Source organism: Jaculus jaculus, chromosome 1 (assembly GCF_020740685.1).
Source record: "Jaculus jaculus isolate mJacJac1 chromosome 1, mJacJac1.mat.Y.cur, whole genome shotgun sequence".
Taxonomy (NCBI): Eukaryota; Metazoa; Chordata; class Mammalia; order Rodentia; family Dipodidae; genus Jaculus; species Jaculus jaculus.
Genome location: NC_059102.1, coordinates 133,590,019 through 134,166,734, shown reverse-complemented (window position 1 = coordinate 134,166,734; position 576,716 = coordinate 133,590,019). Strand labels below are relative to the sequence as shown.

The following is a 576,716-nucleotide window of genomic DNA, read 5'->3' as shown; positions in this document are numbered from 1 at the left end:
TCACCATCTCATGCTCTCCCCACCCCTTGGCTTGTGAAACATGCCTTCCTGCACTGACAGGCTAAAATCCCGCTAGCACCACAAGCCAGAATAAGCCTTTCCCTCCCTAAGTTGCTTTGGTCAGGTGTTTCATCATCACATTACAGAGAATAGTCACTAGTACAGTCTGATGACCTTAATTCTCTTTTCTAACTGTGACATTATCCCTCTCAGGCTGCGTGCCATCTGACCATCAGATGCCAAGACTGACCACAGCCCAGATGGCCAAAGATGTGTTGATTTCAAGCCTTGATCCTACAGAAAAACATATAACAGATCAAAAGAGACCAGGCGGATTTCCTGGTACCTGCAGTCACACTAATAAGAGGAAGGAGCTCTTCTGTGTCCATCACTATTCTGAATGTTTTTGTATAGGTCATTTCTTCCTCATAAAAATCACTTTTGAGGAATAGTTGCTATTATTTCCCTCCTTTTATTGGTAATTAAATAAAAGCACAAGGCTGGAGAGACAGCTCAGTCAGTAAAGTGCTTGACTCACAATCATTAAAACTCAAGTTCTATCCCTGTAGCCATATAAAAATGCAGGGTGTGATGGTGCACACTTAAAATCTCAACATTGGGGAGGCAGAGACAGGAAGAGCCTTGTGCCTCATTCACCAGCCAGTCTAGCCTAACTGGTGAACCCCAGCCCATTGAGAGACCCTGCCTCAAAGGAGATGTATGTATGGTGTTTCTGAGCATAGCACTCAAGTTTGACATCCACATGAACACACCTACACACACACATACACACATGCACCAACACACACACATAACAAAAAAAGCACGGAGAAGTTAAATAATTTGCCCAAAGTTATGCAACTACTTGAGTGATAGAAAGAGAATAGTGATGGAGGGAGTACATTACTATGGCCAACTTGGGCCACATGAGACTGTATCTTTAAAAAGAAAAGTGTGCATCTAAGTGAAAGGAAATTAACTATTGAGTTTTCTATTTGGCTACATAGTAACCTCATCTGGGAAGATTTTAAAACTTTTGATTCCCAGTAGCACTGGACCAGTTACATCTCAGACCAAGGCAGGACCAAGTATCACTGTATTATAAAATTTTCTGGACTTTGTAGATAGGAACCCCCATTTGGCAACATTTGAGAACCACCATTCCAAACCTAATTTCTTACCAAGCTGCCCTTAGATGAAGGAATACTACAAAAGTTATCTCACAACTTGTATCTGTGCCCAGGTCTGAGAGGGATCCATGAAGACATCCCAGAAGAGACAGCACCTTATCTTAGCTATGAAGACAGAAAATCTGAAGAGGACCATTGCTAGACCCTACAGATCATTCTTCTTCAGGAACCAGCCTCCTCCCTGTAATTTCCTCCTCCTCTTCCCCACTGTTGTCATCCTCTGGGACTGAGCTGAACTTGCTAGACAAATGCAGTGTGGGGGAAGGAACATATGTTTTGCATGCATTGAAAGAGCATTTCTCTTCTCCTTACCAGCCTCATCAGGAAACACGTTTTCTCCACTTCCACATTTTAGAGAAGAGCAGATGGCCAAAGTTTTGATCCAGGAATAATGTCCATTTGAATGGCCCCTAACTGTCATTAAAGAACCATTGCAGACATGCAATCTGGACATTCTTGAAGTCCCTATTTCATCTCATGTCAAGTCGTTACCTGCCCCCACCCCAGCACAGTTTCTCCTCCTGGGTGTTTCGGCTCTCCCCCCTCATACTGACATGGTGTACTGATCTCTATCCACCTCAGAGCTCAGGCCTCCCACATGTCCTATAGAGGGGCCATTCCTCCCTACAACCCAAATTATTCTTCAAGTCTTTCTCCCAACAGCACATGTTCTAAACTATGGTCTCATAGCTTTCTCTACTTCAGAATTTCCAGTGACTTCATGCTGCTACTGATGTGCTTTCAAGCCTGTCATTTAATGGGCCACACTGAAAATGGTAGCATTGGTTCAGAAAACAGATGAGCTGCTAATTTGTAGGGGAAGGTGGCCATGGACTTCCTGACTATAGTAGTTAACTTCTTGTCACTGGGACAAAACCCTGATGAGAAGCGGCTTATGGAAGGTGAGGATTCGTTTAGGCTCATGTGTTCAAGAGGAAATTTTGTCATGGTAGGGAAATCATAGCAGCAGACACACAGCTGAGCATCACATCTCCAAAGATGCAGGAAAGAAATAGTTTGTATAGTAGGCTTGGAGCTGAACTGCTTCACCCTAAAGCCTGCCCTCAGTGACACATCTCCTCCAATAAGCTTCCACCTCCCAAAGGCCCCAGCTGGGGACCACATATTCAAAACCTGTGATCCTGTGGGGAACATTTCATTAAAATTACTACACTGGCCAGCCCATGAATTTAGAGGCTGAAAGTCTCAGCCCCTGTATAAGCCATTTTCAGCCAACAGACCAGGAAACTCAAGCTTTTAGTCATGGCTCTCCAACATGTGTGACCACTAAAAGCACCAGGAACTTTTCCAACAACAAAGCAGTTCTCCAGGCTTGCTCTGATTTCTACTCCTCTACACACCTCCTTCTGAGCCTTCTCCTGGTGAATACATATGCATGGGTATACATGCATATGAATCAGCATTTACATACAATCTACCTCCTCACCAAACCATAAGCTCTGATAACTCCACTGTCTACCCAGGCTTCCTAGCCAGGGAAACTGTTGCTTCTTTCAGGAGGCCTTCAAGGGTCTCTTAGTAGTACCCTAAACTAAACGCCTCCATTTGGCATCCATGATGAGCCCTGAGCTGCAGGATAGTGCCTGGAACATAACATAAGCTCAAAAAGATTGATGATTTATATATGAATGGATAGATTGGAAGATGGGTGGGTGAGAGAACAGAGATGATTTGTATATTAATGGATGGGTGGGTGTGGTGGTTGGGTGGATGGATAGATGGACAATCTGACTGGATTGATGCAAAATTTGAGGAAAGATGCATTATGGATGGAACTTTGCTCTGCTGGCCTCACCAACTTTATTTTCTACCATACAACCACAGGTATGCTAAAAGTTCACAAAATTGAAAGACATGGTGACAATGACCTTACATGGCTTTGTTCTTTTTTTTTTTTTTTAAAGGGATTTATTTCACTATTTGAACAAGGGTTTTCTCTTCCCATAAGACACTAGTTTATGGAAAGACAGAAAAAAGCTATGTCAAAAAAGTTACTTCCCCAAAAGACAGAACCCATGATGAGGATAGAAGCTTTACAAGCTTACACACCTCCCTCAACTGCCAGTGGGAGCAGCGTTCCACCCAGAGAGAAGATGAAGAAGGGCTTTGTTAATATACACATTTCATCATCAAGCACAGGGTGGCAAGAAGAGAGAGAAGTGTCATGAGCACAATCCAGCAACGCTATGGCTGGACTCAGGGCGACTTCAAGGAGAGCTGTGTGGAGCCCATAGTAACAGCAATAATAATAGCTGCACTTCCTGCTGAGCACTTTCTGTGTTCCAGACACTCTGCTGAGAGCTCTGCACAGTGTCAGCTGTGATCCTCACTAAATCTGCTCTGTAGAAGCCGCCACTTGTGGCCCCTGATGCCACAGTGCCTGTGTCCAAAACCTTTCTCCATCACCTTATGCCTACAAAGGGTTGAGCACTATGTGCAACCCCTGACTGTCTCTGCTTGTCACCTATGAAGCAGGCATGATGCTACTGTCTATTTTATAAGGTTGAAATAAAGAAACAAACCAATATAGTAAGTGTAGAGTGCATAGAACACAGCCCAGTCATACAGTAAGCATCCATCTATCATGAGCTGCTAGTAATAATCATTCCATGAGGAAATTGAGGCTCAGAGAGATTACATAGTAATCAAGTTCACAAAAGAAGATCCTAGGCTCAGAAAAACTAAATATAATACTTGGGAAGCAAATTCATCTGTCTAGACAAAGCCCACATTCCTAACCACCAGGAAATCATTACCTAGCTTCAACACACTGATACCAGATTCCACGTCAGGTGCTTTCTCTTTCTGCACCACTCAGACGGGTGATCTGCCTCCCCTAGGCACAGCTCTTCCATTCAGTGAGCATTTCATGATGATCATGCCAGTCAGAATGGTAAATTAAGTCAGACATAGTCCCCAACTTCATAATGCCCAGTGATAGAAAATCTTGGATATAAGTGTTAAGGGTACAAAGGAAAAAAGGAGCTTCACTGTTCAGGTGCTTGCTGGGTTCTGGCCTAGGCTCTTCTCATTCCCACTTGTCTCTTACTTTATGCATGTATGAATCACAGACTAGAGACATTAAGTCTCTGGTCCATGGCTGCACAGTGAAGGAGGAATTTTAAATAAAGTTTGTCTGATTCTGATTCACTTGAATAGCTCTCAGCTAAAGGATGGCTCATTCTATCATAGATGAGGGACACTGCTAGGGTGTGTAGGTCCTGACAACACTGTAATTTTGGGATCACAGAAACTCAGGCTGACAGGAATCTCTAGAAAGTAATGACAATAATTAGCTAAAAGTGCCAATTTTATAGAAATTTTGTACAACTTAAAATGGACTTAAAAAGAAATTTAAAACCTGAAGAGATCTCTAACAATTATAGAAATAGAATCAGTAATTTAATGTCACATGTAACACACACACACTCACACGGAGTCAATGCACACATACATCCAACACATTTAAATGAGTACTAGGGAAAGTAGGATGATGTGAACATGATCAATAGAATGTATTAATGGACTGTTGATATCCTGGTAATTATCAGACACTCTTGTTTTGCAAACGTTATCAAGAAGGTGAAATAGTTACTTTCTGTGGTAGTTTGAATATTTGTAATCTATAGACTCAGGTGCTTTGTTACAGCTTGTACCTTTGGTCTCCAGCCACCTGAATTCCAGATATGCAGAAGAGTCTGGTCTCTGACTGGGTCCCTGCTGTTTGCTGCTTTTGGTTTTCATGGGCTGACTGGTTGTTTCTCTCTTCTTGGATGTGTGGGAGCAATTTCTTGCACCACTGATGGAACTACCCCTTGGATCTGTAAGCTTTAAATAAACCCCTTCCTCCCATAAACAATGTCTGGTGTAGATAGATGTTCATCATAGCCACATGAAGTTTTCTATGACACTATCATTGCTGGGACAAAATACCTAACAAGAAACAGCTTATGGGGGGAAAAAAATCACTTTTAATTTGTCTTTCAGTTCCAGAAGGAAGAGTCTATCATGGTGAAGGAAAGCATGGCAGGAGTGGGGAACTAGCATCACATCATCACATCAGCAGGGAGGAAGTAGACAGGGGGGATGGCAAACAAGACTAGACTGAAAGACCCCCAAGGCCCACCAGAACTAACACTTGCTGCAGCAAGCCTCCACCTTCCAATGGTTCCACACCCTCCCCAAACAGCTCTACCAGCTGGGGATTAAGTATTCAAACTCATGAGGCTATAGGAGAAATTTTACCTTCAAACCACCACAGGGGAAAGCTAAAATACTACTATTTTGAGGTTCTTTCTGCATTATGCCTAACAACTTCATGTGATCTGCAATTATGACAATAAAAATTTCAATTAAAAGCCAAACAAGAAACAAAGTGTCCAGTGGAAAGGTGAACCAAATATGCAAACAGGCAATTTGCGGAAGAGAAGCACCAATGGCCCATGACCATATGTAGACATAACTGAATTAAAACCATGAGGTGTCACTTCACACCAGGTTAATTATCAGGTCTTTTTTTAAACAAATATTGCAACATCAACTGCTGGCAAGAATATAAGAGAAAGGTATCCATTTGGTGGTGTTGGGAGTATGAACTGATGCAAGCACTCAGCAGAGCCAGCTGGCAATGTCTGGAAAGCTGCAGGTGTGTGCAATGTCTCAGCAACGCTGTTTCTGCGTCTCTGCCATCAAAGTGTGTGCATTCATATGCATGCCTGAATTTGTAGTGCACACGTGCAAGAAGTCATGAGCAAATCTGTTTGCTATGGTACTGCCTTTGTAGCAAAATAACTTTCCTGTCCTCAACAGACCAGACACGTGGTGACTTGTGCTACACTGGAATATGATAACATACTTCTTCATACATCTGCATAGCTAAATTCAACAACAAAATGTTCAGTGGAAAGTAATATAGTATGACAGTTACTTCAAAATATCAGTCTGTAGCAGTATATGTTCCTAGTACAAACACATATGCAATAAATATCCAAATGTACATATGAATATTAGAATGTTAGGTATACATAACAATGGTAAATAGTTATAGAAAGCAACTTGGGAAAGGCTAACTGAGACATTTCACTTCTTTTCAAAAGAAACATTAAGGCTAGAAAGATGGCTTAGCTATTAAGGCATTTGCCTGTAAAGCCTAAGGATCCAGGTTTGATTCCCCAGAACCTACATAAGCTAGATGCACATGCTGCACATGCATCTGGAGTTTATTTGCAGTGGCTGGAAGCCCTGGCGTGCCTGTGTTCTCTCTCTCTCTCTCTCTCCCCTCTGTTTTTATCTGTCTCTGTCTTTCTCTCATATATAAATAAAATATTTCTAAAAAGAAACATTTAAGGGCTTGGGAGATGTATCAGTGAGTAAGAGCACTTGCTGCACTAGCATGAGGTCCGAACTTTGATCCCCAGAGCCTAAGTAAAAAATCCAGGCATGACTACACATGCTTGTAACCCCTGTGCTAAGGAGGCAGGGATAAGAAAATCACTGGAGGGGCTGGAGAGATGGCTTAGTGGTTAAGCGCTTGCCTGTGAAGCCTAAGGACCCTGGTTTGAGGCTCAATTCCCCAGGACCCAAGCAAGGCAGATGCACAAGGTGGCTCATGCATCTAGAGTTTGTTTGCAGTGGCTGGAGGCCCTGGTGCACCCATTCATTCTCTCTCTCTCTCTCTCTCTCTCTCTCTCTCTCTCTCTCTCTCTCTCTCTGTCACTCTCAAATAAATAAACAAAATTTTTAAAAAATTAAAAAAAAAAAAGAAAATCACTGGAGCTCCCTGGTCAGCCAGATTGACTGAAAAGTGAGGAGCTCAAGATTCAGTGACAAACCCTGACTCAGGGAAATAAGGTGGAATAACAATAAATAGGGACACTGATGTCTTCCTCTGGCCTCCACATGCATGAGCACAGGGCACACATATACCCAGTCATTCACCACACACAAGTGCACACACCTACAAATATATGTACACATACACACACACACACACACACACATATATATATACACATATATACATACATACATACATATTTTCTTCAGACCTCTCTTTGTGTGTGTGTGTGTGTGTGTGTGTGTGTGTGTGTGTGTGTATAAAGTGCTTCAGAATTAAAAACAAAAATAACAATTATGATAAACATGACTTCTGACCTAGAAACTCCACCTTTAGGAATTTAGGAAACAGATTTTGTGTGTATATATTCATGAACAAGTATTTTTATTGAAATATTGTTTGTAACAGCAAAAGCCAGAAGACAACCTAAAAGTCCTTGCACTGATGGCTAGCTAGACAAATTAGAAAACATGCACAAGATTGAACACCACATATCCATGAAAAAGAGCTGCATAGCTCTATGAGTTCTGATAAGAGATGGCCTCTAATATACAATGCTATATGGTAGAAAATATCATGCACTATACTATACATAGTATGACTACCACTATGCATACACATGTACATGCTTTTAAAAGACATGGAATCCAATCCCTCAGCCCCCAAAGGCCCATACATTACAGGCTTGGTGCTCAGATTGTAACTATGGGGCAGTGGGAGCCATTAAGAAGTGAGGCATAGTGGAAGGAAGTTAATAATTGTGCTCTTGAAGGGGACACTGCAACCTTGGGCCCTTCCTGTGTTTCTCTGCCTCCCAGCTTCTGTGAGCTGAGCAGTTTCCTTCCACATGCATCCCCATCAGTGCTCAGCCTCACCACAGCCCAACAGCAGCCTATCCAAACAACCACAGACTAAAAGCTCTGCACCTGTGAGCCAAAATAATCCTTTCCTCCTTATCAGTTTGTTTGTCATGGGTATTTTGTCACAGTGATGGAAAGCTGACTAATACCATGCAGAGCTTATGAAACACAAGTAGATAAGGATAGCATAAAGAGAAATTTTACTTTTCATTTTATAGTTATTTCGTGGTTGAGATTTTTACTAGGTCTATTTGCATTATTTAATTTAAAAAATACTTTAAGCAAACAGAACCAAATTATAGTCACAGATTTCTAAAGCAGACTTCCATTAGCAAAACCATATGTTATTTGAATAATCCAATTTTACATATCATAATTGAATCTACCTTTGTTCAAGTAACATTTAATCTTCTGAGCTTAAAAAAGTGTTCATGAAGCACCTACTATGTAATAGGTTCTGGGTAAACAGCGATGGAAATATCTTGTTTCCTTCAAGAGAGCCAACAGTCCAAGAAGGGATATATATATATATATATATATATATATATATATATATATATATATATATATATATATATATGCACATTACACACAAAGGAAAAAGAAGTTATACATCTATAGGAAAATGGATAGAAATGGAGATAATTATGTTAAGTGAAGTAAGCTAGACTCAGAAAGACAAATACCACATGGTTTATCTCATATGTGGAAGCTGAGGGAGGGGAAGGACATTAAGCTTAAAGAGGAAATATTAGAGACCCAGAAGAAGAATTGGAGAAGGGATGTAGATAATAGAGAGCAATGGGTAAGTATGATTAAAGTGCATTCTATGCTTATATAGACATGGTTTAATTAAAACCCTGCACAACTAGAATTTTTAAATGAGATAAAAGATGGTTCCAGCTAGGGTTGCAAAGTCATAAGCAAAGAAGGACCAGGACCTTTGTCTGTAAAGAGAAGCTGTCTGTCCCCTCAGAGGACTGACAAAATAGCCAGAGGTCCCCATGACTTACTGCACCTAAACTACCTCTAACATGAGGCTAGTCCACTTATTACTTCCTTGTAACTTACCACCTCACAATTTACAAAATACCTTTTTTCTTTTCTTTTCTTTTCTTTTTTTTTTTTTTCTTTTTTGGTTGTCGAGGTAGAGTCTTACTGTAGCTCAGGCTGACCTGGAATTCACTACATAGTTGCAGGGTGACCTCGAATTCACGACAATCCTCCTACCTCTGCCTCCCGAGTTCAGGGGTTAAAGGCCTGTGCCACCACATCCGGCTCAGAATACCATTTTATTTTCTCTCGTGGTTTCTGAGTATCAGAAATCCAGAAAAAAGCTTGAGCAATTCTGGCTTTCAGTCTCTTCTATAGCACTTTTAGTTCATGACATGGAGCTGCTGAGCACTCAAGATACTTCTTGTTCTTCCCCAAGTTCTCTTTGTTTCCTCCACATGGGCTACTCTGGGCTTCTTCACAGAGTGACAGGCCGCTTAAGTGAAGTTATTTATTTGACAGAGAAAGAGGGAGAGAGAGAGAGAATGGGTGCGCCAGGGCCTCCAGCCACTGAAAACAAACTCCAGATTGTGCATTCCCCCTTGTGCATCTGGCCAACGTGGGTTCTGGGGAAATGAACCAGGGTCCCCTGGCTTTGCAGGCAAACGCCCAACCACTAAGCCATCATTCCTGCCCCCAGACTGGAATTTTTAATTCCCAAAAGGACTATGTTGAATGTCTGGGAGTGATTAAATAATGATATTATATCAATGCTGTTCATTACTTCTAATAAATGTTTATACCGAGGTAGTGTTAATACAATCAGAAACCTGGAAGTGTAAGAACTCTACTGTTTTCTCAATTTTTCTGTAAATCTAAACCTGTTCTAAGAAGTAAAGTCAAGTTTAAAATGTTCTGAAGCCAGGTCTGATGGCTCATGTGTTTAATTCCAACACTCAGGAGGCTGATGTAGGAGGATCTCTATGAGCTTAGAGCCAGCCTGAACTACAGAGTGAATTCCAGATCAGCCTGGGCTACAGTGAGACCCTTCCTAGGGAAAAAAAAAATGTGAAAAATGATTTAAAATTTACAGGATAATCCTAAAACACTTGAAGAGATTAAGGAGGCAGCTACAGAGCTCATTTAAAGAGACAGAGAAGAGTCAATGTGGCTCTTGCTTGTACCCTAAAAGGAAGGGCATTCAATAACAGGTTATCTTAGTGACTCCTACTGAGGGGATAAGTTTGCAAATCTGATAGCATGGAATTGCCTGGCTTTAAAAAATGTTTTATTTATTTATTTATTTGAGAGAAAGAGAGAAGGAGGAGAGAATGGGCACTCTGGGGCCCTATAGCCAGTGCAAACAAATAAGACACATGTGCCACCATGTGCATCTGGCTAACATGGCTTCTGGGGAGTTGAACCTAGGTCCTTAGATTTCAAAGGCAAGTGTCTTCATCACTAAGCCACCTCTCAAACCCTGAATTGTCTATTTTGTCCCAAGCCAGAGGTAATAATATGCATCAGCCTTTCTTCTATTTCAAATATGATACAGAGAGTAATGATCCCTGGATGTATTTGTGGGGTTCCCTGCCCCAGTATCCATTCTGATTTCCAGCATCAGCCCTTCATTCTCCTTTAGGAAATGAGCCCTCCTCTACTCATGGTCCATATGACCCAGAAAGAACTAATTTCAACTTCCTCCCTACCCTGAACCAAAGGTGGGGTTTGACTCAAGCCTGGCTAATCCTTTAGGTCATGATGATTCATTCCAGTGTGAACACATAAACAAGATTTATTCAACAAGTGCTAGCCCTGGAATTATAAGGAGAGGCTCTCATTCTGCTGCAGGGCTAGGAGAGAACCATAGTAAATCCAGGTCCACCCTGTAGAGAGACTTCCTTGGGAATAAAACAGAGGTTGACAAGAAGCAGGAAATGTAGTACAGAGTCCTAACGAGATCAGTGAGCACCTAGTTTAATCCCTATCTGACCTTAAGAATCCCTAGAACCTTTCAATCATGTCTTTGTTTGTTTCTATGTTTCTTTCTATGTTTCTTTCTTTCTTTCTTTCTTTCTTTCTTTGTTATTTGGGTTTTTTTCTTTTTGGCTTAAGTCAATTCAAGATGACTTTCTATTCTATTCCTTGAAAGGAAAAGAATTGTGATAAATTCTGTATGAGTTTGTTATGAGAATTACTCTAATGGAGGAAATAAGCCTTAAGACGAATGTGACCAGACAGTATGTGGGGCCTTCTGGCCCTGGAGATGCAGGTGCCAGAATCAGCCATCCTTATTCCAGGGATAGCTCTCACCCAGACTATGTGCTCATGGCTGCACACACAGGAGTCATTGAAGGCTGGCTTCTGAATGCTGAGGGTATGTGTTTGGCGTCACTGAAGAGGTACAGCCTCTCAAGGCCTTTCTCAAGGTGGAACCACTTCCCTCCTATTGAGAATTCACAGAAAGGCCAGAGCCCTTTCAGTGAAGGGGCTCATACTAAAGGGGAGATACAGTTCCTCCTACCTTCATCTCTCCTTCTATATGTGCCCCAAAGGCTGTGTGGAAAATTAACCAGAGGTGAAAAATGAAGTACAATCATATCCAGAGAAGCAGCATCATGATTCTGTTCTGTGAAGAAAAGTGAGCTGTGAAACAGGGAGGACATCACAAGATGAGAATGGGAAGGACTGTGGGTGTGGGACAGAGATGAAGGCAGAACAGGCAATCAGGATGAGTAGGTGAGTGATTCTCAGCATCCTACTACTGTGGGTGCAGTGCATGAAGCAGGAGGAAAAATGAGCCTTGGAGAACCAAGCAAGACTACTAAGGAAATAGTTCATTGCATAAAGTGCTTGCCTTGCAAGGATGAGGACCTGAGTTCAATACTGGAATGCATGTAAAAAGGTCAAGTGTGGTGGCATAGGCTTGTAATAATACCAGCACTTGGCATGGGAAGACAGGCAGATCCCTGGGCCTCAATGGCCATCCAGTTAAACCAATTGGTGAGCTCCAGGCCAATGTTAAACTCTGTCTCAAAATAGGCTAATAGCACCTGAAGAGACACTCCAAGTTCTCCTCCAGCATCTACATGCCAGTACACCCAGGTACACACACACACACACACACACACACACACACACACACACACACACACACATACATACAAACCAAGCAGGGGAGAAACTTCCAGCAATATTTATACATGTGCCATGCAAAAATAACTCAAAACTCAGTGGCTGTAAACACCAAGTAGCTATCTTCATGTTAATGGGGTGTAGGCCACGTAGGTTTGCTTTGAGGTTGGACATGGGCTGGTCTTCAATGCATGGCTCTGTTTCAGCCTGCACTTTGACTGAGTCTGGCTTGCAGTGCCTTCAGACTGCAGGCATGTCTCTCAATCTCCTCAGACTATCAACTTGTCCTGATGGAAAATGGCAGGACAAGAGCCCAGACCAAACCACCCAAGTACATTAAGGCCTTCTTATCGTGTCTTGTCCATCATAAGTTCATTGACCAAAGTAATTCATATAGACAAGCCCAACATATACTCCACAAAGACCAAAGTGCTGACCATAGGTGAGAATATGCTATCCTACTACAGTGACTAAAGTCAATAACCCTCCTTAACAATAGCACCTTACTTACATCAGGCTCTCTCAGACTCTGCCAAAAAGGCATAGCTGCAATACAAAATGCCCCCACCTAGAGAGATACTCAAAACACATGATAAGCCATCACTAATGGAGGTCTAGTTGAGCACATCATTTTGGGCTTCATCCACTCAGTCAGAAAACCTACCCATCTAAAGCAATTAGAAGTCTGATAGGGAAGGTGAAGTGGAAGGATCTAAGAAATTTGACAATGTCATTTATAAAAAGCTAGTTGTCATCTCCTTGAAAGGATCAGAGTAGAGACTTCCTTAGCAAATTCCATCCACATAAGTCTTAGCCACCAAGGTTAGTTATAATGTCACCCACTCCTTTGTCAGCGAGCTTCTCCATGCACACCACTTCATGCATCTTTTATCTCCACCTTAACGCCTTAATAAAAAATTGATTGCTCATTCCCATGGCCCAGCAAAGGGCCCCGAAGTGAGCATGTATGCATATACCTGGATTTCAGGGCACACTGCAGATGACAGAACCCACTTGGGAGACTAAGAAGACCTTCTAGCCCCTGCATAGAAGGGATCCTGGGGAGTTGAATTAACATCATGTTTGCTAATGAGAAAATGAGGGTATAGGAGGACAGTTCATGAGAAAGGAGATGGAAAGAAATAGAAAGGTCAGGGGGAAGGAAGAGGAAGCACATGAGTTGATGGTGGGACCCAGCTGAAAGCAGATCATCAGCAGTTTGTTGTTAAATTTAATAGGCTGTAGGTGTTGATTGCTCAATCCATAAAATGAGCTATTAATTTGCTGTTCTAACAGGATAGGACCTATCTTATGCAAATTGACTTGAAAGCTACATCAGCTCTATGACAACATTTCAGACCTCTCCTAGCCAGAAGTTTCTGAGACTTTCCTATTGAAGAATGCTCAGTCTACTGGCTTCCAAGCCCAGTGAGGATCTGCCTCATGGAGGTCCCCTTGTCCATATCCTGAAACAATCAAGAATTTGTGGTATTAAGGTTATGTCTGTCCTGTTCATCTTCATGTTCCCTGAACCCAGCACAGTACCCCAGTTACTAAGATCTGCCACAGACCTCCATATGATATTGTGTTCCTTCTCTCTGCCTCTATTTCCAAGATCTACAAAGGGGAAGATTTGGGTTGAGATTCATCATGGTACTTCCATTGTCTAGGTCATCAATTAACCAGGATCATGGTCTATGAGCACTGTGAGTTTCTGTAAAATGAGAGGACAGTGGAGTGGCGGGGAGACTCTTGAGATCCATGGGTCTCCCATGCTTCCATGGAGCTAATCTTTATTACAAAAACCCTGTTGGCCCAGGTTTCAGGGACCCCTGGACTAAAAGTCCTGGGTGCAGTCTCACTCTAATGCCACCTTCCTATGGGAATGGCACTTTTCTTCTATGTGGTTCAGTTTACAGTATCCATGGTAATGGAGGATTTCACTTCACAGGATTGTTGGAAAGCTCAGAGGATGGAAAGATAGGTGATTTAGGACAAAATGTCCTGTGAAGATGTCAGGATAAGGGGGATGATGCTTTGCAGCTGATACAACCCACTATCAGTTGTATGACTTGGGGAAATCATGTAAACCTCTCCCCCAAGATTCAATTTCCACAGCAATAAAACTAAGATGATAATTTCTGCCACAGGATTATGAGAATTAAATGAGTTAAGGTATGTAAGTAGCACCTAAGACTACAACACCTAGCACTTCAGTACTAGCCTACATAATTTCAGGATGCAGTGTAAAATGAAAATGCAGAGTCCTTTGTTCAAAACTTATTAGCAATACTTTGCATGCATATGCATGTGATATATATATACACTCATATATGTGGGCACATGTGTGTGTGTGTCTATGTGTGTGTGCAGGTACATGTGAACATCTGTATGCATGAGTGTGGATAGATGGGTGTGAAAGCCAGAGGTCAGGTATTGTTCTCAATCATTCTCCACCTTATTTTTCAAGAATGCACCCATAGGGCTGGAGAGATGGCTTAACAGCTAAGGCACTTGCCTGCAAAGCCAAAGGACCCAGGTTCAATTCCCCAGGACCCATGTTAGCCAGCTGCACAATGGGGACCACGTGTCTGGAGTTTGTTTGAAGTTGCTGGAGGCCCTGGCATGCCCATTTTCTCCCTCTCTCTCTCTCTCTCTCTCTCTCTCTCTCTCTCTCTCTCTCTCTCTCCCTTTCCCTCTGATAAATAAATAAATAAATAAATAAATAAATAAATAATAAAGCACCCATAGCTCACGGATTTGGCTGCTCTACTAGTCAGCTTGCCCTGGGATCCACCTGTCTCCACCCCACAAACACGGAGATTATAGGAACTTGACACCGCATCTGGCATTTACATGGATGCCAAAGATCCAAACTTAAGCCCTCACACTTATAGAACAAGCACTTTACTGACTCAGCCATCTCCACAGCCCTTATTAGCAATTTTAGCATGAGATTTTTAAAGAACATTAACTCAAGTCTGTGGTCACTTTCTGTGCAGGCCTCTGTGTGAGTCCACTGCTCACATCCAGTGTATCCATACTGACGCACACTAGGGACTAAGGTATGTTGGGCCCTTCTCTATTTCCTGTCTCAGACCTTGCCCTGTTCAACACATACAAACAGGATTTGGAAACTTCTTTAGAAAAGAAAAATCACAATTATTGTTATTCCTGAAGCAGCTTCAGTTTGACTCCCCTGAGCAGTAGAGAGTCACCCTTCCTGATAGACAGCAGATAAAGGTGGGAAGAAATCAGCTTTCTGGCTGCTGGCAAATTCTGCGGCTAGAGTAACAGGTTTAGAGGATAAGGCAGGTATTAGAGCAGGGGAAACGTGACCAGCAAGGTTTTTCACACATGACAAGAAAACAGGAACAGTTTCCCAACACAACACACCATCTTTCTTTCCATAAGCCTGTAGTGGCTCCCCTTCCAATGTCTTCCAGATAGTAACACTATCCCTTACACCTTCTTCAGAGCCATCTAGGGTCTGATTTTCCATCTGTCTGCTCTTGTTTCCTAGTATGGTACTTCATTAAATCCATTTTGTCAGTGACACCTCATTTTAACGTATTTTCCCTCCTCTGACTCTCTGTTCATAAACCTTTGCCTCTGAGAATACCCTTTTCCCACTTCTTAATATAATGAATTCTTTTTCAGTCTGGGTTTATAATTCCTCTCTTCCTGGAAACAAGGCAGAATAGTATTCATGATATTTAGACTGCACTAGTCAGTATTTGATGCAGTAACAAGCAGCCCCAAAAGTCTTTATCCCTTGTAGTACAAGTATTCATATCTTACTCACATTGCTACTTGCTTACTGTGGGTCAATTCTAGGTGTCTCTCTGCTTGGCTCTGCTCAGTTTTGCTCCATATGTGTGGTAGTTAGCTCCATATCACAGAGATGAACATCCAAACCAGGCACAGCTTAAAGAAAGGGATTTATTTCAAGCTACAGATCCAGTAGAAGATGCATAGATGATGGAAGAAGCTGGTCCCCTTTCACAGATACAAGCAGAAAGAAAAACTACCAGCACCAGCACACACTGCAAAAAGCCATAAACTGTAGGGACCCCTTCAGAACTCAGACCTCTCTCCATACCTTTGGGCTGCAATTTATATTCGTCCCCAAACATACCTTTGGGCTGGACCCCAGGAGCTACCTCCAGTAACATATCCTCCATCCAGGTGCCTGAAGATCCAAGTTACAAGCTTTCATAAAACACCTGGAGCATTCCATATGATTTATTTATATCCTCTTAGATTTTGATTAGTCCTCCCTCCACCTTTCTTTTACTCAATCTCCTCCCGTGACCTCATTTTTGGCCTTTTCACCCCCGTTAATCTATTCTTCTACTTACATATATACAATACCAACCTATTAAATACACTCCTCCCTTCCTTTCTCACTCAGGAGCCATAGATCATTGCCAGGAATTTTTCTGTGCCACGAAAGGGATACCTCTAGTGAGTTGTTGGCCAGGAAGGTCCCTGATGCCCCCAAAACATTATAGGCCATTGTCGAGGCCCTTGGTTTCCCACCAGAAATCGATGGTAAGACCCTATTGCTGAAGATTCCACATACTTGGGCTGCAAGGCCACTGAGAAATCCTGCTGGAACTGAGCTGATAACCTCCTCCATGTACACCAGCTGACAGAAAGTGAGAAGAAGCCATTATACATGCAGTTCAATGGGAGAAAGAGATACCACCAGTGAAGATACTCAACAGTGGACACTGCAAGCCTTATAATTGGCCAGCCAGGCCAAATGAGCCAATGGGTGCAATAGTGGCACATCTGTCATGGTGAAAACCAACTGCCCTCCAATTGGACTGGAGGCCCACTCCAAGGGAGGGAACACATCCCTGATACTGAAAACTTAAAACAGGAGTAGTCATGAGCCCTAGGGGTGTAACATCTGCTGATGTCTGGATAAGTGTATATACTATGCTTATCAAACTGCCCAGTAAGCACTTCTCTTAATATTCATACCCTTATATTCTCTTTTCAGATGGAAGTGACCTTGGGACAACTCAGAAGGTACCATGGTGCTGGAAAGAAGTGACTAGAGTACCGAGTAATATCTCAATCACACCTTCCAAGGCTCAGGGTCTAATGCAGAAGAGGTGGTGGAAAGAATGTAAGAGCCAAAGGAAGGGTAGGACTCCTTACAATGTGCTCCCTCCAGACACAAAATGGCCTCGATATCTATGACCTCACAGTGCCTGACACTACCTACACAAGACCATCATAAGAGGAGGGAAAGATTATGACATCAAAATAAAAGAACAACTGATTGAGATGGGGAGGGGATATGATGAAGAATGGGATTTCAAAGGGGAAGAGGGGGAGGGAGGGTATTACCATAGGATGTTTTTTATAATCATGGAAAATGTTTTAAAAAATTGAGAATAAATAAAATAAGATTAATAAAAACACCTGGGTCTATGGGGGAGATACATTCAAACTACCACAACATGTTGTCTCATTCTGGAACACAATGTGACAAAGGATCACTTGATAGAGATGTGTATTTTTATGGTAGACAAAGGAAACTTAAGAGAGACAGAGCCAAACCATATGATTATTTAAAGCTTCCTCTCAAATGTCATATACCCCACATCCACTCCCATATACACTTGGCCAAACATACTGACCTAACCACTCTCTGTACAGGAAAGGATAACTGTGGATAACTGTGAAAAAATAGCACGGCTTACTCAGCATTGGGGTCAAGCATTTTGTTTTGAATCCTACTCACTTATGACAGTATGCTCAAGTAAGTTCTTAAAACTTTGATGTCTCAATTTAATTATCTGTAAATACAAAGAACTATACTAAAATGAGGCAATGGCTACAAAGTAGTTTGCTTCGTCCCTGACACATGAAAAGTGCTCATAAACATTGTTTGTGTCCAATAACTTCTTTAATATGTACTAAGAGTAATCATAATTTCCCTTTCATTCATTTATTCATTTAGTCATTTGACATTTTATTTGCATCCAAGAGGCACCTGCTGAACTCTATACCTCATACCTTAAGTCTTGATGAACTTAGATCTCCTTAATAAGTCCCTTGTTCTCCAGACCTCAGATAGACTAACATTGTGAGTCACTTTAAAATACATACAGCCCAACTTGTAAGAAAAACCTAGAGATGTTTTTTTCTTGGCCTGGCTCCATTTCAATCTCAGGGATCTTCAATCAGTCCAGAAAGGGAATGTAGACTCATAAAACTTTCATTAATTTCATGAAGCTAGAATTGCTTTCATGGGTGGAAAGAATAAGGTGTGGGAGATTGAGACTAAAAAAAAAAATTACCAGGGGAAACAGCTGAGAGGACAGCAGAGTCTCACATGAAACTAAAAATGAATTGTTTGTGTTTGGCTAGAAAGGCTACTGATGTCATCTGGCTCTGCCAAGGAAGTACCTGTAAATTACTCAGCTTTTCGAGTGTGTGTGTGTGTAATGCTGAGATATATATATATATGGCATATATGTATATATATATTATATATATATATGTATATATATATATATATGTATGTATGTATGTATATATATACACACACACACATATATGCCAGATTTCAGCCTCAGGTGCCATCTTCAATTTTTTTAGGACAAGGTCTCTCACTGACTGGCTAGCCAGCAAATCTCTGGGATCTGCCTGCCTCCACCTCCCCTGCTCTCAGATCATAGGTACAGACCAAATGCCTGGATTTTGGATGGGTTCTGAGAATCTGAACTAAGGTCCTCATGCTTGCCCAGAAAGCACTTTACTGAGTCATCTTCCCAGACCCTACTTATCTTTTCAAGTGAATGAGAACAATGTGGGAGCCTAGAAATGGCTGATGACTTAGGTCTCCCATCCAATCAAAAGAGCAGATAGTTCCTTTAAGGATGGATGGGAAAATAAGCAAAAGAAAAGAGGAGAAAAAGTTCTCTCCCATAAGTTTCTCCAACAAGGCACTGACATTTTGATACAATGGAAAACCTACAAACCTCGGCTCTGCCTTTACCATCTGCTTGGGCTTTGGCAAGAGGCACCTTCCCTGAACCACGGTCTCCTTCACTGATGAGGAGTGCCAATAGAACCATCATTTCAGGATTGCTAAAATATGACCTGAGATATGTACGATGACATCTGGCCCATGGTTGGCACTGAAAAGCCACACAGGAAAAGCTGGTATCCTTTCCCTCGCTGTTGAGAGAAAACCCCATTTATTTCAGAGTGGAGTACATATGAATCAAGAGCTCCCAGAGGAACAGAACCGTCAGGGTGGATATATGTTCAGAAAGTAACAAAGTATAAGGAATTGGCTCATATGACTATAGAGGCTGTTGAAAATTAGGATCTATAGTTAGCAAGCTGGAGACTCAGGGAGCCGACTGTTGCTAGGGGATGAAGGCCACAGGCTCAAGACCCTGGATTTGTCCATGTTTCAGCTTGAGTTCAAAAACAAGGACAGAATCAATGCCCCAGCACAAAAACTGTCCTTTCTCATGGAAGTGAAGGAGCAATCTTCAGCTCTGTCTAGGACTTCAAGTGATTAAATGAAGTCCAGCTACATCAAGGAGGGCAATTTGCTTTACTCCACCCATTGATATATTTTTATGATAACTAATCCCACCATATCCTTACAGAAATACCTACGATAATGTTTGATCAAGTATTTGTAAACCTCGTGGCCTGACCAAAATGCCACATCAGATTATAAACATCAAAACGCCAAAGACTCTCTTCCATATAAGCTCTTCGAAATGGACAGTATGGTATCTTGCACAGAAGCACAAGTCTGAATGCTTCTTATTTCCATGCTCCTGGGAGAAGTACGGCAGCTGAAGTTTCAGGAGCTACAGCACCATGATCATGTTCCAGGACAGAATTACTCTCTGGGCCTGTTTTTCACTTTGTTAAAGGGCAACAATGATGCTGTTGATATCAACAGGATACTGTGGAACATTAAGAGAATACTGTGAGTGCTTGAGCAGTATGCCATGGGGTCACAAGAGCTGTAGAAACTAGGGCATAGCCCTTATGTCACACATACCAGCTGGTATGCATTGTGCTGCAGGTAACATCATAAGCCAATAATACACAAAGATACAGGACCATCCCATATGTCAAGAATTCCAGGTTTAAGTCAAGGGTTGATTTATCCAGCATTTCAACTGGATCAGAGATCTGGGCCAGTCCCTGTAAGGCTCCCATGACATTGTAGTTACCTCCTTGATGTTGGGACCAGAAGTAGATTATGGGATGAAAGGGTTTATTTGGCTTATAGTCTTGAGGAAAAGCTTCATAGTGGCAGAGGACAACATGGCATGAGCAGAGGCCGGACATCACCTCTGCAACATCACCACAGCAAGAGAATGAGCCAAACTAACACTGACAAGCTAGGGGCTGATAAACTTCAAGATCCAGCTCCAGTGACACATCTCCTATAGTAAGGCTCCACCTCCCAAATTGCCACCAACTGGGAACCAAGAATTCTAAACATTGCCGGGCATGGTGGCGCACGCCTTTAATCCCAGCACTTGGGAGGCAGAGGTAGGAGGATCGCCATGAGTTCGAGGCCACCCTCGAACTGAGACTACAGAGTTAATTCCAGGTGAGCCTGGACCAGAGTGAGACCCTACCTCGAAAAACCAAAAAAAAAAAAAAAAAAAGGAATTCTAAACATATAAGTTTGTAGTGACACAAATTCGAATCACTACACATGCCCTTCCCATTAAGGTCTGAGAAAAGCTGAAGTGACTCATAATCCTCATGTAGAAAGTGGCCAACAGAAAAGGATAGAAAGAGTGGATGTCTTTTTACTTCTTCACTTCACTCTCTTGTGAAAAAAAATATCTTTCTGAGATTCCTTCTCCCATTTCATTCGCCTGACCTTTGCTGAGAAGAATAACATCACCATGATTGTTTGGATAAATCTTGGCTTATTGCAGGTGCGAGACACATTGGCCTCAAGCAAAATCAAGATTCAATCAAGAAAGGAAACAAAAGAACTGAATAGAGAGCCAACACTGTCCATCACTGCTTTCTAAGGGCTTGTCAAGTAAAAGTGATGTCTATTTGAGACACTGTGAACATGACTATGAAAAAAGAACAAAAAAAGACTTAGGGCAAGGAAAAACATCTCACCTGAAATGAGACAGACCATTTTTTCAATACAAAGTCTATGCCTCTAACTTGAGCAAAGTGGGTCCCAGAAAACATCAGTAGTAACGAAGGTGCATGAACCATATAGTACAATTTCAACAAGCATAGACAATTCTGATATTAAATGGACATCAGAGTGTCACCAAACAGGTTTGGGGAAGTTGAATTCTTGGTAGTAAATAGTAGTTTATTATTAATTCCTTTACTCTGCTTTAAAAGGTATGTCTTATTAATTTTGTATTGTGCTTACTCAGTTTTGCTATTTGCTCATAAATATTTTATCTTTTGTTCATAAACTTAGAGAATCCAGAGCTGTGGTTTCCTTTGTTTTTGAAACAAGAGAAGACTGTTCAATCATGAGCTGTCAAGCTCCCAGTGCTTGTTTGCTCCTAAGGGTAATAGATACCTGTTTATCCCCAGGGAAGTAGTATAAGAAAACAGGGGAAACACTTTTGGAGAAATATGTAAAGACAAAAAGACACTGTTCGCAGTGATGCTTAATAAATGTTGGTTGAGGGCTGGAGAGATGGCTTAGCGGTTAAGCGCTTGCCTGTGAAGCCTAAGGACCCCGGTTCAAGGCTCGGTTCCCCAGGTCCCACGTTAGCCAGATGCACAAGGGGGTGCACGCATCTGGAGTTCGTTTGCAGAGGCTGGAAGCCCTGGCACGCCCATTCTCTCTCTCTCTCCCTCAATCTGTCTTTCTCTCTGTGTCTGTCGCTCTCAAATAAATAAATAAATAAATAAATAAATAAATAAATAAAAGGCATAAGGCATGAGTAGGGCATGTAGACTAAACCCATTCTTTCACTCACCTTCTTCAATCCAGGCCCTATGCTGTGCTGTGGAGAAAGACGGGGGGGAATATTTACTCCCCACTGAACAGTCCTGTAAAAAGCAGGAGGTGACAATCGAGTGCTTAGGCATATGGTCTCTGGTAACCAGAGCCTGTTTCAATCCTATACTACCACTAACTTACTGGGTTACCTTCCCCTCAACTCACTTAACCTCTCTGTGCCAGGTTTGTGGTAGGAATTCAATGAAAAATATATGGGAGTGTTTAGCACTCTAAGCCTGGCCAAGACTGCAAACTTAACACACACCAATGATTACAATTATTATTAAGAAAAGCAAAACAAACTTGATGAGGGTGTGCTTAAGCTGAGCTGCAAAGTATGGGTAGATGTTTTCCAGGCAGGGCTTGGGAATATGTGTCTTTGAAGGGACGATGGGAGGACTTTGGGCAAGGGAAGAGGGTAGGAAAGAACCAGGTATGTGTTGGGAACCTGAAAGAGCCTGGGGATGGATGGAGACAATGCTAGGTAGATGGGATACAGGTAAAATGTTCAGCTGTGCCATGCTGGCTACCTCTCCTAATGGAAGGTCCTGGTTGAAACAGTTGGGCGGCGAAGACACTAAAAAGCAAGAAAATGGTGAGGGAAACCCTTGGTAAGTGATCTTTTCTGAACAGACAAGGACAATAGCTTTTCTTTGAGTGAGAAGCCAGCCAATAGAATGTAAGCAAACAGAAGAGGAAGAAAACACTATCCCTCACAGCCAACATTGTCTTGGACAAATAGCACCTCTCTTACATTTGCAAGAACTCAGAACTGTGGGCCTGAAATCTTAAGATGGCTCAGTGGATAAAGTACTTACTGCATAAGCATAAAGATCTATGTTTGATCCCTAGAACCCACTCATGGGCCTACAACCTCAGTGCTTGGAAGGTGTAGACCAGAGGCTCTCTGGAGTTTGCTGGCTAGCTAGTATATCAGAATACACAAGCTGTAGGTTCAGAGAGAGACCCCGTCTCAAAAAATAAGGAGGAGAGCCAAGGAGATGGGTAAATAGGTAAAAATGCTTGCTTGGAAAGCCTGATAGCCCTAGCTTAACTCCTTAGTACCCACGTAAAAGCCAGATGCCCAATGTGGTGTATGCATCTGGCATTGGTTTGCAGCAGTCAGAGGCCCTGGTATACCCACAGTCTTTTTTCCTTCTCCCTCACACCCTCATAAATAAAACAAAATAATTTTAAAATTAAGAAGATGGATTGAGGCAGACACCCTGCATCCACTTCTGGCCTCCACACATACATGTGCATGCAAACATGCACACAGCACACACACAGAGACAAGAGCAAAAAACATGGGAAGCCGGGCGTGGTGGCGCACGTCTTTAATCCCAGCACTCGGGAGGCAGAGGTAGGAGGATCACCGTGAGTTCAAGGCCACCCTGAGACTACATAGTTAATTCCAGGTCAGCCTGGACCAGAGTGAGACCCTACCTCGAAAAACCAAAAAAAAAGGATTAAAAAAAAATGGGAAAACATAAGCCTTGTGTTTGAGCAATGGTGTGGACTAACTAACCTCAGGCAATCTTATACCCAGCCTGTCCCCTCCATACTCCCAGTCCTGGAAAACGGCAGAACTTAAAGTTTTCCCAATGATGCTTTCCTTAGTAAGCCAAAGGTCATGCTTAATTCTGAGGCCCTGCTTGATGAGGCAACGATAGCTGGCTCTGGTTTTGCAATGTCACGGCTCATCCACCTCCTCAGAGTTGACCTACTCTCATAAACACTGCTTGCCAATAGTCCCACATCTCTGCCGGGGAAAATAAGTTTCCAGGGAAACATGACTAGATATTTAAGCAGCACAGCTATGTCAGGAGAGAACAGCAGCAGCATTCTACAGTGCAAATTCCATCAGAAGTGTAAATATTAGAACAGAGGAACGAGAATTTAAAAATTAACTCACTGAGGCTGGGGAGATGGCTCAGCAGTTAAGGCAACTGCCTGCAAAGCCTAAGGACCTAGGTTCGATTCTTCAGGTCCCACATAAGATGCTTATGGTGGTTCATGAGTCTGGAGTTAGTTTTCAGTGGCTAGAGGCCCTGGAGCACCCTTATCCCTCTCCCTCTCTCTGACTCTAATAAAATAATAAATAAATAAAATCTAAAAATAAAAATTAATTCACTCAATGTATGAAAGGAAATTTTAAGAAATTAGTAATATGAAAGAAGAAAAACAAAACAAAGCAAATGGGTCAAGCAGAAATATTGCATGTGGGAAATAGAATGAATTTTATAATGAACAGAGTAGCTGAGATAAATGGTTGAAGAATGAATTAATCCACAGAAAAAATAGATCCCAGAAATCCTTTTGAAGGAAGAATTCATTAATTAATGAATTTTTTAGGTAAAGGAGAAGGTAAGTAAAAATCAGACATTGTGGCTACTGCTTGTAATCCCAGAAGTGGGAAAATGAAGCAGGAGGATCTCAACTTCAAGACCAGCCTGGGCTACATGGCAAGCTCCAGGATAGCCTTGGCTAAATAAGCACTGTCATAACAACAAAAAGAAAGCTAAACAAAGTGAATGAGGCAAAAGCAGAAGTAGGAGTGCTATATCCAGATAGATCCAGAAATAAATGAAAATGGAACTAAATATTTTTTGAGAAAACAGTAAGAGATAAAGATCCAGCAATTTTTACAACATGTAAAAATAAATTGAAGAGCTGTTATAACAAAGAGAAAAAGCACAGAAGAGCCCCACCCAGACATCTTTCTATGAGAGCTGTCAAAGGCAGAGAAAATGTGGTGACACTGAGATGAACCAGACAAAGATAAGGCAAAAATTCTCTTGGGTCTAAACCCGAGCCTGACCTGAGCACACATCCCCAGCCCACCCAGTACAAAGCTATCAAGAACCATACCCACTCTGTTGTCTCATATGTTGCATACAGAGGATCAGACATATGTTTCCTCTCCCCTAAAAGCATTTCAGGGCAAAACTCTACCCTTTGCTTCTGGGAGTAAGTAGAACATGGTTGCTACTCAGTGACTATTTGTTGAATAGACTGATTCACACTTCAGTGTATTTCACTGCTAAGAAACTATTCCCTGTGCCTTAATGTTCTTCCATGGGGGACCAGGCAGGCATACTTGGCTGTAACCCTGACAGTCCACCTAACTGTGCCAACACTGCCCCATGGCTGGATCCAGTGTTCACCCTCCAGGCCAATCCCAGGAGGGAGGTTCACAGAATTGACCCAAAGATCTAAAATAGGAATCTGCTCCTCCCAAGCCATCTCTTCATTCCATCAACAGCTCAGTCCCACGACCAGATTCACAGTTGCAATACTGCCTGAACCAGAACATAACCAGAGAAGAGAATGGCTCACTGCTCCTAGAGCAGCTCAGTAAGAACCCCCAGGTCTCCCAACTCCTTGTGCAGGGTGCTCAATTCTGTGCTAGATTTCCTCCATAGGACACACATACATCGAAGTTGTCCAAAGCGGGTCCATTTTTGCTGTAGCTGTGAGGCAGTGCTGGAGCACAGGCATGTGTGATGTGAGAAAGCTCTGCTGTCCTCTTTCTGTCACCCTGTGGCATCAGCACTCAGCACTGGGAGCAGACAGATCAAGGCTCTCATGCGAGTTCTCACTAGCTAGGTGAGCTTCAGCAAGCACATTTCTCTCTGGGACTCAGTGTCCCCCCTCTAAAAGGTACACATGAGGCCCCACGTCTCAGGCATGAGAATGAAAGGTGACCATGTTCTGAAAGTGCCTAATGCCATCCCATGGCATGGTAAGACTTAACAAACCCATCTTCCCTACTTGCTTTCTTCCTAAGGATCTTGTTGAAGGGACTTCCATGAGCACAGAAGCCTGGTCTTTCTTAGTTACCGTTGGCTCCCCATATAGTGTGGAGAGGTGGAAAATGATCAGCAGATACCAACTGACAGTGGGCAGATGAATGGATGAGTGAATAAGGACATTTCCTTTCTGACTATTCTAGGGCAGTGTTAGATAATATGGGGGCATTTGTTAGTATAGAATAAACAACTGAAATGAAGCAAGGAAATACTGTCTGTCCTATTATTACCAAACACCAGAGAATTCTTATCAGGGAGTTTTTGGACCAAGCTCACTGTGTCAGGAAAATGATAACTTCTCAAGAGATGAGTGGGTTATGTCACATAATGTCAGCCTCCAATACTTAACATTATAAGCATGGCTAATAACTCTAGGTCACCTGTCTGGAGAAGAAAGATAAGGATTTTAAAATTTAGTACATTAGCATATATTATCTATCACCCGATGTTGTTGACTCTAAAAGAGAGATTTTAATTCAACCCTCACCTCCTTGCCCCCTGAGAACACAGTTATTTCCAGAGATGTTAATGGAAAGAGATGATTGCTGTATGGCTCCATCTGAGAACTTTTATGTCAGTCCATTGTAGAATAGGTTTCCACACATAGAGTCAAGATAAGTCCCTTCCCTTGAGGAAGTAAATGTTTCTGGAACAATATAGGAGCAAGTTTGAATCTGAGTTTTCCAAGTGATCTTCTATGCGACTCTGCAAATTGTGGTACTTCTCTATGCCCTCATTCATTCATTTAACTCCTGTTCTACTTTATTCACTTAAAACATGCTGGAATTTAGAGCTAATTTGAGGTAGCAGATTAAAAAAGATCATTAATGGGGTTGAAGAGATTGCATAACTGGGAAAGTGCTTGCCACACGAACATAAGGATCTGAGTTTTGACACCCAGTATCCATGTGAAAACTGAGCCTAGAGGTGCATGTGTGTAATCCCAGAACTGGGGAAGTTGAGGCAGCGCTTGCTGGCCACATAATCAGTTAAATCACTGAGCTCCAGGTTTTATGGGAGAGCCTATCTCAAAAATAAAACATGGTGTCTGTGAGCAGTAGAGGATGGCCACAAGCAGAAATAAGTGAAAATCCACTGTGAAGGCTTCCCTTTAATCCCAGCTTTGGAGAGGCTGAGGTAGGATAATGGCTGTGAATTTGAAGCCAGCCTTCATTACAGTGAGTCCCTGCTTCTCTTTCTCTGTCTGTCTCTCTGTCTGTCTATCTCTCTCTCTCTCTCTCTCTCTCTCTCTCTCTCTCTCTCTCTCTCTCACACACACACACACACACACACACACACACACACACACAAACACACACACATACACACAGGCTGAGAGCAATTAAGAAAGACACCAGACATGTACCTCTGGCCTCCACATGCATGTGCTCACACACTCATTTACAGCGTACACCCATATGCATATAAGCATGCACAGTACACACTCACACATGCCAAAAAAAATGGCAGCTAATTATTTGACCTTCCTCTAAGTAAGTTGAGCTGGGTGTGGTGGCACAGGCCTTTAATCCCAGCACTCAGGAGGGGGGCAGAGGTAGGAGGATTGTTGTGAGTTCAAGGCCACCCTGAGACTACAGAGTGAATTCCAGGTCAGCCTGGGCCAGAGTGAGACCCTACCTCAAGAAAAAAACAAAATAAAAAAAGAAGTAGGTTGTATGTACCCTTCTTTGTATCTGGGCCTGCTCTGTGGCCTCCCCCGCCACTACCCCCTCCCCAGACACACACTCAGCTCCTGCTGCTCCAGCAGATGCCACGTTGGTCGGTGATAGACTGCCCAATGGAGCCTTTCCTGGCTCAAAAATCATGAGCCAAATAAAATGGCTGTGCTAACCCACTAAGTTTTGGGATAGTTTTCTCAACAGTCAGAGATTATCAAGACATCTTTTATACAAGGAGCATCGAAGCACATCATGGCTCAGCTGAAGTCTTGTTTGCTTTGTAGTTTTTCTTGTTTGGGTTCACTTGGAGAACTTGTCTGCAGACAGGAGTTCAGAGAGAAGAGAGGATTAAGGGGAGGGGGTGCTCAAATACAAACCATTTGAAAGAGGAAATGAAAACAGCCAGCAAATATGATCCAATTTATTTGACCATACTACTAATAAAAGAAATGCAAATTGAAACAAAAAATACATATTCTTCCACCTATACAATTAGGAAAGTTTTTTTTTTTTAATAAAAATCATCTATCCTGTCTAAAGGAAGTGGGGCATTGGAAACACACATAGATTGCCACAGGGAGTAGAAATTAGGTGCAATGCTTCTGGAAAACAAATTGACTGGTAAATTTTAAATACAAACATGTCACCCAGAAAAATAATCTGACATGTGGACAAAGATTCATTCAAAAAAATATGTTCATCACAGTGTCATTCATAAGAGTATAATACTATGGGCTAAAAAATGTAACTCTAAATGTTGGATTTCAGGGAATGGCTAAGTAAATTGAACTACTTCCACATGATGGAATATTGTCTAGTCATTATGAATGATGCTTGCAAAGTGTTCCTAATGATATGCAAAAAAATGCTTAATGATATAACATTAAGTAAAAGAGCAAGATAGAGAAAGGTTATAAAGTACGATTTCAATGACTTTGGAAAACATAAAAAGACTGTAAGGAAATGTGATAAAATGTTAAGAGTGTTTATCTGTGGGAGGTGGGATTGTGGGAGGTTGTTTTTCATACTTACTCTTTGCCATAGTTTCGACACTGGGGATGTATTACTCCTGCTATCTGAAGTGGGTTCTTTTTTCCTTTCACAAAAAAAAAAAAAAAAAGGATGGTCAACAGTGGTAAATCTCCTGGCCAAGTTGAAAGTCATGAATGAAGAGTTTCTGGGAGGATATTAGGAGTCCCTGGAATTGAAAACCCGTGGTAATACAGACCTTGCAACTTGAGGTTTACTTTTGTCCCTTAACTGTGATGAAAACAATATTTGTGGAGTCTGGATGGTGTAAACACAGCATCTGCCTCCCCAGTGGGGCTTGATTTGATAAATAAACCCCACTTCATTCCCAGAATGTAGCTCAGAACTCACCACATGAGATCAGTTTGGGAATGAGAAACTTAAGTCCACTGAGGCAAATGGAAATAAGTCAAAATTCAGTTAAATTGTCCTCAGACTCAAAGTGATAAAGTTTTTGAATTTCAGACATTGTGGGTCTGTATTTCTGTCTTCTTGAACACTTGCTTGGGCTTTCTGTTACAATGACATACAGAGTTATTTATGGTGGGTCGTGCCTGGGATTCAGCACCTGAGAAGCTGAGGCAGAAGAATCGCTGACAGCTCAAGGCCAGCCTGGTTTAGAGTGAATTCAGGACACCCTGGACTACAGAGGAAGAAGCTGTCTCAAGAAAATAATGAAGAAAATAATGGATGAGCAGAACTTTCCAAGTACTTAGAATTATCGAGTCTTAGAACTGCAGGTGACTTTGGAGATCATATTTCTAGTGTAAAGCTTTCCTTAAGGAGACAGAGAAGCACAAAGAGGTAAGGTGCTTCATTCAAGGTCAGCCAATGAGTGGTGTCAAGCTGAACTAGAACCCAGGCCCCAGGCATGGTCCTCTTCTCTCCAGAGCTGCTTCCCTCCGCCTTGCTGCCATCAGCTCACCAAGTTCCTCTGCTTCTTTACTTGCTTATTGTCTGTGTCTCTCAGCAAGGACATAGACCTTCTCTCCCTGTACATGTAGTGCCCAACAATTATTTATTGATTAGATGGATGGATGACCAAAGACAATGGTATCATAAAAAGACAATGGTTTCTTATTAATCTGAGATCAAATCCCAGCACTGCCACCTAACATCTTGGTAATCTCATAGAAATCACTCTACCTCTCTGAACCTCCAGGAAATTCCCCTATAAAGTGGTTATAACAACTCAAAGGGGGTTCTGAGCGTTAGATGACATAACATAAAGATGAGGTTCTTCACTACATTCTAGACATCATAGCAACTGCTGAGACTGCCTCCGTCCTCCCAGGAGATCAAGCCCATTTCTCATGTTACCATGTCTTCTACCTCCCATGAGATCAAGATCTAAAGTCTGGATATAGAGTGCCAGTTTTGTCCTAGCATCAGATACACATGTATGACAAACTCATCTACATATTCTGGGGCAATATTATAACATATTTTGTCCTCCAAAATAAGTATTGGATCAATTATGTGGATTTATTAAGAACCAACCAAATATTACTAGCTTTGTGTGAAGATCTCGGGAGGACACAGAGAAGAGAAAAATGAAGTCTTTGTGTCCAAGTTTTCAGGCCTACCCAGGTTCAGCCACTGAGGAATGATGCGCATAGCCATGGTCCCCAGCTCAGAGGATGAATAATAATGCTCAGCTGGCAAACACAAGTGGCTACAAGTCAAAGAACTCCAGAGATGCTCAACTCTTCCTTACTAGACAAGAATCCACCAGAAGTGGGCCTAAATGGAGTACTCCTGACCGAGGTGCAGCACCTGCCATTCCATCCTTGGTGAGTGGCTACTGACTAATGGATTCATCTTCCTGAGTTTGGTGGTGATGCTAACACTTGGAGAACCTCAGAAGGGAGTGTTTGCTGTGTGATGAGCAGCTAAAGATTAATTCTTGGAGAGATGGTCTTTTACCTAGATGAGGGATAAAACAAGCACGTGTCCCTATTCCTATCCCATCTACTTATGGCACACTTTTCACTGAGCTGTGAAAAACAAAATCATATCTCCAGTCAGAAAGACCTGGGAGTGGCTTGTAACTTTCCATTAACCGGACATGTGATGCTAGATTCTTCATTACGCAGGAAGCCTTTCTCTGAATTCTCCTTGTTGATCTCTTGAACAAATACTTGTGGTGTTTGATACATCAGACACTCTTCCCAGATCTTTATTTTACTTCCTTTGTTTGTGCAGAGAAAGTCTTTGAACACAATAAAAGTTAGCAAGAATTTCATACCCAGACAAAAATACTTGCTGGGATTTCAGGTGTGGTGGGTCGTGCCTGGGATTCAGCACCTGAGAAGCTGAGGCAGAAGAATTGCTGACAGCTCAAGGCCAGTCTGGTTTAGAGTGAATTCAGGACACCCTGGACTACAGAGGAAGAAGCTGTCTCAAGAAAAATTACTGGGAAATCTAGATTTTTAAGTGAAGAAATATATTGATAAATGATGATTAGGTCACATATAAAAACTAAGACTGAAAATATACTTTAATTGGACTCTAATGAAAATATGATGTATAAAAACTTACTAAATGCAGCAAAAAGTGTTCTTAAAGGAAAGTTTATAGCCTGAGTTATTTATAGCAGCAAAGAAAAAGGCAATAAATTGATTACCTAATCTTCCATTCTGAGAAGTTCAAAAAGAGAAAAATAAAACTAGAGGAAAGTGAAATAAGGAAGTAAAAACAGAAATTAATGAAGATGGGGAAAAGCACAATATAGCTGATTAACAAAGCCAAGATTAGTGATTCTGATAAATCCCTGACAAATCTGATTACAAGGAATAAGAGACAAAAAGAGAGTACCAGTAAGTAATGTTCAGTGTCAGTAATGATAAGGTACACCAGTGTACAATCCTATTGAAATTAAAAGTATAATAAGAGGATATCATGTGGCTTAGAGGATCAAATATAGCAGATAGATAGAATGAACAAGTGTAGAGATATAATGTACAATATGAGGACTACAGCTGATGAAATGATACTTTGTTCAGGATTGTTGTCATAATAAGTAGATTTTGGGTGTTCTTATCACAGAAAAAGTAAGTATGTGAGATGATATCCTTTACTTTATTCACTGTAATATCTATAAAAGTATAACAGTGTTATGTTATAGATCTCAAATACACATAATAAAATTTATTTTTAAATGCATTTTTATTGTAAAGTACACATTTTGTCTCACAAATTTATGAGCTACTTTATGGCAATAAAATTTGAAAATATAATTGAAATAAACAAACCCCTAGAAAAACACAATTTAGGAAAATTGATACAAGAGAACATAAATACTCAACTCTTGTATCTACTAAAAAAAATAGAGTTCATAGTACAAACCTTTCTACAAAGAAACCTCATGACTGGATAAAGCTGCACCAGTGAGTTTCACTAATATTTAAGGGCTACCATCAATCCTGTGCAATCTCTTCCCAGAAAACTCTGCCCAACTCATTTCACAAAGCCAACATAGTCTTTATGCCAACTTAACAAGTAGATTGAAAAAGAAAAGACAAAAAGTTAAAAAAAAAAAAACTATAGGCCATTTTCTCTCACAGACTCAGATACAAAGCTTCTTAACAAAATCACAAGCAGAGTTAGTGAGTTGATCCATCTCCATGTTCAAGGAAGTGAAACACACTAAAACTGCTTATGGAATCCGCAGTTAAATTGAGGACATGCTGAGCACCCCATTTATGGCAAGAAAAGTTAACAAAGGAAGACCCTAAAAGGCCAGGAGCACCTTGATCTACACTTTTGAGTGAAAGAAGGAAGAAATAGGATAAATAAGGACATTGTGTACTTTAGAGGAAAAGAGAAAGGGAAGGATAGTATGTGGACAGCCACTTCCATTTGGTTAAATACAGCCATGTCTCGAGAGACCAGCCTCAATCAGACCCAGCAGACCAGCGTCCTTGAAGGATGGAGACTTAGGTGGCAGGGAGAGGGCAGGGGAAGATGTCAGGACTCGGCCTGCTCCTATCTGAGCACAAACTTGCAGAGCATTCGTTGTGATTGAATCCAATGCCCTGCCCTCCCTCTCACCTCTGCTCTCCACTGAACAGGTGAAAATGCCTCTTAGTACAGCAGATTCAAGGGCACTTCCATCTAAAGTGAATGTTCAGGGACATGCCAATCTCAGACTGGAATAAAATGTTCTTATCCGCTCTAAATTGGGCCAATTACTGAGTTAATCAAGACCTTGCAGGAAAGAGGTAGGATTCCATCATCTACTCCCTTCCTATACCTCTGCTCCTGAGCTCCCAAGGAAGCCTCCATCTATCCCATCACCATGGTAGTTCAGAGAGCCCATCTATGTCACTGAGAGACAGTCAGTAATATGGACACTCCAGCCTTCTCTTCCCTCATTAAAAATGATTGGCCCAAAGTCACCAGGAATGAAAAGCCAAAGGCTTTTCTGCTCCTCTAGCCTCTGTCTGTATGATACTCGATTCACCAACTTCATTGACTGGACCCCAACCCCCTGAAATTCTCAGATGAGAAAGGCCATGTGTGGTTTTCTGAGCCTCTTATTTTATCATTTTACTTCTTCATTGAATAAGCTCCTTTAGGACTAGCTGAATGGTAGGGCTCAAGCTTAGAGCCCTGTCACTGCTTATCAGTCTATACTAAGCTAGTGGGAAGTGCTCCAATCTCTCTAAGCCTCAGCATTGTCAACTATCAATGGAGCTCACTTGAAAGATCACACCTGGAAGAAAGTCAGGATGAACTGTGGCCTTATCCATAAAGCCTGCCATATAGTGATTGGCATTTACTTGGTTCAATATCTGTTTTTGTCTTTCATTTCTATGTCCAGGCACTGAGATGTGACCCATGTGTTATGTCTAACATCAAGATCATAGTATAATATAATAAAAAGGTAAAAACATATACAAGAAGGGTTATAATAGCTCAGTAAAAGAGAGTTACGTGTCCTCTGCTTTCCCAAGTGCAAGAAGACTGTAGACAGGATGGAGCTGAGCTGCTCAGATTACATTCTCAGAGAACTTGGGCTTTGAACTGGTCCTGAGGTTGGAGAGTGGAGGTGACTTTCAACACTCTGAGATGTGAGGGGTTGTAACACCGGCCAATAAGTGTGCTGATCAAAGAATCAAAAGTGTAAAAGCAAGAAGGCTGGCACATGAGTGGAGTGGAGTACTCAATGTTTTATATCCCAAGGAGCTAGCATGGAGACAAAGCTGGGGAAATCCTTAAACCAGACATTGGAGGGTCCTGGATGCCAGGTTTCAGGTTAGGCCAAACTTTGCATCCCATAGCACAAAAGACCAATGATGATCTTTGTTTTTTTAATTTAATTTATTAGTTTTCTTTTCAGCAAATACAGGCAGTTTGGTACCATTGTTTAGGCTCATCCATGATCTACCCCCTCCCATTGGACCATCCTTGTTGATGTAAATGGGTCATGCATTGTGGAGTTAGCCCACAGTTATTGGTACGATAAATGTCTCTGCATATCATGACCCAACATCCACCTCCACCCTTGAAACTGGCTATTAAATGAATTATTAGGCTGTACCGTGCCTTCTCTTTGGTACCAAAAAGCATGGAATTATCCCATTATGTTAGTTACTCTTCTTGCTGCTGAGACAAAATTCCTGACAATAGCGACTCAAGCAAGGAATGGATTATTTGGCTTACGGTTCAAGGGGATACAGCCCACCATGGCAGAAAAGGTAGGGCAGCAAGAGTGTGAAGCCACATTGCATCCGTATCAAGAAGCAGAGAGCTCATGCTCAGGTAGATCTTTCCTCTTTATTCAGCTTGGGACCCCACCCAACAGAATGGTGCTGCCTACCATAATGAGGTGGGTTTTCCCACCTCAGTTAACCTAATCTAGAAAATCCCTCACAGACATGCTTGGAGATGTGTGTGCTAGATGATTATAGATCCTGTCAAGTTGACCTTAAATATTAACCATTACACACATGTATATACACTATTTTCACTGGACACTATTAAACCACCATGTTTCTCACATGCTGCAATTATGACTCCCAGGAAGTGACTTACTGTCTACTTACTGTGCCATCACAAGAGGGATCTGGGTCTATGGAGGTGTGGGAGCCAGGGCATGCTCAGTGTCAGACTCTTCCTGATTCCTCATATGGCCCCACCAGATGAAACCAAAAGCAGAGAACCATCCTGGAGCCCTCTATTTTCCTCAACCATCTCAGCCAACCCAATCCTGAGCCCTGCTAAGCCTCCCTCTAAAATCTCTGTGAAACTTATCCTCTCTCTAGCACACTACCTCCCTGGCTGCAGGGCCTGGAACAAATTCTTGCTCAAGAGCTTCAGAAGGACTTAGTCCTACCAACACCTTACTGTGAGTCAGTAAGTTTCTGTTGCTTGAGCCCTTATGTTTGTGGTGCTTTCTTCAGCAGCCTTGGCAAATTCATACATGACAAGAACCCATCAGAGCTCAGCTTCTATGTACGACATTTGTCAGGAAGTCTCTCCTTGCTCCTGTCACTCCAACTGTGGGTGGATGCCTGAATTCTTCTCTCCCAACACATCCTGTCCTTTGCATCATAGTGTGAACATATTGTATGGACTTGGATTCCATTTTAGACTTTCTCAAGTCAGCCTTGAGCACCACATGCACAAGATATCATCTGTCTATTTAGCCACTGGGCTCTATAGCCTAGTATCTACCAAGTTGGATCAATGTACAAAGGCAAGTAACAGTCAGATCTAAGATAATGGATCCAAAATATAGTGTCCAGAGATTCAAATATTCCTTATCCCCAAAAGTGAGTGTAAGGGTCTCTGTATAAATTGGAGAAAGTTATAAAGACAGAAGATTGGATGGGAGCCATGGGCCATCAGGCATAGCCCACCTAGCTCAGTCTATTTTGAGGAAATGAGAAAAGTGTTGTTAGGAAATCAGGAGCTGAGTCCTTCATGGTGGTGATTGCTGAGTGTGGATGCAACCACTGGATTCCCCAGACAGGAAGGGCTTGACCTGAATTCAAGTGACACATAAGATCAGTAAACCCCAGAGTTTGGGAATTTGACAGAGGATTCCTTTTGTGATGAGGGAAAGAAGAAATGGAAATCAAAATAGAGTCAAACTGTCAACCTCCACCAGTGTGAGACCCCTACTCAAACATCAAACCACAAGAAGATACTGGGAAATACAGACATTGAGCAGATATTGGATATAGTAAGCAATTATTACCTAATTACATTTAGGTGCCAAAATAGTATTTCTTTTTAGTCCTTATATTTCATAAATACTGTCTGAAATATTTATAATGAATCATTTTTAAAATAATTTATTTGGGAACTCTAATATAGGCACATTCTGAATATTGGTCATACTCCCTCCCATCAGGTTATCTTCTTTTGTCCCCTCTCTTCCACCCCCATTCTACTGAGGGCTTCCTCAGTGGGGTGTCAGTAATCACTATGGGGTTATGGATATACCAGTCTGTTCCTGTGGAGAGGACAATGCCTCACAATACAACTTCCCAACCTGTGGCTCTTGCATTCTTTTTGCAATTTTCTTCTGGAAATTTCCCTGATCTTGGTTGAGCTCTCAGCACCTCTTATTTTCTGCTTTGATGAGTTTTGACTCTCCTTAGTGTCTACCACTATGTCCATGGAGAAGTAGAAAAGGTTCTCTGGCTAGTAGTGAGAACAACACTCTACTTAATGTCACTTCCTCTGTAATGGTTCCTGAACCCTAATGGGTGTGATAGAGGTGATCTTCTCACGCTAGGCAGTAGGCTCTCTTCTCTTGTCATTTTCATGGGTCTTGAGTCTCTCCTGGCATTCACAGCCATATGCAAAAAGCCAGTTCTCTAACCAAGAGTGAGAGAAGCACTGATCAAGAACAATTATCATAAGGATTTAGAAGGCTTTTCTCCATTTAGCTTCCCTTTAGGGCCTATGACCTTCCAAGCCACAGGCTTCTTACTTGCTTCTCATTATCAGCATGAATTCCCTCCCACTGAGTAGCCTCATATCCAGTCAGAAAGCAGTTGATCACCACTAATTAATTTGCCACTATTACACCAGTGGGTTTGCCTTGCTTGGCTGATTGATTCTGTAGCTTGCAGGATCCACTGCTTGCTCACGCATATCTTATCCCAAGCAGCCAGCATAGCACTTTCTAGCACTGTGCTAGCTAGCCAGCAGGGAAATGGCTTCCATCTCAGTTCCAAGTCATTTTCCCAGTGCCCTGCTACCAAAGCCTGTGGTGTCTTTTCAAAACTTTATAGCTTCACTATTTGCATGCTTTTTGTCATCTGATAAGCCACTTGAAGTCTTCAGACCTCAGTTTCTTCAGCTGTAAAATGGGCATTACAGTCCTCTGTGACAACGAGCCTAGCCCATGGGAGGCACTCAATGCATAGCAGAGGTAAGTAGATCCATCCTTGCCTGTAGGTGATCCCCACTGGAGCCCAGATCTTCTCATTGTCCTAGCAACCCCAGAGACAACACCTCTGGTGGGCTCTCAAAGATGAAGGAAGCTGAAATCCAGAGGCAAGCCGGCTGAGGCTCAGGTTAAAGGCTTCTCCAACTCCAACATGGCCCTCAGCCAAATCAAGTCTACCTCTAGAAATTCCCCAACCTCAACCTCATTCTCAGAAATCCAAAACAGATAAGAAAGTAGATCAACAGATGAGATCCCCTCTAAGGCAGATCCATTCTCCCTTGGCTATGGACAAAAATACCCAGTCCCCTTACTAGGCAGGGTAGAAACCTTCCCAAGCAGCAGGCAGCCTGTTGGCATGGTTATAATTAAGTTGGCTTCCTGAACCCTCTGAGCTACTCTGGCCTCTCCCTTGGTCATATTACCTGTCAGGTCCTCAGGGTCACAAACACTTCTCAGAATGGCCTTTGATTAAAATCCAGTGGAGCTGAAAACCAAGTCGGAGTCTTAGGAGAAAGAAATTGCAACTACTACCTCGGGCAAATCAGCTTAATTCACCACGTACCAGAAAGAGGCCGGCGCTCCTGAACCACAATAACGGAGCACCCACCATGTGGCCAAGCCCACAAATTACATCCTCCTACTTGATTACCAGCAGCAACAGGGAAATAGGCTCTTCATTTAAAAAATTAAACTTAGAGAAGGTCAGAAAGGGAACTGGAAAGGTACGAGGATCAGATGATGGGGCTGGAGTGGAAAAAATGGATAAGTATGAGCAGCAATAACTATTATTTGTTTTCACATCCTGAGTGCTGAGCCATGTGCTTGGCCATGTGGTCTCCCTTTACCCACAGGAGGTCTATGTCAAGACCCCCCAGAAGATTCTGGAACCATAGATCATAGTGAGCCCTGCATATTCTGTGTTTTACACTGTCCTGACATACCTAGGATAAAGTTCAATTTATAAATTACATACAGTAAGAGATTGACAACAACTATTTAATGAAATAAAACCACCAGAACAATATTCTATAACAAAATTGTAGCATCACAATTCTTGTTGCCTTGGGACCATTATTAAGTAAAATAAGGGAGACTTAAACCCACTGTTTTTGGATGCAGTATCTTAGCTCTGACATAGCCCCTTGCCTTTGCTCATTCATTGATTTAACAAACACACTGATCTTTTCTTATCCTGGTAGATACTGGGCTAAGGAGAACAGTGGTGAGATGATAGACTGCTTCAACAGCTGATCCAATAACAAACAGAGACAGCTACTGTATAGAAGATGACTCATTACCCAAGGAGGTGGGAATGGGGAGGCATTTACTCTTTGTCATACTCCCCAAAATGGTATACAATTTAAAACTCATAATTTGGGCCTGGAGAGATGGATTAATGGTTAAGGTATTTTCCTGCAAAGCCAAAGGACCCAGGTTCAATTCCCCAGTACCCATGCAAAATTATGGTGGTTTGATTCAGGTATCCCCCATAAAGTTAGGTGTTCTGAATACTAGGTTCCCAGCTGATGGAGATTTAGGAATTAACACCTCTTACAGGCAGTGTATTGTTGGGGGTGGGCTTATGGGTGTCATGGCCAGCTTCCTTTTGCCAGTGTTTGCACACTCTCCTATTGATGTTGTCTATGAGATGTTGCCAAACAGGTGATGTCCACCCTCTGCTCGTGCCATAGTTTTCCCCTGCCATCATGGAGTTTCCCCTCGAGTCTGTAAGCAAAAATAAACCCTCCCCCATGAAACACAAGCTGCTCTTGGTCATGAGTTTTCTGACAGCAATGCAAACCTGACTGCAACAGTAAAGTTGATACGGAGAAGAGGTGTTCCAAGTGCTAGAAACTGGACTGTATGGCTTTTGGCCTTCTGGAACTGCTTTGCAAGAGGAATATGGAAGTATTTGAAACCTTGGCCTAAGAGATGCCTTGCGGTGCTTTATGTACAGCCTGATGGACTATTCTGGTCAGAATTGAAACACCTAAATGCAGAAAGAACTATGGACTGTGAGGTTCAACTTATGGGGGTAAGAAAGAGGTTTGCCAAGACTGGACTAGCAGCAGTTTGTGTGAGAGGCTTGCTGTTATGCCCATGTCCTGAGAACTTGTACAGGGTTACATTACGTAGAAATGGAATGGTGTGAGCAGAGGGATATGACACAGAATAAAATGAAATCTTTGGGACAAAATTGCTGCCCATTCAGCTGCAACTATATGAGAGTTTACAACCATTGAGAATGAGCCAGCTGACCTGCACTGGGACAACAGAAAGAATGCAGGGTCGTTTTAAGGGGCATGAATATTGAAGGAGCATCTTGTTCTTCAAAGTCTGGTTTATTCTCCCTGGATTAACAAATTGGCATCCCGTGTGGTATTATAGAGTATAAGAAATGCAGGAAAAAAAGAGGGTCATGGAATCTGCAACATGGGCTTATATTTTGGAAATGGCTATGGGAAGTGTGAAACAGGCTTGTTGGATTGTGTCATGGAAACACAATGGAACCATGAGGATGAACCACTGGTTGCAGTGGAGACTCAATGGAGATGCCAGGACTATAGGATGACTGCCAGGGAAAGATGCTAACACTGGATGAAATTTTCTGAAACTGTGAGTACCCTAGCTGGAGGGGCTGAATTGGAACTCCAAAGACCTGTTGCTGGTTAGAGTTATCAGACTTGGAGTTTTGTCACTGAATAGAGTTTTTGGACTTAGAGCTACAGAGTTTGATGTTTTCCCTGGTTGTTTTACATTTTGTATTGGTTGAATTTTCTCTGCTATGCTCAATGCCATCTTTTGCAGTGTGAATATTTATTCTGTGCCTTTATGGGTTTTTTGGATTTTTGGTATTATGGCTCAGTTAGAAGACCTTGGACTATGGGAATGTTTGAATATCATTGGGGTTTGTTAAAAACAATTGGACTTTTATTTTTTTTCATAAATTAACCCATTTATTGCAGGCCAGGGATGTCTCAAATAACAGGGCTTCTACTGGTCCTTCAGTTCCTAAAGTCTTTTGATGGCAGACTTGACTGTGACATCAAAGGTCATGTTGTAGGTCCAGGCCCCACCGGCCACCGTTTTCATGCAGGAACCACAGTGCTGGATGCCCACAGCCTATCACTTCATCTTGGTTTTGCCACAGAAGGAGCAAGTGTACTTGGCATGCTGGCTGATTTCAATTTTCTTCACCATTTTCCGGAGAGAGGCCCCATAGTGGGTCCCATACTTACCGACAATGCTGACCTTCTTGGTGTGCTTGGCCATACTGCTGTGAGCCAAGCCAGACCACAGAGAGGTCTTATGGGACTTTTAAAGTTGGATGAATGAATTGCATTTTACATCGTGTATGGTTGTCAGTTTATGGGGGCCAGGAGCAGAATGTGGTAGTTTGAGTCAGGTGCCATAAACAGAGGTATTCTGAATGCTTAGATTCCAGGCTAATGGAGATTTGTGAATTAGCACCTCCTGGAGGCAGTGTATTGTGGGGGTTGGGTTTATGGGTGTTATAGCCAGCTTCCTCTTGCCAGTGTTCAACACACTCTCCTGTTCCTGTTGTCCACCTGATGTTGGCCAGCAGGTGATGTCCATGCTCTGCTCATGCCATTGTTTACCCCTGCCATCATGGAGCTTCCCCCTTGAGTGTGTAAGCCAAAATAAACCCTTTTGCCCCACAAGCTGCTCTTGGTTGGGTGTTTTCTGCCAGCAAGGTGAACCTGACTACAACAGTGGTGCATGCATTTGGAGTTCATGCAAAGCATGCAAAGTGTCTAGAGGCCCTGTAACATCCATTCTCTCCCTCCCTCCCTCCCTCTCTCTCTCTCTCTCTCTCTCTCTCTCTCTCTCTGTGTGTGTGTGTGTGTGTGTGTGTATCTCTCATATACAAATAAATAAAATATTTTACAACTCATAATTTGTTTAATTCTGAAACTTTCCATTTAAAATTTAAGACCATAGTTGAGCTCATATAACTAAAATATTGGAAAGCCACAAATAAGGAGGATGACAAGATGTCCATAAAGCAAATCTTTTGCTACAGATGGGGCATAACAATTTGACTTTGTCCTCCAGAGATCATGTGTTGAAAACTTAATCCCCCACTGCAACATGGTTAGTGGGAATTAATGGGATATGATCTTACCTTGAGGGAAGATCGAAGATTAATGTCATCATCACAGGACTAGGTTCATATTAAATAGGGAGCTCATCCCTCTCTCAACTTCTGTTATGCTATAACACAGCAAGCAGGCCCCTAACTGATGCTGGCATCTTAATATTAAACTTCCAAGCCTCCAGAACAATGACACAATTAAAGATTACTCAATCTGTAGCATTCTGTTACAGCAGCAAAGAGTGGACTGCAACATAGGGACATTGAGGCTCTGTGGGGCAGATATTTTCCCTACTGCACACATCCTCCTGGCACAAAGACCACAAGAGCCATAGCTTAGAAGGGCTACAATTATTAACTGCCCCCCGCTCACCCCGCACTCACTGAATAAGTCCCTAACACCAACTAGCATGTTAGAAAGAAACTACTTTGAGAGAAGGGAGTGGGCTACTGCAATAGCTTCACCTACTCTTTTGCTTAAGTTTATGCCATTTGTTTTTATTACTAATGCTGATTTCAATGTTTCCATGTTGCTATAGATTTAATTTTATCAGTTTAGTCAACCACTGTATTATTTTTGAGGTGCAATGACAGGATAATCTTGAGCTATTTTTAAAAACTCTCTCATGATTTAACCTACTGCAAGCAAATAATTGTGAGTTTAAAATGCATTATGCCTATCCTCCTTTTGTTCTCATGTAAATGTTTCTGAAGGATAATGTCTGAGGATGTAAGTTTTCTTAGGAGCATAGTTGTCTTGTGAGAACTGACGGCTTTGTTGTTCCCATCTTACCGATGAGGGAAGTGTACAGTGTGGTGAGTGGCCCATGAGGTGGAGTTAGGCTGTGAGCAAGCCTGGTAAGGCTGCAAAGCAACTCATTCTTCCACTTGTGGTTGCAGCCATGCTCCCAGGTCCAGCATGTGATGGTCCACTGATGGCTCCGGAAGAATGAGGAAGTTGAACCCCCAGAAATGAACTCTTTCTCTTCCTTCTCAGAAACAACCCAAATGCCTTTGTCTCCCTTCTTCAGATCAATTCAGATGCCAGCTCTTCCCATCTTCATGGAAAGCCAAATTCTAAATCTCAGCCCATCACTGATCCAGATACAGCTATAAAGGAATTCTGCAAATATACTTGAAGCTACTACTCTGTGGGCCCTACAGTAAGGGTTATCTAGATGGGTCACATGATCCACTCAAGAGTTGTTTGACCTGGCAGGTAGTAGGAAGGGAGTGAGACTGTAAGAATTTGGGGTACCATCTATGATGTGTAGATGGACAGAGCCACTAGCAGGGGCTGAAAGTGATCTTTGGTTGACAACCATCATGCACAAAGGATTCTGTCAACAACCTGAAAAGCCAAGCAGCGTGTTCTTCCCAAGGAGCCTCCAAATGAGAGCCATCCTTCAGAAGCCTGAATCTCAGTCACAGGAGACCTTAAGCAGAGAAGCCAGCAGGTTCTCTCAGATGCCCCACTTATAGAACTGTGAGGCAATAAATGGATGCTTTAAAGCTACTAAGTTTGTGGTAATTTGTTACACAGCAAGAAAAAAACTAATACAGTTATCTAAAGCTTTCAACCCATTAGCTTCTGTACAGCCCCACCTGGTTTGGCCAGGAAACCAATTGAATAATAATAATTACTTGCAGAGCAGATGGTAAAGGCAGAATCTTTCTGACTTTCCCAGAACTGGAGTGAGAACTACAGCTGAGAAAATGGGCTGCTGAGAGCTTAAAATCTTGGCACAAAGTTTCAGCCACTATGAGATAGTTGAGTTCCAACCTGCCCACAGAAATGGGCTGCTGGGTACATGGTAAAATTTTAAAGATAAGTACTAAAATAACCGCAATGTAATGAGGAACTTCCAAAGCAAAAAAAAAAAAAAGGATCGAAAGAGCCCATGGGAAGCCTTATTACAGAAAACAATAAAGGGACAGAATAGCATAAACAAAAGACAATCTGCTGCATGGGAAACATGAGCAGTGTGAAGTAGCCTTGGTTGTCAAGCTGACAGGATTTATTGTCACCACAGGAACAAAGCACTGGGGATGTCTGTGGGTGTTTTCTACATTGGGTTGAGGTGGCAAGATCCATTCTAACTCTGAGCAACACCATTCCATGGGCTGGGGTCCTGGCCTGAATGAAAAGGAGAATAAGAGTCAAGCAGCAGCATTCATTACTCTCTACCTCCTCACTGTGGACTGAATGTGACCAGCTGCCGTAAGCTCCTGCCACCATGCCTTTCCCACCATTATGGAGTGTACCCTTGAGCTGCTAGCCAAAATAAACCCTTTCCTTCCTTAATATGCTCTTGTCACAGGCATTTAGTTACAGCAATGAGTAAAGTAACTAACACAAGCAACAATAAGCTCAAACATTATTCACCATATAATGGTAACCAACTATGTTCTACTGTTTAAAATCAATAGAGGGGCTGGCAAGATGATTCAGAAGGTAAGGGCATTGTCTCTTCCCAGCACCCACAAAAAAAGCTAGGCATGGCCATACATGCCTGTAAACACACCACTGGGTGGGGTGAAGATAGAAGGATCACAGGGACTCACTGTTCAGCCAGTCTGAGCAAAAACCAGGGAGCTCCAGTGTCGTTGAGAGACTCTGCCTCAGGGAAATGAGGGAAGAGCAACAGAGAACACGTGACATCTTCCTCTTACTTCCACAGGCATGCTCACAGGGTGTGCACATCTGCAGACATGTGCATATGGTGTGAGCACACACGTGTGCACACACACAGACACCCCACCATACTACACACACACCAAAAAATTAAAAATAAAATAAGCAGAAATTCTCAAATTTGATTTATTTGTACATATTTAGGTACCTTACTAGCCATATCTAAAATATAACAATACAAAAAAATACTAAAGCCAAAGAGTTACAGAAAGATATATAAGGAAAATACTAGCTAAAATAAGATTCCTATAACAATTTTTATTTTCTAGAAGATTAGGCATTAAGACAAAAAGAATAGGAAGTAAATAAAAAAGAATAATTCATCTGGAATAGTCAATGATTCAGAATGTATATTTACCTGACAGATACATACTGCATACACTGACAGAATGGTGAGAAGAAACTGATAAATCCCTAGTGGTCATAAATATTACTATGTCTCTTTCAGAAACTGATAAGTAAAAAAGAGGGGGAAAAAAAGTTGGTGAGATTAAGCAAATTAGACTTGAAAGAGGATGATAACTACATGGGATCAAAAGTTAATAAAAACCTCAGAAAATGATAAATATTTTATATCAATAAATTTGAAAAAAAATAGACCAGAGTGTTCTGCAGAGGTAGGAGGATCACCATGAATCTGAGGCCACCTTGAGACAGGGGACAAAGTGAGACCCTACTTCAAAAAAAATAAGGCAAAATACATACACTATAAAATCTTAACAAAAAGTGAGAACATGAGCATACCCAAAAAGAAGGCATTGGTTAGTATCATTTACATAAATGCCAAAAGTTCAAGTAAAATGTTAACTAAGCTACAATTTCCCTCTAATTTGATTCATCTTCATAACAAGAATAATTTAATCTTTAAAATCTATAAAATACCTTAGTCTATCAATTGAATAATGAATAGCCACATGGCAACATAATGTAGAGAAAAGCACTGTATAAAAGAATATCTGTTCAAGATGGAGAAATTTTGAGCAACCTAAAAATAATGGAAAATTCCGTTAGCCTGTTCAAACATCACTCTATAGAACCAGAAGCAATGATAAAAGATAAAGCATTGGAAGACCCCTCTTAAAGTTAGTAGCAAAACAAAGATGTCCACTATCCTAACTTTTGTTTAACCTTGTACTGGAGGTCTTCACCTTCATACAATATGATAAGACAAGAAACAGTTTTTAATATAAAAGAAATGAAACTGTTATTCACAATTGACATATTTGTCTACAAAGAGAATGCAATAAACTCTACAAATAAATACTAAAATTACCAAAAGTGATTTTTAAGTACACAAGAACACAAGATTAGCATATAAACATAAGCAAGTTTGTATACCATAACAACAACCCAAAAATGATAATTGAAATGGGCTTCCTAAGGGAAAGGTACATGAAGATTTGACCTCTTTCTCTCAATTTTTGAGTTTATTTTATATTTTATATTTGCCATAGTAAAAGATTCTTTTTTTAAGTTTTAAAAGAAAACATAAAAAAACCTTTTTGACCTTCAGCAACATGGCATTTGTTAAGCATGATATAACAGGCACAAATCATAAAAAGTTGATAAATTTGACTACATATAAAATTTTAAGGCATGACAAAGAATCTTTACATAAAAGTAAAATATGTGGCATAGACTGCAAAGACATACAATAATGTATCTAAATGGCAAAACATTTGCATGAAAACATTACTAAGAACTCACACAAGTCAAAGAAAAAAATCTAATAGAAAAACTGGCCAAAGATGTTACCAAGCAGTTCTGTGAAGAGGAACTCTAAGGACTGACATGAACATGGGAAAGATATCCAGCCTCATTATTCACAGGGAAATGCAAATTAGAGGAACAGCCTGTTTTGTACATTATGCTGGGGACAGTTTATAACTGAGGTAATAGTAGGTAAGGGCAAGAAGTAGAGAAATGACTCCCTTACACTTCTCATGGATTTGACATTGGTACAACTCTGTGAGGAATGGTGTCACTATCTAGTAAGTCCAAAAATGCTGAGAGCCCACACTAGCAATTCTACTTGTGTCTAATGGCTACTTGTGTGCAAAAATAGAATACAGCTAAAACCAAGAGATAGCTAACAGCAGAATTGCTTATTAAACAGGTAGTAGTAATACACACTGTAACCCTAGCACTTAGGAGAATGAGGCAGGAGGGCTGCAAGTTTGAAACTGGCCTGTGCTATATAGTGAGTATCAAGCAAACCTTGCAGAGAGAGTGCAAAGGAGGGAGGGTATTGAGTATTGCCAACTTCCCAGTTAAGTCAATATACTCTTATACCAATAATTACTTGTCTCCCAGTTTTCCTGTCTTCATTTATACCAACCCATAGCACATAGAACATAAAAAGCAAGCTCGTTTTTATTTAAAATATCATTTCTTAGGTTCTAAATGAGGCTGTGGATCTTCTCAAATGTTTATTATGCACTTGTATTCCTTTTTTCCTGGAAAGGGACTATTAATACATTTTATTTGTTTTTTTTTTCTCTTTTGCTATACTCAGAAATTCTATGCACTTTTATTTAATGTTAAGATTTTCTTTCTGTCAATTGTTGCAAATATTTTCACTAATTTATTGCTTGCTTTTTAACTATTTGTCATTCAGGATGTCCTAAATTGTATTTAAAGTAATTGTTTACATTTTCATTTTTGATATCATGGTTTGTGTAATGCTTCCGATAACTCTTGCCAGTCCTTGTTCTTTTATTTAATCTTACCCATATTCATGACTATACCTGTATGGTTTCACAATTTACATCTAAATTTTCACTGAATTACAATTTATTTGACATAATAAATGAAGTAGAAATATAGCTTGTACATCCTCCACCACTAATGTTGTTATTTCTTTTTTTATATTTCTTGTTTTTTTTTTTATATGCATGCAGAAAGAGACAAAAAGGAGAGAGAAAATGGGTGCACTAGGGCCTCCAGCCACTGCAAACAATTTTCAGATGTGTGGACCACTTTGTCTACCTCGCTCTATGTGGATACTGGGGAACCAAACCCAGGTCATTAGGCTTTATAGGAAAGCAACTTAACTGCTGAGCTATCATCTACAGCCGCAGTATTCTTTTTTTTTTTTAATTTTTATTTATTTATTTATTTGAGAGCAACAGACACAGAGAGAAAGACAGATAGAGGGAGAGAGAGAGAATGGGCGCGCCAGGGCTTCCAGCCTCTGCAAACGAGCTCCAGACGCATGCGCCCCCTTGTGCATCTGGCTAACGTGGGACCTGGGGAACCGAGCCTCGAACCGGGGTCCTTAGGCTTCACAGGCAAGTGCTTAACTGCTAAGCCATCTCTCCAGCCCTGCTGCAGTATTCTTATTTCTATATGGACATTAACATAATTTTGTTATTACCTACCAGTATTTTTATTAGCATCATGTTAAATTTATAATAATATAATAATAATTCAGTAGGACATAGTGACCAGTTGGATGAGAAAACAGGAACTGTTTAAGCCTCTTGCTGGATGAGTCAGTAGAAGATGACGTCTCTTAGTAAGACAAGCAGTCCTGAGAAGAAGCAGATCTGTACACAAGATGAGGAGGTCATCTTTAGGCATATTTCTAATAAAGCACCTGTGGGTCCAGAAGAACTTTCCAGAAGGGAAGCTGAGCCAACTATATATGGGCTGAAGACATAGAAGAAGAGCTGACTCCATGAGAATAAAAAAAGCCATCCCAGGAAATTGCATATGAAATGACCAGATTGAATAAGGCAGAGGCAGAGCCCTGGAAGCCATGGTCACTTAAGAAACTCCCAAAGGCTCTTATGCTGCTAGAACACATCCTTAGATATGTCTTACTTTTACAAGACTTGAGGAATCAACAAACACTGAACTCCCTCCCAATTGCTTACAATTTCTCAGTGAGTCCAGGAGTTGGTCTTTGTGGGCCAAGCCAGGATCCAGCATCCCTCTTCTTACATGCTATTTTCAGCTCATGTCTGCAGCAAGTTCAATGCCAAGACCTCTATCATATGTGTCCATTCTCTCCAACGCCCACTCCCCAAAAGCTGATCCAACTCTCATGCATTTGCCACAAATCCCATTAAAATAAACCAACATTTCTCTAGCTGCAAGCAATGAACAAATATCCTTTCACATTCTGAAGAAGTTCTCCCTCAGAGAAAATTCCAGCCCACTTGAAATACTGTCTCCTGTCATTATCTCTAGTCCAAGTGGCTCTTGACTAAACATGCTGTGATGGCAGCAGTAGAATTTGAACTCAGAGAGCTAAATGGGAAGGAGGCAGCAAAAGGATTAAGTGCACATCCCTGGTGCCACAGACACCTGAGTTTCTGTCCCATCACTTTCACTTACCAGCTGGGTGACCGTGAGCACATTCCCCACCCACTGCAGACTTCCATTTCTTGGTGTACAAGGTGAGAAATAAAATTAAACATTCCACTCAGGCTGTTCTTAGGGCTACATGAAATAGCCAAAGCTCTCAGCACACACTAATGCCTGGTTAAGCATCAGGACTCGGATCTCTATAGCACCTTTTCCCCTCCACAGAGGTCATCTAAGGGTTCCCTTGACCTGGGGAATTTATAAGTAACCTTGGAAGAGTAAGCAACATTCATGGGCTTACAATCAAAAATATCCAAGTGGGGCTGGAGAGATGGCTTAGCGGTTAAGCGCTTGCCTGTGAAGCCTAAGGACCCCGGTTCGAGGCTTGGTTCCCCAGGTCCCACGTTAGCCAGATGCACAAGGGGGCGCACTCGTCTGGAGTTCGTTTGCAGAGGCTGGAAGCCCTGGCGCGCCCATTCTTTCTCTCTTCCTCTATCTGTCTTTCTCTCTGTGTCTGTAGCTCTCAAATAAATAATGAACAAAAAAATTAAAAAAAAAAATATCCAAGTGAGTTCAGTCCATTCCTCAAGTCTTAACATCTCTTGAGATCTATGGGGAAAATTATCCCCACTTCCCTTGGTTACATTGGAGTGTGGGGGCAAATGTTTCAGTATCTGGTACAGATTGATTAAGTGCTGCTAGCTGAAATTTCAATCCAGTTTGAAGAAAAGTAGAAAGAACAATGGACTGTGTGGGAGAAAGTATGGAGATGGAACACATAGACTCCCTAAAGGAGCACTTCTCTGTGGTTCGTTTGGGGTTTGTTTTGTTTGTTTGTTTTTGCTTTGTCTGTTTGTTTTTTGATTCAGGGTCTTATGTAGCCAAGGCTGACCTCAAACTTTCTGAATACCCAAAGATGACTTAGAACTTCTGGTCTCCCCCTCACCTCCAAATGACTGGCATTAGATGCAGGCGCCACCACACTGGATTTCCCCAGGGAACACAATTGCTTTTATTTATATTTTAAATATAGATAAATTTTTTAAGCTTCCTAAAGGAAGCAAACATTTCATAAAATCAGGCCTAGTCTATGTAGGTCAATGACAATTTTCACAGGTTTTGTCAGCCTTGTATGTTGAATTTCCTTCTAATAAGAAGTTGTGGAGGATACAAGAAGTGGGGCCAGAAAGATTTTTTTCCAACAGAAAAGAAATGTCATTCATGGAGTAAGATCAGCCATCAGCGTTGCAGGGAACAATTTGGATGGGGCAAATTAAGCGAATGTTCCCATGATGAACTGTCTCAGCACAGTCAGTCAGGTGCCGGTAAATCTGGCTTGAGTGGCAGCCGTGTTAATAAACCAGAGAGAAGATTGATGCCTGTTCGAGGCCAGGGAACACACAGTGAAGAGCTCTTTCAGGCTCGCACTCGTCAGAGTATAAATATGTATCACTGGTTTCTAAGTGAGTTATGATTTCATTCTCCTAGCAGTACCTGAAATCCAGAGAGGGTATTTGTCTAGCCCTCGCATCAGGGATGACAGGTATGGCAACATGGTCACACAGGGGAGATATCCACTTGGCAGATAAATCAGGGTCTGTAAAGGAACCTGCTGTTATCAATTTGATCTTTAGGGGAGATCTCCCTGTACCCACACAATATTGTCAACGCAGGAAGCACATATTCCTTATATTGAAGGGCTTGTGAGCTTGGCTTTCCCTTCAGCCTCTGTGTCTCCTGGTGGACAGGTCTGCAGCCTTCTGAACCCAAGCTTCTCATAAAATGCTGTCTGGCTCTGCCAATAGAAGATGAGCCAGGTGAGGGAAGATTCGTGCCCAGCGACTCTAAATCCTCATCTTTAGCACTGGGACCATCCTACCAAAATGAACAGAATATCAAGATGAAGTTCCAACCTCAAACTGCAATGGAAGAGACACGGGAGTAAAACTTCCTAGCACGCCAGACTTCTTTTTTGTTTCTTTCCCAAATGCCATGACCTCTGAGCACATCTCATATCCAGGGCTCATAGCTTCTTGTTTACGGTCACCAGGCAAGTTCACCCACATTGAGACTCCCCTTCTAACTGCAGGAGCTGCGGGTTCCCAGTCTTTACCTGCAGTGGAGACCCTTCTCCAAGGCTCCATGCTCGTGTACACAGGCTTCTCAGTGACATCCACATGTGTATCAAACTCAGCCTATCCAAAGTGAAGCTTAGCAACCTGACCATCTTTCTCCCCATCCCTTTTCTTAGTCAGTGACATTGTCATAGGCCCATGTGTCCTCCTCTTCTTGTCACACCATCCCCTGATAGCAATGATAATGAAGTTTAGGACAAAGTTAGGTTGTTGTTGTGGTCCAGTGAGTCCAGATTGGACAGCTCCTTGGAGATCACACTGTGGGATGTATCATCTCCTTAAGTTGACAAAGTGGACTTGGCAAGGATAAAAAAGCAGAATGACTCCACCAGCCTCCATAAAATGCAAGAGTAGCATCATCTGTGATCCCCCTTCTCCTATAATGAAATGGGAAATGTGGACAGAAGAATGCCCATAAGCTTGTGTGCCAACTAGGCTTGCATACATAGCAGTGAAGAAGATACACTGTGTCCAACAAGTTGGAAGGCAAGGACTGACCCTCAAAATTGTCCTCTGACCTGTGTCATGCGTGTGTCCACACTCACATACAAACACACACTAGAGAGAGAATTATTAAAAACTATGGTGGAACCAGTTATGCGTCTTCTGAGTAGCACCAACTGTCTCTGGGTCTTCCTGTGGAGACACTTCATCCTTGGTGCCTTTGACTTGGGGAAGAGCAGCTGAGTGTCCCTCTGCTAGGTAGGGAAGGTAGACTCCCACAAGAGGTTTACTCAGAGCCTGTCTCCCATGAAGCACTGAGAGACAGAGCATGAGGTTTTGCTCTCTTTCCACTTATGGAAATTTGAGGAGTAAAGGTGGAGAGGACCAAAGGAGAAAGGAAGGGGGAAAGAAGGGAGAAAAGAAAGAGAAAAGGAGAGAAGATGGGAGAAAGCGTTCCATATGACTATTGGTAGGATTTTTAAAGCAACAGAATATTGTGGCCAGTGGGAAAAGTGTATGCAGAGATAGTATTACTTCCTGAACCCCTTCACTTTTTCACAAGGAAAGCTCCTGCCTAGGTTCATTTACCCAGGGTTAGAACAGAGTCATAGTTAAGAGCACACCCAGACTTTGGAGTTTGACATCCCTGTATGAAACCCCAGACTCATTTCTTGCTCCCTGTGTGGCCTCCAACAAGTCATTTCACCTCTCCAAGCTTCAGTTTTCTCATTAGGAAAATGGGATCAGTGTTCCTACTTATAGTGCCATTGGGATGATCAAATATGACATACATTTCAAGTACCTAATCAGATAGCATGCACACAGCAGGTGTCTGGAGAATGGCCAGGCACTGTGAGCTTCACTGGCATGCTTCATTTTCTTTCTACATTGAAATTTAAGCCCTTCCAGGTCTTGAACTACTACTTAAAGTCCCCCTCCTCACAAAGTCTCCTCGAATAACTTTTGCCCTGCTATTTTGACAAGAACTTGGCATTCTCACTGAGCTACATGCTCAGCCAGAAGCTAAGGGTCAAGATGACCCAATACAAGTCCTGGCTTCAAATAGATGTGATTCCTAGGAGAGTCCAAATGTCCCATTCACCATCTCTTCCCTATGTGGACCTGGCAAGGCTCAGACTTCTCATATGTACAACAGAAATCATGTCTCTTGCCTACATCAGTGGTACAAATCATGGGCAAAGATGAGAATGAAGGAAGGAAAGGTGGGCAGGAATTAAAGAAGGAGAGAGGGAAGAAGGGAGAGAGAATCCACTGGAGAGGAAGACAAGGCACTGTAAGTACCAAACTGCCCAGAGGCAGGAAGGAACAGGTGAGTAAATGCAGAAGAGAAAAAAATGAAGAACTTTTCCCATTCTCTCCAGGCTTCACAGCCATCCTTCTCCTTCTGGTCCATGTATCATGGAGCCTGTCTTTATCATTCTACCCACAGAATGATTTCGTTCCCCCCCACACACACACAAAATCCCAATTTTCTATAAGGGAAACTTGTCTAAAGGATCACTGCTCCAGAACAGGCAAATTTGGAGACAGAGCCCATGTTTCCCCTCATTTACAGGTATTTAATAATACCTGACAAAAAGGTGCAACTTTATTTTATTTTGTCATCCAAATCAACCTCAAACACTTAAGGAAGTTATATTTGCCCATGCATCTCCAAGAAGCATTTCCTTTGGCAGTATGTTTGTTGTGTGCCATTATGGTGTTTTTTTTAGGTGTTTTTTTGTTTTTTTTTTTTTTTTGGTGTTATGGCTCAGTTAAAAGATCTTGGACTATTGGAATGTTTGAACATTATTAGGATTGATAAAAACTATGGGGCCATTTTTTTTTTTTTTTTTTTTTTTTTTTTTTTTTGGTGTTTCAAGGTAGGGTTTCACTCTAGCTCAGGCTGACATGGAATTCACTATGTAGTCTCAAGGTGACCTTGAACTCATGGTGAGCCTCCTACCTCTGTCTCCCAAGTGCTGGGATTAAAGGCATATGCCACTACGCCCAGCAAAATCTATAGGGACTTTTAAAGACTGAATGCATTGCATTTTACATCATGGATGGTTATCAGTTTATGGGGGCCAGGGGTGGAATTTGGTGGTTTAATTCAGGTGTCCCCATAAACTTAGGTGTTCTGAATGCTAGGCCCCCAGATGATGGAGATTTGGTAATTAACACCTCCTGGAGATGGTGTATTGTTGGGGTCAGGCTTATGGGTATTATAGCCAGTTTCCCCTTTCCAGTGTTTGGCACACTCTCCTGCTGCTATTGTCTACCCTATGTTGGTGAAGAGGTGATGACCACCCTCTACTCATGCCATTGTTTTCCCTGCCATCATGGGGCTTCCCCTCAAGTCTGTAAGCCAAAATAAACCTTTTTTTTTTTCCCCCAAAGTTGCTATTGGTCGAGTGATTTCTGCCAGCAGTGAGAACCTGACTACAGCAAAGGCCCTTAGCTGCTGGATTCCTATGAGGGGGGTGGGGGGATCCTATTTCAACATCTTCACAGCAGCTACAACAACAGCTTTCAGAGCTAAGAGGAGCTGAGGAGGATCTCCTGGGGGCAGGAAGGAGGGTGGAGCACCCTGGGGAGATCCAGAAGAGTTCCCAGCCAGGGAACACAAGAGAAATAAGCACTGTGAGGAAGAGTAGAAGATGCAAACTGGCTAGGCAGCTGATAGTAACAGGGCCCTCCAAGCAAACCATTGAGACCAGTTATTATTATTATTGTTGTTGTTGTTGTTGTTGTTGCTATTATTATAATTATTATTTCTTGGCTATAAGCAGGAAATGTCCTTGAGCCCTTAAAAAAAGGATGAGGGAATCTGTTTGTTTTTCTTATCTCTTTTTCCCTAAAACCTGATAGAAAGGTATGAATAAGATTACTAGGTGCTTGAACACAGGCATGGGACCTGGGATTTTGCTTATCCCTTCTTCCTTAATAGAGTTTATAGAGTTCCCCTTCCCTAAAAATCTGACAGGAAGATATGAATAACCATTCTCTCTCTCTCTCTCTCTCTCAAATAAATAAATTAAATTAAAATATTCGAAAACTAGAAGAGTTTTTAAAAAGATCACAAGGCAGCTAGGCAGCTTTTTCAAGTTCTGGGGACCCCTTCCCCCCACCTTACAGCAGGAGCTTTGCCTTCATTCCTTCTCTTAACCTTCATAATAAAATCTTTAAGGCTGGACAGATGGTTCAGCAGTTAAAGGCACTTGCTTGCAAAGTCTGGGTTTGATTTCCAAGTACCCATGAAAAGCCAGATGCACAAAGTGGCACATACATCTGGAGTTTGTTTGCAGTGACAGAAGGCCCTGGCATGACCATTCTCTTTCTCTCTCTCCTTGCAAATTAATAAACAAAGTATTTTTAAAAGTCTTTCAACATGTCACCCTCTATGGTCTGAGGATTTCACTCAAAATTTGTAAGACAAGAACCTAGAGGCCACTGGCTCAGTAGGAATTTTGCATAACCTTGCAGCACCCTGACTTCTGAGATAATGCCCAACCAAGAGCAGAGAATGGCTCCATAGCTCTGAAAAGACACTTCAAATTTCCATATCAACATAGGTCATAGGACGATCACTGAAGAAAGGTCACACACTACATGGTTCTCAATGCCAGAGGTCCAGCATGGAGCCCAGATAATAGACCATAGAAAGAGCCTGTGACTGGTCCATGAGAAAGGAAAGCTGGCCAATGTTTGCTGAACACTTGCTCTATTCCAGGTACTGAGGAATGGCCTCTGTACAGGCCACATCCTAGGGAACAAGGCTTAAGAGAAAGCCAGCCTCTCTTAGGCAGTTTCAGTTAAGAACAAGAGCCGAAAGAGAAAACAAGAAGATGCCACCCCACCTTGGCAGGAGTGAACCGCTTGTCTGGTCCAGTTTCATCCACACCAGCTGCAGTGCTGCCTACACAGTCCAGCACACGACGTGGGTGGGCTAGCACTGGGGGTCAGCCCTGTGACTCTGCAAACCAATCAGGTCTTCCCCTTACATAACCTGAGTCTGATGAAAAAATGTATTTTCAATCGACTATAAAGGCTTGCCCATGCTGGTCTCTGCCCCTCTCTCTGCCCTGAATCACTGGCTGAACTCAAGTAAATATGACCTTTCCCTTCCCACCCAGGACCCAAAATTGGAGTTGGTAAGATCGGGAGACCCCTCCTTAGCTCTCAAATCCTGCATCACTAAGAGAATAGCTTTCAAGCCCCTAGGACATATAGCACTATTTCCAAAGCGCCTTGTGGAAATAGTGATAAAAGCAATTAGCATTGGGCACCCATTTGGTTCCACCCACGGTTCCCTACACGTTCCCAATAAGTCTCTCTCTAGCCCTGTGGAGAAGTGATTACTCTCTTCACTGTTCAGATGATGACAAGAGTTCCAGGAAGGTGACTTGTGTGCAGCCGCAGAGCTAACGGAAGGCACGCTCACCCTTGATCTTGTGTTTCACTGCCTTCTCTACTCGTGGCTGCAAGGACAGTGTGGCAAATGTTAGATTTGGAGGTCAGGACAGATGCACCAGAGACAAATGATTTTTTTTTGAGTTTAAGACTTTTCAGATAGTATCTTAGATCTAAGACTTTACTGTACTTGGGGAGAGGGAGAAGGGGACAGAGAGAGACTAAGATGGCGATGTAAGGTTCAGGAGTGACCAAGGACCACGGAGACCACTCTGAGGCAAAGATGGAAGTGTTTATTGGGGGCAGGGGACACAAGCTGCCAGGACTGACTCTCAAGAGTAGTCAGTCTGGGGTTACAGATGGTGGGCTTTATAGGTTTTTACAATTGGAGGAAGGTGAGAAAGGGGAAGAAATTTTCTTGTTAAGGCAGTAAATTTCTGTTCTTTTACATTAGCCTTATGGAGAGACCAGGAGTGACCTGGTGAGAGATTAGGGGCCAGTAAATCTCTGATTTCAGAGTGAGACCGGAAGTGACGTGATGAGCAATAAGGAGGGTCAGTAAATCCTATTCTTGGGGCATCTTTCTTGAGGAATGTGGATGATTCACTCCACCCTCCTGCTGTAACTCCATTGTGTCCTGACCTAACAGGAGAGAAGGTTGGTGTGCACAGAGAGGGGAGAGAGAGAGAGTGGAGGAAAATGAACTATCCGTGCACCTGAAGCAGGACACCTGACGAGCGAGTGAATGCCAGGCAGAGGGTGTGAGGGTTTTATGAAAAGGAGAGAAATGATGCTTCGAAGGAGGGGCCTCGGGTGGTGTGCAGTGACAGAGGCTAGTGCAGGTGTCCTCTCCTCTTAGCCCAGAGATTTCTTCAATTATCATACCAGAAAGCAGTCCCAGCATTAGTATGGCCAGCTGAAAGGGGATGGGGAGAGAACTCTGAGACTCTAATATTGACCACTCTGCCAGGTATTTTACATTCTGCATTCTAGACTTTTCCTTGCAAAGCAGGCATGGCTGTCCCCATTACATGGATGAGCAAAGTATGCTCTGAGGAAGGCTCCACCCAGTCCCATGCTAGCAGTCCCATTGGCACATGGCCACCTTATGACCTTTGTCCTTCATGTCACCCCACCCCCCAGTCCTCCCAAGGCCAGCTCTATCCTACTGGTCTTAATGCTGAGTACATCAAAAGGAAACAAGTGGCTCAGAATCCTGGGTTTGCAGCCCCAGGGCCAGTCCCACCCCCACTGTCCCAGGCTCTGGAAACAATTATGTCCAAACACATTAGCAGGCAGAAGCTAAATGCTGAAGTGTGTGTTTCCTGCTCAGAGGGATCTGGTATTGCTGAGTCTGCAAGCATTGTTATTAAGTGCCTTGGAGCTGGGGATGGAGCCTGGTACAAGCAAAGACCAGCCGAGGGTGGGCTGGAACCTTCGCCCCCCCTCCCCCCCCCCGCCCCCATGGAGCTCGCCTCCTCCCTTATTTAAAGAACAAGAATTCCTGGATGAGCTGGGGGGCGGGTATGCTTAAATGCATTGTTTAAAAAAGCATAACACACCAAATTTTGAAAGCTACAAACGGAGAAAGGATGGCCAGGAAGGAAAGGGGGTCTGCTTAATGGAATAAATAGAAGTCAGACATAAAAGGAGAAAGAGAATTGTGGAAGAAAGCCAAAGCTCTCCCTTTCCCGCCTGAGGTTGGGATGTAGGATGTTTCAGGGACTCTCCCAAGTCACAGGGCCCAGTCAAGTCCCATTCACATCAAATGACATTTATGAAGCGTCTACCTTGTTATCGAGGCCACACAAGTGGCTTATAGCTTTGAGTCAGATAGCATTAGGTCTGAGCCCCAACTCACGGTGCAGGTCAAAGGTACATGGTCACTTTCCCCTCCCTCTGAGCCTCCTCGGGGTAGGGTCTAGATTCCTCCCAAGCCCCTCTCAGACTCTGTTTCTTATGCTGTGATTCTGCTTTGGAGGCTGTATAGGCATTGTCACTTTCCCATGCTATAGTACCCACACTAGACACAGCCTGACCCCCTCTCTCCCCTCTACCCTCATCCCAACCAAAGACTGCGAACAGTGGATTTGTTGAAGGTATCTTGGCAACTGGCAGAAGTCCCAATACACTCCTGCACACACATTTCCATCCTAGGCCCAGGCACCCTCCTCCCTTTCTTTGAGATCTGGTCCCTACCTATCTTTCCAGCCTCCTCTTACCCTACCCACCCTCTGTGCGCTGAAATCTAGCTAGTCTCAATGTGCCACATTCTTTCCTGATGTCCTGTGCTGACCTTTGCACAGGACATTTGCTCTTCATCTGTTACCCCACACACACACACACACCGGAAGGGTTCCTACTTGGATCCCAACATAAATATCATTACTCAGTGAGGGTCCCACAACTCCCCAGATAACTGATATTTTTTTAACCCAAGTCCACCAGTGTGTTCTATTTACTTATTATTCTATCATATATTATTGTTTGCATGTGAAACACACACACACACACACACACCTGTCTTTCTTACCAAGTGAATTACCAAATGAAAGTGGATTGTCAAACGGAACTTTTTAAATGAATGAGTATCTGTCATATTGAGGGAGGCTTCAAAGAGAAGGCAACATCTGATTAGGGTTCTGAGCATTTATGAGAGAGCTCAGGTCACAGAGCAGGGGTTGACACTCTTTGAAGCAGGGACAGGATCAAGCACAGAATAGAATGGGTATGTGGGGCTCAAGCTGGCTGAGGAACTCAAGGCAAAAGAATGGGGGAGCTGAGGTGAGGCTAGAAAGATAGGCAAGAGATGGAGTTAGATTGGAAGCCGTGGGGAGGATTATGACTAGAAAGACTGTGCCTCAAGATGGCTTCAGAACAGGACTCTGGTGACCTCAGGGAAGAGAAGCGGCCAGGTCAGCCTGGACCCAGGGGAGCAAGGTGATTGCAAGGATAGCAGGTACTAGGTGACTAGGGGTATGCCCTCAGGTGACGATGCATAAGGGGTGGACAGCCTGGTTGGGGTTATACACCCGGCACATATGGTGTGGGAGATGCCCAGAGTCACTGGAAGGAGATGTCCACAATGTGCCAGGATCTGCAGGTCAGAAGCTCTGGGCTGCTCCCCGGCCGTGTGTGTCTGTGGCAGTTGGAGTGGGGAGGTAGCATGGAAGAGCAGGTGCTGCCAAGGGTGAGAGTAACAGCTGGAGGTAATGCTCCCCAGCTCCCTGCAGCTTGAAAGTTGGTGATTTCGTGAGTGCTGCAAGCTCTGTTTCAGAGGGCAGGGGAGGAGCACAGTTCCTGCTTTCAGCTGCAGATGCCAGAGTGGGAAGGAGGAGGCGAACTGGACAGGGCTTATTATCCCCCATCTCCTTGCAGCAGGCATCCCTCGGGTCACCATCTGATGGCCGGCAGTAATGAGAAAGCCCGCCTGCAGCCTGACAGCCTGTGATCAGATCCGCTCAGGGCTGCCAGAGGCCACTGGCTCTATCACCCCTGAATCCTGCAGGCTTGATCCCAGTGTGTCTTCAAGGGTATTTGACTGATCTTGAGGGCTGTGGGTTTTCAGCCCAGATGCTGGCCTTTTCAGAGGGGCAGAGGCCAGCAGAACACTCACCAACAAGGCCAGGAGATTGTGTTTCCTGAGTGATAGGAAAAGAACTGGGTTGCTCAATGGAAGAAGAGGCCAGGAGTCTGGCTGGGCCATCTGAGCACGTGTGACCTGGAGGTGACAGTAATAAGCCTTCTGTCACTGCAAGTAAAGGAGATATTATTACAGGAAGAACCCACGCCTTGAAAAAAGGTGTTGAACAAGGTGGCTCTGGGCTCCTTCTGACACTCAGACTTCAAGACCTTGACATGAAAAGCTTTCTCTGGGAATCAATTCTCACACTTCAGATGTCAAGAATCCAAAAAGTTCTACCACAAACCCTCTGGCTACACTTGCCACAAACATCTTGTGGGCCCGTGCATCCCATATAACCCAATCCTTCCAGCCCCTCCCTCATTGCCCAAAGACTGGACCCCCTCCCCTGCCCATTAATATAGTCTGACACCAAGAAGATGGAAGGTGAGTACCCAAATGTGAACATATGCAAATGACCAAAGGATCACTTCCAGATCCTTGTGTTTTTCTGCTCAGTGTTGTTGGAGAGATCACTTGCCTATGCCTTCATTCCCACAAGCCAAAAAGAAAACCAAGGCTTTTTTTTAGGGGAGATGGAAGCACATCTCTTCTCTCACCATGGGGTTCTGGCTTGATAGTGCTCTGCCTACACAGATGGATAGACCTGTCATGAATAGCTGGACCTTGCCCTGGGTTTCATGCAGCTTTGACCTTACAACATCTCTTACCTCCTATCCCTTCTCTGTCACCATTAATGTTCTAGATACCAAAAGATATGCTCGGGAGCGGGGCATGTGCATGGATTCATGCAGCCTGGATCCAAAGCTGCAGCAGGCAGGCAAGCAGGCAGATGATGTCCTGCTGGGTCATGCCCCTCACTGACCGCTGTAGGATTTGGTGCCTCTACAGGATGCTGATAGGGTAAAGTGGTATAGGGTAGAAGCGCTGCCATGTCAGTGTGGCAAGACAGAAATGCTGAGCAGTAGAGGGGATCCAGAAGGAAATTTCTTTGGTTTCTCTGCCTTGAACAGTCCAGAAATCTAATACCTTCATACAGCCTCTCTGACAATGTTCTAGAAGACTATGCTGCACATACTGCAAAAATGGCAGCTCAGTAGTGTGTTTTTCAGATTCACAGAACCTCCTCACCTCCCTGACCTCTACCCACTTTCTGACTTCCTTGGAATGGTCTTCCCCAGTGCGATAGTTTGAATATATCTCTGTTGCAGTCAGGTTCACATTGCTGGTAGAAATCACCCAACCAAGTTCAGCTTCTGGGAAAAAGAGTTTTATTTTGGCTTAAAGGCTTGAGAGGAAGCTCCATGATGGCAGGAAAAACAATGGCATGTGCAGAAGGTGGACATCACCTCCTGGCCAACATCAGGTGAACAACAGCAACATGCCGGAGACAGCAAGCATGCCATTTTGGGATCACGAGGAATCGAGTGCTGAAGAGCTGCTTGACACAGTTCCAGCCCAGCTGTCTCTTCTTTGAAGTCCAATGTGGCCCCTCTATAGAAAAATCTTTGGCTCTCTACGCTACATAAATCTGTGATTTTCTGTATGATGTTTGTCTTTCTCTGTCTTTCACTTGGTGTCTCAATCTCTAAGTTTGCTTTTCCAGTAAAAATTGGTGTTAGTGAAGTGTTGGTCAATATATCTGAAAGAGGCTCTGGCATAGAATTGGAAAAACAAGAAAATGGGTTGGAGATAATTGTTTCCCTTAAAGGCCTTAAAGAAAGTCAGGCATGGAGTACAGTACACCTAGGAGGAAACAATGAACCTCCTGGAACAATGTAAACATTGTTCTATGACTAATTTTTCTAAATGGTGGCAATTTCAGCAAACTATGACTCTTTACCAAAAATCGTTACAGAAAAACAACCGAAGTCAGAAAGAGTTCAACTGGGGGAGACCAAAGTCTAAGTATTGGAGAGACATGAAAAGGAAAATTCAAAATAAATGATTGAGGGATAAATGGAAATATTGGATCAATGATTAATGATGGGAACCCCCATTTGTGGTTGTTTTGTCTCTCACCTTTAATATAATAATTGAAAGTAGAAGTTCAGGAAATCACAAGTGCTTGACCACACATACATGGGGAAAATGTGAAAACAGTTAATCATTATAGGGGCCTGATGACTTTACTTGAGGTGAATAGTTATGGGATTGTTGGTTGAAATGGAATAACGAAAAGTTTCTATGAATTCTGTAAAACTGTACCTTTCTTGAAGTTTGCTCTTGCATGACATGATCAGAAAATAAAAGATTGAGGCTAAGAGCTGTGGCAGCAGAGAAGCAGAGAAGCATGGAAGCAGGGAAAAACAGAGAAAAATACCAAAAAGAGAGAGAAAGAAATAGAAACAGAGAAGCAGAGAAAGAAAGATGGAAAAACTCAGCTGCCTTCAGCATTAGCCTGTCAGCTTGCACCAGAACTTGACTTCGAGTCATTATTGCATCGCTCCCTTTCACACCTTTCTTTGGGGACCCTCCTTCAAGCTAGGGCTGGACCCTGGCAGCAACAGAAGACTGTGCCAAACACTGGCAAAGGGAAACTGGCTATAACATCCATATGCTCGTCTCAACAATACACTCTCTCCAGGAAGCATTAATTCCCAAATCTCCATTAGCTGGGAACCTAGCATTCAGAACACCTAAGTTTATGGAGAACACCTGAATCAAACAACCACATTCCACCCCTGACCCCCATAAAGTGATATCCATACATGATGTAAAACACAATGCATTCAGTTCAACTTTAAAAGTCCCCATAGAAGAGAAAGGAAGGGAGGAGGGTACTTAATAGGTTGGTATTGTATATATGTCAGTACAATGATTGAGATGGGGAGTTAATATGATGGAGAATGGAATTTCAAAGGGGAAAGTGTGGGGGGAGAGGGTATTACCATAGGATTTTTTTTATAATCATGGAAAATGTTAATAATAATTGTGAAAAGAAAAAAATTTAAATTATTTTTTAAAAAGTCCCCATAGTTTTTATCAATTCCAAAGATGTTCCTATATCGCCATAGTCCAAGGTCTTTTAACTGAGCCAAAATAGCCAAAAAATCCCCCCAAAACCCATAATGGCACAAAATAAACATTCACACTGTAAAAGATGGCATTGGACAAAGCAAAGAAATATTCAACCAATACAAGATTTAAAACAACCAGGGAAAACATCAAACTCTATAGCTTTAAGTCCAACAACTCTAGCTGGTGACAAATCTCCAAGTTCAATAACTCTAACCAGCAACAAGTCTCTGGCATTCCAATTCCTCCCCTCCAGCTAGGCTACTCACAGTCCTGGAAAACTTCATCTGGGGCCAGCAGCTCCTTAGCAGCCATCTCACGGTCCCAGCATCTCCACTGTGTCTCCACTGCAATCCATGGTTCATTCTCATGGCCCCATCGGGTCTCCATGCAGGCATCCAGCAAACCTGCTTCACACTGCCCATGGCCATTTCCAAAATGCAAGACCTTGTTGCAAACTCAGTTGACCCTTTCTTTCCTGCATGTCTTATACTTCACAATACTAAATAGAGTGCCAATTTGTTAATCCAGGGGGGAATAAAGCAGACTTTGAAGAACAGGACATTCCTTGAGCATTCAGTCCCCTTCAAAAGAGTCTACATTCTTCCTGTTGCCCCAGTGCAGTTCAGCTGGCCCAATCTCAAAGGTTGTAATCTCTCAATTACAGCTGAATGGGCAGTAGTTTACCCAAAGACTTTTCTTTCTGTGCCATATTCCTCTGCTCATGCCAGTTCATTTCTACACAAAGCAACCCTGTACAACTTCTCAGGACCCAGGCATAAAAGCAAGCTTCTCACACAAACTGCTACCCATTCTAGGCAAAGCTCTTGCTTACCCTCATAAGCCAAACCTCACATCCACAGTCCTTATTGCATCCAGACCTTTCAACTCTGACAAGAGTAGTCCATCAAGCTGTACTTACAGCACTGCAAGGTGTCTCTTAGGCCAAGGTTTCAAATCCCTCCACATTCCTCTTGAAAATCAGCTACAAAAGGCCAAAGCCACATAGTCAGGTGTCTAGCAGCAACCCCAATCCTGGTACCACTTCACTGTTGCAGTCAGGTTCACATTGCTGGTAGAAATCACCAACCCAGAGCAGCTTCTGGGAAAATGAGGTTTATTTTGACTTACAGCCTCGAGGGGAAGGTGCACGATGGCAGGGAAAACGATGGCATGTGCAGAGGGCGGACATCAGCCCCTGGCCAACATAAGGTGGACAATAGCAACAGGAGAGCATGCCAAACACCAGCAAGGGAAAACTGGCCTGCCCTCAACAATACATTCCCTCCAGGAAACATTAATTCCCAAATCTCCATCAGCTGGGAACCTAGCACCTAAGTTTAGGGAGGACACCTGAATCAAACCACCACAATCTCCAAAAGAGAAATGTTGAAAATTTTATTCCTAATACCACTGTTTTTGGTTTTGCCTATGTCTCATTGCTGTTCTTGCTTATGTTGTGATTCGGGGGATGGAATCTAGGGCCTCACACATGTCAGGTGACCCCTCCATCACTACGTGCTCTCCCCTCCTTCCTTCCGCCGCACTAATCTAGACAGTATGAGCAACGGCCAGGCTAATGGGTTGATGCAGATCTCAATCTCTTGCTGTCTTGTGCTTTCTTGCCCATGCGTATTCTACCACGTTCCACCATGGGGTGATGCGGCACAAAGGCTCCCACCCCACTCCAGCACCTCGGTATCAGATTTCCCAACCTTCAGAACCATGAGCCAAATTTTCTATTGTTTATAAATTATGTAGTCTGTGGTATTTTGCTACAGCAACACAAGTGGCATCCAGTAATGATAATATGTAAATACTTGCCTGAGGTTCTGTTTTCTACAGAACTGTGGCAAATCCATTATAATACAGCTACAAGTTCTTACCACCAAAAGGATGAAGTTCTAGAACTTCAAGAAGCCAAACTTCATGTCATTGGGATTTCCCTTGAAAAGCACATGAGAGGGCTCTTCCCAGATCTAACTTTATGGCTACAAACTATCCTGGGCCATCCTTACCCCTGCTGACGTAAAAAGGACATAGTACAGGAATGACACTTATTGTGAGGGCAGCATCAACCAATAGACTAGACTTCAAGAGCAATTGAAGTTCAATGCAGTTTGATTCAATTAACGAGCAAACAATACTACATAAGGCGAGTGCAAGAACCTCCCAGATCTACAGGAGCCAGCATCTCCTATAACAGGTCCTAGGACTATCTGAACTGAATGTGCTCAGCTCCAAGGACCACAGCTTTCAGAGCAATAAATAGCTTCCTCTGGGGTTTTCCTACTTGTTCCCATCCACAGGCTGTTTAGCGATAAAGGATGATAAAGGATCATTTTTTCCTCAAGCAATGTTGGCAATTAGTGAAATGGGCATGTCCTCTTTATCTGGTTACCAGGGGGGGACAAATTTACCCAATTAACTAAAAGTCAAATTCTCATGCAGATGGGGAAAGGGCTCCCTTGCTCACACCCCTCACTCACGTGAGATACAGGGAAACTGGGATTTGCCCAGAGTCTTACAATTCCAAGAAAGGAAACATACCATGCCTGGAATTTTACATGCAAAAGGGTATTTAATTCAGTGAATTCTCTGGAAACAGCAGGGAGCTGCCATCCAAAGGGTAAAAGTCAGTTAGTTTCTCTGTGCTGTGACAAGCTGCAGCTAAAGGTAAGAAGGGGTTGTTTTGGTTTACAGATCCAGGGGGTACTCCCATCACGGTGGGAAAGGCATGGCAGCAGAAGGAGCTGCTCACCCACAGTCAGGGAGCAGACCCAGAACAGGAAGTGGACAGAAATCTAAAACCTCAAGACCCACTCCAGTCCCCACCTCCTCCAATGAAGCTTCACTTCCTAAAATGCTCTACAACCTTTACAAACAGCACCATCAGCTGAACACCAAGTGCTTAAACCTATGAATGAATGAGGGACATTTCACATTCACACCACAACAGTCATTACCACCGGTGCTAACATACCTCTTCTCACCCTTCTATGGTGGTAACAGGAACCTGGAACACAAAGCCCACTGTTGCAAACGGCCATGCCCTAGAGCGTTGCAATGGCCTCCTCCACCTCCTTCATCTTGTTTCTGTCTTCCATCATTTACACCCAGGCCTAGCTACAAGGGAGTCCAGGAAACGTCATCTGTGGCTTTCTGAGAAGGTGCATAGAAAGAGGCAAGGATGGATATTGAATACTAGGTGACATATTCAGCACTCATGGCACATTAGTGGTGAATCCAAGATCCACACACAATGCCTCCCTTCCAGGCTCCCTGGGACTTCTTGGTTCCTGATCTCTGTCTGTGCTTTCATCTCTTCTCCTAGCCCTTCAATGCCTTTCTTACCCACACCCCCATCGTAGTAGTCCAGTAGCTCTTAGGTGCCCAGCCCCTCAGTGTATGAGTTTGGGAGAAAGTGGTCATAGAAGCAAGGTGGCCAGACATTCCTTCTTACACTAGACTGGCCTTTTTTTTTTTTTTTTTATCTTTTCCTCTTTAGTTTAATGCTCTTTTAATGTTCTTCTTTCATTTTTTTTTTCACTGTCATTATTTTCTTTGGATCGCTAACATTATAACTATTACTATCTCCCTTTCCCATACTCCCAGCCCATCTGTCTCGGCCTGGAAAGAAGGCTTAGCTCTGATGGTCCATCTTGATTTGGCAACGTCATTGCATCTGGAATCACCTAGGAGATAAATCTGTATGCATGTCTCTGAGAAAATAACTAGGTTGCTTTGACTGAGTTGAGAAAACCCAGCCTAACTATGGGTGGCACCATTTGATGGGATGATATCTCAGACTTAATAAAAAATAGCAAGCTAGGTAAACCTTGTTGTTCAGCTCTCTCTCCTCCTTGACTGTAAATGCAATGTGACCACTACATTAAGCTTCCATCACCATAACTTCCCCATCACGATAGACTGTACTTTTGAACATTGAGCCAGAATGAATCCTTCCTTTCTTAAGTTTCTTTTGTCATGTATTTGTCACATCAGCAAGAAAAGTAACTAGTGTAATAGGTCATGTCACATACATCCCAATATTGACACCATAAGTAGCATTGCTCACTGTGGTAGGCTGTATCATTGGTCCTGGACTTTCAACTCTCGCTGACCTAAAAGCTTGCTTACATGGCCTGTGCTAATCAATGGGATGTTAGATGGGATAATATGACCTGAGACTTCAAAAGTGATTTTGTTACCATAAGGGTTTTGTTGCATGCCCCAGACAACTGTTGGGTAGCTATATTCTCTGAATTGACACGTTCCCTTCTGGAGAGAGGAGGGAGGCTCACAAGACTTGAGAAGCTTGCCAAATTTACAAGACCCTCAAGGTCCCTCCCAGAAGTTATATAAGCAGTAAACAATTGTTTGGGGAGAAGAGACTCTTCAGTGGAGCTGCCTGCAAGTTGTACAGAGATGCAGCTTTCAAGATTCATCACTGTGACAGTTACCTTAGAAGAAGCTTATAGGAAAGGGTTTATTTTGGCTTGGAGTTTCAAGGGGAAGTTTCATAGCAGGGAAAACATGGCAAAACAGATAGCAGGGTAACACATCTTGTCACATCACCTGGGAGGAAGTAGTCTAAATGGGCTAGTTAGCTTGTACTTGTCAGATGGGCTGGACAATAAAATCCCAAGGCCCACCCACAACAACATAACACCCACCCAAATGCTTCATCACAAACACTTAAAACTGTGAAGGACATTTTTAAATCCAAACCACCACAGACACCTAGGCTAGCATGGGCTTTTCAGTAATGCAACTGCCCACGTCACCCACACCCCTGTTACTCAATAAATGTGGCAAGTGCTGGTTCAGCAAGCTGGACCTGGGTAGGATCATTTCACTGGTCTGTCATCAATGCTATGTCTGGAGCAAATGGACATTTGTTAACGTCTCCCTAGGAAAGCACAGCAACAGCCAACCAGTTCCAGGCAGTAAATAAGTGCCATGAGGAGAAATCCCACCTCCAGCCATCCAAAGCTCCACAACAATGAATCATCCTTATTTTAAGCCACTAATGCTGAGTTTGCTTATTTGTTTGTGCTATGCCACCACTTAAATGGTGAAATGATGCTTCAACACAGAACCCAATACTTTTCTTACCTGCCCCATTCCTCCTATGCACAACAGTCTGAAGAAATGAGCTGCCTCCTAATTTCTCTCAGAAGGAGCTGTCCTATAAGTACCCTTCACCCTTCCCAATTAGCACCAGGAAATGAGAGTTACAGTCCTGATATCATCCTCTTCTATTCCTCAGTCTTCTCATCTGTAAAACAGGCAGGAAGTGGTCACATAGTGTGTATTTACACAGTGTGCATTTACAGAGCATTCAGTGTGTGCTAGACACTGAGTTATGACCATATTAGTCTATTTTGTGTTGATATAACAAAACATGGTGGCTGAGTACTTTATAAAGTATCCAAAACTGTGGTTCATTTAGCTCATCATCCTGGAGGTTCAAGAGTGTGGTGCTCCATACTTGGGCTGCAAGGCCACTGAGAAATCCCACTGGAACTGAGCTAATAACCTCCTTCATGTAGACCAGCTGACAGAAAGCTGGAAGAAGCCATTTTACATGTAGTTCAATGGGAGAAAGAGACACCACCAATGAAGATACTCAACAGTGGAAACTGCAAGCCTTATAATTGGCCAGCCAGGCCAAATGAGCCAACAGGTACAATAGTGGCAGGTCTGTCATGGTGGAAACCAACTGCCCTCCAATTGGACTGGAGGCCCGCTCCATGGGGGAAAACACATCCCTGATACTGAAAACTTAAAACAGGGGTTGTCATGAGCCCTAGAGGTGTAACATCTGCTGATGTCTGGAAAAATGTATATACTATGCTTATTAAACTGCCCAGTAAGCACTTCTTTTAATATTTATACCCTTATATTAATGCTACTCTCACTTTGGGTAGAGAATCTTCTCTTTTCAGATGGCAGTGACCTTGGGATGACTCAGAAGGTATCACAGTGCTGGAAAGAGGTGACTAGAGTACTGACTAACATCTCGATCACACTTTCCAAGGCTCAGGGTCTAATGCAGAAGAGGTGGCAGAAAGAATGTAAGAGCCAAAGGAAGGGTAGGACTCCTTACAACATGGTCCCTCCAGACATAAAATGGCCTGGATATCCATGACCTCACAGTGCCTGACACTACCTACACAAGACCATCATAATAGGAGGAAAAGATCATGACATCAAAATAAAAGAGAGACTGATTGAGATGGGGGGTATATGATGGAGAATGGAATTTCAAAGGGGAAAGTGGGGGGGGTATTACCATGGGATATTTTTTTATAATCATGCAAAATGTTAATAAAAATTGAGAAAAAAATGAGTGTGGTGTTCACATACATTTCTGGTGATAGCGTCATAGAAGAAAGAAAGATAGCATCACAAGGTGTGAGCAGACCTAGGAGAGAGGTCACATGACCAGAGAGGAAGCAGAGCGAGGCTCATAGTTTCATATAAGGCTGGCACTGGAAGGCTACCCACTCTGGGAAAAGAGTATTCCTCCTTCAGGTAGTCTCTCCTGGAAAAGCTCTGCCCAAGACCTGCCCAAGAGACCTGTCTCTTACCTGATTCTGATCCTATCAAGTGAACAATAGAGATTAACTGTCATAAGGAACCAGTGAAAATAAACACAGAGACCTCTCTCCACTCCTTGGCTCCAGTGTGGTAAAGCAGAGATGCAAAGAATGAAGGGACAGAGCCAGGATCCCCTGTGAGCCTGTGTCCCATGCTCTCAGTCAAGTCTGTACTCTGCACTTCTCATCCAGCAACAGATAAGAAGGGAAGCATCAAGGAATTTTGTAGCAAGAATCCCAGAGTCCTGATTTGGGGTCATTTCGGACAGTGATTTATGGGATCCAAGGCATCTGCAGCCTCCTGGTACCAGGAATGGAACTCGAAGCCTTGTGCATGCTACATACTCAGCTCTTGTGAGTGTGTGTGTGTGTGTGTGTGTGTGTGTGTGTGTGTGTGTGTTTGTGCACACATACATATGTGTGCAAATGCACATGAAAGCCAAAGGTTAGTGTTGGGAGTCTTCGTCAGTCATTCTCTATTACATTTCTGAGACACAGTCTCTCACTGAATCTAGAATTAGACTCTAGACTAGAATCTAGACTAGCTCGACAGAAAGCCCCAGGCATCCTCCCACCTCTGCCTCTCCAGCACAAGGATTACAGGTGCATGTCTGGGTTTTATGTGGACACTGGGATTCAAGCATAGGTCCTTATGTCTGTGTGGCAGGCACTTTACCCATGGAGCCATCTTCCCAGCTGCCAAACATGTGGTCTTTTCCAAGTTTTTTTTTTTATTTGCATAAAAGAAAAAGAGAGAGTGTGAATATGGGCATGCCAGGGCTCCAGCTGCTGAAAATGAACTACAGATGTATGTGTCACTTTGTGCATATGGCGTTACGTGGGTCCTGGGGAACTGAACCTGGGTCGTTAGGCTTCTAGGCAGTTCGTAACCACTGAGCAATCTTTACAGACTCTTGCATGTGTTCTTCATTTCAGAAAAGTTATATAAGTTTTCCCTGCATATCCAAGGAAGATGTAGAGCTTAAAGACATTTTCTCCTCTCTGTAAAACCCCTTAAAATCTCTATATCTCACCAGAAAAGTCCTATTCTTGGCTAGATTAAAAATGAGACAAAATTTAGAAACAATAAATGTGAGATATATTCTTTAAGTATAATAAATACAAGGTCTAGAAGATACATGGTTCACAAAGTAACTGGATTTGTCAATATTAAAAATCATCTCGAGGACTTCTGGTTAAGATGGTGGGGTAGGTACCACACCAAAGCAGCCTCAGGGGGAAAAAAGACCAAAAAAACTCAGTAAAATACACACTTTTACTAAAAAGTGAGGTGTATAGGAAATTGAAGCGGCAGTGGAGAAGTAGAAGAGTTCCAGAGCATCCAGAGCCCGCACAGGTGGGAAAAGCGGCTCCGGCAGCTCGGCCAACCACCACAGCTGCGGCGCACCAGAAAGCCGCCAGACTCGGATCCAGCCACAGGAAAAGCCAGGTGCGGGAGCTTCCCTCACACCGTGCTCTCCGCAACTCGGGAAACGTGAGGGGAGAGCGGCAGCGAGCAGCAGAGGAGCAGACCACGAGGTAGAAGAACATGTGGAGCAGCGAGAGAACCAGAGCAGCTGCGGCTTCCTCCCCTCCCCCACAGCCTGAGCTCAGCTCCAGCGAACAGTGGCCTGGGACCCGGCCACGCCAACTTGGGCTGACAGTGGGACCCAAGCAGGAGCAGAGTTCGGCAGCAGCATCAGCGGCTCCAGCACTGGTAACAGCGGCCCCAGCAGCAGCAGACCCAGAAGTGGCAGCAGCAGCAGATCCCACAGCAGCAGCTTCAGGGGGAGCAGCAGCAGTGGACACAGCAGCAGCAGCTTCAGCAGCAGTGGTGGCTCCAGCAGTGGCAGCTACAGCAGTGGCAGCTACAGCAGCAGCAGAGGCAGCAGCAGCGGTGGGTCCAGCAGCAACACCTCAGGCAGCAGTGGCTACAGCCCAGCAGGGGCAGCTTGAGCAGCAGCAGTTCCAGCAGCAGGGGGGCTGATCTGCAGGGCCACACTTCCCAGGCTCGGTTGGCCCCGAAGGAAAAGCAAGTGCCCAGCTCCACAAATCAGAACAGCAGCCCAACGACCCAGGCAGCAACTTGACTGAGACCAAAATCATCCAAGGTAACTGGGATTGCACCAGGGAAGGGTCTCACTTGGTCGCAAACTGACTTGGATCCCTCAACAGACCAGAAATCTTAAACATTTTGTTGATAGAGGATCTGATCGTTATAATAACTACTCTTGAATACATACTCGGGGCTGTTTTTGATTGAATGTGTACAGTGTTTAGTTAAATTTTAGAATCTACCTGTATTTTATTCCACTTAGCCTGCTTGAATACTCCTATAGCAGGGAAACTCAACCCCTAAGAACATCTTTGTAGATACTCTGAGAGTCTTAAGAGCCACACATAACACCTTAAGGTCCTACCCTGAAAATGTATTACATCAAATCAATTGATACAGCTAAGAATACACAGCTAGCTAGAAAATCCAAGCATTAACTTAATCCAAGATGCAAAAATATATATATTATAACACAAGAAACACTAAAAAGCAAGACGATATAAATCCACCTAAAAGTATTAATGCATCAGAAATGTCCTACAGTGAGAAAGAGTTAGAGGAAATGCCTGAGAAAGAGTTCAATAGAATGATTATAAATATGTTCAAAGAGGTCAAAGAACACATCAAAACAATCAAAGAAGAAATCAAAGAGGAAATCAAAGGAATCAAAGAAGATGCAGGATACCAATTTAATGAAATAAGGAAGGCAATACAAGACATAAATAAGGAAATAGAAATAATAAAGAAAAAACAGTCAGAATTACTAGCAATGAAGAACACAGTTAATGAAATAAAAAACTCTGTAGAAAATCTCACCAGTAGGATGGATGAGGGAGAGGACAGAATAGCTAAGCTAGAAGACCAGGTAGCAGACCTAATGCAGTCCAACAAAGAGAAAGACAAACTTATAGAAAAGTATGAGTGGGAATTTCAAGATATTCAGGACACTATGAAAAGATCCAATATAAGAATTCAGGGCATAGTAGAAGGAGAAGAACTCCAATCCAAAGGCATACTAGGCGTCTTCAACAAAATCATAGAAGAAAATTTCCCCCAAATTGGGAAAGAGGTGCCAATGCAGATACAGGAAGCCTTTAGAACCCGAGCCAGACAAAACCCAGAAAGAACCTCTCCACGCCATATTATAATCAAACTTCCAAACACACACACCAAAGAAAAATTATTGAAAGCAGTTAGAGAGAAAAATCAAGTTACCTACAAAAGCAAGCCCATCAGGATTACAGCAGATTATTCAACACAACCTTTTAAAGCCAGAAGGGCTTGGAGTGATATATTCCAAGTTCTGAAAGATAACAACTGTCAACCAAGGTTACTTTATCCTGCAAAGTTATCCATTCAAATAGATGGAGAAATAAGGACATTCCATGACAAAAGCAGGTTAAAGGAGTATTTGAAGACAAAACCAGCTCTACAGAAAATACTTGATAGAATCCTCCATGCTGAAGAAAAGGAAAAGCACACATATAAGGAACCTAGAAAAAACAAGCAATGCTCAAATACTAGTTAACAGAAGAGAGCACAGGTAGAACCAGAACCACAAAATAAAAAAAAAAAAAATGGCAAACATAAATACACACCTTTCAATAATATCTCTTAATATCAACGGCCTCAATGCCCCAACGAAAAGACATAGATTTGCAGACTGGGTTAAAAAGCAGGATCCTACAATTTGTTGTCTCCAAGAAACTCACCTTTCTACAAAGGATAGACATTATCTTAGGGTGAAAGGTTGGAAGACGGTGTTTCAAGCAAATGGGCCTAGAAAACAAGCAGGGGTGGCTATCCTAATATCAGACAGGGTAGACTTTAGTCCGACGTTAGTCAAGAAAGATAAGGAAGGTCACTTTATATTGATTAAGGGCACACTCCAACAGGAGGACATTACAATCCTAAACATATATGCACCTAACATGGGGGCTCCCAAATTCATCAAACAAACACTATTAGAACTAAGGTCACAGATAACACCAAACACAGTGGTGGTGGGTGACTTTAACACCCCACTCTCATCAATTGACAGGTCATCCCAGGAAAAAATAAACAGAGAGGCATCTGGACTAAATGAGGTCATAGAAGGAATGGACTTAACAGATATACACAGGACATTTCATCCAAAGGCTGCAGAATATACATTCTTTTCAGCAGCACATGGAACATTCTCTAAAATAGACCATATATTAGGACACAAAGCAAATCTTAACAAATTCAGGAAAATTGAAATAATTCCTTGCATTCTATCTGACCACAATGGAATTAAACTACAAATCAGTAGCGAGAAAGGCTATAGAGCATACACAAAATCATGGAAACTAAACAATACACTACTAAATGGTGAATGGGTCAATGAAGAAATCACAAAGGAAATCAAAAAATTTATAGAGTCAAGTGATAATGAGAACACAACATACCAAAATCTCTGGGACACAATGAAGACAGTTCTAAGAGGTAAATTTATAGCCTTAAGTGCCTATATTAAGAAATTAGAAAGGTCGCAAGTAAACAACCTAATGCTTCGCCTTAAAGCCTTGGAAAAAGAAGAACAAGGAAAACCAAAAATCAGTAGACGGGAAGAAATAATAAAGATGAGGGCAGAAATTTATGAAATAGAAACAAAAAGAACAATCCAAAGAATTAATGAAACAAAGAGTTGGTTCTTTGAAAGGATAAACAAGATTGATAAACCCTTAGCAAATCTGACCAAAAGAAAGAGAGAAGAGACACAAATTAATAAAATCAGAGATGAACAAGGTAACATCACAACAGAATCCAGAGAAATTCAAAACATCATAGGGACATACTATAAAAGCATATACTCCACAAAGTATGAAAATCTGAAAGAAATGGATGATTTCCTTGACATATATGACCTACCTAAATTAAATCAAAATGAGATTAATCACTTAAATAGACCTATAACAAACATGGAGATCCGAACAGTTATCAATAAACTCCCAACTAAAAAAAGCCCAGGCCCAGATGGATTCACTGCTAAATTTTACCAGACTTTTAAAGAAGAGCTAACACCATTGCTTCTTAAGCTTTTCCAGGAAATAGAAAAAGAAGGAATTCTACCAAACTCCTTCTATGAGGCCAGCATCACCCTGATGCCAAAACCAGGCAAAGATAGAACAAAAAAAAGAAAATTACAGACCAATCTCCCTCATGAACATAGATGCAAAAATTCTCAACAAAATATTGGCAAACAGAATACAAGAGTATATCAAAAAGATCATTCACCCTGACCAAGTAGGCTTTATCCCAGAGATGCAAGGATGGTTCAACATACGCAAATCTATAAATGTAATACATTACATAAACGGGTTGAAGGACAAAAGTCACATGATCATCTCATTAGACACAGAGAAAGCATTTGACAAAATCTAACATCCCTTCATGATAAAAGTCCTACAGAGACTGGGAATAGAAGGAACATATCTCAATATAATAAAGGCTATTTATGACAAGCCTACAGCCAACATATTACTAAATGCGGAAAAACTGGAAGCTTTTCCACTAAAATCAGGAACAAGACAAGGGTGTCCACTGTCCCCACTTTTATTTAATATAGTTTTGGATGTCTTAGCCATAGCTATAAGGCAAGAGACACACATAAAAGGGATACAAATTGGAAAGGAAGAAATCAAGTTATCATTATTTGCAGATGACATGATTCTATACATAAAGGACCCTAAAGACTCTACTAGCAAGCTGTTAGAGCTGATCAAAACCTACAGCAATGTAGCAGGATACAAAATAAATACACAGAAATCAGTAGCCTTCATATATGCTAACAACAAACACACAGAGGATGAAATCAGAGAATCACTCCCATTCACAATTGCATCAAAAAAAATAAAGTACCTTGGAATAAACCTAACCAAGGAAGTAAAGAATCTATACAATGAGAACGTTAAAACACTCAAGTGAGAAATTGCAGAAGACACTAGAAAGTGGAGAAACATCCCTTGTTCCTGGATTGGAAGAATCAATATTGTGAAAATGGCAATCTTACCTAAAGCAATCTACCCATTTAATGCAATCCTTATCAAAATTCCAAAGGCTTTCTTCATGGAAATAGAAAAAACAATCCAAAAATTCATTTGGAATCACAAAAGACCTCGAATATCTAAAATAATACTAAGCAACAAAAAAAGAGGCTGGTGGTATCACCATACCTGATTTTAACCTATACTACAGAGCCATAGTAACAAAAACAGCATGGTACTGGCACAAAAACAGACATGTAGATCAGTGGAACAGAATAGAGGACCCAGATGTAAGCCCAAGTAGCTATAGCCACCTGATATTCTATAAAAATGCCAAAAATACTCATTGGAGAAGAGACAGCCTCCTCAGCAAATGGTGTTTTGAAAACTGGATATATATCTGCAGAAGGATGAAAATAGATTCTTCTCTCTCACCATGCACAAGAATTAAGTCCAAATGGATCAAAGACCTTAACATCAGACCTGAAACTCTGAAACTGCTAGAAGAAAAAGTAGGGGAAATCCTTCAACATATTGGTCTTGGCAAAGACTTTCTGAATACAACCCCAATTGCTCAAGCAATAAAACCACAGATTAATTGCTGGGACCTCATGAAATTACAAAGATTCTGCACTGCAAAGGACACAGTGAAAAAAGTAAAGAGGCAACCTACAGAATGGGAAAAAATATTCTCCAGCTATATATCTGATAGAGGATTAATATCTAGGATATACAAAGAACTCAAAAAGTTAAATAATAAGGAATCAAACAAGCCAATCAAAAAATGGGCCATGGAGCTAAATAGAGAGTTCTCAAAGGAAGAAATACGAATGGCATATAAGCATCTAAAATAATGTTCTATGTCACTAGTCATCAGGGAAATGCAGATTAAAACTACATTGAGATTCCATCTCACTCCTGTCAGATTGGCCACCATCATGAAAACAAATGATCATAAATGTTGGTGGGGATGTGGAAAAAAAGGAACCCTTCTACACTGCTGGTGGGAATGCAATCTGGTCCAGCCATTGTGGAAAACAGTGTGGAGGTTCCTAAAACAGCTAAAGATTAATCTACCATATGACCCACCTATAGCACTCCTAGGCATATATCCAAAGGACTCATCTCATTTCCTTAGAAGTATGTGCTCAACCATGTTTATTGCTGCTCAATTTATAATAGCTGGGAAATGGAACCAGCCTAGATGTCCCTCAACAGATGAGTGGATAATGAAGATGTGGCACATTTATACAATGGAGTTCTACTCAGCAGTAAAGAAAAATGAAGTTATGAAATTTGCAGAAAAATGGATGGACCTGGAAAGGATTATACTAAGTGAGGTAACCCAGGCCCAGAAAGCCAAGTGCCACATGTTCTCTCTCATATGTGGATCTTAGCTACAGATGATTGGGCTTCTGCGTGAGAATGAAAATACTTAGTAGCAGAGGCCTGTAAGGTAAAAAGGAGATATAAAGGGTAGAGAAAGGAAGGGAGGAGTATACTTAATAGGTTGATATTGTATATATGTAATTACAATGATTGTAATGGGGAGGTAATATGATGGAGAATGGAATTTCAAATGGGAAAGTGTGGGGGTGGGAAGGGAGGGAATTACCATGGGATATATTTTATAATCATGGAAAATGTTAATAAAAATTAAAAAAAAAGAATACATGTGACTTACCAAAGCTGTATCACCCTCTATAAGTGCCCATCATCTGAGGCCTGATTGACCTGGGGGATGGGACCAAAATATAGGCTACCCTTTTAACCCAGATGTCTTCATTGACTTTGGCTGGTACATGTGGTTACTGAACACCCAAAAGAACAATTACACCAGTATTGAAGAAAACTGGGCAGATCTCACTACTCTTTGTCTTTGGCAAAACAGATCTAGTTAAAGGACAGTATAAAAGTTTTAAGTTATTTTATAAGTCATACCTAACTTAAGTTGTCTAGTGACATTATAAGGCATAAATAGAAAGTTTATATACTTTGTCTTTAAATTCTTAACATATGTAAGCACAAGCAAAACATGTCAACAGCCTTGGAGACTATTTTTACCAATAGATTTAAATTTTAATAATTTTAATTGTTTTCAAATTATTTAAAGTATTTTATCAATAAAAATTAAAGCAGAATAATGTCTTAACATGGCTGTTTTAAGCCATTTTCAATTGATTAATGTCAGGAAGAACCACTTACCTTTACATCTTACATTTATTTTTATTTATTTGAGAGAGAGAGAGAGAAAGAGGCAGACAGACAGAGAGAGAGAGGGAGAGAGAATAGGCACACCAGCACCTCTAGCCACTGCAAACAAACTCCAGATGCATGCACCACCATGTGCTTCTGGCTTTTGTGGGTACTGGGGAATATAATCTGCATCCTTAGGCTTCACAGGCAAGTGTCTTAACTGCCAAGTTTGGAGCCACCATGTGGGTTGTAAGGCAGGTCCCATGAAAGGGCTAATTCTTTCTCCTCTTGGGAATATTGGTGACATGCTTGCTGTAGAGCACCTTCAAAATTAGGAGTGCTTTTATTAGTTTTGAGGGAAGGACACTCAGCAGCAGCATCCTTGGCAGCCTGGAGAGACAACCTATTTCTCTCTGAGGCCTCACTTCACCCCCTTTGATGCTCCGTGTAATGTATTACTATAACTTCAGAAGAAAGAAAGGCTGTAGAATGTGCAGGTCTCTGGTTCTATGCCCTGGTAAGAGCCACCAGTTCTGCTAGCTGAGCATTAGTGCCTGGAGTGAGGGTTGTGCTTTTAATTATCTCTTGAAGGGTGACAACCGTACAGCTAGCCCTGTGGGTCCTCTGTTCTATAAAGGAACTTCTATCTGTAAAAATGTCTAGACTGAGTATTTTTATTTTATTTATTTATTTATTTATTTATTTATTTGGGGGTTTTCGAGATACAGTCTCTAGCCCAGGCTGACCTGGAATTCACTATGTAGCCTCAGGCTGGCCAGGCTTAATAACTCTGAGAGATTATTTCATTCTGTTATGTTTTGGGTTTCCTCCTTTTCTGGGAAGAAGCTGGCCAGATTTAGTGAGGAACAAGTTCTTATCTAAATAGCAGGTCCTTCCAGGAGGGCAGCCTGATATATTAGGAGGCAATTATCAGTCAAAAATTTCCCTTAGACGATAGCAGGCCTGATATGTCATGAGTAGTGTATACAGTCAGGTCATTCCCCAAAGTTAATTTTGTAGCCTCAGGATTTAAGAGAGCTATTGCCACTATTACTCTAAGTCTTTAAGTACCCAACAGGCTACTGGACAGGTCCCTGGGCCTGGGCCAAAACTCTCAAGCCCATCACCTCTCTTTTTAATATATAAAGATTAAATACATTTTAGTCGAAAGGCCTCCAGCACAGCCCATTCTAACTGACCAAAGGTCTCCAAGGCCAGAAGACCTGCTCTTGATACCCAGTTATTTTCCATCAACTGACAAAGGGGTGAGCTACCTCCCTAGATGCAGAGATTCACAACTGGCCAAATCCTTTGACTTCCCAAAAGCTCCTAAGTTTCTTGAGAGTCTTGGAGAGTGTGTAGCAGGCAATGGGCTTTATCTTGCCTTTACTCAATACCATAGTCCCCTCTGACAAAATCAATCTCAAATATTTTATGGTTTCCTGGCACAGTTAAGCCTTAGACTTTGACACTTTATAGCCTCTGTCTGGCAGGAAGTTGAGAAATACCTTGCTACTTTCTTGTGAAGCCTGTGTGGAGACAAAGAAGGATGTCACCTACGTATTGGAGGACCTGAACTTGAGTGTGGGATAAATAATAGTGACCTCTGTCATTGGACAATAAACCTTTTTAGTTTAACTCTCACAACCTTTTAACATCATTTTTCAACCTTTAATTTGTATCTCTATTATTTTGAAACAAAGAAATTACTTATTGTATCTTATGCTTCTAACATTTGTGAACCAAGGCAAAAAACATTTTAACAGTTTGACAGTCTTTTGTTCAATCAGCAAACATAAATCAAGCAATATGCCAAAGATTTAAGTAGCACCTAAAACTCATTTTTTATTATCTTTTTCTTTTTCTTTTTTTTTTTTTTTAATGAGAGAGAGAGAGAGAATTGTCTTGCCAGGGTCTCAGCCACTGTAATCAAATTCCAGACACTTCCACCACCTAGTGGGCATGTGCAACCTTGCACTTGCCTCACCTTTGTGTGTGTCTGGTGTACATGGGATCTGGAAAGTAGGACATGGGTCCTTAGGCTTCACAGTCAAGTGCCTTAATTGCTAAGCCATCTCTCCATCTCAATTTTTAAACTTTTTTTTTTTTTTGGTTTTTCAAGGTAGGGTTTCACTCTAGTCCAGGTTGACCTGCAATTCACTATGGAGTCTCAGGGTGGCCTCGAACTCATGGAGATCCTCCTACCTCTGACTCCCAAGTGCCCAATTATTAAACTTTTTAAAAAAAATTTTGCTAATTTTTATTTATTAATTTGAGAACGACGGACAGAGAGAGAAAGAGGCAGAGAGAGAGAGAGAATGGGTGCGCAAGGGCCTCCAGCCACTGCAAATGAACTCCAAATGCGTGCGGCCCCTTGTGCATCTGGCTAACGTGGGTCCTGGGGAATCGAGCCTCGAACCAGAATCCTTAGGCTTCACAGGCAAGCGCTTAACCGCTAAGCCATCTCTCCAGCCCCAATTATTAAACTTTTAATTGAGTCTTTAAGTCGATTTAAAAAGTGAGGGACTTCCGATCAAGATAGCATCCACCTAACCTCGCCTTACCTCATGGGGAAGAAAAGGCAAGACCCTTAAGGTTGGAGAGGTGGTATTTTGTTGTTTAGGGGTTTGATGATTCTAGTAGGCTTCCAGAGGGAGCATGCAGAGGAGCAAAATAGGGAATCTGCTGATTCCCACACTCTTCGGTAGCCCACCAGGCCCCCATCCCCCTCAAGCAGCAGTCCTAGCTGTAGTCCCAGTAGGAGGTCCCTCCTGCACTTACTGCAGGCCAAGTGGACCCAAGCTAGCAGGCTAGGTCCTCCGCCCTAGGCTTTCCTGCCATGGGACAGAGTTCCAAGGGCACCAACGGCACATCCGCTGTTCCTCCCTACACACAGCTTTGCTGTCCTCCCCCCCCCCCCACTGGGCCCGTGATCACCGGTCCCCCTGCAGCCTTGCTGTGCCCCATGCGCGCAAGCATTCACCCTTTAAAACGTCTGTCTTGAGCTGGAGAGATGGCTTAGCGGTAAAGCGCTTGCCTGTGAAGCCTAAGGACCCTGGTTCAAGGTTCGACTCCCCAGGACCCACGTTAGCCAGATGCACAAGGGGGCGCACGTGTCTGGAGTTCGTTTGTAGTGACTGGAAGCCCTGGCTAGACCTTTCTTTCTTTCTCTCTCTCTCTCTCTCTCTCTCTCTCTCTCTCTCTCTCTGTCTCTCTCTCTCTCTCTCCCTCCCTCCCTCCCTCCTTCCCCCTCTCTCTCTCTCTCTCTCTCTCTCTCTCTCTCTCTCTCTCTCTCTCTCTCTCTCTCTCTCCCTCCTTCTCTCTGTGTGTTGCTCTCAAATAACTAAAGAAAACTAAACAAAAAAAAATTTTTTTTTAATCTGTCTACAGCCAGGCATGGTGGCACATGCCTTTAATCCCAGCACTCGGGAGGCAGAGGTAGGTGGATTGCCATGAGTTCGAGGCCACCCTGAAGCTTCATAATGAATTACAGGTCAGCCTTGGCTAGAGTGAGACCATACCTAAAAAAACAACAAACATGAACAAGCACTTTTTTCCTAAAGCCAAATGTACAGAGACGAATTATTTTAAATATGTTATAGACCCACTTTTAGTAATTTGACATCATATTAAAATACATCCATGTAGCTGTGTACATTCTTGGTGGTTTTAATCCTTAAGCTGTTTGTTCTCCTTTTCCTTGTCACAGAGCCAGATGGCTAGTCTGTCTCAATAAAAGGGGCTTGGAGGACACATGAGTTAAATCTGTTTGAAGTCTAAGACAGAGAGCACTTTACCCCTCTAAGTGCCTAGCTCTCAACAAGTTTAAATAGCACATGATAATTTATTAATATAATATACATTACAGTGAGAGAAAAAAAAGCCATAGAAAACTTACAGAGAGAAATCTCATTATTTTAACCTGAATGTAAAGTCTCAGTGGCCTTGTATGGCACTTTTATTTAGTTAGAAAATTAAGTGCCTTAGGACCTTATAATTATGCTCTCCTTAAAGGTCAGCATGCATAGTCCCATGGCAGTCAAGTCTGCTGATGTGGAATAGCATTCCCCGCACAAGTCTTGGTTATCTCTCACATCAAACTGGCTTGTACACACGGTGCACTTTAGAACATTTATTTTTCTTTTTACAAAACAAAAAATCATGTTAAAATTAATACTTCCTTTTGGAGATCATTTTTCTCTATTTTTCAGCTTATATCTAAGTCAGGCTAGATGTAGAAAAAATATCAGGCATTTCTTTTTTTAGGGTCATTTGGATCAGTGAGATCTCAATGGGTGATAAATGGATACACAAACTGTGGAGTGTGTGTGTGTGTGTATGAGAGAGAGAGAGAGAGATAGCATTCATCTAGGAATGGAAAGTAATCATAATGGTATAAGTATAAAGGCATATTACTCAGGCATTAAAAGGCAAATAGAATATGATTGCACTTACATTAAATAGGCAAATTCATAGAGCCAGAAAGTAGAATAAAAATGACCAGAGGCTGGGGAAAGGAAAGATGAGACTTACTGTTTAGTGGCATGGAGTTCCTATTCAGAATAATAAAGACCTTTTGGGAAAAAAGGCAGTGGTTGTTTTTGTAAAAATATTGTGAGTGTAATTAATGCTATGAGTTATATACTAAAAATGGCCTAACTAAAAAAGATGTTTTATATATTTACCACCATTTAAAATAAAATTTTATAACAGAGTGGAAGAGAAGAATTACAGTAACCCAAGCATAACTGTGGAATGCCTTGAAAATGTTTTGAGATTCTTAATTTATTTCATTGTTAAACTGCTTGTGCTCTACAATATGTTCATAGACTATAAACAGCATTAGTGAGACTATAGAATATAATTTCATGCCCTGGTATGGTTTGTCCCTAAGTCTCTACAAAGATAGGCAGTGATGTTCCAGTAAAGAAAACTCGGGGGCTTCCTTTAAAATAAGGCCCCTGGATTGATTGTCTCTATTCAGTCCTTGATTATCATCTTCTTTAGGCAAATGGAGATTCTGTCTGTGGTGTTCATCTGTCAGCCTGTGTTTGAATTTTGGCTGAGGACAAATTGCCTACCCCACCAAAAGTGGTATTTTTGAGAATATAGGAGTACTGAGATCCCAGGAGCTAGGCCAGGCAGGTTCCTCCTTCTCCAAACAGACATCTTTTTCAGTGATGCTCATCAGAACTTGACTCTCAATCCTCAGGAGTACAGTGAAGTGGAAGTGGAGGGATTATTCAGCCCCAGAGGTAAGAAATGTTTAATTTAGAAGGCACAGGAGATGACATAACAGCCAACATAAACTGGGAGATGGCTGCACTGCACCCAGAGCCATGTGGACCTTTCCTGCGAGCAAAGGATATGATTCTGGGTCTGATGAGGCGGGACTCAACATTGGGAGAGCTGGTGCTTTCCATACACAAAATTATAATATTTCAGAGTAGCTCACAAGTATTCTCACATTATTCTTTCATAATAGTAGCAAAATAATAGGAATGAAAGAAGGTTAAAATCGAGGGAGAAAAAAACAAGAATGAGAAATTACAATGAGATACTTCACAGGTAGGGAAATGTGTGTGGTGGTTTGATTAGGTGTCTCTCATAAACTTAGGTGTTCTGAATGGTATGTTTCCAGCTGATGAAGATTTGGGACTTAACACCTCCTGAAGGCATGTATTGTTGAGGGCTGGTTTATGGGTGTTATAGCCAGATTCCTTTTGCCAGTGTTTGGCACACTCTCCTGTTGCTATTGTCCATGTATGTTGGCCAGGGGGTGATGTCCACCCTCTGCTCATGCCATTGTTTTCTCCTGCCATTAGGGAGCTTCCCCTCAGGTCTGGAAGCCAAAATAAACCCACTTTCCCCCCAAAGCTTCTCTTGGTAGGATGATTTCTGCCAGCAATGCGAACCTGATTGTAACAATATGTAAGAAGGGACACTGAGAAAACTAGAGGCATACTGGGTGTGAAGTATTAATCAGGGAAATGTATGGTTTTATACAATGGGAAGATATCAGAGTGGCTAGGGGGAAAATGATTGGTAAATTCAGGAGAACGTCTATAGATCAGTGAGACCTGGGTAGGGAGAAGGAAGAAAACAAAACAAAAGGAAAAAAGACAAGTAGAACTGTGGAATAGTCACATTTTTATCTGTAGAGGAAGGCCCAAAATTAAGAGACAAAAGCCCTACCAAAGCCATCGACTAGTGTTCCATTCCCTAGTGCCCTGAAAATAGAAAACTTACTTCAGGGCATCGACGTTATAATAGGGGATAGACATGGGAACAAAGCAATAAGTATGAGGAGCACGTGTGTGTACTTCCTTTTGACCCCATAACAAATTCCCACATCCCTCATGGCTTGAAACTATACAGATTTATTATCTTATATTTCCAGAGGTCAGAAGTCTGGAATGGACCTCATTAAAACAAAAACAAGGTGCCCACAGGTCCTTTCCTCCAAAAAATTAAAGGCTCTGAGGTAGAGTCCCTTTACTTGATTTTTCTTCTTCTAGACTCATCTGCATTCCTCAGCTCATGATGCCTCCATCTGCAAGGACATCAGCAGAGCAAGTTCAGATATCTCTAATTTTGACTCTCCATCTGCTCTCTTCTTCCATTTCAAAGGACCTTGTGATTATACTGGCCCTTATAGGAAATCCAGGGTGACTTCCCCAGCTTTAAGGACACTTGATTGTCAGTTCTATGCTGATATTTCATATTCCCAGGTTCTGGAGATTGTGGTGTAGATGTATTTGGGAAATGGAACATTATCATTATTCTCCTTCCCTCAAGGAGAACCACATGTGCTCTCCTTAGCACAGCCTAAGTCTGAAAGCACTCCACGACCATTGTGCCAGGCAGAAGTGATGCACAGCCAAAGGATAAATGTAACTCCTGGTCAAATTGGGTCTCCAGCCTCGGGAATGACTTCCCTCTCTAACCCTGTCCACATGTTGCTTTCCTCACAGCACTAGTCGGAGTGGTATTGAGAAATGAATTGTTGAGCTACATACCTGGGTTGTCTAGGCAGGGGGACCCCCAGAATCACTGCCTGGAAGCAAATACTGAATTCTCCTCTGTTAAGTCTAGTGACAGATGGATGCTCACTTTCCTGAAGCTCCACCTGGCGCAAATCTCTTTGTTAGGGCAACGAAGTGGCAAATGTGAGTCAGGAGAATCAGCACCTTGGAGAGCGCCCACCCTGCAGATTCGGACTTTCCAGGTGGACAACCAAAGCTGGGGCTCAGAAGACAGCTCAGTGGCTAAAGCATCTGCCTTGCAAACATGAGGACCTGAGTTCAATCCCAAAACTCACAGTCAAAAAAACAACTGGTGTGGCAGCACATGCTTGTAATCCCAGCACTGGGAAGCTGGATCCTGCAGACCTGCTTCTAGCCTAAGTGGTGAGCTCCAGACCAGTGAGTGACACTGTCCCAAAGGTTCCCAGATGAATGACACCTGAGGCTGTTCTCTGGCCTCCACACACATGGGTACATCCCTCACCATCATACACACACACACACACACACACACACACACACACACACACAAAGGTAAATAAAATAAAAACCCCACTGCTTAGATTCCCCACACCCTCTCCAGAGCATATCTTTGGAGTTCCAGGAGAGTGGACTAGGATCCAACAGTAGGTTTGATTCTTAGACTTTTCCTAAAGATGAGAGAACCAAAGATAGATAAATTGGCTTGTCCATAATCACCTGGGTAGTGTGCAATGAACTTGAGGTGTGAATCCATACCTTCTTAACCCTCAAAGCTTAGCTATGCATTCAGCAAGTATTAAAATGCTTATTGTCTGAGTCCACCATTATACTGCAATATGCACAGATACAAAGCTCAGTAGATATTTTCAATGGCATTAATTTAAAAGTAAAACTGGTGTGTGCTCAGAAAATCTGATGTATAAGTGTTTATGGTTGAGAAAACTTTGGTGCAGGAGCTCACAGGAATGACAATAAACCCTGACTTACAGCCAGGGAGTGGCTTCCATTGAAAGGTATACCAAAGCTAAGAAAATGTTGAAAATGTTAAGAGAGGCTTTTCCAAGGAAACATTGTGGGCAAAGATGTAAGAGAGATCATAAGTGTGAAGAGAGAGAGAGAGATGCTGTCTTTTCTGTTAAAGGGTTAAACAGATAGAAAAACCCATTCTACAGGGATGCTATGCTATTGGAACCCTCCCTTCTTGATCCAGTCATCCAAGAGATCAAAAGAGCCAACAATCCTTGAAACCAAAGTTTCAATTTCTGCATTTGGTAAATTTTCCCGTAACCTTCCATTTCTTTAGTGTCTCCTAGAAACTATGCCATTTTATATTTTAACCTATTACATGAGATTGTGAGGCCAAACTCTGATTCACAGTGAAGCCCAGGATCCTGCCTGCATTAAGGAATAAAAATGCCAGCACACTTCCTGTTGGTGTGCTTTGCCTGTCTGAACTCTTCATGTCTGTGCACCCTTCTAAAGAAGTAAAAATTGTCTTGCAAATATACTTTGGATTGTGTGGTTCTTCTCGGCTCCTATACTCATTTCCAAGTAAGCAAGTGGTAACCCACCAGCAGTGAGTGATTCTGGGAAAGGTGCTGGGCCTCAGGAAGGGGAAAATATGGGAACCTGGGCTCATAGAAGAAGGCAACAGGCAGGTATCAAAGGTTCCTAAATGCCTAGCTGGACGCTATGACCTTATTTCAATGTCAGAAAGACATGTAAGGCAAGAGGCATGATCCCATAGAGTTTTCTAAGGATTATTCTGGAACCCTAAAGGAACTGTGGATTGAGTAGCTGCAGCAGTTATTCTGGTGAGAAGATGAGCACTCAGATTTAAGGTGTGGCAAGAAGTGAGTGGCACATGGTGTTTGATCAGATGTTGAGGATGAGGGAAACAAAGGCATCTGGGATGGTTTGAATATTTTAGATCAGATGGAAGGTGGTGACAGTCTTCCATACTGATAGGTACTAAAGACAAAGGATGTTAGTTTTGGAGTGTATTAGGTTGAGTTTAATGTAAAGTTATTGTGTGGATGCATTTAATCACTCTGTGATTTATGACAGGGTATTTGACTACTCCAAGCACCAAATCCCTTCTTCCTCAAGTGGAGATAAATAATATGCCTCTGGATTTTTTTTTAAGATTGAAGTGAAATGGTTGGTAGCAACCACTGCATAAACCCTAGAGTGAGGATGAAAGAGTGAACTCCCCACAAGAAATGGAGACTTGTGGACCTGAACATGGTGGTCCTTCCAAGAAAGGCCTGGAGAAACCAGCCAGCTCAGTCCCTCAGCAGAAGCCATTTGCAGGCTGCCGGCAGCTGACACTTGGGAGAGGGGTTCCAACTGTAAGAAGTAAGAATATGAAGAGTGTTGCGCTTACCTTCTCATCTCGAGGACTCACATCCAATCAGAAGCAGCTTACAGGAGGAAAGGGTTTATTTCAGGCTCACAGATTCCAGGGGCTGCTTTATCATGGCAGAGGAAGCTGGCTCACTCCATTATACAAGCACAGCATGCAGAGAACCAAACAGCCAGAGCTCAAGCTGGCTCTCTACACACCTTAGGGCTGGACTCAAGATCCACTACATCTGGAGTTCGTTTGCAGTGGCTGGAGGCCCTGGTGTGCCCATTCCCTCTTTCTTTCTCTCCCTTTCTGCTTCTTTCTCTCCCACTCACTCTCTCAAATAAATAAAACTTTTATTTTTTTTTAGACTCAAAAAAAAAAAAAAAGAGTGATCAGATGAAAATTTTGCTTAATTCAGACAATTAGATATAATGGAAGTCCAGTCCCCTCACCAGTCTTTTTTCTTGGTAAGATATCTCCTTGTTAGGGGATGTGAACAAACAGTTCATTAAGGTGCCTGCCTTGCAAGTGTGAGGCCTGAGTTTGATTCCTAGTATCCACATAAAAAAGGCAGACCTGGTTGCCTGTAATCCTAACATTAGCAGGGGAGAGACAGGAAGACTCTTGGGGTTTGCTGGCCAGTCTTGCTTAATTTGTAAGCTCAGGGCCAATGAGAGACCCTGTATTAAGAGAGGTAACAGCATTCCTGAGGATTATATCCAACAAACACACACACACACACATGCATGCACAAACACACACACTACACATATACACAGAGAGGAAGGAAGGTGCTCATTGTTATAACAAGGTTTCAAGTGTATGTCAAGAGGACCAGAGCCTCTGACAATGCTCCCCTGTATGCCTACAGCTTCCAAGGTCTCCCCTGGGTAGGCTGTCAAGTTGGCTTCTAAGAAATTACATAATGGCCTATTATGTCACTGTGTCTCAGTCCTCTGTCTGGTGCACTCCAGGTACCTGGTGCTCAAGTGCACAGGCAAAGGGATGAACTTTGATATTAGCATGAAAAATGACAAGAAAACTCATCAAGTTGCAATTATCCTCCATCACCAGGTACTAGTTGGCAGTGTGCAGGACAAATGTACATTCTCACGGGTGACAATATTCAGTGAAAGAGCATTAGGCAGGCTTACTCCATTCACCACTGTCATCAATGAGCTGGGATTTTTCAGCTTCCATTTACAGAATCAGAAAATAAAACTCCAAGAAGGAAATGGCTTTGTCAGGTTCACAGAGAAAAGAAGCCACAAAACCAGCCTAGAACGTGGAACAACGGACTCATACTCCCGTGTGCACCATTCCTCTATGTGTGTGCCTCCATGCAATTTTTATTGAGTCCTAACACAAGTTCCAGGCACTGTGCACTCCAGAGTTTCATATGAAGAGTTAGATACCAGACATAGAGTGATATCAAGTTGCAAAGAGAAGAAAACTATTATTGGAGGTCCCGATCTACATCTCCCTACAACATAATTCACCCATGTGCCTTGGTTTCCTTATGTATAAGATATATATAAAAACAGATTTACCAGCAGTGTTGTTTTCAGGGTCAAACAATAGCATGTACATAAAGTATTTCACACAGCATCTGATACACAATTGACACTTGGCAAGGAGTTATTAAACAAAATCAGCCATGAAAAGCTTCATATGGAGGGAACTTTTGACTACAGTTGTAATGATGGGAGTTCTCCTTTACCATTTTTCCACAGCCTCAACAAGTAACCCCAGCACTCAATAGCCCTAAAGGCAATTTCTTTTTCCCTTAAATCCCAGAAACCTCTGGGGATGATTTTGTGGTCTATTGAACAAGTCAGTTCATCACTTGCTACCACAGCAATAGACAATGGTGGCTTAGCTAATTACAAAGAAAGGAATAGTTAGTTCTCTTAAGGAAGACAGGATAGTGGAAATTCCCCAGAGAGCACTTCCACCCCAAGTCTGTACTTCCAGTCCTCCTTCCACTTCCACTGCAGGTGCTGGGACTCCACAAAACACTGGGGCTCTGTTTCAAGAAGGAAAGAGACTTGGAACACAGTGTGGCTCCTTCACATCTAAGCTGTATGATGAGCATGTATAACAGGCCAAATTTTGGAGAGGTGATAACATTATCGTCCCAAGAGTGATTGATCTATGCATCTTTGATCCTCCCAAGGTGAACACTGAGCACCATGTTCTTGCCACTTAGCTCCATTCTCTAGAAGGGTCCAGCCTTAGGGGCAAAGCAATGGGTGGTAGGTTGTGTTATTGTTCAAGATAGTCACTCTGCTTTCTGAAAAAGTGTAGCTTGAGCAAAATCATTCCCTTTTCCAGTAAGAAATAGCCCAAAGTCCTTATTATGGAACTGTAGAAGTTGTTTTATAGTTTTGTTTTTCGGTGTGTGTGTGTGTGTGTGTGTGTGTGTGTGTGTGTGTGTGTGTCTTCCTCAATTGCTCTACACCTTATCTTTGAGTCGGGGACTCTCACTAATTTGGCTAGATTAGCTAATCAGCAAGGGTCCCCTGTCTCCTCTTTCCCATTGCTGGGATTATAGAAATACACCACCACACCCTGCAGTTATGTGGGTGCTGAGGATCCAAACTCAAGTCCTCATGTTGGTATAGCAAGTGCTATACCAATTTAACCATCTTCCCAGCCCTCCCAAAATAAAATTATAATGAAAAACATAGAAAACATAACTTCCAGGGGAGATAAAGGGCCAAAAAGGGGAGGGGAGGGAGTGGGAGAGGATCTGTTCAATGTAAATATATACTTTTATAAAAATTTCAATAATAAAATGTTATCATGGAACAGAATCACAGATAGCCTGCAATAAACAAAAAGCAGGGATAGTAAACTAAGCCTTGTTATAGGATACTGAGATCGAGGGATATACCAGTTACTTTCTCAGTTCTGAGACAAAGTACCCAACAAGAAGCAGCTTATGGAGAGAAAAGACTTCGGTTTATAATCTTAAAGGGAAGCTTCATCATGGCAGAAGCATATACCCAGGGTCACATCTTCACAACAGCAAGGAAAATATAGAAAGTGCAAAATCTCCAAGCAGGACTGGACTATAATACCCCAAGGCCCACTGCTAGTGACACACCTCTTCCAGCACAACTCCACCTCTTAAGGGCTCCACAAACTTCCCAAGCAACACCAACTGAGGATCGAGTATTCAAACTTATGAATCCATGGGGAACATTCTACATTCAAACCACCACAGGGCATTATCTGTTTAATAAGCATAACCCAGAAATTTGTATCAGAGGTACAGCAATGAGAGAAAAAAAAGAATAGATGGCATTAGCTTCATAGCTAAACAAGGACAGTAGAAGAAGTCATTGGAGAATGAATAAATGGATGCCAACAATACAAAATAATGAACCATCAGGTGAAATTGTTTATCACAATAAATTAAAAGGCAAAAAACATGTCAAATGAGGCTATGGATTTAGGTGAACACTTTGGGAAAGACAATTTTAATAGCAATCGTGGTTCATATTAGTTGGCACTTGACAAATTAGTGCAATAAAGAAATGATCTCAGACAATATTTGGCCAGACTAGCAGCAGAAGGGAAGAGGATGGAGTCTGGAAACTGTCACATTTGCACGTTGAAGATGCTGGTGCCTTTCACTTTCAGCTATAAATAAAACTCACAGGCCCTTCAGGTGACAAAGTCAGATGAAACCTGAGTCTACTGGTAGAGACCAAATCAACACTGTGAAGATCACAGCTCTCATGAAAACCTCTGAATTGACCACCACGACATCCAATAATTCCTTTCTGTCCAACAAATGGGTGAGGGAAAAGAGATGAAGATTATAGCTCTTCTGTAAGAATCTGCGACTTTTGAAGTATTTATTATTATTAAAAGAGAGATGTCTAAATGTGGGCATATGCATGGATAAGGATACATAGGGCTAGCTGGCTCAAACTTTGAAAATATGATGCTATCCATTAATTAGTACAACTAAAGCCATCAACTTACACGAAAAGACAGTGACTATTAGAAATACAACCTTCAAGTACCAAAGCTTCCTTGGGCAAGAAGCAAGCTTTGAAAGATAATTCTCAATGCCTTCTTCTAAAGGAGCCAAGGAGAGCAACAAGCAGAGTAAAGCACACGACGTGGAGCCGAGTCAGGGATGTGGTCAAGGAGCATGTCCCACACTCAGCCCAACCAGCAGAAGCATCTATCCAGCAAGAAAGAAGACTTCCTGTGGACAGTAACTCCTTTGCTGCCTTTTGTTTCAGAGGAGAGGGTTGATTGTAGTTTTCCTGACCAGGATCAGTCACAGTGGATTACAGATGTGAGTAGCAAAGTGCCAGGTCACCAGGTCAAAAAGATCCACAGTCAGGCCTAATATTGAAGCTATCCCATGACCCCAGCCTTGGAGCCTGATGCTGTTATTGGAAGGAATGTGTATCTGGTGTCTCTTGGAAAATAAGTGAATTCAAAAGTAAAAGTATATGACCAAGAGGGGACATGAGGTAGACCCACTATCATTCTAAACATGCACTACCTCCTTGAAAAGGGATTACATCTCACACACCCTCTACATGCAGTATGGTCATATGATATGTGGTCGTCAGTGAAATGTGAGAGGAAGGAAGGGATGCTTCTTCTGAGCAGAAGCTACAGAGGCCATGGGATAATCACCAGATGACTCTTCCTTCCCTCCATGAGACAAGTCCATTCCAAGGTAGGAACCACTTCCTTAGCCATTTCCCAACATGATGACTTGAGACAGATTTCATCTTGTCTGTGAGGTTTATATCATGTAAACAAGCAATAAACTATTTCATTGTAAGTTACTGTGGATTGGGGGCTGTTTGTTTTGGAAGCAGAATCTAGACTATACTAGCCAGTGTCCTAGAGTATATGAATTATAAGAGAAACAATGAAATAACAGAAAAACAAATTGTTTCAGATGAGGTCAGCGGGAGAAGAAAAAATTTCTTTCAAGGGGATCAGAGAAGATTGCTAGGAGGAGTGGAAGTTGAATTCAACTTAGACAATAGAACATGGACATCTGACATGGAAAGGGGCTCTCTGGGAAAGAGAACAGTAGCGATTCACTGTCAATATGAGAAAACTCGGAGGAGAGATAGAGCTACACACGAACAAGGCAGAGGTGGTTCCAAAGGGGATTCGTGGGGATCTGTAAGTCCTCAGAATGATATTTGCATGCACTTTTACTTTGTTATTTTAAACCCACTTGCATAATTATACTTTTAATGATATTTGATGATCACTTTCTAAAACTTTTTTGCCAATTTCCATATATATACATGATGTCTCCCAATGATAATCCTCTCCTACCACCCTAATTTTCCCGCCTCCCATCTCCCATTACATTCACCTGGTCCCTCTTCTGTTTTGATGTCATTTCCACTTTGCCCTCCTTGATCATCCATGACAATATGTTGATGAGCTCAATATTGTGGAAGTAATGACAGCAGCTGTAAGGTCATGATGCACTAACTACTTTGTGGCCCCAAGACAACAGTCCAAAGTTTTTCTCCCTATCCTTTGGTTCTTACATACCTTCTCCCCTTCTTCCACAGTGATGTCTGAGCCTTGGATGCTGTGATAGAGATTTCTTGTTTAGCACAGACACTCAATTGTCATTTCTGTCACTTCTTCCCAGCACTTTGAGGAGTTTTGAGTCTCCCCAGTAGTCCCCGCCAAACTGAAAAGAGAAGCTTCTCTAACCAAAAGAGAGTGGCACTAGTATGTGGGCATAAACATAAATATTTAGAGGGAAATTTTGTGGGCATAATATTTCCTTTTAGCTTAAAAGCATTAGTATGGTCACTTTTAAAAGTCAATTTCCTTTGTCGCCTGGGTGGTCATCTCATTTCAGTGTCCACTGCACCCTTTGATCAGGTTGGCCTCTTTAAGTGATCAGCTAGGATAATTTAGCTTTCAGTGTTAATGTCTATAAATGTGTTTTATAAGGATCAGTGAGCTCTGGTTTGATCTAAACACTAGCTTAGATCAAATAAAAGTCAGTAGAGAGGGTCTCTACATCAAAACGTCCAGGAGACAGGTGATGTGGCTAAAAGATACATGAGGGTTAGATGTTGAAGGCCTTAAAAATAAGATTAGGAATACAGTTTGTCAATTGTCCAGCTTCAGATGAAACTTAAAACAATCTACTCCAGAGAACAAAAGGAAAATGTCACCTGCATGATCTATGAACAACAGTATACAAGGCGGAGGAAGGCAAAGTTGTAGAAGTCAGTATCAGGGACTCATTTGCCCACTTTACGTGTCCACTGTTGGTTAGCTTGCGTCTGCTCACATTGTCTTTCATTCAGGCCCCAGATGGCAGAGCCTGTCAGTCCTAATGGTAGAGATAGGACAGAAGATCATATCGGCATGTTTAACTCCTACAGTTTCCACTCAGAGGTGGAACACCACACAATGGTTAGTCTTCATTGTCGACTTGACTGGACTTAGGATCACCTAGGAGACTGGTAAGGCACACCTTTGGGTGTATCTGTGAGGGTTTTCCCAGAGATAATAAACTAAAAAGGGAAGACCATCCTGATTTTAGGTGGCACCATCCCATGGGCTAGGGATCTGGATGGAATAAAATGGGGAAAGGGAGACAGCCAGCAGAGCATGGGTCGTGTTTTCCCCTTTTCTGCTCTGCAGCCATTACAATGTCAACTGCTCTGCTCTGCCACATCCTCCACTCCACAGCTGACTGCACCATCTGAAATCATGAGCATAAATAAGTAATTCCTCCCTTTATGTTGTTATCAAGTATTTTCATCATTGTGGGGCAAAAATAACTAATATATTATTACTTTCTCTCCACACATCATTGCTCTGAAGTTCAGTGAAAACAAAATGCCACAGGAAGAGGAAGCAAATACAAGTGAGCGATGGCAAAACCTGCCAAACAAGGCAAGCTCAAAGAATGCATTTCACATAAGCACTGAACTCATACAGCTTTTCATCCTTCCTTCTCAGAGATGTAAAACCATCAGAAAGAGAGAGTTAAATCTGTGACATGACACATCACTAGTTGGGCCAATTCCTGGCTGTAGGAACAGAATCCCTCCCAAGGTCTCTTCATAATAAATGAATAATAAACATTCCACTGAAATCTTTAAATGGATAGAGGAGTTTAATTATAATAATTTAATTTTCAGAAGCAAAAACTGCTTTTATATGATTACAGTGAGGCAACTTTTAATTAACTTTGGAAACTTTCTTTTGCTTAGAAAATCTAATTAAAAATACTTAGGGAACTATCAACACAACACAAGATTCAGGAATGGGTCAGAAGCAATATTGGGGAAAAAAGATGTGGAGAAGGTATCTGTGGGGAATCAGAGTCTCTCAAATTTCCCAAATGATTCAACATTGTGTCCCTCCATGAAGTGTTAGAACAATAATAAGAGGATTTTTGCCAACATTGGTTCCTCTTAGTGAGATTCCTCTAATCAATGGAATCTTTCTTCTGCTTTTGGAATGCCTAATCTTCGATGCAGGGAATGCAAATGAGGGGATGTTTAGATCTGAAGGTCAGAAGAAATTTCAAAACATGATATGATAGCATAAATTAAACTCCTATAGGGAAGCTGTGTCTGCGTTGTAGTTAATTCCTCTTTGCTGGGATAAATCACCTGTCCAAAAGAAACTAATGGGAGGAAAGTTTGCATTTGGAATACACTCTCTGAGGGGAAGCTCTGTAAGGGTAGAGGAAAATGTGGCACGAGCAGAAGCTGGACATCTCCTTTATCACAGCAGGTTAAAAACAGCAGCAGGAGAGTGAGCTGAATTCTGGCAAAGGGGATCTGGCTATAGCACCCTAAAGCACACCCTCAACAACATACCACCTCCACCAAGACTTCATCTCCCAAATCACCATCAGCTGAGGACCAAGCATTCAGAACATATGAGTCTGTAGAAAACATCTGATCCAAAGCACCACAGTCTATCTGCTAACTTTGTAACAGATCTACCCCTAATGTGTACCCCAGGGGATGAGAATAGTCTTGTTGCAGGAAGGTTCACATTGTTGGCAGAAAACACCTGACCAAGAGCAACTTGTGAAAATAAAAGGTTGATTTTCACTTACAGACTTTAGAAGAAACTCCATGATGGCAGGAGAAAATGATGTCATGGGCAGAGGGTGAACATCACCTCCTGGCCAACATAAGATGGACAATAGCAACAGGAGAGTGTGCCAAACACTATCAAGAGGAAGCTGACTATAACACCCATAAGCCTGCCCCCAACAATACATTGCCTCCAGGAGGCATTAATTCCCAAATCACCATCAGCTAGGAACCTAGCATTCAGAACATCTAAGTTTATGGGGACACCTGAATCAAACCACCACATTCCACCCCTGGCACCCATAAACTGATTTCCATACATGATGTAAAATGCAATGCATTCAATCCAAATTTAAAAGTCCCTATAGTTTTTATGTATCCTAATGATGTTTAAACATTCTCATAGTCTGAGATCTTTTAACTGAGCCATAATACCAAAAAGTCCAAAAAAAAAAAAAAAACAACCATAATTGTACTCATACTGCAAAAGATGGCACTGGGATATAGCAAAGAAATAGTTAACCAATACAAGATTTAAACAGAGTAAACATCAAACATCAAATCCAACCACTCTAGTCAGTAACAAATCTCCAAGTCCAAAAACTAACCAACAACAAGTCTCTGGAGTTCTAATTCCACCCCTCCATCCAGGCTACACACAGTCCTGGAAAACTTCATCCAGGGCCATCAGCTCTCCTTAGCAGCCATCTCATGGTCTATCTCCACTGGGTTTCTACTGCAATCTACATTCAACCTCATGGTTCCATGGGGTCTCCATGCAGGCATCCAGCAAACCTGCTTCACACTTTCTATGGAAGGTTCCAAAACACAAGACCAAGACTGTGTTGCAGGAAATCCTCTCCACTTCTTGGCCTTAGTTCTCTCATGCGTGACTTGAAGACCATATCTCACCTTTGGAGTGCTCTCAGCTGAGAAAATGCATGGGAATTGCTATGTAAATGTAAATAAGCTCTCTGGATTTCTAGGGCCCTGGAATCTGCCATTTGTGCAAACTGCCTTCCAGATGGAAGCCACCTCCCTCAGTGCAAACAGGCAGGTGCCAAAGGGGTCTCTGACAGGAGTGCCTTGGAGGCCACTGGGCACCTCCTGGAGCAGCTTCCTCCCTATTGAAACATGCCTCCTGGATGGAAACAGGAGGTATATACGGCTTATTAAATTCACAAAAATACTTAGATTTGGGAAGGTCATAAAACTTACAAGACTCATCTGACACATTTCTGAGGTTAGATAAGCAATAAATAATGGCAAACGAGAGGAAAGGTGACTTTGGCGGAGTAGCTGCCTGCAAGTTGTACATGGAACTGTAATGGTATAGCTTTCAGGAGTCACCCCGCTGGGGTGGAACTTTCCAGTGATGCAACTGCCAGGGAGTCCCCCACACTCCCTTAAGAACTCCATTAAACTCCCTGGTTCGCCAAGCTGGATGCAGGTGGTTTCTTGGGTTTGTTGCCCGTGCACTATCTGGGGCAAACAGAAGTTTGTTGCATCTTTCCAGGAAAAACACAACACTGGACCTAGGGAAGGAGGAGATGGATATTTTTCATGTTAGAATCATGCACTTACCAATCAGTCCCCTTAGCTTTCTCCATCTGTTTCTCCTGAAATTCTAAAACTAAAAAAAGGATTAAAACCTAAAACAAAAATCAATTATCTCTCTCTTTTTTGGTGAAAAAAAAATCTCAAATGGCTTTGATTTCTCCAGCCTACCTGCCCATTAGGTATTCCAGATGTAACCAGCTGACCTACACTGCTGAGCACAGGGCCCTCCATCAAGCTGCACAGGACAGAGCAGCTGGGAGGAACTTTAAGGCCACACTGACCCCCTGTGGAAGTTGGCAGCTGCAGCTCCCACCTTAAGCCCCCTACCTCACCCATCTTATGCTGTCAGTAAGAGTGCTATCCACCTGCTGCCAAGGGAGGTAGAAGCCCTGGGAGAATCTGCCTGCATCCCACAGAACACTGCAAGGCCAGACAAGGACCAGAGGAGAAGCATGCTCTCCTCCCAGCCTGCCTCCACCAGACAACCATGTTTATCGAAACACTGCTATAGCCTTCCCAGCATCCTCCCAGCTCACGGGGACATCTTCCTTTGAGGTAAACCTTCCTTCCCACTCAAAGGCCTTTACTCATTCCCTGCAGCCTACAGAGTCAATTCTATTCTTGTTCTGACCTCCAGGGCCTCCAGGATCTAGCCCTAAGCACCTCTCTTTCCCAGAGAGCCCAAGCACATAGAACTGTTCCCACATTCCACAGTCTCCCATGCCATGCTTTGGCTTGGGCTGGCTCCTCCACCAGAAACCTTCATGGCCAAGTCTCCGTCCATCTCCTTAGAGATCCAAGGAACTTCTGCCTTACCAGGTCTGGCTTGGTTTATGGTCCCTTAAGCCTTCGATCTGGAAAAACGAAACATGGTAATTTTCATCTCTCCCATTCAACATATAGCTAGACAGTACTGGCAACTGATGTCTCCTCTGGGCTGCAAAGTACAGATGATGCATCTCATCACAGCCAGGAGGAACTGCTTCCTGAGACCCAGAAGGAGAACTCTCAACCTTTCCAAGGAAGAGTCATGGCTCCCCTGGAAGTTGTAGCCTCTCTCCTGTTGTTTCTTGCTCTGGCAGGTAGGTTTCTCAGAGTCAAGTATGAATTTGGTCATTTCCTTCTTTCAGTTCATCATTGTCCACTGAGAGGAACTAGTGTGTAAGTGCTTTCTACACAAATGCTGATGACTTTCCGGTATACTTTTAGGAGAATGAGCACTCTCTTCCAGTACATCTTATGTTGCTCGGCTTGTCTTCTCCTCACCCCAATTCCTCTATCCTCCCTCCCCACAAATAAAAATGAAAATACACCACCACTTGAAATTCCACCTCTCAGGGATAAATGCTCCATGAGAACATTTTGGTGAACATACTTCCAGATGGGCATAAAATGAAAGGAGCACTTTATAAAAATGAGATTGTATAATTGACTCAACTGTATATCATGGGTGGCTTTTCATGCCGATGACTATAAATCCTTATGACTGAAGTGTTCTATAATGCAGATTACATAATTCATTTAACCAGATCTTCATTTCTTCTGTGCACTTAGGTTCTATTTCAGTTTGGGTAATTATGAAGCAAGCAGCTGTGGAATTCCTAGTATGATCATTTCTCCAATTTGTGTGATGCTCATGCTCCAAAAATTTCTTAGCAATGGTCTCTTACTGTTACCTTCAATCTTGCATTTTTTAGGTGAATGGTAAATCTTTCAGGGAAAAGCAGTATATATTTTTAAAAATCCAGTGTTTTGAATATATGTTAATCAAAATAATGGGATGTTCTTTCACCATAAAAAAGAATGTAGCCCTGATACTTGAATATGAGTGAACCTTGAAAATACATAGTGGAAGAATTTGTGCCTCAATTTGCATAAAATGTATAGAATAGGCAAATCTATAGGTGTAAATAGTCCACTTGGATGTGCCAGGGCTGGGTGGGTGGGATAGGGACTTGAAAAGAATGGTAGTGAAGGGTGTCATGTTTTCCTTTGGGGGAGCTGAAAATGTTGGAACATGGTTGGAGTGTTGTTGCATAGCTGTGCTATTGTTTAGTTGGACACTGTGGTGCTTTGAGTCAGGTGTCCCCCATAAACTTAGGTGTTCTGAACATTAGGTTCCCAGCTGATGGAGATTTGGGAATTAATACCTCCTGGAGGCAGTGTATTTATTGTTGGGGGAGCGGGCTTATGAGTGTTATAGCCAGCTCCCCCTTGATAGTATTTGGCACACTCTCCTGTTGCTATTGTGTACCTTATGTTTGGCCAGGGGGTGATGTCCACCCTCTGCTCATGCCATCATTTTCCCCGACCTTCCCCTTGAGCCTGTAAGCCAAAATAAACCTCTTTTTCACAGAAGCTGCTCTTGGTTGGGTGATTTCTACCAGCAATGAATGCAAACCTGTCTGCAACAGTAAAGTGGTACCAAGGAATGGGATTGCTGCTAGACACCTAACTGTGGCTTTGGCCTTTTGGAGCTGATTTTCAAGAGGAATGTGGAAGGATTTGAAACCTTGGCCTAAGAGATGCCTTTCAGTGCTATAAGTACAGCTTGATTGACTATTCTGGTCAGAGTTGAAAGACCTGAATACAGTAAGAACTATGGACTGTGAAGTTTGGCTTATGAGGGTGAGAAAGAGCTTTGCTTGAACTTGGCTAGAAGTTTGTGTGAGAAGCTTGCTGTTATGCCTGGGTCCTGAGAACTTGTGCAGGGTTGCTTTCTGTAGAAATGAACTGGTGTGAGCAAAGGGATATGGCACAGAAAGAAAAATCTTTGGGTGAATCACTGCCCATTTGGCTGCAATTGAGAGATTACAACCTTTCAGACTGGGCTAGCTGACCTGAAATGGGACAACAGGAAGAATGTAGACTCTTTTGGAGGGGACTGAGTACTCAAGAAGTGTCCTATTCTTCAAAGTCTGCTTTATTTCCCCCTGTATTAACAAATTGGCACCCTAACTGGCATTGTGGAGTATAAGAAATGCAGGAAAGAGAGAATCATTGAGTTTGCAGCAAGGTCTTGTGTTTTGGAAATGGCCATGGGCAGTGTGAAGCAGGATTGCTGGATGCCTGCATGGAGACCCCATGAGGATAAACCGTGGGTTGCAGTGGAGACCCAGTGGAGATGCAGGGACCATGAGATGGCTGCTAAGGAAAGCTGATGGCCCATATGAAGTTTTTCAGGACTGTGAGTAGCCTAGCTGGAGGGGTGGAATTGGAATGCCAGAGACTTATTGCTGGTTAGAATTATAAAACTTGGAGATTTGTTACTGGCTAGAGTTGTTGGACTTGAACCTACAGAATTTGGAGTTTGCCCTGGTTGTTTTAAATCTTATATTGGTTGAATATTTCTAGGCTATTCCCAATGTCATCTTTTGCAGTGTGAATGTTTATTCTGTGCCATTATGGGTTTTTTGAAGTTATGTTTTGGTATTATGGCTCAGTTAAAAGACCTTGGATTATGGGGATGTGTGAACACCATTGAAATTGATAAAAACTATGGAAACTTTTAAAGTTGAATGAATATACTGCAGTTTACATCACATATGGTTATCAGTGTATGGGGACCAGGTGTGGAATGTGGTGGTTTGATTCAGGTGTTTCCCCCCTGCCCATAAACTTAGGAGTTCTGAATGCTAGGTTCCCAGCTGATGGAGATTTGGGAATTAACACCTCATGGTGGCAGTGTATTTATTGTTGGGGACAGGCTTATGGGTATTATAGCCAGCTCCCCCTTGCTAGTGTTTGGCACACTCTCCTGTTGCTGTTGTCCACCTGATGTTGGCCAGGGGGTGATGTCCACCCTCTGCTCATGCCATCTTTTTCCCTGCCATCATGGAACATCCCCCTTGAGCCTATATGCCAAAATAAACCTCTTTTTCCCACAAGCCACTCTTGGTTGGGTGATTTCTACCAGCAATGTGAACCTGACTGCAACAGACATTGACTTGTGCACACTAGTAAGTGGGCAAATAGTATGGTATATGAAGTATATCACAATAAAGCTGACGTAAATAAAACTAAATAAATGGGGCTGGAGGGATAACTTAGTGGTTAAGGTGCTTCCCTGAGAAGCCCAAGAACCCAGGTTCAAATCCCCAGTACCCATATAAGCCAGATGCACAAGGTGGCACATGTGTTTGGAGTTCATTTGCAGTGGCTAGAGACCCTGGCACACTCATATATTTATTCTCTCTCTCTCTTTCTCTATTTCTCTCTTTCTAGTAAATAAATAAAACTAAATAAAGGAACTGTGACCCAACACCCAGGAGCCTGACAGAAGGCAATAAGACAATCAGAGGCAGAGGGAAAGTACGGGGTTATCATAGAACTCTGCAAAGGTTTGGGAGGACAGTAGCTATTCCCTCCCACCAGCCCAGCTGGCTGTCTCCAGCCCCACTTTTCATAGACATGGCACCTGCCAGTTCTGAAGTGAAGCTATAAAAGTGGGGAAGCTTTCTCCAACATTCATAGCCTCAGCCTTACTTGGCTGAAAGCTCAGATCACAACCACTGTATCATATCCCTGAAAGCTACTAATAAAAGCCAAGACATCACAATAAGACAGAGAAGAGGAGGGTAGAGTTCTACAGTCCCAGCACTAGAAAGCACAGCAGGAGGAGATACCCTATTTATCACTCCTGTTTTATTAGGATGAACCTTTAGGATCACTTGGGGGTCCCCACTAGGAAGTAGATGTGGCTTATAATGCCACCACACTCTATCCCAGCATTAGCCTATTAGAGAAATGGCCATGGAATTCTGCCACCATACCCCACAAACTGGGGCAGAGGACAAGTGACAGCCACAGCTACCAGGTCTCTGCAGCACTCCAGGAATCTTGTCACCCTCCCCAAAGCCTTCTCCACAGCCAGTCCTTCATGGAACATGTGCTTAGAATCTGATCCCATGTCCTAACTCCAGGACACTAAATAAGTGACAGCCCTCTCTTTGAGCCTGTTTCCTTATCTATAGAGTGAGGTGATGGCCACAGTGAATGTCAGGACAGTCAAATGACCCACCAAACAAAATGAAGGGATTTAGGGTAGCAATCCCACAATCCTCACAAAAATGCATATTGAAACAGATTCCTGGGCCTACTTGATATGGTCCAGGCCCAGGACTCTGCATTCAGAACCACAGCTCTTCCAGCATTTCTGGTGGGGGTCAAGCGTGGGGAACCTCTGCTTTACCAAGTGTACGAGTGACCTTTCAGGTTTCTATGTTAAAATACCTCACAGAAGAAAGCTGAGGAGGGCAGTCTTTTCCAGCTTACAGTCTGAGGGAGTACCATAATGACCGGGCAGGCATGGCAGCAGGAAACAGCTGACACATGGCATTTGCGGACAAGAAGTAGAGAGAAATGAATGCTCATACTCAACTAGTGTTCTCTATGACTCTAGCCCATGGAATGGTGCTAACTACATTTAGGGTAAGTCTTTTCCTCCTCAATTCACCCAATCTAGACAATTCCTCAGAGATGTGTCCAGAGATTTATTTCCATGATGATTCTAAAGCCAGTAAAGTTTACAACTGAGATGAACTGTCGCAGCAACCAACATGAATGACACGGCACGGCCTCGCAGAGGGTGGGGCAGGGTTTGGCAGACAAGGACAGGTATTACTTGTCAACCCTATGAGCCTCTCTCCTCTGAACCACACATTCCTCCCTCTCTGAGCCTCAGTTTCCTCACATGGAAAGTGACAGTGCCCACCTCTCTTCCAGATGTGCCTGGCTAAGTACGTGCGGTACTCCACACATAATGCATCTTCCCCAGATGGTAGCTGATATCACGTTCATGTTTTGTGATAACTTTTTTTAATTATTATATATTATTATCCGCTAACCTAAGTTAAGCAAAAAGCCTTTTGTAGACTTTTTTGCTTTTTTCATTCCAAAACCACTACATGTTCAACATAAAACTTCAAGCTACCAAGAGAAGTTCTTGAATGCATTCATTACTCATAATTTGGAACATATTGTAGATATTTCCATATAAACAGAAATAAGCATGCACATGGCATCATGTTTATCACACATGCAGAAATTACACTGTGCATTTAGATTCAGATTTGCTTGTCTTTTTGTTTCTTGTTTGTTTGTTTGTTTTTCACTCAGTCATCTGTCGTGAGCAGCCTTCCACACCAGGCACGCTGCTCTATTGTTTTAAGGATTACAAAGCATTCTATTAAACAGACAGCCAAGACTTTTCTAACTGGTTTCCTTCTGTTAGGTAGTTAGTTGGTGTCTGATTTCTCACTCTTATAAGCAAACCTTCAATGCTTCTTTGAACAATGTTCCTGCATCCTCAGGTAAGCATTTCTGAACAGCCACCATCCACCTGATGGCAGATACAAAAACATAGTTATCTCATTTAAACCTTAGCACATCTACACCAAACCTGACAGATGAACAAACTGAGACATAGAGTTCAAAGCTTCTCTTCAGACTGCTATGAAGTATCAGGCCACGAGAAAGTCTGTGGACAAGGAAGTCATTGCATTGGAGACCTCTAATCTAAGATATATAAAGAAATCCAGACAAGAACAGTCCAGCCCAGATCAACAGAACAGCACAGGTGACCCATAGGCTCTCAAAAATCAATACTAGTTCTTATATTAAACCACTGACTCTGGGTATGATGTGTTATGTGACAACAGCTAGCTTATACAAAAACCAAATCTGGCTCATAATCATTATCTTCAATACCCTGCTGCCTTTGTTAGGGAACAAAGCTATACACATAGCCTATGGAACACTGAGCAGTCAGATGTGGGCATGTGAGAATAAGTCAGATGGCTAGGGGTGATAGCTCATTGGATGAAGGGCTTGACTTGAAATGATAAGGACCTGAGTTCAACCTGCAGGACTCTTGTAAAAGCCGGATACCTGTAACCCCAGTGCTGGAGAGGCGAAGACAGGCAAATCATTGGATCTCACTGGCTAGCCAGATTAGTCTAATCAGTAAGCTCTGGTCCAATGAAAGACCCTGTTGCAGTCCGGTTCGCATTGCTGGTAGAAAGCACCCAAGCAAGAGCAGCTTCTGGGAAAAAGAGGTTTATTTGGCTTACAGGCTCGAGGGGAAGCTCCACGATGGCAGGGGAAAACGATGGCATGAGCAGAGGGTGGACATCACCCCCTGGCCAACAGAAGATGGACCACAGCAACAGGAGGGTGTGCCAAACACTGGCATGGGGAAACTGGCTATAAAGCCTATAAGCCCGCCCCCAACAATACACTCCCTCCAGGAGGCATTAATTCCCAAATATCCATCAGCTGGGAACCTAGCATTCAGAACACCTAAGTTTATGGGGGACACCTGAATCAAACCACCACAGACCCCTCCTCCAAAAAGAATCTGATGGCATACCTGAGGATGACAGCCATGATTGCCCTTTGGCTTCTGCATGCACAGGCACACACGTGCATGTACACTTGCACACATCCTTGCATAAACACACACACACACACACACAAGAATAAGTCATATATGTTATGGCCCTGACACTGAGGAGCTGATTTTCCAATGAAAAAGAACCTAAGCAAATTACCTGCACAGATAGAAAAGTGGGGCTCATGGGCTGGAGACATGGTTTAGCAGTTAAGTCACTTGCCTGTGAAGCATAAGGACCCATGTTTGACTCTCCAGATCCCGTATAAGCCAGATGCACAAAGGTCAGGCAAGCGCCTCTGTCAAATAAAAAATTTTAGAGAAAAGAAGATTGGGGCTCAGAAGGGGTTAATAGGTCCTAATCACATAGCACATTAGTGACAAAGAGAACACGCAGGCCTCCGGACACTAAAGCCAGAGTTCCCAGAGCCCCCCGTGAGCACCTTGAAAAGTCAAGCCCCCGCCCCACGTCAGAGACAGCCTCATCCACATGTAGTGCATGAGGTAGAAGAGCTCTGGCTTCTGTGGAGGGCATTAACTGCAAGTTTATACTTGCGGTCCTGTGTGCAGTCTTTTATGCATCCTTAAATACCAAAACATAATTACCAATGTCAATACATAATGTTTATTTCTTTCAGAACCGACATTTTAATTTTCCTGAGCAGGCGGGAAAAATGATATGCATAAAAATAATGACAAATATTAAAAGTCTCCCAAATAAGGGGCTGAGATCGCCCACATAATCCTAAATTTAAATGCACTCACGATTGCAGCCACATTAAAGGTCTGATAAGCCAAATTAGGTCCCATGTAAGCATAATTAATCTTCTTTTTCAATGAAGATATTACAAGGGTGTTAATTTGAATCCCAAAGACCTTTGCAAAATTGAATTATATAGATAAAGCAAATATTTGACCTTTTGCAGATAATTACTATTTTAAAATATTCACAATGCAAATGAACACCAAGTAAACCTTAGGTGTTACTAGGACTTGCCAAAATAAAAATTTTTATAAATATGCAGCTAGAAATAAAGTAGGTATTCTACTCCATTCGGCCTCTGAGCTTGTCATTTCTAATTTGGAAGCATAAAACTCCAACCAAGGGTCTTGGTGTTTATTAACAAATCATAGAATGGAAATTGGCCAGCACCAATTATGTCAAATTTGCAAATTATCTGTTATCATTCATAGGTCATTAAATTTCCAAAGACAGTGAGCTGTGGAGGTTCTGTTGCTACAGCAATGATCCTAGAGCTAGCCTTAAATGGGGCCCATCCTCAGTCAAGCAAATTACTCACCAGTAGGAATGATAATTTTGTCACCCCTGAGTCTGGGTCCCAGGTCCCCAAGCAGGGTAACAAGTGAAGATCTTGCATTATCATCCCATCCTTCCCCTTTGCCTACTTGGCACAGGAGAAAGACAGAGAGACTGAGACAGAAGAGAGACATAGAGCCAAGTCTGCTTCTGCAGCTCATAGGCTGGCGGACTTTGGACTTGGTTTCCTTAGCAGTCAATGGTCAGATGAGGTCCTTGGGAATATAAAGTGTGACAGCATATCCCAGAGGTCCAGGTGCTCCTGCCATGCCTGAGACTTGGGCTTCAGCATTGGGTGGGTCTTTGTTTGCATTCCAAACTCCCACTCATGGTCAAATACTCAGAGTGGCCCAATCTGTAAAATAGGTCTGTGGTGCTACAACAATTCCCTTGAGGCTCATCAGAAGCTTGGCAGAGAGTGAGTGCCACCAGAGGGCTGCCCTGCCTTGGAATGCCAAGGAGACATCCTTATTGACAAGGGGTTAGTAAAAACCCAAGCCTGGAGTTACCAGTGATTGGCAGGATGGTATCTAAGTACAGATTCAGGGCCTTCCTGGGAACCAGAAAGTGAGCCTACATACTATACACACACCCAACATATATTGAACTTATCCACACACAAAATTCCAGCGATCAATCCTCTTATCTGATTCTCAGTGTCACTCTCAAGAGCTCTGGCTACCACTGGTCCAGGGAAATTTAAACCTTCATGTTGGTGGTCTGTGATATAGGCTGAATGTTTGGGTTACTCTCAAGTTCATCTGTTGAAACGCTAATGCACACTGTGATGGTGCTTGGAGGTAAGACCTCCTTTTGTTTATATGAAATCATGAAAGATGAGTCTCCATGGTGGAATTAGTGTTCTTAAAAGAAGAAACTTGAGGGGCTGAGGAAATAGCTCAGTTGGTAAAGTGTTTGCCTCAAAATCATGAGGACCTAGTTTGATCCTCAGTAGCAATGTACAAAGAAAACTGAGCATGGTGGTGTGCATCTGTAGTTGCAGCCCAGAGGAGACAGAAGCAGCAGAGTCATGGGGCTTGCTAGAAAGCCAGTCTAGCTCCCTTGGTAAGTTCCACATCTCACTGTGGACAATGCCTGAGGAAAAACACCTGAGGTTGTCCTCTAGTCTTCATATACATGTACAAATAGATGCATGTGTACACATACCTGTATACACATGAACATGCACACACACAGAGACCTCCAGAGTTGCCTGGCTTTCTTAGTGCATGTATGTGTTTGCTGTGTGTGTGTGTTAGCATGTGCATACATGCGTCATGTGAGGACAGCAAGAAGATGGCCACGTGCAAACCAGAAAAAGTGCCTCATCAGGAACCCAGTCAGCCTTGCTCCTGGGCCACCCAACCTTCAGAATTGTGAGAAATAAGTGTTTAAACACCCATTGCTTCAGTCACCCAGTTTTTATTTGTCATAGCAGCCTGAGGTAAACTAGACAGCCTTGCAGAAAGCTGTCAAGGAGAAGGGCCAAGTATGCCTTCTAAACTGTCTTATGTCTGGCACAGGGAAGTGGGGAAGCATGATTTGGCCTTCCTCAGATCTAGACTTTCAAGCCAGTCCCTGGGACATCCCCTTTCTGACAGAGGCAGCTCTCTTCCTGAGCTCTGCCTCTCTCATACTGCTGCAGAGGCCAAAGCAAAGGTAGACATCACAGGTCCTCAGGTTACAGAGCAGCTCACTCTAATGCTGAGTGCCCAGTGTTTCCTTCACCACATCTGCCCTCCACTTTGATACCATGCTCGAGACCTCCTGGAAATAGAATGAGCAACATCTTGGACCAGGCAATGATAAGGAGAAAGAGGCATTGTTGTCAGTAAGAGAAACCTTTCTTGAGCTTGGGAGATGGTTCAGTGGACAGAAATACTTGCTACTTAAGCATGAAGGTGTGAAACTGCCAGAGTTTGGTTTCACAGCACCCACATATAAATCTGGGCATGGCCATACACATCTGTAACTCCAGTGGTATGGAGGCCAGAGACTGGGAGAATTGCTGTGGCTCACTGACTGAAACACACACACACAATTCTCTGGTGGTTCCAAGTTGAAGAAGAAATTGTCTCAAGGAAGCACAGAGATGAACAACACAGGGGGACGTCCAATGTTTTCCTCTGGCCTCTGCGAGCATTCATCTGCATACACACATGCACACTCAACACACACATACACATGTATGAACATGCAAATGCAAAGACAGACAGAAATATTACTTTATGTTCTTAGGTCAGTGGGAAGGCCTGGTAGCAGTGAAAACTGAACAAGAGGCTGGAGAAATGGCTTAGTGGTTAAATCGCTTGCCTGCAAAGCCTAAGGTTTGATTCTACAGGTCCCATGTAAGCCAGATGCACACGGTAGTACATGCGTCTGGAGTTGTTTGCAGTGGCTAGAGGCCCTGGCGTGCCCATTCTCACTCTCTCTCTCTCTCCCTCCCACCCCTCTCTTTTTGTTTCTAATAAATACATAAAACTAAATCTGTTTTAAAAAACTGAAAAAGACAGTACACACAAGATAGCTAGGGGCCACTGCCTTCGTGGAATAGAGTCTAATAAAGGAAATGGAACAGAATAGCAAATGAGCTAAGAAAGCAAATGCATACGTACTTGATTACTGTCAAGGTGCACAGAGTCTATGAAGATTATCCAGTCTGCAAAATGCTGGAGGCATGGAAAAGGCTCCGTATCAGTTTCCTGTGACTACTATAAAACATTAACCCAAACAGATCTACTCCCTTTAAGTTTAAAAGACTTTGGGGCTTTTTGTAAGTAATTTTTTTCTAACTTTTAAGTACCAGAATAATTAGCTTTCAAATACTTTCTGTGTCAGTACATTTTATATGTTAGAAGCTAGCACTAAGTCTAAGAGGTGGTTTAGTTCTAGAAGGCATGTCATTTACAACAATGTCAATGCAAACAAACATTTTCAGAAATAAAAAATAATAATAACACTCCTCACCTCCAGGTCCCTAATCACATCTGCAGGGTCCCTTTTGCCATATGAGGCAATACAGGTTCCTGGTATTAGGACCTAGATGTGGAGGGTGGACACTCTTCAGCCTACCGCGGCTTCTAAGTTCTGTAGGAGAGTGGCTTTATCTTAGGGTTTTACATGAGGCTATTGAATGGGATTGACATTGAATGATATTAGAAGGACAGAACAGAAGATTTTGATTCTCAGAATATATCCTTCTTCAGTGCCAAAACTTGAAACACACAGATAGAGAAGCTTCCACAACAAATAATTTTACATACTTTTGACAATAAAAAGACAACCCAATAAAAAGTAAATTGGAGGCTGGAGAGATTGCTTAAAAGTTAAGGTGCTTATCTGCAAAGCCAAAGGACCCAGGTTTGATTCCCCAGGACCCATGTGTCTGGAATTTGTTTGCAGTGGCTAGAGGCCCTGGTGTGCTCATTCTCTCTCTGTCTATCTGACTCTCTGTCTCTCAAATAAATAATTTTAAAAATGAATTTTAAAATAGGTATAATACATTGAAAAGAAGAAATTGGGCATAGGATTTGAATAGATACATCTCCAGAGATAGCCCACAAGGCCACAACAAGATGTCAAGCACCATGAGCATGTGGAGACAACAAATGAGAATCAGAACACATCACATCACATGGGGTGCAGTGGTCAAGCACCATGAGACTGTGGGGAATGCCAAATGAGACTTGGAACACCACAGTCACATCAAAGACAGTGCTATGACCAGGCACCATGAGCCCATGGGGAACAACAAATTAGAGTCAGAACACCACATCACATCACATCAGAGAGGGTACTATCACAGAAGATGTGTGGAAGGAGTGAAAGATGGGGAGAAACTGGAACCCTCATACACTGCTGGTGGCAAGTGAACCAGTATAGCCCCTGTGGAAAACAGCTTGGCAGTTCCTCAATAAATTAAACATAGAGTTGTTATGTGATCCAATAATTTCATTCCTAGATATAAATACAGAATAATAAAAAATGAGGAATTCAAACAGATATGTGTATATAGCAGTAATATTCACCATAGGCAAAAGATGAAAATAACCCAAAAATTGATCCATAAATGATGTGATGGTCAACTTTCATCATCAACTTTACTGGACTTAGAATCACCAAGGACATGGAGGCACTGGGCATATCTGTGATGGCATTTCCGGAGAGGATTAACTGAGGGGACAACACCTACACTGAATGTGGCTCACGCCATGCAGTGGACAAGGGTAAAGGATGTAATAAAAGGAAAGGAAGAAAGCTAGCTGGGTGTCAGCATCCCCTTCTAATTCTTGGTTTACAATCATATGAACTGATGTGCTCCATCAGGCTTTTCCTACCATAATGAACTGAACCCTCTGAAACTATGAGCAAAATAAATAATTCATCCCTTTGTTTTCTCCAGTATTTTTCCAGGGTGAAGTGCAAAGTAACTAGTAGATATCAGTAAAGAAAATGTGATATATCCATGCAGTGGAATATCATTCAGCTATGTTGCAGTTACCTTCACATTGCTGGGAAAAACACCCAACCAGAAACAGCTTATGGGAGGAAAGGGCTTATCTTGGTCTTACAGAACCCAGGAGAAACACCACCAATGGTGGAAGAAGCTTCCTTAAGTGCATATCGGACAGACTCCACCAAGCAGCTATCAAACACAAACAGCCAGAGTTCAAACTGCTCTGAACACACCTTAGGGGTGGACTTAAGATCCACTCCCAGTGAAACTTCCTCCAGCAGGCTGCTGGAAATTTAAGTTGCAAACTTAATCAAAAACACGTCAGGCTATGGGAGACACACATCCACATTCCAACCATCACATTCCTCTCCTGGACCCCATAGCCTTTATCAACTTTAACCTTGTTCCAAAGTTCCAAGTCTCTTTACTATGAGACCTGTAAAATTAAAACACAAGTGACATACATCCCAACACATAACAACACAAAGTAAATATTCCTATTGCAAAAAGGTATAACAAGGACAGATCAAGCTAATATAAAATCAATATCCAGCAGGTAAGCATCAAACATCTGAAGTTTAAGTCCAACATCTGTAGCTAGTAACAAAAAGTCTCTGGATTCCAATTCGACCCTTCTAGCTGGACTGAGCAGCCTAAAATCCCAAGCCAGCAGCTCTCCACAGCAGCCATTCCATTCTCCTGGTATATCCAAAACATCTTTGGGTTTGCACTGCACAGTTCATCTTCATAGCTCCATGAAATGGCCCTACTTGGCCTCCACAGAGGGTTTCCTATTGTCACATCTCAGTCCCAACTAGAACCAGTTCATCTTCATACAATGACCTCCAGGAGACACAGGGATTTCAACAACCCTGTTTCATATTCCATGTCTCAGTGGCTCTGGTTTACCTGCATACAATAGCCTTACTGGGCTTCCATACATCAAATCACCACAAGTTATAAACACATAAGGAAGAAAACGCCATAACATGGACGAAATTTGAAAATATTACCTTCTGTGGAAAAATGCCAGATACACTATTGTATGAGTCCATGTACATGAAATGTCCAGAATAGGCAAACTCAGAGACAGAAAGCAGATGAGTAGTTGCCAAAGGTTAAGGAGGGAAGAAGTGATATGGGAAATGTTTCATTTCATCGGAATGAAAATATCTGGAACTAGTGTGTGATGATGGATGCACATGATCCCGAATGTATTTAATTCCATTGAATTGTACACTCTAAAATCATTCAAATAGTAGGCACAGGAAAGAGTGACATCTGGGAATAAGTTAGGATCAAAGAAAGTGCATATCACAGACTCTGATGTTTGGAGAACACCCTTTGAGCAGACAGGGCCTCAATACACAGGAGTGTGCTCTCTTCTCTGCACACCTCATAGACTCACTTCCTTCTGCAGTGAATATTTCCACAATCTACAGTGTATAAATGATATTTTTATCGTGTTTAAAATTTTAGAGCCAATCTATGGAGAAATCATGAAAGACTATTATGGTAACAGAGTGAATATAAATGTTATGAACCTTGACAATGTAAGAATAATTATTTAACAAGAATTGGGCATAGGCAAGAGAAACAGAATAAAATTTGAGGATACTTATTTCCTTGTTTTTCAACACAGAGATCAATACTTTCATGCTAAAGGAACAAATCCAGGAATAGAGACTTGATGTGTTACAGGAACATATGAAGTCAATCAGCAGAAAATCTAAGAAGGACCCACCACATAAAGTGCAGTGGGGACAGGAAAGCAGGGCAAGGAAGTGCTCAGATCCTCAGTGTTACTAACACAGTGGCCTCATGCTATGGTCTGAATGTAGTAACTAGAGAATTAGACTATGTTAAACTACGAATGTTGGGCTTCTGTTTTGGTGTGTGATAGAATCCCTCTGTATTAGCTACTTTCCCCAGCATTGTGACCAAATACCTGTCAGGAGCAACTTGAGGGAAAAGAAGTTTCATTTGGCTCATGGTTCAGAGAATATTAAACATCAAGACAAGAAAGGCATGGTGGGGCATGGGACTGGTGGCCAGAGTGACAGAAGCATGAAGCAGTGGCTTCTCACGCAGCATTGACCAGGAAGCAGAGACCCAGACCAGAAGTACAGCCCACTTTAACCATCAAGGCCCTACTCTATGGCTTTACATCCAGCGACTAGGCCCTGTGTGTAAAAAGTTCCACCACTTCCCAAAGCAGTGCCACCAAACAGCACCAACAGCTGGGGAGATACAGTCAAACACACAAGCAGGGATGAGGGGTGCATTTCACATTCAAACCATAGCACCCTTTTTCCCTGGAGATGCTTATTGATGTAGGTAAGGTAGGAGCTGACCACACAGCTGAAACTGACCAATCGTAGCCTTTCCTGGGAATTTTTAGCTAGTGATGTTGAGGAAGACACTGACTGTCAGTAAGGGATGTCAAATCAGGAGAATGTGACTCTGGGCATTCTGCCCATCATCCAGCACAGACTGAACTCATCAGTGCAGACAATTTGATCAGCAACTTGATACAACCTGAAGCTGTACCACCCTCCAGATTTTATTCTCATGTATATGCATGTGATACACATGCAGGTATACATGTTCTTATGTGAGGAGGCCAAAGATCTACATCAGGTATCTTCCTTAATTGTCTCCACCAAATGTCCTCAAGTCAGGGTCTTGTTCTAAATCTAGAGCTCACTGATTTGGCTAGCAAGCCTGTGGGATAACCCTGTCTCTACCTCCCCAGTCCTAGGATTACAGGTATATATCACCATACCTAGATTTTTTAAAGTATTTTATTTGTTTATCTATTTATTTATTTGAGAGACAGAGAGAGCAAAAGAGAGAAGGAAAGGGGCAAGTAGAAAGAGAGAGAATGTGCACACCAGGGCCCCTAGCCACTGCAAATGAACTCCAGACACATGTGCCACCTTGTGCATCCGGCTTACATGGGTACTTGGGAAATCAAGCCTAGGTCCTTAGGCTTTGCAGGCAAGTGCCTTAACTGCTAAGCCATCTCTCCAGCCTCATACTCAGCTTTTATGTGGGTGCTGGAGATCCAAACTCAGGTACTCAGGTTGCACAGCAAGCACTTTACCAACTAACCCACCTCTCCAACCCCCAACCTTCAGGCCTATAAAACCTAACCCTGTGAATTTCTCTTCTGTTGGAGAAAAAACAAAGCCTAGGAAGCCAGGCCCCACAATCCACCTGCTGTGCTGATGTCAGGGGCTACCTGGACTCGGAGAAGAGAGCTCACCAGCATTGGAAGGACATAGCACAAGTGGTAACTGCATATGTCTCACAATAGGGCCATAGATGGTTTTCAGTAGCTAAAACTTCACCCATGGGTGGGTGGGATTATCATAAGGGTGTGGCTAGAATATATAAATCAATGGAAAGACCAAAGCCCAAATCCTGCCATCTACAAGCTGTGCAACATGAACAAATGCCTAATTTCTTTAATCTAAGCTTTCTTGTTACCTAAATAGAGAAAGTATCAAGATCTTGGTGTACTGGGGTGGTATAATGACAGAAGAAGAGGTATGAACCACTGTGAACCAGTCCAAGGTTTTTGATAAATTAGTTTAGTCCCCTGATTGGTCAGGTAAGCTGAATCTGTGTCCTGGCTACTACAAGCACCCTAATTCTGCCCATTAACTCACGAAAATATGCATCCCAGGTGAATGGTTCTCTGTAGCCCCTCCTGGCTACTGAAGAGACCCTCCCCATGTAGGAGAGGCTGAAATGGCCACTCACAGGACAAGAAGTAAGCCAGCTGAGTGCCGGCATCCCCTCTCTCTGCTTCCTCCTCTGCCAGCATGTGGACTGAGGCCTTCCCTGCATGATGGACTGAACCTCTTAAAACTGTGAGCAAAGTAACTAACTCCCAGAGTGCCCATTCTCACCCTTCCCCCAAATAAATAAATAAAATAAAAAAGAAAATGCTAAGCACAGAGAAAATTGTATTCAGAAGTTTTGCTCATGAACTTTCTAAGGGGAAGGAAAGACAACAAAACCATTGTTGAAACTGGGCTACTGATATAAGGGCTGGCTGCATCCATGTCCAAGGAGTTTGATCAAGGTTAGATTTGTAATGGACTGATGTGCTTGGCTCAAGCTGTAAAACTAAAATATTAAGATTTAATATTGGAAAAACTCAAACAAGTTTAAAATTCTGGACACTGAGACTGGTTGCTAAAGCTGCTATTGTCAAATACATTAACAATCTTAAAAAAAAAAAAAATGGCCCAACTGCTTTACATTAAACAATGTGGAGAATCCCTGAGGTGATTCCACCCCCAAAAGACTACATGGTAGACATAAAAATTCTTCTGAAAGGAGTTGACCAAAAGGAAGGAACCAGCTCTGCTCTGGAATATGAATGTGGCTATGTCCTGCACACTTAGTATTGCTTTCAAAAACATGAAAAGTGCATGGAGTGAGTCATAAAGTACTCATGGTTCCAGGAGCCACTGCTGAGACACAGCATGAGGTAGGGCATGCTCACCCTGATAAAGATGCGGGCAAAGCCATTGGAAAGTGGACCATGGTTTGCATGGAAACCCAAAAATGTTTTGGATATACCAGAACTGTGCAAGGGCTACCATGGCATACTACCATGTCCTGGGATACAAGTTTTCTGTGGCTACTCAGCCAGCTGGAGGGGTGGAATTGAAAAATCCAGAGAATGTCAGTCACTGTTTATGGTATCAGACTTAAAGTACAGATGTTTGATGTTTGCTTGATGGTTATTGAGTTTATATTGGTCTAGCCTTAACAGTTGGAAATTTTTATTCTGTGCCTTTATATGTTAAAAATATATAACTTGATTTTATTTTGCAGGACTCACAGCCAAAAGACAATCTTAAATCTCAGATGAAACTTGGGACTTTATAACTATCTTCAATTAGTAAAGATTATGGGGACCTTTGAAGTTGGACCGAATATAGTTTATAATGTAAAATGGTCATGAAGCTATTGGGGCCCAAGGGTGGAATGTGGTAGTTTGAATGGATGTCCTCCAATACATTCAGGAGTTTTATTCAAGCTTGTAACTTGGCTGGAGGAGGTGTTACTGGAGGTGGATCTGAACTCCAGCCTACGATATGCAGAGTGCTTGAGCAATGCCTGCAGTTCCTGGAGTGTGCTTGCTGGTGTTGGTGACGGTTTCACTCTCCTTATTGACCTGTGAAAGGGGGCCAGCTTCTCCTGACATTATGGAACATCCCTGGATCTGTAAGCTTCAAATTAATTCCCTTCCTCCCATAACTGTATCTGGTCTAGAGGTTCATCCCAGCAATGTGAAGCTGACTGCAACACAAGCATACATATATGAACATATAACCGCACACATATACACATGTAAAAAAATCAAATTAAACTACATTTTTCTAAACAACAGGAGTGCCATCTGTACACTGAGGCAGAGTTGGTTTTGAGAGGCACAGGATGGTATTCAGGGGGTCTGAGCTTTGGAGATTAAGAAAAACCATCATGGGAAGAATGGAAGTGGTTCCTCACCACGAGTGTCACAAGTTATGTAGTGTTGGGTTCCTTTTGTAAACTTTTATGGGCTTTTTTATTATAAAAGTAATGTTTCTTATTATATTTTTATTGTGAGCAATATAAGTAATACTGAAAACACAGAAAGATAAGGAAGGGAATAAAAGTGCCCCACAATCTTACAGTCCAGATTTAAACCCTGCTAACAAGGTGGTGGACTCTGCCGCTGCTACATGAACACGCCTACAGTTGGATCACACAGACCATCCTGCTTGTTGCACTTAGTGTTATATTATTAACATATTTCCATAGATTAAAAATTCTTGAAAATTATGTTTTTGGCCAGTCTCACGCTCCAAGGTACTCAAATCTGCCTCATCCAGCTCTCATTACTATATGTTTCAGGTACTTCCAGCTTTTCTATGACTGATAACTCAGCTTAAATTCTTAATCCATTCAGTAAAAAACCTTGGCCATGCCTATACACTGACATCACTGACACAATTGGTCTTGAGGGTCTCTTGGTTGACAGCAACACATCCAAGATGCCAGGTGTTTCTGCCTAAGGGGTGCCCGCATGCCCAGTACAGACAGCCTCATCACCAAAGTCAAAGCTTTGGCCCCTCCTTGCCTTTGTCCATCTCTGAGGGTCATGCACTCCTCCCTGGCCCATCTCCCTATTCTGGTGCCTCTGGCAGCAGAGGCTGTAATCTCAGCTGCATCCTTCTAAAAGGCTCTTTATGCAAATAAGTGCCCCACCACCACAATACCACAATATGCAATTCACTGTACCTTATTTTTGTTCTTATTTTAATTATTTTATTTTTATTAGTAAATAATAATGGGTTTTTGCAATGACATCCTCATACATACATGTAATATATTTTGTTCCTATTCAAGTCTCCAAAACCCTCTTTTATCTCTCTCCCACTCCTGCCTATCCCCTTCTTCTTCCCAGTCTGGCCCCTTTCAATGTCATGCTTTTTCTTCTTGGGGGGAGTGACGATTGACCCACTGAGTTTTAGGGATGCTTATGGGAACATAGATGAAGGATTATTTACAGAAACATGGGCACTGTGCCTATGGTTATACCACTGAACATAGTGTCTCTCCCTCCCCATTAGCTACCTATTAGTTCTCTGGGAGAAATGTAGGCTCGTCTGACCATCCCTTAATTATTCTTTACTGTTTATAAACCCTCAGGAAGGGGTAGGTTCTCATGTTCCCTCCTCCATGACACAGTGTTAACAAGTCCACTCTTACGCAGGTTATATGCTGATAATCACAGCTGCTGAGAGTTCGTCAGTGTAATATCCATGTCATAACCAGGCAAAAGCAACCCACAACACTTTACCCCTCTCCCCAGCTCTTACGTTTTTTTGGCTCCTCCTCCACAGTGTTCCCTGAAACTTAAGGGGTTGATATAAATGAACATTTTAGGGCTAATCTTCCAACAGTTCTCAGCACTTGCACCAGTAACGATTCTCTGTAGTTACTGCTGCCCACTGCGAAAAGAAGTTTCTCTGAACAAAACTGACAGCAACACCGATGTATGGACATAAACAATACATGTTTAGAAGGCAATTTGACAAGGACATCTTACTGTGTTAGCAAAAGGATAAGAGTCACTTTCCCATTAGGCCTATGACCTCTCCAGCAATTGACTTTTATAAAACATTTTTATTTATATTTATTTATTTGAGAAAGATGAGAGAAAGGACCTCTAGCCACTGCCAACAAACTCCAGATACATGCACAATCATGTGAATCTGGCTTACATGGGTACTGAGGAATCAAACCTGGGTCCTTAGGCTTTGAAGAAAAGTACCTTAACAGCTAAGCCGTATCTCCAGCCCAGAAATAGACTTTTGACCAGGTTTACAGTACCAGGTACACATTCCTTTCTGTGGAACAGACTAATCCAATCAGAAAGCATGGCTATACCCATAACAGACTTGCCACTATTATACCAGTGGGCACATCTTTCCTGGCCAGTTAGTATTATAGTGAAAGGGTCCATGGCTAAGTATGACTGTTGGTAACAGTTCTCCCCTGGCAGACTGCATAGCACTTTCCAGCACTATGAAAGAGAACCAGCAGGGAGGAAGCTTCCAGCTCAGCTTATCTCTTTAGATCCTATGACTGAAGTGTATGGCTTCTTCAACAATAAGGTCTCACCATCTATCCCATTCTCATGTTTTTATTTTCTTTTTGAGACAAGGTTTCACTCTGTAGCCCAGGCTAGATTCAAATTCCTGATCCTCCTACCTCTGCTTCCCAAGTGCTGGAATTATAGTTGTGGTGGTTTGTTTCAGGTGTCCCCATAAACTTGGGTGTTCTGAATGGTAGGTTCCCAGCTGATGGAGATTTGGGAATTAATGCCTCCTGGAGGCAATGTATTGTTAGGGGTGGGCTTATGGGTGTTATAGCCAGTTTCCCCATGCCAGAGTTTGGCACACTCTCCTGTTGCTATGATCTACCTTATGTTGGCCAGGGGCTGATGTTCACCCTCTGCTCATGTTGTCATTTTCCCTGCTATTGTGGAGTTTTCCCCTCAACTCTGTAAGCCAAAATAAACCTCTTTTTTTCCTACAAGGTATTCTTGGTTGGGTGATTTCTACCAGCAATGTGGACCTGACTGCAACAGTAAAGTGGTACCGAGGAGTGGGATTGCTGCTAGACACCTGACTGTATGGCTTTGTCCTTTTGAAGCTGATTTTCAAGAGGAATGTGGAAGGATTTAAAACCTTTGCCTAAGAGACACCTTGAAGTGCTGTAAGTACAGCTTGATAGACTATTCTAGTGAGAGTTGAAAGACCTGAATGCAGTAAGAGCTATGAACTGTGAGATTTGGCTTATAAGGGTGAGAAAGAGCTGTGCCTGGACTGGGCTAGCAGTTTTGTGTGAGGCTTGCTGTTGTGCCTGGGTCCTGAGAAGTTGTGCTTTGCATAGAAATGAACTGGTGTGAGCAGAGGGATATGGCACAGAAAAAATGAAATCTTTGGGCCTAAATTGCTGCCCATTCACCTGCAAATTGTTTGAGAGATTACAACCTTTCAGATTGGGCCAGCTGACCTGCAATGGGACAACAGGAAGAATGTAGACTCTTTTGGAGGAGGCCTGGGTGCTCACGAAGTGACCTGTTCTCCAAAGTCTGTTTTATTCCCCCATGAATTAACAAATTGGCACCCTACCTGGTATTGTGGAGTATAAGAAATGCAGGAAAGAGAGGGTCATTGAGTTTGCAACATGGTCTTGTGTTTGGGAAATGGCCATGGGCAGTGTGAAGCAGGTTTGCTGGATGCCTGCATGGAGACCCCATGGGGCCATGAGGATGAACAGTGGGTTCCAGTAGCAACACAGTGGAGATGCTGGGACCATGAGATGGCTGCTAAGTGATGAAGTTTACCAGGACTGTGAGTAGCCTAACTGGAGGGATGAAATTGGAATGCCAGAGACTTATTGCTGGTTAGAATTATCAAATTTGGAGATTTGTCACTGGCTTGAGTTGTTGGACTTGAAGTTACAGAGTTTGATGTTTGCCCTGGTTGTTTTAAATCTTTTATTGGCTGAATATTTCTTTGCTATGCCAAATGCCATCTTTTGCAATGTGAGTATTTATTCTCTGCCATTATGGTTGGGGGGGGGATTTTTTGGTATTATGGCTCAGTTAAAAGATCTTGGACTATGGGAATGTTTGAACATCACTGGGATTGATTAAAAACTATGGGGATATTTAAAATTGGACTGAACGGGGCTGGAGAGATGGCTTAGCGGTTAAGCACTTGCCTGTGAAGCCTAAGTACCCCGGTTCGAGGCTCGGTTCCCCAGGTCCCACGTTAGCCAGATGCACAAGGGGGCGCACGCGTCTGGAGTTCGTTTGCAGAGGCTGGAAGCCCTGGCGTGCCCATTCTCTCTCTCTCCCTCTATCTGTCTTTCTCTCTGTGTCTGTCGCTCTCAAATAAATAAATTTTAAAAAAAAATTGGACTGAATGCATTGCATTTTACATCATGGATGGATATCAGTTTATGGGAGCTGGTGGCCAAATGTGGTAGTTTGATTCAGGTGTCACCTATAAACTTAGGTGTTCTGAATGGTAGGTGCCCAGCTGATGGAGATTTGGGAATTAATGCCTCCTGGAGACAGTGTATTGTTGGGGGCGGGCTTATGGGTGTTATAGCCACTGTCCCCAAGCCAGTGTGTGGCACACTCTTCTATTGCTATGATCCACCTTATGTTGGCCAGGGGGTGATGTCCACCCTCTGCTCATGTTGTCGTTTTCCCTGCCATCGTGGAGATTCCCCTCTCAAGCCTGTAAGCCAAAATAAACCTCCTTTTTTTTCCCCACAAGCTGCTCTTTGTTGGGTGATTTCTACCAACAATGTGGACCTGACTGCAACACCAAGTGCTGGAATTACAATCATGTGCCCCTGTCCAATGACTGGCTTAAATGAAGTTAAGTCTTCCAGCCTCACCCCAGGCCATTAGAGCCTCTACAACACCTGTTTTTACTGCAAAGGGAGTGAGGACTAGGATGGTCAGAGAGCCAGAGAGACCAACCCAAGGAAGCTAGGTGAGAGACCCTCCCACACACAGGGCCTGGCGCCCACGTGGGAAGAGAAGGCTTCAATTCCACCTCTCCTCTCATGATGTTAGCCCCATCCAGCTCAGCATGCCCGCCACATCTTGTTATTCCAGGGCCTGGCCTATGGAGGGTCGAAGGTTTAAGGCATCCCTCTGTTGCCAACATGCTACGTGGTACTGGACAAGTACCTTCCCCTCATGGGGCTGTCAGGAGTAGATGATCTTCAGAAGAGCCCTCTTGAGGCTGCCGGCTTGGTCTAAGCCACAGAGTGCTGTAAAAATGCATTGTATCTATAAAAATGTGCCCTTAAAGGAAGCAGCCCTCTCACCAAGCTGCAGGGAGCCAGGGCTGGGCTGAGGGACACGTTACAGTGCTCTTCCCCAAGTTTCCTGTCTAGGGCCAGGTGCTAAGAGTCAGAAGCAGGTAGCACCTGGCACAGGTGCTGTGTGAGGCCCCAGGTAAGGGTGAGAGAACATCTCTGTCTCCTCAGACAGAAGATAGGAGCCACAGTCATGGGTGCTATCAGGCTCTGTGAGAATGTAGGTGCAGAAGTGTTTCCAGGGAGCTAGGGGGGTTGGCCCAGTGGGTAAGCGTGCATGCTGTGCCAGTATGAGAACCCGACTTTGATCCTGTGTTAAAAGCCAGGTAGCCATGTAAAAAGCCAGGCATGGTTCAGCATGACCGTAAATCCCAGCTGTGAGGGGCAGGGAGCTAAGAATCTCGCTGGGGCACCCACGTCAAACAGCCTAGCCCAAACCCTGGGAGCATCAGGCTCCATTAGAGACCATCTGTAGGAAATAAAGGTGGAAAAGTGACACCCAACGTCTTCCTGTGGCCTCTACATATGTGAGTGTTAGGGCACGTACATCTACACACACATGTGCGTATATAAAAACTAACACATGTGCGCATGCACACACACACATTCCCAATGGTAGGTGGCCCTGCACAGGAAGTCTAACTTGAGTTATAAGGGCAGCAGATCTAAATTCCCTGTGTGAAACAGAGAGAAAGAGGCTATTTCGTGTAAATAACAATTGAATTAATTGAAAGTCTTGAAACGAATTGGACATTTACCTCATTTCAAAGCACCTTCTCCATCAAATAACTACTACTAAAGCCAAGAAGTGACTCCTCAGTGGCAGGAAGTTAGATGCCACTGTGACCAAGTAATCAACTCCTATAACAAAACAGTGGCACTCACAGGAGCTGAGAGGTCCTGAGAAGCCAGCAGTTCTCTCAGGGCCACCCTTTCTGCGTGACATTCTGTTAACCTAGTCCTTAAGAAACTCCACACAAACCCAAGGGGAGGGACAGCTTGCAGAGCCCCTTCAAATAGGGAAAGGTTATGAACATTGAAGAAAATTGAAGGACTTATTCCAGGTTTGAAGGACATTCCAGAGGAAGAACACTGACTGCACCAGACACATGACACTGATCCTGGGGCCTTTTCCCAGGAGGGACATTACTGGGGTAACTGGGGAAACCACAGCCTGGTGGTCAGTGTAAATTTCCCAGTTGTGATGGCTATTGCAGCTGGTCGACTCTACGGGGTTCCCTTGGCTCCTTCCTTCCCATTGCTTCTCTTCTTAAGAGTCTGACTCCTCAGAACTGATCTTCAGCATCCATCAACAGCTATTTCTGGGGTCTGTCCTGTGATGTACTTTTCATTCTGACCAGTCTTGGGCACCAGGGGAGTTGTCCTTCAGCTTAATGACCCTCAGAAGTGACCACTCAGGGCTCCTCACCTCCTGCATTCACCCTCTTGTAGAGTCCCCTTCCAATGAGTAAGAATATGGCAGAATGCCTATAGCATTTCTTCCAAGATTAGGTCTCAGCCAGGTGTGGTGGTGCACACCTTTAATCCCAGCACTCGGGAGGCAGAGGTAGGAGGATCATCATGAGTTCGAGGCCACCCTCAGATTATGTCATGAATTCCAGGTCCGCCTAGGCTATAGTAAGACCCTACCTTAAAAAAAATAAAAGCAAGATTAGGTCTCCAAAAGATAACTTCTCAGGTCATATTTGCTGCACAAATATGAGGACCTGAGTTCAGACCCCCAGCACCCAGGAAAACACCAGATGTATAAAAGGCACAGTAGTGCATGCCTATAATTCCAGCATGGCTGTGGCAAGATTAAAAAAAGAAGTCACTGGGATAGAGAGATGGCTTAGTGTTTAAGGTGCTTATGAAGCATAAGGACCCAGGTTTGATTTCCCCAGAACCTACATAAGCCAGATGCACAAGGTGGCACATGCATCTGGAGTTCATTTGTAGTTGCTAGAGGTCCTGATGTGCCCATTCTTTCTCTATCTACCTCTCTCTCTCTTAAATAAATTTTTAAAATGGCTTTAAAAAAAGTCAGAGATATGGGCTGGAGAGATGGCTTAGCGGTTAAGTGCTTGCCTGTGAAGCCTAAGGACCCCGGTTCGAGGCTCGGTTTCCCAGGTCCCACGTTAGCCAGATGCATAAGGGGCGCACGCGTCTGGAGTTTGTTTGCAGAGGCTGGGAGCCCTGGCGCGCCCATGATCTCTCTCTCCCTCTATCTGTCTTTCTCTCTGTGTCTGTCGCTCTCAAATAAATAAATAAATAATTTAAAAAAAAAAAGATTAAAAAAAAAATTCAGAAGTAGGAGCATTGGAAACTGGCAAGCAGCTTGCCTGGCACACACAGCAGCAAACAACAAAAGAGATTCTTCCTCAAACAAGGTGGAAGGGGAGAACTCGCATCGAAAGTTGTCCTCTGATCGCAAAATACATGCCATGGCACGTGTACACACAGATTTAAATGAGCACAAAAGGCTGCTTTCTCCCTCTTAACCCCCTTCTCTTCTTCACTTACCCTCGTGGAAGGAGGCTGTCATATGGTGAGCAGCTCTTTGGAGAAGTTTTCCTGCCAAGAGGAAACATCAGCCCCAAGGCCGTCAGCCCTTGAGGAACTTGAGTCTTACACAGGCCATGGAGCGAGCTGGAAATGGGCTTTGCAGCTCCAGCCAAGCCCAGGGGGCCACAGCCTTGGCCTTACCCCAGGGGACAGTAAATGCTGCTTTAAGCCACAACTGTGGGAGGAATGTTCCAGGGTGGTGGTAACTATTGCAGTGGTGAGGGAGGTATGCAGGAGAAAGTCGAGTTTGGACTGACTGATGGGAAGGATGCCAAGCAGGTACTATTTTCAAAGAGCTGAAGAATTAAAGTTCTTTGTACCATATCTGAAACTTTTCATAAATTTAGGATTATTTCCAAATGAAGACATTTATTTTAAAAGAAGGAACTGATCCAAGCTGGGCAGGTAGGGGGTGGGGGCAGGGAAAGGCTCATCGATGAAACTGAGCTATAGTTCCTTAGGAATAAGATGCTCTGGGTTCCTGCCTAGTGGGTGAATATAGTTGGCAATTATGTAGTGTACACTACAAAAAGAGAGGACAATTTTGGAGTTTTTATCATGAAGACCTACCTGATAGATGTCTGAGATGGACATGTTTAATCTAATTCAAATGACATAATGGGGGGCTGGGGAGACTGGCCAGTTGGTCACGTACTTGCTGCACAAGTATGAAGACATGGGTTTTGATTCTTGGCATCCATGTAGCAGCTGGGCATGGCAGCATACACCTATAATCCCAGCACTGGGAAGGCAGAGACGGGAGGGTACTTGGGGTTTGCTGGCTAGCTTGTTCAGCAGAATTGGCAGTGAGAGGTAGTCTCACAAAATGAGGTGGAGAGTGACTGAGGAAGACAACCAACATCATTATCTGATCACCACATGCACACATAAAGGTGCATGGTCACCTGCACACAAACATGCGCTTATATACATGTGATCCATGCACACACATTCATGTCACACCCATACACATTGAAAAAACAGTAAACATGACACACTGTACAGGTACTGGAGCATTGCATGGTGCCACATCAATATGGCTAATTTTTGTGTCTATTCTATGTAAAACTATGTTTAGATTAAAAACTATTTTTTCTTTTTAAAAACTTTATTTAGAATGCCTACTTGTAGAAGTTAACATAATGTTACAGATCATTAGAAAAATCCTTTCCTTCTGCAAGCATTTATAACAGGTTATGAATAATAGATTAGAAATGTAACACATTACAAAACAGTAGCCTGAGACTAAATAGGTAATGTGTCCTATGGGCTGGATGGAGGGAACTCAGGATATAACGTAAACTTAATGGCTGGATTGCAAGACACTGTGGTCTCTCCAAAATACATGCCACACTTCCGCCTTAGGCCCTTCACTGCCTCCAGTGAACTCAGGACAAAGCTCGGGCATGAGGGCCTCCAAAATCTCCTAGCTGCCACCTATACAACAGTACACTTGCTTAGTTCCCAGGGCCTGGAAGGCTGTTCCCTTTCATTCTAGACAATGTCTCATGGCCTATAGTCTCCTCTCAGGACTAGTTCCTCTATGTACCCCAGGCCCCTGTCCTCACCCAGCACAGCACAGACCATGTTTGTAAGGGGTGGCACCTCATCCAACTGACTGTGAGCCACAGAAGGCTTGCAGAGCCTTTCATGACTTAGCTTGTGCCCAGTCCCAGAGTGGGTGCTCAAGCTGTTGTATGGCAAAATTCATACACACTGAAAGTAGTGAGCTATTGCCAACTTTATCAAAAGCAGCTGGGATAACTCACAAGAGAAAGAGTTGAGAGGGTCATGAGACCTCCACCTGAGATCTCATGTCAGCTGTTTTCAGTTGTTCACAGTAACTGCACAAGGTGTTGTGGCCTCAGGGGGAGATACAGTATATAGAGAGTAAAAGATGAAGGAACAATGAGCTCCATTCAGGTATCTTCTTTGGAGGCTAAGGGAGGAGCATCCACAGAGTAATCCTGACATAGTGAGTCCCAGTGAAGTGCTGCTTTGTGATCCCATAGTCCTGGACAGAGACAAGGAGCCTCTGGAAGCTGCCATAGGGAAGTCATCATTCTCGGTGGTGCAGTGAAGACATAGGTTTCCTTCTTCCCAGGGGAGAAGTTTCCCATGACAGTTGGCACTCTTACGTGGGATATGGCAGCAGCAAAGACGAGTTTGAAGGAGCAGTGGCATGGACCTGGCTATGGGTAGCACTGCACACAGCTGAGGCTGCGGAGGGAATACCGGACAGGAAATCTCAACGTGGCTGTGCCTCCTCATGCCATGGGTGGTGGTGTGCCTTCTCGTGGTGACAACAGTAGCCTGGGTCTTGCTATGGGTAGTAACATAGGTAACTAAGGCTGAGCCATCAGGAGGAAGAGTGTCGGGGGAAGGACTCCCAGGCCGTCCGTCCTGCTCAATGTGGAATGGAGTCACAAGCATGCTTGGTGAGTGGGGTCCAGTGCAGGAATGTGCGGATGCCCTGAAAACAACTGAAGGATTAGAGACTGTGTTGAAGTCTTTCATTAGAGACTACAGTGTCTGCAAGTGACCACTGTTGCCATTGTCATGGGTTATAAGGCAGACAGCTCAAGCTGAGACTGCTGCACAGTGGGAACTTGCTTGCCCAAGAGAGGAGTTACAAGGAGAAAAGGGCATGTTGCTAGTGTCCTCTACATTAGCCTCTGACTTGACAAGTAAACTGAACAGAAGAGAATATGAGATAGAGGTGCTGGCTCACTGTCTCTTAGGGCTAGCAGGTAGAAAGGGAATTAAAACACAATTAGATCCATGTGGAAGAGCCCTTTATGGGATCCCAAACCTTGGAACCTGTGGGAGGAGCTGAGTCGTGAGTCAGGAGAGAATGAGGTAAAGGTGGTAGAAACATGATCCGACCCTTACTACCTTTCACCCATGACTCAGCATGTAGGTGGGCGGAGGGGTAGCTGTTAATAATGGACCAGTTCAAGAAACCATGACAGTCAGGGAGTGTTCTGCTTTTGAACTGCTGGAGTTAGGAAAGACTTTTAAGCAAGGGGTGGGGGTGAAAGAAATGGTCACAGCCTGGCTTGTGAGGCTGTAGGACATGGATGCAGATGGGATCAGTCTGAGCGCCACAGAGGCTGAAAAACTAAATGTGATGACTCATCCCTCCTTGAAACAAAGACTGCATCACCTGAGGCAATATGAAGGCAACTAGCCCCTGATGGACCAGCTCATAAGAGCTGTTAGAGACATTTGTTTATCACCAGCTGAACTCCCCAAGAATATCGGGGACTGGGAGACAATAGAGGAAGGACAGGCTTTATTGAGAGCCAGGAATGAGAGAAGTGGTGTTTGATGCCCAGTTCGTCAAGCCTGATAGGGCTGTATTCACAAGAGAATCACGGGAGAAATCAAGGACTGGAGAAAGAGCTTAGCCGTTAAGGCACTTGCCTGCAAAGCCAAAGGACCCAGATTCGATTCCCAAGGACCCATATAAACCAGATGCACAAGGTGGCACACATCTAGAGTTCATTTGCAGTGGCTGGAGGCCCTGGCGCACTCATTCTCTCTCTCTACCTCTCTCAAATAAATAAATAATACACAATATATATGTGCGTGTGTGTGTGTGTGTGTGTGTGTGTGTGTGTAGAGAGAGAGGGGGTGGGGATATCAATGAACAGAGACCTCAGACCGGTAAGCAGTGTCGGCTGCTTTGAAGACTCTGGGTGGGCTTGACCTTTGCGTGGTAGGCCAGGCTTTGGCTGATCTAGGTGACTTGGACTAGCATATGAATCGGATCCATAAAATGATAGAACAATCCAGAGATGAGACAAAGGGGTCTCTCTGCATTACTACATGACAACAGTGGCGTGATTGGTGTCAGGCTGCAGTTCCCAAAGATAAAATGAATACAAGGTCAAATGCTGTGTTAGTGAGACTGTGGAAGGCTTTAAGGCCCGAAGAACACTTCTTGAAGAGTATGAATTAACAGGGTGCTTCAGATGAAAAGAACTAAGCTTGATGCTGGGGAGAGCGATTATACTCCCAGAAAGAGCCCTGCACATTTCTCTCCTGCAGGAACATACGCTGGTGTCCGATGGTCTCGCTGGAGGCTATTGCAACCGCCAGGAGAAAGCAGTGCAGCCTCAGGGCTGAGGAGGGAGCCAGTCAAACGGAGCGGGGGGGGGGGGGGGAGGGAGAGTGAGCCCAGGGGCACCATGGCAGGTTAGAGAGAAGCCTCACCTTTGGCCTGAACGAACTGTTTGAGTGGGGCCTGCTGAGTACACTGGGCATGAGGAGGCACAAGGCAGCTCCATGGAAGCACTCGACTGAAAAGCAGGATAGATCATGGAAAATGTCTATAGAGTATGGAAAACTGGGTGGAGTGGTGTATCTCATCGATGATGCTATCCCCAGTATTGTGAGTTTAAAGAAACAGTTGATATAGGCAATGAAATCTTTTCATGCTATGTTGCAGTTTGATAATGTTTTCCTTTAATATCTCTTGGATAGAGACTTCTGAGATCAACAGGTGCCTGCTTGGGAACGATGGCTGTAGGCCTTCGGAGATCCTGCCTACCAGCTGTAAAAAGGCTTCATTACATGTCATAGTGCTGACCTCTGAGTAACTTCCATGTTTGGTAAAGTATCTGGGAGAACAATAAAGACAGAAATTAAAGTGTGTGAAAGAAGGTATCCTATGTAGATAGAAAAGGGCATTCCTGAAGCCAATGAGGTTGTTGAATAAAGCTCACAGTGCCAGGGATGGGCTATGGCCCTAAGAGTTTTTGGCTAGGGAGGCCCATGAGGCTCCCAAAATGAAAAAAAAAAAAGGGGGGGGTATGGCCAGGGTTGTTGGTTGCATTTCAGAACTAAAGGGTAAGACCCTATCGCTGAAGACATGGCTTTCTTCGGCTATAGGAAATGGAGAAATCAGGCAGGGACTGAGCTGGAAGCATCCTCCCTGCTGTCTGGTTTTCATGGTGCTGGAAGATGCTATGTGGGCTCCTACGGGGAGAATGGTCATCAATAGTCCTGCCCAGCTTTGAGTCCTCTGTGCTATAATACCAACGTGCCAGGCAAGGTGTGCCCACCTGTGCAATAGCCACTGCATTACTATTGTGAGTACAGCCAACAACTTTTTGATTGGATTGGAAGCTTGCTCTACAGGAGGGAGTTCATGTCTGGTTCTGTAAACCTGGGCAAAAGCCTGTGGCTGGGGAGGTCACAGGCCCCAGCGGTGCAGCCACTGTTACTATTTTGTTGGGTGGATGTGATAGTCCTGTAAAGTTCCCTGATAAACATTTGTGCTTGTGGTCACAGAGTATCATCATTACTACTGCGGTCAGCTGTCACTGGAGAACTTCTTGCAGCCAATAGCAGTTGCTGAAGGAAAGACTCAACTGGCCAAAATCCCGGTATTAGTGAATTTTACTGTGGCATAGTGCTCCAATGCTTAGACATAGGTGGGTATCTGACTTAACCTTCTGTAAGGCTCAGGGAATATCTCGGAAGAGGGGGCAGAAAGAATTTAAGAGCCAGAGGAGGAGGTGGAGTGCTGTATGGCAAAATTTCTATGCATTGCAAGCAACAAACTATTGCTAGCTTATCAAAAGCAGCTGAGACAACTCAGGAAAGATGTGGGAGGGCCAACAGACCCCCATTTGAGATCTCAGGTGCTCCCCCTGTGCGAGCTATTTGCAATAATGCAAGAGGTCCCATGACCTCAGGGGGAGATACAGTATATAGAGGGTAAAAGTTCAAGGAATGAGCTCAGCAGTTAAAAGTACTTGCCAGCAAAGTCTAACGACCCAGATTCAAGCCCACAGTACCAAAGAAAGCCAGATGCACGAAGTGGCCCATGCATCTGGAATTCGTTTGCAGTGGCGAGAGGCCCTGGTGTGTCCATTCTCTCTTCTCTCTTTGCAAATAAACGGGGAAAAGATCAAGGAACAATGAGCTCCATCAAGGTGGGTACTTTGGGTCCCATGCTCTGTAAGCCCTCTCTCTCCCTAGGGCTGAGGGAGGAGCATCCACAGGCGTAATCCAGACACAGTGAGCCTCACTGAAGGGCTCTGTGACAATGAACTTCTGGAAGTGGCCACAGGGAAGTCATCATTAAGGGTGGAATGAAAATTCTCAGTGGTGCAGCTGCTCTGGGGTCCCCATGTTTTGAAGGTAGGCCCTCATCCTGTAGCTGAGGGAGGAGCATCCAAGGAGTAATACTGACACAGGACTCTCCATCAAAGTGGCTGCTTTGCAAGCTCCATTTTCCCATAAATAATCCCTCTTCATGCTATGTAAGTAACCCCAATAAATACACTGGTTCATCGAGCTGGTATTGGTACAATTGTACTTTGGTCTGCCATCTGAGCCCTATTTAAAGGGAAGTTGTAGGTTTGCATTTCCCCATTTTCCTGTGACAATGGCTTAGACCACCTATGAGTTGGACACTCACAGCCATAACCTACACTACATACCAACCACTACAAAAGTCAAAGCAGAACAGCCAGGAGTCCATCCCGACACAGCTCCTCCTGCCCCCACATAACGGGTCCTCAGAAGTGTCTTCCCAGCCATAGGCCCTCAGACCCCAACAATCTCAGAAGGGCCCTCAGGGGATTGTACAGCCTGCAAAGGAGCAATTTGTACTTCAAGCTTGTTAATGAATCCCTGAACGGAGGAATTAATTACTGTCTGTCGAAATTAGACTTCTCTCTTCCTTTGAGATGCATCTTTTTATTCTTAATTAATTTTTTAAATTACGACGTCAGTGTGAAGTCTAATTTATTTCACTTTTACCATTATTTCTTTGATAAGCAATTTTACTTTATGCCGGTGCTTACCTCGGCACCAATCTGTCACATCAGCTCTCACTTCAACAGGCTGCTGCAGAGCAGGCCCTGGAGACCCCACAGGAGCTGCACCCCTTTGTGGACCTCAGTCTCCGCAGTGGAATGAATGAATCATTGTACCTGCCCACTCATCTCCTGTTCCATGGGCCTAGCACTATGCCCAGACTCTGAGGAGGGGGCAGGGCTGCCCTCCAGGGTCCATGAAGCACCACCACACTTACACCTCACTGACCCTATGAAGCAAAATCTATTATCCCAATTTATTTTTATTAATTTTTTGAGAGAGATGAGAGAGAATGGGCATGCCAGGGCCTCCAACAGCTGCAAACAAACTCCAGACACATGTGCCACCTTGTATATCTTCCTTACATGGGTCCTGACTAATCAAACCTGAGTCCTTTGGTTTTGCAGGCAAGCACCTTAACCACTAAGCAATCTCTCCAGCCCTATCATGCCCAATTTAGAGGTGAGTAGACTGAGTGCACAGAGATGAAGTTGCTGAGATATGAAAGAGGGATTGTTCTGGCTGGTTCTCGGATCTCCACGCTTTCTCTTCACCAACATACCTTCATGGGCTTATTAATTGTCTTAAAGCCTTCAATATAGTCCTAGCTGTTGACAGCACAAGCCCCAGGTGAGCCTAACTTGATTCTACCAGCACCTCCCTCCCATCTCTGTTTGTTCACTTGAGCCAGGAAGCCATATAAGAGGAAGTTGCTTTTGTCAGGACACTGCTCTTAGTCACAGGATTGCTATATGGCACAATCTGCTCAATCTCGCCCAATCAATAAATTCCCTGGTGTTTTTTTTCTCCTCAGGGCAGTTGAAGACAGAGAGCAGAGTCATCCTCCATTAACCCCCTATCCCCTGTTCCTCCTGGTTATGAGGCTGAGGTGACGTGAGCCTGAAAGTGGCCATAGCTAATGTCCTGGCTTACTCCGTGAAGTCAGCCTACAGCATCAAAGAGAGAAGAGGTACAGAGACCCTGGTTCCAACTCCCACAATGCTGCTCCACCCTGGCCCCCAAATTGTTGTCCTAAAACACTCCTCATGGGCTAAACCAGATTAAACAGGTTCGTCACTGCCTAAGGATTTCTGAGCAGCATGACTGGGCTTACAGAGCTGAAAGGACACAGAACATTGCCTGCTTTGCCATGATGGCCTCTAGCCAAGTGATCCTAATCCGTATGGGCTCCAAGTCTCTGAGTGGAACTTGTGTGGCCCAGCAGTGCCCTGTCCCTGCTTTCTCAGCACTCTCACCTCAAGAGCCCCAGGAGGGAAGACCCAGAGGAAGGCTGCCATCGAAGCCTTCCGGCTCAGGGGCTCTTGCTGCACACCCTGGGACCCAGCTCCTCTCCTCTCTCTGCCCGCCCCCCATGTATACAGCAGTGCAGAGAGGAATCTACCACACTTCTTGTCTCCAAGTTTCTGCATATAGGACTCCTTGACGAGGCCTTCCTACTACCACCAGCCCACTCATTTCAGACGCCACCTCCTGTGAAGACCTTCTGACCCTCGTCTCAGAAAGCACGAGCCCCCTCCTCTCTCTGCTGTCATCAGTTGATTGCTGCTTTGTAGCACCTGAGTTGAGGATGCCCGCTCATGTTGGCTCCCTATCATGTCCTAAGCTATGCAAGTACCGTGAGTCATTCATTCTCCCTCGGGCTCTGCCTGCATGTCTCCAGTCACTTTAGAAGAGCCTCCTCCCCTCATCTGATTCCCAAAGTGGTGAGGTGGGAACCAGGGCTCAGATGATTCCAAACTGTATCTTCACCATAAAACAAATATTTTGAAAAGGCTTTTGATGTCACTTTAATGGAGTGCAGAAAACACCATCCAGCCCCCCTCCCCCTCATTTTATTTTATCCTTTTTGCTGTTTTTCTTTCTTTAAAGCTCATGTTTGCTTTCATGTTACATGTTACTTATTTAGTTGCTTGTCAATTAGTGTCTATTCTCCAAGCGACAAGCACATTAGCAGCTGCAAAGACTAGAATTAAAATTCACAGCCTATTTTGGTGCCACCCAAGCCTGCCTGCCTTGCCTGAGGAAACAGCAGCTCCATGTCATTACAAAGAATGCCCTGCCTCTTCGTCCTTCCTGATACTGGCTTCTGGCTTAATTCCTCCCAACTCCTCCATGGTCATTACATGGGTGTGATGACTTGGAGATGGCTTTTTTTTTTTTTTTTTTTTAATGTACAAAGAAGACACAGCTCCTGTTCACAGCGGCCTCTGATGATGGTGTAGGACAGACACTGGCTGGATTTGAATAGCATATTGCAAATCACCAACACACACCTGGTCTCCACTCACTAGTTCAGCCACACAATGCAGTGAAAGCCTCCAATACTGGCAGCTCCTCCAGTCACCAGGCATGTGACTGAGCGAGTGTGCTGACTTCCCTGCACTCTACTTCCTCTTTGAAAATGAGAGAGCTAAATCACCACACAGGACGGCAGAACTGCAGTTGGGTGTGCAGAGCTTTGTGAACTGAGCCTTTCTGATGAATCAAGGCATAGCCTGCGTGCGTTCATTGCGTGGCTGGGCGGCCCAGCACCTCAAGGCTGTAGGCAGGTGGGATCATGAGACCCCAGTCCAATACAAGGCAGTCAGTCAAATGGCTGCAATGGTGGTACGTTTCTCTTTCTCTCTTCCCAACATGCTACTACACAGGTCCTCGCTCAGGAAAACTTTTGCTCTTTCGTTGTGAGCTCAGCAAACAGCTGCTACCACCACACATCCCTCTGAAAGGCACTGTTCTCTGCCCAGTCTCCTAGGAGTAGAAAGATTCTGGTGGCACTCCAATGGGAGAAGAGCTCTCAGAAGGTATGATTATGAGGCTGCCCAGATCATAATACAAAACAGTGCCTGCTTCCCACTGCTTGAATGAAGGTCCCTGGAAAACTGTCTCAGGGACATCCCTTCTAGGAGTAACAAGGACAAGCCCCTGGCTTGAATCCTGCTATATGACCTCAGGCAATTTTCTTTGCCTCTCTGAGCAAACTCTATGGGAATAAAATGAGGAAAATAAAGGAACTTTGGGAGTTTGAACAATGAGAAATTGGAACTTAGGCACCTCAGATATTGAAAATATCACCGTACCAAGAAAACGGGTTTTGTCACCCAACAGCTATGGGCGGGACCATGGCCACATGGTTGGATGCAGTCAGTCAGTCAAGTTCAAAGCAGAGATTCTTCAGCTGGAGCCCTAAGGCCTCAAGACCTAGAAGCCAGGGTACCAGGATACACCTGAACCAGAGCACATGGACCCTCCCAAGAGTCCTGCACCCCTCCTCTCCGTGAGTCATGGCTCAAGGCCTCAACTCCTGCATCCCACCCCAGCAACACAGGAAGCTCTAGACCACTGCTGGATACTCCTGGGGCCTGGGGACCTTGTTACAGCTGCCACTCTCTTCCCAAGACCAATTACCCATCTGGCTTGCCCCAGCCCAGCTCACTCCTGCATTTCGTGTGCGCTGCGCTGCTCTGCTCTGAGGACCTTTCAGCTGTGTGGAGAAGGCCTTTCACACACTAGACACTCACAATCTGCTGGGGGCCTAGCAATGGAAGAAATGGGATGACTTGTCCACAGATGGGTCCAAAGAGCCAGGAACATGGCTGGCGTCAAGCAGGCGCTCAGTCCTGACTCAAGGCCAGTAAAGAGAAGGCAGTGAGAGGAGCTCAAGAGGAACAGCCTCTAAGCTTGCATCAGGATTCCAGAGCGACTCTATTTGAAATGGGGGTCCCCTGCAACTTGCCATGGCCTGCAATGCATACATCTCCAGGGTGCTTTTCACCCTGAGATTAACAAATTTCTGTAATGCTATGTTTGCAGAAAGACAGCAGATTTCAAATGAACCCTGAGAAGGGAGAAGCCCTGAGAGGGGAGTGCCACCCAGCTGTGTCCACAACTTGAAGCATGACCCCAGAAAGCTCTCACCCCATTCATAGACTCAAGTTTCCCATCTGGACAAAGGCCCTGGGTCACTGATTTTTCAAAGGGTGTCCCTTTTAACCCTGTTGTTGCTTGAGGGGCCTGAGAGAGGGAATGAAGGCCTAGTGGGCTCCTGAGTGGTCGAGACCCTGGGAGCCCTCTCAGTCTGCCTTCAGATTCTTTTTGAATGAAGCAACCCAATTCCCAGACATGTCTGGAAACTATTGAGCCAGTCCCTGGCTAGGGCCCAGGAGAAGAGGGCCTCACCTACTCTGGGCTTTGGCCAGATGGTCTCACCCCTCTGAGCTTCATTCTCCTGTCTGTCTAAAGGGGGCTGGGTAAAAAGCCCTCAGATGTCTTCCCTAGCTTGGGGCAGCAGAAAGAGCCTGAGAAAGTGTGAGAACCAAGGTGCAAAGGTATGGAGATGAAGTCTGCAGGGGGACAATTACTATCACATACAATATAAAATTCTAATGGCAGAATTGCTTATATTAGAATAGACATTATGGAGCATGGTTCCATCAAATGAATATAATAGACTTGTTTTATATTACAATGCACACTGTAATTACACATTTCAATAATTCCTTCAAGGCATTACATAGAAGCGTTCTGAAGTAATGGGAGTCTTGGAACCATATATAACAACTTGCCTGAGGGAAGTATGCTGAGGGTGTTGGCAGAGGCCTCCAAGCGGCAGGGAGAGGCAGCTTCCCCAGGCCCATGCACTGGGATCCTGGCTATTGTCTTTAGCAGCTCTGTGTAGAGGACCCATCCCAGCACCTGCCCACCTAGTCAGGAATGCCCTCTGGGCTGGTGAAAGGAAGAAGACAACTACAATGGCTTCCTGGGGATCCTCAGGTGCGCAGGAGGCGCAAACATCAGGGAGGTGTCATTCAAGGCAGAGAAGTCGGGGCTGGGAGCACTTGGATCCCTCCCAGAGGGCAGGTGGAACTGTGCACAGAGAACAGTTCCATCTGGGCAGTGGTTTGGACACCACCCTGCTCCCCAGACATCACAGAGTCACTCTAGGAAATGCCCAAGGGTGGTATCCACAATGGGAGTCCAGCAGGTCCTGGGAACTACTTCCAGGTTAGACCTCCCCCATGCTGGGTGAATAGGAAGGCTTCCTCTCCTGCCCTCAGCCACCCTACAGCCACAGCCAGAAAGGGAATGCTCGGTCCTCAGAGCCAGAGGGCTCACTGCCTTAGAGATTGCTCAAGGTCGTCATCACTCCGTCTGACCAGCCTCGTCACAAACCTTTAGTGCTCTGACTTGTTGGGCTTTCTACTTCAACCTCCTGACACGACTAGCACTGACCGCCCAATGGTCTATCTCCCCATTTCCTTTCAGCCTTGACCAATTCCCTCCCACGGAGCCTTCAGCAGCCTACAAGCTTCTGCAGAGGCTGTTCCTTCCACCTGGGGCATCCTTTCCCACCTCCCACCGCAACAAGCAAGCAGATGGCACTGGTCACCTACCTGGAGCAGGGTGGTGTCCAAACCACTGCCCAGATGGGACTGTTCTCTGTGCACAGTTCCACCTGCCTCTGGGAGGGATCCAAGTGCTCCCAGCCCCGACTTCTCTGCCTTGAATGACACCTCCCTGATGTTTGCGCCTCCTGCGCACCTGGGGATCCCCAGGAAGCCATTGTAGTTGTCTTCTTCCTTTCACCAGCCCCACCATAACCTAAGCCACGCACAGCAGCTTGATCCTATCCTCTTCCTCCCCAATCCACAGCACAGTATCCTGCTCCACTCTGCCTCAGTTTCCAGGTGAGCACACTCCAGTCACTCAACAGCCTGCAGCCATCCCGTGCACAGCTATCCTGATGACATGGCCTGCCTCCTGCTCCTGGTACCTAGGCTTTGCCAATGTTACTAACTGGGTTCTCAACTCCAGCCAAATGCCAGTGAGGGAGAATCACCAGCCAGTGAAGTCAATACTAACAGCTCATCCTTGTTAGGAAGACCAGCCACTGAGCTCTGGTACACAAATTAAGTGCCACCAAGCAGGAGGAGTCAGGGTAGGAGCATACTATGCAAGGGTGGTGTGCACCAAGACCCTGTGGCTGTAGCTCAGGAAAGCCCTAAGAAGCTAGAGCATAGGACCTACATGACAGAGGCCAGAGGGTGACATGATCAGCTTTGCAGGAGACAGGTGAATGGGCCAGGGTAGGTGTGGGGAGGTCAAGTGAGATGCTCCTGCAGAAAGTGGCCCTGGTAAGAGCTGACGGGCACCTGAAGTGGGACATGAGCAGATAAAGTGGCCTTGGCTGCACGCAGGATCTGGAACACAAGAGTCAGAGGTACAGGGGTCTGTGTGTGTGCCATCAGCAGGAAGCAGAATGGGTACTGGCATGGGTAAACCACGGCCCGTGGACTTAGCTGCTCAGGGCATCCACTGGGTGTTGTATCTACGATGAGGAAGCTGACACTAGACTCTAACTGGGCTCCACCCGACAGCGAGCAGCACAGGCAGGAAGGCCTGCTCTGTGGCAAGTGGTAACTAAGACTGGCCTGCGGCAAAGCCTGGGCTTCTTGGGAGACAGGATGAGTAGTTTCCATAACTGGATTTTTAAGTTAGATTCAAAATACGGCCAAGATTGAAGAGGCAATCTGGCAGGCCTGGGCTCCCACAGGCAGGCTTCTCAGTTCCACAATGCTGGGACTAACTTATTAGCAAGATCACTCTTTCTCTGTCCATGGCCCATGGCTATTTATTTTCAAGGCAGCTGTGTTGAGGAATGCAACTGTGGGTCTCTGAGCCCCTGCCCTGGCACAGGGGGACACTGTCTTAGAAGGAGCAGGGGAAGGGCTACAGTTTTTCTAACAGACAGCATTCTGGTACTACAGAATGATCTAGAAGGCAGAATCATTTAGAGACCAGGTTCTGACAGGCTCAATTTCCTCCTTTGAAATGGGCCAATACGGTGGGGGGTGGGTACAGACCCTCAGGTGGGATTTCTCCACCTCACAGCAGGAATGTAGGCGGATAGGTTAAAAATGAAATCACTGTCAAGGTCAAAAATACATGTATAAAAAGTATTGTTTTAAATATTTACATCCCCCAAAATGACATCAAAGGCCACTTCCAAGAAGGGACAAGCAAGAAGCCCCAGGTCTCGTCCTCTTTTTCTATATAGTTAGTCCATGCAGCTGCGCCTCTCAGGTCTGACCGCTCAGGCACATGTGGTGATTAATTTCGCCAACTATGGGAAATTGATGCATTTTTTGATTACTGCTTCAGAGCCTCCTGAATTCAGCTGCTGGTAAAATTAACTCACCAGGGACAATGGAGCTTTTTCCAAGGTCTAAATTGTCCTTATTTGCAGAGTTTGTTCTTGGCCCTAATCCAGCCCAAACAAACCCAGCCGCTCCCCACCTCCTAGAAGAGGGAGGGCCTTCACTAGCCCAAGGTTGGCAGTATTGTAAACTGAAGGATATTAACAGACTTGCTTTAGATTGCTGTGTTCTTGGGACGCTGTGGGAAACTGGATGCTAATGGCCGTCTGGGTTCCAAGATATACCGGGTTGAGCACCTAGATGGGCCCAGATATAGCAATTCCTCCCTCACAGACCCCTAGCTCATGCCCTTGCCAGTGACCAAGCTCAGCTCTCACAGGCAGTATACTAACCAAGTGACAGGCATGGCGAATTGTTCACCACAGGTACATCTGAACCAAATCAAGCCTGGCTTGGGCAGCCATCACCATATTTCAAAGCCTTGTCCACACCTGACACAGGATCTTCAAACAGCACTTTAAAAACTGGCCTGACATTAGCCACTGAGACACTGAAGAGCTATTTTTAGCAAAGGTCTTTATTCTTCAGCTACTTCCAAATTTTGAAGCTCGCAACAGATCTACCATCAGGACTGTGCGGAAGGGTGACTCCCACGGAGCAGGTGTGTTAACAGGACAGAAGCAGAGACCGGGGACTAGAAGGCAGGCCTGCTGTTCTTGTTGAAAAAGGAACCCGACATGAGGCAATACCTAAATTTTCATCCTCACACTGGTTATGTATATAGGAAGAGACCAGCCTGACTCATCTAGTCCCTCACCAAGTGGATGGAGGTTGAGAGCAGGTGCTGCCTAAGTGTCACTTCCCTCTTCCCCAAGTGGAGCAGGCAAGTCACCTGACCATCATCATTTCTGGGCAGCTATGTGGTACCAGAAGCCAGCCTGGGGTTCTGAAGGGCAGGAGAGAGCCAAGCCCTTGGCTGTCCCATGAAGATAGGCAATTCCTACTCCTGAGAGCCATCACAGGCCCCCACTGGGCTCCAGAGGTCTCTAGTGAAGTAAGGGAGAAGGGAGGGGGCAATCAAGCAAGAAGCCCAAGAGGAGGTAACAGGCAAAGTGCAGCAAGAGTAACTTCAGAGCAGAGGCAAACTGAAGGGTCAGTCAAATGGATGCTCACGTCCCTGAAAGGACAGAGAGGGCTGCTGCATCAGAGCTCTGATGGCTGTGGCACTGAGGCTATGTCCAGCTGGTGCCTGCTCTGTAGCATCTCACAATGGGCATGCAGCTGTGAAGCGGAAAGCCAGCTTGTATGGCTGGGGTATCCGAAGCTGCTACTGGCTCTCAGGGTGCCACATGGACCACTTTGTGCCAGTCTTGAAGCTCAGCTACAAGCAGGACTATGGCCTCTTTGTTTACCTCTCAGAAACACTGTGCAGCTCACAGCCAAGGTTAAGGATGCTTAAACACGAAGGCCAATGGCAGGGCTGCAGCAAGCAAGTGCACCAGGCAGCAATGTTAACATCTGAGTGTTCAGGTCGCTAGCATCACTGAAACAATGCAAATGCCAAGTCTCAGCTCCAAGCTTTACTCTGTTCCTTAAATCCAAAACCACATGGGCTTGTAAGACAGCTCTAGGAGTTGAGGATCTGTGGGGGTGCAGTGTGCCCAGGCCACCCCTCATGGACTCGCATTTCTCTAGGCTCCCAAGTGGACTCGGTAGTGACTGAGATGCGAGGCCATGTGGCTCCTCAAGACCCGGTCTGTCTGCTTGGGAGCATGGGACCTGGGCTTGAAGGCGCCTCCCAGAAGTGGCGAGTCATGCACCTGAAATTAAATGATCCATTTAAGGAGCATCTTCACTCTCTGTGCTGGCTGAGAGGTGCATCTTGGGTCCAGTGTGGACCTGACCACACCGATATGCGACACCTCAGCTCCGGGCCCTGCACAAGACTCCAGTGCGGCAGTCCAGAGCTCAAAGCTCTGCTGGCTCCTCACTGCAGAACACCAGAACCTTTGAGACAATGAGCTGAGCCAACTTTCGGACAGAAATCACTGAGGAAACAACACATTTCCTTTGGTCCAGCAACCTTTTTGTCTTTCACCCCTAGGAATCACAGTTAGGACAAAGACATTATGGCAGAGACATGCTTTATTGGCTGAGTGTTCTCCTCAGGAGCCTGGTCTGCTGGGACTGGATGTTCCTGGATGTGCACCCCCAGGCCTGAGCTAGGAAAGAGAGGGAAAAAGAAGAACTTTAGGTCATGGAGGATTTCTGAGGTAGGATCCCTAACAGTTAAAGGTGAGGTGCTATTTCAAAACTGCTTTCAAAGACACTGATTAGCAAACATTTACAGAACAAATTGACAATGAGGTCGTTCTGCATTCATTCATCCATTCACTCCCCTGTCAGTCACTGTTTACTCTCGTTCTCACTGGTAAAGACAGCCAGCACTGAAGGTGGGAACTCAGAGCACCCACTGATGGCAAGTGTGATAAAGTGTAACTCCTCAAGCTCTGCTAACAGAAAACTACCACCATTTGTGGAGTTCGTGACCCCCAGGCCACCTTTGTAAAAGCCATTTCTGAGCTGGAGAGATAGTTCAGCAGTCAAGTGTGCTTCCTGTGAAGGCATGAAGGCCTAAGGGAGCCTGAAACTACCACAGTTTGAGTTTTCAGATACCAGTGGGAACAAGCTGAGTGTGGCTGTGTATACCTCTAATCCCAGTCCTGCAAAGGGGAACAAAGAAACCAGGCAATCACCCCAGCTTGCATTTAAAAACAGCAAGCTCCAGTATTAGTAAGAGACTCCATCTCAAGTAAGAATGGGTAGAAGAACAATGCAGTTAGACCCCTGATGTTCATGTCTGGCCACCACAGGCAGGAACCCCTGGCTACATCACGCGACACACACACACACACACACACACACACACACACACACACACACACACACACACAGGCAAGCAAAGAAAACAAAACAAGCCATTTCTGGTTCTGCTCCCCACCCCCACCACCCCACAGCTTTCTAAAAATAACTCACGCATTACCTCTAAATTTCCTCTACCACCCACAGCTTTCAGAAAGAACAACTCAGAGACATTACCTCTAAGTTCCCTCTGGCCTTCCGAAGGACTTGGTGGGTGATGACCACTGAGGAGAAACAAAGAACAGGACAGTTAGAGCTGAGACACAAGGGCTGGGTGGGAACCGGGAGCAGGCAGCAGGCAGCACCACCACAAGGACAGCAGCAGGCTGGAATCAAACGCCCCCACAGGCTCACAGGTGTGACGCCTGGTCCTCAGCTAGTGGTGCTATTGTAGGAGGTTGTAGAATCCAAGGAACTGTGGCTTCGCTGGCAGAAGCAGATCACGGTGGGCAGGCCTCGAAGATGATTCCTTCTTCTGGCTCTGGCCTGAACTCTACTTGCTGATCAGCCAATATGTAAACAAATTAATTGGGCTGCAAGCTCCTGCTACCCCACACTGAGGCTCTTAGTCTGTCTTTCCTGCAATGATGGACTTATTCCCTGAAACTGTGAGCCAAAACAAATCCTTCCTCTCTTTTTTTCCTTAAGTTGTCTCTCTTGGGTATTTTATCACAAGAAGAAAAGTAATTAATAAAACAGTCCTGAAATATCCAGAAAAGGTTCCTTCCACCTATTCCTTCTCACACTCCAGGGCCAAACTACCCATCAAGAAAGGTAGATCACAGATGGTATCTCTTCAAGTCCTCACAGAAACTCAGAGGTAGAGCACACATGTCAATTTTCACAGGCAACACCAGGCTGTGCAGTTGTCCTGGGCTCAGCTCTGTGAGCCGGTGGTGGGGGGCGGGGGGGAGTGGTGGCAATGGGTGGTGATGGAATAGGGCAGGGTATAGGCCTGAGTCTGACCAGTGCTTGGCTTCCTCTTCTAGCATGGTCCTCTGGGAAGCAGTGTAGGAAGCAAGTCCACAGTTGAAGGTGCACATCAAATGACCAGGCAAGTTCTGTACAACCAGGGTTTTATATAACACTCCTTCAAGCAAACTTCTTGTGGCCTGAAAGAACTCTGGGCATTTTGTCTCCTTCTACTGCCCTTCAGCTGTCAAAATAGCCAACATGGTTCCTTGGCAAGTTGTGTTCTACTTAGACAAGAGTGGGCTGGGGAGTGAGTTCAGAGGACCACTGCCCACTGACACCTGAACTGTGTCCCAGGCAATGTCAGAACTCTAAGAAGAATGGGAGTGCTCACCACTCAGGAGCAACTGTGAGAGAAGGTAGCTTCCTGCCATAGTCCTTTCTTTTCCAATGAACTCCAGCAGGAACAGGAATGGCACTGCTGAGAAAATTCTAAGCCTAATCAGGAATCAGTTCCAAAGATGGGCATGGAGGCTTACACCTTAGTCCCAGCATGGGAAGCAGAGGCAGGAGAACTGCCATGAGTCTGAGGGCCATCTGGGCTATAGGATGAGAGACTGCCCCAGCACACATGGCCCACTCCTTGCTTATTTAGTATAATGGCTCTGTAGGAGCCTAGAGGAAAGCTTTTCTTGATTTACAAAAATTTCCTCTGGAGGTAAGGAGGTCTACTGACATTGTAGGCTTCATTTTTACCTGAGCAAAAGAAATTTCAGAGGTATCCTCTGCTTCTCTGAGGGTCCATGTTGTGCCCGAGAGAGCCCTACAAACACAAATCGTGCAATTTTGACGTGTGTAGGAATGTGTGCACCTTTCTGGGTGGAGACCATCAGTCTCCCAAGATTCACCAAGGGGCCTGTGACCCAAAACAGATTGTCACAGTATGGAAGTTAAAAATAGTCTCAAAAGAGCACTGGATGTACATAAGAACCAAGCTCATCATACAAGCTAAGGACCTTCTGACCAAAGTCCTGAAGTGCCCTTACATCTAAACAAGAGCACTGTCCATATTCCAACACTCAGAAATTCCTGCTGTGATGAGAAGATGGAAGTTCAAAGTGGTTAAAAGAAATCCATTCTAAATCTGATTAGCCCCACTGCAGGGGAAGAAGTTCTCATGTCATAGCCACCAACTTGGTCCAGGACTCTCCTCCTCAAGGGACTAGCAAAGAAGATGTCCATGGAGGGACCCAACTGTGCCTGAGGGTGGGTGCCAACTGTGACTCACTGAAGACCGCAGCCCGATACAGGACTGCTACAGGCAAAGGAGGACCTGAGACCCAAAAATGAAGTGGGCAGTGCCAGGGCACAAGACCAGTAAGTGGCAGGATCCAGGGTCTCACAGAACCCCCTTCCCCTATTTTCTCCTGCAAACTCTGGAAGGAGGTCCAGGTCAGCATGACCTAGCAAGAGCCGGCCCTAGCCCTTTCTCATCCCTGTCACCATGTGGGAAAGGAAGGCTAGGAGACATCATGCCAACTATCACTCAATCACTTCAGAGCCACGAACAGACTCAGCAGGCTGAGGAGTTTGGGATTCCCATCAAGATGAGAGGCAGGACCTGACACAGAGGAGGCACAGGCGCAGGCAGGGCCATATCAAACACCCTGAGGGGAGATATTCTCCCTGCTTTGAGCCAAGCCACCTCCAGACTGGCCTTAGAGACATAAAGCTGGATGGCCCTGAACCAGTGCTGGGAAGAGATGAGGGTTTCTTACTGTAAATGGCATCCCATCTCCATGTGCAGCATTTCTGGACTTGCTGAAAAGGAACAGCTAGCATTTATAAGCATCGGCTCTACCCTCAGCACTGGCAGCATGCTGCCCAGTTCCATACATGGGAAGGCAGAGCCACTTTCTACATGGCTATGACTAAAGCCCAGGTTCCTATGGCCCCCTGGGTCCTCTGGAATTACTTTTTCTGGTTAGAAATAGGAGTCTAAAGCTCAGAAGGAAAGACACTTAATTTAGGTCACACAGAAGAGCAATGCCATAAAGTATACTCCTTCCACTCCACTCTCAGTGACCTGGAATGCAGACATGGCATGTTCTGGTCCTCTGAACTGCCACAGTAGCATCTGATCTGAGTTCTGCCTACCTCTGAAATTCTTCACCAGAAACCAGGTTCAACAATAGCCCTGTAGCAGCTGTTCAGGGAGGCGGGGGCACCAATGCCGGAGTTCTATCTGCCTGGACTCAGCCCTGCTTCTCCAGGAATCTAATCCAAATACCCCCAACATATGAACATGACCATGACTAGTGCCCCTCTTCTCAAAAAGGGACATGAGTCTCTCAGACCTCACAACATGCACTACTGTGAGTCAACTGCCTCTCTTTCAAAGCCGTCCCTTTCCCTGCTGGCCTAGAGACCATCACAGCCATCAGGGGGCTCCCCAGCTCATGGTCCCTCTGTGCTCAGCCACAGGCTCTTCTGAAACTCCCAGACACCAACTCACAGGCTCCTTGTAACAATGGTCCCACCTTTCTTCTGTTATGGTTTGGATCTGAAATATTCCCCACAGACACATGTGTTTAAAAGTTTGGTTCCCAGCTCATGGCACTGTTTTGGGAGGTTACACACTGATACCTGGGTAGCCTACCCTGCCATGATGGACTGTACCATCTGAACTATGAGCCCCTTTCCTCTTTGAATTTGCATCTCAGGAACTCTACCAGGTATTCTGTCACAGGGACAAGACCAGAAACTAATATTCTCTCTCACCCAAGCATAAGTCTTGGCATGTCCCAGAACACTCAGCGCTCCCTTGCTTCCAGGGGTATGGCTGGAAGGGCAAGACAGTCTTCCAGAATGCAGCTCCTGCTTCTCTGCTGATTGGCTAGTTCTGAGGGCTGACTCTTATTTAACCCTGAGGATCCAATCAGACCCAATCTTAACCACAGCCTCAACCAGACCCTCACTAGCTCTGAGGCTGCCTGGAAAACCCCTTAGCAAATTGTGCAACTTGGTCACCTCTGGCAGTATCCCCCCCAGACTCCCAAGGGTGCTTCCAAGGGACATGAATGTTTACTCCTCTACCCCGTGATGAAGCCCATGCTCCCCACTGGCAGAAAACACCTGTTCCCATCCCCAGAGCCTGGGGTTGACAGGCACAGGAAAGGGGCCCAGGCTCTGCCCATAACTGACTTTCTCTCATTTGCAGTTCAAACTGCTGGTTTCACAGTCCATCTTCAGAAGGTTCCTGGGGGTAGCTAAGAAAGCTGCCTATCAGCAGCTCTGTATCTTACGGAATGCCCCAGGAAGGTGGATTCTGTTCAAGGCCAGTGGCTCCTCAGGGAGGAAGGGGCTGATAGCAGTTCTCCTCAGATAAGACAAAAATGACCTGCTGACAGCATAGGGCAAGGCCAGGGACGAGCTGCTGGAGAACCTGGTGGAAGCTGCTCCTCTACACATGCTGATGAGAGGTGCTGAGTGTTTGAACCAGGAGACATGTGGCTGCCAGATGGTCTCCGAAGTAGTGGGAGCCACAAGAGCCTCCATCACACACAGCTGTCCAGGTAGATCCTGTACTCTAGGAAGGAGCCGCCCTGAGTTCCAACTGAAGCCTTTCCCAAGAGGCTCTGTCTCCTGCTCCACCTGTCTCAGCCTGCCACAGGCATCTCTTATTGTGCTGGTTTCTCACAGACAAGGCCTCCCTTCTTGCCTCTGTCCATCCTGGGACTTGCCACTCCCTGTTCCAGCTGACAACATTGCTGGTTTGACAAAAGTCTGGGCTTTGAAGTGTGTGAACCTGGGCTCGTGCCAGTCCTTAGAGGCGAGGCATGGTCCAACACAGCAGCCACCCCAGCAGCTCACTTACACTGATCAAAGATGACTCTTTCCTGGTGCTTGCTTTGCTGCAAAAGCTTCGCTGTGTTCTGCAGCTTCCTTTCTTGTTCAAACAACTTTCTGTGTAGCCGGGTGAGCTGTACCTTCATTTCTCCAATCTAAAGAGAAGAGAATTATGAAAATGAACACAAATATCAGACATCACACTACACAGAATGCACTCCAAAACAGTATCAAAATGTGTTCAACTTCACTAGCAAAATATCTGAATCAAAGCCTTTTCTGCACATCAGATTGGCCAAATTGAATAAGCCCAGGGAGGGTGAGGAGGAAGCATCTGAGGAGTGGGGGTGGGGGAACGGGGGTGGCCTGGTCAGGGTGTGCTGGCAAGATCACCAAATCATAAACGCACATATATCTCAGACCTGGCAATTCTACACCACAGCATCAACCCTGAGGAGCAATAACGTCAGTGCAAGAAGATACCTGTCTCCACAGATGTTCGCCTCAGCATTGTTAGTGGCAGGAACAATAAACAACCTGATTTGTTTAATATGAATCTGAGTAAATAAATTATGGCAATTACATACAAAGGAATAATTTTGCAGCTATTAAAAAGGACGTGGTAGAGCTCTATTTATTGATTTTAAAAAATGATTATAACTGATGGTAAAAGAGCCCCAAACAACACAATCTGAACACTGTATCTGAGGCATTTGTTTCATAAAAATGAATACATATCTCTACATGTATAGGTTTCTATGAAGATAGGATAACAAAGCATTAATGGCAGTATATCCATGAGATGTGACTTACAATTTTTGATACTTCTTTTGTTTCAACAGAGGCTATAATGCTGATTTAACGTTTAGTGTTTAAATCCTAACAAGATAATTACAAATTTTTACTCAATACTTGTGCAGATTTATTTTAATTTGTCACAGCGGAGTGTGGTCCAGCCCAATCTCCAGTCCTCTACAGTGAATCACACAGTACAGACTCTTAACTGGCTCCAGGGCTAAGCACATTCACTGTCTCTCAGAAAGCACGTTTAACAGTACCTCCAGTTTGTCCCCAGACTTTACGTACTTGTCATGAAATTACAGAATCAAATTAAATATCAAGTCAACCTATGAGCCGCAAAACAAAGGACTGGCTGTATAAAACTAGGATAGGCTTCAGGACGACCAAATAAAGGCAAGCCACTGAAAAACACTTTTCTGGCAAATGAGGTGTGGGCGAAGCAACTGTAAAAGATGTGGGAGGGACAGTCTAGAAGAATTCTATATTCAAATTGCTTTGTAAGTGTCTCAGGTTTTCTCTTCATCTTAAAGAAACAGAAATTGGAAGTGACAGACATACATTATGGATGTCGCTTATGAAAGAAAGAAGAGGTGGAACTCCAATCAGCAGATCCATATGCAAAGAAAAGGCCTGGCCCTACATCAAAAGAATGGCAAATGAATGTACATTTATCTGTTTTAAGTTAAATGGAAATGTTTTAAGTATGTATCATTTTTTGATTCCCTGCCTTAACCTACTTCTAAGTTTAACCAATCATGTCAGCTACAAGGACTTCAATAGTTCCTCTAAAGCAGATCGTAATTTAATCATTAGATTTGCTTTGATTCTGTCCCACAGGCTAGGACCCCACAAACACTTGTCTTCTGGCCACAGTTCCATAGATCATGCTTCCTAGGATGGGCACCCCATAGTTCTACTCCTGGGACAATTAAAATAACACCTGACCCTTGCACCATACTGCAAGACTCAAGGAAGACAACGGAAGCTGACAGGGAGCTCTGAAGGGGAGGATGGTCCCCTTCTACCTTGCTTAGCTCCATTCCTCTTTTTACAGCCAGTTCAACATGGTACTTACTTAGAAAGAAATGATTTTGCAGCTATTAAAAATGTTGTACATGAACTGGAGAGATGGATTAGAGGTTAAGCACTTGCCTGTGAAGCCCAAGGACCCCAGTTTTAGGCTCGATTCCCCAGGACCCATGTAAGCCAGATGCACAAGGGCGCACACATCTGGAGTTCATTTCCAGTGGGTGGAGGCCCTGGCCCGCACATTCTATCTGCCTCTTTCTCTTGTCTGTCTGTTGCTCTCAAATAAATAAATAAAAATAAAAACAAACAAACAAAATGTTGTACACAGGCTGGAGAGATGGTCTTGTGGTTAAGGCACTTGCCTTCAAAGCCTAAGGACCCAGGTTCAAGTTCCCAGTACCCACGTAAGCCAGATACACAGGTGGTGCATGTGTCTTTAGTTTGTATGCAGTGGCTGAAGGCCCTGGTATACCCATTCTCTACCTGGCCTCTTGCTCTCTAATAAATAAATTAAATAAATAAATAAATAAAATATTTTTTAAGTGTTGGAGAGATGGCTTAGCACTTAAGGTGCTTGACTGAAAAGCTTAAGGACCCAGGTTCAATTCCCCAGTACCCATGTAAGCCAGATGCACAAGATGTTACATGAGTCTGGAGTCCGTTTGCAGTGGCTGGAAGCCCTGGCGTGCCCTCTCTGTATGTGTCTCTCTCTCCCGCCCTCCCCTTCCCCTGTTCCTCTCTCTCAAATAAATGAAATATTTTTTAAAAGTTGTATAGCTTTATTTATTGGTACCAAAAGATTATTATAATCACTGATGACAAAGAGCTCAAAACAACACAAACTGCTTCATAAAATGGAACAACATCTATAACCATAGAAGTACGAACTAATATGACAACACAAGAGGAACATGAGATATGATTTCAAATCGTCTGAAGGTTGTTGTTGTTGAACAGAAGCTATAGCGGTGACTTAATGCTTCTTCTGATACTCCTTGCCCACCAGGACCCTAGGTCCCCTGGCACTGTCTACATCATGGTGGATGGCAGCAACGGCCCTCAACAGCAACAAGCTCCTTTCTTCCTTCTGATCACCTGTGGCTGGCAAAGAGTATGAGCTGTAGCCTCCTTTGCCAACGGGAGAGCCAGTTGTCAATGGTGCTCTCCTAACACCCCATACATCATCACATCAGTACTTAAAATAAGGCATTCTTATTGTGGGTCTGCTCGTTCCCTGAACTTAAGTCTTCCTATTACACGTGCAAAGATCTATAGTAAAAGCAGCAAGGACAGCTCTGTCACTTCCTAGCTGTATGATGCTGAAGCCAGTCATGAGCCCCTTGGAGTCTCAGCCCAAACACCTGGGATATGGGAGGAAGCATCTGCAAGTCCAACCAGCAAGGGGTATTTGGAATGATGCCAACACGGAATGAAAAACAACTGTGACAGATACGTCACTCACCCTGGTCTAACCATTTCATATTACATGCATGTGTTAGGAGTGTCAGTGTATAAATATAAATTTATGTGTATGTATATTATATAGTTATATGTAAATATATAATTACTATATATGTACACAGTACACATACTATATATAAGAGATACTTTAAAATAAAAAGGCATTAAGATTCTTAAACCTTAAGAGTTCAAATATGTATTTGTGAAATAAAACAGACAAGCAACAAAGAACACCTCATTCTCTAAGGTAGTAGTAAGGAGTAACATTAAATGCTGAGTATACCAGAGTGCCTGGTACTCAGTAGATGCTCAACAGAATGTTGGAAGTCAGTTTTCCAAAAGGCCACACATCATCAACAGTGTTCTACCTAGCTTCTGGAGCAGGTTTTCTTGCTTTTCTGTTTGTTTTTATTCATTTTCTCAGGTTGTGTGTAGCATGTGTAGGTCAGAGGACAACTTTGAATGTCAGGCCTGCCTTCTACCTTGTGTGAGAAAGGGTCTCTCATTGTTCACCACTATGTAAACCAGGCTATCTGGCCTTTGAGCTTCCAGGAGATTCTCTTGTCTCTTTCCCTCTTGCTGTGGGTGCCCTAGGATTATGGGTGTCCACTACAGTGTCCAGCTCTATGTGTGTTCTGGGGATCCAAACTTAGGAACTCATGCTTGTGCAGCTAGCACATCACCTACTGAGCCAGGCTCTTTTCTTTTGCTGATGAACATCTCAAGCACTTATGAAAGTAGAAAAAGCTGGACAATGAACTCCTAGGTATCCATCCAGATCTAGCATTACCAATTCAAGGCCAAACTTGTCTCACCCCTGCTCATCCTCCCTCCGAGGTTAATTTGAAACCAACCATGTCTTTCATCTATACAACATTTTAGTTTACATCTCTAGAAAAGACCTATACACCTATAAAGTGAAAATAATTTCTTAGAAGTTGAGCATCCTTAATATGAAAAGCCAAACTACAAATCACTACAAAATACAAAACTTTATAAGCAATTGTATTTTATGCATTTCAGATTTGATTTTCAGATTATTGCTACTCAACCTATAAAAATCTATACAGATATTTCAAAGTCTGAAAAAATATCCATAATCAGAAATCCTTCCACTCCCAGGAATGTCAAAGGGGTGATGGCCAGTCTGCATCCCCAACTACAGAAGCAATGGACACATTTCCCTGGTTGTTTCAAGACTTTTTTTTTCATACAATTCATTTGATTCAGAATCAAATAAGATTCCGTTTCTATGTGGTAAATTTCTTTTAATCCCGTGGTTCTCAAAGCTCCCAGGAGGCTTGACAGACAGCTTCAAGGGCTACTCCCAGACTGGACAGTGTAAAGGCTGAGAAGTTGCATTGTGACCGATTTCCAGGTGATGTTGATGCTCAGGGTGTAAGACACACGCTCTGAGAGCCACTGTAAACCTGCACCTCCCTCCCTGGCCCTCATCTTTCTCACTTTCCAGGAGGCAGTAGTTTTACGCTTATATCATACACTTCCTGCTCAGACCTGGGAGCAACTTATTCCCTAAGAGCCCAGACTCCTCTACTTGAAGAGGCACTCAGAAACCACATTTGGGAATCTGGAATTTTGCTGCACTGAGTCACATTTTATTTCTGTAGTATGCTATGTGACATTAATAAACTTTTCAATAGAAAATACACCACAAGTTCATAATGATTTTTATAATTCAAATGTAGGATTATTGAGTCTTTTCTCTGATTTTATATTTATATCTTTATTCTGTTACAGTTAAAATTTCATTTCCTAATGAAAGCAAGAGTTATCTATATTATAATAGAAATAAAACTGTTTCTGAATATCAATGCTAACACTACTATAAACAAGATAACCACTAAAGACATTTTTAAATTCTGTGTTTTTGGTGATTCTTTTCAGTTTTTTTACAAGGATGCTAGTCAACACAATGTAGGAAGGTCACTGAATAGTGTCCTCCCACATGGCCATGTCAGTAATGATACAGAATAGCTGACTTATTTCTCATTGCTATGCACTTTAAAAAAAGAGAGAGAGAGAGAGAACTTAATTATATGAACATATTGCAAATTGGCCAGATTCCCATCAGGTTATACTCTTACGTGCACTCTCCCCAGCCCCCATTCCACTGAGGGTCCTCCTCAGTGGGGTATCTGTAGTAACTGTGGGGTCATGAATGTACCAGTCAGTCTCTGTGGGGTGACAATGCCTCAGAATATACCTTCCCACCCTGCGGCTGTCACATGCTTTCTGCCCCCCTCTTCCTCAGTGTTTCCTGAGCCTGGAGACTGTGTGTTAAGTCGCCTTTACTGTGGCACTCTCCACAGCCTGATTTTCTGCTTGGGTGGCTTTGATGAGTTCAGTATGCTATGAACTTTTACATGTTGCTCCCCTCAGCATTTTGAATCATTTTATTTATAATTATGTAAAGTATTTATACAGCTTCAAAGTCAAATCTATAAAATAAGGTTGATTTAGAGAAATCAGCTTCCATCCTTGGCCCTCCAATCTCCCTTGTACATCTCCAAGAGTAGGCTGTCTACATATTAGTAACCCTGTACACTTTTCTCAAACAAAGTGATGCACACTTTGCAGAGCAGTCCTACGGGTTCAACATGACCCTGCACTAAGTGCAAAAGGCAAATGAGTGATGCTCGGAGGAAAACATCCAAAGCCATTGAGCTTGCTGCTGCAGACTGAAAGACTGCTTTACACATCCTTCATGCCATGTAAAAGGCACCACATGAAACAGAGAAAGTGAAAGACAAGTGGCCAAAGGTACCTTAATACCACACAGGGGTCTGTGTACACCAGCAACTGCATTGGAAGATCACTAAAGTCCTCCTTCTGACTAAAATCCATGACATGCAAGTGAACACAATCAGTTACCTGAACACTCTCAGGAAGACGGGCCAACCAGAAGGACCAACAGCCCCCAGACTGATTTGCAAGTGGAGGATGATCAATAGGGTTACAAATATGTGTTTTTGTACATTAAGTATGTATGTGTCACATAGTATGTACAGTTTGGATTCCGTCTATTTAACAGTTACTGATGTGTGCTAAGGACAAAAATATTACATTGAAGACAGCTCAGACTTCTAAAACTCATTTGAAGCAGGAAGTAGAGTTTGGGGGAATGGGAAGGCATTATTCATCCATTTATGTCATTATTTATTCATTCATTCATTTATTTAAAAACATGAACAAAATGGACACAGTCCCTGAAAGAAAACAGAAGAGAGACACTCAGCAAACATATAATTACCATGTGTAATAGGCTATGATTAAACAGAAGACAACACTCTGGCTGAGTGATCAGGGAGCCCTCTCTTGTCTGATGCAACATGTAATACTTGAGAGTAAAAAGCAACAGGGAGACATAGACACATGTGGCCATCAGACTGTCTCTGTCACCTAAGCCTATCATGCAAAAGAACATGGCAGGCTGAAAGAAAGGTGAAGCCAGTGTGGCTGAAATGCAGTGAGTCCCATCCATCTTCCTGACACTTGTCTTCCACCTAGTGCCTCTAACAAAGTCACTGCCCTGTGCCATAGGAATGCTTATGAAGTTCTGAGCTGAGTGTACCTAAATTACATTTCAGCACCCCAAGAAAGAAGGCTCATGGCTCATCATTGGAACCTTCAGTACAGAGGAGCTCTTCACTGCCAGGTTCCATAGATCTGAGAGCTGCCAAGTGGGTTTAACTGATGAGATCAGGACATGGAACTCAGATTTCCCTTCTGCCTTCCTGCTGGCTAGTCTATGGTTATGATTACCCAACTAGTCAAATAAAGGGGGAAATTCTGTCATGCCACTGAGCAGAGTTCTATCTTCCTTTCCCTGCATGCTCCTCTTCCATAAAGGCCAGGATCTTTCACACTGTGTCAAGATACACTAAGAAGTCAAGGGTCTACCTGCCTGGCTCCTGACATGAACTCCTTACTCCCAATTATGTTAAACAGTTTTCTAGGTCTTTTTTTAAGTTATTATTATTAGCAAGCAGGAAGGAAGACAGAGAGAAAGAATGGGCATGCTAGGACCCTTTGCCACTGCAAACAAACTCCAAATGCATGCGCCACTTTGGGCATCTGGTTTATATGGGTACTTGAGATTTGCACCTTGGCCATTAGGCTTGCAAACAAGTGCTGCAACGGCTAAGCCATCTCCCCAGCCCCCTTAAAACAGTTTTGAATAATAAAATCCCATGGAGGTGACTGAGTGGTCCAAAGGTCCAAAGGAGGTATCTAAGAGCACAAGGGGTTGCTAGAACAAGCACACCCATGAGGACAAGCTAGGACATGAAGCATATGAAGTTAAGAGCAAGCTCTGGGTTCAGAGCTTTATACTTTGAAGCCAATTTCCTAGTCCTGACCCTGAACCTCAGATTCATATGTGAAGTGTGCACAGGATTCCACTCAACAAGTGTGCTAGGGATTAGATACGAATGCCACCCAGCCACTGTAGCCATGGTGCCATTCTCTCTCTCTGACACATTCCCATGGTGGGGTAGATTAGCTGGGTGCCTGACCTGGACTACGTCCAATAGGCATCCTTGAGCTTCTGAGCATGTGTCACCACTTACCTGATCACAGTGAAGAGGACACTGGCCATCTGTGGGGACTGAGACTCTCCAGAGGAGCTTCAGTAACCTTGAGGCCTCTTCTAGGATCTGTTTGGCTGTGCTTACACTAGAGACAAACTTGCTCAAAGCTGCAGAGTGTGCTCCCTGTGGGAGAGGACAAGGTTGTTACAGACCACCTTAACAGAGATCACAGACAAGCAGGCTTTAACAGGCAGCATAGAGCTCCAGACTAGAACTCCTGTTTCACATGATGAGTAAGAACCTAGTGTCATCACACGACACCCATGCATTGAGGATGAGAAAATTTCGTGATGAGTTTAGTCCAATCAATAATTATGCTCAGTTATGGCTACATTAATTACAGTTCCTATGCTAAGATGAGGATCTATGGTAGTGCCACATGCACTACTTTGTAGTCCACAGAGACCCTCAGAGTGAAGGACACCCATACAGCCCATGGCGCAACACTTATTTTTTTTTGTCACCAGTAGCTGCTTCTGTGAATGATATCAGAGACCCTGTGAAGCCTTTCTCGTTCTCTGCCAGCAGAGGCAAACTCTTGGTGGTGGGGGGGGGCAAGGGCAAGGGCAAGGGCAAAGAGTATGCTTCATTTGAGGAGAACACAGAGGAGAAGAAGGGAAGGGGAAGGGAAGTTAATAAAACACACACCATCACAGCTAATTAACATTAAAAATATATATCTGCTTTAGAAATCAAATTAACAAAGAACATTCAATGAAGCAAAGGTGTGGCAAGACTGATGCTAACTCATGACAGTCTTACTAAAAAGGAATGAATTAACAGTTATCAAGATCCCTAAAAAGTTCACAACCCTTGAACTATTAAGGCTACTGCGTACTGATCAAAAAAATATAGTCAGATGTATAAAGATGGCTTATTGCAGCTAATATTTCCACAAACGAGAAGAGTACCTAAATAATGCCACATCCACATTAGCTTATTTGGAGCCAGTGAATGTGCTAGAAAAACACTGAAGGAGGGAGGAAAGGTTTTAATATCACGTTAACTGAAATATATAACTCACATGTATTTCTGAGTAGGCTTGATAAAATTTGCAATGCCTTAGAATTGTGTGTCTGCATGTGAGGGAGAGAGGGAGGGAGGGAATGATCAAAAATTAAGTACTGATCTTTAGGTGATATTTTAGTATGTTTTGTGTTATGCTTTTCTAAAATTTCTAGTTTTCATATAACAAAGATTTTAATTAGAAAAGAACAAGAATCTTATTGGCATTTATTAATTTATTCAACAGTTATTGACCAAGCACCTATTCCCTACCGGACCTTGTACTAAATAATGGTTATATAACGCTCAACAAAATAGGTATTATCCCTGTTTTCTCAGGGTGTATCATCAAATGGAAAGTAAAATACAAATGGATTTTTAGAATACAGTAAAATCAAACAAAAAGAAAAAAAGGGGCTAGAGAGATGGCTTAGCAGTTAAGGCATTTGCCTGCCAAACGTAAGGATCCAAGTTTGATTCCCCAGTACCCACATAAGCCAGATGTACAAGGTGACACATGTGTCTGGAGTTTGTTTGCAGTGGCCCTAGTATGCCCATTCTCTCTCTCTCTGCCTCTTTTTCTCTGTCAAATAAATAAATAAAATCAATAAATAGAAATTTTAAATTAAAAGAAAGAGAAAGAAAGTAGGAAGGGAAGCAGGGAGTAGGGAGAGAAAGGGGAAAGGGAGGGGAGGGACAGAAGGAAACCCCACAACCTAAGGCAGGTGTCAGGAAGTAGGAGACTCAAGTATTTTCAGTAAAAACCTGAGGCAGGCAAGCATAGGGAATAGTTTAGCCACAGGCAATACTAAGTAGGAAACACACCCTTCTCTTAAACAATGCATCTAGTAGCCTTTTCTGAACCTGGGACACCCACCTGTACCAAACTGTATATATGTCTCACTTCATATAATGAATGAGTTTTCTTTCCCCCATAACAACCCTATTAATCATCAGGTCCTATTCTAATATATTCTTAGACAGATCAGGATCAGAACAGCAGGAGCCATCAAGCCTGGACTAGTTTTGGGTACATGTGCAGTAAGGCAAACTATGTCCTCAGAGGGAACTTATAGGTAGAAACTCCTATTAACCATCATTACACCTATGTATAACTGAGTGTACATATGACTAAAATCAGATGCATCATGGGAAGGAACATGTATATTAAATAAATGTTATGTAACCCAAACCTGTCTAGCAAACCAGAGGAATACCCAAACTACTCCCCTAAAAAGCCTATAAAGAGAAGCCCCAGACCACTTCCTGAGGCCCTTGAGCACTGTCCACTCAAGTGGCCATCTACCCCTTTGGCAGTGTATTTAAACCTTTATCACCTTTTTTTTGTTTTGTTTTGTTTTGTTTTGTTTTGTTTTGTTTGTTTTTCGAGGTAGGGTCTCACTCTAGCCCAGGCTGACCTGGAATTCACTATGTAGTCTCAGGGTAGCCTGGAACTCACGGCGATCCTCTTACCTCTACCTCCCGAGTGCTGAGATTAAAGGCATGCACCACCACGCCCTGGCAACCTTTATCACTTTGAACTTAGTACAGTTTCTTCCTGTTTAAGTACTTGTGTTCACCTTTCTTCAAATTTCTGAGTAAGACACCAAGAACTTGGAAATACCCAAGAGACCACAAGTAACATTAACTACAGGGTCCAAAAATTATGGCACATGGAGCTTGGAGGTCTGGTCTAATCTAGGGATGGATGATCTGATCCAAAGCCTTAGAGAAAGTACATGAGCTATGTATGTCAGGTGGGGGGGGGGGCAACTTAAGATGAAGATGAAACAGGAAGAGGGAGATAGAACAGACTGGGGGAAGAGGGGACTCCAGGTCTGAGGAAACAGAGGAACCAGGGCTGCAGACAGATGCAGTGGCAAGCAGGGAAAACCTCCTGCGGCCCAAACTGTTTGCTAAGAGGACACATGGGGGAAAGAGAGATGACTGACCATAATAAGGCCAGCTAAAGCCAGTTCAGCAGCCAGAGGTCCTAAGAGTTGCTGCCCAGGTAGAACTGGAGTCAGGTGGCTGGCTGCCCTGTCTGTGAGAAGTACTGTCACAACATAATGCCACTCAGGGGCTGGAGAGCTGGCACTTGCCTGTGAAGCCTAAGGACCCAGGTTAGATTCCCCAGTAACCACATAAGCCAGAAGCACAAAGTGGCGGGTGCATCTGGAGTTGGTTTGCTGTGGCTAGAGGACCTGATGTCCCTATTCTCCCTGCATCTTCCTCTCTTTCAACAGAGTTACTTTTCAGAGTCTCTAAAGTGGAAATGGCATCATCTACTTCACAGGAAATAAAATACACAAAGAGCTCCTCCATGGGAATACAATCCGGAGGTGGATGTAGGACATCTTGAGAGCAAGCTCATCCCAAAGTGGTAGAGACTATGGCATGGCCTAGTACTGTGTGAGCACAGTGTGGTCTGGCCTGCTGTGTTACAGTGTGGTGTGGCATGGAACCCTGCACCAGGATCAGATCTCTAATTCCCCACGGCAGCCCCAAAGTCGGAGCACACAGGCTTGTCCAGAAGGAGATAGATGGACGGGTAGATGAATGGCTGGATACGCAGACAGGCAGATTGACAGAGGATGCATGAGACACTGAAGTGAAAGAGCAATCACAGAGAAATACAGCAGATCCCTGTGAAGTGGCTGCAGTTACCCAGGGTACAATCTCAACATACTGTCCCCAACCAGCAACAAGCAGTGACCCCAATTAGAACTAACCCTTGAACTTCCCTATGTACTTCCTGGTCTCTCCTTTTAGGCCCTTACTACATACCATAGCACCACTGGACAAGTGTCCTCTGCCAGCCCTCCCTGCTTCCTGTCCCAGCTCTGTAGTCAAGTTACCTTTGTTCCCAGGTCTCGACTTTTTGGGATCAGAGCTTTTTGAGTTTGAATGTCCAACTCAGCAAGGAGCCTCTGGGCCTGCCTGATCTGCTTGCTCAGGGCATCATAGTCCTCAATCAGGCCCAGCACATGGCGGCCACTCTTGCTGGCCCACAGGTGGTGGTCATCAACCAGGCAGGGAGCGCATGAAATGCTGATGGCTGAGTTGCTGCTATTGCTGGAGAAGCAGGCCATATCATTTCTGGAGAGTGAAAGAGTCTCTGAAACTACAAAAGGAGACACAAGATGTAACATTTACATGGCATAGCATCTATATTCATATAGTTTATGATGTCGAGAATCCACAGGGGCAAAGAGGCCTGGCTCCTGGACCTCTATCTACATCATTCTACACTGGATAATTGCTCATCTTGTGACTGAATTTCAAGTCAATTCAACCAATTTTTATTTAACACCCACTCTGCAGAAGACCCCAAGATTTTCAGGATGAGCCATACAGATGCAGGCATTCCCAGTTGTCCAGGGTCTAATGTGAATACTAAGGCTACAGGAAATGTAATCCAAAGCCAGAGTTCAGTGGAAAAGGACCATCTGAGGAGGAAGAGAGGGTTTTGGGTAGGCTGCAGGTCAGGGGATTGCACAGGAAGCCAGCATTATTATGTAGAGCACAGGTAAAAGCTTTTCAACATCGCATCAACAGAAGTACAGACAAATGACTGGTGCAGCTGGAAAGGCACTTCCATGGGTAAGTCTGCATTCCTGATGAGTCTTGAGGAAGTAGGAAGACTTCTACTAGTACAAACTGGGGCAGAGGAGGTCTGAAAGTCATAGTGAGAAGAAAGTTTGGGCTGTCTGCAGGAAGGTGATTCATCTGTATGGCCACTCCATCACGGAGGGATAAGGCTGGATGGCACCATGGAAACCTTGAAAGACATTCAGGTAGTCTCAGTTTAAAGCAACAGAAACCCACTGAGGTCCTTGAGCTTGGTAACACCTGGGATGGATGAAGCAGCTTAGAGATGACTAGCTAGATATACTGAGAATCTGAGCCCCAAGTCACTGCCAAATACTCAGGGGTTACCATGGATTGTCTTTGTTTTGACTTAAAAGGTTCTGCCACACCCAGCATACATGAATGCACTAAAACAAAATTATAGTTTGTACCTGATTTTAATGTTGTTGCTTGGTGGGATTCAAACAGGTCAAATGAATTATCACTTGTCATAGGACTTTTGTTGCCATCTACAAGATGCAAAACAGAAGGAAGGAAATAAACAGTCAGTAGCACTGGAGAAGGAAATGAATGAGACACAGTTAAGTATCTTATGAACATCCATCCATTCACATCTTCCCTGTGTATGGTCTTGCTGGCCCTTTGCAGGACCTACACGACAAAGTGAACAAACACAGCCTTCCACAGAAGAACTTTCCCATCAGACAGTAAGTAGGCATCTCAAGGTGGTTAGAGGATAAGTAAGGGAAATGTAGGGGTTGTCACCTTCGATGAGGGGGCTGACCCTAAAATGCCTAACACTTCCATTACCTCTTAAGACTGCTTGAGGGACCCATGGGAAGAAGGAGGACAAGAAACACCAGGCAGAAGCAGGTGCAAGGTTACAGAGGCATGAGCTGCTGGTAGGGCAAGGCGAGCATGCCATTTCTATAACAGAGGCGCTGGGTGTCAAGGAAGGACACAGTGAGATACCAGGTCAGCACCATGAGGACTAAGTGACTCACTGAAGGGTGGCAGGCAGGGCAATGTTTACTAAAACTTCAGATCAACAGGGTAGTGGCTTAGGGAGTGACAATAATCTGCAACTGCTGGGAAGTCCATGTCAGAGCAGGCACACATTTATGATGAAACACTAAGGGGAAAATAAAGGACTCAAAATGGGGGAAAACCCAACTTGAACAAGCTCAAGCCTTTGTATGAATAGCAAATGCACAGAATATGCAAAGGTTAAAAAAAAGTCAGTGCGTAGAGTCATCAAGGATTTCATTCCTTTACTTGTTTTCCCCATATTATTAAATCATCTCTTTGGTTGAAAATTTAAAATCCTTATCAAGGAGAAATCAATGAACCAGGTTCCTACAAGCTCTAAAGCAAATCGACTAGGTCTATTATTTGTTTTGTTTTGTTTTTTGGAGGTAGGGTCTCACTCTAGCCCAGGCTGACGTGGAATTTACTATGTAGTCTCAGGGTGGGCTTGAACTCATGGTGATCCTCCTACCTCTGCCTCCCAAGTGCTGGGACTAAGGACATGAGTATACCACCATGCCCAGCTCCATCTTTCTTAAATCAAGGGCAACAGAATTAATTCCCAACTAAGTTAAGTCAAACCTTTGTGCTGCATATTCTGTCTCCTATGTAAGAGTTTGATTTGTGTAGGTGCTGTAGTAAGCATTAGGTAGCACAGCTAGGCAGCTAGAATGAGGTTGGGAGGGGTGCGGTAGAGAGGGATTAGAAGAGGGGATATAGCAGGCAGGCAAGTACAGAGACAAAGTATTGGGTGTGGAAGGGCTTGGGAAGAACACAGGAAGTAGGAAGGGAGTCACTCAAAAGTAAAGATGGGACTGGAGAGATGGCTTGGCGGTTAAGTGCTTGCCTGTGAAGCCTAAGGACCCCGGTTCAAGGCTCAGTTCCCCAGGACCCACGTTAGCCAGATGCACAAGGGGGCGCACACATCTGGAGTTCGTTTGCAGTGGCTGGAGGCCCTGGCGTGCCCATTCTCTCTCTCTATCTGCCTCTTTCTCTCTCTGTCTGTTGCTCTCAAATAAAGTAAAAAAATTAAAATTAAAATTAAAAAAAGTAAAGATGGCATGATTTAGTACTATAGAAACTTATTTCTCCATTAGCTAACTAAAAGATATTAACTCACTTAAAGAGAGACAGTTTGGATAGCAGTATGCTGCTAGGGTGGAAAAAGCTTTACCCTCTAACTACAGGGTGTTAATGGTAAATCCAAGTGCCAGAATTAGGTCATCTTCCCTCCTCCAGTGAGCTGCTGCATCACAGAGGCCTATGAAACCTACAAACAATGCAGGGCATTCAAAAGCATCTGGTCATCCACCAGAAGTAGATGGTAAGACATACTGCTGTCGTAGTGCTAGAAAGTGCTATGTCAGCTGCTGGGGGATAAAAATCATCAACACTGTTCCAAGGTACAAAATCAACCAAGCCAAGCAAGATATATCCATTGGTGCAATAGTGACACATAAGTTACAGGGGTAATCAACTGTTCTGACTGCACATAAGCCTGCTTGGTGGGGGGGAATTCATGCCTGGTGCCGAGAACCAATCAGATGTCTATGACTTGGAAGGTCATATACCCCAGAGGGAAGTCTATACTATTCTTTGGCTATGCCCACAAAAAAAGCTTTCTAAATGTATGTTTATAACCCATGATCAACAATAAACTCTCACTCTTAGTCAGACAACCTGTTTGTTTGTTTGTTTGTTTTGGTTTTTCGAGGTGGGTCTCACTCTAGCTCAGGCTGACCTGTTGTTCACTATGGAATCTCAGGGTGGCCTTGAACTCATAGCAATCCTCCTACCTCTGCCTCCCGAGTGCTAGGATTAAAGGCGTGCACCACCATGCCTGGCTGAGAACCTGCTTTTTACAGATGGCAGTGAATACCAGGGAGACTCAAGACCCATCAAAATGATAAGAGAACGATGACTACCTACCATAAGAAGTCATCTATACCACGCCTAGGGCTAAGGAAGCATTACAGAGGCAGTGGCAGACCAAACAAAGTGCTACTCTTACCACTAGTCAAAACACCTTCTCTGGGAAGATGGTGGTAGACTCAACACTTATCAAAGCAGAAAATCAGAGGCTGCTGAGAACTCAGCACTGAACATGACTCAGGGAACATTTCAGAAGAGGGGGAGGAAAGAATGTAAGAGCCACAGGATGGGAAGGCATACTGTGAGGCAATATCCTCCCACAGAAACTAGTGCATCCATGACCCCACAGGGAGGACAGATACCTCCACTGAGGAGGGCTCTTGGTGGAATGGTGCACTCAGAAGTTCACAAGCTCACATGCTCACACTTCACACACAGACCCACAGGGTTGTACTTCCACAAAGTGAGAAGAGGCAAGTAAGTGCTCTACTATGCTCACCCAGCTGAAGGGCCCACTCAGGAATAGATAGGGCCTGGACATCCAGAGAGAGGGCTCCTTCCTGGGCATTTTTGGCTCCCTGAGCCAACTGCTCCTCCAGCTTGCTCCTCAGTGTGCTGTTGGTCTCAATGCTCCTTTCCAGCTGGGTCCGGAGAGCCTGAATCTCTGACAGGAGGCCATGCAGGTCACTGAAAGAATCCTGTCCCTTCCAGCCTTCCCCGGATGCCTGGCCTTGGGCCTCTGTAGACACATGCAAAGAAAAGCCTTGACATCCTCCATGATCAAAGGATCAGCCATCAAAGGGACTCCACGGTGTTTCTACCCTCCATCACCATCCAGCCCCTTCCAAAGAACTAGGTACAATTTAAAATAACAACTCGACTTTAAAAACAAAAATATTGGCTGACTTAATTGCTGCTATTCCACAGGCTAAATAAGAGCTGGAAATTAATTTTCACTTCTGGCTATAAAAGCCCAGCAAATTGCACACCAAACCCTGAAATTATGTCTAGTACTAATAAAATCTATTTGGGCTGGAATTATAGAATGAAAGGGGATGATTTTAAGAGCCACAGTATATTAAAAAGGCACAACAACAGGAATAAGAGAAGCAACTCAAGAAGAAATGAAAGCTGAGAGCTGACCCTTTTCTAGATAAACTTTCAATAGGAAGAAACCATCTGGAAAATTAGTTTTAAAAAAAAAAACCACTCCATTTCAAAATTGATTTTGAAACATTAGAACTTATAGTTGAATCACTCCGATCTAGTATCTCTCTAGAAACACAGAGATAACCAGGCTCAATAACCGTCCCAGAGCGATATCCAGCAGGTGTTCCATAAATATCGGCTAAATGAATGGGCAGGAAAGCTAGAATGAAAGGCATTTCTTTGAATCCTTACTGTGTGCCAGGAAATGTGGGGGGGGGGGGTGCTTTGATTAAGTCATGTCATTCAACCTTTATAATCCCATCCAATGGGATTATGCTGCAGCTGACCTATTTCTAGAGGCAGAAATAGGCTGAAAATGTGGACTATGCTTCGATAAAGGGAGTGAGCCTCTAAGCCTCAGCTGGGCCTAATTAGCGTGGGCAGAAAGCCAAGTGTGGGGGCACACACAGGCAATCTCACCATTTCGGAGGCTGAGGCAGGAGGAACTTGAGATTAAAACCAGCCTGTGCTATGAAGCAAGACCCTATCTCAAGAAGGGGGAGTAGAAGAAGAATGGGCAAAAGAGCTTGATTCCAAACACACCTAATTTACCCATGGGGCAGAATGGGCTTGACAGCATGAGCCAGTATCCTCCCAGACCTGCTGCCCGCACTGGATGGCACAGGCCTAACCCTGTGCAGCCATACCTGTCCATTGCCTCCTGTGCTGCCCATCCAGCTTCTCATATGCCTTTAGCTCCACTCTGAGGGACTGCAGCAACTTGTCATTCTGTGACAGCAGCAGCTGTCTGGACTTCAGCTCCTCTTGCACCCTGCAATTGCCCCAACATGGGAGAGACGTTTATTTAGTCTCCATGAGCCAGAATAATATGGACAAAAACAGAACAACACACTGCAGCCACTACTTTCCAAGTGCCCCATGGCTGGGCTTCACATTCTCTCAGTCCATCTTCATACACATTCCAAAGGGAGGCATTCTCTTGTCTCTTGTCAGAGAGAACTCAAAAGGTTCCATCTCTCCCAAGGATGGAGAACTGTGGAAGAGCCCAGATCTCTGCCCAAGCCCAGTTGGATGGCAGAAACAATAGTCTTGCCACATTCCACACACCTGGGCAGGTTGGACAAACATGGTCACCTACAGGAGAGGGCAGTCCTGAGTGCCAACATAGACAAGTAAGGCACAGGAAAAAAGACTGGGCCTGAGGAGAGTTTTGGAAGAGTAATGAGATCATGCCGCCCCTCTGCTCAGAAGCTCCCAGTGGCCCATGCCATTTGGAGCAAAATCAGAGTCCTTGTGGTGCTAAGAGCCCAGCATGATTCAGCATCCCAGCCTCCCCTGCCCTTGCCACCTTCTCTCTTCCATCCATACTGACCTCCCTGGCCAGCCTTAGCCACTACCCCTCAAGACCCATGACTACATGGTTCTCCCCTCAAATGGTATCTTTTCAGAAAGGCTTTCCCCAAACACCCTCAGTGAAAAACACCCGACAACTCCCAGGCCCCTCCTTCTTCCTTTACAAATTTTATGCCCATCCAACAGATGAGGCACTTGTGTTTCTGTCTGTACTGGGCACTGGCTGGGGGTGATGTGCCTGGATCCCTGATCGTATGTATCCCCAGTGCCTGGACACAGGACAGCCAATAGGCATGACGACTTAGGGCCCACCTGCTCAGCTCCTGGCGGCTGTGGCAGACCTCCTGGCTCAGCTGCTGGTTGTGCCTCTCCTTCTCACTGACCTCTCTCTGCAGCCTTTCATTTTCTTCCCTCACACCATCATACTCTTGCTGAAGGTGTTCAAGATTCGCAGCCTGTCTGGACAGGGTCTCTCGTAATTTTTCATTCTCCTTCTGTTTATCTGCAAATACCAAATAGCATCACTGAGACGGAATACCATTTGTTCTTTCCAACCTTATTACGTAGATACAGCACTTCAGCTTGAGCACTCCAAGAATACAAAAAAGAATGAGATTTAATCTAGCATTTATGATTTTGGCATTCCAATTATCTTATGCATTTAAGGCAGATAAATCTGTCAACATCAAGTTTGTAGATTAAACGTCACTGGAATGAAGGGGTCTGTTTAATTTTCTATTACATAATAAGCCTCACAAGCCTGTTCCTTTGCCTTCACAGAGCACAGTGTGGGGAGAAACCATAAGGTGAGGCCCTAGCAGTGGGTGTGGAGAGATGCAAGCTTGCCACAGGAGGCCTGTAGGGCTGGACATAAAGCCAGGAGGACACAGTGTCCAGAGGAATAAAACACTCCCAGGGGCTCAGGAGACAAGGAGGCTAAGAGCAGGAAGTGGCAGCAGAATGACCGGGCTCCTGTGAAGCTCCTTCACCTCGCCTTCAGCATCCTTCCCTGTGCTGGACCAGGGTGTTAACATCTGTACGGGCTTAACTTATCACATCTTCTTAGGCATGCTGGGTGCTACAAGCACCACATAAGAGCAGGGGGTACTATGCCCCAACACTGGCTATTAAGACATTACATTAAGCCCCCATATATCCCATCTTTGTCTTCACTAAAGGCTGAGAGGGTTAAGGCTTTCTTGAAGCACACAGCCAGGAAGTAGCAGAGCCTGAATACAGATTGAGGCCACTTATAGTCACTACTTAAGAGAATTTCCATGTGAGCTGGGGTCCCAGTTGGTTCCTCAGACACAGACACAAGTTCTCTCCTCACCTCTAACCCCAGTTCTTATCTGCTCCCTTCCTTCCACTTAAAAGGTATTGGTTCCTCTGAACCTAAGGCACTCAGCTAATCCTTTCTTTCCCTTCTAGACTTGACCTTGAGTGGCTCTGAAGCAAGGGTCCTGCAGAAATCTGGCTTGTCTTCATCATGGCTAGTCCTCACTCTGGCCTGCTAAGGGCAACTGGCAGTACTATCCAACAGATCTTGATCCCCCGAGGAAATGGAGGAGAGCTCATACAAGCCCCTAGGTAGAACAGGATGAGTGGCTGATAGCATGATTCACAGAAGCTCCAATATCACCTCTTAAGGCAAATGCAGAGCTAATATCCCTTAGGCTAGTAAGATTAGCTGCCCCACCTTCCAGCTCCATCACCTTCTGGCTTGGTAACCACAACAGGGCAATTCCTATGAAACAGGACTAATAAACACTCATTCCAAAACTGTTCTACATACTCAAACACAATGTAACTGAAAGCTTTTTGAAAGCTAAGCTTCAAACAGAAGAAATTAAGAGAAGGATCTATATAAGAAATGCTGAATAGACAGCTGGAAGGAGAAAATCTCTGGTACAGACTTGACAGCAACATATTTCCAGCCCCTTTCTCTTCTTCCCTGAGCAGTGCTGTACAAAGAAGGTGAGGGACAAGTACGCACAGTAGCATGCACTGAGGCCCTGGTGGAGGCCTGCGCTGAGTGCTTTGTACTGGCTAATTGCCACAGCCCAGTGAGCTATGCCTTACCCTCTCTGAACTTCAGTTTTCTCAACTATAGGATAGGAATATCTTACAGGGCTGCTGTGACAGTGGAAAAGCATAAAGCCATAGAGTCTGAGTCTGGCTGTGATGGTCAGATACAGCACCTGCATTCTTTATATAACATGGATTCTGGGGCCTAGTCCACAAGTGGCCCCTGAATTCTTACCTCTGGACCCTTTCTCTAGCATTGTACTGAGGGCCTGGTTCTGCTTCCTCAAAAACTGTATTTCTGATGTCAGAGAGCTGTGCAGCTCTGAACCATAGGCAGTAATGTTCGTGGAACCTATAAAGACACACATAACAGTGATTTGTAGACAGGCTCTAGGCAGTGTGGATGGCACTTCTTAGAAAATGTTTTAAAACAATGCAGAAATGCAACATACAATGAAAATCACTCCTGTGACCCAAAAGGGAAAAAAGACTGAATTTGAAGGGGACTCAAAAGGGAGGTCCCCACATCTTACATGTCCTGATAGTTATAAAGCAGAGAAATGGGCTATGGTTGTATAAATGGTAATGGTCTCAACCATCTCACCTCTGAGACAGCTCACTCTGGGAAACACAAGACTGGCTCTGCCCCTCGGCTCTCTCCCATCCTCTCCTGACCTTAGGCGATGGTGCCCTCTAACCCATAATATAGGCTCGCAGCTGGGAGCCATCCTAAACTGCCCCTCTCAGTGGCCAAACAGGCCATCACAATTGCTGACTCCTCTTCCAGAATGCCACAAGCCCCGGCAATGATCACCTATAGTTCAGACCTTGGCTCCTTGTTCTAATCTTATCTCCCTACTTTTATCATACCAAATTCAATCTTTTCATTGTTATTTCCTGCTCAAAAATAGGTTGGCCCAGCACCATGAAAAACAAGCAAGACCTAACTTCTCAGTTTCGAATCCAAGGACCTCCATGTTCAGTTCTAATGTTGTTACTCCCTCTCCACTCAGACCCCAGTGCCTGGAAATGCATCCAAAGTAGGCCACTTCTGTGTACCCCCTCGCCACCTACTTCCCAGTCAAAGTCATATTCCTTCATCTTCTGGCTCAAGTTTCCTTCTCTGAGTATATACTGCAAAGATCAAGGTCTAGAGCCAGACAGACTTAAAGCCAGGCCTATAAATATCTCATCAAGCTACTGCCTTTCTGCTAAAACCCTACTGCTATCCTGTAAGTCCTCTTAAGGGACACCTCTTGCTGAACACACTTGGGACTCCCCCATGTCAGCACTTCTCATCTACACCATTACAATGCTCCACTGACAGCTGCCCTCGGAGTACCTACAGTGTGCCAGGCACCTTCTCCATGAGGCAGGCAGATGCTCCCTCTTGGCCTCAGTGCTGAGGCCACCTGCTATATCACAACTGAAATGCCAGATCCCCGCATTGCCAGCCACCCTGGGGTAGGGGGTCAAGGACAAGGGCATGGGCCACCTGCAGCAAGTGAGAACTAAGGCAAGTCTACCAAAGACTTCAGAAAGCTTCTGTGTCCCTAAGAAAAGAGAAGACAAAGAGAAGCCTCAGCCTCTTCCTCCTCATGCTTCAAACACTGTCCTGGGAGGATGAACTGAATTATCACTTATCAGGGAATCAATCCAACCCTGCCTCAGCACTCCCTGCCTCTGGGGTTCTTGCTATGAAAGGAAACACAATACCTCTTGTTTGTATAGGTTTTTCCTCATAATCTCTTATCTTCAGCTGAAAGCATTTTGGTATGAGTCCCTGTTCTGATTGCACTCTTTATAAAGAAGGTGCAATCTGTTCTCCGATAAGTCCATAATCTTTCTACTCTATAGAACTACCTTTTCCTCCAGTGAATGAGTCATGTATGGCAATGTCAGATAATTTTCTATCAACCAATGTCTCTGCCTATCATCTCTCCCCACTGAACTCCTGTATCATCTCAAAGTGCTATGTCTCCCACTTATAACAGCTGATAGGTCTTGGGCAAACCTCGTAATTTCCCCAGGTCTTTGCCAGCACAATAAAAATGGCTGACATCTCTGCTGCTGCTGTTACCACCTGTCTGTGTTAGTTTCACAACCGATGGTGACTGGGGGGCATAAGAGGACCTGAACGAGCAGGAGCAGCCCTACCAATATCCATACCGATCAATGCTAGGGTAGTTACTTTCAACAGTCCTGACCAATTAAACCTGGCCTAGTGAGGGCCACTTAGATGCTATGAGGTCGACCTTTCTTTGAATACCACCAATACGTGGACAACTGTCAATAAGTTGGAAACTCGATGGCAGAAGTGATCAATTTATTCACATCATAGCATGAAGTTGTCATCTACAAATGTGTTGGACAGCATTCATAGCTATCTTGAGAGGCTTGTGGTCCATGGGCCATAGGCTGAACATGAATACCTACTGTAAGACATGAGGTAACAGTTTGTGACAACATTCTACCTCAACATAAAGAGTGGTGCCTTTCTCAACTGACTCCCAAAACAGACAGTCCACAGAAGAGGCAGGGCTGCTTTCATGTCTTTGTCTTTCCAAAGCCTCTCACAATGGTGAGAGCAGTGTCTTTCCATGAGTGTACGTACTCTATGAACGCCTTTCTGTAAACCTCCCTGCCAGAGGAAACTACTCTCCAGAGCAACTGCTGGCTCCACTGTAGCCAGTGGCCATCTGAGCCCCCAAATAATTCTATAATTGGATTTTCCAGAGAAAATGTAAAACAGAATGATCTAATTCAAGCATTACCAAACGTGAATGTGAAGGCCCAGGCATGTATTTCTTTCCTGCCTTTGGTTCGACAAAGAACTCAGATTAATCAAGTTCATTAGGGAAGGAGGAGAAGGAAGAATTTCGTAAGGTAAGTGGAAGTGAGGGAAGAGGGTTAATGGGACCACTGTGTACACCTTCCACAGTGTTGCACACACAGAATTCTAGGAAGTGGCCCTGTATGGTAGGCTGGGAAGGAACGACAAGTCTGTCACTGGGTACTACCTTTCTAGAACTCAGAAACTCACCTCCAAATATGTGCATGACATCAGGGCTCCAGCCCACTGCAAACCTTTGCAATATTAATCTGGTAATGTTATACAAAATAGAATAGTAATATAAAACAGATAATGATAACAAAAGCAACCATTTATTGAGTAAGCATTGAACAAGGCCCTATTCATTACACTACCTCATTTAATCTCACAATAACCCTGGCTTTATGAAATGATTAAGACTGGAAGAGGTGAAGTGAATTACCGAAAGTGACAAAACTAATAAACAGAAGAGCTGGGACCCACTCAGGTCAGCTCAACAAACTGAAGCTTTCCCAGTTTAGTAAGCTGCTCTCAAGATACATTTTTCTTTGAATGACGACATTCTTTCTGGAGTAGTAAAGACAGATGTCCAAGATATAATATTCAATGAAAACCTTGCTCAGACTACTACATATGCTACCTTTTGGGCTAATGAGAGGAAGAATAAGAATATTTACTTATGGAGCTAGAGAGATGGCTCAGTAAATGAAATCCCTGCCTCACGAGCATGACCACCTGAGCTTGAATACCCAGCACTCACATAAAACTGGACATGGTGGTGTGCACCTGTAATCCCAGCACTGGGGAGGTGGAGACGGTGGATCCTCTGGACTTACTGGCTAGCTTGTCTTGCCTAATTGGTGAGCACTCCATTCAGTGAGAGACCCTGTTTCAAGTAATAAGGTAGAGAACTGGGGAGATGGCTCAATGGATAAAGCACTTGCCACTCAGATCTGAATAGCCAAGTCAGATCACCAGACTCCATGTAAAAGCTAGAAGCCATGGTGGTCTTCTGTAATCCTAACATGCAAACGGTGAAACAGGAGGTAAGGAAAGGATAATGTCCCAGGAGCACACATACCAGCTTACCTGCCAGACACAGCAGTGAACAACAAGAACAAGAGATCCTGCCTCAAACCAGGTGGAAGGTGAGGAGTGACACCAAAAAGTTGCCTCTGACATGCACATGCATACCAAACACAAGTGCAGCCACACTTAGATACATGAGCAAACACACACACACATACACACATGCACACATGCAAATAAACAATTTAAAATTTAAGGTTGTAGACCAACTGAGGAAGACAACTGTGGTAGTTTAAATGGATGTCCTCCAATACATTTAGGAGTTTATTAAAGCTTAGAACTTAGATCTCCAGCTGCCTGGCTGGAGGAGATGTCAATGTGGGCAGATCCTCGGGTCCAGCCCTCAGATATGTTTGGGAATTGCAGTCTAAAGATATATAAAGTGCTTCAACTTTGCCTGGGGTTCCTGGAGTGTGCTTACTTGCTTGTGATGTTGGTGGTGGCTTTTTTCTCTGCATATATCTGTAAAAGAAGGCCAACTGCTTTGACATTATGGAATTTCCCCTGCATCTATAAGCTTCAACAAATCCCTTTCTCCCATAAACTGTCTGAAGTCTAGAGGTTCATCTCAGCAACCTGAAGCTGACTGCTACAGAACTGGTACCAGGAGTGGGGTTGAAATAAATCTAACCATGTGGACTGTGGTATTTTGGAACTTGTGTGCTCAAAGAATGGGAAACTTGGTGCTTACAACTAAAGACACCTTTTGGAGCAGTAAGCCAAGTATTATGGACTATTATGATGATTGTTTAAAAATACTAAGTACAAAGAAAATTGTATTTGGAGGTTTAATTTACGAACTTACTAATGGAAAAGAGAGACTACACAAAACCTTATTAAAAATGGGCTACTGGTTTAAGAATGGCTGTGTTCTACTGCCCAGGCCCAGAAAGTTTGATCAAGGTTAAATCTGCAATAAATTGATATGCTTAGCTAAATATATGAGACTAAAATATTTAAGATTTAAAGCTGAAAAAACTTAAACTGGCACAAAGACTGGTTTTAAATTACTGAAGCTGCTATTGTCAAACACATTAACAATTGTAAGGAAGATGACCCAAATGCTTTACATTAAGACAATGAAAAGAACAAAAAAACTGCCTAAGATGGTTCCATTCCAAAAAGACATGGTAAAAACACAAACTCTTTTGATGTATCTAAAAAGAAAAAAAGAAACATGTTCTTCAAAGTCATAATTTATTTTGTCCCTCAATTAAGAATATGGCTATGTCCTACACACCTGGTATTGACTTTGGAAATGAAAAATATATGGATTGTGTCATAAAGTACACACAGTTGGTTTACGAGGAAACCCAAAGATGCTTTGGATATACCAAGACCTGAGTGTGGCTGGCCCAGGATGAAGGTTTTCCCTGACTATTCAGCCTAGCTAGAGGGGTGGAATTACAAAATCTGGAGACTGTCAGTCATTGATTATGATATTGGGCTTAGACTATAGATATTTAATGTTTTCTTGATGGTTAGTGTATTTACATTGTTCCAGTGTCTCCTTAATATGCCAGTTAAAAATGTTTACTCTGTGCCTTTACGCCTTAAATGTTGAAAGTATATAACTTGTTTTGATTTTACAGATCTCACAATTAAGAGAAAATCTCAAATGAGACTTGGAACGTTAGAACTATCTTAGGTTGATAAAGACTATGGGGACCTCTAAAATTAAAATGAATACAATTTATAACCTAAAATAATTATAAATCTATTGGGGGCCATGGTGGAATGTGGTAATTTAAATGGATGTCCCCCAATACATTCAGGAGTTTATTAAAGTTTGGAACTTAGATCTCTAGCCCCCTAACTAGAGAAGGTGTTACTATGGGCAGATCCTATGGTCCAGACCTCAGGTGTGCTTGGAAAATTCCAGTCTAAAGATATACAAAGTGCGTAAGCTTTGCCTGGGGTTCCTAGAGCGTGCTTGCTAGCTTGTGATGTTGGTGGTAGCTTTTCACTCTGCATGGAACTGTAAAAGTGGGCCAGCTGCTCCTGCCATTATAGAACTTCCCCTGTATCTGTAAGCTTCAATAAATACCTTCCTTCCATAAACTGTGTCTAGTCTAGAGGTACATTCCAGAGTCCTAAGGCTGACTGCTCCCATAACCAGTGGCTATCTCTGACCTCCACATGCATGTGCACACACATGCATTCACACACATACATGCCCATGCATACACATACACACAAAATAACATTTATTTGTATTTTTATTTTAAACATCGCATTAAAGATATAGGAGGAAGGAAGGGAGGGAGGAAGAGAAAGAAGGAAAGAAGGGAGGAAGGTAGGAAGGAAAGTTAAAAGGAAGGAAGGGAGACCAGGATCAACAAGTACAAAATGAAGGTATTTCTAGTTGCCATAGTGCTGCAAAGTGCCATGCAGACTACTGGAGGAAAGAGTCATCAATAGTCTTAAACAGTAATGGACTTTGAGCTACAAAATAGGCCAGCCAAGCAAGGTATGTCCACCAGTGTAATAGTGGCATGTATGTCATGGGAGTAACCAACTGCTCTCTGGATTTGAAGTCACAAGAAGGAATTCATGCCTGACGCTGAAAACCTAGCCTAGGGCTGGGAAGGTCACAAACCCTAGAAAGGAAGCTACTCCTGTTGTTTGGGTATTTTGTGCCCATGAAGTTGTTCACCAATATTTATGTCTATACCCATAGATGAGTGCTGTCCTCATTTTTGGCCAGAAAAGCATTATTTTGCTGATGACAATGCTGACTGGGAGACTCAAAACTCGCCAAAGTGCTCAGAATTGACAGTTGAGTGCTTAGCACTAAAGGAGACATCTCTATCATCCTCTCCAGGACTCAGGGAATATGGCAGAAAAGGGGAGGATGGAAAAAATGGGGAGGAGTGCTTTGGAATGCTGTCTTCAAAACATGAAGTAGCCATTGCATTCATGACCTCACAGCACTTGTGATTACCTGCACAATACTGGGCCTATCAACATGTCATGAATGATAGAAGAGGGCAAAAAAAGTCACCAAAATACAAGAGGAACTGGGCGTGGTGGCACATACCTTTAATCTTAGCATTTGGGAGGCAAAGGTAGGAGAACTGCTCTGAGTCTGAGGCCACTCTGAGACTACATAGTTAATTTCAGATCAGCCTATGAGTGAAACCTACCTTAGAAAAACAAAATACATGAGAGACCAGTTGGAAAGAAGGGGTTCAGTGAAAAGAGTAAGGGGAGGAAGGACAAAGAAAGTAATGGGAAAGGATTATAATCAAAATACATTATGTATATGTGTTAAAACTGTTAATAAAGAAGTTTAAAAATGGAGGTGTTAATTTTTGAACTATGAATGAATGTCCTAAATATATTCAACTTTCAAGGAAAACCATTCTTCTCAGAGCTAATGGTGGAATACCAGCAACCTCCTCTGGCATGTAAAATTTACCAGACCGCTAAAATTCCTGATACTTTTATAATCTATTATTGATAAAAAGACAAAATACAGCTCTATTCTATTTCAGAAGCCCTATTTGTAGCTCTCCAGTGAGGAGCGACATGAGAGGCTCAGACGTCTCCAGTGATGGGGAAGAGGACATGTGCCAGGCACTGCCGGTCACCCTGTGGGAAGGTTTTTCTTTACCTTGATCCATCTCAGACCCTTGCCGTTCCAGCTGCTTCCGAAGCTTCTCATTGGTTTTAATAGATTCTTCCAAACGCTTTCTCAAACTTCGAATTTCTTGTATATGTTCCATTAGTAAGTCTATAGGAAGGAAGAATGTTTTAATTTAAAGTCTGAAGCTCCCAACAAATTGAGTAATTTTACACAGGGACCTTGAAATTCCAGTCAGAAGCTGGTAATTCATTCACAATCTTGAGGGAAGCTAAGCTGTTTTCCACAGCCCACAGACACAACTCTGTAATGTTCTCTGCAGCCCATCATAAAGAAGCCACTTTACATCACACAGAAAAATTATATTCCATACAATTTTAATGCTAACTCTAATGCAGCCTTTTACTCTTCTCAATATCAAATATTAATTTAAAATCTTCCTTCCAGTGAAACTAACAGATCACTTTCAAGTTTGCCTGAATGGCCCCAGTTGATTAAACTACCTCCGTAATGAAACCAGATATTTTGAGACCAGTTTTTTGAAAGAACCATGTTATTCATGTATCACTTAATAATTTTAAGACTTAAAAAGAAAGCAAAAGGGCTGGAGAGATGGCTTAGTGGTTAAGCGCTTGCCTGTGAAGCCTAAGGACCCCAGTTCGAGGCTCGGTTCCCCAGGTCCCACGTTAGCCAGATGCACAAGGGGGCGCACGCGTCTGGAGTTCGTTTGCAGAGGCTGGAAGCCCTGGCGCGCCCATTCTCTCTCTCTCCCTCTATCTGTCTTTCTCTCTGTGTCTGTCGCTCTCAAATAAATAAATTAAAAAAAAATAAAAAAAAAAAAGCAAAACAATAGTAGTGGGAATGGCAGTAAAAAGCACAATAATCTCAAGAGCACATCCTGTTCGTGTGAGTATAAATGTATATGACCTTTTGAGGCTATTTATATTATGAGTCTTAGGAACTTCTTTTCCACTGTCATTTATTAGATAATTCTACTTCCAGAACACTCATCAGAGATGCATGCATTTTCCAAATGCATGAAAATACTCAGCTGTGCTGTGTGTGTGACTGCAACAACTCAAACTGTTCCATGAACTAAGGTACACATGCCACGACACAGAATTCCATAGCTGTAAAGTTATGCTATGAAAGCTATAAAATACCATGAAAAATGTATCCTGCTATTATGTTAAAATTTAAAATAGATACAAAATTAGTTACAACACAATGGCAACCCACAAATAGACCAAAGAAGCACATGCATCTCAACGTTAACAGCAGTTATCTTAGAGTGACATTTTAGATTTCTCAAAATTCCATATTACATATACTTAGTAATAGATACAAACTTAATTTTTACAGATTTCCTAGCATGAGTATTATTTTTTCATCCTCTCCCACATTTCAATCTAACAAAGAAAAGAGAAGACACAGTTGCAATCTAGAGGTAGTTTTCCAAAGTCAGTATTAAAACATAATCACATTAAGTATCCAAAGGCAAAACTAATGTCTTTAATTTATCAATTAGGGTATACTCAGTATGTCTTAGTAATGTTTGTTTTAAAACATTATACTGATGTTATGACCCAGTTTTAATTCCTCCAAAATGGCTTTCATTTAAAAGTAGCACAATGTTACAGATCTTTTCCTAATTAAATAGTAATTTTGCCATGAATTTGAATGTTTATGAGATGACTTAATTCCCAGACCTTCAGCTATCTCCTGCTAATGCCAGAAGTGTGGCAAGCCATTTGGTGGAATGCATGAGGCTCCCACTGCAGCACAGTGGAGAAGGCTCTGTCTGCTCCACTCACAGCACATACAGCATGGAACCTCCTGGCCCTGCCTCGCTGCCCTGCCAGTCTTCTTCCAGAGGCCAGTTGGCCAGTCGGCCAGGGTCTGTGGGCAGCTTGTTGGTTTGGACTGCAACTTTCTTTGCTGGTTTACCCAGCCACACATCACTGGCTGTGGGGAGCTAAACACTGCCCAGTCTGCATGCAAGCCATCCTTCATGGAGCCCTTGGCTGGGAGGAGGAATCATTACTTGGATTTGAGGAAATGATCCCAGTTGAATTGGACACCACATATTAATTATGCAGCCATTTCAAGGAGAAGGAAACCCTACACTAGCCTTTTCAAAAGGGGAGAACAAGATCTGTCTCTGTTATAATAAACCTTCTGTCAAATGCTAATTATTTAGAACCATAAATAGTATTAGCAGCAGCTATCAAAATGAGTGTACACCTTCTGCCTAGTAGTTCCAGTTTAGAAAAATCTATGTTAAGAAAATGTTCCCAAATACAGGAAAAGCATTATGTGCAAAGACACTCCCTGCAGCACTGTTTACAATTGTGAGATTTTGGAAATGACGTAAATGTTTGGCAGCAGGGAACATAAGGAAAACTGCAGTTTGACCATTTAAAGGACTATTCTAAAGCCACTAAAAATGGCATTATCTAACAACATGTCAGAATGCCTGTGATATAATGTTAAGTAAGAAAAGAAAAAATATCAAATAATCTCTCTATGCAGATTAAAAATATGGCAAAAGGAAAAAAAGAAGATGCAGAGAATAAAAGGCTAAAGAGAAGCAAACCAAAAAGGATAAGAAGGATATATTTGGATGGTTCTAGAAGGTACACAGTCTATGCTCAGGAAAATGCAGGTAACACACTAAGGGGCATAGAGAGCCCTGTCAGTTCCCAGCAGAGCAGGCCAAGAAGAGAGGCCTGAATGGTTCGCATTAGAAAGCAGATGGGTGGCAGATGAGAATGTCTCCCAGGACCACACAGGCAGGTTGGGAAGAAGGGGTCACACACATCCCACTCCCACTTAGCGCTGTAACTTCCATCCTCCTTCCAGGGCTAAAGCTGCTGCCTCAACTCACCTGCACCAGACAGTATCAAGTGTCTTTTAGGTCCGCAGAAGGGCTAAGTGCCACGCAGGATCCAGTCTACAGAAGGTGGTTGGTTACACAAGGGACAGGAAAACAATCTGTGGCCTGACTTAAATTAGCAGAAGACAGAATGTACAGACAGAAGTGACTAACAAATCAAATACTGATGAACTTATAAAACAGCAGAAAGATACCACCAGAAATACCAAGAAACGAGGTCCAGATGACCGGCTACTGGAGAGCCCGCTGCTCCCTGAGTCTCACTGAGAACACGCATGCATGTCTAAGCTGTTGTCTCTGGGCCCTGGGGTCAGAGGAGATTCAGACACCACTATGGAAGAAAAAGCTCTAATATAGTCTTTTTGGCAGATTTTTGAAGCCTCATTCTCATATAGAAAAAAGAAGTCTAGTTGCTTAAATAAGAAAAGAAAGGCTCCAAATATTTTGGACACAATGACCTATGCAACTTCGGCTCAACAGAGGTTTACGCAATGTGATGCTGGGGTCCAGTTTGTGCTGCAGGATCCACAGTGGCAGTGTCTAAAGAACCCACTGGAAGAAGCAAGACACCAGGTACCATCAGAAGAGGTTCAGAGTTTAACCAATCAAAGAGCAAAAACTGGAGACTTCCGGCTAAGGTGGCAGCATACATACCACGCCAAAGCAGAATAGGGGGGAAAAGCCAAAAAAAAAAAAAAAAAACCAACAAAATACACACTTTTACTAAAAAGTGAGGTGCATAGGAAATTGAAACAGCAGCGGAGAAGCAGGAGAGATCCAGAGCCTGCACGGGCTGGCGGAAGCACCTCCAGCGGGGCATGGCACGCCAGACTGCAACGGCAGCACTCGGCTTGAGCCACAGGAAAAGCTAGGCGAGGGGATTTTCCACTCACACCGGGCTCTCTCCGCAAGCTCAAGAAACATGAAGGGAGAGCGGCAGTGAACAACGGAGGAGGATACCACAAGGTAGAAGAACACGTGGAACAGCAGGCGAACTAGAGCAGCATGGGCTCCTCCCCTTCCCCACCGCTAGTGTCCAGCCCTCTGGAACAGAGCAGCGGTCCAGGGACCCAGCCACGCCTACTTGAACTGACTGAGCACCAAAGAGGGACCCAATCAAGAGCGCAGCTGAGACCAAAGTCATCCCAAAAGGTAACTGGGATTAAACCAGCTCAGTACCTGCCTAATAAACCTGGTATATATATATGCCTGAACCAGAAGTGCTAATTGCACCTTCCAAATCAGGATAAATTATATGTTAAATCAGATGGATTGTCAAATTTGCCATTCTTAAATAAGCTGTAGTTTGGGCTTGTTATTTGTTGCTTCTTGAATTATAGTGGCTTTGTTTATTCTTCTGTTATACATTAGGGAAGGGTCTCACCGGGTCACAAGCTGACTTGGAACCCTCTACAGACCAAAAATCTTAACTGCCTTGTTGTCAGGAATAAGGGAGTGGGTGAGGCACCACACAGCCTAAGGGACAGACAGAGGATCTGGCTGTCATAATACCTACTCTTGGATAAATACTCTGAGCTGTCTTTCCTTGACAGTGTACATTGTTTAGTTAAATTTTAGAATCTGCCTGTATTTTGTTCCTCTTAGCCTACTTGAATACTCTCATAGCAGGAACACCCAACACCTAGAGTCACTTTTGTACATACTCTGAGAGTCTTCAGAGCCATACCTAGCACCTTAAGCTCCTACCCTGACGATATATAACAACAGATTGATTGATACATCTCATAATACCCAGCTAACTGGAAAACCCAATCATTAAATAATCCAAGATGAAAAAATATATGCATTATAACACAAGAAACACCAAAAATCAAGACAATATAAATCCACCAAAAATTATTAATGCATCAGAAATGACCTCTAGTGAGAACGAGTTAGAGAAAATGCCTGAGAAAGATTTCAAAAGAATGATTATAAATATGCTCAAAGAACTCAAAGTAGAATTCAAAGGAAGCAAAGACACAGGACGCCAGTTTAATAAAATAAAGAGGTCAATACTAGACATAAATAAGGAAATAGAAATAATAAAGAAAAACCAGTTAGAATTACTACCAATAAAGAACACAGTTAATGAAATAAAATACTCTGTAGAAAATCTCACCAGTAGAATGGATGAAGGAGAGGACAGAATATCTAAACTAGAAGACCAGGTGGCAGATCTAATACAGTCCAACAAAGAGAAAGACAAATTTATAGAAAAGTATGAGTGGGAATTTCAAGATATTCAGGATACCATGAAAAGATCAAACATAAGAATTCAGGGCATAGTAGAAGGAGAAGAATTTCACTCCAAAGGCATAGTTGGCATCTTCAACAAAATCATAGAAGAAAACTTCCCCCAAATTGTGAAAGAGGTATCAATGCAGATACAAGAATCCTTTATAACACCAGCCAGACAATACATGGAAAGAACCTCTCCTCACCATATTATAATCAAACAACCAAACATACAAACCAAAGAGCAAAAACTTCAGGCCATAAACCAGACCTAGTCTATCACCTTGTTGTAAATGCAGTTTTGCTGGAACATTCAGTCATGCACACCAGAGCTGAACAACTACATCAGATCTCATCCTCAAAGACCCAAAAATATTCACTCTCTATCCATTAGGTGGGAAAGTTTGCTGACTCCTCATCCATCGGGTCAGGGGCGGTTTGATTCAGGTGTCACCTATATATATTATATATTCTGACTGCTAGGTTTCCAGCTGATAGAGATTTAGAAAGTAATCCCTCCTAGAGGCAGTGTATTGTTGGGGGTGGGCTTATGGGTGTTACAGCCAGTATCCCCTTGCCAGTGTTTGGCACACTCTCCTATTGCTATTGTCCATCCAATGTTGGTGAGGAGGTGATATCCACCCTCCGCTCATGCCATCATTTACCCCTGCTATCAAGAAGCTTCCCTTTGAGTTTGCAAGCCAAAATAGACCCTTTTCCCCCACAAGCTGCTCTTGGTTGGGTGATTTCTTCTAGCAATGTGAACCGACTACAACAGTAAAGTTGGTACCAAGGAGTGGTGTTATTTGCTGCTAGACACCTGACTGTGTGGCTTTGGCCTTTTGGAGCTGATTTTCAAGAGGAATGTATAAGGATTTGAAACCTTGGTCTAAGAGATGCCTTTTAATACTGTAAGCACAGCTTGATGAACTATTCTGGTCAGAGGTGAAAGACCTGAATACAGTAGAACTATGGGCTGTGAAGCTTGGCTTAAGAGGGTAAAAAAAAAGAGCATTGCCTGGACAGCAGTTTGTGTGAGAGGTTTGCTGTTATGCCCGTGTCCTGAAAATCTGTGCAGGGTTGCTTTGAGTAGAAACAGACTAATGTGAGCAGAGGAATGTGGCACAGAAAAATGAAATATTTGGGCCAAAACTACCTGTTCAGCTGCAATTTTATGAGACTATAACCATTGAGATTGGGCCAACTGACATGCATTGATTCAACAGAAAGAATGCAGTCTTTTGAAGGGGCCTAAATGCTGAAGGAGTGTCCTGTTCTTCAAAGTCTGCTTTATTCCCCCCTGGATTAACAAAGTGGCACCCTACCTGGTATTATGGAGTATAAGAAGTGCAGGAAAGAAAGGGTCACTGACTTGCAACATGGTCTTGTGTTTTGGAAACATCCATGGGCAATGTGAAGCAGGTTTGCTGGATGCCTGCGTGGAAACCCGTTGGAGCTATGAGGATGAAACATGGATTGCAGTGGAGACCCAGTGGAGACAGTAGGAGCACAAGATTGCTGCTAGAGAGAGGTGCTAGCACAGATGAAGTTTTCCAGGACTGTGGATAGCCTAGCTGGAGGAGTGGAATTAGAACTCCAGAGATTTGTTGCTGGTTAGAATTGTTAAACGTGGAGATTTGTCACTGGCTAGAGTTGTTTGACTTGGAGCTACAGAGTTTGATGTTTTCCCTGTTTAAATCTTGTAGTGGCTGAATATTTCTTTGCTATGCCTAAAACCATGTTTTATAGTATGAGTGTTTATTCTGTGCCATTATGGGCTGGGGGGGGGGGATTTTTTGGTATTACGGCTCAGTTAAAAAGACCTTGGTCTATGGGAATATTTGAACATCACTGGAATTGATAAAAACTATGGGGACTTTTAAAGCTGACTGAATGCATTGCATTTTACATCATGGATGGTTATCAGTTTATGGGGGCCAGAGCAGAATATGGTGGTTTGATTCAGGTGTTCCCCATAAACTTAGGTGTTCTGAATGCTAAGTTCCCCAGCTGATGGAGATTTGGGAATTAACGCCTCCTGGAGGCAGTATCTTGTTGGGGGTGGCCTTATGGGTGTTATAGTCAGTTTCCCCATGCCAGTGTTGAGCATACTCTCCTGTTGCTTTTGTACATCCAATGTTGGTGAGGAGGCAATGTCCACTCTCTGTTCATGCTATCATTTTCCCCTGCCATCAAAGAGCTTCCCCCTTGAGTCAGTAAGCCAAAATAAACTTTTCCCCCCACAATCTGCTCTTGGTGGAGTGATTTCTGTCAGCTATGTGAACCTGAATGCAAAAGAGTCCCCTATATCTCTTGAACTTTTAAAATATGCTGAATTACAAACACTAAGTCTGACTTTCTACCTTAGCAGGGGGTAACTAAAATTGTAAGTACAGAGGCAGAGTGAAGGGAGAGACAGAGGAAGGGTAAGGAGAGACTAGGAACTCCTGGGAGGTTCATTCAGCCAGGTCAGTCCTCAGTCAGAGGCAAAGCAAGGCAAGGTGGCTCCAAAGTTCCAATGTTGAGGTATCAGGAAGTGGGACATTTGGAGTGAAGGTCATGAGAATGCAATGAACAAAATTAGTGCCTGTATAACACAGACCACAGAAAGTTCTCACACTCACCTCTGCATGATAACACACCTCTCAGAAGACCCTCACCAGAACCCAACCACATGGCCTCAAAGACACCCCTATGGCCACCTTCCCACTTCCAGACCTATGGAAAATGGATTTGTGCTGCTTGTAAGTTCCCCACCTCCAGACCACGACATTCTGCCATAGCAGCCTGAATGGACCAGAACAAAGGATCCGACCCCACGGGCCAAGCGTCACACTGAAAGGGAAAGGAAAAGACAACAAACCTATGAAATCATAAGCTTTGTACTTAAGACAAAATGATCAAAATGGGTTGTGCGCTCCTAGGCATCTGGACAGCTCAAATCAGAAGAGGCCTCAAAGGGACCCCACTTCAGGATAAGCAGAAACAAAAGGAAGTGAGCCAAACTTGACCGACACACAAGTCCAATGAGAGAAGAGCAGGAAATGGTAAATTTCACATCAACTTATCATTTAAAAAGCAACCATGACTTTTCCCCAGCCGTCCACACTTTGAACACCACGGCTCCCTCTCCAGTGATAAATGACCCTCCATGAGCAGCTCTGGCCCTCAAGGGATCTCCCTTTATCAGTCAAAGCAAAGCAAGACAGCAGGCTAGTGTCAAACCTGGCCATGTGGAAGATGGTTAGTAAAGCTTCATTTACCTTGAGGAAAATGGCTTGCCACCGAGGTCTTCTCAGTTTCACTGTCTTGCTTCTGGTCTCGTGACAGGAAGGAGGACTTCTCAGACATTTCATCATCAGACAATGCATGTGAGGCAGAAGGTTCAGGAGACTCAACCCGGATATGTTTGTAGGTTAAGTTTTCTTCTTCTTTTCTTAATCTTTGAAATTGAAAGATAAGTCATTTTTCACAGTAAGATCGCAAGACAGACCACGAGTAAGGACACTTGGGTTACTTTCCCTTTGTAAGTGCCTCATTAGTTCACCTTTGTGTTTCCTTAGGACATTAAGCAGTGACATTCTGGGGGTAAAAAAAGGTTCCATGCACTCAAACCTAGACACAAGGAAGAAAGAGAAAGGAGGGAATTGGGTCTGTCCTGGAGTGGCTCATGGGGGAGTAACCAGAGAGAAGACATGGGTCAGTGACAGCTGTTTACCAAGTACCACTCTCCCAGCATTCTGGACCTTCCTTTGGGCCTCTGAGAAAAAGAGCCTCCTTTATGGACAGAGAGGCCAACGCTCACCATGACCCAGCTGCTATCTCAGCTCATAAGTGGTACTGCTCAAAACTGACCAGGTCTGTTTGCCTATAAGGCCCAAGAAGAATGTAGAAGCCCAAAGCCATAAGATAGCTTTAAGGCCTTAAAAATTTCAAAAGCCCTTATAGTCTCTCAGCAGATCGCCATAGACACATTCTGGCAATCATCTGATTATTAATCTGTATTTCCAAGGACCATCTAAGCCATGAGGAAAACCAACACAAATACTGCGAAAACCCCACGTAAATCTCCATTTTAGATAAACTTCTTAATTTAAGCCCTTTTCACTCCTACTTTTTTTCTTATTACTTCTTGTCAGTGGCTACAGTCTCATTATTCATGTGCTCAGACAAGAGCAAAGGACTTCAAAGTTGCAACACATTCATTAACAGGTAAACACTGGGTGCAAATGCACCCAGACAGAGTGATGGATGCCCAGGCTTATTGCTGCATTGCAAAAGTACAGTTAGAGCCAAGGTTATCCATTTAATTAGCTCAGGAGCAACCTGTGAGTACTAAGTCTACAGCTGAAAAGGTAGAACAGTAGAAAAAAAAAAAAGACACCTGCCAAAAATGGAAGGAGGCCAGGTGTGGTGGTGCACACCTTTAATCCCAGCACTCGGGAGGCAGAGGTAGGAGGATCACCATGAGTTCGAGGCCAGCCTGAGACTCCAAAGTGAATTCTAGATTAGACTGGGCTAGAGTGAGACCCTACCTCAAAAAACCACTAAAAAAATAAACAAAAGGAAAGGGGAGCACACTGGTTGAGGTGAACAAAAAGAGGTCCCTTGCCTCCCTCCAAGTCAGTCCAGTCTCCATATACACCTGACGTTTTATTCCCACATATCCTCCTTCAACTAACCCCCACCCTCCTGCAGAAGAGTGTTGGCACTGGAACTCCTAAACACAACATTTGCAAACCAGCCCAGTGTGCATAATCTACCCCTCTAGCCTTTGCTGTCCAAGAACCTGATCAAAGGGGCCATGTCTCATTTTCCTCACAAATAGGCAGACTGCTTACAGGTCCCCACCCCTTCACTATTATTCTTTAGATCTCAGCTAGGCCTAGCCCCACTCAGGGAGGCCTACCCAGCCTTCCCCACTGTCAGAGGGCTGTAGCAAGAATCAATGTATCAGGATGAACTGGGAGGGACCTTTGATGATACTACAGAGGGAGGAAGGAGGATTATTTGTTTTATAACCACGGAAGCTCTGATGAAAATGTCCTCCAGTGGCCCAGAGCACCTCACTGCCTGCTCACTCTAATGATGCCAGGTGGCCTTTGTGATGCTAGTAACACCCATGATTCTGTATCCCAGACTCGTCTTTCCTTTTTTATTTTACTCCTAGGAGTCTAAAGGGTCACATCCTTAAAAGAAGAAGGTGCCACGGCATTAACAACATTTAGAAACTTTAAAAAGAAATGGGTAAGATCTTAGCATCTTCAGATGGACACAGAAGCAGCTAAGAAAGTATGCTATTCATGTATCATGTATATTTTGCCCCAAAATACAGTACAGAATAACAGTAATACTACAGGCACTGGAGTAGAAGAGTCAAGTTTTAGTCTTTGTTCTGCCTATCAGTGGCAAATATACAATTGTAATCCATAGACTCCTCATCCTGAAGTGAGAATGAAAATGCTTTCTTTGTTAGTTTAGAAGTACCATGTAAAACACCCTCTGTCACCCAATCAGTGCTAGCCAGCTCCTGCCTTTGGACAGTGGTGAGATGAATGCAGAAATAGTGTAACACCACATGGGAAGGGCTGGCATGTAACTACGTGCCAAGTGGCATGGCAAGTAGAAGAGATCCTAGAATGAGGAGGAAAAGCAGGGCATTGGGAAATGCCAGGCTCATTTCCATTCCAGCTACATCTGAGGAATAGCTTTCAAACGGCACAAGAAAGGTGGGAGAATTCCCAGCTGTGCATAGCCATAGTTAGAACAGGGAGACAGATAGGAAAGGCATGAGGCAGGGCACAGGATAGAATGGAATGAGGGTAGCAGGGGAAGGAAGGAAGACAGGACAGCCTAAAATGAGCTCCAACCCAGGCTAAGGACTGAGGAACTTTTATCCTTAGGTATAGAAGGAATACATTATCTGCTTCAAACCACAGGTAAATATTAGCAGTCAAGGGTGGGGAATCACAAGGCCCCACCACTTCCTGAGGATCTACTGTTAATGGTGGTTTGATGGGACATTTCTTCAGTGGTGTAGCCACTGGTAAGTTGTCCATGAACCTATAAGAAATCTCTAATTAAACTTACAGGGACACACACACACACAGAGAAAAAGAGAAAGACATAAAAGTAGAAAGGGCACTCCTTGGTAAGAGGAAGGAGATCAATGGGAGGAGGACAAGAAAGAGTAATGAGGTGAATATGATTAAATACATTATATACATGTATAAAAGAACCATAATTAAAATCCATTATTATGTAAAATATATGCTAAGCGAAGGGAATAAGAGGGAAGGGAGAAGGGAGGAAAAGGAGAAGAGAGCAGAGGAAAGGGAAGAGAAGAAGACATAATTCACTCAAAAATAATGGATGGGCCAGGCATTGTGGTGCATGCCTTTTATCCCAGCACTAGGGAGGCAGAGGTAGGAGAACCACTGTGAGTTCTGGGCTACCCTGAGACTACATAATTATTTCCAGGTCAGCCTTGGCTAGAGTGAGACCCTACCTTGAAAAAAAAACCAAAATAAATAACTAATAAATAAACAATGGATGGGGGCTACAGGATCCACTGGTGGGCTCCTGTTTCTGTGTGGTCATTGTCAGTTCTGTAGGTGTCAATGTCTGATTTACAGAAAGCAAAAAAGTTACAGAATCAGGTGGGAAACCTAAATTTATAAATATGGCAGACAAATCAAAGCCAGAAAGTCCTAGAAAGTTTTCTTAGCAAGTGCTACACACTCACCTCTCCATTAGTTCATTCTGCGGACTCAGTTCCACTCCTGCTGATTTTCCTAGAGGCAGAAAAAATGTCAAATGAGAAAACACTGTTTTTGGAAAAGTGTTCCCTGATAATTTCCTGTTCACACATTTGTTGAGGCATTGTTCCATCTGTTTAAAGATACTTGACAGCAATCCTGGCTGTTGGAAGTGGGATTAACCCAGAACCCAACTCATACACTAGAGTCCTGCGTCCTCACTGCTCTGGCACTAGGTCCAGAGAACAACACTGAATCTAGAAAGCCATCACAGTGGCATAGCTGGCTGCAACTCTTCTCATTCTCTAAAACATTGAACAGCCAGGCCTGGTGGCTCAGGCCTGTAATCCCAGCTACTTCGGAGGCTATGATAGGAAGGTGCAAGTTCAAGGCCAGCTTGTCTCAAAAAGTAAAAGTTGGGGGAACAAAACTCCAGAATATATCCTCCCACCCTCTAGGCTCTCATATTCTTTTGGCCCCTCCTCCACAATGTTCCCTGAGCCTTTGAGGGCATATTAAAAGTCTCCCTCAGTGTTGAATTCTCAGCAGCCTCTGATTTTTGGCTTTGAAGAGTTTTGAGTCTCCTCAGTGTCTACTGCCATCCACCCAGAGGAGGTTCTCTAGCTAACAGTGAGAGCAGCCCTCATATTTCTTTTTTTCTTTTTCTTTTTTCTTTTTCTTTCTTTTTTTTTTTTTGGTTTTCAGGCTGACCTGGAATTAACTCTGTAGTCTCAGGGTGGCCTTGAACTCACGGTGATTCTCCTACCTCTGCCTCCCGAGTGCTGGGATTAAAGGCGTACGCCACCACGCCTGGCAGCCCTCATATTTCATTGGCGACTTCTTCTGTAATGTTTCCTGGGCTTGGGGAGAAGTGATAGAAATGACACATCTTTGACAGGATGTATCATGACCCCAGTGATTACCAATAGCCCCACTGAGGTGGCCTTTCAGTGTAACAGGAGTGGGGGAGGATAGAGCATTAAGATATAACCTGATGGTAATATGTCCAATTTACATTATGTTCATATATTAAAGTTCTCAAGAGAGCTGAGAATATAGCTTAGTGGTAGAGCACTTACATAGCTTATGTGAAGCCCAGGGTTCAATTGCTAGTACCAAAAACATAACAGACAAACACAAGCCCTGGACACTAACAGAATATATGGTCACCAGGGGAGATTAGAAAAGAATCAGAGAAAGCCCTTTCTTGGCAGACATATTCTTCAACTTCCTGCTTTTCTTTCTTCCACACACATGGGCGGAGATGATGCTGTACTTCATTTTTTTTATATATCATATTTCATTATGAGAACTTTTCTTACTACATTTGCTTTAGAAGCTTCTGTTTTAAAGATCATACTCATGTTTCAGGGCAGCCACACATGTACTAAGTTTTGAATTTAGGTCATCTCCAAATTTTTATTTTAAGACATAAATGTGACAAACATCTTTGTGCACACAGCTTTATCTGAATTTCAATTATTTCCCTAGGAAAGACTCCCTCATTGGGATTAGTGGGAAAAGGAGTGCAACTATTTAAAAAAAAAAAAAAAAACACTCCATAGCAAGGAAAATGACTAGCAAAACTTATAAAAGAGAACAAAATACAGCTCACAATGTTACTGGGCAAAAGATGCTGTGCTTTGTCCCTGTGTGTCATCACTTGTTGTTTGAAAGGAAGCAAGGGCCCAGATTTCAAAGAGACTAACAACTTTATTTTAAAAATACTTCAAAACTCTGGAAATTGCAGACCAGGATGAGTTCTTTGAAGAGACTGATACATGACTGAAGGAAAAAAGAAGAAGAAGAAAAAAAAAAAACCTTCTATAGCTGCACTTGAAAAATGAGACTATAATTAGCCTGAACCCACACATAGTTTTCAAAACTCCTAAAAGGAAAAGTTCTCAAACACCACAGTGTGGGGAAAGGCCACTAGAGTGGACACATTTTCTTCTATGATTCATATGGTAGACAGCACAGCACCTAGGATCCATTTCCTACCAGGTCATCAAAGTGAGGTACCAAGAGCCTGTGCAATATGAGGACTCCAAAGCCATCTTCTGCTGCCGTGTACGGTCACCCCCCAGAAAAAGACAAATGGACCCAGTGACAAAGCACTGGATCCACAGCAAGCTTTAAGATGCACTCTCTCTTTCAGGTTTCACTACATCTTATAGGCAGTCAGTGCAGTGGAGAAATGCAAGCCCAGACGCCTTCATGTTCCGCCCTCGCTTTGTTGTGCTTTGCAACTGAACAAGGGGAGGCGGGGGAGTCAGCTGCAGGTGCAGATCTCTGCCTTGACTTTCTAAGTCACATCCCAGCCAAGGCATGCATGCATTCCTATATGGAAGGAAGAGGGTGATGGCCCTCCATCTCAGATCTCCAGTCACTACTGTTCTGTTCTCTGTACTTCTCAAAGGGGGAAAGCTAATCTGCCCAGGTCAGATCTCAAGACCTTGACTGAAACTTCCTAATAGGCAGGGACAAATTTCTTCTGAAAGACCAGATCACCCAGCACTGGGACTGCTCATCAACCCTCAGCTGATGTGCCAACTCTGACCTCATAGGTTTGAGGATGGGCCACTGCCCGGCCTGCCTTGCAACCAGCTAGAGAGATGCCTCCACACTGCCAGGCACACTGAAGGCAGTGCTCTGCTATGCGGGCATCTTGGTGCATCGGGAGTACATGCAGGAACTCCATGGAGTGGGTACCTTGGTTTGGGACAGGCTTTAAGTATCCCAAGTCTCCTAATTGTGAAACTATCTTAAGCTGTCTGAGACCTCTCCTCTATTTCTAAGAAAGCCATGAGTGCAGATGAGCACAAAGAGCCTGGCACCACCAGCAGTGATAATTTCCTCCTTTTCAAGTAAAAGGTTCTTTGGAGAGCCTAGTTCTGCCCATTCCCTACTACAACAGGGTTCTTTTCAACCAAGTGACAAATGGCTACTGTGGGGCTCAGGGGGCGATAACAACTGACTGACGTACTGAATTTCTTGGTGGAAATGCCTCCATACAGGTGGTAGGGTACCATCTGTCAGCTATTCCAAAAGCACAGGATGTATGTCATGAAAACACTGCTCCCATTTCTCTAGCGAGCCTTGTTGCTACACCTCAAAGCTCTGTGCTGTGAGGGAACTTCATCTTTTCAAATTAAAATATCTAGGGCTGGAGAGATGGCTTAGTAGTTAAGCGCTTGCTGTGAAGCCTAAGGTCCCTGGTTTGAGGCTCGATTCCCCAGGACCCACGTTAGCCACATGCACAAGGGGGCGCACACATCTGGAGTTCATTTGCAGTGGCTGGAAGCCCTGGCGCGCCCATTCCCTCTCTCTCTCTATTTGCCTCTCCCTCTCCCTCTCCCTCTCCCTCTCTCTCTCTGTCACTCTCAAATAAATAAATAAAAATGAACAAAAAATTTTTTAAAAAACCAAACATCTAGCTACCATTCCATGTGTGCCAAGGGAGAAGACAACAGTGCAGGGTGACTTGTAACTGGCTGACCAACCTCGGTCTCCACACCGGCCGCACTGCCTCCTGCAGCCACCCAGCTGCCTCTTTGAGCACAGTGCTCATCGCTCACACCCCACCATTCCCACAGAGCTCAGCCACATCCTAGAGCCTGGTTTCCCAACATGACCCCTTCTTCCTTCCTGTCCACCAGGGGTACTGGTGGCTGGACAGACACTGAGGATACAGGGATCTATGCAAAGCCATCCTGCCCTCAGTGGGCTCATCTCTAAAGGGACAACAATGGCATGGCTGTGATCAGGGGCAGCATGGTGACTAGGACTCCAGAGCAGACAAGCAAAACCCAGCCTGGCCCGGTAGGGAAAATTTACAGGGCAATGGAGTTCTCTCTTTTTTGTTTGTTTTCGTTGTTGTTTGTATGTCTTGGTTTTGTTTTGGTTTTGCTGTTGTTTGAGACAGTTTTGCTAGATAGCCTAGGCTAGTACAAATGCACAGCTGCCCTTCGCATGTCCAGCTTTCGGGCTATGTCTTAGAGGCAGGAATTGCTTTATGAAAGTGAAGAGATGCTAAGAGGCTCTGAGCTAAAAGGAGACGGCAGATTCTAAGGGTGACAAGGAGTCAGAATTCTCCATTTTTCTGACAGCCTGAATCACGAGTCTAAATATAACTTTCCTGTGAGCAATCATATCACCAAGGGTGACACCAGATACTTTAAAAAATCTCATTTAATCCTTACAAATAACTTTGGTTAAGGCAGGTAGTACTATCCCCATAAAGGATACGTGACCCTTAAAGAGACCTGTAAGGCTGGGGTTTGAACTCAAATACTTCCTTATAGGCTAAGTACACAGAAAATGTTCAATGAAAAAAACCCAGCCTTCCTCATTGGCCTTGATAAGGAATGAGTATTTGGGCTTATTTCTTCCAGCAAAAGAGTGTCAACACATCCCAGAAATGTCTTTGGGCCAAGTGACTAAACCCTTAACAGCCATAGTGAGCTCAATGAAGGACCGCCTCATAATCTTTGAACTTATTCCAGGGTCTCACTCAAACTTAATTGAAGAGAAAGCATTGCCTTTCTCATTTACAACACTTCTTGGGAGTTATCACAAATGAGACTATGGTGGATACCTGACTGCAGCTCCAGTTCCTGATCTACTTTGGATCTCAATCCTTTGAGAAATTTTATTTTGGGTGTGTGTAGAGTGTATGTGGTACTGTGTGACATGCACGTACGCACTTGTATTTGCATTCTGTGCATGTACATATGGACGCCAAAGAACACTGGGTGTCCTCTATTGCTCATCCATGTGTTTGCTTGGAACTGAGTCTGTCAGCCCAGATGTGCCATTTTTGGTCTGTGAGCCCCAGTCATTCTCTGGTCTCCATATCCAGTGCACTGTGGTTACTGATGCATGTGCCTGTGCCCAGCTTTTTACACAGATGCTGGGAATCAAACTAGGGTGGTCTCTTGCCCTCATGTTTGCACAATAAGCTCTCACTGAGCCATCTCTTTACCCCAGGAATCTTAGTTACAGAGGCTCACTCCAGAAAAATGCATACCCCACAGAATCTAGGTGAGTTCCAGATCCCTAGTGGAATCTCTACCTCCCAGCTTTACTCTTTATAGGCATTAAGAAACTAGACTGGCACCTGGCTTCTTAGACTCTACCAGGAAACATTATAACATCTATCCCACCCACCAAGGCTCAGGGCATATTATGGAAGAGGGGATATAAAGAAGGCAAGAGCCAGAGAATGGAGAGACACACTATGAAACAATGTCTTTCAGATATGAAGTGGCTGCTGTATTCATGACCTCACATGGTCATGGTTAGCCACACAATACTGAACCCATTAACACTCCATGATGGGTAATGGGTGAACATCAAATAGAAGAGGAACTAGTTGGAAAGGAGAAGGGGTTTAATGGTGAGTGGAAGGAGGTTGGGAGCAAGGGGACAAAAGATAGTAAGGAGCTCAGATTATGCCAAGTTTCAATATAAGAATTTAATAAAAATGTTATGATAGGTTGGTATTATATATATGTAAGTATAATGAGTGAGATGGGGAGGTAATATGACGGAGAATGGAATTTCAAAGGGGAAAGTGCAGGGGGGGTATTACCATGGGATATTTTTTATAATCATGGAAAATGTTAATAAAAATTGTGAAAAGAAAAAACATAAAAATAAAAATAAAATTAAAATTGAAAAAAAAATGTTATGATAAAACAGTAAGGATACATACAAAGATTTCAATCCAGTGTTCTTTATAACAGCCCCAACTAAACACAACCTAAATAAATGCAAAAGAATATATACAAAGCATACAAAATCTATTAATGAGCAAAGGAGGAGGGTGCAAAACAGTCCTGCTTCCATTAAGAATAGCATGTTTTAGTAACATCTGAGCAAAGAAACTCCAGGCTGTCTGTGCATTACTGTGTAAAGGATACAATCAGAGTAGTATCTGCTTATCTGTCATTCCATAGTAAACATGTTTTTGGATTTTTTTTATTTTTTTATATTTTTATTTATTTATTTATTTATTTTTTGGTTTTTCGAGGTAAGGTCTCACTCTAGTTCAGGCTGACCTGGAATCAATTTTGTCATCTCAGGGTGGCCTCGAACTCATGGCATTCCTCCTACCTCTGCCTCCCCAGTGCTGGGATTAAAGGCGTGCGCCACCATGCCCGGCTTTGGATTTTTTTTAAATCTATCTTTAAATTTTTGAAATCTTATACCATGCAATGCCTCAGATATAAAATTACTTTACCTGAATGGATAAGTAAATGAACACTGAAAGTGTTTATGGTGCTATACACTAATGTCCATGATACTTCCTGTTGGATGTAATTTTTGCAGAATAAAAACTCAGAACAGTGCTTCAAAATTACTTTATGGTAAATATGTCTCATAATTCAAGAGCCAGACCTATATATGACGGCCATCCTAAGAAAGACTCTTCTGCACATCTCCTTTCACTAGTTTTGCTTTTTATAATATTTTTATTTATTTGCAAGGAGAGGGCAGGAGGGAGGAAGGGAGGGATTGAGAAAGAATATGGAAGCACTAGGGGCTCCAGTTGCTGCAAACAAACTCCAGATGCATGGGCCACCCTTGCATCTCGCATTGCATGGGTATTGGAGAACTGAACCCAGTTGTTAGGCTTTCCAGGCAAGCACCTTAACCGCTGAGCCATCTCTCCAGCCCATTTTTTCATTCTTTATGAAAAGAAACTGTAGTGAGGAGGTTCCTGGAGCCTTTGTGCCTTGAAAAGTAAATTAAATTAAGTTCTGCATTTGTGCTATTTGTTAAACCTGAGATGCCCCAAACCTACAGGAAATAGGAAGTAGGATCACCTTGAACTAGTCAAAGTCAGTGGCTGAGAAAGAAATCTGGGGATGGCTGGCTGGATGAGGGAGGGCAGCTAGTGCCCTCCACTCTCCTCCCAAGCCATGGCCAGGACTATAGGAAGAAGAGACAGAGCTAAATACCTCGGGCCTGAGAAATGCAACTGTATTTATCAGCTAGACAGTTCCCTACTAAGAACACGAACACAAGCTTATTTGGAAAACACGAGCCAGAAGAAAAGTTTTATAAAGCTGGAAAACAGTGTATTACTCTAAAACCTGGCCCTCAAAGGGAAGAGAAGGTCTTTGATCTTAAGAACTACATACTCAAGTGAAGTCTGGGGAGAAATGGTTAGGATATGATCAGTCTATCCTAGTAGGATTCAGAAGGCTGAAGAGGAGAGTATGTGCTTATCCGTGCATGTATGTGCACATGCACAAGTATGTGGAAGACAGAGGCACAGGAGGTGAGCAAGGACATGAAGTCAGTTCCACCTGAACTTGCCCAAGAAATCAGACTCATCACTGGTGTATCTCACCTACTTACCATCAAGAAACAGCTTCTCCAGTTGCTCTAGAAGCCCAGCACACTGATTCAACTGCTCCTGAAAACCCTCCGCCACACAACAGTCCACATCACTGGCCTGCAGCAACTCGTCGAATGCCGTAATCACGGCACTCATGTGTTGATGGTAAGTGACACAGATGTCATAGCTGGCCTTGATCTGCTGCCGCTGCAGGGAGAGCTCCCTGGCTTGGGACTGAACCAATGAATCGTATCTGATAAAACGAGGGAAAGAAAATGTGCATGCCATTTTAGAATTGAATTTTTGTGACCTTAACACTAATTGGAAAAATGACAGAGCATAATTTTTAAAAGCCTGCAGCTGTACAAGTATATATACTTTTAGAAAAATTGAAACTGTACAAGGTCACTCCTTCTTTGAGTTCAAATAACCAACAAATGCTATAACAGAGTCTCTCCCACAGTATTTTTAACCTTATAAAGCCCCCAATTAAAGCAAAGATTGGCAAGGACTTAGGAGAACAATTAGTTTCCATATACTTTTCGAAATCACTATTCTGAATTGCAGAAACAAGTGCCCCAAGGGCCAGAAAACCACCAAAATTTTTCACCAAGTACAGAAAAGAAAGCATAAAGTAAAGGATTTTTAAAAAAAAATGTCTGTCTGCTCTCAACTGAAAGTTCAGGAAATACCTGGACTCCTGGCTATCATTTCCTAAATGTACAGGGCTTATCTGTCCCAGAATAAGAAATTTTATGTTATCTGATTCTTGTAATCTTCCAACAACTGGATGAACACAGAAAAGGAAAAATCATCACAAAAGTTAGTTTTGGCCCTCAAACACACTGTGGCTCAACTGTGCAATACTACCTCCTTACCACCGGGTGGCAACCGTCTCTGTGTGGGCGGTCAAATGTTAGCAAGCACAAAGGGGGAAGCCAAATAGGCATAGAAACTTGGCTCCAAGGTGGCTTGGCAGACACTTCAGTTCACCATGTCTCCCATGCCATGAAACAACAGTAATATGGGCTTGGCAAACACTCTAACACCAAGAATGTACATACAGATCACATAACACCAATTTGGAAGGGAGGGGCAGTCTCATGAGAGAGAGAGACAGTATGGACAAGACATGGCAGTGGCTCGGATTAGCTCTTTGAACACTCACAGGCAAGTCGCAGCAATCTATGTGAGTCTCAGTTTCCTTATCTATAAAAGCAAGATGAGAATACCTCTTTCTCAGTGTACTTGGGAATTAAATAATGAAGGGCCTCACCCAGGATGGCAGGTGGTATATACCTATAATCCTAGCACTTGAGGCACTGAGACAGAAACACTGTGAGTCTGAATGAGTGAATGAAACAAAGAAAAGAGAAAAGTTCCTAACCTAGGGCTCTGACACAAGAGTCCATCAATAAACACAAGCTTTTTTCAATCTCACTGGTTGGGAAACCTTACAAAATTCCCTCTGGCTCCTGACAATTTCAGTACAGTATGTTTGTCTCAAATTAGTAACAAATGAAGGTCAACTTGAGAAACAATCCCATTTTTGCCATCTCACAAAGCAAAACTTATGCATTTATATCCATAAAGTATGATCTTAGGACATACAAACTCTTCTCTCTGAACACAGGCTTCTGTTGCCTAAAGATGGCTTTATTTTTAATTTTTAATTTTTTGGTGGGGGGGGGGGTTTCGAGGTAGGGTCTCACCCTAGCCCAGGCTGACCTGGAATTCACTATGTAGTCTCAGGGTTGCCTCGAACTCACAGCAATCCTCCTACCTCTGCCTCTCGAGTGCTGGGATTAAAGGCGCCACCACACCAAGCTCTAAAGATGACTTTAAAGGGTAAAGATATGGAAAATATTTATATTTATATTATTATATTCTTCCAAACCTGCCAATAATAGAGTCCAAAAATAACCACAGCAGTTCAGCAAAAGCACTATAATCCACCAAGCAATTGGGAACCCTCTTTATCTAAGTCCCCAGTCTGAGGACAGCAACACCTGCCTTGCTAGTTTCAGAGGGCACAAAGCTCCTAACCAATGCACGCATGTGCAACATGACACTTGCTGGCTTCATATTTCACTCTGCGTAGCCTGGCCCACTAAACTGCAAGCAAAGCCTCTCCTAGGACACATTCTGCTATCAGCCAGTCAGAGCATTACCACATAGCTCCTGGGGTGCTATATAGCAGCAACAAGGGAGAGATATGGGCTTAAATGAGAAGGTGGGGAGAAGGCAGGTATATGGTATACCTTGAAGGTGTGAGGTATCTGAACTTATTCTGCAAGTTATGGATTTCGCTGAAAAGTTCTGAGTTCAAATCCTGCTCCTTCTGCAACTCCTGCTCCTGCTCCACCAGCTGCTGTGTGAGGCTCTCTAGCATCCTGCAGTCAATCAGCTTTGTAGCCAGTGGGCAGAGGATTTTCATGTGTTTCACATACCGTACTTGGTGTAAACTTGAAAACGTCACTTCTTCCTCATCAGTGGTGCCCCTGTTCAGGCCATCTTGGGCCCCTTCAGTCCCACACAAAACTGTGATAATGGCCTCACTGCACTGACAGTGCTTTTGCAGCTGAAATATGAAGTTCCGGTAGCCTTCCAGCTCGGTTTGCAAGTCATGGATTTTCTGCTTTAAGAATTCTGCACTATCTGAGGTGTCAATGTTCTCAGACTGGTCAGTCTCAATCATACTGACTTTAATGGAGAGCTGACTCTTAGAATTTAAGTAAGTAGCCAGGGAAGTTGGATCCAGAAGTTCTTCAGGATTCTCTTTCCACATTGGTAATATGGCCAGATCATCAGGAGAGCAAATTTCAGACTCTGAAAATCAAATACACTCATGTCAGTATCTCCTTGACTGCAACCTACCCTCCTTCATCACAGCCATGATCAGTCAAGACCACTGCAACAGCTACCTAACAAGCCTCCTGCCTATACTGTTTCCCAAGGTCATACTTTGGATCTTACACAGTCCCCAAAGGCCCTCATGTTAAAGGCTTAGTTGCCAGCCTGTGGCACTACTGGAAGGCCATGGTCACTTCAGCAGGTGTGGCCTAGGAGGAAGTTATGTCACAGGTAGAAAATGATATTCTGCCCCCCACTTTGCTTCTTAGCCATCATGAGGTGAGGTTTACCATAACACGCACTCTGCAACACGATGTTCTTCCTCATCACAGGCTCAAAGTGACAGGCCAAGCAGCCATGGATTGAAATCTCTGAAACTGTGAGCCAAAATACTATTCATCTGTACATGGCTGAGCCATCTCCACAGCCCCAACTTCTTATCTTTTAAAATTGATTTTCTTAAAATATTTTATTTTTATTGATTTATTTATCTGACAGAGAAAGAGGAAGAGGGAGAGAGAGGGAGAGAGAGAGAGAGAGAGAGAGAGAGAGAGAGAGAGAAAATAGGTGTGCCAGGGCCTCCAGCCACTGCAAACAAACTCCAGACGCATGCGCCCCATTGCATCCGGCTAACGTGGGTCCTAGAGAATTGAACCTGGGTCCTTAGGCTTTGTAGGCAAACGCCTTAACTGCTAAGCCATCCCTCCAGCCTTTACATTGATTTTCTTAGGGACTTTGTCACTTACAGAAAGTTGACTAACATAACCTCTTTGCTCTCATTCCATCTTCTTTTTCAGAGCAAATGTTCTAGAGTGAATTTAACCATGGTAAACCAGCAATATATCTAAAATTCATCAAGATCCCCACTCTATCTAAGACCAGCTTATCCAGCAGTATCCCCTGGCACTACCTACAGAGTTCCAACAAAGAAACCTTAACATGCTGCCAATACCATGCTGTTTCAAGCCTCTAGCTTTTGCATGTACTGGGCCCTTAGCCTAAAATAATACTGACCCTCTATTCTATTCCAGTTCAATGAACTCGTATCTGTCCTTCAATGCCCAGACCTTCTTCTGTGTCACTTGAAGCTATGCCGCAGGCCATCTCCTCTGTGTTGCATGGCACCCTGTATGTACAGACAGTGTGCTAGGTGCTACTATGGGATTAGAGTTGGCTAATAATTAGATACTTAATGTGCCTTTCTCCCACACTACACTCAAAGTTCCTTTATACCAGGGGTTTGGCTTTCAATCTCACATGCTCAATGCCAGGAACAGCACCAGATCAGAAGTCAGTGATAGTCTGAGAAATACGCAAGGGCTCAGGATACAATACTGAAAAGCAATCATTTCAAGCATCTATAGTGGGAGAGTTTTCTTCTCATGTCCACATCTCCCAGTGTCCAGGAGAGGGCCATTGTGGCTCCTTCACAAGGTGTTTCACTGACACCCAGCCTTGCCATAAACATTTCTTTCCAGTGAGCTTAAATTCCAAGAGACAGCCCAGCATGTATGAGAGGTAGATACCGTAGAGCTTTGGTGCACAGAGCAGTGGGTCACACCTAGCCTTGCCATATGCTGGCTGCACAGCCTTAGGCAAGTAACCTGCTACCTGACAGCTTTAGTTTACCCTAAAAGGTCACAGTGAGGTTTTTGAAATAGCTTCTGTCCTTAACCACTATCCCACACTGCCTGCCACCCTTGTTAGAAGTTGTTTGAAAATGTAAGAGACAGCAGGATACACCGAGAAACCCCAGGTAGAAATCCAGCACACCAGGTTTCTAACACTGGCTCTGGCAGTTAGTTTTGCACAACCTTCTTATACAAATTAGTGAACCTCTCTGAATCTCTGTAACTTCACCTATAAAGTGGAAAGCCCTCCACCAATATAAAGAACTACATTTGTTTCTGTGTTTCATAGGATCATAAGGAACCTATCTGTAATTCAGCATCTGGAACATAGCAGTGAAGGAACCCAATTCACATGCATGTCCTTTGCTTCCCAAGACCAACCACTATGGGATGGCAAGCCCCATGCTGGGAAACACTCTAGTGAAAACTGGCCTGGGGAAAACACTGCAAGGGCATCAACTCATGCTGGGCCAGACAACCCAGGTCTCTCAGGGTCCTGAGAGAGTGCATGTTCTAACTTCTGGTGCAATCTGCTCCTTTTAACCACAAGTCCCCTCTTGTTCACAAGGCAAATGTCATAAAACAAACCTATTTATCTTAGACAACTGCTGTTACATGGCCTAAAGTAAGCATTCCCAATCTACCATTTTTCTGTGCACAGTTGTCAACATCACTTGTCTATGAGGGCTTTGCGACTAGAAACCACGTCATTCATCCATTTCTCCAGTGTCTAACACAGGGCCTGTGATAGAGACGGTCCTCCTGTCTGAAGGAATATAAGCAACACAAAGAGCAAGGGAGAGAGCTTATGAGGTTTTGTTCCAGTAAATAACCCTCCAAGATTAAGAAATGCCTACTGGAACAACCTCTTTTAAATGAAACTTGGTCTGTATTTCTTGATGAGAAGTAATGGTCACTCAGGACTACAAATTGTGATAATTTCTGTTAAGTAATCATGAAGCAAAGACAAATCCTATACAAATGGCCCTTTGACAGTCAGCCTGTAGCAGCTCTGATGTCTAGCCATATAACTCCACGAGTATCTGGGATGGAGTACACTCTCAGTCATACTTAGACCTCCACTTTAAACTGTGCTTCAAATGATGCAACAAGCACAACATTCCCACACTTCACACACAACAGTTCTGACTTAGTGCACAGTCTACAGTAGTTGGAGAGTTAGCAGACACAGGGGTTTGACTTCTAGGCTCTAAGGCATGGAGGTCTCATGCCCATCACCACCATGGTGACGTGGCTTTGCTAGTCTTTGCCCAGCAGTTCATGATGAAGGTCTGAAGAAGATGCTTCCCCTGTTCAATCACAACTGCACGGAAGCTGTGAGGGAGGATTACAAGCTTCAGAGGAGGTCTGAGCCAGCAGAATGAACAAGTCCTCAGGACTTTAAGACCACACATGCGCTAGGACCTGGCCTATGTAGTGTGCACCTCACCTGTGTTGTCTACTCAAAGCACCCAGTGGGGCATTGCTAGGATCCCCATTTTACAAAAGGGGAAGTCAATGATTCAAGAGTTGGAGAATCTGTTCAAGACAGAAGGTGATCACCAGTAGAGCTCCTAATCAAAGCCTGACACTCTGCTTCCTGGCACCCCCTTCCTGGAATCCGGGTCCCCGTGCCAGGGGCACAATGGCAAAGACATAGCTCTGGACCCTCTACAGGAAGGCCAATAGTACCTTCAAAGTGCTCCTGATAAAGAAACTCGCACCAAAGTGTCACCAAAAGTACGCAGCCCTGAGCAGGGCAGTCACTGAGCATACCAAATCAACACCAAGTAGTACTGGGAAAGGAAGCATGGGAGCTAACAGGAATGCTCAAATCCTGGGGTATTCAAGAAGTGTACCTAAAATAACATGAAGTTTGAGCGGAGATCTCAAGGTGAAACCTTACCGAGGCAGTAAGTGAAAGGCTGTTTACACAGCAGCAATCACATGTGCTAAGTTCAGCAAAAGATGAACACTGTTCAGTGACAAGGGCTACTGAAAGGAAAAGAAATCGTCCAGAAGGTTCTATTAGTCACATCTCTGAACAAGAAGCACAAAGATGTCCCTGGAACCATTTATTTGCATTATAAAAATACTCTGACTCTAGAACTCTCCATATGTATTAACCTTCTCATCACTGTGACCAAACACCTGCCTAACCAACTTGAGGTTTACTCTGGATCATGGATAGGGGTCCAGTCCAACAGAGAAGGGCAGGCATGGTGACTAGAACGAGTCAGGCCATGGTGGCAGAAGCCTGCAGCACAGGCTGCTCACATGGCATTAACAGCCAGGAAGTAGAGAGAGCTTGGGCCAGAAGCAGAGAGAGGCTATGACCCAGTGATCCACCTCTTCCAGCAATGCCTTTGCCCTGAAGGTTTCCATAACCTCCCAAAACATCATCAACTGGTGAGCAAGTGTTTAAACACATGAGCCTGTGAGGGACATTTCACATCAAACCACTGCAGTTGAGCTAAGGGATACATTGCTGCCTAGTACAGGAGCATTTTCTTCAAAACTCAGACACACAGGAGTATGTGACCACGCAGTCCCCTCACTGGTGTCCAGCTCTGAGAACTTACTGAGGTCTCTGAGCCCACAGCTCAGGCTACTGCTGGAGGCTGGTATTCCCACAGTCATTCTGCCACCTAGGAGGACTCCTGATGAGTATTACTTCTTACAAAGTAAATGAAGATTCAGTTTAACAGTAACTTTTAAAAATATAATTAGGACTAAAAGATCTAAGCTAAAAATAATGAATGCATCCATTTGCTTAAAATGCCTGAATGGGAATGAAGGTAGCTGTACATCTATACGTACTTATAATATTTCATGGTTAAAAGGGAGATAGAGCTTGCTGGTGGCACCACTCACATCTCTGCACCAACTCCACTGACCTGTTGGTAAAGTTCACAATCCTGGCCTCAGCATCAGGCTCTTCCCTGACCCACTCCTTCTAGATGGACAAAGACCAACTTTATTCACCAAAACAAAGCCAGCACCAAGCTGGATGCTGAGGTGCCTGTGTCCCTGGTAATGTCCCTTGATAGCAGGCAATGTCCTTTCATGCTCAATAACCTGCACTCACCCCTTGCCTTGCAGAGGCACTGACAAGGCACTGGCCAGTTCCTACTGACATTCTGCATGCCCTCAATCCTCTACCTCCTTACCAGCTGGGTTACCCAGTCAGTCATTTTTAAAAACCTCACCTTCCTTATGTGTTAGATGGGAATGGTAGAGATATCCCAAGTGGGGTCTAGGAATAATTCTGACAGAAGCTAGCTGAACAGTGTTTGTAGTTGTTTAACATGCATAGGGGTTAAATTCTAACCAATTTCAAAGCCTGTATATTGGTCACTGTCCACTTCCTTGTCTGTCAGGGCAGAGGTCATGGGTCCTTTTTGCTCGCCTGGGCTATCCTGGAAGGCTGCTCCCACAAGAGACTGAGCTGCAGACACTGGTAAAGGAAAAGAAAATAAAATCAGAGACTTAAAACTTAGCCCAGCAAATGAAAAGAACACAGGGTTCAACAGGGAAAATAAAAACACTAGGGAGGCAAAATGCAATTTATAAGATAAAATTAATCTATTGAGCTACCATAACAGGACATAAAAAGCATAAATATAATGCAACTTGTTTAAAATGGTTCAAGTCTAGGCTCTCAAACAATGATGAGAGAACAAATGAATTCCATCATCCCATGCCCATCTTTCCCACACAAGAGAGGCCAGGGGTCTTCTGGGTAGTACGTGGAGCAGCACCTAGCTGAGGGTCTCAGCAAGGGTGTGGTACAGATGGCAAGGCCAGGACCTCCACAAGGCTGAGTCATTCCTTCCATAAAGGCTTTCCTCTCTGAGGCCCCATCCCCACATATGCTGATAAATTATCTACAGCTGCCCACAGCCCAAGTAGACAGGGAGCTCTTAGAAGGTAGAGAACCGTATCTGACTCCTCTCTCTCACACCCCATGCTACAGTGGGACACAGCAGATACTCGAGAACATGTATCCAACTGCATGACTCCATTCCTGATGGTTGCAAGAATGGATTGACACAAGGTGAAACAGGAGAGAGGGATAGAAGAGCAACTCTGCCAAAATACAATTTACCTTGCACCCTCAAAAATGGCAAGTCTAAGAGGAAACCGAAAATTAGAGGAAACTACCTCTGGCTATGGTACCATCATAAAATCCATACAAGAATATTATATGCTAGAATTAAGGGACAGCGAAGAGTATACACTTTGGAATCGGGCTAGTTCATATGGCACTCTGGCAATTAGCACTCAAGTGACTATGGCCAAGTCACTTCCTCTCTGCAACTGCTGTCTGAGCTTAAGATGGAGATGGTTACTGGACCCCTCTCCAAAGATTGTGGGGAAGACTCAATTAGATTGTGTATTTAACCTGTATGGTGGGGCTTCACAAATAACCGGGGCTTGTTTCATTAATGCCACAAAAAGTCCATGGCTCCAGGACCACCTTTAGCCCCTGACCTGTTCTAGAAAACCCCTTTCACTAGTAAGCCCCAAAGACCACTAAACTGCCTGAACACTAATCTCAGACCCTGTTTTAAGTGAATCCAGGCTATCCCAAGGACTCGGCTTCCCCTAAATCCCACGTCACAAACCTGGAGGTCTGTGAGTCCCTGAACTCCTCAATGCCATGTTCACACCCTTCTCTTTGTTTTGTGAAAACTACTGATGTGCAGCTCCTACGGCAGACACACTGATGATTACCCCACCTTACCTGGGTCATCCTCAGCACTCTGACTCACTATGGACTCACTAACAATTTGGGTCCTAGTGGCCCTGCATCTCTACATCACTCAACAATGCAATTCCTCAGAGGTTTCTATCCTTGCTGCCTTCAACTTCTCTCCTCTCTGGAACCCATGCCAATCAGGCCTCACCCATTCCTCAGAAAGAGCTCCCTTCTAATCTTACTAGCAGTGTCTGACTTGGCCATCACCCTTCACTCTGTCTCTGAGATTAAGCTGTCACTCTCCCTTGGCTACTCACCTCATGGGCTGTTCCTTCTCAGTCCAACCTCTAACTTCTATGGAATCCCTTTCTTATCCCTATGGCTCTAAGCCAAATATTAGTGATAGGTGATTATTTCTTGAGTTTGTATTTCAAATACACTCCTGGACTCCAAACCCACCTATCTCTAACTACCTACACAACATCTCCATTGTGAAGGTCAACAGACATTTCAACAAGTACAAAACCTAATGCTGTCACAAATCTGCCTCTCCTGTAGTCTGTCTCATTCTAGTGCAGGGCTACCCCATTCTTCTAATGGCTCATATCAGAAGTAATCCTTCAAAGCACAAGTCGGCGCACTTTCGTCAAAGAGCCAAACAGTATGATTTTAGATTTGGCAGGTCACAGGGGCTCTATCATTACCTATCTAACTCTACTATCAGAGCATAAATGTAGTTAGTTACAGCTTATATGCAAATGAATTGGTGTTGCTGAGTACCAATAAGCTTTTTTTTTTTTTTTACAAAAACTACTCAGCAGTAAAGAAAAATGAAGTTATGAAATTTGCAGAAAAATGGATGGACCTGGAAAGGATTATACTAAGTGAGGTAACCCAGGCCCAGAAAGCCAAGCGCCACATGTTCTCTCTCATATGTGGATCCTAGCTACAGATGATTGGGCTTCTGCGTGAGAAGGAAAATACTTAGTAGCAGAAGCCAGTAAGTTAAAAAGGAGACATAAAGGGAAGAGAAAGGAAGGGAGGAGGGTACTTAATAGGTTGATATTGTATATATGTAAGTACAATGATTGAGATGGGGAGGTAATATGATGGAGAATGGAATTTCAAAGGGGAAAGTGTCAGGGGGGAGGGAGGGAATTACCATGGGATATATTTTTTTATAATTATGAAAAATGTTAATAAAAATTTTTTAAAAAGGGTTAAACTCAGCCTAGAGAGAGGGCTCAGCAGTTAAGGTGCTTGCCTGCAAAGCCTAACGACTTGGGTTCAATCCCCCACTACCCATATAAAGCCAGGTGCATAAAGTGATGCATGCATATGGAATTCATTTGCAATGGCTTGAGGCCTTGGCACACCCATTCTGTTTGTCTGTTTCTCTTCTCTGTATCTCTCTATCTCTCTCTGCTTGCAAATAAATAAATAAAATTTTTTTAAAAAAGCATGCAGTAAGCTACATACATTTGGTCCAAAGACAATAATCTGTCAACTCCTGCTTTAAGGTTTAAGTCAGATCATGTCACTCTGATGTTTGAAACTCTCCCCAGTTTCTCATATTATTGTAGAGATGGAGATGAAGTCCTAGGATGGCCTGGGGAGGTGACACAATCTGCCTGACATCATCTTCTACAGCTCTACCTCTTCCTCACTCCATGCACACCAGCCACAAGAATGGCCTCCTTGGCATCTGTCCAAGTTCTCAAGTTTAAAGCAACACCTGGGCCTTTCCCCTGTTCCCTTTTCCTAGGGTGACCATTGTGCTAATTTCTCCCAGTTCCCATCCAAACACCACCTTGTCTCAGAGCCCTCTCTAACATTCATGAGCAACAGCAAACCCTATTACTACCTGTGACCCTCATGCTTACTTTTCTCCACAGCATTTTTCTGAGATATTTCATAATGATCACTGTCTTTACATACACACAAGGATGTAAGCTAGAAACAGATTTCATTGGTTTTGTTCTCCTTTCTGCACAGTGCCTAACAGAGCATGGCACACAGAATATATAAAGATTACTTTTGTTGTGGCTATTGTGCAGGTGTCACTTGCATACAGTAAGAGATCAAAATCAGGTGATCACATGTACGTTTATGATTTCACAACCCTTGGCAAAATGATGCAAATGGTACTTAACTGCTGACCTGCACTGTTATTTCTAAATCACAGAAAGTCAGCAGCATTTGGGATTGGCCTCAAACTGGCCAGAGAACCTCTCACTTGCAAACTTTATAATGTCACCTGGCAACCCTTCTATAGCCGAGCCAGCCCAGGTTCAAGTCATCCGCACCTAGGCACCTGCAAACACTACTCAGGGAAGGCAGCAGAGACTCCCAGGACCTAAGAGCACTACGAATCCTGTTTATCTAGATTACAGAATCAAAGAAACCTTTTCATTTTTCTAACTGTTCCTCCATCGTATATTTCTTGAGTTAAGATTAATTACTGCAATTCATGAGATTTACATGCAAACTTACTACAATTCTAAACAATAGGTTCTAGTTCATGAAGCATGCATATTCTTTGGTGCTTACCGTTGAGCATCATAGGCTCAGGCACTGGCAACCCCTCCATCATCGCCTTTGCCATAATTAACTTTTGGTGAAGTTGCTTGTTACGCACTTTAAACTCCTTCAGTTCTGCCTGCAGCTCCAGAATCCGGCCCTGGAGCTGAGCCACCTCTTGGGAAGCAGTAAGATGACACGTATTTCGTAATGACTGGGATGTTTTTATGAGGATTGGTAAGCGAGACTTCTTAGCATCCTGAAACACACATGTTCCACAGTGAATGTGCTTCAAGAACACTTCCTTTTATCATACAGGTAACATTCTCTTGCTGACTTTCCAGAATAGGTTGCAAACTACTCACCCAAACTTCCCATTCCTGCAGTGGCATCTACGTCCATCCACAAAGGAAGAGCAATGTACCGTGACAGTCACTTCTCTGGCTACCAAAGGTGATCTTGAAACCCTGGGCCCTGATCCACTATCTCTAAACAATTCAGATGTTCTCTCTATTTCTTCATTTCCTGCCATTCCTAGTATATATCCATCTGTCTGTCTCACACCCCTGCTGGCCCCTGACTCGGTGACTTCTAGTCACTAACTTAGTGTATTTCTCAGACTCAAAGCGCCCAACTTACCAATCCTAGGCATATTTATTTGTGAGGGCTTTGCAGGCCAGGTAATCTTTGATTCCTTCACCTCATGCCCCTAACCATAAGGGAATGTCCCTTTGACTGTCTGTTTTGATTCACAAGTCTATCCATTTACTGTACAATCCAGTAACCTGGAAATCATTTTTAAAACCCCCTATTCTCATCACTCACTTTCACTGCCCATCAGGTTCCAATAATTCCAATTGTCTCTAATTCTGGCTTAAGCCATTGAATTACCACTTCTGCCACAACCAAAACTACAAAGAAGGTCATTGTCTTTTCTCTCCTCTGCAAAACCTGGTAGCCACATGGTGATGAAGGCTCCTTCCCTGAGAGAGGAGGAGAGGTAATATGTTTGCCTGCCTCTAAGACCAGGTCTATCCTCTCACTTTGGAGTTTTCTGAACCTTCTATTACCTATGTATCTTCCTGCATACAATGAACATACTACTTGTTGAACTCATACACGTGTTAAAAAGATTAAATAAGATGGAACAGAAAATTCAGCACAATCCCTACTACATATAGCAGAAGATAAAAATAAATGAATAAACAGTTTCCTCTTTTTGAAAATTCAGCATGAAGGATAATTTTAAACAAAAATATCTAATATATTTGGATAAATTAATTCTATTAAATTATCCAATTTTTCTGAACACAGAACATCTCCCACACAACAGAAAAAAGAAAACAACAACCCCACCTAGTTTTCCTAAAAACACAGGTACAGGCTGAAGGAACTGGGGCAGATGAGAGCAGCTCTATTCTAGCCAAATTACACAGATTTGCATTTTGAGTACCATTAATATAATGGCTTTATTTTTTTTTGTTGTTGTTTTGGTCTCAACTGATATCTTTAGAAAACCCTTTTCTAGAAATTACAGTTTTGGTGCATAATTTAAAACAATCAAAAGCAATTTTACTAATGATATATCCAGCTCCCTTTGGTATGCACAAAAGCAGTAATTTTGTGGTCAGAAAATAAACTTAATTCTCCATTCTGATGCTATAAAGCAGTGTGCACAGTTGATTTCTCAGCTACAAAACAGCCTTTAGAAACAAGAATCCCACTGCCCTTGTTGGTGCTCTATTAGAACCATGACCTAGTTCCTCCTCCACCAGAACATGTCTTCTTGCCAGAGGCGCTCAACCCCAACCCCTAGTTCCAAAAGACTATAACGTACGTCCAATCAAACACAGCCAAGAGAGTCTGGCTCTTAATAATACTGCCTGTCTGACTGTATCTGCAGAGAAGCTGAGGGGGGGGGGAGGGAGGGAGGGAGGGAGGGAGGGAGGGAGGGAGGGAGGGAGGGAGGGAGGGAGGGAGGGAACTTAGACTGTCATGAAATCAACATGGAGACATTCACTCAGCAAAACCAGACCCTGTGTCTGGGGAGGAGCTTGAAGAGGAGCAACTACATAGTCAGTCATAGTAGGCACCATCAGCCCAGGCCCTTACTTTAGGCTGGCTAACCAGGACACTTGGGATCTGGCTTCTAAGAGAGACAAAACCCTCTGAATAAGGCCTCTTCCCACACATATGAATCCTCATAAAACAGAAGCTACGCTCTCATCCCTACTCTAAAATCAGGCTGTTTCAGTTTTGCTGCAACCTGCAAAAGGAAATGCCTGACAATAGATGGGCACTGTATGAATTCTTAACAATGGAATCTCAGGCAGGCATTCCAGGGAAACATGTTCCGTGTCCACAATGTGAACGAGAATGTTACAGACAGATGTACAAACGGAACTGCATGGATATTTTTCACAAGGAAAACACAAAAATGTTCTGGTTAATGAGACAGGGCTGGGGGCAGGGAAGAGTGGGAGGAGGACAGCAGCAACAGGAGAAAGAGGTACTGGAGAGATGGTTTAGCAGTTAAGCGCTTGCCTGCCCAGTTCAAGGCTCAATTCCCTAGTACCCACATAAGCCAGATGCACAAGGTGGTGCATGCATCTGGAGCTCATTTGCAGTGGCTGGAGGCCCTGGTGCATCCATTCGTTCTTTCTCTCTCTCCCTCCTTCTCTCTAGGTCTCTCTCAAATAAATAACTTTTTAAAATAGGAAGGGAGAGAGAGGGAGTAGTCAGGAAGGACAATACTCAAGGTAGAGGACAGGAGTGATGCAGGCAGAGAGACACACCAGACTTACTCTTCACACAAATAGAAGAAAAAAAATGGCAGCATAGAGGTGATTTTTCTGCAGGTTTTGTTTGTGTAAAGTGAATACATAGTATGTGGAACACCTTACCTTGCTGGTCATGCTGGGGAAAGAGAACGGAGTGACCTGCAGCCCTGGGATCCCACACAAGTCCTCTAACTGGGGTTCAGTGCCGGAAATGGTATCTGCTGGCTTCTCTTCCCCAGCCTCTTGCTGCCCTTCGGATCTGAATCTCTGGGGATCGTCCTCTATGGCAAAGGTCTGCACTAAGGCATCCTTTAGCTCCACCTTCAGCTCAGCCTTGTTGCATGTGTTTACTAGCCAGGCCTCTCCAGCTGACTTCAGTTCATCATGTGGCTTGAAGAAAAAGTCGGCTGGGACAGAATGGCCAAGTTCACCTCTCAGCTGAACAGCCAGCTGCTTGAGTGTCTTCTGAGTTTCCCCATCAAGGTGATCTCCAAGAAGCTCCTGCTCAGCCAACCGTATGCACTCCAAAAGCAGCCTGCCCAGTGCTTTCAGGAGGTCTGGCCTGTTTCCCCAAAGGAAGAAAGTGGGAAAATAAGCTTCTTGTTGCAGCCCTGTCCCATACTCAGCTTCCTGAGTTTCTCCTACTGAAGTCAGTCCAGATTTTGTCTGAACTAAATACAGCGAGGCCCTGCAGTATGCCACGCAGCATGCCAACCATTGGATTCCTTGTAACCTCACTGCACCCAGACAAGACAGGTATAACATTTCTATTTTATGGGTAGCACATGACATTGGTACATGGCTTATAAGTATACCACACAGATAAGAAAGCAGGTTGGCACACATTCTTGTGTACTTCTTGTGCTGGGCACTGTTGTAGGGACCAGAGATACAAAACCATGGGTAAGGACTTAGAGGCAGTATGTAAACAAATCGGTACTCCACAAGACAAAAAGGGAAACATGGGCAGTGTAAAAGTGTGGGAGGGCTGCAAAGCAATAGACCAGGGTCCAGACTAAGGGTTCAGAGAGAATGCCAGGAGAACCCTGAAGTTAAGGGAAACTAGCCAGGAAAGGGGATGGACTAGTAGAAGCATGACACTGAGAGATGAACAACCATGTGGCTATGCAGAAATTAGGGAGGGCGGGCTGGGAGGTGGGCCGGAGAGACAGGAGGGGGAGTCTTGCATGCCATGCCATGTTAAGGAGAGTGAGTCCCTGAAAGGCCTGTGATGCAGTGGCTTTCTCAGGCACAGGCTTCAGAAAGGTGGCAGGCTACTGTGTGGAGGACAGATTTCCTGTCAAGAGGATGTGTCAGCACACACAGGAGCTCCTTCTACTCTGGTCTACTCACAGAAATGACAGCAAAAAATGCATAACCAAAGAGAATTTCAAGATATATTAGAGGGCTCAAAACAAGATAAAGGTACCCACAGACCCCTCAAAAGGAAACCGTCTAGAATAAAGGCTGCAGAAAGCAGTAGAGCCAGAAACTCAACTGCAGGGTGGAAGAGGAACTAGACAAATGCCATGGGCCTTAGAGAGCCAGCATCTAAGAGAGAGCATTCAAGACCAATACCAAGCTCACATGAAAATCCCATTCCTAAAACGGACAGTAATCTGGGCACCAGAGCAGTGGGTAGTAGATGAAGCATGTGTTGTGCAAGCATGAAGGCTTGAGTTCACATCAGCACCCACATGAATGCTGGGTACGGCACTGTGCATCGACAATCCCAGTGCACAGAACACAGAGACAGGTGGAATTTCCAGAGCAAGCTGGCTAAATAGTCTAGCCATGTCAATGAGCTCTGTTGGCAGTGAGAGATCCTGCCTCAGTGAATAATGTGGAGAGTAACTGAGAAAGACATCTGGCCTCTACATGTATGTGTGGAGATGCATCCATACACACACATGTGCACTTACTAGCATATGAACACACATACAATCATGCACATACCACATACAAATACACATGGAAAAAAGATATCAGTCTAAGAAATGAGAAAAATCATACATAGGAAAACAGACACCAAAGAAATAAGAGAATTCAGGAAAAGAGACATCATAAAGTAATTTACCAAAGATATCAAAATAAAAACTGTTTAAAACATCTAAAAAATAAAACAAAAAGCATGAAGCAAGGACTAAAAACACAGAGAGCTGTGGGGAAAAGCACTGGAGGGCAGGATCCAGGTAGAGGGTGTCTGGGACAGTGTGGCTACCTCCCAGAAGAAAGACAACTCAGTAAAAATGAGGTCATACAGTCAGCAGAGAAAAGGGACAGGGTGGCCCTCATTGTATTCCTTCTTTTAGTTTCTACTTATTGCCTTTAAAAGATCTTGGAAGAAAGACCAGAGCCTACCCTCTCCTTTTAATACACCAGGCCATCCCTCCCTCTGATCATGGCTATCACTGGAAATGGCAGCTCCCATGCCAATCTTCCCCACTGTACGATAATGGCAAGACCTGCCTCAATATTCCCATGTCCTAGAGCAGGACAGTCAACTCAAACAACTATAGCACACTGAAATGAAGGAAAAATAAAAATGCAAGATGTATGGTGCATTGCTCATTTCCAGTGTGGAAACATCACTAACTATCTTAAACTGTAACAGTAAAGTCAGACTTTAAAAATCTTTCTCAGCTGTTGTATGTCTCAGCTGTTAAGGCACTTGCCTGCAAAGACTTAAGGACCAGGGTTTGATTCCTCAGTACCCACATAAAGCTAGATATGCACAAAGTGCCGCATATGTTCCTTTGCAATAGCTAGAGGCTCTGGCATGCCTGTTCTTCCTCTCTCTCTCCCCCTCTCTTCCCCTTCCCCCTTTCTCTCTCTCTCAAAAAAAAGATAAATAAGTATTTTAAAGATATATCTCTGGTAGACTAAAGGCCCACCATGGCTCAGGGAACACTGTGAAAAAGAGGGCAGAAAGACTGTAAGAGTCACAGAATGAGTAGGAATATCCTGAGGCATAGTACCCCAATGGAAGAAGGCCTTTATTAACCCCAAAAAGGAAGGCCCTCAGGGAAAGGGAAGCTAGGGTACAGAGGATGAGGGGATCTAGAGTTTAATCTTTTATAAAATAAAAGAAAAATGTCCTTGGCATTCCAAGAATCAGAAGTTTTCTAAATTACCCTTTCCTTTCTCTCCCTTCTTTAATAATGATAAGAAACAATGACAAATACTCTTCAGCTATCCAGAGGACCATGACTCACCACCAGACAATTCACAATAAAACCCAGGGGAAAGACTTTACATATGGGTACTAAAAGGTGGTAAAAAGGCCATTATATACTAAAGTGGTAGTGCTATTAACTAAAAAGTTTCTAGGATTGCTTTGCTAGAAATATGAATAGCAGATTCATTAAGCTGTTACTGTAATCAGGACCTTTAGAAAAGTCTGGTCCCAGGATCCTGTCAGAGGCCCAAGTAGTGTTTCCATGCCCTTCCTGAGCATCTGTGCCCAACAGAAGGCATAAGGAAAGGTACTGACATTCACTAAGCACTTACCATGTGCCATGTCCTTTAAATACTACAAATCCTCACAGACTATAAGAGCAGAACAGGTGAATGAGTGGGCTTGAAGAAATTCGGGATGCCCCAGAAAAGAGGCAGAGAGCAAAGATGAAAACCCAAACCATTCTGACCCCAACAAAGCACTGACTCTTTGTAGTTTCCTAAGTTTACCTTCTGCTGAGAAGTGAGGCTTTCAATTGTCTGCAATGTTCAAAGATTTATTGGGTACTCTCCAACTGACACAAAAGACAGAGGTGAGAAAGAAAAAGAAATGATGGAGAGTTACATGTACACTGATGACTGAAAAAGACAATGTCATATAACAGTAAGTACTATGCATGACAGGGAAGGACAGAGGAAGGCATCCAATAAACAGATACAGGGTCTCCCTTCAGATCAAGGAAAGGCTTCTCTCAAGAGCTGACATCTCAATGGAACTATGCTGGCTGTACACATTTGGGTGAGGTATATTCCAAAAGAGAGAACTCTAGCTAATGCAAGAACCATTGGTGGAAAATGGACTTGGATATATGCAGAACAGAAAGACAATCAGTGAGTGTGGCTGAGGCTCCGTGAACATGAGTAGCAGGTGATGAGGTCAGGAAAGAGGCTGGGTCAAGAAGCTCTGATTGGCCTCTATGGACAATGGAAAGCCACTGGAGGATGTTACAGATGGAAGAGACAGGATCTGACCCAAGTGTCACAAAAATCACTAGCTGTTCTGTGGAGGATGGACTATGAAGGGCAGAAATGGGAGTGAGCAGGTTAAGTGAGGACACTGTGCTACTGCAGGAGTGCAGGCAAGAGACCAAGAAGGTAGGAGTGGAGATGGGAAGGGACTGAATTAGGGATGGAATCAGGACAACTTGATGTGGCTACAGGGATTGAAAAACTTACACTTTTGTGATATAACTCAGACACAGAAAGAAAACTGCTGTTATGTCCTCACTCATATATGGACCCTAACTTGGAATAGATTTGTTTGTATCTTAAGGGAAGCATCAGCACTTATGGTCAGAAAACTAGAATTAGGCTTGGAGAGAAGAGAAGCAGAGAGATTTTAGGGAAGGAGATAATAGGCAGACAGGTAGAGGGGCAGAATACAGGGGGTGGAAAGGTCTAAGGGGGAGTAGAGGAAAGGGAGGGAGAGATGGGGGAGGGATACAAAAACTAAAGACAGTATGGGTAAGTGCCATAGAAACCTAATTGTTAGCTAATGAAAAGACCAAAAAAAAAAAAAAAAAAAAGATGAGAGGGAAGAGAGAGACAGTGTGGGCAGAAGTACCCCACTAGGGTAGAGAAAGATGAGGGGCAGGGGGGAGAGAAAGAGAGAGGGTGGGCGGAAGTACCCCGCTAGGGTAGAGAGAGATGAGGGGTAGGGGGGAGAGAGAGAGAGAGAGAGGGTGGGCGGAAGTACCCCGCTAGGGTAGAGAAAGCTTTACTTTGAAGCCATGGCTATTGCAGGTGAGTCCCAGTGCTGGAGATGGGTCACCTCCAGGCAGTGAAGTGTTGGACAGGGAGGCCAAAACAATGCAGGCCATTGCCAAATTGATTGCCCCTGAGGTAGATGGTAAGACACTATTGCTGAAGATACCACAGGTTGTGGTTGCAAGACACTGAGAAATCAGACTGGAACTGAAATGGAAGTCATCCCCCCACCACACAGCTGACATAATGCTGGAAGGCTCCATGCAAACTGCGGGGGAGGCCAAAGTCATCTATAATCTGAACAAGCAGTAAATCCTGAAAGCAACAAAATCAACCAGCCAGGAAAGATATACTCACCAATGCACTAAATTATGAAGGTAATCAATTGTTCTCTTACTGGATAAGAGACCCAGTTCAGGCAAGGTATTAAGGATTGAATCAAAAACCTAAGGCTTGGAAGGTAACAGTCCCCAGAGGGAAGGTTCCACTGTCCTCTGGCTAAATGGAGAGACTGTACCTATCAAAAAGCCTTCTAAGTTTGTATATTTAAGCCCTTTGATTAATGTTGATCTCACTTTTTGGTTAGAGAATCTTCTTTTTACAAATGGCAGCAAATACCAGAGACTGAAGACTCATCAAAATGATAAGAGAAAGCCGAGGACTTAACACTAGACAAGGCATGTCTACCAGGACGTAGGGAACACTGCAGAGGTAGTCTTGGAAAGAATGTGAGTGCTGCTCTCACTGCCAGCCAGAGACTCATCCCCCGGAGATGGTGCTGGATACTGAGGAGACTCAAAACTCATCAAAGTAGAAAATAAGAGGCTGTTGAAAGCTCAACATAAAAGGAGATTTCTACCATGACACCTCCCAGGCTCAAGGAATAATGAGGAAGGGCAAGTGGAAAGAATGCAAGAGCCACAGGGTGTGTAGGTATACTTTGGAGCATTATTCTCCCAAAATAACCTGACTGATACACTCATGGGCAGATTAGACCAAGAACCTGGGTTTGGAGAGATTACCACTGACACATCTAGTACCCACCCAGGTGGAAATGTCCGAAGCAGAGCTGACTGTGCGATCTGAAGACAGAAATCTGAGTGTAGCACAGCATACTCTAAAGGGCTGGAAGAGCAGAGGAAGACAGAAAGGGAATGAGTTAACAGCTTGGGACACATCAATATTCTCCAACAGAGAGCAAGGAGAGGCCAGGGAGAGGTTGGGGAATAGGCCAGCGGACTTCACAACTTGGAAATTGCTACGGACTTACTATGTGAAGCAAAGGATATGAAAGCATTTAGAATGGGGTAGAGAATGAGAGAAAGTGGATGCTATAAATAAATGATAATTCTGAGAAACCTTGCCTTGGTGGTAATAAAGAAATGGGACCATAGCTAGAATGGATATGAAATCAGAGGGAATGGGGAACTCTTCCTAAATGTCTGATATCAAGCTATTTTATGTTTATGAAAACCATTCAGTGAGAGGGAGTACTCATGAATTATTCAGAAGAGACAAGGGCTGAGAAGACAGGACCCAAGCTGTAATATGAAGTCTGGCCAAATAGAAAGGCTGGCTTTGGATGGCAGCAGGAATATGTCTTCTACTCCACCAGTAGGAAGGTCAGAATGCAGCGTTGGAGGCAGGCAGTATGGCTTGGGTTTGATTGCTTCTATTTTCTTTTATTTATTTATTTCTATTTATATGGGTGCGCAGACAGAGAAAGAAAGAGGCAGAGAGAGAGAGCATGGGTATGCCAGGGCCTCCAGCCTCTGCAAACGAACTCCAGATGCATGTGCCACCTTGTGCATCTGGCTTACGTGGATCCTGGGGAATCAAGCCTCTCGGGACCCTTAGGCTTCAGAGGCAAGTGCTTAACCGCTAAGCCATCTCTCCAGCCCCACTTCTATTTTCTTAATAACAAATACAACAGGGCCATTAGCCAGTGAGGATGGGGAGAAGAAAGCTATGCAACATTCAGTCTGTGCCTCTTAGAGTGTAGATAAAAAATAAACAAATAAAGACCCATCCTGTGAACACATGTAATATGAGTAGGATTAACCTAGATTTAAGGGTAGGGATGTGCAGAGGCAACAGGAATGCTGGTTCAGAGACCAACATGTACAAAGGCCTTGAAACCACAGCCACTTGATTCATTCTCCATACTGAGAAGGGTAGTGTGACCCAGGTACAGAAAGCAAGTCAAGAACAGCACAAGCAGAGCTGAGGGCGAAGCTGCTAGATTGCGCAGAGCCCAGCAGACCAGGGAAAGATTTCTGAGCCCAAGGACAGCACAGCGTGGCTGAAGGAGTTATGTAAAGTGGTCCACTGCAGTTTTACACAACTCCTCTGGACGCACTACAGCCCAGACGGGAGGACTGCAGGACAACAGCTAGAAGCTGTACCAGCAATCCTGAAGAAAACGAAGCAAGCGAGGTCTGGAGAAGCAGCATCCTGGGCTTAGAAGGTAAAGGAGACACAAGTATTAGTACTAGGGTCCTGTCTAGAACCCCCACAAGTCGAGTGCCGCTAAACTATACATTCTCTCTGCAAACACTTGCCTATAGCCAGAACATACCCTTCTCCACAGACCTCCTTGGACTCCTACTGGCCTCATGTTCCAGGGCTTCTGCACCTGTCCTCAATTATGCCCACAACTGCACAATCAGACCTCCTAGGAGGTAGCCTCTCTACTTCTATTACCTGGAGATCAAGAGTATATTAGCCTTTTAAAAATCATTTTAATAAAAGTATCAAAGAGTGTTTCTCCTTTAAATTTTTATAACTGCTTGGCTATCAAATATCACATAAAACTTGCAGCAGCAAAGACCAAAAACAACTTTTGATGGTAAAATGCTGAACATAATTAGGGGCTGGGGATATAGCTCAGTGGATAAAGTGCTTGCTAAGCAATCTTGAATATCGTAGTTTAGATCCTGGGAACGTATGTAAAAAGTCAGACACCATATCAGGTGTCTGTAATCCCAGCCTGCCTGTGACAAAATGGGAGACGGAAACAGAAGAGCCCAGAAGGACAAAGCCTAGCAAATGCAGTGGTGAACAAGTAGAGACCCCATATCAAACACGGCAGGAGAACTGACACCTGAAATTGTCCCCTGATCTCCACTCATCACACCTGTGTGTGTGCACATGCACATACATATACACAAACATAATTAGGTCTGAATTTTTAAAGATCAAGAGATTTATCATCTCTTTCTCTCAAATAATGTATTTGTTTGCTCCCTTAGCTAACTTCTGGATCTGTCAAACTTAGTTACTGCTTTTATTTGAAATAAAACATTCTCAGCACAAAAAAAAAAATAGAGAGAGATTTAGAGTATAACTTAGGAACATTGACGTCCACCAGCTTAACAACTGGATGAGCTTCTGTCCACCAAAATCCATCACAACCCATCTGTCCCTAGCACACACCCCCTGAGAATATTCTGATGTGGTCCTCAGAGAAGCAGTGGTATCTTTTATAAAGCTGGAGACCCAAATGTTTAAAGATATTCCCCACTTCTGAGCAACAGCTGTGGCCACCTAACTCTTTGATAATAAACCAGAAAAGCTATTGGCATGTCCCTATGGAGGACTTATGCTAGAAGCATAGTAGGTATCAGCCTCTTCAATCTCACAAGAACAGAATGGAATGCTTCAACTGAAGAAAGTGCCACAAGGCTTAACCCACCAAGAAATGTTACTGAACGGTCTGGCTCTTGCCACACACCAGGGCAGTTGTAATTATCTGTATCAGAGGAGAACAGAACACACATGACATGCCAGACAATTTTCTTCAACACTTTTCTAAGTCCTCATAGCAATGCTGAGAAGTGGACAGAGAAACAAAGGTACTGAGAAATAAAGGGGCAACTCTGTAGTCCACAGCCCAAAAAACTGTCATAGATGGTCTAGAAGGAATATGAATGAAGGAAAAGCTCAGGAAGGACTAATTTAACAAATACAAATGTAGTAAATGTTTCTCTTTCTTTGCTTTAAGGAAATCAACCTGTAGAATTTCATCAGATGAGATCTATTTCCAGTAGATATGAGAGGCAAATTTAGTTCAAGTTCAACATAAAACAGCAGCGTCACAACAACAGCATTTTTATGCTATTGCCAAAACTGGCGTAGATTCCAGTAGGGCTGACTCCTCTCGCTGACAAGCAGGCAGCTTTATCAGAGATTCTCAGCATTAATTCTCAAGAAAAGCTTTCTCTGGCCTCTAACAGGCCTGCATGAGGCTTTGCTGAAGTCTCTTCACAGCCACCAGAACACAACGTAATTACTTTATTGTATGATTGGTAAGATTCCTTCCAAGCCATTTTGGGAGCTCTCTCAGGTACACTGCACACCACCAGCTAAATCCATTTAGTAAATGAGTGAATTCTCACCTCAAACCAGGTACAAAGCAATGCTTGGGCCCACATCTACCTGTACTCGAGTGATGAAGTGGCCTTCTCATGGAAGAAAGAGGCAAGCAGGCCCAGGAGTTCACCTTCTAGGCTCTGGTCTCCAAGGCAGCCAGACTTGCAGGCCCCATCATAGTCTAAAATATTAGAATCTGTGTGCCTTAAATATCCATTTTTGCTGCCCCCTCTGGCACAGTCTTCCATAATCTGCAAAAAGAAGTATAGGTTAAATGGAGTATTATGGAGAAGGGAGGGAGAGATGGAAGAGAAAGGACATAGAGGGGCAGTGAGTTCAAGTACTCACAGAAAAGAGGGAAAGGGGATGCAGGTCTCGGGTTTATGTGCTCACTTTAAGCCAGGGCTATGTTTCTATCACTTCTCCTCACACTAAATTTCCTCCCTACAAAGTAGAAAAGGTCATGGAAACAAGGTGGGTAAGTCAGGTTAAGTGTCTGACTCAATACAGGTTCCCCTGGATACCTGTTTTCCAAGCCTCTTTCTACTACCTGAAAGTTCTTCCAAGGGCCAGAACCATGTGACCCACAATGCTTCAGATGGTTATCATACATTTCCTGTCACATAGCCTCCTTAGTACTCTACAGGCATGCACTAATTAACACAGCTTTGATGTGTCTCATTAAGAAGGTGGAGAGAGGTCCTAATTCCAAGGAAGATGTTATTTTCAGAGGTGCCATAGTGGGTCCCTGTGGGTCCCAAAGGATCACTACCATGGAGACATCCAGTTAAAGCCTGTTCTGGGCATGTCCTGAGGTGGTGCAATTAGCATTCTCTCTCCCCTATCCAAAGCTGTAAATTTCCTCGCCCAGTCTATAAATAACTCCTCTTGGCTTTATTACTGTTGGTGATACGCACATTAGCCATCACTCCCATCTCTCCACACTGGAAAAATGAAAAAAAATTCCCCCATCTCTCCACACTGGAAAAATGAAAAAAAAAAATTCCCCCATCTCTCCACACTGGAAAAATGAAAAGAAAATTTAATGGAAGACAAGACTGACACAAATGAGCTGTTATTTATAGGGTCTTGCTTGTCACCAATCTACTTATTAAATCAATCAAATAAACAGCCTTCAAAAAAGGAAACATAGATTATAAGAATATAAACAGTACCTGTTATCATTTCCTGAGCACTTACTACATGCCTTTCTATTTAAGCATCCCAAATAGAAGAGTTTCTATCCTCGTTGATAAGGAAACTCGGGCTTGGGGGTTAATCAAAGGGGTCACAAAGGAACCAGTTATAGCAGTGACACAGCAAGACTCAAAATAAGGCTTATCTGTAAATGTCCTCGCCCAGTCTATAAATAACTCCTCTTGGCTTTATTACTGTTGGTGATATGCACATTAGCCATCACCCCCATCTTTCCACACTGGAAAAATGAAAAAAAAATTCCCCCATCTCTCCACACTGGAAAAATGGAAAAAAAAAAAAAACAAAAAACCTTCCATTTCCAATTGCTCTGCCCTCCAAATATATCTACATCTTGTAACCGCCCATTCAGGATCCATGAACATGGGCACCTTGAAGACTAAAAGTGCCCAACCTCTAGCCTACTATCTTCTGCCACATATCAGTCTCAAGATTCCTTAAATCTTGGAGGCTGTTCATTAGAATGGTTTAGTAGCAATGTAACAGGAAGGGTGGGGCTCAAACTCTCCCAGTGCCCAGAGAAAACCAAGCTGGATTCATTATCAAGAGACTGCAAAGGGCCACTTAGTTACAACAGGGACTGCAATCAAATATCTGAGAGCTCAAAACAGTCCAGACATAAGGGTTCTTGTCCTAAACCTGTCAGTGACTTAAGCTATGCCCTGAGTAAATCTTCTCCCTTGATTTCCAATACATAAAATAAACACTGAATTAGATCTCTACACATCTCTCTAGGCCCACCACTAGTCTTTGTTATGTGATAACTATCTCATTCTTATAACCAACTATATATTTCATGGCTGGCTCCATCAGCCATGTTGTAACTTCTTACTCACCACTGGCATACAGTGGGCACTGGCTTGGGCCCAGAGTGGGACACACAGAAGGAGTTAACTGCCATGTTCCTACCTCATTACACTGCGCCAAATGCGGATCCCTTTGCTGTTTATTCTCATCCTCCTCTTCAGTTTTGATTGTGACCTCATCCTCCTTGCCAGCCAGAAGCTATGTGGAGCATGGAATGGTGTGAAAAAACAACCAAAAAAAGTGTGCAGTATGAATATGCATGACTAAGTCAATTTTGTCTTTTTTTTTTTAAGTGGAAAATAAAAACAAACAAAACAAAAAAATGCCAAAGCTATGAAAAAAATTAACTGAAGTTAGAGTTACTGGTTCTGGCAAATCACATTCAGCTGCCTGGGACTGAGAATGATTCAAGGATAAATTCCCCAAGAAATAACCAAGGACTTTTCCCTGGCCTTGCAGGCTCTTTCTGTGCCAATGCAAACGGAACATGCTCTCAGTTGTGCCACTGCCATTTCTACCTTTGCTAAATCCACTTTCAGATTATATAAAGGTAAAAAGATTTTGGAAAACAGCTATGATGTCATTGAGAATATCCAAAATAGCAAAGAAGCAGTAAATGAAATTTACAGTGTGCCCAATTTATTCATCACGTCTCCTATTTAGTACAGGGCATAAACGTCTTGTTAGGCTGTCACACATCTGATAGGGACAGTCCCAATAACACTGTCATTTTGCTGACAAAAGTCCTCATCACTAATAAGACTATCAAGCTTGCCTGATGATAACTTTATGCTATTGGAAATGAAGGAGAGTTATTTATAGAGACTGTAGAAATCTGAAATACTTCAAAAAAAAGTATAAAAAATCCCAAAGCATTCTCTGTTCCTAAAAATGGACAAACTTCACAGAAATGCAAGACCCCAGCTCTCTAGAAGAACAGAAATTCTCATATTGGGGCATGTGGATTAACCACACAAAACCAGGGAAACTCGCCACATAGACCAGGCTGGCCATGCCTAGGAAGGATGCCAATAAAAGCTATTCCAAAAATCACAGCAAACCTCACCTCACTGACACAGCTGCTCATTGCACTGAAAATGTGACAGTCACAGAGCACAGGGTCACGTGTTGGGCAGCTGTGCATACGAGATACTTGCGGTTCCATCTCAATGGTTTTTGTGATGAGTTTCAACATTCAGTCAATTGTACCCAAAACTCTCCCTGTCTGTTGAAATTCTTCTGAACATCCTCTTACAAGGAAAAACCTTGCTTTGTTAGGGGAAAAAATGACTTTGGAATGTTACTTTTTAGAAAGTCCCCAGGGTCAAAAGACAATCAACCTACCACATCTAAATCTGTAACCAGGATCAAAGAGATCTGATGATCAAAATCAAACACATTTCATATACACATAGAAAAATTTACTTCAAGTTTACAAATATGAATCAGAAACCCCTTTCTTTATCCAGCTTCTTACCTCAAATTACCTTAAATCATCCCCCTGATGGCAGAGTGGGGCAGGGTGAGACAGTGTCTCACTGTGTAGCCCAATTACTTAGAATAAGATAGGCTAAAGTCTGTGAGAATTCCCTTGCTTCTGTCTCCACCCAGTGTTGGGATTACAGGTTAGTGGCACCATGCCCACTTAGGTACTAAGTGATACAGAACTATCAAAATTGTTGGCAGAAGCATAAAAATGTTAAACCTCTTCCTAGACACCCAATGCACAAAGACTTGTGCATAAATTTCCTATCACCCTTCCCCCAAATGTCTACTGAGAATGAGTAATAGTGTAATACTACATACCAACTATCAATTATACAACAACATGGATGGGTTTCAAAACGATTATGCAAAGTGAAAAAAACCTGAAAGTCCAATTCAGACAGATTATAACACAACAAAACAGAAGCCAGTGGGAGAGAGCTGACAACAAGGAACATAAAAGACCGTGCCAAGAGTTGGGGTTACATAAATTTGTAAAACCTAACAAATGTAGGCTTATGTCTACATTTTATTGTATATAAGACCTTAAAAGAAAAAGTATCTAAATATATACTAGAGTTAAATATATACATGCTTAAGTACTTAGAGGGAATGTACTGATGTTTGCAATTTCAATTTCAATTTATGGAGTAGGTAAGATGAAGTGATGACAGACAGGTGGGAAATGTTAATAGAGTGTAGGTGGTAAATACCACATCATCTCCCTCATAAGGGAATCTAAACAAGTGGGTCTCACAGAAGTTGGTAACAGTGTTATTGGAACTGGGGAGGGTAGGGAAGAGGGATGGGAGAAGGTGAGGTGGGGATAGCACATTAGGTAGATAGATAGAAGTTGCTCACAGCAGGGGGCTTCCAGATAACAATAATGCACAGCTGTAAAAACTAGAAGTCTTTCACCACACAAAATGATAACAGGCTCAAGGAACTGGACATGCTTAACTTAAATATTACACAGTGTATCAAAACCTTACATAGGACCCCCTTTTAATATTTATAATTACATTTCAAGATTTGGCTCAGCTATGTATTTGTCAGTTATAATTTTTTTTCTAAAAAAAAAAAAACAAAGAAAATCAACTTTGAAAAGAAAATGCACTTTAAATTTTTAAATTACATTTCATAATACATAGCTTGAAGTCTTAAATGATAGCTATAAATGTTTTGTTTAAATTATTTACATTTAATGGCCATATTTACACAGAAAACTGAGTAAATGAGTTAAAATTTCTGAAATGCAAATTTGTAAAAGAAGGACAAAAAATGGAAAGCATTATAAGATTTCTTTTTTTCTTGGGCTGGAGAGATGGCTTAGCGGTTAAGGTACTTGCCTGCAAATCCAAGGGACCCAGGTTTGATTTCCCAGGACCCAAGGTAAGCCGGATGCACATGCAGTGCATGAGTCTGGAGTTCATTTGCAGTGGCTAGAGGCACTGGTGTGCCCATTCTCTATCTGCCCCCAACCCTTGCTTTTCTTTTTTCTGTCTTTCTTTCTTTCTTTCTTTCTTTCTTCCTTTCTTCCTTTCTTCCTTTCTTTCTCTCTCTCTCTCTCTCTCTCTCTCTGTCTCTGTCTCTGTCAAATAAATTAATTAAATATTTAAATTTTTTTTTCTTGATGTCTAAAGTCTTATCTGAGGCAATTTACATTAGAACTAAACCTCATAATCCAAGGCCCAGCCAAGATGTTGAGGTTGCACTTTGAGCATTTGCATTAAGTTTATAGGAAATGGACTGGGGCAATTCTGTCAGAAGGAATCTTTCCTCACAACCCTATTAAGGAGTAAGAAATCAAAAACCTTTCCTGTTCCTCCTTCCAACTGGCCAACTTATGCAATCAGCCCCAAAGTTGTTCCAACTCCTACTGCAATTGTTCCCACGCTTCTTCAAGAAGTCCTTTTCCAGGGCTAGAGGGATGGGCTTAGCAGTTAAGGCGCTTGCCTGTGAAGCCTAAGGACCCAGGATCAACTCTCCAGTTCTAGAGAGAGTGAGAGAGAGAAAATTGCCTGCATCTGGCATCTGCATCTGGCAAGCACAAGGTTGCACATGCCCACTAGGTGGTGCAAGCATCTAGAGTTCAATTTGAGTGGCTGAGGCCCTGACACGGCAATTTTCTCTCTCACACTCTCTCTAGAACTAAATAAAAATTCATTTGAAGAAAAAAAAAAAAAAAACAAAGTCCTCTTCCATGAGGTTGAGAAATTAAAGGCACTTGATTATAAAGCCAATTGGCCCAGGGTTCAATTTCCAAGTCATCCATGTAAGCCAGACACAAAAGGTGGCACAAGTGGCTAGTGTTGCTTTGCAGCAGCAAGAGGCCCCGGTGCATGTGTGCATGAGCTAATAAAAATTAAAAAGAAACAATGAATTTCTTCTTCAGAATGAGCTTCTGCTCCTCTGCTTAGAGGACAGAGCACAGTTGTGGTTGTTTCAGGAACAACTACCTTGGGGCCCTTTCATTGTTTTCCACGTCTGTGATCTGGTCAAAAGGGCTCTGTTTCAGCTCCTTCCTCCTCTGGTACTCCAAGATATTGTGTCCTCACCTCCTATCATTGTCCTTCATCACCCAGGACCCAAAGCTAGCACTGTGGTGGTGACTGCTGCTGTGTTTCAGGACTCTGCCACCATCTAGATTAGCCTTCTTGGCAACAGAACAGCCCTTCTTTGTGGAAGGGGAAGCATAATTGTGAAGAGAGTAGAGATTGGTGCCTCTGGAGGACCAGCAGAGAGTAGCTATGGCCCGTCATAAATGGGGACACCTACTCCAACCTTCTGGAATAGGGCTGCCTCTTTTCTATAAAAATCAGATCCATTTCTTCCTCAGCTTCTATACTTCCTAAGCTGCTGCTAGTGGTGGGTGGTATACCCTCATGAAGGATACCAGGGCTTGGGCTAGCCAGCAGGGAGGACTTTGCTGGAAAGAGGAAAAATAGCTATATTTTACTGAGTTTCTAGTACATGACAGACACTATGCCAAGGGCTTTACATATCACACAAAATAATAGTACCTTAATAAGTCAAGCTGACAGAAAACTTCTCATTCAAATGAAATTAAATCTACTCTGATGAGATTGTTTTTGGTGTTTATGTGTGTCTACATATTCATGAATGTGTATAGATGCACATGTGACATAGTGCATATGTGTAAGTCAGAGGTATCTATTTTTACCTCCCACCTTGTTTGGGGCAGGATCTCCCCTTCACTGCTGCATTTCCAAGCTAGCTGACCATCAGTTTCAAGACTACTCTCCTGTCTGCTCCCCTGTGTGCCATAAGCGCACTGCAATTACAGACACACAGTCTGGTTTGTACACTGGTTCTGGGGATACAAAATCTTGCACTCACACTTGTGCCTGATCCATTGAGCTATCTCTCCAGCCCCATACCCTGGTGATCTTAACAGAATACTCAATGAGCGCCCTCTTCTTCAAAGTACCATTTCTGTCCTCTAGTTCCCAGCTTCTTACTGTGGGCTACAGCCCCATATGGGGGCCACATAACTGAATGTGGAACTCAAACAATTTATAAACAGTAAAAAGTTTTAAACATGAAATAACAAAATAAATTCAAATTCGAACATGCAGTAAATCCAAGGTGTCTGACAGCATTTGCCTGTGTTGCATTATACAACTTCACTATAGCCTTGGTTCTAAACACACATGTTCACTTTGCTGTCAAGCCACACACCACCAACCTACACAGCCTGAAATCCCATGGCTCAGGTTCTCAAGTACTGCACGTTATGAATTACTATACACAGAGGTATTTTTGCTCTCATAGAAACATAATAATTTAATTAGAAAACAAAGACTTTTAATATTTTCCTGCCATATTCCTCAGCATGTATAAAATTAGTTATATTTGGATTATACTATTACAATGTTTGATTTTTTAATTATTTATTTTGAGAGAGAGAGAAAGAGGCAGAGAGACAGTGACAGAGAGAGCTGGAGAGATGATTATTAGTAAAGGTGCTTTCCTGAAAAGCTTAATGACCTAGGTTCCATTCCCCAGTACCCATATAAAACCAGATGTACAAAGTGGCACATGCATTTGGAGCTCATTTGCAGTGATTGGGGACCCTGGTGCACCCATATTCATTCATTCTCTTTCTGCTTGCAAATAAATATTTTTAAAAACTTTCTTAACAAACTGAAAAAAAAAAAAAGTCACGAGGGCCAGAGAGATAGCTCAGCAGTTAATGGTTCTTTCCTGCAAAGCCTGATGTCCCAAGTTCAATTCCCCAGTATCATGTAAAGCCGCAAAGTGGTACATGCATCTGGAATTCATTTACTGTAGCAAGAAGCCCTGGTGCTCGTTTGTACTCTCTCTCCTTGCAAATAAATAATTTTTAATAATCATGAGGGCTGAAGATATGGCTCAGTGGTTAAAGGTGCTTGCTTATAAAGTCTGACAGCCTGGGTTCAATTCCCCAGTCCCCACATAAAAGACAAATGCAAAAAGTGGCCCGTGCATCTGGAGTTCTTTTGTAGGAGGTACTGGTATGTTCTCTCAGTGTTTCTCTCTCTCTCTCTCTCTCTCTAAATATGTGTGTGTGTGTGTATGTATGTATGTATATACATACATACATACATACATACATATATATATATATATATATATATATATATATATATATATATATTTTTTTTTTTTTTTGGTTAGAGTAAGGTAGGGTCTCACTCTAGCCCAGGATGACCTAAAATTCACTATGTAGTGTCAGACTGGCTTCAAAGTCACAGGGATCCTTCTATCTCTGCCTCCCAAGTGCTGGGATTAAAGGGATGTGCCACCACACCCAGCTCCTAAATATTTTAAAAAATATCATGAAGTTAATGTTGGCTTAGGAATTTCCACCAGCTTCTAAAATGACCCTAAAGATGCTTTTGCCATTGTGTATTATGTATTTATTTATATGAAATGGTATTCTTGGAATTGATCATTATAAAATCAAAATACTAATTAACTCTGAAACATGTTGAAGATGTTCTATCTCTGCCATATCAGATATTTAATAAAGATTTAAGAGTTTGGTTTTAATAAATGACAAAATTTTGTGTTTACCAAAGAATTGTTTTAGAATAAACTGCTTTAAGGGGAAGTAATATGATAGAGAATGGAATTTCAAAGGAGAAAGTGGGGGGGGGAATTAACACGGGATTTTTTTATAATCATGGAAAATGCTAATAAAAATTTTTTAAAAAAAAGAATAAACTTCTTTATGATTCATTAACAATAAATGTTTTATTTCTATACCTACATACGCAAGGTAATTTAAACATTTCTTGGGCAAAATAAGATCATGAGTGGAAAAAGTTTAAGAAGCCTTGCACACAAGGTCTACTTCTTGTTCACTATGACAGCCCTACAAAATCTGAGCTCAAATCATGCTCCTTGATCTATGTTTTCTCTTCACGCCCCCCCCCAAAAGGAATTCTCAGTTGTCTAACCACATCTAACAATAACAACACAATACAAGCGTAGTTAATCCTTCTTAAATACTGCAAGGTGCCAGCACCTGCACCTCTCAGCTGTCCTCATGGAAACAGTCGCTGTGTGCATCATGGCCATCAGTGCTCACCACCCTGGCTGTGCCCTGCCAAAATCCCCTCAGAATGGTGGCTCTCAAATTCTTCCCGAACATGAAGTAATAACCAGCAGACACACATAAGAAAATAGTAGCCACCTAATTAGAGATTGTTTACATGCACATTAAGACCAGAGGATATCTATTCTTGGTCATCTGATGGTTTCTATGTGAACTGCCAGTTTAAGGGACATGCACATCCATGTAACTGAATGGCACAGTTCTAACCCAGATCAATCCTTTTGTTAAGAATGTGGCAAACCGGGCTGGAGAGATGGCTTAGCGGTTAAGTGCTTGCCTGTGAAGCCTAAGGACCCCGGTTCGAGGCTCGATTCCCCAGGACCCATGTTAGCCAGATGCACAAGGAGGCGCACGCGTCTGGAGTTCGTTTGCAGTGGCTGGAGGCCCTGGCATGCCCATTCTCTCTCTCTCTCTCTCTCTCTCTGCCTCTTTGTCTGTTGCTCTCAAATAAATAAATAAAAATAACAAAAAAAATTTTTAAAACAGAATGTGGCAAACTAATGGGGTGTGGTGGGGCACGCCTTTAATCCCAGCACTTGGGAGGCAGAGGTGGGAGGATCTCCATGAGTTCAAGGCCACTCTGAGACTCCATAGTGAAATCCAGGTCAGCCTGGGGCTAGAGTGAGACCTTACCTCAAAACTCAAAATAATTTAAAAAAAAAAATGACAAAACCTACCAGGGGCTTCCAAACTACTTCTATCCTCTTTCAAATTAAAAGTTGTTGGGTGGGCTAGAGAGATGGCTTAGCGGTTAAGTGCTTGCCTGTGAAGCCTAAGGACCCCGGTTCGAGGCTCGGTTCCCCAGGTCCCACGTTAGCCAGATGCACAAGGGGGCACACACATCTGGAGTTCGTTTGCAGAGGCTGGAAGCCCTGGCGTGCCCATTCTCTCTCTCTCCCTCTATATGTCTTTCTCTCTGTGTCTGTCGCTCTCAAATAAATAAATAAAAAATTTAAAAAAAAAAAAAAAGTTGTTGGGTGAGCCAGGTGTGGTGTCACACGCCTTTAATCCCAGCACTCGGGAGGCAGAGGTAGGAGGATCACATGAGTCCAAGGCCACCCTGAGACTACAGAGTTAATTCCAGGTCAGCCTGGACCAGAGTGAGACCCTACCTCGAAAAAAAAAAAGTTGTTGGGGGAGGGTAGCTAAAATAAATTTTATGCTTACTGGATATCTTTACCTGTCCTTTGACCTACTAATTACATATCTGGGAATACATTCCAAGACTCAGAAAAGGACTTGCATACAAAGACACTCAATTTAATACAGTGAAACACTTGAAGCAATCTACATCTCCAACAGGAGTCAGGCCATTAAATTTCAGTGCATCCAGAAGAGGGAACAAGATGCTATGACTTAACAAGTATAAAAAAAAAAAAAAAAAAACAGACTGCAAAGTATTACAACATGAGCACATACATACACACAAATATACAAATATAAAATTCAAAAATGAAAATGCTAGCTAATGCTAATTAGTTGTGGCTATATTAAAGAGACAGGATTCGGGGTCATTTCTCCACTTTCTAAAATTTAAAATACATTTTATCCCCCACTTCTCTCTCTCCTTTTATGACTCCAAAGAGCAGGAACCATGCACGCCCAGTCCCCACTATGCAAACCCTGCTGCTCAGAGAAGGCTGAGGACCACATGGCCATTTTTGGTCTGTTTCTGGTTGTTTCTTATAAAAGGAGACCTACACACCCTCCCCAGAGAAAAATTGGCTCCCCTCTTGCCATCTCACCTCACCCTGTCTCCCTGTCCTCCCTCAGCTTCAAATTAGACTGGGCACACCATCTTTCCATGCAGATCTTCCCATCTCTCTCCAGGGGGACATGGGGAACTGTGTGCTATAAAGGAAAAGGCTATTCACAGGGAGCATCAAATTGAAGTGCAATCTGACAAATGACTCAAATCTGAATCGGCTGGTATTAAGATCTTGGAGTGGGCAGAGGAAAAAGCCTCTGTTCTCTAAAGGACATAATGGGACATTTAACAGATTTTTTTTCAAAGGGCAAATGAACAAACAAAACTCGGCATTTACGACTCAAATGGAGTCGGTGAGGAACAAGCCGCTTATTAAAAACGCTGCCTCAGAGGAAGCCAGCCAGGAGACTTGTTTCTCCCTAAGTGGCTTGCCGTTACTCTTGGTTTTCAAAATTATTTGGAGCCCTGGAGGCCAAGATCAATAATAATCCCTGTCTCAAAGAGAGCAGATGGCCAGAGCGCTGCATAAATACCTTTGAGCAGCTCCCACTCTGAAGGTGGGAGGAGGACAGATGACAAACCTTTCCCAGGAAATGATACAGCCACAAATGTGAGACCTGCACTTTACCAGGGGCTTCAGGCTGAGCCAAGACAACCCCACCCAAGAAAATCCCAATTTTGTTCATGAAGGACCCCAGTACACAAGGCCTTTCCACCCCCACAGTGAGAACAGTCCAGGCTTCTGAAATGGTGCTATAGCACACATAGATCCAGGGTCTTCTGAGGGGAGTTGGGCCAGTGAGGGCTCCCTCCCCAGCACAACTTGTGTAGCATGGTCGAAAACAGAGGTCAACGCTAAGACCCAGGTGGATCATGTATCCGCGTCTTCTCAGATGGTAATGAATGCTCCATGGCTGCACCTATGCCATCTCCCTCTGTAGACATGGCCGGCCACTGTCGGGATCCCTGTGAGAACACATTGTACATCCTGATGTGCCCTCACAGTACAGATCCCAGGGCTGGGCCACAGTCATGAGCATCACAAAATGTTCATCTTGCCCATGGAGACACAAGCCAGGCCTAAAGAAGCCTATGGATAGACCTGCTGACCCTACAGCGCCCTCGAGACCCTGCCACAGCAAAGGGGATTTCACTAAGAGGCCTCCTTCAGAAAGATATATCCTGGAAAAAAATCCTTAAGGTGTTTCATTTCTACAATTAACACATGGCAACGACGTTTTATTTACCTCAATTTGTTTTGTTGACTCAAGTCTGCTGTTTCCCTGGAAACCCATGCAGGAGAGATCAAAAATGGTTTTCTTCAGGTGCTGGTTATCGGTATACAGTTCCTTCACAAGCTGTATGAGATCGTTGACCTGGGAGGCAAGAACAAGGAGGTAGACTCTCCACACACACCCTCCCAGGCAAGGCAGGCTGCCTGATTTAAGCCTCAGCTCCTGTGTCTACAGAATGGGTTAGCAAGAGGAGCCACCCAATCACAATCATGGCACCCTGAAAGCTTGACATGGTTTCAGCAGTCAGTCAATGGCAGCTAATGCTACCACTCTCTCTGCCTTGCGGAGGAAGTTTGTCCCTCTGTCAGTCTTGTTTAATAGCACAGGAATTCTTTGTACAGTTATCTAGCAATGTCAGTAATAATGACTTGTTCTTCCTAACACAATTTACAACCACAAAAATACTCCTATGACCTATAGTCAACCAGTTGTTCCCTGTAAAAATACTGAGGAGGTGGATAGGCTAGGGTGTCTATGCCATCTTACAGCAGAGAACCAGAGACAAAAGAAGCACACCATCCCAGGTGCCATAGCTGGAGCATCTGGAAGACAGCATGAGGTATAGCAAGGGCCAAAGTGCCAGATCATGAGCAACAGGGTAGCCTCCTCCAAAGAGGGCCTCCAGCCCGGAGTCAGGATGCCAAGGCTCCAAGACAGTGTTCCTGCAGGACAGGCCTTGCTAGGCCAGGTGCACAGGCAACTGAAATGATACACCTTGGTTTTGTGCAAGCTACAAATCCCAGTGTCTGGCAATCTTTCAAATTCTTCTTAACAGGAGTAATCATTAGCCCTTCAAATAAAGTAGAGCACCCACCCTGTCCACACATGGTAAATATTCAATATATCTAAACAGGAATAAAAATAGATCCATTCTCCAAGGAGGCTATAGTGGGGAAAAGAGGACACTGTGAGTCTATAAACACTAAGTGTCAAGCAAATGAGCTATGCATTGCCCTGCCCACAGCACAGTAGTCCCAGCAGCAGACACTGCCATCTCCACTCTCTTCACCTGCAAGAACTAACCACTGCCTTGAGGTGCCTTGTCTGTTGCTCTGAAATAACCCAACCTTTGTAATTTTCCTTGCTATTTCTTACCTCCTTACTTTACTTATATCTGCTGAGAAAACCCTCCCTATGGATAAACCCCTATTCATCCTACAAAATACACTTCAGGTCTCACTTCCATTGAGAAGCTTCCCAATATAGAGTAAGGAAGAATCAACCTCCCCTGCATATCTCTACCCCTTGTGGGGCCCTTCTTACTGCAACCCCTGCACACCACATGCCCTTATTTATTTACATGCATGCCTTCTCTACCAGAACAGGAACTGTTCCATGGATGATGACTTTACAATATGTTATACAATCATATGTTCATACTTCCTATTAACAATGGTTCATAGAACTTTGAAACAATGTCCTTTGAATCTTACCATGGATCTACAGATTTCCATTAAAAATAAAGATAGGTTAATCAAATTTGGAACTATATTCATTCAAAGGTAACTACTGGATCCTACTATGTGCACCAGGTCCTAGGTTTGCAGAACAAATATGACAGAAAATCTACATTCAAGAGGCTCACAAGCTAGATATGAGTAAGAAGAATCACCAGTCACTATGACAGGAATATCCATTAGACTCAAGAGCAGGGAGGTGAACAAGCTGAAGAAAAGTGGCTTGATCTTTGTGAGGGCTGGGCATCTTCCCTCAAAGACAGGAAGCCTCCACTGAGGTCCCCAACCTGAGCAGGAGAATACACCCTGGGTGAACTGGCTAGCCACATGCACAGGAGGAGCAGCACAGCAAGGCAGACGGCAGAGGAAAGGAGCTTTCAGAACCATGTAACTTCTGTGATTGGGAACCCAAGAGACAACAACAAAAAGCATGAGAAGTGAATAGGTCGATACCTTTTTCTTGAGTTCTTCTTGAGAAAAATGTTCCACTTGAAACTGACTGTGCTCTTCAAGGCAAATACTTAGGTAAGATGTTTGGTCACTATAAAATGAAAAAGGTTCTTCTGTCCAAAAATAAAGTAAAATAAAAAATGGGAGGGGGAGAACAAAGATTATCAGAAACAAGTCCTTCCAAGCTTGATATGCATGCCATCCACCTAAAGCAATGGAAAGGGGTGGAGAGGGGGGAAAGAAACCCACACAATGAGTTTAAAGCCGTCTTATAGCAAAAGTAATTTTCCCTGCTCTAGAAACAGACATCTCAATGTATGGTTTCTTCGTGGGCTATAGGTTTCTCTGTGGCCAAACCTGGGGTATATCAAATGTTGTGTCTAGAGACCATTCTGAGTGACACATGCAAATAGTGATTTCAGTTTAAGGCTGATTCTGCTTAGGGGAGAATACAGGAAAATTGGATGTGACCCCAAGGTAGAACTCAAGGGTCATAGAAGTGCCTCGTGTATTTTACTGGCCCCAGAGCCCTTGTGGGAGGCGAGAATGCCAAGTGCAGAAAGTGCCTGCTAGAGCAGTCCAAAATGGGCCCAGTCACCTATGTGTCAAGGTCTACTTCCCTTGCAGCACATGCCACATTCTAAGAGTGGGGGCCTTCACTGAGTGCAGCATCTACACACAGAATCTCATTTAATGTGTGGTTAGGGCTGGTGCTCCTAGAGAACATGACACCCTAGACCTCAGAAGAGCACCCTCTAGCTCAAATCTGGGCAAATCCACCCATTCCAGCCTAGCTTGGCTCCATCTCTTTACCCATAAAATGAAGTTTACAGGTTTGAAAGGATCAGAGGTGAGAAGATCAGAGTCTAGCCACTTATACGTATATACAGATTGTGCCTAAGAAATGTCAAGCCCAACACAGCTATTACTAGTTTTTGCCACATGTGCCAGGCACCAGGGCTAGAGATAGAGAAAGGAGTATACGCCAATGCAGACTTAGAGGGCTCAGCTTCCAGCATGGAAAAGGCCAGATGCACTGCGATGGGCTCTGCACTGCTGTCCATGGGCCCTCACCCTGCTGCTCTCCCCACATGAATCTCAAATAGTCGTGGGCCCTCTATAATGGGAGCCAGGGCCGAAAGAGCAGGCTGCTAGTCCCTGATGACATCTGGAACTAGGAGCAGCAAATGATGCAGAGAACAGAGGCAGGTAGGACATAATTCTGTCACACACTTCTGCCCAATGAAGTTTGCAGAGCCCTTCTACTCAGAAGGCTAAAGCTAGGCTGATAAAGAGTAGATAAGCCAACATCAACCAAGTCACCACATGGATGATTCTGTGGTCATTTAACATCCTCAAGGAGTTTTAGGGCTCCTTCAAATGAACCAAGCCCCCCTCCCCACGCACACGCCGTGCCAAAGCTAAGGGAAGCACATAGGAGCACGTACCTTCGCGCCTCTGGTTTTCACTGAGTTGCTCCTGCAAAGCCTTCTGCAGATTCTGATATGTGAGCACTGCATGCTCGAGCTGCTTCCGCAGGGCAAGAACGTCCTTTAACTCAGCCTGCAGGCCACTGACACTTGGTAAAACAAGACATCACCAGTTGTAAAACACACTTATTTGTGCCTTAAGATACAAATTTGTGATTTTTATACCACCTGTGGGGTATTTTGGCTATAAAAGCAAATGCATATTTATTACAGAAAAGTTTTAATATAAAAGCAAAGAGAAAACAAAAATCATCAAGATCTCACTACCAAACGACACACAGTGAACTGTATTTCTTAATCTCTTTCTCCACAATATTTTTACATGGTTTAAATAATATTGGGCATGCAATGCAAACTGTGTATTCCTTAAATTTGTAGAACTTTTGGGAATGTCTTTAAATGGGTGCCATAATCAGGAGAATATTCCACTATTTACTTTACCCACACCCCTATTAGTGGACAGATGGTGACTCCAAATCTTGTTACAAACCTAACAGGTAAAAATAACCTAATTCTCCAGAATGGCCCAATGTTTGGAATAAAGCCTTCAGTGGGCTTGTAGTACAAGGGGAGGCTCTCTCACCTGACACCCAAGCTTCAGAAAACAGAAAGAGAAGATTTCTGTTGTGTGCCCATCAAGGAGGTCATACTGGAGTTAAAGGTGAAGGACAGAAGGAAAGAAAAAATGAGGAAGAGTGAGTTCACAAGAAGACAGAAAACCAACTTACAGGACAACAGAACTTTACTGTTGTAAGGTTAACCATTCAAAAATGCACACAGGGATATTTATCCATGGAGGAAAGGAGTATCAAGTTTTACATCTGAGTCAATATACTACAGCTGTACAGAGAACTAGTACGGAAGGAGAGCCCCAGAACCCAGGGAGACCACGAATATGCACACCTCATATTGTTGTATTAATTATAAGGTGTCCTTGCCAAAAGAACTTTCTCCAATGACAAGAATGTTCTATACACTGTCTAATACAGTAGTGAACTAACTAATGTGCCTACCAGACATCTTAAATGTGACTTAGTATACCAAGGAACTGAATGCTTAATGTTATTCAGCTTAAAGAGGATATATGTCTACTAGCTAGTCTAGTGAACAGGGCAAATCCATAGGAAAGGCTATAGGCTTGCACCCATGGTAAGTGGTACTGATCTCAAACACCTGAACCCAACTCTCAGAGAAACAGAGAGAGCCTGCTGATGTCTGCACAGCATAACAGTGTTTCAATATACATCTCTGTGCCTAGTATGTGCTTTGGCATGCAGGTTATAGTCTTAAGGATTTCCAGCAGTGTAATTAGTGGGTAAAAGTGTATTGCATCTTTAAGGCTACTAAACACTCAAGCAGAGCAGGAAGGCTTTTTTTTTTTTTTTTCTTTAGAAAGCCTTTTTAAACATAAGAAAGATATCGCTCTCTGCTCAGCATCTGACCTACACTTCTCTGAAAGGTTCACCGATGCTTTGTAATTATCTGTAAAACTGAATAAAAACAGGGGTTTTCCAGGGAGAGTGCTCATAAGCTTTCATTAGATTTTTCCAAATGGGTCTTAGCCCCAAATTGTCAGGAGCTGTTGCTATGAATATGTGTGCCATAGACACAGTCCTACTTCTCCTTCAGGGATATTTATTTCCAGCTCCATCCATGGAACTGCATACATAAATCAACATATATTGGGAATAAAATAAACCATCATGTCTAATCTGCTATGCTTGCTGCACTGATGACAGTTCGTGGGGAAGCTATCTTCATACAAGGGAAGGGCCCTACAAGCAACTTGTATCTAGTTCCATTACCAAACAATCATAACGATCAATTTTTATGGATGATGGAAACCCTTCCAGAAGTGTGGGCACAGTGCTTGCTAGGATGTGGTGTGCTGCAGACATTTAACCAAAAGGCAAAGGAGACTATTTCAGCCAACCTCTTGCCATGATGCTGGGGAGATTAGCCCACGCCCTCCTCCATTTCTGACAGGCAAAGTGCACACAGCTGCAGCTCCTGGGTCTTTTGCTGATGTTGTCCCAACTCCTAAATACTTTCAACATGTGAGGAGTTGTGGACCAAAGGTATTTTTCTCAGAAAGAAAAAAAGAGCCCTATGTGTTCACTTTGGAATGGTGTGGAACAAAGGTACAACCATGAGCAGAAATATGGAGTCCAAAGAAGCTAAGCTCGGTACAGCACCACTAAGCAGCTTCCCAACCCGGGGTCAGTCTGCTGAACTGCCTTACCTGAAAACTGGAGCAATGATACTGTTCTGTGGACTTGGTTTGGGGGAGTTGAGATGGTGCGTGAGAGAGAGCTTGGCACAGTGCCTAAAACATACCAGACATTGAACAACCACCCTTCTTCCCCAATAGTTCTCACATGATAGATCTGAGCCAAATTTTCTGTTTCTCAGGAGTTACCATAGGGGTTCACACCTGCAGATGATTTTTACACTGGTCCTGGGGAACTCAGGTACTCACACTTGTACAGCAAATACTTTAGGTATCCAGTGAGCCATCTCCCCAGCCCAGCTACCAACTTTTGAGTATTGAGGTGAAGGTGACTCAAGCCACTCCTGGCAGCCCACCCACAGCCATTCTCCTGCTGTCCTACTTGAATCCTAAGAACACCTTTTGCCTCTAATCACAACCTTTACTGTGAGCTTCCAGACTGAACAATACTGGAGTTTACAACTGGGAGTGCCAGTTAGCCTCACCCACAAATCTGTCCTCTTGGATATAACCCAGGTCTGAGGATCCAAAATTCCACTAGAAGCTGAGTTTATGTACATTGGGGTAGGAAGGCTTACATAAGCTTTTCATGTTGTTATTTCTAGTAAGTGTTGTCACTTACTGCTTCCAGTGTGCTAGGCAGCATTAGAATTTGCCCAGTTATCTGCCTTTATCAAACCCTGAAGGCCAACAGACAGGATAAGTAGACAAGCAAGCAGGTTAGCAGATAGTAAGTTGGGAGATGGACAGGATAAAAGGTGGTACAGAAGCAAGTAAGAGGAAGGAAAGGAGAAAGTAAGGTAAGTAGGAAAGCAGAGAGGTGAGTTAGGGGGTAGGTACAGCGGGTTAGTGAGAACTAAAACTCCTAGAAAGAAGCCACACCTGCATGGGACATCCTACATCCTACAACATCAGTGATTGTGGTGACTTGGAATGTTGTAGATCTAGATCCAAATTATCTTGGGCTATCTAAGCACCTTGAATAGCCATTTACTACCCACCTCACTGTGTGATTTAACATTCTATAATTACATAAATCCTATAGAATCTACAAACGGACCCCTAGATTCCACAAACTCAAAAGCTAAGAATGTCATCAGACAGCATCGGAATATCAGATATCTATTTCAGAGATTTCCCTCCTTTGCAGTAACCCACCCACCTGATGTTTTCACCAATGTGTTTCAAGTGTTTTGAATTATCACTGTCTTTGTTCTGTTACTATAAAAACTTCATGAGCTGGCTTCCATCTCAATTAATTAAAAAGAACAATAAAACTTCATTTTAATTAAAACAAACTTCATGAGACTGTTATGATGTTGAAACATGATATTTGAGGGAATGCAAATCTGTGTTCCTGGGCCATGGGCACTCCCTTTAGCTCCAGAATCAACTATCTCTTACTCCCTTTTAGGTGTGAGCTGTGTCTTGCACATTAACAATAAGCAGGTAGAGCCAGTCCATCTCTACCACACAAACACAGACTGCTGCTCAGGGGATGAAATGGCAGCTATAAGCTCAGTGCTGCTGAGGGTAGAGCTGGTATGTGGACCCAGGTCTGTCTCTCCTAAGGTATAATGAGTCTGAAGATATACAGGAAACCTTTTAAGCATCCTGGTTAGTCAGTCATAGCCCTGACCCACTTCAGTTTTATCCATGTTTTTTATTCATTAGGAAAGAGCTTGCAAAACTCGAAGCCATCCAGGATGGTGAGAGGGCCTGAGAGCTCTACACCTGTCTACCGAGCTTCCGGTGCCGAATCTACAATGGCTCCCTCCCACAGAAGCTACACAACATCAAAGCAAAATTTGTTCCATCCCTTGGAGCGTCCCAACCTGACTCCATGCCTCCTCCAGTGAAGCACTTGAGGAAGAGGCATGCTTTGCCCAGTTTCATCATCATGCCTCTGTTTTCTGCAAACTCATTTCATATCGAACTTCAGTGCTGCACAGGGCATTCTTGTCCAAGAGCCCTCCCTCAGTGTCTGCCCTGCCAAGCCGGAGCCAGCAGAGAACCCTGCCCTGAGGGAAGCATGAAGGGACATGGAAGGGCAATGGGAGTGGGAGTGAGCTGAACCTCCTGACACGAGAACACTCAGGTTAATTCTGAAGGAGGGGGGACAGACAGCAGGGCCAAAAGAATAGGAGGGAGGAAAGAGTAACAGGACAGAGGGAGGGCATAGGCAGGTGCATGCAGCCAGGAAACAATAAAGAGCTGAGTCTAAGTGAGGGTGATTGAAGTTCCTGTTATGGAAATTTTTGGACATATTCAGGATAAGATAAACTATGGTAAGGAATCCCTGTCCTAGTCCCCTACTCCAGCCCAACCAGTAGGCTAGGGCCAATCATGTGCCATTGCTCTCCCTGCCTTTGTCTGATTCGCTACTATCTTGATTTTTTATTATTATTTATTTATTTGAGAGTGATAGACAGAGAGAGAATGGGCACATCAGGGGCTCCAGCCACTGCAAACAAACTCCACACACATGTGCCCCCTTGTACATCTGGCTTATGTGGGTCCTGGGAAATCAAGCCTCAAACTGGGATCCATAGGCTTCACAGGCAAGTGCTTAACTGCTAAGCCATCTCTCCAGCCCTATTTTGAAAATTTTTATGAATCCCAGACATCATATCCTTATCCTTCCAACTATAGCTATCCCCACATACAGACTGAACTGTTTTCTTTTTAAACAAATGTGTGTGTGTGTAGTATGGGTGTGCATGTTCATGTGTTGAACATGTATGTGCATGCATATTTGGCCAGAGGCCAACATCAGGTGTCTTCCTCAGTCTTTTTCTATCATATTTTATTTATATATCTGGGTTATTTTGTGAATGTATATAGTTTGTGCATAGTGAATACAGCTGTACGTGCAGCCATGTGCATGCACAGGGAGCCTGAGTAGGTGTCTTCCTTTATCATTCTTCCACTGTTTCCTTGAGATGAAGTCTCTTGCTAAACCTGGAGCTTACATTTTCTGTCAGACTGGTTGACCAGAAAGCCCTGGTGAGTCTCTTGTCTCTGCTCCCCACAGGACTAGGGTTATAGAAACACATAGCCATGCCTGGCTTTATATGTGGGTGATAGGGATTAAACTCAGGTCCTCATGCTTGTGTGACAAGTGCTCTTACCCACTGGGCCATCTCCCCAGCCTCCACTTTATTTTTCTAGACAAAGTCTCCCACTGAACCTAGAGCTCACCAATTCCATTAGTGTAGCTAGCCAGCAAGACCTAAGGATCCTCCTGTCTCTACCTCTCCACCTTCCCAGCACTGAGATTACAGGTGCATACCACTATAATGAGAATTTTAATGTGGGTGCTTGGGCTACCAACTCAGATCCTCATGCTTGCACAACAAGCACTTTTTCTACTGGGCCATCTTCCCAGATCCTAGACTGATTATTTTTAATGCAAAAAATTCCTCAAGGCCAACCCTGCATTTACAGTTGCACAGACAGAGGTCCAGAACAGGAGGATAGGAGAGCCAGGACTAGAAGACCACTGGCTCACAATTGGTTCTCCTCACCACCCCTCACTGGTAACAAATTATGTCAGCAATTCTACAGGCACAGATCACAGAGCCCTGTGTCCCAGAGTTCTATGAATACCTATGTGACCTTGAACAAGTCACTTAATCTCTCTTAGTTTTCCTGGACTCATATGAGATATGGACAGCATTATCATTTACCTCAAAGATAGATGTAATCATCTGAAAGAATACAAATGGAATAACTTTCCATATATATAATACAGCATGTTTTTAAATCTGAGTAAGTATTTGAAAACCTAATTGTGTTGGACTGTTAATCAGGGCGATCACCTTCAGCACTTGCAAGCTTGCCAAGCTAACGGGTAGGGCTTTGCTTGCTCAGAATCCACCAGCATTGAAAAACAGCAGGTAGTGTCCAACAGAAACCCTTACCTGTCTGAGTCCTGCAGAGACTTCACCAGATGGGCATAAATGGCCTGCTCCTTCTTTAAGACCTGGACCAACTCTTCATAGTCTGATTGCTGCTTTTCCTGGAAATGACAACTGGGTATCAGACATTAGGGGGAGAAGCAAAGAAATACAAGCTTCTATTGTGTAAATGAATGTGGCTAGCTCTGGTTTTCAAAACCACAGGAGATGAGGCCCTGGACCAGGCTCTGGCTCATGCCACAGTCACACAGCACCACCTGCAGGAGGAGTGGGGAATGCCAGGCTACACAGCCAGCTATAAAGTGCACTCCCACAAAAGGCCCCAGTGCTTCCAAGGTGGCACAGTATACTGAGAGGTAATGGAAACTTTGAGAAGTGGGGCCTAGTAAGAGGTCCTAATTGAGTATCACTGAGGTGTGCCTTCAAGGGGGGACCCCCAATCCCTTCTTCTCTCTTTTGATTCATGGACATGAAGGGAGCAGTTGGCTCTACCACACACTGTTCCTTTCATTGTCCAGCATAATGGGTCAGCATGATCATGAACTAGAACCTCCAAAACTTTAAGTTAAAACAAACCTTTTCTCTTTATAAGATAATTATCTTGAGTGTTCCCTTGCAGTAATATGAAACTGGCTGATACACAACACAAGGCTTAGCTGTGCTCCCAATACCCAGAAGCTGCTATGAAACATCCATCCTCTTGAACTTCCAGCCCTCAGAACTGCTGGCCATTGACTTCACAATGCTACAAAGTATGCCTTGCAATGCTTGCTGTTGTTCCAAGGAGAAAGTCACAAACCAAAATATAAAAAACAAACTACGGACAAAAGATTTATAGTCCAGGTGAAGTCAAGTGAGTGGCCCCTAAGATACATCCATTATAGAGTCCCCTAAGATACATCCATTATAGAGTAATGAGAAAGCCAAGTTGGACCTCTGCCACTTGGGTAAGTAGAGTAACAGACTATGTGAGACTCAGCCCATCTTTTATGAATTGGGATATAATTTTGTGAATCAATGTTCATAAATGTGAATTTTCCTTTAAGTTCAAACTTTGGTCTAGCCACTAGGCAGTTTTGGGATTTGGAAAGTTACTTACTAATAGCTTGGTACATATAAAATAGTGGTTGATAACCACTACCTCATGGAGTTATGGAGCAGATGAAAATACACTATGTATTCAAAGGAACCAAGGTCTTCTGGAGAAATGGTTAATTCCAGTGCTGGGACAAAAGACAAGTGGCCTGATATTCATAAGCTCACAGTGGCTGACACCACCTACACAAGATCTGCATAACAGGAGGAAAAAAATGATAATGTCCAAGTAGAAGACAGACTAGTTGGAGAGGGATTTAGGGGAGAAAAGATTTGGGACAGGGAAAAGGGAAGGTGGTGGAAGGGAATTATGATCATGTTTTATTGCTTATATGTATGAAAATTGTCAATAAAAAGCTACAAAAAAAAGACATTGGGAGCCGAGCATGGTGGCACATGCCTTTATTCCCAGCACTGGGGAGGCAGAGGTAGGAGGATAGCCATGAGTTCAAGGCCACCCTGACACTATAGAGTGAATTTCAGGACAGCCTGAACTACAGTGAGACCCTACCTCAAAAAAAAAAAAGAAAGAAAGAAAAAGAAAAAAAGACATTGGGGGCAATAGATAATGTGTACCAGACAATACATGTTTAAAGATTTTACTAGTGGTTGCCTGGGACTTGGCAGAGTTGCCAATTAGAAGACAGGTTTTCAGTTACACATGACAAGTGAGTTCTGGGGATAGGGTGTACAGCATGGTGACTGAGGTGGACAACAGTATACGCACACTTGAAATCTAGTATACGCATACTTGAAATCTAGTATACGCACACTTGAAATCTAGTATACGCACACTTGAAATCTAGTATACACACACTTGAAATCTGTTACACAGGTAGGTCTTAAGTGTACTCATTACAAAGAAAAAGTAACAATGTGAGGTTATGGATATATGAATTAACTTGATTACAGTGATCACAATGTTTACATACACTAAAACATTCATTAAATTGTACATATAATTTTGTGGCACTGGGGATCGTAAAGCTTTGCACTATAACACTAAATTATGTCCCCAGTATTAAAAAAAATTATTTTTGTCAGCTTTCATCCAATAAATTAAAAAGAAAATTTTCAAAAAAATAAATGCTTAAGTAACAATTATTACTTAGTTGCCCAAAGGACATTTGAGAAGCTCTCCCCTGCCAAGTCTGAGACAATGTGTGTGTCAAAACAATGACAGTTATAGAATAGAAACCACTGGAGAAGACAGATTCAGAAACCCACTGCTATGAACACTTAAGAACACACTGTTCTTTACAGTAATATGGTAATTAATAGATGTAGAAGGGATGATGGCATTAGAAAACATCGCCACTTGGCAACCATCATGGTCATAAACAATCAGGTCACTAGAACTATAGTGAAGTTGAAGATCGAGACTCTCAGAGACTTAGAATATTTCCCTCAAGATACTTCGATGAAAGGAGAAAAAAGTAAATGGTAATCAAAACCCCTGCTAAACAACATTCTCGTAAACTTATCAAAGTCAAGATAATAACAGGAGAAACGGAAATTGCGTATCACGGGACAGGACTCGATAAGAACACAGCATCACCACTTGTAATATTCCTACCAAAGATGCAGATTGAACTGAATCACCACAGAGACATGAGAAACCCACACTGAAGGCTGTCCTACAACATAACTGCCTAAGACACCTCAAAAAAAAAATCATAAGACTTGAAACAAGACTGGAAATCATGAGGTGTGATAGTGATATCCCTCCGTGTCCATGTGAAGAGCGTTTCTGAGACAGTTGATGAAACAGGAATGAGTCTGAGGGTTAAAAATAGTAAGGAGGGGCTAGAGGGGTGACTTAGCGGTTAAGGTGTTTGCCTGAAAAGCCAAAGGACCCAGGTTTGATCCCCCAGGACCCACGTTAGCCAGATGCACAAGGGGGTGCACATGTCTGGAGTTTGTTTGCAGTGGCTGGAGGCCCTGGCACATCCTTTGTCTCCCTCTCTCTCTCTCCCCCGCCCCTACATCTTTCTCTGTCAAATAAATAACAAAAAAAATTTTAATGTAGTAAGGAGTCTAGGCTAATTCCCTTCTTGTGGTAGCTGGCTGAGTATTTACAGGAAATTTACTTGAAAGTACTCATATGAGAAAGGGCTTCAGAAGGGCAACTTTCTCTTAGATGACTCAGAAAATAAAACCCTTTATTTTAATGACTTTTCTATAAATGTAAAATTACCTCAGCATAAAAAGTAAATGTTAAAACAACTGAGGTAAAGGTGTATGGGATAATTAACGATGTCAGGCCAGAACTAGGTGCTGTCTAAATGCTGACAGAATACTCACTTCATGGAGAAGTGGGTTCTACACTGTTGTTCAGTAGTTCACAGAAAAGTATAGTTCTTTCTGAACTTAAGAACCAGTGAGGACAGAGGTTCATGACCTGACTAAAATTTTGAGGCTGAATGAGTGTGAATGACTAAAGCAGCTGCTTATTTATGTCCACCAAGCACTGCCTTCAATCATGAGCTGAAAGAACACCGCTACTGCTGCAGACCGTGAGAACAGGGTAGCCCTTCATCTAAAGCAGTGGCAACGGTGTGTCACAGACATCCATTACTCTCACTACTCCTTCAAAGTTACAGTGCTTACTATGCTCACCACAAGATCTTGATATTATACATTAATTAAAAATACTGGGCCTGGGGCAGATAGCTTAGAGGTTAAAACACTTGCCTGCGAAGCCTAAGGACCCAGGTTCAACTCCTCAGAACCCACATAAGCCAGATACACATGCATCTGGAGTTCACTTGCAGTGGCACACCCATATTCATTCTCTCTCTCTCTCTCTCTCTCTCTCTCTCTCTCTCTCTCTCTCGCTCACTCACTCTCACGCGCTCTCTCTTCCTCTCTCTCTCCCCCTCCCTCCCTCCCTCCTTCTCTCTCTCTCTCTCCCTCTCTCTCTCAAATAAAAATAAAATTCTTTTAAAAAAATACTGGGCCTGAGGAGATGTTTCAGTGGGTTCAGTTACTTGCTTCACAAGCACGAGGACCTGATTTCATATCCCCAGCCATGATATGAAAAGCCAGGGGTGGCCATGCATGCCTGTAAGCCCAGGGCTAGGGAGAGTGAGACCAGCAGACACAGGAGGATGACTAGGGTTTGCTGGCCAGCCTAGCCAAAAAATGCTGAACTCCAGATTCATGAGAAACTTTGCTTAAGGAATACAGCAGGACACCTGACATTCTCCACTCTGGCCTGCACACATATGTGCACAAATACACACATTCACATATACAAAATATTCTATAGCATAATTTTTTTTTGAAGTAGGGTCTCACTGTAGCCCAGGCTGACCTGGAATTCACTATGTAGTCTAAGGGTAACCTTGAACTCACTGTGATCCTCCTACCTCTGCCTCTCAAGTCCTGGGATTAAAGTCATGCGTCACCATGCCTGGCTTATAGCACAGATTTTTATTATTTTGATAGCTGAATTTCAAGATATTTGGTTCCCTTTACAACCCAGTGAATGCATAATGTGTGTGCACATGCATGCACACACGTGCATGTGCACACACATGCACACACACACATTCCATGCATTTAAACATTTTCCCAGGACAGGCACCCTCAGTTCCAATTATACTATGAAGGGATGCAGAAAGCAGAAAGGCTAAGGACTCTGGGCCCAAGGCACACTGCTATGATTTCAACTCTGACAAGTCAAAGCCAGGGCACTGTATGCACATTTGGGGTTGGTAAGGGTACCAGGAGGCTGGCCCTGAGGGGCTAGCCACCTAGCTGGCAATGTCCAGCCTTTCTCTAAGCCATGACACATGCCACTGGCCCAGGAGCTCCCAAATGCCTCTCATGCAGTGCTATCCCTTGGGACTCAGCTCCTGCCTGCATATAGGCACCTGTACAGCCACAGCACCCTGAAAACAGAGACTAAGAGGAGCTGAAGACAAAGAAGCCCACCAAGTCTTCAAGTACGGAACACCATGCTAAGTGCTTTCCAGGCATTCGCTACTTGAATTCCTATAACAACACAGCTGTGTCTTCTCACCATTGTACATATGAGAAAAGTGACTGCGCCAAAGGTCAGGACCATGAAGTAAGGCATGAGCTCGAGGTCTATGCTTCTTGGTCCAACTATCACTTAGTGGTGCCAAGCACCAGGTGTTTGACAAGGCTAACATCACTATTGTAAGCCACATAAACCCAGCCAAGGAGTTAGGAAAAGCCAGTAACAAAATGAGGAAACTGCTGCATCTAAGCTCCTAACCTAAGAGGCAATGATGTTTAAGAGTATTGATTGTGTGTTGGTTACTCAACCTCTCTGTTTAACATCCTCACCTACAAATGGAACTAATGATTCTATATATCACAAGAGGTTTAGGAGATCAAATTAGCTAATATATACAAAGCTCTCAGAGTATTGTCTGGCATGGAGTGAAGACTTGATAAATGTCAGCTCTAAGTAGCATTCCAACACCCCAGGTGCCATGCCACATCTTCTACAGACAGCCTGTCTGGTCACAACACTGCAGGAAGCTATATTAATCTTCCCATTTTCAGATGATGAAGTTGAGTCTCTGGGAACAGAGGCAACTTGCTTGAGTCAATTCAGCTAACAACTGGTAAAGTCAGAGTGTGTGATTTTATGTAACTTTAAAGTTAATTAAGAAAGGGTAGTGGGGAAAGACCAGTAATGTGGAATTCTGCTGGATGCATACAATCTCAGGAAGCTGGGCTCTAGGTCCTAGGTGGGGTCAACCCACGGCTGAGTCGAGGCCCCAATGCCCAGCACAGCCCCTCTCCTTTTCTTATGGCACCTACACCCACCTTTCACCAGCATCTTCAAAGCCACCACTCTCATCAGCTTCTACCCTCACTCTTTCCACTACATCCCATCTCAGGGATACTGGGAAACCCTTTCCCAATCCTCAGAGACCCAACAGTCATCACTACTCCTCATTGCCACTCCAGGATGAACCTCACAGGATCTGCTCAGACCTAGTCTCACAGGAAGTCCTCCATGGCTAAGGAATATGTCCTCTGCTAGCCCCCACGGACCTTCACCCAATGTGTGTGTGCCAACTACCTGCTCATGGTCTGGGTGGCTTGGTATGTGGACAGCATCCTACACCAGGCATAGTGTCTGGCACAAATCAAATGCTGCCACAAACACTTGCTGAACTAATGATTAAAGAGGTAAGAAGGAACACAGGGCCTGATATGAATCTTAAGAGCAGAGATTCCTGTGGATATTTTGCATAATGTAAGTCAGAGTGAGTCAACGTCTTCCTAGAAGCAAATTGCTCACCCATGTTAAATAAATGAACTCTTCGGAGCCATTTGCGTCCCATTTCATCAATCACCTATCCCCCTGCGTTGACTCATGCCCCATTAGAATGAAGTCATTTGGCTCCTTCAGCAGAGCTGACAGCCGAGTAGATCCCCTCAGCACAGACAGCGTGCCAGGCTGCCAAGGAGGAGGGGGAGGGCAGAGCACCTGCATGGCAGGAGCCCCACCTGGCCCCTACAAACAAGAAGCAGCCACAATAGGAGGACTCTCGTCCTAGAGACTTGCCACTGCTGTGCGTCCACTGTGTGGCTCTGCAGTGCATTCTCCGCAGCCCTCAAAGTGACCACCCACACACCAATGTTCCCCTGCCTCATCTCAGAATGTCCCTGAAACTCAGAGGCAAGTCCCAGGAAGACACCTCTCTTCTGTAAAGCCAGGAATGCTCCCTTGGGAATGCCAAGATTTACACAGACTTCAGACACCCACCCATGAGTCTCTGGATCTACCTCATGCCAAAGACAGAACCAAGATCTCAAGGTCCATCACACCACCTCAGGTGCCCCCTCCCCTCCTACCTGGCATCTGTAAGTGCCTCCAGTTTGCTCCCAGTTGAAATAACTTTGCATGGCTGCTGAGCTCAAATGACTCCATGCTGGCAACAACCCTAAGGTTTTTTAACCAGAATGCCTTCATTATTCCTGATCCTCTCAGAAGGAAGAAAGGTAATTCCCTACATCAAAGACTAGAAAAGTACACTTCTGTGAGATTTAGTGACTTGCCAAAGGTCACAGAGCTAGTTAAGTAGCAGGACTGGCATTATGTCCCCAAAGGGTGGGGGGAGGCACTCTCGGCTCTGCCGCAGCTACCTTAATGACTTGAAGAAAACACAGGTTACAGGCAGGCCACAATCAAGAGGCGGCAGACATGTGAAGAGAAGGTCTAATGCATCACTTATTAATCAGGACAAGCTAGTGGACTGGAAGATAGTGGGGTCTGTTTCAGCAGCTATGGTACAGCCCTGCAACAAAGACATTTGTTTTAATACTCAGGAAATTCAGCAGTATGTCCCAGCCATGTCAATGACCAAGTGATAAATCTCAGGATGCGGCAAGTTGCATAGTCAGTGTGTTTTATGCCCTCTTCTTCAATTCCCCAATCATCTAGTATTAATTCTCAGGATCATAAAATGATTAGCAGAAAAGCAGGCCACCCAGAGTCTGTGCAGACCCCAAGCTCTCTGTAGAAATGGGCAAAGGATAAATCCTAAATCAACACAAAATGGCCATGGGCACAGGAGAAGAAATCCACAATCTGTGCGCAGAAAGAACTACAACCTGAAAAGCAAACCTTTCCTACAAAAAAGGAAAAGAAAAAGAAAAGAAAAGAAATACTATGAGGCTACAAACAGCTAAGATTTCTTAAGTTGACACCTAGAAGTTTAATATTCTTAATTGGTAATTTATAATTCTTTATTCACAATTTGCTATTAGCCTTGCAGAACAGAATTAACCTTTCTTAAAATATTTTACCATTTTCCACAGAACTTAAATATCACCAGGATGTGTACAGTACCCAAACGCCGGGCAGCAGCTTCCTACCTGTTCTTATATTAGGGACCAAAGCATCACTCAGTGTGCACACATGCTTATTCCATTAATTATATTAACATTTACATGGTCAACCAATTTGCCATTTGAGAAGCACATCAAACATTTTGCATCATCACTAAACTGTTCCTCAAAACAGCAAAGTTTAACCACTGAATGTATGAATTGCCTGAAAGTTGTTATATTGCTTCAAGACTACCTTCTTATAACAAGTACACATCTCAATAGTCCTAACAACTTTGGTAAATAAATAATTGCAAGTTACAGTGACAAAATGTTAGTTCTCTAAAATACTTGGTTCTCTGACTCAGTGAAATGACAGAGCCAGGAGAGGAATCTGGGCACAGCCCAAAGGCTCCACTAGTCCATGCTGACACTCTCAAGAGGGTCAGCAAAATGCATATGCAATGGTCAGAATGAAGTAGGTGCTCCACTGTCCCCCAGCCATGCTCAGGAAAGGATCTGACTTTGAGGTGACCTGCAGCACAGTGCTAAGTGATTACCCAATCAAAATGAGGTATAATGCTCAAGCCCATCTGTATCTATTAGAAAACCAACCCTGGCCCATCTACTCCAACCACCCTGGCCACCCGTTTCCTCCCATGTGTTCCTAAGGGTACGTCCCACAGACCAGTAGCCGCAAGCGCAGGACCCAGCTCTCCACACCAGGCCTACTGCCTGAGTCTGTTCTGATGGCCGATGTCCATGCTATATGAGTTGTTATTTGCTTTGAGAATCACCTTTCACAAAACCACAGTCATAATCAGGGCCATTCATCAGACAACTAATTTGCCTAAGAGTTCTGTCTTTGCTACATATGAACTTAAAATAGATAAATAGAAAAATAAAAAGAACTTGGCCTACAGTTATCTGCTTTCCTTTCCCATGTGTGGCTGCCTCACCGTGTCATTCATGCAGGCACTAGGGCACTGTTCCAAAGCTAGGCACAGGTCTGAGCCCTGGACACATGATGAGTGCCAGTTCCTATCCTGGAAGTGCTCAGTCACGCTGCTACACAGGGACTCAGAAGAAAGGAAGCAGAAAGGCGGAGGACTACCAATAAGAGGAGTATATGTGCTATAGTGGAGGCCCGTAGAGTGCTATGGACCAGAGGAGTATATGTGCTGCAATGCAGGGCCCTGCTGAGTTCTGTGGGCCAGAGAAGGATATGTGCTATCCATACCAATGGCTAGGCACAAGCAAAGGTACACAGAGCCATAACTAGTGTTTTCAGAAAGCTGCAAGCTCTCCACTGAGATGAAGCAAAATGAGACTTGAAGGATAATGTGGGGCCAGATGAGGAAGAGCCTGCTGTCTTTTCCTGTAAGTGTTGGAAAGGGAAAAGTTTCTCACCACTGGAATCACATAGTTCTCAAAAGGTAACTCTGATGGAGTAAATATGAGGCTCCTTTTTTTTTTTCTGAGGCTCCTCTTTCTACAGGATGTGAGCTGTCAGTTTCAGGTACACTGCAAATACAAATACAAAAGCACAGCCGAAGAATACTAATCTGTAAGGTGACTAGGCGAAGGACTCCCTATTCCACATGTTGTACGCTCAATTCTCAGCTAGAAGGCATTTTGAGGATCCCTAGATCAAAGGAGTTATCAAATACATTTCAGAAAAGAATATGAATACATTCGCATGTGAACATCCAATTTCAGTGAAGCTTGCCTCAGAAAAGATGAGTTTCCTGCCTGGTGACTGTTGAGAAGAGCACTTTTCTGTTATTAAATCTTGGCTCCCAAACTTGAGATCCTCTGCAGTCATTAAGTAACAGTTTTGCTGTATTGCTTCCAAATCTTTTTCATTGAATTTCTAAGAAAATGAAACAAATCAGAGTTTTCATAAAGAAAAAAAATTAAGAAATTTTCTTAACTCTTTAAGGGAAATTTTTTTTAATTTTGTCACAAAATCCTTATTTCTCCCAAAATAATTCCCATCATCCCAAATATTAGGCAATTACAAAGCAGTAATGAAAATCCATTTGCATGCTATTATAATTTGGAGAATGGCAAGCAGCATAAGGGTAGTCAAGGATGGTGACAGTCACCAAGAACCTTCCTTACTTATAGAGCTCTGATTGTCTTGATGACACATCAGGCAGTTCCCCTCCTGGACACCTCGGAAGCCTGAATCCAATAAAACAGGGCTGGAGATGCCTTCTCTTGTCTCTGACCAAGTTCAAGCACAGAAAGCTATTCTCTGCCACTTAAAGCCTGGTGATTCCTGAACTAGGGTTCTACTCACTCTCTGGGAAATGAAGGGCAGGAGTCAAGTTACTCCAAACCCCTAGCATATAATTTACCATGCAATGGTAATGAATGTAATGAATTTACATTCCTTTAGAAGAAATTCAACAAACATGATGAATGATGTATTATTACAGCCATGCAAATACTGTTCACCCTTACAGGATTCATGACTAGACTCATGTTCTGTTTTTTCCATTCCTAGAATTACTGTTTTATCCTATTTGCTTCCTTGTTCATAAAATTAAATTATGTACTAAATGTAAATTTTCTTCAAACTCTGAAAGAACTTGAACCCTCTACTGAGTGAAATCAAACACATCAGTGATTGATCAGTTCCACCGAGGCTTCTTAAGAGACTGCAGCTGACCACAGCCCCTAAAAGCCCAAAGCCAGCTACACTGAGCATCTCAGCTCTCTCTCTGGACTGCCCCTCAGTATTTTCCAGAGGAAATCCCCACTCTCTAGATCCCAGATCTCTCTTTTGACTTAATCCTTTATTTATATGGACTCATTCTCCAAGAGCTTCCTACAGAGGGCATTAACCAGTAGATAACACATCTGAAAACACTCTGCTTTCACACTGGCTAACAAGTGGGCTGAGGCCAGACGCTGGGTTGGAAATCACTTTTCCTCAAAGTCTAAAAGCAGTACTCCTGTGTCTTCTGATGTCCAGTGTTGCTGCTGCTGCAGAGAATTTTGACATCATTCCATGTCCGGTTCTTTGTACATGGCCTCTGTTTTCCTGTCTGGAAGCCTTTCAGATCCTTTCCTTATCACTGAAATTTCATAATGACTCTACTTGGCATATGGGCCTTCCTTTGTTCCTTGTGATGCAGGAACAGCTGTCCTTCCATTCTGGGAAAGGGATTCCTATGATTTAGAAATCCTCTCTCCCTCTACTCCACCTGTTTTACATTCCTGGAACTCTGTTACACATATTGTAGACTTTTTTATTATTATTCATTTATGTGAGAGAAAGAGGCAAATACAGACAGAGACAGAGAGAAACAAAATGGGCACACCAGGGCCTCTAGCCATTGCAAAAAAAACTCCAGATGCATACGCCACCTTGTACATCTGGCTTATATGGGTACTGGGGAATCGAACTGGGTCTTCTGGCTTTGTAGGCAAGCACCTTAAGTGCTAAGCCATCTCTCTTGCCCCTATGCCTCTAGTTTTATCTCTTCTCTACCTTTTTCCTTTTTTTTTTTTTTGTATAAATCTATTTTCTGAAAAACTCCACTTGATCTTCCAACTATTCTAACTCTTCTGCTAAGTATTTTAGATCAGACATCATACTCTGAATTTTCAATAGGATATCTCTTTTGTTTATCAAATACTGGTCTTCTTAGGATGTTACAGTATTGAATTTTTTATTTTAAAACACTGTATAACTTTACGTTGTTTGTATTCCTTCGATACATTTAGTTTTATTGTTTTGTTTCATTTTGTTTACTGACAAGGCCTTACTCTGAAGCTGAAGCTGCTTGCCTCAATCTCAAGATCCTCCTGCCTCAGCCTCCCAAGTGCTAGGATTATACAGGCAAGCCACCACACCTAGCTTTTAGAGGCCTTGCCTTTCCTCTTAAACACCTGTCTTCTCTTTGATGACCTGACATCAGTTAAAAGTGCTCAGAAATTCTACTAGCATGAAAGTACTCTTCAACAGGAGCCTTACTGTGTGTCAGCCTTCATGTGAGATGCTCACATGAAGACCCTCAACCAAGAGCATCTTTCATTCTTTTCTCCTCTGAGAGGAATGACGCTAATGGGGTGTGCAGCACACTTTCACTCAAGTGACCCACTTCTGCTTTCAGCTGTTCAGACACCCAATACCACAAATTCTCTGGTTCAAGGTCCCCGGATATCATCTGTTGGTGAGAAGGTCACCTATACCTGCCTGAAATAGCAACTAAATCTCCCATTTTCATAGATTCCAGGCACAGCCTATTCCTGCTTGGTCCTTTCTGGGGTTGTAGACTATGTCCACTGGCTTCTTGTTGGTTGTCTATTATTGTGTACCATGGTGGCTGGCAAAAAATGGAATCCTATGTGGTTACCACTTGTCTATATACTAATCATCCAAAATACTGTTGTTTGCCAACAGCTGCTGCTGTACCTGTTCCTGTTCTTCTAGTTGGACAATGTACACTTTCACTCTCTTGCACCGTGACTCCTATTTTAACAAGCTTTCCATGGAAAATGGAATTAAACACCTACATTTAACCCACCATAGTTTTTTCAGTTAGATGACAAAAACTCAGTACATGACCAAACAAAAAGATACTCCAAGACTAAAAAGAACAGAGAAGGCTAGAAGAAAATGAAATGGCATGGTCCAAGTGCATGCAGTGGGTGACCTCAGTCAATGAGCTGGGCCTGAGAGCAAAACAGAGCTCTGCCACCTGTCATTTGACCAAGGTAAGTGCTTCCCTGCTCTGAGCTCTCCACTTCTTTTGTCTCCTATCAGCGCTCCAAATGGCATGAACAACGTGTAAAATGCTCTAAAACATAACAAGGAAGGCTGTAACTAAAACGCTCCTTAAGGGCTAGAGAGATGGCTTAGCAGTTAAGGTGTTTGCCTGCAAAGCCAAAGGACCCAGGTACGATTCCCCACAACCCATATTAGCCAGATGCACAATGGGGTACATGTGTCTGGAGTTTGTTTTCAGACTGGAGGCCCTGGCGTGCCTATCATTCCTTCCTTCCTCCTTCCCTCCCTCCCTCCCTTCCTCCCTCCCTCCCTCCTTCTCTCTCTCCCTCTTTCTCTGTCAAATAAATAAATAGATAAAAATAAAATTATTTTTTTAAAAACACTCCTTAAATATGATGTGCACACCTATAACCCCAGCATTCAGGAGGCAGAGGCAAGAGGATTTTAAATTTGGGGCAAGACTGGGCTATATATAGCAAATGTGTGGCCAGCCTGAGAGACAAGAGACCATATTGCAAAATACATAAACCAATCAATCAATCTACCTATCTATCTATTTATTTATTTTGGGTATTTTTGTTTTGTTTTGTTTTCTAGATAGGGTCTCACTCTAGCCAAAGCTGACCTGGAATTCACTATGTAGTCCTAGGCTGGCTTCAAAGTCACAGTGATCCTCCTACCTCTGTGCCCCAAAATGCTAGGATTAAAGGTGTATACCACTACGCCTGGTATCAATAGAGTGATTTAAGTACAAAAAAATAAGTAAGTTATTATACCTGTAGCATCAAGTCCTTTTGATTGGCACTTTCCATTAGACGTGTGATCACTTGCTCTTGAGTATGAAATTTTTTACTGCTTTCATTCAAAAGACTCTTGTAATGATTCTCCATTGCTTTCTCTCTTTCATTCACTTCATTACGTAATTTTTCAACTTCATTTTTAAGGTCCTACCACAAGAAACAGGGAAAAATTGATTTGACAAAACTTTCAAGGTGACATTTGCCTGCATGGCTTTCAAACTTGTCATGATGAAAAGGACAAGCTAATAGTTGCATTAACAAATACATACTTGGTTCTCATTTAGAATCTCTGAAAACAACTTTCAGAGTATCTGAAATTTAGAAAGCCTTTATGTAGTATTATTTACAATAATGAAAATCCAGAAAGAAACTAAATATCCAAAGAGAAATGATAGAAAAAGTCATAAGACAGTATAAAAAATACACAATTAAGGATAAAAGTAAATGGCACCTCAAACTGTATATATAGTATAACATAATAATTTTCTCTAAGTTTTTACAGAAATGTTTTAACATTCTGAGGGAACCCATCAAAATAATAACATGCACAAGTAGGAAGATTGTGCATGCTTCTCCATTTATTTTCCTCTGAGTTTCTACAGCATGTTATCTACACTGCTTTCAGAAATAAACTACCAATGCCATTTACAAAGAACAGAAATACTCTCAGTATAGTTTAAGAACTAGGGAAAATAACAGTATCAGAAAGATCGTGACTACCTGGAAATAGGTAATATTTATAATATTAAAGATTTACTTCTAAAAGCAAAAGGTAGTAAACAACCCCAATGTCCACCAACAGAGGGACAAGCTATGGTGCATTCTCACCATGGAAAACTCATAAAACTCATGGAAAAGGAATGAAGTCTCTTTACAGACATTGTGTACCATAGTAATTTGCAAAATATATTAAGTGCAGGTGATGAGAAAGGGGTGAACTCAAGTGAAGTATGGATAGCATACTGCCATTCATTTAGCCATAAACTAAAATAAATGATTGCCAATATGAAGAAAGAACAAGATAGAAGAGAAAGAAATAAAAGGTAAAACTCATTTTACATATGTGGTGTTGGAACTACTTGAATTTTTCCATAATCATTATTTTTAAAGTCGGAAAGCAGAGCAAGCAAGCAAGCAAATGAGTCAAACATTGTGTGAGCAAATAAAGAGGAATTGTTTCAATAACTTGAAAGCAGAGGAATTTGTACATCCCTAGTGAGGTATTTCTCTAAAGACAAAAGGAATAACAACAACAAAAAAAAAATTTGTAGCTTTTTAACTCTTTAGGGCCAGAGCAGATAAGTGTGCTTCCTGCACAACGTGAGGGCCTGAGACTGCCCGAGCAAATCCCCAGATCCCACATAAGAGTAGGGTGTGATCATGTGCTCCTGTAACCCCAGTCTCACAAAGGAACAGAGACTCAAGAATTGTTACAGCCCTGCAAGCTCCAGAAACTATAAAGACTCCGGCTCAAAACAAAGACCACCCGGAGGAGTGAGGGAACAAGACTCGTGACATTCTGCTCTGGCTACTGTAAACTAACTCCCCCACCATAAGCAAACCCCTCCTGCCACAGGTGAGCATATAGGGTACCACATCACAGAACATCACACAACACAATACCACACACATACACCTATGAATTGATAATGGTCCTTTAGAGGGGAAAAATGCTTTTGGTCAATTTGACAGGCAGAATTGCTGCTCCCCAAAGATGTTCTCATTATTAACCTCTAAATGACAAAAGGGAACAAAGGTAATCGATGAAATTAAGATTGCTAATCAGCTTGCCTTAAAGTAAACAAGGTAGCCCGGGATGTCCAGGGAGACCTAATAAAACTATAAGAATCCTTCAAGATGGAAGAGGGAGGCGGAGACAGGCTCCAGCAACCAGTAGCAGCAGTGAACATGAGGAGGGGCTGCACCTATAGGAGCCAGACAGTCTGCTGAAGAAAACAGCCCTGCCTCCACCTGGACAGAGTGAACCCTGTTTCATTTCAGATTTCTGACTCCCAGAAAGGTAAGACTTTTAAATTTGCTTTCTTAAAGCTGATAGCCGAGTTGGTAGTAATCTGTTATAGCAGCAATAGAAATCTAATAGCCTTGGGAGGATTCTTAAAAAACCTGGCTTTTTTTTTTTTTGCTTTTTGACTTTCCTTAGGAACTCACCTGGGGATAAATAACTAGACAATAGGTAAAAAGCATCTCATTACAGAAAGTATTCAGCTACACAGTCAGGACTATCTTGCTAACAATCATCAATGGCAACAACACAAAATCAGGAATCTATCAACTAGTTGAAAGAAATAAAAATATCTTTAAAATTAAATGCTAACTTTTTTTTCTTGAGCAAAAAAAAGAAGACTCTTGTGAACTTTTAACACTAGACCACAAATCTATCATGGGTTCTAAAGTGTAAACAGAAATTCCAGTTTGGGGAAGAAAGAAGGGTTTGATTTGTTTTGTTGTTTAAATTACACTTATAAAGTTATCCCTCAATATTCATAAGGAATTGGTTTCTGGGCCTCTAGAAGATATCAAAAGCAGACACTCCTGTCCCCTATATAAAAAGGTACATATGCGCATAGAATGCGCATGTCATCCATATACTTCAGTTAGCTCTGATTTATATGTACTACTTAATTCACTGCAAGTGCATGTAAGTAGTTGCTATGCCCTGTTGGTGAGTAAAGCAGCCTGTACATGTTCAGTAAGTAAATTTCAAATAGTTTAGATCCAAAACGGTTAGATCTGTGGATACAAACCACACTATAATACTAAGCAACAATTACAGAATTCTAAAATTAAAGAAATCTGACATGCCCACAATACAGTCATGCCAACCATTAATTCAACCATTCTTGAATTGTGAATGCTTCTTCCAGTCACTATCCATCTGCAGTGACAGTTTTTATATCATTTTAACTTTGGTTTGGATTGGTTTTTCCATTTTTACTTATTCTATTATACCATGACCTAAAAAGAACACACAGCAATTAAAGAATAAGAACATAAAAAGAACAATTAAGAAGAAAAAGGAAGATGCTAAGGGGATGACACAGTCAGTAAAGTGTTTTTCACATAAGCATAAGACCTGAGTTTAGATGCCCAGTGCCCACATAAAAGAGCAAGGCATGGGCTGGGAAGATGGTTCACTGTATACAAGTGTAAGAATTTAAATTCAGATCCCCAGACCATACATTAAGAAATAAAATTTTGGGGACTGGAGAGATGGCTTAGCAGTTAGGCGCTTGCCTGTGAAGCCTAAGGACCCTGGATTGAGGCTCGATTCTCCAGGACCCAAATTAGCCAGATGCACAAGGGGGCGCACATGTCTGGAGCTCTTTTGCAGTGGCTGAAGGCCCTGGTGCGTCTATTCCCTCTCTCTCTCTCTATCTGCCTCTTTCTCTCTCTGTCTGTCACTCTCAAGTAAATAAATAAAAATTTAAAAACAAAAAGAAATTATTTTTTTTTTAATGCTCAAGAATGCCTACACATGCCTGTAATCCCAGTGCTGGGAAGGCCAAGACAGGTGGATCTCTGGAGCTTGCTGACTAGCTAGTTAGCTGAATCAGTGAACTCCAGGTAAAAAATAAGGTGGAAAGCACTTGAACACAACATTCAACATCAACTTCTGGCATCCACATACACACACACACACACACACACACACACACACACACACACACATATTGTGCAAAAAAAAATATATAGAAAAGGATGGGTGTGTTGATTCATGCCTCTAATCCCAGGACTAGAAGACTGAGGCAGAAGAATCACCACAAGTTTGAGGCCAAATGAGTTACTGTATAAATTCAAGGCCAGCCTGGCTACAAAGTTAGACCTTGTCTCCAAAGAAAAAGGAAAAGTTTAGGAATAGTCATGAAGAGTTTTTAATTGTACAGATGAGACAAGCCCGCAGAACAGCTGGAGCTGAGCTCTCTCCCTGGCTCTGCTATCCCCTCAGCTCACTGGTGAAAGAACCACACAAGGCCAGGGCTACTCTCAGGGTGAGCCACAGCAACTTCTTTTTGCAGTGGTAGAAGCTAAGCAGGGACTCATAACGGGTCAGAATTCAAGAATCAATGAATACGGAGTGCTCACCTACAGCCAGACACTGATATCAGACCTTCCAAGGCTCAGGAAACAGTAAGGAGAGGGGGCAGAAAGATAGTTAAGAGCCAAAGTATAGGGAATACTGTCTTCTAGACAAGATATGGCCTCTGCACTCATTAACTGACAGCAACTGTGATCACCTGCCCAAGACTGGGCCCATCACATTCTATAGTGAACGGAAAAGGGGCTCAAGAGGCCGCAGTCCTCCATAAGGAACTATTGACAGCTAAGGTTGTTTGGGAAGGGGAAGAGTGGTGGTTTGAATAGAATAGATGGCCCCCAATATATTCAGTTGCTTGTTTGTAGTTTGCATCTGCAGCCACCTCAGGCTGGAGGCAGTATCACTGGTGGATCTTAAGGTGTGGTGGTGGGTTTCAGATTTCAATCTAAAGATAAAAGTGTGCCTAGCTGGAGTTCCTGAAGTGTGCTGTGGCTTTTGACCTTTAGGCTTGTGCTTCTCTCTCTCCTCTTGGACCTGTGAAGGCAGGCCAGCTTCTTCTGCATTACAGAACTGCCCCTGGATCTGTAAGCTTCAATAAATCCTTCCCTCCATAACTGTGCCTGGTCTGAAAGTTCATCTCAGTGAACCTGAAGCTGTCTGCTACAGGAAGTCACATTCTTCAGTGGTTTAGCCACTGTTGAACTTATCCATATTCCAGTAAATAACCCCATACACATGCTCATGCAAGCAATCCTAAATTTAATGAGTTCCTCCTCAAAAAAAAAAAAGAAAAAGAAAAAAAAATAGGAAGGGCATGAAAGTAGGATAAGAGCAGATAATGCAGGTGAGTGGGATCAAAATACATTTCTTGTATTATGAAACTGTCAACACACTTTTTTAAAGAGTCCAGAGAGGAATGGTGTTACACGCCTTTAATCCCAGCACTTGGGAGGCATAGGTAGGAGGATTCCCATGAGTTTGAGGCCACCCTGAGACTACATAATAAATTCCAGGTCAGCCTGGGTGGGCTAGAGCGAAACCCTACCTCAAAGAACGAAAAATTTTAAATTAAAAAAAAAAAAAAAAAGAATTCAGCACTCAGGAGAGGAAGGGAGAAGGGCAGCTGCAAGTTCAAGACCATCCTGGTCTACATAGTGAATTCCTGGCCAACCAAGGCTATGAGAGATCCTATCAAATATAGAAAATAAAAAATCCATATAATTTCATTTAGCAATTTTAATGAATACAGGATAATTCGCAGAATTATTTCATCACTGCTTCTAACCACTGATGCCTACATATCACAAAGAATGATAGCTCAGTGCTATTATAGTTTGTTGGGTTTTATTATTCTAGGTACCTTTTTAGCTGTAGATTTTATTTCCCAGCTAAATCTCCAAGAGAGGAATTTCTAGGTCAAAGGATATGCTTGTTTTGAAGATGCTTTCAAAAAAAAATTCTTCCAAAAAGGAAGTAGCTAAATGCTACTACCACAGTGCAAGGTTTTTATTTCATCACATTGTCACTGGTAATATTGTCTAAAGTGTTGGCTAATGTAATTAGTATGAAATGGTTCTTAACAAGGGTTCTAATTTGCATTATCTTGACTGCCAACCATGGTATATATTTGACTGTTGCTTTCCTTTGCTCAAATTGTCTTTGCTGACCAAAACTTTCAGTAACAGGTGGAACAAAAAGTCGATCCTTCAAGAATCACCTAAGGTACACATAAACAAAGTATAGATTCAATTCCCCCAAGGCAGAACACCTAGGAGGGTCAAGTCCATCTACTAAGGACATTAAAGAAGAGGTACAAGGACTCACTTTTTCAGCAGACAGACTTCGCTGCATTTTCCCACAGGATTGTTTTGCAGCATGTTACTAATCTGAATGAGTATACACACCAGTGTCAGAGGAGTGGCTTGGGCTAAGACATGGGCAGCAGAATTAGGAAGACCTGGGCACTCCCACACCCAGGGACTACTGAGAACACTGGCTACTACAGCAAGCACTTAGCATGTCCCAGGTACTTTCACAGTTAACTAACTCAATCTTCAAAAGGCAGGATGGGCTGCAAGGACCTCCCCCAGCTCAACCCTGGCCACCCACTGCCCTCTCCTCTCTTTGTTCACCCCTAGTTCTGCTCCGGCAACCGGCTATCTTGCTGTGGCTCTTACACAGCAGGTAGGCACCCGCTCATATTCTCCCACACTTGCTCTCTACATGAAATTCAGAGCTACCTCTCACCTCACTCCAGTCTTTTCTCATCCCCCTTTCCTCACCCCCTTCTCCACATTCTATAGTCTTCCTTCACTACCTGTCTCTACAGCATTGCCTCATATAATAAGTATGTCATTTATGTGCCTCTTTTGTTTTGTGCATATTTTAAGCCCCACTGTAGCAGACAGCTTCAGGTTAACTGAGATGAACTTCCAGACCAGGCAGTTATGGAGGAAGTTATATTTATTGAAGCTTACAGATCCAGAGGAAGTTCCATAAATGGCAGAAGAAGCTGGCCTGCCTTCACAGGACCAAGCAGAGAGAGAGAAAAGCATGAGCCAAAAGCCAAAAGCCACACAGCACACTTCAGGAACTCTAGCTAGGCACACTTTGCATATCTTTAGATTGAAATCTGAAACCCACCACAACACCCTAAGATCCACCCAATGACACTGCCTCTAGCCAGGTGGCTGTAGATGCAAACTGCAAACAAATAAACAACATGGGTAGAATTCAGGGCCTCACACACGCTAGTACAGTGTTCTACTTGAGCTACAATCCAGACCCTCCTCCCATTTTATGAATGAGCAAAGAGGCTGAGCTGAGACTAACTGACTTATGACCACAGTGACTAAGGAACAGCCCTTGCCTAAACCCAGCTCTGTGATGCCAAAGCCTCTCAAGTCGCACCCACACCACATGGGTCTGGATCTTTCTGCATCACTCACCAATGCAAAGGTCTCAACCCACTTACCTAAGGCTACTCAACACTCATTTTTAGAAACATCACAGAAAATTGTTGTGACAAACATCTATTTATAAGATCTTATGTTAAGATAGCACTGTGTATACCTCTTTAAAGTCAATAAAGTCCCTGTACTTTTATTTTAGTTGTGAGTATTAAGATTTCATTTTAATCAGCAAATAATTATTATATTTTAGGTAAAATGTGATATGCTGATATATGCATATACTGTGGAATGATTCTTTTAAGCTAATTAACACATCTATCACTTCAAGTATCTTTTGTAGTGACTACAACTTGTTCTTTTAGCAATTTTTAAATCAAAATGCATTATATTCAACATGACATACAACAGATCTAGAAAACTTATTCTTCCTATTTAATTAAAACTTTGTACCCTTTGGTGAACATCTCTCCACCCTCCTTCATTGACTCCCCCATATGCAAATAAGCATCTACTCTCTACTTGCAGAGGTCCTTCTCCTTTAGATTCCAGGTTCATCTATATCATTTTAAATAACTTTTCTTTTATAAAGAAATCATATTTCACTTTCTATACCTACATACACATTTCCATTTTGCATACTTAGGTTATTTCCATTTTTTGGCTATTGAGAATGGCAGCACTGTAATGAACAAAACAATCAAAGTGAAGATATATCATGCTATCATACTTCAGTCCTTTGGACATATACTGATAATTAGTACCTATGATTGTGCTTCTATTTTCAACTCTTGAGGAATTGCCACACTGTTCTCCAAAATTATTACACTGATTTATTTCCCCACTTGTGTCTGTTATCTTTCCTCTTTTTAATTGATGTACATATTTTATTGATGTATATAATAACCTTTATATATGGGTTATTACCATACCCCTTCTAACAGCTGTGAGGTGTTATCTCATTGTGATTATAATTTGCATGTCCATAACTAGTAACATCTTTTCATAAAGAGAATGGCTACTTACAAGTCTTTCATATGCAAAAAGTCTAATCAGGTCCTTAGCTCTTTTTATTTTTTTTCAATTTCTGGGTGTGTGTCATGAGGTGTGGTGTGTGGGGGGGGGGTTACATGCATGTGAATGTGCCCTATGGCACCCCATACATTCACCCACATTGACCTGAGTGGAATGTTGGCTGTCCTATCACCTTTCCTCTCAGTCTTCTTTTGAGTGAGAGGCATTTTACTAATTCCACAGCTTGTGGGCTCCCATGATTCTCTGGTCTCTGCTCTTCTACAGGACTGGGGTTACAGATTCTTGTGGGGAACTGGAGATTTGAACTGTGGCAGTCTCAGGCCCCCTCAGGCCTTCTTATGCTTGAGAAGGAAAACACATTTAACCACACTTACGTGGTTAAGATTACTTAACCAGAGTAATTTATCCAGCCCCAGGTCCTGCATGCATTTTTTTAATCTTTCTGTTTTCTCCCTGTTGAGTTGTTTGAATTGGTGTGTCTGGATATATGAGATATATGGCTTACAAATATTCTCTGGACTACATATTGTCCTTCTACTCACTAGATGGTCTCCTTTCCTTTGCAGGAGCTTTTGGGGGGTTTTGCTTTTAGAATCACAAGCAAAAAGTCACTGGCCAGACAATCTCATGGACCTTTCCTGCTGTTTTCTGCATGGAGATTTGCAGTTTCAGGACTTACATTTGAGTCTTCAAACTACTGTAAGTTGATTTTTTATATGGCATGAGATGAAGATCCCATCTCACTCTCCAGCTGTCCCATGTCCATTCACTGACAAGCCCATCCATCAGCATGCCAGCCCCATCTTTTGACAGGAAGATCTTAGTCTATTTGAAATCAGGTAGTACCTTTCCTTTTAACTTTAAGATGTTCGTGTTTCATGCTATTGAAAGAACATCCACTATTCATGTGCACAGTAATTTCAGGTCCATCGATGGCCTTCCCCAGACACTGTTCTTTCTCACATACCAAATTCAGGTTCCAGTAGTGTCCAGCACTCATTGAAACTATTCTCCTTTCTCTTTTGATTTAAAAATTTTAATTCTGCAGCCTACGTTAAGACTGTCTCATGTGTTCTAAGTGATAAAGGATACTAATATTGTGCCACGTTTCTCCCACAAATCCCAAACCTAACAAAGTTGAAAACATGCAGATTATCTGTTCAGAATTCTATACAGGATATATATTTTTGTCACTGCCCAAAATCTAAGGGATTTAACTTAAGGTCTAACAGCCCTTGGTATTCCATGCAATTCTGTTTATATGTAACATGCATTGTGGGTAGGGGGTTCACATCATCATCAAGATGTTGAAGATAGTCAAGAAACTCAGGAGGATAAACCACGCCAGTATGGGCCAATGCATTTTTATATGAAATATCTTGAAATCTGATGACCGCCTACATGGTACATATATTAGTCTTGTTTTGACAGCAAGAAAAGCAATACTTATAGAGATTGAGAGATTTGGGCAAAAGTTTACATAATTTCTAATACTGAAATTCAAAACTAAGTCATTATAACCCCTAATTCTGTGTGTTTGCCAACCAATTGCATACACACAACAAAAGTATGCCACAAGCTTTCATTGGCCAACAATTTCAATATTACAAGCCAATTTTATAATTTCTCAAAAACTTGGACTGATGGAATACTCATCCTGAGACTGAGGTCACCCACCAAATTGGCAAAGGAAGAACAAGATCTTGCACTTCTATGACTAGCGATCTCAGAAGGTTGGAAATGAAGAAATGGGAGACAGTATGTGATAAGGTGGCCTTGATAATGAGTGGCTGCCATGGCAACACAAAGATAGCCAATAGGCTCATGTTCCAGCAACCAACCAGTGAAGTTACAATGTTTTGGGGAGGCATGAAAATAGCATGTCTTGCTGAAGCAAAACAACCAGAACTAAAAGCTGGTATATTGGGTGGTTTCTCCAAATCCCTTCAATATTTCAGGCCTGTGAAGACAGAGAGACTTTGCCTTGAATCCTGGTCCTACTAATAAATAGCTGTGTGACCACAGATAGAAAACTTAAAATGATGGGTCTAAGGAGATGGCCCAGAAGTTAAAGACCTTTGGCCCACAAGCCTGCTGACTGGAGTTAAAATTCACATTATCTACATACAGCCAGATGTAAAGTAATCCCAATGCATCTATGGCAATGGGAGGCAAGAGACCAGAGAACCCAGAAACAAGTAGGCCAACTAGTCTGACATTCCCAATGGCAAAGAGGAACACGAGAGATCCTGTCTCATACAGATGGAATGAGAGAACCACCATCCAAGGTTGTCCTCTAACCTCCACTTGTACACAGCAGCACATTCACATAGAAGACATACTAATTTGCAAAAGAAAAGCATTATGAGTAGTTGCTTTTGAGAAAAACAGATGATAATGTTGCTTGTAGGGCTCTTGAGGACTAAATGAAAAGATGCAAGATGGAGGCCAGGCACAAAGGCTGACACCACTCCCAGGTTTCCTTTGGCAGCCCACAGGAGCACCATGCACTCAACCACAGCTCCTGTGAACTAGACCACAGGGTGTGCCTTCCCCTCCCATATACACTTACATTCAACAGCCTTTTTGCATCCTTACAAAGCACATTCTTACAGAGCAAATGGGAAATGGAAACTTAGCACTTAGAGTTTTTGTGGCCAAAACTGCCCAAATCCTATCCTGTCACCCACTCCTGCCACCCATAGTTCTGAAAGGAACTGTACATAAGAAACAGCAGACTAAGAGGTACAGTTCTGTGACAATCACATATCCAAAGCAGAACTTTCTGATGAAACTTGAAGTTTGGCATCTCTGCTATTATTGCTGTTTAGGAAGGGGAAAAAGTGTATAGCTTAATGAAGCCATGTAGTACTCCATGCTAAAGATCAGCCAAAGGCAGAGAAAACTAATGAAATGGAGTCAGTCTATAACAGCCTGGCAGAGTAAAGCAGGAAAACAAATCTGCAGCTTGGATTCTTGCCTTAAAAGGTACCATACATACATAATCTTCACTCAATTAACAGGATGGCCCAGCAAATATCCAAGGTTCTAATGGGATTTGCAACCTCCCATCAGGGAAGGCTTAGAAAGAAGGAAGAGCAGGAGCTGTAATATTAGGGAGGAACCCAGTCCTTCCTGTCACTGTAGCTCTGCCCCATCCCCTCCTTTAGAACTCAGCTCTCACCTGGGTGACTAGAGCAACTTCCTAACTACCTACCTCCTTGACCCTGGGTCCTCCCCACCAAACTACATGTAGACCTTTAAGTGCAGAATGAAGCTCTCATGGTAAACAGGGCATTCCAGGCACCAACCAGTGGATTTCAGCTTAACTTTTAGTTTTCTCTTTCACACCCAACCACTTTATTCACACACTTACCAGGCTTTCTGCCTGTTTCCACCCAGGTCCTTCCATGTTGAAACTATGTCATAAAATTCTCCCAAACTGTAATGGAGACAGAATGCTACCTCAGAAGATACAACCAAGAAGATTATTTCTTCCACAATGACCCCCTGATTACTTTGGCCATTAATAATCACCTTTTTGAAATGCCAACTTCAACAGCTAGAGAGATGGCTTAGCAATTAAGGTGTTTATCTTAAAAGCCAAAGGATCCAGGTTCAATTTCCCAGGACCCACAAGGCCATATGCACAAGTGGCACATGCATCTGGAGTTCATTTGCAGTAGCTGGAGGCCCTGATATGCCCATTCATTCTTTTTCTCTCTGACTCTCTTTTTCTCTCTCTCTGTCTATTTCTCTCTCTCTCTCTCTCTCTCTCTCTCACTCACTTTTTCTCTCAAATAAATAAAGAAAAATAAAAAGTATTTTTAAAAAATTCCAACTATAAGAAGCTCAGAAAACTAAACCAAAGATTCTGGTAAAAGGTTGTAGAATCCAGATTTAAAATAATGTTAATGGGGGCTGGCTAGATGGCTTAGCAGTTAAGCGCTTGCCTGTGAAGCCTAAGGACCTCGGTTCAAGGCTCAATTCCCCAGGACCCATGCAAGCCAGATGCACAAGGTGGTGTATGCATCTGGAGTTTGTTTGCAGTGGCTGGAGGCCCTGGCGTGTCCATTCTCTCTCTATCTGCCTCTTTTTCTCTCTGTCTGCCACTCTCAAATAAATAAACAAAAATTTTTAAAAATAATATAATTAAAGTATATTAAATTCTGGGGCTGGGAAAATAGTTTACCAGTTAAAGTTGCTTGCTTAAAACAAAGCCTGCAGACCTGGCTTAGATTCCGCAGGACCCATGTAAAACCAGACGCATAAAGTGACACATGTGTCTGGAGTTCATCTATAGTAGCAAAGGGCCCGATTGTACCCACACATACATCTCTCTCTCTCTTCCTGTATCAAATAAAAATTTTAAAGTATATTAAATTTTATTTGCCTATTAAATAAACAGTCCAATCTTCCTAAAGCCCATAACTCATGTAATAAATTCCAAAACTTTGGAAGGAATAAAAGAGATCCTGATAATTCAAAGGAATGATTTTAACTGCTCATGGTGACACACACCTTTAATCCCAGCATTCTGGAGGCTGAGATAGGAGGATCACTGAGTTCAAAGCCATGAGACAGGCCAGCCTGGGCTACAGTGAGACCCCACCTCAAAAAAAAAAGTTTTTTTTAAAAAAACCAAGAGCATAAAGATTAACAGTTAAATGACATTAGGAAGACAATGCAGGATGTGAATGAAAGTTCATGAGAAAATCTGAAAACCAATCAAAAATTTTGAAATAAAGAGCTCAATAATCAGATTTCTAAAAAATTTAGTACAAAGTCTTAACTGAATCAAAAAGGATAAAGAATATTGAAGCTTAAAGATGGAGTTTTTAAGAAATCATGGGCAGATAAGAATGAGAAAGCATACAAGATGTTGGGGGTACCATTAATAATAGATCAGATGTATGTATCACCAGCATTACCAATGAGGAAGAAATCAAGCTTTAGGGAATAGAAAAACTAGTCAATGAGATAAAAGAAAACTTCTCATCAGGCATAGTGGTACACACCTTTAATCCCAGAACTAAAAAGGAGGCAGAGGTAGGAGGCTCACTGTGAGTTTGAGGCCAGCCTGGAACTAGAGAGCATTCCAGGTCAGCCTGGGCTACAGTGAAACTCTACCTCAAAACAACTTTATTAAAAAGAAAAGAAAGAAAAAGAAAATTTCTCTAAGTGAGTTCAAGGGGCTGCCCTTGCCAACTAAATAAAAGGGAGACAATCCAGGATGACTCCTGATGCTAATCTTTGCCCTCCACACTTCAGTACATACACACATGTAAGTTCCCACACACATAAGAACAGGCATACACACATTCATAGTATACATACACACAAAAACAAGGTGATAATACTGATGAGGATGTGCAAAAAAGGTAACTCTTACACAATGCTGATGAGCATGGTGAAATGCACAACCCCTGTGATTAGAGCTTCCTCCATCCAAAACAGAATTAAAAAACATCTAAAAACAAAATCAACATGTGATCAGCTTTCTCACTCCTGGGTATATATCCAGAGAAAATGAAGTCAACACATAAAAGGCATAGCTGCCATCCATGGCAATTACAGCACTGTTCACAACAAAGATACAACACAGCTCAAGTACCATGAGCACAGGACTGGATAAGGAACATATGGTGTGTACATACTAGGGCACTGTGTCACCACAGAGAAGAATGAAGCCCTGTCACCTGTAGCAAATAAAAACCGAAGGACATGACACTATGAAAATAAGCCACACACCACAAAGGATCTCTGTTCTCTGTCATCTGTGAAACTTGGAGGAAAAAGAAACAGAAGTGATTGAAAACAGAAGTGTTATTCCTCAGGGAAAGGAAAGGTATTAGAGGTCTGGGGAGGGCAAATGGGCATATAAGTTCAATGGACACATCAATATGTGATATACATATGGATATATCACAGTGGATTCCATTACTCTATACAATTAGTATGCAAAACAAATCAATATTAATGAAGCCCAATCTATTAGTGTTCCTGGCGTTTGTTTAGGTTTTTAGAAAAAGGGTTTAAAAGGCTGAAGAGATGGCTTAGAAGTTAAAGGCACTTGCTTGCAAGCCAATTAGACCAGGTTTGACTCCACAGTACCCACGGAAAGCCACATGCACAAAGAGGAGAATGCTTCTGGAATTCAATTGCAGTGGTAAAACACCCCCGAAGGCCACAATTACTAATCTCGCCTCCCTCTCTTGCTCTCTCTCTCTCATCATAAAAAATATTTTAAAAAAGAAAAAGAGTTTCATGTAGCTTACACTGACCAACCATCATGTACCTGAAGATAATCTTGAAATCCTGGTCCTCCTCCCTGTACTTCCCAGCATGAGGACTACAGGCGTGCACACCCAGCTTCGCTCCTCCTCTTCTACTTCCTAGTACAAGGACTACAGGCGTGCACACCCAGCTTCTGTCCTCCTCCTCAACTTCCTAGTACAAGGACTACAGGCGTGCACACCCAGCTTCTGTCTTCCTACCTCTACTTCCTAGTGCCAGGACGACAGGCGTACACACCCAGCTTCTGTCCTCCTCCTCTACTTCCTAGTGCCAGGACTACAGGTGTGCACACCCAGCTTCTGTCCTCCTCCCTCTACTTCCTAGTGCCAGGACGACAGGCGTACACACCCAGCTTCTTTCCTCCTCCCTCTACTTACTAGTGCCAGGACTACAGGTGTGCACACCCAGCTTCTGTCCTCCTCCTCTACTTCCTAGTGTCAGGACTACAGGCGTGCACACCCAGCTTCTGTCCTCCTCCTCTACTTCCGAGTGCCAGGACTACAGGCGTGCACACTCAGCTTCTATCCTCCTCTACTTCCTAGTGTCAGGACTACAGGTGTGCACACCCAGCTTCTGTCCTCCTCCTCTACTTCCTAGTGCCAGGACTACAGGCGTGCACACCCAGCTTCTGTCCTCCTCCTCTACTTCCTAGTGCCAGGACTACAGGCGTGCACACCAAGCTTCTGTCCTCCTCCCTCTACTTCCTAGTGCCAGGACTACAGGCGTGCACACCCAGCTTCTGTCCTCCTCCTCTACTTCCTAGTGCCAGGACTACAGGCGTGCACACCCAGCTTCTGTCCTCCTCCTCTACTTCCTAGTGCCAGGACTACAGGTGTGCACACCCAGCTTCTGTCCTCCTCCTCTACTTCCTAGTGCCAGGACTACAGGTGTGCACACCCAGCTCCTGTCCTCCTCCCTCTACTTCCTAGTGCCAGGACTACAGGCGTGCACACCCAGCTTCTGTCCTCCTCCTCTACTTCCTAGTGCCAGGACTACAGGCGTGCACACCAAGCTTCTGTCCTCCTCCTCTACTTCCTAGTGCCAGGACTACAGGCGTGCACACCCAGCTTCTGTCCTCCTCCTCTACTTCCTAGTGCCAGGACTACAGGCATGCACACCCAGCTTCTGTCCTCCTCCTCTACTTCCTAGTGCCAGGACTACAGGCGTGCACACCCAGCTTCTGTCCTCCTCCTCTACTTCCTAGTGACAGGACTACAGGCGTGCACACTCAGCTTCTATCCTCCTCTACTTCCTAGTGCCAGGACTACAGGCATGCACACCCAGCTTCTGTCCTCCTCCTCTACTTCCTAGTGCCAGGACTACAGACGTGCACACCCAGCTTCTGTCCTCCTCTCTCTACCTCCTAGTGCCAGGACTACAGGCATGCACACCAGCTTCTGTCCTACTCCTCTACTTCCTAGTGCCAGAACTACAGGCATGCACACCCAGCTTCTGTCCTCCTCCTCTACTTCCTAGTGCCAGGACTACAGGCGTGCACACCCAGCTTCTGTCCTCCTCGCTCTACCTCCTAGTGCCAGGACTACAGGCGTGCACACCCAGCTTCTGTCCTCCTCCTCTACTTCCTAGTGCCAGGACTACAGGCGTGCACACCCAGCTTCTGTCCTCCTCCCTCTACTTCCTAGTGCCAGGACTACAGGCGTGCACACCCAGCTTCTGTTCTCCTCCTCTACTTCCTAGTGCCAGGACTACAGGCGTGCACACCCAGCTTCTGTCCTCCTCCTTTACTTCCTAGTGCCAGAACTACAGGCATGCACACCCAGATTCTGTCCTCCTCCTCTACTTCCTAGTACAAGGACGACAGGCGTGCACACCCAGCTTCTTTCCTCCTCCCTCTACTTCATAGTGCCAGGACTACAGGCGTGCACACCCAGCTTCTGTCCTCCTCCTCTACTTCCTAGTGCCAGGACTACAGGCGTGCACACCCAGCTTCTGTCCTCCTCCTCTACTTCCTAGTGCCAGGACTACAGGCGTGCACACCCAGCTTCTGTCCTCCTCCTCTACTTCCTAGTGCCAGGACTACAGGTGTGCACACCCAGCTTCTGTCCTCCTCCTCTACTTCCTAGTGCCAGGACTACAGGTGTGCATACCCAGCTTCCGTCCTCCTCCTCTACTTCCTAGTGCCAGGACTACAGGCGTGCACACCCAGCTTCTGTCCTCCTCCTCTACTTCCTAGTGCCAGGACTACAGGTGTGCATACCCAGCTTCCGTCCTCCTCCTCTACTTCCTAGTGCCAGGACTACAGGCGTGCACACCCAGCTTCTGACCTCCTCCTCTACTTCCTAGTGCCAGGACTACAGGTGTGCACATCCAGCTCCTGTCCTCCTCCTCTACTTCCTAGTGCCAGGAATACAGGTGTGCACACCCAGCTTCTGTCCTCCTCCCTCTACTTCCTAGTGCCAGGACTACAGGCGTGCACATCCAGCTTCTGTCCTCCTCCCTCTACTTCCTAGTGCCAGGACTACAGGCGTGCACACCCAGCTTCTGTCCTCCTCCCTCTACTTCCTAGTGCGAGGACTACAGGCGTGCACACCCAGCTTCTGTCCTCCACCCTCTACCTCCTAGTGCCAGGACTACAGGCGTGCACACTCAGCTTCTATCCTCCTCTACTTCCTAGTGCCAGGACTAGAGGCGTGCACACCCAGCTTCTGTCCTCCTCCTCTACTTCCTAGTGCCAGGACTACAGGCGTGCACACCCACCTTCTGTCCTCCTCCTCTACTTCCTAGTGCCAGGACTACAGGCATGCACACCCAGCTTCTATCCTCCTCCTCTACTTCCTAGTGCCAGGACTACAGGCGTGCACACCCAGCTTCTGTCCTCCTCACTCTACCTCCTACTGCCAGGACTACAGGCGTGCACACCCAGCTTCTGTCCTCCTCGTCTACTTCCTAGTGCCAGGACTACAGGCGTGCACATCCAGCTACTGTCCTCCTCCCTCTACTTCCTAGTGCCAGGACTACAGGCGTGCACACCCAGCTTCTGACCTCCTCCTCTACTTCCTAGTGCCAGGACTACAGTCGTGCACACCCAGCTTCTGTCCTCCTCCTCTACTTCCTAGTGCCAGGACTACAGGTGTGCACAACCAGCTTCTGTCCTCCTCCCTCTACTTCCTAGTGCCAGGACTACAGGCGTGCACACCCAGCTTCTGACCTCCTCCTCTACTTCCTAGTGCCAGGACTACAGGTGTGCACACCCAGCTTCTGTCCTCCTCCTCTACTTCCTAGTGCCAGGACTACAGGCGTGCATACCCAGCTTCCGTCCTCCTCCTCTACTTCCTAGTGCCAGGACTACAGGCGTGCACACCCAGCTTCTGACCTCCTCCTCTACTTCCTAGTGCCAGGACTACAGGTGTGCACATCCAGCTACTGTCCTCCTCCTCTACTTCCTAGTGCCAGGACTACAGGTGTGCACACCCAGCTTCTGTCCTCCTCCCTCTACTTCCTAGTGCCAGGACTACAGGCGTGCACACCCAGCATCTGTCCTCCTCCCTCTACTTCCTAGTGCCAGGACTACAGGCATGCACACCCAGCTTCTGTCCTCCTCCTCTACTTCCTAGTGCCAGGACTACAGGCGTGCACACCCAGCTTCGGTCCTCCTCCTCTACTTCATAGTGCCAGGACTACAGGTTTGCACACCCAGCTTCTGTCCTCCTCCACTACTTCCTAGTACAAGGACGACAGGCATGCACACCCAGCTTCTTTCCTCCTCCCGCTACTTCATAGTGCCAGGACTACAGGCGTGCACACCCAGCTTCTGTCCTCCTCCTCTACTTCCTAGTGCCAGGACTACAGGCGTGCACACCCAGATCCTGTCCTCCTCCTCTACTTCCTAGTGCCAGGACTACAGGCGTGCACACCCAGCTTCTGTCCTCCTCCTCTACTTCCTAGTGCCAGGACTACAGGTGTGCACACCCAGCTTCTGTCCTCCTCCTCTACTTCCTAGTACAAGGACTACAGGCGTGCATACCCAGCTTCCGTCCTCCTCCTCTACTTCCTAGTGCCAGGACTACAGGCGTGCACACCCAGCTTCTGTCCTCCTCCCTCTACTTCCTAGTGCCAGGACTGCAGGCGTGCACACCCAGCTTCTGTCCTCCTCCTCTACTTCCTAGTGCCAGGACTACAGGCGTGCGCACCCAGCTTCTGTCCTCCTCCCTCTACTTCCTAGTGCCAGGACTACAGGCGTGCACACCCAGCTTCTGTCCTCCTCCTCTACTTCCTAGTGCCAGGACTACAGGCGTGCGCACCCAGCTTCTGTCCTCCTCCCTCTACTTCCTAGTGCCAGGACTACAGGCGTGCACACACAGCTTCTGTCCTCCTCCTCTACTTCCTAGTGCCAGGACTACAGGCGTGCACATCCAGCTACTGTCCTCCTCCCTCTACTTCCTAGTGCCAGGACTACAGGCGTGCACACCCAGCTTCTGACCTCCTCCTCTACTTCCTAGTGCCAGGACTACAGGCGTGCAAACCCAGCTTCTGTCCTCCTCCTCTACTTCCTAGTGCCAGGACTACAGGTGTGCATACCCAGCTTCTGTCCTCCTCCTCTACTTCCTAGTGCCAGGACTACAGGCGTGCACACCCAGCTTCTGTCCTCCTCCCTCTACTTCCTAGTGCCAGGACTACAGGCGTGCATACCCAGCTTCTGTCCTCCTCCCTCTACTTCCTAGTGCCAGGACTACAGGCGTGCACACCCAGCTTCTGTCCTCCTCCCTCTACTTCCTAGTGCCAGGACTACAGGCGTGCACACCCAGCTTCTGTCCTCCTCCCTCTACTTCCTAGTGCCAGGACTACAGGTGTGCACACCGAGCTTCTGTCCTCCTCCTCTACTTCCTAGTGCCAGGACTACAGGCGTGCACACCCAGCTCCTGTCCTCCTCTTCTTCCTAGTGCCAGGACTACAGGTGTGCATACCCAGCTTCTTTCCTCCTCCTCTACTTCCTAGTGCCAGGACTACAGGCGTGCACACCCAGCTTCTGTCCTCCTCCTCTACTTCCTAGTGCCAGGACTACAGGTGTGCACACCCAGCTTCTGTCCTCCTCCCTCTACTTCCTAGTGCCAGGACTACAGGTGTGCACACCGAGCTTCTGTCCTCCTCCTCTACTTCCTAGTGCCAGGACTACAGGCGTGCACACCCAGCTTCTGTCCTCCTCCCTCTACTTCCTAGTGCCAGGACTACAGGCGTGCACACCCAGCTTCTGTCCTCCTCCTCTACTTCCTAGTGCCAGGACTACAGGTGTGCGCACCCAGCTTCTGTCCTCCTCCTTCTACTTCCTAGTGCCAGTACTACAGGTGTGCACACCCAGCTTCTGTCCTCCTCCCTCTACTTCCTAGTGCCAGGACTACAGGCGTGCGCACCCAGCTTCTGTCCTCCTCCCTCTACTTCCTAGTGCCAGGACTACAGGCGTGCACACACAGCTTCTGTCCTCCTCCTCTACTTCCTAGTGCCAGGACTACAGGCGTGCACATCCAGCTACTGTCCTCCTCCCTCTACTTCCTAGTGCCAGGACTACAGGCGTGCACACCAAGCTTCTGTCCTCCTCCTCTACTTCCTAGTGCCAGGACTACAGGCGTGCACACCCAGCTTCTGTCCTCCTCCCTCTACTTCCTAGTGCCAGGACTACAGGCGTGCACACCCAGCTTCTGTCCTCCTCCTCTACTTCCTAGTGCCAGGACTACAGGCGTGCACACCCAGCTTCTGTCCTCCTCCTTCTACTTCCTAGTGCCAGGACTACAGGCGTGCACACCCAGCTTCTGTCCTCCTCCTTCTACTTTCTAGTGCCAGGACTACAGGTGTGCACACCCAGCTTCGGTCCTCCTCCTCTACTTCCTAGTGCCAGGACTACAGGCGTGCACACCCAGCTTCTGTCCTCCTCCTCTACTTCCTAGTGCCAGGACTACAGGCGTGCACACCCAGCTTCGGTCCTCCTCCTCTACTTCCTAGTGCCAGGACTACAGGCGTGCACACCCAGCTTCTGTCCTCCTCCTCTACTTCCTAGTACAAGGACGACAGGCGTGCACACCCAGCTTCTTTCCTCCTCCCTCTACTTCCTAGTGCCAGGACTACAGGTGTGCACACCCAGCTCCTGTCCTCCTCCTCTACTTCCTAGTGCCAGGACTACAGGCGTGCACACCCAGCTTCTGTCCTCCTCCTCTACTTCCTAGTGCCAGGACTACAGGTGTGCACACCCAGCTTCTGTCCTCCTCCTCTACTTCCTAGTGCCAGGACTACAGGCGTGCATACCCAGCTTCCGTCCTCCTCCTCTACTTCCTAGTGCCAGGACTACAGGCGTGCACACCCAGCTTCTGACCTCCTCCTCTACTTCCTAGTGCCAGGACTACAGGTGTACACATCCAGCTCCTGTCCTCCTCCTCTACTTCCTAGTGCCAGGACTACAGGTGTGCACACCCAGCTTCTGTCCTCCTCCTCTACTTCCTAGTGCCAGGACTACAGGCGTGCACATCCAGCTTCTGTCCTCCTCCATCTACTTCCTAGTGCCAGGACTGCAGGCATGCATACCCAGCTTCTGTCCTCCTCCTCTACTTCCTAGTGCCAGGACTGCAGGCGTGCACACCCAGCTTCCGTCCTCCTCCTCTACTTCCTAGTGCCAGGACTACAGGCGTGCACACCCAGTCTGTCCTCCTCCTCTACTTCCTAGTGCCAGGACTACAGGCGTGCACACCCAGCTTCTGTCCTCCTCCCTCTACTTCCCAGCACCAGGACTACAGGCATGCACACCCAGCTTCTGTCCTCCTACCTCTACTTTCCAGCACCAGTATACAGGCGTACACACCCAGCTTCTGTCCTCCTCCCTCTACTTTCCAGCACCAGTATACAGGCGTACATACCCAGCTTACACCAGTGGTTTTTCAAAATGCTCGAGCCCATGAAGCCCTATGAGTACAGCTCGCCAAACATAGCTGGCTCCTACATGCTCCTGGGCCATCCACATAAATCTGACTTAGCAATCATGTGGAAGAGGTCAGAAACTTGCATTTGCTTTTAATGCACAAAGTGGCCATTGTAAAAAAAATCTACAGCGCCTCCTTGGGTGCATCTGCTTTATCTGCTGTGGAATAAAGGGTTGAAACCAAGTTTGGAAACCTCAATTCTCCACCAAGCTCCCACCTCACTGTAGAGATACTGCACAGCGAGGAGCTCATGACAACACCACTGCCGACCTAGGTTTCTAACTAATGGGCAATTTGCCTTTAAGATTCACAGGTGCACTCTGGGCCAACACTGAACTGAGAGCTGCCTTTGCATATCATGACTCTCAGAGCAGGCAGCTAGTTTTAAGAAGTGGATTATTTGAAAAATAAAATATCCCTAATATCTTAGAATCCCATTAGATATGAAAAGGCAGACCCTCACACTTCCTTCTTTATCCAGCTACTCTGTTTTATCTCTGGCCAGATGGAAAATGAGAAGGTTCACATCCATCAAACTTCTACCTTATCAGCTTTCACTGCGAAAACGCTTGTCAAAATGCTCTGTGGTTACTTTTAAATATACAAAGAAAATGTCTTCAAAATCTTAATGAGGTATAGATGCTCAGTGATGTGAGGAGAATTTCTACAATCAGCGTGAGATATAGTGTGTAAGCCATACTCTATGGAGTCTCACAGCTCCTCAGCTGTGATGGAAGCGGATCATAGCTGAAGAAGTAAATTGGGGTGCCGGGCCACCTATCCCACTTCACTCTATATAGCCACTTCCATTTTTCTTTCCATAAGAGTTCACCTAAGAATTTACAATAATAATAGTAGAACGGCAATCAAAGCCACTGGACCAAGATAGTACTGCATAGAGATTAACAACTGGGCATGGTGCTAGCTGTAAAGGCTGCCAAAGATCTGAGCACAGGGTGCAGTGGGGCCTTCACCACTATGGTGCCTGTCATTCCAGCATTTGGGAGGTGGAGAGGGTGGAGGGGGTGGAGGAGGAGAATCGGGAGTTTGAGGTCATCCTTGACTATATAGTGAGTTCAAGGCCAACCTGGGTTATATGAGACCTCATCTGGGGAAGAACAAAGGAGCCGCAGTTGAGTGTCAAGGCCCAGAAAGGTCAGATACCACACAAGACATCACAACTCTCTTAACAGCACACCCAGAAGATGCAAAGGAAGACCCAACTCCACCCACTCTTCCCAGATGACAGACTCATTTGGGTCTAGACCAGGAATGCAATTCTACTTCCCACGCACAGGGCAAACAGGAAGCACAATCTTCAAGTCCAGACTCCAACCCACCTGACTGGCTCTTAGCACAGTGCCATTCTCTGTACTCCCAAAGCATTTGGTTCACCCTGCTATCAGCACTAATCAAATCACGTTTTCATAAACACTGTCTGCATTTCTATCACATTTCTCCAGTAGATGCCTTCAAAAAACTGTCTGATTTGATTCAGTCCACTACACCCTGTGCCCAGAGCAGAGCCTGGAACAGTGGTGCAAAACTGAGGAGTGTCCCACAGAGATTCAGAAAAGACAAGATAAAACAGAGAGGACCGGCTATCAAAGCAGCTTTACTAGCAGCCTCAGGCAGGAGCCAGTGAGCTGCCCCAATCTCTCCTTGTGGGGCATTCAGAGGTCAAGGACTGGAAAGGAATGGACAAGCACGCTCCTCAGGGCAGAGGGTAGTGTTGTTTGCAGAAGAAAGGTGCAGCCTGGGTGACTGCACCAGGAAAAGGGTAGAACACACTTATTAGTCAGCACCATCCAGGGGTCTCCAGTGGGCAGTGGTGTGTCATTCGCAGTCCTTGGCCAGCACCTACCACAAAACTACAAGCAGGAAATAAGGAAAGCAGATGAGAAATGTGACCATTATGACCTCAGTGACAAGAATCACAGTAGGGTTTTTCTCACAAATTAAAATTTATTACTCATTTAATGCTAAAATAGATAAAGCACTCCATTTTAGGAAGGCAAACATGAGAACTTAAGTGGTTTGCATAGAGGGTAAGCACCTCTGAGTGAAGCTCGATTCCAACTCAAGTCCTGCACTGCTTTCCACTACTGCAAAGGCACCTACTAAAACAGACACATTTCTCCACTTGTGTTGTGCCAAGCTTACCTTATCGCACCTAAGCCTTACAAGCAATCCCTGTTCTACTGATAAGAAAGGCACACCACAGTCCAGAGAGACAGAGGAGCTGGTTCACAGTGCAATGGCTAGTAAGTGATGAAGCTGGGACTCAATCCAGTGTGACTCCAGAGTCTTGACATTCAGGTTCCCGTATAAGAAACTGATTTACAGGGTGAGAACGTCCAACAAAGTCCATTTAAACATTATGCTATGAGGATGCCAATTCAATACACACCTAATTTTTTAAAAAATAAGTGAAAATCAAGGGAAAGATTTTGACCTTGATAAAAATATTCCATCACAGGTCCATGGGCTTAGCTATGAGTCACTAACTTGAGACACTATCTCCAAATGCCATATTTTGAGTATGTCTCCCCAGGAAATGTACTAGATAACACCCCAATCTCATCTGGGGTTATCCATCAATGAATTTCATAATGTCATAGACCTAGGCCAAATTACCCTAAAACTAAACCTACTCCTAGAAAAGCACAGTGGATTGGTCAAATGGGTGATGGTAACAATTACAATTAGTTTTGGCCTGGAACGAGCAAATGCATCCCACAGAGCTAGGGCTCGGGTAGGAAAGCACACACTTGTCAAGGCAGCAGATGACAGGTACCATGACAGATGTGAGCATTGCCAGATAGTCTGGGAGCAGTAGTTCAGCCAAGGTCTACACACTACTGTACGGGAGGACAAAATGAAAGAGACTTGCTCTTGTTCTCACCTGTTCAGAGTAGAATAGCAAGTATCTGAGTCAGAGGTGGCAATCTCAAGTACAGATCCCCACCCCCTTCCCCAAGCACACCACCACCACCAATGAATGCACAGGCTAAAAGGAAAGTCTTAAGTCTCTGGGAGAAAACAATGCATCTAAGCCAGAAATGTGAGGGAGGACAGTAAAGATCAAACCACCTTCCTATCATAGGTTACAGAGGTAAGAACACTTGAAATGCAAGTCAGGATACTCAACTGGGCATAGTGGTTTGTTTCTTTACAAAGGCCCTAAAGGGATATGTGTTCCTTGGGTGGCAAGGAAGTCTAATAACACAATAGGTGAGACTATGACTCTCACTTTGGGGCCTTTCTCACTGTATAAGACCCCCAGTAAACACTAATGTTTGTATTTACCAGATCCTAACAAGAGCGCCTGCACATTGCAAAGACTCAACAAACGTGTGTTAAATAACCCAACAAACTGCACATTATAGCACATGCTGAGCCAACTGGTAAGAGGAATCACAGACAAAACAAACATAAGGACTGCAGAGATGGCTCAGCAGTTCAGGTGCTTGCCTGCATTGCCGAAGGACCTGGGGTTGATTCTCCAGTACCCACATAAAGCCAGATACACAAGGAGACACATGTGCCTGAAGTTTGCAATGGCTAGAGGCACTAGCGTGCCCCTTCCTTCTCTATCTCCCTCTATCTGCATCTCTCTCTGTCTCTCTTAAATAAATAAGTAAAATATTAAAAAGAAAATAGAAAACTGACCCTCTTCTGGCCCAACTTCTCATCATGTACACGCATAATCAAACATACAGTGTCCATCCATCTCTGACCTAAGCTGTTTTCAACAAAGGCATTCTCTCTTCCCACAATGAGACTGCAATGAATGATTTTGGTATGAGCAAAGGATGGTTTGATCACATTCAAAGGAGCACTGGTTGGCTTATCATCAGCCTTGTAGGAATATCACACAATCTAAGATGGTTTGCTATGTGTCCTCTGTGTAGAAGTTAAGTCAGGGCTCGTCTACAAACAGCACTGCAGTGTTTACAACTGATTGTTAAGCTTTGTTCAAGAAAAGAGAATGGAAAACAGCTAGATGCAGTCCCAGGAACTGAAAAACCTTAATACTGACAAGCTCACCAGCTTGGATAGCATCGATCTGACCCTAAGTAGAGTTGTCTGGATTGAATGGGGTATTGTTGAAGACGTATACTGTTCAGTCCTCTTTATAAAAGCCCACCACAGGCAATGCTTCCCTCAGGCCTCAGCACCAGCAGTCATCTTAGCACTGAATTTAACACTTAGGTGTTATCTTAACAGATCCATCTCATAGACACTGGATACCTTGTGCCTCAATTTTCCTTTCTACTCTTGTTGCCAGAGTGACCAGCTGGATTCTAGTACTCTTCTTCAGCCCTGTGCAAGACATAACAACCTGCTTGACAAATACCCTATGGTTCTACATTCCTAGTCACCCTTGTTTTTCTTTGATCCTAATGCCTTTATCTTTCTTCTTAATCTCATTTATCTTATTACTTCTATAAAACTCTACAAGTCATTGTGAAACACAGAAAATAGTAAGTCACACTTTTTAAAGCTTCAATTAGCCAGAACACTTGGGGCTGGTTTTCTTGAAAACATATTATTCTGGTCTGCGAAAAGCTGAGAATATAAAAGTCTTCCTTTTTTTCCAAAAGCACAATATTTTTAACTATCATTGGTTTACAATAGCCACTATGTAGTATGCAAGGCAAAGTCATGAAGTTAGAGTCCAGAGACCAGATTCATGCTATCTATTTGTTATTTTCTAGGCAATCATGGTCAAGCCATTTAAATTATGAAGATCATGCTAACCTGCAAATGGGAATAACATTCTCTGTACCCAAATAAGGAGTTGTGACTACATGTGAAAAATGGCCAGCCATTTTATGCCCTGCAAGACACTCTCCAGCAAGGGATCATAAATGCATTATTCCATCACTCTGAATAGAAATTTTCATTCTCAAAGAGAGTGCTGAACATTTATACAATGGAGTTCTACTCAGCGGTAAAGAAAAATGAAGTTATGAAATTTGCAGAAAAATGGATGGACCTGGAAAGTATTATACTAAGTGAGGTAACCCAGGCCCAGAAAGCCAAGTGCCACATGTTCTCTCTCATATGTGGATCCTAGCTACAGATGACTGGGCTTCTGCGTGAGAAGGAAAATACTTAGTAGCAGAGGCCAGTGAGTTAAAAAGGAGACATAAAGGGTAGAGAAAGGAAGGGAGGAGGATACTTAATAGGTTGATATTGTATATATGTAATTACAATGATTGTAATGGGGAGGTAATATGATGGAGAATGGAATTTCAAATGGGAAAGTGTGGGGGTGGGGAGGGAGGGAATTACCATGGGATATATTTTATAATCATGGAAAATGTTAATAAAAATTTTTAAAAAAATAAAAACAAAGAGAGTGCTGAAGCTAAAGCTGGATGTAGGCTCTGTCCTGCATTACTGTCTCAGATATATAAAGAAGTACAAAAATTAAACTCCAAGAAAACAAATCATCCAACCTAAAACAGGCTAAGGAACTAAATGGACAGTCTTCAAAAGAGAAATACAAATGGCCAATAAATACTTAAAAAGAGTGTCTAACACCTTTAACCATCAGCAAAATGTAAATTAAAAATGCTTTGAGATTCTATCTCACCCAGGCAGATTGGCTATCATTAATAAAATAAATAACAAATGCTGGCAAGAATATAAGAAAAGAGGAACCCTTATTCACTGTTCAGTGTTGGTCTATTAATAAGAGCTAAAAAATGGAGTCAAACTAGATAGCCATCAACAGATGAGTGGATGAAGACAAGGTGGCACAGGTATGCAACAGTTTTATGCAGCCATAAAGAATGAAGTTATGATATTTGCATAAAAAAGATGCAAGTGAAAAGCATTATCTTAAGCAAATAAGCCAGAGTTAGAAACGCAAACAGTATAGTGCTTTTCCTTATTTCTTTCATATGTGGAACTTAGATTTAAAAGTTTGTGTGTGTGTGTGTGTGTGTGTGTGTGTGTATACGTATATATTTGTGTTTTGTAGGTCATAAAACTAGAAAGGCAATTATCAGAGGGGAGGAAGAGATATTAAGAAAGACGGAGCTGTGGGTGAGGTTTTCCCTTGGCTGGGCCTGGGATGGCTCAAGCCCAGGCCCAGTCCCAGTCCCAGCCTAAAGGGGCCCCCCACCCCCTTACTCTCCACATGGGCTCCTTTATCCCCTCCAGCTCCCCACATGGCAGGAGCTCCTTGAACTTTCTTTCCTCTTTTCCTTCTATGCATTGTTTCCAGGCCCTCCACGTGGGATCTCTAGCCACATGGGTAACTTTCCTTGGCTCAGTACTTCCCTCAACAAATATAATAACTTAATTTTAAAAAAAGAAAGATAGGAGATGGAGTAATAAAGGATTACATGTGCTAAGGAAACAGCAGGTACTAATGAGGGAAAGGAGTAAAAGAAAAGGAACAGGCAGGGGAACAATGAAAAAGTATAATGGAAGGCCTTTTCTCATCTTCTTCTCTGCTCTCTCTCTCACCCAAGCCTTTGTCAATTATTGGCTTAAATACCCCTCCACAAGGGTCCCTCTCAGCATAGAAATCAAGTCCAAGCACTCAAGCACTCCCAGGCCGTCCAAAATCCATCATCTCTCCAGGTTAATCTGCCATATCCCTACAAGACAATGTCCTTCGCTACAGTCCCAAGCTCTTCTCCAAACACACTGTACTCACTTCTAGCTCTGAAACTTTACCTTCTGTGCAAAACGCTTGTCTACTATTAAAGTTCAACGTCAGTGTCCTGGATTACCTTCTATGGTCCTGCAAGTCACCTTCTTCCTCTATGTTCCCATGGTAGCATGATCCTATCTCTGTTTTGGAAGTGTGTCCATACCCACAAGAGGGCCTGCACTAAGTGTTCAATAGTGCTGAATTATAAGTGGATTCCTTTTCTTTGCCAGGGCAGAAGGGGAGGCCACTATGAGGTCTTAGGTTTGTCAGTGTCTATTGAAAGGCGACACCAGAAGCAGCCGCTGACTGAGAGGCACTCTAATTAACAGCAGTAGACTTGTGAGATTCAAGGCTAATGGGTCATGCTCCACAGGTGTACTCATCCTAACACCATGAAGCAAAAACATACCCCAGCATGTCTCCCCAGACACATGTAAAATGTTCTTCTGAGGAACAGCCAAAATCTTAGGTTATAACCAGAAAATTAAATAGAGACAGCAATGGCTGCAAGAATGAAAGTCTGTACTATAGTACCTTATCAGAAATATGTGCAATACAATATATAAAAGCAGTCACTCTGGCTGGTAAATCTCAGGCCCAAAACTGGGCTGCCTACCACAGCGAACTGCTAACCAAGGAGACCCATGAGATCCCCCAAAATAATGTAGGCCATTGCCAAAACATTTGATTACCTGCCAGAGCTAAAAAGTATGACCCTATTGCTGAAGACACCATAGGCTACAGTCACAGGACATCAGAATACCAGGCTGGAACAGAAAGGGAAACTAGCTCCCTTGTGGCTAGCCCTTATAGTGCTGGAGAGTCCTATGGGAGCCACTGGAGGACAATGGTCACAAATAGCATGAATGAGCAGGGGACCCTGCAGACTATAAAACTAACCAGCCAGGCAAGAAGTACACACTTGTGCAATAGTGGCCCAACTACTCTCTGGCTACGAGGCCTGCTCAGTGGGAAATAACTCATATCTGGTACTGAAAACCAGGTCAGTATCACATGGTCAGGACACTCAAATATTTCAGAGAGAAGCCCCCACTGCTCTCTGGAGAAGAAGAGTGGACTTGCACACCAAAAAGTCTCTCACATAACTTTGCATATGCCGTATAAGCCAAGCTGCTCTCACTCTTGGTTGGAAAATCTTATTTTACAGATAGCAGAAAAAATCAAAGCAGAACCAAGATCCATCAATAAGACAAGATAGATAACTGCCCACAAGACACACCTCCTCTACCACATCTGTTGGGGCCCAGGAGAAATTTCAGAGGAAGTGGCAACAAAAATACTGCTCTTACTGCTAGCCTGACAACATAGCTCCAGGGCAATGGTAAGAGACACAGTGACCAATCAAAACCTATCAAAGCAAAAATCCAAAGGCTACAGAGAACTCCACACCTAATCAGATTGCTACCAGGTGTGCCGTGGCTCAAGGAAGCTTGTGGGACAGGGGTCAGGAAGACTGTAAGAGCCACAGAATGGACAGGAATGCCCTGAAGCACAGCTCCCTACACTTCAGGGACTGACTGAGGCCTTCATGACCCCACAATGAATACCATAACCCCACTGAGAGCGTAACAAGAGCAGGAACAAGGGGATAAGAGTATAACCTGACATAATATGCATAAAATTTAATTTTTTTAAAAAGCAGTCACCATGCGATACCAGGAAGTTGTGCATCCCAGGCCAGCTCACTTGAGGTAATATAAAAAAGCATTCACGATATGATGCCACTAAGTACCATTATGTCCCAAGTCAGCTCACTTTCCATGAGCATTTAGGATACACAGCTGTTGTTTTGGTCTTCCCAGGACCTTACAACAAAATACACCTTTCTCTGGGCACCTGCTCATCCTCCTGCAAACATGTGGCTCTTAAGCATGCTGCCAATGATGGCACATACATGCACACATACTCCTGCCAAAGCAAACGGCATGTGACCCAAGCTGTGCTGCTCAAAACCTCACTGTTTGGACATGCCAGCAGGCAGTGCATGTCTTCCTTCCTTTCCTACAATCCACTGGGAAGACATGATCCCAGCAGGGCTGGCAAGGCAGGAACCAAGCACTTGGAACTTGAGTTAGGGAATCTAAGAAAAAGTAGTCTGATGCTGGGCATAGTGGTTTGTGTCTATAATCCCAGCACTAGGGAAGCACACCATGGCCATGAGTTCAAAGCCAGCCTGGACTACAGTGAGTTCTAGGCAAGCCAGAGCTACAATGTGAGATCCTGGAGGGGAAGAGGGAAAAAGAGAGGGGGAGAGGAGTGAGAATGTTTATATATGTAAATAAACTGTGGAATCAACAATGCCTGGAAAAAGAGGGCTATGTAGGCAAAGACAACAAATCCACCTGACGCACTTATATAGAGATTTGAAATGCTCACTGCAAAAAAAATTAAAGGACAAAAGTTACATATTATATACATTCATAGATATGATATATGTGTTAATATGACAAATTTTACTGAGTGAACATCTTTAAGATGGCAGTAGGGGCAGAGTTATTTTAAACTAAAAAGCACTGTTACACAAGAATGAGGATTATTAAAATGGACTGTGAAAACTGCAATTCTGTAAAAGGACCCTGTGGCCTGACTTTGTTATCCCTTCTATAAAGGCCCACTACTCCGATCTCATCCCTCCCATTCAAACCAAACATTACCTCCTCCTGGAACATTTCCCTGACTACTCCATCCCAGCAGAACCTGGTGTACTACACATATGCAGCAAGCTCCATTCATCAGCAACAAATATAAAACTAGATGCTTAAGTCCTATCATGTAGGGCATCTCATCTTCCATAGAAAAGTAAAGCTTGCAGAAGTTGTGCCACGTATTTCCATGCATCTAAACCAGACTTCTTTAGTATTCTACAACATTGAACAAATATGGGAAATAGGTCTTCTATAAGCAAATAATAAATTGGCATACTCCAATATGGTGGTGGCAGCATAAATTAGACCACCCTTTGGACTAGTAATAACCCAGCAGCAAAATTAACCAATATAAAATACTTGCCCTAAGTGATCCCATAACCTCACTCCCCAAAATCTGCCCTAAGAATTTCAAAACAAAATGCCTTTATGCTCAAAGATGTTTACTGTGGCATTATCTAAATAACCTAAATGGCCAACGCAGGGAGTAAACTATTAAGCAATTATGTAAAAGCTATCAACAAGAATACACACCATTCAAGATAAACATTCCGGATCCTACACAGCATGGAAAATGCCTAAGGTAAAGTGATTAAACACTATAATGTTGTGGTTAGCCTGTGACTGGACAAAAGGCTCAGTTGTACCTGGACAGAGAGTAACACTGATGACAGATAGCACTACTTTGCTAAGGTAGACGAAGTGTAGCTGATATTTTCTTCTCTCTCTACATCTCCATTATTGTTCCCTATGTGTTTGCCCCAACTTTTATTACACAAGCATTTGTACTTCACTTCCCTATTCAGTGTTCACACTGGGAACACAACCTGTGGATTCTGACATCCCTGCCAACAACAGCCCAGAAAGAACTCCAGTGGTTACCTGTGGGCTCTACACTGAGCCCTCTGCTGAGATGACTGTCTGCCCCAGGCCATGGAACAGAAAACTCATAACCTCATACCAATGACCATGAGCTCTGAAGCTCCATCCAGCCTGACTGCACCAAGGATATGAGGATGTGACTCCCAGGAGGGATTAAATCAAAATGCTGAGTACTAAAGTTTAGATATAATTGAAATTTAGTAAGTGCACCAAATTTAGAAATAATTTTTCAATGCTATTATATTACCCAGTGTTGAATAGAGTACAGTTTTTAAAACGATCGGAGAAAAGGCTGGTAATTTTTCAGGAGAACAATTTGAATATGTCTTTAAAATGCTCATACTTCTTGACCCAGTAATGAAACCTCTTATCAGAATAGTCAGTGGATAAACACCTATGTTCAAGGATGCTTGCTGCAGCATCAGTTAAAAGGCACAGAGGGTGAAAGGATCAAATGCTCTGTGATAAACGACTAGTCATACATAAACTTCACAGTGTCTAAGTGACAAAATACACTGATAACAACACTCATGACCTGGCAGCACACCAAGAGTGAGCAGTGGGGCTGGAGAGCTGGCTTAGTGGTTAAGAGCTTGCCTGTGAAGCCTAAGGACCCCAGTTCGAGGCTTGATTCCCTAGGACCCACGTTAGCCAGATGCACAAGGGGGCGCACACATCTGGAGTTCGTTTGCAGTGGCTGGAGGCCCTGGAGCACCCATTCTCTCTCTCTCTCTCTCTCTCTCTGTCTCTTTCTCTCTCTGTCTGTCGGTCTCAAATAAATAAACAAAAAAATTTAAAAAAAAAAAAAAGAGTGAGCAGTGGACTAAAAAAATTAAAGACTAGAGCTGGAGAGATAGCTAAGTGGTTAAGGTGTTTGCCTGCAATGCCAAAGGACCCTGGTTCAACTCTCCAGGACCCATGTAAGCCAGGTGCACAAGGGGGCACATGCAACTGGAGTTTGTTTGCAGTGGCTGGAAGCCATGGCATGCCCATTCTCTCCCTACCCCTCTCTCTCCCTCTCTCTCCCTCCCACTCTCTCTCTCTCTCTCTCTCTCTCTCTCTCTCTCTCTCTCTCTAATAAATAAATAAATAAAATATATTTTTAAAAAATTACAAACTAAAAAACACAGGACACAAACTATTTTTGGTTTGCTACCAATGGTGAAAAGGAAAGAATGAGAACAGAAGGAGTGAAACATCAAATAGTGAGGCTGATCTTTTTCAGATAAGGAGATGATGAAGGAAACCCCTTTACATTTTTCAGATTTTCCTTAGTTTACTGCATGGAACATCCTATTCCCCTGCCAGTAGAAACTACCAGAGAACCCAGCTCTGATGCACTGCCCACCACATCAGAAGAGCTACAGAACCTACCTGGATAGTGCGAGCCCCTCTGCTCCCCTCTTGGTGGGCTTCCTCTAGGTCCTTCTCCAACCTCAGCTTTTCCTGCTGCAGGTCGCTCAACTCCTGGTTGATCTTTTTAATGTTCCTGAGCAGCCTGCGGTTCTCGGTGCATTTAGTGAGGTTTTCCGAGCGCAGATCAGCCAAAAGAGCCTCCTTTTCTGCCAGAGCAGCCTCATAGTCCTCAGACCCCTAGGAGAGAGGGAGAGGAGCTGGTGTTCATACCACAATCAGAAAACCAAGAAGACCTACTGCTGTTTCCACCTGGTGGGGAGGGAGAAGGAAAATAAAAATAACAAAGATAATATTCAGGATACAAAGCACAAATACCTAGAACTTTGGACCAACCCAGAGTGATGTTTATGCCATGATGGTGCTGTGAAGGAAGGAAAATCCGCAACTGGGTAAAAGTATCTCCTGATAAACGTTATGATAGCTGACTTTAGTGCACAGAGAATATGGTTCACTTTTTTTTTTATCAGCTCTCGGATTTTCAAATGTTATTGTTTTTATAATGGTATAATGGGTTTTAAACAATTTAATTAACTTTAAAAGAGTAGAAAATGGGGCTTGGAATATAGCTCAGTGATAGATTACTTGCCTAGTATATGTGAGGCCCTAGGCTCAACCCCCTCCCCATACCATAATAAGTGGATACAGACAGGCAGATGAATTAAAAAGTAAGTAAGTAAGTAAACAGCTTCATTTGAAAAGTCTGTCATCAGAAAATATATGATTAAATTTGGGATTCAAATGATCCAGAGCCTGTCTGGCTCCCCCAGCACTGTCCCACCTTGGTCTTGCCAGGCAAGGTTCCAATTAAGACCAATAAACAGAGAAGAATAAAAAGGAGGGGACTATACTCCAGGGGGATCTCTAGAGCCAGGAGCATCAGTTAGGGAGCTATCAAATATGGTTACTGTTAACAGTTGCCATCAGATGGTGAATGTTCTGCAGGATTATCACAACAGCAAAGTCTCTATATGAATCCAAGCTCCAACTCCAGTGCACACACTGTATTCATTTCATGAAAACACTTTTGATGTTAAATTTTCCTTAAATGGTCCTTTGAAAAACTTCCCCAGAGAGCTTTTTACCTTTTCCAAAATGATGCCCAAGTGGTAAATGCTTGGCCCAACTAGACTTGGCTAGAAGTTAAAGGCCAAGTACAAAATTAAGCTAATTATCCTTGCCCACTGTAAACGAATAAAAAAGTACTTGCTCAAGACCAGTTTTAGCTGCGTGACTTGGAAGATGTTAGCTTTGAAGAATTAATGAACAGATATATCAAAATCAAAATGAAAATAAAAATTAAAGACTGAGTAGTCAAGGAATATTATGGCAGAAGGGATAGAAGATTATTAAGAGCCACAGAGTGGATAGGAAAACCCTGAGACACAGTCCCCCACTACCCCAGAGGGAGTGAGACCTTCATGACCGCACAGTGAATATCACAACCCCACTAAGGAAGGCCTCTATGGAAATAGGGACAGGGGAGAGGGGATAAAAGAGTATAACATGTTATATTAAATTAAGTTTAAAAGAAAGACTGAGTAACATTCCCATTCACAATTGCCTCAAAATAAATAAATAATCTTGGAATAAACCTTACCAAGGAAGTAAAGGATCTCTACAATGAAAATGTCAAAACACTCAAGACAGAAACTGCAGAAGACACTAGGTAATGGAGAGACATCCCTTGTTCTTGGATCAGAAAAATCAATATTATAAAAATTTCAATCTTACCCAAAACAATCTACACATTTAACGTAATCTCCATCGAAATTCCAATGGCATTCTTCACAGAAATATAAAAAATCCTAAAATTTATTTGGAAGCACAAATAAAAACCTAGAATCGTCAAAACAATTTTAAGCAACAAAAATAACTGGTGGGATCACCACACCTAATTTTAAGCTATATTACAAAGCCATAGTAACAAAAACAGCACAAACAAATACATAGATCAATGGAACAGAATACAGGACCTAGGTGAAAGTCCAGGCAGCTACAGCCATCTGATTTTGGATGAAAATGCCAAAAATAAGCCAGATGTGATGGCGCACACCTTTAATCCCCACACTCGGGAGGCAGAGGTAGGAGGATTGCCATGAGCTTGAGGCCAACCTGAGATTCCATAGTGAATCCCAGGTCAGGCTGGGGCTAGAGTGAGACCCTACCTCGAAAATCCAAAAGAAAGAAAATGCCAAAAATATTCCTTGCAGAAAAGACAGCCTCTTTATCAAATTGGCCTGGGAAAACTGGATACCTATAGAAGGATGAAAATAGACCCTTATCCTTTCTCCATGCACAAGAATCAAGTCAAAATGAATCAAAGATCTTAGGATTAGACCTGAAACTCTGAAATTGCTAGAGACAAAAGTAGAGGAAACCCTTAAGCATACTGGTATAGGCATCAACTTTCTAAATATGACCCCAGTTGCTCAGGAAATAAAACCACTAATCAACCACGGAGACCTCATGACATTAAAAACTTGTACAGCAAAGCACACTGTGAATAGAGTATGGAGGCAACCTGTAGATCAGGAGAAAATTTTTGCCAGCTGTACAATCTGACAAAGGATTAATATCCAGGATATACCAAAAACTAAATAATAAGAAATCAAAAAACTCAATTTAAAAATGGGCTATGACAACCAGGCATGGTGGTGCACATCTTTAATCCTAGCACTTAGGAGGCAGACATAGGTGGATCCCCATTAAGTTTGAGGCCACCCTGGGCCTAAATAGTGAATTCATAGGCAGCCTGGGCTAGAGAGTAAGACCCTATCTCAAAAAAAATAAATAAATAAAAATAAAAGGGGGTAGGGGCTACTTAATTAAATAGAGAGTTCTCAGAAGAAGATACACAGATGGCCTATAAACATCTAAAACAATGTTCCACATCCTTAGCCATCAGGAAAAATGCAAATTAAACTACTTTGAGATTCCCTCTCACTCCTATCTGAATGGTTATCATCAAGAAAACAAATGACAATAAGTGCTGACAAGGATATGGAAATAGAGGAACCTTTCCACACTGTTGATGAGAATGTAAAGTAATAAGGCCAGCCAGGCATGGTGGCACATACCTTTAATCCCAGCACTTGAGAGGCAGAGGTAGGAGGATCACCATGAGTTCAAGGCCACCCTGAGACTACATAGTGAATTCCTGATCAGCCTGGGCTAGAGTGAGACCCTACCTTGAAAAACAAAATAATAAATAAATAAAATAAAATGGCACAGCCATTGTGGAAAACAATGTGGAGATTCTTGAGACAGCTAAAAGTTGATTTACTATATGACCCAGCTATAGCACTCCTAGGCATATATCCTAAGGACTCGTCTCACCACCTTAGAGATACTTGTTCAACCATGTGTATAGCCACTCTATTCATAATAGCTAGGAAATGGAACCAGCCTAGATATCCCTCAACCGACAAATGGATAATGAAGATGTGGTACATTTAAACAATGGAGTTCTCTATTCAGTGGTAAAGAAAAATGGTATTATGAAATTTGCAGGGAAATGGATGGATCTGGAAATGATTATACTCGGTGAAATAACCCAGGCACAGAAAGCCAAGCACGGCATGTTCTCTCTCTCATATGTGGACCCTAGCCGCAAATGTTTAAACTTCTACATAAGTTGGGATAAAAACTGGTAGCAGAGGCCAGTAAGCTAGAACGGGGCTATACGGGAGGAGCCAAAGGAGAGGTAGGCCTGCTTACAATGCACTCTTCCAGACACAAAATGGCCTGGATATCCATGACCCTGCAGCACCTGCTATTGCCTACACAAAACCCTCATAATTGGAGGAAAAGATTATGACATCAAAATAAAAGAGAGACTGATTGAGAGAGGGATGGGATATGATGAAGAGTAGATTTGTGAAGAGCAAAGTGGGGGAGAGGAGGGAATTATTATGGTTTATTGTCTACAATTATGGAAGTTGTCAATAAAGAAAAGTTTTAACAGCCAGGTGTGGTGGCGCACGACTTTAATCCCAGCACTCGGGAGGCAGAGTTGGGAGGATCACTGTGAGTTCGAGGCCACCCTGAAACTACATAGTAAATTCCAGGTCAGCCTGGAGTAGAGTGAAACCCTACCTTGAAAAAAAAAAGTGTTTTTTTTTTTTAAACAAAGGCCTAAGTGAGGTCAGGGGAAGAGATTGTATAAAAGAGTGGGAGGGGGTGGTGCACACCTTTAATCCCAGCACTCGGGAGGCAGAGGTAGGAGGATCGCCATGAGTTCGAGGCCACCCTGAGAATACATAGTGAATTTCAGGTTAGCTTGAGCTAGAGCAAGATCCTACCTCAAAAAACCAAACACACACACACAAAAAAAAAATCAAGATATTCTAAATAAGACATATGAAAATCTACTTTCTTGGATGATGGCACATCCACAAGCCATAGATTATTACTAGAAAATTTTCAGTGCCAGGAATGGAATACCTTCCAGTGAGTTGTTGGCCAGGGAGGTCCCTGTTGCCTCCAAAACATTATAGGCTATTGCCAAGGCCATTGGTTTCCCATGAGAAAGAGATGGTAAGACCCTACTGCTGAAGACTTCACATGCCTGAGCAGCAAAGTCACTGAGATATCAAGTTGGTGCTGAGTACAAAACCTTCTCCTTGTAACCCAGCCAATAGCAAGCTGGAGACTGAAGTCATCAGCGGTGAAAACAGTGGATACTAGAAACCTCAAGTTTGGCCAGAAAGGCCAAATGACTGAACAAGTGCAATAATGGCATGTCTGCTCTAAGGGAAACCAACTGCTCTTTAATTGGACTGAAGGCCCACTCTATGGGAGGGAATACATGACTGATAATGAAAACCTAATCAAAAAAGCATTTGGCAGGGGAGGTCATGAGCCTTAGGTGTATAAAGCCTGCTCTGGTCTGGATAAATGCATACATTATTCTCACCAAATTGCCCTGAAAGCACTATACTTAATGTTCATATTCATATATGAATGCTACTCTCACTTCTGGTTAGAGAAACTTCTCTTTTCAGATGGCAATGACCACTGGGATGACCTAAAAGACAACACAGTGCTGAGAAGAAGGGACGGAGGAGTGTCCAGCACTGAAATATCTCACACCCTCCAAGGTTCAGGGTCCATTGTGAAAGAGGTGGCAGAAAGAATGTAAGAGCCAAAGGAAGGGTACCATTCCCTACATACAACTGTCCAGACAGAAATTGGCCTTGATATCCAAGACCTCACAGTGCCTAGCAATACCTACACAAAACCCAAGTAACAGGAGAAAAAGATGATGACATCAAATTAAAAGACAGACTAATGAAGAGATGGAAGGGATATGACGGAGAGCAAAGTTATGAAGGAGAAAGCAGGGGAAGGGAGGGAAGTACCATGGTTTGTTGTCTATAAGTATAGAAGTTGTCACTAAAATATATTAAAAACTGAAAAAAATACTTTTTAGTTAGCTTTCACCGAATATACTTTAACTATCTCTTTGGTAAAACTAACCCATGTTTCTATATGGTCTGTCTTAACAGAGATTTTGAAAGATATCTCAGATGACTAATGAACATGACTAGTATTTTTTTGTTGAAATAAAGTGATCAGCTGAGAGGAAGAAAAAAAAAAAAGAGAGAAGGCTGAGTACATCTAAAACATGCTTCCACAGTATGAATGCTAGGTAAAGGCTGGGCATGGTGGCACACATCTTTAATCCTAGCACTTTGGAGGAGAGGTAGGAATATTGACTTGTGTTCAAGGCCACCCTGAGACTACATAGTAAATTAAATTCCAGGTCAGCCTGGGCTAGGGCAAGACACTATCTCAAAGAGGTAAAACTAAAGTATGCTAGATTACAAAAAGGTTATAGTACAAGAAATATCTGATGCTGGGTGCAAATATCTATCGCCTTAGCTACTCAGGGCTGAAGTAGCAGGCTGGCTGACCCAGGAGTTCAGGGCCAGCCTGGGTAACATACAGGGACCCCATTTCTTAAAAAAATAAAAAATACTTATGATGATTCTATGTAATTTTTTTAAAGTTTTGTATGCATAGACAGAAATGGTCAAGGTGTTGAGAGAGAACATATTTAGAAGTGAGTTTTTGTAAACTTCAAGTAGTAAAAAATGTTTCATAAACTTCCTGTTACGAGTGTTCTTGTTTTCAGTTTTACAACCAGAAAAGGCATCCCACGTCCGATTATGAAATAAATCTACATGGGCATGAGGTGTGCCAGCCAGCCCACACAGTCACACTGTGAGGAGAAATCACAACTTTGTGCTTCTGCACTTGCACAGTCACCTGACACTGCTTCCCTATCAAACTTAGTATCAAGTCAACTCTGTGTCCTTTAGTTTTTGAACTGAAGCTGCAATTAGTTCAAATCACACCATAACCTAAAAGGTCCTAACACATGAAAGCAATGCACTGAAAACTCTGTGCAACATTCCAACTACATATGCCTCAAATGAAGCCCTAGGAGCAGACTGTGTGCATTCACCCACACACACAATCAGAGTGGTAGAAAGAGCACAGGTCTAGTAGGCTGCAAACTCCCTAGTGTGTACAAACATGCCAGTTCCTTGGATCAGGCATCAGGGACAGCTCTTTCTGAGGACAGCCAGCCTGACACACAAGCTAAGAAGTCAAGCAGTTCCTGAGCTCTGGACTGCAGACATGGAACGCAGGCCACAATGTCCTTGTAGATTTCGTAACAGTCTTAGTATTCCAGACTTGGCTAAGGGTACTACATTAATAAATGTATAAAATAAATGTATCTGGGTAATATTTAAATTGACAAGACTTTCTTTCCTTCAAGGCCCACCATCTCAATGCTCATAGGATGCCTGGTCTCTCTGGCTATCAACTGCCAACATATATATTTTTTTTTCTTAAGCAATGGAAAATATTGATGGTTTTCAGAAGAATCTGGCATTTAAAGCTTGTTATTTTCCAAGCAAGAGGGAAAAAAGTATAAAATGTAATCTCAGCTCCATTTCATCAACTACTGTCAAAACAGTGGGAGAAGGCAAGTCTGAGATCCCAAAAGCAGAGATCTGTCTATGCTGCTAGCATCCCATGATTTAAACCAAATTACTGCAATTATTCTTGTTGTGAGCCAAAACTCTGAGAAATATGAGGAATGGGGTATGAATCTTAGGAGTCAAAAAGCATGAAATCAGATTTAACTGACACTCCCCACTCGAAGCATCAGGAGTGAGGAGGGAGGACGTCAGGCAGCATGGACTTGTGAAGATGTCATGAAGTGAGGGGACAGGACTTCAGGCAGCATGGACTTGTGATGATGTCATGAAGTGAGGGGACAGGACTTCAGACAGCATAGACTTGTAATGATGACATGAAGTGAGGGGACAGGACTTCAGACAGCATGGACTTGTAATGATGTCATGAAGTGAGGGGACAGGACTTCAGACAGCATGGACTTGTGATGATGACATGAAGTGAGGGGACAGGACTTCAGGACAGCATGGACTTGTGATGATGTCATGAAGTGAGGGGACAGGACTTCAGACAGCATGGACTTGTGATGATGACATGAAGTGAGGGGACAGGACTTCAGGCAGCGTGGACTTGTGATGATGTCATGAAGTGAGGGGACAGGACGTCAGGCAGCATGGACTTGTGATGATGTCATGAAGTGAGGGGACAGGACTTCAGGCAGCATGGACTTGTGATGATGTCATGAAGTGAGGGGAGACGACTTCAGGCAGCATGGACTTGTGATGATGTCATGAAGTGAGGGGACAGGTCTTCAGGCAGCATGGACTTGTGATGATGACATGAAGTGAGGGGACAGGACGTCAGGCAGCATGGACTTGTAATGATGTCATGAAGTGAGAGGACAGGACTTCAGGCAACATGGACTTGTAATGATGACATGAAGTGAGGGGACAGGACTTCAGGCAGCATGGACTTGTGATGATGACATGAAGTGAGGGGACAGGACTTCAAAAAGCATGGACTTCTGATGATGACATGAAGTGAGGGGACAGGTCTTCAGGCAGCATGGACTTGTGATGATGACATGAAGTGAGGGGACAGGACTTCAGGCAGCATGGACTTGTGATGATGACATGAAGTGAGGGGAGAGGACGTCAGACAGCATGGACTTGTGATGATGTCATGAAGTGAGGGGACAGGTCTTCAGGCAGCATGGACTTGTGATGATGACATGAAGTGAGGGGACAGGACTTCAGGCAGCATGGACTTGTGATGATGACATGAAGTGAGGGGACAGGACTTCAGGCAGCATGGACTTGTGATGATGACATGAAGTGAGGGGACAGGACTTCAGACAGCATGGACTTGTGATGATGACATGAAGTGAGGGGACAGGACTTCAGACAGCATGGACTTGTGATGATGTCATGAAGTGAGGGGACAGGACTTCAGACAGCATGGACTTGTGATGATGTCATGAAGTGAGGGGACAGGACTTCAGACAGCGTGGACTTGTGATGATGTCATGAAGTGAGGGGACAGGACTTCAGACAGCATGGACTTGTGATGATGTCATGAAGTGAGGGGACAGGACTTCAGACAGCGTGGACTTGTGATGATGACATGAAGTGAGGGGACAGGACTTCAGGCAGCATGGACTTGTGATGATGTCATGAAGTGAGGGGACAGGACGTCAGGCAGCATGGACTTGTGATGATGACATGAAGTGAGGGGACAGGACTTCAGGCAGCATGGACTTGTGATGATGTCATGAAGTGAGGGGACAGGACTTCAGGCAGCGTGGACTTGTGATGATGACATGAAGTGAGGGGACAGGACGTCAGGCAGCGTGGACTTGTGATGATGTCATGAAGTGAGGGGACAGGACTTCAGGCAGCATGGACTTGTGATGATGTCATGAAGTGAGGGGACAGGACTTCAGGCAGCATGGACTTGTGATGATGACATGAAGTGAGGGGACAGGACTTCAGACAGCATGGACTTGTGATGATGACATGAAGTGAGGGGACAGGACTTCAGGCAGCATGGACTTGTGATGATGACATGAAGTGAGGGGACAGGACTTCAGACAGCATGGACTTGTGATGATGTCATGAAGTGAGGGGACAGGACTTCAGGCAGCATGGACTTGTGATGATGACATGAAGTGAGGGGACAGGACTTCAGACAGCATGGACTTGTGATGATGTCATGAAGTGAGGGGACAGGACTTCAGGCAGCATGGACTTGTGATGATGACATGAAGTGAGGGGACAGGACTTCAGGCAGCATGGACTTGTGATGATGACATGAAGTGAGGGGACAGGACTTCAGGCAGCATGGACTTGTGATGATGTCATGAAGTGAGGGGACAGGACTTCAGGCAGCATGGACTTGTGATGATGTCATGAAGTGAGGGGACAGGACTTCAGGCAGCGTGGACTTGTGATGATGACATGAAGTGAGGGGACAGGACTTCAGACAGCGTGGACTTGTGATGATGTCATGAAGTGAGGGGACAGGACTTCAGGCAGCATGGACTTGTGATGATGACATGAAGTGAGGGGACAGGACTTCAGGCAGCATGGACTTGTGATGATGACATGAAGTGAGGGGACAGGACTTCAGGCAGCATGGACTTGTGATGATGTCATGAAGTGAGGGGACAGGACTTCAGGCAGCATGGACTTGTGATGATGACATGAAGTGAGGGGACAGGACTTCAGGCAGCGTGGACTTGTGATGATGACATGAAGTGAGGGGACAGGACTTCAGGCAGCATGGACTTGTGATGATGTCATGAAGTGAGGGGACAGGACTTCAGGCAGCATGGACTTGTGATGATGACATGAAGTGAGGGGACAGGACTTCAGGCAGCAGTGGACTTGTGATGATGACATGAAGTGAGGGGACAGGACTTCAGGCAGCGTGGACTTGTGATGATGACATGAAGTGAGGGGACAGGACTTCAGGCAGCGTGGACTTGTGATGATGACATGAAGTGAGGGGACAGGACTTCAGGCAGCATGGACTTGTGATGATGACATGAAGTGAGGGGAGAGGACTTCAGACAGCATGGACTTGTGATGATGTCATGAAGTGAGGGGACAGGACTTCAGGCAGCATGGACTTGTGATGATGACATGAAGTGAGGGGACAGGACTTCAGGCAGCATGGACTTGTGATGATGACATGAAGTGAGGGGACAGGACTTCAGGCAGCATGGACTTGTGATGATGACATGAAGTGAGGGGACAGGACTTCAGGCAGCATGGACTTGTGATGATGTCATGAAGTGAGGGGAGAGGACTTCAGGCAGCATGGACTTGTGATGATGACATGAAGTGAGGGGACAGGACTTCAGACAGCGTGGACTTGTGATGATGACATGAAGTGAGGGGACAGGACTTCAGGCAGCATGGACTTGTGATGATGACATGAAGTGAGGGGACAGGACTTCAGGCAGCATGGACTTGTGATGATGACATAAAGTGAGGGGAGACGACTTCAGGCAGCATGGACTTGTGATGATGTCATGAAGTGAGGGGACAGGACTTCAGGCAGCATGGACTTGTGATGATGACATGAAGTGAGAGGACAGGACTTCAGACAGCGTGGACTTGTGATGATGACATGAAGTGAGGGGACAGGACTTCAGGCAGCATGGACTTGTGATGATGACATGAAGTGAGGGGACAGGACTTCAGGCAGCATGGACTTGTGATGATGACATAAAGTGAGGGGAGACGACTTCAGGCAGCATGGACTTGTGATGATGTCATGAAGTGAGGGGACAGGACTTCAGGCAGCATGGACTTGTGATGATGACATGAAGTGAGGGGACAGGACTTCAGGCAGCATGACTTGTGATGATGACATAAAGTGAGGGGACAGGACTTCAGACAGCATGGACTTGTCATGATGACATGAAGTGAGGGGACAGGACTTCAGGCAGCATGGACTTGTGATGATGACATGAAGTGAGGGGACAGGACTTCAGGCAGCATGGACTTGTGATGATGTCATGAAGTGAGGGGACAGGACTTCAGGCAGCATGGACTTGTGATGATGTCATGATGTGAGGGGACAGGACTTCAGGCAGCATGGACTTGTGATGATGACATGAAGTGAGGGGACAGGACTTCAGGCAGCATGACTTGTGATGATGACATGAAGTGAGGGGTTAGGGGTGAGGGCCTCAGGCAGCATGGCCTTGTTATGATGACACTTTGCTGCCTGTTACCAATAGTTTTATACAAACTGCACAGGTGAACTAGAAGCACGGGAACAAAATGTTGACACAATTTAAAGCACAAAGCTAAAATGTGTGCAGGACAGGCTAGTTAAAGGATGATCAATAGGCATTCTTGTGGTATAATGCTCTGGGTAGAAAAAAAATCAAAAACAGCAAGGCCTGGAACAAAGACCCCAAAAGCAACAGGTAGAATGACTGCTGGGGAAGGCAAGTATAGGATGCCAAGCCATGTAGTGGCATGAGTTTTGGCATCAAATCCTAGCTCTACCACCTACCAGTTTGGTGCCCTGAGCAAGTTCTCAACTTGGATTTTCTCAGCAGTAAAACAAGGATACATGGCTAGAGAGAAGACTCAAAGGTTGAGGCACTTGTTTGCGAAGCTTGATGGCCCGGTTTCTATTCCCCCGTGCCTATGTAAAGCCAGATGCACCAAGTGTGCACACTTCTGGAGTTTGTTTGCAGTACAAGAGGTCTGGCGCAGCCATTCTTTCCCCCCTTACAAATAAATAAAATAAACAAGGATATAAATGGCACCTCCTTCACAGGATGTTGCACAGATGGAGGAAATAATCTATGGGGAGCAGTGAGCAAAGCTTGGCACAAAGTGTGCTCTCAATGAATGCCTGTGTTCCTCTGCAACTGCAGTGTTTAAATCCTGACTCCAGCACTGGCTAGCTGGGTGACAGTGAGTTAAGTGCACACCCTTGCTGAGTCTCAAAAACCTCACAAATGCAAGGACAATAACTATTCTTCCTACTGGGCAATTAGGATTGAATGAGATATCCATTGGCACAGAGTAAACTCAGCTGTAGAAGTTGTCATCTTCATCATCATTATCAGACTGAGGGAATGCTGCAGAAGCTCCCAAAACTGGTGAAGAATTCCCCTTTAGTTAGACTCAGCCAATTCTACATCCCACAGTTATGAAAATCATCCACATTCCTTCCCTTCAGATGGAGCCACTTAAAGCCAAGCCAACTCTTACCTGGAGTTTCGAGGCCTGTGCTTTCTGAGGGGTCTCTCTGGCTTTAGCAAAGGTAGCACTGAGCTCTTTGATTTCAATGTTAAGCTCTTCAACCTGGAGAAAGAAGGAAGAATAGGAAATGCAAGTCCAGGCTCTGCTTTCTGCTCAGCCCACCTGCTGTTCCTGCTCTATCTTAACCTGCTTTGTAGTCAGTTACAAGGATTTCTGGTTGGGCGACTGCTTGCTAGATGGCCAACTTCCCTGAGACTCAATGTCTTCAACTGCTGCTATGGTCTGAATATGGTTTAAATATGTCACTAAAAGTTCATGTTTTAGAGGAAGCTTAGTCCTTCGTGTGAGGCTCATGCCTTTAATCCCAGCATTCGGGAGGCAGAGGTAGGCAGATCGCCGTGAGTTTGAGGCCACCCTGATATTACATAGTGAGTTCCAGGTCAGCCTGGGCTAGAGTGAGACCCTACCTCAAAAAAACAAAAAAAAAAAAAAAAAAGTTGAAGCTTAGAGGGTTGGAGAGATGGCTTAGCGGTTAAGTGCTTGCCTGTGAAGCCTAAGGACCCCGGTTCAAGGCTCGGTTCCCCAGGTCCCACGTTAGCCAGATGCACAAGGGGGCGCACGCGTCTGGAGTTCGTTTGCAGTGGCTGGAAGCCCTGGCTCGCCCCTTCTCTCTCTCTCCCTCTATCTGTCTTTCTCTCTGTGTCTGTCACTCTCAAATAAATTAAAAAACAAAAAAAGTTGAAGCTTAGAAGAAGATCTTTGGGTCAACTGGAGGATGCTCTTGGAAGGAGTCTGTAGGATCCCAATCACTCTGGCTGCTTGGCAATGAAATCTCTCCCTCCCACCAGCAGTTCTGCTATCTGACATTGGACCCTCATCAGAGGCTGAACACATCAGGCTGCATGATCTTGCACTTCCAGCGTCTAATAATTATAAAATTATTCTGCCTCAAATATTTCACTACAGTAATAAAAACCAGATTAATACAACTAAGAAGAGGACATTACCACTCACCCAACAATGGTGTTGTTAAGCTTCAATGAGGTAAAATTTTCTGGTGCTGAAATAAACTATTGCTACTATCTATTCAGATGACCCACCCAACAGTATCACCTGGCTCGTCCCAGAATTCCTCACTTAGAGTGACCTTCTCCTAAACCCTGGGATCAGCAATGAACTTCCACCACAAGACCCCTGCCTTGCCAGCACCAGTACTACTCCATCACTGTTGTCACAGCAAACTGAAGGTCGTCTACTCTAGCTGAGCCCCAAATTCCCACTGCAGCATATGAATTATAGCTGCTATTAGCAGGAGCCAAATCACTGCTCCATCTGATGCTGCGGCGATCCAGGTTCTTACAGTCTATTCGCTTCTTCAGCCCAAGTTTCCATCTCTGCAAAAATTCCTGCTGTCCCTTTTGCTCATTCCTGCCCTTTCCTGAACTTCTGGATTCCCCCGAAGTCTCATCCTCAACCTCTTCCCTCCCCATTCTACACCCTGCCCAGACAAGCCGGTTATTTCTCAGGATTTTAAATGACACCTGTACACAAGTGATTCCTACATCAGCCTGTCAGGCCAGAATTCTCTCCAAGTTTCAAGCTTGCACATCCCTTTGCCTCCTGGACAGTCACCTGGAAGATCTGCATACTCCTCCAAATCAATGTCCTGTCTCACTGGCAGGCTCCATCTTCTACATGTCACTATGCATGCCAGACATCTATAGTTACCCTTTACAATTCCTTCTCTGAATCCCTATATCCAACCATCCAATTTTCTTTCAGCTTTATTTCAAATCTTTAGTTTTTTCTAATTTTATTTCTCATATACAATCTTCTCTTCATTCACTTGCTATGACTGTAAGACCCCCAAAACGAGGACCCCACGCTCTGCCCAGATATGGTGACACCCCAAATCACTCACGAGAAGCGGTCTTGTTGGGCCTTGCATGACCACCATTCTAAATAAGCCTCTGTTGACTCTCACATTAGATACCCACATCTACTTGGATCAATCAATCTCCGAACAAAACCAGAGGTGCTTGAAGGTGGAAATGTGATCATGCCACTCCTACTGCTTAGCCTTCGGCTTCTCATACAGCTGAAGGTGATTCTCCCCCACCACCACTGGCCTCTTGCAAGTGAATCAGCTTCTGTAGTCTCATTAAAGTCATAGACTTTGTCCCCTGACATCCCTAAGTGGTCTGTGGTGCCACTCACACATTGCTTCTTTCCTTGAGACTTTAACCATTGTCCTCTCCCTTCATTATTGCTTTTGTTGAAATGCTGCTTATATAGTGTTTGTATGTATTATTATAATTAGTTAAATTTCGGGTATAGTGGTGTATACCTGCCTTTAATCCCAGCATTCAGGAGGCAGAGGTAGGAGAATCACTGTGAATTTGAGGCCAGCCTGAGACTACATAGTGAATTCCAGGTCAGCATGGGCTAAAGCGAGACCCTACCTCAAAAAAAAGAATTAATTAGCTCATTAATTAAAGTTAGTTTTGTTTCTTTATACTTCTTTTAATATGGCTACTAGAGATTTTAAAATTATATGCTTAACTCATATTTATTTTTTAAACAATTGATGAGATACTTCAAAACAATTTCCCGGTAACTAAAAGATCCTTTTCCCAATTTTTGTACTATCTTAGCTCTCTTATGAACTTTGTATCTAAAGGTAAAAAGTCAGAGTAGGACAGGCCAATCACAAAAACTAATAAAAAATACTTCACCTCAAGTGCAGGAAACATACCTCTTTTTCCTTTGATTTTAATGCCATGGTGAGGCCTTGAATGGCTTTATCCCTCTTTAAGCTGTTCTTCTTCTCTGTAGCAATTTCTCTTTCCTTCTCTCTCAGGTCCTCCTGAAGTGCCTAAATTAGATTAGAAAAAGATTCACTAAGTTGACATGTTCCAACCAAAAGGCACTGTAAATATATCTTTAGGAGCACACTCAAATGCAGTTATTCTATCTTTTTCCTGTCAACCTGTGATTAATGTTTCCAAGTCGAGCTGAACGTAGTGGCATCAGCTCCAAGTTACTGTGTTATTGCTCACGGCAAAAGGGCCGGGTGAAAGGAAGGGGATCAGATCGGTTGAAACAATGACAGCTATTCCTAGGGGGAGAACTCCAGTGTCTTCTAAAATCTGAATACAGTCACATTACAGTCTTTGAAACTATAGCAGGTATTTGGGGGTGGGAGGTTAAGAAATCATTAACTTCATTTCTTAATGCTACAAAAGCTAGCAGAGAATTTGGTTTGATGGAGACTAAGCTTTACATTTACATTCTAAGTTCATGTCTTAAGATAATCACTGCTGCCTCCCTCCTGGACTGTTGTGAGGATCAACTGAGATAATGGATGGAAAGCACTATTGAAGCTGGCAGGCACTGCACAAATGCTGGCTGATGTGACAAGGGTCCCACAGAGCTCAGGCTTCAGAGTCAGACAGGCAGGTCTGAATTGGCCATGAACAAGTTCCTTTACCTTGTTGAGCCTCCAGTACCACATCTGAAAAATGGGAATGTCTACCTCAGAGTTATTGCAAAGACTGAGAAACTCCCTCTACAGTGCTTTAAACGTAGCTGACACGCAGCAGCATTCAATAACTGACAGCTATTGTCACACAGAATTATCTGTTACACTCAGAATAAAATGAGAGGCAAGAACAGGGTAAGTCTTAAATTGTTAAACTGTATCAACATACCTGAATCCTCTCCTCAAAGTGATTTCTCTCCTGATGCTCCTGTTGTGCTACCTGCAAAACGACATTCCATGGTCACTAGCAGGGATGGCATCTGCCATCCAAAGGTCTTTCTGCAAACATAAGAATGAGCCCTCAAAGACTCACTTTGCCCCACCACTGCAGAACTCATTAACACACATGTCCCCTCATCTCTACCCCACACAAAGCCCCACCTGGTTTGAGTGAAGGAAACTGTGAAGACTGATGTCACACTGGCTAATCACCAGCCAGAGTGAAACAGGGTGCGATAGAACAAATGAGACTGCCTACCAGAGGACAGGGGCCTGGGACACAGGAGATGTAAGCGGAGCAGCAGCAGCAGCTGGGTCCAGATGAAAATAATGAGGCTAGAAACTCCTCTGCTGTGGCAGGAACAAAGAACTGGCTCCACTACGCAGTCCTGACTGACCTGACTCTCCTGAGCACCCAGAGGATTCCCTTATGTTAATGGACCCCATACAGTAGCCACCTTTGGTCTAAGGAGAAGAAAAAGTCCAGACCACAGCCTATGTGTACTTCCTCCCTGACCACCCATTTCCAGACAGCCTGCCACAGAAGATGTCTACAGTACAAAGTCCAGGGGCTTTGGTCCAGCTACCAACAACCTACCTCTTCAAGTCTAGAAAAACATAAGCTGTTCTGAACCCTGGTTCTAAACTCAAGAGATCCCAATCTCAACTTGGCCAAAGGGGTGGGAAGTCTGAATGCAGTGCTATGCTCCCCACATGCTGCTAGGCCCAATAGGAGTTAGTTGCCTTTCCCTACTGCCTCTGATATTTCACACCAAAGGTGGCCCCAAGCCAGCCTCTAAGTATAAAAGAAAATGGACATGTACAGTGCTCCACAATTTTATACTAAGAATGTCCCAAAGATGAAAATGAAGTCCCTAGTCAACAGCAAATGAACACATGGTAGCTCAGGCATGCAGGAACAGAACACAGGAGGCTGAGAGAGGAAAAGGCCAGGGCTCTGACAAAGGCTGCTGCCGCTGATTCCTCGGCTGAAAGACTCACACTTGGAAACAGCTGTGCAGAGCATACAGACTGAACAGCACTGCAAGTCCATCTTTGTGCCCCATCACTTCACCTTGCCATCTCTCTCCCTTCCTTCCCTCAGAACGACACAATGTCCTCGGAGTTCTCCAGATGACACGTTCTCATCAGGAGATGCCATCTGAGATTTCTCCTCTTCAAGGCACTGAATTAAAGCTTCTTTGCTCTTCAAAGACAGCTTCAACTCCTCAATCAGTCTAAAAGAGAACAAAATTTAAATATTAATTCTAAGCTGCTCTCTTAGCTCAGTGGAGCAGGAGGAGGTAGGAATCTGGGCCACACATCTTCAAAGGAAATGTGTCCAATGACTAAACATAAACAGAATCACTTTTGCAGGTCAGAGATTAAGGTCCAGAATTTATGTGACATTAACAAGTCCCCCTGCCTGCAACGTGGCCCATAGTCTGATCAGGTCAAACCCCTGCTCAAAGACTTTCAATAGCTGCCACCAACAGCAGCAGATGCCTCTCCAAAAGAAATTTGTCCCTGAAGTCTAAGTAGCCACAAGCAATCAAGAGCTGTGGGAGATGTGGCATAAGTAAGATGGCACCCCACAGTTCTCCGGACAAAGCTTAAAAATACATTGACTTGTAACCTAATGGCCAAACTCCAGAACACGGCATGCATGGCCAGCTTTCAGGCTGCAAGTGTCTCAGTTTCATCTCACAGGAAGTCCTTAGCTCATTGCCACTCACTCCCAGCTCTCTCCAAAGCCATTCTGAGCCCCATGGACATCCTATTAATACAGGCTACCTGGGATACCATTCCCTTCTCCCACCAGCCTGGTAAATGCCTGAGTTGATTAAGCTGAAGCACCCTCTCCTTAAAGAAGCTTTGCCACCCCGCACCTCTAGTGCACCACCAGGGAGAACTTAACACTTTCTTCTTTGGGCTACCAAACTACCACCCTGTACCAAGTGCTCCCTAGCCACAGAAAGTCATTCGACCTCTCTCAAAACAACTCTGCTCTTCAGGCAGACTCAACAAACAGCAGTTACTATACTTACTACTTCTTATACATTCAATAATTAGCATTTTGTCAGAGAAGCCTCTGGAGCTAGAAAGCAACTCAGTTTGCTAGAAGGAGTAGAGGCCAAGAGGTCTGGCAGACATGCAGTGGCCCATGGCTTCCATAGCCAAAGCTGGCAGGGCAATAGGGGCAGTCTCAACATCCAGCAATGCACTGGGATGGGGCACCAGGAGAAACATGTATGCAATGCCCCAAAATGCCAGGAGGGAGGAGCAAGATTGCCCTCTAGGGGTTCATCTCTGAAATCATCAATAATCAAATAGAAAGTTAATGTTACCAAATGCACACTTAAAATGGAAAGTGGGGTGAGCACCAGGCAGGGAAACTAAGGCCAATTGAAGCACCAGCCCATTGACAGGAAGCAGTAGCCTTGATCTGGCAGGATGGCACCCATGGCTGCTTTATCTTCAGGTGTGCAAGAAAAGTTAGAATTTAAACTTTCACGTGAAATTCAATGTTTTAAAAGGTGGCAAATAATCCATACTTTTAAAATTACTGTGTAGTCTGGGCTGGGAAGACGGCTCAGTGGGTAAAGTGCTTGCTGCATAAGCGTGAGCCCCTGAGTTCAGATCCCCAGCACCCATATGAAATGGCAGGTGTGATGGTGTGTGTCTGTAAAACCAGCCTGGGGAGACAGAAACAGGAGGATCCCCAGGGCTTGCTGGCTAGCTTGTCTAGCTGAGCCAGTGAGTTCAGGGTTCAATGAGACCCTATCTCACTAAATAAGGTGAAGAGTGATTGAAGAAGATACCCTGACATCAACCTCTGACCTCCACATGCACACACATGTACATATGCCCTCACATATACATGTATACCTAAACATATACAAACACACATAAACAAACACCCTATACATGTGCAAAACAGTAGAATAAAATCTCAACTTTCTCCTAACAAGTTTTTGTCAAAAGTTTGATTGCAAGACAGGATGGACAGTAAAGGTGTCATAACAAGCCTACTGTACATCCAAAGGAGTCTCAAGGCATATGTACATTGTATTCTGGACCATCAAAGAACTCTGCATTTCTTTACCTTGTTCTGCTTTTGGCCCCTTACATTATACTAATTTGGGCCTCCAGTCAGCATTAAAAAACACAATGAAAAATAGGTCACACAAAATTTACTATAATTATGGTGGGGATATGGCCACTCACTGTTCCTTTGGAAAAAACCACATGAAAAATTTCCCTCAGACACTGCCAAGTGAAACTGCTTCTCCTAAGTTTGTGGCATGTTTTACCACATGTGTAATATGAATCTTGGATCCACAGGATTTTTCCCCTTCTTTGCTTTGGCTACTAGGAGTCTTTCAGCCAAAACTAAATACTAGACTTAATTTCCTTAAAAAAAATTTTTTTTAACTTATTTATTTGAGAGAGAAAGAATGGGCATGTCAGGGCCTCTATCCATACGGGGGGAGGGGGATTCCAGATGCATGTGCTACCTTGTGCATCTGGCTTATGTGGGTCCTGGTGAATCAAACTTGGGTCTCTTGGCTTTGCAGGCAAGCACCTTAACTATTAGGCCATCTCTCCAGCCTTAGACTTAATTTCTAAGTAGCATTTTGCAACATAAAATCTACTGACTGTCTCTGCCCTCCTAATACTATCCCATTCCTTTTCTTTCTGACCCACTTCAATCCCTGTTTTCTTTCCTGCTGTACTGGGATGTGCTCCAAGAAGTCACTCAAGTCCTGTGGGGAGCAATGAGACAGGAGGGAAGTGGGCAGGAGAGGGAACAATGCTCCCCACACTGGGTAATGCAAGACTAGGGTTTCCCAGAGATCAGGCAAACCTGTCCTTCTCCTCCAAGACCAGAGCCGTCTCTAAGCCTCCCTGCTGCATCTTCTTCATGGCTGAAAGCTGGCTTTCCAAACTCAGCCGGAGAGCCTTCTCCGCTTCTGTCCCCACAAAGGCCTTTTCCAGTTCTGCTTGGGTGGCTTTCACATCCTAGAGTTAAATTAAATGTATTTGATGTAATTTTTCAATACAATTGGGAACATTTTGAAAGGAAATTGGATTAAAATATAAATATTTATGACTTTCTCTAGCACATTTCTCCTCCCTGAATCATACTATACATGGAAGGAATCAGTAATAAATACATTTGCCAGCCACTTTTCCCTCTTGTATCCAGAGAGTAATAGGCATTTCCAATGGAAAAGACTCAACTCTACAAGAACCGTACTTCTGGTTCTGAAAAATCAGATCAATATTACAGCTTCAATGAGAATAAGGGAAAATGTGCCTCTCAATACTAAATACCCATCAATTCCAGAGTCACCATAATCTCCATACAAATTCATCCCACAACCCACCACCCCTCACTATTTCTTTTTACGATAATGACTACACACTTGTAAACTGCATTTCAGTACCTGTAAGGGGGGTTAGGTGGTAAAAACCTCTGTGCTCTTCCTGTGAGCTCAGAAAAGTCACCAAGGAAATTACCTAAATCATACTGACTGTGTTTGTGTTAGGTAAAAAGACCCCAGTGACCAAAAAAGTGACCTGAGTGTAGGCCTAAGTCTCCAGCTACAAAGACCCACTGCCTCTGATTACATCACAAACATAAAAGTCATATCAGCTCCTCCTGTTAGAGGCCTGAGGTGACCTGTAGAAATGGTTCGCTACTCTCTTGACCCAGAAAACCCCACAATATCATGCAAGTCAAGGGGTTCACTCTAAGAATCATGTTCACTTTAAGAACACCCGTGAAACTGCTCAGGCCATCAAGGGTATGCATATCCAAAAAGCCACTAAGTATCTGAAAGATGTCACTTTAAAGAAGCAGTGTGTGCCATTCTGGCGAGACAATGGTGGAGATGGTAGGTGTACCCAGGCTAAACAGTGGGGCTGAACACAGGGTCAGTGGCCCAAAGAGTGCAGAATTTCTGCTGCATATGCTTAAAAATGCAGAAAGTAATGCTGAACTTAAGGGTTTAGATGTGGATTCTCAGGTCATTGAACATATCCAGATGAACAAAGCACCCAAGATGCGCCACCACCGTACTTACAGCTCATGGTGGGATTAACCCTTACCTGAGCTCTCCCTGCCACACTGAGATGATCCTCACTGAAAAGGAACAGAGTGTTCCTAAACCAGAAGAGGAGGTTGCACATAAGAAAAAGATATCCCAGACAAAACTGAAGAAACAAAAACTTATGGCAAGGGAGTAAATTCAGCATGGAAATAAAAGGAAAAAAAAAGTTGTATCAAACTAGGTTTAAACCCAGCTCTCCCACATACTTGCTGTTGTGTGGCTTTAGATAGTCATTGGATAGGTTCTCAGTGTATGAATCAGGATACCCGTTCAATACCTTCAAAAATATGTTGTAAGACTGTCAAACACCTGTCACATCCCAAGGAGCTCAAAAACATCTGGCTTCTTTCCCTGCCCTTTTACCCTCTGGGACCTCGCCTAGTACTATCTGCCCAGGAGGATTGCCAGTAGTCACAATGAGAGCTGGGAAAAAAAAAATCACCTCGCATTTTCTTAGACAGCAAACAAGGCCTATTATTTACTGGGTGCCTACTAAATGCCAGGCTCTGTACAAGCTTTTTTATTCCGTATTTGAACCTCACCTAACCATCAAGCATTATGGACGGAGACTATAGTCTCACAGACCAGAGTGCTAGTAGGCAGTCAATCCACCTGACATTTACCACCCTTGTGACCTTGAGCAAGTGACCTAGCCAATCTGGGCCAGCTGTTTTAAAAGGGAGAGAGAGCAAAGAGGTGATGGAAGAAGTCTGGGTGGGGGACACCTAACTAGCATGGCGCATGCTCCTGCCACTGCAGTCTCTGTGCAGTGCAGGGGCTGCTGTGTTGCTTCACAGAGCAATCAGCAGTGGCACAAGGTGAATGTCTCACCCAGGGTGATAATGACAGTAAGTGACAGAGCAGACAGCACTGGGAGAAACAGGTGCGTGGATCAACAGATGACAGCTCATTCAAGTATCAAGAATAAGTGGGACAGGGTGCTACACACCTTCCCAGCACTTGGAAGGCTAAAGAAGGAGGACTGTGAATTTGAGAAGAGCCTGTGTTATAGTCAGACCCTGTCTCAAAAAAATAAAGATTAAAAGGAGTAAAATAATCAATATAGTTTGAGCATCCCTAATCCAAAAACCCAAACTCTGAAATGTTCCAATATCTGACACTTTCTAGGTGCCAATGTCACACAAGTGGAAAATTCCATACCTGACCTCATGTAATCAGTTGTAGTCAAAACATGGGCAGACTGAAAATATTATACCTTCAGACCATGTTTATGTGAAAACCAAGTGAATTTCATGTCCTGGCTTAGGTCCCATCTTCAAGGTAGCTCAGGGGATATATGCAAATGTTCCAAAATACAAAAAGAGAAGAAAAAAAAAGCAGTAGAAAAAACAACCCAAATTCAAAACACCTTTGGTTCCAAGCATTTCAGAAAAGGGATACTCAACCTTTCTGACTGAATACAGAAGGAGTGTCCAGAAGACAGGACTTTTTAGCAAAAGTCACAAAGTTACAGGAAACACCTGACTGAGCACAGACGGAAGGAAAAGCTACATTCTGGCCTAGTATGCTCTAGCAGGGAGCCTGGATAAAGACTACAGGACAGGGGCTGGAAGGGAAGAGGATGGCTAAGCATCAGGCAATTTGGGTCCAAGCTTGCCTAGCATCAAGCAGTCCTTCCTTTCTATGGGCTTCAACCTTCCTTTCTATGGGCCTCAACCTATTCACTGTTTAAAAGAGGAGGGATCAAATTAATAAGCACTGTGCCATGTTGAAAACATGGGCTGTAAAATAAGCACACAGCCTAAACTAGGCTCACATTTGTAATGGCCAAGACTTCCCTCTGTATATTAGTTCCCTCACATGAAGGAAGACCACAGTGGCTAGTCTCCAGAGTATGGGGCTGTAAGTTACACATACACACCCCAGGAGCAGGGCTGTGACACAGAGACACCGAGTAAGGACAAGGGTGGCTGCTGAACCTGCTCAAGCCCTGACCACTACTGAAGAAAGGACCCACTCTCCCACCGTGGTATTAATCACTGAAGCAGCAGACCCCGCAGGCCTTCCAGACTTGCCCCTTCAAGAAGATGGATCCTTTTCGTCAGGCGATCTTCCACTTGCTGCACCTTCTTCCGGGCATCTTCTTTCACGCGCTGAACTTCGGAGCCACTCCCTTCAGCTAAGCTCTCTACTGCTTTGCTGCAAAGAGAGGCAAAGGGAAAGGCTGCAGTAGGGCAGCAGGCTGACGGCTAGTTCATCAGCACCTAGGAGACAAGGAATATTTGCTGCCTGTTTCTCCCATTTTCCTAAGCTAAGCATTTTTTTTGAGACACGATCTCATGTAGCCCAGGTTAGCCTCATGTAGACAAAGATGACCTTGAACTTCTGATCCTTCTGCTTCCACCTCCTAAGTGCTGATTTTATAGGCATGTGCCACCATGCCCAGCTCCCACAGTGCTGAGGATCAAGTCCAGGGCTTAGGGCAGGCTAGACAGGCACTCTACCAACTACTACATCCCTAACCTGCTTCTTTTTAAAAACTAGCATATGCAAATCTACAACACACAGGAAAAAGGTAAGAATCACCCACATTCATTACTCAAGAAAAACAAGTCAACATTTTTATATCTAGCCTTTCAGACATTTTCTACAAAACAGAACAATACATTATCAACAGAACAGTACATTATCAGTGAATTGACTTGATTACTTAACACACTAAAAATACCCATTCATGTCAGTAAATAAAAATCTGTATTGAGGGCTGGAGAGATGGCTTAGCGGTTAAGCACTTGCCTGTGAAGCCTAAGGACCCCGGTTCGAGGCTCAGTTCCCCAGGTCCCACATTAGCCAGATGCACAAGGGGGCGCACGCGTCTGGAGTTCGTTTGCAGAGGCTGGAGGCCCTGGCGCGCCCATTCTCTCTCTCTCCCTCTATCTGTCTTTCTCTCTGTGTCTGTCACTCTCAAATAAGTAAATTAAAAAAAAAAATCTGTATTGAGCGGGGCGTGGTGGTGCACGCCTTTAATCCCGGCACTCGGGAGGCAGAAGTAGGAGGATCACTGTGCGTTCGAGGCCACCCTGAGACTACAGAGTGAATTCCAGGTCAGCCTGGGCTAGAGTGAGACCTTACCTCGAAAAACCAAAAAAAAAAAAAAAAAAAATCATTATCATTTTAAAGGCTCCATATTAGTTCACTGTATGAAACACACTATGATTTATTAAATCAGTTCCCATATTGTAAACACTTAGTTTCTATCTGATAAAACACATTTGACTTATAACACTAATAAAGACCTGAGACAGGTTGTCTGGTACAAAATAAGCATTCACTAAATGCTAGTGCTATATTTAATACGGTAAGCATTTCTATGTGTCTGTTACATAGTGATTCCTGAGGACAAATTCCTAGAAAGAGTCACTGGGTCAAAGGATAAACATACTTGAAGACTTGTAATGCACCTGCCAAATTCCCCAGCAGGGAGCTTCCTGCAGCACACTGCTGGCAGCTGACATGCAAACGATCAGAGCACACCACAAGTGGGCCTGTGAGATGAGGGTCTGCATCTTCGCCTTGTGCCAGTGGGAGGGGAGAGCATCTGAAGTACAGCAAGGACCAACCTGAGCACACGCTGCCTCTTAAGTGCAGAAAGTGAGGAGACCAGCAAGCATCCTATACTTTGCATTCACTAACATAAACCACTCAGGGCACACTGCTTTGGTACCTTTGAATACTCAGTGTGACAATCAGGGCTTGGCACAGCACACCCAAACCAGACACAGGGCCATAACCACTGCCAATGAAAGACCAGTATTGGCCAAAAGCTGTGAGAGCTGGCCTCAGAGGAGTCCTCACTGGATTCTAAATGACTGCAGGTTTCCAGAAAGATAACAGGGTAAATGGCTCCACCTAAAGCTGACTTCTCAGAAAAACTGCAACAGAAAAGAAACCTTCCACCACTTCCTTCTGTGTCGCTACTTTAAGGGTATATGAAATTTCACCAACCCAGAGCCATGTGACCACACTCACATGCCCAGGCCACAAAAACTGTATGCTCAGAACAATGAGGTCAAGAAAGCTATGCTGGCTGTCCATATCTCTCATAGAAATCACCTGCTAATAAGCGCCTAATTTATATATAAGATATATATAAATATATTTATATTTTTCTATTATATTATATTATACTATACTATACTATATATAAATATATATTATCTTGTTTTCCTTTCTTCCCCGAGGCTTCCGAAAGCCTGTGCCATGATATCATGTTAATGGAACTCAATGTGAACAACTGAAAGAAAACGCTTTCTTTCTCTGAGGCTGGGCAGACCTGCTTCAAAATTCTTGCTTGGTTCCATCCCCAGTGTGACTCCACATAAATTATTTAGCCTCAGTAAATTAGCTGTTACACCTCAGTTTCCTCATGTGAAAAATGAAATTATTACCTCATAGAGTTAATACGTTCCCAAACAGGGTCCTCAGGCGCCCTGATCCCAGTACTCGCACAAGGCTATCCCTGTGAGGCAGAGACAGCACAGGCCCCTGCCGAGCTTCTGAAGAGCCTCATGCTACCCCACTCTACCTGGCTCTAAGCTGAAAACAGGTCATTCCCTGGCCAGAACTGAGACTGCCGTGCCCACTTCCTGACTGCCACAATAAGGGTCCTCAAACCCCACACCACTCATTTCTAGGTTCAACACTGACTTGAGTTCACAATGACTCATAATCATTTCTACCACTCCCCAAGGGGCACTTCAGAATGGCCTAAAGAATTCTAGACAGGTGTTCCCTTCTTCCTGAACTATATTATAGATGCAGAAATATTCTAGTCCTGAGTTTCCTCTACCTGGTGCTTACTAATGTTTTATTTCTGGGGCTTCATGGAGTTCCTTCTATAAGATGGCTCCCTTGTATAGCCCCTTCCCTTGTACTGCAACCTGTCTCCCTCCCCTAAGCCCAGATCTAACCTTGCCATTTTGCAGCCTGAATCATATACCTTGTCAAGAGGTAGAGTACAATTTTTAACAACTACTGGTCTTATTCAGTTTGTCTGTGTTTTAGTTATACCAATAAAATATATTCTCTATAATAAATGTTCCAACTTTTCATTTATCATCTTTGTATTTTATACTGTAGCAGTAAAATTTATACTCAGCAGTATGTTGCATTTTCTTCTGCTAATGAAATTATTATTTTTGTTTGTATTTTAAAGCTATAGAGATAAAATTTACTCCCAACAATATGACTGCTTTTGTTTTGAATGCCCCCTTATTGAGACTGAAAAATATAGCATACAAACATGTTTACTTCACAGCAAGGAGCAGGCCACACCAGAGTCAGCTCTGTTACCAACTTGAGCAAATTCTCTCCTCACCTCTCTTCATTCAAACGGGAACACTGGTCACTTAAGACAACTGTAAAGACCAGGGGCAATAAAATATGTCAAGTGGGCTGGAGAGATGGCTTAGCGGTTAAGCGCTTGCCTGTGAAGCCTAAGGACCCCGGTTCGAGGCTCGGTTCCCCAGGTCCCACGTTAGCCAGATGCACAAGGGGGCGCACGCGTCTGGAGTTCGTTTGCAGAGGCTGGAAGCCCTGGCGCGCCCATTCTCTCTCTCTCCTTCTCTCTGTCTTTCTCTCTGTCTGTCGCTCTCAAATAAATAAATAAATAAAATTTTTTAAAAAAGTGAAAATAAAATATGTCAAGTGCCAGGGACAAGGGTTTAGGACCAGTGTTAGTTTTCTCTTTTTCTTTTCTTGTAGAATCTTGATATACTCAAAGAAGACTGCAGAACCGATGGAGCTGGTCTAATTCAGCTTTCTACCCAATATGAAAGAACCTTTCATAAACATCACCCTCGCTACCCTTCCCTCTTTAACCCTCAACATTTCCTCTAGATTCTTTCCATTTGAACTATAATTCTCCTTAGGGAAACAAAGAGTCTCTTCCTGTGGCAGATCCCACACCCTACCTCTACCCCCACCAAAACTCAGCACTGCAAAAGGAAACTGAGAGTATGACATTGATAAGGACACTGGCCATCAACGGGGTCTGCCAAACACACTGCTGGTTACTGGGCAGTAACAGGCGAAGGGAAAGGCCTATCAACCATTATGGGGTAAATACTAAGTGGCCATTTAGAGATGTTGGGCATCTATGATATCCACACATGAAAATTTAAAAAAAGACGACGAGGACCATGAAAACTGGTGCTGGACAGGACACCAGGTACGTGAGCTCTAACCTGAGTTCGGATCTCCCTAACTAGGAGTCATGGCCTTCCCTGCACCAGGTCTGAATCCCCTTCTCTATATAATGAGGGCATTCCTACAATGCAATGTTCATAGTGAGATGGGTGTGAAAGTTTTAGACACTGAAAAGAGCTACACATGTGGGACTGTCACTTGCTACAGAAGTCTGAAGAGGCCAGTATGGCCTACAGGACGCCCCCATTTGATTCTTTTCCAAGGTGTAGATAATGAAAACACAATGCTCTGAGAGGGGCTGAGAAGGGAAGAGGTTTGCCAGGACTAAACTAGAGAGGCAAAAACAAAAACATCTGTGGAACTGCTGGGCTGGGATGGAGACACAGAGATGGTGGACAGAAAGCTAGAGACAAATCACTATAAGTATACATTAATAGGACCTTAGCCCCAGATAGGCATCTCCTTGATATCTTACTTTTTATTCATCACGGAGGCTTATTGATTTTGCTTCTGAAATGTGCTTTTCATGGTCCCACACACACAAGCCAACACTCAGCTCTCACCTCACCTCTAGGCTAAAATCCTGACTGGTCTCCCTACTTCCTCTCAAGCTCCCCTCTCCCCTCCATTTCCCACCTAGCATTACATATCTCTGAATGTGTATCATACATTTATTATGTATATATTTTATCATCATCATGTCCAGCAGAATGCAAGTCTCAAATACCTGTCTGGATCACCACAATGTCCCTAAAAGTCCTGTCCACAATGTCCATAATAACTACTTTATAAATATTTCCTGAATAAGTTAATGAAGCTGCCCAAATTATAAAAGACCTTAAATACAATGCTGTGCAGTTTGGGAAGTAAAAGAACCTTGAATGCAAGCACCCAAAACACTCTATCCAGTGCAATAACATTGAGAAATACATGTGAACCCTTGTGAGCTGGGATACCTACATGCTCATGTTTAGCTAAACACCAGTTCTACCCAAGACTTGAAGCAGGCAAGGAAATGAGTAGGTTACAGACCAAACTGTTATTATTACCTCAGGCCTGGTAAAGCAGATTGGACTCACTGCCCAGAGAACAATCTGCTTCTCAAAAAAGAAAAAAAAAAAAAATAAGACAAAACCTGTTCATCTAATTATAGTCATTAATCCATTCACTCATCAGAAAATACCACATGTGGGGCTGGAGAGATGGCTTAGTGGTTAAGACACTTGCCTGCAAAGCCAAAGGACCCAGGTTCAATTCCCCAGGACCCATGTAAGCCACATGCACAAGGGGTCACATGCATCTGGAGTTCATGTGCAGTAGCTAGAAGCCCTGGCATGCCCATTCATATTCATTCTCTCTCTCTCCCCTGCCCCCACAAATAAATAAATACAATATTTTTAAAAAAAAAAAAAAAAAAGAACAAAATACCACAAGTGAAAGTTCAGCATCACTCAGAGAAACCTGGGCCTGGAAGCCTCTGCTCAACTCCACAACATCACAAGCCAACTTCCAGCCACCAGACCCTGTACCAAGGAAAGGAATAATCCCAGCCTGGCCCAGAGTGATGCAGCTGTGGCCAAGCCAAAGACTCCTGCTCCTGGTCTGCCATGCCCAGCAGGAGCTCCACCAACATGAAAAATGGAGCTCTTTCACATATGTTCCCAGGCAGCCCTTATAGGGGTCACCCTGAGGAGTCTTATTCCACATACCTGCAGCAAAATTAAGGACACTCTGGGGTCCCCACTTCCCCACCCATGCCCCATGACTGCACCTCAACAACACTTCATTCATTCATGGGTGCACTGTACCTCTCAGAGGTTTGCGTGAGCTCTAGGAGTAAGCTGGTACCTCTTTGCAGATCCTAAGTGTGTGTCACAAATAATTACATAATGATCACTGAGGAGCAAACAAAGAACCAATGGATCCATAGGTCACACTCTCCTGGTGCATCTGGCTTCTGTGAGTACTGGGGAATCAAACCTGGGTCCTCAGGCCTCACAGGCAAGCACCTTAACTGCTAAACCATCTCTCCAGCCCTCATGGGTCATATCCTCTAAGCAGTGCTGTTCTTCGATAAATATTTAAATAAATGACTAATGGAAATACTTATTTTCAAATCAAATGTTAGACTTCCTTTCATATAAAATATTACAGATGACCCTAACACATAAAACAGTTTCTCAAAATGAGTTACTGTGGCTAGAGTATCACCCCTGCCTAACCCACCTATCTACCCCGTAGGCTTTTACAGCAATAAGAATGAATGAACTATTGACATAATCAACACAGGTGCTTCCCATAGATATGCTGCTGAGGAAAGAAGCCATAAAAGAGGTCCTACTATGTAATTCCATTTATATGAGGTTCAAAAACAATCCTATGTAAACAAAGGTGGGAAGGGGGGGTCAGAATAGTGGCTAAAAAGGATAAAAGGAAATAATCTGCAAGCATGAAAGGAAGGGGGCTTTCTAGAAGCTAGTAATGTTTCATTTCCTGGTTAGAATGGTGACTTCATAGGTGTGTTTGCTCAGTGAAAATCCATCATGCTATACTTATAAGTCCTGTTTTTTTTTTTATTTCTATTAACTACATTATACTTTTAAAAACTTGCTGAAAAGTAAATATTAAGAGATCTTTGGGATCCTCAGAATCTAGCCAGAAGATAAGTGGCTTAAAAAAGCCACTGAGTAAAATTTCCTCCACAGCCCTGTGTCCACCCTGAGGGATCCAGGCAGCCTCCAAGCTCTTAACGGGTGACAGGTACTCACGAGGCTTTGACTAGCAGCCGCTCTCTCTCCTGGAGCTCCCGCTTCAGACTTTCTACTTCCACCTTGAGCTCAATGTTCTTCCAGGCAAGGTAAGAAAAGAAAAGAAACAGGGTAAGATACAAGACCTGTGAACAATGATGGCTAGCAAATACTTCTAGCCCAGACTGACTATGCAATGCTTGTAATAGTAGGTATTAGATTCAAAGCCCTCATTAACCTCAAGACACAAGAAAGGGGGAATTATTAAACACTAGTGGTCTTTCTCAAAAGAAAGCTTTGGATTTCTCAAGACTTGGAACAATTACGTAAATGTTCCAAACATCTAACAGCCAGAACACTCAAATATCAAGGCATAAATGTCATACAAGTAAGGGTGATTTAACAATGGTTTGCCCCTCTGCCAAGCAAATTTACAGTGTGCTTTACCATTCCACAGCAATTACTCCTGGTTGTTTACAATCATGCATGTGGTGGCGACAGCACTGGGAACATGTTATAGCTTTAAAAAAGAAAATAAAATCTGTGAATGGATAAGAGCAATGCCACATCATGGCCTATCTTTTTTCAATATAAGACTTCTGGACATTCAAAAATCCCCAGCCACATTGGGCAAGCTGTTTCTGAGGAATGCCAATGTTCTTCAACCATTTTTCCCTTAAGGGGCTGAAACAAAGAGCCACACACAGCCTTGAGATTACAACTCACGTGAGAAGCCAAAGACAATCTCTGGCAGATGGAACACAGTGGGAGACAGAGAACAGTGGTGGGTTTCTTAGATTTATCCACCAGTGCTACCAGACAGAATGCTAGATGAGTTCATGGATAGAAAGAAGGCCAGGATTGCTATCAACCCAAGACTTTTCTACATTCCTTTTCCTGTCTTATTTAAATAATTTATGCCAATTTCACATCCTACTCCATGGCACATATATTTTTTTTAAATAAGAATAATATTTCCAGGGCTGGAGAGATGGCTTAGCGGTTAAGTGCTTGCCTGTGAAGCCTAAGGACCCCGGTTCGAGGCTCGGTTCCCCAGGTCCCACATTAGCCAGATGCACAAGGGGGCGCACGCATCTGGAGTTCGTTTGCAGAGGCTGGAAGCCCTGGCGTGCCCATTCTCTCTCTCTCCCTCTATCTGTCTTTCTCTCTGTGTCTGTCGCTCTCAAATAAATAATAAGTAAATAAATAAATAAAAAAGAATAATATTTCCAGTAAAATGTATAATCCAAAATGGCCTGGGGAGAAGCAGCAGCCAGGTCAAAAGTGAAGGCCAAACAAAAAGGCTATGGGTGTGGGGTCTCAGGACATTGGCCAAATTCTACCAAATTCTACTCCTTACCAGGAGGAGACCCTTGTAAGTCAGAGGACACTTGTTCACTCACTCCTTCACACACTGACCAAGCACCTGTGACAAGCCTGATACTGCAGAAGCACGGGAACCTGGAATTCCTTTCCCAACTCTCAGGGGGATGGAGCCCCTGTGCCGAGCTGACAGTACACGCTCTAAGAGCGCCACTTACGCATCCGTCCAGTGAACCCCTTCAACAGGGGGTGGCTAGCACTACATTGTCTTGCTCATGAACAATTATTAAATTAGAAACTGAAGTGTATGATGACAGTCATTTCCAAAAAAAGTCAGAATGCCTTCAAAGCATAAAATAAAGCTATAAAGGGAATGAGGCAACCCTAAAGCTACTACTAGAAAAGACATCATTACATGAAAAATGCAAGATATGCATCAAAACATACTTGCACTTATATATTAAAAAAAAAGGTTTCCACACATATTTATATAAAATTCCTCTGCATAAGAAAAAAAAAGTTAATTAGAAAAAAATAAACAGCCTGACACAGTGGACAACAGACACAGCTTGGCTTCCGGTCATCCAGAAGTCCTGCGCTGCATGCTCATCACACAAATAGGACATGCTGCTGTTCCTAGAGATCTGAGAAAATAATACTCTCTTCCGGAAAAGGGGACTTTCTTTCTCCCTTTCTTCCCCCAAAAATGAAAGGTAGAAATGTGCCTTCAGGGACAAAGGAGCTTTTCAATTCTTGAAAGGGCTCAGAAAGACAGTGAAATCCCTCTTAAAGAAAATTTTATTTAAGTTTCTCCCCTAAAACTCAAGGAGAATTCTTTTTCTTCCTTCAAAAGCTTCCACTGAAAGTTTCAGAGGAGAGAAGACAGAATAATCTGCAGGCCAAGGGCTAATCTACCAGAAAAAGCTAAGAAATGGGCACTGAAATAGTGTTTGTACTCATGGTTTTTCAAGAAAGCCAAGTTCTTTTTTCAACTTTCAGGGGCTAAGGTTTGTTTTTAGACAGAGACCTCCAGGGCAAGACTTCAAATGGGAATAGCCCTTTTTTCCTGACAGTTCTAAGTAAACACATAGAAATACAAAACAGCCTGTGCAAGAATGAGACCCTACCTCGAAAAACCAAAAAAAAAAAAAAAAAAAGTAAGAAAATGAAAGAAAGAAATACAAAACAGTCAAATCATCAAAGTATGGCCAGCCTAACCCTGGGTGGCCAAAGGAAGCTTTGATAAGGCAATAATACACCCAGCTTTCATCTAAATAACCCCATGATATAGAGATTTTCATTCAGTTCTGAAACCAAGACCAAAAAGTGAAAGTTATTGGACAAAGTTACCCCCACTAGCTAGTAACAGAGTATTCAATACTAAAAACCATTCTATACTCCACTGCCTGTTTCTAAACAATAAAAATGTTATTTAAAAAAAAAAAGCAACTGTGGGCTAGAGAGATGGCTTAGCAGTTAAAGTACTAGCCTGCAAAGCCTACCAATACAAGTTTGACTCCCAAGTACCCATGTAAAGCCAGATGCACAGAGCAGTGCCTGCACTTAGGGTTCGTTTGCAATGGCTAGAGGCCCATTCTATCTATCTCTCTTCTAACTCTCTGCTTGCAAATAAATAAAAATAAAAAGTATTTTTAAAAATATTTTTTAAGGGCTGGAGAAATGGCTTAGCGGTTAAGCGCTTGTCTGTGAAGCCTAAGGACCCCGGTTCGAGGCTCGATTCCCCAGGACCCATGTAAGCCAGATGCACAAGGGGGCACACGCGTCTGGAGTTCGTTTGCAGTGGCTGGAGGCCCTGGCGCGCCCATTCTCTCTCTCTCTACCTCTTTCTGTCTCTGTCACTCTCAAATAAATAAATAAAAATGAACAACAACAATAAAAGACTCTACATTTGTAAAAAAAAAAAAAATATATATATATATATATATATATATATATATATATATTTTTTTTTAAGCTGAGCATGGTGCCACATGCCTTTAATCCTAGCACTAAGGAGGCAGAGGTAGGAGGATCCCTGTGAGTTTGAGGCTACCCTGAGACTCCATAGTGAATTCCAGGTCAACCTGGGCTGGAGTGAGACCCTACCTCAAAAAAACAAAAAATATATATATTTTTTTAAAAAAAGGCAAGTGAGATAAATACAGTGAATTAAAATTCTGATATAAAAAATTTAGATCCCGGGCTGGAGAGATGGCTTAGCGGTTAAGCACTTGCCTGTGAAGCCTAAGGACCCCGGTTCGAGGCTGAATTCCCCAGGTCCCACATTAGCCAGATGCACAAGGGGGCACACGTGTCTGGAGTTCGTTTGCAGTGGTTGGAAGCCCTGGCGCGCCCATTCTCTCTCTCTCTCCCTCTATCTGTCTTTCTCTCTGTGTCTGTCGCTCTCAAATAAATAAATAAAAAATGAACAAAAAATACTTAAAAAAAAATTTAGATCCCTTAAAACTGAATACCTTTGCTTAATGTATGGGCCATTCTAGCATTATTTTGTACCCCATTAGCAATCCAAATTAAGTGAAAACAGCTCCCACTATTTATGCTAACTATGAAAAGAAATCCCAACCAAAGAACTTCTTGGAATGACTATGAGAAAGACACAAGGGACAATACTAAGAAGTGGCCACTCACAGTTTTATAGATGTGTTCAGTGGGGCCATCAAATTCCTGCTGCATTCTCTCCTCAAGGAAATAGATGCGGAGCTTTAGGTTAAAATTTTCTTTCTTCAGTTCAGTAATTTGCTGGAAAATAAGCACAGAAGAGTTATCTAAAGTAACAACAGGCAGAGCATCTAATGGATGGTAACTGCATCCTTCCGCTTCCGCACACACAACATGGATTTAAATGTCAACTGTCAAAGAGAGCTTATTTCTGTACAATGATATAAACCAACAAGAATCAGCTGATTCTCATTAGCCAAATTTATGACATTTTGAGCATAAAAAAATACTGATACAAGTGAATAAAGAATTTAGGACTCCACACAAAATGGGGAAAGGGGAAGAAAGGAGGGAGGATAAGAGGAAGGAAGAAAGGTTAAGAACAGAGAAGGGAGAAAGGTGAAGAAATTAGAAGAAGAGCAAAGGAGAAGGGAGAGGGACTCTCTGCTTTAGAAGAGAAATTAAGTTAATAAATGTAGAAGAAATATAGGATTGGAAAACCAACAATAGAAACTTTTACAGTAATACTTAATTGAGGTAAGAATCATTAATATTAAAAGCATTAGATAAACACAAACTAGAGGACAGAATGTCAAGGCACAAGATATCCTCCCACAAATGGTTTACTAGTTACCAAAAAAAAAAAAAAAAAAAAGTACCTTGGCAATTGAGAAACCTTGCAAATACCAACTTAACTAAGTAAATATAACTAGTATCACCACTGATGAGAGAAAGTGTTCTCACAAACCTCCTGAAAGAATCCACTGAGAACAGGCAATTCTAGCTCACATGTTCCTATCTATAGCCACTAACCTGAACCTCATCCAGGAGTTAATCCCATGAATTTCAATTGAAGGGCATTATATAAACTAGTAGACTGAACTCTTCAAAACTCTTGCTGACAATGTAAGGTGAAATGGTGGTCTTCTAAACAAATTGAAGGTAAAGAGGCATAATTAGGAGTTGGGGAGATGGCTCAGTGGTTGTAGATACAAGGTTGCAAAGGCTGTCAGCACCCATGTAAAGCCAGACACTAAGTGGTATAAATATCTTGAGTTTGTTTGCAATAGCAAGAGGCCCAGTAGACCCCTACCACACACAAATATGCATAAATAAATAATTTAAAAGCTAACTCTGTCTCTTTCCCTGCTTGCAAATAAGTAATTTTTGTTGTTTTTTCAAAGTGGGGCTCTCTCTAGTCCAGACTGACCTGGAATTCATTTTGTTGTCTCAAACTCACAGCAATCCTCCTATCTCTGCCTCCGAAGTGCTGAGGTTACAGGCATGCATCACCATACCTACTGTAAAATATTTTTTTAAGGGCTGAAGAGATAGCTTAGCAGTGAAGGCACTTGCCTGCAAAGCCAAAGGACCTAGGTACAATTCCCCAGGACCCATGTAAAGTCAGACACAAGGAGGCACATGCGTCTGAAGCTTGTCTGCAATGGCTAAAAGCCCTGGCATGCCCATTTTCTTTCTTTCTTTCTCTCTCTCCTTCTCTCCCTTCCTTCCTCCCCGCTCCCTTTTTCCCCTCCCTTCCATCCTCCCTCTGCCTCTCTCTCTTAAATAAATTAATTTAAACAAAATGTTTTAAATGGCTGGAGAGATGGCTCAGCAATTAAGGCACTTACCTGCAAAGCCTAATGACCTGGGTTTAACTCCCCAATGCCCATGTAAAGCCAGATGCACAGAGTGGCACATGCATCTGGAGTTAATTTGTGGTGGCTAGAAGCATTGGCATGCCCATTCATTCTTATTCTCATTCATTCATTCTCCCTCTTCCCCACCCCCAACAAATAAATAAAATATTTTGTAAAGCATGACTAGTAAGTACACAGTATGATGGATGGCAAATGGGAAACTAGAGTAACTCCTCCTTTAGATTAGGTTTCAGTATTAGGACTTCAGAGGAGAATGTACTGACAGGCCAAAGTATTCAAGGGTGCTATGTAGAGACAATAGGAAAGAAGAGATAAAGCACATGTAGAATAGTCATCTTAAGTCTGAATGGAAAATCTAGACTGTTCTACAACTTTTCCAAAAGTTTGAAATTGGTCAAAATAAAAAGTCAGGATGGTACATATTAAAGAAATTGGTATTTACTGAGAACCTATTATTTTGTAAGGAGCACCTCAATCCTTAAAGCAACTTTGTGGAAGCACCACCCCCCACTCTACACATGACCAAAGATCATACCACCAGTGCCTAAGATCTATCACTAAACCTCACTGTCTAAGGAAAATAGCTGACTTTTTTAGATGGCTGCTTCAGCAAGCTTCTCTGAGCAGACTAAGACAACTAACGTAATTCCAAGAATAGACAGGAACCAACACACTAAAGTAGACTTCCTTGTATCAAAATACGCTTACATCACTATGCTTAAATAGCTGAATATGTTTAAAGTCTTATCACTATCCCAGCATTCTACCTCTCTGCGCCATGCATCTTTGAAACTCTGCCTTGTTAAGAAAGATGACACTCCTTAGCACTGTAATACTGATGAAGACAGCACAGACTAGGAAGGGACATGAAATCAGCAGGAGGAAAAGTGGGTGGTTTGGGAATACTAATGAAGGTGATTTCTAGGGTGTTAAAAATACTCTGCCTCTTGTCACTGGTGATGGTTATAGGTATATGTTCTTTTTTGACAATTTACTGAACTGTTCACATAAGTGTAGTATATATCTAATATTTCCCTTTAAAAAGTTTAAATCAAGGGCCAGAGAGATGGCTTAGTGGTTAAGGCTCTTGCCTGTAAAGCCTAAGGACCCATGTTCAACTCTCTAGATCCCACATAAGCCAGATGCAAAAGGTGATGCAAGCAAACAAGGTTGCACATGTACACAAGACAGTGCACTCATCTGGGATTCAACTGCAGTGGCTGGAGGCCCTGGTACCCCAACTCTTCCTTCCCTCCTTCCTTCCTTCCTTTCTCTTGGGCACAAGTAATCTCGCCCTCGCTCACTCTCTCTCTCTCTCTCTCTCCTCCCCCCCCCTTGCTCTCTGATAAAAATTACAAAAAAAAGCAAAAACAAAAGTTTACATTCTTTCTCTATCTGCCTCTTTCTCCCTCTGTTGCTCTCAAAATAAACAAAATAAACGGAAAAAAAATTTTAAAAAAAAGGGCTGGAGAGATGGCTTAGTGATTAAGCACTTGCCTATGAAGCCTAAGACCCCGGTTCAAGGCTCGATTCTCCAGGACCCATGTTAGCCAGATGCACAAGGGGGCGTACGCATCTGGAGTTCATTTGCAGTGGCTGGAGGCCCTGGCACGCCCATTCTTTCTCTCTCTATCTGCCTCTTTCTCTCTCTGTTGCTCTCAAAATAAACAAAATAAACCAAAAAAAAAAATTTTTTTTAAAAAGTTTACGTCAAACAGTTCATGGTTAGTTTAAATTACTAAAAGTCAACAGTCCATGGTTAAGAAAATCATGGTATGTCCACTCATTGGAGTACTGTATAACTACACGTAAATATCAAGTAAATCATGGCATGTCCTCTCACAGGAGCACTGTATAACATCATGTAATTATCGGGTTAAGTAAATCAAGGCATGTCCTCTCACAGGAGCACTGTATAACCTCATGTAATTATCAGGTTAAATAAATCACGGCATGTCCTCTCACAGGAGCACTGTATAACCTCATGTAATTATCAGGTTAAGTAAATCACGGCATGTCCTCTCACAGGAGCACTGTATAACATCATGTAATTATCATGTTAAGTAAATCAAGGCATGTCCTCTCACTGGAGCACTATATAACATCATGTAATTATCATGTTAAGTATATCACGGCATGTCCTCTCACAGGAGCACTGTATAACATCATGTAATTATCAGGTTAAGTAAATCACGGCATGTCCTCTCACAGGAGCACTGTATAACATCATGTAATTATCATGTTAAGTAAATCAAGGCATGTCCTCTCACTGGAGCACTGTATAACATCATGTAATTATCATGTTAAGTATATCACGGCATGTCCTCTCACAGGAGCACTGTATAACATCATGTAATTATCATGTTAAGTAAATCACGCATGTCCTCTCACAGGAGCACTGTATAACATCATGTAATTATCATGTTAAGTAAATCACGCATGTCCTCTCACAGGAGCACTGTATAACATCATGTAATTATCATGTTAAGTAAATCACGCATGTCCTCTCACAGGAGCACTGTATAACATCATGTAATTATCATGTTAAGTAAATCACGCATGTCCTCTCACAGGAGCACTGTATAACATCATGTAATTATCGGGTTAAGTAAACCACGGCATGTCCTCTCACAGGAGCACTGTATAACATCATGTAATTATCAGGTTAAGTAAATCACGCATGTCCTCTCACAGGAGCACTGTATAACCTCATGTAATTATCATGTTAAGTAAATCACGCATGTCCTCTCACAGGAGCACTGTATAACATCATGTAATTATCAGGTTAAGTAAAGCACGGCATGCCCACTCACTGGAGCACTGTATAACATCATGTAATTATCATGTTAAGTAAATCACGCATGTCCTCTCACAGGAGCACTGTATAACATCATGTAATTATCATGTTATGTAAATCACGGTATGTCCTCTCACAGGAGCACTGTATAACCTCATGTAATTATCAGGTTAAGTAAATCACGGCATGTCCTCTCACATGAGCACTGTATAACATCATGTAATTATCAGGTTAAGTAAATCACGGCATGTCCTCTCACAGGAGCACTGTATAACATCATGTAATTATCAGGTTAAGTAAATCACGGCATGTCCTCTCACAGGAGCACTGTATAACATCATGTAATTATCAGGTTAAGTAAATCACGGCATGTCCTCTCACAGGAGCACTGTATAACATCATGTAATTATCGGGTTAAGTAAATCGTGGCATGTCCTCTCACAGGAGCACTGTATAACATCATGTAATTATCGGGTTAAGTAAATCGTGGCATGTCCTCTCAATGGAGTATTGTATAATCACATGTAAATATCTGCTGAAGTAAATCATCATGGCATGTCCACTCACTGGAGTGATCTATAATCACATGAAATTATCTGTAAGATATACTGTTAAATAAAAACATTGTGGGGCTAGGGTGATGATTTAGCAGATAAAAGCTCTTACTGCACAAGCATGAGGAACTGACTTTGATCCCAGCACCCAAATGAAAAGGTAGGCATGACCATGCACGCCTGTAACCTCATTACTGAATGGAACAGAGACAGGAAGTCTGGTCAGTCAGCCAAACCAGAAAGAGGAGCTCCAGGTTCAGTAAGACTCCATCTCAGGGAAATAAGGTAGAAGAATGAAAAACACCTGACATCTTCCTGTGGCCTCTGCACACATATCTGTACCTCACCTCTATCTCACTCTATCTCTCTTTCTCTCTCTCTCTCTCTCTCTCTCTCACACACACACACCACCACCACCACCACCACCATGGTACAGAATATTACACAGAGTAGGGTACTACTTACATAAAAGGGTACAAAGTTCCAATTAGATTCTGGGCCTCAATTTCTTCATCTTTCACATAAAAACAATAAAATCAATCTCATATTTTAATGAGGAAAAAAAAATAAATAGATTAGGGCCGGTTAAGATGGCGGTGAAGGTACCACGCCAAAGCAGCCTACGGGGGAAAAAGACCAAAAAAACTCAGCAAAATACACGTTTTTACTAAAAAGTGAGGTGTATAGGAAATTGAGGCGGCAGCGGAGAAGTAGAAGAGTTATAGAGCAGCCAGAGTCCGCACAGGCGAGATAAGCGGCTCCAGCGGCTCAGGCAGCTCGGCCAAACGCTGCAGCCGCGGCGCAGCAGAAAACCGCCAGACCAGCTCGAGCCGCAGGAAAAACCAGGTGCGGGATTTTCCCCTCACACCGCGCTCTCCGCAACTCGGGAAACGTGAGGAGAGAGCGGCAGCGAGCAGGGGAGGAGAAGACCGCGAGTTAGAACACGTGGAGCAGCGAGACAACCAGAGAAGCCACGGCTCCCTCCCCTCCGCCACCGCCTGAGCCCAGCTCCAGCGAACACAGCAGCAGCCCGGGACCCGGCCACGCCAACTTGGGCTGACAGCGGGACCCAAGCAGGAGCAGAGTTCAGCAGCAACTTCAGCGGCTCCAGCACCGGTACCAGCGGCCCCAGAGGCAGCGGACCCAGGAGCGGCAGCGGCGGCAGATCCCGCAGCAGCGGCTTCGGGGGGAGCAGCGGCGGTGGTCACGGCAACGGCAGCTTCAGCAGTGGTGGTGGCTCCGGTGGTGGCAGCTACAACAGCAGCAGAGGCAGCAGCAGCGGCTCGGTTTGCCCCGTAGGATAAGCAAGTGCCCAGCTCCAGAAATCAGAACAGCAGCCCGACGACCCAGGCAGCAACTTGACTGAGACCACAATCACCCAAGGTAACTGGGATTGCACCAGGGAAGGGTCTCACTGGTCACAAGCTGACTTGGATCCCTCAACAGACCAGAAATCTAAACCTCTTTGTTGATAGAAGATCTGGTCATTATAATAACTACTCTTGCATACATACTCGGGGCTGTTTTGATTGAATGTGTACAGTGTTTAGTTAAATTTTAGAATCTACCTGTATTTTATTCCACTCAGCCTGCTTAAATACTCCTATAGCAGGGAATCTCAACCCCTAAGAACATCTTTGTAGATACTCTGAGAGTCTTAAGAGCCGCACCTAATACCTTAAGGTCCTACCCTGAAAATATATTACATCAAATCAATAGATACAGCTAAGAATACACAGCTAGCTAGAAAATCCAAGCATAAACTTAATCCAAGATGCAAAAATATATACATTATAACACAAGAAACACTAAAAAGCAAGATGACATAAATCCACCTAAAAGTATTAATGCATCAGAAATGTCCTCCAGAGAGAAAGAGTTAGAGGAAATGCCTGAGAAAGAGTTCAAAAGAATAATTATAAATATGTTCCAAGAGGTCAAAGAACACATGAAAACAATCAAGGAAGAAATCAAAGAGGAAATCAAAGGAATCAAAGACGAGGCAGGACACCAATTTAATGAAATAAAGAAGGCAATACAAGACATAAATAGGGAAATAGAAATAATAAAAAAAAACCAGTCAGAATTACTAGCAATGAAGAACACAGTTAATGAAATAAAAAACTCTGTAGAAAATCTCACCAGTACGATGGATGAGGGAGAGGACAGAATATCTAAGCTAGAAGACCAGGTGGCAGACCTAATGCAGTCCAACAAAGAGAAAGACAAACTTATAGAAAAGTATGAGTGGGAATTTCAAGATATTCGGGACACTATGAAAAGATCCAATATAAGAATTCAGGGCATAGTAGAAGGAGAAGAACTCCACTCCAGAGGCATAGTAGGCATCTTCAACAAAATCATAGAGGAAAATTTCCCCCAAATTGGGAAAGAGGTGCCAATACAGATACAGGAAGCCTTTAGAACCCCAGCCAGACAAAACCCAGAAAGAACCTCTCCTCGCCACATTATACTCAAACTTCCAAACACACAAACCAAAGAAAAAATATTGAAAGCAGTTAGAGAGAAAAATCAAGTTACCTACAAAAGCAAGCCCATCAGGATTACAGCAGATTATTCAACACAAACTTTTAAAGCCAAAAGGGCTTGGAGTGATATATTCCAAGATCTGAAAGATAACAACTGTCAACCAAGGTTACTTTATCCTGCAAAGTTATCCATTCAAATAGATGAAGAAATAAAGACATTCCATGACAAAAGCAGGTTAAAGGAGTATTTGAAGACAAAACCAGCTCTACAGAAAATACTTGATAGAATCCTCCATGCTGAACAAAAGGAAAAGCACACATATAAGGAACCTAGAAAAAACCAGCTATACTCAAATACCAGTTAACAGAAGAGAGCACAGGTAGAACAAGTAACACACACACACAAATGGCAAACATAAATACACACCTTTCAATAATATCTCTTAATATCAACGGTCTCAATGCCCCAACGAAAAGACATAGATTTGCAGACTGGGTTAAAAAGCAGGATCCTACAATTTGTTGTCTACAAGAAACTCACCTTTCTACAAAGGATAGACATTATCTTAGGGTGAAAGGTTGGAAGACGGTGTTTCAAGCAAATGGGCCTAGAAAACAAGCAGGGGTTGCTATCCTAATATCAGACAGGGTAGACTTTAGTCCGACGTTAGTCAAGAAAGATAAGGAAGGTCACTTTATATTGATTAAGGGCACACTCCAACAGGAGGACATTACAATCCTAAACATATATGCACCTAACATCGGGGCTCCCATATTCGTCAAACAAACACTATTAGAACTAAGGTCACAGATAACACCAAACACAGTGGTGGTGGGTGACTTTAACACCCCACTCTCATCAATTGACAGGTCATCCAGGGAAAGAATAAACAGAGAGGCATCTGGACTAAATGAGGTCATAGAAGGAATGGACCTAATAGATATATACAGGACATTTCATCCAAAGGCTGCAGAATATACATTCTTTTCAGCAGCACATGGAACATTCTCTAAAATAGACCATATATTAGGACACAAAGCAAATCTTAACAAATTCAAGAAAATTGAAATAATTCCTTGCATTCTATCTGACCACAATGGAATTAAACTACAAATCAGTAGCAAGAAAGGCTTTAGAGCATACACAAAATCATGGAAACTAAACAATACACTACTAAATGATGAGTGGGTCAATGAAGAAATCAAAAAGGAAATCAAAAAATTTATAGAGTCAAATGATAATGAGAACACAACATACCAAAATCTCTGGGACACAATGAAGGCAGTTCTAAGAGGTAAATTTATAGCCTTAAGTGCCTATATTAAGAAATTAGAAAGGTCACAAGTAAACGACCTAATGCTTCACCTTAAAGCCTTGGAAAAAGAAGAACAAGCCAAACCAAAAAGTAGTAGACGGGAAGAAATAATAAAGATTAGGGCAGAAATTAATGAAATAGAAACAAAAAGAACAATCCAAAGAATTAATGATACAAAGAGTTGGTTCTTTGAAAGGATAAACAAGATTGATAAACCCTTAGCAAATCTGACCAAAAGAAAGAGAGAAGAGACACAAATTAATAAAATCAGAGATGAACAAGGTAACATCACAACAGATTCCAGAGAAATTCAAAGAATTATAGGGACATACTATAAAAGCATATACTCCACAAAGTATGAAAATCTGAAAGAAATGGATGATTTCCTTGATCTATATGACCTACCTAAATTAAATCAAAATGAGATTAATCACTTAAATAGACCTATAACAAACATGGAGATCCGAGCAGTTATCAATAATCTCCCAAGTAAAAAAAGCCCAGGCCCGGATGGATTCACTGCTGAATTTTACCAGACTTTTAAGGAAGAGCAAACACTATTGCTTCTCAAGCTTTTCCAGGAAATAGAAAAAGAAGGAATTCTACCAAACTCCTTCTATGAGGCCAGCATCACCCTGATACCAAAACCAGGCAAAGATAGAACAAAAAAAGAAAATTACAGACCAATCTCCCTCATGAGCATAGATGCAAAAATTCTCAACAAAATATTGGCAAACAGAATACAAGAGTATATCAAAAAGATCATTCACCCGGACCAAGTAAGCTTTATCCCAGAGATGCAGGGATGGTTCAACATACGCAAATGTATAAATGTAATACATTACATAAATGGGTTGAAGGACAAAAATCACATGATCATCTCATTAGATGCAGAGAAAGCATTTGACAAAATCCAACATCCCTTCATGATAAAAGTCCTACAGAGACTGGGAATAGAAGGAACATATCTCAATATAATAAAGGCTATTTATGACAAGCCTACAGCCAACATATTACTAAATGGGGAAAAACTGGAAGCTTTTCCACTAAAATCAGGAACAAGACAAGGGTGTCCACTGTCTCCACTTCTATTTAATATAGTTTTGGAAGTCTTAGCCATAGCAATAAGGCAAGAGACACACATAAAAGGGATACAAATTGGAAAGGAAGAAATCAAGTTATCATTATTTGCAGATGACATGATTCTATACATAAAGGACCCTAAAGACTCTACTAGCAAGCTGTTAGAGCTGATCAAAACCTACAGCAATGTAGCAGGATACAAAATAAATACACAGAAATCAGTAGCCTTCGTATATGCTAACAACAAACACACAGAGGATGAAATCAGAGAATCACTCCCATTCACAATTGCATCAAAAAAAATAAAATACCTTGGAATAAACCTAACCAAGGAAGTAAAGAATCTATACAATGAGAACTTTAAAACACTCAAGCGAGAAATTGCAGAAGACACTAGAAAGTGGAGAAACATCCCTTGTTCTTGGCTTGGAAGAATCGATATCATGAAAATGGCAATCTTACCAAAAGCAATCTACACATTTAATGCAATCCCTATCAAAATTCCAAAGGCTTTCTTCATGGAAATAGAAAAAACAATCCAAAAATTCATTTGGAATCACAAAAAACCTCGAATATCTAAAATAATACTGAGCAACAAAAAAGAGGCTGGTGGTATCACCATACCTGATTTTAACCTATACTACAGAGCCATAGTAACAAAAACAGCATGGTACTGGCACAAAAACAGACATGTAGATCAATGGAACAGAATAGAGGACCCAGATGTAAGCCCAAGTAGCTATAGCCACCTGATATTCGATAAAAATGCCAAAAATACTCATTGGAGAAGAGACAGCCTCTTCAGCAAATGGTGTTTTGAAAACTGGATAAATATCTGCAGAAGGATGAAAATAGATTCTTCTCTCTCGCCATGCACAAGAATTAAGTCCAAATGGATTAAAGACCTTAACATCAGACCGGAAACTTTGAAACTGCTAGAGGAAAAAGTAGGGGAAACCCTTCAACATATTGGTCTTGGCAAAGACTTTCTGAATACAACCCCAATTGCTCAGGCAATAAAACCACAGATTAACCACTGGGACCTAATGAAATTACAAAGATTTTGCACCGCAAAGGACACAGTGAAAAAAGCAAAGAGGCAACCTACAGAATGGGAAAAAATCTTCACCAGCTATATATCTGATAGAGGATTAATATCTAGGATATACAAAGAACTCAAAAAGTTAACTAATAAGGAATCAAACAAGCCAATCAAAAAATGGGCTAAGGAGCTAAATAGAGAGTTCTCAAAGGAAGAAATACGAATGGCATATAAGCACCTAAAAAAATGTTCTACGTCACTAGTCATCAGGGAAATGCAGATTAAAACTACATTGAGATTCCATCTCACTCCTGTCAGATTGGCCACCATCATGAAAACAAAGGATCATAAATGTTGGCGGGGATGTGGAAAAAAAGGAACCCTTCTGCACTGCTGGTGGGAATGCAATCTGGTCCAGCCATTGTGGAAAACAGTGTGGAGGTTCCTAAAGCAGCTAGAGATTGATCTACCATATGACCCAGCTATAGCACTCCTAGGCATATATCCAAAGGACTCATCTCATTTCCTTAGAAGTACATGCTCAACCATGTTTATTGCTGCTCAATTTATAATAGCTGGGAAATGGAACCAGCCTAGATGTCCCTCAACAGATGAGTGGATAATGAAGATGTGGTACATTTATACAATGGAGTTCTACTCAGCGGTAAAGAAAAATGAAGTTATGAAATTTGCAGAAAAATGGATGGACCTGGAAAGTATTATACTAAGTGAGGTAACCCAGGCCCAGAAAGCCAAGTGCCACATATTCTCTCTCATATGGGGATCCTAGCTACAGATGACTGGGCTTCTGCGTGAGAATGAAAATACTTAGTAGCAGAGGCCAGTAAGTTGAAAAGGAGACATAAAGGGTGGAGAAAGGAAGGGAGGAGGATACTTAATAGGTTGATATTGTATATATGTAATTACAATGTTTGTAATGGGGAGGTAATATGATTGAGAATGGAATTTCAAACGGGAAAGTGTGGGGGTGGGGAGGGAGGGAATTACCATGGGATATATTTTATAATCATGGAAAATGTTAATAAAAATTAAAAAAAAAAAAGAGAAAAATATCACCATACGTGGAATAAAATGTAGAATTAGGAAAGGTTTTTTCTAAAATAACAAGAATCTAGATCAACAACTTAAAGCATAATAAGAGAAAAAAATTAACATTATAATTTTTGGGGGGGGGGTTTCCCCTGAGGCACTCTAGCCCAAGCTGACCTGGAACTCATTGTGTAGCTCCAAGTTGTCCTAAAACTCAAGGGCTGAGATTAAAGACATGCACCACCACATCTGGCTTTTAATGTAAACTTTAGTAAAAGTTTAATAATATTTGTACTAAATCCAAAATAACTAACCATATATATTCAAATACAATGTGAAGATAATACAAATAATCTTAAAGAGGTATGAAAAAGAAACAAGACTACAAAAAAAAATTTTTAAGTAAGCCTAGGACTGAAGAGATGGCTTAACGTGTTTGTTTAGGGCACTTGCCTACAAAGCCTAACAACCAGAGTTTAGTTCTCCAGTCCCCAGGTAAAGCCAGATGCACAAGGTAGCACATGCAATCAGAGTCAATTTGCAGTGGTTGGAGGCCCTGGTATACCCATTCTCTCTTCTCTTCTCTTCTCTCTCTCTCTCTTCTTGCAAATAAATAAATACAGATATTTTTTAAGTAAGCATAAATCAAAAAACATACTGAGATATTTATTTCATTTAAATTTTAGAGATTGTAGGCTGGGGAGGCAGCTCGGTGGTAAACCCCACATAAAGCCAGATGCAAGCAGTGCAGACAGATGCATGGCACAATATGTATGTGCACATACACGCACGCACAGATGCATGTGCATGCAGAGGATGTGTCACTTACCATCTCACTGCAGGGACAAAAGACCTGAAAAAAATCAGTTTAAGGGAGGTAGGGTTTATTTTGGCTTACAGTTTCTTCTTGTTATTTAAATTTGATTTTTTTTCCTAAAATTTTTATTTATTTATTTATTTATTTGAGAGCGACAGAGAGAAAGAGGCAGATAGAGAGAGAGAGAGAGAGAGAGAGAGAGAGAGAGAGAGAATGGGTGCGCCAGGGCCTCCAGCCACTACAAACGAACTCCAGATGCATGCACCCCCTTGTGCATCTGGCTAACGTGGGTCCTGGGGGATAGAGCCTCAAACCGGAGTCCTTAGGCTTCACAGGCAAGCACTTAACTGCTAAGCCATCTCTCCAGCCCTAAATTTGATTTTTATTATTATTTTACAACATATTTTGTACGGATACATCGTGTGTTGGTACCCACTTTTTCCTTGACCCTGCCCCCATTCCATTGGGGACTCTCCTCAATGGAGGTGCAGGTATTCCCGATGGGGTTTGGGTTTCTGCATTGTGGGAACAGCAGTCAGTTATTTTGCTGGAGAGAATGCCTCTGGGCATGATGTCTCAACCTGTGGCTCTTATAATCTTTCTGTCCCCTCTTTCACAAAATGCCCTGAGCCACGGTGGGTGAGTTTTAAGTTTACTTCAGTGATGAGCTCCTAGGAGCCTTTGGATCTCTGCTTTGGTAAGTGTTGAGTATCCTCAGGGTCTGTCGTGTTCACACTGGCACTGATTATCAGGTTCAGCATAGAAGCACCACTCTTGCTGGTCTACCGAATTCCTCTATGGTTTCAGCTGTGGCTTGGCTGAAGTGCCAGGGGTAGTTTATCCCCTTGGGTATTGCTACCTTCTGAAATAGAAGTCAGGCGTTTAAATGGGATAAGAATTATTAATGTAGGGATAATTTCATGTATGTAACCCCTCTTTTAATCAATAAGACTAATAAGAGCTTGACACTGGAGAGCATAATCTTTGTCTCCATAGGATTTTGATCTGGTTCCCAATTCCAGATATAGTTTCCTTTACACCTAGCAGATCTCTTAGCCAATCATAAAGCTACTGGTTACTCACCAAGGCTGTGTTCCATTATTGCACTGGAATGTACATCCTGTCAGGATGTTTGCATCTGAGTAACTTGGACCTCTGGTTGCTCAGACCACTGTTGGCCACTTTCTAGCACTAAATGGGCTAACAGTCTGGGGACTGGCTGTCTTCCAGATTCAGGCAGGTATATCTATGTTCTCTGTCACCAGAATATGGTGTCTTCGGCAATAAGGTCTTACCTTTTGCCTCTTGTAGGTAGTCAAGTGCTTTGGCAGAAATCTATCTTGATTTGGGGACCTTGCAGGTCTCTCCAATCAACAACTCATTGTGGACTGGCTTACAGTTTTGGGAAGAAGTTTCATCATGGCAAGGAGAGCACGGCAGAAGCTTGAAGATTGTGCCACATCATCACATCAGCAGGGAAGAAGTAGAGAACTGGATAGATGTAGGTGCTCAGCTTTTTCCTTTTTATGCAATCTAGGAACATGACCCAGGGAATGATACTGCATAAAGTTAGATTGTATCCTAGTATCAGTTACATTCTTGTTGCTGGGACAAAATACCAGACCAGAAGTAGCTTATGGGAGCAAAGAGTTTATTTCAGCTTCAGATTTAAAGGGAAGTCTGTTGCAGCAAGGAAAGCATGGCAAGAGCAGAGAGCCATCATCACACTTCATCTCAGTAGGTAGGAAGTAGAAAAGTACTACAGCACCAAGCACAGCTGGACTATACCACCTTATGTTCTGCCTCCAGTGGCACACTTCCTCCAGCAAGGATCCACCTTCAAAGGGTTCCACAAACTTCCTACAAAGTCTCACCAATTGGGGATCAAATACACAAATCTATGGGAGGCATTCCACATCTAAACCATCACATACCTAATCTAGAAAACCTGTAACAGTCATGCCAAGAGATTTTTTTTCACCATGGTGATTCTAAATCTTCTGTAGTTTCAGCTAGGGCTTGACTGAAGTGACAGAGATTAACCATCACAAGTCTACCCCTTGTCAATATGACACTCAAGCATAAACTTTTATTTTTTTTTAATTTATTTAGATGACAGCAACAGAGAGAGAAAAAGGCAGAAAGAGAGAGAAAGAATGGGTGTGCCAGGGCCTCCAGCCACTGCAAATGAATTCCAGACACATGTGCCCCCTGGTGCATCTGGCTGACGTGGGTCCTGGGGAATTGAACCTCGAACCAGGGTCCTTAGGCTTCCTAGGCAAGCAATTAACCATTAAGCCATCTCTCCAGCCCCAAGCATAAACTTTTAATAAGGCATAACCTTTTATACCTTGCCCCTACAGTTTCATGACCTGATAATACAAAATGCATTCACTCCAACTTCTAAAGTCTTCATAGTCTTTAAATTTCAATATTATTTAAATGTGTAAGTAGAGTCTCTTCTGACACTCAGGTAAATTATAACATCAAAAAAACAAGTTACATATTTCTAACATGCATAGGCACACAGTAAACATCCCAATTTAAAAAGGAAGAACCTGGGCTGGAGAGATGGCTTAGCAGTTAAGAGCTTGCCTGTGAAGCCTAAGAACCTCGATTCAAGGCTCAATTCCCCAAGACCCATGTTAGCCAGATGCACAAGGGGGCGCATGTGTCTGGAGTTCATTTGCAGTGGCTGGAGGCCCTGGCGTGCCCATTCTCTCCCTCTCTCCCTCTTTCCCCCTCCCTCCCCCCCTCCCTGCCTGCCTTTCTCTCTCAAATAAATAAATAAAAATAAATTTAAAAAAAGGAAGAACCCACGGGGTATGGTGGCTCACACCTTTAATCCCAGCACTCAGCAGGCCGAGGTAGGAGGATCCCTATGAGTTGAGGTCAGCCTGGGATAGAGAGAACCTACATCCAAAACAAAGGAAGAACAAAGGGTTTAGAAAGGAATGGCAAAACCAAAATCTGGCCAGGCAAGGTCCAATTCTTGCAGCTCCATGTCTGGCATTTGGGACTCCTGATAGGATCATCTGGACTTCAAAAGTCTTGAGTCGTTCTGCCCTTCTACCTGTGCTGCCTGTAACATCCTTGTGGGCTAGCTCTACCCCAGGCCTAGAGTTTTTCTTGGCAGACATACCATGGTACTGGCCTCTCTAACACCTGAGGATCCCACTGCGACTTAGGGTTAGCATCCACAGCTTCACACAGCAGCCTCACAGGGCTCCATGAGAGGACTTCAACCCTGCCTCGCATTGCTTGGCCACAGTGGCTCTAGGAACCATGGTGAAACACCCCCTCAATCTTGTATTTTTTATTCTTCCAAAACCAGCACCACATGAGCAATGGTGCCTATTTCTGCAGTCAGATTTGGACACAGCCCGGTGTCCATGAAACACTGCTACAGTAGCCTCTGTATGTTGACCTTAGGAAGCAAAACCACCAATAGTCTTTCTTTAATTTATATTACCCTCAGGGCATCTTTCCTATTGTCCCAGTACAGAATAGTAGATTTCCCCTTAATGGTAGTAGTCTATTTAATAATTACAACTGAAATAGCTGTAGTCTCTGGGCCTGGAACTTTAAATCTGCTTGTATTTCTTGCTATGTCAAGCTTTATATTTTTCATAACTTTCAGCTCTGTATTTTCCTCTATTCATTGTATATCTGAATCATGAGAGCAAGACAAAACATGTCACAGAATCAGTGCTTTTCTGCCTTAACATTTCCTCTGACAGGACATTGAGAATAAAGCTAGAGCTAAGCTGGGAAGCTTAGTTCCCTGCTGACTAGCTATCTTAGTGCTAGAAAGAGCTATGCAGACTGCTAGTGGAGAAAAGTCATCAACAGTTTTAACCAGCTGTGGACCTTGGAAACTATACAACTGGCCAACCAGGCAAGATGTACCCACTAGTTCAATAGTGGCATGTCTGCTATGGAGGAAAGTAACGGCTCTCTGATTGAATTTCAGGTTCCACTCTACAGGAGGATATTTACAGTTCTAAGAGAAAGTTTCATCATGGTGGGGAAAGCATGGCAAGAGCAGGAAGGTGACATTACATCATCAGATCAGCAGGAAGGAAGTAGAGAGATGAACACCAGACAGTCCAGGAACCCAGCCCATGGAATGGTGCCACCCACAGCTATAGTGGGTCCTAATCTAGAAAATCCCTAACAAACATGCCATGAGATTTGTTTTCATGGAGATTCTAAATCCTGCCAATTTAGGGCTGGAGAGATAGCAATTAAGGTGCTATAAAGCTTATCAATTTGACAAACAGAGATTAACCATCATAGAGGACAATCACAGATGTTAAACCTAGCCTTCCACATTAAGGCAAATCTCTTGTTTTTCATAAATGAATATGCCAGGATAGCTGCCCTGCAAATTTTCAGGGATGCTCCCATCTCTGCCTCCCATCTTGCTATATAAGTGCTAGGTTGCAGACAACCACTTTGTTGTAGTCAGCTCCACGTTGCTGGGGCAAACATCCAACCAGACACAATTTGTGGGTGGAATGGACTTATTTTAAGCTTACAAATCCAGGGAAGTTCCTTCAATGGTGGAAGAAGCTGACTACCTTTCACAGATCCATGCAGAGAGAAATCACCAACATCCAGCAGTACAAATGTGAACAGCCAAACTGTTCTCTGTACACCTGTGGGCTGAATTCAGATCTACCCACAAACACACCTTAGGGCTGGACTACAGGATCTGCCCCCAATGACACTTCCTCCAGCCAGACAGCTAGGGACCCAAGTTTCAAATTTAATTTTAATAAAACATGTGAGTCTTTGGAGCCATATATTCACACTATCACATTCAAACTACCAAACACTTTATATGGGTTCTGGGGATCCAAATTCAAGTGTCTTCACACTTGTGAACTATTTTCCCACCTTCAGAATGAACACAATTTTGAAAGACATGAACATAATAAAAAAAAAAATACAGAACACTAAAACAGACTCCTACAAATATAGCCTGTTGAGTTTGTCACAGAAATGAAGGCAACTGAGAATAAAGGACAGTCTTCATTTTCAAAAACTGGGAGTTGAAACAACTGGACATCAAAAAAAACTGATATTCAGGCCAGACCATGGTGACATATGCCTTTAATCCCAGCACTTGGGAGGCAGAGGTAGGAGGATCACTGAGAGTTTGAGGCCACCCTGAGACTATGTAGCTAATTCCAGGTCAGCCTGGACCAGTGAGACCCTACCTTGAAAAAAGAAATTGATATTCATCTGAACATCTTACCTTAAACATAAGTTGACTTAAATTATTAGATCACAGATCTGGATATAAAACTACACAATTTTTTTAGAAAAAAATATATAAGAGAGAAAACTGTTAGGATCTAGAATGAAGCAAAGAGTTCTTTAGGCAAAACACAGAACACATAATCCATAACAGAAAAAGAAAATCAATAAATTGGGCTTCATCAAAATTTAAAACTTGCTCTGCAAAACAGTGTTAAGAGAATAAAAAGACAAGCTCCATACTGGAAGGAAATATTTGCATATCACATATCTACATGGGAATTATATTCAGAATACATAAGTAGCTCTCAAAACGTAACACTATAAAAACAACAAAAAGCCAATTCTTCTGAGGGAAAAAAGGCAAAAGATTTGAACAGAAAGTTTACAGTAGAATATATGCAGATGGCAAACAGGCACAAGAAAAGATCTCAGCATCCTCAGCTCTTGGGAAAATATAAATTAAGCTACAATAAAATGCTATTACACATCTATTAGAATAGGTAAAAATATTTTAATTGACAATAGCAACTGCAAATGAGAATGTGGAACAAATGGGATTCTCATTCCCTATGTGTGGAAATGCAAAAAGCATAGCCACAACAATTAGCAGTTTGGCAGTTTCTGACTAAAAACCTACACTTACCAAAAGGCTTAGCAATTTCTCTCCTAGATACTTACTCTAGAAAAATGAGAGCCTGTTTTATTTTTAATCACTAGAAGTTGAAAAGAATCCAAGTGTCCTTCCAAAAGTGAATGGATAAACAATGCACAACAATAATGAGGAAGTGTCCAGCAACTATGATGCACATAAAACATCAATGGGGGTGGTCAGCTGGTGAGATGGCTTAGAAGTTAAGGTACTTGTCTACAAAGTGTAAGGACCTAGGTTCAATTCCTCAGAACCCACCTAAGCCAGCTGCACATGGTGGCACATGCATCTGGACTTTCTTTGCAGTGGAAGAAGGCCCTGGCTCACCCATTCTTTCTTTCTCCTCCCCCTCCCATAAATAAAATTTTTTTTTTTTTTTCAAGGTAGGGTCTCACTCTGGCCCAAACTGACCTGGAATTAACTATTTTATCTAAGGGTGGCCTCGATCTCACAGCAACCCTCCTACCTCTGCCTCCCAAGTGCTGGGATTAAAGGCATGCACCACCACGCCCAGCCAAAAAAAAATAAAGTATTTTTTAAAAAAGAACCTGAACTTATTTCACAGGTGTTAGGCCAAGAGAAGGAAGCCAGTCTCAAGAAAAGATTATATCATGTATGATTCCACTTATAGGATATTTTGGGAAAAACAAAATGACAGAGATGGAGGAAGCAGAATGTTAGTTGTCAGGGGTTTGGAGCAGGGCATAAAGAAGATCTGATCACAAAGGATTTTTTGGTATTACAGAATACAAGTACTGACTGTGGTAATGGTTACATGAGCCTAGAAAGGTACACAGCCCCCCAAAAAAAAAGAAAAAAGAAAACCTATTCATATATATTTTGATTACTATTAGTTATAAGAATACACATTTGTCAAAATTCACTTAAAATTGGTGAAATATACTTATTTAAATTATATTCAATTAAGTTATATTCAATTAAGTTGATTAAAAAGACAACTGAAATGCAGCAAAACACAAATAGCTACACTTGCATGCTAGTGAAGGAAGATAGCAGAAGCTAGCTTTTTTTAAGCAGTTATAGAGATTAGAGCCCAAAAGAACCCCACAGGCCACCTCACCTTAGCAAAAGAGTGGAATTCTTGGCAGAAGTGGAACTGGAGACTGAACTGCAGCAACCCCTGCTGCCCACAGTCTGGCAGTACTAACTAGATGGGCTGGCCCAGGTGAGCTGGCTCTGGGGTCTGCCCTCCAAATTTACAAACCAATTGCCTATAAAGGCTGCTGTCTTCTTCCTGTTCCTAGCTCCACTCCACTCTGTTCTGTTTTCTGGCCCTGCTGCTTAGCTCTGCCTCTCTTCACTGGACCATAGGGAAACACATGAGTCTGGCTGGGTAGAAGGGGAGGGCATAACACTGTTTCTTGGTCTGGGGAATCATTTCTGTTTTCCTCTACTCTATAGTTTGGGGTAACTTCTCACTTTGATTACATGGATGATTCTCCTCTGGTCTCCAATCTACCAGTGCATTTTCCTTACACCCCATCTACCATGTGAGTGCTTTCACTAACTCTAGGCCTGCTACCTGTGAAATTTCTTTAAACTCGGGGTAACCATGAGTGTAACTCACTTCATCACTCATTTCTCCTCTGAATCTCCTGGTCAATGCTTTGATATCTGCCCTCTCATTTGTCCTTGAACCTCACCATTTGACCTAACTTCCCTACACAGAAAATCACATGGCAGAGGCCATGCAGATTCCTCCTAAGTCTCCCTACACTAGCTCCTAGATTCTACTTTCCACATGCTTGCAGCTTCACTCTGATTTCTCCTTTAAAAAAACCTCAGTGTCAGCTGGGCGTGGTGGAATACACCTTCAATCCCAGTACTTGGGAGGCAGAGGTAGGAGGATTACTGTGAGTTCGAGGCCACCCTGACACTACATAGTGAATTTTGGATCAGCCTGGGCTAGAGTGAGCCCTACCTTGAAAAAAAACTCAGTTTCTCTTAGGTCCACGTGCTTGCAGTTTTACTCTCATTTCTCTTTAAGGCCCTGTTTCTCTTAAATCCCAATCTCCCTTAAACTCCACAATTTGTGATCCCCCCTAAATAAACTTAATTCATGATTTATCCTTTTCGAGTCCATCTTTATTATTTATTAAAGGTAGAACAGAACCCAAAACATGGGGTTCATAGATTCTGGGGACCCTCCTGAACAAAATTATTCATCACTAGTTTTCACATATGCTACTAGCCAAGCATTTTTTTTATAACTTTCAAATAATTGTAACATCTTATACTATTACTTTTAACAGTTTTAGGACTGTGTAAGTGAAAATAAACATACTACATTCAATGTATTTTTCAAGCTATCTGCCCTTGGCCCTCTTGGTAATACTTAAGGATTCAATTTTGTAGCTAACAAGAACAGCACAAAAAACAATCGGAAGGTTCAGTAAAGGCTACTTTTAAATGTTTTAAGGAAACAAAACATAAAACATTCATTCTAACAAGTCTATCCTGCCAGATGCTTCCTATAAAGAGAAACCTTATTCTATTACTCAGCTACCAATAAAATATTGATGCTGGTTGCTTAGAATACTCACATGGTACACAATGATAAGGTTAACAACACTTAAAAAGAATATGTGTACTGTTTATAAAGACATTAAAATATATATAAGGAAAAGGCAACTATGTTTTCAAAAGGTCACACAAACACCAGAAAGATTCAAATGACTAAAATGAGATGTAAGCACCATCCTCTCCATGATGGCCATTTGGTTTTCTGCTTAATATCATTTCTCTCAGTTGTCTCTGGCTGGACTGATGGCCTATCTAAGTGTTTCAACATGTTACTTTCACTGCATAGCAGCAATAAGCCTGCATTGTACCACTGGTCACTCACCACACTAATAATCATTCTGCATCATACCACTGGTCACTCACCATAACAATGATCACTTTGCACTTTACCACTGGTCACTCACCATGGCAATGATCACCCTGCATTGCACCACTGGTCATTCGTCTTAACAATGACCACCCTGCATTGCACCACTGGTCACTCACCATAACAATGACCGCCCTGCATTGCACCACTGGTCACTCACCATAACAATGACCGCCCTGCATTGAACCACTGGTCACTCACCATAACAATGACCACCCTGCATTGCACCACTGGTCACTCACCATAACAATGACCACCCTGCATTGCACCACTGGTCACTCACCATGGCAATGATCACCCTGCATTGCACCACTGGTCACTCACCATGGCAATGATCACCCTGCATTGCACCACTGGTCACTCACCATGGCAATGATCACCCTGCATTGCACCACTGGTCATTCGTCTTAACAATGACCACCCTGCATTGCACCACTGGTCACTCACCATAACAATGACCGCCCTGCATTCCACCACTGGTCACTCACCATAACAATGACTGCCCTGCATTGCACCACTGGTCACTCACCATAACAATGACTGCCCTGCATTGCACCACTGGTCACTCACCATAACAATGACCGCCCTGCATTGCACCACTGGTCACTCACCATAACAATGACCGCCCTGCATTGCACCACTGGTCACTCACCATAACAATGATCACCCTGCACTGCACCACTGGTCACTCACCATAACAATGACCGCCCTGCACTGCACCACTGGTCACTCACCATAACAATGACCGCCCTGCATTGCACCACTGGTCACTCACCATAACAATGACCGCCCTGCATTGCACCACTGGTCACTCACCATAACAATGACCGCCCTGCATTGCACCACTGGTCACTCACCATAACAATGACCGCCCTGCATTGCACCACTGGTCACTCACCATAACAATGACCGCCCTGCATTGAACCACTGGTCACTCACCATAACAATGATCACCCTGCATTGCACCACTGGTCACTCACCATAACAATGACCGCCCTGCATTCCACCACTGGTCACTCACCATAACAATGACCGCCCTGCATTGCACCACTGGTCACTCACCATAACAATGATCACCCTGCATTGCACCACTGGTCACTCACCATAACAATGACCGCCCTGCATTGCACCACTGGTCACTCACCATAACAATGACTGCCCTGCATTGCACCACTGGTCACTCACCATAACAATGACCGCCCTGCATTGAACCACTGGTCACTCACCATAACAATGACTGCCCTGCATTGCACCACTGGTCACTCACCATAACAATGACCGCCCTGCATTGCACCACTGGTCACTCACCATAACAATGACCGCCCTGCATTCCACCACTGGTCACTCACCATAACAATGACTGCCCTGCATTGCACCACTGGTCACTCACCATAACAATGACCGCCCTGCATTGCACCACTGGTCACTCACCATAACAATGACCGCCCTGCATTGAACCACTGGTCACTCAATATAACAATGATCACCCTGCACTGCACCACTGGTCACTCACCATAACAATGACCGCCCTGCATTCCACCACTGGTCATTCACCATAACAATGACCGCCCAGCATTCCACCACTGGTCACTCACCATAACAATGACTGCCCTGCATTGCACCACTGGTCACTCACCATAACAATGACCGCCCTGCATTGCACCACTGGCCACTTGTGTTTCAATCCAACCCACCCCATCTTGTACATTATTGCCTGAAACATAAGAAATGACTACTAAGTAGCAGATGGACAAAGAGCCATACTTAAAAGATCTCTTTAGGAGGGGAGGGAGGGTATTACCATGGGATGTTTTTTATAATCACGGGAGTTGTTTAAAAAAAATTTTTTTTTAAAGATCTCTCTAAGACTGCATGATATAAAGAGTAGGCTTCAGTGGAGGCAGACAGATCTGTTCACATTACTCCTCCTGCTTAAACCCTTCACTGGTTTTTGTGTTTTGTAAACTGTTATAATCAAATGTGCCCCAAACACTGGGTAATCTGGCTACTGCCCACCTCTCTAGCCTGATCAGGCATCATCATCTGTGCTCAATCTCACCAACTTCCTTTCTGGCCCTCAACTAAGCAGAGCCCTCATCTGCCTCAGAGCTCTTCCTGCAGCTCTCTGCATAGATGTTTCATCCCTGATGGAAATCTGGGCTCCAGTGTCACTACCCACCAATTTGATCTAAAGTGGTCTCCATCATAACTATCCACCAGGCCACCCTTTAGCATACAGCTCTAACTTTAAGTCTAAATCGTTTCACAATCTATATTCACTTTATTTACTTACATGGTTCTTATTTATTTTCCTGTTTATTACATGAATACAATCTGCTTCTCTAAACCAGGACTTAATCTTTCATAGTGGTTTCCTCATAGATTTTAGTACTGTATATAGAACACAGTAAACATTCCCCCAGCATCTGTTAAATTATTAAACTAAGGAACAGAATCCAGACAAGGCTGGTTAACCTTGGTCAGATTATTTGATTATGTGACTCACTCCCTTCACAGTAAAAGGGGGATACTATTCTTATCTCACAGGGCTATTATATAAAGAGTAACACTAGGTGTTGTACCACACACCTTTAATCCCAGCATTCAGGAGGCAGAGGTAGGAGGATTTCTGTGAGTTAGAGGCCAGCCTGAGACTACATAGTGAATTCCAGGTCAGCCTGGGCTACAGCAAAACCTTACCTTAAAAAACCAAAAAATAAAAATAAAAAATAAAGGGTCACAATGTTTAGCCCAGTGCCTTGCACAGCATAAGAATTTAAACCACATTAATGTTTTTCTCATGTGTATTTTTCCCTCTATGAGGAACAATATGAAGGGGAAAAAAGCTTGATGTGGAAGAACTGAAAATAGCTTACCACACAATGGGAATATACACGTCAAATATAAAACCCATCAGATATGACTAAGAAACACAATGCTCAAACGTAAGCTAATCAAGGGCTGAATGTGCCACATGCCAGCCCTCGGAAGCCATGTGTGGTTGAAAACTGAAGCCATCTGAAATGGAAGCATCCCAACATGACTGGGAGGGGTGCCCTCTGCAGCCCAAGAGAGAAGATTTTGCAGGAGCTGCCTGTCAATAGTTCTGGATTCCTTCCTCATCCCAGTCTCCATCGCAAGCCTTGCCTAGCTGCAAGCAACATCCAAAGGAAAGAAACACAAAAGCCCACAGCCCGGCCCCAGCAAACACCCGAGCGAGGCGTTTCCCTCGGGCTATGTCCTGGCCTACAGGAGCCTGGGCTTCCAAAGCTCACACTAGCATGCCATCCTTCTTCCAGGACAAGGGCCAGGAGCAAGGGCTCTGAGGTCAGCAGAAACTGACTCAACCCCTAGTGCTGCTGCTTATGAGTGGTGTGACCTTGGGAAGATTATTTAGCATCTCTGAGGCACTGTTGGCTCTTCTATAAAATCAATTACCTCGAAGGAGTGCTGCAACAACTAAATGAGCTAAGTACCTGGCAGAGCCTGACACTTAGCAATCGGTAAGCAGGCTAGAGCTTTTAACGTGAGCCATTTCTCACTCAAGCCCTCCTCAGTAAGCAAAGCTTTGGGCGACCATCAATTTCTTACCCTCATTGCACAAACAAAAGCTGTCAGACCTCACCTAGACATAACAAAGTCTATGCACTCTTGCCACTTAAAGTTCATCTCTGGTGAACAATACTGCATATAAGATCATTCTGCCAACAGCAGCCAAATGACTTCGTGAAATGAGGAAGATGCTCTGGAATCCATTTCTGGTGCCAATATTCTCCCTGGAGTCTTCAAACATCAAGAACACTGTTACTAGGCAAGTATCTATTTATTCACAAACAAAACTGTAGAAATAATGGAATTTTAAAACTGAACCTCAGCAGGATGTAGTGGCTCATGCCTACAATCCCAGCAGCACTCAGGAAGCTGAGAAAGGATGAATTCAATGAGTACAAAGCCAGCCTGGTCTACAGAGCAATGAGACCCTATCTCAAAATAAAATAAAATAACTTGGAATGTAACCACCATATGAATCAATTCTTTGTAGATGCTTTTCAGCCATTTTACAAAATGATAATAACAGTGAATTTGTAGATCCCACTGCTTTCACTTAGTATGAAACCTTACACATTTTACATGTTATTGCACAGTTACGTAAACATAATTACCACTTTAAAAGAGTTCAGTAAGTTGCACTGAATTAGTTGAAAGTCAGTTACTCAATATTCTTCCACTGGGCATTCATGGACTGGATGTGAAGTGCTAGGGTGGAAAGCACACAGGCTTTACACTATGAAAGATAAATTCCGAACTCAAGCCAAGCTCACAGGCAACCTCTGCGTCCTCATTTGTGAGATAACCTCAACATAAGCTTACTGCAAGAAGTCAAAGAGATGACAAATATAAAATATAATTTCCCTTTTCCCAATTTTTTACAATTATCCATAATGTGGCAACAAACACCTTCATGAAGAGATTTTTTTTTCCTTCCAGTGGGCTGGTTGTTTAGGATAAATTTCCCCAAAATGGATTATTGGGCTCAAGAGAAATTTCGTTTTTATGACTATCAAAATCTATTTCCAAATGGCCTTCAAAAAGATTGTAAAAATTTACACTGCCCAGCCCACCATCTGGCCAGGCTTTTGGAGGGCACGGCCAGAATATGCAGAGGTATGGGAACTGACAGAGCTCAATCCAGTAAGTGAAGGCCTATTCACAACTGTCAGTGCATAGCACTTAGCAGCCGCTGACCAAACTTGACTCCAAGAACGGGTGCTACAGAGCCCTGTGTTGTGCAGAGAGCTACAGAGAGTGGTCGTGACCCTCACTCTGCAGCTGCTGACTTGGTCCTCCACCAACCTACATCCCACCCTGTTCTTGTACCCAAATCCCCCATGATCCCACTCTTAGCCTCACCTTAACCTCTTTTCTGCTTCCTCTACTTTACCCAATAGATGTGGTTTCTTTACTTGAGCAGATTAACACATCTCCTGGTACCTGGTATGCAGCTATTGATCTTGCAAATGCTTTCTTCTCCATACCTGTCCATAAGGACCACCAGAAGCAATTTGCCTTCAGCTGGCAAGGTCAGCAGTACACCTTTACTGTTTTACCTCAAGGTTATATTAACTCTCCAGCCCTGTGTCATAGCTTAGTTCGCAGGGACCTTGATCGCCTGTCCCTTCCACAGGGTGTCACATTGGTCCATTATATTGATGACATAATGCTAATTGGATCAAATGAGCAGGAGGTGGCAACCACTCTGGAGTTGCTGGTACAGCATATGCGCATCAGGGGATGGGAAATAAATCCATCCAAAATTCAAGGACCTTCCACCTCAGTGAAATTTCTAGGAGTTCAGTGGTGTGGGGCATGCAGGGATATTCCTTCTAAGGTGAAGGACAAGTTGTTGCATTTGGCCCCTCCTACCACTAAGAAAGAAGCACAACGTCTAGTGGGCCTATTTGGATTTTGGAGACAGCACATTCCTCACTTGGGTGTCTTACTCCGTCCCATATACCAAGTGACTCGGAAAGCTTCTAGTTTTCATTGGGGCCCAGAACAAGAGAAGGCTCTCCAACAGGTGCAGGCTGCTGTGCAGGCTGCTCTACCCCTTGGGCCATATGATCCAGCAGCTCCGATGGTACTTGAGGTTTCAGTGGCAGACAGGGACGCTGTTTGGAGCCTTTGGCAGGCCCCCATAGGTGAATCACAGCGGAGGCCCTTGGGATTTTGGAGCAAGGCCCTGCCATCATCTGCAGACAATTATTCTCCCTTTGAGAGACAGCTCTTGGCCTGCTATTGGGCCTTAGTGGAAACTGAACGTTTGACAATGGGCCATCAAGTTACTATGCGACCCGAGCTGCCCATTATGAGCTGGGTGTTGTCTGACCCACCAGGCCATAAAGTTGGACGTGCACAGCAGCAGTCCATCATCAAGTGGAAGTGGTATATACGTGATCGGGCTCGAGCAGGCCCTGAAGGTACGAGTAAGTTACATGAGGAAGTTGCCCAAATGCCTATGGTTGCTACTCCTGTTGCAATGCCTTCTGTCCCCAAGCATGCACCTATGGCATCATGGGGCGTGCCCTATGATCAACTGACTGAGGAGGAGAGATCTAGGGCATGGTTTACAGATGGTTCAGCACGTTATGTCGGCACTGCCCAGAAGTGGACAGCTGCAGCATTACAGCCCCTTTCTGGGACAACTCTGAAGGACTGTGGTGAAGGGAAGTCTTCACAATGGGCAGAACTTCGGGCAGTGCATATGGTTGTGCATTTTGCTTGGAAGAAAAAATGGCCAGATGTGTGGTTATACACTGACTCATGGGCTGTGGCCAATGGTTTGGCTGGATGGTCTGGGACTTGGAAGGAGCACAGTTGGAAAATTGGTGAAAAGGACATTTGGGGAAGGTGTATGTGGATAGACCTCTCTGAATGGGCAAAGGATAGAAGGATACTTGTGTCCCATGTCAGTGCTCATCAGAAGGTGACCTCACTGGAGGATGACTTTAATAATCAAGTAGACAAGCTGACCCGTTCTGTGGATAGTGGTCAACCTCCTTCCTCAGCCACCCCTGTCATTGCCCAGTGGGCCCATGAACAAAGTGGCCATGGTGGCAGAGATGCAGGCTATGCATGGGCCCAACAACATGGACTTCCACTAACTAAGGCTGACCTGGCTACGGCTACTGCTGAGTGCCAAACTTGCCAACAGCAGAGGCCGACTCTGAGCCCCCGATATGGTAGTATTCCTCGGGGTGACCAGCCAGCAACCTGGTGGCAGGTTGACTACATTGGACCTCTTCCATCATGGAAAGGGCAGCGTTTTGTCCTTACTGGAATAGACACTTATTCTGGGTATGCATTTGCCTTTCCTGCACGTAGCGCTTCTGCCAAAACTACCATCCGTGGGCTTACAGAATGCCTTATCCACCGTCATGGCATTCCACACAGCATTGCTTCTGACCAAGGAACTCACTTCACCGCCAAGGAAGTACGGCAGTGGGCTCATGATCATGGAATTCACTGGTCTTACCATGTGCCCCACCATCCTGAAGCAGCTGGCTTGATAGAACGGTGGTACGGCCTTTTGAAGAAACAGCTACAGCGCCAACTGGGTGGCAACAGCTTGGAGGGCTGGGGGAGTGTCCTCCAGCAGGCTGTGTATGCTCTGAATCAGCGTCCTATATATGGTACTGTTTCTCCTATAGCCCGGATTCACGGGTCCAGGAATCAAGGGGTGGAAATGGGAATGGTCCCACTTGCCATCACCCCAAGTGACCCGTTAGCTAGATTTTTGCTTCCTGTTCCCGCAACCTTACGCTCTGCTGGACTACAAGTCTTGGTCCCAGAGGGGGGAGTGCTTTTGCCAGGAGACACAAAGAACATTCTATTGAACTGGAAGCTAAGACTTCCCCCTGGTCACTTTGGGCTCCTAATGCCCTTGAGTAAACAGGCAGAGAAAGGAGTTACAGTGATTGCAGGGGTGATTGATCCAGATTACCAGGGGGAAATTGGACTGCTCCTCCACAATGGCGGTAAGGAAGAGTATGCCTGGAGTGCAGGAGATCCTTTAGGGCGTCTGTTAGTGTTACCATGTCCTGTTGTCAAAGTCAATGGACGACTGCAACAACCCAATAGAAGTAGTATGATAAATGGCCCAGATCCTTCAGGAATGAAGGTATGGGTTACCCCTCCAGGTAAAGAACCAAGACCTGCCGAGGTGCTTGCTGAAGGTGGAGGGAATACAGAATGGGTAGTAGAAGAAGGCAGTTACAAATATCAGCTAAGGCCACGTGATCAGTTACAGAAACAAGGACTGTGATTGCAATGTTTCTGTCCTGCCTTGATAACAGAGTGTTATATCTACACCAATATTAAGATTGTATCATTAGCTAAACTGTTGAATTTATATTAGACCCATTGTATTAGAGACTAAGCTTGTGTTGGGGGGAAGATTTTGCGGTTCCGGTTGTACGTGGGATAGTTATGCGATGTTAGGCGGAATTATGAGCTTGTTACTGTTTTCATTTGGAAATTAAGTATGATGTAAGGAGACATGATTTGATGCCAAGTTGACAAGGGGTGGACTTGTGATAGTTAAGGTGTTGTCAACTTGATCTGTTTAGTAATCCACAGGCTGTTTCTAGGAAGGATCAACTAAAGGAGGAGGTCTTTCTCCCAGGGTGAGCCCTTCCCCCAGAGTGGGCGGCCCCGCTCAGAGAGGGACTTGATATAAGGAAGCTCTGGGTAGAAGAGTTCCCTTTTTTCCTTCCTTCCTTCCACTTGGCTGCCGGAGCTGCTCCCTACCTTCTAGCGTGGATTGAAGACCAGTACGGACTAAAGACCAACATCAACTGAAGACCCACGTGGATCGAAACCCAGCGGCTCCTCAGGAAGCCTCCAGGCTTTCCGGCTCCTCAGGAGGCCTCCAGGCTTTTCGGCACCATCTGCAGTGCCGGGTCGGGACTGCTGAGGCATCTGGCCACGTGGACTGAGCAGCTACCAGGTTCGGTGATTCTCAGGCCTGCAACTGCTATTGGACTACTGTAAGCTAATCCAATAAATTCCCTTTATAAAATAATTCATTCTAGTAATTATGTTCCTCTAGAGAACCCTGACTAATACACCCAACCTCTTTCCAATCCATCTACTCTAGCTACACTGCCATTTCCTGAAGACCAAATATACCAGGCACTGTCGTGGCATATTATTTAATCCCCACCATAAGCCTATGAGATAAATACCATTTTCCCACTCTACAGATGAAACAATCAAAACATAAAGGCTAAGAATGCCATGCAGTCACTCATTCCGACAGCGTATACTGTTAAGTGGCTACCATGTTGTTAGGTTCAATGCTGACTACCAGATGCAAAGTAGAAGTGGTACATGTTAGCAGGTATGTAAAACATACTGATCAACAGCTTACAAGGAGTTTCTGAATTCCACCTATGCAAGGCTACAGGTTAGTCAGGAAGTCAAGCCAAACCTAAAACCGCATTTCATCAACCTTAGGTCAATACTGATCCATACATTGCAGGTTCTATGCTGTGGAAATGAAGCAGATATAGAGGGTGGTGGAAATGCAGATATAGCAAAGCAAATTTAAAAATGGAAACCTCACCAAACCAGCTTACACACTTAAATTTGATAAACTACCTCGGCTGAGATCAAGAATTTTCTTTGGTTTTTGTTTTGTTTTGTTTTGTTTGTTTGGTTTTTTTTTTTTTTTTTCCCCGAGGTAGAGTCTTACTCTACTACAGGCTGACCTGGAATTCACTATGTAGTCTCAGGGTGGTGATCCTCCTACCTCTGCCCTACCACACCTGGCAAGAGACCAAGAATTTTCAACAAATAAGGATAAGGGTCTCAATAGAAGAACACCACCTCTCTGGGTGGCATGAGATAAGTGAGGCAAAGGAAAGGGACAAAGAGAAGTTCAGGGGCCATCTCACCTAGCTGAGGGCTCTCCTACATCCTCTTGGTACTAGAATCCATCCTACTCCGTTGCATCTACTGTTTGTTGCATATAATTTACTTATAACCTTGGACATTCAAAAGTCCCATCTCCAAGAATTTACTCACACACCCAAAACAAGAGCTACAGGAAAAGAAGGACATATGCACAAGGACACTTGTCATAGCTTTGTTTTCAATCTTAAGAAAGAGAAACCCTGACCTGTCTCCCAGGAGGCAATCATGTAAACCATGATCCACTCCACCCACCTCAATACAACCCTGAATGAAAATGACACAGTCATTGAATGATACTCCATCAGTACTCACTGACATGAAAAACTACCCAAGCCATTCCCTGTGAAAACAGATAGAGATTAGACAACCACAACAGAATCTAAAAATGTTTTTTAAAAAGATAGACAGGCTGAAGAGATGGCTCAGCAGTTAAGGCTCTTGCCTGCAAAGCTTAAGGACATGAGTTAAATTCCCCAGTACCCACATGAAGCCAGATGTACAAGGTGGTGTATGCATCTGGAGTTCATGTGCAATGGCTAGAGGTTCTGGCATGGCCATTCTCATATTTATTCATGCTCTCTCTCAAATAAATAAATAAATAAATAAATAAATAAATAAATAAATAAATAAAAAAAAGACAAAGAGGGGCTGGAGAGATGGCCTAGCAGTTAAGACACTTGCCTATGAAACCTAAGGACCCAGGTTTGATTTCCCAGAACCCATGCAATCTAGACAGATGCACATGCACATCTATTCTCCCTCTCTCTCTCCTTCTCAAAAATAAATAAATAAAAATAAAATAATTGTAAAATATATTTTTAAGGCAGAGGCTGTGAAGATTGTTGTCAAAAAAGTGCTTATCATCTAAAAAATTGTTCTACGTCACTAGTCATCGGGGAAATGCAGATTAAAACTACACTGAGATTCCATCTCACTCCTGTCAGATTGGCCACCATCATGAAAACAAAGGATCATAAATGTTGGCGGGGATGTGGAAAAAGAGGAACCCTTCTACACTGCTGGTGGGAATGCAATCTGGTCCAGCCATTGTGGAAAACAGTGTGGAGGTTCCTAAAACAGCTAAAGATTGATCTACCATATGACCCAGCTATAGCACTCCTAGGCATATATCCAAAGGAATCATCTCATTTCCTTAGAAGTACGTGCTCAACCATGTTTATTGCTGCTCAATTTATAATAGCTGGGAAATGGAACCAGCCTAGATGTCCCTCAACTGATGAGTGGATAATGAAGATGTGACACATTTATACAGAGGAGTTCTACTCAGTGGTAAAGAAAAATGAAGTTATGAAATTTGCAAAAAAATGGATGGACCTGGAAAGGATTATACTAACTGAGGTAACCCAGACCCAGAAAGCCAAGCGCCACATGTTCTCTCTCATATGTGGATCCTAGCTACAGATGATTGGGCTTCTGCGTGAAAATGAAACTACTTAGTAGCAGAGGCCAGTAAGTTGAAAAGGAGACATACACATGTTGGGTCATGATATGCAGACATTTATCGGACCAATAACTGTGGGCTAACTCCACAATGCACAACCCATTTACATCAATAAGGAGGGTCCAATGGGAAGGGTTAGATCATAGATGAGCCTAAACAATGGTACCAAACTGCCTGTATTTGCTGAAAAGAAAACTAATAAATTAAAATTTTTAAAAAAAAGGAGACATAAAGGGAAGAGAAAGGAAGGGAAGAGGGTACTTAATAGGTTGATATTGTATATATGTAAGTACAATGATTGAGATGGGGAGATAATATGATGGAGAATGGAATTTCAAAGGGGAAAGTGTGGGGGGGAGGGAGGGAATTACCATGGGATATTTTTTATAATCATGGAAAACACTAATAAATTTTTTTTTAAAGTGCTTGCAAGCCGGGCATGGTGGCACATGCCTTTAATCCCAGCACTCGGGAAGCATAGGTAGGAGGATCACCTGGAGTATGAGGCCACCCTGAGACCACATAGTTAATTCCAGGTCAGCCTGGACCAGAATGAGACCCTGCCTCAAAAAGCAAAAACAAAACAGAAAGCAAAAGTGCACAAGCAGGAAGACCTGAGTTTGGATTCTTGGCACTGGGGAGGCAGAGAGAGGAGGATCCCAGAGCTTGCTGGATAGCTAGTCTAGCCAAACTGGTAAGCTCCAGGATCACTGAGACCCTGTCAAAAAGAATAAGGTGGAGAGCAATTGAGGAAGACATGTGACATCAACCCTGGTCTCTATACTCACGTAACACACAGATGCACACGCATTTGCTCACACCACCCATGTAAGCATGCATACACACATACACACACACCATACACATGCATTTTAAAAAGGACATGTGACAGACTTCAGTGTCCAGAACAGGTTTCAAAAGATAAATACAAACCTGATGAAACACTACCTCTGGCAGGCCCATACTGGCCTGTAAAGTCCACTACATTAATATGCAGAAAAGCCCAAAAAGACAGGCTCCCCCTGAAGACCAAAGTTATTTGCCAACTTCCTATCATAAGGCCTTCCATACAGCTAAGTCTATCTTTAGCCAATGCAGACACTAGATGACAGGCAGCAGGTTAAAGAGCCAACAGAAGGCACATGGTTTTCACATCCATGAGTACTTGCACGGCACATAGCCTGTTTAGAAAGGACATTTTTTGTGCCAGAAGGCCTGGGTTCAAAGCCTGAGTCAGTCCCAAGCCCTCGGGGCTTCTGGGTCTCATCTGTCCAGTAAAAGGCTGGTGATGCTGCATGAAGCTCTAGCTCTGAAACTCTGACCCCACTCTCCATAGCTCTCACCTCCGTGCTTTGAACCTATTCCTCTCATCCCTCTCTTCCATGCTCTGAACCCATTCTCTGAATCTCTCTCTGTGGTCTAGCATTCCTCCCCCTGGCCCACAATGCTTTTTCCCCAAAACCTTGTTACCCAGCCTTGCTCCCTTCAAATCTCTACTCCTCACAGTCACAAACATGGGTCACCTTTTGAAAGCACAATTTCTGGTCATTTTCCTCCCCACCTGTCACTGGTTCCCTTTCAACTTCAAGACAGAAATCAGCTGTATAACTGTAGTGGTTTGAGCCAGATGTCCCCCACAAATTCAAGTATTCTGAATTCTGGTCTCCAGATGGTAGAAATCTGGAAGGTGGAACCTTGCTGGAATAGGTGTGTCATTGGAGCAGGTTATAGACAGCTCCCCTCTGCCAGGGTCTGGCTCACTCTCCTGCTGCTATTTCCACCTGACCCTGGAAAGGATGTGATGCCCATTCTCTGCTCTACCATCTTTTCCCTGCCATCATGAAGCTTCCCCTGGACACTGTAAGGCAAAATAACAATTTTTCTCCCATCAGCTGCTTTGGTCAGCAACAAGAAAGTGACAGCAGCTGTCAATAACAGTCAAGAACCATGATCAACCCAAGGCCTCATTTTCTTCAAAATGTCTTATTCTGACCAAAATCATCTCATCATTCTCTGAACGAACGCCATCCTGCCATGGTCTCTCAGTAATGCATAGAGTCCTCCTACCCACGGTGCTCTCCATGCTGCCTCCACCTGCCCCATCTCTACTTGTCCCTGATGCTGAACTTAAGCAACAGCTCCTCCAAGGCAGTGGTCCCACCATGGCCCATGTATACTTTACTGCATTGCTACAATGTTTTCCTACACATCTTCCCAATGAGACCCTGAACCTTGTAAGAGGAAAAGTTACCTGGGCTGGATCCACAACAGATTACCCAGGCCCTTGCAGACAGCCTGACACATTTATATGAAAATGTTTGTTGAACAGACAAGCTCTAAGCAAAACCACAAGGGGGCCTAGGCATTGCTAAGCCCTCGCTAAGTGCAGCTGATATACGGAGAGTGGTCATCTGGACTAGATCAAGAGGAATCAGGAGTTTCCCCTTTAAATCAGAAGTACTCTGGCCCCCTCTAACATGCATGTGGACGTGAAAACTAGCTTTGGTTGCCAACTGCATTTCCTATAAGTATTCCCTAGAAAGTTCAGACTACCACCATGCAGAGATCGATGGCCTGGGCTACAAAATGAAGCTCAGACCAAATGAAAAATTTCAGTGACTTATAAAGACCTAAAAGGGAGACATTGAGAACAGTGTGGTCATTTCAATTTCAGCTGCAGAATTTGCTCTTGAAAATGCTACAATAAAAAATACTAATGCCATAAAAACCTAACAGCAGCCAAAGGACCATGGTCATAAAGAAAAAACATAAATCCTAAAACATATTGGCATGGAAGGCTCTCCCTCACCTTCAAGAAAAATGAGATTTAGGCCATCAAGTACAGTGTGAGCACAAGCAAGTTGAATCACATCACATGGCAGAATACAGAAAATGACAATAATGTCACAGGAAGGAGAGGAAGAACTACACAAGGCATGCATGTCCCACGGTGATCCTAACCCTATGACAAGCTGATCATGCCTAGGTTACAGGGGAGGAAAATACTGAGAGGTTTATGACTAACCTAAGGTCACAGAAAAAGTAGACCAATAGCCTGGCTAAAAAAGTTAAAATTTTTAGAACATTCTTCTAAAAACTTTTTTTTTTTTTTGTTTGTTTGGTTTTTTTTGTTTTTCAAGGTAGGGTCTCACTCTAGCTCAGACTGACCTGAAATTCACTATAGAGTGTCAGGGTGGCCTCAAACTTATGGCAATCCTCCTACCTCTGCCTCCCAAGTGCTGGGATTAAAGGCGTGCGCCACCACACCCGGCCTAAAAATATTTTTAAGCCTCAGTTTCTCCTATAATAATGAGGGTTGGATTCCATCCACTTCAACAGGCACATGTGAAGCCAAAATTCCTGTTAAATGTCCCCATCTAAAACTAAGTTTTTAAACTGTGCCCTTCAGGAGATGGTTCAGTTTCTCACTTGCTGCACAAGCATAAGAGCCTGAGAAGGCCAGAGACCATCAATTTCCCAGTATCCATGTAAACAGCAGGGTGTGGCCATGCATACCAGGAACCCCAGTCCTGTGGGGAGCAGAGGCAGCTCATAAAAACTGCAGCTCCAGGTTCAAAGAGACTCAGTCTCAAAGAAATATGCAATCAGCAATGAAGGAAGACATCTGACATTCTCTTTTAGCCTCTGCACACGCATGCATGGACCATGCCCATCTGCAAACGTATGTGTACACACCCATACACCACACACACTGCACACACACATGCAAAGTAAGAAACCTTATGCCCTTCCAAAATAAGTAATAACACTCCACCTTGCAAAGTTGCTTTAATATTAACATCTATAAAGAACTTAATACTTAAAGTACCCAGCTCAGAGCAAGAGCTCAATAAACAGTACCTAATATTACTCTTATGATGAAACAGGAACAACCATTTAACAGTGGAGCATATTTTAATTATACACGATGTGGAATAATCAAATCTCATTCATTTGAGGCCCAGACCTCACAGCATAGATCGTGTTGTAAAACTGAAATTATAACAACTCAGAGCTCAAAAATTACTTGTTTCCATTAGAGATCTGACAAGTCATTTCTTCAATTGGTCACTGGTGGTTTGCAGATAACTATTAGCGGTAATGAGTATTCTAAATTAAATCCAGAGACACATTGCTCTGTTCTGTAAAGACAACTGGGAAGAGAGAAACATAATTGTGGTGCGTCCTTCTCTCTGTGTCCTCCATCTTCTCCCTGATAAATATCTCCTGTGTCTTGCATAGTATGGATTTCATTTGGTTACAAATGGAGAAGGGTCTAATTCTTCCCATGATAAATGAGAGCTCTGAGCAGGTAACTTGTTAAAGAGAATTGGAATTGGGGAAATAACCTTCTTTTCCTGTTACTTGACAACAAACCCCTTCCACTAACAAATGAAAGACACTACTGCTAAAAGATATTGGGCACTGAAGCCAAATCTATCACCAGGTACTCCATTCTCAGACAATTACAACACAGTACTGTGAAACAGGCTCCTCACACTTCATTCACCAGCTATGAGGTCTACAAAACGCAAGGGACGGCACAATGCAATGGAAACAATAATGGCTTTGTAATCATTAAAAATGTGGATTCAGCCAGGCGTGTTGGCGCACAACTTTAATCCCAGCACTCAGGAGGCAGAGGTAGGAGAATCACCATGAGTTCAAGGCCACCCTGAGACTACATAGTTAATTCCAGGTCAGCCTGAGCCAGAGTGAGACCCTACCTCAAAAAAAAAAAAAAAAAAAATGTGGATTCAAATCCCTGCTCTGCCCCTTGTGCATTATATGGCCATAAATGAGTGTCTCTTAGTCTGATGATTCCTTATCTCTAAAATGGGGCAAAGGCAAAATACCAAGGACAAGTAGACGTTATAAATAATGTGTCTTTGTTATTTTAAGACCCTTATCCAATGCCAGCTCTATTCACTGCTCAACTGGCAATATCCTCATCTTCAGAATACAAAGCACAAACCAAACTTGTTAGAACCCACCAGGGCCTCTGCAGAAAGGCTAAGTCCATGTGTATGAACAGCTTTGTGCTGTGAAGGTCCCCTCCCCACCCCTCCAAGCTTTACTCTGCTTAGTTCTCAGAAGAACAGCTCTCTCCTGGGGCCACTGCATGGCAGCAGCAGATATGATTTGTTAGGGACCATAATTTGGTATCTCCACTTACATTTTCAAAGTCCTTCATGTTGCGGGCTCTGGTGGGAGAGATCTTTTCTTCTGACACATTGGGAAGCACTATAAAAAGACAAAAGAGACAGAGGCAAGTGTCATGGCATGTAGACTACCCAATAGGCCAAGAGAAGAGAACATATGAGTAACTTTCACAGTGAACCCTGCTGTCACTTTCTCCCTGTTAAGAAATTCTCTGATTTGGATATAAATAAATCATATGGAATCCTACTTTTTTGAACAATGGAACACTCAGGAGCCATAGATCATTGCTAGAAAATTTTTAGTGCCAAGGATGGAATACCTCCCAGTGAGTTGATGGCCAGGGAGTTCCCTGATGCCCCCAAAACATTATAGGCCACTGCTGAGGCCCTTGGTTTCCTACCAGGAATAGATGGTAAGACCCTATTGCTGAAGACTCCACATACTTGGGCTGCAAGGCCACTGAGAAATCCAGCTGGAACTGAGCTGATAATCTCCTCTATGCAGACCAGCTAACAGAAAGCTAGAAGAAGCCATTCTACATGCAGTTCAATGGGAGAAAGAGAAATCACTAGTGAAGATACTCAATAGTGGACCCTACAAGCCTTATATTTGGCCATCCAGGCCAAATGAGCCAATGGGTGCAATAGTGGCACGTCTGCCATGGGGGAAACCAACTGCTCTCCAATTGGACTGGAGGCCCGCTCCATGGGAGGGAGTCCTAGGAGTGTAACGTCTGCTGCTGTCTGGCTAAATGCTTATCAAACTACCCAGTAAGCACTTCTGTTCACACTCTTATATTAATGCTACTCTCACTTTTGGTAGACAGTCTTCTCTTTTCAGACGGCAGTGACCTTGGGACGACTCAGAAGGTATCATGGTTCTGGAAAGAAGTACTAGAGTGCTCAGTACTGTAATACCTCTTTTTTCCAAGGCTCAGGGTCTAATACAGAAGAGGAGGTGGAAAGAATGTAAGAGCCAAAGGAAGGGTAGGACTCCTTACAACGTGCTCCCCCCAGACACAAAATAGCCTGGATATCCCTGACTTCACAGTGCCTGACACTACCTACACAAGACCATCATAAGAGGAGGAAAAGATCATGACAGCAAAATAAAAGAGACTAATTGAGATGGGGAAGGGAAATGATGGAGAATGGAGTTTCAAAGGGGAAAGCGGGGGGGAGGGTATTACCATGGGATATTTTTTATAATCATATAATCATGAAAGTTACTAATAAAAATTTGGAAAAAAAAAAAGAAATTCTCTGATTTGAGTTCAGAGAAAGCTCTAAACTATTGTGTTTCCAATATTGACAAATTAGCTAAACCACCCCCAATGTAACTATATGTGCCAGGGGACAAACCTAGAAAATACAAAGAGTATGTGGCACAGCGGAATGTCCTGACACACACTTCCTCATCCTCATACTGTTCGTAGTGAAGACAAAGCCTGACGAACTGACATGACAGCAGGGCTGGCAAACATTTTCTGAAAACACCAATGACTATTTGGCTTTGCAGGCTATATACATAGCCTAAAATCTGTCACAGCTACTCAATTCCACACAAAAACAGTCTCACCAACAACTCATAAACGCAGAAGCAGTGTTCCAAGGAAAGTTTATTTCCAAAAGAAGCAGTAGGCATGAAACTACCAACCCTTTGTGCTTCAAAATGAGCACAATCTTTGACAATTCCCAGTCTCTCCACAGCTTCAACTCAGCAAACATTCACTATGCACCTGTTCTGCACCAAGTGCCAGCCCGAGCACTAGGGGCACAATGGTAAAGAGACAGGGTCCTGCACCCAACAGGTTCCTAAGCAAATGGACAAAAGCAGAGAAAAACCAGATGAGATGGTGCATGTCTTTAATCCAAGCACTCAGGAGGCAGAGACAGGAGATCACCATGAGTTCAAGGCCACCCTGAGACTACACAGTAAATTCCATATCAGCCTGGGCTAGAATGAGACCCTACCTTTAAAAGAAAAAAAAAAAAAGCAGAGAAAAACAAACTGTCATCATGCTGAGCAGGGCACCTAGTAATCTGGGTACTGGTAACTGCATGCAGAACGATGAATGGTGCACTCTCCCAACAAAGTTACACTGACACTCTGCTTACTGTCAGGGCTTTCCTGCCTACTTCAGGAACAAATGAAGTCAATATAGTAGAAGGAGGAGACAGACAAATCAATCAGGAAATTACATGCATGTTATACTATGAAGTAATATGGGATAGAGAAAAATAAAATGTGAAAAGTCAGACATGGGGCTGGAGGGTGGCAACTATCATAAGGTGATAAGGGAAGCTTCACTGACGGCAATACTTGAGCAGCAGCTAGAGCAGGGAGAAGCCTGAAGCAAGATCACATACCCAGTGGGTCTGAGGCACAGCCAAGACATAACAGCTAAAGATCAATCAACAAAGGGGACAGTGGAAACGGTTCTGAGGAACAGGCTACACCTAGCCTTGCAGGCTTGTCTAAAAAGGGTGAATAGCCGCTGAAGGATTCTGAGCAGAGGAATGTGAGCAGACTCACCATCTACAGGCTCCCTCTGGCTGCCTTGCTGAGAACACACTGTTAAGAGCTCAGAGCAAAAACAAGGAGATAGGTGGAGAATACTAAGATAATACAAGCCAAAGATTTGGTTTGGGACCCAGAATAGGATGAATTTAAGTAGAAGAAACCTGTTTAATTCTGAAGTCTTTCAGAGCAGACAACAGAATAAATGAAATGAAACATATAATGTTCAGAAGGGCAACTATGCCTAAGTAACACCAGAGAGTGACAGGAGGAGGTGAGCCTTGGGCTGTCCTCTCAAGGCAGAGCAGGCAGAAGAGAGGGATGGAATGGACAGGCACACACAGGTACAGAGGCAGGCACGGGCAAAGAAATACAGACTGGGCAGAGGCCTAAGGCTCTGATGGCTGAGAGCGCACAAGTACGTGATCCTGTACTCAACAGGAGCCCTGTCGCCTGTGTCATGGCGCTTGTTCCCCTCCTTTCCTTTCCTAGTCCTACTCCTTCAAGTCTGACTTCCAATATTAGTTTCTTAGGAAACTTGCCTAACGTTCCCATTCCCTCACAGCTTCTTCACTCCTGACCCTGACTACATGATATATCACACACTAACTTTCTGTTTGCATTCTCAGCTTGAAGGTAATGACATTGCAGGTTGAAACCCAATGCTCAGCCAGAGCCTGGCAGGAAGCATGTGTACATCATCAGCTAAATTAAGGAGAAGGAACAGGCAAACTTTCTGCTTCAGGAAAAACAGAAGCCAGATTTATTGGATTTTTTGTTTGTTTGTTTCAAGTTAACAGGTTCCAAAGAAAAACCTGAGGGTTGCCTATAAGTTACAGACTTGCCCAGAAATAAATCTTGTGATTCCTACCATGCCTTTTCTTAATGCTTCTTTCTGCACATGTCTCATCACTTTGGAGGGGGAAAAAAAACCAAGTCAAAATATCCCTAAGATATTTCAACAAGGCAAATTATTAGCACTACCCACACAGATTCAGGATGGCATTCCTTTTTTCAGAAATGAAAACTGTGATAAATGCAAGACCAAAACTGCAAAATCTCTTCATAATCCAGCTCAAGCATGCTATGTTGCTGATTTGTTCAGCAACATCTCCTGTTGTCTAAGCAGCTAATTTACAAAAGCAGGCCTGTATAAGAAGGCCAGGCCTTGATTAGCAAATGGAATCCCACAGGAAGATCTTGACACACTGCAATCCAGACAGCAACTATCCTGGGCCTTAGGGGCTCACAGTCATGACCAACAGAAGAGCCCCAGAGCTGGGGACAGCCACCAACTCAATGTCCAATGCTGTGAAGTTGTGCAGTTCAATGTGCACTGCTTAGGAGCACAAGGTGAAACTCAAGAAGTAAAGGAACTACTCTAGTTCATGTTTAGAAAGAAGGTGAAGAGCTAGCTAATCAGTACACACGTGTGTAAGACACAGAACACCCACCATGTACCAGGTCAGGCAGGGTCTCAGGTCCATGCCTCAACACTCATAACCTGTCCCTATGTCCCCTGTTCTTACTCACCTTCATTCCCCAAGCCAGGAATGGTGCTGATGCCATCCAGTTCATCTGGCAGAGCACAGACAAGGCCACTAGGAGAAAACACAGTAGGACAAGAGATGAGCCAGTGCTGAACACAGACCTTTAAGGCTACTGGACTGCATGGAACAATCATCAGGTTATGGCCAATAAAGCTATGGCTGAGGTACCTAAGAGGAAGGAAGCACAGAGCTTAAGAACTTGGACTTGGAGCTGAGCTCTGGCTTTAGAACAGAGTTCCAGGTTGGAGAGATGCACAGTGACTAAAGGTGCTTGCCTGAAAGCCTGACCACCTGGTTCAATTCCCCAGTACCCACAGAAAGCCAGACACACAAGTGGTGCATGCATCTGGAGTTCACTTGCAGTGGTAGGAGACCCTAGCATACCCACATACTCTCTCTTTCTCTCTCTCTTAAATAAATAAATTGATTAAAAAAAAAAAAGAACTGAGTTCCAGCCTAACAACGGTGTGACCTTCAGCAGGGTGGCTCACTTATGCATTCATAGGTACTAGGTGCACAAGCACAAGTACAATCGCCTGAGGTTTCTGAGTCTCCATGCCTTCATCTGCTGCGTGAGGACACCTGCGGAAATTAAATCAGTCAACCAATACAAACCACGAGCACAAAGCAGGTGCTGAATCAACGTACCTGCTATGTCTTGTCACCATCACCAACACCAATGTGCATGCTAAGATGTTTTTAGGAACATCTGGCCAACAGAAATGCCACATTCCTTGATCTAAAAAGTTGTTATTGTCAAGTTATCTAAGTAAGGTCAGTAAGGATTTGGAAACACTGGCAGAAAACTAAACAGACACTGCCCTGGTGTGGTGGTTTGATTCAGGTGTCCCCCATAAACTTAGGTGCTCTGAATGCTAAATTTCCAGCTGATGGAGATCTGGGAATTAACACCTCCTGGAGGCAGTGTGTTGTTGGGGGCAGGCTTATGGGTATTTTAGCCAGTTTCCCCAAGCCAGTGTTTGGCACACTCTCCTGTTGTCCACCTTATGTTGGCCAGGGGGTGGTGTACACCCTCTGCTCATGTCATCATTTTCCCTGCTATCATGGAGCTTCCCCCTTGAGCCTGTAAGCCAAAATAAACCTCTTTTTCCCACAAGCTGCTCTTGGTTGGATGATTTCTATCAGCAATGTGAACCTGACTGCAACAGTAAAGTGGTACCAAGGAGTGGGACTGCTGCTAGACACATGACTGTGTGGCTTTGGCCTTTTGGAGCTGGTTTTCAAGAGGAATGTGAAAGGATTTGAATCCTTGGCCTAAGAGACACCGTGCAGTGCTGTTAATACAGCTTGATTCTGGGTCAGAGTTGAAAGATCGGAATACAGTGAGAACTATGGACTGTGAGGGTTGCCTTATTAGGATGAGAAAGAGCTTTGCCTGGACTGGGCTAGCAGTTTGTGAGAAGCTTGCTGTTATGCCTGGGTCCTGAGAACTTGTGCAGGGTTGTTTTGTGTAGAAATGAACTGGTGTGAGCAAAGGGATATGGCACAGAAAAAAAATGAAATCTTTGAGTGAACTGCTGCCTGTTCAGCTGCAATTGAAAGATTATAATCTTTGAGATTGGGCCAGCTGACCTGCACTGGGGCAACAAGAATGTAGACTCTTTTGAAGGGGCCTGAGTGCTCAAGGAGCGTCCTGTTCTTCAAAGTCTGCTCTATTCCCCCCTGGATTAACAAATTGGCACCCTACCTGGTCTTGTGAAGTGTAAGAAATGCAGGAAAGAGAGGGTCATTGAGTTTGCAACGCAGTCTGGTGTTTAGGAAATGGCATGGGTGGTGTAAAGCAGGTTTGCTGGATGCCTACATGGAGCCATGAGGATGAACTATGGATTGAGTGGAGACCTAGTGGAGATGCCGAGACCACGAGATGGCTGCTAAGTAAAGCTGCCGGCTCCAGTGAAGTTTTCAAGGACTGTGAGTAGCCTAGCTGGAGGAATGGAATTGGAACCCCAGAGACTTGATGCTGGTTAGAATTATTGGACTTGGGTGCTGGAGAGATGGCTTAGTGGTTAAGGTGCTTGCCTGCAAAGCCAAAGGACCTCAGTTCAATTCCCTAGGACCCATATAAGCCAGATGCACAAGGTGGAGCATGCATCTAGAGTTCATTTGCAGGGGCTGGAGGCCCTGGTGTGCCCATTCTCTCTCTCTCTCCCTCCTTCCCTCCTTCTTCCTCTCAAATAAGTAAAATATATTTTTAAAAAAGAATTATTGGACTTGGAGATCTGTCACTGGCTAGAGTTGTTGGACTTGAAGTTAGAGTTTGATGTTTGCCCTGTTAAATCATGTATTGCTTGAGCATTTCTTTGCTATGCCCAATGCCATCTTTTGTAGTGTGAATGTTTATTCTGTGCCATTATGGGTTTTGGGGGATTTTTTAGTATTATGGCTCAGTTAAAAGATCTTGGAAGCCGAGCGTGGTGGCGCACTCGGAAGGCAGAGGTAGGAGGATCACCATTGAGTTTGAGGTCACCCTAAGATTACATAGTGAATTCCAGGTCAGCCTGGACTAGAGTGAAACCCTACCTTGAGGGGAAAAAAAAAAAAAAGATCTTGGATTATAGGAATGTATGAACATCATTAGAATTGATTTAAAAAACTATGAGGACTTTTAAAGTTGGACTGAATGCAGGGGTGGAATGTGGTGGTTTGATTCAGGTGTCCCCCATAAACTTAGGTGTTCTGAATGCTAGGTTCCCAGCTGATGGAGATTTGGGAATTAACACCTCCTGGAGGCAGTGGATTGTTGGGGGTGGGCTTATGGGTGTTATAGCCAGTTTCCTCTTGCCAGTGTTTGGCACACTGTTGTCCACCTTATGTTGGCCAGGGGGTGATGTGCACCCTCTGCTCATGCCATCGTGTTCCCCTACATCATGGAGCTTCCCCTCAAGCCTGTAAGCCAAAATAAACCTCTTTTTCCCACAAGCCGCTCTTGGCTGGGTGATTTCTACCAGCAGTGCAGACCTGATGGCAGCCCAAGGCTTCTCTTCTGAACTGAGCGCAGACCCGCAATCTTCACTTTCTTCAGCTGCAGCAGAACAGCAGCTACTTCACAGAGTAACTGACAATTAACAGGCCAAAATTCCCAGCCAGTCACCTGGCATACTGTGGATACTCCATGAACAACAGCACAATATCGTCGTCACCTTAGGGCATATAGTACTTTGCAACTTACAAAATATTTACACTCATTAGAACTGCCAATTCCCAGGGGGTGCATGTGTTGTTCAGAAGAAGGCACTGAAGTCCAGACAAATAGTGTTCCCAGCCACAATGAAGAGAAGGACCAAGTCCAGAATCCAGACCTTTTAGGTCCCCCATCCAAGTACTAACCAGGCCCAACCCTGCTTAGCTTCCAAGATCGGAAAAGTTCAGGCATGTTCAGGGTGGTTGGTCATAGAGGCCTTTTATGTCTAATTCCTCAAAATGCTGCCCCATTCCCAACCTGCAAACAAGGATGTGGATGGAAGCTCTGCACAACTTCATGGCAACCTGCTTTCCAAATCCAACACATTCTGTTCCTCAATTTTGCCTGACCAACAAATGTTGAACTAGACCTTCAAGATCAGGACCAAACAAAACACTGGAAATATCATAAAAATCCAACATAAAGAAAACAATTACGTAATAATGTCTGCTATAGGGCTGGAGAAATGGCTTAGTGGTTAAGCACTTGCCTATGAAGCCTAAGGACCCCAGTTTTAGGCTCCATTCCCCAAGACCCACATCAGCCAGATGCACAAGGGGGCGCAAGCATCTGGAGTTCGTTCACAGTGGCTGGAGGCCTTGGCGCACCCATTCTCTCTCTGCCTCTTTCTCTCTCTGTCTGTCGCTCTCAAATAAATAAATAAATAAATTTTTTTTTAATATCTGCTATAAAGAAAGCAAAAAAAAAAAAAGCTAGGTGTGGTGGCACACGCCTTTAATCCCAGCACTCAGGAGGCAGAGGTAGGAGGATCACCGTGAGTTCAAGGCCACCCTGAGACTACATAGTGAATTCCAGGTCATCCTGAGCCAGAGTGAGACCCTACCTCAAAAAAAAAAAACAAAAAATAAAAATAAAAATAAAGAACATCTCCACAATCTCCTCAACCATACATATCAAGTCATCCTAATTTTTTTGAAACATATTGAGCTATAAATACCTAACACACACAAAAAAAAATGGACTGAAAGATTTAAAAAAACAAACACTTGTAGGGAAATGTGCCATGTTTTCCTACCTGTTCGCTTTTTTTTAATTTAATTTTAAAAAATTTTTGAGAGAAGGAATTTTTGTATAATTTTCAGTTTCTTCCAATAAGAATCACTAAAATAAAGGCCATTTTAAATTTTAAAGATTAAATCAAGCTCAACCACCACCTTTTGCAGATGGTGGCCAAGGTCACTCAGCAGGTGTAGCCTGGAGTCTAGTCCTGCATTCTCTATCTGGAGTTCTCTCTGCCTCAGACTATACATTAATTCTCACCAGCTGGCATGGCCTCAGTAACTCAGGCCAAGGTCAAAGCCAAAAACTTTGATCCTTAAACAGCTGCCAAAAGACAAACACTGAGGTTGCCAAATTCCAACTGGGGCCTTACATGCCCACTTTTAAAACGCCATCTGTTGTGTGTACCTTCCAGTCGGGTCTGAAGTGCCCCCAGCCCCATGCAGCTCCCTTCCCATTCTGGTCACTCTAGTCTTAGAAGTAAAGCTGGGGCCTCATGGGTATCTACTAGAAAGTTTTACAAACATGTAATCAAAAGCAGGCTTAGGGGATGTGGTGGTTTATTCAGTTGTCCCCCATAAACTTAAGTATTCTGAATGTTAGTCTCCCCAGCTGGTAGCAATTGGAAATTAAAGCCTCCTGGAGGCAGTGTATTGTTGGGGGAGGGCTTATGGATGTTATAGCCAGTTTCCCCATGCCAGTGTTTGGCACACTCTCCTGTTGCTATTGTCCACCTTATGTTGGCCAGGGGGTGATGTCCACCTTCTACTCATGCCATCATTTTCCCCTGCCATCATGAAGCTTCTCCTTGAGTCTGTAAGCCAAAATAAGTCCCTTTTTCCTAAAAGCTGCTCTTACTTGGGTGATTTCTGCCAGCAATGTGAACCTGACTGCAACAGTAATGTTGGTACCAAGGAGTGGTATCATTTGTGCTAGATACCTGACTGTGTGGCTTTGGCCTTTTGAAGCTGATTTTCAAGAAGAATGTGGAAGGATTTGAAACCTCAGCCTAAGAGATGCCATACAGTGCTGTAAGTACAGCTTGATGGACTATTCTGGTCAGAGTTGAAAGACCTGAATGCAGTAAGAACTATGGGGTGTGAGGTTTGGCTTAAGAGGGTAAGAAAGAGCTTTGCCTGGAGAGCAGTTTATGTGAGAGGCTTGCTGTTAAGGCCGTGTCTGGTTGCATTGTGTAGAAATGGACTGGTGTGAGCAGAGGGATATGACACAGAAAAAATGAAATCTTTGGGCTGAACTGCTTGCTACCTGTTCCACTGTAATTGAGAGATTGCAACTTTTGAAATTGGGCCAGCTGACCAGCAGTAGGGCAACAGGAAGAATGGAGACTCTTTTGAAGGGGTCTGAATGTTCAAGGACTGTCCTGTTCTTCAGTCTGCTTTATTCCTCCCCCCTGCCCCAGATTAACAAACTGGCACTCTACCTGGAATTGTAAAGTATAAGAAATGCAGGAAAGAGAGGGTCATTGGGTTTGCAAGACAGTCTTGTGTTTGGAAACGGCCATGGGCAATGTGAAGCAAGCTTGCTGGATGCCTGCATGGAGACCCAATGGAGCCATGAGGATGAGCTGTGGGTTGCAGAATGAAGACCCAATGGAAACGCCAGGACCATGAGATGGCTGCAAGGACTGCTGCCGGTACTGGATAAAGTTTTCAAGGACTGTGAGTAGCCTAGCTGGAGGGCCAGAATTGGAATGGCAGAGACTTGTTGCTGGTTAGAATTATCAGATTTGGAGATTTTGCCACTGGCTAGAGTTGGTTTTATAGCTACAGAGTTTAATGTTTGCCTGTTTAAACCTTGTATTGGTTGAATAGTTCTTTACTATGTCCAATGCCATCTTTTGCAGTGTGAATGTTTATTCTGTGATATTATGGGTTTTGGGTGGGGGGAGATTTTTTTTGGGTATTATCACTCAGTTAAAAGATCTTGTACTATGGGAATGTTTATGAACATCATTGGGAATGATAAAAAAAAACTATGGGGACTTTTAAAGTTGGATGGAATACACTGCATTTTACTCATTTTAATCATGGATGGTTATCAGTTTATGGGGGCCAGGAGCAGAATGTGGTGGTTTGATTCAGGTGTCCCCATAAGCTTAGGTGTTCTGGATGCTAGGTTCCCAGGTGATAGAGATTTGGGACTTAATGCCTCCTGGAGGCAGTGTATTGTTGGGGGCAGGCTTATCGGTGTTACAGCCAGTTTCCCCTTGCCAGTGTTTGGCACACTCTCCTGCTCCTACTTTCCACCTTATGTTAGCCAAGGGGTGATGTCCACCCTCTGCTCATGCCATCATCATTTTCCCCTATCATCATGACGCTTCTCCCTGAGTCTGTAAGCCAAACTAAACTCTTTTTTTTTTTATTTTATTTATTTGAGAGTGAAGAGAGAAGCAGACAGAGAGAGAGAGAATGGGTGCGCTAGGGCCTCCAGCCACTGCAAATGAACTCCAGATGCGTGCGCCCCCTTGTGCATCTGGCTAACGTGGGTCCTAGGGACTCAAGCCTCGAACCGGGGTCCTCAGGCTTCACAGGCAGACACTTAACCACTAAGCCATCTCTCCAGCCCCAAACTAAACTCTTAAAAGCTGCTCTTGGTCAGGTGATTTCGGCCAGCAATGTGAACCTGACTGTAACAGGGGGATAGGGAGATGGCTCAGCTGGTAAAGTACTTGTCTTGAAAGCGTAAGAACCTAAGTTTGATCCCCTGAACCCACACTGGAAAAAAAAAGCCAGACATAGTGGTGTGCCCCTGTAACTTCAGTGTTGGGGAGAAGATAGGCAGAACCTTGGGGCCCAATGGCTTGTCAGTCTAGCCTATCTGGTGAGCTCCAGGCCAATGAAAGACCCTGTCTCAAAGAGTGGACAGTGCCTAAGAAACAATACTGAGGTTATCCTATGGCCTCCACATGCACACACACACAAGTGCATGGGCACCCAAATACAGATGTGTACCTGCACACACACAAACCTACACACAAAGAGGGCTTAGACACTGTTAGACACTGGGATTACAGGCAGCTGCCATGCCTATGGGGCAATTACAAGCATGCTAAGAATCTGAATTCCTGTCCTCAAGCTTGCACAGCAAATGTTGTATCCACTGAGCCACCACCTCAGTGACCGCCCCCCCATTTTTAAAAATTTTTCCCACACCCATTTTTTTATGAGAAAACAGATTCCCCAGAATAAAAAGGTCAAAACCCGCTTCGATGGTCTGACTTCAATTTCCATGCTCTGCACCAGCTCAGCTCCTGGCCTCATCCTCATTTTGAGGAAGTAAGATGGTAGGGTTTCCAGCACACAGCACAGTTTGCAGCCACCACTGCCAGTTGCTAGGTGACATTCATAAGATGCTGACACCCCTGTGCCAGGAGAGGTAGGCTCTGGGCCCTGGGGAATGGACACTTCATCACCTCATCTTCTGCCTTGCTCTACCAGTGCCCTAAGGAGCCATCTCTTTCTGTACTTCTATTTTCCAGCAACAACTGTCCTTTTATACAAGACTCAAAGACAGTGCTTATCAGAGCCCAAGACAGAAATTGACATCATGCTCAGAAAATAGTCACACTAACAAGTGCATTTTGTTTATCTCCTAACAATTCCTTTTTCATTCTATGTCATACATTCTTAATTTGAGAAGAAATATATAAAAACAAAAACTACAGACACGCCTAAAGCTTTCCTTGACAATTAACATCCTAGTCCCCTCCTAGGAGGTAACCACTCACATCAGAAACAAGACATCCTTTCAGACCTCTCTTACGCATCTATGTGCACAGAAATCGTTTCATTCTACAGTCACATAATACAAACAGTATCACTAGGCCATGATACTTCCCTCTAACTAAAAATCTGACCTATTTTTGGAAAGGAGGGATTCAGTGGAGGGGGGATTTGGGAGGGGAAAAAAAGAGAGGGTGGGGGAGGGGATTATGACTACAATATAGTGCCTATATTTATGGAAGTTGTCAATAAAAGGTTAAAAATAAAAAATAAATAAAATAAATAAAGAAGACTGTCCTAAAGATGTCACCTAAAGGTGGTTGTGGTAATGTAAACGCATGTGCTTCAATGTCCATAATTCCTGCAAAGCATTCTACAGCAGTATGTTTCCAACTGTATCAACAATGACCCGAAAGAAAATTCCTTAATTCCTGACACACACTCTACTCTCTGTTCTACTTGTTTAAAAGTCAGTTATAACCCACTAAGTTGAATTTCATGAGCTAGTAGTAGGCTGCCAAGTCTGAGAAGGATGTTTGAAAGGATATGTACTTGCTCAACTCCCTACTGATAGAAAATCAACTTGCTTCCAAGTTTTTTTATTTAAAGAAAATGTATTATGAGTATCCTTACACAGGTCCCATTGTTGCATATATGAGGGTGTCTCTAGGATAAATACCAATAAGAGAAATTCCTAGGACAAAATATTCATGTTTTTCAAACTGGTCAAATTTGTACAGACATTTCATCAAAGAAAATACACAAATGGCTAATAAGCACATAAAAAGACATTTACTATCATTAGTCTTTACAGAAATAGTAAATCAGAGCCAGATATGATGGCACACACCTTTAATTCCAGCACTAGGGAGGCAAGGTAGGAGGACTGCAATGAGTTCAAGGCCACCCTGAGACTCCATATGAACTCCAGGTTAGACTGGACCAAAGCGAGACCCTACCTCGAAAAAAAAAAAAAAAAAAGGAAATCAGGTCTCCAGTGACATACCAGAGCTCAACACTAAATTAAACTGCCAACAGGCTTATCATGGCACAGGGAACATTGTGGAAGAGTTGGCAGAAAGACTGTAAGGGCCAGAGACTGGGTAGAAAAATCCTGAGGTATAACTCCCCCCACTACCCTATAGGAACTGACTGAGGCCTTCATGACCCCACAGTGAATACCATAACCCCAGTGAGAGGGGCCTCCAGGGTTACCAGATCAGGGACAAGGGATAAAAAGAATATAAACTGTTAAAAGCCAGGTGTGGTGGGCACACCTTTAATCCCAGCACTTGGGAGGCAGTGGTAGGAAGATCACTATGAGTTCAAGGCCACTCTGAGACTACATAATAAATTCCAGGTCAGCTTGAGCTAGAGTGAGACTCTACCTCAAAAAACAAGAAAAAAAAAGGGTATAAACTGGTATAAAATTTTTCAAAAGATGAGGGGGAGCTGTTTTAGGGCTGGGGAAATGGCTCAGATAACAGAGCTTGTCATGCAAGCATAAAGACCTGAGAAGGCCTGGTTACCCCAGGGTTCAATTCCCTAGCACCCACATAAACACCAGAACATGGTCACACATGTTTATTATCTACGTCTTAAAGGAAACCAGACAGGAGAAGCCCTGAAGCTTGCTGGTCAGCCAGTCAGGTCAGTGAAGGAATCTGTCTCAAGGAAACATGTGGATAAGCCACAGAGGAGGACACCCAACAGTCTCTGGCCTCCGTGCCCATGTACACATATACACACACTGCTGCTTTAAAAAACACACTGACTTCTGTTTAATATTAACAGATAATGCCAAACTGAGTTCCCCAGACTGCAGCAGTGAATAGTCAGTGTGTGCCCTTTTACACAGTGACCCCAAAGCAGCACTGCACTATTACATATGGAACCTACACTACATGACCTTCATCTTTTCAAGGAGATTGAACAAAACTGAATCACTCAACTAACGTGTGAGCCTCTACTACAGGCCAGAGTTCTCAGGGCTGTAAAATAAAGTACAGTGAGGAACAAGCCATTGTTCTCAAACCTCACAGCTCAAGGATATTCTCAATCCAAAGTATCCTCTCCTACCATTGAGCCCTCATCTGATTTAATTCCACCACCCTCTTTTCTGACCTCCTTCTACTGGCATCCATTAAAGGTACTTTGCACAAGAACACACTAACTTTGCTTATATCAAACATTTCCTTCCCATCTGCTTCTAACTCGGCAGCAAGCACTTAAAGACTATGAGCTAAAGCAAGCCACGGGAGAACAGGCCTGGGCTCAGGCCTTAGGATGTTCACAGCTGGGCAAAGACAGGATCTTGGGGGGGGGACACAAAGGGATGGGTCAGGATTGTGGCACCAAGGATCATGCCCAGGAGATAGTGCACCTTGACATCATCAGTCTAAAAACACTAGGTACGAGTTCACACTCTCCCCAGCAGGTGCCTGGCACCTAACATGTACACTCACATTTCATCCACACAACCACCAATAAAATGGGCTTATCATAAAAAAAAATAAAAAATAAATAAAAAACTGAGGCTCAGAAGACTTTTACTCAAAGCCATACACTTTGTGACTAGCTGAGCCAGGATTTATACTGTCATCCTGACCACCAAGCCCAGGTTCTTTCTATACCACTAGGAAGGATATAAAGGCCTTAGCTGGGGTGAGGTCCCTAGGGCCAGAATCTGGGTCTAAATTACACAGGGCTAGAGTTGTTTGGTACATCAACAGGGATAAAGTTCAGGGGGAATAACATACACTGTCCTAATTCAACAAAGTCTAAGGACTAACTGGGCTTGGAAATTTTCAAACAGAAGGGAGCTCAGAAAGTAGTATGTCAAGGGCTGGATAGATGGCTTAGCAGTTAAGCGCTTGCCTCTGAAGCCTAAGGACCCCGGTTCGAGGCTCGATTCCCCAGGACCCACGATAGCCAGATGCACAAGGGGGCACACATGTCTGGAGTTCGTTTGCAGTGGCTGGAAGCCCTGGTGCACCCATTTTCTCTCTCTCTCTCTCTCTCTCCCTCTGTCGCTCTCAAATAAATAAGTAAAAATGAACAAAAAAAACTTTAAAAAAAATAAAATTTAAAAAAAAGTAGTATGTCAAAATAAAGAAGCAAGGGCTGGAGAGGTGGATCAATGGTGAAAGTGCTTGGGGAGTAAGCCTGAAGATCTGAGTTTGGACCTTCCAGTACATAAAATGCAGGGTGTGATGGTACACGACTTTAATCCCAACACCAGGGAGGCAGAGAAAGGTTATCCCTGAAGCTCAGTGGCTAGTCTAGCCAAATTGGTAGCTCAGTACATACAGTAAAGAGACACTGTCTCAAAGAGTATGATAGATAACAACAGAGTAATAACCTCAACTCTAACCTCTGGCCTCCACATGCATGCACACACACACATCCAAATATGCTTACACAAACACAGGCATACCACAACACACATACAAAAAAATAAGTAATTAAATAACTTTAAAAGGTGCAATTTTCTCGTAGGGATTATTTTCTTTCACTGTGATCATCTAATGGAGCATCTGTCCCCTCTCACAGTATTTTTGCCCTCTTGAAGGTCCAGTTCAGAGCCAAGCTCTCCACAGGCTCCTCCTGAACACTCCCAGTCTCACCTGGTTAGACGCACTGGGAAGCAGGGCAAGCTGTGTAGTCATTAAGCTTAGAATTAAGTTCTGACTTGATCATGTACTTTTCTGTGACCCCCCAGACCATTCCCTTCACCTCTTTAAGCCTCATTGATCCCACCCATAACAGAGGGACAATAGCAGTGTCTCAAAGGATCGTTGTTATGCATGGAACTGACAAACCTCAATGAGCTCTACAGTATACTAGACATGAGGTTAGGAACTTGGGTTACAAAGATAAATAAAAATTAAGTCCCTGTTCTCAAATGGATACCCCATCTCATCTGGGTGACTGTACGTCAACAGCCAATACCTATTCTGTTCAATACAAATGCCACCAGCCACAAGAACCCATGAAGCATTTGAAATGTGGTTTGTTCAGAATGATAAGTGTTCTTAAGTGTAAAATTCATACCAGATGTCAAATATTAAGTAAAATTAAAGAATGTAAACTATCTCGTGTCAACAAGTTTTCTTACCGTCTACTTTAGACTAATATATGGAAATATTAGGCTAAATAAAAGATATGATTGGGGGCCAGGCATGGTGGCACATGCCTTTAATCCCAGCACTCAGAGGCAGAGGTACGAGGATCACCATGAGTTCAAGGCCACTCTGAGACTACATAGTGAACTCCAGGGCTAAAGTAAATTCCTGAGCTAAAGTGAGACCCTACCTCAAAAAAAAAATCATATATATATACTGAAGAAATGGCTTAGAAGTCAAGGTGCTTGCCTGCAAAGCCTAAAAACCCATGTTCAACTCTACAGATCCCACATAAGCCAGCTGCACAAAAGGTGAGGCAAGCACAAGGCCCAAGATGCCCATTAGGTGGTGCAAGCATCTGGCGTTCAATTGCAGTGGCTGAGGCCCTGGCATGGCAATTCATTCTCCCTCTCCCCCCCCCCCACTCCCCGGGGTAAAAAAAGAAAGTAAAACATATGATTAATTACCTGTTTTGGCTGGCAAGCTATAGGTCAGTGGCAGACTACTTGCCAAGCATGTGTGAAGCCCTAGGTTTAATCCCCAGCACCAAAAGAAAAAAAAAAAGGAGAAGAAAAATGGCTGTTTATTTTTAGTTTTGCTGATGTGGCTACCAGAAATTTTTAAGTTAAATATATGTCATGAGCTGTATTTCTGCTCATAGTGTCAATCAATAAAACGTACTGAAGTCAGCAGAGCCAGGATAAGGGCAGTGACAGGAGAAGGTGGCTGGGAGGGTACAGAGCGCCCACATGAGGACGGTGCACGTCAGCAAAGGTCTCCTAGCAGTAGCACCTACATTGAGACCTGAAAAGTAGCGGGTGTTAAGAAAGCCAAGGAGAGTAGGAGGGGAAAGTCAGGCAGCACAGGCCTGGCAGTAAGAAACCACACACCCGACCATTCCTGAAGCAGAGCTTGGCAGCAGGCATGGGGCAGAGGGTGTGAAAAAGAAACAAGGTTTGGGAAACTAGACAGAGAGGAGGCTTAGAGAGACAGATGGGTCAGATTATGAAGGACTTCAAAAGCCATATTAACGAACTTCATACTGAAGGTGGCCTGGAGCCTGGAGGGTCTATAGCAAGTAAAAGGAATGTATAGCACCTGCTCCCACAAAGGCAGGAAAGGAGGATATGTGTAGTTCTACTGGATCAGACACTGGGTTGAACCCTTTTGGAGTCATTTGAATTCTCAACCCATTCCAACCAACCAAAACAAAGCACATTCCTGGTCCCCAGCTCTGTGGATTAAAGACACTTAACCTGTAGTAGTAATAGTACTAGTGGTGGTGACAACACTGATTGTGTGACAAGCACAAAACTTGCCAAAAGAGCTGCTGGGTAGGCACAGCTTATTTTTTTCTTTGTGTGTGTGTGTGTGTGTGTGTGTGTGTGCGCGCGCGCGCGTGCCCACTGCAAATGAACTCCACATGTGTCACTTTGGATTCCCTAGCACACATGTAAAGCTGGACTTGAGACATCTGCTGGCAAGTTGTGCAAGCAAGTGCCTTTAAGGGCTGGGCCATGCCCCAACCCCAAGGCATTGTTTCTTTTAATTCTCAACTCACTTCTGCTGGGTAGGCACTACCACTACCCCATTTTACAGATGGGTAAACAGGTTAAGTCAATTCCCCAAAGTCACACAGGTAGACAATTTACAGAACTGGATTTTAACTCAATTCTGCCTATTTTTTAACCAAGGCTCTTAATTCCCGCACTCTACTGCCACTGTCCTGGGTGGCCACTATGCGACTCCATCAACAAAGTCTAAAATAATGACTGCAAACTTCCAAACTGGAATGACTCCGGCCCCAACTAGCGGCATACACCGAGCGGTTCCACTCTCTGAAAGCCCTTCTCTGTCCTTCACAGCCTCCTCCAAGTATGCTCCAGAATGCCAGACCTGGCGCAGGTCGGAGTCCCAGGCCCCACACTCAGTGGCACCAGTGCACTCGTCCCGAAGGAGCCGACTCCCACACACTGCCCGACGAAACACCCCCAGGAGCAAAGCCGAAGGCCCCGTTCGGCAGAACCCCCGCCGGCAGGAGCCCCAAGTTACCGCATGTCCCCAAAGCCCGGGCCGCACCTGCAGCCACTGAGGGTCCGGGGGAGGGCGACGTCCCCTTCCATCACCGAGTCCATCCCGAACGCGGGGCCACTGATGTCTGTGGCTGCGACGCCCCTGGTTCCGCAGGCTGCCGCCACCCGCCCGGCTCTTCAGGTCCCGCCCCCTCCAGCGCAGCTCTTGTTGCGAGTCTAGCGGCGCCACTGCAATTCAAACCGCAACCGCCGCCATCTTTCCCGGCGCGTCTTCCTACGGAAACAAGGCGGGGCCACCCAGGCGCGCGCGGTGAAGTCCACTTGCCTGGCCAGAAACCGGGCAAGGAAGCATGAATGGGGCGCCATCTTAACTAAGGGCAGGGCCTTCACGCTTAGGCCTGCAAGGCTAAGCAAGGAAAGCTTAGCGACCGTTGTTTGTGAGGCCAGGACGGACGTCATCTTTGTTGAGGGCGAATTACGACCCTGGTAAATTAATTTAAGTGGGAGATGGCAATTCACTCCCTTATCACAACTCGAGACTAGTAACTCGTTTGCTTTTCTAGAATGATCACACAGACATATTGGGTCTGTGCACCTAAAAGACTTCTGCCTTAAGTTAAAATTCAGATAATCGGGCACTGCCTCACTAAGAAAAATACTACTTGTGGAGTCCTAAAACAGTAATTTACACACTTAGTTTGCAGCAGTTCGTCCCTGTGGGTCAAGTGGTCAGCCACATTTCCTCTCTAAGTTCTCGCTTTGTGATCTTTTGTTACTGTTGGAATTCATGCACCTTTAATCAGTAAATTGAGACCCCAGAGAAAGAAAACGACATACTCAAAGTAAACACATTGTAAATTTACTATCCACTGGAACTAGGGCCACAGCAACTACTATCAAGATCTGGGCTCTCTAGAGCCAAGTTGTCCTTCCTGACTCACAAAGCAATTACCAAACTTGTTAACACTGCCCCTTCTCCCTGCCCTGCAGGCTATTGAGAGTCCTGAATGAAAGTGCCTTGGAAAGGACTGTCATGTGACACAGTAGTAGAGTGCTCAGGGACCTGAGTTCATTCATAGTAACACTAAATAAATAAGTAGATAGATAGACAGACAGATAGATAAATAAATAAAATGGGTGGATGAGTGGATAGATAGTTGGTGACTGTTTTATAATAATTAATACATCCCCCTAGCCCTCAATTTCCTACTCCTTTAGTTAAATGATCTATTACTCCCAAAGAGACTATCCATGATCTCTAATCTAAGAACCATTTCTTGTATTGTAAGCCACTGACATTTTACCTTTGTAGCACTTACCACCATTTTGCAATTACATCTCCTTACTGTCTTCCTCTTGCACTGGACTGGAAGTGAGTGCAGTGTGAATCATTCACTGCTTTTTCCTTATCCATAGCATTATGCCTATCACCTAGCGATTTTACAAATAAATGTTAAACAAAAAAAATGATCAGTTAATCAATCTGAAAAATGGGACCACTGCTTATTCCTGCAAGGTTTTTGTGAAAATGACCTGAAATATCTTTAGGAGCTCTGTCCTTAGTAATTTTATATATTCCCAGATTTCTTCTCTCCCCCCACCTTTTTTCCCTCCCTACCTCCTCTATCTCTCCAAATAGGAAAGTGTCAGAGCTGAGAGACAAGACCAGATCCCTCTGAATTCCAATGCTCTAAGTATTTCAGACAGCGTATGTCCCTATGTGTTTGTTTTTCTCCACTTTAAAATTTACAATTCAGACATGAGTTCTAATCTGAACAACATACTGTTTAAGTGTCATGTTCATGAGACTACTCCTTGAGCAACTACTTCAAGGTGATGAGAAACCCTTCTGAAATTTTAGAGTTCAAGTCTGGGTGCCTGGATTCTGAGTCCAACTTATCAAGCCTAAAATCTCCTCCCCTTGCATTTTGCATCTTGGTTTTCCCATGTATAAAGTGGAGCAAACAATGTCAAACTCACCAGGTTGAATTATCTAATTGGATACTTTGGAAACTATAAAGAAGAAAGAACCTGGGGGCTGGAGAGATGGCTCAGCTGTGGAAGGTGTTTGCTTGCAAAGTCTGATGGTCTGTGTTCAATTTCCCAGTGCCCACATAAAACCAGATATACAAAGAGATGCATGTGTCTGATGTTCATTTGTAGTGGCAGGAGGTCCTGGTGTGCCCATTCACATTCTCTTTCTCCGTGTCACTTTCTCTTTCAAATAAGTAAGTATATAAATAGATGAATTGTGAAAAAGATAGAGAAGAAAGAACCTGTAAGAACTTCTATTAGAATTAATCCATTGCCCTTCTCATTAAGACCAGGTTATGAATTATGTGCCAAACCCTGAGTGAGCCTAGAAACTGAGAATAGAATCAATGTCACAGAGGAAAAGCTATATAGGAAGTTGTTTTTTCCTGCTACATTAGTGGTTTCATAGTCAGGGACAGGGAGGACTTTGCTCTGTCTGTCTCACTGTGGTTTTTCTTTCTGTTAAGCCTGGAGTTGACGTCACTAGCAGCAGCTGTTTGGGCTATCTGGAGCCATCTCCTTGACAACCGCCATCCAGCCACAAAGCTGGCATTATCACTTCCTTGGACAAAGACACACTGAGTGGCTGAAAGTAGCTTATATCCAGATGTTTTTCATTTGGGAGAAACCCTTCTGAGATTATAGCAGCTGAAGACAGTCCCATTACTATCAGCACGAATAAGTTTTTGTAATCAATGCATTCACGTTGCTACTTGGCACTAGCCCATTTTCTCCCCATGACACTGTAAAGTAGGTTGGAATGATTACCCTACAGTAGTACAGATGAGGAATGCTGTAGTTTGAATTTGAAATGGCTCCAAAGTTACATGTGTCAAAGATTTGGTCTCTACACTGTGATGCTATTGAAAAATGGCACAACTGTTAAGAAGTGGGGCCTACTTGGACAAAGATAGACCCTTAGGGGCTTGGACTTGAAGGGGCTGTGAAGACTCTGGCCCCTCCTTGCTCGCTCTCTCTTTGCTTCCTGGATGTCATGAGGTGAGCAGCAACTCCACCGCATGCCCCCCACCCATGACGTACTGTGCCACCACAATGGAGCCAAGCAACTATGGACTGATGCCTGTGAAACAATAAATCAAAATAAACCTCTGGAGCTGAAGAGATAGCTCTGTTGGTAGAATTCTTCTTTTGCAAGCTTGAGGAACTAAGTTCGATCAATCCCCAGAACCCACACTGGCAACAAAATCTGTGTATGGTGGCATACACCTTTAATTCCAGCACTTGGGGAGCAGAAGTAGGAGGATCACTCTGAGTTCAAGACCAGCTTGGAGCTACAGAGTTTCAGGTCGGCCTGGACTAGAGTGAGACCTACCTCAAAAAGCAACAACAAAAAATCCAGGTGGAATCCCTAACTAAGCAAGATCAAGACCAATGAGAGACCTTGTCTCAAAAAAAAAAAAAAAAAAAAAAGTCCCTGAGGAACAAAGCGTAAGATTGTCTTCTGCCCTATATACACATGCTTGAGCACACACTCAATATTAACTTATCAACTACCTTTTCTACCTCATCTTTTCTATCACTGTGATAAAATGTCTAACAAGAGAAAACTAAGATTCAGAAAGAAGACATTTGTCAAAGGCCACATATCTCTCCTTTTTGAGCTTTTCATTCAGAAACAATTTCAGACTTAGAAAACTGTTGCAGACATAGTATGAGGAAGGTAAGCATGGTGGCACACGCTTGTAATCCCAGTACTCAGGAAGCTGAATCAGGATCATGAGGTTAAGGTCAGCGGGGGTTACATAGTGAAATCCTGGCATGAAACAAGCTACATATTTTTTTCTAATTGATTTTTGACATTTATACATATAGCCTTCACCCAGTTCCCTAAAATATTACCATTTTACACAACCCTAGCTCAGGTGTTATTAGAAATTAAAGTTATTTTTTAAAGTTTTTTAAAAAAAACAGAAGTTATGCTATATAATACAATTTACTGCAGACCTTATTTAAAAGCAATCAGCTTTATGGGCTGGAGACATGGCTCAGTGGTTAAGGCACTTGCCTGCAAAATCTAACAACCCGAATTTGATTACTCAGTATTCATTTAATGTTAGATGCACAAGGTGATGCATGCATCTGGAGTTTGTTTGCAGCAGCTGGAGCCCTGGTACACCCATATTCTCTATCTCAGTCTCTCTCTATTTCTGTCACACACTCTCTCTCTCTCTCTCTGGTATAGTGGCATATGCCTTTAATCTCAGCACTTAGGAGGCCCGAAGCATTGGGAAATCAAACCCAGGACATCAAGCTTTGCAAGTAAGTGCCTTGAATCACTGAGCTATCTCTCCAGCCCTGTTTCTTTTTAAATTTCTAATTAACCTATTTATTTATGAGTAGAGAGAGAAAGTATGGGTGTGCCAGGGCCTCTTGCCATTGCAAATGAACTCAAGATACATGGGCCACTTTGTGCATCTGACTATGGGAAGTTGAACCCAGGCCATCAGGTTTTGCAAGTAAATACTTTGACCATTGAACCATCTCTCCAGCAATTATTTTTTTAACTTTTGAGACAGACTAAGCTATCCAGGCTGCCCTCAAACTCACTCTTGGAATCTAGGAAGGCCTTAAAATTTCAGTTCTCCTGAATGGCTAAGATTACAGGCCTGTGACTCATGTCTGGCTTCTTTCTTCAACATTTAATGCTTCCTCACAATGGCTGAGACAAGGTTGCTATCATTCTTCTATGGACATGGAAATTAAAGCCTCACAAAAGTTGGCACTCCTGATTGTTTTGAAACAGAGAGGCACAGGTATATGGCAAGCCTACATTGATCATCCTAGGCCTCAAGGCCAGATTTACAAGCATCCAGACCCAGGAGAGATCTGTAAGAAAGCCAAAGACTATGAGAAAAATCATCCTAAGATACCATGGAGTGTTTCCAAGCAATCTCTCCAGCCATCTACTTGAATATGCAAAATAGCAATAGCTCTAGGCAAAAGGTAATTGAATTAATCAGTAGTTTGGACATTTTGCAGATTAAAAGAAGCAATTAAAGTCTTGTGAGTTGCAGAAGGGATTAAAAAACTTTGCCTCCTCCTTAGCCATGCTGAACTCACATTAGAGAGCCTGGCAGATTTGGGAAAGCTGCCTTACTGCCTGCCACAAAGAGATTAAGGCAGGCATCACTACCTCTACCCTTCCGTCAGATGCAGCGCCAGGCACCCTGCCCCGGCTGCTCTCTGCACAAGTCCTCAGAGGCCAAAGGGGGCACCAGTCTACACTCAGCTTGGCAAGCCAGGAGGTCCTGGCAAAGAAGGCATGTCTTTTGTAATTCGCCCAAAAGAGCCCTCTATGCTCATAGCATTTACGGCCTAGCACACCTTCTCCTCTTTTCTTCTCAATTCCCTGGGTTCTCTCAACCAGGATGGAAATTTGTTTGGTACCAATGATTGAACCTAGGGCCTTCCTTGTACATGCTTGGTATATCTTCACCACTGAGCTTCCCCCAGCCCTGCAACCACATTTTATTTGCTTTTGAGAGCCATAGCTCTATAATTCGACCAGTTCTAGTACTGTAAATTCCTTGAGACTGTGACTTTAACTTGATTTTATTGAGAATCTACATATAGCAAAATGCACCTAATTTAAATGTATATTTTGATGAATTTTGGCAAATTTATATATTCACATAGCCACTGCCACAAGCAGATTAGAACTATATGGAAAGTAGAAATAGCCCATACCTATGGTGTCCAAGAGAGTAGCCTCTCATTAACATATGGCAACTGGACCTTAGAAATATTTCTATGTGATGGACTGACTCCTTCTCTTTCTTTGTTTCTTTCTTTTTATCTTTGAGAGGGTCTTACTTTGTATCCCTGACTTATCTAGAATTCACTAATCCAGGGTGGCTTTGAATTTATACCAATGCTGGGATTACAGGATATAAGACACCACACCCTGGCTTGATTTGTGTATGTAAATATATATATGTCAGTGTATGCTGGTACACATGTGTGCATGTATGTAGAGGTCGAGGGATAACATCTGGTATTATACCTTAGGTGTCATCCACCTTTTTTGAGGTAGGGTTTCTCACTGGCCTGAAGTTCACCAAGTAGGCCAGACTGGCTGGTCAGTGAGCCTCAGGGATTTACTTATCTCTGCTTCCCCTGCACTGGGATTACAAGCGTGTACTGCCATGCTAGGCTTTTTAAAATTTTATTTATTTATTTATTTATTTATTTATTGCATGGGTTCTAGAGATTGAACTTCGGTAAGCACTTTACCTACCAAGCTATTGTTGTAGCCCTAAATTTTTAATTTTTCTATTTAAGTAACAAATCTAAATAGCCAGAATAGGTTAGTGCCTACTATATTAGAATAAATGATATAAAACAGTTATTTCACTTCAAAAAGTTCCCCAGTGATCCAGTCGACATGCATTTCCTCACCACATCAGCAAATTACCGGCGTACTTTCTATCAGTAAGGATTTGTGTTTCCTACAGTTCTGGGGTGCTTTTTATTTATTTATTTATTTATTTTCTGAGGTAGGGTCTCACTCTCGCTCAGGTTGATCTAGAATTCACTATGTAATGTCAGGGTGGCCTCCAACTCAGCGATCTTCCTACCTCTGCCTCCTGAGTGCTGGGATTAAAGGCGTGTGCCACCGCGCCCGGCATCCTACAGTTCTGTTTAACTGGAACTGTTTCCCTTCTGCATCATCTTGGAAGGTCTATAGGTGTTCAATGAGTGCTGGTAAAAGAATGAATTAATTAATCTTAACCAGAAGAAATAACCTTACTCCCAAGCACCCTTTTCTACCCAACTAAGGGAGTACAAGAATGAAAAGGGCCCTAGTAAAGAACCTCCAACCAAAACTCTCCAATGAATCAGTGGAAAACCAGATGGTTCAGTGGTCACTGCAAACTCAACACATGGCTCAGACTCCAAGCGCACAACTTCCAGGCCTGTACTCTTCTCACTCACAGGACCCCACCCATGCAGGCATTTCCCAAAGGTTACAGACCAACTCTAAGATGCCATACTGCCTGTGAGCTGTGTCAGGTCCAACACCAGCCTGCCTGCTGAAGGCTCAGAGACAGCAGCAATGCAACACGGCCTGGGAAAGTATTTCATTGCATCTCAAACATACCCAAAACCTAGCAACGGTCTTATTCTAATGTTGAGCTATATTGGAATTTCTTTTTATCTCCTTTTTTACATGCTATATTTTACTAATTTGTTTGTAAGCAGAGAGAGAGAGAGAGCAGGCATACCAGGGACTCAAACCACTGCAAATAAACTCCAGATACACATGCCTATTCATTGCACCTGGCTTACATGGGTACAGGGGAATTGAACTTGAGTCATTAGGCTTGGCAGGCAAGCACCTTAACCACTGAGCAATCTCTCAAGCATTTTTGAAAAATAATTTTAAAAAATTTATTCAAGGTACGATCTGACTCTAACCTAGGCTTACCTGGAATTTACTCTGTACTCCTAGGCTGGTCTCAAACTCATAGCAATTCTCCTACCTCTACCTCCACAGTGCTGGAATTAAAGGTGTGTGGCACCCCAGCTAAAATAATTTTTACTGGGAACTTTAGTATATGAACATATTACAAACTAGCCATACTCCTATCAGGTTATCCCTCTTGTGTCCCCTCTCCCCACCTGCATTCCACTGAAAGCCCTCCTCAGTGGAGGTATTGGTGTTCACTGTGGGTCATGAATATATCAGTCAGTTCCTGTGGGGAGGACAATGCCTCCCAATACACATTCCCCCCCTGTAGCTCCTAAATTCTTTCTACCCGTTCTTCTGCCATGTTCCCTAAGCCTTGAAGGACATGTTATAAGTCTCCTTTAGTATTGAGCTCTCAGCAGCCTCTGATTTTTTCAGCTTTGATGAGCTTTGAATCTCCTCAGTGTCTACCACCATCTCCCTGGAGGAAGTTGTCAGGCTACCAGTGAGAACAGCATTTGTATTTAATCTGCCACTTTCTCTATAATATTCCCTAGGCCCTGGCAGATGGGATAGAGATGACTTGTGCTAATCAACTTTCTTTTCTTGTCATTATGATGGGTCTTGGTTCTCCGTGTTCTCACTGCCATCTATAAAAAGCAGGTTCTCCTATTAAGAATGATAGCAATATGGGTCAAAGGGGATCAATATAGACATTTGAAAGAAGTTTGGACAAGCACAACCTTTCCGTTTACCAAAGAACAGTGGAAGCTTCCTTCTAGGGACTATGACCTTCCAAACCATAGGCTTCTGACTTGATTCTCAGTACCAGGCATGAATCCCCTCCCACTGAATGGGCTTCATATCCAAGCAGAGATCAGTTGATTACCCCCATAACTTATGTTGCACTGGTGGGTTCATCTTGCCTGGCTGATTGATTTGTGGCTTGCAAGATCCACTGCTTGCTCACACTGTTGGTGACCATTATTCCCCAGCAGCTTGCACAGTGCTCTCCAGCACTATGAGAGCTAGACAGCAGGAAGCTGGCTTCCATCTCAGTTCCAGCTTAGTCTCTCCTGCAACCTCTAGTCAGAAGTCATGTGGTACCTGATCCAATTCTGCACTCACTAAAGAAAGAATAACACTGCACTTCTCTGTAAAGATTTTATTGGAGACTTAAATAAAAGGGAGAGAGGAAGGGAACTAGCATTCACTGAACACCTCTCTTGTGTTTTAGTGCTTCCCCCAGCCTCATGGAAACACGAAGAGGTCAGAGCTGCCACTCTTTTCATAAGCAATGCCACGGGACTAAGCTGGCTGCTGATTCTCTCAAGGCCCCCTACCTGGAAGGTCACCAAGGAAAGCCCTATTTTCTCTACTTCACAAGCACCTGCTCTTTGTAGTGTAGTCTGTTATTATTTAAATCCAGAAAAAAATAGGTTGATTCTCTCTTTGCATGATAGGATGCATCTTTAATGTATTCTTGGTTGCTAGGAAGCCCAGGGTAATAAAGTTGAATGTTAATTGCTAATGCAAACTTTTTAGACCAAGTTTTCTGGGATGTTTCTAGTGATCAGATAGGTCTTTTAATACAAAAGGTGTGATCCAGGTTGTAAATATGTTATTTAAAAAAAAAAAAAAAAACAGGAAAGGAGCTGTTAACATTAGTTCTTCTCATTATCTTCTTTTCTTTCTTCCTTTTCTTTCCTTCCTTCTCTTCTTTCTTTCTTTTTTCTTTTTTTCATTTGTAGATACAAATCTTGCCAAACTACCCAGACTGGCCTCAAATTTAGGATCATCCTACCTCACTCAGCCTCCTCAGTAGCTGGGATTACAAGAATACCTGGCTTTATGTTTTTATTTTAACAAAGAGGACTTCTGAAAGTAACTGCTGCCACATTCCGATCCTTTCTTTCTCAATCAAAAGGACCCTGAACCTCAGACAATTCCTCTGGGGCATAATGATCCATTGGAGTTGATACAATTTGCTTAATTATCCCCAAATTATTAAAGCAGAATCTTAATAGACAGTCCTTAATGTCTTTATTCTTGTCTGAAAAAACCTCATCCCTTGGCAAAAAAAATCCTCCTTTAAATGAATCAGGACAATCCCCTCACCATGGTGATTAAAGACAACAATGGCTCATTTAGAAAACGTCTGAGAAAGATGAAAAGGGTAGAATGTACCCTGTCTGTTCTTCAAGCTACAGAAAATAAAGGCAAGCGGGGGGGGGGGGGGGTGAGAGAGGGAGGGGTGCAAAGCACCCATTTCTAGAGGAGGTGTGTGCCCTACTCAGGCAGCATATAGGTTATGTGCGGCCAGCAGCCCACCCCACCCAGTCTCTATGCTTCAGAAATGTCCTTCGTCACCACCATTCTGCTGGAAAGAATTTTGTACTGCATGCTTACACTTGGTGCTTCCCAAAGTGGCAGTCTGTTTGGTCTTTGGTTTAAGCTTGCACAAGTTCAAAGCCTCCAGGATGCAGTGTATATGTGGTCTTCACATTTATTGAGCTTTAGGGGACAAGAGATGTTGGGCCTATGCTTGACAATAGGAAGCCAAAGATAAAAGACATCCATGGACATCACATGAGCACAATTTTTCTAAGCAGAGATAAAAGAGAAAAAAGCCTTGCTTCTGGTACATGCTTCACTTCCAGCACCAAATTTGTGTGTATTTCCACACCAAGCAATTCTCCAATTTTCTGTAGACACCAGCTGGCTCTTCTACAATGTAGTGCAAGTCTGACACCATCTACCCAGAGCTAACATCATGTGCTTAAGCTTCAGGGCCCTACTTCAGATGCCAGGAAAAGTCCAGGCCTGGGCTGGAGTGATGGCTCAGTAGTGAACGGCCCTGATGGCCTGGGTTCGATTCTCCAGGAAAGCCAGATGCACAAAGTGGTGCATGCATCTGGAGTTCATTTACAATGGCAGGTCCTGGCACACCCATATTCTCCCTCTCCCTTCCTTAAATATATATATATATATATGTATATATATATATATAATATTATTATATTATATTATATGTATATATAGTCCATGCCTCCTTACTGCTTCTGATGAGCTACAAATCCAGAACTCTCATGAGTCCTGTTCCTGGCTTGATAACTTGCCAGAATGGATTATAGAATTCAGGAAAATACTCCTGAGTCCATGTTACATTTTATTTTCATTTATTTGAGAAAGAGAGTGAGGTAGATAGAAAGAATGAGCAGTGTGCTAGAGACCCCAGCTGCTGAAAACAATCTCCAGACATATGTGCCACCTTGTGTATCTGGAAGCTCTCTAAACCTTTCCCAGTAGGATTCATGTGGAGGCTCATTATGCAGCCTGATTAATGAAGTCACTGGCCACTGCTGATTAAACTCACTCTCAGCCTGTCTTCCTGCAGCAGACTTCAGGAAGTAGGCTGAAAGAGCCCACCCTCTACAACGATGTGGCTGGTTCATTTGTCAACCATCACTAGGGACTTTCCAAAAGCCATCTCATTAACTCAGGTATGGTCGACAAGGGCTTTGTACAGGTAACAAAAGAGGTTCCTTTTACCTTTACCACTCTGGAGCTATTTTAAGAGCTAGGCACGAAACCCAAATATGCAAACAAAGGATGTTCTTATCAGTCACTGTGACTGTTAATGTTAACTTGATTGTATTAAGAATCACCCCGGGCATCAGTGAGGCACACCTTTGGGTGTGTCAACTAGGGTGTTTCCAGACAAGATTGACTCAAAGTGGTAAAATTCTCCATGGAGATGGCTCAGCAAGGGAGAGTGCTTGCTACCCAAACATGAGGCTCACAGTTCAATCATCAATATCCACATATAAAAAGCTGGGTGTGGCCAAACATGCCTGTAACTCCAGTCCTAAGAGGGTTGGAGACAGGGGACATGCTGGGGCTCATTGATCAGCCACTCTGCCTAAACAACAGCAGTTTAACAAGACTCCATCCCAAAGAAACAACGCAGGAGAGCAATATAGGAGGACACCCTATGTTCTATGCGTGTGTGTATGGGGCGTGTACACATTTGTACCCACACATCAAATACTACACATGTACACAGCATGTACACACCATACCACAATACTATACACACATGCACCAAAAGCTTAAAAAATGAAAGAAAAAAGATACAGGCTTTTCCCTTTGTCAATATTATCTAAATAATACATCTTAATAACTATGTACATTCGAATTGTTTTTGATATCATAACAAATTTAGAGAGAGCTTATAGTATACGAAAGATGTGTATAATTTATATGGAAATAACACACCATTGTATTAGGGACTTGAGCTCTATAGATTTTGATATCTTCACAGAGTTTAATTCTCTATGGATACCAAGGGTAGCATGAAAGTCCATGTGCTCACAATTTACAAAATAGAATATCATCCATATGTTTGAAGACATTTTGACATCTCCTTCTTTCTTCCAAGGTTATATTAACTTTTGTATTAATCATTCCCTTTTTATTTAGTTTTCTCATATATTTCTAAACAATATAATTTCCATTTTGGCTCTTATATAAAGTATACTCTCTTTATATGCCCCTGTGACTTGATTTTTTTGTTTTTTGCTCAATATTGGTTTTGGGACTTATCCATTTTAATGAATAGCTGTAATTTTCCAGTATTGCATGAAATTCTGTTCAAAGTATATGGATAGACCACAATCTACCCTTGCCTGTATGGACAGGAATCTGCTGTTTCTAAATATGTTATTATAACAAATAATGCTGCAATGAAGAATTAGAAATGTGGCTCCTGGTCCATATAAATAATTTTTTTTAAATCTATAAGCCAAGAGTAGAATTGCAAGCACATCTTCAAATATCCCTTTTCAATTAATTTTCACTTTTTTTGTTTGTTTGTTTTCCGAGATAGGGTTTAATTCTAGTCCAGGCTATTCACCATGTTTTCTCAAAGTGGCTTAAACTCATGACAATCCTCCCACCTCTGTCTCCCAAGTGCTGGTTTATTCACTGTTTTGAATAACTCTTTCTAATCTTTCTTAATGACTGTAAATAATCTCAATAGACATGTACATTAAACTGTACCCCTATTGTTTAACAGCTACAATTTGCCCCCATTTTTTTTTGAACTTTGCACACCAACTCTGGTAATCAAAACAACCCAGAATTTGTGCAAAACTCTGCTTTCTAGGTCATGGATTTTTAGGTCTGATTTTTTTTTTTTTAAACAAAATCAACTTATCAAGTGTATCAATTGCCATTGAATGCGAAAGTTTTTATTGCTAAAAATCATTATCTGAATAGTTGTTAATCCTTTGGGGAACATAGATCCTTTTGAGAATGATTAATGGTATGGCTCACCAAGAAATCTTTATGAACAAAACATACAATTTTAAGAGTTCTTCAACCCTTCTGAAACCTATAGCTGCTATCTCTTTTGAACAAGACAAGTCACTTTCTTAGTCCTTTTTGTGTTGCTATAAATAAATACTCAAGTCTGAGTAGCTTATAAAGAAAAGAGATTTATTTAGCTCATGGTTCTAGAAACCTAAGAGCATGGTCAGAATCTGTTTGGCTCTAGTGAGAGCCTTGTGGTGGGTGGCATAGCAATGACAGGAATGCATCTGAAAGTGGCAAGTAGCACTTGTGAAGGAAAGACTCAAGGGAGGACCAGGCTCTAGGAATTTCTATGAGAAAAGCATCAATCCATCTTGAATATAAATCAAGATTCTACCATCAAGCCTCCAACAGAGGGATGTCTAGGAAGACAAACCATATCCAAATCCAAAAGTCTTATCCAATGTATACAAAAGCTATTTATTAATTGAGTGTGTATATATGGACACATGCATGCCACACATGAATCACTTTGTAACCAGTTTTATTTGGGTTCTAGGGAAGAGAACACAGGGTGGCAAGCTTGGTAAAAAAGTACTTTTAACTACTGAGCTGTTTCCTTAGCCCCCCATCATACAAAATTCTTATGACATTGGCCAAATACAGTTCGTGAATCAAGTACTGTTTGCTTTAAACAACCATGTAGGAAGTGTTCACAACTGTAGTTACCATTACATTGCTAGAACAAAACACCCAACCAAAAGTAGCTGATGGGAGGAAAGGGTTTATTTTGGCTGATAGTCTAGAGGGGAAGCTTCATGATGGCAGGAAAGCATTACAGAATAGAGGCTGGGCATCTCTTCTTGCCACACCATCTGGCAGAAAGCAGCAAGAGAGTGAGCTGAGCTCTGGCAAGGGGAAGCTGGCTATAACACCTCTAAGTCTGCTCCCAACAACACACCTCCTTCAGCAAGGTTCCACTTCCCAAATTGCCACCAGTTGGGGAACAAGCATTCAAAACACATGAGTTTATGGGGCATGTCTAATTCAACCACAACAATCAAGCACATTTTATTTCTTATTTTTAAAATATATTTTATTTTTATTTATTTATGTGACAAATAGAAAGAGAGAGAGAGAGAGAGAGAGAGAGAGAGGGAGGGAGAGAGAATGGGCACACCAGGGCTCCCAGCTGCTGCATACAAAATCCAGATGCGTGCACCACCTTGTGCATCTGGCTCAACATGAATTCTGGGGAATTGAACCTGGGTCCTTTGGCTTTGCAAGCAAGTGCCTCAACTGCTAAGCCATCCCTCCAGCCCTCAAGCAAAGTTTAGAACAACACATTTTAGAACTGGAGAAATAGCTGAGTTAGTAAAGTGCTTACCTAAAAGACTTGAGAACCTGAAGTAGATGACCAGAACCTATGCCAAAAAGGCAGGTGTAAGCCAGGTGTGGTGGTGCACGCCTTTAATCCCAGCACTCGGGGGCAGAGGTAGGAGGATTGCCATGAGTTCAAGGCCACCCTGAGACTACAGAGTGAATTCTAGGTTAGCCTGGGCTAGAGTGAAACCCTACCTCAAAAAACCAAAAAAAAAAAAAAAAAAAAAAGACAGGTGTATGGCACACATTTGTAATCCCTGCACTGGAAAGGTAGAGACAGGGGGATGCCCGGGGCTTTCTGGTCAGCTAGTGCAGCCTAATTAGTGGCTTCTAGGGCTTCTCATCTTCACATGCATATGCACACATGTACACATACACATATGCCCATAACCCTTTTAAATTTAATATTGTCTGATGGCTTTCATTATATAAACAAAAGTATTACAAAGAATGAATAATAATTACTGTTAAGTTTTTCATAAAATTTCCCTGCAAAACTAACCTACAGGTAAAATAACTTTAGCATTCTCTTGTTACTTCTCAGCTTGTTGGTTAACACTCCTAACATTATTGTCTCATAGAAAACAGTTTGTTGGGGCTGGAGAGATGGCTTAGCCGTTAAGCGCTTGCCTGTGAAGCCCAAGGACCCCGGTTCAAGGCTTGATTCCCCAGGACCCACGTTAGTCACATGCACAAGGGGGCGCACGTGTCTGGAGTTCGTTGGCAGTGGCTGGAGGCCCTGGCACATCCATTCTCCCTCTCTCTCTCTCTCTCTCTCTCTCTCTCTGCCTCTTTCTGTCTGTCGCTATCAAATAAATACATAAAAATAAACCAAAAAAATTAAAAAAAAGAAAAAAGAAAACCTTTTGTTGTTTTTAATTCTACTTAGTTTAAAAATAAAACTACAGGGCTGGAGAGATGGCTTAGCAGTTAAGGTGCTTGCCTGCAAAGCCTAAGGACCCATGCTTGACTCCCTAGATCACATGTAAGCCAGACACACAAGGTGATGACACACATGCAAGGTTGCACATGTATATAAGGTGGCACACATGTTTGCAGTTTGATTACAGTGGCTGGAGGCTCTGGCATGCCAATTTGCTCTCTCTTGCTCTCTCTCATTAAAAAAAAAAGAAAGAAAGAAAAAAGAAGCTAGAGCTGGAGAGATGCCTTAGCAGCTAAAGCACTTGCCTGAAAAGCCAAAGGACCCAGGTTTAATTTCCTAGGACCCACATAAGTCAGATGCACAAGGTGGTGCATTCATCTGGAGTTTTCTTCCAGAGGCTAGAGGCCCTGGCACACCCATGTTCTCTCCTTCCTTCCCTTCCTCCCTCTCTCTTTCTACCTCTTTAAAATAAATACATAAAATGAAATATTTTCAGGGCTGGAGAGATGGCTTAGCGGTTAAGCGCTTGCCTGTGAAGCCTAAGGACCCCGGTTCGAGGCTCGGTTCCCCAGGTCCCACGTTAGCCAGATGCACAAAGGGGCGCACGCGTCTGGAGTTCGTTTGCAGAGGCTGGAAGCCCTGGCGCGCCCATTCTCTCTCTCCCTCGATCTGTCTTTCTCTCTGTGTCTGTCGCTCTCAAATAAATAAATTTAAAAAAAAAAAGAAATATTTTCAAAAAACAAGGCCAGTCAATTGGTCTTGCCACAAAAAAGAATAAATGATAAGTAAATAAATAAACAAAACTATGGCTGGCCATGGTGGCACACGCCTTTAAACTCAACATTCAGGAAACAGAGGTAGGAGGATCACTGTGGATTTAAAGCCAGCCTGAAACTATGTAGTGAATTCCAGGTCACCTTACCTCAGAAAACCAAAATAAAAATAAAACTACACAAGAGCTAGGGATGTTGCTCAGTGGTAGAGTACTTGCCTAGAATGTACAAGGTCCAGCGTTTGGTATATAGCATCATAAAAATCAATAAGATAAAATAAAACAAATCATATTGATTTCGTTGATATTATTGATTTAATTATACTGAAGTATGTGGATTTTTTTTTAAGTATGTGTCTTACTGTCCTATAGAAAATGGATATAATCAAGCCGGGCGTGGTGGCACATGCCTCTAACCCTAGCACTCAGGAGGCAGAGGTAGGAGGATCGCCATGAGTTTGAGGCCAGCCTGAGACTACATAGTGAATTCCAAGTCAGCCTGGACTAGAGTGAGACCCTACCTCGAAAAATCAAAACAAAAAAAAAAAAAAAAGAGAAAGAAAGAAAATGGGAATAATCAATTTTGATAATGTAATATAGATGTGTTTATCGACTTTCATCAAAAGTATGACAAAATTTCTTCCTAGTTACACACATATATATATATATATATATATATATATATATATATTCTTCCTAGTTTTATATATATATATATATTATATATATATACATATATATATAATATATATATATATGTGATATATAGTAACTTCCTGCCATAATTATTCTGTTCCCTTAGGATAATGCCTAACTCATATATATACATCACAAACCACATATATTAAATAAAATTTGTAAATCTTGCTTTTTTGTATGAGTATAAATAATAGGAAAAATAGGTTGTAAATTTTAGGTTTGTTTTTTTTTTTTTTTGGTTTTTCGAGGTTGGGTCTCACTCTGGCTCAGGCTGACCTGGAATTAACTCTGTAGTCTCAGGTGGCCTTGAACTCATGGCGATCCTCCTACATCTGCCTCCCGAGTGCTGGGATTAAAGGCGTGCGCCCGGCAAGGTTGTAAATTTTAAATATCAATGAACTGAAATAGAATTTGAAAAAATAAGGGTCTTATATATCCCAAGCTGAACTCAAATTCATAGCCAAAACTGACCTTGAACTCCTGACTCACCTGCCTCCACTTTCCAAGTATTGAGATAGGCATGTTCCACCACACAGCTGATGTAGAATAAATTCAGCCCAAGGAAATACTTGTTTTGTTTGACTTCTTTGTCAAAGCACCCCTTGGACCTCTAGGAAACACCCCATTAGATATAGTGTAATAGAAGCTTCAAGGGTACCTTAAAATAATAAATAGATGAACTTTCATGATTGGTTACCTAATAAACAAGCACACAGAATGTGGTTTACCTTCTAATTTCAGAAATTCCTTGGCATATGTAAGAAATCCAAATGGAATCAATTTCTCAATAAAATTTTTATGGAAATGCAAAGAGACTCAGGAAACAAGGAAAGACATAAAAGAAATTATATGCTATTGTTTGCTGATTCATTTGTAGTGTTGGGGATGGACTCCAGGGTCTTGTGCATGCTTGATGAGTACCCTAGCACTAAGCCACAGTCCCAGCCCAAGAATATACATTAATACATATTTTCACTTTAGGTGTTTGTTTTATAAAAATTGTTTTTATGTGGTATTTTCTCCCCAAGTAAAACACATTCCTTAAATGAACTTAAACAAAATGTACTGCTAATACATGAAGGGGTCAAAGACATTCATGAAGTGAACTGATGAGTCATCTTTAGCGCTTATATATATATACACATACATACATACATATACATATATATGTACATATATGTAGACTTCTCTTAAGAAGTCTCACCCATCATGTATGTGTATTTATGAAAGTTGTCAATGCAAAGTTAAGAAAAAGAAGTCTTACCACATAAAGAGTAAAACAATTCTACAATAGGTACAAATTATATACATTTATTAATAATTTTAAATAACACTCTTGTATAAATTCTTTCATATATTCAAATCATACACAAATTTAGAAATGCATCATGAAGCCTAGTACAGCATACATATGAGACATGTTTTTAAATTTTGTGTTAGACTTTTAGTGACATAAATACAAGTTTACTATTTAAGAAACATTTCCTAGTTGCTTGGGCTGAAATTTAACTTCTTACAGAGTGCTTGTGCCTAGCATTAAAGGTTGACTTTCAATCATTTGGCTTCTGGACTTCTTTGAACCCAAAGCTTTGGCTCATGCACCAGGGCGGCTGCTGTTGCAGTTTCTGCATATGCATCAGTTAACAAGTGAGAAAGATTCCCACTGGCCTTTGACAAGGCCTCCTCCAACCACTGCACTTCACGGAGCCACAACCTTTAGCCACTTGAGATTAAATAACTTCTTCAGATGAATCACTGTGTCCAAGTTCTTGCTTTTCCCCAGACCACAGTCACTGGCTTAGGGAGAAGTCACATGAACCTTCATTACTCCGCCACAGACACCAAACCCATGGAAGTTCTCAAACTCTTTATTATCAAGATCAAAACAGACTAAAAGTTCTTAATGGTTGAGACAAGACAGCCTGTCCTTGCCTTGATAGGTTTTTCCTGGGTTGCTTTTGACTTCTCTGAATATTTTGTCAGAGACATTTTCTTGAAAAATGTAGTAGTCCAATTCCTATCCACATATCTCAAAATATAAGAAGCAGGGGATAGTCATTCTATGTCATACTTAGAACATCCTATAAGTACACAGCCAGCAGAATAACCTAATAACCTAGCTCAAAGTGAATTTGTTGAGAGGAAGCATGGCTGCATAAGGACTAAACATCTAGAAAACACTCAGCTGACAAAATGAACTAGTAAGTCAGTGAGCGTTGCTTTACAGGTTAGTTATCCTGAGGATGTTGGAGCTAGAGAGCACTCACACCACATGGGCCTTATACAAATCCTGTCCAAAACTAACCCTCTCTTCTCCTATCCCATAGCTGTACTGTTGTCCTCGCTTAAAATCTCTGGTAAAAGCTTTGCACTGGGTCAATAAGACCTCATTGTGAATAAGAGATCTTACCACCGCTTTTTGTCTATAGTTGGAGAGATTCCATTATTAAGAGAGCCCTAGGAGGCACAGAGTGACCAGAAGGGGATGTAAGGGAAATAAAAGACATTTTCAATGCCAACTAAAGCATCCACTATTAGAGATGCACAGGAAGCAATGAAGGTACAAGCTTCTCTTCAGTGACTGTAGTTTCTCAATAACATTCTCATCAGTTTTAGTTAAAAAAAAGCCCACATATTTTCAATCAGATAAAAATTCTTCCAAGATTAGGCTTTCTAGGACTCATGGGCAGGCTCCTTTCCCTGGATGGTGAAAGCCATGCATTGCATCCAGTCATTTCCTAGCCTGATTTCAAAGGTGTATCAACTCATCATCAATTCATACTTTAGAGCAAAATTATTTCTGCAAGTAAAACACCAGGAGTCATTAATGAATATTAGCTTTTGGGGGGGGGGGTTTCGAGGTAGGGTCTCACATAGTCCAGGCTGACCTGGAATTCACTCTGTCATCTCAGGGTGGCCTTGAACTCACAGTGATCCTCCTACCTCTGCCTTCTGAGTGCTGGGATTAAAGGTGTGTGCTACCATGCCCGGCGAGAGGAATATTAGCTTTAAAAATTGTAAGGCCTTAATTTTTTTCTAATATGAAAAATTAAGAGTGTGACCTAGGAACTGTTAGCAAGTAAAGAGAAACATTCTTTGTAATTCAATTTTTGCTGTGTCATTTAAGGTCTGTGTCTCGAACCTCCATATGGCCAAAATCCTATCTGGCCTTGGCTCTAATTCCCCATAAAATATTCCTCTTTTATTCAATGGGTTAACTTGTGTTTAACAAATATTTATTTTCATCATCCTCAATTCTGACCTTGTTCCTTTTTTTGGCAGGAAATGGGGTGTCAAGGACAAAGGCAGGTATGCCACCACTTTGCACAATTCCTAGGAATTATGCATTACACAGTCTATAAATACTTACACTGTACCTGCTGGGAAAGCAAGTCCTTCCCCCCAGCCCCCGCCCCCGCCCCCGAGGATTCCTTCAGTTTAATGAAGCATAGACTGACAGTCTGTTTTCTAACCACTAATACTGGCTTCAGATAGAAATCTTCCTATGTTTTTTCCACAAAGTCATTTGCTGTAGCTGTGTGGCCCTAAATTGTACATGGTAGTCTCAAAAAAAAATTAGAAGCATCCACAAATAGGACTCTTCCTCCCAGCTTCCTAGTTGATTTCAGTGTTAGTGTATAGTTGAAAGACTGCTCCAGAGTTGAGTGTCCTGGCTCCAAGCATAATGTTAATATGCACTGGATAGCCTTGAACAAGACATTTAAGCCTCTCTATGCCGTAGCCTCCTCATCTATAAACCGGGTAAGACAATGGCTTCTTAGGAGGCCATGGCAAGGAACAAAGAACATACATGGAAAAGCGTTTTGTAAATGACAAAGGGCAATGAAAAGATTTCATTTCATAGTGCTGGGGATTAAAGCAGTCTCCAGCATACTAGGCTTGTGATGAGCCACTTGAGCTGCACCCAGAGCTGTTATACAGTTTCAATACAGTGTAATAGAATGTCTACTCCTGTGAAAATGGTTACATATGCAGAGCACCCTCAGACTACCAGAGCAGATCATCTGCTGTCCCTCCTCTAGAGCATCATCTCCCAACCCTGAGAACAACTTGAATGTCAACTATAGAGGGTGGCCAAATTCTAGGCTTTTCTCTGAGGAAGTTAAACAAAGGCATCAATTTGAAATTCCCAGGTCTAGTCTGTTTTCATTCATAACCACTTCACAGTTTGTGGTTTCTCCTAGTAAATGTCTACATTTGACTTCTGGTCACCTTTCTTGGTTTGATTCATCCACAATGTTCCAATACAGAATAGACGAGCACAACAGTAGTTGGCTCTGGGGAAAATGGCATGTAAAAGCAAGGACTAAATACACAGTCAACTACCGAGCTACCCTCTACCCAAGTAAGAGAATGGAACTGCATTGCAGAAGACAGATCATATTTGGTGACACATGATGACACATGAGTGATGGTAGTTTATGTTCAGGTGTAGGAAGTATTTACTTTGTAGCTTGAGGGGACACAAACATTTCACAGGCATGAAGATGAAGGATACCAAGTGAGGTAATGACTTCTTTTAGAACTCAAAATATCTGTCCTTTGGAAGACTATCTTTTACATTCAGGAAAGAACTATTTTGGCAAGGGTGTTTTATATAATCTGTGTAAAATACAGAGTGGCTAGTATGTAATTAGATGAGTGGTTTGGAGAATGTAGCCTGTGTCCCAGCTTAACAATTACTGACTTCAAAATCTATTGCTTGATTCTATGTAAGTCAAAGAGCATACAACTCTAGGTTTAGAGAGAACAGAAACATTAGAAACCTTCAACCTCTTATAAATTTCAACAGTGTCCAAACAGGGACTAAAAATGACTGCTGCTCACCAGAGTCCCAGCTCTAGCAATATTGCCATCTATTTTACAGTATTCTAACAATCCCCTTATTTTCTTTTTACACCATTAACTGCTGTACAAATAAAGACTAGATGATAAAATATGACATGATTTTTTTTTTACAAATAGGTACAAGAACAATGCTGAGCAGATATGCTACATTTACTATGTACACCTTATTCTCTAGAGGCAGGAATCTTCCTTATTTTTAGACAGCTTATCATGTGTACGAGCCCCTGAGGAGGACCATCAGGTTCCTTTTCTCCCTATTGCTGCCTCCTTCTCTCTACTGTTAGAAGTTTATCTTGTATTTTAATTCCATCATTGAGCAAGAATCCTGGGAGGAAAACAATGAAGCCCTTCTATGATCTTTGTGAACTTTTCTACCCCTATTCTAGAAACAATCAAGATCATTTTATTGTGATATTGCCTAGACATCAGCTTTTTCTCAATCACATATATTAGGAAAGCAAAATGAATATAATCCCTGCTCCTCCTTTACAAAACATATTTCAGGAATGGAGATGAAGTCTTCCATCAGTCCCTTCTCCCTGCACATCCACCGCACTGTTAGAGCTGCTGAGGTGAACACTTCCCAAGAGCTCATTTGGAGGCCAGGTAGAATTGGATTACACTACAGGATTTTGCCTTTCCATACACTCATGTGGTTTGATACAAAAATAGACTTTACTTCAAGTCCTTCATGACAATGAATGCTTCAGATCTTCATTAGAAAACTAAGAGTGACACAGGATAAGCGCATTACAAATATGTACCTGAAAAGTTCAGATGCACTATTTACTTTTCTCAGCAAATTCTACCCAGGCTTTGTCTGGCCCAGAGGCTGATGCTGCCTTAATAAGCACTGTGGTTTAACAATCCAGGAAAATCACTACAACTCCTCAGGCCTTGTAGTTATGGATGGGTGTTGTCAGGGTCAGTTGTCCATTGGGAGCCACTTCATTGCCATCATCTTCCAACAATCCTGACACGTCTGCATTGGGAATGCTGTCATGGTAGCTGCTGAAACTGATATTGTCTTCTTTCAGCTCGATGGTCCAAAAGGGAGCATTGAGTTTCCGGTTTTGGTACTCTCGGTACATATACACAGCTCCCACAAATCCCATTAACAGCACCACCACAATGATGATGACTGTCAAAATGATGATATTAAACTGGGTCCAAGAGACATCAGCTAAAGCTGAGGTGCTGTTTTCAGAAGAGCTTACTGAAAAGATAGTCTGCAAGGTTGTGGGGGTAAATGTACTATTTATAACAGGGGTGGGCACTGATGTGGTCAAAGAGGCATTGGAAACCAAAATGGTAGAACCTTCAGGTGTTGGAACAATAACTTCTGAAAATAAAAACAGAGAATGAAATGTAAAAGACAAAATTATCTAGTTTTGAGAAACAATAAAAGAAATGCATGGGTAAGTGGTAGTTGATGTGAGATGTTGCTTGAGGTAATGCAAGTTAAAAATAATTTTTAGAGAAATATAATGATAAGAAGCAGGGTCTAGAAAGCTAGCTTATTATATCCATGTCTGCTCTCTGGTATGTTTAATATGTATGTTGAAATATTAAAAAAATGGTAATGTTGTTTTACACTCCTCTTAACTTATGAATAGTAATAGGATTTCTAAAAAGGCAGCAAATATGTTACTACTGAGTTCTAAATCACTTGGTTAAAAGTAACAATCATTTAAACTAAGTAAGTCTAACTTGTCTGATGGCATTTCATAAGGTAAAATTCTCCTCAAAGGAGGTATAGGAAAAACTATTGCAAAAAAATAGAATTAAAATGCTCAAAGTTCATGTCAGCCAAGACAAAAATAAACAGCTTTCTTTTAATTCCATTTGTAGAATTTTTTTTGAGGTAGGGTTTCACTCTAGCTCAGGCTGACCTGAAATTCACTATGTAGTCTCAGGGTGGCCTCGAACTCACAGCAATGCTCCTACCTCTGCCTCCCAAGTGCTGGGATTAAAGACAGATGCCACCATGCCTGGCACCATTTTTAGAATTCTTTGTATATGTTATAGTAGCTGTTTCAGAGTTAAGGAACTATATTTTATACTTCCAATGACAGTGGAAGGATCAAAAACATTGGGTTCCAATAAGATCATGTTACTACAGATAAGTCAATCTTTTAAATTTTTAACCTTCTTCGTCTTTTTTTTTTTTTTTTTGAGGTAGGGTCTCATTGTAGCTCAGGCTGACCTAGAATTCACTATGTAATCTCAGGGTGGCCTTGAACTCATGGTGCTCCTCCTACCTCTGCCTCCTGAATGCTGGAACTAAAGGCATGCATCACCACACCTGGCTTTCATCTATTAATTTGAATGATAATGTCTATTTCACATAGTTCTTGCCAAGAATCCACTGAGCATTATCATAGTTCACATTTATGGAGCTTAGCTCATAATGGCACTCACTATTGTTATTATGCAGAACCACATTTAGTAACATTAATTATCTTAAAAAGAGGCAAAGTTAATATTCCTTATCTACTGATGAGGTAGACCTTTTGTATGGACAAAGCATGCCTCTCAAGTGGTCAAGACAGTGTTTCTAGTTGGTCATAGAATTAGATCTGAGTCTTTTAAATCTTAATTACACAATAGAGGGCAATCAACAAAATGACATAAAGATGCCATTGGCCACAGACCACCTGTGCCTCAGTGTAATGATTTGTGTGTGTTTAAATATCAAAGTAGTTTGTAGAAGAGCAGGGTCTAATCTCTGTGACCTAATAATCCCTGAATATTCCTAACCCATACTAAATTCATAATCCCTAATTTTTCTCTAAATCCTTACTGAACTTCTCTATAAGAAACATTCTGCCATACGAACAACTCTCTCTTTTACTAATCAAAAGGAACACTAACTATTTCTCCTACCACACATGGAGCAACTCAGACCCAAAGTTGGACCGATGGTAGAATGAACTCCAGCTTCCTAGCTGGAACTTCTAACCAGATTAGAGGTCCCTACTTGAAAAGATCTTTGATGATCACTGAAGTGATGAGAATAAAGGAAGCAAAGGATAAAAAAAAAAGATGGGACTTTTAAATTATATTAACATAAAAACAGGTGAAGGGAAAATGTGAGAACATTTCATCTCACTGTTGCACTGACTTTGTCTTGGTCCTCAGATTTCTGGAGTTGACTTTGGAGTATCAGGACAGAAGCAGGCCATTATCTTTAGGCCAATATCTATCAAAATTTATTTCCAGCAACTCCTGTGGGGTTGAAGGTTTTACAACGCTAAAGGAAGCTTCCTAAAATTGTCAATGCTAGCCTTAGACATTAAATTTGTAACCTTAGGTGGAGTTTTACCTTTCTTGATGCAATTTCCCTGGAGGTCTCGAACATAGCCTTCTAGGCAGTTCTCACACCAGAACCCAGTGGTGTTATGGAGGCAGCTGATGCACTCACCACTCTCGGGCTTGCAAATCTTTGGAGTTTTAACTGGGTCCACATGGCCATGGCATTCACACTGTGTGCAGATACTGTCAGAATTGTAATAGCCATTGTCACATTTATTGCAGTTCTGGCCTGTGTAGCCATCTTTACATTGGACACATGAAGGTTCCAACTCACCTACTTCTAAAATAGAAAAACAACAACAACAAAAATAACTTAGTAAGGTCCCCAACTACATTTAAAAGTACAATACAACTATTAGTCCTCAAATAGGTTTACAGACCCTCCCAACTATCTCCTCTTAATGCTAAGATGATCATCAAATGGAACTCATAATCTAGAGTTGACTTACTAATTTTCCATCTTATTGTAGGAGTGATAAGACTATCCAGAGAACCTATTCAGCTAGAGGGTCAAAGAAGTATTTCACAACAGGAGTATGAACAATAACAGTGGGTTGGCATTCATACAGTTTTAAAATTTTTTTTTAACACAACAGATTATATATTATGGTTCATACAAAAACTTCTTCTGTCTCCCTTCTACCTAAATGCTAATACTCTCATGGCTTCTTTTGCTTGTTTGTTTTGTGTAGTACTAGGGGTTGAATTCAAGGCCACTTCCATGCTAGGCATGTGCTTTACCACTAAGCTACATCCCCAGCCTAGACCTCTATTTTCTGTCTCCTTCACCTCTCACTCTACCCATTCTCCATGGGTGAGCTCATCCATGCACTCAATTGACAATGGCAAAATATGTATCTTCAGTCCATTTCTTTGTCTTAAATTCCAAACTGCATACATAGTGCATGTCTGTCTGGATCCACAAACATTTCAAGAGTAACATGAGTGATTGCCCTCAATATTTTCCCTAAATCCTGTCCTCCTTCAATGTTCCTTATATCCCAGTGAATGGTACCAACATCCACCCATTTACATAAGCCAAAAAGATAAGAACCATCTGTCAAGCCTGTCTCCCTGTCATACTTCATATCAATGATGCTTTATTAACATTTTCCAATCTACTGATGCCTCTTCCTTCCAATGTAGTGAACTTAGTTTAGGCCTTCCTCATCATGACCTAGATTACTAGGACTGCTTCCCAGTGGGCTTCTTTAATGCAGTGCACTCCACAGTCACTGTGATCTTCAAAGAGAATATGAGCAAGTTTACTACCTCTCAAGAGAAGTTGCTTTAATTCTAATGGATTCAGGATTAAGTGAAAATTTAGTAGGGCATCAGCACCATGCTCTGACCTTCACATACTTCTAGGTCTTCTTTCTCATCACATTTCACCACCCACTTTGGTTCAAACACATCAAATGGCTTAGGAGCACTCCCACAGGCTGCCTGCTTTCTACTCTCTAAAGGGTCATATGTACTACTTCCTTGGCATGCAACTTCCTCTTGATTCCCTACCTCTACTCACCTTGCAAATTCAAAGTGCAGGGATTAACTGATATTTCCTCTTCTCAGAAGCACAAAGGGTTGTTCTTGATTCCTTCTTTGGGTTACTGTTATTACTTGATTTAATTGTCTGCCTCTCCCATTAAACTATGAGCTACATTTTTACATCTTTATTCTCCAGGGCTTAGGATAGTACCCGATACAGTACAGTTCAGTAAATGTCTGTGAATTGTACAGTCTCACCTTACATTTTCGTCATATAATTTTAATTTGAGGTTCTCAATTAGGCTTGGTAAATGATTTTATAATAATAAAGAACTATAACTTTCTCTGCTAAGTTGATTAGTTATTTTCTTAGAATTTATTAATTACACTAACAGAATCATGGTAACTTCATTACAAAAGGATTGATGTAAAGTGGTCATAAAAGTGTGGGAGTTCATCACTGTATTTCTGATGCTCTTTATGAAAAGTAAATCCCTTTAGGCAATTTTAGTATTTCAACAACTTTATTTGGGATATTGAATAAAATTAAATCATTTAAAGTGCATACTTCAATGGTTTTTAGTATAGTCACGGAGTTGTACAACTGATAAAAATTTTAACTTACCATTTACAACCCCAGTTGATGGTATAACCTAAAGAAAGCCAATAAACTCTGACCCTCAGTTTTCCCTATTTCACATAAGGGTCTTAAATCAGAAACTCTCAATTACTTTTAGCAAAAAAAAGGTGACAAATGAGATGCAACAGTCTGGTTTTAATGTCCCATTCACTTCTCTATGAGTACATTTTGGATGTTCCAATCCTCACTTATCAAGGCACAGTTCAAATGGTGACTGCTCCATGAAGACTTTCCGTATAAGTTAGTAGGAAATTATCCTTCCCTTAAGCTCTTATAGCTCCATTTTACAAACCTAACAATTCTCTACCCTGAGTTGTTGTTAAACCCTTTCTACTCACTCAAAATATACAATTAGCTTAACTATACCTGGGGAATAGAGACTAATGATTAAAAATATAGACATTATTTCTACCCTTGTGGAACATCTAATCTTCAGAAAAGGCATATAAGAACAAAGGAGTTAAGTATATTACTTTTCTTAGGTATTATCTTTGCACAGAGGCTTCTACATTTAAAATTTATTATATAAAAGTAAAAGCAGCCAGTAATTCAGGAAGCAGTTTCAAAACACTATCAGAAGTCAGGTCCTATATTCAAAAGGAAAGTTATTCTAGATGAGCCAAGGAATAATGTGACTTAAGTTCTTTTTAATTTTATTTTACTTATTTATTATTGAGACAAGTTCTCATGTATTCAAGACTAGCTTCAAATCTATTAGGTAGCAATGGATGATTTTAAATTTCTGATACCCCTGCCTCTACCTCCTGAGTGTTAGGATTACATGTATGCACCACCACTGCCAATCTACATAGTGCTGGGGATCAAACCCGAGGCTTCATGCATGCTAGGCAGGCACTCTATCAACTAAACTACATCCCTAACCTTGTACTGCAACTTATATACTTATTTATATTTTCAATAAAGGTAGTAAATCTTAAAGTGTTTGACATTAATAACATGTCAATATTCTTACCGTGGAATTCTGATACTGTAGGTACAAGTTTAGGTATCAGTACATAACATTTTCATATTCCTGACTCAAAATAATAGTGTTCCTAATTAGCCTAAATGGTTAACATATACTTAAACATATAGTGATAAATAACAAAGTATGCTCCCTAAAAGTATCACTTCTTTCATGAAAACTTTCCTGACACCAGGTATGGTGGTGCAAGTCTTTAATCCCAGTACTATTGAGGCAGAGGTAGCAGGATCACCGAGAGTTCGAGGCCACCCTGAGACTATATAGTGAATTCCAGGTCAGACTGAGCTAGAGTGAAGCTCTACCTCGAAAAACCAAATAATAATAATAATAATAATAATAATAATAATAATCTTTCTTGACATTCAGTCCAGGGACAATGTTACAGCCTTCTTTTGTGCCTGATTATACTTTATAAATTCATTTTCTACTTTTAATACTTTGTGTGTTTTCCTCTCTATAACATAAAAGACTCCTTTAGAACATGCTACACATTTATTTTTTATGTCTTTGTATGCTTTGCCTACAAAGTAAGCATGAACAAGGTGCTTCAATACTACGAAAAGAAGAATGTACAAGTTCCTATTTCTAAGTATGGCAATTAATTTTGAAGGTGGTGCCAAATATTCCCTGTCTCTTGTCTTTCGCACTCTTATTTTGTTCCCTTCCATCCTTAAAGACATGGGCATGTATAAGCAATGGGGTACTGTGACTGTCTCTACAGTTCCAGAGACTGGATTGAAAAAGACATTGCAGGGCTGGAGAGATGGCTTAGCGGTTAAGCGCTTGCCTGTGAAGCCTAAGGACCCCGGTTCAAGGCTCCATCCCCCAGGACCCATATTAGCTAGATGCACAAGGGGCTGCACACATCCTGAGTTCGTTTGCAGTGGCTGGAGGCCACTGGCACGCCCATTCTCTCTCTCTCTCTCTCTCTCTCTCTGCCACTCTCAAATAAATGAATAAATAAAAATGATAAACAAAAAAAAATTAAAAAAAAGATAAAGATATCGCAGCTTCTATCTTGCTAATTCAATTGTAGGGGAAGCCAGCAGCCAGGTTGTAAGGGTATTTAGTATTTAGCTTGATGAACATCTCCACAAGATAAGTAACAGAAGCCTTTGTTTCTAGCAAGCCATGTGAGTCAGCCATCTCAAAAGCAGATTCTACAGTCCTGATTAAGGATTCAGACTACTGACTACAGTCTTAGCTAAGATCTCATAAGAAATCCCAAGTCAACATAAATTAAAAATTAAATAACTTGAACTTCACTTGAAATAAAATACCTTCATGCTAAAAAAAATCAAGAAAGTAAAAAATTAAATCATAGGACAGGAAAAATGTTTACAAATCATATATTTCTTTTCCCTTCTTATTTTAATTTTTATGTTTGTTTTTTCAAGGTATGGTTTTACTCTAGCCCTATTGACCTGGAATTCACTATGTAGTCTCAGGGCGGCCTCAAACTTATGGAGATCCTCCTACTTCTGCCTCCTAAGTGATCTGATTAAAGGCGTGCACCACCATGCCTAGCCTATATTTCTTTCTTTCTTTTTTTTTTTTTTTTTTTTTGTGGTTTTTCAAGGTAGAGTCTCACTCTGGTCCAGGCTGACCTGGAATTAACTCTGTAGTCTCAGGGTAGCCTTGAATTCATGGCGATCCTCCTACCTCTGCCTCCCGAGTGCTGGGATTAAAGGCGTGTGCCACCACACCCGGCATAATATTTCTTTAAACTTTACTTTTTTACAGTGCTGAGGATCAGCCTCAGGGTCTTATACTTGTTAGGCAAAAACTCTACCTTGACCTATTCCCCGACGCAAATCACATATCTGGAGCTGGAGAGATGGCTCAGTGGTTAAAGAACTTGCTTCCAAAGCTGGTTGGCTCAGGTTCAAATCCCCAGTACCCATGTAGAGCCAGATGTGCAAAGTGGTGTATGCATAGAGTTCATTTGCAGTGTCACGTGAAGTGCCAATACTCTCTTTCCCTTCCTTTCTGTCTCTCCCTTCCTGCCTCTCTCCACCCCTCTTGCAAATAAATAATAAATAAAATATTTTTAAATCACATATCTGATAAATTATTTACATCTACAACTCTTTTCAGTCGATGATAAAAAGATAAATGCAATTTTAAGATGAGCAAAAGACCTACATAGATATTTCCTCTGAGGAATAAAAAAATGGCCAATAAGCATATATTTAGCTATCACATTCAGGCAAATTTAAATCATAATGCAACTTCACACCCACTAGGATGGCTATAATTATAAAAAGACAGGTAAGTGTTGGTAAAACTGTAGACAATTTAGAACCCTTAAACAATGTTGGTGAAAATGATGATGTAAAATAGTATACTCATTTTGGAAAATAATCTGATATTTCCTCACAGTATTAAACAAGGTTGATATATGACTCACCAATTCCACTCCTACGTTTGTACCCAAGATAAATGAAAACATGTGTACAAACAACAATATTAATAGAATTGTTTATAGCTGCACTGATTTGTAATACATAAGAAGTGTTAACTCAAAATCTATCAACTCATGAATAAATTAAATGAGCTATCTATACTGTGGAATATTATTTAACAATAAATGTATGTATTGCTGCTACATATTACAGTATGGACAAACTTCAAAAATATGCTACATGAAAGAAAAATCATGCCCATAATTATAGGAAGTGTTCAGAGAAGTCAAATCCATACAAACTAAAAGGTGAGTGGTTACATAAGGCTGAAAGAAATGGGAGTAATCGTTGAGGGCTGGAGAGATGGCTTAGCGGTTAAGCGCTTGCCTGTGAAGCCTAAGGACCCTGGTTCGAGGCTCAATTCCCCAGGACCCACTTTAGCCAGATGCACAAGGGGGCACACACATCTGGAGTTTGTTTGCAGTGGCTGGAGGCCCTGGCGCGCCCATTCTCTCTCTCTTTCTCTCTCTGTCGCTCTCAAATAAATAAAAATTAAAAAAAAAAGAAAAGAAAAAGAAATGGGAGTAATCACAATGGCTAGAGGGTTGTTTTCTGAGATTTTTAATGTGGAGAAATTATGAAACTATTCCAAAGTTGACTGTGATGATGGATGTACAATGTTGTAAATATATAGTAAAAAGCACCGATTGTGCATTTAAAATAAATTGTAAGTAATACTATTTAAAAAGGAGGGAAGAAAGAGATGAAGAACCAAATCAGGATTCTCCACTAAGTTGCTTCCAAATTCCTAATGGAAAAAAGTAAAAATATGGGCTAGAGGAATGGATTAGCAGTTAAGGCATTTGCCTGCAAAGCCAAAGGACCCAGGTTCTATTCCCTAGGACTCACATTAGCCAGATGCACAAGGGGGAACACGCATCTGGAGTTCGTTGCAGTGGCTGGAGGCCCTGGTGCGCCGATTCTCATTCTCTCTATCTATCACCCTCTTTCTCCATCAAATAAATAAATAAAAATACAGAAAAAAAGCTTTTAAAAAAGCGAAAATATAAGTGCTTGTTATTTTAACTCACTATAATTGAGATAATCAGTTATGCAGCAACTGATAACTAATATGTTAAGAATAAATGAGAATTAAAAGTATTTGTAAAGCACTATATAGCCACAATTAGTTAGCATTGTTTATTATTGTTGCTGTTGTTGTTTTGAGAGAGAGTCTCATGTAGCCCAGCCTCTCCTCAAGTTATGTAGGCAAAGATAACCTTGAACTCCTGATCCTCTTTTCTTTCTCCCAAGTGCTGAGACTACAGGCACGCACTGCATCATGCCTGGCTATATTATTAAGTACTTTAGAAAGCTAATTATTGGGGGCTACCATGAAATAGTTGAGCAAGTTTGCTCAGTTTTAACATTCCTGCATTAACTTACTGTTGGTTTTTAGACATGAAGTTCCATTTCATGTATATATTTGGAGTTTTTGGTAAATTCATAGAAGAAAGATATCCACTGTTTTCATAATTCACCTATAATACCATAACTTGATTAATCAATGCAATTTATAATACTGATAAAGTATTTACTGATTTCCCCTCTAAAGTAAAGATTTAGAAGATGGCCTTACGGGTGATGCAATTGCCAGTAGATGTCACTGCTGAACAAGGGCAGCGAAGACATTCTCTAGTGGCATTAGGACTCTGGTAAAATCCGTCTTTGCATTCTTCACAGTGGTCCCCTTTGCTATTTTCCTGGCAGTTTAAACAAGCACCTAAAAGAAGCAGATTGTTTTTAAAGTTAACGATTTACTCTGAAAGCCCAGTAACTTTAAAAAAATCATACCTTCAACAAAGTCACTGTAAAAGTAACCAGGAAAAGTATTAGTGATGGGATCCCATTTTTCTTTAACACTAACCATGTCTACCAGTTCAATGTTCCCCCACTGTTGCAGTCAGATTCACATTGTTGGCAGAAAACATCCTATCAAGAGCAGTTTATGGGTATAAAAGGGATTATTTTGGTTTACAGACTTGAGGGGAAGCTCCATGATGGCAGGGGAAAACGATGGCATGGGCATAGGGTGGACATCACCTCCTGGCCAACATCAGATGGACAACAGAAACAGGACAGTGTGCCAAACAGTGGCAAGAGAAAGCTGGCTATAACACTCATAAACCTACCCCCAACAATATACTGCCTCCAGGAGGGTTTAATTCCCAAACTGTCATCAGCTGGGGACATGGCATTCAGAATACCTAAGTTTATGGTGAACAACTGAATCAAACCACCACACCAACTAAGGAAAGGCTGGTAGAATAACAATAGATCCTGGTTAGTTGATTGACTACATATTACAAACAGACAAAATGTGTGTAAAAAATAAATCTAAGTATCTATTAATAGAAGAATAAATTATGGTAGTTCCATATTTTAGATTCTGTAGTTAAACAAATGTACTAAACCTATATACATGAGCATGAAAACATCTTAATACAATTAGTTGAAAAAGCAAGCTGAAGAATGCCACATACAGAAGAAAATTTATTTTGAAATGTATAAAAACCACAGTAAGCAATATTAAGCAAATGGGCACATAAGAAATTAAATCAAATTGATGAATAAATACATAGTAGATATTTAAATGTGGAAAGGGGTAGAAAATGGAACTAAGGAGAAAACAAAGCTCTAACCCCTTTTGAAATTTTCTACATCAAGTATATAACCATATACATATGGATAAATATGAAGCAAAATATCACACTACTAGTATTTATTAAATCTGTATGTGGGTACATATGCATTTGTTATATTATTTTTCACATGTTTTTATATTTAACTTTTCAAAGTAAAAATTTAGAAATTAATAAAGTAAAAATGAAGGAAGCAAAGTTATGTGGTTTGCACACCACCCCTCTGGCTTTTCCTGAGGATGTCTATAGACACTGAAGCTGTGTAACATCTGCAAGCAAGCCTGGGGGAGTAAGAGCACATATAATCCACATGCTTTCTTTTGTGGCCTCAGAGACTCAAAGGGACCATTCCAACTATGACTACATAAATAAGTGACTAAGTCTACACATTCATCTAGGAATATGATAAAATTTTATAGGAGGAGCTAAAAATTTTAATGATAACATTACCCATAAAGTCTTATGTTCTTTACTACTGAAATGTTTACACAAAATGTAGAGAGAATGAGACTGAAAGAAAATGATCTTACAAATAGAGTAACATGTAAAAACCAAAAGAATGAAAATGCTACTAATATATGAGTTTAATTTCAATTCTTAAGTGATTATAGCAAATTCTTTCAAATTTCAAGAATTTACTGTGATAGGCACCTTAAAAGTTTATCAGAATACTTAACTTTGATTTAAATCAAGCTTGCATGTAAATATCATCTATTTTTTATTTTTTTTAAATTTTTTTGTTCATTTTTATTTATTTATTTGAGAGTGACAGAGAGAGAAAGAGGCAGATAGAGAGAGAGAGTGAGTGAGAATGGGCACGCCAGGGCTTCTAGCCACTGCAAATGAACTCCAGATGCATGCCCCCCCTTGTGTATCTGGCTAACGTGGGTCCTGGAGAATCAAGCCTCAAACCAGGGTCCTAGGCTTCACAGGCAAGCACTTAACCACCAAGCCATCTCTCCAGCCCTCATCTGTTTTTTTTTTTAAAAAATATTTAAAATTTTATTTGCTTATTAGAGAGAGAGAAAGAAAGAATGAGCATGCAAGGGCCTCTAGCCACTGCAAACGAACTCCAGACACATGTGCCACCTTGTGTGTCTGCCTTTACATGGGTAATGGGGAATTGAACCTGGGCCCTTAGGTTTCTCAGGCAAGTGCCTTGGCTGGTAAGTCTCTCTAAGTATCATCTCTTTAAATCATGTAGTTTTTATTTTGTTACTACTGCAACTGAGACAGAGTCTCATGTAGCTCAGACAGGCCTCAAATTTACTATGCAGCCAAGGCTGGCCTTGAACTTCAGATCCTCCTGCATCTACCTCCTAAATGCTAGGGTTACAGGCATGTATCACCACAACTGAATAAAATCACATAATTTTTAAAGACCTGGAAGAGTTAAATATATATTTATATTTATTTGTGTGTATGTGTTCAAGGTAGGGTCTCACTGTAGCCCAGGCTGACCTAGAACTTACTACTGAAGACCTAGGGTAGCCTCAAACTCACAACAATCCTCCGACCTCTGACTCCTAAATGCTGGGATTAAAGGCATGCACCCCCATGCCCAGCTTGATATTTTTGTTACACTATATAAAGTAGTATATACTCATACAATGATAACAGTTGTGGTACTAGTTTCTTTCCAGATCTTATATCCTGATTTCTCTAGCTGTGTAATTGGTGACAATAAAAGTTAGCTTAAAATTATACAAAGTTGTAATTTAGGTTATAAAAGTAAAACAATCTTAAATATCAAAGTGTTCCATATTTGGAAAAGACAAAACCTGGATGTTCTATCTGTAAAATCTGGCTGGCTGCTCTGACTCTCTTACAAATGCTCAATGGAAAGAATCTTTAAGAGAAGGTCTAAAGTTTAACATAATACCTCAAAAAAGCCAACAGGTTTGTAACAGAATTAGGATGTGTGAGATAAGAGACAGCCTAATAATTAATAATAAACCCCCTGTGCATGGTGTGAGAAGAAAAGCTCATGTTGCTTTTCTTTTCTTTTTCTAGCTCAGGTTAACCTGGAATTCACTATGTCATCTCAGGGTGTCCTCAAATTCATGGCAATTCTCCTACCTCTGCCTCCTGAATGCTGGGATTAAAGGTGTACGAAAGCACACCGGCTTTCATGTTGCTATTCTTATTAAAAATGCTGGTGTATGCATGCTTTGCTACTCTAATACTACTGGGCCTAACTACATGTCTATTAATCTAGAGCTTTTGACTATTCTAGATTAAGAACCCAAACCTTTGAGACTATTTGGTAGGATAAAATATGTTCTCTTTATGTCTCACTTTTCTCATCTGGAAATTATGAAAGCTGAACTAGATGGGTTTTAGTTTCCTTTAAATATAAAATTTGAAGAAGATCTTGCTCTCTCTCCCCCTCTTTTTTTTTTATTTTTTTATTTTTTTTTATTTTTCAAGGTAGGGTCTTGCTCTAGCCCAGACTGACCTGGAATTTACTAGGTAGTCCCAGGGTGGCCTCAAACTCACAGTGATCCTCCTAGCTCTGCCTCTCAAGTGCTGGGATTAAAAGCATGTGCCACTACACCTGGCTTGATATTTCTTTTATAGTAAATGATATATAAAACCTAGGTAGTTGGGCTGGAGAGATGGCTTAGCAGTTAAGCGCTTGCCTGTGAAGCCTAAGGACCCCAGTTTGAGGCTCGGTTCCCCAGGACCCACGTTAGCCAGATGCACAAGGGGGCGCATGTGTCTGGAGTTCATTTGCAGTGGCTGGAAGCCCTGGTGCACCCATTCTCTCTCTCTCTCTCTCTCTTTTCCTCTCTGTCACTCTCAAACAAATTAAAAAAATAAAAAATAAAATAAAATAAACAACCTAGGTGGTTTAATCATTTATAAGTGGAAATGTTTGCTCATCTGAAATTTCCTTTTATAAAATTCAGGTTGTATTTTTAGTGATGCAACTCATAAAAAAGCACAGTCAGTTTACATAGTGAAAAATGTCTAGACTTAGTTCAGACACCTTGCCTATATACTCAGGACTTGGTGGAAGAACACTTACAAATTAACACTGTAGCATTACAACTGGCGCTGACTACTTGTGTGATATTTAATGAGCTATCTATCTTGTTTCTTTTGTAACAAACTATTAAGCTGGTTGTAAATCAGGTGGTTTAATATTGTTCATTATGCTTTGTGTATAATCCCTTCAAACAACAGCACTATCTTAAAATGTTCTCCTTGCTGGGCAAAGATTGGAATAATAACAATAATGATGATGATAATAATAATATAATTGTTCCTTAAGATGATATCATATTTCCTGGGTAAGTATTTCAAAAATACAATATGGTAATATAAAAATTAACTGGTCAGAAAAAGGAATATAAGATATTTTTCCAACTAAATTCCTAGACAGAACCTTGACAACATAAATTGTCACCTGTCAAAATCCTATTCCCGAGCTAGAGAGATGGCTTAGTGGTTAAGGTACTTGCTTGCAAAGCCTAAGGACTCAGGTTTGATTCCCTAGTATCCAAGTAAGTCAGATGCACAAGGTGGCACATGCATATGGAGTTTGTTTGCAGTGGCTAGAGGCCCTGGCATGCCCATTTTCTTTCTCCCAAATAAATCACTGAATAAATAAAATAAAAATTAAAAAATTTTAAAAGCCTTTCCTATTTACATATTTATTTTGCCATTTCACAGTATGCATGAAAATACAGAGAAAAAGTCTGACTCTCTCTGTATAATAGAGGCAACTTTAACCTGTCATACTGAAAGAAAGCCAGAATGAAGCCAGTGTGAATACGTGAGAGTAACAGAGACTAATTTTAGACAGGAAAATGGGGTCCAAAACAATAAAATTAAGCATACAATGTAAAGACATCTAAATCCTATTCCAGGGGAGATGGGAAGCTATTGCAGGACTTAAGTATGAGAATGCTGCAATTAGGTTTTATATTTTTTTAAAGTTGTTACATGAAGACTAGACTGTGGTGAGATAGGGGCCTGATAAGAAAACAGGCAGAAGGCACAAAGACCAGATGAGGAAATGTCAAAGTTGTATAAAGAGATGCTAGTGGCTCAGACAAGGATTCAAGATCAATGGTTATATTCAGAACATGTTTTGAAGCTAACAGAATTTGCCTATTTGCTGTAAGAAAGAGAAAGGAATCAAATGTGGTTCCTAGGTTTTAGAACTGAGCAAAGGGATGAAAAGAGTGAACAAAGAACACTAGGAGTAGAGAACATTTAGGATTATAATGCTAAAGCATTCAAGTGAAGTCGTCTGTTGGATATCTGACTGTAGAAATCAAAGGAGACATATAAATATGATAATAGGCACATGTCCACATAACCTTTAAATTAAATCCAGGGGAATGAATGAGATCACTTAGGAAGAAAGTATAAATGGAGATGACAAACTTCTTGAGCTCTGAGGCACACCAGTGTAAAGCTGATCTGAGGAAGATCTAGCAGAGCTGATGAGAAGGAAAGGATATGTTGTGAAGAAAGAAAATCAAGAAAGTATGATATCCTGAAGTTACTGAGGAGAAAAGAAGCACACATCTGAGTCAGGCAGCTCAGGCCAAGTTATTCACCAGGGACACTGCAAAGACATGTAAGAACTCTTGAGTTCTCTCTCAAAAAGAAGCCTGCTATCTGAAGACAAGGTTCAAAGTTGAAAACTAATAGGTCCTCCCCACCTCCATTTTAAGGGAAATATGTTCAAGATTCTAAATATGCTTCCTTGAAATCTTTCCATATTTATAAGTTTGGGTTTGATTATTGCAATAGTCTAATTATATGGCACATGTCATTTTATATACTGCTTCTTTCACATTCTCATGTATTTTCATATCATTCTTGAGGGCATTTTAATGATAACAAACTAACAGCTACTATTTACTGATTGCTAATAATGATCAAAGCACTATATTGGGACTGTACAAATGTATTGCATTTAATCTTTATAGCAACCTATTGGGCAGTTGCTATTAATACCCCAAATTTGCAGATGATGAAACAGATTAATTTATCTAAGATAAAGTCAAGATTTGATTTTCTGTGTTCTTAACCATGTATTGTCTAGACAGCAGTATTGGCTTATTTATTATATAAATTGGAACATCTAATTTTTTTAGATCATTACTACTCTGGTGAGCATGAATTTAGAATTACTTTCTGAAAGCAGAATTTCTGGATCAAATATTTAAGAGGCAATGATATACATTGTCAAATTTCTTCACATAATTTTTCTCCATATATTTTACCACAAAAAAGGGGGGGGGGAATCTTTGAAAGTATTCAAACTCAAACAAAAGTTACAGAGACCAGAGGAGGGGCTGGGAATGACTGTGAAAACACACAAAATGGCCACCAGGGGGCAAGCGTACCACAGCACTGTTGAAAAAAAATCTTACTTGATAAAAGACTATATAAACTTCTAGGTTAAATAAAGGGCTATACTCCTTCATGTTGGACTCTACTTTCATTTTATTTTCATATGGGCAAACCATTGATTTTTCTTGCTACAACACACTTTCAGAAATCCTAATCATTTAAAGGATTTCTTTTGCCTTAAACTATCTCCAGAGTACACACAGGGTAGCACTTACATAATAGCAAAAAAAGCTGCCCCACCACTGCAAAAAAAAAAAAAATAAATAATAACAACAACAACAACAACAACAACTAAAAGGACCCCCAATGAAGCCTAACCTTAAAGAATTTTGGCTCTGCTTAGGAGTGTAGCACATGTTCTTGTCTGGCTAAATGCACTTATTATGTCCACCAAACTTCCCTGTAATCACTACACTTAATGTTTATACCCATATATTAATGCTACTCTCACTTTTGGTTAGAGAAGCTTCTCTGTTCAGATGGCAGTGACCAGTGGGATGACCCAAAAGGCAACATAGTGCTGAGAAGTGACAGAGGAGTGTTCAGCACTGAAACATCTCTATTACACCCTCCAAGGCTCAGGGTGCATTGTGGAAGAGATGGTGGAAAGAATGTAAGAGCCAAAGGAAGGGTACCACTCCTTACAATGCAACTGTAAAGACATAAATTGGCCTCAATATACATGACCTTGTAGTGCCTACCTTCACAAGACCCTCATAATAGGAGGAAAAGATGACATCAAAATAAAAGAGAGAATAACAGAGAAAGAGAAGGGATATGAGGGAGTGTGGATCTATGATGGGGAAAGTGGGAGAGGGGAGGGAATTATGCATTATTGTCTGTAAGAATGGAAGTTGTCAATAAAAACATAAAATAAAATAAAAAATTTTGGCTTTGGCCTGTAACTGCCAGTACCAGGAATCAGTGCTACCCACATTGAGGTATTGATTGGAAAGACCTACAGGGACTGCAAAACATGACAGGCTTTTTTTTTTAATTTTAATTTTTATTTATTTGAGAGCGACAGAGAGAGTGAGAGAGAGAAAGAGGCACATAGAGAGAGAGAGAGAATGGGCGCGCCAGGGCTTCCAGCCACTGCAAACGAACTCCAGACGCGTGCGCCCCCTTGTGCATCTGGCTAACGTGGGACCTGGGGAACCAAGCCTCAAACCGGGGTCCTTAGGCTTCACAGGCAAGCGCTTAACCGCTAAGCCTTCTCTCCAGCCCCATGACAGGCTATTGTCAAAGCACTTGATTACCTGTCTAAGGTAAAAGGTTAGACCCTATTGTTGAAGGCACCATAAGCTACCAGAAGAGAGACAGCCTCCAGACAGCCTGTCTAGTGCTAGAAAGTGCTACATGAGCTACTGGGAAAGTGGCTAACGATGGTGTGAGCAAGCAGGGGTCTAAGCTACTCAGAAGCAACCAGTCTGACAAGAAGTACACACCAGTGCAATGGTGGAACACAACCTTGGTGGGTAACCAATGGCTTTCTGATTGATTAAGACATCTGCTCAGTGGAAAAGAACCCAAATCTGGAACTAGGGACCAGGTCAGAATCCTACAGAAACAAAGATTATGCTCTCCAATGTTAGAAGTTCCTACTTCCTATTGGAGAATTTGTTTTACTTTTTCAGAAGGTAGTGAGACCTGAGGAGATTAACCACCCTTCACGTCTCAGTCAAAACCCAGGGGAAACCACAGAGGAGTTGGGGAGAGAAGCAAGAGTGCTGTTTGGAAGGTAAGCCTGACAAGCAGCACCAGGAAGACAGATGATGAGCATACTCAACACCTACCAAAACAGAAATCCAGAGGCTCCTAAGAGCTCATTACTGAAGTAGATTTAAAACACACCCACCAAGGCTCAGGGAATTTTGTAGAAGAGGGGGCGGAAAGATTGTAAGAGCCTCAAGTTGGGATGTCATGGACAGAGGCACTGCCTCTCCCCAATAACTGACTGCTGCTCTCACAATGATAATCTACAACCCCATGGGTAATACCAGCAACCCCACTGAGGTGGACCCCTCAGGAGTGAGGGCAGGGAGGAGGAAAAAGATAATACCAACATATGATGTATCCATAAAAAGTATGTTCTTTTTGGTTTTTGTTTTGTTTTTAGATTTTTGAGGTAGGGTCTTGCTCTAGCCCAGGCTGACCTGGAATTCACTATGTAGTCTCAGGGTGTCCTCAAACTCCCAACAACCTTCCTATCTCTTCCTCCTGAGCGCTGGAATTAAAAGCATGCGCCAACACACCCAGCTTTCAAAGTATGTTCTTTTTTTGTTGTTGTTGTTTTTCTTTTTCAAGGTAGGGTCTCACTCTGGTCCAGGCTGACCTGGAATTAACTATGTAGTCTCAGGGTGGCCTTGAACTCTTGGCAATCCTCCTACCTCTGCCTCCTGAGGGCTGGGATTAAAGGTGTGAGCTACCACGACCAGCTTCAAAGTATGTTCTTAATAAAAATAATAATAACAAATAAGCAAAGTAAGAAGAAAAAAAAGAACCACCAATGTACATGGCTTTCTGGAACTGTAAGAGATCTAGGGAGCAACATAAACTGGTTCAGTGCAAAAAACATTCCTTTCATTATCCAACATTGAACCTTGCCTTTTCTTGTATGCTTTTCCATGTATTTGTTCATTTATTCAACAAACCTCTTGAGTGCTCACCATATGGCAACATCTGTGCTAGAAATTGTATGAACAGTGGTGAACAAGCCTGATTATTCCTGCCCTTATGGAACTTAGAATGTACTCATAACTACAAATAAATATATATTATAAATTGTGTCAAGGAGTATAAATGCAAATGTATATAAGAATATGTAATGGAGTTTTCCCTTCATATATAACATCAAGAGTGCTTTCTAATGAAGTGACCTTTAGTTGAAGATCTAGAATAAGAATGCCTTGCTAGGGCCAAAGGGCTGAGGTATGGGTGGAGCTGGGTTAGAAAGAATATTCTAGGCAGAAGAAAGATTGCATCAGAACCACTGAACAAGGACACATAGTTGGTTTTAGAAACAGAAGTCACTGTGCCTGGACCAGAAATAATAAAGAGAAGGATCAGCACACAGTATAACATGCAACTAGGCAAGGAACCAGAACACATAAAGAAAAAAAAAAAACCATACAGTTTCTCTCACTTATTTTCTTTATATACATTTTACCAGAGTAGAGAATTAGAATAAAGAATAGGCTTTCAACTAGATAGTAAGATCCTATTACTGAAGACTTCACATGCTAGGGCTTCAGGTCACTGAGAATCAAGCGGGAGCTGAGCTGGACCTCCTCCCTATTCACTAGCTGTCAGGATGCTGGAAAGAGCTATATAGCCAGTTGGGGGAGAAAAGTCATCAACGGTGTTAACCACAGTGTACCCTGTCAGTTTTACAGCTGGCCAGCCATGCCAAATATACCAACTGGTGCAATGGTGGCATGTCTGTTATGGGGAAAAATAACTGCTGTCTGGACTTGAGGCCTACTCCAGGGAAATGAATTCCTGCCTGGTAGTGAAAATTTAATCCAAAGCTTCTGACTGGGGAGGTCATAAGCCCTAGGGGGGAAACTACTACTGTTGTCTGGCTAAATGAATATATTATGGCCATAAACTGTCCTATAAACATTTTATGACCACATATTAATGCTACTCTAATTTTTGGTTCTCTTTTCAGGTATCACTGACCACTGGGGTGGCTCAAAACTCACCAAAGTGCTGAGAAAAAGTGACAGTGGAGTGTTCAACAACAAGTGAGACATCTCTATCACACCCACCAAGGGTCAAAGAACATTGTGGAAGTGTGCGGGGTGTGGTGGTGCATGCCTTTAATCCCAGCATTCAGGAGGCAGAGGTAGGAGGACTGTTATGAGTTCAAGGCCCCCATGAGATTACATAATGAATTCCAGGTCAGCCTGAGCTAGAGTAAACAAACAAAAAAACATCATGGAAGAGGTGGCAGAAAGAATGTAAGAGCCAAAGAAAGGGGAGGTGTATTCTGCAATACAGTCTTCCAGACAGAAAGTAGCTGTGGTATTCAAGACTTCACATCGGTTGACGCTACCTACACAAGACCTGCATAATTGGGGTGAGGAGAGAATGACAGCACCAAAATAAAGACTAGTTGGAAAGAATAAGGGATTCAGTGGAGGAGGGATTTGAGAAGTATGGCTAAAGAGAGGGTGGCAGAAGGGTATTATGATCATGGCATATCACCGATATGTAGGGGGCTGGCAGTAAAAAGGTTTAAAAAAACAGAATAAGTTTTTAGTGTAGATTTTTCCAGGGTACTTTTCAATTTCAAACATTCTGCCATTCTGTTATTATAAGAACATTTGTAGGGCTGGAGGGATGGCTTAGCAGTTAAGGCATTTATCTGCAAAGCCAAAGGACCCAAGTTCGATTCCCCAGGACCCACGTAAGCCAGATGTACAAGGGGGTACACGCATCTGGAATTTGTTTGCAGTGGCTGAAGCCCTGGTATGCCCATTCTCTCTCTCTTTCTCTCTCATTCTCTGTCAAATAAATAAATAAAATATTTTTTTTAATTTTTTATTTATTTATTTGAGAGCGACAGACACAGAGAGAAAGACAGATAGAGGGGGAGAGAGAGAATGGGCGCGCCAGGGCTTCCAGCCTCTGCAAACGAACTCCAGACGCATGCGCCCCTTGTGCATCTGGCTAACGTGGGACCTCGGGAACCGAGCCTCGAACCGGGGTCCTTAGGCTTCACAGGCAAGCGCTTAACCGCTAAGCCATCTCTCCAGCCCAAATAAAATATTTTTTAAAAACACATTTGTACTTATCAAACTAGTGTGTCTTGAATTTTTTGTTGGTGTTACAAAGTCTTCAAGGGAGTTCCTCAAATCAAGTTTAGGAGAATTTTAGATCAGAAGTTGGTTGTCTTCAGTTTTTAACAATTTGACTAAGTTTGACTAACTGTGGTTTTCATTGTTTTTATACTGGTTGAGTTTGCTGAGCTTTCTGAATCTGTGGTTTGATATTTTTTTTTTAATCAGCCTGGAAAATTCCTAGCCATTAACTTTCTGGGTCTCCCATTACACTTATGTCAGACCTTTTGGCTGTGTCCCACATGTCTTTCCTGCTTTGTTCTGGCCATCATGTTTTCTCTAAATGCTTCACTTGAAATTTCTTTTTTTAGAGGTAGACTCTCATTCTAACCCAAGATGATCTAGAACTCATTCTACAGCCCAGGCCAGCTTCAAATTCACAGCAATCCCCCTATCTCAATGTCTTGAATGCTGGGATTAAAGATGTGAGCCACCATGCCTAATTTCCACTTTAACTATTTTTAATTGCACTGTCTACTAACCTTGTCTTCACTGGGTTCAATCTGCTGTCAAACCCATGCACCAAGTTATCAAGTTCAGATATACTTTTCAGTTCTGGATTGCCCCCTTTTTGGGGGGGTCTCACTCTAGTGCAGATTGACCTGGAATTCACTATGTAGTCCCAGGGTTTCCTCAAACTCATGGTAATCCTCCTACTTCTGCCTCCCAAATGCCACCATGCCTGATCCCATTTCTTTCATTTTTTTAGAGTGCCATTCTCTATAGAAGTTTTACCTTTTCACCCACTTTGTCTGATTTGCCCCTTCACAACAATTTCAGTTATTTTAAGGTCTTTATATGCTAACTCTAACACGTGTATTACTTGTTGTGCTGCATCCATTTCTTTTTATTGTTGGTCATATTTTCTTCTCTCTGCATTCTCTGGTATTTTTCACTGCATGCCAGGCAGTACATGAAAGACCTAGAGAGAATCTTCTTTTCCTCTACATGGAAGATGTGATGAAAAGCTCATGTCAATCCAATCAGTCACTGAGATGAGTTGCAACCAGAGTGCAATTTTAAGTATTAGCCAAGTCACCTCTGGTTTATTGCTATTCTTGGTATGACCATTTAAGAATCTGGCAGACTTGTCTCCTCAGCCCTGGTAGACTGTGAGATATTCAGTATTGGCTGTTAGTGGTTTGAGTGTTAGGGCTTATTCCACACGTCCTCCGAATCTGGCAGCACCTTTAGAAAGAGGAGGCTGTATGCTGTATGCTTCTCTCTCTGAAAGAAGCACGGACCCTTTCTGGAGCAGCCTCACACTTCTTGCATAGTCAACTATGGGAAAACTGGCCTTGTCTTTAGGGTCCTCTAGCTAACAAGTACCATGCAAGCTCCAGATGATATTCAAAAGCTCTACCTCTAGAAGAAATCTTTTGCTAGGGCCAAGCCTATATCTTAACCTGTATTTAATATCAGCAAATGCCCTCTGGGGAAAAAGTATCTGTTGTGAGTATCCAGCTTGACTGGAATGCAGTCATCTAAAGCTGAAACTCCAGGACTATGCCTGAGTAACTGTACTGTATTATCTTGCATAGTTTTCCTACATACCTCAAATACACAAAAATTACAGTGGCAAATGGAGCCTTACGACTGGAATGTGTGCCATTTGTACCAGGACCATGCTTGATGCCTTTGATGTTAGCATGAGATAAGCTAGATACTTTCTGGCTTTGAAGAAAGCCACTTTTGTCTTGAACACCATATAAGCCTTTACTTTCTGACCCAAGTTGTGAGTACCAACAAATCTGACTACCACTTTTTACCATATTTCTGTCAGTAAGTCCCCAATAAATCACCTTCTGCCATAGTGGATCTGACTCTTTGGTATCATGATGCCTGGCGATCAGGTCTTTCACACTGGATTTTCCCCAGGATCATCAGTTTACTTGGAAGAGTTCTAAAGAACTTGACTTTTTTTTTTTTTTTTTTTTTTTGCATTTTAGCTTGTGCTATTCTCCATACTCCCAAAGCTCTCCAATTGAAATTAGTTTTTTAAATTTATGTATCATCTTTAAGTTGTTGTAAAAGGAGGTTAACTTGCTATATGCCCTATGACATTTTACTTATAAGAGAATGGCTTTATAAACTATTTGAGAAGAATCAATACATTACTGAGAAACTTCAAAATGAAAGGAATAACACAATCATTCTGTGACAAAATTAAGGAAACTGTGTACCTGTGAGAGCATCACAACTGAAAGACCGATTATTGCATTGGCAGGGCAAGCAGCCATTCTTACTAAAGCCATAATATCCATCTTGGCATTGGTTACACGTAGCGCCGATGACACCCACTTTGCAATGGCAAGTCCCAGAACTGTAAATGAAAGCAAAAACAATGAATAAAAATAAAAAAATTTGAAAGCTTTACTTCCCAACACCCCATGTAGATGACCTTAATGTAGCAAAGAGTTTCAACTAGATTTTAGTTACTAGAAGTATGAGTGATTTTTCAAATTTTTTTCTGTTTGTTTTTATATTTGTCTCCTTGACACATGGTCTCACTTTGTAGCCCAGTGTGGTCTGGAACGTACAGTGTAGCCTTAGGCAGACTTAAAACTTGCTGTGTATGTAGCTATGTAGCCCAGGATGGCCTGAAACTTGCCATCCTCTTACCTCAGCCTCCTGAAGTAGAAAACTTCATAGCAGTACAATAATAAAACTACTAATAATAACAGTAACAATTTATTAAAGTTTAATCCTCTGTGCTTGGATAGTTTAAATATGTGATAAAGGATCTGATGGTTAATATTAATTGTGAATTTGACAGGGTCTAGATTCACTTAATAGACAAATCTCTGGGCATGTTTATGAGAGTTTCTAGATTAGGTTAACTGAGATGGGAAGACTACAGTAGCACCAATCAACAGGCTGAGGTCCCAGACTGAATGGGAAAGTGTGCCGGGCGCGGTGGCGCACTTTAGTGCCTTTAACAGCACTTGGGAGGCAGAGGTAGGAGGATTGCTGTGAATTCGAGGCCACCCTGAGATGACACAGTGAATTCCAGGTCAGCCTGAGCTAGAGTAAGGCACTACCTTGGAAAAAAAAAATGAGAAAGTGAGCTGAGCACTAGTATTCATTGCTTCCTGTTTCCTGACTGCGGATGCAATGTGACCGCTGCTCTGTGCTCCTGCCCCATGCCTTCTTGGCCATGATGGACTGTAGTCACTCCCTTAAGTTGATTCTTACTGGGTGTTTGTCTTATCAATAAGGAAAGTAACTAATACAAGGCCCATAGAGAATATAAATTCCCAAGTGAAATCTTTGTTTACTGAGCAGTAGGGCACAGAGCTCATTTCATTCCTGGATTCTCACACAGTTCTACTGGCATCCTATCCAATTTGGAGAAAAGAATAAATCCTATATAGCCCTCACCCACCTTCTGGCTAAAGAATATGAAGACCATGCCAGTACATACTCATTTTGACTCTAGAAACTTGATATAAGTGTTTATTTTGAGCCTAAGAGGTATATAAATCATCATTCTGGTAGTTAAGGTAAAATACCAATTAAATAAATATGACTATAAAGGGAACCTTTACTGTATCCTAGAATAAATTATGAAAACTCTAGACTATCAACCATACAAAAAGAGAGTAAAAATAAAAATGAAAGAAAAAAATTATTTAGTATCCTATTAATTTCTATTTACTTATATATTCATTATAACAATGATAATTATTTCCAATCATTAAAACAAACTTGTGTCACTTTCTTTTTTAATTAAAAAATTAACTAGGGATTTGAGGGAGTATAGAATAGGCATAGCTTAGCAACCTGGGACTCCACTTAGCTTGGGCTATACACACACCCCTTTCCTAACAATGCACTTGGCAACCTGGGACCTGAACCTGCATCAAGCTGCACATACACTCCACTTCAAACAACATAGTGAGTTTCTCTTCCCTTGTGAGATTATTTTCCATACAACCATGCCCTAGAACATATCTAGGAATGAGAGGTAAGAAGCCAGTCCAGTCACAACTTGTTTTGAGTAGTGCAAGCACAACTAGACAAAGTATGTCAGTCCAAGTAAACCCCTATGTACCATCCAATACTTATGCATGAATAAGCATACCAATGACTAAAGTCAATACATTATTGGAAAAGGACATGTGCAGTAAACAAAGGCTTATATAACCCAAGCCTGTCAATCAAAGCAGAAAACCACTCATATACCACCCTGAGACTCTTCCTCCTCCTGAGCCTCATGAAAGAAAGTCCTGGGCAGTAACCCACTGTTCCCTTTAACTCCCTTGTACTCCCCCACCTTTGTACTTTTGCTTTGCTCTCTAATAAAAATTCCCACTGCTTTGCTATTTGTGTATACATTTTCAGTACTTTAAATAAGGCACTAAGAACTTGGAAACACCCAGACAGCTATGTTCCACAGACTACCAGCTACGTTCCCATTAACTGAATTGGAAGAGAGGCCAAAAGGTAGGAAATTAGATACTTCAGATAGAACAGGGTCAATAGTAAATCTGGACGGACTTATGGAAAACATATCTACCAAGCCTATCTCTTATGTAACTTTGTAAAGCAGAAAAGATACCCCTCGCACACACACAAATAAATATCCAGATGAATACACCAAAGTACTAAGGATCTAACAGAAAAAATTAAAAAAAAAAACAAATCAATACTCATCAAACATGAGAAGCAAGATCATATGACTCAGTAAGAAGGAACCACTAAATTCCTTCATATTATCAGGAAACTACAAAGAAAAAAATATATACCTTTCAAAGAATGGCTAACAGTACATTATTAGCCAATTTCTAAGCTTCCTAAAGTAATCAAACCATACTTGCCCTTTTTTTGTTGTTGTTTATTTTTATTTATTTATTTGAGAGCGACAGACAGAAAGAGAAAGAGGCAGAGAGAGAGAGGAGAGTGGGCGCGCCAGGGCTTCCAGCCACTGCAAACGAACTCCAGACACATGTGCCCCCTTGTGCATCTGGCTAACATGGATCCTGGGGAATTGAGCCTTGAACCAGGGTCCTTAGGCTTCACAGGCAAGCGCTTAACCACTAAGCCATCTCTCCAGCCCTGCCCTTTATTTCTTTAGAGACATTATTCAATATACAGAAGGTAAACAGGCCAGGCGTGGTGGTACACACCTTTACACACCTTTAACCCCAGCACTCAGGAGGCAGAAGTAGGAGGATCACTGTCATTTCGAGGCCACCATGAGACTACATAGTGAATTCCAGGTCAGCCGGGGCTAGAGTGAAACCCTACCTCAAAAAAAAAAAAAAAAAAAAAAAGATAAACAGTTACTTATAAGGATGGTATCTGCCTAATTTACTACCTACCAGCTATTCCAAAAAAAAAAAATTATCATGAAATGATGACTGATAGCCATAATACAGCCAATGTTCTCAAAGTAGCTGCTAGCCCTGTAACGGGACTTTCCCTTGAGAATTTGGTTCTGGGCATTCAAACGACTGATATAAGCAGGCATTTTTCTCCCTGGAGATTCTGCCCCTTCATTAGCTACTTAAAAAATACAAGAGTAACTTCATGAATCCTGATGAACCCATGACTGAGTCTAGATGCCATGCTTTATCTAAGTAGAGTATTTTAAACAACAAGAGAGGAGGTGATTTTTTATTTAAAAAATAGTGGGTGCCGAGTGGGAAAGTGTGGCTTCAAGGCTGCACTAGAAGTGCTTTTCCATCATGTTACTCATGGCCCATGGCCATTTTTGGCATGTATAAGAATTAAATCACTCAGCAAACATAAAGCTTCGTCTGTGTGACTTCTTTTATAGAATAAAGCCTTTACAACGTCCTCTTTCATGGGCTCCCTCTGTTAAACACTGCCGAATGCTTGCTGAAGCAAAGGTCAATGATATAAATGTAATGGGGTGGGGGAGCTGCAGACCACTCATGCTTACCCATAGATTTAAAGTCAAAGGACCAAAAGTCCACAGCTTCATGTCTAGATGAGAAGAGTACAGTGCCAGATTTTGAATAGAAATCAGAAATGTATATAGTACTCAGATAAGCTAACAAAAAATTTAAGTTAGAGTACATTCATTGAGTGTTACTTCTTAAACATTTAAGTTTCTAGTAAAGTATGAATGTCCTACAAATAATTGTGTCACAAAGAATATCAAATTATTCATACAAAGTATAAGCTTATACTTATGCTAATACTAAGTATAAGTAAGCATATACTACACTTTTCTTAAATTATCCAACATGGGATTCTTAGATTTTTTTTTATGCCAATGCTTAGTTATAGAATTTGTACAATCATGGGTATGATTAAATATTGTGAATATTTTCTACTTAAAAAACATTTCTTGGAGCTGGTGGTTTAGATCAATGGCAAGATGCACAAGGCACTGGGTTTAATACTCAGCAACATAAACAAAGGCAAAAAATAGTTTTAAAAATGATAGAAGCAAATGGTGGGCTGGACAGATGGCTTAGTGGTTAAGGTGCTTGCCTAACAAAGTCCAAGGGCCCAGGTTTGATTTCCCAGTACCTATGTAAAGCCAGATGCACAGGATAGCACATGTATCGAGTTAATTTATTGCAATGGCTAGAGGCCCTGGCATGTTCATTCTCTCCCTCCCTCTCTCTCTCTCTCATAAATAAGTGTTTAAAAAAGATAGAAACAAATGTTATTCTGAATGCACTACTGATTAGAGAGACATATGAGGTCCCCTAATCAAGACAGGTCTCTGTCAAAGTACTAAGACCCTATTGCTGAAGACACCAAATGCTGCCAACATAGACCATGGAGAGACCTGGCTGGAATCAAGAAGAGAGCCAGTTCCCAGACAGCCCATCTAGTGCTGGGAAGCAATCCATGAGATACTAGGGGAAAGTGGGCAACAATAGTTTGAGCAACCAGAGAGCTACTCAGAAGCAAACATTCTGACTGGATGTACATGCCAGTGCAACAGTGGCACATAACCTTGGTGAGTAACCAATAGCTTCCTGATTGGTTAAGAGATCCGCTCAGTGTAAAGGAACCACTATCTGGAACTGGGAACCAGATCAGAATCCTATGGAGACAAAGATTATGCTCTTCAGGGTCAAGCTCTCACTAGTCCTTGGCTAAAAGTGGGATTGCATACATCAATTTCTCCCTAAATTAATAATGCTTATCTAATTTAAACTATGCTAACTTCATGCTCAATTGGAGAACTCTCACTTCAGCCAAGCCACAACTAAAACCACAGAGAAATTGGGGAGATGAGCAAGAGTGCTGCTTTCATGGTGAATCTGATAATCAGCACCAGGGTAAAGGCGATAGACCCTGAAAATACTCAACACTTGCCAAAGCAGAGATCCAGAAGCTCCTAAGAGCTCCTCACTGAAGTAAACTTAAAACGCATTCACCATGGCTCAGGGAATTTTGCGGAAGAGGGGGTGGAAAGATTATAAGAGCCACAGGTTAAGACATCATGCCCACAGATATTCCCCCCCCACCCTGCAAAAAAACCTGACTGCTGCTCCCACAATGCATAACCCACAACCTCATGAGAAATGCCTGCAACCCCATTAAGGAGGGTCTTCAGCAGATTGGGGGCAGGGATGAGGGAAAAAAAGGGTACCAACACATGATGTATCCATACAAAATATGTTGTTAATAATAATCATAATGTTTTTCTCAACATGAAGCTATTCATTCCTCAAAGGGAAACTCAAGAATGTATCAACTTAAAATATGGCACATTAATGCTACAAAAATACTAGCCAATTTCTCTTTTAAAGGTTTTGTTCTGCAAGATGTGTCTATAGGGAATATTTAGAATTTCCATCATTTCATAGTCATATTGATTAGGTGGGAAAAGTGGAATACAGGAAGGAAGATTATCAGTGTTTATGGAAAAAAAAAAAAAAAAAACAGCTTGAGGAGTCAAGGGAAGAGCTCAGATTACAATCCAGCTCTGCTAGTGACTAGTTGGGGCAAAGTACTAATTCTCTTTTAGCCTAGGTATTCTCCTCTGTCAAATGAAGACAACTATGTAGCAACCAGTGTAGGCTTATTGTGAGAATTGAAGATCATGTACAGAAGGCATTTAGCACATGCCAGCAATACTCATACTCAAACATGAAATCAACTGTGAAGATGATGAGATATTCCTAGACATTGATTTTTCCCCCAAGAAAATTGTAAGAGTAGGCTACATTTCCCAACAGGCAGAGAAAAGGAAGACACTACATTATTTTGTTTTAATATTTATTTATTTATTTACTCATGAGAGAGAAAGAGACAGACAGAGAGAATGGACATGCCAGGGCCTGTAGCCACGGCATACGAACTCCAGACACATGTGCTCCCTTGTGCATCTGCCTTACATGGGCCCTGGGGAATTGAACCCAGGTCCTTAGGCTTCACAGGCAAATGCCATAACTGCTGAGCTATATCCCCAGTCCCCGACACTACATTATTTACTTTTACAATTTTAGTTTTGGGACTGGGGAGATGACTCAGTTAATAAAGCGCTTGCCAGGCTGGAGGGATGACTTAGCGGTTAAGGCATTTGCCTGCAAAGCCAAAGGACCCAGGTTTGATTCTCCAGGACCCACGTTAGCCAGCTGCACAGTGGCTGGAGGCCCAGCACACCCATTCTCTCTTTTTCTCTCCCTCTTTCTCTGTCAAATAAATAAAAATAAAATATTAAAAGAATAAAGCCCTTCCCATACAAGCTTGAGGATAAAGTTGGGATACACAGCACCCAGGTAAATGCTAGGTGGGCATGGCAGCTACCTGTAGTCCCAGTGCTCTGAAGGTAGAGACAGGGATCCCGAGAGCAAACCAGCTAGCTACACAAGTTGAATTGGCATGCTAGTTGGCATAAATGGGTTCCAGTGAGAGGACATTGATAGAGGAAGACATCCAAAATTAACCTTTGGCCTCTAACACACACATACACCTACATACAAGCACACACACACACACATACACACACACACACACACACACCACATAATATCTACATAAAAAGATTCTAGCTTAAAATTAAGAAAAAAATGACAATGACAAGAAATTAAGGAGTAACAATACTTGGAGCAAACATATGATTAGGGAAACAATGTTTGTAAAGAAAACTTTCAAATTGAGAAAATCCCATATTATGTGGATCAAAGCATAATAGAACTTTGTATTGACTAGATAGTGATGAGTTTTAAAATGTAAATGTAAGAACAAGGCAAACCAAAAATCAGTAGATGGGAAGAAATAATGAAGATTAGGGCAGAAATTAATGAAATAGAAACAACAACAAAAAAAACAAAAAACAACAACAACAAAAAAAAAAACAATCCAAAAAATTAATGAAACAAAGAGTTGGTTCTTTGAAAGGATAATATTGATAAACCATTAGCAAATCTGAACAAAAGAAAGAGAGAAGAGACACAAATTAATAAAATCAGAGATGAACAAGGTAAAATCACAACAGATTCCAGAGAAATTCAATAATTCATAGGGAAATACTATAAAAGCATATACTCCACAAAGTATGAAAATATGAAAGAAATGGATGATTTCCTTGATTTATATGACCTACCCAAATTAAATCAAAATGAGATTAATCACTTAAATAGACATATAACAAACATGGAGATCCAAACAGTTATCAATAATCTCCCAACTAAAAAAAACCCAAGCCCAGATGGATTCACTGCTGAATTTTACCAGACCTTTAAGGAAGAGGTAACACCAATGCTTCTTAAGCTTTTCCAGGAAATAGAAAAAGAAGGAATTCTACCAAACTCCTTCTATGAGGCCAGTATCACCCTGATACCAAAACCAGGCAAAGATAGAACAAAAAAAGAAAATTATAGACCAATCTCCCTCATGAACATAGATGCAAAAATTCTCAACAAAATATTGGCAAACAGAATACAAGAGTATATCAAAAAGATCATTCACCCTGACCAAGTAGGCTTTATCCCAGAGATGCAGGGATGGTTCAACATACGCAAATGTATAAATGTAATACATTACATAAACGGGTTGAAGAACAAAAATCACATGATCATCACATTAGATGCAGAGAAAGCATTTGACAAAATCCAACATCCCTTCATGATAAAAGTCCTACAGAGACTGGGAATAGAAGGAACATATCTCAATATAATAAAGGCTATTTATGACAAGCCTACAGCCAACATATTACTAAATGGGGAAAAACTGGAAGCTTTCCCACTAAAATCAGGAACAAGACAAGGGTGTCCACTATCCCTACTTTTATTTAATATAGTTTTGGAAGTCTTAGCCATAGCAATAAGGCAAGAGACACACATAAAAGGGATACAAATTGGAAAGGAAGAGATCAAGTTATTATTTGCAGATGACATGATTCTATACATAAAGGACCCTAAAAACTCTACTAGCAAACTGTTAGAGCTGATCAAAACCTACAGCAATGTAGCAGGATACAAAATAAATACACAGAAATCAGTAGCCTTCATATATGCTAACAACAAACACACAGAGGATGAAATCAGAGAATCACTCCCATTCATAGTTGCATCAGAAAAAATAAAGTACCTTGGAATAAACCTAACCAAGGAAGTAAAGAATCTCTACAATGAGAACTTTAAAACACTCAAGCGAGAAATTTCAGAAGACACTAGAAAGTGGAGAAACATCCCTTGTTCCTGGATTGGAAGAATCAATATTGTGAAAATGGCAATCTTACCTAAAGCAATCTACACATTTAATGTAATCCCTATCAAAATTCCAAAGGCTTTCTTCATGGAAATAGAAAAAACAATCTAAAAATTCATTTGGAATCACAAAAAACCTCGAATATCTAAAATAATACTGAGCAACAAAAATGAGGCTGGTGGTATCACCATACCTCATTTTAACCTATACTACAGAGCCATAGTAACAAAAACAGCATGGTACTAGCACAAAAACAGACATGTAGATCAATGGAACAGAATAGAGGACCCAGATGTAAGCCCAAGTAGCTATAGCCACCTTATATTCTATAAAAATGCCAAAAATACTCATTGGAGAAGAGACAGCCTCTTCAGCAAATGGTATTTTGAAAACTTTATATATATCTGTAGAAGGATGAAAATAGATTCTTCTCTCTCTCCATGCACAAGAATTAAGTCCAAATGGATTAAAGACCCTAACATCAGACCTGAAACTCTGAAACTGCTAGAGGAAAAAGTTGGGGAAACCCTTCAACATATTGGTCTTGGCAAAGACTTTCTGAATACAACCCCAATTGCTCAGGCAATAAAACCACAGATTAATCACTGGGACCTCATGAAATTACAAAGATTTTGCACTGCAAAGGACACAGTGAAAAAAGCAAAGAGGCAACCTACAGAACAGGAAAAAATCTTCACCAGCTATATATCTGATAGAGGATTAATATCTAGGACATACAAAGAACTCAAAAAGTTAAATAATAAGGAATCAAACAAGCCAATCAAAAAATGGGCTATGGAGCTAAATAGAGAGTTCTCAAAAGAAGAAATACAAATGGCATATAAGCATCTAAAAAAATGTTCTACATCACTAGTCATCAGGGAAATGCAGATTAAAACTACATTGAGATTCCATCTCACTCAGATTGGCCACCATCATGAAAACAAATGATCATAAATGTTGGCGGGGATGTGGAAAAAAAGGAACCCTTCTACACTGCTGGTGGGAATGCAATGTGGTCCAGCCATTGTGGAAAGCAGTGTGGAGGTTCCTAAAACAGCTCAAGATTGATCTACCATATGACCCAGCTTTAGCACTCCTAGGCATATATCCAAAGGATTCATTTCATTTCCTTAGAAGTACATGCTCAACCATGTTTATTGCTGCTCAATTTATAATAGCTGGGAAATAGAACCAGCCTAGATGTCCCTCAACTGATGAGTGGATAATGAAGATGTGGCACATTTATACAATGGAGTTACACTCAGCGGTAAAGAAAAATGAAGTTATGAAATTTGCAGAAAAATGGATGGACCTGGAAAGTATTATACTATGTGAGGTAACCCAGGCCCAGAAAGCCAAGCGCCACATGTTCTCTCTCATATGTGGATCCTAGCTACAGATGATTGGGCTTCTGTGTGAGAAGGAAAATACTTAGTAGCAGAGGCCAGTAAGTTAAAAAGGAGACATAAAGGGTAGAGAAAGGAAGGGAGGAGGATACTTAATAGGTTGATATTGTATATATGTAATTACAATGATTGTAATGGGGAGGTAATATGATGGAGAATGGAATTTCAAATGGGAAAGTGTGGGGGTGGGGAGGGAGGGAATTACCATGGGATATATTTTATAATCATGGAAAATGTTAATAAAAATTTTAAAAAATGTAAATTATCAGGCTGGAGAGATGGCTTAGTGGTTAAGGCATTTGCCTGCAAAGCCAAAGGACCCAGGTTCGATTCCCCAGGACCCATGTTAGCCAGATGCACAAGGGGGCCCAAGTGTCTGGAGTTCATCTGCAGCAGCTAGAGGCCCTGGAGTGTCCATTCTCTCACTCACTCTCCCTCTTTCTCTCTCAAATAAATAAATAAATAAAAATTTTAAATGTAAATTATCTCGGAATGTTTTTGTCATCAAAACACTATCTTCTTAAGATTTACAAGATATAAGTGGCTTCTGTACACATTTAGATATGATCAATTTTGCCCCAAGAAGTCACAAAATAACTTAGAAATATGGCTGTAATCAAAGGAATTACTTTATGGCCTTGTTTTCCTTCCTTCTCCCTCACATAGTTTACATGTTGGCACTGTGATATGGAAAGAACAAGAAATAGAAAAAGTACATTAACTATATGTATCAGTTTTCTTCTTTTTAATAACTAAGAACATTTAGTTTGGGAAGAGACTCAAGCTACTAATTAAAACATAGTCTGAAAGCAGTAGAAATTTGCTGTTTGTAAACTCTTTCAACATAATAAAAATAAGTTTTAAGAAGTAGCAAGAAAATTTTCCCACTAAGAAAAGTTTTACCTGGGAAAATAAAATGAAAAGTTACTAACACTTTTTTTCATTTTATGTTTAGGTAATAGTCTTATAAAGATAATTAAAAATAGTATTTTCTTTCTTGTAAAAAATATTCAATAATTAGACATTTTGGCAAAAGATTGTCTGCTTCTCTATCTTTCTAGTCATGGAAAAGATCATTATGCAATGAGCAAAGCTCCTTTTCTGGAGAAAAAAGGATAGCTTTATTTTTGAAAACATTGGACTATTATGCTGAACATTCCTTGTATTTTTGAGGACAAGTAGTCTAAAATATGTTAGAGGAAAGCCACAATCAGGCAGAAATTCTTAATGCTTCAAAGAGGTATTACCTAAATACAAAAATACTTTATGATAACTATCTTAGTATAACCAAATTTAAGTTTGTTTGAAAAGTCAAAAGTAAACTTAAAGGCAAAAAAAAAAAAAAAAATCAAAGTACCATATTTCCAGAGTCATAACCCAAGTAACCTTGCTTAATTCAACTAGGAATATTATTTCTTCCATGTTTTTTTCTTTAACAGAAGAAATAAGACTCTAAGAATTCTGAACCCACTCAACTACTCCACTATTTGGACAGCAATTTCTGCATTTGCAAAATCATTTTGAAAAGAGAAAATGTAAGACAGACATAGAGGACCAAATATCCAGAACTGAGGTTGTTTAACATTTGATTCTTTTGTAACCATTACAAAAGATCATTTAATGGAAATATAATTGATATCTGATTTATGCATTGCTGTGTTTCACCAATTCACATGTAGGATCTACAATTTAAAATTAATTTTCTCACAGAAATCACAGCATAAGCAGAGGTCTAGTTTCAGATTAGCAAACAAAACTGAGTCTCACCTTAAATGCTGAGAATAATACTGAAGACCAAGTCCTTTAAACCCCAGTTCTGAATTCTACACAAGCAGAGTGGTTAGTGGTCAAGAGGCAGCATTACCACTGGTGCAAAAGTAGCAAGAAAGTGGTAAGAGTAGCCAACTGCTTTCCACTTGGATTTCAAGCCCACTCTACAGGATGGGAATCACTCCTGGTACTGTAAACATGGCCATAAGTCTGTGGCTACAGACCTAAGCTCTAGGGGAGAAGGCAATACTGTGGTTATGCTAATTGGACAGCATATCAAACTACCTTCTAAATATTCACCTTTGTTCCCATAGATTGGTATTGCCAACAGCCTCAAATATAGGAGATTCCTTATGCAAAGGGTAGAGGTAAATATAGAGATCTACAGATAACAAGGTACCAAGAATAACTAACACTTCTAGAAGAAGCTTTTCATGTTAATCTTCTCCTGGATTGATTGTTAGTCATTCAAATATTTCTTTAGAAAAAAAAAGAGTTTAAAAACTACCATTGTCAGGGCTGGAGCTTAGTAGTTAAGACATTTGCCTGTGAAGCTTAAGGACTCAGGTTCAATTCCCCAGTTCCTATGTAAGCCAGATGCACAAAGTAGTGCATGCTTCTGGAGTTTGTTTGCAGTGGCTAGAGGCCCTGGCATGCCCATTCTGTCTTTCTTCTTTCTGTCTATCTGTCTCTCTTTTTCTCTCTACTTGCAAATAAATATTAAAAAGTTTTTTTAAAAATTCTATTGTCAAAGAAACGAGACACTGTCTGATCTGTCTCAATAAAATTCTACAACTTATGACCTTAGATTCCTGACAGCATCTACAATTATTTGTAAATTCTCTCCTATTTTGGCCAGTTTCTTTGCAAAGTTTTCTTTTCTCTAAAAGTTTACTGATAATTTCTATTTTTAAATTGAAAACATATATTATTTATACAAAAGTAGTTAAATTTAAAGACAATACAACTTAAAGAAGACTAACAAAGCTAATGCTGACACCCACTAAGACATGTGGAGCACTGTGTGCCCTTTCTCAATAACTCTTGCCCAGAAGAGCCTTGTGTGTTGATTATTCTTTATCTCCTTAAGTCTGACCATTTCTATTATTTTGCTAAATGCTATATAGTAATGCCTGCCCTAAAACTGTGTATAGGTTCAATGTCCTTTACCTGAGCTGCATGGGACTAAAAGCATTCAACATCTTAGGCATTTTCCACATTGAGGAGCACCTGACTTTTACAACTGCTGAAGTTACCTTCTTGTTGCTGGAACAAAACACCTAACTGACCCAAAAGAGCTGATGAGAGGAAGGTAGTTTATTTTGGCTTGTCATGAAAGGAAGCTTTATGATAACAGAGGAAAGCATAGCATGAACAGAAGCTAGACATCACCTTACCAACAGCAGGAGGAAAACAGCAGCAGGTGAGTGAGCTGAACTCACACTGGCAAGCTAGGGGCTAATAAACTTCAAGGTCCACCCCCAGTGACATACCTCCAGCAAGACTCCACCTCCCAAACTGTCCAAGAATATTGTCCAAACTGAGGACCAATAACATAAAACACTTGAGTTTATGGGGGACATCTGATCCCAACCACCACAGTATCTCTAATCCAAAAATTGGAAATATCTTGAAATTCAAAACTTTATCAAGGCATGAGCTTTGAATTTTGCCCAGATCTTCAAATTAGGGATTCTCAGCCTACATAAATAAGAGTTGTGATGTGCTCTTTAATTTGTCTTCTTTTTTCTTAATATAAAGTTCTGTTTTGAGATTGATTTGGGATAAATTATATAGTTGCATATTTTTTCCAGAGATATAGATTAAACTAGGGACCTCACACATGCAAAAATACCATCTTTTTTTTTTTATTATTGTTGTTTTGAGGTAGGGTCTCTAGCTCAGGATGATTTGAATTCACTATGAAGTCTCAGGGTAGCCTTGAATTCACTACAGTCCTACTACCTCTGCCTCCTGTGTGCTGGGATTAAAGGTGTGTGCCACCATGCTCAGATCATCATTCATTTTTTAGTGTCATTATATTGCATCACATGAATTTTCTATCTAGACATTTGGGGTTACATCATGGTTTCAAATTATAGTCTTCTGATTACTAAATAGTAAAGCATACTTTTATATTTAAAGATTTTATTTCTATTTATATTTATATACTGATTAGAGGCAGAGAGAGAGAATGAGAGAATAAGCATGTCAGGGCCACTGCAAACAAACTCTAGACACATGCACCACCATGTGTATCTGGCTTATGTGGGACCTGGAGACTCAAACCAGGGCCCGTAGGCTTCGCAGACAATGCACCTTAACCACTAAGCCATCTCTCCAGCCTGCTTTTATATTTATATGTATTAGAGTTTCCTCTTTAATAAAGAGTCTGCATACGTATTCTTAACATTGATTTGTAAAAAATTTTTATGTATTTCTGAAAAATTGCCAGTTGCATGTGCTATGGTTATCTATTTCACTTTGTGGCTTGTCTTTTCACCTGCCTTATCAGATCTTTTGACAGACAGAAGTCTTTAATTTGTGTGAGTGTGCACACAAGTGCATGTGTGCATGGATTTTTTGGTATGATTATTTTTGAAAAGATAGCTAGGCTAACAGATACACAAGGGGGCACATGCATCTGGAGTTCATTTGCAATGGCTGGAGGCCCTGGCACATTCATTCTCTCCCTTTCTCTTTCTCTCTCTCTCTCTCTCTGCCTCTTTCTATCAAATAAATTAATTAAATATATTTTTTAAAGATGGAAAAAAGAAATGATAGCTGGGCCAAAAGAGCAGTGCTCTGAGTATCTCCATATATATTTTGCCTTGCACACCACTTATCTAACACCTGCTTCCGATGTCCATCCCTTCAGCCACACTGACTCTGTACTGCTCAAATACATTAGGTCTGTTCCTTCACAGTCCCCTTCCAGAGGGGATCCACAAAGCACATTCCCTACTTCATTCTGCTCTTCATTCAAACACTATATTCTCAATAAGGCTCTGCCCAGCCACACTACTTGGAAATAAATTTCTCTTATAATAAATTTTATTTTCTTCCAAATTACCTCACTTCTTCTCTTTTTCCTAATCTAGAATGCCAGCTCTAAAACATCATGCGGTTTGATGTGCCTGTTCACTGCTATATTTCCAGTGCATGGCACAGTGAGACACACAAATCTGTGCTGAGGCTTGCATAACCTGACTCCAAGACCTATGTAATTTCTTCAGTAGCTCATGATAACCTCTAAGTGTACTAATAGTTTACATTTTAGCTCATTTAGTATTTGCCATGCACTTAATCTTGATATTTTATACCACATTTACATAAACTCCTTTAAATGTGGGAAATAAGTATAACAAGACCTGTGATAACTGGCCCATCATGTACCAGTCAAAATCCAGACAGTCTTTGGGTTTTTTTTTGTTTAAATCAAGACAAAGAAAAGAAGACAAAGGGTAGGGAATATGTTACCTTTCAAAGAAAGATCTATTTTGCTTAAGCACATCTAATAGATTTGCTTAATCTTTCTCTCTCTGTCACTGTCAAATAAATAAATTAAAATGAATTTAAAAAAAGAAAAAGAAAGAGCAGAGGCTGGAATGCCCCATGAAGTTTACTTTTTTTTTTTTTTTTTACATATAAACTGACCTTGGGTTTTGGGGGACAATTACTTATTGTCCACTAGATCAATGGGTTTGAAATTTCACCAAAAGGGCTTATTGCAACATTGAATGCTAAGCTCTATCTCAAGAATTTTTGATTCCATGGATGTGAGCTGGGCCTGAAAATTTGTATTTCTGATCAATTCTCAAATTATGCTGATACTGTCATATGAGGGCCATATTAGAGAACCACTATACAAAATTAACTTGAAAAATATCACTGTACTTATTTCACTCTATTTTTATATGCTTAGCCCTGACTGACAAAGTTAAAGTCCATCCCTAGACTTAGTGCTAACCTGCTAATTTGGTATCAATACCAACCTAAGATGAGGATACTTAAGGCAAATGACCCCAGGGGCCTGTCATCAAGCCCCCACTTACTTTGACCTTAGTCCTCTATGTTCTCAATGACTGAATTACAACTATTGTCCCAAGACTCAATGCCTGGCTCCCACTCCCCAGTGGCCTCGCCTCCTCACTTCCCACCCCAATGACCAGATCCATGACACTGGTTCCAGACTTCCCACATATCAAATGCCTGTCATTTAAACTCCAGCAAGTCAGATGTTATGGTATTTCAAACCAGCTTTGATGTTTATAATGTTCTACCTTTCCTTTCAAAGGATTCTTATGCACATTCTCATTATTTCATGTTGCTATCTATACACCATTTATTTTCATTGCAGCCTGAATCTGATTTTTTTGTTTATTTTTATTTATTTACTTATTTGAGAGTGACAGAGAGAGAAAGAGGCAGAGAGAGAGAGAGAGAGAGAGAGAGAAATAGAGAGAATGGGCACGCCAGGGCCTCCAGCCACTGCAAACAAACTCCAGACTCATGCGCCCCCTTGTGCATTTGGCTAACATGGGTCCTGGGAAATTGAGCCTAGAACCGGGTCCTTAGGCTTCACAGGCAAGTGCTTAACCACTACACCATCTCTCCAGCCCCTGAATCTGATTTTTAGATCATGCCTCCAGTGTCCGTCTCTAAGCCAGCAAGTTATTATGTTGCTTCTTTCAGCAAATCGGTCAGTCAAGAAACCGAATGTGTTTTCCAATATTTTTTCCTTGAAATAGCTACAATATCTGATTTATAAGACATTATATTCATTTGCTGAACTCTTTTGTTTTTGTTTGTTTGTTTTTTGAGGTAGGATGGTCTCATTCTGGCTCAGGCTGACCTGGAATTAACTATGTAGTCTCAGGGTGGCATCGAACTCACAGCAATCCTCCTACCTCTGCCTCCCGAGTGCTGGGATTAAAGGTGTGTGCTACCACGCCTGGCTTCATTTGCTGAACTCTTAAAAAATCAACTCAAGATAAGCAAAAGTAACTTTTTTTCAACTGGTCATAGTGTACATGTTGGAAATTGATCAAGAGGTTTTGTTACTAACAATGTAAGATATGCTTTCACTACAGGTTTTGACAATGTGAAATCATGGCTAGTCCTCTCTGTACAATATTTAGAAAAACTGATGATATCTTTGAGAATCTACCTAATATTATACAATTTCTCCACAGAAAAAACGTACTTATTCATTAATTCACTTTATGTGTGCCTCTCTTAGGTTAATAACTCCTAATCTAGAGCAGAAGGACATATACTAACTCAGCACTGAATGCCATGGAATATTTTTAATTGGGGGGGGGTTGTTGCTGTTTGTTTTCTCTTGAGACAGGGTTCTACTATACAGCCAAAGTTGACCTGGAACACAGCATCCCCTCCAGATTCAGCCTCCAGAGTGCTGGTATTACAAATGTGCTTCATCACACCTGGCTTCCCATGGGAATTTAACATAGGGAAAAACATGGAATATGGTATTAGAAGATAAAAAATTGACTCTTCTCATTCTGGTAGTTAATGTTTTTCTAAGCTTAGGCTTATGTAAATTTTTTGAGGTATGGTATCACTGTGGCCCAGGCTAACAGGAAATTCACTCTGTAGCCTAGGCTTATTACATAACCATTTGATTATTACATCCCTTCTATAATTTGGTGAATAATCATACTAATCTCTCAGAGTAGTTGTGAGAATGAAATTAGAAGATAAGAACCCTGGTGATTATAAATGACTTTGTGGATATTAACAGATTAACATTCCCTGGAAACCTACTGAATTGACTAACATAAGAGGAAGTTTGGAAAACCCATTGGAGAAAAGGGAAACAATACACACTGTTGGTGGCATGGCATGCTACTACAAACATTATGACAAACAGCATGGAGGTTTTTCAATAAATTTAAAACAGGGCCAGGGAGATTGCTCAGTGGTTAAAGGTGCTCACTTGCAAAGCCTATAAGCCTGGGTTCAATTACCCAGTATCCATACAAAGGCAGATGCACAAAGTGACACATGCATTTGGAGTTTGCTTGCAGTGGCAGAGGCCTTGGCACACCCATACTCTCACTCTCTCCCCTTTCTTTCTGCTTACAAATAAATACAAGTATATTTTTAATTTTTTCAAAATACTTTAATTTTATTTATTTGACAGAGAAAGGAGATAGAGAGAGGGAGAGAGAGAGAGAGAATGAGTGCACCAGGGCTTCCAGACACTGCAAACAAACTCCAGATGCTTGCACCCCCTTGTGCATCTGGCTAATGTGGGTCCTGGGGAATAGAACCTGGGTCCTTTGGTTTGAAGGCAAATGCCTTAACTGCTAAGCTATCCCTCCAGCCCCAATATAAGTATTTCTTAATTTAAAAGAAGACATATCACATGATCCAGCAATCCCACTAATACATACATATCTAAAGAAATGAAATCAGGGCTGGAGAGATGGCTTAGCGGTTAAGTGCTTGCATGTGAAGCCTAAGGACCCTGGTTCAAGGCCCGATTCCCCAGGACCCACGTTAGCCAGATGCACAAGGGGGCACATGCATCTGGAGTTCGTTAGCAGTGGCTGGAAGCCCTGGTGTGCCCATTCTCTCTCTCTCTCTCTGTGTCTCTTTCTCTCTCTGTCACACTCAAATAAATAAATAAAAATGAACAAAAAAATTTTAAAAAAAGAAATCAGTGTAGTGATGAGACATCTGCACTCCCATGTTTATTGCAGCACTATTCATGATATCTAAGAAATGAAAACAACCAAAATATCAACTGATGAATAAAGAAATATAGACACAATAGATTACCACTGAGCTACAGAAAAGAATGGAATTGTCATTTGTGGTAATATGGACGAAACTTAAGACCATTAACTGAAATAAATCAGGCACAGACAGACAAGTATGGCATGATCTCAGTCATACATAGAATAAAAAGTTGAGGGCTGGAGCCATGGCTTAGCAGTTAAGGTGCTTGCCTGTGAACCCTCAGGTCCCACATTTGACTCCTCAGATATCACGTAAGCCAGACACACAAGGTGACACTTCCACAAGGTCTCACATGCATACAAGGTGGCACACATGTCTGGAGTTCAATTACAGTGGCTGGAGGCCCTGGTGTGCCAATTCTCTCTTTCTCTCTTGCTCTCACTCTCTCTTATTTAAAAAAAAAAAAAGGCCAGTCTGTTAGGCTTGCCTCAAAAAAAAAGTTGAGCTCACAGAAATCCAGAGTAAAATGGTAGTTACCAAAGAATAAAGGGAGAAGAGGATGAAGACAGATAGATCTAAAGAGATTTCTGTGTGCCATTTCATCATAGAATAACTAGAGATACCAACTATATGTGTGTGTGTGTGTGTGTGTGCGCGCACGTGTGTGTAGTTTCAAACAAAGAAAAGGATTTTGAATGTTTTTCCCGTAAAGAGATGATTAAACACTTGAGATACATCTATTTGAGTAGAATATGATACAGCGTGTACATGTATTAAGACAACACATAGAGCCAGGCATGGTTCACACCTTTAATCCCAGCACTCAGGAGCCCGAGGCAAGAGGATTGCTGTAGTTCAAGGCTAGCCTGAGACTACAGAGTAAATTCCAGGTCAGCCTGGACTATAATGAGACCCTACCTCAAAAATCAAAAACAATACAAAAAAAACCCACTTAATTTAAAACCAAATTGTCAAAGTACATGAAATCTATCATACCAGAGAACTCATTTATTCTTTAGAACAATAACAATATAATTTGAACTAATCCTACACACGTTGAAGGTCACAATAATTATGCATGAAGAACTTATGCCACTTTCCAGAGGAAACCTGGAAAAAACTTAAAAATCAAAATATCTCTCTGGGATGAACAAATTTAGATATTCTGAGTGGAAATTATATTTGGGGAGGAGAAAGTATGGAATAGTCCTGTAATTCTCTCTGCCCTCTAGAAAACATATTTCTTGTGATTAAAAAAAAATTGAAATGGGAAAAAAAGTCACGCTGATTTGATTTTCTTTCAAGGGACACAAGGGAAAGACAAAGCCTTCTCTGTGGGAACAAAAGTCCTTCTATTTCAGCCCAAGTCTGCTAGCATAAGTTCTTAAAGTTCTACTTTTCAAAATGCAGAGAAAAACATTAAATCAGGCTGTGAGTTTAACTGTATATTTTAGTCACAACATCATATATCTAAAATTTGCAAATGCTCATGCTAAGTTTATTCCTTTATCCTTATTTCTCTGGACTTTAAGAATTGTCACCATAGAACCAACTTTGTTCTCATAGTAAGAGTGATACTATTGATACATACTCATTTGATTGACTACTCCAAACAATAATCCTGTTTTCCTTTTATTATAAAATATTAGACTTAAAGAAAAAAATTTTTAAGTACAGACAGGGGCTGGGAAGACTGCTCAGTGGTTACAAATGCTTGTTTGAAAAAACCTGCTGACCTAGGTTCATTTCCCCTGTACCCATGTATATCCAGACACAAAAAGTGGCACATGGGCTGGAGAGATGGCTTAGCAGTTAAAGTGTTTGTCTGAAAAGCCAAAGGATCTCGGTTTGATTCCCCAGAACACACATAAGCCAGATGCACAAGGTGGCACATGTGTCTGGAGTTCAGTTACAGTGGCTGGGGGCCCTGGCATGCCCATATTCTCTCTCTTTCTCTCCCTCTCTCTCTCTGCCTCTTTCTCTCTGACTCTCTCAAATAAATTAAAAAAAAAATTTAAGAGGCACATATGTCTGGCATTTGTTTGCAGTTGCAACAGACCTTGGTGTATGTGTACATGCATGCCTGCATACATGTAAATAAATAGTTTTTTAAATATTTTTGTTCATTCGCATTTATTTATTTGAAAGTGACAGAGAGAAAGAGACAGACAGAGAGAGTATGGGCACGCCAGGGCTTCCAGCCACTGCAAATGAACTCAAGATGCGTGTGCCCCCTTGTGCATCTGGCTAATGTGGGTCCTGGGGAACCGAGCCTCGAACCAGGGTCCTTAGGCTTCACAGGCAAGCGCTTAACCACTGAGCCATCTCTCCAGCCCAATAAATAGTTTTTTTTAAGTATATACAGTTCTTACATGGTTATAACCAACTTCTGCTAATGTTTAAAACTTTTTAATGTAACCACAGAATATTTATCAAAACTGAGAAGTTAAAAGATAATGCTGCTAACTTCTTACTTTATTTATAGGCAAGTGCCTTAACCACTGAGCAATCTCTCCAGCCCATTTATTTAGATTACTGTAAATTTCTCTAATGTCTTAATTTTTTTTAATAATTTTTTTTTATTTATTTGAGAGCGACAGACACAGAGAGAAAGACAGATAGAGGGAGAGAGATAGAATGGGCGCACCAGGGCTTCCAACTTCTGCAAATGAACTCCAGATGCGTGCATCCCCTTGTGCATCTGGCTAACATGGGACCTGGGGAACCGAGCCTCGAACCGGGGTCCTTAGGCTTCACAGGCAAGCGCTTAACCACTAAGCCATCTCTCCAGCCCTCTAATGTCTTTCTTTTGCTGAAGGTTCCAGTCCTTTCTCATCATGCCTCCTTAACCTCTTCCATGCATATAGCTTTAATATTTTTCCTGATCACTTGGAAGCTTTTGAATAGTTCTGGTTAAGTATTCTATAAAATGATCCTCAGCTTGGATTTGTCTAATGTCTTATCATGATGTGACTGAGATTATGAAGGATGAGGAAGAATACCACAGGAATTTACCCTTTCTGTTTTCTGTTTTCTTCATAATAGGGGATTCATGACTTACTACTGATGCTATTTTATAACATGTAAAAAATTTTTTAAAATTTCTTTTGAAGCAGGGTCTCACTCTACCCTAGGTTCAGCTTGAACTCATACCAATCCTCCCACCTCAGCTTGGGTAAAGGTATGGGCCACTGTGCCCTTGCTGATAATGTGTAATATTATCATTAACATAATTTTGGTGTTTTTATTTTTTGAGTCAGAGTCTCACTCTAACTCAGGATGACCTAGACTCACTGTGTAGCCTGGGCTGGCCTCAAATTCACAATGATTCTCATAACCTCAGGTATACTCCCAAGTACTGAGATTATAGGTATAAGCTGCTATGCCAAGTTATATAATTTTTAATGCTAGGAACCTATCTGCATGGAAGCTAAACTAAATGAATGGTTTATTTTAAAAAAATAAATAAGCAGAGGAACCTGGCGAATTTGCTCACACATATAGTACCAACACTAGGAGATAAAGAAAGAAGCCAGCCTCAGTGACATAGAAAGACCTTGTCTTGAGCTGGAGAAATGGCTTAATGGCTAAGGCACCTGCCTGTGAAGCCTAGGAACCCAGGTTGCAAATTCATATGGCGTTCATTTGCAGTGGCTGGAGGCCCTGGCATGCCCATTCTCACTATCTGCCTCTTTGTATGCCCATTCTTACTATCTGCCTCTTTGTGTCTCTCTCTCTCTTTTTCTCTCTCTCTCTCTATCTTTATCTCTCAAGTTGTCAGGCAACTATCTCAACTTGCTGATAGGCAATTCAAGGCCCAGACAATAGGGATAGAAGAGTTTGGGGGGAGGACAAAGGAAGGAGGAAGACAAACACAAACTTAAATCTAAAATGAGCTGATACCATAGAAACCTTTATCCTTGGTGATAGCCTAAAAGATATAACCCTCAAAAGGAATAAGGAGGGAGCACCTGAAAAGTAGGGCTTTGGGAGGGTAGGATAAAGCCTAAGCTTAAAAGAAATTTTTTTTCTGTCTCTGACCTGTAATTCCCAGTACCACAGATTGGTTGCTACCCATATTGAGCTATTGGTCTCCAAATCAAGACAGCTTTCTGTCAAAGCACTTGATTACCTGCCTGAGGCAAAAGCTAAAACCCTATTGCTGAAGACTCTATATGAAGCTGACACAGTACATGAAGAGACCCGGCTGGAATTCAGAAGAAAGCCAGTCCCCAGACAGCTAGCCTGTCTACTGCTGGAAAGTGCTAGATGAGCTACTGGCAGGAAATGGCCAACAAAGATATGAGCAACCAGAGGTCTAAGCTACTCAGGAGCAAATACCCTGACACGATGTACACACCAGTGCAACAGTGGCACACAGCTTCGGCAGGTAACAAATAGCTTTCTGATTGGCTAAGAGATCCACTCAGTGTAAAGGAAACCATATCTGGAATTGGGAACCAGGTCAGAATCCCATGGAGACAAAGATTATGTTCTCCAGTGTCAAACTCTCACTAGTTTTTGGCTAAAACATGGGTTATATACCTCAAATTCTCCCTAAATTAATAATGCTTATCCCATTTAAACTATGCTAACTTCACTCTCCATTGGAGAATGAATCTGTTTCTTTTTCAGAAGGTAGCAAGACTGGAAGAGATAAACTACCTCTCACTTGCATGCTGTTCCTGATAACCAGAGCCAGGGTGTAGGAGACAGACCCTGAGGATATTCAACACTTACCAAAGCAGAGATCCAGAGGCTCCTAAGAACTCATCACTGAACTAGATTTAAAACTCATCCACCATGGCTCAAGGAATTTTGAGGAAGAGGGGACAGAAAGATTGTAAGAGCCATAGGTTGAGACATCATGCCAAGAGGCATTCCCTCCCTCTCAAAATAACTGACTGCTGCACCCACAATAAACCACAACCCCAAGGGGAATACCTGCAACCTCATTGAGGAGCATCCCCAATGAAATGGGGGCAGGGACAAGGGAAAAGAGGATACCAAAACATGATGTATCCATACGAAACATCTTGTTAATAATAATAATAATAATAATAATAATAATAAACATTTAAAAATAAGTAAATAAATAAATAAAATATTTAATTTTTTTAAAAAGATCCTGATTCAAATACCAAAGGCTGGGAAGTAACCTAGCAAAGGTACTTGCCTAGCATGCATTTGGCCCTAAGTTATACGCGCACACACACACACACACACACACACACACACACACACACACACTTAAAGCACTTAGCGTGAAATAAAGCATAAAAAAATAAATGATAGTGCACTTAACCTGGAACTGTTGGGGTTACAGGCTAAGTATCCCTAATCTGAAAACCCAAAATATGAAATCCAAAACTTCTGATTTTTGCTTGTGTGCTTTTGTGTGTGTGTAATATGGTATGTGTGTGCATGTGCACAATGTGTGTGGTGCATGCCTGTGTGTGTGCCCTTTCAGCATCCCATGTGCTCACCTACAGTGGCTGGAGCAGAAAAGCAGGTGTCCCATTCCATCATTCTTCCATCCATTCTACTTTTGAGCCAGAGACTCTGACTGATACCAGAGCCTGCTGTTTTCAAGAACTCAGGAGATTCCTGGGTCTCTGCTCCCCTTTTAAGGACTGGGATTACAGGCACACTCCGCTGTTAATGTGGGTTCTGGAGATTTAAACACGGACAGTTTCAGGCCCCCTCAGGCCTTTATGCTTGCACAGGAAGCATAGTTTACTGCCTAGACATCTCTCCAGCCATGGAGTCCAAAACTTTTTGAGCAAAGATATGGCATCAAACAGTTCTGGAGTCTGGTATATTTCAAATTTTGTATTAGGAATAAATAAATATTCAAGTGGTAATGTCTACACAATTATTTCAAAATATGAAACACTTCTGGTTCCAAGCATCTTGGATAAGGACTACACATCCTACAGTAACAAAAAATAAGGTGGAAAGCAATTGAGGAAGACATCTGACATTAACCTCCAGCCTCCCATATGCATGCACACTCATGTGCATGCACACGCATGCACACATATATATGAACATGCATATACATGCACACAAATACACACACACACACACAAAATAAGATGCATTAGTGGTTGGTAGTATTTTCTAAGTTTCGCAGCATTTTTATCTCAGAAGGCAGACTACAGACCAAAAACCACTATGTGTTTATAAGGCTTTAAAACGTTTTGCTTGTATTAAAATGAACTATAAGGAAGAAGTTTAACTAAAGATTGTATTTGTGCAAGAGAAGCTTACAACTGCTTTGACATTTGGGCAGAAGTAGAAAATAACTTTGAAGCAAATCCTCCTAAAATGAATCATGTAAGTTAGCTTTTCCTCAGTTATGAAAGTACAGGCTAAACAGGTCCAATTGTCTGGAAAGAAGGGTTTAACAAGACCCTTTGTGTTTGGGATGCCTAAAACAGGTGCCTCATCCTTAAGGATGGGAACGACTTGGGATTTTTAGTGAAAAGATTCTAAAAAGATGCACTCTGTCAGTACTCTTGGGGTTGGCTTGTACGTATGGCAGTATGTATAAACTGAAGGGGTGGCTAGTTAAAATCAGTAGCATAGGAGCCCCAATTTATAGCATCCTTGAGTGAACCTGACATTACAGGACTAGAGTCATCCTTCCTCAAAAATAAAAATCACTGGATTGGGGAGATAGCTCAGGGGTTAAAGGTGCTTGCTTGCAAAGCCCTCCAGCCCAGGTTCAAATCCCCAGCCTCCCATCGATAGGCATTTCGTTGCAGTGGCAGGAGACCCTGGCATATACAGACAGATGGAAAGACACATGCAGATAAATAATAAATTTCTAAAAGAAGTTAACTACAGAGGCCTGACAACAGTGGCATGAATGGTAGGTGGGCTCTGTGCTCCATGCTCCCGCAGTGCTTTGAAGTGGCTCGGCAGGCTAGGTGGTGGCGCTCCTTCCACCCTGCCAGCAGCTTACAGTAGCCCGGCATGCGTTCATTGTGTCCCACCAACCCTCAGACCTGTCCTTTGCCTGCCTCCCTGGTGGTTTGGTTCTCCTCCTTGGCCTCATACACAGTGTGGAAGCTCAAGCCTGGGACAATGGCGTGCATTCCTTGTATGCCATTTCAGTTCTGCCCTGGATCTTGAAAAACTTCCTGGAGCAATACATACCTCCTGGTTTCCCCTTTTGTCAGTCATATATGGCTAGAAAGGTGGTACAAGCCTCCAATAATAAAAATAAAGTAGATGCAAGAGTGCGGGTGCAAATGGAATGCCCACAAAAGGGCCAAAAAAAATCTCTGAAAAAAGCAAGACTACAGTAGTTTATCCCAAATGATTTCAGTTAATATGAAGCACCTCTGTAACTGTCTCTGACTTTTTTCTCTGAGACCACACAAAGAATTCTGGATAAACAGTTTAGCTATTTACCTGAGGTTAGTTATAAAGCACATGGTATTTATATTTAAAATTTACTCAGTTATATTTAATGACCTCTTCATAGGTTCCTATTTCATCAGAATAGCTTTTATTTCCAATACTGACATTAATAACATGAAAAAAGGTTTGTGCCAGTAAACACTCCAAATTTAAAATCCTTGGGCTTCTAGCATTCTTTCTCATGAATTTGACCGCTGTCTGCTCTAACTATAGGTTCTGCTCATTGGGATGGAATAAATTTCATAGTGAAAGTAGTACAGTAGATAATAACATGAAATAGAAAAGATTTTACTGTCAAGCAGAGCAGTAGTTTATCTGTAAGAATAGTGACTATTGTTTATGGCTCTGAGGAAGATGGGAAAGACAGAGCCATGGGCAAGTTCTGTGAAGAAAGTAACATCTACATGTATGAAGTGTAAGCTTTCCTTCTGTTCCTGCAGACACATTAAACATTCACTTTAACTTGTAAAAACAAGAATTTAACAACACTCAAGATAAAATGAATAACTATAGAAAAAATAAAAAGCACTATTGGGCTGGAGATATGGCTTAGTGGTTAAGGCTCTTGTCTGCAAAGCCAAAGGACCCAAGTTCGATTCCCCGGGACCCACGTAAGCCAGATGCACAAGGGGGCACATGCATCTGGAGTTCGTTTGTAGTGGCTGGAGATCCTGGCATGCCCACTCCCTCCCACCTGCCTATTTCTCTCTCTCTCAAATAAATAAAAATAAAAATATTTTAAAATACAATAAAATAAAAAGCACTACTGACAGTAAGAATTTAGACAACTAAAAATACCAACACAATAGTGAGCAAGCATCATGCATTTAGTTTATTCAGGGACCAGACAGCTACTCAGCAATTTGACAAAGCAGTGAGAAACAGTAGTAGAACTCATCAGAACCCTATTCTCTTTATACATAACATCACAGGAGAACTGACCTCTACAGCTATTGAACAATTAGGATTTAACTATTGGAGAATGGATGACCTCAAAAGGAGAGGACTGTACTTTATACAACTGTGGTATGGGAGGGTCATAGTAATTAAGTGGAAAAATAAATTTGAAGTATAACTATATTTGAACTCTGTTTATGGAAAACTTTGCCACCTATATAAGCTTTCAAATACCCCATATCAATATGTTTGCTACCCCTAAAAACTTCCTTCTGAAGAACAGCACCTTTTAAAGCTCTTAAAAGATAAAGGGCCCTTGGTTTTATTCTCAGCAACACAGAAAGGGCGTGGGTATGGAGACACTGTTGGACATTTCAACAACAAGACTTAGTACATACTGAAATCCTATGAGATACAGTGGGTGTCAGAGTACAATTCTTGAAGCCTGTAACAGAAAAATAGGAAGCATGGGGACAGTATATGGACCCCACAAGGAAGCTGAGACTGAGTATTTCTAAACAAAACACCTTTAGAATTGTATGTCTATATTGATGCACAAAGCACAACATTTCTAGAGATATGCACAGAAACACTACTATCATGACACTTAACCCTTCTTACTAATCTTTACTCTCTCAATATTCTCCCTACTCTCATTTATAAAACTCAATTTCAATTCTCATTAATTTTCCCTCTGCCTTTAACCACTCCTGATTACACATACTTATAAGTCTATTATAGCTACAACACAGTGCCTTTTTTACACCTGCTTAAAAAATTTGTTTAATGAATAAATGAATAAAACACAAGGCTGGGGAGATTGCTCAGTGGTTAAGGCACTTTCCTACAAAGCCTAACAACCTGGGTTTGATTTCCCAGTACTCATGTAAAGCCAGATGCATAGAGTGGCGCATGCATCTGGAGTTTGTTTGCAGGGGCCACAGGTCCTGGTGTACCCACTTTCTTTCTCTCTCTTTCTCTTTCTCTCTCTCTCCTACCTCTCTATACTTATAAATAAATAATAAACAAATAAATAAATAAATAAAATAAAATAAAAGGCTGAATCATTTTTCTGTCCCCTTTCCCTGTGATCTAATCCCAGCCAGACTTCTCACATACATATCTTGCCCTTGCTTTTCTTCTACTTGCCATCCCGAGTAAGCACATCTCTGAGACATTAATCTTTCTGTTTCCTGTTCCATAAGCCTTTCCCACTTCTACAGTCTAAATCCTTTTTTTTCTTGAAAACTGGTTAAATGCTAGTGCTTCAATGCATTTAGCTGTGCTTCCCACAGATGTGATGTCTCCCAGCTTCTCAATCTTTTTATCCTTATCCATTTTGTGATGTGAGTCAGTTTTTACATTTTGTTTTAACTTTATATATTGTACATAAATATAAAATTTCAGGGTAGGACAGAAACTCCTCTATAATGAGACTGGTTATCTTATTTATATCTATTTCTCAAAATATTATTAAAGTAAAGTACCTGCACATATACATAATATTTGGTACCAAGAAAATACATATTCAACTACTGACTAAACAGTACCTTGAGATCAACTACCACATTTATACAATTTGATAATACTATTAGCATATGCACAACTACAGGTGGGAGCAGATTCTCAAAAGCCAAATAAATGACATTTTTAATACTATTCATAACAATTAAAATATTTTTCCAAAAATTCCAAACTAGCCTAAAGGTGGCTTAATAAAGCTAAACAAGAGGAGTCTGTGATAAGGTGTAGAGACAGTGCCATGCTAAATTAGCATCAATATCAGCTCAGTGACATCTTGTCACAAAGGTCACTGATAGTTGTAAAGGTTAAGATTTTTTTCATTCACTTGCCTACAGTTGTTATCTGGTTAATAATTAGAAGATTAGGAGAGAAAATTATGCACAGTATCAAATGGAAGTTTTAGATATAAAACACATCGAAGCACAAAGTTTTCAGGCAGCAGTCTACTTAAACACAAATCTTAATGTTCTCAGGGCCCATTTTGGAGCAAAACACTCTCTGACTACTCATTAACATTCAAATTTTAATCTAACTTAATTTTTCATTAACTTAACATGGCACTTGGTATAATGTACCTAATATATCTTCTAAGACATAAACCATTTGACAGTGTACAAATGTTTATTGCAACAAATGAACCACAACTGAATAAAGGCTAAGATGAGTTACCTACCTTTGACCCCTAAAAAGTCCACTTCCAAGGAAAAACACAGTTAAGGGTATAAAAAAAGTAACTGAAACCTAAGGTTGGTATTGTTTCAAGAATAAAATTGTTGGTATATATGAGGCTTTGTTACATATTCCTATCAAATAGTGTAAAACTATAATAGCTTAGATGATTTCTTGGATTTGTCACAGAATGTATATGCAAGTATCAACGAGGCAGCTCTCTACCTGAATATCACACAGTGTCATGTTTAAAACTTAACATCAGGGCTGAAGGGATGGCTTAGCAGTTAAGGCATTTGCCTGCAAAGCCAAAGGACTCAGGTTTGATTCCCCAGGACCCACATTAGCCAGATGCACAAGAAGGTGCACATGTCTGGAGTTCATTTGCAGTGGCTGGAGGCCCTGGTGTGCCCATTCATATTCTCTCTCTTCCTCTGTCAAATAAATAAATAAAAACAAAATATTTTAAAACTTAACATCACTCTCCAACTTGCTTATCTTAAGCTTGTGTGCTTTATCTAGTTAGTGGAATAACTCTTCATTCCTATACCTAAGCCAGAAAGAAACATGGGAGTCATTGCTCGTTTCCCCTTATTCCATACATATAAAGCAACTATTTAACCCTATAGATTTAATCTTGCAAATCTCTCTTAAACTGGTTCCCATCTCTGTGCAAATGTCAAAACCTTAGATTAGGGCTAGAGAGATGGCTTACTGGTTAAGGTGTCTACTGCAGAGCCAAAGAACCCAGGTTTGAATCCCCAGGATCCATGTAAGCCAGATGCTCAAGATAGCACATGTGTCTAGAGTTCATTTGCAGCAGCTGGTGGACCTGTTGTGCCCATTCTCATTCTATCTTCCTTCCCCCCTCAAATAAATAAAAATATATATATTTTAAAAAACCCTTAGATCAGCCAGGTGTGGTGGAGCATGCCTTTAATCCCAGCACTTGGGAGGCAGAGGTAGGAGGATCACCATGAGTTCAAGGCCACCCTAAGACCACATAGTGAATTCCCAGCCAGCCTGAGCTAGAGTGAGACCCCCCCCCAAAAAAAAAAAACTTAGATCACACTTTGGACTTCTCTTCCTTCAACTGTTACAATAGCCTTCTTGTTGCTCTTTTTGCCTAAGCTCCCTCCTTCTATTCACCAGACTTCTGGCAGAATGATTTTCCTAAAAAGCAAATCTAATATCATCTCCCATTCAATATTGTTTAGAAGACAAATGAATTTGATGGCACATGCGCTACTTTTGGGTCTATCTCTCTTTACGCTTCATTTATTCCATTGGTTCACTTACCAAATGCTTACTTAATGTCTACTACAGCCAGGTATTAGAGATACAACAAAAGAAAAACAGGTGGAAGTTTCATTTTCTGTTATTTTCTAATTTCTTTCAACCCTTCCTCTCATCACTATTTTATTTTTTAGATATTTTATTTATCTGCAAACAGACAGGAAGGGAGGGAGAAAGGGGGAGAGAATATGAGAATATGAATAAATGTACCAGGGCCTCTTGTCACTGCAAACAAACTCCAGATGCATGCACCACTGTGCATTTGGCTATATATGAGCACTGGGGAATTGAACCTGGCCAGTCAAGCTTTGCAAATAAGTGACTTTAACTACTGAGACATCTCTCCAGCCTGCCTTTTTCTTTCACAGAAATTTCTACCCATTTTTCAAATCACAATTCAAACATGAAGTCCTGTCTAAAGACCTTCCTAATCTGCTTGTTTACTTTGTAGACACTGCCATTTCGTTTCCATGCTGTCGTTCCACTAGCCTGTTCTTATGGAGAACAAGGATAATGTCTCTTGACGTAGTTGGCAAATGCAATGTCCTTGTTGAATGAAAATGAGTGCACAAAGTGACAAAGCTTTTCTCATTGTTGTTTTTAGTGATCAAACAGCTTTCTTCTTAAATTTTCCAGAACTATGCACAAAGCAATGAACTTGCACAAGCAGCTCTTATTCCCAACTATTACACAAGAGATGATTTTCACACCCCTATATGGATGTTTACTGAAGGTGTTTTGTCTTCTGTTCTGGGGCATATTCCCCTAATTGAAAATGCAAAGTAGTAAGTATTTCAAGCTATATACTGTATAGAAGCAAGTTCAGATTTTAAGTAAAAAGACATCAGATAATCATAGAACTTCTTTGTTATCTTACTAAGGCAGTCTAAAGTAATGAATCTTAAACTGGGTGTAGTGGTAGACATCTTTAATGTCAGTAATCAGAAGACCGTGGTAGTAGGATTGCTATAAATTTAAGGTAAGCCTGGAGCTACTGAGTGGGATTCAAGTCATCCTGGAGTAGAGAAAGACCCTACCTTGAAAAAAACCACCAACGTAATAAATCTTTTATACTAACCTATTACAAATATTTAAAATCCCAGTTTCATATACTTATTGACATATAAAGTCATATCTGACAATATTTAAGAATTATATAAAGACATTCAAGCTTATACTAACATATTTCCTATTGAGATAAAATACTATCCATTCATTTTTAATAAGCATATGTCAAAATGTGAATCAGAAATTATTAGGAATTTATTCCAAAAGCAAAAAATAAAAAGTTCAGATGTTTTAGACCAATTCTTTCCAATGAAACAGGATGGAACACCAATTGTAACATGAGGGGTGGCCATCTGTCAGTGCATAAAGGACTTTGTGTTTGCATACAAAGAAATTGCTCAACCCACTACCTGCTACCAGAGCCAAAATCTATCCTCACTGGGGCAACTCCCACTGAAAAAAAAAGATGGAGATAATGAACAGGGAAATGAATATTTTAAAAACCAGTTGTTGGTTCCATAGGCTTTCATAGTGTGAGAAAATCAGGATAGACTGAGTTCACTTTTTTTTTACTTCTATTTGTACTTAAAGAAAACAGGGAAGTCAAGGCAATAGAAAATTTTAGTAGTCATAACTATAGAGAATTCACTAAAATTCTTCTAGATTTTTCTCCTAGTAAGGTCTTCTCATCTCTTGGCTTCCCTAAATCATATCTACCTCAGTTCACTTCATCTCAGTTCACTTCTTCCTATGGAATGCCTCCCCTGACTTCAGTTTACCTGCTTTCGGTCCTGTGCTAAGCTACGTTGTAATACACATCATATACTTATTCAACAAAGGGCTATCCTGTCATGTCTAAGCTCTCCTAAGCCCAAACTGAAATAAGCTCTCACCAAGCATGAGCCCTGAGATCCATTCACTAGTACCACAAAAAAATAAAGGGAAGAAAAAATGCAAGTAGATATTCTAAATATAATTTGTATGGGCATGCATTTGAGGGGGAAGGCAGGGTAGAAGAAGCACTGATAAGCAAGTACTACATTCTCAGTAACAAAACGAGACTATGGGCCTGGAGAGATGGCTTGGTGCTTAAGGCACTTACCTACAAAGCCTAACAACCTGAATTCAATTCCCCAGAACATGATGTACAAAGTGGCACGTGCATCTGGAGTTTGCAGTGGGCTGGAAACCCTGAGGTGCCCATTCTCATGCATTCATATTCTCTCTCTCTCTCTCTCTCTCTCTCTCTCTCTCTCTCTCTCTCTCTCTCTCCAGAGTATGGTGGCACTTGCCTTTAATCCCAGCCCTTAGGAGGCTGAGGTAGGAGTATCACTGTGAGTCCAAGGTCAGCCTGAGACTATATACTGAATTCTAGGTCAACCTGGGCTAGAGTGAGACCCTATCTCAAAACAAAACAAAACAAAAAACTAATAACAACAAGAGTATCGGTTTCCTCATGATAGATATGGTATGGTGGTAAAGTCACAGGACTTGGAATCAGAAGGCCTGATTTGGAATTCCTTTCTGCAACTTACTATCTTTGTGACCTAGTAACCTATATACAAGGAATTGCTGTGAAGATTAAGAAAACAACTATTTTAAGATACCAAACTTTATAAATTTTCATCACGGTTACATTTGAATTGTAAACTTCTTAAGCAAATTGATTTATATATATATATATATATATATATATATATATATATATATATATATATATATATATATTGGTTTTTCAAGGTATGGTCTCACTCTGGCTCAGGCTGACGTGGAATTCACTATGTAGTCTCAGGGTGGCCTCGAACTCTCGGCGATCCTCCTACCTCTGCCTCCCGAGTGCTGGGATTAAAGGCATGTGCCACCACGCCCGGCTCTATGTTTTAATAGAAGTACATTACACAATATTGTATAATAATATAATATGATTTATAAGGCATCTAAACTACATACTGGTAAAGTCTAAATCATTTTTTTTTCTCCCAAGAAGTTAAAGTTCTTCAAGAATACTCCCTCATTTAGGTTAACAATATTCCTTTGAAATTAAGGCAAATAAGAATTTATTGAGTGATGGGTACCAGGCATTTTATATATACCAACTCATTTAACTTTTCTAGGAAGAAACTGAGGCCATGAAATAGAATGAGCTGTTCAAGGCATAGTGAAGCTCCTCAAAGGTACCAGATCTTGGAGTCATAGCCAGGTTACATTGATTCTAAAGATTATGTTCTTGGGCTGGAGAGCTTAGTGATTAAGGTGCTTGCCTGAAAAGCCTAAGGACCCAGGTTCAATTCCCTAGAACCCACATAAGCCAGATGTACAAGGTGAAGCATGTGCACAAGGTCATGCATATCCACAAGGTGGTGCAAGTGTCTGGAGTTTGACTAGAGGCTAGAGGCCTGGTGCCAATTGTTACTCTCTCTCTCTCATAAAAAAAAAAAAAAAGATGTTCTTTTTATTACCCAAGATTATGTCTGCAGCTTTATGACTTGGGGTCCACAAAAAGCTAGATATTCATATAATGTCAAAAATTACTTCCGGACTTCCGGTTAAGATGGCGGCGTAGGTACCATGCCAAAGCAGCCTAGGGGGGAAAAAGACCAAAAAAACTCAGCAAAATACACACTTTTACTAAAAAGTGAGGTGTATAGGAAATTAAAGCGGCAGCGGAGAAGTAGAAGAGTTATAGAGCATCCAGAGCCTGCATAGGCGGGAAAAGCAGCTCTGGCAGCTCGGCGAACCGCCGTGGCTGCGGCGCAGCAGAAAATCGCCAGACTCGGCTGGAGCCGCAGGAAAAGCCAGGTGCGGGATTTTCCCCTCACACCGTGCTCTCCGCAACTCGGGAAACATGAGGGGAGAGCGGCAGCGAGCAGCGGAGGAGCAGACCACGAGGTAGAAGAACACGTAGAGCAGCGAGACAACCAGAGCAGCCGCAGCTCCCTCCCCTCCCCCAACGCCTGAACCCAGCTCCAGCGAACAGAGCAGCGGCCCGGGACCCGGCCACGCCAACTTGGGCTGACAACAGGACCCAAGCAGGAGCAGAGTTCGGGAGCAACATCAGCGGCTCCAGCACCGGTACCAGTGGCCCCAGCAGCAGCAGACCCAGGAGCGGCAGCAGCGGCAGATCCCGCAGCAGCGGCTTCAGGGGGAGCAGCGGCAGTGGACACAGCAGCAGCAGCTTCAACAGTGGAAGCTACAGCAGCAGCAGAGGCAGCAGCAGCGGCTCAGTTTGCCCCGTAGGAAAAGCAAGTGCCCAGCTCCAGAAATCAGAACAGCAGCCCGACGACCCAGCCAGCAACTTGACTGAGACCAAAATCACCCAAGGTAACTGGGATTGCACCAGGGAAGGGTCTCACTTGGCCACAAGCTGACTTGGATCCCTCAACAGACCAGAAATCTAAACCTCTTTGTTGATAGAGGATCTGGTCATTATAATAACTACTCTTGCATACATACTCGGGGCTGTTTTTGATTGAATGTGTACAGTGTTTAGTTAAATTTTAGAATCTACCTGTATTTTATTCCACACAGCCTGCTTGAATACTCCTATAGCAGGGAAACTCAACCCCTAAGAACATCTTTGTAGATACTCTGAGAGTCTTAAGAGCCACACCTAATACCTTAAGGTCCTACCCTGAAAATATATTACATCAAATCAATTGATACAGCTAAGAATACACAGCTAGCTAGAAAATCCAAGCATTAACTTAATCCAAGATGCAAAAATATATACATTATAACACAAGAAACACTAAAAAGCAAGACGATATAAATCCACCTAAAAGTATTAATGCATCAGAAATGTCCTCCAGTGAGAAAGAGTTAGAGGAAATGCCTGAGAAAGAGTTCAAAAGAATAATTATAAATATGTTCAAAGAGGTCAAAGAACACATGAAAACAATCAAAGAGGAAATCAAAGAGGAAATCAAAGGAATCAAAGACGAGGCAGGACACCAATTTAATGAAATAAAGAAGGCAATACAAGACATAAATAGGGAAATAGAAATAATAAAGAAAAACCAGTCAGAATTACTAGCAATGAAGAACACAGTTAATGAAATAAAAAACTCTGTAGAAAATCTCACCAGTAGGATGGATGAGGGAGAGGACAGAATAGCTAAGCTAGAAGATCAGGTGGCAGACCTAATGCAGTCCAACAAAGAGAAAGACAAACTTATAGAAAAGTATGAGTGGGAATTTCAAGATATTCGGGACACTATGAAAAGATCCAATATAAGAATTCAGGGCATAGTAGAAGGAGAAGAACTCCACTCCAGAGGCATAGTAGGCATCTTCAACAAAATCATAGAGGAAAATTTTCCCCAAATTGGGAAAGAGGTGCCAATACAGATACAGGAAGCCTTTAGAACCCCAGCCAGACAAAACCCAGAAAGAACCTCTCCTCGCCACATTATACTCAAACTTCCAAACACACAAACCAAAGAAAAAATATTGAAAGCAGTTAGAGAGAAAAATCAAGTTACCTACAAAAGCAAGCCCATCAGGATTACAGCAGATTATTCAACACAAACTTTTAAAGCCAGAAGGGCTTGGAGTGATATATTCCAAGTTCTGAAAGATAAAAACTGTCAACCAAGGTTACTTTATCCTGCAAAGTTATCCATCCAAATATATGGAGAAATAAAGACATTCCATGACAAAAGCAGGTTAAAGGAGTATCTGAAGACAAAACCAGCTCTACAGAAAATACTTGATAGAATCCTCCATGCTGAACAAAAGGAAAAGCACACATATAAGGAACCTAGAAAAAACCAGCTATACTCAAATACCAGTTAACAGAAGAGAGCACAGGTAGAACAAGTAACACACACACACAAATGGCAAACATAAATACACACCTTTCAATAATATCTCTTAATATCAACGGTCTCAATGCCCCAACGAAAAGACATAGATTTGCAGACTGGGTTAAAAAGCAGGATCCTACAATTTGTTGTCTCCAAGAAACTCAACTTTCTACAAAGGATAGACATTATCTTAGGGTGAAAGGTTGGAAGACGGTGTTTCAAGCAAATGGGCCTAGAAAACAAGCAGGGGTTGCTATCCTAATATCAGACAGGGTGGACTTTAGTCCGAAGTTAGTCAAAAAAGATAAGGAAGGTCACTTTATATTGATTAAGGGCACACTCCAACAGGAGGACATTACAATCCTAAACATATATGCACCTAACATGGGGGCTCCCAAATTCGTCAAACAAACACTATTAGAACTAAGGTCACAGATAACACCAAACACGGTGGTGGTGGGTGACTTTAACACCCCACTCTCATCAATTGACAGGTCATCCAGGGAAAGAATAAACAGAGAGGCATCTGGACTAAATGAGGTCATAGAAGGAATGGACCTAACAGATATATACAGGACATTTCATCCAAAGGCTGCAGAATATACATTCTTTTCAGCAGCACATGGAACATTCTCTAAAATAGACCATATATTAGGACACAAAGCAAATCTTAACAAATTCAGGAAAATTGAAATAATTCCTTGCATTCTATCTGACCACAATGGAATTAAACTACAAATCAGTAGCAAGAAAGGCTATAGAGCATACACAAAATCATGGAAACTAAACAATACACTACTAAATGATGAGTGGGTCAATGAAGAAATCAAAAAGGAAATCAAAAAATTTATAGAGTCAAATGATAATGAGAACACAACATACCAAAATCTCTGGGACACAATGAAGGCAGTTCTAAGAGATAAATTTATAGCCTTAAGTGCCTATATTAAGAAATTAGAAAGGTCGCAAGTAAACGACCTAATGCTTCGCCTTAAACCCTTGGAAAAAGAAGAACAAGGCAAACCAAAAATCAGTAGATGGGAAGAAATAATAAAGATTAGGGCAGAAATTAATGAAATAGAAAGAAAAAGAACAATCCAAAGAATTAATGAAACAAAGAGTTGGTTCTTTGAAAGGATAAACAAGATTGATAAACCCTTAGCAAATCTGACCAAAAGAAAGAGAGAAGAGACACAAATTAATAAAATCAGAGATGAACAAGGTAACATCACAACAGATTCCAGAGAAATTCAAAAAATCATAGGGACATACTATAAAAGCATATACTCCACAAAGTATGAAAATCTGAAATAAATGGATGATTTCCTTGATCTATATGACCTACCTAAATTAAATCAAAATGAGATTAATCACATAAATAGACCTATAACAAACATGGAGATCCAAACAGTTATCAATAATCTCCCAACTAAAAAAAGCCCAGGCCCAGATGGATTCACTGCTGAATTTTACCAGACTTTTAAGGAAGAGCTAACACCATTGCTTCTTAAGCTTTTCCAGGAAATAGAAAAAGAAGGAATTCTACCAAACTCCTTCTATGAGGCCAGCATCACCCTGATACCAAAACCAGGCAAAGATAGAACAAAAAAAGAAAATTACAGACTAATCTCCCTCATGAACATAGATGCAAAAATTCTCAACAAAATATTGGCAAACAGAATACAAGAGTATATCAAAAAGATCATTCACCCAGACCAAGTAGGCTTTATCCCAGAGATGCAGGGATGGTTCAACATACGCAAATCTATAAATGTAATACATTACATAAACGGGTTGAAGGACAAAAGTCACATGATCATCTCATTAGACACAGAGAAAGCATTTGACAAAATCCAACATCCCTTCATGATAAAAGTCCTACAGAGACTGGGAATAGAAGGAACATATCTCAATATAATAAAGGCTATTTATGACAAGCCTACAGCCAACATATTACTAAATGGGGAAAAACTGGAAGCTTTTCCACTAAAATCAGGAACAAGACAAGGGTGTCCACTGTCCCCACTTCTATTTAATATAGTTTTGGAAGTCTTAGCCATAGCAATAAGGCAAGAGACACACATAAAAGGGATACAAATTGGAAAGGAAGAAATCAAGTTATCATTATTTGCAGATGACATGATTCTATACATAAAGGACCCTAAAGACTCTACTAGCAAGCTGTTAGAGCTGATCAAAACCTACAGCAATGTAGCAGGATGCAAAATAAATACACAGAAATCAGTAGCCTTCATATATGCTAACAACAAACACACAGAGGATGAAATCAGAGAATCACTCCCATTCACAATTGCATCAAAAAAAATAAAATACCTTGGAATAAACCTAACCAAGGAAGTAAAGAATCTATACAATGAGAACTTTAAAACACTCAAGCGAGAAATTGCAGAAGACACTAGAAAGTGGAGAAACATCCCTTGTTCCTGGATTTGAAGAATCAATATCGTGAAAATGGCAATCTTACCTAAAGCAATCTACACATTTAATGCAATCCCTATCAAAATTCCAAAGGCTTTCTTCATGGAAATAGAAAAACAATCCAAAAATTCATTTGGAATCACAAAAAACCTCAAATATCTAAAATAATACTGAGCAACAAAAAAGAGGCTGGTGGTATCACCATACCTGATTTTAACCTATACTACAGAGCCATAGTAACAAAAACAGCATGGTACTGGCACAAAAACAGACATGTAGATCAGTGGAACAGAATAGAGGACCTAGATGTAAGCCCAAGTAGCTATAGCCACCTAATATTCGATAAAAATGCCAAAAATACTCATTGGAGAAGAGACAGCCTCTTCAGCAAATGGTGTTTTGAAAACTGGATAAATATCTGCAGAAGGATGAAAATAGATTCTTCTCTCTCGCCATGCACAAGAATTAAGTCCAAATGGATTAAAGACCTTAACATCAGACCGGAAACTTTGAAACTGCTAGAGGAAAAAGTAGGGGAAACCCTTCAACATATTGGTCTTGGCAAAGACTTTCTGAATACAACCCCAATTGCTCAGGCAGTAAAACCACAGATTAACCACTGGGACCTAATGAAACTACAAAGATTTTGCACCGCAAAGGACGCAGTGAAAAAAGCAAAGAGGCAACCTACAGAATGGGAAAAAATCTTCGCCAGCTATATATCTGATAGAGGATTAATATCTAGGATATATAAAGAAGTCAAAAAGTTGAATAATAAGGAATCAAACAAGCCAATCAAAAAATGGGCTATGGAGCTAAATAGAGAGTTCTCAAAGGAAGAAATACGAATGGCATATAAGCATCTAAAAAAATGTTCTACGTCACTAGTCATCAGGGAAATGCAGATTAAAACTACATTGAGATTCCATCTCACTCCTGTCAGATTGGCCACCATCATGAAAACAAATGATCATAAATGTTGGCAGGGATGTGGAAAAAAAGGAACCTTTCTGCACTGCTGGTGGGAATGCAATCTGGTCCAGCCATTGTGGATAACAGTGTGGAGGTTCCTAAAACAGCTAGAGATTGATCTACCATATGACCCAGCTATAGCACTCCTAGGCATATATCCAAAGGACTCATCTCATTTCCTTAGAAGTACATGCTCAACCATGTTTATTGCTGCTCAATTTATAATAGCTGGGAAATGGAACCAGCCTAGATGTCCCTCAACAGATGAGTGGATAATGAAGATGTGGTACATTTATACAATGGAGTTCTACTCAGCGGTAAAGAAAAATGAAGTTATGAAATTTGCAGAAAAATGGATGGACCTGGAAAGTATTATACTAAGTGAGGTAACCCAGGCCCAGAAAGCCAAGCGCCACATGTTCTCTCTCATATGTGGATCCTAGCTACAGATGACTGGGGTTCTGTGTGAGAATGAAAATACTTAGTAGCAGAGGCCAGTAAGTTGAAAAGGAGACATAAAGGGTGGAGAAAGGAAGGGAGGAGGATACTTAATAGGTTGATATTGTATATATGTAATTACAATGAATGTAATGGGGAGGTAATATGATGGAGAATGGAATTTCAAATGGGAAAGTGTGGGGGTGGGGAGGGAGGGAATTACCATGGGATATATTTTATAATCATGGAAAATGTTAATAAAAATTAAAAAAAAAATCTAAAAAAAAAAAATTACTTCCATTTCAATAAAAGCAAACCTCAGATAACAGGCATGGTTCCACTCAATTGCCACCTTCAAATACCAAGTAATTTAATCTCATCTCATCCTCAAATAGAGAATGACATCAGTCTATTTGCCATTCTTTTTTAAATGGAGAAAATGAAGTTTGAGCTTTACATGCCCAAATCTAAAATTTTAATGAGAAAACAGTAAGCCAGACCTGGTGAGACAGCTCTATCAGTAAAAACTTTGCTGTGCAAGCATGAGGACAGGAGTTTGGATTCCTACCACCCACATAATTGCCAGATGGGCATGGAGGTCACCTGTAATCCCAGCATACAGGAGATGGAAATGGAATTTCCAAGGCAAGCTCTTACTAGACTCCCTGGATGAGCTCAAGTAAGAGACCATGCCTTAATAAAAAGAGCAGAAGAATACTCAAGCCGGGCGTGGTGGCGCACGCCTTTAATCCCAGCACTCGGGAGGCAGAGGTAGGAGGATCGCCGTGCGTTCAAGGCCACCCTGAGACTACAGAGTTAAATCCAGGTCAGCCTGGACCAGAGTGAGACCCTACCTCGAAAAACCAAAAAAAAAAAAAAAAAAAGAATACTCATGGGAGACACTGGCCATCAACCTCTGGCCTACACATACACACACACACACACACACATATGCACACATGCATGCATACATGGATTCACACATATACATGACAAGGAAAAAAAACCCAAAATACATTTCTTTAATCTTATATTTAAAAATATAATAAAGACATTTATGCTACAAATGCCTGAAAGTGAGCCCTTCCAGAAAACAGGATCCTTCCTCAGTTATTTTTTTCCATAAATTTAGAGAAACCATCACAATCAATGCAAAAGTGGTGGCACCAGTACTTTTGAAGAACCAAAGCAGTGAATGAGAAGCTTTTAAATACTGGTATTAAATATAACATACAAAGTGACAGAATAAAAGCATACAAAATATTTCATAAATCTGTAACACTGTAGCTCCCCCCTTTTTCCTTTGTTAGAAGAAGTCTTTTTAGTTGTCTTCTCACTATAAGGTGAACTTCACCAGCTCCTCGGCTGCTCACCTGTTACAGAAGATGCTGAGGGCTCCATGTGGACTACAGTGACATGGCAGGCAAAGGCCAGAAGTGTGATTCAGGTAAAAGCCCTCCTTGCAGGTTTCACAGTGAAGACCCTCATAACCTTGCTGACACTCACACTGCCCTGTGGTTTGATTGCAATGCTTCACATCCAGGCTTCCAACCCCAGAGCAGTTACACACATACTCTGAAAAAGAGCAGAAAGGAACATTATCACTATGATGCAATGTCTTCTTAGTCAAATGAATTCCCATTTTTAAATATAAGCATTGTGACAAATTTTTAAGTCAAAATAACAGTACCTCCAATTCTTTCTATTGTTTAGTTTATTTAAATTAGGAAATGTAAAACAGTAGAGTGTAAAAGTTCAATATAACTCATATTGCATTTTGTTTGTTTTTTAAATTTTATTTATTTGTGTGTGTGTGTCAGCGCAAATGAATGCTATACATATGCCACTTTGTGTTCAGTATTATATGAGTTCTAGGGCATCAAATCTGGGCCAGCAGGCTTTGCCAAATACCTTTAAGCACTGGACCATCTCCCCAGTCCCTACAGTTCATAACTTTAAAACTGACAATGTCAAAGTTCACTATAATACTCCACATCTCCTACTTCCTTACCCTAAACCCAACTGTATGTGTGATTAGTTCTTCTGAAGTGGAAGCCTCCATAGGCAGGCTCAATCTACTACGGCTCTTGAAGTATATGATAGAAATGACAACATGGTAAATAACAAGTAACTCCACTACATAATAGAAAATGTTCACATGATTAACTTTAGTAAAGTACACAGGTCATACAAGATTGTGTCATAGAGTGAATCAGAAGTTAAATGCTCCATCCAGGAAGAAATTTGATTAAGATTTTAAGTTGGGGAAACAATAAATCCACAGAAGAAAGTTTCATAGTTCATCCTTACAAAAAAAAAAAAAAAAAAAAAAAAAAAAAAAAACAATCATGAGCCAGACATGGTGGTGCACACCTTTAATCCCAGCACTCAGGAGGCAGAGGTAGGAAGATTGTCGTGAGTTTGAGGCTACCCTGAGTCTAAATAGTTAATTCCAGGTCAGCCTGGACCAGAGTGAGACCCTACCTCAAAAAACAAACAAACAAAAAACCCAATCATAATTCAAATATTTTCCCAAATTAAAAGATTTAGAGCATAATCATTTGGCGTAGGTATGTTGCAAACTGTCCTTTGGATGCTAATAATTTAGAAGCCCTCGTATTAGCTATTTAATGCAAACATTCACTTAAGAGTTTTTGCTAGTATTTCTACTCATTTTATCAAGAGGAAAATATTTCAACATATCAACAGGGGACTTTGTAAGCAAAAGATGTATATAAAACCAACTATAAAAATAAAACTGCATATATTCTAGGACCCAGCTTCATTCCTAAATATTAATGAACGTTAATGAAAGAACCCAAAAGTTTCTATGGTAATAATTATACTTATAAACATGTAAGGCTCTATATAAAAAGACTTGATACAAATAAAAACTTTGTCTTTATAAAATATAGTTAGTATTATTCTAATTATTTCATAAAAAGTTACTGAAAAACTCAGTCTACACAAGTCATTATAAGAGCATTTGCTTCTCTATTCTAGAAAAAAATTTAGCTTTAAAATTCCCTATGTGATCACAAATATCATATCCATACAAGTTAAAACAAAGAATTCCCAAGCTTTTTTAGTTCCTAAGCTTTCACATCAGCCTATTTCTCCATACTTCTTTTAATTTATAAATAGGAAAATATCTTGATGTATGATTTATTTTTGTATATTTCAAGCATTGGTATTGAATTACAAAACCTAATGGAGAGGTTTTTAGTTACAAGTTTAGGAAAGGAATCAGCTTTGCTTGAAAATCAGGACTTTTGGGGCTAGAGAGATGGCTTTACCAGTTAAGGCACTTGCCTGCAAAGCCAAAGGACTCAGGTTCAATTCCCCAGGGACCCACATAAGCCAGATGCACAAGGAGATGTAGACATCTGGAGTTCTTTTGCTGGAGGCCCTGGTGCACCCATTCTCTCTCTCATCTGTCTCTATTCCCCTGCCTATTTATGTTGTTTGTTTGTTTTTATTTATTTGAGAGCGACGGACAGAGAGAAAGAGGCAGATATATATAGAGAGAATGGGCACACCAGGGCCTCCAGCCACTGCAAACTAACTCCAGATGCGTGCACCCCCTTGGGCATCTGGCTAACCTGGGTGCTGGGGAATTGAGCCTTGAACTGGGGTCCTTTGGCTTCACAGGCAAGCACTTAACCACTAAGCCATGTCTCCAGCCCCCCTGCCTATTTCTGTATCTCTCTCTAAGATAAATAAATACAAATAAAATAATTTTAAAAATCAAGACTTTTATTTGGGGTCTGAAGGACAGCTAAGTTTTAGAGCACTTATCTAGCAAGTATAAGGCTCTAGGTTCAATTCACAGCACCACAAAGAAAAAGACTTATTTTTCCCCTAGGTGTATATAAGAATGACATTTATTTGACAGAATTATATTTTTGGATGTGTGTGTGGTGGTTTTTGTATATACTGAAGCTATGTTCAGAGGTTTGTAATCCTTTCAATAAAAAGTCAATGGCAAGACCTTTGCCTCTCCAAAAATGACCAATACACTTAAAATAACAATTTTATTTGAAATTTGGTAGAATCAATGTTCTTAACCATTGAGATATAATTAGCAATATTTTAAATTTTTAATTGACCCCAGAACTCAGATTTTTTTTAAAGATCTGTTTTTTAAGTATATTTTATTTATTTGTTTGTTTGAGAGAAAGAAGGGGAGAGGGAGAGGGAGAGAGAGAGCGAGAGAGCGAGCAAGCGAGAGAGAGAGAGAGAGAGAGAATAGGTGCACCAGGGCCTCCAGCTACTGCAAACAAACTCCAAATGCATGCACCCCCTTGTGCATCTGGCTTACGTGGGTCATGGAGAATCAAACTGGGATCCTTTGGCTTTGCAGGAAAACACCTTAACCACTAAGCCATCTCTCCAGCCCAAGATCTGAGTTTTTTTCAGTAGAGTTCAAATGGGTAAAACTCCAGTATCAAATTCATTGATTTGTTATTTCTATAGAGTAAACCCAATCTCTTCAGTACCTCCAACATACTCATTAGTTCTATCTCTGAACCTTTGTTAAATCTGTGCTGGTCTGAAATGTTATTTTTCACATATCCAAACTTATCTCTCATTTCAAGAAAAAGCTGAATTTACTCCATCATAAACTCTATTGCCTTTACTGTGAATCATAACACCATCTACTACCTTTAACTCTCATATGAGACTAATTTAAAGAGGCAATAAAGCAAAAGAGACTGTAGAGGCAGGCACTCAGCTATGGTTTAAAACCCTGCATTCTTACTAACTTTATAACCTTAGGCAAGTTAGTTAACCCCTTGTGTTTCCTTTTCTTATCTGTACATAGGGCATAATGGTAACATCTAGGTCATAGCCCCAAAGTGGAGTCTGAAAAACAGCAACAGCTAGCATGAAAGCTACAAAAAAGAGGGATATGATGCAGGTAACACAAATATAATTCAGACATTTGATTCATAGCTCACAGCTTTGTTATATGCCCTATGGATGAAATCAGTTTTGGACAGTATTTGGGAAACAGAATTAGTACTGTGTTATGCATGTAGAAGACAACTTTTTTTTGACTCACCTAGATAGAATGCAAGAGAATATTCTACGTATAATGGGTTCCAAACATGACTATCATATATGCTTACAAACACAGAGCTGAAAACAAAAGGACATAAGATAGAATTTTAAAGAAGAATGAAAAATGATTATTTACTGGATATTTACACAACCATGATAACAGGTTGAATGGCAAATACTTCTTGAATACAATTCCAATCCGGTGGTTAGAAAAGGGCTGATGTATCAAAGCAGAGATGCAGCACTATGTTCATACTTCTATTGAAAGCAATCAAAGACAAGGAAGTGTGAACAAAGCACCACAAGTGTCAGAGAACATGTGCATCTTCTTACATAACAAACCCTAGAACCTCAGACTCTATCCCAGTGACTGACCTCAAATCAAGTGACCCATGCTGAGTGAAGTGTGAGCAACTGCAACAACTGTAATATAGTTTCTGTATTCATTATGTCAGGATAATTTATTACGTTGTAAGTAAAATACCAAGCCTCCCAAAGTTCTATACACTAATGTGGAACCAGACAAAAGTTAATGCAGAAATAATGCAATTCCTTTAATAGAGAGCTGGTAAAATGAAAATGAAGAAAAGGATATTTCAATTAATAACAGCAATGGGATAGACCTATAGCCAAAGACCACAGAGGAAGTGCTGACATTTAATGAGGTTGAATCAGACACCAGAGCTATACAAAGGAGTCTGTGACATGATTAATGCCAAGCCACCAGTGCAGATATTAATGGGAATGAAATAACATGAAAAAAAACACCAAAAGCTAACTATAGACAATATGGATGAAATGTCAAAAAGTTCAGTTACCTAAGAGTAAACATGGAATAAATCTTTTCAAAGAGCACATTACCTTTCAATGCCCTGTAATTACTGAGAAAAAAATTTTATTTTGAGGCAAGCCCAACAGATGTGCCTTTTTGTTTTGCAAGAGCAAGAGCAAGTGAGAAAGATAATTGGCATGCCAGGGGCTCCAGCCACCACAATCAAACTCCAGACACATGTGCCCTTTGGTACTTATGTGTGATCTTGCACATTTGAGTCATCTTGTGCATCTGGCTTACATGGGACCTAGAGAGTTTAACATGGGTCCGTAGGCTTAACAGGCAAGCACCTTAACAGATAAGCCATCTCTCCAGCCCTTGAGAAGATTTTATAAAGAAATAATTAAAGAGTAATGTAAATATTCACAGAGAGACTAAAATCTTGGGCAATCTTTTTTTCTTTTGTGTTGTCTGGTTTCTGAAGAACAATGAAACAAAGTCATTTGAATCCTGAAAAAGAGTAAAAAACTGAAATCTGGTGTCAAACTGTTTTAACTATTTGGCAATAGAAAGGCCCATAAAAAAAGACAGCAGATCTCCTGAAAATTTGAATTTATGGATGATTCTAGCATAAAAGTCAAAGGAATCATTGAATCTATATCTTCAAGTATTTTTTTAAACCAAGGATCAAGAGATGAATTTTTTTTTTTTTTTTTTTGGTTTTTCGAGGTAAGGTTTCACTCTAGCCCAGGCTGACCTGGAATTCACTATGGAGTCTCAGGGTGGCCTCGAACTCACGGCAATCCTCCTACCTCTGCCTCCCGAGTGCTGGGATTAAAGGCGTGAGCCACCACGCCTGGCAAGAGATGAAATATTTTTAGCAAAAGGGAAGAAGGGAAAGGAAAAGGGAGAGAAGATGGGAAGGAGGAAGGGAGGAGGGAGAGAAAGAAAGAGGAAACAGACGAGGTTATGGGACAGTGGATAAAGTACTGTTGCACAAGAATGAGGACTATGTTCAGACCCCAGCACCTACATAAATGCCAGGTGGGCATGCCTATAAGCCCAGTACTGGGGATGTGGTGACAGAGGATACATTTGGTCAAGGTAACTAATTAGACTAGCCAACTTGCTGGGTTCAAGTGAGGCTCTGCCCCAGTTTAAGAGAGAGATAGTCGGTGTGGTGGCACATGCCTTTAATCCTAGCACTTGGGAGGCAGAGATGGGAGGATTGTTGTGAGTTCCAGGTCAGCCTGGGCCAGAGTGAAACCCTACCCCCCCCAAAAAAAAGAAGGGAGAGAACAATTAAGAAAGACACCCAACATCAACTTCTGGCCCACACATACGCACATGTGCACACACACACACACAGGAACACACATATCCTCATACACCATGCACACATACATAAGCAAGCAAAGAATAGAAGGAAACAAATTGCCAATGTTATTACAAGTTTTGTAAGTGTCCCTTCTACATATAAACACTTAATATTGTTAGGAGATTCTCTTTTATTATACTAATGACCTTTTTCTGGGGGACTTTTCTCACATTGAGAAAAATTTTCTCTTCATCCAACTTTTAATCATCTATGCTCCTGCTCAGTAACATCTCTATTATATCAACCAGGAATGGTGACATAGGCTTATAATCCAAAATACTCTGTGAGGCTAAGGCAGGAAGATCACAAATTTGATGCCAGCTTTCAGACTCTGTCTAAAAATAAAAAGTAAAAAGAGAGCTGGGGATGTAGTTCAATGGTAGGGTGCTTTTCCCAGCATGTACAAAGTCTTGAGTTCAGTCCCCAGTGCTAAGTACCACATACACAAAGAAAAGGTCCATTATATTTTCTACAGAATGTTCAGTGTGTTCAAGCCTTTGAGCTACTTTACAATAAAGATGTAAGTTTTTAAAAAATCCAGTGGAGCCAGGTGTGGTGGTGCACATCTATAGTCTTAGCACTGGGGAAGGGGAGACAGAAGAATCATGAATTCAAAGCCAGTTTCTGGCACATAGCATATTCAAGTTAACCTAGACTGGGTTCTTCTCTCTCCCTCCTGTGGTTCCTGCCCTCTCCTCTTCCTGGGTTCTCTTCTTCCCCCAAATAGTCTCCTCTTCTGCTTTCATGTCATATGTATTTCATTTCTCTCTCTTTCCCTTCCGTTAAGATCTATTACTCTCCTTCCATGACTCCCTGTATAGTTTCATAATCTAAACATGCTCACACACACACACACACACACACACACACACACACAAACACACATACACACAAACACACACAGAGTTTTAAATCTAGACTCAATAGATAATAAAAAATATGCAGTATTTGTCTTTCTGAGTGTGGCTTTTTCACTTAACAAAATGATTGCCAGTTCTACCCATGTTCTTGCAAATGTTCCTGAAATTTTCATTTTTCCTCACACAGCTGAATAAAATTACATTGTGCATATGTATCATATTTTCTTGCTTTTTTTGTTTGTCTTTCAAGGTAGGGTCTTGCTCCAGCCAAGGCTGATCTGGAACTCACTATATAGTCTCAGGGTGGCCTCAAACTTATGACAATCCTCCCACCTCTGCCTCCCAAGTGTTAGGATCAAAGAATGCACCACCACACCTAGCTGTATCATATTTTCTTGATCATTCATCTGTTGATGGACATCTAAGTGGTTTCATTTCCTAGATATTATAAACAGTACCACAGTGAAAATGGATGTGCAATTATCTCTAATATTATGACATAAGAGTTCTTTTGTTAGATACCCAAGAGTGGTATAGCTGGGTCATATAATAATAGTTCAACTTTTAATTTCTTTTTTTTTCAAGGCAATGATTTTTATTACTTTTACTCTATCACAAATTTACAAATATAGACTCACTGAAAAAAAAGTATTTAAATAAGAAGTTCATGAATGTTTACAGCCTAAGTACTTTCATTTGTAATCTTACCTTAAATATCTCAACTTCACTACTTTGGCATAGTCAGACAGTTAAAAATATTTTTAAACTATTTGAGTTTCAGAATATAAAATAGTTGTAATTTAATAAGTTTTGTTATGAAAATTCATGTAGCAATTCTCAAAATATTGAAAAAATTGTTTTATGAAAGCTGCAATCATATCATAGCAACTATTTCCTTTCAGAACACATCTTCAAAAGGCACAGACCAATTACTAGTATTTACTGAAAGACAGACAGTATACTGAGTTTTGTCATTCCAGTCATCTACCATTACCTCAGATCTGAGCTAACAGAAGGTCAGAGGTAGGAGGACATGGTTTCCAACTGGCTCCCTCAGGGCAGTGGTTTGCTCCATCAATCACATCCGCCAAGACAGGATGACAAGATGTAAGGAAGAGATTGCAGGTCTGTCCTACACCCTCCTTTACCCACTTGGGTATACTTTTCACGCCAAAATAACTGTCCCCTGACCCCCTAAGAAAACCACAAGACACCAAACTTAAAAGGCCAAGACCAGCCATCAATTGCCCAGGTATGATGAAGTACTGGTGTTACTGGTTTTGAGCCTGAAGATGGGACCAAGCTTTTCTTTTCTGGAATCACATCTCTATTTAAACTACTTGGTGACTTAACAGTGCTACATATTCCAAGAATGTGGACATATGGATGGATGTCTGACATAAAAAGCAAAATTAAATTTCAAAATCAATACAAATGACCTTATAGTCAGGTTATACTTCTCATTCAATGGGGTTCATAATCTAGCACTGATCATACCAGCTGCCATTCTGAGCACTCCTATTATTTTAAAACAAAATTCATCTATTCTTTGTGATATAGTTCACTTAACAGTAATGTTCAATACTAACTCAAGCACTACACTGAATGAATCAGTATTTTTTTTAATGTTTTTTTTTTAATTTTTATTTATTTGAGAGCGACAGACACAGAGAGAAAGACAGATAGAGGGAGAGAGAGAGAATGGGCGCGCCAGGGCTTCCAGCCTCTGCAAACGAACTCCAGACGCGTGCGCCCCCTTGTGCATCTGGCTAACATGGGACCTGGGGAACCGAGCCTCGAACTGGGGTCCTTAGGCTTCACAGGCAAGTGCTTAACCGCTAAGCCATCTCTCCAGCCCTGAATCAGTATTTTGAAGTACTAACTGATAAATTACTTGATTCCATATACTAAACAAAAGAAAATTTTAAGGCTATTTTGTGATTTCAAAATATTGGAAATCTATCTTAACTTTGTATTATTTCACTCAATTCTCAGTTGAGGGTTTCCTTTTAAAAAAGAAAAGGACAGTGGGACATTGTTAGATACTGTTTTCTCTTACTAAAAGTAATCCATCAAAAATATCCCAAAATACAAAAAAGAAAATGGCTGTAACCTATCCAAAATATAAATTTCAGGTCTCCAATAATGGGCACCTTTGGGGTACTTATTCCAGTTTTAAAATAGCAGCTTTAAAAATTAAGGTAACATTTCTTTTTTTTTTATTGGTTGTTCTACTGATGGAGCTGGTTCAAGTCCACAAGTGTGGGTTTAGACTTACAGAAGTCTACTTTTGATTTATTAAGAAACCCCCATACTAATTTCCACAGTGGCTACACACGTTTACATTTCCACCAGCATTGTTATAAGGGTTCCTCCTACCCTACATCCCTGCCACCATTTGTTACCCTTTGCTGTTTCATTGATGATAGCTGTTCTGACTATGGTGAGATAGACTCTCAGAAGAGTTTTAATTTGCCTTTCTATAATAGCCCACCATAGCAGACAGCTTCAGGTTTGCTGAGATGAACTTTCTGACCAGACACAGCTATGGAGGAAGGGATATTTATTGAAGTTTACAGATCCAGGGGAAGTTCCATAATGGCAGAAGAAGCTGACCTGCTTCCACAGGACAAAGCAGACAGAGAGAAGCACAAGCCAAAAAGCCAAAAGCCACATAGCACACTTTAGGAACTCTAGCTAGGCACACTTTTCATATCTTTAGATTGAAATCTGAAACCCACCACCACACCTTAAGATCCACCCAGTGACACTGCCTCCAGCCAGATGTCTGCAGATACAAACTACAAACAATACAGAACTGAATATATTGGGGGCCATCTATTCAAACTGCCACACCCACTTTCTGATTGGATGATTTAGGGGTGGTGGTTGATGTTTAGTGTTTATATTTCTTCACTGTGGAAGAAGGAATGAAAAGATTGTAAGAGCTACAGGGTGGACACTGTTTGCCCCATTGAGACTGCTTGGTGCATTCATACCACAATGAATACCACCAACCCCACTAAGGAGGTCCTCAGTGGAACGGGGGCAGGGGAGAGGAGATATAATAATATAAACTGATGGGAATATGACCAATATGTTCAACTGTAAAGTTCATCATAATAAAAATAATTTTTAAAAATAATATTCTTTATACTTTTTTATATAGTCCAGATATTAATGCCCTATCTGAAATGTACTTGGCAATATTTTTTCAGTTCTGTAGGCTATCTCTTCACTATGTTGATTGTTTCCTTTGCTGTGCAGAAGTTTGTAATTTCATTTCATCTCATGTCTCAATTCTTGGGGTTAGTTGTGTGCTATTGGAGTCCTTTTCAAAAGTCCTTGTCACTGGGTATGGTGGCACATGCCTCTAATCCAAGCACTTGGGAGGTAGAGATAGGAGGATCATTGTGAGTTCAAGGCTAAGATTAGATGGAGAATTTCAGGTCATCCTGGGCTAGAGTGAGAACCTACCTCACAAAACAAAACAAACAAAAATGTCCTTGTCTATACCTGTATCTTGAAGTGTTTTTCATTTGTGTTTTCCTGTAGTAGTTTCAATAATTCAGATCTTACATTAAGGCAATTTTGTGCATAGTGAAAGATTTGAGTGCAGTGTTATTCATCTACATGTGGAAATCCAGTTTTCCCAGTATCATTTGTTAGCAGGCTGTCTTTTCTCCAATGTATGCTTTTGACACCTTTATAAAAACTTAGGTGACTATACAGGTTGGAGAGATGACTTAGAAGTTAAGGCACTTTCCTGACATGCATAATGACCTGGGTTCAATTCCCCAGTACCCACTTAAAGCCAGATGCACAAAGTGGTGCATGCATATGAAGTTCATTTGCAGTGGCTAGAGGCCCTGGCACACCCATTCTCATTCTCTTTCTCTTTCCCTCTCTCTTCCTCTCTCTCTCTTTCTCTCTCTCTCCTTGCAAATAAATAAAGTTAAAATTTTCTTAATAAACTTAAAATTAAAAATTACCTAATACTGTAGGGTTATTTCTGAATTTTCTATTGTATTCCATTCTGATCCCTTAATTACTGAATAGTAATTCCATTCATGTTTTCCAATATCCTCAAATGGCATTATATATTAGAACACAAGCCAGGTGTGATGGCACATGCCTTTAATCCCAGCACTCAGGAGGCAGAGGTAGGAGGATCACTGTGAACTCAATGACACCCTGAGACTACATAGTGAATTCCAGGTTAGCCTATACTAGAGTGAAATCCTACCTCCAAAAGCTACATACATACATACATACACACACACACACAATCACTGTTTTAGCCTATTCTTAAAGTTTTCAATATTCCTTATATTCAGAAGACATAAAATATACTGCAGTTTTTATCATCTTCTATTCAACCTTAAATTAGCAAAAAGCAAAGGGCTAGGAAGATGGTTAAGTGAATAAAGCACTTGCCATGCAACTCTAAGTAACTGACTTCAGGTCCTCAGACTCCACATAAAAGCCAGAAGTTATAGAAGGCTTCTGTAATCTCAGTGAGCCTATGGCAAGAAAGGAGGCAGAGACAGGAGAATTTCCTAGTAGCTCACAGAGTGGTGAACTAGCAACTCTGCCTCAAACAAAGTAGAAGGCAAGAATCACCCCTAAAGTTGTTCTCCTGCTGGCACACATGCACCATGGCACAAGAGTGCCTGCACTTATATACTCACACTCACACACACACACACACACATACCAAATAAATATATTTTTTAAATTAGGGCTGATGAGATGGCTCAGCAGTTAAGAGTACTTTGTGTGCAAGCATAAGGTCTGAGGAAGCTGAAAGATCACTCAAGTTCAATTCCCAGAACCTACCTAAACAGATGGGCATGGCCACATGTCTGTAATCAAAATCCTATAGGAAAGTAGAAATCTGATGATCACCAGAACTCATACAAAAAAACCCACAAAACAAACAAACAAACCCAGCAAGATCCTGTATCAATAAGAGACTCCAGCTCAAATAAGAATGGGCAGAAGAGTGATGTAGCAGGACACTATCTTCGGCTGTGGCCACCTAAGGCAAGCGTACCTCTCCACAGGACAGTGAAGACCCTGTAAGCAAGTGTGTGGAGTGCCATATCGACACATGTATATACAACACACACATGTGCACACGTACAAAGAAATTAGCAAAGAGAGCCAAGAATGATATTGTATGTCTTTAATCCCAGCATTTGAGAGGCTGAGGTAGGAGAATCACCATGAGTTTGAGGCCAGGCTGGGGCTAAAGAGTGAGTTCTGTGCCAGCCTGAGCTAGAGTAAGACCCCATCTTGAAAAAAAGAAAAGAAAAATTAGCAAAAAGTAGAATACATTTAAAATATACTGAGTTCAGTAAATGTAACTAAAATTTAAAACATTCAACTTAGCTTTACTAAATTTAAATTTATGTGAAAATTCTAAAAATTTATCCATATGAATCATAAGCAAAGTATGCTAAAATATACTTTTATATTAAAATAATTATAAGGACTGAAGATGTATAGTTAAATGGTAGATCACTAGCCAAATACACACAAGTCCCTGGGTTTAATCTGTAGCACTACAAACAAACAAATAAATGACATAATTTTTCAAGTTATTTTTCAAAGTAACATCAGGGTTATGAGTACAGCTCAGTGGTATAGCACTTGCCTAGCACATGTGAGGCCCTGGATTTGGTCCCCAGCATAGAAAAAAAAAAAAAGTGCCACCAAATTTTTGCTGCTGATTTGGAGACACAGTCTCAAACAGTCCAGGCTGATCTCAAACTTAATACACAATCAAGGATGACCTTGAACTTTTGATCCTCCTGCCTCTACCTTCTGAGTGCTGAGGTTACAGGTAGGCATCACCAGATGCAGCTTTTTAACTTTTTAAAATTTATTTGAGAGTGGGGAGGAGGTAAGGGGCAAATACAGAGAATGAGCACTAGGGCCAGTAGCCACTGCAAACAAACTCCAAATGCTTGTGCCAAAATGTGCATCTGGCTTTATGTGGGTACTAGGGAATTGAACCTGGGTCCTTTAGCTTTGCAGGCAAATACCTCAACTGCTAAGCCATCTCTCCAGCTCCAGATGCCATTTTATGTGGTGCTGGAAATTGAACCCAGAGCTTCATCCATGCTAAGCAAGTACTCTACCAACTGTTACACACATTTAGCCCACAACCCACTTTTTAATTTTTTTAAGTATTCCTTAATATAGAAGAAAGATTTTCCTCCAAAACTTCAAAACGTCTATAAATTGTATACATCTAATTGACATTCAAACAACACTTTAGTATCTCCATTAGGAAAACATTAGTTTTTGAGTCAATATCTAGACATCATTTATAGTTATGCAGATACAGTTTATTGTTACATGAAATAGGATGATTGTAGGATATAAAACACTTGAGGAGGTTTACAAACATTCTCTTATTATATCAGTCATGTCGGTACTTATCATACTGTAGCAATCATTAATATTTGACTATCCATACTATATGTAGTATATTTTACCAGAAAAGCATAATCAGTAAGTATATTATCTAAATATTTGTCAGCACTAACCATTCCAATTCTACATGCAAACTAGAAATGCTAGCTCCTACCTGTATTGACAGCCTTAGAAGGCTGAAACAAGAAGATTGCTGGGTATACAAGGCCAATATGGTCTACACAGTGAGTTCCAGCCTAGCCTGAGTTATAGAGTAAGCTCTTGTCTCAAAAAAACAAGCAAACAAATAAATTTAAAAAATTCTAAGTGAAAAAGAGATAGTACTTATTAGACAATTTAGAACCACAATCTGATTTGTAAAAGCAAACAGAAGTAGTCCCACCCTCTACCCACACATTGCAAACACTATAAGATCATCCACTGAATGGAAGTCAAAAGGCAAGCTGCAACAGGTATAGCTCAGTACTAGAGGGTGTAGTTCATAAACTGGAAGCCTTAGTTCAATCCTCAGCACCCAAAGATGATAGATGACAGATAGATAGACAGACAGACAGGAGGATGAATGGATAGATGATACATATAGGCAGGCAAATAAATAGGCAGACACATACATTTACAGATAATAAATTGCTATGTCTTAACTAGCTAACAAATAGATAAAAGCTGACATTCATAATTGCTGGAAAGGATACTGAACAACTCAAACTTTAAAAAATTACTATTGTAAGTACAAAACAATATCAACATTTTGGAAAAGATTTTGACAATTTGCACTCCCAGAAATTTATCCGAAAGAAAACACATATTCACAACAACGCTTGCATACAAATTGTTGTAGCAGTTAAACTCATAATCACAACCTGGAAAGCATCCAAATGTCCTTCAACTGGTGAATTAATAGACTATGGTAGTGACACAATAACAACCAAATAAAAGGGAATAAACCACTGTCAGGCATGAAAGTGATGAATTTCAAATGCACTATGCTAAATTTTAAAAAGGCACATTCTGGGATGGAGAGATGGCGTAGTGGTTAAGGCACTTGCTGGCAAAGACAAAGGACCCAGGTTCAATTCCCCAGTATCCATATAAGCCAGATGCACAAGATGGCACATGCATCTAGAGTTTTTTTTTTGCAGTGGCTAGAGACCCTGGTGTGCCCATTCTCTCTGTATCTGCTCCTTTCTCTTTTTCTCTCAAATAAATAAATAATTTTTTTGTTGTGTTTTGAGGTAGGATCTCACTCTAGCTCAGGTTGACCTGGAATTCATTATGTCATCTCAGGGTGCCTCGAACTCATGGCGATCCTCCTACCTCTGCCTCCGAGTGCTGGGATTAAAGGCATGCGCCACCATGCCCAGCTCAAATAAAATATTTTTTAAAAGCCAGATTCAAGATGGACATCATATGACTCTATTTACATGATGTTTTTGGAAAAGGCAAAACTATTATGGCAAAAAATTGCAAGGACTTTCCAGGAGTTGTGGGTAGGAAGAAAGAAAGGCTAACTACAAAGGAGAAACAACAGCATTTTCAGATGGCAATGAAAATGTTTTGCATGTTGGTTTATGCATTTGTCTAAGCTAATAGCACTGAGAAGAAAATGAGCAGATTTTGTTGGTTGTATATTTAAAATTAAGTAATATAAAGAAAGGAGGTCTTACTAGATTGAATATTTAAATTTCACCAGCAGATGCCTTGGTGTGCACACGCAACTTAAACTAGACTGTGTTAACATAGTTAGCATAGGACCCAATTAATATCTAATCCTTTTAAAGTCAAAGTTACAATTAGAGGGAAGTGATTAATGTTTCAGTTGATAATTGCATAAAGAACTGTGAATATTCTAGCACTTAAAGTGCAATTTAACTAAAAGGAATTGAATCTCTTTTTTTTTCCTTTAGCTTCAACTTAATTTTGGGTTGTAATGGCCACTATGCAAAATAAGAGAGAAGTGATAGAAATGAAAGATAAAGATGTATAGGATTCCCATCCTTTTTAAAATATTTTGTTTTTATTTATTTATTTATTTGACAGAGAAAGAGGGAAGGAGAGAGAGAGATAATGGGTGTGCCTCCAGCCACTGCAAACAAACTCTAGAGGAATGAGCCCCCTTGTGCAACTGGCTAACGTGGGTCCTGGGGAGTTGAACCTGGGTCCTTTGGTTTGCAGGCAAATGCCTTAACCGCTAAGCCATCCCTCCAGACCTCCCATCCTTTTTTTCATACATACTTGTTTATTTCCCTTTGAGATACAGCTTTAAAAATCCAAACTGTTCATCCATAGACCATAAAGTGCCTGCAAGAACCACTGTGGAATCTTTAGAGTCTAGCCAACACAGAACCTCAACCTATTTCATCCACAGACCAGGAAAGGGCATAAATCTAGCACAATTGAATCTATCCAGTCTAGCCAACACAGAATTTCAAAGACCAGGAAAGTGCATACATGTGTTGCACCGTGGAATCTATCCAATCTAACCAACACAGAACTTCACCCTTTTTCGGAAGCTTACAATATAATTTACAGAAAACATCTCTTCTGTTTTTCAAATTGAAGAAGAAAGAAGGATTTCTCAGCACTTAAGGTACTTGCCTGCAAAACCTCACAACCTGGGTTCAATCCCCCAGTACCAATGTAAAGCCAGATTCACAGAGTGACACATGCATCTAGAGTTTGTTTGCAGTGGCTGAAGGCCCTGGTATGTCCATTCTCTGCCCCCCATCTTTATTTCTCTCTCTCTCTCCTTGCAAATAAATAAATAAATATGTAAAAAATTGAAAAAAGAAAGATGAGTATCAAATCAAGGAACACTTAATTCAACCTGATTATCCATCAGATGTTTTTTAAGAAACCAAGAGTATATTAACTATATGTCTGAATGCATGGTGTATTTTAAAATGTGCTTTTTATTAGGACCATATTTCATGTTTGTAGGTTTGGAGAAAATAAATCTCAGAAAGGCCTCATTCTAGGGAAAAGGAATTAGAAACAGTTTTTATTTGATAAAAAGTCTTACTCTAACATAACACTGATACTCAAATTACATTTCACATTTATGTCATACTAGGGTAGGATCATAAATATGTGAAAAACTGGGAAATTTAATATTAAAGGTGATGAGTTGTTTGAGTTAAACCAGGCTTTATAGAAATGTGGAAAGTTTTAAAGCCACCTCTTACACAGAAAAGCTTTAAGTTTTACTTCTTAAAAGAAAAATGTATCCACTGGATTGCCTAACCACAATTTACTATAGAAAAATATTTATTCTGATTTATGACAGGCATATGAAAATACTGAAGCAACACAATCCAAATTTTGTAGAAGTTTCTGTTTTACGCTTATGTCTGTACTTCACTTACTGCCAGCTTTCCACAGTTCAAAGGCAATTCATTTCATTAATGAGACAAGGTGACAAGATCTGACAAGGTAACAGCTAGCTTTTACTGTTATAGTGACAATGATATTACTAGTCATTGAGCATGTCCTACACATGTATGAGGTATCACACTAGAACTGTGCACAAATGGCCTCCTTAGTTCTCCACGACAATTTTATGATGTAGGCATCTTGAATGAGAAATCTGAATCTCAGAAAAATGAAATGAGCCATACTTACTAAGACTGGAGAAATTAAAAAACAGTATCAGACAGACCAAGGACACCTTAAAGTTATACACTTTGCTAATTAACTCGTTCTGTGACCTTCAATAAGTCTTAGTGCTCTGCGTTGTTGATCTGATTTTTAGCATCTCTCATAAAAAAAAAAAAAAAAGGTCAAAGTATCTTTGGCAACATGTGCTACTTTTTGTTGTTGTTGTTTGGTTTTTCAAGGTAGGGTCTCACTCTAGCCCAGACTGACCTGGAATTCACTATGTATTCTCAGGGTGGCCTCGAACTCACCACGACCCTCCTATCTCTGTCTCCCAAGTGCTGAGATTAAAGGTGTGCACCACCACACCTGGCCAAATGCTGCTTTTGACTCATAAAAGTTTGCTTCACCAGCTGGGCATGGTGGTGCACATGCATGCGCGCACGTGCACACACACACACACACACACCATGAAAATAAATATTTTTTTAAAAAGTATGGTCCTAAATTTTATATGTGTCTCTTATCATAGTCTGAAAATACACAAAGTAAAATAGCAACTATAGAATTACTTTTGAGGATGAAATAATGGATGTATGAGATGGTACTTTTTTTTTCTTTTCCTTAATTAGTTATGGACATACTTAGTATGTAAATAGCATATGTTGATACCATCCTTTCCCTCATCCCTGTCCCTTTTTCAAAGAGATCTTCCTCACTGGGGATGTAGATCATCCACATGGGGATTGTGGATCATGCATTGTGGGGGCAGCCATTGGTTTTGAAGGAAAGGCAATGTCTCTGTGCATAATGTCCCAACTTGTGGCTCCTCTGGCCCCTCTTCCACAAAATTCTCTGAGCCATGTTGGATTCATTTAAGTCTATTTCAGTGATGGGCTCTTAGGAGCCTCTGGATCTCTGGCTTGGTAGGTGTTGAGTGTCCTCAGTGTCTATCTCCTTCATCCTTGTGCTGATATCAGGTTCACTGAGAAAGCAGCACTCTTGCTAACTTCCTCAGTTCCTCTGTGGTTTCAGCTGGGCCCTGGTAAAGTGTGATTTCCCTTCTCAGGTCCCACTCCCATCTGAAAAAGTGAAGCAGATTCTCAAACAGAGTGAAGTCAGCACAGGTTAAATGAGATATCCATCATTCGTTTAGACAGAATTTAATGGGTGTAAACCCTCTTGTAGCCCAAGATTAGTGGGAGCTTGATTTTGAAAAGCAAAATCATTATCTGGATATGATTCTGACTTGTTTCCCAGTTCCAGGTATGGGTTCCAGGAGCAGTTGGTTACCCACTATGGCTGTATGCCACTATTGTATTTTTGTGAGCATCACATCAGGTTGTTTGCTTCTGAGTAGCTTAGACCTTGAGTTGCTCAGACAGATATTGGCCACTTTCCCCCCGTAGCTCACATAGTGCCTTCTATGCTAGATGAGCTGTCTGGGGGACCAGCTATCTTCCAAATTCCAGCCCAGTCTCTCCATGTTTCATGCTGACATCTTATGGTGTCTTCAGCAATAGGGTCTTACCACTAACCTCTGGTGGGTAATCAAGTGCTCTGACAGAAGTCTGTCTTGTTTTGGGAAACCTTGTAGGTCTCTGATCAACAGCTCATTGTTGGTATTAACTGCATCCTAGTATTAGGAGTTACAGGCCAGCACCAAGGAAAAAGAAAGAAAATAGAGAAAAAAAAGAAACAGGAGAAATTTAAGGTTAGGTTTCATTTCACCTTCTCCAGGGCCCTTGGATTCAGGTGCTCCCCCTGAGCTCCTGTTGAGCATTCAACCTTTTAGTCTATCTTCCTGGATATAGGATGCTATGGTACCAGTTCCATTTGGGTTCAATTTTGTGTTCCCTCCTGCCAGCCCTTCTCCTCTGCTCAAGCACTACCCTCCCTATTGTCCAGGCCTTGAGATGCCTACTAGATATGTCAGCAATTAGGGCTGATCCAAATGAGCAAGACCATGTGATGACTCTTTCTGTGATTGTCCTGCTTAGAATGATCTGTTCTAAGTTTGACATTTTCTACAAATTTAATTGTGTCATTTTTTCTTACTGCTGAATAAAATTCCATCATGTAGATATATTACATCTTGGTTATCCATTCTTCCAATCATGGGCACCTGTGTTGATTCCAGTTCTTAGCTATTATGACTTGAACAGGTATAAACATGGTTGAGCAAATATCTCTGTACTGAGGCGTGAAGCTTTTAAGGCAAATGCCTAGTAAGGGAATAACTGGATCTGTTGGTAACTCTATATTCAACCTTTTTAGGCATCTCCATATTGATTTCCACAGTGGTTGTACCAGCTTACATTCCCATAAACAGTGAAGGAAGGTTCCTATTTCTTTTTAAAATTATTTTTGTTTATTTTTATTTATTTATTTGAGAGTGACACAGATAGAAAGAGGCTAATAGAGAGAGAGAATGGGCACACCAGGGCCTCCAGCCACTGCAAACAAATTACAGATACATGCACCCCCTTGTGCATCTGGCTTACATGGGTCCTGGGGAATCAAGCCTCGAACAGGGGTCCTTAGATTTCACAGGTAAGTGCTTAACCACTAAACCATCTCTCTAGCCCCAAGGTTCCTATTTCTTCACATTCTCGCCAACAATTTGTTTTCATTTGATTTTTTAATGTTTGCTATCCTTACTAGGGTAAGGTGGAATCACAAAGTTGTTTTAATATGCATTTCCCTGACGGGATGTTGAACATTTTCTTAAGTGTGTGTTTGCCATTTATATTTCTTCCTCTGAGAACTCCCTACTCAATTTTCTGCCCCATTTGTTGAGTGGGTTGTTTGATTTTTTTTTTAATTGTTTAGGTTTTTGAGTTCTTTGTAGATTCTATAAATTAGGCCTCTGTCCATTGTATAACTTGCAAATATTTTCTCCCATTCTATGGGTAATCTATTGGCTCTGTTTATGATATGTTTGTCTGTGCAAAAACTTTTCAGCTTCATGAGATCCCACTGATTGAGTGATTGTTTAAGTTCCTGATTTACTGGGTTTTGTTCAGGAAGTCTTGTGGAGAGTTCCTCCTATATTTTCTTCTAGTAGTAGAAGAGTTTCAGGTCTTATATTAAGGTCTTTGATCCATTTGGACTTCATTTTTGTGCATGGCAAGATGTGTAGGTCTAGTTTCATCTTTTTGCATATGGTTATCCAGTTTGTCCAGCACCATTTGTTGAAGATGCTGTCTTTTCTTTTGTCTATGTTATTGGGCCCTTTGTGAAAGACCAAGTACCTATAGTTACTTGACCTAAAGTCTGGATCCTCAATTCTGTCCTATTGGTCTATATTTCTGTTTTTATACCAGTACCATGCTGTTTTTGTTTTAAGCTGGGTGTGGTGGTGCACACCTTTAATCCCAGCACTCGGGAGGCAGAGGCAGGAGGATTGCCATGAGTTGAAGGCCACCCTGAGACTACATAGTGAATTCCAGATCAGCCTGACCTAGAGTGAGACTCTATCTCAAAAAACCAAAAAAGAAAAAAAGACTACTTATTTTTGTGTATTGATTTTGTATCCTGCTGCTTTGTTGAATGAATTAATCACCTTTAGGAGTTTTTAGTTGGAGGCTCTCAAGTCATTTATGTATAGGATCATGCTGTCTGCAAATAGGGCTAACTTGACTTCTTCCTTTTCAATTTGTATCCCCTTTATTTCTTTCTCCTGTCTTATTGCTTGGGCTAGGATTTCTAATAATGTGTTAAAGAGCAGGGGTGAGAGTGGGCACCCCATCTTGTTCTTGATCTCAATGGGAATTCCTTGAGTTTTTCCCCATTAAGTATTATTTGGGCTTTAGGTATTATATATATAGCCTTTATTATGTTGAGATATAAAGCATCCTTGCCTACTCTTTCCAACATTTTGATCATGAGGTGATGTTGTATTTTGTTGAAGGCCTTTTCTTAACCTACTGAAATGATCATGTGGTTTTTGTGATTAAGCTTATTTATGTGGTGTATTACATTGACAGATTTCCATATGTTGAACCAACCCTGCATTCCTGGGATAAAGCCTATTTCATCAAGGAGGATAATGCTTCTAATGTGTTGTTGAATTCAGTTTGTAAGGGCATTGTTCAGGATTTTTGTGTCTTAAGTTAAATAAGGGATATAGGCCTATAGTTTTCTTTTCTTTCTTCCTTTTTTTTTATTATAGGTAGTTTTCTTTTCTTGTTGTATTTCTGTCTGGTTTTGGTATTATGGTGATACAAGCTTCATAAAAGGAGTTGAGGAGCTTTCCCTGTTCTCTGATTATGTGGAACAGTTTGAAGAAAATTGGTTTCAGTTCTTCTATGAAAGTTTCATAGAATTCAACCGAGAAGCCATCTGGTCATGGATTCTTCTTTGGGGGGAGGTTTTTGATTACCTTTTCAATCTCAATGGGTATAATAGGTTTGTTTAGGAGATTAATCTGCTCTGAGTTTAGTTTTAATAGGTGGTATGTGTCCAGGAATATATCCATTTCTTCCAGATTATCCACTTTTGTGGAGTAGTGGTTTTGGAAGTAAGTCTTAATGATTCTTCCAATATCAGTTATGTCTGTTGTGATCTCTCCTTTTTCATTTCTAATTTTGTTAATTTCAAGCATCTCCTTTTTTTTTTTTTTTTTTTTTTTTTTTTTTTGGTTTCTCAAGGTAGGGTCTCACTCTGGCTCAGGCTGACCTGGAATTCACTATGTAGTCTCAGGGTGGCCTCGAACTCTCGGCAATCCTCCTACCTCTGCCTCCCGAGTGCTGGGATTAAAGGCGTGTGCCACCATGCCCAGCTCAAGCATCTCTTTTTCACTTGATCAAATTGTCCAGAGGTTTATCAATCTTGCTTATTTTTTTCAAAGAACCAGCTTTTTGTTTTCTTGTTGTTTTTTTTTTTAATTTCCAATTCATTTATTTCTGCTCTGATCTTGATTATTTCTTTCCATGTAAAGTTTTTTGGGTTGGATTCTTCTTGTTTTTCCAATTCCTTTAGACAGATGGCTAGGTTATTGATTTTGGATCTTCCTGCTTTTGTTATGAAGGCATTTAGTGCTATGAATTTCCCCCTAAAGACTGCCTTTATTGTGTACCATAAGTTTCGGTATGCTGTATTCTCATTGTCATTCAATTCTAGAAATTTTACAGTTTCATTTTTTATTTCATACACTACCCATTTATTGTCTAAAAGTGTGTTGTTCTATCTCCAGGAATGGATGGAGTTCCTGGAACATCTCTTGTTGAGATAGTACTTTTTGCTTACCACAAGACTGGCCCACTTTTTGGGAAATATGGCAATATTTCCAGGAAGTAAAATCAAAATTGAACATGTCAGAAGTTCTCTAAAGCCAGAGTGAGAACAGGTGCTACTAAGAATCAGACCAGGTCAAACGAAAGCTTTTTATAATTTTCTATCAGGGGAACTTTCCTTTTAACACATAACTCAAATAATAATCATAAGCTTCCTGAAATCAAGGAAAGGGTGGAAGAAAGGCACTCTGACTAAATGCCAGAAAAATATTTACTATAGATTAAGATCAGTCATTTAAATACTTTCCTCATTAGCACTTTGAATCAATCCCTTTATTCCCTAAAAGTTCCACTCTCTACTCTCCTCCATGCTCCTGGGTATTAGAGAAGGATGCTGTATAAAGAATTGGTCTGATAAAAGTTTTATGTCACTACGTCCCTACAATTGCTCCAAGATCCTTGAACTTGACTTGTCTTAATGTTTGTATGCCCATTTATCTACAGTGGCTGTTTTTTTGAGGCTTTCTTCCATTTAAGTCTTCCATTCCACCCTATGATTTAGCACGACTTTGTATCAAGTTTCATTGTAACAGATCCCCTCTCTGTTTCTCTTCTTTTTCCTTTTGTCCAACTGCTTAGCTTTCTCTCCATTTTCTGGCTTTCCAGCTTCATTAAGATTAAACAATCTTTCCAAATGTGCTTATCATATTCTTTCCCATCACGTTTTAAGATTCTACTATGCCCACTCCTAACCACCAACTTCCTCCTTTTCAGTTTTTCACTTTTTACAGTTTCAACCTTCAAATAAGCATTGAGTTTCTCATAGAAGACATATTCTATTTAATCTCCTGTCCCATACAACTACCATTTATCTTCTAAATTAAATTTCTCACACCAAAATTCAGATTTTTATTCTTCTTTGCATGTACTTCCCTTAATGCTCTGGAATCTTTTCCAAACACTACTGAAAATGTGTTCTCAAAGTCAAAACGAAAGGCTGGAGAGATGGCTTAATGGTTAAAGTGCTTGCATGTAAAGCCAGGAACTCATGTTTTACTCTCTAGATACCATGTAAGCCAGATGCACAAAAAGTGAGGCAAGTGCAAGACTGCACATGCCCACTAGGCACAAGCATCTAGAGTTCAATTGTAGTGGCTGAGACCCTGGCATGCCAATTCTCTCTGTCTCTCTCCCTCTATCTCTGTCTCTATCTCTAAATTTAAAATAAATAAGTGAATAAAAATTTAAAAGTCAAAAACATCCAAAATAACAGTTGTTTTAAGTTATATACTTTTTTATCTTTTGCTATCTATTCCTGGCCCTCTCTACTTCCTGCTCTCTTGTTTGTGCTCTATATTAAACCCCAGGACTCACACATGCTAAAAACATTCTCTGTCCCTAAGCTATACTCTCAGATCTGCCTCCTACCTTTCTGGAATCCTTTCCTCCCTTGGACTCTATGTCATTAAACAAGTCTATAAGCATTAAAGTTGAACTTACTATATCAATTCCTGTCCTTTTGCTTTCATACCTACCATATGCAATCCTCATAATAATGATTCCCAGTGAATCCTGCCTCTCCCTGTCCACACCTCTTTGCTTTGTGATGTTGCTATAATTTCCTATCAAAAGGTAGTTTGTTTCTCAGCCCTTGAATCAGTCTTATAAAATGTGTCATACTTGAGTCAATATTTCCAGACATAAGTCTCAAAGTATCTTGCATCTTCTGCCTTCATTAATTTAGGACCCAACTGCCACTGAGAAAACTTGGGCCAGCCTTTCCCTAAGGGGCACCAAACATATGATTGAAGCTGCCTTAGGCCCTCTAGTTCTAGTTGATATACCAATCCAGCAGCATGGGTAGGCCCACAGGAAGCCAGTAAAACCATCCATAAACAGAAATGAGTCATTTTTACTGCTTTAAGACACTGATGTCTGTGATGACTTATTGATACACAGCAAGAGGCAGCAGTTATCCAATGACATAAAGAAGATGCTTTCATCATAAATTGTTACATTAAAATGGCTCCTTGGGCTGGGGATATAATTCAATGGTAGAATACTTGCCTAGTATGCATGAGGTCCTGAATTCATTTCCCAGCACCACAAGTAATAACATTTTTCACTTTATTATTTTTTAAAATATTTTATTGGTATATTCATTTATTTGCAAGCAGAGAAAGAGAAAGATAATGAGCACTGAAGGGTCTGTTGCCATTGCAAATGAACCCCAGAGCATCTGGCTTTCCATGGGCACTAAGGAATTGAACCCAAGCTATCAGGCTTTGCATGAAAGTGCTTTTAACCACTGAACCATCTCTGTACCCCAACAATATCTTTTAAATTCTTCTTTTTCAGATTCTAGAATCTGTATGTAACACCATACTATACTCTAACTATTAGATAATGGCCAAGTTCAAGTTAATCTTCAAGTCAGTGCTTGCTTATAAAGGTCAGTGTCAGGCTAGAGAAGTGGCTTAGCAGTTAAGGCACTTAAACAAAGCTGATATGTATGCAAGAAGGGAACTATCACTGGATATTAGTGACATGTTTCTTAATTACTGACTTCAGGCTTCTTTGGCATAATTCATTTTAAAGATGTTTTCTTTAATTGTGGTATACTATATATAACATTTATTGTTTTAACAATTGATATACATACATTCATATTATTTATGTGACTGTCACCACTATCTATATGTCCATCCTTACTACATTTTTATTTACTTATTTATTCGAGAGAGAGAGATACAGAAATAGGCAGGTAGAGATAGAGAGAGCATGGGTGCGCCAGGGCCTCTAGCCACTGTAAACAAACTCCAGACACATGCGTTCCCTTGTGCATCTGGCTTATGTGGGTCCTGGGAAGTCAAATCTGGGTCCTTTGGCTTTACAGACAAGCACCTTAACCATTAAATCATCTCTCCAGCCCACATTTTATTTTTTATTTACTCATTTGCCTTATTCCAAAATCTTAACGTACCAAGAGATAACAGTGAAAAATAATGAAATTTCCTAAGTCCATATTGATGTAAATAAAGAACTAAATGAAAAAAAGGGCAGTAATGATATTTCTTTCTTACATTAGAATTCCAATTAGTAAATGTAGAGTGATAAATTAAAAACAAACAGCAAGATGTGAATCTTTGCATGTGACAAAGCCTCATTTAGTGCGTTGGAGGTGGGTCTCAGGCAGCTGAGTCAGCATCACTAAGCCAGTCTGGGAATTCTTCCGCTGCTTACCAGGGTCTCCTCTAACAGGCAGAGGCAGAGGCAGAGGCAAGACTTTGGGTACAGCTTGTTCTTACAATATCAGTAAATACAGAAAAGGGAAACTCAGGTGGGGAGGGGCACATGTAAACTCAACAGGCACTCTGAACAGCTCCTCAACCAAAGGAGGGTTCTGAAGAGGTGAAAAGAAAACACATTTCCACCTCTGTCTCCAACCAGGGAAACTGACTTTCAAGTCACACACGGTTACAGAACAGGTAACCATAACCCAGAGGTTCCCCCCACTTAAATCATGATACTCCTTTGCCTTTTGCCTCTAGTTTTAAACTCTACAAAGTCAATACTTACAAACAAGCTTTTCCCATTAAAAATATATATATAGGTGGCAAAGACACCACTTGCCTAGCCATGTGTGAGACCTGAGCTAAATCTCTAGCACACACACACACACACACACACATACACACAAAATTTTTTTTAAAGAAAATAGAAAACTACAATCAGGCAAATGCCACAGTGATAACCTATGGGAACACAAGAATATAAACAAAATTAGTGAGTGAGAGTTACTTTGAGAAACAAGATAGTTGCACAGACTCCAAGTATCTCTCAATCCACTACTTAGTAATAACCAATGGAAAAATAACAAGCAAAATAAAATCTGGCAGACACTATGTCATGTGATCAAAATCAAATCACACATCATAAGCCATGTTTGGCATGCGCCTATTTGACAGAATGCACTAAGAAGGCAACACTTCCATTCCATGGCATCTTGCTCAAACTGCACAACCTCAGTCATAAGAAGAAATCAGACAAACCCAATCTCAGATAATTACAAAATAATTGACCAAAGATAAAGACTATTCCTGATTAGACGTACCTAACATGTAAAATCCTGCATTAGATCTAAGACTAAATAAGGGCATTGGTGGAATATATGGTCAAATTCAAGTGATATTTGTAATGAGTAAATTGTATTAATAACAATATCCTAGTCCCATAATTCTGATAGATACAATTTTACAAAATGGTATCATCAGGAGGAGCTCAATGAAGAATATATGGGAGTTTTCAGTACTGATTTTTTCAAATTTTTAAAAACCAAAATTACTTCAAAATAATGTTTTCAGGTCGGGCGTGGTGGCACACACCTTTAATCCCAGCACTTGGGAAACAGAGGTAGGAGGATCACTATGAGTTCACAGATACCCTGAGGCTTTATAGTAAATTCCAGGTCAGCCTGGACTAGAGTGAGACTCTACCTTTAAAAAAAAAATTGATAAGCCAGGTGTGGTGGTACACACCTTTTTTTTTAAATTTTTTATTTATTTATTTGAGAGCGACAGACACAGAGAGAAAGACAGGTAGAGGGAGAGAGATAGAATGGGCGCGCCAGGGCTTCCAGCCACTGCAAACGAACTCCAGATGCGTGCGCCCCCTTGTGCATCTGGCTAACGTGGGACCTGGGGAACCGAGCCTCGAACCGGGGTCCTTAGGCTTCACAGGCAAGCGCTTAACTGCTAAGCCATCTCTCCAGCCCAAGTGGTACACACCTTTAATCCCAGCACTCAGGAGGCAGACAGGTCTCCCTGAGACTACATAGTGAATTCCAGGTCAGCCTGAGCTAGAGTGAGACCCTACCTCAAAAAACCAAATAATAATAATAATAATAATGCTTTTACATACAGAAAACAACTTATAAATTTAAATTTTCAAGATCAGTGTAAACATATTACATAGTAAAGATGCCCCTGGTCTTACAATCAGTTTAAACTCAAAGTTGAAAATAGTGTGTCAAAAATGCACTTAATACTAACCTCCCCAACATCATAGCTTAGTAACTGTGGAGGACAGGACCCTCCAGAGCATTTGGTATCTACCCTTCACTGATCACAAGGATATCACAACACATATTGCTATCCCAGGAAAAGATCAAAATTCAAAATTTAAGAGCAGTATCTACTGGATGATGCACAAAGCTTTCACATCACCGTAAGGGTGGGAAGTCATAAGTCAGGGACTATCAGTTATATCAAAAGATTGATTCAATATTGAAACTAAACTCTTGTGTTGGAGAGATGGCTCAGTTGGGAAAGTGCTTGCCTTATAAGTTTGAAGACCTGAGTCTGATCATCAGACCTATATTTAAAGCCATTTATTACTGGTAGTGTGCAAGTATAATCCCAGCTCTAAGGAGGCAGAGACAGCCAGATTCTTGGGGCTCACTGGCCAGCCAGTATAGCCTACTAAGGAAGATCCATACCAGTAAGACACTCTGTCTTTAAAGAAAAAAAAAAAAGGTATATGGCACCTGAAAAAAATGATATTCTACATTGTTCTCTGGCTTCCACATTCAACTGAAAACCCTGTTTTGGGGGCAATCTTGCTATTTGAAATCCTGGTCTGAAACTTTGCTCTGACCAAGTAAGTGTTTGTTTTCATATACATGAGATATACTTTTACATCAGAAATAAGTCTATTTGTGGTCAACAGCACTAGACCCTAAATTTGTAAGGCCTCTGTGGTAGTTACTTTCTAGTTGTCAACTTCAGAGAATTTAAAGAAGTTTGCAAAATTAGAATCAAGAATTCTGAGGATGAGGCTGGGAGGATGGCTCAGTTGGTAAAACACTTACCGTGTAAGCACAAAGACCTGAATTTGGATCCACAGCACACATGTAAAAGCTGGATATGGTGGTGCATACCTATAATTCCAGAACTGGAAAGGTGGATATAGGAGAATCTCTGGGGCTTGCTGGATAGCCTGGGTTGCTGAACCAGAGAGTTCCAGGTTTAGTGAGAACATAGCCTCAAAAAGAAGTAAGTGGAGCGCTGGAGGGATGGCTTAGCAGTTAAGGGATTTGCCTGCAAAGCCAAAGGACCAAGGTTCAATTCTCCAGGATCCACATTAGCCAGATACACAAGGGGGTGCACACGTCTGGAGCCCCTGGCGCACCCATTTCATTCTCTCTCTCTCTCTCCCTCTTTCTCTGTCAAAAATAAAATATTTTTTTAAAAACTAAGTGGAGCCAGGCGTGGTGGCACACACCTTTAATCCCAGCACTCAGAAGGCAGAGGTAGGAGGATCACCATGAGTTTGAGACCACCCTGAGACTACATAGTGAACTCCAGGTCAGCCTGGGCTAGAGCGAGACCCTACCTTGAAAAAACAGAAAACAAAAAAAAAGGTAAGTGGAGAGTGACTGAGGAAAACACCTGGCAGCAACCTCTGGCTTCTACACGTACATGACCTCTGGCCTCTACACATACATACATATGTAGCCACACATGTAAGAATATGCATAGAGCTAGGTGTGGTGGCACATTCCTTTGATCCAAGTACTCCAAAGAGAGAGGTAGGAGGATTTCTGTGACTTCAAGGCCATTCTGGAGATACAGAGTGAGTTGCAGGTCAGCCTGGGGTAGAGTTAGACCCTATCTTGAAAACAAATAAACAAACAAACAAAAAAAGAACACACACACACATTAAAAATAAATTCTGGACAGATAGGCTATGATAAACTACTACATTAATCTAGAAAAAAGCACTTATCTTTTGTGTTGCCATTTCTCCATATGTACACATTTTCTGAAAGTTCATGAAAATTTTACCATTTCATAAGATTTTTGTTTTGTTTTGTTTTGTTTTGTTTTTTTGCTGTAGGGTCTTGCTCTAGCCCAGACTATTTTTGAAAGGTATATTTTATTCTTTTAATAATTATCAAATGTAGAATGTACTAAAGAATTAACCAAGTACTTGGGCTGCAAGGTCACTAAGAAAACCTGCTGGAGCTGAGCTGAAAACCTTGTCAGTATAGAACAGCTGACAGAAAGCTGTAAAAAGCTACGCTGCATTCAGTTCCATGGGAGAGAGAGAAATTGCCAGTGGAGATAAACAACAGTGGACACTGCAAGCCTTAAATTTGGTGAGCCAGGCCAAATGAGTCAACAGGTACAATAGTGGCATGATGGGAGAAACCAACCACTCTCTAATTGGACTGGAGGCCTGCTCTACAGGAAGGAATACATTCCTGATACTGAAAATCAATGATGAGGGAAGCCATGAGCCCTGGGGGTATAATGTCTGCTGGTGTTTGGCTAAATGTACATACTATGCTCACCAAACTGTCTAGTAAGCACATCTCTTAAAGTTCATAATCATATATTAATGCTAATCTCACTCTTGGTTAGAGAAGCTTCTCTTTACAGATGGTGGTGACCTTGGGATGTCTCAGAAGGCACCATGGTGCTAAGAAGAAGTGACAGAGGAGTGTTCAACACTGAAATAGCTCTATCACACCTCCAAAGGCTGAAAGTCCATCATGGAAGAGGTAACAGGAAGAATGTAAGAGCCGAAGGAAGGGTAGGACTCCTTGCAATGCACTCTTCCAGACACAAAATGGCCTGGATATCCATGACCTCACAGTGCCTGACACTACTTACACAAGACCATCGTAATAGGAGGAAAAGATGATAACATCAAAATAAAAGAGAGACTGATTGAGAAGGGGCAGGAATATGATGGAGAGTGGAGTTGCAAAGGAAGAGGAGGTGAAGGAATTATCATGGTTATTGTCTATAATTATGGAAATTGTCGATAAAAATATAAAAAGAATTAACCAAGTACTGCCAGAGCCTTGAAAGAATACTCTATTGTATTATCAATGGGACTGTATTCTAGCTCAGTGACTATTCTTTTTTTAGTTTTATTTATTTATTGAAAGAGAGAGAAAGAGAGAATAGGTACACCAGGGCCTCCAGCAACTGCAAATGCATGCACCACCTTGTACATTTTGCTTATGAGAATCCTGGGGAATGGAACCTGGGTCCTTTGGCTTTGCAGGCAAATGCCTTAGCCACTAAGCAATCCCTCTAGCCTACCAGTGATTATTCTTAAATGTATGTAGGCTCTTTCATTGACAGCATGATCATGGTATCTTGAGTTTAGTGGGAAGGAGGTCAATAGAGAATTAAATACAGAAACTGAATTTGAGTGACTAGGAATATGGCTCCAAGCCACAGTAGAAAAAGATCAGTCAATGAGGTCAAGGTATGTGGGTCCCCTGCAATCTTGAATTTCAAGCCCTCCTTGTAAACTGGAATACTTGATACCCAACTTATGAGTGTGTTACAAACTAGAAAAGGGCCAGCTGGAGAGATGGCTTACTGGTTAATGCACTTGCTTGTAAAGCCAAAGGTACTAGGTTAAATTCCTCAGGACCCATGTAAACCATATGCATAAGGTGGCACATACATCTTGAGTTCATTTGCAGTGGCTAGAGGCCCTGGCACACCCATTTTCTCTCTCTCTCTTTCTCTTTCTCTCTCTCCTTCTCCCTCTCTCTCTCTGCCCCTTTTGCACATTCTCTCAAATAAATAAATAAATAAATTTTTGGAAAGAATTAGAAGAGGGGGCTGGAGAGCTGGTTCAGTGGTTAAGGAACTTGCTTGCAAAACCTAATGACCCAGGTTCCATTCCCCAGTACCCATGTAAAACTAGATGCACGAAGTGGTGCATGCATGTGAACTTCATTTGCAGTGACTGGAGGCCCTAGCACACCCATTCTCTCTCTCTCTCTCTCTCTTAAATAAATAAAATAAAAGAATTAGAAAAGACAAAAAATAAGACAGTAACTTCTATTTCCCCACTCAGGCCATCAGGCTTTGCAAGTAAGTGCCTTTAACCACTGAGCCATCTCTCCAGTCCCTATTTAGTATATTTCTAGTACATTTAGAAATCTCAGCCGGGCGTGGTGGCGCACGCCTTTAATCCCAGCACTCGGGAGGCAGAGGTAGGAGGATCGCCAAGAGTTCGAGGCCACCCTGAGACTCCATAGTGAATTCCAGGTCAGCCTGAGCTAAAGTGTGACCCTACCTCGAAAAACCAAAAAAAAAAAAAAAAAAAGAAATCTCTGATCATCCCTTTTGGTCTACAATTCTTGCATTTTGTAGTAATAGCTAGGGATACTGCTTTACCAAGCAGGTTGTTTTATAGTGTGCTTGTCTCACAAACATGAAGGCCTGTATTCAATCCCTAGTAACCACATAAAAAATGCAGGGCATGGTGGCTGAACACAGTGTTTATGAGGATCACACCTGAATGCATGTGCATGTGTGTATCCAAAAACACACAGACAAAATACAATAACTACATATATTTTTGAAATGTAGAGTGAAGAAATAGAAAAAAAAAAGAGGAGAAAGAAAAAGAAAGAAGAAACCAATGGAGCAACTTAAAGCCAAGAACTATTTGCATAATATAATATCTAGAAAATTCATACAGAAGAAAAAGAAGGAGTGCAAATGATATTCAAGACTGGGGAGATGGAACTGTGATTAATGGTATGTGCTTGCCAAGCCTGCTGGTCTGGGATTCAATTCCCCGGTGTCCACTTAAAGCGAGATGCACATTATGGTTCATGTGTCCTGAGTTCATTTGTAATATCAAGATGCCCTGGTGCATCTATACTCTCTCTCTTTTAAATAAATAAATGATATTTTAAAAATCAAGAGGATGGAGACATGTCTCAGTGGTTAAGGTGCTTGCCTGCAAAGCCTACAGACCAAAGTTTACTTCTCCACTATCCATGTAAAGCCAGATGCACAAAGTGATGCATGTGTCTGGAGTTCATTTGCAGTGGTTAGAGGACCTGGCATGCCCATTCTGTTTTTCTATCTTTCTTTCTTTCTTTCTTTCTTCCTTCCTTCCTTCCTTCCTTCCTTCCTTCCTTCCTTCCTTCCTTCCTTCCTTTCTTTCTTTCTTCCTTTCTTTCTCTCTTTCTCTCTTTCCTTCCTCTTTCTCTCTCTGTTAAATAAATAAATAAAATACTTTTTTTTCTTTTTTTGGTTTTTCGAGGTAGGATCTTGCTCTATCCCAGGCTGTCCTAAAATTCAGTTTATAGGCTGGCCTCAAATTCATGGCAATCCTCCTACCTCTGCCTCCCGAGTGCTGGGATTAAAGACATTCACCACCATGTCTGGCAAATAAAACTTCTATCCTAAGGCACCTAGTGATACAACACAGGAAATCTGTCCAAACTTTCTTTTTTTTTTTTTTTTAAATTTTTTATTTATTTGAGAGCGACAGACACAGAGAGAAAGACAGATAGAGGGAGAGAGAGAGAATGGGTGCGCCAGGGCTTCCAGCCTCTGCAAACGAACTCCAGACGCGAGCGCCCCCTTGTGCATCTGGCTAACGTGGGGAACCGAGCCTCGAACCGGGGTCCTTAGGCTTCACAGGCAAGCACTTAACTGCTAAGCCATCTCTCCAGCCCCTGTCCGAACTTTCATAAAAAGATTCCACATATTATAGTTTAACATTCATATCCAACCAATTGTTAAATACAATATTAAATGGATAGTTTACTAAGAATAAACAGGGGTGGGAAAAACATATTGGAAAGGTATACTGGGTTCCTGAGTTCCAGTATTGACTCTTGCTTTTATCCTAGACCTGGATGGGGTACTCTGGAATATCTACATCTTATTACAAACTCATAAAATGATTCTATTGTACCTGAAAAGTTTGTCAAAGTGCAAAATTCGGGGGCTGGAGAGATGGCTTAGTGGCTAAGGCACTTTCTGCCAAACCAAAGGACACAGGTTCAATTCCCCAGGACCCACCTGAGCAAGATGCACAAGGTGGTATGTGCACCTAGAGTTTGTCTGCAGTGGCTAGAGGTCCTGGCATGCCCATTCTCTCTCTATCTACCTCTTTCTCTCTCTGTTAAATAAATAAAATTTTTTAAAAATTAAAGGTGATTTTTTTTAAATGTCAAATTTGGGCTGAAGAGATGGCTCAGCAGTTAAGATACTTACCTGCAAAGCTTAAGGACCCACATTCAAGTCCTCAGTACCCATGCAAAGACAGTTGCACAAGGTAGTACAGGCGTCTGGAGTTTGCAGTGGTAGAGGCACTGATGCACACATTCTCTATCTGCTTCTTTCTCTCTCTCTCCTTTTTCTCATAAATAAATAAATCTTTTTAAAATGCAAAATTCTGTTTGAGGTTTGTTGTTGTTTTTTGAGATAGGGTGTTTCTATAGCCCAGAATAAAATTCTGTGGGTTTTTTTTTTTTTTTTTTTGAGGGTGGGGTTGAGGTAGGGTCTCACTCTAGCTCGGGCTGACCTGGAATTCACCATGTAGACTCAGGGTGGCCTCGAACCCACCATCATCCTCCTACCTCTGCCTCTCAAGTACTAGGATTAAAGGTGTGCAACACCATGCCTGGCCAGATGAAAATTCTTGATTACTGTAACGATGTGATCAGAGTTATGCTTCAGAAGCAAAAATAAATAATAACAAAAATAGCAATAATGACAACAGTAACCTATTTATTTATTTGTTTGCAATATACTGTTTTTATGTATTTTACATGCACTAACTTACAAAACATGCACATAGGAGGCCAGGCATGGTGGCCCATGCCTGTAATCCCAGAACTCGGGAGGCTGAGGTAGGAGAACTGCATGAATTTGAGGCCAGCCTAGAGCTGGAAACTGAGCTCCAGGTCAGCCTGGACTGGAGTGAGTCCCTGAATTGAAAACAAAAATGTAAAAGGAACTTTAAAATGACAGGTATAATCTTTATTATAGACAATAATCTTTATTATATATATATATATATATATATTTATTATATATAAATAATGAAACAGGCATAGAGAAATGATTTTCCCAAGATCAGATAGCCAGAAAGAATCTAGCTGGGATTATATTATCCTAAGGGCAGTATGAAAGAAAGAACAGAAACAACAGATTTAATAGTGAATTATAGTAGCAATCTAAAGGACAACCTGAATTTTGCAGAGTCACTGGTGATAATTCTGTCTTCAAACACACAGACAAGTTGGAACACTAAGCAGGATTTAATGTGTGTCTTATATAATAAAGTTTGCTTGCTTTCTGAATAAACAAATGTGGCAAAGTGGAAAATGTACCTCACTACAGGTGTCTCGAGAGCAAGAAGCCTAATTGATTTGGAGTTAAAGAAAGGAAAATAGCTGAGCCCTGAGTCATTTCCAAGGATACTGGAAGGAAACACCTTTTCCCTATAAACTAGAAGAAGAGTATCTTACTTTGTGCTCTCCATCTAGAATCTCTCCCTCTGAATCCTCAAAAAACTTGTTGACAAAGTCTTCCCACTCTTCTGCCATCCTTCAGTATTATCAGATAATACAAACACTGTTTTACACTGTGAGCCAAGAAGCTCTGCTGTAACATCGTGACTAAGCATTTGGGTAACATCTCATATTCAAAAAGAAGAAAGCCTCTTCTTGCTCCCTTGTCCCCTCCTGAACTTGCACATACTGATGGAAGCCAACCAAACCAACATACACACACTCACACACACACAATACTCAAAAGAAAATTAAGATGGACAGAAGCCATAAGGTTAAAACAAAGATTAAGAGGCCTCATTTCTTTTTCAAGTGAGAATTTGGACACATGAAGATGCCAAAGACCTTGTTCCTGCTTGCAATAACATACAGGTAAAATTACATTGTGTGTCCTCAAAAAGATGTTCATACAACCATTTTCATAATAACACTAGTCACAATAGCTAAATGCTGAAGACAACCTGTATTAGCGATTTTCCTTGCCAATGTGACAAATCATTTGACAGTATCATCCTGAGGGAAGAAGGATTTTTATTTAGGCGTTAGAGTCCATCATGACAAGGAAGGCATGGCAAAGGGCGGGTTCATCTGTGGTGGTGGGAGTTAATGTACAGCTTGTGTTTCCCATCCTAGTGGACTAGGGAGAACATTTTAGGTGGAAGCTCACCCAGGGACCTACCTCCTCCAGTTAGGCCCCACCTCCTAAAGTTTCCATACTCTCCCAAAACATTACCACCAGCTGGGGAACAAGTATTCAAATACATGCAATTAAGGGAGACATATCATATTTAAACCATAACATTTTGTCCTTGGTCTCCACAGACTCATGGCCATCTTATAATGTAAAATGCATGCAGTTCAGCTCCAAAAGTCTCCATAGTATTAAGACTCAATACTGTTTAAAAGTTCAAAGTCTCTCCCAAGGCACACTATTAACTGTGAATCCCTGCAAAATCAAAGAGAACATCACATTCTTCCAATATATATGACACATAGTGAGCATTCCCACTCCAAAAGGGAGACACCGGGGCATGGCAAGAAAAGAATGAGCCAAGGCAAAATCAAACCCCAGCAGGTGGAGGGGAGATAGCTCTGAGATTAAAGGCACTTGCTTACAAACGCTGCTGGCTCAAGTTCAATTCCCTAGTGCCCAAAAGCCAGATGTAAAAGTGGAATGTGTGTCTAGAGTTCCCTTTCATTTGCATTAGCAAGAGGCCCTGTTATGCTTTCTTTCTCTCTCATAAATAAATACATAAATATTTAAAAAACACAACAGGGTAAACAGCAAATCTTGTACTCCATTATCCAGCACCTGGGGCTATAGAAGCATCACCTAGGCTCTACTTGACTTGGGTAGCCACTCCAACAGCCCTGTTGCCTGCAGAATAAGTGGCTCTTCATGGGTCCACTCATGTGGTACTAGCAGCTTTCCTTGCTATTCCTGACATTGCCAACATCTTGTAGTCTCCATTCCAACTATGTTTCACTTTCAAAGCCTCCCACATCAGTCTCTCAGGGCCTTTTACAGGGCCTTCCCTGCTATACTTTGCTTGGCTTCACAGACTTTTCTCTGAAAGCTCAGTGTAAGTTTCCATGACCCTATAACTCTTACATTCTGTATGACTACAAAACAGCATTATGTGGTGCCATCAAGTTCTGCTATCTGGCCCTCTTTTACCAGAGCTGCAATAGCCCCTGAGTACTTGTATGCCAAGGGTTTAGGAGCAGGAGGAAAGGGAGCTATATAGTGTGTACAGAGTTATTTGTAAGATGAGAAAGTTCTGGAGATCCATTTCATGACAACGTGAATATTCTTAAAGCTACCTAATTATACATTTAAAGTGGCTTAATGGTAAATTTTATGATTTTACCACAATTTTATTAGGGAAGAGTTATAATTTTACAATATGTGTTTATTCATTTCTTAACTAACCAAAGAAATGAAGGAATCTGAAATGCTGGTACTTAAGGATATAATTCTCTATTCTAACACTACCTTCTATCACTCTTAACGGAGGCTAAGAACAGTAAGCTAATTTCCCAAATAAAATTTGAAGCCAAGGGCAGACTAGAATCTAAAGAATGGTTTTAACACTTAAATTATGAGCCTCAGTTTTCTCATCTATGCAAAATATGGGGATTAAGTGGAACAATTCAGTACAGGGAACCATAGTTCCCTTTCCCCCCTGCTCAGCTCTAGGAAGAACAATTCTCTAGTTGCTACAAAGTAGTTAAATGATAAGGGAGAAAAGTGGACAGGGGAGAGAGGATGCTATGTGTGTGCTGTGGGAGTGCAATTGTATATAGTAAGGACACATAGTATATACTAGAGTTTTCCTGGTAGAAGTTCTTTACATGTGCTTTTGGGCAAGGTATGAAGGTTTAAAAAGTTTAAAAAGTTTTGTTGAGCTACTGGCCAAATAAGTGAATGAATGGAGATAAATATAAGATGGTAAGAAAAAGTTCAAGAACATGAAAAGAAAGAACTTTAATTCTCTGCATTTGTGAAAGAAAAGATTCTTAGCAAAGCACAGGTTCACTAATTCAATCATTTAACAAACTTGTATTGTGCCAGAAAGACTATCATTTCTAAGTAATGGAGATACAGTAATAAAGACAGCTTTAATCCTGACCTTCATAATACAATTTACAATCTTACAGAGGAAAGAAAAGCAAGGATGCAATATATTGTGTTACTACTAAATGGAAATATGCACGGTGTTAAAAGAAGACATAATGGGGTTGGGGAGGTGACTCAGTAGGCAAGAGCACTTGCAATACAAAAATGAGGGTCTGATTCACCCTGAGGTTTATTCTCCAGCATCCACATAAACAGCTAGGTGTGACCATGCATGCCTGTAATCCCAGTCCTGTAGGGAGCAGAGACCAAAGAAGCTTTGGGGCTTGGTGGTAAGCCAGTCTGACTAAAAACAGCAGCTTATACTTCATGAGAGACTCTGTCTCAAGGAAACACATGAATGGGTGGTATTACAGAACATTCAATGTTCTTGTTTGGCCTCTGCACATCTTTACACACATGTGCTTACATCACATACACAATCCACACCATGTATATAACACACATACAAAATAAGACATATTACATGTTTTATATATGGACAAAAAAAACACATGCTTTTCATGGAAGAAACATCTAACCTGGGAACAAAGAATGAGGAAATATGACTAAGCTAAGAGTCCAGGAGATTATCCCAAAGGGAATAGCATGGGTAATGACATGGAAACAAGATAGGATAGATCGTACCCTAGAAACTGAAAACAGCTCATTGTGAATAGGGTACAAAAGAGGATGTAAGCTGGGTAACATGTGAGGCTTTCCTCATAGCAACTGAGTAGCCATGGAATGATTCTGGACAAGAGAGAATGATATGATCAGCTCTTCGTTTCAGAAATAGAACTCTGGGAGCAGTGTGAAAACAGTCTGCGAATGAATGAAGGCAAAAAGATTTTAAGCAGCCTGCTAAAATAATTCAGTTGAGAGACAGACAAAAACCAGAAAAATAAATGCCAAAGCCATGTGAATGTTATTATGGCCACAAAAGATTCATTATTACCTGTATCTGACAGCATACTTGTGTCCTAAATATCTAGAGTTCTGTTTGTTTTGTTTTATTATACTGGGTTACATAAGGCCATTTTCATGCAAGTATATAATGTACTTTGAGCATATTCCCCCATACCTAGCCACCCTCCAATATCTCTCCCTCTCCCTCAGTAGTACCCTTTGTCTCCCTAGACAGTTTTGCTTCTCTTATATCATCTGTACATACATGATATTATATATTAAGTCTAGGAACCACAAATGAGAGGAAATGTGATATTTGTCTGTCTGAGATGGACTTATTCACTTACTAAGGTTCTTTTTTATTGTCATAAAAAGAAAAAAAGTGTCAGTGTGTCTTGCTCAGAAAGTAAGGGAAAATGTATCGAAGCAAAGACCCTAGAAAAAAAAGCCCCAGTGCTGTGCCTTAGAATCGCCTATTGTTTCTTGTATGTATAACAACAATGTTCAACTTTCCCTTTCACCAAACAATTTTTCTACGTATTATAAAAGTCTCTGAGACCTGGAGATTCATGCCTGGCTGTGTCAGAGGCAAGTGCTGCTTTTCAGCTGAATAAACAAAGACAGACAATGAAGGTAATGTGGCAAACGGGTCTGCCCACTCAGATATTTTCCAAAGTAAGTGTTCATGCTGGGCTCTCTCGGTTGGAAAGCTCTGAGGAATAAACATTCCAGATATATAACTGAACTAATATCAAAGTCATAGTTCATCAGCACTAACATGTCTGCTAATTGTTGCAGGGACAGTATAAAACTTAGGGGAAATTAAAAGGCTCAAGGGCTTGAAAATTAAAGAACAGAAATAAAGAAGATAGGCACACAGGGGTATTCTGTTGACAACCTCAGACCTGACACACATTTAAGATAATTTTATTCACCCACAGAGACCAGTGAATAAATAAGAGCTCTGTGTATGTGTGTGTGTGTGTGTGTGTGTGTGTGTGTGTGTATGCACACACACACATACAATGAAATGTCGCTTCAAAATCAAACCTATTTTTATGTTAGGATATACTCTAAATATTAATGTTTTGTATCAACCCAATATTAGAATGTTTGGCTTGAATGATGCAATCTTGAAGGCAACTTCACTATCCTTTGAACAGTATATTCCTAAACAGGTCTGCTCAGATACACAGAACACTAGTGAATGGTAGGACAGACTCTTCAGTGACCAAGCAACAAATATCCTGGAGTCTACAAAGAACATGTTATAATGAAAGTTCCCCCATCAATAGACTATTTGCATGATCTGTTTTCATAGCTGCAACTGACCCACTGCTAAAGACAAACGTTCTCTACATTACCCTAAAGTCACTCCATGAGCTAAAAATTAGGATTGGATAGGATAGGAAAATGAATGTATTTTCAATTGAAACATAATTCAGAAAGACAGAACAAATTAGGAAATCAAAGATAACAATACCCTAGTAAAATTAATGTGGGTCATAGAATTTAAAAAGAAATATAAAGCTGGGTGTGGTGGTACACACCTTTCATCCCAGCACTTGGGAGGCAGAGGTAGGTGGATTGCCCTGAGTTTGAGGCCACCCTGAGACTCCATAGTGAATTCCAGGTCAGCCTGAGCTAGAGTGAAACCCTATCTTGAAAAACCAAAAAAAAAATATATATATATATACATATATACATATATAAAGTTATGTTTCTTATACACAATATATACTTATGGATGAGCATGAGTCAAATGATAAATTTCAACCCAAAGTGTTTTGCAGCTTATATTCTGATTGACAAGCCACCTTTTGAACAAGTTTCTTCACATATAAAAACTGGATAATAAACTGCACCCTACCCCGTAAAAATTCAAAGATTATTTATCAGTTTTCATCCTCAATTGGGCTATCCTAGGTATTTAACAATAGAAACAATAAAGACAAAAGAATTAAAATAAAGACAAAAAAAAGCTACCAGTTTTCACTGCAATAAGAAAAGCTCGAGGCCGGGCATGGTGGCTCACACCTTTAATCCCAGTACTCAGGAGGCAGAGGTAGGAGGATCACCGTGAGTTCGAGGCCACCCTGAGACTCCATAGTGAATTCCAGGTCAGCCTGGGCTAGAATGAGACCCTACCTTGAAAAACCAAAAAAAAAAAAAAAAAAAAAAAAAAGGACTAAGAAAAGCTCATACTTAGGTTTGGCAAAGTAAATGGTCATGAGGTGATCACTGTCTAGATGAGTAACAAGTACAAGAAAGGTCACAACCCATAACCTCACTCTACATTATTGTCTATGTTCAAAAATCAAACCCCTAGATTCACCTAAACCAACAAAATAATTCCTTTAGTCATTCTGAATCTGCATTAATTATATTAAGAAATCATTGACTTCTGGTTAAGAAGGCGGCATAGGTACCACGCCAAAGCATCCTAGGGGGTAAAAGACCAAAAAAACTCAGCAAAATACACACTTTTACTAAAAATTGAGGTGAATAGGAAATTAAAATGGCAGCAGAGAAGTAGGAGAGATCCAGAGCATCCTGAGCCCGTGCAGGCTAGCAAAAGCAGCCCCGGCAGGTTCACCTACCTTGGAGGCAGTGCACCAGAAAGCCACCAGGCTCGGCTCCAGCCACACGAAAAGCCAGGTGTGGGGAGCTTTCACTCACACTGGAGCTCTCCACAACTCAAGAAATGTGAAGGGAGAGCGGCAATGAACAACGGAGGAGCAGATCACAAGGTAGAAGAACACGTGGAACAGGAGAGAACTAGAGCAGCATTGGCTCCCTCCCCTCCCCCACAGCCTGTGCCCAGCTCCAGCGAACAGAGAAGTGGTCCTGGGACCCCACCATGCCAACTTGAGCCAACAGCAGGACACAAGCAGGAGCAGAGTCGGCAGCAACATCAGCGGCTCTGGCATTGGCAACAGCAGCCCCAGCAGCAGCGGATCCAGTAGCAGCAGCTTCAGCAGCAGCAGTGGCGGATCCAGCAGCAGCAGCTTCAGAGGCAGAAGTGGCAGCTACAGCAGCAGCAGCAGCAGCAGCAGCAGCGGTGGATCCAGCAGCAGCAGCTTCAGCAGCAGCAGTAGCGGTTCCAGCAGCGGGGGTGCCGATCTGCAGGGCCACAGTTGCCAGGCTCGGGTTGCCCCACAGGAAAAGCCAGTATGCAGCTCCAGAAATCAGAACAGCAGCCCAACAACCCAGCCAGCAACTTGATTGAGACCAAAAATCATCCAAAAAGGTAACTGTGATTGCACCAGGGAAGGGTCTTACTCGGTCACAAGCTGACTTGGCTCCATCAACAGACCAGAAATCTGAATCTCTTTGTTGATAGAGGATCTGGTTGTTATAATAACTACTCTTACATAAATACTCGGTGCTGTTTTTGATTGAATGTGTACAGTGTTTAGTTAAATTTTAGAATCTACCTGTATTTTATTCCACTCGGCCTACTTGAATACTCCCATAGCAGGGAAACTCAACCCCTAGGAACACCTTTGTAAATACTCTCAGAGTCTTAGCCACACCTAACACCTTAAGCTCCTACCCTGAAGATATAAAACATCAAATCAATTAATACAGCTAAGAATACCCAGCTAGCTAGAATATCCAAGCATTAACTTAATCCAAGATGCAAAAACATATACATAAACACAAGAAACACTAAAAAGCAAGACAATATAATTCCACCTAAAAGTATCAATGCATCAGAAATGACCTCCAGTGAGAACGAGTTAGAGGAAATGCCTGAAAAAGATTTCAAAAGAATGATTGTAAATATGTTCAAAGAAGTCAAAGAACAAATCAAAGGAATCAAAGAGGAAATCAAAGGAATCAAAGAGGAAATCAAAGAAGATGCAAGACACCAATTTAATGAAATAAAGAAGGCAATACAAGACATAAATAAGGAAATAGAAATAATAAAGAAAAACCAGGCAGAATCACTAGCAATGAAGAACATAGTTAATGAAATAAAAACTCTGTAGAAAATCTCACCAGTAGAATGGATGAAGGAAAGGACAGAATATCTAAGCTAGAAGACCAGGTGGCAGATCAAATACAGTCCAACAAAGAGAAAGACAAACTTATAGAAAAGTATGAGTGGGAATTTCAAGATATTCGGGACACTATGAAAAGATCAAATATAAGAATTCAGGGCATAGCAGAAGGAGAAGAATTCCACTCCAAAGACATAGTAGGTGTCTTCAACAAAATTATAGAAGAAAACTTCCCCCAAATTGGGAAAGAGGTGCCAATACAGATACAGGAAGCCTTTAGAACCCCAGCCAGACAAAACCGGGAAAGAACCTCTCCTCGCCATATTATAATCAAACTACCAAACACACAGACCAACAAAAAAATATTGAAAGCAGTTAGAGAGAAAAATCAAGTTACCTACAAAGGCAAGCCCATCAGGATTACAGAAAATTATTCAACACAAACTTTAAAAGCCAGAAGGGCTTGGAGTGATGTATTCCAAGTTCTGAAAGATAACAACTGTCAACCAAGGTTACTTTATCCTGCAAAGCTATCCATGCAAATAGACAGAGAAATAAGGACATTCCATGACAAAAGCAGGTTAAAGGAGTACTTGAAGACAAAACCAGCTTGACAGAAAATACTTGAAAAAATCCTCCATGCTGAAGAAAAGGAAAAGCACACATATAAGGAACCTGAAAAAAACAAGCAATACTCAAATACTAGTTAACACATGAAACCAAAGGTAGAACCACAACCACAAAAAAAAAAAAAAATGGCAAACATAAATACACACCTTTCAATAATATCTCTTAATATCAATGGCCTCAATGCCCCCACCAAAAGACATAGGTTTGCAGACTGGGTTAAAAAGCAGGACCCTACAATTTGTTGTCTCCAAGAAACTCACCTTTCAACAAAGGATAGACATTATCTTAGGGTGAAAGGCTGGAAAACGGTGTTTCAAACAAATGGGCCTAGAAAACAAGCAGGGGTTGCTATCCTAATATCTGATAAGGTAGACTTCAATAAAACGTTAGTCAAGAAAGATAAGGAAGGTCACTTTATATTGATTAAGGGCACACTCCAACAGGAGGACATTACAATCCTAAACATAGATGCACCTAACATGGGGTCTCCCAAATTCATCAAACAAACACTATTAGAACTAAGGTCACAAATAACACCAAACACAGTGGTGGTGGGTGACTTTAACACCCACTCTCATCAATTGACAGGTCATCCCAGGAAAAAATAAACAGAGAGGCATCTGGACTAAATGAGGTCATAGAAGGAATGGACCTAACAGAGATATACAGGACATTTCATTCAAATTCTGCAGAAAATATATTCTTTTCAGCAGCACATGAAACATTCTCTAAAATAGACCATATATTAGGACACAAAGGAAATCTTAACAAATTCAGGAAAATTGAGATAATTCCTTGCATTCTATCTGACCACAATGGAATTAAACTATAAATCAGTAGCAAGAAAGGCTATGGAGCATACACAAAATCATGGAACTAAACTACTACTAAATGATGAATAGGTCAATGAAGAAATCAAGAAGCAAATCAAAAAATTGATAAAGTCAAACGATAATGAAAACAGAACATACCAAAACCTCTGGGACACAATGAAGGTAGTTCTAAGAGGTAAATTTATAGCCTTAAGTGCCAATATTAAGAAACTAGAAATGTTGCAAGTAAACAACCTAATCCTTCACCTTAAAGCCTTGGAAAAAGAAGAACAAGGCAAACCAAAAATCAGTAGACAGGAAGAAATAATAAAGATTAGGGCAGAAATTAATGAAATAGAAACAAAACCAAAAAAAATCCAAAGAATTAATGAAACAAAGTTGGTTCTTTGAAAGGATAAACAAGATTGATAACTCATTAGCAAATCTGACCAAAAGAAACAGAGAAGAGACACAAATTAATAAAATCAGAGATGAAAAAGGTAACATCACAACAGATTCCAGAGAAATTCAAAAAATCATAGAGACTTACTACAAAAGCATATACTCCACAAAGTATGAAAATATGAAAGAAATGGATGATTTCCTTGATTTATATGACCAACCTAAATTGAGATGAGATGAATCACTTAAATAGACCTATAACAAGCATGGAGATCCGAACAGTTATCAATAATCTCCCAACTAAAAATAGCCCAGGCCCAGATGGATTCACTGCTGAATTTTACCAAACCTTCAAGGAAAAGATAACACCATTGCTTCTTAAGCTTTTCCAGGAAATAGAAAAAGAAGGAATTCTACCAAACTCCTTCTATGAAGCCAGTATCACCCTGATACCAAAACCAGGCAAAGATAGAACAAAAAAAGAAAATTACAGACCAATCTCCCTCATGAACATAGATGCAAAAATTCTCAACAAAATATTGGCAAACAGAATACAAGAATATATCAAAAAGATCATTCACCCTGACCAAGTAGGCTTCATCCCAGAGATGCAGGGATGGTTCAATATATGCAAATCTATAAATGTAATACATTATATAAATGGGTTGAAGGACAAAAATAACATGATCATCTCCTTAGACACAGAGAAAGCGTTTCTCAAAACCCAACATCCCTTCCTGATAAAAGTCCTACAGAGACTGGGAACAGAAGGAACATATCTCAATATAATAAAAGCTATTTATGACAAGTCTACAGCCAACATATTACTAAATGGGGAAAAACTGGAAGCTTCCCACTAAAATCAGGAACAAGACAAGGGTGTCCACTGTCCCCACTTTTATTTAATATAGTATTAGAAGTATTAGCCATAGCAATAAGGCAAGAGACACACATAAAAGGGATACAAATTGGAAAGGAAGAGATCAAGTTATCATTATTTGCAGATGACATGATTCTATACATAAAGGACCCTAAAGACTCTCCTAGCAAACTGTTAGAGCTGATCAAAACCTACAGCCATGTAGCAGGATACAAAATAAATACACAGAAATCAGTAGCCTTCATATATGCCAACAACAAACACACAGAGGATGAAATCAGAGAATCACTCCCATTCACAATTGCATCAAAAGAATTAAAGTACCTTGGAATAAACCTAACCAAGGAAGTAAAGAATCTCTACAATGAGAACTTTAAAACACTCAAGCGAGAAATTTCAGAAGACACTAGAAAGTGGAGAAACATCCCTTGTTCCTGGATTGGAAGAATCAATATTGTGAAAATGGCAATCTTGCCAAAAGCAATCTACACATTTAATGCAATCCCTATCAAAATTCCAAAGGCATTCTTCATGGAAACAGAAAAAATCCAAAATTTCATTTGGGATGACAAAAAAATCTAGAATATCTATAATACTGAGCAACAAAAATAAGGCTGGTTGGGCTGGGGAGATGGCTTAGTAGTTAAGCACTTGCCTGTGAAGCCTAAGTACACCGGTTCGAGGCTGGATTCTCCAGGACCCACGTTAGCCAGATGCACAAGGGGGCGCACGTGTCTGGAGTACGTTTGTAGTGGCTGGAAGCCCTGGCGTGCCCATTCTCTCTCTCTCTCCCTCCCTCCCTCCCTCCCTCTCTCTTTTTCTGTCTGTCACTCTCAAATAAATGAATAATAAAAAATAAATAAATAAATAAAAATAAGGGTGGTGGTATCACCATACTGACTTTTAACCTATCCTACAGAGCCATAGTAACAAAAACAGCATGACACTGGCACAAAAACAGACATGTAGATCAGTGGAACAGAATAGAGGACCCAGATGTAAGTCCAGGTAGCTATAGCCACCTGATATTCGATAAAAATGCCAAAAATACTCATTGGAGATAAGACAGCCTCTTCAGCAAATGGTGTTGGGAAAACTGGATATATAACTGTAGAAGGATTAAAATATATTCTTCTTGGGCTGGAGAAATTGCTTAGTGGTTAAGTGCTTGCCTGTGAAGCCTAAGGACCCCGGTTCAAGGCTCGATTCCCCAGGACCCACGTTAGCCAGATGCACAAGGGGGCGCACGCGTCTGGAGTTTGTTTGCAGTGGCTGGAGGCCCTGGCGCGCCCATTCTCTATCTCCTTCTTTCTCTGTCTGTGGCTCTCAAATAAATAAATAAATAAATAAATAATATATATTCTTCTTTCTCTCCATGCACAAGAATTAAGTCCAAATGGATTAAAGACCTTAACATCAGACCTGAAACTCTGAAACTGCTAGAGGAAAAAGTAGGGGAAACCCTTCAACATATTGGTCTTGGCAAAGACTTTCTGAATACAACCCCAATTGCTTAAGAAATAAAATCACAGATTAATCACTGTGACCTCATGAAATTACAAAGATTTTGCACTGCAAAGGACACAGTGAGAAAAGCAAAGAGGCAACCTACAGAATGGGAAAAAATCTTCGCCAGCTATATATCTGACAGAGGACTAATATCTAGGCTATACAAAGAACTCAAAAAGTTAAATAATAAGGAATCAAACAAGCCAATCAAAAAATGGGCTATGGAGCTAAATAGAGCATTCTCAAAGGAAGAAATATGAATGGCATATAAGCATCTAAAAAATGTTCTACGTCACTAGTCATCAGGGAAATGCAGATTAAAACTACATTGAGATTCCATCCACTCCTGTCAGATTGGCAACCATCATGAAAATAAATGATCATAAATGTTGGCAGGGATGTGGAAAAAGAGGAACCCTTCTACACTGCTGGTGGGAATGCAATCTGGTCCAGCCATTGTGGAAATCAATGTGGAGGTTCCTAAAACAAATAAAGATTGATCTTCCATATGACCCAGCTATAGCACTCCTAGGCATATATCCTAAGGACACATCTCATTTCCTTAGAAGTACATGCTCAACCATGTTTGTTGCTGCTCAATTTATAATAGCTGGGAAATGGAACCAGCCTAGATGTCCCTCATCTGATGAGTAGATAATGACGATGTGGCACATTATACAATGGAGTTCTACTCAGTGGTAAAGAAAAAAGAAGTTATGAAATTTGCAGAAATATGGATGGATCTGGAAAGGATTATACTAAGTGAGGTAACCCAGGCCCAGAAAGCCAAGCGCCACATGTTCTCCCTCATATGTGGATCCTAGCTACAGATGATTAGGCTTCTGCATGAGAAGGAAAATGCTTAGTAGCAAAGGCCAGAAAGTTAAAAAGGAGATATAAAGGGAAGAGAAAGGAAGGCAGGAGGGTACTTAATAGGTTGGTATTGTATATATGTAAGTACAATGATTGATGTGGGGAGGTAATATGATGGAGAATGGAATTTCAAAGGGGAAAGTGTGGGGGTGGGGAGGGAGGGAATTACCATGGGATTTTTTTATAATCATGGAAAATGTTAATAAAAATTATTAAAAGAAATCATTAACTTTTGTTTAGGTATGATTTTAAATGGAAAAACCTTTTTCACAAATGTATCTGAAATAGGGCTGGAGAGATATCTAGCCATTAAGGTGCTTGCCTGCAAATCCTATGAACACTTGTCTGAATCTCCAGGTCCCATGTATAGTCAGATACAAAAGTGGTGCAAGCATGCAATGTTGCACGTGCGCACAAGGGGGAATTAGTGTCTGCAGTTCATTTACAGCGGCTAAAAGCCCCTAGTGCATCTATTCTCTCTCTCTCTTTCTCTCTCACTAAATTTTTTAAAAATTATATATATATATATATATATATATATATATATATATATATCTGAAATATTCAAGATGAAATGTTACAGTGCCTGCATTTATTTCAAAATAATATAGGAATGAGATAACTATGGGGATAGAAATGAAAAACAGGAGGACCATAGGTAAAAGAAAGGTCATGACCCTATTCTGTTCATTGAGGTATATGCTCAATTTTCCACAATAAAAAATATTTAAGTGTTTATGTTCCTCTCATGGGTATATTTTCTCGCACATGCCTTTTTTTGTGTTTGTGATAACAAGGTCATCAAATCCCTAAACTCAGAGCTAGACAGAAACTCATTACCACATTAATTTCAATATGGCAAACAGTTGAAATTCTATTTCATAAACTTTAAGTTTCCAAGATGTTTGGAAAGTAGATGAGTTGTTTATCCAATGATGAGTTTTACTTTTTTTTTTTTGTTTGTTTATTTGCAATCACAGAGAGAGTGAGATACAGAGTGAATGGATAGGTCAGGGCCTCTTGTCATGCAGATGAACTCGAAATGCAAGCATCACGTTGTGCATCTGGCTTTATGTGTGTAATGGGGAATCTAATCTAGGCTGGCAGGTTTTGCAAACAAGTGTTTTAACTGCTAAGTCATCTCCCCAGTTCCCAATGATCTTAACAGCATATTTACTGAGTTCTATCACTGTACTCAACTATTTTAAGTGCCTTATCAACATTATCTCCTACAGTAGTCACAACTCTGTAAGTGGGTGGACAGAGTGGTAAGCAGGTGATAAAGCTGGGACTGGAATCCAGGCAGTCTGACTTGAGACGCTGGACTACCAATGACTAAATCCTCATTGAAGAATACTGGTTTACACCAACATGCATGGCTTTTTTTTTTCTTTTTTTAAATAATAATGGTTTGGGTGGTAGTGTGGGAAAGAATTAAAAGGGGAAGAAAACTACTTTAGACTCAAAAGTATATGAGCATTTTCTTGTCAGGGAAAGCAATGTGATACAAAAGGGGTAAACAGAAAAGAAAGTGATCAAGTATCGAACTGCACTTATTTCCCATTCATTATTGCAGGTCACTGCATGACCTTGAGTAAGTTAAATATCTCTCCTCCTCACCTATACTCTGTAGATCTGAGACAATGCTAGAAAGTAAAAAAAAAAAAAAAAAAAAAAAGTATGTAAAGGAATCTAATATCTACGTATACTAGAGCATTTGAATTTGTGTGCAAGTGTGTTCCTCCACCAACCTGTGAAGGCCTAAGTCATTCACCATTCTCTCCTCAGCCCCTAGCACAGTGCTTTGCACAAGGAGGTGCTTGTGCATGGATCAAACTAACAACAGACCCATCAAGAGGCCTAGCATCCACATTTGTTGGGTCTCTAATTTTAATCATCTAAGGCTGTGTATTGCACCAATAGGCAAAACAGGTTTTAAATGTTTGCTTAACAAGAAAGGATAGGAAATCCCCTCTATTATTATGTTATTATAACATACAAACCCTTTAATCCAAAATTAGTGCTGGAAAGGAATTCAATAGACAGCTAGTGGCTTCTAATTATGTTTGCTGGGGATCATTTAGACTTTTTTAGGTACAGTGCCATTTCCAGACCAATCTATGCAAAACACAAACTTACCATGTCATTTCCTGGCTTATACTGCACCTCTTCATGGTTTTAAGAATAAATTTCCAAGAATAATAGGGAAAGCACTTCATGATTCAACACCACCAACTATTCCAGCCTCAAATGTCACAATCCCCTGTTCCACCCAAACATTTTCTCTCCTCCCCTCTTCCAGCTTCAGCTCTATAAACAGCTCATACATGTGCTCTTTTTCTGTACTGCTCACATGTTGCTCCTTTTCCTAGAGTCACTTCCTCCACCATCTGGATAATTCCTATTTGCTTTAAAGACTCAGTTCAGAGAAAACGTCCTCTAGAAATCCTTTCCTGAGATCTTCTTCACTCCCTAACAATCTTGGTGAAGAGTCCCTTCTGTGCTCCCATAGTTCCTTGTCCATACCACCATGACAGAACTTACCAGCCAGTAGTGTAATTTTCTTTTTCACAGGCAGAAATTTTATTTTATTTATCCCTCCAGCATCTTGGTAACTGATACTAAGTGGCCAATGGACAACTAAAAAAGACCTAATAATTAATAAAAGAACTTTATTATGTTAATACTGCCTCTGAGAAAAACAAGTATAGTTATTAACAAAAGTACATCCATTTCCTATTACATAAATAAAAATGAATACAGAGCTAGCAAAGCTGAATGGTAGAGCCCTCACCTAACATGCTTGAGGTCCTAGGTTGAATTCCCAGAGCCACAAAAATACAAGTAAAGATGAATGCAAAGTTAAACTGAAACAACTGAGTGAAATATAGTTAAAAACAAACATGAGCTTAGCAAAATAAATAAATAAATAAATGAAAGCCAGGTGTGATGGTGCACACCTTTAATCCCAGCACTCCAGAGGCAGAGTAGGGGGATTTCTGAGTTTGAGGCCAGCCTGGGACTACAGATTGAGTTCCAGATCAGTCTGGGATAGAGTGAGACCATACCTTGAAAAAAAGAAGAGAGAGAGAGAGAGAGAGAGGGAGAGAGAGAGAGAGAAGAAAGAGGACCTGAAATTTTTACTGGTTGACAAAAAAGAGGAGAAGGAAGAGACTGTTGCAGATTGGTTCAATCAATTGGTTCAATGTAATAAAATCTTTGTTTTGTTTTGTTTTGTTTTATCAAGGTAGGGTCTCACTCTGGTCCAGGCTAACCTGGAATTAACTCTGTCATCTCAGGGTGGCCTTGAACTCATGGCAATCCTCCTACCTCTGCCTCCTGAGTGCTGGGATTAAAGGCGTGCGCCACCACGCCGGCTTGTAATAAAATCTTGACCTTTGTGGCTTTAGTTCTTAAAGGCTACTAGATATGTGATTTTAATTGAATAGATTTCTAAATGAGTTCTGTATTATATAAGGTTATTGACTAAAAGAAGTAGAGCAAAAAGACATGCTGACCTTGGGACAAACTGTAAAAAGTCCTATTGCTTACAAGAAAGGTGATATGCTAAGAAAAAATAAGTCTCCAGGACAGCAAGTTTGCTAACCTTTTATGCTATAAATACCTAAAATCCACTTGGATTTTTTTCAAAAGTCTTATACACAAGTTTTAAAAAAAAGATTAATGCATGGAAAACTACATAACTAGGTCACAAAACTTCTGTATCAACTTAATACCATTTTTTTTTGCTACTATTTCTGCTTCTGGAAACTTAGGTTGCATCTTTTAAACCAGCTACAATATCCCTCAGTGTTTTCATATATACTATTTTCCCTTAATTGCCCAGACGGCTAATATATAAGTTACTCATCTGACTCCTAACAGATATAACACCTTCTCCTCCAGAAACCAACCCACTGTACAGACCAGTTAGGCTAACAAAATAATAATAATAACTAAAAACAACAAAAAATGGACATCAGAATAGTGTGGGATGACAAGCTTTGTTCTTTCAGATAATGTACACACTTTCTACTATAATGCACAGAATCAAGAGAAAAGTAAAGAGTGCAGTAAACAAATCTGAGTATAGACAGAAAAGCAGTGACAACAACTGAGAAAAGATGGCAAGAGGGAATACACCTTTAAAACTAACAAGAGTGGTTAGAAGGATGTAATAGAGAACATCACATGCAATCTATTTCTAGTATGCTATTTTCCAAGGTAGGAATAGCTTCAAAAAATACAATGAATCCCAGTGACATGACTATTGGGAAAACAGTCTCCTTTGACTCTGGTTCTCCATTAGTAAAATGCAGTACAGTAACACTGCTAAGCACTAGAACTAAAAAGACTGGAAGTATTTAATTGCTGAATAGAAGGAAGAAGTAACCAAAGTTGAATAAGTCTGTCTGTGTCCTCTTATTTTTTTATGGTCTATTTGGAAATATAGTACTTTGAACTGGCCATTCTCATTCGTTCTGGCAGTACCACTCACAGTGACAATTCATTTTAGGAGAATTCTCCTATTTTAATAAATAGTTACTGAATAAGTATATATGCTAGGAATTAATCTAAGTGCTAAACATAGAGAGCCGGATGTCGTGGCGCATGCCTTTAATCCCAGCACCTGGGAAGCAGAGGTAGGAAGATCACTGTGAGTTTGAGGCCAGCCTGTTACTACATAGTGAACTCCAGGTCAGCCTAGGCTTGAGTGAGAACCTACCTCAAAAAGAGAGACAGACACAGAGAGAGAAAGAGAGAACGAGATCTGCCTTAACAGAACTAAAACAACTTATGGTCTAAAGATAATGGCAGGGGAAGACTTATGCCTCAATACATGTAGAACACATCTTATATGGAGGTCAGAAAATACAAACATATAGCATAACCTATAAGCTATATGAAAAGATGTTATAATGGAATTAGGTATACAAACAAATACTTAAACTAAGACCCTTAAAAAGCAAGTAATCAGGACTTCCAGTTAAGATGGCAGCATAGGAACCTTGAAAGCAACCTGGTGGTGAGGGGGGAAGCAAAAAAAAAAAAAAAAAAAGTATAATACACTTTTCTACTAAAAAGTGAAGGTGTATAAGAAAGTATCACCCACAGCAGAGAGGCAGGAGAGATCCAGAGCATCTAGAGACCACAGAAGCAGCTCAAACAGCAGAGGCACCCAGTCCATGCAGTCGCAGTCACCAGGCTCTGCCTGAGCGGCAGGAAAGGCCAGGTGAAGGGATTTTCCACTCACCCCAGCCTCCTTGCAAACTCAAGAAATGTGAAGGGGAGGACAGCAGGAATCAGCAGCGCATGAGGAAGTGGATTGCAAGGACCAGCGTGAGAACTTCAGCCACCATCCACAGCCTCCCCTCCTCCCCCATCACCAGGGCAAGTGCCAGAAAGCACCAGAGACCTGAGGAAGGAAGTGCACACGACACCCAGCACAGGCCATCAGAGCAGTGACCCACCAACCCAGCCAGCCTTTCTGAGCCCACAGTACAGCAAAGAGGGACCCAAGTGGGCACACAGCATAGCTGAGACTAAAGCCATCATAAAAGGTAACTAGGCTTACAACAGGTCAGTACCCACAAAAAAAAAGCCTGGTATATAGGCTTGCATCAGAAGGGCTAATTGCATCTTCTATGGCAGGGTAAGTTATGTGTTAAATCTGATGGATGGTCAGATTTGCCATTCTTAAATATTATTATTCATATAATATAATATAATATAATATAATATAATATAATATAATATAATATAAAACATAATATAATAATTATATAATTATATAATATATCATGTTATATTAATGATATTAATTACTATAATTATTTTATTATATTGTATTATATTACTTATTATATAATGATTGTAATTAATAATATAATATTGATATTATATTATGATATTAATGTTAATATAATTTGGGGTTGTCCTTTGTTGCTTCCTGATTTATAGTGCCTTTGTCTCCTCTTTGGTCATTTGTTGGAGAACAGTCTCACTCAGTCACAATTTGACTTTGGAACCCTCTACAGACCAGAAATGTCAGCTTCCCAGTTGACAGGACTAAGGGTGTGGGGCAACACACATCCTTATGGACCTTGACTTTGTTAGAGGATCTGTTTGTTTTAATACCTACTGTTGCATAATTACTTTGTGCTAGTTTTCCTTGGATGTGTATATTGTTCAGTTAAATTATAGAATTTTCCTGTACTTCGTTCTACCTAGCCTACGAGAATATTCGCATAGAAGGCAAACCCAACACCTAGGGTCACTTTTGTGGTTACTCTGAGAGGTCTTTTAAGAGCCATACCAAGCACCTTAAGCTCCTACCCTGAAGATATATGACATCAGATTGACTGATACATCTAATACTACAGCTAATTAGAAAACCGAAGCATAAAACTAATCCAAGATGCAAAAATATCTACATTATAAAAAAAGAAACTCAAAATAATTAAGACAATATAATTCCACCAAATATTACAAATCCATCAGAAATGATCTCTGATGAGACTGATTTAGAGGAAACGCCTAAGAAGTATTTAAAGGAATGATTATAACTATGCTCGAGGAAATCAAAGGAATCAAAGACACAGAAAACTAATTTAATGAAATAAGAAGGTCAATAAAACACATGAATAAGGAAATAGAAATAATAAAGAAAAACCAGTCAGAAATACTAGCAATGAAAAACACAGTCAAACAAAAAACTCTGTAGAAAGTCTCACCAATAGAAATGATGAAGGTAAGAACAGAATATCTAAACTAGAAGACCAGGAGGAAGAGCTAATACAATCCAACAAAGAGAAAGACAAGCTAACAGGAAGGTATGAATGGGAATTTCAAGATATTCAGGACACTATGAAAAGATCAAACATAAGAATTCAGGGTATAGCAGAAGGAGAAGAATTTGACTCCAAAGGGATAGTAGGTGTTTTCAACAAATTCATAGAGGAAAATTTCCCCAAATTGGAAAAGAGATGCCAATGCAGACACAGGAAGGCTTTAGAACACCAAATAGACAAAACCTGGAAAGAACCTCTCCTCACCATATTATAATTAAACTACCAAATATACAAACCAAAGATAATATACTGAAAGCAGTTAGAGAGAATAATCAAGTCATATATAAAGGCAAGTTCTTCAGGATAATAGTAATTTACTCAACACAAACTTTAAAACCCAGAAGGCCTTGGAATGATGTATTCCAAATTCTGAAAGACAGTAACTGTCAACCATGATTACTTTACCCAGCAAAGCTGTCCATCCAAACTGATGGAGAAATAAGGACATTTCACAACAAAAACAGGCTAAACGAATATATGACAACTAAGCCAGCTCTACAGAAAATGCTGGAAGAGATCCATGCTAAAGAGAAAGGAAAACACACATATGAGGAAACAGGGAAAAATAAATCATATGTGAAAAACACTTAATATAAGAGAGTAAAGGGGAAAATGGAAGCACTACAAAACAAGAAGAATGGTGAGTACAAATACATTATCTTTCAATAATAACTCTTAATATCAATGGCCTCAATGTCCCTACCAAAAGATACAGACTTGCAGAGTGGATTAAAAGGCAGAATCCTCTTTGTTGCCTCCAAGAAACTCATCTCTCCATAAAAGATAGATAATATCTTAGGGTGAAAGGGTAGAAAATGATGAATGGGTCAATGAAGAAATCAAGAAGCAAATCAAAAAATTTATCATCAAGAAAATCAGAAAATGAGACAAAAAGGGAGCTGGACAAAGCGATGGAAGTGATACATAGGAAAGTAGTAGAAAATGCAAACTTAATTGAACAAGTCCAAAACTCACTAGAGGCTCTCAAGAATAGAGTCAGCGAAGTGGAAGATAGAAATTTTGATCTGGAAGACAGGATGGAAGAAACACTTCGAGAGTACAAAAATTTCAATAAGTTCAAAAGTTCCTGTGAACAGAACATGAGAGAATTGTGGGATACACTTAAACGTCCTAATATCAGAATCATTGGAATACCAGAAGGAGAAGAATTTCAGACCAAAGGCATGGAGAACTTATTTAGCACAATAATTGAAGAAAACTTCCCCCATCTCTTAAAAGAAAGGCCCATCAAGATTCAAGAAGCAAACAGAACTCCTAACCAACTAGACCAAAGGAGAAACTCCCCAAGACATATTATCATTAAGACTCTAAACATTGACACCAAGGAAAAATTCCTAAAAGCAGCTAGGGAAAAACAGCACACCACTTTCAAAGGAAACCCCATCAGAATTACTTTAGACTCCTCAATGGAAACCCTGAAAGCTAGAAGGGCCTGGAATGAAACTCTCCAGACTCTAAGAAACTATGGCTTCCAACTCAAACTACTCTACCCGGCAAAAGTCTCCCTTATAATAGATGGTGAAAGGAAAACGTTCCATGACAAAACTCAGCTTTACAATTATATGAACACAAAACCAAACCTACAGAAAGTACTCCAGGAAATTCTCCACAGAGAAGAAACAAATAACCAAACACAAATGCCTACAAGAAGCAGATCACAGCAACCAAAGCCAGAGTAGATAGAAAAAAAAAATTAAATTCCATGGAAATGCCAACACACCTCTACCACCACAACATGACAGGGATCAAATCAAATCTCACAGTCATCACCCTAAACATTAATGGCCTTAATTCACCCATCAAGAGACACAGGCTAACAGGGTGGATCAAAAAATTAGACCCCTCAATCTGCTGCCTTCAAGAAACCCACCTTACCACTAAAGACAGAAACCTCCTCAGGGTGAAAGGGTGGAAAACAATATTCCAAGCAAATGGGAATAAGAAACAAGCAGGTGTAACTATATTAATATCAGATAAAGTTGACTTCAAACCAAAAACAATCAAAAAAGACAAAGAAGGCTACTTCCTACTTATAAAGGGAACAATCCATCAAGAGGATATTACAATCATAAATCTGTATGCACCAAACACAGGGGCACCACAGTTCATAAAACAAAACCTACTTGACAAAAAAACAGAAATAACCACTAACACCATCATAGCTGGGGACTTTAACACACCATTATCAGTAATAGACAGATCATCCAAACAGAAGCTCAACAGGGAAGTAAGAGAGCTCAACAAAACCATAGAGCACTTAGACCTAACAGACATCTACAGAACTTTCCATCCCAAATCCACAGACTACACATTCTTCTCAGCAGCCCATGGAACATTCTCTAAAATAGACCATATACTGGGTCACAAAGATAGCCTCCACATATTTAGGAAAATCGACATAATTCCCTGCATGATAGCAGATCATAATGCTATATTCCTAGAAGTCAACAACAAAAAAACCAACAAGAACCCCAACGGCAACTGGAAACTGAATAGCACACCTTAAACAATAAATGGATAGTGGATGAAATAAAAAATGAAATTGCAAAGTTCCTGGAATTGAATGACAATGAGAACACATCATACCAAAACTTATGGGACACAATGAAGGCAGTCCTCAGGGTAAAATTCATAGCACTCAATGCCTTTGTAAAAAAAGACAGAAAGATCCCAAATCAATAGCCTAACCATCCACCTAAAGGCATTGGAAAAATAAGAAAAATCCAACCCAAAGAGCTCCAGAAGGAAAGAAATAATTAAAATCAGAGCAGAAATTAATGAATAAGAAACCAAGGAAACAATTAAGGCAATTGACAAAACAAAGAGCTGGTTTTTTGAAAAAATAAACAAGATTGACAAACCTCTGGCCAATTTGATCAAGCAAAAAAAGGAGATACTCCAAATTAACAAAATTCAAAATGAAAAAGGAGAGATCACAACAGACATCAGTGAAATCAGCAAAATCATCAGGACTTACTTCAAAAACCTCTACTCCTCAAAACTGGAAAATGTGGAGGAGATGGATAAATTCCTGGATGCATATCATCTACCAAAGCTAAACTCAGAGCAGATCAACCACCTCAATGAACCCATCACACTCATGGAGATTGAAAAAGTAATAAAAAACCTCCCAAAAAAGAAGAGTCCAGGACCAAATGGATTCCCAGCCGAATTTTATCAAACCTTCATGGAAGAACTCAAACCAATCTTCCTAAAACTGTGCCACACAATTGAAGAACAGGGAAAGCTACCCAACTACTTCTATGAAGCTAGTATCACCCTAATCCCAAAACCAGGCAGAGATGCCACAAGAAAAGAAAACTATCGGCCTATTTCCCTAATGAACATAGACGCAAAGATCCTCAACAAAATACTTGCAAACCAAATCCAACAACACATCAAAAGCATTATCCACCTTGACCAAGTGGGATTTATCCCAAGAACACAAGGGTGGTTCAACATATGAAAATCTGTCAATGTAATACACCACATAAACAAGCTTAAACATAAAAATCACATGATCATTTCAATAGATGCAGAAAAGGCCTTTGACAAGATACAACATCACTTCATGATCAAAACATTGGAGAGAATCGGCATGGCCAGTTCACATCTTACCATAATAAAGGCAATATACAAAGTTCCAAAGGCCCAAATAATACTTAATGGAGAGAGACTGGAAGAATTCCCATTGAGATCAGGAACAAGACAGGGATGTCCTCTCTCACCTCTGCTTTTCAATATAGTTCTGGAAGTCCTAGCCCAAGCAGTAAGGCAGGAGAAGGAAATAAAAGGGATACAATTTGGAAAGGAAGAAGTTAAGTTAGCTCTATTTGCTGATGACATGATTGTATATGTAAGAGACATGAGAGACTCCATCCCAAAACTCCTGAAGGTGATTAACTCCTATAGCAAAGTAGCAGGATACAAAATCAATGCACAAAAATCGGTAGCATTTCTGTATGCAAATGACAAAGACACAGAAAAAGAAATAAAGGACATAGTCCCATTTTCAATAGCAACAACAACAACAAAAATACCTTGGAATAATGTTAACCAAGGAAGTAAAAGATCTATACAATGAAAATATAAAAACTCTCAAAAAAGAAATTGAGGAGGACTTGAAAAGATGGAAAGACCTCCCATGCTCCTGGATAGGCAGAATTAACATTGTGAAGATGACAATCCTACCAAAGGCAATATAAAGATTTAACGCAATTCCAATTAAAATCCCTACAGTGTTCTTCACAGAGATAGAAAAAATGATCTCAAATTTCATATGGAAAGGCAGAAGGCCTCGCATATCCAAACATATCCTCAGCAAAAGAAATACCTCTGGTGGCATCACCATACCCGATATAAAGCTATATTACAAAGCCATAGTAATAAAAACAGCATGGTACTGGCATAAAAACAGGAGTATAGACCAATGGAATAGACTTGAGGACCCGGATTTTGGGCCAAGCAACTATAGCTACTTGATATTCAACAAAGGCCCAAACAATATAGACTGGAAAAAAGATAGCATCTTCAACAAATGGTGCTGGACAAACTGGATAACCACATGCAGGAAACTAAAACTTGATCCACACATTTCACCATGCACAACACTCAAATCCAAATGGATCAAAGACCTCAACATAAGACCAGAAACTCGAAAACTACTGGAAGAAAATTTAGGAAGTACTTTCCATGATATAGGAATGGAAAAAGGCTTCCTGAATAAAACCCCAGTGGCTCAAGTTCTTAAACAGTCACTCAACCATTGGGATCATATGAAGGTGAAGAGTTTCTTTACAGACAAGCATATAATAAGCAAAGCCAATAGAATACCCACAGAATGGGAGAAAATATTTGCAGGTTATCCAACTGATAGAGGCCTTATCTCTAGAATTTACAAAGAACTCAAAAGTCTAAACAATAAGAAGACAAATACTCCACTCACAAAATGGGGCACAGAGTTAAAAGGCAATTCACAGAGGAAGAGATATAAATGGCAAACACACACCTAAGAAAATGTTCATCATCCCTAATCATCAGAGAAATGCAAATTAAAACAACTATGAGATTCCACCTTACCCCAATAAGGATAGCCAACATCAAAAGGTCAAATGAAAATAAATGCTGGTGAGGATGGGGAGAAGCAGGGACACTCATTCACTGTTGGTGGGAATGCAGGATGGTACAACCACTTTGGAAAGCAATATGGAGACTCCTGAAAAAGCTGACTATAGAAATACCAACAGACCCAGTTATACCATTACTGGGCATCTACCCTAAAACCTTCAAACCAAAAGCCAGAGAGATTTGCTCAACCATGTTTGTAGCAGCTCAATTCGTAATAGCTAAAAGCTGGAATCAACCCAGATGTCCATCATTAGAAGAATGGATAACAAAGATGTGGTATATCTGCACAATGGAATTCTATACAGCAGTAAGAAAAAATGACATAAAGAAATTTGAGGAAAAATGGTTGAACCTGGAACAGATCATTCTCAGTGAACTTACCCAATCACAGAAAAAAAATCGACACATAGTCTCACTCATCTGCAACACCTAACCTGAATCTGCCCAAGATGCCTTACATACCCAGCAAGCACCTCATGGACTAGACAATAAGATGGATGTGAGGGTGGGGAGGGAATCAAAGGGTGGAAAACAGTAATCTGGACAAAAATGGCAATGGTACCATAAAATTCTACTTCCTAAAAGACAGACCAAATGGCTGAACCTTCACTAGACCCTTACAGGAAACACCTGAACCACAAGACACTGGAGAGGGTAGGATCAAGACTGACCTAAATCTCCTACATCTTCCCTCCCTCCCTCTCCCCTCTATCTCTCTTCTCTCTAACTCCTGTATATTAGTTATCTTTTTCCTCAATTTCTTAGTGGACACTGACCTGTAACCCCCACTTCCAGCTTGGGCCTACCATCCACAATGAGCTTTTGATCAGAGAAACCTACAAGGTTTCCCAAAACAATGACAGACTTCTGTCAGAGTACTTGATGACCCACCAAAGGCCAGTGGTAAGACCCTATTGCTGAAGACTCCATACGCAGCTGACGCATAAAATGGAATGACATGGCTGGAAGCCAGGAGAGAGTCAGTCCCCAGACAGTCAGCGTGTCTAGTGCCAGAAGGCGCTACATAGGCGACTGGGGGAAATGACCAAGATCTGTCCAAGCAACACATTGTTCAACCTAATTAGCAACAAATAACCGGATGTGATGCCCACACAAGTGCAATAGTGGTACACAGCCACGGTGAGGAATCAATTGCTCTTCATTTGGCTAACTGATCCACTCAGTGGTACTAGACCCATAGCTGGAGCTGGGAAACAAGTCAGAACCATACCCAAACACAAGCCCACTCTACAATATCAAACTACCATCAATCATGGGGTATAAGAGGGCCTAAACCTATCATACTGTCTATCAAAAAAGTAAGTGTTATCTCTATTTTCCGGGTGCTAACTTACTCTCTGTTGCAGAATCTGCTTCTCTTTTCCAGATAGATACAGATCCTAAGAAGAGAGCTGCCCCAACATACCTCAAAAGGGGCCCAACTGAAACTAAGGACAACTGGCGAAACAAGCAAGGGTGATGTTTTCCTGTGAACCGGATACCAGCACAAAGGGGAAGGAGATCAACGCAGAGAAAAATCAACTCCCACCAAATCAGAGAGCCAGAGGCTCAGAGGCCCCCAACACCTCAGCACTGAAGCAGACCAAAAATGAACCCAACATGGCTCAGGGAAATTTTGCGGAAGAGGGGGCGGAAAGAATGTCAGAGTCACATGTTAGGTCATGATTTGCAGAGACATTTATCATACCAATAACTGGGGGCTAACTCCACAATGCACGACCCATTTTCATTAACAAGGAGGATCTAATGGGAGGGGGTAGATCACAGATGAGCCTAAATAATGGTACCAAACTACCTGTATTTACTGAAAAGAAAACTAATAAATTAAATTAAAAAAAATTATAGAGTCAAACAATAATGAGAACACAACATACCAAAACCTCTGGGACACAATGAAGGCAGTTCTAAGAGGTAAATTTATAGCCTTAACAAGTGCATACATTAAGAAACTAGAAAGGTTGCAAGTAAACAACCTAATGCTTCACCTTAAAGCCTTGGAAAAAGAAGAACAAGGCAAACCAAAAATCAGTAGACAGGAAGAAATAATAAATATTAGGGCAGAAATTAATGAAATAGAAACGAAAAAAAAATCCAAAGAATTAATGAAACAAAGAGTTTGTTCTTTGAAAGGATAAACAAGATTGATAAACAATTAGCAACTCTGAACAAAAGAAAGAGAGAAGAGACACAAATTAATAAAATCAGAGATGAACGAGGTAACATCACAACAGATTCCAGAGAAATTCAAAAAAATCATAGGGACACACTATAAAAGCATATACTCCACAAAGTATGAAAATATGAAAGAAATGGATGATTTCCTTGATCTATATGACCTACCTAAATTAAATCAAAATGAGATCAATCACTTAAATAGACCTATAACAAACATGGAGATCCGAACAGTTATCAATAATCTTCCAACTAAAAAAAGCCCAGGCCCAGATGGATTCACTGCTGAATTTTACCAGACTTTTAAGGAAGAGCTAACACCATTGCTTCTTAAGCTTTTCCAGGAAATAGAAAAAGAAGGAATTCTACCAAACTCCTTCTATGAGGCCAGCATCACCCTGATACCAAAACCAGGCAAAGATAGAACAAAAAAAGAAAATTACAGACCAATCTCCCTCATGAACATAGATGCAAAAATTCTCAACAAAATATTGGCAAACAGAATACAAGAGTATATCAAAAAGATCATTCAACCTGACCAAGTAGGCTTTATCCCAGATATGCAGGGATGGTTCAACATACGCAAATGTATAAATGTAATACATTACATAAACGGGTTGAAGAACAAAAATCACATGATCATCTCATTAGATGCAGAGAAAGCATTTGACAAAATCCAACATCACTTCATGATAAAAGTCCTACAGAGACTGGGAACAGAAGGAACATATCTCAATATAATAAAGGCTATTTATGACAAGTCTACAGCCAACATATTACTAAATGGGGAAAAACTGGAAGCTTTTCCACTAAAATCAGGAACAAGACAAGGGTGTCCACTGTCCCCACTTCTATTTAATATAGTTTTGGAAGTCTTAGCCATAGCAATAAGGCAAGAGACACACATAAAAGGGATACAAATTGGAAAGGAAGAGATCAAGTTATCCTTATTTGCAGATGACATGATTCTATACATAAAGGACCCTAAAGACTCTCCTAGCAAACTGTTAGAGCTGATCAAAACCTACAGCCATGTAGCAGGATACAAAATAAATACACAGAAATCAGTGGCCTTCATACATGCTAACAACAAACACACAGAGGATGAAATCAGAGAATCACTCCCATTCACAGTTGCATCAAAAAAAATAAATAAATAAAATACCTTGGAATAAACCTAACCAAGGAAGTAAAGAATCTCTACAATGAGAACTTTAAAACACTCAAGCGAGAAATTTCAGAAGACACTAGAAAGTGGAGAAACATCCCTTGTTCCTGGATTTGAAGAATCAATATTGTGAAAATGGCAATCTTGCCAAAAGCAATCTACACATTTAATGCAATCCCTATCAAAATTCCAAAGGCTTTCTTCATGGAAATAAAACAATCCAAAAATTAATTTGGAATGACAAAAAAATCTAGAATATCTAAAATAATACTGAGCAACAAAAGTAAGGCTGGTGGAATTACCATACCTGATTTTAACCTGTACTACAGAGCCATAGTAACAAAAACAGCATGAGCATGGTACTGGCACAAAAACAGACATGTAGATCAGTAGAACAGAATAGAGGACCCAGATGTAAGTCCAGGTAGCTAATGACACCTTATATTGTATAAAAATGCCAAAAATACTCATTGGAGAAAAAACAGTCTCTTCAGCAAATGGTGTTGGGAAAACTGGATATATTTAACTGTAGAAAGATGAAAATAGATTCTTCTCTCTCTCTATGCACAAGAATTAAGTCCAAATGGATTAAAGACCTTAACATCAGATCTGAAACTGCTAGAGGAAAAAGTTGGGGAAACCCTTCAACATATTGGTCTTGGCAAAGACTTTCTGAATACAACCCCAATTGTTCAGGCAATAAAACCACAGTTAATCACTGGGACCTCATGAAATTACAAAGATTTTGCACTGCAAAGGACACAGTGAGAAAAGCAAAGAGGCAACCTACAGAATGGGAAAAAATCTTTGCCAGCTATATATCTGATAGAGGATTAATATCTAGGCTATACAAAGAACTCAAAAAGTTAAATAATAAGGAATCAAACAAGCCAATCAAAAAAATGGGCTATGGAGCTAAATAGAGCATTCTCAAAGGAAGAAATACAAATGGCATATAAGCATCTAAAAAGATGTTCTACGTCACTAGTCATCAGGGAAATGCAGATTAAAACTACATTGAGATTCCATCTCACTCCTGTCAGATTGGCCACCATCATGAAAACAAATGATCATAAATGCTGGCGGGGATGTGGAAAAAGAGGAACCCTTCTACACTGCTGGTGGGAATGCAACCTGGTCCAGACACTGTGGAAATCAGTGTGGAGGTTCCTAAAACAGATAAAGATTGATCTTCCATATGACCCAGCTATAGCACTCCTAGGCATATATCCTAAGGATTCATGTCATTTCCTTAGAAGCGCATGCTCAACCATGCTTATTGCTGCTCAATTTATAATAGCTGGGAAATGGAACCAGCCTAGATGTCCCTCAACTGATGAGTGGATAAGGAAGATGTGGCACATTTATACAATGGAGTTCTACTCAGCGGTAAAGAAAAATGAAGTTATGAATTTTGCATAAAATGGATGGGTCTGGAAAGGATTATACTAAGTGGTTAATCCAGGCCCAGAAAGCCAAGCGCTACATGTTCTCCCTCATATGTGAACCCTAGCTACAGATGATTGGGCTCTGCGTGAGAAGGAAAATACTTAGTAGCAGAGGCCAGTAAGTTAAAAAGGCAATATAAAGGGAAGAGAAAGGAAGGGAGGAGGCTACTTAATAGGTTGGTATTGTATATATGTAAGTACAATGATTGAGATGGGGACGTAATATGATGAAGAATGGAATTTCAAAGGAGAAAGTGTGGGGGCGGTAAGGTATTACCATGGGACATTTTTTATAATTATGGAAAATGTTAACAAAAATTGTGAAAAGAAAAAAAAGAAAAGAAAATGGTATTTCAAGCAAATGGGCCTAAGGAACAAGAAGGTTTTGCTATCCTAATATCTGACAGGGTAGACTTCAAATTTACATTAGTAAAGAAAGATAAAGAAGGTTACTTTATATTGATTAAAGGAAAAATTCAACAGGAAGACATTATAATTCTTAATATAATCACCTAACATGGGTACTCCCAATTTCATCTTCCAAACACTATTAGACTTAAAGTCACACATAACACCAAGCACAACTGTAATGAATGACTTCAATACCCCACTCTCATCTATTGACAGATCATCCTGGTGAAAAATAAACAGAGATACTTCTGAATTAAATGATGCCATAGAACAAATGGACCTAACAGACATCTACAGCACATTCCATCTAAATGCTACAGAAGACACATTTTTTTCAGCAGTACATGGAACAGTCTCTAAAATAGACAATATATTAGGACACAAAGCAAATCTTAACAAATTCAGGAAAATTCAAATAATTCCTTGTACTCTATCTGATCACAATGAGATTAAACTACAAATCAGCAACAAGAAAACTACAAAGTATATACAAAATCATGGAGACTAAACAACATAGTACTAAATGATGATTGGGTCATTGAAGAAATCAGACAGGAAATCAAAAAAATCAATGATAATGAGAACACAACCTACCAAAACCTTTGGGACATAATGATACAGTCCTATGATGGAAATTTATAGCTTTAAGTGCCTATATTAATAAATGAGAAAGGGTACAAGTAAACAACTTAATGCTTCACCTCACGGCCTTGGAAAAAGAAGAACAAGGGAAACCAAGAATCAGTAGACAGGAAGAAATAATAGAGATTAAGGCAAAAATTAATGAAATAGAAACCAAAAATCATAACAATACAAAGAATCAATGAAACAAAGAGAGGGTAAATAAGATAAATAAGATTGATAAGCCTTAGCAAATCTAACCAAAAGAAAAAGAGAGGGCTGGAGAGATGGCTTGGTGGTTAAGCGCTTGCCTGTGAAGCCTAAGGACCCCGTTTCGAGGCTCGGTTCCCCAGGTCCCACGTTAGCCAGATGCACAAGGGGGTGCATGCATCTGGAGTTCGTTTGCAGAGGCTGGAAGCCCTGGCGCGCCCATTCTCTCTCTCCTCCTCTGTCTTTCTCTCTAAGTCTGTTGCTCTCAAATAAATAAATAAAAAATATTAAAAAAAAAAAGAAAAAGAGAAGAGAAAAAAATTAATAAAATTAGAGGTGAAAAAGATACTATTACAATAGTTAACAAAGAAATTCAGAAAATCATAATGATATACTTTAATAACATATATTCTACTAAGTTAGAAAATCTGAAATAAATGGATGATTTCCTTGATTTATATGACCTACCAAAATTAATTCGAGATGAGATAAGCCATTTAAATAGAACTATAACAAGTACAGAAATCCAGACAGTTATAAAAAAAAGTCCCAACTTAAAGACTTCAGGCCCAGATAGATTCACTAGTGAATTTTACCAGACCTTCATGGAAGAGCTAACACCAATGCTTCCCAAACTTTTCCACAAAATAGAAAAGGAAGAAATACTACCAAAGTCCTGTGAAGCCAGCATCACCCTGATACCAAAACCAAAGATAGAACAAAAAAAAAAAAATCTCCCTCATGAACATAAATGCAAAAATTCTGAAGAAAATACTAGCAAACAGAATACAAGAATACATCAGAAAGATCATTCACCCTGACCAAGTAGGCTTTATCCCAGAGATGCAGGGATGATTCAACATACACAAATCGATAAATAAAATACACACTATATACATGGACTGAAGGCGAAAATCACATGATCAGCTCAATAGATGCAGAAAAGACATTTGACAAAATCTAACATCTCTTCATGGTAAAAGTCTTGCAGAAACTGGGAAAAGAGGGACTATATCTCAACATAATAAAGGTTATTTATGACAAACCTACAGCCAAACCTCAATAGCCAATAGCCAAAACTACTTTGAGCAACAAAAATGATGCTGGTGGTAGCACCATATCCTATTTTAAGCTACATTACAAAGCCATAGTAATAAAAACAGCATTGTCCTGGCACAAAGACCCACATGTAGATCAAAAGAGAGTACCCAGATTTTAATCCAGGCAGCTGTAGCTAGTTATACATCTGACAGAGGATGAATATCCAGAATATATAAAGAACTCAAGTAGCTAAACAATAAGAAATCGAACAACCCAATTTAAAAAATAAGCTATGGAGCCAGGCATGGTGGCACATGCCTTTAACCCCAGTACTTGGGAAGCAGAGGTAGGAGGATCGCCATGAGTTCAAAGCCATCCTGAGACTCCATAGTGAATTCCAGGTCAGCCTGGGCTAGAGTGAAACCCTACCTCGGGGGAAAAAAAGACTATGGAACTAAATATAAAGTTCTCAAAAGAAGAAATACAGAAGGCATATAAACATCTAAAAAAGTGTTCTACATCCTTAGTCACCAGGGAAATGCAAATTAAAATGATTTTGAGATTCTATCTCACTCCTGTTAGGATGACTATCATCAAGAAAACAAATGACAATAAATGTTGGCAAGGATGCAGAAAAAGGGGAACCCTTCTAACCCTTCTACACTGTTGGTAGGAATATAGTCTAGTATAGCCATTGTGGAAATTAGTGTGGACGTTCTTGAGATAGCTAAAAATAGATTTACCATATGACACTCCTAGGCATATATCCTAAGGACTCTTCTCACTATCTTAAAGATACTTGTATAACCATGTTTATTACTGCCTATTCACAATAGCTAAGAAGTAGAACCAGCCTAGACATCCCTCAACAGATGAATGGATAATAAAGATGTAGTACATTTACACAATGGAGTTCTATTCAGCAGTAAAGAAAAATGAAAATGTTAGGGAAATGGATGGATCTGGAAAGGACCATACTAAGTGAGGTAACGTAACCAAGGCCCAGAAACCCAAATATCACATGTTCTCTCTCATATATGGATCCTAGCTACAAATGTTTGGACTTGTGTGTGTGAGCTAGAACCAAAAATCAGTAGCAGAGGCCTGTAATCTAGAAAAAGGTTATAAGGGAAGGAGGAGAGGAAAGGACTTAAGGGGGTGTGGTATTGTATATATGTAAGTAGAACACATTACAGTGACTGGAATAGCCTAAGTGAGGCCAGGGTAAGAGATTGAGTAAAAGAAGGGTGGGGGAGGGTCAACCAAAATTCAAGATGTTATGAATAAGACATATGAAACCCTACTTTTTGGATAATGGCACACCCAGAAGCCATAGATTGTTACTAGAAACTTTTCAGTGCCGGGTATGGGATACTTTCCAGTTAAGTTGTTGGCCAGGGAGGTCTCTGTTCCCTCTAAAACATTACAGGCTATTGCCAAGGTCCTTGGTTTCCCACCAGAAACAGATGGTAAGAACCCTGTTGCTGAAGACTCCACATGCCTGGGTGGCAGGGTCACTGAGAAATCAAGCTCGGGCTGAGCTGAAATCCTCCTCCCTGTAGACCAGCTGACTAAAAGCTGGAAAATGCTGTATTTCATGAAGCCCTATGGGAGACAGAAGTATTCAGTGGTAAAAACCAGTGGATACTGGAAGCCTCAAGTTTAGCCAAACTGGCGAAATGACCAAACAGATATAATCGTGGCATGTCTGTTCTAGGGATAACCAACTGCTCTCTAATTGGACTGGAGGCCCACTCTATGGGAGGGAATACATAGCCTTAGGGATGCAACGCCTGATCTTATCTGGATAAATGCATATATTATGCTCACCAAACTGCCCTGTAAGCACTACACTTAATGTTCATATTCATATATTAATGCTACTCTCACTTTTGGTTAGAGAAGCTTCTTTTTTCAGATGGCGGTGACCATTGGGATGACCCAGATGTCAACATAGTGCTGAGAAGTGACAGAAGAGTGTTCAGCACTGAAACATGTCTATCACACACCCCAGGGATCAGGATCCATTGCCGAAGAGGTAGCAGAGCGAATGTAAGAGCCAAAGGAAGGCTATGATTCCTTATGCAATTGTCCAGATAGAAATTAGCCTCAATATCCATGACCTTGCAGTGCCTAATAATACCTTCACAAGACCCTCATAATAAAAAGATAATAACATCAAAATAAAAGAGAGACTAATGGAGAGAGGGAGGGGATATGATGGGGAGTGGAATTGTGAAAGGGGAGGTGGGGGATTGGAAGGAACAATCATGGTTTACTGTCTGTCTGTAAGTATAGAAGTTGTCAATAAAAAAAATATGCATTAAAAAAGCAATAAACAAACCAGGCCTTTAATCCCAGCACTTGGGAGGCAGAGGTAGTTCGAGGCCACCCTGAGACTAGATAATGAATTTCAGGACAGCCTAGGCTAGAGCAAGACCCTATCTTGAAAAATCAAACAAACAAGCAAACAAAAGCAAGTAATCAATATATCCATTCAGTAATGGTAGAAATGTATAAAGTATAATAGCAACAGGAGGCTGTATGAATGGTATTGTTCAAGGACACCTAAGTTTTTCAGGTAGCCATACTAACTGACTGACATCTGTCATTCATTTTGGCAGGCTAGTATCATTTTAATTTCTCATTGTTTCAGAATCCCTTCCTAGTTGAAGGAACTGTCCATAGTTTCAGTTCTGATTCTCCACCAAGGGGCTCATGTCAGAGTCCTGTTTTCCTGTCCCTCTCTGCAGCTAAGGCATGCACAAGTGACTGCAGTGACTGTGGCTGAACTAATCAGATACCTTTCCTTGGCTCACAGTTAAAAGCTAATGATACGAGGAATGAACATAAGGCCCTCTCTGACGTTTGAAGGAAAGATGAATGCAGTGTAACAATAAGCAGTAGTGCCTGCTATCCTTCCCATTACCCAAGGTTAGCAGTGTCCTAAAATAAACTACAGCATCTAATGCTGTGGTGTTATCAGTGACAAACTGAGTGTGTGATATCAACAGTAATACTACCTCCATTCAATTCCCTTGGAGACTTGGGGGATTCCTCAAGGTCTTTGTAATAAACTCCATTTCTGATTGAATCACAAGTGTTGGCTTATGATTAAAATTCCTATTTAAACTGAAGTATATTCCAACCGGGTAACAAAGTAAGAGCCCAGTTAATTTAACAATTTAAGAAAGGAGACTCTGTGGCTAGAGAGACCTGAACTTAAATCAAGGTTCTACATTTTACTAGCCCTGAAAACTTCCTCAGTGTATTCAATTGCTGCTTAATGGACTGCAGATAATAATGCACATTTCTTATTAGGTTCTTTTGAGAATTAAGTGAGGTCATGATAATTCACCTAAAACTCTTAGTATCTGACAAAAAAAAAAAAAACCCTCCACAGATGATTGCTTCACTACTACTAATGAAGAGAATAAGTACGGCATATGCAGGAAAGTACAGCAATTATACTAGAGCACAAGGGGTGGATCCAGGAAATGAGAACAGATAGATGGAGAATTTTTAAGTCATTAGGGCTTTATGAGCTGGGATCACTATTTTTAATGGGAATATTATACTGAAATGTAAGTATTAAATTATTAACTAGGAGACAAATGTGATTAGGTTTTGCATCATATATGTATTCCCCCCACCAAAGTTCAACTTGACCACTGAACTTGTACACTTGGTATAGTATCATCATTGTTGAATATTGATATCAGTAGTGGCTTGATCCAGGTGTTCCCCATAACTTAGTCAGAGTGCTAGGTTCCCAGCTGATGGAGATTTGGGAATTAATGCCTCCTGGAGGCAGTGTATGGTTGGCGGAAGGCTTATGGGCATGATAGCCAGTTTCCCCTTGTCAGTGTTTGCCACACTCTCCTGCTGTTGTTGTTCACCTGATGTTGGCCAGAAGGTGATGTCCACCCTCTGCTCATGCCATTGTGGAGCTTCCCCTCAAGTCCATAAGCCAAAATAAACCTTTCTTCCCACAAGCTGCTCTTGATCAGTTTTTTCTGCCAACAATGAAAACCTGACTGCAACAATATCATTCATACCAAAGCTATTTAATTCTTTCTAACAGGGCTGGAGAGATAGCTTAGGGGTTAAGCGCTTGCCTGTGAAGCCTAAGGACCCCGGTTCGAGGCTCAGTTCCCCAGGACCCACATTAGCCACATACACAAGGGGGCGCACATGTCTAGAGTTCATTTGCAGTGGCTGGAAGCCCTGCCATGCCCATTCTCTCTCTCTCTCTCTCTCACTCTCTGCCTCTTTCTCTCTCTGTCTGTCACTGTCAAATAAATAAATAAAAATAAACAAAAAAATTTTTAATTCTTTCTAACAAACAACTCCTCCAGAATTTTGCATTATCAACCACTAATGTTTTGCAAATATATCAGATGATTTAGGTCTACATATACTTAAAATAATGCTATTCCTCTGTTTGATCTGAGAGCCCTCATACTGAGAAGAGAATTTTTTTTAATGGAGACAGGAATCCATCCTACAAATCAATATTCTTCTGTGACTTTTTTATAATCAAATGTCACCTACTGTTACAACATATTATGCATCAGCATCTTGATGTACAGTCTACATTAAGTGGGTTAGCAAAGGTCTTACTGTCAATCAAGAACCATCAGTACTGTTGTTTCTCAGTGTGTGGTATTACTTGCCAAATGTTAACGACCATCACATTGTTTGTCTTCATCAAAGTTCCTCCATTATTTCTTCTCTTTACCATACTCCACACCTATATCTGCCTTTGAGGAATATCATTTGATCTGATTCTGATTTTTGCAGGAGGTACTGAAAGCAAACATAGAGCACTGTGTATAACTGGAATCAGTGCTCAGAAGGAAAATGTATAAGTTTGTTGGAGCAAGCTGGAAAATGTAACAAAATCAGAACCCTAAAGGTGTTTTGAAATCACTTGATGTTTTATACAACACTCTTGAACTCTGATGTGTATGTATTATTACACTCATATGACAAGGGATAGTGCTGAAGCCCAGAGATATTATGGGATTTGCACTGCATCTGTGGATTGTATTTTAAACATATCACTGTGCCAACAGGACCAAACTGTCAAGTCTTTCCACTGGCTTTATCTTATTTGCCCTTTACAAATTTTCCATAGGAGTATGTACAATGGCTATTTCAGAGACTTCTTAGGGTCCTATCTTTGTATTTGCTTTTTTTTTTTTTTTTTGAGACAGGATCTCATGAGCTTGTTGTATAGCCAAGGCTAGTCTTGAACTCTTGATCCTTATACCTTCCAGTTCCTTACATTTGCTTTTTTTTTTAATTTTATTTATTTATTTATTTGAGAGCGTCAGACACAGAGAGAAAGACAGATAGAGGGAGAGAGAGAGAATGGGCACGCCAGGGCTTCCAGCCTCTGCAAACGAACTCCAGACGCGTGCGCCCCCTTGTGCATCTGGCTAACGTGGGACGTGGGGAACCGAGCCTCGAACCAGGGTCCTTAGGCTTCACAGGAAAGTGCTTAACCGCTAAGCCATCTCTCCAGCCCTACATTTGCTTTTTGAGGGCTTTAAGGTCGCCCAGTTCTGAGCAGCATCATTACTGTTGTATCTAGCAACATAGTATGGAATAATGCTTACTTGCCCTGGGTCACTCAAGCATATTTGTCCTTTCATGCACTTTAGTACCACTCATTAGAGAAGGTTGATCTATGACAATATACAAGTCTTCCTGACTATCAATGTGTCTACAGTGTGTTAAAGAATGAACAAACCAGGCTGGAGAGATGGCTTACTGGTTAAGTACTTGCCTGTGAAGCCTAAGGACCCCGGTTCAAGGCTTGATTCTCCAGGACCCACATTAGCCAGATGCACAAGGGGGGTGCACTCGTCTGGAGTTCGTTTGCAGTAGCCAGAGGCCCTGGCATGCCCATTCTCTCTCTCTCTTTCTTTCTCTCTCTCTCTCTCTCCCTCTATCTGCCTATTTCTGTCTCTGTGTTGGTCACTTTCAAATAAATAAACAAAAAAAATTTTTTTTAAAAAGAATGAACAAACCACTGGGCATGGTGGTGCATGCCTTGAATCTCAGCACTCGGGAGGCTCACCATGCAGTTCAAGGTCACCCTGAGACTACAAAGTGAATTCCAGGTCAGCCTGAGCTACAGTGAGATCCTACCTTGAAAAACTGAAAAAGAAAAAAAAAAAAAAGAATGAACAAACATTCTCTCTGATGTTTTCCAAATGTTGTAAATAGGTAATAAAAGTAATATTAATAACAATAGCTAACTGAGTATTTAATATGTGCAGATTGTTAATATATGTACTGATTATCAAAACCTGATTGACTTGCATGTATTAATTACCTTAATCCCTTCTCAAGGACATTATTATCCATTATTGCTTTGATTTCAAAGTTCAAACTTGATAGAACAGAGATCACTATGTGAGGTAGGTGCAAATATCTTGATGGCCAAAGCTAGTCTTCTGCATATTCTTTACAATAGCACCTAGGCCTTCAGCAATATGTGAGCCAAGCACATGGGCACCCTGGCTCCTCTCACCACAGGATTGAAAATAGCACATGCCCTGGGCACAGTGGAACATATCTTTAATCCCAGCACCCAGGAGGCAGAAGTAGGATCGCTGAGAGTTCAAGGCCACCCTGAGACTACATAGTGAATTCCAGGACAGCCTGAGCTACCATGAGACCCTACCTTAGAAACCCCTTCCCCCCAAAAAAGAAAAGAAAATAGCACATGCCTGGCTTGGTTTCAGATTGGGTTAGGCTTCTAGGAGCTACCTGCACCCAAGAAAAATAATGTTTGTACTAGAGAGACACAAGAAAACAAGTTGCTGGTCTGGAGCTGACAGGGAGTACCAAACAAAACATCACATGGAGCCTTAGATTATTATCCAATAAAAATGTATGCTTAGAGATGACCTGACATTCAATATAAATGTGGTAAATTTTTCCCATATTCATCTGTCATATATTTGACATCAGAGTACTTAATCCACTTGCACTTTTGTTTTCAAAACAAATAAGTAATCTCATTTATTGCTGTGAGAAATTAAACAATATATACAACAATAAAAGATTAAACTTGGTGATAAAAGGCTTTATGGGATCATTTTTTTTCCTATAACTACTAGGAGACACCTAATAAATTCAATTAAAGTAACAGCACCACAGGTGTTACTTTAAACTTCATTTGGAAACCGTCTCTTTTCAAAACATTAAACTATTTGAAATTATGCAAAAGAACAGGTTCAAAGCAATATATTCATACAGAATTATTTCAATGGCAAGGAGAGAAATAAAATAAAATCTGTACCTCTAAGATGGATCTTTCATTACTAAGTTCATTTTTTGTCTTTCTACTTCTCTAAAATGAATATATATATATATATATATTTTTTTTTTTAACCACAAAGATGGTTAAGTAGAATCTATTTAAGAAAGAACAGCCATGAGCACTATAATCAGGAAGATTATGAGTTCAAAGCCAGCCTGGGATACACAGGTAAATTCCATGCCAGCCTTGGCCAGACACTGAGACACTGTGGCAAAAACCAAACCAAGGGCTGCATGTGGTAGCGCATGCCTTTAATCCTAGCACTTAGGAGGCAGAGGTAGGAGGATCATCATGAGTTCAAGGCCACCCTGAGACTACATAGTGAATTCCAGGTCAGTCTAGGCTAGAGCAAGACCCTATATTGAAAAAAAAAAATAAAAAAACAAAAACAAAATAAAATAAAATCAACCACAATAATATTAAATGTTTATAAAGCATAGTTTTTTTTAATATATTTTTTTAATTTTTTATTTATTTATTTGAGAGCGACAGACACAGAGAGAAAGACAGATAGAGGGAGAGAGAGAATGGGCGCGCCAGGGCTTCCAGCCTCTGCAAACGAACTCCAGACGCGTGCGCCCCCTTGTGCATCTGGCTAACGTGGGACCTGGGGAACCGAGCCTCGAACCGGGGTCCTTAGGCTTCACAGGCAAGCGCTTAACCGCTAAGCCATCTCTCCAGCCCTAAAGCATAGTTTATGTTGAATATGAGGTAAACATTTTTATTTCCTTGAGATAGTTTGGGAAGAAAAATAGCACTTTAAAGTATTTCAACCCTTTCAAAAGCATTAACATAACTGATTACATGAATACATGAATTAGGGCTGGAGTGATGGCTTAGTGGTTAAGGTGCTAGCCTACAAAGCCAAAGGACCCAGGTCCAATTCCCCAAGAACAAAATAAGCCAGATGCACAGTGGGGCACATGCATCTGGAGTTCATCTGCAATGGCTGGAGACCCTGGCATGCCCATTGTTTTCCTCCCTCCCTATCTCTTTTTCTAAAAAATAAATAAATATTTTTTTAAATATGTTAACTATAAAGTAACATAAAATGTATTTCATACAAGAAACCACATATAAATGTATATGTATTTCTTTGTTGTCTTTAATCAAAGCTATCTTATTTATATTATATCATAAACAAATATAAACAATATAATTTGGAAAAAATAAAACATCTTGAATTCTTCAATTCTATAGAACTTTTATGCTTGAGAAAAACTCAAAGTAATTTATATGTTACTTCTCAAAAACCTTGGGAGACTAGAAGTAATAGGTTCCATTTTATATTTAGAAAAATGAAGTAAAAGGACCATTAAAATGTGTTAAACAATACACAAAATGAATGAAAGAAAGACCAGAATTTGGTTCCTCTGCATGCCATTCCACCAACTAGCTGGACCATTCAGCCCTGCTTTTTGTGGGCAAGTTGAAGCAACAAACTAACATAAAAATTAAAACCAGTTGAACAGGATAGGCTTGCAGGCAATATACCTACAATTCAGTATAATAATACCCAGCAGCTAAATTGCTTTGTGTGTTTGGTACACTGTCTATTCATTGGCCCACACATCATCAGTGGATGGTAGGTTTGTGCTATTAATGCTAAACACATAGAACTAGGAATATAATGAACATGAAGTCAAATGAGAAATGTGTAGCAGAAAAAGCCTGATGCCTTAATTTAACCAAGTCTCAATACACAAATAAAACAGAGTAAGTATGTTGGAATGCCAAGCATCCCTTCATCTCCCTCATTATTTCCAGTAACCATTTCCATACTATAATTATATTTCTATAAATGATTGATAATACTTAACAAACCCTAAAATGGTATTTAGTTCATCCAATTTCATTCAGAGTGGCTCAAAAGTAAACATTTCCTAAAATACTCTAAAAGAAATTTCACCTTTATAGATCACTACCAAAATTATAAGAAACTAGAAATATCATGTTATCCTTATTGCTAACCTTTTCTTTTTGCCCATATATGTGAAATAAAAATATTAAAAGGCCCCTTATAATAATATGCTAGTTTCTAAGAAGCATGCAAAACTGAACCAAGTTTCCAAAACCAGTTATCTAAGAGGTCTAACATTTACTAAGTTATTTAACATTCCTCATGCAAGTTGAAAACATTCCTACTCCTTATCACTTTCTCTTTAACCAGGCAGAAAACATTCCTTCTTCCAAATGAATAAATTTCCCTTTCCTTGGAGTTTAGCTGTCTCTCTGGCAAGGCATTATATAGAACAGCTGTTATACTACCAGTACAAAAGCAATCCCATCTGATCTAATTGTAAAGCAGATGGATAGACTGAAACCAAACTTTTGGGGTGATCTGTGTCTTTAAGGGAAGAAGTAAATTAAAAATCTTCCATTAGTAAAGACTAAAAAGTCAATGATTGAGATGGGGAGGTAATATGATGGAGAATGGAATTTCAAAGAGGAAAGTGTGTGGGGGGGGAATTACCATGGGATATTTTTTTATAATCATGGAAAATGCTAATAAAAATTTAAAAAATAAAAGAAAAAAAAAGAAAAAGAAAAGACTCAGCAGTCCATAATTTTTAAAAAAGACTAAAAAGTGTCATGAATTCAACCTTTGGATAATTTAAACAAGATCACCTTTAATAAGTTACTTTAATTAATCTTAAAGTATTTGGTTTGTTTTTTTTTTAATTCCCTAGACTGAAGAAAATGGAGATCAATGCTCTATTCTCAACCTCTACCAAAGACTTTAGTTAATCTTTCCTAATCTTGTATCAATGTTGGATATGCCATGCCTACCTTAAGGTTTGTCAGACCTCGGGAAAAGTCTCATCCCTTGGACACTGTCTTCTGAAGTTTCCTTTGTTCATAGGCACAACTCAATAACTCACGGTACTAATGCTGAGCCACTGACAGACTTATAGGTTAGATGGTTCCATGTAACAAGAGCTGACCTAATCTCATAAAAGTAGAGACTTACAAAGTTTTTCAATTTTTTATCCATCATTTTCACTGTATTTATTTATTTTATGACTATAAAATTAAAACTTGATATAGTCATAGAAAGTTCAGAAAAACACAAAAAGGGGGATTAAAATTGCTCATAATCCCATTAATTTAGCTTCACCACTTAATATTTTGATAGGTTTCTCTCCAATGTATCTGTATTGCTACTTAATGCAAGTATTCTAATGGCTCTATAAAATTCAGAAAATATTATAATCTGCATAATATTTTAAAGTAGGAAAGTTTTTTTTTTCTTTTGGTTCTTTATAGGTAGGGTCCACTCTAGCTCAGGCGGACCTAGAATTCACTATGTAGTCAAGATGGCTTGAACTCACGGCGATCCTCCTACCTCTGCTGGGATTAAAGGCATGATGCACCACCATGCCTGGCTGAAAGTTCTTTATTTAAAGAATATATCCAATATGCAAATCAAATGAGAACAGAGCTAACCAAAATGTAGGCAGTGATTTGAGCGTGAAAGGTGAGGAATGGGGTTGGAGGGTCCACAAGTCATACAGCTTGGCCTCCCTAGTCCAAATAATGGCTCCCAAACACATCTGAGGAAACCCCACCACCAAAGAATATAGTTTAAAAGCAAAAAATTTCACCTTTCTCATTTTACAAATTCAGTCATTTGCCCATGATCACAGGACCAGTAAAACAACCTAGTGTTCCATGACTTACAGACAAGGACTCAGCTTTCCAACTTATCTACTCTTTGCACAAAAGCCATATTCACTTGCCTATTGTTGTTCTTTTAACTAAGAAAAAATAGAAGCATCAGAGTTGTGAAATAAAAAATAATACTGAATGCAATATATTAGATCTCAAGCATTTCTACCTGCCTTAATTAGGTTTTCATACTATTATGAGTAGAAAGTTAAAGAAAAGTTCATTTCTAAACTAAGACAGAAAGAAGGCCATGATTACATTTTTCCCAAGAACATACTGCATGTCTACTGTAGCTACAAACTCCTCCTTTACCCATTCAGTTACTAAATACTGAGAATCTGCTTGTGGCTGAACAGTGAAGCTATAACAAAACACAAACCAAAGTTCATGTCCTCATGAAGGTTGTAAACTGATAAGCTTGGGCAAGTTTCTTAAATTTTTTGAATCCCAGTATTTGCTGTCAACAACATAATGATAAAAAAATTTTTATTTTGGCTGGGCACAGTGGCACATGCCTTTAATCCTAGCACCTGTGAGGCAGAGGTGGGAGGATTGCTGTGAATTTGAGGTCAGCCTGAAACTACATAGAGAATTTCAGGTCAGCCTGGGCTACAGCAAGACCTTGCCTCAAAAACAAACAAACAAACAAAAAAACCCTTTATTACTTATTTTATTATTTAATTACTTAATAATTAATGATATATATTTAAAACCTTCACAGGTAATCAGACACATATGCTCAATTAACATTAGTTACCTGCTCTGCCAAAGTGTTAAATATCAGATTGGAAAGGAGAGGTGAAAGAGAACTAAACGTCTCTGCTACTAATACTTGAGGCAATACAACTGAAATGATAGGTTAACATAGTCCAAACAGACTCCTAAGCTAAGAAAGAAGTATTCTAATGTGAAAAAGAGAAATTTACATGAGCCTCCCAATCACATTCTGCAGTTTCCCTTGTTACCTCCATCAGCATTTATTTTCAATTACTGCTGGGTTCTTTCTACTATAGCCAGCAAAACATATTGCCTCGGAAAGAAAATGTAAAGTAGACAACTCTTCTTCAAAAAACATTTTGTTATTTAAATATGAACAACTAAACAAACCAAAGAATGATACTCAAAAAAAAAAATAAATTTCAAAGACAACACTCAGAAAAAAATTATCAAACATGAAGCTCACCAAAAACCTCTATGAATTTGGCCAATATTCATAAATTAAAGTTTCAAAAAAACCCAGAAACTAACCCTTTTTCTCACTCATAATACATAGAAATCAACACAATGTGGATGGCAAAGTCTTGAGGATTTTAAGAATACTATGTAAACCTCAATGCATTGTACACTTGTTAAGGAAGCAAGCTATTCACTATTAATTAATTGTATTTTTACAGGGACTATTCTGTCATTCTAAAGATCAAACATTTGTTTCTCAACAAAATTAAGCCTGTTATACTGAGAATGCATCCCAATCAACCCACCAACAAAAATAGCTCATATTATTCATAAATATAAGAAGAAAAAATTATTCATTAAAAACTTCACTTTGGGGCTGGAGAAATGGCTTAGCAGTTAAGGCACTTGCCTATGAAGCTTAGGGACCCAGGTTCCATTCCCCAGGACCCACATAAGCCAGATGCACAAGGTGGCACATGTGTCTGGAGTTTGTCTGTAGTGGCTAGAGGCCCTGGTGTACCCATATTCTACCCCCTACACAGTCTCTCTCTCTCATAAATAAATAAATAAAATTATTAACAATATTTTTAAAACCTTCACTTTTTAAGAGGTACCTTACTTTGTTAATATAGCTCTTTAAAATTTGTTATTGTTCCTCAGGAGGAAGGGAACATTAAGTAATAAAGAAACCTCAAAGGCTGAGGACACATCTCAGTGATATTGTATTTGTTTAGCATATACAAGTCCTTAGTCTGATCCCTAGTATAGAAAAAAATAGGCTAAAAGAAAATATTTTCTCCATTTCTTTCCAGAGATAATTATTACCATGTCCTGAATATTGTATAAATGATATTTTATTATAAAGTGAGCTTAGTAATTTAAATAAACAAAAAAGCCACAGAAAAAGATGTTTGCTCTGAGTTAAAAGGGTTCAACCCCATGCACCCCAATACCAACACATCTTCAAGGACTTTTTGTTCATTAAGAACGATCTCTTGGAAGAATTAGGCTTCTAGAAGGTGCTAAAAGAGGACAATGTTGTAAACTGCTAAGCAGAAAGGGTAATTTGGTTACTTAAATAACAGAAAAATGGAAAGGGCTAAGAATGAGACAAGTAAGAGGAACCAACATATAAAGGATATACATTTAAAAATTAAACAAAGAGTGGAAGAAACTTTTTAAATATTTTATTTATTTATTTACTTAAGAGATAAAGAGGCAGACACAACGAAAATGGGCACACCAAGGCATATGACACCTTGTGCATCTGGCTTATGTGGGGACTGCAGAATCAAGCTTGGGTCCTTAGGCTTTGGAAGCAAGTGCCTTACCCACTGAGAAATCTATTTAGCCTGAAAATAAAAAACTTTTTAGAGAGAAAAAATAGTTAAAGATTTTTGTGACAAAAATCTGAGATGAGTGGCATTACTCAAGGGATTACTTTGACACAAATTTATTAGATGTACTTAGGCAGAGACACCTAAAAGGATACTAATTTTGAGCAAACCTTTATTGTGATTCAAACATAGGGGATCTGGGGGCTGGAGAGATTGCTCAGGGGTTAAAGGCACTAGCTTACAAACACAGAGGATCTTAATATAATCCTTATATTTTTGCATCAGAATTTTTTTAAATCCCTCCTTATAGTTACAAATGCAGGTGAAGTAGCTTTTTTCTAGTAAAAAAAAAATCTATACTTTATAAATTGATGATAGAAAATATGCCTGTAATATAATGCCAAAATTAGCAATAAAGATCTCATATATTATATCTATAGAAAACAAAAATCTCAAGAGAAAGGTAGAATGCATAGATTAAAGCTATTTGTAATTAAAAATATCATCTAACACTCTCTTAGCCAAACATGATAAGATAACAATACTCTCTTCTGATCTATAAAGTGCTATATAGAGCAGTAATCTCTCTACCCATAATTTACCCTCATCAGTAGAAACAGTACTGTAATACTTTTCTTCCATTCTTTTTATGAGGGTGCCAAGAGGTCTGGAAGTTAATGTACACATGTTTAGAAATGCTGAGATGAAAAGTAACAAACACTTTATTTTTATGGGTATTTAGTAAAATCAAGATAAAAGGACCTAGTCAGATTAGTTCAATGTGTAAATTTTCAACTAGCCAGAAGGCTTCCTGGAGACGTCAGCCAGAAGATTTGAAACTAATGTTCTGGAGCTTATGCTGTTCCAGTAACTAATCAGGCTAAGGAATTTCTATACAAAACTAGGCACTAAGACTAAAAGCAAGACACAGCAACTTGGAGAAGTCTCTGGGCCTTGCTCTAAAAAGAATTCAGTTATTTATCAAGGACCAGATTAAACCTTAATAAAAAATAAGAGCTGCAAAAAATAAAAATAAGTAAGATGTACAGCATAATATTACAGTCCTAAAATGTTATAAAAGAGAAAAGTAGATGAGGTGGGCTGGAGAGATGGCTTAGCAATTAAGGCACTTGTCTGTGAAGCCTAAAGACTCAAGTTTAACTCTCCAGATCCCAAGTAAGCCAGATGAACAAATTAATGCAAGTGCAAGGTCGTACACACAAGGTGACCCACACGTCTGGAATTTGATTTGCAGTGGCTGGAGGTCCTGGCACACCAATTCTCTCTCATTCTCACTCTTGCTCTCACTCGCATAAAAAAAATTACAAAGAAAAAGTAGATGAGGTGAGTGAACAACATACAGAGGAATGGATGCCAAAGGGCATTGGCTTCTGGGCCTCAGTTTCCTCATCTATAAAATACAGGCAGGGTTTAAGAATATAGTTCAGTGACAAAGTATGTGTCTTATCATTTGCAAGGCCCTGGATTCAATCTCTAGCTCCAGAAACTTTTTAAGTATAGAAATACCTAAGTACCTCACTGTTTTGAGAATGAAATCTAATCATATATAAGACAGTCAGTGCCAGGAACATAATGTACATGCAATTACTATAACATTGGTCCACATGTCTCAGACCTGGTGCTAAGAATCAGAGGCTCCAAACCAAATCTATCCTTCCATGAAAATTAAGAGTTACTGGGGTCTTCACCCCACTGTGTATATTATGATAGAGATATTTCAATATATTTGATCACTAGATACTCTCTCAGTTTCACTGGAATGTTCTTATTGACTTCCTAAAATCTGAAAAATTGCCTAATACATCCAGCCACAAAGATTTTTGATAAAAGATTATGAATCTTTATTATTTTTGGAGCTTGTAATAGCTTCTATTTCCATAAGATAAATGGGATCTTCTTAAAGAACCACAGGGAATAAGAAATAGAGCCTAACAGTAGAGACTAACAGACTGAAGAAAACATTTCCCAGGACTCTGGATTCCCAGAATGATCCCTTTCAATACTCAGGAGATGGAGGCAAGAGGATGGCAAGCTGAAGGTCAGCAGAGCCTCAGCTACACAGCTAGGCCTTATCTTAAGCCAAAAAAAAATTAAAATGAAATTTATTTGTAATATTTTAGTTACATGCCACAGTAAAGATTTCAAACTGTAGATTCTACAGCTTGTTTAAACAAAGTTTGTTTTCACAACCTGGATCATAAGTAAATAATTAAGAGTCCTTGAGCGGCATAAATGTACCTTGAATCATGCACATTTAATCATCACAGAATTTTGAGCTGAAAGGGACTAGGGAATTCATCTAAACTATTATCCCCTCCCTTCCAAACCATTTTATCATTCATGAACTTACTCTTCCCTATGAGGTAAGAATAACCTGCCTTGACTTGTAGAAACACCCTGAAAATCATGTGAATAAACTGGGTGGAGTACACTGACAGAGTTAAAATCTAGAAAGATGATATGAACTTAACAACTAATTGTGTGAGCTTGGTAAATGCCTCAAATTATATTTTAGAAAGTCACAAAAATTTCCAGGTCCATAAAGAAGATTCATCTAGCACATATTTTTAAAAATAATCAAGAGTCTAGTATCTTAATAGACTTTTAAAAATCAATAAGTTTTGGCTGCCAGAAAACAACTATGCTTAGAGACTGACTACATCATCAGCATTGCATCCAGAAGGAACAAGGTAACCCTCTCTCCTCTCTTCTATGAGCCATGCTGGAGTGCCTCCGGGGTATCATGTTTGGCCGTTCCACATTTTGGAAGAGCAAAAAAAAAAAAACACTGAAAAGACCCAGAAAAGAGGTGACTAGGACAGTGACAAAATGTGAAGCACATTAAATAAAGACCAGCTGAAGGAGCTGAAGTTACTTAGCTCAGACTCAAAGCACGATTACTGGCTCTAAAACCTGAAGAACTGCCTTGGCCCAGAGAAAACAGACTTGTTCTACACGGCCACAAAGGACAGAACCAGGCCAGTCAGTGTTAACTTCAGGGAGAGATGTTTCAGCTGAGCCTATAGAAGTGTTCATTAAAATATAGAGCCATGTTAGGAGTCCGTGGCTTCTAAGGTCCTATGCAGCTTCCAAAGTTCATAATTCTCATTAAAAATCAAGCATTTAAAGCCAAGCACACTGCTTTAATCCCAGCACAGGGAGGCAGAGGTAGGAAGATTGCCATGAGTTCGAGGCCATCCTGTGACTACAGTGATTCCAGGTCAGCCTGGGCAAGAGCAAGACCCTCCCTCAAAAAAAAAAAAAAAAGAAAGAAAGAAAGAAAAAGAAAAAGAAAGAAAGAAATCCAGCATTTAGCCAAAGGAAGGGTAGGACTCCTTACAATGCACTCTTCCAGACACAAAATGGCCTGGATACCCATGAACTCACAGTGCCTGGAACTACCTACACAAGACCCTCATAATAGGAGGAAAAAATGATTACATCAAAATAAAAGAGACTGATTAAGAGGGGGAGGGAATATGATGGAGAGTAGAATTGCAAAGGGGAAAGTGAGGGGGAAGGGAATTATCATGGGTTTATTGTCTATAATTATGAAAGTTGTCAATAAAAAAATAAAATATATATATATTTTTTTTAATTTTTTATTTATTTATTTGAGAGCGACAGACACAGAGAGAAAGACAGGTAGAGGGAGAGAGAGAGAATGGGCGCGCCAGGGCTTCCAGCCTCTGCAAACGAACTCCAGACGCGTGCGCCCCCTTGTGCATCTGGCTAACGTGGGACCTGGGGAACCAAGCCTCGAACCGGGGTCCTTAGGCTTCACAGGCAAGTGCTTAACCGCTAAGCCATCTCTCCAGCCCAAAATATATATTTTTTAATCAGGCATTTGGGCCAGAGAGATTGCTTATCAGTTAAGGCACTTGCCTGCATAGCCTAAGGACCCATGTTCAACTCTCCAGATCCCACATAAGCTACACACACAAAGGTAAGCAAGTGTGCAGTCACACATGCCCAGTAGGTGGTACAAGTGTCTAGAGTTCGATTTCAGTGGCTAAGGCCCTGGCAGGCCACTTCTCTCTCTGTCTCTGTCTCTCATGCTCTCTCTAAAATAAGATTTTAAAAATCAAGCATTTGTCATTATCTCAGCGTCCTTTTTTGCACAGATATGTGTGTGGTATGAATGCATATAAGCGTGTTTATATGCATTGGGTGTACATATATGTATGCATATGTGTGTGTTCACATGCATGTGGAGGTCAGAGGTTGACAGTGGGTTTCTTCCTTGCTAGCTCTCCACTTCATTAACTGACGGTGGGTTTCTCACTGGAACCCAAACTTTGCCAACTCTGCTAATCTAGCCAGCTTGCTCAAGGGAACCCTTGTACCTCCTTCGCAACTGGGATTACAGGTAGGCCACCATGCTTACCTGCCATTTATGTGGGTATTAGGGATTTGAACTCCTTACACTTGCTCAGCAAGTTTTTTATCATAACACTGCGCCAACCCCTACTTCAGGGTCTTATTATTGATTATTACTCTCAGTATACAGTATTTCCTTTTACCCTTCTTAAAATGACTTGTTCAGCCAACCAGTTAGTGTGGTGTTGCACTAAGTTTGTGGGAGGGAAGTGCCAACTTGTTGAGCAATTATTTTCAGGTTGCAGATCAGTAGCCCTGTAAATACGAGGGCCCTAACTGAAGGTTAGGTAAGATTTCTCTGCTAAATTTCCATGAGAGAAATTCTCAGTAATTCAAACATCACCTATAAGACCTTTCCAATCAAATAATACATTAAATGGCACCTGGGTCTTATAGGACTATTGAAATAAAATATTCTGGACAATCATCTTCCCAAATGCAAGGGAATCCAGCTTTGAAAGCCAAATCAGCTGTCTCAAATGCAAACAGATGTTTTCCTCTGTCAAACAGCTATGTTTACTGTTTGAAGTAGACTGGAGCCCATGCTCAGATTAAGAAGTCTACATTTGATTAATCACTATGAAGCTAATAGACCACAAAGTCAATTAAACTGCTGAGAACTGAACACAAGTCATAGAGAGTGAATTTGCAGACAAGTACAAAACTACAAAATATTTAAAACAAAGAGTGACTACGAATTGGACATCCTAAAACCTTTTTATTTGAAAGATAACCATAGACACAATTATATGCTATAAGCACAAGGAAAGTACTAAAAACCTTGAACAACAGTTCAAATGGTAAATATTAATCAACTTAGCTTTGTTTCACTAAAACTTTATCTGGATCCTAAATACTGATGAATTAAAATACTAGAAGACATAATAAATAAGTGGTAGACTTAAAATACATCCTTCTCTGGTTTTTAAGGCAATCTGAGTATGTCTAAATTAGAAACGGGCTCAATAACATATGAAATATTTTTACAATGGAAAGTGTAATTGCTGAAAAGAAGAAGGTAAACGCTGGGTACTGGCATGAAGAAAATAAAGTTCCCATTGGGCATGATGGCTCTCACCTGTAATCCCAGTACTCAGGAGGCTGAGGTAAGAGGATCACCAGATCAACCTGAGCTACAGAGTGAGTTCTCAGTCACCCTGGACTAAAGAGAGACCGTATCTCAAAAAAAAAAAAAAAAAAAAACCTAAGTTCATAATACATAGTTAAGTTAATACAGCAAGCTGCAAAATGGTATGTGTAGAATCATTCCATATTTAAAAAACAATTGAATTTTTCATGGTGCTGAGGATTGTGCACACTAGACCAGTCAGTGTCCCACCTCTGAGCAATACCTCAGCCCTAAGAACTATTTTAAAATACTGTGTGTTCTTATATGCCCAGAAAAATATTTTTCTGTTTTTACATTTCATTTATTTGCACATCTGTGTGTACATGTATGTGCATGTATTGCATGTCTCCTGTGTCCACATGTGCCACTCTTTGGGTCTGGCTTTACTCCTGGATGCTAGGGAGTCAAAACTGGGCCAACAGGCCTTGCAAGCAAGCACCTTTAACCACTGAGCCATCCCTCTAGCCCTAGAGAAATATTCTTAAAATATAAGAGAGCACTAACAGAAGTAACCTCTAGGCACTAGAAGGCAGTGAATGAATGACTTTCACTTTAACCTTTGTAAACTTCTGATTGTCTTTTTGCCAGCAAGTTATTTCTGTGTTTATAAATAATACACGTAAAGACAATTATATGGACTTATTTATCAGACACTAACCAAAGTAAGCAGTTGATACTTACCTAATTCATCTTTTTTTCTATTATGTTTTGCGAAAGCAAAATTTAAAAATCTTAAGTACCTACTAGGTTTTTGAAATGCTTTATACTCACAACATACACACACATGCACGCACGCATGTACACACACACGCGTGTGCACACACACACACACCTGCTTATAAACATAGCTTACACATATGTGTTGCTTCTTAGGTACCAGGACTGTTCAAGGCACAATATACACATTAACTATTGAAAGTATACAATCTCTCTCCCTCTCTCTTCTCTCTTCTCCTCTCCTCCCTACCCCCACCCCCACCCTTCTGTTGTCTTTCTGGACAAGTTCTTGGTATGTAGCTCGGGTTCATCTCAATTTAACATGTAGCCAATGCTGGCGCTAAACTCCAGAGACTCCTGTCACTCTCTCCTCAGTGCACCACCACACCCACCTGGTGTTCAACTTACATAATTTTCACAGCAATCGTATAAGATAAATACTATTATTATCTTCAGCTCATAGTTTGAAAACAGTGAGGTCAGAAGGATTAAGTAACCTGTCCAAACTTACATAGACAATAAGTGGCCAAACTGAAATTCAAACCTAAAAATAGATTCAAGAGTCTACACTTCCAACCACTAAACTTTGTCTCTTAGTAATATGTCAGTCTCTGTACAAAAGCCAAAACTCATCGCAGGTTTAAAAAAAAAAAAAAAACAGCTAGTTAATACATTCCTTTAAGCTGGAAGAGATCCAAATTTGGCTTTTGGGGGTGAATATTCTGCATTCCTACTTATATCATTGACAAGCTCCAACTCAATATTCAAGACTCATGTGGGAAAATTCTCTATAAACTCAATTAGAGTCCAAAGTTCAAACCTGATTCCACAGTAAACCAATGAGCCTAAGAATTAGGTCAGAGATCTAGCTAGACAGAGCTTTGAACAAATCGCCATCACAACGCAAAGCAACAGAACCCAGAAACTCTTGCCCACTTTACTTAGGTAGACTTTACTTCCAGGCCCACTACAGATACAAAGGGGAGAAAGAACAGGAGTCATCTCCAACTTTGCTTAAAGACTTGAACCAACAAGAGAAGCTTCATTTTATATTGTGAACTCAAACAGAAATCAGCATTTGTCAGTGTCAGCAATATTGAATGTCCTGGTTCTGAGAGAGAAAAAATGGGCATCTGTGCTTAAACTGCCCAAACACTGCCCTCGGTACTGAGAAAGTAAGAAAAAAGTGGAAGGAAGGGATTTAACCTAATTTATAAATGTGGTCAACCTAGATAGACACCTGTCCCAAATGACCAACTGAATCTACTTATTTGCAGAGAAAATATGAATTACAATGCCATTTTTGTTTTTAATTTTTGCCCTGGAGTAGTTTGTACTAGTTAAATCCTCTCAATATCTCTTCCACCTGTCCCACACGTGATATGTACATAAACAAGAAGAAATGAACAAGGACACTGGAGCTTTGGAGGAGCCCCTTATCCTCAGCTTTTGACTTAAAGGGCTGATGGAGCACCAAGCAAGCTTTCAAACTTCTCCAAATAATGCAGGCTGAGGGTGAGAGGGGGGCCGGCTGGGCAAACCGAACCCAAAAAGTTTGCGCCTATCCTGGGACTCCGAAAAGGTCAGAAGACCTGTTAAGGAAGAGATACGATGCTTTTTACACAGCAGCCTCTCCCTCCGCAGGGAGCACAACCCAAGGGGATAAGAACAGCAGAAGCTGAGCAGAAATCTGGTGTGTGTGGGGGGGGGAATAGCTCTTTGGGGTAAGAATCGATCATTTCCAGTCATGCTCCAGATCACAGATTGCCCGAGGCTGGGCATCCGATGAGGAAGGGTCGTGCCAGGAGGGACGCGCTGGAACTCACCTGTGGGAGGAGGAGAAGGGGCCTGGGTGGCAGGTGCGGTGGGCGGGACCCGGCTGCTGCTGCCGCTGGGGAGCGCGGCGGTCGGGGTCCCGGCAGTGGTCGGCGGCGCCGGAGCGGTGGTCGCTTCGGGGGCGGACGGCGCCGGGCCAGTAGTCGTCGAAGGGTGACGGGTCGGCGCGGCTCGGGTCGGGTCCGGAGGAGAGGCAGGAGTGCGCTCCGCCTCGGGAAGGCTGCTGGCCGAGGGGCCCGGCGGCGCGTGCCGGGTGGTGGGAGCGGGTCCCGACGTCAGCCGGGGAGGGCTGGTCTCCGGGGACCGGGCAGATGGGGTCGCAGCCGGGGGTGGGCGGACCGCAGTGCGCGGGGGGCCGGTCCCCCGGGCCTGGGCCGTGGGAGCCGTCTCCTTAGGGAAGAAGTCACTAGGTTCGGCCCTCAGTGTCGGGCCCGGCGACACGTCCACCTGCCCTTCGGCCCCGCCGCCACCGGTGACATTGCCCGCCGAGGCTGCTGAGGCGGCGGCGGCCGCGGCGCAGCACAACAGGGCGAGGCCGCCCAGGCTCGGCAGGCTCCTCATGGCGCGCTCGGCTCCGCCATTCATTCATTCAGCCAGTCGGTTGGTCAGTCATCTTCTCTTCCCGGCAGTCTGACGGAGGAAGCCGCGGCAGCAGCCACCGCCACCGCCACCGAGCGCACCATCGCCACCTCCCTCTGACAGGCGGCCCGGCCCCGCGGGCGGGCCCCAGCACCCAGCGAGAGACCTGGCCAAGCGCGGACAGCCCGCCCTCCTCGAGTGACAGCAGAGCTCAGCCAATCAGAGGCCGCGCAGGCCCACGTGACCCTCCCGCTTCCCGGCCTCTTTGTAAGCGCGCTGGCCAATCAGAGAGCGTCGAAGGGATGGGGGCGGGAGCAGGGTAGCCCGAGCTGCTTGCTCTCCAGCCTGCCGGGCTAGCGGCTGATCCCGCTTTGTCTACTAAAAGAATCGGGGCGCGGGCCTCGGGCACCCGGCGCCACGGAGCAGACAAAGAACTCACCCCGTGAGGCGGACTGTAGGCCAAGTCGTCTACTTCACCGGGCTAGGAGTGTAACCTGGGGCGGGGAATCCGTGATCCGGAGCGTCTCCGCCCTCCTGAACAATGGGGCTCGGGTGGGGACTGGGTTACAAGCACTGCAATAGATGAGGGAGGAGGCCGCGAGGGTGTATATGGAACTCAGCATCCCCACTGCTGTCCGGGAGGGCCTGGTCTCAGCCCTGCGGGGTCTGAGCTGTCATTCCCATTTTAGAGATGGGGCAACTTGCTAAGAGCTTCATTGAACCACCATCTCTCCCCCCCCCCCCTCCTTCCCGCCCCCTATCAGGCACCTGCTATGGGCCTAGTGTTGGGCTAGTCTAAAGACCGGCCTGGAACACAAGGTGCAAGCGTCTTGCATGGGGAAGGGCAGAGTCCCATGAACACCTTACCCTGAACCTCAGGAGCAAGCTGAACCTGAACCTGAACCTCAGCTTCTTGTCTTTCTTACCCAATGGTTTTGTGTCCTGAGTGCAGTTTTCTCCCCGCTCAAATGCTCAAATGTAGATGACAAGGCACATCCCATCCTCCTTTGCAGAACTGTCAAGAGAATTAAGTCATGACCAGAAAGGTTTTAACCCAGTGCTTGGCCCACCGTTGTATACCGTCATTAATGCTAACTACACTGAGTGCACTGTGTCAGGACAAACCTAGGGTTGGAAAAGAACCCTTGGTCTCTGTGTCTCCAGAGATTCCTGCCTGTTGCAGGGTCTGGGGTGGGGTTGATAGCAGAGCTTAACCCTGGATGACATTAATCCCTGTATGAAGTTAAATGTCAGGCTCGCAGCCTCCCACTATCGCCCAGGATCTAGTGTTAGGTCTGAAGCTGCTGTAGCTGAGCACCTTCCCATTGTAGCCAGGCAGAGCTGGTTTGTCATCTGATGGGTTTAATCCTAGCCTAGCTGCTAACCCAGTCCCGGCCTCCCTTGTGGTGCTTGCCTTTGTGCATGGTTTCCCATTAGTCATTGGCCTCAGACCAGACCGGCAGGATGAGATTTGTGTGTGTTAAGGAAAGCATGCATTTATTTGCCTGCATGAGTAGTGGGTGGGGAAAGGATAAGTATGCACTTGTGTAGGAAAGCATAAACACATTTATAAGTTTGTGTATGATATGTGCCCGAGTGAGTCTAAATGAGGAGCTATTATTTTATGTTCATACATTAGGAGTTTTTAACATATTAACATGTACGTGTGTACTGGTTTGTGTTTCATGTAAATGTTGTGTTTTTGAATGTGTGGTTTTCTCCCAGTTTGTCTTGATAGGTCTATGTAAGCAAGAGGGGGTACGGAAATGAGAGAGATGTGTGAGTGTTCTGGTTTCAAAACCAATATTTAGCAAGCACTAACTGAGGTTCTATTTTTATTGCTCTTTAGGAAGGGAGTGGACATGGCATGCCCCTCCTCTGTATTTTCCTGCTGATCCCTTCTGACACCTCAAACCCAACCAAAATATCATATACTCTAAAACTGTTAGTGGAAATCATCTCTCTCTCTTCATTTCACCACTATCCTTTGTTTAATCATTGATTATAGCCCAGACTCTACCAACCTATCTCTCCCCTGCTTCTTCCTAAAAGGATTAAGGATGGCTTTCAGAAATATGTACGACAGGATAAACTGAACCACCCACAGGACTTTGTTATATCTTCTGAGCACACATCTACCTTAGAACTTGAACTTGTGATTGATGTGTCTATCTTCCCATCAGGCTGTCTGCTCACAGTTTCTAACAGTGAACATTAATGCATGCTGTTTAAACTGAAAAGAGATCCTGTTATGTCCATGGAAAAAACTTGGGTCTTTAGTCATAGATTCTGATCAAGACTATGACTCTGACAACTTTATGTTTGCTCTCCTCTCTGAGCCTCAATTTTTCACTAAAAATTGAGGACAATAAATTCTCAAATAGATGAAACAGAACATTTGTATGTGTCAATGTCTGTGCATATCCATGTGTGTAAGTGAGGGTGTGTGCATGCCATGCTGTGTTTGTGAACAGGTGAAACAGAACCGTTGTGCATGTGTATGTGTGTATGTTCATGTGTATGAGTGAGGGTGTGTGCATGCTTAGTGTGTCTACAGAGGTCAAAGGACGATCCTCACCTTCCACCTTGTTTGAGGCAGGGTCTCTTCAGCTTCCAGGCAATACATCTAGCTCCATTTCTTGCCCTAGGTGCTATAGCATCCGGTTTCAAGTGGGTGCTGGGGATCCAAACTCGGCTACTCATTCTTGTGTGGCTAGTGCTTTATCCAGTAAGCCATCTCCAAATACTTTTTTTTTTTTTTTTTTTTTGAGGCAGGGTCTCCCGCTAGTCCAGAATAACCTGGAACTGACTCGGTAGCTCCAGGCAGACCTCCAATGCTCAGCAATTCTCCTACCTCAGCCTCCCAAGTGCTACAGAGCTTAAAAGAAATGGCACTCAGTCTATGGAGGCTCACATTCTAGTTGTGATTTTCATTGCGACTGCTGAGCTTAGCCGGAGAACCAGAGCAGAAACCTCTGTCCCATAAACTCCAAATCAGGTGACATGGCTTGACAGTTGCCCTACTGGATATTTCCAAATGATACCTAAAAACTGCTGGGTTGGCCCTGTCTGTGCTGTATCAGAGATTCTCTATCGGTAGAAAAGAAAAGCTGATGTGGCTTCTTTGCCAGGAGAATCACAGAGTAAAGGACTGAAAGACCTTGGCGAATGATCCAGGCCAGCTCTGCCTCAGGCAAGAATCACTCATGCTGGGCTTCCCGGATGGGACAAATTAGCCCGTACTATGTCTAGGAAATGTTGAATTATTTTCAAAGATTTTTTTTTTTTCAGTACAGAGTCTTGCTGTGTCACCAAAGCTGTCCACAAACTCCCAATCCCCCTCCCCAGCCTCCAGAGTGCTGAGATCGGGTATGCACCACACACCCAACTCTGAAAGATAATTTAAGTGTAGTAATCTGTGCCCACTCAACATTAACTTTTAAATTCACTGCTCTGCCTTTATCTCTAATGACATTTTGTTGTTGTTTGTCTTGTTTCTTGAGACAGGACTCATTCTATAGTCCAAGCTGATGTGGAACTCACTATGTATCCCAGGCTAGCCTCAAATTTATGCCTGAGCCTCCTCAGTGCTGGGATTACATGGGAAGGCCCCCATGCCCAGCTTGACTTTTCTTTTTACTTCTAAGAAATACTTTATGTTGGGCTGAAGAGATTGCTTAGCAGTTAGGGCAGTTGCCTGCAAAGCCAAAAGACCCAGCTTTGATTCCCAGGACCCACATGAGCCAGATGCACAAGGTGGCACATGCATCTGGAGTTTGTTTGAAATGGCCTAAGGCACTGGCATGCCCATTCTCTTTCTCTTCTCTCTCTCTCTCTCAAATTAATTATTTTTTTATATAAAAAAAAAGAAATAATTAGTCAGGTAGTGTGGCACACATCTTTAATCCCAGCACTTGGGAGGCAGAGGTAGGAGGATTGCCGTGAGTTTCAGGCAACCCTGAGACTACATAGTGAATTCCAGGTCAGCCTGAGCTAGAGTGAGACCCTACCTCCAAACAACATCAACAGGAAAAAAAAAAAAGACTTTATGTTTAAAAATGGGAAACACAGGCTGGCGAGATTGTTCAGGGGTTAAGGTGCTTGCCTGCAATGCCTAATGACCAGGTTCCATTCCCTAGTACCCAAGTAAAGCTAGATACACAAAGTGGTGTGTGCTTCTGGAGTTCATTTGCAGTGCACCCATTCTTTTTCTGTCTCTGTCTGTCTCTCTCTGCTTGTAAATAAAATATATTTTTAAATGGCAAACACCTTAAAATCAGAGAAAGGTATTGTTATTATCTGCTCAACTTAATTATATAATGTCATTGTAAGGGTTGCTTTCAAGACAGAATAGCACATATTAATAATAGATAATAGAGCTTGGTGTATTCTAGACACTGTACCACTATGCACATGAGAGATTAACCCTTAGAAGGCCACAAGGCAGGTACACACATCTGTTTGGGCAGATATAACAAAGCACCACAGATTGAGGGCCTTATAAACAATAGAAATTTCTTACTCCCATAGTTTTTGTGGCCAGGAAATCCAAATTCCATGTGCCAGCAGATTCAGTGTCTGGTGACAGCTCTCTTCCTGGTTTAGAGATGGCCATCTTTCCACCATCTTCTAGAGACAGAAGAGACAAGGTAGTATCCTGGAGTCTCTTTTATAAGGATACTAATCCCATTCATAAGAGCTTTGCTCTCATGATCCATCACCTCCTAAAGGCCTCAAGTGCCATCATGTGGGGGCGAGGTTAGGATTTCAACACACAAATGTTAGCATGCTATAGCATATTATTACAGATAGGAAAAGTAGGGCATAGAGAGGTCAAGCAACTTTTTCAAGGTCACTTACTAAGGAATGGAGCCTGAAAACAAACGGAGGCTAGCTAGCTTCAGCTGGTCTTCTTTATTTTTATTTTGTTTTTAAATATTTTATTTATTTGTTAATTTGGGGAAAGAGAAAGAACAGACACACCAGGGTCTTTAACCAGAGCAAACAAACTCCAGGCAATGCACCACCTTGTGCCATCTGTCATTATGTGGGTTCTGGGAAATCAAACCTGAGTCCTTTGGTTTTGCCAGCAAGCACCTTAACAGATAAGCCATCTTTCCATCTCTGTTTTGTTTTGTGAGGTAGGGTCTTACTCTAGCCCAGGCTGACTTGGAATTCACTGTGTAGTCTCAGAAGGGCCTCCAACTCATGGCAATCTTCCTACATCAGCCTCCCGAAGTGCTGGGACTAAAGGTGTGCTCCACCATGCCAGACCTTGGCATTCTTAACTATAAAGAGAAAACGCTAATAATGTTATGAAGAAACAAGAAGATAAAAGTTATAGCTGTGACCCTGTAATGGGATGCTGTCTGGCATTTTTCCTGTTGCCCCAGACCAGCAGCTGAAGTCCAGGGCTCTCAAGAAAGCTGTCAACCCACCCACAGCAGCTGAAGCCTCAGGAAACAGGGACAGAGGAGGCCTCGTTGGAGTTTATGAGCAGCCTGACCTCCTGTCAGAAATGCAAATGCTGTGATGGGTCCAATCCAGTTCCTCTTACTACTGGGCCCAGTATCAAATCCACAGAAGTGGCTCAAAGAATTGGTGAGCTAAAAGGAGTGTTGTGATGTGGCAGGCACTGCTCAAGAGTTTTGCATTCATAACATTCCTCACAAGCAGGACTATCACCTGTGCTTGAAAGAGCAGGAAACATCCTCCAAGAGGTTAAGAGACTTGGCCCAAGATCTGCCTGAAGGCTCTTCTCTAGACTCCAGTCCATTAATGTGGCCACTGGGTGCTGTACATAGTTGGAGTCCAAAAGCCCACACTGAGAGAAGGGATAGACACACACTACATTTACCCCTCCTGCTAGAGTGGCCTTGAAGAAAAGAGAAGCTTTGCAAGGAAGAAAGCAGAATAATATGATGGATGTGGCTCATCTAAATAGCTTCTCCCAGATTTGCAATAAAATACAGAAACTTTCCCTTTCCTGGTTTCATTGAAACAGCAGTGCTGACATGGACTCTTTCTAATCCTGCAGGATCCTGACCTCCTATCAGATGTGGTTGAATGCAAGGTTTGGCATCTTCTGTAGACAACTGTAGGGTTACTAGTTAATCAAGACTGCACAGCAAAGAACACTAACAGAAGCCTCACAGAGGGGAAAATGTAAGTGTCTAAGAGGCAGGAAGTGCTGCCTATGCAGCGAAGTCATCAGCACTGCAAACCCAGACAAGGAGTTGCTATTCTTTTAAACCTACTAAATTCATGAAGTCAGAGTTTTCATTCACTGGAAATACTTGCTACTGCCTAGGGAGTGTTTCTCATTACTGATAGGAATAGAAAAGTTGATAGGCTACAACTTGTCCAGGAAATCGCCAAGTTCTTTATATTCTTCTTTGACTCATAATTTCCACTTTAAAGAAACTATCCCAGGGGAATAATCAGCTATACATGCTGATGTACAAAAGTAGGGTGTTTGCAGTAATGGTAGATGCTTAATCATAGCACTCAAGAAAGTATAGGCAGAAGGGGCTGGAGAGATTGCTCAATGGTTAAGACACTTGTTTGCTAAACCTAACAGCCCTGGTTTGATGTTCCCAATACCCACATAAGGCTAGATGCACAAAGTGGCACATGCATATGGAGTCTGTTTGAAGCAACTGGAGCCCCTGATGCACCCATCCTCTCTGTCTTTCTTTTCTCTATCTCTCTCTGCTTGAAAATAAGTAAATAAAAATAAATATGTTTAGAAGTACAGACTGAAGGATCATGAGTTTGAGGCAGTCAGCCTGGAGAGCTTGTTGCAAGAAAGGGAAGATTAGAAAAATCTAAACAATAAGGAATTATTAAGTACTTTGTGTTCTATAGTGTTTCTATGCTAGAATATTAGATACTTATGAAACAAATTCATGAAGGAAATTCTGGTAATATAAAATCATAAAAAAATCAGCTTACATAACTGTTTATGCTATGGCCCCTATTATGTAATATGATAATATGGAATAAAAGACAGATACAGAATATACCAAAATATGAGAACTGTTATTTCTGAATGATTACATTATGGGTATTTTAAATGTCTCTCCTTCACACTTTTCTGCATTTTTCTCACTTTTTTTTTTTTTTTTACAATGAACTGCTTTCAAAAATCAGTGCTAATCACTTGAATTCACTTGATAGGGATATGTCTGTCCATCTCCCAGTATCTCTTAGTTACAAACACATTCATTGCAAAGCACTATCTTCAAATGATGATGCTAAATGCTAAATGCTAAAGCCCTGTTGTAAAGGCCCTCTGATGCTAAAATAAGTCCAGAAAAGTACTTGCTGCAGGTCTTGGAGATCTACTGAAGGACGTCATTCACAGTGGGAAGCAAGTCAAAGCCTTGTTCATCATCAGTGTTGGCAGCAGAGCAAAGAATTTGAACCATTCCAGAGAGGAATGGGGTCGGAGCTTCCAGAATAACTCTTTCCCTTAGGTTGCTATAATTATAATAAAAGGGATTACTGACAAGTGCACAGCAAACGGAGCTTTCCCAGCCATTTTCTCATTTAGGCCTGGCGGCAGTCCTGGAGGGAGGGGAAGGAGCAGTAGTATTATTAACAACAGTGACTGGCATTTACTGAGTGTTTACTATGTGTGAGGCACCAATTCAGAACACTTAGAACCTTACACTTAGAAGTAAAATGAAACATTATTTCCACTTTATAAGCAAGTGTGTTATTGTCACTTAAAGTCGTCAAATAATTTGTTCAGGGTTACCAAGGCAATATGTGAAAGGACTTTAGATCTCAAGTCCAGAGTGGTTTCCACCCCTGCTTACTATACTTCCTCCATTTTTTTTTTTTTTTTACTGCTGTTATTATTAGTAATGTGAGAATAAAGAGCCCTGAGTTTAATCTTGGTCATTCTAGCTTTGTAACTTCATTTAAGTTACTTCTGTGTCTCAGTTTCCTTCTCTGTAGGATGAGCACCATCTTATTTTGCTCACAGGGCCAAGGAAAAGCAAGGCAACTAAACATTGAGACAAAGCTTTGCCTACAGTCAACACTCAAGCAAAAAAGCACACGAGGGTGGAGAGCTAGCTTAGCACTGAAGGTGCTTGGCTGCACAGCCTAACAACCTGGGATTGATTCCCCAGTACCCACATAAAGCCAGATGCACAAACTGACACACATACTTCTGGAGTTCACTTGCAGCAGCAGGAGTCCCTGGCATGCCCATTCTGTCTGTCTTCTCTCTATCTCTCTGTGCTTGCAAATTTAAAAATATATTTAAAAAAAAAAATGAGGGGCTGAAGGGCTGGCTTAGCAATTAAGGCACTTGCCTGCAAATCCTAAAGACCCATGTTGGACTCCCCAGATGCCACGTTAGCCAGACACACGTGGTGCATTGTAAGGCCGTGCATGCGCACAAGGTGGCACATGCGTCAGGAGTTTGACTGAAGTGGCTGGTATGCCAATTGTCCTCTCTCTCTCTCATTTAAAAAAAAAAAAAATTGAGCCAGACACATTGTGGCACACACCTTAAATCCTAGCATTAATCTCAACACTCAGGAGGCTGACGAAGGAGGATCACCATGAGTTCAAGTGTAGCCTGAGCTACTGAATATGTGTTAGTTCAGCTGGACTAGAATGAGACTCAGCCTCAAAAAAAAAAGTAAAGATTCACTGCTAAATTTTACCAGACCTTCAGAGAAGAACTAATGCCATTGCTTCTTAAGCTTTTCCATATGATAGAAAAAGAAAGAATCCTACCAAACTCCTTCTACAAAGCCAGCATCACCCTGATACCAAAGCCAGGCAAAGATAGAACAAAAAAAGAAAATTACAGACCAATCTCCCTCATGAACATAGATGCAAAGCTTCTCAACAAAATATTGGCAAACAGAATACAAGACTATATCAGAAAGCTCATTCACCCGGATCAAGTAGGCTTTCTACCAGAGATGCAGGGATGGTTTAACATAAACAGCATGGTACTGACAGAAAAGCAGACATGTAGATCAACAGAACAGAATAGAGTACCCAGATGTAAGTCCAGGTAGCTATAGCCACCTTATATTCTATAAAAATGCCAAAAATACTCATTGGAGAAAAGACGGCCTCTTCAGCAAATGGTGCTGGGAAAACTGGATATTTATCTGTAGAAAGATGAAAATAGATTCTTCTCTCTCTCTATGCACAAGAATTAAGTCCAAATGGATTAAAGACCTTAACATAAGACCTGAAACTCTGAAACTGCTAGAGGAAAAAGTAGGGGAAACCCTTTAACATCTGGTCTTGGCAAAGAATTTCTGAATATAACCCCAGTTGCTCAGGCAATAAAGCCACAGATTGACTGCTGGGACCTCATGAAATTACAAAAATTTTGTACAGTAAAGGACACTGTGAATAAAGCAAAGAGGCAACCTAAAGAATGGGAAAAAATCTTTGCCAGCTATACATCTGATAGAAGATTAATATCTAGGATATACAAAGAACCCAAAAAATTAAATAATAAGAAATCAAAAAAGCCCCAAGAAACTCACCTTTCTAGGGTGAAAGGTTGGAAAACGGTGTTTCAGGCAAATGGGCATAGAAAACAAGCAGGGGTTGCTATACTAATATCTGACAAGGTATACTTTAGTCAAGCGTTAGTCAAGAAAGATAAGGAAGGTCAGCTTATATCGATTAAGGGCACGCTCCAACAGGAGGACATTACAATCCTAAACATATATGCACCTAACATGGGGGCTCCCAAATTCATCAAACACTATTAGAACTAAGGTCACAGATAACACCAAACACAGTGATAGTGGGTGACTTTAACACCCCACTCTCACCAACTGACAGGTCATCCCAAGAAAAAATAAACAGAGAGGCAACTGGACTAAATGAGGTCATAGAAGGAATGGACCTAACAGATATATACAGGACATTTCATCCAAAGGCTGCAGAATATACATTCTTTTCAGCAGCACATGGAACATTCTCTAAAATAGACCATATATTAGGACACAAAGAAAATCTTAACAAATTCAGGAAAACTGAAATAATTCCTTGCATTCGATCTGACCACAATGGAATTAAACTACAAGTCAGTAACAAGAAAGGCTATAGAGGGCTGGAGAGATGGTTTAGCGGTTAAGCGCTTGCCTATGAAGCCTAAGGACCCCGGTTCGAGGCTCAATTCCCCAGGACCCACGTTAGCCAGATGCACAAGGGGGTGCACACATCTGGAATTCGTCTGCAGTGGCTGGAGGCCCTGGCGCACCCATTCTTTCTCTCTCTCTCTGCCTCTTTCTCTGTCTGTCGCTCTCAAATAAATAAATAAAAATAAACCAAAAACAATTTAAAATAAAAAAAGAAAGGCTATAGAGCATACACAAAATCATGGAAACTAAACAATACACTACTAAATGATGAATGGGTCAATGAAGAAATCAAGAAGGAAATCAAAAATTTATAGAGTCAAATGATAATGAGAACACAACATATCAAAATCTCTGGGACACAGTGAAGGCAGTTCTAAGAGGTAAATTTATAGCCTTGAGTGCCAATATTAAGAAATTAGAAAGGTCACAAGTAAACGACCTAATGCTTCACCTTAAAGCCTTGGAAAAAGAAGAACAAGGCAAACCAAAAATCAGTAGGCGGGAAGAAATAATAAAGATTAGGGCAGAAATTAATGACAAAGAAACAAAATAAAACTATCCAAAGAATTAATGAAACAAAGAGTTGGTTCTTTGAAAGGATAAACAAGATTGATAAACCCTTAGCAAATCTGACCAAAAGAAAGAAAGAAGAGACACAAATTAATAAAATCAGAGATGAAAAAGGTAACATCACAACAGATTCCAGAGAAATTCAAAAAATCATAGAGACTTACTATAAAAGCATATACTCCACAAAGTATATAAATCTGAAATAAATGGATGATTTCCTTAATTTATGTGACTTAAATTAAATCAAAATGAGATTAATCATTTAAATAGACCTATAACAAACATGGAGATCCGAACAGTTATCAATAATCTCCCAACTAAAAAAAGCCCAGGCCCAGATGGATTCACTGCTGAATTTTACCAGACCTTCAAGAAAGAGCTAACACCATTGCTTCTTAAGCTTTTCCAGGAAATAGTAAAAGAAGGAATTCTACCAAACTCCTTCTATGAGGCCAGCATCACCCTGATACCAAAGCCAGGCAAAGATAGAACAAAAAAAGAAAATTACAGACCAATCTCCCTCATGAACATAGATGCAAAAATTCTTAACAAAATATTGGCAAACAGAATACAAGAGTATATCAAAAAGATCATTCACCCTGACATTTAGGCTTTATCCCAGATATGCAGGGATGGTTCAATATACGCAAATCTATAAATGTAATACATTATATAAATGGGTTGAAGAAATCAAAAAAGCCAATTAAAAAATGGGCTACAGAACTACATTAGAGAGTTCTCAAAAGAAGAAATATGAATAGCGTATAAGCATCTAAAAAAATGTTCTTAGCCAGGCATGGTGGCGCATGCCTTTAATCCAAGCACTTGGGAGGCAGAGGTGGGAGGATTGTCATGATTTCGAGGCCACCCTGAGAGTCCATAGTGAATTCCAGGTCAGCCTTGGCTAGAGTGAGACCCTACCTCAAAAAACCAAAAACAAAAAAAAAAAAAGTTCTGCAGCCCTAGTCATCAGGGAAATGCAGATTAAAACTACGTTGAGATTCCATCTCACTCCTATCAGATTGACTACCATCATAAAAACAAATGACCATAAATGCTGGTGAGGATGTGGAAAAAGAGAAACCCTTCTACACTGTTGGTGGGAATGCAATCTGGTCCAGCCATTGTAGAAATCATTGTGGAGGTTCCTAAGACAGCTAAAAATTGATCTACCATATGACCCAGCTATAGCACTCCTAGGCATATATCCTAAAGACTCATCTCATTTCCTTAGAAGTACATGCTCTACCATGTTAATTGTTGCTCAATTCACAATAGCCGGGATATGGAACCAGCCTAGATGTCCCTCAACTGATGAATGGATAATGAAGATGTGGCACATTTATACAATGGAGTTCTACTCAGCAGTAAAGAAAAATGATGTTATGAAATTTGCAAGAATATGGATGGATCTGGAAAGGATTATACTAAGTGAGGTTACCCAGGCCCAGAAAGCCAAGCATCGTATGTTCTCTCTCATATGTGGATCCTAGCTACAGATGACTGGGCTTCTGTGTGAGAAGGAAAAAACTCAGTAGCAGAAGCCAGTAAGCTAGAAAAGAGATAGAAAGGGAAGAGAAAGGAAGGGAGGGGGGTACTTAACAGGATGGTATTGTATATATGTAAGTAGAAGAATAGATTAATGGGGGTGAAATGGCCCAAAATGAGGTCTGGGGAAGAGATTGAGTAAAGGAAAGGTGAAGGGACAGTTAATCAAAATCTAAGAGGATATAAATAAAACATATGTAATTCTACTTTTTTTGGACAATGGAACACTCAGAAACACTTGGAAAATTTTCAGTGCCAGGGATGGGATATCTTCCAGTGAGTTGTTGGGCAGGGAGATCCCTGATTCCCCCAAAACATTATAGGCCATTGCTGAGGCCCTTGGTTTCCCACCAGGAATAGATGGTAAGACCCTATTGCTGAAGACTCCATATACTTGGACTGCAGGGCCACTGAGAACTCTTGCTGGATCTGAGCTGATAACCTCCATGTACACCAGCTGACAGAAAGCTAGAAGAAGGCATTCTGCATGCAGTTCAATGGGAGAAAGAGAAATCACCAGTGAAGATACTCATCAGTGGACACTGCAAGCCTTATAATTGGCCAGCCAGGCCAAATGAGCCAATAGGTGCAAGCAATAGTGGCATGTCTGTTATGGGGGAGACCAACTGCCCTCTAATTGGACTGGAGGCCAGCTCCATGGGAAGGAAAAACATGCCTGATACTGAAAACTTAACACAGGGGTAATCATGAGCCCTAGGGGTGTAATATCTGCTATTGTCAGGCCAACTGCATATACTATGCCTATCAAACTGCCCAGTAAGCACTCCTGTTAATGTTCACACCCTTATATTATTGCTACTCTCACTTTTGGTTGAGAATCTTCTCTTTTCAGATGGCAGTGACCTTGGGACGACTCAGAAGGTATCATGGTGATGGAAAGAAATGACCACAGTGCTCAGTACTGCAATATCTATATCACACCTTCCAAGGCTCAGGGTCTACTGCGGAAGAGGTGGCAGAAAGAATGTAAGAGCCAAAGGAATGGCAAGACTCCATACAATATCATCCCTCCAGACACAAAATGGCCTGGATATCCATGGACTCACAGTGCCTGACACTACCTACATAAGACCATCATAGGTGGAGGAAAAGATCAAGATATCAAAAGTAAAAGAAAGACTGATTGAGATGGGGAGGGGGTGTGATGGAGAGTGGAATTTCAAAGGGGTAAGTGGGGGGAGGGAGGGCATTAGCATGGAGTATTTTTTATAATCATGGAAGTTGTTAATAAAGATGATTGGGCTTCTGTGTGAGAAGGAAAAATCTCAGCAACAGAAGCCAGTAAGTTAAAAAGGAGATATAAAGGGAAGAGAAAGGAAGGGAGGAGGGTACTTAATAGATTGGTATTATATATATGCAAGTAGAAGAATAGATTAACAGGGGTGAAAAGGCTCAAAGTGAGGTCAGAGAAGAGATTGCATAAAGGAAAGGTGGAGGGAGGGCTAATCAAAATCTAAGAGGATACAAATAAATCATATGGAATCCTCTGGTTTCAGACAATGGAACACTCAGGAGCCATAGATCATTGTTAGAAAATTTTCAGTGCCAAGGATGGGATACCTCCAGTGAGTTGTTGGCCAGGGAGGTCCCTGATGCCCCCAAAACATTATAGGCCATTTCCGAGGCCCTTGGTTTCCCACTAGGAATAGATGGTAAGACCCTATTGCTGAAGACTCCACATACTTGGGCTGCAAGGCCACTGAGAAATTCTGCTGGAACTCAGCTGATAATCTCCTCCATGTAGACCAGCTGACAGAAAGCTGGAAGAAGCCATTCTATACATAGTTCAATGTGAGAAAGAGATACCACCAGTGAAGATACTCAACAGTGGACACTGAAAGCCTTATAATTGGTCAGCCAGCCGAAATGAGCCAACGGGTGCAATAGTGGCACGTCTGTCATGGTGGAAACCAACTGCCCTCCAATTGGACTGGAGGCCCGCTCCATGGGGGGAAACACATCCCTGATACTGAAAACTTAAAACAGGGGTAGTCATGAGCCCTAGGGGTGTAACAACTGCTGTTGTCTGGATAAATGTGTATGCTATGCTTATCAAACTGCCCAGTAAGCACTTCTCTTAATATTTATACCCTTATATTAATGATACTCTTACTTTGGGTAGAGAATCTTCTCTTTTCAGATGGCAGTGACCTTGGGATGACTCAGAAAGTATCATAGTGCTGGAAAGAAGTGACTGGAGTACTGAGTAACATCTCAGTCACACCTTGCAAGGCTCAGGGTCTAATGCGGAAGAGGTGGTGAAAGAATGTAAGAGCCAAAGGAAGGGTAAGACTCCTTACAACATGGTCCCTCCAGACATAAAATGGCCTGGATATCCATGACCTCATAGTGCCTGACACTCCCTACACAAGACCATCATAAGAGGAGGAAAAGACCATGACATCAAAATAAAAGAGAGACTTATTGAGATGAGGAGGGGATATAATGGAAAATGTAATTTCAAAAAGGAAAGTGGGGGGGCCATTACCATGGGATACTTTTTTTATAATCATGGAATGTTAATAAAAATTGAGAAAAAATTTAAAAAAGAAAAAGAAAAAAATGGTACATATCCAATTTTCCTAAACTGTCTCTTTATAGAGTAGGTTAAGGTCAGAAGTGTACAAATGTCCTAGGAGTTCCATGACCAAAGCTTCTAGACTCATAGGGCAGTCCTATTCCCTCCCATGCCCTCACACTCCTGACGGGTGTTCTAGAATCATAGAGGTATCATATTCTTCCCACGTCCTCACCCCCTGATGAGTGTCCTTTACCAGTGGTGTGACTGCCAGAGGGCAGCATCGGGACTGAGGAGTACTTGGTACAGTAGATACCCAACTCTAATTTCTACTTGAGGCTCCCCTGAAAGTCCTTAGGCCTTTGACATGATGTTGCCTTTTGTTGGACTATTTCACAGTAGTTGTTTTGATTCTGTCTGGCTTCTGGGGGCTAACTAGTAGGGAAACCCTACTTTAAAGGAGCAAATATCTGTCTAAACTGGTCACAAAAAGAAAAAATATCAGAGCAGGACAGAGAATTGGGCCTTGACCCCTCTAAACATATCCTTATATAGGTGATAAGCCAAGACCCACAGAAAGAAAGGGCCTTGACAAGACCTCACACTGCAAACAGCAAAGGAATCAGAGTCAGAACCTAACTCTCCAGCTCCTAAGCCACCATCAGAACCAAACCATTCCTTACAGAGGAGGCAGATGACAGGCAGTGTAAGTCCTAAAGTCTACTGGATGAATTCCCATGGGCATTCCTACCTCTGACTCCAGGACCAGGGCTTTCTTCTCATTATCAGGCTCCCTCTTCAGTAATTTTTCTCCTAGAGCCACAGAACTGGTACTCTGCTGCAAGCTTATTATTGGAAGGGAAGGCTGTATTTTATACAGTGACAATAATTAGCAGCTGCTAAGAGGCAACAGTGAGGGCCTTGGGAATGACATAATCTTCCAAATTAGGTCACATTAGCATAAGTAGTGAAATACAAACATTTTTGTCATCCCATCAGACCCAAATTATAACACAGAATAACTGAAAAATATCCCCTTCAGGTGGTAGTGAAAGCCTCTCTGACGATGTAATAGTCCACCTGAAATCTGAAAAAGAGGCAACAGGAAGAATAAGAAGGAACAATTAAGTCAAGACTTGAAGGAGTAAAGGAGGTAAGAATGAGTGCTGCCTCCTAGACTAATATGTCCTAAGGACTACCTTAGAGATACTTGCTCAACCATGTTTGTTGCTGCACTATTCACAATAACCAGGAAACAGAACCAGCCTAGATGTCTCTCAACTGATGAGTGGACAATAAAGATGTGGTACATTTATACAATGGAGCTCTACTTAGCAGTAAAGAAAAATGAAGTTATGAAATTTGCAGGAAATGGATGGATGTGGAAAGGATTATACTAAGTGAGGTAACCCAGGCCCAGAAAGCTAGATACCACATGTTCTCTCTCATATGAGGATCATAGCTACAAATGTTTATACTTATACATGAGTTGAAATAAAACTCTGTAGCAGAGGCCAGTAAGCTAGAAAGGGGCTATAAGGGAGGGAGGAGAGGGGAGGACTTAAGAAGATGGTATTATATATATGTAAGTAGATGAACAGATTACTGGAGGTGGAATTGCCTAAGTGAGGTCAGGGGAAGAGAAGATTGAGTAAAAAAAAAAGATGGAGAGTCAATTAAAATTCAAGATGTTATGAATAAAGCCAGGTGAAAACCTACTTTTTTGGATAATGGTGCACCCAGAAGCCATAGATTGTTACTAGAAAAATTTCAGTACCAGAGATGGGATAGCTTTCAGTGATTTCTTGGCCAGGGAAGTCCCTGATACACCCAAAACATTACAGACAATTGCCAAAGCTCTTGGCTTCCCACCAGAAATAGATGGTAAGACTCTACTACTGAAGATACCACAACTTTATCAAGGTCACTGAGAAATCAAGCTGGAGCTGAGCTGAAAACTTCCTCCCTATAGACCAGCTGACAGAAAGCTGAAAAAAACCCTATATTTCTTATAGACCTATGGGAGAGAGAAGTCATCAGTAATGATAAATAACAGTAGACACTGCAAGCCTTAAGATTGGCCAGCCAGGCCAAATGAGCCAATGGGTACAATACTGGCATGTCTGCTATGAGGGAACTAACTGATCTCTAATTGGACTGGAGGTATGCTACATGGAAGAGAATACAAGCCTGGTACTGAAAACATAATCAAAAGCCTATGGCTCAGAGATCATGATACCCAGGGGTATAATATCTGCTCTTATCTAGCTAAATACATATATTACACTCACCAAACTGCCCTGTAAGCACTTTTCTTAACATTCATCCCTATATATTAATGCTACTCTCATTTTTGTTTAAAGAAGCTTCTCTTTTCAGATGGCAGTGACCCAAAGAAAAGTGAAAACTGAAAAGTGGGATGACCCAAAAGGCACCATAGTACTGAGAAGAAGTGACAGAGGAGAATTTGCCACTGAAACACCTCTAGTACATATTCCAGGGCTCAAGATCCATTGCAGAAGAGGTGGCAGAAAGAATGTGAGAGCCAAAGGAAGGGTAGAACTGCTTACAATGCAATCATTCAGACACAAAATGGCCTTGATATCCAGACATCACAGTGCACTACATTCACAAGACCCTCATAATAAGAGGAAAAGATGATGACATCCAAATAAAAGAGAAAGGCTAGAGAGATGGCTTAGTGCTTAAGGCGCTTGCCTGTGAAGCCCAAGGACCCATTTTCTACTCTCCAGATCCCACCTTAGCCAGATGCACAAAGGTGCTGCAAGCACAAGGTCACACATGCCCACTAGGTGGCCCAAGTGTCTGGAGTTGAATTCCACTGGGTGAGGCCATGGCGCACCAATTCTCTCTCTCTAATAAAAAGTGAAAATAAATAAAAGAGACTAGCCGGGCGTGGTGGCGCACGCCTTTAATCCCAGCACTCGGGAGGCAGAGGTAGGAGGATTGCTGTGAGTTCGAGACCACCCTGAGACTACATAGTGAATTCCAGGTCAGCCTGGGCCAGAGTGAGACCCTACCTCGAAAAACCAAAATAAATAAATAAATAATAAATAAATAAAAGAGACTAATTGAAAGAGGGAGGGGATATTTGGAGAGTTAATTTGTGAAGGGGAAAGTGGGGGAGGGGAGGGAATTATCATGCCTTATTGTCTAGAATTATGGAAGTGGCAATACAAAAGTTGAAAAAATGAGTGGTGCATATGAAATGTGGAAGGAGCTAAATACTGTAGGGCCCTGAAGTTATATAAGAAAACTGCATTTTGTTCTCAGAGAAATGAGAAGTCAAGGCATGAGAACAGATCACAGGACAGCAGGGACAGAAATACAAACAACAGGAAGCAGAGCTGTCAGGTATGAGAAGACGGTGCCCTGGTTTGTGCTGGAGAAAGATTCAGGATCTATTTTAGAAGTGGGGCTGCCACGACTCACTACTGGATTTGAAGATCAATGGAGTCATTCATTCAACAACCATCATTGAGTACATCCCTTGCTTGGTATTAGGGATAAAGATATCCCTATGAAGATCACAGCTTGGTCGGAGAGTTAGAACAGAAAATAGACAAATACAATCATTGAAATGGGTACTAACACTACCAAGGGAAATGGATCAAAAAGAGGTCTGCCTAGGAGAGGAGAAAGTGAGTTAATCTTGAAGGAGGAACTAGAATATAGGAAAAGAGCTTTGGGGTCATGGGACAGAGCTGAAATGGCATCAGCACAGGAGCTGGTCATTATTAAGCTCCAATAATGTGCTGGGGACGATCAGAAGGACAGTCATCAGTCCTTCCATTAGAATCCTATGAAGAAAACACTGTAATCATCCTTACTTTATGGATGAGGGAGTGGAGGTGCAATTAACCTCTGTGATGCAACTCAAGCAAAATTACATAACCCTGAATGGCAGAGCCAGGCTTCAACCCTATGCAAGTTGGTTCACTCTGGGGCCTTGCTCTAATCACCATTCTGAGTTGGCTATGGATGGGCTCTGACCATTTGAGGGTTGATGTCAGGTAAATATAGTGATGGAGTACCAAGGTGAGGCTGATGAGAGATGAGGCAAAGGGCATGCAAGTATTTTGCAAACTCATTCATCTTCAAGCAGATTAACACCACTATTATTAAATAACTGTCTTTCCCTTCTGTGAGCAAGAATACTGTCTCAACAGCATCTCTGGATTATGAGCTTTACAGGACAGGACAGTGGCTACTTGGTGGTGTGGGAGAACGGTGTCCATACAGAGGGAATCGCCAGAGAGAATGGATTATGATGAACCTGACCTGGAGTTCAGAAGTATCAAGGTAGTTTCCAATCCTAGTGCTGCCCCTTGCTTTTACATGGCCTTGAGTGAGTCTCGTGCCCAGCCTGGTCTTTAGTTTTACCATTTCTAAAATACAGAGAAGAGATTCTCTAAGGATTTTTGCAGCCTTTGCATTTTGAATATTGCTTCTGATGATGGCATTCTGCTTCTCTAGTCTAGATAATGATCGACAGGCCATCTACCAAAGCAAAATGCCACCTTGGATAAGGGTGGCACCTTCCCACTGGGTAAGAAGCTTGAAGCCACAGTTTCTCCAAGCCAAATACCTCCCATCTTTCCTGTACCATTGAATCTGGTCTGTTCCCTTCCTCTCTGTTACCTGTCTGAGCAATCACAGCATCTGGACACTGTGCCTCTGAGGACACAGCTATAGATGCAGCTGCTGTCACTATCCTAGCACATTCTGTTTTGAGTTTTCTGTGTGCTGCTCCAGACTCCATTACCACTGGTTTAAAATGCACTGTCTTGGAATAAAAAGTGTTCATGTCGGGTGGGAAAGATGACTTAGTGGCTAAGGCATTTGCCTACAAAACCTAAGGACTCATGTTCAACTCCCAGATCCCACGGAAGCCAGATGTGCAAGGTGACACAAGCGCAAGATCACACATGCACACAAGGTGGCGCACACATCTGGAGTTCAGTTGCAGTGGCTGAAGACCCTGGTGTGCCAATTCGCTCTTTCTCTGTTGTTCTATCTATCTTGATCTCTTTCTCTCATGGAAAAAATAAATACATAAAAATTAAAATTAAAAAAGTGTTCATGTCGTCTGGGCATGGTGGCACACACTTTTAATCCCAGCACTTGAGAGGCAGAGGTAGGAGGATTACCATGAGTTTGAGACATACCAGGTCAGCCTGAGCTAGAGTGAGACCCTGCCTCAAGAAACAAAAAACAAAAAACAAAACAAAACGTGTTCATGTTGAAGGAAGCACTGAATTTTTCTCTTCATGTCTTGGGATCTATAAAATGAGAACAGACTCATAGATTTAAAGAAAAAACCTTTTACATCAAAGCAATTTGATCCAAATCTTTATTTTTGCAAAACTTTGTCAACTGTAAAGCTCTTTCAGACATTATTAATCTATGTACAATTCCTCTCAGACCTCATTTCAGTCTTCAATTGGTTTGGATAAGGATGGAGTTGCCAGATAAAATGCAAGATGCTTAGTTAAATATGTTTCAAGTAATAATAAATAATTTTTAGTATAAGTATGTGTGGTGGTTTGAATGTATGGCCGCATAAACTCAGACTTGAATCCTGAATCTCCTATGGTCGAAGCCATACTGGGGAATAAGTCTGTCACTTGTGGTGGGTTTTGGAGTCCAGGCCCAAGGTGCGTTTTAGGGCACATCTGGAGTCTATCCCTAAAGTGTATGGAGAGCAGCTGGAGCTCTGGCTGTTCATGCTTGCGGGTGGTGCTGGCTGTTTGATGGTGTCTCTCTGCTATGCATCTTTGAAATAAGCTGGCTTCTTCTGCCATTGGTGGTGTTCCCCTGTATTTTATAAGCCTAAAATAAACACCTTCCTCCCATAAGCTGTTTTTGGTTCCCTTGTCCCAGCAATGAGAAACTGACTGCAAAACTATCCCAAATATTGCATAGGAATTCTTCTACTAAAATGTCACTCATAGCCGGGCATGGTGGCACAAGCCTTTAATTCCAGTACTCAGGAGGCAGAGGTAGGAGGATTGCCATGAGTTTGATGCCACCCTGAGATTACATAGTGAATTCCAGGTCAGCCTGGACTAGAGTAAAACCCTACCTCAAAAAACAAACAAAAACGTCATTCATAGTCTGGACAGATGGCTTAGCAGGTAAGGTGCTTGCCTGCAAAGCCAAAGGATCCAGGTTTGATTCACCAGTACTCACGTAAACCACATGCATAAGGGGATGCATGGCTCTGGAGTTCATTTACAGTGGCTAGAGGCCCTGGCATGCTCATTCTCTCTCTTTGTCTTTCTCCCTTCTCCCTCCCTCTCCCTCTCCCTCCCTCTCTCTCTCTCTCTCTCTCTCTCTCTCTCTCTCATTTCCCAAGTTGGAGAGTTGGAGTTAGTTCAGAGAAGATGCTTGGGAAATGTTCACTCAACTAATGTGTTAGTTTGCTTCATTTTGGCAGTGCTAGGGATCAAACTCAGGCCTCACACAATCTAGGCAAGGGATCTACCAATGAGTTACATCCAGCAGCTCCCCTAATGGGTGTCCTGGGCCTCTAATTTCTACAGGAATTCTGCAGTGTGAAAGAAAAGGACCTGGCTCAGGACAGAGAATGGTCCAAGGAAACAGAGACAGGCTTCCCTGCCCTTCCTGGGTGGCTACATGAAAGATGAATAGAGATGAGGTTCAGGACCACACAGTAAACTCAGCCATCATGAAGTTACAACCAGGAAAAGGCTGACTACCATGACACTTTCCTCTTGCTCCAGGCTAAAAACTATAAGGAGGCTTACCTAGGACTGCCATAGACAAGGACATCTTAATACAAATACTGCCCAAGAGGCCCCTACATGCCAAAGACACCTGTACAAAGTCCCTTTCCTGGCTTCCAGAGGAGTAGAGCAGTCAGGGGCACCAGTGGTACAGCCTCCAGGTATCTCGGGTGTAGATTCAGCTCATGTCTCTCAGGATGGACACCTCACTGACATATCACATACGCATCATATGCCCAGCAGGAGCTGTGAATAAGCACTCCAAGACACTCTGAGAAGCCTTGAGCTGCTGATGACGGAGGTCGGGGGTCTTGGCTCTGTCCCAGGCCATCAACTCTGAGTGATGTGCTGCTGAGGAAAGTGAGTGAGCCCAGGCATGAGTACTTACCAGAGACCTATTTTGTCTATGTTTAAGGTTCACTCCTAGAATTCTAGAATATTCGAGTAAGAAGAAAGAAACTTCTAAAGCATCCTGCCTTAATGCAAACACTCTGGGTCTTCCAGAAGAGAAGGAAAGAATAGATTCAAGCCCACACAATAACTTGGCAGCAGAAACAGGCCTGGAACTCCTCCTTCTTGGTGCCACATTCCTGATGTAGCTCTTTGTGCTAAGCAAACAGCAGGTGGGCGGATGTGGTGTCCAGCACCAAGCCATAACCCTGACACACCATTAGCAGCCTAATCTGGTCTGTCATCCACTTGCCACTGGAGGCTCTGCAATGCACACAATACAAATCAGAGAGGAACTGGGCTCGGCCAAGACCCTGAAATAGGAGTTGAAATGGTTCACAGAGACCATCTGGTCTAATTCCCTCAACACACAGTCTCAAGATTCTGTCCAGACACCAGTGAACAACACGAGCTTGCGAGTGGGTGGCAGGCCAGATGGAGACAAGGGGGAGTTGAGGAGGCAAGGCAGAAGGGGTTGGACAAAGCGGGGAGCTGGACCAGTAAGCAGCAGCATGGCCATTCTGACCCCATCAGCTGTGCTCAAAGTTCTTTCTAAATTGCACTAGAGTCCATCTCTATGAACTTCTGCTGCTGAGTCAGGTTCAGCCCTCTGGAGTCACACAAAACTCATCCCTATGGTAGATCTAGGTAGGCGACAGCTCAAGTCACACAACTAAAGCTGCCAAGCTGGGCAGCAGCTCCAATGTGCATGCAGCCCAGCCCCACCCCACCTGGCTCTCTCCCGTGCCAAGTTGATATACGTATATATACCCAACTTAGGAGAAAAAAAATAATGCTGAGAGAAGGAGAGTGAGGGCAGCTTGCCTGGGACTCTGAGATAATTCCTCTGTGGGCACTGGCACGGCCATCAACTCTGCACAGAGAATATAAAGCCCTTGTCACTGTTCTATAGGCTTCGGATCTGCTGAGGACAAGAAATGGACATATAAACAAATAAAAAAATTTCAGGAAATGAAAGTGCTAAGAAGAAAACAGAGATGATAATGGGACAGAAAATATTTCAGGGCAGCATGCCACCATGGCCATGGGAGAGGCCACAGAATATGCAAAGCCCCTGAGTTAGAAATGAGCTTTCTGTGTCATGACAGAGGAAAGACAAAGCCAGAATGGGCAGAAGCCAGTGGAAGAGAGGAAGTGGCAAAGGAGGGGACATCTAAGAGGTTTTGGTCTGAGCCACAATCTACTGCACTGAGCTAAGGGAAGATTAAATCATGGTGATGGTTCCCCATCTTGCCCCACGGCAAAGCAGCACTCTCAGCTGCGAAGAGAACTGTGAAGGCGAAGTTCTCCCACACAAATGACTGGTGGGATCCCCAGATAAACTCTCCTGGAATCGGCAGCCCAGTTCTCAAATCCACTGGAAGCATCTATCCTGGATTTATTTCTCTTTTTTTTTTCTCAATTTTTATTAACATTCCATGATTATAAAAAAATATCCCATGGTAATACCCTCCCTTCCCCCACTTTCCCCTTTGAAACTCCATTCTCCATCATATCCCCCCCCCCATTTCAATCAGTCTCTCTTTTATCATGATCTTTTCCTCCTCTTATGATGGTCTTGTGTAGGGAGTGTCAGGCACTATGAGGTCATGGATATCCAGACCATTTTATGTCTGGAGAGACCATGTTGTAAGGAGTCCTACCCTTCCTTTGGCTCTTACATTCTTTCCGCCACCTCTTACGCATTAGACCCTGAGTCTTGGAAGGTGTGATTGAGATGTTACTCAGTACTCCAGTCACTTCTTTCCAGCACTATGATACCTTCTGAGTCATCCCAAGGTCACTGCAATCTGAAAAGAGAAGATTCTCTACCCAAAGTGAGAGTAGCGTTAATATAAGGGTATAACTATTAAGAGAAGTGCTTACTGGGCAGTTTGATAAGCATAGTATATACATTTATCCAGACATCAGCAGATGTTACACCCCTAGGGCTCATGACTACCCCTGTTTTAAGTTTTCAGTATCAGGGATGTGTTCCCTCCCATGGAGTGGGCCTCTAGTCCAATTGGAGGGCAGTTGGTTTCCACCATGACAGACGTGCCACTATTGCATCCATTGGCTCATTTGACGTGGATGGCCAATTATAAGGGCTTGCAATGTCCATTGTTAAGTATCTTCACTGGTGGTATCTCTTTCTCCCATTGAACTACAGGTAGAATGGCTTCTTCCAGCTTTCTGTCAGCTGGTCTACATAGAGGAGATTATCAGCTGAGTTCCAGCAGAATTTCTCAGTGGCCTTGCAGCCCAAGTATGTGGAGTCCTCAGCAATAGGGTCTTACCATCTATTCCTGGTGGGAAACCAAGGGCCTCGGAAATGGCCTATAATGTTTTGGGGGCGTCAGGGACCTCCCTGGCCAACAACTCACTGGAGATATACCATCCCTGGCACTAAAAATTTTCTAATGACGATCTATGACTTCTGAGTGTTCCATTATCCAAAATTGGAGGATTCCATATGATTTATTTGTATCCTCTTAGATTTTGATTAGCCCTCCTTCCACCTTTGCTTTACTCAATCTATTACCCTGACCTCACTTTCTTTCTAGGCCAGCCAGCCTCGGGTGGTTGCATTGTGGCTCCATCCAGGCCCACTACTCTCCTAGGTTTGTGGGGATTTTGTCAACTTCCTTCATGTGGTGACTTCCCTTGTTTTCAGGGTCTTCTGGGGGCATGGACTCCTCACCCTCTACCCCAGTGAGGCCTGTTTTCAGAGTCTACTTTGGCAAACAGTTTGTCCTAGGATATAAATGGTACTGTGCCCTCTCCCAAGAGTCACATATTTCACCAAGAATCAAAGTTCTGAGCCAAAAGAGTGCATCTAAAATTGTGTCACTTTGGTTTCTGCCACCGTCAGGTGGGGGAGCAGCTGTTGAGAAAGCAGCTTGGCGCAGCCCTGCCTGCTTGGTGCTGAGCTTCCAGCATCTAGCCCTGCCGTCTTCTTCAGGTAAAACCGTTTTTCTTGCTCAGAGCAGACATGTGAAGCTTGGTAGAGAGAACTCATGGGAGACTCCAGAAGTTGTGCAGCACCGACTCAACTGCCACTTGTCCAATTCCTGCAAAAACAGTGAAGGCAGGGGTGGAGCAGCCCTGAATAAACCAACAATCAGAAGACTTGGGATATCCTCCCAGAATGTTCCCAGGGAAAAGAAAAACCCAGCCCCTCCCAGAATGCTGCTCTGCTCAGCTCAGCAAAGAGTGAGTGCCTCGTCATCTCCTTGGCACTGCTGCTGTGTTTCTTTCCTATTTCAGGCCACAGTGAATGCACAACCTCTGTAACTGGCTTTATCTTTGCTTAAGATAACCTAACCCTAAGTGACAAGAGTGAAATAAGAAAGAAAAGGAAAAATCTGTTCCTGTCCTTTGGCTCCCGAGTTTGCTTCTGGTGATTTATCCTAAGGGAATACTCCCAAAGATTGTCTTAAAACTTTGCATCAGAGCCAGGCATTGTGGCTCACACCTTTAATCACAGCACTAGGAGGCTGAGGTAAGTGAGTTCAAAGCCAGCCTGAGACTACTGAGTGAATTCCAGGTCAGCCTGGACTAAAGTAAGACCTCATTGAAAAAGAAAGGAAGACCAGCTTTTCTTCAAACATTGAGCTACTCATTACTCCACATTTTATTAGGTGGCTGGGATAAGAAATGCTTGTTTTTGGCCTGGGATTCAGCATAGTGAAGGTCCTCTCTTAACCAGGACTCTACCTTCCTTCTCAAGATCAGCCCAGGAAATGGAATCAGAAACAACACGTGCTCATAAAAATGGGAAACTTTACTTAGACAAGACTTGGCCTAGACTAGGGACCAAAAAAACTTGTCCTTCTTTAAAACTACTATGCTTCACTAACCAATAATGCCAGGATTCTTGGCTGTAAGCAATAAAAATCTACCAGGGAGGTTGATAGCAATTACTATTGTCATGATCACCATTGTGCTGGTGGTGCAGGTACTGTGCTAGGCTACAAAAGGGCCTGCACCTCTTAAATTCCCTCTAAAAAAACACTGGCTACCCCATTTATCTGGTGCTGACTTCTCTCTCCATTGGAGAATCTGCTTCTCTTTTTCAGATGGATGCAGATCTTGAGAGAATCAGCCCATTGCACCTCACCAGGGTCCCAGCTGAAAACAGAGAGGAATTGGGGAAATGAGCAAGAGTGCTGCTTTCTTAATGAACCTGATATCAGCACAAGGGTGAAGGAGAAAGACACAGAGGACACTCGACACCTACCAAATCAGAGATCCAGAGACACAGAGGTTCCCAAGAGCCCAACACTGAAGTAGACCTAAAACGAACCCAACTTGGCTCAGGGAAATTTGCGGAAGAGGGGCAGAAAGATTGTTAAAGCCACAAGTTGGGACATTATGCACAGAGACATTTTCTCTTCCTCATAACTGATGACTGCCCCCACAATCCACATGGGGATAACTGGCATCCCCATCGAGGAGGGTCCCTTGGGAGGGGAGGGGACAGGAAGGAGGGTAAGGATGGTACCAACATGTGCTGTGCACACACTGAGTATGTACATAACTAATAAAAAAAATCAAACATGTAAAAAGGAAAAAAAATGAAGGGAAGCCAAGGAAGCTTGTAAAATAATAGCAAAGACCTAAGGACATCAATTATGGCAATAAATATAAATGCTTGCATTTTTCCATTAAAAAATAATGAAATACAATAAAAAATTACCTATTTACTTTTGAGAGAGAGGCAGATAGAGAGAAGGAGTGTGCCAGGGCCTCTAGTCATTGCAAATGAAGTCCAGATGCACGCACCACTTTGTGCATCTGATTTTATGTGGGTTCTGGGGAGTTGAACTTGGGTCTTCAGGCTTCACAGGCAAGTGCCTTAACTGCTAAGCCATCTGTCCAGCCCGCATTCTCTCTTTTCAATCTATATCTTGAAAAGGGAGGCAATTTCTTTGTTAAAGATTAAGTAACTAAGACAAAGGAAAGTTGGGAAATCTGTCTCAAGACCACAGATTTAATCAGTGGGAGGGATCTTCAAAGCAAGAGCTGACAGCTAAACCTGAGGTCATCCATCAGCTTGCACCATTATCTACAGCAAAGCCTGCTAGGGCCCAGCTCTACTTGGGGTCCTTGTTACTTCAAGATAATTTCCAAAGAGCAAACTAAAGCTCTTTTCTCTCTTTCTTTCTTTCTTTCTTTCTTTCTTTCTTTCTTTCTTTCTTTCTTTCTTTCTTTCTTTCTTTCTTTCTTTGGAGGGGAGGGCATAGTCTCACAGAGCTCAGGACTGACCTTGAACTCCTGCTTTTCTTGCCTCCACCTCCTGAGTTCTGGAACTACACATATGTGCCACCATTCCCAGGTCGAGGCTGGGCTTTTAGCATTCACTCTGGTGGAGTTAGGAGCCCACTTTCCTAGCTCATACAAACTGGTAGCCACAGTGGCTCAGCAGCAGAAACACTCTCAGGACTTCAGGAAACATCTGCAAGTCCTTAAGGAGGCCCAACCTGCCCCTTATCACCTCTCCAGGGGAGATAGCAGGTCTGTCCCATCTACAGGGGAAAGACAAACACTGCTTCTATTTTCCAGGCCTGAGCTTTGCCCATGGAAAAATCCATTCTTACTCAGCTTTTAGATCTGGCCACCTTGGGAGCAGGCTCCATCCTAGGCCAGGGTGATAGTCATAAAAGCAGATCCACAAACTGCCTTTAAGGGTTTTCAGGGCAACAGTGAAGGCAGCATTGGCAATTCCAGGTGATTGGTGCAAGAAAGGGGATGTGGTGTAAATAGGAAAGTACAAACTTGACAGTCTGAAAGACCTGTTTCTTCATGTCCTGCCTGCATGGCTTCAAGCAAGTTTCCTAACCTCTCCAAGTTGTTTCCTCATGGGGAAGAAATGTAAATAATTATACTTTTATTGCACAGCAACACTTAAACCTGCTTAGTCCATGGTGGAAATTCAATAAATAATTACGAGTACTCATATTACTAGTAATAATAGAGGCTGTAGTCAAGCATCGATAAAGGGTGTTGTTATAGAGAAAAAATATAAGATATGCTGGGTTTTGACAAGTAAGTAGGAGTTTATTGAGTGGTGGGCAGGAAGTGTTTCAAACCAGTAAGGACAGTTTTGTGAAGGAGCACGAATGTTCAGGAACCATGAGTGAACCACTTAGGGACTACTAAACATTCCATTAAGCTCAAAGGGCCCTCAGCTGGGCCAAGAGGACTCTCTGAAGTCCACTTTCTACTATCTTCAAATAAAAGAACCTATGACCTCTAGGTGTAAATTCATAAGCCAGCATTCTTGCAAAAGGTGCTGTGAAGCAAATCAGCTCCACACCCCGGCCCCACCATCCACAGGAGGCAACAGAGCTGAAAATTCCACTCCATATGCTCAAGTCAGCTCACTCACCTCTGGAGCTTGGCTTCGGTTCTTTCCTGTCCTGGGTGCATAAGCTCTCTTAGTCCTGTTGTGTTATCTGAAAGATGAGACTAACAGCACCTTACCCAGTCTTGAGCATGCTGATGGACTGTCACAGCTCCTGGCCATGGCAGGTGCTCTGCTCTTGGGAAAGGGGGCCACTCTCCTCCTGAACTCACTTCAAGGCTGATATATTCCTTGAAGGACCCCAAACTTTTCCCCAATAAGGGCAGAAGACTTTCCCCCAAATGGCATATCACATGTATTATTCTTCACTTAGTCTTTTCAGTGAATAATGATCATGTCAGTACATGTAGATTTCCATCCTTTTATTAGGGTATAATTCACATATCACAAAGTTCTTCATTTAATTATTTGCTGGGCTTCAAACTTAGCATACTATGTAAGCATTCCACCACTGCGCTGCATCACCAACCCTACATTCTTTTTTTTTTTTTGAGACAGAATTTTATGTATCCCAGACTGGCTTAAACTTGCTACATAGCCAAAGATGACCTTGAACTTCTGATTCACCTGCCTCCACCTCCAGAATTCTGAAATTACCAGAGTGTGCCACCACTCATGGTTTTTACAATGCTGTGGATTGAATTCAGGTATGCATGCATACTAGATAAACACTCTTCTAACTGAGGTATAGCCTCAGCTTCCTACATTCAGTCTTCTAAATTGTATAATTCAAAGGTTTTTCATATATCCACATGGTCGTACAACTACCATTAATACCTAATTTCAGAATATTTTAGGGGTCTGGGTAGGTGACTCAATAGTTAAAGTAACTTGGCTTGCAAAGCCTGCTAGCCCAAGTTCAATTCTTCAGTAACCACATAAACCCATATACACAAACTGGCACATGTGTCTGCATTCATTTGCAGTGGCCAGAGGCCCTAACACATCCATGTTCTTCTCTCTTTCCCCTTGCAAATAAGTAAATATATTTTTAACACAGAATTTATTTTAATTTCATTATTTATTTGAGAGAGAGAAAGAAAAAGGCAGGGAAAGAGAGAGAATGGGTACTCCAGGGCCTCCAGCCACTGCAAATGAACTCCAAACACATGCGCCCCCTTGTGCATCTGGCTAATGTGGATCCTGGAGAATCAAACCTGGGTCCTTTGGCTTTGCAGGCAAGCGCCTTAACCACAAAGCCATTTCTCCAGCCCCAGAACATTTTTATTATTCCCCCCAAAACTGTTATATACTAATGGGAAATCATCCATATACCTCATCTTGCTAAACTTTGTAAATATTTGTCTTCTTTCTCTATGAATTTGCCTGTTCTAGACATTTCAAAGAAAAGCAATCATAAATGACTTTCCTGTTTGTCTTTCTCTTAGCATAATGTTTTTAATCTTAATATACATAGTGTAGCATGCACAAGAACATCATCATCATTCTTTTCCTTACATGGAAATTAACTCACATTTTGTTTATTCATTGGTTGATGAATACCAGTTTGTTCCCACCTTTTGGAGACTGTGAAGAATCCTATTTATTCATTTATTTATTTATTTATTGGTTTTTCAAGGTAGGGTCTCTCTCTAGCTCAGGCTGACCTGGAATTCACTCTGTATTCTCAGGGTGGCCTCGAACCCATGGTGATTCTTCTTCCTCTGCCTCCCAAGTACTGGGATTAAAGGAGTGTGCCACCACACCCAGCTCCCATTTCTTTTTAATATTTGCATAGTAA

General features: G+C 42.0%; 2 protein-coding genes and 2 pseudogenes across 6 annotated transcripts; 1 reads left to right on the top strand and 3 right to left on the bottom strand.

The window, feature by feature from the left end:
• Window positions 1-39,959: 39,959 nt before the first annotated feature.
• On the bottom strand, window positions 39,960-40,238 carry LOC123457723 (annotated as a pseudogene).
• A 97,655-nt stretch (window positions 40,239-137,893) lies between these two features.
• On the bottom strand, window positions 137,894-372,080 carry Cdk5rap2 (CDK5 regulatory subunit associated protein 2). 4 transcript variants are annotated; one of them, XM_045150597.1, is made up of 38 exons: window positions 371,873-372,080; window positions 357,688-357,755; window positions 353,648-353,715; window positions 315,869-315,979; window positions 311,918-311,994; window positions 305,018-305,141; window positions 301,733-301,887; window positions 298,940-299,102; window positions 297,815-297,865; window positions 296,860-296,979; window positions 294,114-294,206; window positions 281,902-282,120; window positions 249,059-249,229; window positions 245,268-245,411; window positions 235,628-235,725; window positions 229,433-229,563; window positions 227,988-228,097; window positions 226,030-226,158; window positions 216,069-216,164; window positions 214,011-214,195; window positions 204,753-205,191; window positions 201,880-202,108; window positions 197,959-198,084; window positions 192,405-192,972; window positions 190,164-190,396; window positions 182,783-182,831; window positions 179,301-179,479; window positions 170,934-171,053; window positions 163,631-163,747; window positions 161,680-161,869; window positions 160,701-160,825; window positions 159,344-159,583; window positions 156,378-156,455; window positions 155,214-155,479; window positions 151,330-151,473; window positions 143,478-143,604; window positions 138,866-138,912; window positions 137,894-137,988 (listed from the first exon to the last, which is right to left on the bottom strand). In XM_045150597.1, exons 1-38 carry the CDS (start codon window positions 371,926-371,928, stop codon window positions 137,932-137,934), a joined length of 5,703 nt encoding a protein of 1,900 aa, XP_045006532.1. In that variant the 5' UTR covers window positions 371,929-372,080; the 3' UTR covers window positions 137,894-137,931. The 4 variants fall into 4 exon arrangements, with proteins under 4 accessions (XP_045006532.1, XP_045006550.1, XP_045006539.1 ...); XM_045150615.1 differs by having other exon boundaries at window positions 192,594-192,972; XM_045150604.1 differs by having other exon boundaries at window positions 227,988-228,094.
• On the top strand, window positions 302,560-303,129 carry LOC105944348 (annotated as a pseudogene).
• Window positions 372,081-389,636: 17,556 nt separating the features above from the next.
• Window positions 389,637-546,717, bottom strand: Megf9 (multiple EGF like domains 9). 2 transcript variants are annotated; one of them, XM_004662742.2, is made up of 6 exons: window positions 546,004-546,717; window positions 458,355-458,556; window positions 417,152-417,291; window positions 403,683-403,826; window positions 396,536-396,805; window positions 389,637-394,552 (listed from the first exon to the last, which is right to left on the bottom strand). In XM_004662742.2, the coding sequence occupies exons 1-6, from the start codon at window positions 546,596-546,598 to the stop codon at window positions 394,101-394,103; spliced, it is 1,803 nt and encodes a 600-aa protein (XP_004662799.2). In that variant the 5' UTR covers window positions 546,599-546,717; the 3' UTR covers window positions 389,637-394,100. The 2 variants fall into 2 exon arrangements, with proteins under 2 accessions (XP_004662799.2, XP_045010192.1); XM_045154257.1 differs by having other exon boundaries at window positions 396,635-396,805.
• Window positions 546,718-576,716: the final 29,999 nt, after the last annotated feature.

What these genes read in the sequence shown, in the direction of transcription:
- Cdk5rap2 (XM_045150597.1), bottom strand. Translation starts at nt 371,928, where the DNA reads ATGGACTCGGTGATGGAAGGGGACGTCGCCCTCCCCCGGACCCTCAGT. An exon ending in CGGCTGCTAGTCAAAGCCTC is followed by an intron (nt 305,142 to 311,917) that starts GTGAGTACCTGT and finishes CTCTCTTTGCAG; the next exon opens with CAAAGCAGTAGAGAGCTTAG. An exon ending in AAGAAGAACTCAAGAAAAAG is followed by an intron (nt 226,159 to 227,987) that starts GTATCGACCTAT and finishes CTTGCCTCCCAG; the next exon opens with GTCAACGATCTCATACAGCT.
- Megf9 (XM_004662742.2), bottom strand. Translation starts at nt 546,598, where the DNA reads ATGAATGGCGGAGCCGAGCGCGCCATGAGGAGCCTGCCGAGCCTGGGC. An exon ending in CTCAGCATCTTCTGTAACAG is followed by an intron (nt 417,292 to 458,354) that starts GTGAGCAGCCGA and finishes TTTCATTTACAG; the next exon opens with TTCTGGGACTTGCCATTGCA. An exon ending in GGGAAATTGCATCAAGAAAG is followed by an intron (nt 394,553 to 396,535) that starts GTAAAACTCCAC and finishes TTTTATTTTCAG; the next exon opens with AAGTTATTGTTCCAACACCT.